Below are 576,716 nucleotides of genomic sequence, written 5' to 3' on the forward strand. Positions count from 1 at the left end.
CATCAGGAGTGATGTGTAATTTGTTTGTACCTGTGTATAAGAACGCAGCCCTGAGTGGATGTCTTTGTCTGGCCTAGGGGGCAGTGGGGAAATCCCGCCACTGACTGAGCTCGTCCATTGTCAGGGAGCACATATGTACTAGCAGAACTGTAGACTTCTGATCCGGGGAGCTAGAGACTATGTTTCGTTTGGCAATAAACCTGGCTGGGTGCCTTTGTTCGGAGTCTGTGGTCATTGGGTGGTTTGCTCAAGATCTGCTGTGCCAGCTATCTGCGCAGAGCTGAGATAGCACACAGGGAGAACACACACACATGCAGCTGACTGTTATCAACATCGAACAGAGCAGAGCACCACACAGGTGACATCTGACGACAGCTGCTAAAGCAGTTTTCACACAGCCAGCAAATTACACCTGGGTTCTGTGAGGTGTACTGACTGCTAAGTAATTTCTATGTTGTTGTTTACTTGTAAACCATGAATGTTTTGGATCTTTGCTACCTGAGACTACCTCTCCTTTAATGAGATGCAGTGGCAACTGCAATGGAGACACTGAAGCTGATAGCTACTTGGTTTAAACTCAAGGGGTGCTGTTGCTTAGGCATTACTTGGTGACACATCCTCAACTCTGGACTGCACTTCCCCACTATTAGAAAGACAAGGTGGGTGAGGTCAAACCTTTTATTGGCCTAACATCTGTTGGTGAGAGAGACAAGCTTTCCAGCCACACACAGCTCTAAGAAGTTAAGAAGAGCCCTGTGTGGCTCAAAAGTTTATTTCTCTCACCAACAGACATTGGTCCAATAAAAAGTATGTGTGATGGGTTCCTCCTGGCGTGCCACCTGGAACTGGGTACTACTGAGCCCCCTGACCCACCAGCCTGGGCTCCCTCTCACACTATATTGCTGTGAGAAGCTGCAAAAGCCCTCCAGCCTGCACTTTCACCAGCATACATACAGGTAGGGGCACACCCAGCTTCAGTTACAGGCAGGATCTCTGACCAGCCACTGCATAGGAAAGCTACTCCCAACTCCTCAGGCACACCCCCTCCCTCTGGAGTATAAACCCAAAATTATACCATATTGTGTTGCATAGGTACAGCGTAAGATCATAAAATTTGCCCCCTTCCTCAATGTGGAGAGAATATGCAACAGCCTTTTGCCTATGAGTTATGATTCCCACACACTTCATTCCAACTCAATGGTTTAGATAAAGCACAAACAAGTTTATTAACTACAAAAGATAGATTTTATGTGATTATAAGTGATAGCAAAGCGATCAAAGCAGATTAACTAACAAATAAACAAAAGACGCAAACTAAGCTTAATATACAAAATAGATTGGATATGAGTAGCAGATTCTCACCCTAGGAGATGATACAAGCAGGCTGCAGATTCTTAAAGGGCAAGCTGCACTTGCTTTAAAGCTTGGAATCCCCAGATGTCTCATTCACAGGCTAGAAATCCCTTTAGCCTGGGTCGAGCACTTCCTGCAGTTCATCTTTGTTCCTCAGGTGTTTCCAGGAGTCTTCTTGGGTGGGGTCTGAAGAAAACCAAATGATGTCACTTCCTGCCTTATATAGCTTTTGCATATGGCGGGAACCCTTTGTTCCCAAAGCTTTGTTCCCAGACCAGTCTGTGGAAAAATACTGACATCCCAAGATGGAATGTAGAGACATGTGGTTTCATCACCAGGACTCTACCAAATGCGCAGCCATGAAAAACGTGTCATGGATTGTGAAATCTGGTCTTTTGTGTGCTTTTACCCTACAGTATACAGATTTCATGGGGGAGACCAGTGCTTCTCAAATTGGGGGTCCTGACCCAAAAGGGAGTTGCAAGGGGTCACAAGGTTATTTAGGGTGGTGGGTCATGGTATTACCACCCTTACTTCTGCACTGCTGCCTTCAGAGCTGGGCGGCTGGAAAGTGGCAGCTGCTGGCCAGGGGCTCAACACTGAAGGTGGCATCCTGTCAGCAGCAGCGCAGAAGTAAGGGTCGTAATATCATACCATGTCATCCTTACTTCTGTGCTGCTGCTGATGGCTGCTCTGCCTTCAGAGCTGGGCTCCTGACCAGCAGCCTCCACTCTCCAGCTGCCCAGCACTGAAGGCAGCACCGCCACCCCCAGCAGCAGCAGCGCGGAAGTAACGGTAGCAGTACCACAACCACATACAGTAACCTTATGAAACATCCCCCCCCCCCGCTTTCAGTCAGGACCCCTACAATTTTTTGGTCAGGACCCCTACAATTACAACACCATGAAATTTAAGATTTAAATATCTGAAACCATGAAATTTACTGTTTTAAAAATCCCATGACTGTGAAATTGACCAAAATAGACAGTGATAGGGGCCTACGCATCACATGTCCTTGCTGAGTCATAGCAGCCATTACTTGGAGGCTGTCTGTAGTGTTTTCAGGAAGGCTCCATGAAGGACATAAATCCACACCGTGTAGAGGCCAAGCATAGGAGTTTATTACACACAGCGCTGGCGGAGTGTCACCTGGCTTATTAGGCTCAAAGACACTGTCAATCAATTGATTACAATAGAATATATAGATTTTCCGTGGGCGGGGGAAAGTGATGGGGTAGGCAGTTCCACACCCCGGGATAGGTTTTGCAGCAAGACAAGATAGCACATTAGCCAATGGTTAAAAGGTTACATAATGTCTCTGCCCATGGTCTCAAGTTAACAAGTTAACATTTAATTAATACTTTGATGAAATGTTATTAGTATAAAATATATATGTTGAATTCTGATTTGGGGTCCATAGGAGTGGAGCAACTCCTTTGATTGTCCAACACGTACATTCCTAAGGGTTAAAGCAAAGAAACAGTGAAAGTATATGGCAATAAAGATTGTCCCCTTTATGTCTTAAGGCAGGCATTGGTCCCTGGGAAGAGAGGTGGAAGGATGCCATATCTTTATACTGACATGTGCCAACTTTTCATAAACTCAAGGTTGGATCTGTGGGAAGAACGTTCCCTACAGAAGAGACTGACACAATAGGAACAGGGATCCTTTGTTCAATTTGCAACTCTGAATAAGACACAATTATTTAGTTCTTAGCTCCAACACCTGGCAATTTGCTGACCAGGCCTATTTTAGCAAAACAAGATTATCTGTTTACCCCAGCTTTCTCTTAGCTAATCACTAGTTGCTAGGCCTCTGGTCTCCAGACCAAACTCTGGACTTTGGGTCTGAGAAAGAGCTGGCACAATCCATATACCAATGGAGTGGTTGTTATATAAAATACACGTGGATTTTAACCCTTCACTCCACAAGTGGGAGATAAGATTCTCCTAAGGCCTACTGTTTTTCCTTAATGGCACATTACCCTGAATAGGCCATTCCCCACACGTCTATCTAGACTGAAAGCATCTTGTCTAGTGGGCGTTACCCAGGTGTAACTACATTTGAAATACAGATACATAGTCAATATTCCTAACTTCTGATACAAAAATGATACATGCATACAAATGAGATTATCCTATTCAGCAAATCATAACATTTCCAATGACATCTCACATGATTTATCTTGCATAAAATACATCATAATTATGTCAATTATATCATAATAATATCTCTATGAAGAATATGGGGTGCAGTGTCACAGTATTATCTTACCCATCTTGTCTCTCTAATATTTTGGGACTGACATGGCTACAACAACACTGTATACTTTCCCACTATGTCTGCCAGAGTCTGTAATTTTCTGATTATCAAGGACCAGGGCTAAGGGGAGAGCTGAATGGGTAGAAAGATGTGATGGAAGAATCTGTATTCAGAACATTCTGGAAGGTCTTTCATGTTTTTACACAAATCCAGGGAGTATGGATTGTATTGATATAGTACACTGTACCTAGAGTGGGAGCATTTTTAAGAAAGACAAAAAACAGAGAGAGTCTCTTACTACTGGTTGGTGGCAGTAATAGCTGGCGACTGTAACAGTTATTGGCAGCTGATGATAGTCACCTGCAGAGGGGGAGTTTACTGGCAGATAGTTTACATCTGGTAGCAGTTACTGGCAGCTGATGACAGTGAGTGACAAATGGTGAGCAAAATTATTAATGGGGAAGGATAGCTCAGTGCTTTGAGCATTGGCCTGCTAAACCCAAGGTTGTGAATTCAGTCCTTGAGGGGGCCCTTTAGGGAACTGGGGTAAAAATCTGTCTGGGGATAGGTCCCCCCTTGAAATCTGCATAATATAGGGTAAAAGCACACAAAAGACCAGATTTCATGGGGGAGACCAGATTTCATGATCCATGATGCATTTTTCATGGATGTGAATTTCATAGGGCCCTATATATAACTCAAATCTTACCCAAAAACACGGATGTAGCCAATTCTTTAGTAATTGAAAGCTAAAGGTTTAATGATATAAAAAGAAGAGAGTATTAAACGGTTAAGAAATCATATACATCAGGGATTCTCAACCTTTTTCTTTTTGAGGGCCCCCCAACATGGTATAAAACTCCACGGCTCACCCATGCCATAATAACTGTTTTTCTGCATATAAAAGCCAGGCCTGGCATTAGCGGGTAGCAAGCAGGGCAATTGCCAGGGGCCCCATGCCACAGAGACCCCCGCAATGTGAATTTGGTCAGGCTTCAGCTTCAGCCCCAGGCGGCGGGGCTCAAGGCCCCAGGGCTTCTGCCCCACATAACGTGAATTTTGACTTTCCGCCCTGGGTCCCAGCAAGTCTAATGCCAGCCCTGCTTGGCAGACCCCATGAAATGTTTAGTGGGTGAGGGAAGCTTTTAGGGGGGAGGGATAGCTCAGTGGTTTGAGCCTGCTAAACCCAGGGTTGTGAGTTCAATCCTTGAGGGGGTCATTTAGGGAACTGGGGTAAAAATCTGTCTGGTCCTGTTTTGAGCAGGGGGTTGGATTAGATGACCTCCTGAGGTCCCTTCCAACCCTATGATTCTATGATTCATTCTATGAAACCTGCTCATGGCCCACCAGGGGGCCCTGGGCCCCTAGTTGAGAACCACTGATGTATATTACAATTGATTTTCAGAATTTGCAGGTCAGGATAATAGCAGTGATGTTAAATCTGCTAGCTTGTAATAAGTCTCCCTGGTTTATCCAAGCAGTTTGGGGGTCATTCAGATCGTTGTTCAAAGCTTCCTTAGAAAATCACAGTCCAGAGATGAGAAGCAGGAATGAAGAAAAAGCAGTGATATCACAGCTTGAAATTTATAGCTCAGCTCAGGTGCATGGAAAGTTACTGGTAAAAGATGGAGTCTTAGGGTATGTCTACACTACCTGCTGTCAGCAGGCAGCGATCGATCCATCAGGGGTCAATTTATCACATCTAGTCTAGACGCGATAAATCGATCCCCGAGCGCTCTCCCGTCAACTCCTGTAGTCCACTGCCGCAAGAGGGGAGTGGCAGCAGTTGACTCACCGTGGTGAAGACACCACGGTAAGTCGATCTAAGTACGTTGACTTCAGCTACATTATTCACATAGCTCAAGTTGCGTAACTTAGCTCAATCCTCCCCACCCCTAGTGTAGACCAGGCCTTAGATCACATATCCTTACATGCTTTGCTGAATCATAGGGGTATTCATTGAGTAAGTGCTCCTTGAGGAATTTTTGAGAGAGACCCTGGAATAGTTGACTGTCCTTAATGGGTCATCAAGCGGGCTGGCTAGTGTTGATGCAAATCTATCGGAGTTGGGGGGTGTCACCCAGGAACACAACACATGTTGGAGATACAACTACATAGCAAATATTCATAACTTCAGATACAAAGGTGACACATTCATAGAAACAGGACTATCAAATTTAGCAGATTATAACTTTTCCACTGACCTGCTTTGTATTAGATTTAGTGCAATTGTGCAACAGTGGTAGCAATGATATAAATGGTCATCTTCCTTTTCATATAGCATCACAGCTTTTGTAAGGTGCTCTGATAGTACAGTGATAAGCACAGAATAAAAACCTATATTTTTTTATAAAATTTTTATAAATTTTTTTATAGAAATTACCACAATGAACAACAGAGTTTACAGATACATTCATATAAAATGCAGCTTTCCTGTGAAAAATGACACTGCTGGGCTCCATGTTCATTGTGTCTTAAATTTCTCCATATAAAAACTTATCCAAAGTACCAGTAAAGACATGTTCTTATTTTATCTGTCAGACGTGCACATCCTGGTGTCTTAGAATCCTGGTGGGTTGCTGGACTATGGTCTCTGTTGGGGATAGGTGACCCAAGCCCATTAGGGTCTCCCTGACTTCAGCTCAAGTTGATGGGGAGGAGAACTGAGCTCTGCAGGGACACCATGGATTTAGGCCATACAGAGTTTGGGGAATTAGCCCAGCAAGCTTTTCAGGGCTCCAGCTTGTGAGTGTGGGGGAAAATTGGTCTTTGCACAGCCCACCCTTTGCAGTCCTAATAGACATCTTTCTCTCAAAGACTCAAAGAAACCAAGTGGGTATGGACTCCTATTAGCGGGGCTGCCTGAATGTTTATGTGGGGGCTGGCTTGGACTCCCATTTCCCAGGAAGTATGTGTGCTTGTGGGGTAGTATGAGTTGGGTGCATGTTCCTATTGGCCAAACATGGGCATAAATAGTGAAGGTGCAGGTTGGTGAACACAACCTCACTAGGTTTAAATAATATCAAGACTAGTAATATCTTGCCTTTACTAAATCCTCTGAGATTAATGAGAATGGTAAAATAACATTATTAATTAAATATGACATAACTTGAAACCCCCCCAAAGTGTATTATACACTACATCAATTCCTTAATGGAGGTGCAGCCCAGAGGCACCTGAGGTGGCATTGGCAGCAGGGCAGCCCTGGAGTCACCCAATAGGAGGTGGCAGCAAGGAGGCCAGCAGTGGGGAAACCTGGAGTAGTCCAAGAGGGGTCAACAGCAGGATGGCCCAGAATCATAAAAGCATAGAAATGTACAGCTGGAAGGGACCTCACAGAAAGTCATCAAGTCCAGCCCCTTGTGAGAAGCAGGACCAAGTAAACCTAGACCATCCTGCCAGGTGTAAGTGATGGGGATCCCACAGCCTCCCTTGGAAACCTATTCCAGAGCTTAACTATCATATTGTTAGAGAGGATTCAGAGAAGAGCTACAAGAATGATTAAAAGATTAGAAAACCTGCCTTATAGTGATAGACTCAAAGAGTTCAATCTAGTTATCTTAACAAAGAGCAGAATAAGGGGTAACTTGATTACAGTCTCCATGGGGGATATATATTTTACACCTGGGGGGGCGGATTCTGCATGACTGCGCCCCCTTAGAAAACAGCCTTCCTGCAGAATTCCTGTGCTTCCCTGCAGAAAATGGCAGGGAAGCAAAGGGAATCCGTGCTGGGGTGGGGTGGGAGATGACCATGGGTGCAGTGTTTTCAGGGGAGATTGCCCCCCCCCCAACAGAGGTGACGCATGGGGGGCACACGGGATTACATGCCACTGCACCCCCTCATTTCTGCAAGCGCAGAGATGCCCAGCTGAAGGAAGCTGTGTGTCTCGGCTCTGCTGACTCTGCACCTGAATGTCGCCTCCTCGATCCTAGTGCCAGTTGTGCTCCCCTTCTATGTGCTGGGAGCCTTCCTGTTTTCTGTGCAACAGTGAGTGCCCGTGGTGGGGCTGGGGAAGGGGGAGGTGCGGGAAATGAGTGAAAGAAGGGTGGCGGGGTAGGGAGAAGAGGCAGTGGGGAAGGAAGGAGGGTGGAATAGAGCAGGGGAAGGGGAATGTGGGAGTAAGGGGTGGGGAATGGAGAAGGAAAGGGGATAGGGGAATCACGGGAGAAGTGGGATCCTGGGATGCGGCATTCCCTAGGCAGCAGCTGCAGCTCCCCTGTTAAGCAGGCCCATCAGACCCTCACTCTTACAAGCCCTACCCCCCTCCACCTGGACCCCTTCAATGAGCCCCCCACATCCAGGACCCCACCCCACTGATCCCCAGCCAGCTGCACCTGGACTCCCATCCCATCAAGTCCCACTCCCCCAGCATCCAGACCCCCATTTGAGCCCCCCAGAGCCACTGTGCATCCAGATCTCCCACTGAGCCGCCTGAACACAGGTTGCCCCACACAGAACCCTCTTACCCCATACCTGGATCCCCCCACATTAAGGCCCTCCACACTTGGATCCTGCTGGGCTGAGCCTGCCCACCCACACCTGGTGCACCTGGCACAAAGGGGCAGGGCCCCAGGGTGTTTCTGGACCAGGCCTTGCATTGTGTCAGGGCCAGGTGCAGCCTCACTGCCAAGTCACTGTATAGGGGGAGGTGGGGGCTTCAGGGTGATCTCCCAACTCAGTGCAGCCAGTGGCCTGTGCTCCCCACTACCATGCTGAAGCCACATTTATGTATTGACAAATAAAATTTGCAGAATTTTAAAATATTGTGGGCATAATTCTCTCAGCAGTAATATTTAATAATGGGCTCTTCAATCTAACGGAGAAAGGTATAACACAATCCAGTGGCTGGAAGTTGAAGCTACAGAAATTCAGATAGGAAATAAGGCATACATTTTTCACAGTGAGAGTAATTAACCATTGACATAATTTACTAAGGGTCATGGTGGATTCTCCATCACTAAATTTTTTTAAATAGAATGGACATTTTTCTAAGACGTGCTCTAGGAATTATTTTGGGGAAGTTCTATGGCTTATGTTATACAGGAGGTGAGACTAGATGATCACAATGGTCCCTTCTGGCATTTTATCCAGATTCATGGAATCCATTAACTTTTTTTCTAATATCTAAACTATCTCTCCTGTTACAGATTAATTACTTCTTGTTCAGCCTCCAGCAGACATGGAGAACAACTGATCCCTGTCCTCTTTATATATGTGAAGACTATCAGGTGCCCCCTCAATCTTCTTTTCTCAAGACTAAATACGTCCAGTTTTTTTTAACCTTTTCTAATAGGTCAGGTTTTCTAAACTTTTTATTTTTGTTGCTCTTCTCTGGACTCTCTCCAAATTGTCCACATCTTTCCTAAAATGTAATGCCCAAAACTGGACACAGTAGTCCAGCTGAGACCTCACCAGTACCAAGTAGAGCGGGACAGTACCACCAATGTCTTACATATGACACTCCTGTTAATACACCCCAGACATTACTTTTTCATAACTGCACAACACTGTTGACTTGTATTCAATCTGTGATCCACTATAACTCTCAGATCCTTTTTGGTACTACCACATAGCCAGTTATTCCCCATTTTGCAGTTGTGCATTTGATTTTTCCTTCCTAACTGAAGGACTTTGTACTTGTCTCTATTGAAGTTCATCTTGTAGATTTCAGACAAATTATCTAATTTGGCAAGCTTGTTGTGATGCCGACAGACCAGATCAGGCCAAAGCCATAGACCAATTCACTTGTGTGTGAACATCAAAGAAATGTTAAGTATAATAGTACGCATAAACTAATTCATGCGTGTTAATAGAGATCATAGGAAATGTTGACTGTACTGTGCAAACTCTAGGTGGATGGGCTGAGCAGAGGCTCCCACTGGCCAAGAACATGTGACTGGCTTGGGCACCCATGGGCCAAGCTGAGAACAACGAGTGGCAACCGGGCAGGGCTTCTATTGGTGGAGCGCTGCGTGACAGGGACGGGTAGGGCTTCCCTGGGTGAGCATGTGCAAGGTCAGGGGTGGGTGGGCCAAAGGGGCTCCCATTGGACAGCCCGTGCGCATGCCCGAGGGAGCTGAGGCCGAGTCGAAACTGTCTGGTGCTCCCGTCCCATTGGCTCGCAGCGGGCCCGAGCTGTGATTGGCCAGTCAGTGCCCAGGATAGGCGCGTCTGAACCTAGCGCATGCTCCCATTGGCCAGGCCGTGCGCGTATCCGAGGCGCTCCCTGTGACGGAAGGAGTCGGGCGCGCTCACAGTTGGCGCATGCTCCGTGGCGGGGCAGGCGGCGATGGAGGCGTTGGGCTGATGGCGGGGGAGGCGGCGCTGCGCTGAGGGAGCCTGTCGCGACCCGCCGTCCCGTCCGCCGCGCTGCTATGGGCAATGAGGCCAGCCTGGAGGGCGGGGGAGCCGAGGGGAGGCTCCCGCCTGGCCCCGCCGCCGGGCACCCGTCGGCGCTCGGAGCTGCCAAGCCTCCTTCAGCACCAGGCACCGGCGGACAGCTCCCCGGGAGGGCAGCGGCCCCAGCGTCCGACGACAGGTGAGCGAGCCCAGCCCGGGGTGAGACGGCGGGCGGCGGCCTGCGGGGGAGGGGCATCCAGGGCCGGGGGGGGGGGTAGCCTGCAGGGAGAGGGGGGACTCGGGCGGAGGAAGGAGGGAACCTGTGGGGAGAGCAGGGGTCTAGGGCAGAGGAGGGGTAGCCTGTGAAGAGAAGGGGGTATCTAGGATGGAGGAGTAGGTGGCCTAGATCAGAGGGTTGGGGGGTAGTGTTAGAAGAGGATGGAGGACTGAGTGGAGTTTAGGGGCAGCCTGAGGGGAGGAGGAGGATCTAAGCGGGAGGGGATTGCAATCTGCAGGGAGGAGGGGGAGACAAGAGGGGCAGTGTGCAAGGAAGGGGGCTAGGGGCAACTTGTGGAGAGGAGGTGGACATTTAGGATAGAGATTGGGGTCAGTTTGCAGGGAGAAGTGCAGCCTGTGGGAAGGGGGATGTTTAGAGGTGTGTGGCCTAGAAAGCGGTATGGGGAGAAGGCAGGATGTCGCCTTTGGAGTGGGTTGGGGTACGGCCTACATATAGGGTATGGGAGGAAGAAGGTGCATCCTGAACAGATTATGGCTAAGGGGGGGGGGGGTACAGTCTGAGTGCAAGGGTTGTGCAGCGTAGCCTTCAGAGAGGTTGAGGTGAGGGGAGGAAGTAGGGGAAGTAGGATAGATGATGAGGTGAAGCTTGCTGTGGAGGTTAGGAGAGGAGGGTTACAGTCTTTGTGCCAGTGGGAGAGAGAGTCAGGGCGAGGGTGTAACTGATGTGGGAGGAGAACTAGGGGAAAAGGTGTGGGCTGCTGCTTATAGGGTGAGTCGGGGAGAAGATGATGGTACAATCTGCAGGGGACACTGAGGGAGTGGGTCAGATGGGTGCAGGGGTGTAAGTAAAATTGAACTCTTACCAGAAGGTGCGGGTCCTTGGGCAGAAGGGGCGGGGCTGGGGCTCAGTGTCCCCCAGCCAGCCCATCCGCGCTGCCTGGCCTGTGCCGCCTGGGGCTCCAGTGGCGATTTAAAGGGCCCAGGGCTCCGGTCACTGCCCCAGGCCTTTTTAAATCGCTGGCCCTGGGGCAGCTGCTCCTTCCCCCCCACCCCATTGGTGGCCCGGGGTGGGAGCAAAAGGGCAGCATTTTAAAGTCAGCTGTACAGGCTGGTAGTGGTGGCCACTTTTTACCGGTATTCTGTATCAGCCCGTACCGTCTTACTTTTGCCACTGGATGGGTGGCCTGTTTGTGGGGAAGGGAAGGGCCTAGAGAAGGTGGGGAAGTGGTGCTCTGTGTTCAAGGTGCGAGTGTGGGTCGCAGGCCCTGGGGAAAGCTAGAAGAGAAGGCGGAGGGGCTAATTGTGGTTGGGGAGCTAGGAGAACGTAGGAGGACAAACCTACCTTCTGTGGAGGACTAGGGAAGAGTGCCAGAGTGCAGCCTGGTGTCAGGGAGAGAGCATGGGGGTAGAATTGATGAATGGGGCGAGCCAGAAAGAATATCTCCCTGTTTGCATCCCCTGTGTTTGTGCGTGGGTCTCCAACCTTTTATTGCTCAATTTATTGCAATACCAGTTTGTGGAACACCAGTGACGGTGATTACATCGTACATGTACCCCAAATATAGCTCCCCTAACTGTAGCTGATTTGTGACATAAAAGAGAAAGGTGGTTAGGTAACTTAAGTAAAGTACATGTATGTGGAGAAATAATTGATGTAAAAGCTTACTGTGATATACAATGCCATCTTGTCTACTAAAAATAACAAAATAGGAGTGAAATGTTTTGAGAGCATATGTTGGAGAGGGGAATAGGATTGAATGTATTCCTTAAAACCCCCCTAAAAGTAATGATGATTTAAAATGTCTTGACCTCATCTATGAATTTAAAAGGACTTGGAATCTGGCCAGTTGTGTTGTTTGGAATTCAGAAAATATAAAAGGATGTTGTGGTTAGAAATCCAAATAGGCAGCTGTTCACAGTTAAGCTTGTACTGAGATTTGAACTTAAAATAGGACTAAAATCACTGTTCACACACTTTAATGATTGAATTCAGTCTCCAAATTTGGCTCAATAACTCTTCAGAGGACAATTAAATTTTCTGTATAATTTTCTCTGTAAAATCTTTACTAACTGTTGAAGAGAAAACCTTTTAAAATGCTCCTTTTGAAATTTTGCCCTATTTTCCTCATGTCTTTGAGTTCCTCTAGCTAAGCAATCATAGACCCTTAATTCTTGACTTCCCCCCCCCTCTCTCTCTCTCTCTCTCAGTGATAACATAGATGTAGTGTGTTTTTGAAATTTTAAAATTAAAATGCAGCTATCACCCTTATTCAGGCCACCCTCAGATTTACACCAAGATTAGCTAATGGAACTGCTCAGGTCTCCCAGCTATTTCTATTCTCTGATGCTGCCAGTCTGCTTCCCTTATGCGTCAACTGGGCTCTTCCTCCATGAGCCCGGGGACTGGTTGAGTGTCAAAGGGTATGGAGGGGTGGGCTTTGGGAGACAATGGAAGGGATGAATGGGGATGTTTGTAGTGTGGGTGGTGGCAGAATGAATCAGACTTTGAGGGCAGTAAGTAGGGCTTTGGAATGACTGTGGGCTAACAGGAGTGTCTGGGTGGCCAGGAAAGGGAGTGCCTAATTTCTTTTCACCGACTCTCTGTCTCTTGAAGGATTCCTCTAATGCTGCTGCCTACATTTCCAGGTAATGTCACCTCAGGAAGCCAAGTGCCTTAGCGCTTTGCATGACACTGCTGCTACGATGGCTGTGGAGCAGTGTTGCAAAGCTCTTCAGCTACTGCTGCCTCAGTGCAGAAGCACCGGTCTCCTTCCAGATGAAGGTCACTAACACAGTCCTGTTCCTCCACTCTATGGCTTCACCACAAAAGCTGATTTTAAAAAAACCCACTTTCCAGCCTGTTGGAAATTCCAATATTTTGGAATCCGATGAACCTGAATCTGGATGAAAAGGCAAAATATCAAAACTTTTTCTGAACAAAATGTTCAGAAAAATCTAGATTAGCTTTTTTTTTTCCTGCTTTCCCAGTGGAAAATCCTTCCAAAATCTGTCTTTTCCAATGGAAAATTTAAATTTTGACAAAACTCTGTTTTCTGATGGTAATGTTTTGTTTAATTTTTTTTGTCCAGACCTATTTGCCACATGTCCCTGACTACATGTCTGCTCTGTTTATGTGACTGCCCCCTAAAAGGGCTGCCCACCCTTGGAAAAGGAAGTGATGTGGGATGCAGGGGCCTGGGAATTGAGAGCAGGTTGGGGGCCTGGGAGGTAGGTGGAGGAGGGGAGCTGTGTTATCAGAGGAGACACACTGTACCTTCCAGCTATCTGTATAGCCCTAATCACCCCTCTGCCTCCCCACATCCCTAGACACCCCCCTCGCCCCGGAACTGAAGTGCAGCCATATAAATGGGAATGGAGCGTTGATGTCAGGGGTAAGGAGAGCATGAAGAAAATGTGGGGCTTCTACTCCACCCCACTCTGCAATGATGGGGGAGATGCACTTTGAGGAAGTCCCTGGGGTTTGTCAGTGTCGCTCTTCTCAGGGTTTGTCTTCACTGCACCATTAGCAGAAATTTGCCCCTAATCTGACTCCCATACACACACAAAAATCTCTATTTCAAGTTAAGTTTTGCTTTAAGCTTGAGCTAGCTGGTTAATAGGGGGAGGGGATGGGCTAAAGCTCAAGTGCTGCTGATGTTCAAGTTAGATTAATGCAGTAGAGATGAAGAAGTTATAACTCATCAGCTGTTAATCCAATCACTTCAATGTAGCTCAGGTGTTATTTTGTAGTGTGATCACTGTCAGGGTACATCTAGAATGGAGTTGGAGGTCTAATTTCCAGCATGGGTAGACATATGTGTGCTAGCTCTGCCATGATGGTGGGAGTGGCAGGATGGGCTAGCCACCCAAGTACATACCTTGAGTTTCAGATGTGGGATCATACTGCTTCTCACGCCATTGCAGCTATATTTCTATTTTTATTTAAGTAGCTCTGATTGAGTTAGCATTGGTTACTCGAACTAGAGGTTACACCTACAGCATAGATCAGGGGTCTCAAACATGCGGCCCGCGGGCCGCATGCGGCCCGCGGAGCTCTTCCCTGCGGCCCGCGGAGCTCCCCAGGGGAGCTCCGCAGGGGCCCCCAAGAGAAAAGCGGAGGCTCCCGCCTCCGCCCCTCTCCTGGAGCCTCGGCGCATAGAGCGCCGAGTCTCCGTCCGAGCGCCTGAGCCCCGCCCCGATCCGAGCCGCGTGGGGAGGGGGCGGGGCTGGGAGCTCTGGGCTGAGCGCTGCGCTCGGCGTGGAGCTCCCAGCCCCGCCCCCTCACCACGCGGCTCTGAGCGGGACCGCCGGAGACGCGCTCGGGTAAGGGGGGGGGGAAAGCGGGACCCGCCGGGGCCGGGCCGGGCCGGGGGAAGGGAAGCGGGACCCGCCGGGGCCGGGCCGGGGGAAGGGAAGCGGGACCCGCCGGGGCCGGGCTGGGGGGGGGGGGGAAGGGAAGCGCTCAGGGCTGGGGCAGAGGATTAGGGTGCGGGGGAATGAGGGGTTCATGATGTGGGGGCGCTCAGGGCTGGGGCAGAGGATTAGGGTGTGGGGGGATGAGGGCTCTGGCTGGGGCTGAGGATTAGGGTGCAGGGTCCTAGTGCCTGCCCTCCGCCAGTACTGGCAAGGCAGGCTTCCCTTACCCTGAGCCTCTCCAACCCCAAACCCTCAGCCCCAGCCAGAGCCCTCATTCCCCCCGCACCCTAATCCTCAGCCCCAGCCCTGAGCACCCCCACATCATGAACCCCTCATCCCCCTGCACCCTAATCCTCAGCCCCAGCCAGAGCCCTCATCCCCCCACACCCTAATCCTCTGCCCCAGCCCTGAGCGCCCCCACATCATGAACCCCTCATCCACAGCCCTCACCCCACACTCCAAACCTCTTCCCTAGCCCTGAGCCCCCTCACATCATGAACCCCTCATCCACAGCCCTCACCCCACAGCCCAACCCTCTTCCCTAGCTCTGAGCCCCCTCGCATCATGAACCCCTCATCCACAGCCCTCACCCCACAGCCCAACCCTCTTCCCTAGCCCTGAGCCCCCTCCTGCATCATGTACCCCTCGCCCTCAGCCCCACAGCCCTCACCCCTGCACTCCCTCCTATCCCCAAACTCCGTCCCAAAGCCTGCACCCCCACCCCCTGCCGCAGCCTGGAGCCTGCATCGAGCACAGAGCCTGCATCCAGACCCCCTCCCCCACCCAAACTCCCTCCCAGAGCCTTAGGCAGTAAATCTAAGTGCGTGTTTTGTCCTTTGAGTGAGGTGCATTACTGAGTGTATATATTTATTAAAACTGCGCGCGCTTAGGGGAGGAGGTGGAGAAGAGACAGGGCAGGGGCGGGGCCTCATGGAAGGGGTGGATTGGGGGTGGGGCCAGGGGCAGCAAGGGGGCGTGTCAGTGATGCGGCCCTCGGGCCAATGCACTAGTCCTCATGCGGCCCTCGGGGTCATTTGAGTTTGAGACCCCTGGCATAGATGTATACATCCAGGCTCCTCCCAGCTCAAACCAACTTCTCTCATATTCCTTTAACATGCAATCCAAATTCCTCTATACCTTTTACCCTGCACACATTGCCCCCTTCTCCACTGCCTTGAAAAACCCTGTATTCCTTCATGCTTCCTATTGACCCACGTGTTCAAATATTAACTGTTGATATATGTAGGTGTTTAAAAGCTGAATGTGGTAGGAAAATAGGGGGCATGTTATAGGGAGCAGGGATAATATTTAGGTTTCTTAACTCAAAGTTAACAAAGCTTTTGGAGGGGGAGTTTGAAAAAGAAAGGCCTTGACAGAAAGTAATTTTTGTAAACTGCAGGAATACACATGGAAAATATGTTAGATCTAGCAAAACAATCTAGTGCTGGTGAATACAATATACAGTAGAACCTCAGAGTTACGAATACCAGCGTTACAAACTGACCGGTTAACCACACACCTTATTTGGAAATGGAACTACACAATCAGGCAGCGGCAGAGACCAAAAAAAAAAAAAAAGCAAGTATAGTACAGTACTCTGTTAAACATAAATGTTGCTTTCCTTTTTTTTAAATAGTTTTTCTTCTTCATAGTAAAGTTGAAAAGCTGTATTAAGTCAGTGTTCAGTTGTGAACTTTTGAAAGAACAACCATAACATTTTGTTCAGAGTTATGAATAACCTCCATTCCTGAGATGTTTGTAACTCTGAGGTTCTAGTGTATTCATACTGAGAGATTTCAGGGCTGGAAAGGACCATTGTGATCCTCTAGTCTGACTTCCTATATAACACAGGCCATACAGCTTCCTCAAAATAATTCCTCAAGCATTCAGTCTTCATTTAAAATGTGTCAGTGGTGGAGAATCCACCACTTACCCTTGGTAAATTGTTCAAATAGTTAATTAGTCTCTGTCATAAACAGATAATTAAGGGTTAAAGTCTCTTTTACCTGTAAAGGGTTAACAAGCTCAGTAACCTGATGAACACCTGACCAGAGGACCAATCAAGGGACAGGATAATTTCAAATCTCTGTGGAGGGAAGGCTTTGTCTGCGTCCTTTGTTTGAATTGCCGTGCTCTCTTTGGATCTAAGAGAGGTCAGACATGTCTCCAAGTTCTCCTGGAGTATTTCCTACTATCCAGTATAGTGAGTATTAGAAAGGCGAATTAATCTTCTAATTAATTTCTGCATTTGCAATTGTGTGGTTGCTGGAGAAATATCTTTATTTCTGTTTGCTGTTACGTTGATTGTTCTGAGAAAGGGGGGCGGGGGAAGAGCCTCTCCAGGTTTATAAGTTAGACCCTGTATTTTTGCATCCTGGTAATACAGAGATAGTGTAATTTTTTTTCTTTCCTTAATAAAATCTTTTCTTTTTAGAACTTAATTGATTTCTTCCCTTGTTTGGATTTTCAGGGGAAGGGGAGGGGGGAAAAGTGAATCCCTCTTTGTTTGATTCAAGGAGGTTGAATCAAGGTCTCTCTCTCCAGGACTAGGGGAGGGGGAAAGAAGGGTGGGGAATTGGATTATTTCCCTCTGTGTTAAGATTCAAGGAGTTGGATCTGTGTTCCCCAGGGAAAGTCTGGGGGAACAGGGAGTGTGTCAGACACTTAAAACTTGACTGGTGGCAGCAAGAACCAGATCTAAACTAGGATTTTAGTTTAGAGGAGTCCATGCAGGTCCCCATCTTGTGAACGCTAAAGTTCAAAGTGGGGAATAAACCTATGACATGGTAGGCAGTGGTGGGATGGTATTAAGAAGCAGGAGCCATTGAGAGCTATTCTTTCCCTCTAGAGCAGGGAGGCAGCCTGAGAAGAGGCGGGGGGGCGGGGGGAAGAGGTATTCAGTTTCTAACAAGGTATTGTTAGAAGGAGTTCTAGCTGGGCTAGGCTGAAGGTAAAGTTTTCTAACAGGCTTTGTTAGAAAGAGACTTTTTCTTTTCTTTTTTTCTTTCTTTCTGGCTGCTTGGACAAGCAGTTTGAGGGAGGAGGTAAAGTTTTCTGACAGGCTTTGTTAGAAAGAGATTTTTTTTCTTTTTCTTTCTGGTTGCTTGGAAAAGCAGCTTGGGGGAAGGGAGGTGTAAGGTTTTCTAGCAGGCTTTGTTAGAAAGGACCCCTACTGAGAGAGCATTAGCAATTGCTAGAAACAAATTACAAAACCAGATTTTCTAGTTCGTGTGAGCCAGCAAACAACCAGCTACACATTTGCAAATGAAAAGTTTTGTTTTCTTTTTAGTCAGTCGGTGATAGAAAGGGTTAGGAATTTGTAACTCAAGCAGCTGAACCAAGCAACACAGTTCACTGACTGCAGAGGGGTGTGGCCAGCACCAGAAAGCACAAACATGAGTACCAGTGAAACAGTTAACAAACTGCAGCTGGCCAGGCTGCAAGCAAATGAAAAGGAGAAAGCACATCAAAGACAGATGGAGCTACTTAAGGCAGAAGTGGCCAGGGCAGAGGCTGACCACAGGAGAGAGATGGAAAAGCAAGAGGCTGACCACAGGAGGGCTTTGGAGCTCCAGAGGGAGGCCCACCAGCAGGCCCTGGAATTAGCAAGAGCTAACCCACATGTTCCAGCCAACCCTAACAATCCTTCTCCAGGCACTGTTCCCCATCCCAAGAAATTTCCCACCTACATGGCAGGTGAGGACACTGAGGCCTTCTTGAAAAATTTTAAAAGGACCTGCCATGGGTACAGCATCCCTGAAGACCAGTACAAGGACTGGTCAGGAAAGTGGACTTTTGCTGTCTATGACAATTATTCCATCCCCATACTATTGGGGGAGGACTTGGTCAACCATGTGGAGCTGGCCAAGAGGGGGGGAGTGTCACCCGCAGTCAGGCCAAACAAGCTTCCACTCCCATCCCTGTTCCTGAGCCGTCCACCGGGGCCCCGTCTGTGTTACCAGAGACCCAGACAGAGGTGGTGGAACCGGATCTCATGCCAACAACTACAGCAGCCATAGTACATCCAGTCCCAGAACCGGAACTGGAAGAACAACCAGCGGCAGAACCATTGCCAGCCCTGACACCAGCGCTTGCAAACCCGTCTCCAACCCCATCACCAGAGGGCGCCAGCGGGCCTGAACTGGCAGAAGCAGCAGACAACCCTACCCAAGAGGCTCAGCCAGAGCCTCAAATATCACCTTGTGCACCAGCGGAGAGCGGTCCACAGTCAACGGAAACAACCTCATCACCTACATCGTTTCCAGAGGGACCAAGCCCAAGTCCACAGTCTAAGGAGGAACTGGTGTCTCCAGCCTCAAGGGAACAGTTCCAGACTGAGCAGGAAGCCGATGACAGCCTTAAGACAGCTTGGGTGGCGGCACGGAGCAACCCACCGCCTCTCAGCTCTTCTACCCTATCCCAGTTTGTTGTAGAACAAGGACTTTTATATAAGGAGATTCTTTCTGGTGAACACCAGGAAGGCAGGCATCCTCAAAAACAGTTGGTAGTTCCAACTAAGTACCGGAAAAAGCTCTTACGCTTGGCCCATGATCATCCCAGTGGTCATTCCGGGGTGAACAGAACCAAGAACTGGGAGGGGATGGGCAAAAACGTTGCCAAGTATGTCCGGTCAAATGGATAAAAAGTGTTCTTCAATGTCAAATATCTTGTTGTTTACATACTTAGTAGTATATGTAATAGTGCATGTGTTTTATTAATCTGTTTATTTTAAAGTTCTAGGAGGAAATCACTGCCAGTGTGGTTCCCCCACTGTCTGCGATTTGGGGGGCGTGTCATAAACAGATAGTTAAGGGTTAAAGTCTCTTTTACCTGTAAAGGGTTAATAAGCTCAGTAACCTGATGAACACCTGACCAGAGGACCAATCAAGGGACAGGATAATTTCAAATCTCTGTGGAGGGAAGGCTTTGTCTGTGTCCTTTGTTTGAATTGCTGTGCTCTCTTTGGATCTAAGAGAGGCCAGACATGTCTCCAAGTTCTCCTGGAGTATTTCCTACTATCCAGTATAGTGAGTATTAGAAAGGCGAATTAATCTTCTAATTAATTTCTGCATTTGCAATTGTGTGGTTGCTGGAGAAATATCTTTATTTCTGTTTGCTGTTACGTTGATTGTTCTGAGAAAGGGGGGCGGGGGAAGAGCCTCTCCAGGTTTATAAGTTAGACCCTGTATTTTTGCATCCTGGTAATACAGAGATAGTGTAATTTTTTTTCTTTCCTTAATAAAATCTTTTCTTTTTAGAACTTAATTGATTTCTTCCCTTGTTTGGATTTTCAGGGGAAGGGGAGGGGGGAAAAGTGAATCCCTCTTTGTTTGATTCAAGGAGGTTGAATCAAGGTATCTCTCTCCAGGACTAGGGGAGGGGGAAAGAAGAGTGGGGAATTGGATTATTTCCCTCTGTGTTAAGATTCAAGGAGTTGGATCTGTGTTCCCCAGGGAAAGTTTGGGGGAACAGGGAGTGTGTCAGACACTTAAAACTTGACTGGTGGCAGCAAGAACCAGATCTAAACTAGGATTTTAGTTTAGAGGAGTCCATGCAGGTCCCCATCTTGTGAACGCTAAAGTTCAAAGTGGGGAATAAACCTATGACAGTCTCACTGTTAAAAACAGGGCTGGCTCTAGGCACCAGCAAACAAGCATGTGCTTGGGGCAGCACATTTTCAGGGGCGGCATTCCGGCCATCCTTTTTTTTTCTTTTTGGCTTTGGGCGGCAAGATTCTAGAGTCAGCCCTGGCAGCAGCAGTGCGTCATGCACGGGGAGTGCCCTGGGGCCACTGCGGTTCATGCAGCAGAGAGAGTAGTGGCTGCACCTTGTGGCTGGACTGGGCAGGCTCCGAACGGGGGACACTCGGGTTGGGGGCCTCCTCGCGGGGCACACGGAGCTGCCTGCAGGTGCCACAGGGCGGCCACCCCCCCAGCACCGTAGCCAGGGCTGAGTGAAGTGGCCCAAGCCTCCCAGAAGCAGCAGCCAGAAGCATGGCAACCAGAAGCAGCAGCAGCAGCAGCGGGGCTATAGAGGGCGGGGCGCTGCCATGCGGCGCCCGCGTCCTGCTCTCTGGGGCTCCGCTCCCTCTGGGGCTACCCTGCCCCAGCTCCTCAGTCCCCTGCCGGGGCGGTCCCCCGGCTCTGCCCTCCCGGGTCCCGGCCAGTCCTGGAGGCAGGAGCCCTGGCTGGAGGGACCTTGGGCTCAGGCCTGGCCCGGGAGCCCCACTGCTTACTCCGACCCTGCCAGCGCTGGACCGGCTGGAGGCGAGGAGTCAGCGGCCGGAGTCAGCACTGGTGGTGGGGGGAGCCCAGGGCTGGGGCGGGCTGGGGTGCGAATGGGGTGGGGGAAGAGAGAGCCCAGGGCTGGGTGGGGGGTAGCCAAAATCTTTTTGCTTGGGGCGGCAAAAAACCTAGAGTCGGCCCTGGTTAAAAATTCATGCCTTATTTCCATTGGAAACATCAATCTTTACAAACCTAGTGGAAGGGAACTTGAGAAATCCAAAGAGACAAAGCAAGCAAAATGGAACATGCAATTTTTAAACATTGTCTCTAAATTAAAACATCTGAAGCCATAGACAAGTCAGTAAGCAGTAAGATGCACTGTTCCGAAGTGTAATTTTTGCTACTTGCTTTATAGTATATAAGATACTAGGTTGGATTGGGATATTAATTTTGATATTTAGATTATTAGAAATTATGCATTGTGTTGTCAACTAATTTGTGCTAGACTTCAGAAGGCGGCTAGAGGGTGCTAAAGAAATAATAGCATTCTAAAAGTAATATGTGAACCTGTGACAATGTTTTATAACATTAACACTAAAATAATATATTTTTAGGCTTTTTGGTGATGTTCAGTTTTATATTAAAGATTCCAGCTAGACCCAAGCTGTCAAATGTTTAAGCCACTGTGTAATCACAAGGAGCTTGCTGCAAATTCAAGCTGTCTGAATAGTTCAGTGAGGCTGAGGACTACTTACAGGAATAAAGGTTTAGAGGATTGAACTGTAACTCACATGAGTAGTCTTTGAATGAGTAGTCCCATTTAGTTCAATAGGAGTACTCATAAATCAATAAAGCAATATAAATCATTGATACTGGCAGAACCTGGAATAAGAGTCTTGGTTCCCAGGCCCCCCTGCTCTAGCCACGTGACCACACCTAACCATGCCTGGCACTCACAATCAGGACATGTTCACTGGGGGATGCCTGACTCCAAGACACAGTGTCGTCTGTTCTCTTTATGATCATCTCCCTCTCAAGACTAACGACTTATACAATGAGCTGAACTGCAAACCCTGCTTGTGGGGCTCCTGGGTCATCTGTCGCTGGTGGATTTAGGGAAATAATGCCCAGTGGATGGCAGTCTCCCCTGCAGGCTGGGCTTTCTCTCTGAGCTGGTTCGCAAAGTAACTTGTGAAGAGAGCCCTTCAAGGATTTGATAAGGGTTTGTGGACGTCATGTCAATTGCTTTAGAAATGTATATAAAATATTTTAATTTTTTTTCTCATAAAATTGGGAAGAAAGTAACAAAGTTATAAATGTTTAGGAAGCAAAAGCATAATAGTAAAGTGTGAAGGTTGGAGCCAAATATAATCTGAAATGTTTTTAAATAATACAGAGAGCACATGTGGAAGGATGAAACTTTGGGCTAAATTCTGATCTTATTTACACTGATGTAAATCTGGCCTCAATCCATTTATATTAGTTACAGTGCTGTAAATCAGCTGAGATCAATATTAAGTGCAAATTATAAGAGGGAGAGTATGGTACAAGTGAGACTGAAAGAAGCTGTTCTCCAAGATAAGGGATACAACCTACGTTTGGGAAAGCACGGTTTACATCTATGCTTATGATCTCTTAGCTTAGTTATGTCTACTGTGGGTTATTCCACCTCTACCTGGATAAACTTTATATTTGATTTAGAGTTAAACTGAAACAATAGGAGGTTCTTACATTTAGATTTTTGCTGTCTTTCTCTTATTAGGCCTCCATAGTAAGTTCTTCAAGATATGTGCTAATTTTCTTAGTCAAGACTCTTCTTTTATGTGTATGTAACTTAATTGGCGAACAAATCTTGGTGGTTTTAAGCCTTTTCGGTATTTGATGCTGATTGGATCAGAATGTTGCATTTAAAGAGAAATTCATCAACATAAAAGTGAAATTTTGTACAGAAATGATGTACAGCAGCCTGGCCAGCTCCTATGCCGACTGCTCCTCACTCAGCATAGGTAATGGGTCTGGGGCAGGATGGCATGTGCCTGCACTCTGCCAGTTTTCCACTGGAATGTGGTCCCTTGGGGAAACATAGCCAGGTGGTGTAAAGTGAGAACAGGTCTTTGGCTGCTGTAATTTATTATTTATACTAGGGCAGCTTGAGAATCAAGGAGCCATAACCAGCTGCCTGACTGCCTTCCCACTCTCCTTTGTCAAGTGGATCTAGCACGATAGACAATCGGGGCCACTATTTTTGAACAATCAGCATTTTGCTCTTTTGTAGACTTCTGTTTTTCTGTTTTCTCTTAGTATAAGGTGTTGCAAAAGTCATTTGTGAGGAGATAGTTGGGTGAGTGCTGGCTATCAGCTCAACAGGAATGGCCAGGCAATTAGTGTTCCTGGAAACTGAAGTCCGTGCTGCATTGTGAATTCATCAACTGATGTTGGAAGAGTGCTAAGCCCTTTCCTGGCAGTCTGCTGTGTACTTCTCATGATGTTTTCCATGAAACGATGTGGTGATACTCCCCAAGATTCTTCTTGGAACACACAATGTAACCCAATTATATGTGTGTAACCCAAGTATACAGAGAAGGTTTAAAGTATGTGAAATTTACTTTGTTCTCATCCTGCAAGGTACTGAGTGTCTTAAATTGCCAGAGTTGAAGGAATTCAGCACCCTCTAAGATTGCTTCATTATATCTCCAGTGGCCTTGATATATGAAAGTTTGCTATTTTTGTTATGTATTGCATTTTCAGATTTGGATGTAATCATTGAATCCTCTAAAACTTGGTTTACTTACATGTTGTTTTTTAATAATATTTCAGCACACCAAGAAGACCGGCTCAATCGGATCTCCCAGTTGTAGAGAGATCAGCTTCCCCATCCCTTAAACAGTCTGCCCAGACCCATGAAAGCACAAGAGAGATGCTGAGCCATGGTCACGCCAGCCAACAAACAGATGGACCTAGGAGGACACTCCAGGTGGACACCAGAATTCAGAGATCAGGACGATCTCCCTCTGTATCACCAGATCGAGGCAGCACCCCTACCTCACCTTATTCTGTCCCACAAATCGCACCCCTTCCAAGCAGCACACTCTGTCCTATATGCAAGACAACAGAACTCACCTCCTCTCCTAATCAGCCAAACTTCAACACTTGTACACAGTGTCACAACAAGGTCTGCAACCAGTGTGGATTCAACCCCAACCCCCATCTCACTGAGGTAATTGCTTCTTTTATTTCTCAGATTTTCAGCCTGACATTTTTTACTCAAGAGGTAGCAAGTAAGATTGCTTTAACACCAGATCACCTTTGGTGTTTTTAGGAATGGGAAACAGTCAGGTTGGTGTTCTCAGGAAACATCATGTGCTGCCAAATAGTTCAAATTTCAGGCTGTCTTGCATGCTCTGAGCTTTGAGGTAGCATCCTCATCTTCCACGTTCATGACAGGTTAGCATCCTTGTCCTTTAATGGTGACACTGCCGGCTAATCAGTGGATGGTTGTAGTGATCTGAGGACTGTAGAGGAAGAATGGGAAGCTGATATAAGGGAAAAGCTTACCAGGGGTTCTCAAACTGGGGGTCGGGACCCCTCAGGGGGTCGTGAGCTGTCAGCCTCCACCTCAAACCCCGTTTTGCCTCCAGCATTTATAATGGTGTTAAATATATTAAAAAGTGTTTTTAATTTATAAGGGGGGGGTCACACTCAGAGACTTGCTATGTGAAAGGAGTCACCAGTAAAAAAGTTGGAGAGCCACTGGCTTAGACCTTCATGGAGGTACAGTTTCCATCTAGATTCCTTCCCTTCCTCCTTCCCCCCCCCCCCCCCCCGGAGGCCATGGATTTCCTGACCCAGGTTAGTTCCACTTGCAAAGAAATGTCATAGGTGTGAAGGGTTGTACCATAGTGGGATCTTCATGAGGTGGTGACCGGTGGCAGAACAAGTATTTGAATGCTGAATATTTCAGATTCTCAGTGATACAGGTGATAGTTTTTGGCTGTGAATGCCTGACAGAATTGGAAGCAGATATTTTCTTCTGACGAGGTGGGAGATAAGTGAGAATAATCATTTGCAAGTTAATGTCTACTTGTAAAGTGTTTCAACCAAGGTGTGTGATGCGGGCTGTGTAAAATTGTAAGCATGAGATTCCCGGAGGCAGATTTGACAGTGTTTGAAATAGTTGAGTGATGTAATGCTGAGGACATGCAGGTGTGTGGGACTCTTTGAAATACCTGATCACTTTTATTTACATTTGTGACTTTAATTATGGGTACATGTAAATTCCTAGCTGAAAGAACAAGGTAGATGTACTTTTGTAGCTATTAAGGAGATGTATAATTGAGACTATTAGTATCCATAAAACTTTCCCAGGTAATAAAAAATATCTTAAATCCTAAGATTTTATTAAAATGTTCAAAAGTGCTTATGTGAGTTAGGAACCCAAATCCAAGGGAAGTTGGGCTCCTAAGTCACATAAGTGCTTTTGAAAATTGTCCCCATAATTTCAGTGATCTGCCAGTGACTCCTCTGAATTCTCACTTCACTAACAGAAATTTCAGTTTCTAAATGTTGTTGCCTCATATAAAGCCTCATTGCTGTCAATATTTGTTCTTTGGAAAAGGAAAGGTTAGGAGGACTACTATCCCTTGCATAGCAAGGTATATGATACTTATGCCAGCTGCATGTTTCTTTATAATCATTAGTTAGGCTCACAATAGAGGTCTTTCTATGGGATGTGGGGGTAGGCAGATACTGGACACAGTGTTGGTATATAATACTCTAAATACTTTTTATTGATTACAATATAAACCCCACTCGCTCCACATTCATACCGCTTTCATACTGCATCAAAGTCTGAAGATCAGAATGAAATCCCGATGTCTAGTCGAAATTCAATCCGATCACAAGGTGTGGAGAGCCGGCACTGCATACACCTTCTTTATCAGGGCTCTGGATGATGTCTGACTCCAAATTTCAGAAATGTCAGGCAACTATTTATAGACAAGTCTGTCTCATCATCAGCTCTTTGTCTTTGTTTCCTAAGCCTTTCGCCCATATCTCCGGGAAAACTGTTCCGGGCAGGCCACCATAATCCAAGACATTCCATTTCCTCTTATGGACATGACAAACTTCTTTAATACCAACCAGTCCTTTACCGCTTATAACCTTAAATCCTCACTTCAGTTGCCAACACGTACCTCACATACTCACGTCAAGCACACAGCATTCATACTAGGCTTCAATGGCCTATAGCATATTACAACATATATTACTATATATCCCAACAGTCCCCCAATGATTAATAACATTGATTATTATTTCAGAGTAGTAGCCGTGTTAGTCTGTATCCGCAAAAAAACCAGGAGTACTTGTGGCACCTTAGAGACTAACAAATTTATTGTAGCATAAGCTTTCGTGGGCTACAGCTCACTTCATCGGATGCATGTAGTGGAAAATACAGAAAGAAGACACACACACACACACACAAAACAATGGGTGTTACCATACACATTATAAAAAGAGTGATCAGTTAAGGTGAGCTGTTGTCAGCAGGAGAGAAAAATAACTGTTTGTAGTGGTAATGAAAATGGCCTATTTCCAGCACTTGGCAAGGAGATAAGCATGGGGAAATAGCTTTACTTTGTGTAATGGCCCATCCACTCCCAGTCTTTATTCAAACCTAATTTAATGGTGTCCAATTTGCAAATTAATTCCAATTCAGCAGTCTCTCGTGGGAATCTGTTTTTGAAGGTTTTTTTTGTTGTAATATTGCGACTTTTAGGTCTGTAATCGAGTGGCCAGGGAGGTTGAAGTGTTCTCCAACTGGTTTTTTAATGTTATAATTCTTGACGTCCCATTTGTGTCCATTTATTCTTTTACGTAGAGACTGTCCGGTTTGGCCAATGTACATGGCAGAGGGGCATTGCTGGCACATGATGGCAAATATTACATTGGTAGATGTGCAGGTGAACGAGCCTCTGATAGTATGGCTGATGTGATTACGTCCTGTGATGGTGTCCCTTGAATAGATATGTGGACAGAGTTGGAAACGGGCTTTGTTGCAAGGATAGGTTCCTGGGTTAGTGTTTTTGTTGTGTGGTTGCTGGTGAGTATTTGCTTCAGGTTTGGGGGCTGTCTGTAAGCAAGGACTGGCCTATCTCCCAAGATCTGTGAGAGTGATGAATCGTCCTTCAGGATAGGTTGTAGATCCTTGATGATGCACTGGAGAGGTTTTAGTTGGGGGCTGTAGGTAACGGCTAGTGGTGTTCTGTTACTTTCTTTGTTGGGCCTGTCCTGTAGTAGGTGACTTCTGGGTACTCTTCTGGCTCTGTCAATCTGTTTCTTCACTTCAGCAGGTGGATATTGTAGTTGTAAGAACGCTTGATAGAGATTTTGTAGGTGTTTGTCTCTGTCTGAGGGGTTGGAGTAAATGTGATTGTATCGTAGAGCTTGGCTGTAGACAGTGGATCAAGTGATGTGGTCTGGATGAAAGCTGGAGGCATGTAGGTAAGTATAGCGGTCAGTAGGTTTCCGGTATAGGGTGGTGTTTATGTGGCCATTGTTTATTAGTACTGTAGTGTTCAGGAAGTGGATCTCTGAGGCTGAGGTTGATGGTGGGGTGGAAATTGTTGAAATCATGATGGAATTCCTCAAGGGCTTCTTTTCCATGGGTTCAGATAATGAAGATGTCATCAATGTAGCGCAAGTAGAGTAGGGGCGTTAGGGGACGAGAGCTGAGGAAGCGTTGTTCTAAGTCAGCCATAAAAATGTTGGCATACTGTGGGGCCATGCGGGTACCCATAGCAGTGCCGCTGATTTGAAGGTACACATTGTCCCCAAATGTACAATAGTTATGGGTGAGGACAAAGTTACAAAGTTCAGCCACCAGGTTTGCTGTGACATTATCGGGGCTACTGTTCCTGATGGCTTGTAGTCCATCTTTGTGTGGAATGTTGGTGTAGAGGGCTTCTACATTGATTATTGTATCACTTTTATAATTTTGCAAGCCTCTCAGCTTTATATATTTCCTGATTCAAAACTCCTTGTCGTTTTCTTATTTGACAATACAAACACAGAATGACAAAGGTTAATAGAATCATTAACATGAACAATATTACAATAGGATGCAATGCCAGGAGGGCTGTGGCACTGGGAGACCATCCTTTAAAGACATCGTACCAATGGTGGACTTTCAATTCTTCCCCTTGTTTTCCCAATATATGATCATTATGCAACAAGATACTTATCTTTCCTAGCTGGGCAGATTTAGACAAATTCTTTGCATATTACTTTATTCTTTCACTTTTATCAACCGATTCCTCCCATCGTTCCCAGTGTACCCTAGATCAAAGGACCACTCCACATCTTTTGATTCCCAGACGATTTCCTTTTTTAAAAATAAGGGTCCCCGATTAAAAAGTCCCTTCAATAATAACCTCCATTACATTAAATTTGCGTGACTCAGTTGGACCTTTTTCTGTCATATTTCTCCAAAATATATATTTTTCAGTGGTTACCACACAATTGCCTAAATCAAACACACTTGTGCCATTAGGGGCTAAATACTGTATTATACATTGTCCACTTGAATGATTTAGATAACATCCCTCTAAGGACCAAGTTAGCTGTGGGCACACCCATTTATTTTGCCGCCACTCCTCACAATGTTTTGTCAGTTCCACCAATTTATAGCCCCCCTCTTCCTGGATCAGATGTGTTCCACTTATTTCTATTTGCCATAATTCTCTGTTAATAATCTTCGGCAGCACCAAGGCCATAGCTGCTCTTTCTCCCCTGCTCCCCTGTATTATGTAGTAGCATCCTGCCCTTCCAATCCCCTCTTAGAGTGGTTTGATTCCGATTAAACTCAACATGTTTCTTCCATCCAATAATTCGCTGTTTCCATATATGGGAGTCTTTGAACCATTCAAAGGGCCATTGCCCATTACTCAGTAGATTGACTATCCTCTCTATATACTGTATCCCATAAGCTTGCATCTGTACACATCGTATTGCTAATGCAGTTTTGTTATTAATTTCTCGCATTTAGATACATTTCCAAGGCTTGTATTTGTTTTAATTGGAGCACTACATTCCTTATTCCTTGCTCTGATGATATGCCAAAATTTTGTATTATATGCATCTGTTTGGCTCCCAAAATCTCACCCAAAGTTGACATTTCCCCCCATAATGTCTCAATATCAAACAAATTCAACACCCTGTTCCCAGCACCAATGCCACCCACAAGATATTCTCCTATACTTTTAGCTCCATCTCCCCATTGTTGTTGCCATGCTAGTAATAGAAGCAAGGCATATGGCATACACTCTGAATGTTGTGCACTCACATTTAATTGCATTCCCTCCAGCCAGATTGTTTGGTCCACAATAGTTGGGGCTTCAGTTACTTCCCCCCTTCTATATGGATGTTCATTTGCTGTGATTCTTGATGTGGTTTTATTTACTGGTGTTTGATTAAGAAACACAAAATACTGACCATATCCCCAAAAGTATATTCCCCTATCAATTCTCTTGAAACAGCTTAATTTTACCATTACGGAAGAATTTACCATAACGTCATACATCCACACTTTGAGAGGTGTTGACTTCTTCCATCCCACATGGACATTACTCCATTCTTTTTTGTGAATCACATCCAGGGTAGTTACATTAAATTCCAAAAAGTGCAATTCAGGATGTTTATATTTGGGTTATTTTCATTATAACTAAATTTAAGTATCAACCAGCCCTACTCTTTTATAATATAAAAATACCTCCCTTGCTTCTCCACATCCTTTGGTTTTAAATATTCCCATGTCAAAATCTTACCATTTCCCTACCATATTTCAAATTTCACCTCAAAAGGTTTCCCCTCACATGTGGTTTTGTTTGGTCCCATTTTCCCCATTGTGTCCCATGGGTGGTTGAACATATTTTCCTCTTTAATCCATACCTGCACTTTAGAGGTGCTCCCATGTGTGTATCTTTGTACCCCTAAGCTTCCCCAAATACTCACAAAACATAAAAAACAGAAACCATATCCCACCCTTCAGGGTGCCATCGACTTTCCCATTTTCCCCTAATCATTGGGATTTCTGATGGTGTTAGAACTTTTACTTTAAAATCAATCTTCATTCTTTGCAAACTTTTTTCTTTTGTCTGGTTCCACTTTTGCACCCTTCTTGTGTTGAGGTCTTGGCCATTATTCTGAAGAATATTGTCCAGTGCCTCTGACTATACTACCCCAAGCGCCTTTGCTAAACTCTTCTGTCTTTGCTCGAGCTCTGGTATTCTTCTACCTAAAATGTAATTCACACAGCACAATCTATCAACCAGACATAATACAAAGTAAAGCAAGCATAAGTAGCAAGCCAATTGCAAAAATTTTAGCACCGTGTCCACACTCCCAATCCAGGATCTGGTTGGGATATCCTCCTGTGCAGTTGGACATTCCCCTTTTATCTCTGTAAAACAAACCATGTAAAACCAAAAGGTTATCTAATCTTTGGGCCATAACTTTAATTGCGATGTGTGTACCCATTTCCCCTTTTCTTCCTTATTAATTTGCACTACAATGGGGGAAATTTTATTCATACTTGAAAACGGTCCAACCCATTTTGATTCCAAAATATGATCTTTTGATGTCAGCCTCAGATACATCACCTTATCCCCAGCATTCCACAATTTTGTATCCTGAGTGGCCTGTGAGTCCACATATTCTTTTGCTTTCCAAATTGCATCTGTTAGTCTAAATTCCATTTTCTTAAGTTCCATCAGTAACACTTTAACCCACTGGGTAACTGACACTTCCTCTACTTCCCCTTCTCCTGGGTATAGTAGAGGGCTCCACAGTCTATAGGCCTTCCATAAAGAATTTGGTATGGCTGGTACCCTATACCTAACCAGTCACTACTTCAAATTGCCGCCAACACCAATGGTAATTTCTCATCCTTTACTTGCCTCTTGTACTACCTTTCGCAGAGCCTACCTAATTGTTTGATCCACTCTCTCTACCAATCCTGATGATTGAGGATGGTAAGGAATGTGTAACTGCTGCTTTGTTCCTAAAGCCTTCAATAAACCTTTAACTACTTCCCCCACAAAATGCTGCCCGTTATCTGAATCAATCACTCCCGGAGTTCCATACCTGCTAAAAACAACTTCCCATAGTTTCTTAGTCTGTGCAGTATGGTTCCGGGTATGAATCGCCTTCATCCATCCGGAAAAGGAATCTACCACCACCACCAGATACTGATTTCCCCTGGAAGTTTTCAGCAACTTATCAATATTCCATGGCCCTGCAATTCTCTGATGTAATAATGGCCCTGCACTAGGTGTTCTATTGCTGTTTGCCATGCATTTTATACAATTTGTAAGAAATCTCTGTACATCCTCCTGTACTCTAGGCCAAATTCTGATTTGTTTTACCTTAAAAAATGTGTTCATTATTCCTTGATGTGCCGTGGAGTGGCAGACATTAATGATTTCTTCCCTTTGGGTTTTTTCAGGGACCCACTTTACCTCTCCTGTCTTTTTGTTCACTGTGTACGCCCTTTACACTCCAGTTTCCCCATTTCTCCTCTGGCTTAATCTCCTGCACTATAGCCTATGCTCTAGTAACTATCACAACTCCCAAAGGCTCCATTGCTGCTGTCTTGGCCAAGGCATCAGCCTTATCATTCCAAAATTTTTCATTCCCCTCTCGCTTTTGATGACCTCTTCTAATATGTCATACCTTCAGTTTCCCTGGATTCCTTTTTAACCAATAATAAATTTGCTTCCAGTCCTCCTTTTGGACTAATCCTATACAACAATCCTTGTACTTCAAAATCTGAATCCATATAAACGTTTAATGCAATCCAAGGTTCCATTCTTCCATACTAACAAATCACTAAGGTGGATTTGATTTAAATCAAATTGATTTAAATCACTAGTCAGGAAGACTCGATTTAATCATGGATTTCTACATAGAAGTGCATTCTTGTTGGTTGTTATACCCTTAATACAGATTCTTCACAACTCAGGGATAGATGTAGGTTTCATTTTTAGAAGGATCACACTATGCATTTTTAAAGTGATTTGTTTTGAAAACTTTTCAGATTAGTTTTACAGTTATATCAGAAAATGAATGATTGTTTGGTAATTTCATTTACCAAAGGTAATTGAAACAGATAGTTCACCTCTCAATAACTTCATAAATATCTCCAGTTCAACAGGTTAATCATTAATATTTGGAGGATTTTCTTGCTATGTTGTATTAGGAGGAGAACATCACGAGACAGACATTTAAATTGTTTTATTTAACTAAAACAACAACGTTATGTATTCTGGATTTTTTTTCTTCAACAACAAACATATAATTTAACAAAACAAGCATATGAATTTTTGAATTTAGTTGAACATTCAAGTTTTTTAAAATCAGGTTTGTTTTTGTTAAAATTGTTTTAAACTAACATAGTTAAATGAAATATTTAAAAAAAAAATCGACTGTCAGCCTGGTCAACAAGAGAAACTTAAAATATTGGCTTCTGTGGCTAACTGAGTCCTCTTCACCTTCATTTTCCTGTTTGTTCATAATCTGGAAAAGAAAAACCAGCTTTCCTGCTTTTTCAGGTCCCAAACGATTTCTCAATTTGGAATGAATTAGTCCAAAGGAAGAAAATATCTTTTCTACATGGGCAGAAGAAGCTACTGCTGTTAAAAGTGAGATTATCACTTCTACAGTCTCTGAACCCAAGTGCTAAACTGACATCCACCAGTTCACTGGTGTGACTTTCTTTAAAACATCATCAGCAAACATATATTTCTCGAATGGTTCACCCTTAGCTCTGAAGTTTATTATAGTTGGCATTATGGAGGGATGATTGCTGGATGTCCATGTCATAGCCAACTCCTCTTCTTCAGCAGTTAAGGTTTGACCCTGGTACTGAGTATTGAGAATATTTGCAAGAAAATGAGCTGGAGATAGTGCTTGTCCCATTTGTTTTTTTTAATGCTTGTAATTTAACTATCATTGCATATTTCTCTTTTTAAGATCTCACTCTGTTCCTTCCAAATTTCAACAGCATCAGCAATAAAACAGCTATTTCCCTGCATTTTGTTCAAGGCTACAGAAATAGGATTCAGGGTACTCAGCATGTGTTCAACATTTCTCTTAGGCCCAATGCTGAGAAGTTTGGCTGTGACAGTGCCATCTATTTGTTTTGTTCACGATTTTGTTCACTAACTGTCATCGGATTAGGCCAGTTCTTGATATAGTGCGCAAAACAGTCCACTACTGAGTTCCATCGCACGTCTTGTGGCAGAGTTTGCTTGGTTCCTCCCACTTTTTTCAGAGCAGCTGCTGCAAAGTGGTTGTTATGGAAGTATTTTTCAATTTCAACAACACTAGCCTTTATTTCTGGAGCACTGAAGTCTTTGGCTAGGAGATGCATCAAATGAGCACTGCAACCATATGTTATTATCTTGGGACTCTCTTCTGAATAATTTTATTCTCATTTTGGATACATTTGCAGCATTGTCTGTGACCAAGCTATGTACTAGACATCTGAATTATTTTTCTCAGTTTGTTATAGCTTTTACTGCTGCTACTTGTAAGTATTCTGCTGTGTGTGCATTTCCTGATGTATCAGTTGTTTCTGTAAGGAACAGAATCCAGACTAACATGGCTACCCCTCTGATACTTCTGTAAGGAAGACATTCCTTTCTTCTATTGTCACACAGGGCCATACAACAGGATCATTGTGGACATTTCTCCACCCATCAAGACTCAGGGTTAACAATTTTACCCTCTAGACCTTTTGCACACTGCCCAATTTCTCTTTCATACATTTTATCCAGCAATTTGCCTGTGCCATTTTCTCTGTTGGGTGGATTGTATCCTGGTCTTAATGACTGAACCGTGTTAATGAAGTGTGGGTTCTCAATCATACGGAAAGGAGAGTTTGTTGTATAAACAAACCAGGCAATTTTTTCATCTATTATCTCTTTTTGTAATCTGCTGGCTCTTATCACAAACTTATCTATGGTTTGTTTCTGGATGATGGAGATTTTTTTTTCTTTTTGCTACAGGAGATATACTGTGGCTCTGTAACATACATAATGTGACTGAAACACTATCATTGGCATATAACTCTGAAACTATAGAAAATGATGGTGATCTTGAAGGTGGATAGTCTTCAGAATCCTGTATGTTGAGGATGGAGTCTCCTAAACAAAATAAGACAGTTGTGGCAAATTGCTGGCACTACTATGATGGGTCTCGTGCTTTCTTTCTTTCTTTTTTTTTTGGGGGGGGGGGGCGGTAAGGTGGTGTCAGGGCACTGTTTCTTGCCCCTGAACTGGGATATTAACTGCACTACTAGTGTCCTAGAGGGAGGGACCTGGGCCCGCCCTCTACTCCGGGTCCCAGCCCAGGGGCCCTAGGGATAGCAGTAAACCACTTGAAGTAGCGGTTCCTTCCCCTGGGCTACTTCCCTCTCCTGCCCTTCAGCTTGTGGGGGCTTCCTGCCCTCCTTCTGCACAAGCCAGGTGTCCCTTTACCTAGGGTCTTGGTCTTCTTAGCCCACCGCAGCACTTCTCCAAACTTTCCTCTGCTTCCCTCCAAACTGCTCTCTGCTCCAACACCAATCCACTCTGCTTCAACTCCTCCCCTTGTCTGATTGAAGCAGGGGTTTCTTATCAGGTGACTGACTTCAGGTGCTTTAATTGGTTTCAGGTGCTTTAATTAATCTATAGCAAACTTTCTTCCCTCTACAGGGAATAAGGCTCCCTTCTAACCCTCTCCTGCTGCCCTCTGGTCATGCTGTGTCACACAATGCAGTTATTTATTTGTTATTACCACACTGCTCATTTAGTATTACTCATTGCATTCACTGACAGTACTACTTTCAAAGTGAAATTGTAAAAGGAAGATCTGCCTATTTCAGCTATTTATTTTTTTATCACATCTGGAACTAAATAGAGTAACAACTATATTTTTTGCTCAAACATGAGAATTCAAGAATAGTCCAGAAGGAAGACAGGCAGTCCTTAAGAAAGAAGTATAAAATAAAGAAGTTTACCAACCTGAAGATTCTGCATGTTCAGACATGTTCCTTTCATCATCTTCAACACAGCTTCCTCATGAGAAGGAACACTTCTCATGATGTTGTTTCATTTGGGCATGCAGGCCTTGCATTTCTTTGTTGCACTGTTTGCATTTTGCACACATGCCTGTCTTTACCCACAGGTAGAGGAACTTCTTTAAAATATTCCCAAAATGGGTCTCTTTTACGCTCTGCTGCCATTATAGGTTTTCCCTTCTAGTGAGAGAATGGTATGGTAGATCTCAAATCAGTGAAGGCTACACTCAGAAAGACCTCAAGACTTCTGGAATATGCTGCTCAAACAGTTTTAGTTTTGTTTCTACTGCCTGTCCCTCCCTTCTCACATTTATCTCCAGACTTCTTCTCCTTGTCCAGATCTATTCCACCCTCAACAATCTTCTGTTCATTGAACTTTCTGAAACTTTGCACTTTTAGAGAGAGGTAAGAGATTGACTCTGTGTACACAAATGTGCAGTGGGACAATAGGGTTGAGGTCTGTTATTTCTCACCTCTATATATTATTTATTTATTTAAAACATTTTTGCTGTTAACAAGCATGTTATCTCTGAAGACACAAATCCACAGTTTGAGAACTCTAAAACTAAGCATCTCTGATGGTATCTTCTAGACTGAGTCTCATTGGGTAGATAGAAAGATTAACCTAAATAATCTATACAGAAGCCCCTGGAACCCCACAAGATTGTATCCCTAATTCATGAACTAATTGAACTCATTCACAAAACTTCTTAAACATTTCATGAATATATTGTCTCATATTATAGAATTAGCATTTATAATCCCTAGTCCACAATGAGACATTGTAGCTCAAAGATATATCTTTAGGTAGGTTTTTTCCTCAAACAGAATTTTATTAAAAAAATCTGATTTAAATAAAAAAAATCAGATTTAAAATTTTTTTTTAATCATTGATTTTTATCCACCCTGCTTTGTAGTTAATAAATTTGTTTGTTTATTCTACCTGAAGCAGTGCGTTTCGTTTGAAGTATGTCAGAAACTCCCCTTGGGATAACAACCCTGGTGCATATCAATTTCTTTGTTAAATTGACAAACTCATATAAGCTTGCAGTGTCCAGCGGGCATAACTGGACACTGCAAGACGGAGGTTCCTAGGGTTGTGTCTGGGACCAGAGATATTGGCTAGTGTCATTCGGTTGCACAAGCCAAGGAGCAGCTTACATGCTAGTGGCTGTGTGTGAACAGCCCAGGAGTGGGGGTTCTCAGAGCAGAACAGGGTAAGGCCGGCTCCCAGAGTCAAGTATTGGAGTAACTTAGCAGGTCACCGGTCCGGATTACACTAGAGGGGAACGTCACATGGGGGTCCTCTGGTTTTGGCAGATTCATTAGCGATTTCACCATTTGTTGATAAACTTGAATTCCTTGTTCTCCCAGGGTTACCCCTAAATAAGTTACTTTCCTTTGTATTGATTGGGCTTTCTCTCTATTAACCTTAAAGCCCATCTTCTGAATAAGCTTTAGAACAGGGGTCGGCAACCTATGGCACGCGTGCCGAAGATGGCATGCGAGCCGATTTTTTTTTTTTAATGGCATGCTGCTGCCTGCTGGGGTCCCACTCAGCCCACTGCCGAACCCCAGCAGGCAGCAGCGTGCCATTAAAAATGCTGCTCTACCCAGCCCGCTCTTCTCTGCCTCCTGCCTACCGCTCTCTCTGGCGGGCAGGGGGCAGAAGTAAGCTTGGTCCTGCCGGCTGCTGCTGTACGGCAGGCTCCGCCGGCAGCCAAGCTTCCCCCATCCCCCGCCTCTTCCCCCAGCGTGCTGCATCGAGCCCTGCCTCGCCTCCTCTCCCTCCCTGTCGCTGATGGCCCTTGCGAGGCAGGGGAGAAGAGCAGCCCCAGCGCCCTCGCTGCTCAGACCGGTAAGGAGACGGGGAAGGGAGGCAGGAGCGGAGCCTTGGGGAAGGGGGGTAGGAGCGGGGCGTATCCCTCCAGCCCCCTGCCATGAGCCGCGAGCCGCTCAGGGCAGGGGGCTGGGAGCACCCCCAGATCCCAGCCCTCTGCCCTGACCCCTGCACCCCCTTGCACCCCAGTCCCCTGCATCCCCCCCACAACCCCATCCCTGACTCCTGCACCCTCCACACATACCCAGCCCCACCACACCCCCTGCCCTGACTCTGCACTCCCCACACCCCCTGCCCTGACTCCTGCACTCCCCACACATACCCAGCCCCTCCACACCTCATGCCCTGACTCTTGCACCCCCCACATCCCCACTCCTCACCGTGAGCACCAAATGGGAGCTCCTGCACCCCCTCCACATTCCCACGTGCACCCCTTGCACCAAATGGGAGCTGCCCAGGTAAGCGCTTCACATCCAAACCTCCTACCCCAACCCAGCCCCCTCCCTCATTCTAGCTCCTGGCCAGACCCTGCACCCCAACCCCCAGCCTGCTCCGGCACCCCCAGCCCTGTGCTCAGCGCACCCTCATCCTCAGCTCAGTGCAGAGAGAGAGAGAGAGGAAGAGAATGGGCCAGAACCAGGGAGAAGGTAGGTACCCACTCAATGTGGGCAGGGCCGGGACCCCAGGCTGGCAGCGGGCTGAGTGGGGCCGGTGGCTCGGCCCACTGCTGGTCTGGGGTGCCAGCCCCGCTCAGCTCGCCGCCGGTCTGGGGTTCTGGCTGCCGGCTCCTTGCCAGCTGGGGTGCCAGCCGCCGGCCCCGCTCAGCCCACTGCCAGCCTGGGGTTCCGGCCGCAGGCCCCGCTCAGCCCGCTGCCAGTCCTAGATGAACAGAACCCCAGGCTGGGAGCGGGCTGAGCAGGCCGGCGGCTTAAGATCTGTATTTTAATTTAATTTTAAATGAAGCTTCTTTAAACATTTTGAAAACCTTGTTTACTTTACCTACAACAGTAGTTTAGTTATACTATATATAGACTTAGAGCGAGAAACCTAAAAAACATTAAAATGTATTACTGGCATGCAAAACCTTAAATTAAAGTGAATAAATGAAGACTCGGCACACCACTTCTGAAAGGTTGCCGACCCCTGCTTTAGAACCTCTCTAGTGCGTTCATTTACCTTCCCCCTCAGTATCTCCCCAAACTAATATATCATCCACATATGAGGTGACATTCTCCCAGTCCTCTTAAATAACTGGTCCAACATCTCCACCACGTGTTGGTGCGCAATGTCTTGGGCATTATGCAATCCCTGGGGTATTCTTTTAAACAGCTGCTGTTGTCCTTTAAATACAAAGCAGGCCCAGGAATCAGGGTGCAATGGAATGGCAAAGAAACAGTTTCCCAAGTCTATTACAGAGAACCATTTAAGGATCCCCTGTATCCTTACCATCACTTGAGGCAAATCTGCTACTATCGGTGCCATAGGGGAAGTGGCTTTGTTCATTTGTCTAAAATCCACTGTCAATCTCCAGTCTTCTGAGGCCTTTAATCTGGGCCAAATTGGGCTGTTGTATGCCAAATTTCCCTTTTCAATTACTCCCTGTTGTTCTAATGATTCAGTTATCTTTCCAACACCTGCCTCCGCTTGTATGGAGGTATTTATACTGTTTCTGAGGTGGTACTTTATCCCCCACAATTTTAACACATGCCTCAATTGTACCACATTCTGGTTTATTTTTAATCTATACATCACATATCCTGCTGATCTAGATTACTGTATATACTTGTTCATAAATTGAATATTTTTGGTTAAAAAGTGATGCATCAAAGAGCAGGGGTCGGCTTATAAACGGGTCTACACGAATATTTGACGATTGTAAACTCTATGGAATCATTGAATTGAATATCTAATACATTGTCATTTTGTTTACTTGGAGCGTCTGCAGGCATGGACCCCTTGGCTCCCTGTGGCCATGGTTCGCCGTTCCCAGCCAATGGGAGCTGCAGGAAGTGGCGCACCACTTCCCGCAGATCCCATTGGCTGGGAATGGCAAACCGCAGACACTGGGGGCTGAGGAGCTCCATGCCTGTGAACGCTCCAGGTAAACAAAACATCCAGGCCTGCTAGCGGCTTACCCTAATGGGCCAGGAGCCAAAGTTTGCCACCCCCTGAAATATAGGGTCAGCTTATGAAAGGGTCATACAGTTTTTGCTATTTTTACCTAACCATCTTGGGTGGTCAGCTTATAAATGAACGGGCTAATGAACGAGTATATATGGTAATTTCCTCTTCTGCTTTTGCAGCACATATTCTCAGAATGTATCCCGCTGTCACAGCACCCTCCGTCCAGCTGTGCACATGCCATAAGATTCCATTGGTTAAGTCCAAAACCAGCCGATCCTCCTTTAGAAATGGAGTCTCTAGAATTACTGGAATGGCCGCTTGATCTATATGCCGCATTCGTTTTCATTGGCCTCCCAGAGTATGTGCTCCTGTTTTCAACTATACATAAAATATGGCTTTGAAGATTTGCATATCATCCATATGTACTAGATGACCAGCCCAGCGAAGTTGCATCTGTATGATTAGGGATTCAATGCTAGTCATGTAGCACTGGTCCAGGACTTTTAATGTTTGGTGTCCTGTCCGACCACTTGATGAGACTCAAACAACACATGCTTAATGCGTTCGTGACAAAGAGAGGCTCAGGTGAAGCTCCATTTTCCAGCACTTGAGCTAGCATGCTGTCATGGAATAAGTGCATGATGGTGATGAATTTGTGTGGGCATCTAACTTTGTGCAAGATCTGCCAGAGACCCTTGTGACTAACAGTGTTAAAGATCTTTTGTCAGGTCTACAAATGCCATACAGCAGTTTTCCTGAATTTGGTGATGCTTTGGCATAGTACTGTGATGCAACTAGTGCTGTGTGTTGCATAGAGACATAGACTTTAAAGCCAGAAGGGACCATTGTGATCATCTATTCTGACTTCTAGCACATTGCAGGCCACAGAACCTCACCCTTTCACTCCTGTAATAGACCCATAACCTGTGAATGAGTTACTGAATTCCTCAATTCAGTTCTTAAAGACTTTGGGTTACAAAGAATCCACCATTACTCTAGTTTAAACCAGCAAGTGACCCATGCCACAGACTGCAGAGGAAGGCAAAGACCCCTCAGGGTCTCTGCCAATCTGACCTCGGGGAAAATTCATTCCCAACCCCAAATATGACAGTTAGTTAGACCTTGAGCATGTCAGCAAAACCCACCAACCAGACACCTGGGAAAGAATTCACTGTAGTAACTCAGAGCCCTCCCCGTCTAGTTTCCCATCTATGACCATTTGGGATATTTGCTACTAGCCATTGCAGATTGCCTGCACTGACATGTGGTCATCTCATCATACCATCCCCTCCATAAATTTATGAAGCTCAGTCTTGAAACCAGCTATGTTATTTTTGCCCCCACTGATCCCCTTAGAAGGCTGTTCCAGAGCTTCAGTCCTCTAATGGATAGAAATTTTCATCTAATTTCAAGCCTAAACTTGTTGACAGCCATTTTTTATCCATTTGTTCTTGTGCCAACATTGGTCCTTAATTTAAATAAGTCCTCTCTCTCTCTCTGGTATTTATTTCTCTGTTGTATTTATAATAAGCAATCAGGAGGAGGGATAGCTCAGTGGTTTGAGCATTGGCCTGCTAAACCCAAGGTTGTGAGTTCAGTCCTTGAGGGGGACATTTAGGGAACTGGGGTGAAAATCTGTATGGTGATAGGTTCACCCTTTGAGCAGGGGGTTGGACTAGATTACTTCCCAAGGTCCCTTCCACCCCTGATATTCTATATCTGCCCTCAGCTTTTGTTTTATTAGGCTAAACAAGCCAGCATCTCCTCTCATGATGTAGGTTTTCCATTCCTCTGATCATCGTAGTAGCCCTTCTCTGCACCTGTTCCAGTTTGAATTAATCTTTTATAAACACGGGAGACCAGAATTGTGGCCAGTATTCCAGATGAGGTCTCACCAGTGCCATATATAATGGTACTAACACTTCTCTATATCTACTGGAAATAGCTCACCTGATTGCATTCTATTACTTTTTCCCCCTTTCTTAAAAATAGGTCCTATATTAGCAATTCTCCAGTCATTGGGTCCAATCCCTGAGTTTGTGGATTCATTAAAAATCCTTGCTATTGGGTGTGCAAATTCATGTTCCAGTTCCTTTAATATTCTTGGATGGAGATTATCTGGGGTCCCCCCCCCAGTTTGGTCCCATCAAGCTGTTTGAGTTTGGCTTCCACCTCTGATGTGGTAATTTCTGTTAGCCGTCCTGCCACTACCCCTAAGATTCTCATTACCATTATTAAAAACTGAAGCAAAGTATTCATTTAGGTGCTGTGCCATGCCTAGATTATTTTTAATCTCCATCCCATCCTCAGTGTTTAGCGGTTCCACTACTTTTCTTTTCTATTTATTTATATGCATGGACGGCATGTCCAATATGTTGGGGAAAGCTGTGCCTCCGCAAACAGCCCCACGTGGCCCTGCCCACGCTCCTCCCCGAAGCCCCCCCCACTTGCCCTTACCCCCAGCCCTGGGAGGCAGGCTGCTCTTTTTCTGTGCTGGGGCTAGGGTGGCCGGGACTGGGGGGCCCCGGGTGGTTGGGCCGTGCTGCCTGGCACTTGGGCAGTGGGGGGATTGGAGGCACTGGGGCTGTCTGCCCTGTGCTTGGAGGGGCTGGGGGCACTGGGGCTTGGGGGCCCATGTGCTGCCTGCCCTGCACTCAGCCCACCCTGCACTTGGGGCTCAGTGGGGGCTACATGCCCACCCACCCTGTGCTCAGGATTCGGGGGGGCGCACACTGCCCGTCTGTCCACGCACTGTCCGTCTGCCCCACATGCCCACCTGGTGCTCAGGAACTGAGGGGGAGGGACAGTGTGCCCGCCCTGCGCTTGGGGGCTGGGGAAGGCCATGTGCCGCCCGCTTGGAGGGCTGCATGCTGCCAGCCTAACTGCCCGGGGGTTGGGCACGAGTCGCCCGCCTGTTCGGCGCTCCAGGGTTGGGGTGGGAGGGCTGGCGGCTGTTTGGAGGGGTGGGAGCTCTGTTGGGGGAAGGAGGTGGGTCCGTGGGGAGAGCAGGGGGTGGGGCAGCTGGGGGCTAGTCTCCCCCAGCTGGCGGTTTACCCGCCTCCCATGTTCATATGACTATAGAACCTTTTACTATTCATTTTAATTTCTTTTGCAAGGTCCAACTCTGCTTGGCTTTTGCCAGTTCTCACTTTTTCCCTACGCTTTCTGACCTCCAAGAGGTAACTTTCCTTGCTGATCCATCCCATCCGCCATTCCTTGTAGGCTTCCTGCTTTCTCTTAATCAACTATTTCAGATGTTTGCCTATCCAGTTTGGTCTGCAACTCTTTCATACAATTTCCCCCCACTTGCTTGGGATGCAAGTTTCGGATAGTTTCTGCAACTTTGATTTAAAGTAATTCCAAGCTCCTCCACATTCAGATCCATGAGTTCGTCAGTCGAATCCATTTCCCTAACTAATTCCCTTAATTTTTTTAAGTTTGCCTTTTTGAAACCAAGGACCCTAGTTGCAGACCTATATCTGTTTATCATCCTGTTTAGTTTAAATTGAATTAGTTCATGATCACTCAAACTGTCTTATAGCACATACTCTTCAAGACCTGTACTCCAGTCATGACTACTATTCCCCTATGTTTCTGTTATCCCTGTACTGTCTGGTTTCGCTTTCTGCACCAGTAGTTCTAGTTCCTCCATTTTGTTACCCAGGCTCCTTGCACTGATATACAGACATCTTAGTTGTTTCTGCTTGACTTTGCCCAAATTCTTCACTCAATTAGTTACGGTCATTCTACTGCTAATATCAACTGACTATTAGTGCCAATTCTAATTACACTTATTTTTCCTCTTGATGTCCATTCTCCTACTCTTTGTTGTTCCTTTTTCCATTGCTATATCCTCTTTTGTAATTTTCATTCTGCTTAATATTGGAATCAGAGGTGGAGATTACATGAGCATCTCCCAGCCATCTCCCCATAATTCCTAGTGTAAAGCTTTTTTTAATCAGTTGAGCCAATATCCTTCTCAGAAGTCTATTTTCTCCCTACTCAGGTAGAGTCCATCTCATGACAACAGTCCTCTGTCAGTAAATGTCTCCTAGTAGTCAAACGTCTCAAATCCCTTCTTGTAGCGCCCTTGCCTGTGCCACCTGTTGATCATCATAATCTTGTCTCACCTTCACTCTCCTCCACTGAAGGTCACCTGAGCCTCCATTTCTTTAAATTTCTTCCACAGCCTGGAATGTTTTCCCTTGATGCGTTCCAGTGAAAATCTAACAGTATCATTGTCTTTCATGTTGGAATAAATCAGTGGATTGTTTCCTGCTCTTATTAGGATCCTCTTCAGCCTCAGGTCAACATCCCGTATCTTAGCTCCTGGCAGACATCACATCCTTCTGTTCTCTGGATCAGCTCTGATTATTCTTCTTAGTAGGGTGTAGTGTGATTGCCTTCTGCTTCTCACTTCATACTCAGTCAGCAGCTAGCTTTGGTGAAAGGACAGCAGAGTATGTAAGCCCTTTGTTTCCCAGTTTGACTTCCACCTCCTCTTAATGGAAAAAACACTAGAAGTCCAAGTTGATGTCCAATACCACGTGACATGATCACCTGATCCTGCAGTGTCAAAGCAGCATCCCAGGAAACTTCTCAGGAGAGAGGGAGATTAGCATCTTCAGAGTCTTATTGTCCTTCCTAATGGCCCATCCAGGCTGATTGCATACTGTCTGGTATGCATCTCCCAAGTGTACACACAGTTGTAATTGTTTTGTAGTCAATATTCCTAACTTCAGATACAGAAATGGTACATGCATATAAATTGGATAATCACATTCAGTAAATCATAACATTTCCAATGATATCTCACATGACCCATCTTGCATAAAACACATCTTAGTTATGACATATTCATATCATAAGCATATTTTGGTGAAGAATATGGGGCATAATGTCACACCCCTCTCCCAGTTGGGAGCATGGGTGAGAAGCTGGGGTGGCTTCAGATCTCAATCCCAGCTGGGAGTCTGGGGCAAGAAGTCCAAGCGGCCCACCACCAACTGCCTGCGGGGAGCCAGGCAGCCTTGTCAATTTCACAGGAGGTTCTGACACCACTGGATGGAGACAGATCCACAGAAGCAGCAAAACCTCCTTCCTTGTGTGGGATGGCATGCTTTTCAGTAGATATTGGGGAAAGAACAGTCTTTGTTCTTGAAATGAAGAAGTAAGAAGTGGACTTACTAAGAATATACAGTTTTCAGAGTGGTAGCCGTGTTAGTCTGTATCAGCAAAAACAATGAGGAGTCCTTGTGGCACCTTAGAGACTAACAAATTTATTTGGGCATAAGCTTTCGTGGGCTAGAACCCACTTCATCAGATGCATGAAGTGAAAAATACGGGAGCAGGTATAAATACATGAAAGGATGGGGGGTTCCTTACCAAGTGTGAGGTCAGTCTAACAAGATAAATCAATTAACAGCAGGATACCAAGGGAGGAAAAATAACTTTTGAAGTGGTAAGAGAGTGGCCCATTAAGACAGTTGACAAGAAGGTGTGAGTAACAGTAGGGAGAAATTAGTATTGGGGAAATTAAGTTTAGGTTTTGTAATGACCCAACCACTCCCAGTCTTTATTCAGGCCTAATCTGATGGTATTCAGTTTGCAAATTAATTCCAGTGCTGCAGCTTTACATTGGAGTCTGTGTTTGAAGTTTTTTTGTTGAAGAATTGCCACTTTTAGGTCTGTTATTGAGTGACCAGAGAGATTGAAGTGTTCTCCTACTGGTTTTTTAATGTTATGATTCCCGATGTCAGATTTGTGTCCATTTATTCTTTTGTGTAGAGATTGTCCAGTTTCACCAATGTGCTGGCACATATCACATTGGTAGATGTGCAGGTGAATGAGTCCCAGATGTTATGGCTGATGTGGTTAGGTCCTATGATGGTGTCCCTTGAATAGATATGTGGACAGAGTTGGGAATCCTGGACGCCGCATCATCTCAGGCATTGGCACCCTGACAGCAGGATTATCTGGCTATGTAGACTCTCTCCTCAGGCACTATGCTACCAGCACTATCAGCTATCTTAGAGACACCACTGACTTCCTGAGGAAACTACAATCTTTTGGTGATCTTCCAGAAAACACCTAGCCACTATGGATGTAAAAGCCCTCTACACCAACTTTCCATACAAAGATGGACTACAAGCCATCAGGAATAGCATCCCCGATACCATCACGGCAAACCTGGTGGCTGAACTTTGAGACTTTGTCCTCACCCACAACTATTTCAGATTTGGGGACAATTTATACCTTTAAGTCATCGGGATTGCTATAGATATCCACATGGCCCCTCAGTATGCCAACATTTTTATGGCTGACTGTAGCGGGGTGGCTACCCGCTCCTGCCCTTTGGGGCTTTAAAACAGCCCTGGGAAGGGGCTTTTGGCTGGGCTGATTGGGGAAGTGGCTGCAGCTGGGGGCCACGCCCCAAACTGAGCCCAGGGCCTTATAAAAGGCCAGGGAAGCCAGAAGCACAGACAGTCTCTCTCTGCCTTCAGAGGGAGATGGGCCTGGCTGTTTAGGAGCTGAGATAAGTACCTAGGGTGAAGCAGGGCTGGGAAAAGGCTGAGGAGCTCTAGCCAGGAAAGCCCCAGGCTGCGGCCTAGCACAAGGCCAACAGGTACTGGGGTTGCAGAGGGCAGCCCAGGGGTAGGCCAAAGCAGCAGGTCCAAACCCCTTTGCCTGTGATGAATAGGCTGATACTGCAGTCTGCCCCAGAGTGTGGGGCTAGACAATGACTGGCAGTAGCCAATACTGAGGCAAGGTGGGGATAGAGGGTGGGGGTTCCCTGGGAAGGGGAAGCCCTGAGAGAAAAGGGGTTACTGCCAGGGGGCAGCACCCCCATGTAAAAGGGCACCGGTTCCAGGGAGGGATACGGGGGCCTGAGGACAGGCGGATCATCGGCCTGCAGAGGGCGCTCCAGCGCTGGACTGAGCTAATTCCCGGAGTCACCAGCAGGAGGCGCCGCAGGGGTGAGTCCGACCCGTCTACACTGACTTAGAACAACGCTTCCTCATCTCTCGTCCCCTTACGCCCCTCTCTACTTATGCTACATTGATGACATCATCATCATCTGGATCCATGGGAAGGAGGCCCTTGAGGAATTCCACCAAGATTTCAACGATTTCCACCCTACCATCAACCTCTGTCTGGATCAGTCCACTCAAGAGGCCCACTTCCTAGACGCTATACTGGAAACCTACTGACCGCTATACTTACCTACATGCCTCCAGCTTTCATCCAGACCACATCACACGATCCGTCGTCTACAGCCAAGCTCTAATATACAACCGCATTTGCTCCAGTCCCTCAGACAGAGACAAACACCTACAGAATCTCTATCAAGCGTTCTTAAAACTGCAGTACCCACCTGGTGAAGTGAAGAAACAGAATGACAGAGCCAGAAGGCTACTGAAAAGTCACCTACTAAAGGACAGCCCCAACAAAGAAAGTAATAGAACGCCACTAGCCATCACCGATAGCCCCCAACTAAAACCTCTCCAGCGCATCATCAAGGATCTACAACCTATCCTGAAGGATGATTCTTCACTCTCACGGACCTTGGGAGACAGGCCAGTCCTCACCTACAGGCAGCCCCCAAACCTGAAGCAAATACTCACCAGCAGCTACACACCACACAACAAAAACACCAACCCAGGAGCCAAACACTACTACAAATGCCGGTGCCAACGCTGTCCACATATCTATTCAGGGGATATCATCATAGGACCTAACCACATCAGCCACACTATCTGGGGCTTGTTCACATGCACATCTACCAATGTGATATATGCCATGTGCCAGCAATGCCCCTCTGCCATGTACATTGGTGAAGCCAGACAGTCTCTACGCAAAAGAATAAATGGACACAAATCTGACATTGGGACTCATAACATTAAAAAACCAGTAGTAGAACACTTCAGTCTCTCTAGTCACTCAATAACAGACCTAAAAGTGGCAATTCTTCAACAAAAAAACTTCAAAAACAGACTCCAACGTGAAGTTGCAGCACTGGAATTAATTTGCAAACTGAATACCATCAGATTAGGCCTGAATAAAGACTGGGAGTGGTTGGGTCATTACAAAACCTAAACTTAATTTCCCCAATACTAATTTCTCCCTACTGTTACTCACACCTTCTTGTCAACTGTCTTAATGGGCCACTCTCTTACCACTTCAAAAGTTATTTTTCCTCCCTTGGTATCCTGCTGTTAATTGATTTATCTTGTTAGACTGACCTCACACTTGGTAAGGAACCCCCCATCCTTTCATGTATTTATACCTGCTCCCGTATTTTTCACTCCATGCATCTGATGAAGTGGGTTCTAGCCCATGAAAGCTTATGCCCAAATAAATTTGTTAGTCTCTAAGGTGCCACAAGCACTCCTCGTTGTTTTTAAGAATATACAGAGTCAGTTAAGGTTTGAAGGGAAAATATAGGGGCAACACAAAGCAGAGTAAATCAATGCTGCCAAAGAGGTTAAGGAACAAGAAGGTTTCTTTCAGATACATCAAGGAAAAGAGAAGTGTTAGCAAGAAAGCAGACAGATTGGGAGGCCTATCACTTGAGACATTTAAATTGGACTGGCTAAAGCGAGTGTGAGGAAGACTCTTGCCCTGGCCCTTGTGGGATGAACTAGAGAGCCTAAAATTCTTCCATTTCAAACTAGTAAGAACAGACAACGCTCTCTCTGACATGTTAGCAATTCACTCTAAGTGATACCAATCTATGCAGGAGAATGGATTCTACAAAAGATGGGAGGCTAGAATGACTTTGAGGAAGTCAAAAACTGCCTTCCTTTTGAAATACAAATTCACTCCTCCTGTAAAGAAATCTCGTAGATAGCTTCTCTCTCTCTTGTTGTCACAAATACATTTTCTCAATGGGTTTCTGGTTTTAATTTGATCTTAAGTTACACATTAAAAGTTTAACACCTCACCCCTGCCCTTCTTACTCTCTTTGCCCTGTTCTCCTCACATTCTTCCCTTCCTTTTTCTTTCCGTTTAGCTGATCCTCTCCTAAGTAAACCTACACCATAAATAAAATTGTGGAGCTAGCATGTCCGTTGCGGCCATCCCGTTGTTCACTTTGTGTGTGCTACCCATTTCCACATCCTGTGTCTGTCTGATCTATTTAGACTATAAACTAAACTCTTAGACTATAACTAAACTCTTAGACTATAAACTCTTTGATGCAGGGACCGTCTACTACTCTTCATTTTTACGGCACCTAGCACCATGTAGCCTCAGACTTGGTTGGCCCTCAGGCACTACCATAATGAACAATGATTGATTGTAATAATAATTAACAAACTTCTTGTTTAATAGCTGTTAAAGAGCAAGTAAACTGAAAAGAATAGGAAAAAATTCAGTACCTGGTGAGATTATTTAGACTCGGATCTAATTGGTTGTGTATTCTCACCCCAAGGGCTTTGTCACAATTACTACTCCCCATATTTTTCCCTCCCCCCTTGGTATCTGAGTGTGCTTTTATTTTGCCCTGGATGGATGAGCTGCAGTTTTCCAAAATGAAATTCAGTGTTTTCTGACCATGTTTCAAATGTCTCAGGACCCCTTTATATTTCTTTTGCAATTCCTCCTCACTTAATATCACTGGCAAATTTCATTAATGTGCTGTTTTCTCCCTCTGCTACTTGGATCACTTATTTTTCTTAAACAATCAAATCCAAATAATTGGATAGGAGAAAAATGACCTGATCTTTTTCTTTTGTTCCCCAAGTTTCACATGCATTTCAGCAGTGAACAACCTTTAAGCATATGACTTCCAAATAGATCCCTAAGGGAATTGGGCTTTGAAAGTGTCTGCTGATCTTACTGTGGCATATTATATAACTGTGTGGAAATCAGAATTGAAGCAGTTACTGCATTTTTAAAAAAACACCAGGTCCCCTACAATATTACTTCTGTTGTTACATAGTCTCTAAAAAGGTAACTAAAGGTGTGTCTACACTTAAACCGCTACAGCAGCACAGCTTCAGTGTAGACACTACCTATGCTGATGGGAGGGGTTATCCTACTGACATAGGTAATCCACCTCATAGAATCATAGAATATCAGGGTTGGAAGGGACCTCAGGAGGTCATCTATTCCAACCCCCTGCTCAAAGCAGGATCAATCCCCAACTAAATCATTCTGGCCAGGGCTTTGTCAAGCCTGACCTTAAAAACCTCTAAGGAAGGAGATTCCACCACCTCCCTAGGTAACCGATTCCAGTGCTTCACCACCCTCCTAGTGAAAAAGTTTTTCTTAATATCCAACCTAAACCTCCCCCACTGCAACTTGTTCTGTCATCTGCTACCACTAAGAACAGTCTAGATCCATCCTCTTTGTAACCCCCTTTCAGGTAGTTGAAAGCAGCTATTAAATCCCCCCTCATTTTTCTCTTCTGCCGACAAAATAATCCCAGTTCCCTCAGCCCCCTAATCATTTTTGTTGCCCTCCGCTGGACTCTTTCCAATTTTTCCATATCCTTCTTGTAGTGTGGGGACCAAAACTGGACACAGTACTTCAGATGAGGCCTCACCAATGCCGAATAGAGGGGAATGATCACATCCTTTGTTCTGCTGGCATGCTCCTACTTATGCAGCCCCAAATGCCATTAGCCTTCTTGGCAACAAGGACACACTGTTGACTCATATCCAGCTTCTCGTCCACTGTAACCCTTAGGTTCTTTTCTGCAGAATGGCTGCCTAGCCATTCAGTCCCTAGTCTGTAACAGTGCATGGGATTCTTCTGTCCTAAGTGCAAAACTCTGCACTTGTCCTTGTTGAACCTCATCAGATTTTTTTTGGCCCAATCCTCCAATTAGTCTAGGTCCCTCTGTATCCTATCTGTATCCTATTTCTCCCTGAGAAACGGTAGATAGATTGATGAAGAATTCTTCTATTGACTTAGCAGCGTGTATACCAAGGGTTAGATCATCATAGCTATGTCTCTCAGGGGTAAATCCACAGCGCTGAGAGATGTAACTGTGCCGATGTAAGTTCCCAGTTTAGACCAGCCCTGAGAGTGAATTAAAGGGAAACAGTTGTCATGTAATTCATTTAACCTTGATGAGAGAGGTCAGATTACCACAGCCAGAATGTCCTTCATTGGTAAATGGTTCTTGGAAAAAGTCAGATAAAAAGGAATGATCAATTATTCTTCTTATAGTCTTGGCCCAGCTTTCCAAATGTGATTAATGATTCTGGACACCTCAATTTTGGACAACTAATTTGAGATGTCTTAAAAGGGTCTGATTTTCAGAAAGTCTTGCACACATGGCCACACCCTCTCCTCTCCCCAGAACACCCCTTGCCTACTTCAGCAGGGGCTCCTTCAGGGAATGGGAAGGGAAAACTAGACTAATGCCTGTTTTGTGGCCACTTTCTAGCTGGTATAAAGTGGTTTGAGGGCAGCTGAAGTGCTGTGGCTGTAGAACACAAAAGAGTGCATGAATCCCAAGATCAGAAATAACAAACCAGCCCACAAATCCTGGGACTAGAAGCAAGAACAGTATTTATGAGGTGTGTGCAAGTATATATGTGGGATGCACACACAAGAAGTTTTAGATTTTGTTGAAAATTTCTATGGTTGTATTCATCTGGAGCAATTTTGAAATTAAAATAGACAGTGGAATCGATGTTAGTGCTAGGTCAATTTTGGGGCTGATTGTGCTGACCTGATATCTTCAAGGTTAATGTCATACTGCAAAGTACAGCATGGTTACTCCACACTGTGCTTGGAATGTGTGCTCCTAAAGAGATCAATAGCAGGAGCCATACATCATCCTTCCTTGCCCTAGAAACCTTTCACTCTGGGTTAGGGCTGGCCAAACAGTTTATTCAATGAACATGCCTCTTGTTTTCTTCAGGAATCTCTGAATAGACCATGATTTTTACAGATTTGCTCATTATTTACAATTATTTGATATTGTTTGTTTATGAAATATTCCCCACAATTGTTGCTATGAGTAGTCATTCTTAGTAGTATTTGTGATGGATGCCCCCCGGGGTGCCACCTGGAACTGGGGTACCACTGAGCCCATCTGACCCACCAGCCTGGGCTCTCTTTACACTGTACTGCTGTGACAGGCCCTCAGGCCCCCTCCAGCACACATACAGGTAGGGCCACACCCAACTACAACAACATAAAGATGCTGAGATCAGCTCTGCATGGGAAGGCTTCAGCTAAGGAACTGCCCAGCTACTCAAGTGCACATCCTCCTCTGGAGGGTAAACCCAAAATTATACTGTCTTGCACTGCACAGAGAACTGTACAGCATAGGGTGACCAGACAGCAAGTGTGAAAAATCGAGACGGGGGTGGGAGGTAATAGGAGCCTATATAAGAAAAAGACCCAAAAATCGGGACTGTCCCTATAAAATCTGGACATCTGGTCACCCTAGTACAGCATAAATTCATGAAATTCGCCCCCTCCCTCAGTGTGGAGAGAAATATATACAGCTTTCTGCACCAAGTTATGATTCCCCCACACGCTGGTTTTAGACAAATCAAAAATAAATTTAACTACAAAGGATAAATTTTAAGTGATTATAATGGGTAGCAAACAGATTATAAGGGGTAGCAAATAAACAAAAATGCAATCTGAGCTTAATATACTAAAGAGATTAGATATAGGTAGCAAATTCTCACCCTAAATGATGATTTAAGCTGGCTGCAGGCTCTTAAGGGGCAAGCTTCACTTGCTTGCAGCTTAAAAACCCCAGGTATTCCTTTCACAGGCTAGAAATCCCTCTAGCCTGGGTCCAGCACTTCCCCCCCAGTTCAGTCCTTGTTCCTCAGGTGTTTCCAAGAGTCTCCTTTGGGCGGGGAGTCAGTGAAGAACCAGTGGAAAAACACTGGTATTCCAAGATGGAGTCCAGCACCAGGTGATCTAGTCACATGCCCCTGTAGTGTCATAGCACTCATGACTCAAAGGCTATTTGAGTGTCCTCAGGAAGGCTCTCTGGTGGGAGATTAGCTTCTTCTAAGACCTATTTTTCCCCTATTGGTCCATTGACTTGAATGGGCTGTTCCCAGCCAGCCATCTAGACTGACAGTCTTTTGCCTAGTGGGCGTTCCCCAGGTGTGAACACACTTGTCATAGATACATAGACAATATTTCTAACTTCAGATACCAAAATGATACATGCAAACAAATAGGATAATCATATTCAGTAAGTCATAACCTTTACAATGATATCTCACATGACCTATCTTATATAAAATACATCATAGTTATGCCATAATCATATCATAATATCTCTATGAAGAATATGGGGCATAGTGCCACAGAATTGTTTGTACTTTCTGACTGGATGACCTCTGAAGCCCCAAAAGAACATCAAGATGGCTGCACACAACACTTCCAACATCATTATTTATGTGACTATGTATTTCCATGACTATTTGGGTATGAATATACACCTCTACCCCGTGGTCGTGGGGAGCCAAAAATCCCTACCGCGTTATAGCTGAAACTCCGTTATATCGGGGTAGGGGTGGCAGGGCTCCGGTGGTGATTTAAAGAGCTCCAGGCTCCAGCCACTGCGGGGAGCTCCAGGCTCCAGCCACTGCGGGGAGCCCCAGGCCCTTTAAATCGCTGGTGGAGCCCCGCTGCCACAGCCCTGGGGTAGCGGTGGCAGGGCTCCAGCGGTGATTTAAAGGGCCCGGGGCTCCCCGCAGCAGCCTTTAAAGCGCCACCGGAGCCCCGCTGCTACCACACTATACGCGAACCCGTGTTATATCGGGTCATGTTATGGCGGGGTAGAGGTGTATTTTCATATGAGTTTTCATGACGCTTTCGCTTCCAGGCTGTAGGAAGGCGGAGAGGCCATAAACTTTGATACTCCTTCTCCTCGCATTCAAAATTCCGTGGCAGGATTACATTACCAACATGAAAATAAGAAGAAATAGTCATGTTGATAATTTTTCTAAAAAGCAAAAAGAAGCCAAGAACAGAAGTTGTGCTTTTCTTTAGCACCTACCCTATTGTGTGAATGTCTGAAACAGCAGGAGCAGCGAGGTGGGAACTGCAGTAGTTGTTTGACATGCCACCTGGGTGTTAATCAGTTTTCAGTTACTTACAACCACAGTGAAAGTATAAAAGAGCTGTTTTCTTGATTTAACTGTGTGAGTATGTCTCTTATACCGGCACATAGATTAAATATACCCGGTACATAGGGACATAGGAATTGTTGTATTGGATCAGACCAGTGGTCCATCTAGCCCTCTATCTTGTCATTGACAGGGATCAATGCTAGATGTTTCAGAGGAAGGTGCAAGAAGTCTTACAGTAGGCAAATATGGAATAATTGGATCATATGGAAAGCTTTTTCTTAATCCTATAGTTAAAGGCTGGTTTATGCCATAAAGCAGGACAGTTTATATTCCTTCCAGAATTCTTGTTTCACTCTTCTTTTATTCAACCATTACTATTTTAACTGTGTAGTCTTGTTATGCATACAAATGTGCAATCATTTTTTGAATCCTGACAAGCAATTGACCTCAGTGCTATCTTGGGACAGTGAGATTCATGGGTTAATTGTGTTGTATGAAAAATATTTCCTTTTTATCAGTTTTATATATGCGACTATCAATTTCATTGACTGTTCTTTTGTTCTTGTATTCTGAGACAGTAGTTCCAAGTCTACACTATCTATACTATTCATTATTTTGTATACCTTTTATCATATCCCCCCATATTCATTTCCTCTCTTAAGTATGCCATCTCAATATTTTCAATCTCTCTTCCTGTGGCAGTTTTTTCAGGCCTTTATTCAATTCTTGTAATCTGTCTTTGAACCTGCTCTATTTCTGCTATAAAGGTTTTCTTATATCTTAAATGGAAATTTGGTGCACAAAGCTGTTAATGCAGAATTAAGGCAAGAATTGTAATGTGCAAAAGTTAGCAAATGGAAATGGTAAGGTTCCAGTAGTAACATTAAGTCATCTACCTTGCTCACATGTCATAAGTAGTATTTTGGAATACTGTATATGCTGTTAAATGCCATGTGGCAGTGTTAATGTTGCTATAGGAATTTTAACTTCCCAGTAAAACTTGTATATTTCCTAGTTTCCATATTTTTTTTGCAAATCCTTCTAGAACTTTTTTGGTAATATCAGAACTCCTCTGCAGGTGAATGGCTAAGTTTCAAGACTATAGAGCTGTCATAGGTCTCACCCCCACTCTGAACTTTAGGGTACAGATGTGGGCACCTGCATGGACACTTCTAAGCTTAATTACCAGCTTAGATCTGGTCTCGCTGCCGCCATCCAGATTTCTGAGTACCTGGAACACTCTCTTTCCCTCCAAAACCTTCCCCTCCCTGGGTAGCCTTGAGAGACTCCTCCACCAATTCCCTGGTGAGTCCAGATCCAATTCCCTTGGATCTCAAAAACAAGGAAGAATTACTCCTTCCCCCTCCCTATTTTCCCCCCACCAATCCCTGGTGAGTCCAGATCCAATCCCCTTGGATCTTATAACAAGGAAACATCAATCAGGTTCTTAAAAAGAAGGCTTTTAATTAAAGAAAAGAAAGGTAAAAGAAAAAAACCCTGGGAGACAGCATACAGCTGACCTCACAGTCAACAGATTTAAAACACAGAATGTTCCCCTGGGCAAAAACCTTAATACACACAAGAATACCCCATTTTATAATTCCCCTAATTGCACCAAGACAAGTTACAAAAGAAAATAAACAAACCTATTTATCCCTTTCTAAAACTTACTACTCTGATAAGAGGCTGGTTCCTTGATCTTTCTCACTCTGGCTGAAACTGACTAAACAAAGGAAACTTCCCTCCTTCCTTTTGAAACATCTTGTTCCCCCATTGGTTCCTCTGGTCAGGTATCAGCAAGGCTAGGTGAACTTCTTAACCCTTTACAGGTAAAAGAGGCATTAACCCTTAACTATCTGTTTATGACAAGAGCAGATTGGGAAATCCTCTTTTTGTACATCTTTTATTTAGTGTTAGTACTGATATTCCTGTGGCTGTTTGATTTATTGACATTGCAAAATCTTCAACTGCTTGGATTTGCTTTTACTTTTGTATATGAGGGATAATCCCTGGGCCCTGCTACCTTCTGCATTCCCGTTGAATTTTAGGATTTGCAGCAAATTGCTAATTTGAGGCATTAATAAATTTTCTATGTTCTCTGAAATTTTTTCTTGGGGTTTGTTGAATCATTTCTCTCCCCTTCCCAGTTATGAGGTTTTTAAAATCTTGGTGTGTTCTGTTCTCTGTTTTCTAAGGCTCCAATTCACACGCTTAAGCATTTTGCTGAATTGGTGCCTAAATGCTAGTCTGATGCTGGAATATGCAAGGAGCATATTTTGGGTTTATTTATTTCACTTAGACTTCACATTGCTAAATGACTTTGCCTTTACCAGGATCTCACTTATCCTGAATACTTTTTGAGTTTACTCTCTTTACTGCCTCATAGAGTGTGATGGCTTCTAGATGCAGACAGCTTTCCAGATTTAATTCTGAGCTGCACACTTCTGACTTTTTATTTTTATATTGAAGAGGTAGATATTTATAGTATATTACATATAAAAATCTATGTTACAAGAATGCAGAGTTTAAGAAATGCCAGAATTAAGATCAACCTCTTGTACATATGCGTTATTATAATCTTTAATTGCACCATTGTTCCTACAAGGCGCTGCCTAATTCGGTGTGCGGGATGGACAGTGCTCAGGGAGAGAGAAAGATGTTATAACGTTCCTTTTTATCTTCACCATTCAGTTTGTGGCCCACACCATCCAAACCCTGCACTAAATGTGCAATTATTAATTTACTCTTGTAGTTTTCTATGGAGCTCATTGCCACAGTGGTGGAGTATCTCACAAATATCAATGAAATTATGTGCACAATACCTCTGCAAGGTGGACCAGGAGCCACTTCTACAGAGACGTTAAGGCCAAAAGTATATAGGAAGATCCAATAATTTTAGGTGCCTGTGATGGGGTGACCAGCCCCTTTATAAATGTAATGGTTCCTAGTGGTCATCCCTGTCATGTGCCAAGGCCTTTTGATCCACCCAAACACTTAGATACACAAAGACGCAGGAGATCTGAGGAGAGAGGAAATATGTAATAAGTAGTGTTTGGAGGGAATCCTTACTGTATTTTTAAAGGTCTGAGATGAGGAGCATTGTAGAGTGGTGGGTCAAGGCTCTCCTCTCCTAGCCAACTGAAATGAACATTGGGGAAGGGGATTAGCATATATGCTCCCCACACACACGCACCCTGGTAGCAAGGGAAGCATTGGCAGGAGAAGATCGGCTTGCTGAACCCTCCAAGCTGGAGGACTAATTGGAAAAAAGGGTCCAGCTGAAGATGAAGCTAAAGTCCTGCAGCTGGCTTGAACCACCACCCCAGCTCCATGTCGTACAGTTTGCGGGAGCTCCTGGCTGAAGGAGGGAGATATTGGTAGGTTGAGCCATAACCCCAGCTCCACAAGGAGGGCTGAGGGAAACTCCAGCCTTAAGGAAGGAAACCATAAGGACAGTTTGGAATGGACTCTAAGAGATCTTGGAGTCATTGTGGATAGTTCTCTGAAATCATCCACTCAATGTGCAGCAGCGGTCAAAAAAGCAAACAGAATGTTGGGAATCATCAAGAAAGGGATAGATAATAAGACAGAAAATATCATATTGCCTCTATATAAATCCATAGTACGCCCACACCTTGAATACTGCGTGAAGATGTGGTCGCCACATCACAAAAAATATATATTGGAATTGGAAAAGGTTCAGAAAAGGGCAATAAAAATGATTAGGGGTATGGAACGGCTTCCTTATGAGGAGAGATTAATAAAACTGGGACTTTTCAGCTTGGAAGAGAGGGGACTAAGGGGGGATATGATAGAGGTCTATAAAATCATGAGTGGTATAGAGAAAGTAAATAAGGAAGTGTTATTTGCTCCTTCTCATAATACAAGAACAGGGGGCCACTGAATTAAATTAATAGGTAGCAGGTTTAAAACACACACACGAAAGTATTTTTTAATGCACGGCACTGTCAACCTCTGGAACTCCTTGCCAGAGGGTGTTGTGAAGGCCAATACTATAATGGGGTTCAAAAGGGAGCTAGCTAGATTCATGGAAGATAGATCCATCAATGGCTAATAGCCAGGATGGGCAGGAATGGTGTCCTTAGCCTCTGTTTGCCAGAAGCTGGGATTGGGTGACAAGGCATGGATCACTTGATGATAACCTGTCTGTTCATTCCCTTTGGGGCACCTGCCATTGCCCACTGTCAGAGGACAGGATACTGGGCTAGATGGATTTTTTGGTCTGACTCAGTATGGCCGTTCTTATGTAATATAGTTTGGTAGGTGCCAGTGAAGCCAAGAAAGGCCTGAAAGCAGGGGATATGAGTAATAGACCATGAAAAGCCACCCATGAAACCAGGATGTCAGTAGGAGAGGACCATAGGGTGAACCAGAGAAACAGTCTCCATGAGCAGCACAGTAGGAAGCAGGCCAAGGAAACAGTGAAGGGTTGGAAGTGGTTGGTCTCAACCACTTTATGCAGTGCCCTGGCCTGGAGCCCTGAGAGACGCGGGGGTCCTGGCTTCCTCTACGAAACCCAGCAAGAGAGTTTATTAAGGCCTTGAGCAAGTGGGCCACACTCAAGGAGGCCAAGGGCTACATACCCTCAGCTTGGGCAGCTGGCCTACCAAGGCATTGGACTTCTCTGCACTCTGAAAGCACTACTAACAACCTAGTTGGAGGGCTGAGGTTGTGACAGAGGGCCAATCAGCAAGCTCGATGGCGAAGTGGCCATCAGAGAGAAGGAGGGAAACTCAGGCAAGCTTATTGCAAGGAGGCATTGAAGACTGGAACTGACCAGTTGTGACGTTATTGATATAATCTGGGACCATAAAGAACATGGTTGCAACCAAGGTCCTGTAGTGGCACCAAATCTTACGTAAAGGGGGTCATATAAGGTGTCTAAGACCAGGTTATGGTTTGCTGGTTATGATTATGCTGTCTATATGTATGTATCATTTTGTAGCTGAAGTTATGAGTATTGACTCTATACTGTCTGTATTTCAAATTTGTGCTGTGCTTCTGGGAAACATCCCAGACAAGTTGGTGTTAGCTCTGCCTAGCCTGCTTGATGGCCCATTAAGGACCATCAGCTACACAATTGACCCATTGAGAGAAGGCAGATACGCCTTGTAACTCAGCAAAGTATGCAGGGGCTTGCCCATGTGACTCCAGACTCCATTTTGCTGTAATTTTCCACAGTAAGGACAAAGAGGTTCTTACACCTGGAAAAAAAAACTATAAAAGGCTGATGCCTCATCTCCATTTTGTCTTCAATCCTGCTTCTTACCTCTGGAGGGACTTTGCTATAAACTGAAGCTCTGAACAAAGGACTGAATGACCCATCCCAGCGGGGGATGTACTCCAGAGACTTGATTTGAACCTGCAGTTTACTCCATCACTGCTACAAGCCTGAACTAAGAACTTTGCAATTACTGTATGTAATTGATTCCATTTAACCAATTCTAGCTCTCATCTATATCTTTTTCCTTTTATGAATAAACCTTTAGATTTTAGATTCTAAAGGATTGGCACCAGCATAATTAGTGGGTAAGATCTAATTTGTATATTGACCTGGGTCTGGGGCTTGATTCTTTGGGGTCAAGAGAACCTTTTTCTTTATTGGGGTGTTGGTTTTCGTAACCATTCATCCCCAGGACGAGTGGGATTGGTGGTGATACTGGGAAACTGGAGTGTCTAAGGAAATTGCTTGTGTGACTTGTGGTTAGCCAGTGGGGTGAAACCAAAGTCCTCTTTATCTGGCTGGCTGGTTTGCCTTAGAGGTGGAAAAACCCCAGCCTTGGGCTGTAACTGCCCTGTTTAAGCAATTAGTCCTGAATTGGCACTCTCAGTTGGGTCCCGCCAGAACCGCATCGTCACACCAGTTAACAGTGCCCAATTTGCCTGATTTTTTTCAGAGGTGGCAAGTAAAAGTAATAGAAGTCAAGGAAGATGAGGAAGGAAGACAGTCCCTGGGATTGGCCAGGAAAAAGTAGTTAGAAATCTTGGTGACAGCAGTTTTATTGAAATGGAGCTGGCGGAAGCCTGACTAGAGAGGTTCCAGGATGGAGTTGCAGGAGAGAAACTCAAGACTGTGGTGGAAAATGACTCATTTAATGAGTGACAGAACTGACAGGAAGAAGGAAAATAGAGCAGTAGTTGGAGACACAGGTAGGGCCAAGGGTCAGACTTTGGGTATGAGGAAAGTAGGGGATGCAGTCTAAAAAGTCTGGGAAGTTAGAGGAGGGAGTGGTGGTGGGAGGGCAGGGGTATATGGTGGGGATAAAGGTTGAGAACAGATGAGAAACCTTAGTGTTGGTGATAAGGGAAAGAAGGGAGGTATTCTCACCACAGATGGTGAGAGAGATGGTTTTCTGTTGGATATGTGTTTGGTGTAAATTGAACCATGATTCACTTTGGCACAGGGACTGCAGAAGACTAATGGACTAGTTACTTCAAAGGGGGCAGAAAGCAGGTGATTCCTTACGCTGAACTCTACAACAGCCAGCAGAATGCATATTTCAGAGGGGAGGGGCATGATGCGTCATCTTAAGGGTGAGCGACTGTGTTGTCCGATGATCCAGGAAGTTCAAGGAGATGCTGCGCCTTAGTGAGGCCCAGTGCCTCCTGGAGCTCTCAATGTGGTAACACAGAGCTTTCTGTTAATAGCAGTGCTATGGTTGAAGACCTACAGGATCAACATGTTCATTTCTATGGCAGTAACGATGCTGAGTTCTGAGTTTTCTGTACAATCTGAATTCCCCATTGCAAAATACTGTGTTGGTTCAACTGGCTGGCCCAAGATTTGCTACTGTTCTTAGCCCTCATGTGACTTCTTGTCTCACTGTTAAATAATCAGCGAAATTCCAGTATTTGTTTAAAAGCTGTCATGAGGTTATCCCAGCTAAGCTGGGCAGCTTGTTTACAATGGGCAACTGTCCAAGGACAGGTTAAAAATATGCCATTGTGGATTAGATTCTGCCAGTAGAGAGAGAGAGAGAGAGAGAGAGAGAGAGAGAGAGAGAGAGAGTATTAGACAATCTGTAATGTTTTGTGTAGCAAATTACTGTCTTTATGGTGCAAAATCATTGGGCTTAATACTTTGTTGAAATGTCACTAGTAGTGCAGTTGATGTATATAGTCTTCAGGAAGACAGTTATACAGGACTGCATCTACATGTATTAGGAAAGCATTTTGGGGAACCATATTAACTTTAGGAACGGTCATTGTCCTTCCTAGAAAAATGAGCCCATCCCATCTATCTAAATGTCTGTACACTCTATATTATAAGGCCACCACTGAGCTTCCATTATAAATCTTCATTTATTTAAAAAATAAGTCTCATTTAAGGATGAAAACTTTCATACACTGTGTCACACCAAAGGGTGATTTTTTTTTAAGTTTGAGGAAAATCCATTCAGTTTTTGTGTTATTAATGATGGAAATACATTTATTCTGTTAAAACATAAAAGGCTTATTTTTTATTTAAATGTGTATATTGTGCAAAGGGAAAATATCAGTTGCAATGAACTAAGGAAAAAATACAAAAGTACAATATAAAGCTATGTTCATCATGTCATAAAATAATGTTACACTTGTTTTCTGCTTTCTTATAAGAAAATTCAGATAAATGACCAGCTCAAAGAGGAAAGAGAAACCATAGGAAACAAAGGAATGACATGCAGAAGAACATAGGATGTCAGCCAGAAGAAAAACCACACAGAGCTAGGAAATTGTCATCACACAAGAATGACATCAGCCTGAAACTGTCTCCATCTCTCTGTTTCGATAAGCTTGGCAATAGTGCTCCGTGTACAGAGCTATCTGTCAAACAATTCTGAAATTAGAGACCAAATGTCATCACATTTGTAGAGTTATTCACTTTGATCGTATACTGCACTTCCTAAAGCTGTCACTCAATCCACTTGAATACATTGAGAGGCGAAGGTGGTTTCTAGTGCTTTAGTGTCTGATATTGTTTCTGAGAATCAGCGTTTTTATGAATCACTTATTACCTGATCTAAAGTCCATTGAGTTCACTGGGCTTTGGATAAGTTCGTAATGCAGGCCCATCCACATCTCCAACACCTATGATTCTTCAATTCCTACTTTGTATATATTGGGTGAAATCCTGGCCTCACTGAAGTCAGTGGAAAAACTGTCCTTGACTTCAGTGGGACTAGGATTTCATGCAGAGTTTGGAGTCAAATATATCTGAAAATTATTTTGTGGTGAAACAGAAGACAGATCCATTGAGGTCTTTTTTGTAACTTGTGTAGCTGGGATCAGGGGGTTAGGGTGGAATCCCTAATTCCCGCGTTCATTTACTTTGAAGTGCTTCCATGCTTTGTGGCCTTAGTTAAACCAGCACATATTGACATGGTGACCTGACAGGGTGCCCGTTTTTTTCCTATGCATTTTTGCAAGTCTGACAATTTCAATACTGATATTGCACTGGGGCCTCCCATCCAAGTACTGCCCAGGCCTTACCCTATTTAGCTTATGAGATCAGAGGGCTGGACATGGGAGTAGTGGAGAGAAGGGTATGAATGTACAGTAACTCCTCACTTAAAGTCGTCTTGGTTAACATTGTTTTGTTGTTACGTTGCTGATCAATTAGAGAACATGCTTGTTTAAAGTTGTGCAGTGCTCCCTGTAACAGGTCGGGACTCACCCCTGCGGCGCCTCCTGCTGGTGACTCCGGGAATTAGCTCGTTCCAGTGCTGGAGCGCCCTCTGCAGGCTGGTGATCCACCTGTCCTCAGGCCCCCGTGTCCCTCCCTGGACCCGGTGCCCTTTCACATGGGGTGCTGCCCCCTGGCAGTAACCCCTTTCTCTCTGGGTCTCCCCTCCTTGGGGAACCCTCACCCTCTGTCCCCACCTTGCCTCAGTATTGGCTACTGTCAGTCGTTGTCTAGCCCCACACTCTGGGGCAGACTGCAGTATCAGCCTATTCATCACAGGCAAGGGGTTTGGACCTGCTGCCTTGGCCTACCCCTGGGCTGCCCTCTTCAACCCCCAGTACCTGTTGGCCCACTGCTAGGCCGCAGCCTGAGGCTTTCTAGGCTGGAGCTCCCCAGCTCCTCAGCCCTACTTCACCCTAGGTACCTTGTCTCAGTCCCTGCAGCCAGGCCCTTCTTCCTCTTCAGGCAGAGGAAAACTGTCTTGGGCTTCTCTGGCTCTTATAAGGCCCTGGGCTCAGTTTGGGGCGTGGCCCCAGCTGCAGCCACTTCCCCAATCAGCCCAGCCTGGCTGCTTTTAAACCCCTCACAGCAGGAGCAAGGGTTCACCCTACTACACTCCCTTATAACATTGTTTGGAAGTTGCCTGCTTTGTCCACTGCTTGCAGAAAGAGCAGCCCATTGGAGCTAGCTGGTGGGGGCTTGGAACCAGCGTGGACCGGCAGCCGCCCTATCAGCTCCCCTAAGTTCCCTGTGCGGCAGCCACCCAACAGACTATCAGTTACAGGCAGTTCAGCTGTCCTTCCCCCCACAGCCATGTGCTGCTCCTACCCTCTGCCTTGGAGCTGCTCCTGGGAGCCTTCTGCTTGCTGTGGGGTGGAGAAGAGAGGGGCTGTCAGGGTGTCCCCCTGCTTCTGCCCCCCCACTTACCCCATCTCCCTAGAGCAGGGGGGACACGACAGGGCTTAGGACAGAGGGAGATTGCTGGCAGCAGCTGCTGCCTCAACTTGCTGATTTACTTAAAAAGGCAATGTACTTAAAGTGGTGTCTGCATACTTAAAGGGGCAATGCGCATCTCTCTCACACAGGATATTTGTCTCTGTCTGCCATGCTGTCTCCCCTCCCTCCATTTGTGCTGCCTTGTAGCGTGTGAGGCTACATTAACAATGTGTTAACCCTTGAGGGCTCAGGCAAGTACTAGTTCATCATTTAGCAGCAAGAAATTTCCTGGGAAATATCCCTCCCTCTGACTTCACCACCTCAACCAAGCTTCACAATCATCATTGCTACGTACAGTATTAAATTGTTTGTTTAAAACTTATATTGTGTAATATATATCTCTCTCTAATGTGATAGACCCAGGCCAGTTGGGTACAGCAGAATAGCAGAAGGCAGATATACTGACCACTGGATTAACAGTTTTCTGTTCCCTGACTGACCAGAGCAGGGGCTGTGCCAGACTAATGAGAACACCTGACTCTAATTAACCTGCAAAGAGTCAGGTGAGGCCATTATGTTAATGTGACCACCTGACTAATTAAGGCCCTGCTGATACTATAAAAAGGACTCACTCCAGTCAGGCAGGGGAGAGGAAGTGCAGCTGAAGGGCTGGTGAATGAAGACACCCTCAAACCATCGTTAAGGGAGCCCTAAGGTAAGGGTGAAGAAGGGAGAAGCAGGAGAGCTGTGGGGGAAGTGGCCCAGGGGAATGTAGCAACTCTGGCAGTGAAAGGTTGGCTGCCAACAGCTGCTACCATTAGGCCGGAACCCGGAGTAGAGGGCGGGCCCGGGTTCCCCCCAACCCACCATTACAGGAACATCTGGGAGGGGAAGTCAGGCCCCTGTCAGGACAGGAGGCTAAACTGTTCTGAAATAAGCTCCCAGGGACAACAGAGACTCTGAGAGTTCTCTCACCAACCTCCTTGCTGGCCTATGATGAAAAGGGCTCAGTAGACTGTAACCCTGGCCCTAGAGAGAGAAGGGCTATGTGAAGGGACACAGTGAGCCACTATTTACATTAATTCTTATGGGGAAATTGGATTTGCTTAACATCATTTTGCTTAAAGTCACATTTTTCAGGAACATAACTACAATGTTAAGTGAGGAGTTACTGTATTGTCTGATTTACAGGGAATTAAAGTATATGCTTTTATAAGAGACCCCATCTCTTCTCAACCTGTTCCCCAACCACAGCAGGTCACTCTGCATTGTGTACCATTAAAAAATAAACAACAGTTTTAGAAAACCTTCATGCTTCAGGGATTAAGCCAGCCTCTATCTGTTGGGGATCAGGAGAAAAAATACCCTGGAGCAGTTTATCTCAGAACTGTCTGTTGCAAGGTTTCTGCACCTTCCCATGAAGTATCTGGTACCAGCCACTCTTGGTGAGAGGATACTGGACTAAACAGACTACTGGCCTGATCCAGTCTGGGACTCCTATGTTCTTGTGTCTTCCAGCTCTGAATAATTTCATGTTTGAAGCAGCCCTCTACAATTTGGTTGGATGCCATGAAGGAGTTCTAGGTTATATTCATGCATTTTCTATTCTTACTGTACAGCACTGCTCACAAGGTTCTCCTCTGCCCTTGGGACTTTACACGCTATTCATTTTCCCAGCTGTGAAGCAGATTTTAATCTGAGTTGCTTGGCATGCACACAGCATTTTAGCTTGAAAAAGCTGTTACTATGCTCATGCAGAAATATTTAAAGAATATGGAATTTTTTCCTCTACAGAGCGGGTGTCAGGCTGAAAAATACGGGGGTTCAAAATGCAAATCTCTCCCCTTAATGGGCCATAGTAAACTTTTAAAGAATATTATATAACTGGCCTTCAGAAGAGAGGATATAAGAACCTCATAAGGGACAAATTATATATGCATATAACACACAAAACAACTGATGATTGGTTTTATGTCCTCTAACATTAGGGTTTATAGCTCTTGTACCTTTTAATCCTATCAAATGTAACTGTGGATGTACTTATTATCCATATAAATGTCTAATTCTTTTTAAAATCCTACTAAATGCTTGGCTTCAATAACATCTTGTGGCAGTGAGTTCCACAGGATAATTATGGCTTGTGTTTTTAAAAAAAGCTTCCTTAGTTAGAAATGCTGCCTACTTGGTCTGGCTGTGGGCCAGTCACTACCCCAGTTTCTTCTCACTCGGGTTGAATCTCCTGACCTTCCAGCCTGGTTTGGTTGCTGCAGTGACTTGGCTCTCCACCCAAGTCATAAAAGGAAAAAGCCCACCCCTTCCAGGATATCCAAGTCCAAAACAAATAGAAGTGTCTTCCATCCCCAATCTCAAACTCCTTCCTGACAGTCAGTCTATCTTCCCTCTTCACACTTCAAATGCTGCTCAGCCCACTGTCTGGGCTTTGCTCTCACCCCTTCAGCTCTTCTGTGCTCCTTTTGAGTCTCTGCCTACTTGCTACTGAGCAGCAACTCCCAGGGCTTCCTCCCCGGAGTCTCCCTGCTCTCCCCATGCTTCTGTCTTATCTCCACCCGAAAGGTGTGATTGAGCCACATGATCTACCTATTATGGGACTTTGCTCATTTGCTCCCCCTGGGAGGTGAGCTAACTGTGTCACAAGTGGGGCTGGATCCATATCCCTGTAAAGGGACAGTCATCCTGTGATACCTTGTATTTTTAAATTTGCTGCCTTTCTGGTCCATTGAATGTCTCTATCAAAGCTTGCCAGAAGCAAAGCATCTCATGTAGCAATCCCCTTGTTAGTCCTGTAACAGTTAATTGAAGTTCAACTAAAAATGACCCCACAGGCTTTTAAACGCCACAACAAAAAAAGCAATTTGTCACATGCTTTAACTGATGGTGCAGTGAGATTGTTAGGCTCTGCCGTTGATGTTTTGGGTTAGGACATGAAAGCTCCTGTCCTGTCCACCTTCACCCAGTACTTCCCCTTAGAAGAAGCAGGCAAGTCTCCTTATCTTGATGAGTCCTGATTGACTACTGCCTCCTCCCAGCCTTCTGGGGCTTAGACTAGATGACACTTGTGGTCCCTTCTAACTCTGATTCTAGCCCCTAGAGGACCAAGTCTTGTTGATTCTACTAGTACCAGAGCCTGAGTGGCTTCTCTAGGCAGTGATCAAAGGTCTAAACTCACTGCTTCTCTTTTCTCAAGTGATATTTTTCCTTCACGCAGGTATGTCAGGGTGGTGAAGCCTTCAGTGGAGGTTGGAGTGGGGGGCAGAGAGGATTTTGTACATTCATCACAATCCCCCCTTTTTTGTTATGAGGACCACCTAACTTGCCTTCTCTAAATCATTTAATTATTTTTGGCCCCCTCAAGGATTGAACTCACAACCCAACTTAAATAACTTAATTATTTTTGTACATCTCTATCACTTCACCTCTTACTGGTCTTTTCCTTAAACAAAATATTCCAATTCTGTGTCATCTCTTCTCATATGGAAGTGTTTCCATGACACTAATAATTTTTGCAGCCTCTGGCTTGGGCCTTAATGGGGTGACCAGAGGTAAGAACTCACTATTGATTTATAGAATGGCATATTTCACTAATATTCCCTAAACTTTAAATACAAATTACTTGTTTGCCTTTTTGACCACTACTGCATGCTGTCAGGGTTCCCTCCCCACTCTGGGGTACAGATGTGGGGACCTGCATGAAAGACTCTCTAATCTTATTTCTACCATCTTAGATTAAAACTTCCCCAAGGCATAAATCCTTTCCTTGTCCTTGGATGGTATTGCTGCCACCACCAAGTGATTTCAACAAAAATCCAGGAAAAAGGGCCACTTGGAGTCTCTGTTTCTCCCAAGTATTCCCCCAAGCCCCTTCACCCCCTTTCCTGGGGAGGCTTGAGGATAATATACTAACTAATTGGTTACAAAGTGAGCACAGACCAAACCCCTGGGTTTTAGGACACTGAAAATCAATCACTCTTAAAAGAAGAATTTTATTTAAAAAAAAAAAAGGCTAAAAGAATCACACCTGTAAAATCAGGATGGAAGGTAACTTTACAGGGTAAATAAAAATTTAAAACACAGAGGATTCCCCTCTAACTTTGCTTTCCGGTTACAAAAGACGAATGAAATTACCTCTTAGCATAGGGAAATTTCACAAGCTAAAATAAAAGATAATCTAACGCATTTCCTTGTCTGTCTTACAATTTTTGTAATTTTAGATGGATCATTTCATAGACTTTAAGACTCATGGACTTTAAGGTCAGAAGGGACCATTATGATCATCTAGTCTGACCTCCTGCACAACGTAGGCCACAGACTCTCACCCACCCACTCCTGTAACAAACCCCTAACCTATGTCTGAGTTACTGAAGTCCTCAAATCGTGGTTTAAAGACCTCAAGGTGCAGAGAATCCTCCAGCAAGTGACCTATGCCCCACGCTGCAGAGGAAGGTGAAAAACCTCCAGGGCCTCTGCCAATCTGCCCTGGAGGAAAAGTCCTTCCTGACCCCAAATATGGTGATCAGTTAAACCCTGAGCATCTGGGCAAGATCACAGCCAGCACCCAGGAAAGAATTCTCTGTAGTAACTCAGATCCCACCCCATCTAACATCCCATCACAGATCATTGGACATATTTACCTGCTAATAATCAAAGATGAATTAATTGCCAAAATTAGGCTCTCCCATCCCCTCGATAAATTTATCAAGCTTAATCTTGAAACCAGCTATGTCTTTTCCCCCACTACTCCCCTTGGAAGGCTGTTCCAGAACTTCACTCCTCTAATGGTTAGAAACCTTCGTCTAATTTCAAGTCTAAACTTCCTAGTGTCCAGTTTATATCCATTTGTTCTTGTGTCCACATTGGTACTAAGCTTCAGTAATTCCTCTCCCTGATATTTATCCCTCGGATATATTTATAAAGAGCAATCCTATCTCCCCTCAGCCTTCTTTTGGTTAGGCTAAACAAGCCAAGTTCTTTGAGTCTCCTTTCATAAGACAGGTTTTCCATTCCTTGGATCACCCTAGTAGCCCTTCTCTGTACCTGTTCCAGTTTGAATTCATCCTTCTTAAACATGGGAGACCAGAACTGCACACAATATTCCAGATGAGGTCGCACCAGTGCCTTGTGTAACAGTACTAACACCTTATCTTTACTGGAAATACCTCACCTGATGCATCCGAAGACCTCAGTAGCTTTTTTAACGGCCATATCACACTGGCGGCTCATAGTCATCCTGTGATCATAGAATCATAGAATATCAGAGTTGGAAGGGACCTCAGGAGGTCATCTAGTCCAACCTCCTGCTCAAAGCAGGACCAATTCCCAACTAAATCATCCCAGCCAGGGCTTTGTCAAGCCTGACTTTAAAAACCTCTAAGGAAGGAGATTTCACCACCTCCCTAGGTAACCCATTCCAATGCTTCACCACCCTCCTAGTGAAAAAGTTGTTCCTAATATCCAACCTAAACCTCCCCCACTGCAACTTGAGACCATTACTCCTTGTTCTGTCATCAGGTACTACTGAGAACAGTCTAGATCCATCCTCTTTGGAACCGCCTTTCAGGTAGTTGAAAGCAGCTATCAAATCCCCCCTCATTCTTCTCTTCTGCAGACTAAACAATCCCAGTTCCTTCAGCCTCTCCTCATCATTTTTGTTGCCCTCCATTGGACTGTTTCCAGTTTTTCCACATCCTTCTTGTAGTGCGGGGCCCAAAACTGGACACACTGCTCCAGATGAGGCCTCACCAATGTCAAATAGAGGGGAATGATCATGTCCCTCGATCTGCTGGCAATACCCCTACTTATACAGCCCAAGATGCCATTAGCCTTCTTGGCAACAAGGGCACACTGATTCATATCCAGCTTCTCATCCACTGTAACCCCTAGGTCCTTTTCTGCAGAACTGCTTCCTAGCCATTCGGTCCCTAGTCTGTAACAGTAAATGAGATTCTTCCGTCCTAAGTGCAGGACTCTGCACTTGTCCTTGTTGAACCCCATCATGTTTCTTTTGGCCCAATCCTCTAATTTGTCTAGGTCCCTCTGTATCCTATCCCTACCCTCCAGTGTATCTGCCACTCCTCTCAGTTTAGTGTCATCTGCAAACTTGCTGAGAGTGCAGTCCATGCCATCCTCAAGATCATTAATGAAGATATTGAACAAAACCGGCCCCAGGACTGACCCTTGGGGCCACTCCGCTTGAAACTGGCTGCCAACTAGACAGGGAGCCATTGATCACTACCCGTTGAGCCCAACGATCTAGCCAGCTTTCTATCCACCTTATAGTCCATTCATCTAGCCCATACTTCTTTAATTGACGGCAAGAATACTGTGGGAGACTGTATCAAAAGCTTTGCTAAAGTCAGGGAATAACACATCCACTGCTTTCCCCTCATCCACAGACCCAGTTATCTCCTCATAGAAGGCAATTAGGTTAGTCAGGCATGACTTGCCCTTGGTGAATCCCTGCACTGGGAGGATGGACAAGAACACCACTTGTGCCTCAAACTCCTTTATCCTTCTTCCCAGAGCCACGTAGTCTGCAGTGATCCGCTCAAGGTCATTCTTGGCTGTATCATTGGTGCCCACATGGAAAAGCAGGAAGGGGAACGATCCGAGGGATCAACCAATACTCTGAGGTCCTTCTCCTCCTCTGTTACTACCAACTGATGTGTCCCCAATTTATAACCAAAATTCTTGTTAATCCCTAAATGCATGACCTTGCACTTTTCACTATTAAATTTCATCCTATTATTATTACTCCAGTTTACAAGGTTATCCAGATCTTCCTGTATGATATCACAGTCCTTCTCTGTATTGGCAATACCTCCCAGCTTTGTCATCTGCAAACTTTATTAGCACATTCCCACTTTTTGTGCCAAGGTCAATGATAAGATTGGTCCCAAAACCGATCCCTGAGGAACTCCGCTAGTAACCTCCTTCCAGCCTGACAGTTCACCTTTCAGTATGACCCGTTGTAGTCTCCCCTTTAACCAGTTCCTTATCCACCTTTCAATTTTCATATTGATCCCCATCTTTTCCAATTTAGCTAATAATTCCCCATGTGGAACTGTATCAAATGCCTTACTGAAATCGAGGTAAGATCCACTGTTTCCTTTGTCTAAAAAAATCTGTTACCATCTCAAAGAAAGAGATCAAGTTGAGATGGCACGATCTACCTTTTGTAAATCCATGTTGTATTGTTCCAAGTACCATGGACCTGAAGTTCGGATATGAGAGAGGGAGAGAGAGACACACACACCCCTCGTCCTCCCCCCGATTTGAAAGTATCTTCTTTCCTTATTGGTCCTTTTGGTTAGGTGCCAGCCAGGTTATTTGAGCTTCTTAACCCCTTACAGGTAAAATGATTTTGTACCTGTGGCCAGGAGAGATTTTATGTTACTGCATACATAAAGGTTGTTACCCTTCCCTTTACATTTATGACATGCCTTCCAAATCACAGATGGGGCTGGACAGCCTGATTCACACTGGCTGAGATTTCTTCCTGGAGCTCTAGGAGAAAACAGAGTAAATAAGACACATGCACCTTCAGATATACTACTGATTATATAAAAACTAACAATATTTCCCACGTTTCAAAGATGATTTTAACCAGTTGATTCTGGGAAACTTTCACAGGAGAAAGAACAGGAGTACTTGTGGCACCTTAGAGACTAACAAATTTATTTGAGCGTAAGCTTTTGTGGGCTACAGCCCATTTCATTGGATGCATAGATATTTATATGTATGTATTTTGTATGTATAAATATCTTCTTGCTGTATGTTCCAGTCTATGCATCCGATGAAGTGGGCTGTAGCCCATGAAAGCTTATGCTCAAATTTGTTAGTCTCTAAGGTGCCACAAGTAGTCTGTATCCACAAAAAGAACAGGAGTAACAGGCTGCTACTCTGAAACCTTTCACAGGAGAGTGCATCAGCCACTTTGTTAGAAGCTCCTGAAATGTGTCGTATTTCAAAATCTTGGAGAGCTAAACTCCACCGAAGTGGTTTTTTTTTGTTTTCCTTGACAGTATGAAGCCACTTCAGCGCAGCATGGTCAGTTTGCAGGTGGAAACGCCGTCCCCAAATGTATGGGCGTAGCTTTTCCAGAGCGTACCCAATGGCATAACATTCCTTTTCGGTGATTGACCAGTGGCGTTCCCTCTCAGACAGTTTTTTGCTGAGAAACACGACAGGATGGAATTCTTGATCCGGTCATTCCTGCATTAAAACTTCTCCCACGCCACGCTCAGATGCATCTGTGGTTACTAGGAAAGATTTGTCAAAGTCTGTGGCCCTTAGCACAGGGTCAGACATGAGGGTCACTTTAAGCTGGTTAAAGGCCTTCTGACACTCTTCAGTCCACTGAACTGCATTTGGCTGTTTCTTTTTGGTTAGGTCAGCCAGTGGGGCGGTGATTTGGCTGTAGTGCAGTAAAAATCACCTGTAATATCCGGCCAAGCCTAAGAAGGATTGGACCGGTTTCTTTGACTTTGGGACAGGGCACTTTTGGATAGCATTCACTTTGGCCTTTAGGGGTTTGATAGTTCCTTGACCTACCTGGTGTCCAAGGTAAGTCACTCTTTAGGCCTATTTGACACTTTGTAGCCTTAAGTTAGTCCTGCTTCCCTTACACACTCAAAGACTTTTTGTAGATGCTCCAGGTGTTCTGCCCATGAATTAGAAAAGATGGCCACATCATCAAGGTAGGCGACTGCAGATTCTCCCAATCCCGCTAGGAGACTATCTACAAGTTTCTGGAAGGTGGCAGGTGCATTTCACAGTTGGAAAGGGAATACTTTAAATTCATACAGCCCTGCATGGGTGATGAAGGCTGACCATTTTTTGGCGGATTCATCTAGCGGTACTTGCCAGTACCCCTTGGTTAAGTCTAAGGGTACGTCCATACTTACGGCCGGGTCGACAGGTAGCGTTCGACTTCTCAGAGTTCAAACTATCGCGTCTAATCTAGACATGATAGTTCGAACTCCGAACGCGCTCCCGTCGACTCCGGAACTCCACCACCGCGAACGGCGGTGGCGGAGTCGACGGGGGAGCCGCAGACTTTGATCCTGCGGCGTCTGGACAGGTAAGAAGTTCGAACTAAGGTAGTTTGACTTCAGCTACGCTATTCGCGTAGCTGAAGTCGCGTACCTTAGTTCGACCCCCCCCCAGTGTAGACCAGGCCTTAGGTAGAGATGAAATGGGCACGTCCCAGTTTCTCCAATAGCTCATCTGTACGTGGCATTGGATAGTTGTTGGGACGAGTTACAGCATTTAGCTTACGGTAGACCACGCAAAAGCATATCTCCCCATCTGGTTTGGGAACTAGAACCATTAGAGATGCCCATGCACTCTCAGAGGGGCGAATTACACCCATCTGTAGCATGTCCTGGATCTGCTCTATAGCAGTTTTGGCTTGAGGAGACATAGTAAGGTTGGGCTCTAATTGGGCAAGTATTACCTGTGTCAATGGAGTGGTATGCCTGTTCGGTCCATCTTGGGGTGGCTGAGAACATTGGCGCGAAGCTAGTGCACAGCTCCTTGATCTGCTGTCGCTGCATACATCTGAGGGTCATTGAGAGGGTCACCTCTTCCACGCCACCATCCCTTTTTCCTTCGTAGTAGACACCTTCAGACCACTCAACGTCATCTCCTCCCTGGGCTGTAAACTGACAAAGCTTTAATTCTCTGGAATAAAAGGGCTTTAGAGACTTAATATGGTATGCTTTAGGTTTGAGGTGGGGGATGCTATGAGATAGTTAAAAGCTCCCAGGCGCTCTTGGACCATAAATGGCCTGTCCCACTAAGCTTCCATCTTATGGGCCTGGAGCACCTTCAAGAACATGACCTGGTCCCGTACTTTGAAGGAACGTTCTCTGGCATGTTTATCATACCAGGCCTTTTGCTCTTCCTGAGCATCTTAGGTTTTCTCTAACAAGGGCTAAAGAGTTTCAGAGAGTGTTTTGTAGGTTGTTTACAAAGTCCAGAATGTTAGTTCCTGGAGAAGGCTTAAACCTCTCCCATTGCTGCTTCACCAACTGTAACGGCCCCTTAACCTCACGGCCATATACAAGTTCAGTTGGTGAAAACCCTAAACTTGGATGTGGTACAGCCCTGTAGGCAAAGAGGAACTGCTGCAACACTAGGTCCCAATCATTGGCCTGCTCTTTTATGAATTTATATATCATGGCCCCCATAATTCCATTAAACTTCTCCACCAGGCCATTTGTTTGATGGCAGTAAGGGGTGGCAACCAAGTGGTTCACCCCATGGGCTTCCCAAAGGCTTTTCATGGTCCCTGCCAGGAAATTAGTTCACGAATCTGTAAGGATGTTGAATGGCCAACCTACCCTGGCAAAAATGTCTATTAGTGCCTGGCACAGTTTTAGCCCTGGTGTTACTTAAAGCTACTGCTTCCAGCCATCAGGTGGCAAAATCCATAAAAGTCAATGTACTGCTTTCCTCTGGGTGTCCTTTTTTTTTTTTTTTTTAAAAGGATCCAGAACATCCTCAGCGACTCGCTGAAATGGAACCTCAATTATGGGGAGTGGCTGGAGAGGAGCTTTGACCTGGTCTTGGGGTTTTCCCACTTTTTTTGGCACACCTCACAAGACCAGACATCCCTTGCCCATTCCTTCCCAGTGGAATGACCTCCCCAAACAGTCTTTGGTCCTGTTCACCCCAGCATGGCCACTAGGATGATTGTGGGCTAAGCTCAAGAGCTTTACCCAGTACTTAGTTGGAACTACCAACTGTCTTTGAGGATGCCAGTCTTCCTGGTGCCCACCAGAAAGAGTTTCCTTGTATAAAAGTCCTCTTTCTACAATAAACTGGGATCGATTGGAAGAGCTGAGGGGTGGTGGGTTGCTCTGTGCTACCGTCCAAGCTCCCTGGAGGCTGTCATCTGCTTCCTGCTTGGCCTGGAACTGTTCCCATGATGCTGGAGACATCAGTTCTTCATTGGATTGTGGACTTGGGCTTGGTCCCTCTGGAAGCGATGTAGGTGATGGGGCTGTTTCCACTGACTGAACCGCTCTCCGCTGGTGCACTATGTTGTATTTCAGGCTCTGGCTGAGCCTCTTGCATAGGTTTATCTGCTGCTGCCAGTGCAGGCTCAGTAGTGCCCTCTGGTGTTGTAGTTGTAGACAGGGTTGCAAGTGCTGGATTCAGTGCTGGCAATGGTTCTGGTGCTGGTTGCTCCACCCATTCCAGTTCTGGGACTGGTTCTGGTTGGGTCTCTGGGACTGGATCCACTACTGCTGTTGCAGTCGTTGGCAGGGGTTCTGGTTCCACCACCTCAGTCTGGGTCTCTGGTAACACAGACAGGGCTCTGGTAGAAGGCTTAGGAACAGGGATAGGTGTGAAGGTTTGCTTAGCCTGGCTGCAGGTGGCCATTCCCACCCTCTTGGCTAGCTTCACATCATTGGCCAACTCTTTTCCCTCAGCAGCATGGGAATGGGATAATCATCATAGACTGCAAAAGTCCACATTCCTGACCAGCCCTTGTACTGGACAGGCAACTTGGCTGTAGGCAAGTTTAAAGAGTTTGACATGAAGGGTTGAATCATCACTTGGGCCTCTGGGTTGATGAATTTGGGGTCCACTAAGGATTGGTGGATAGCTGACACCTGTGCTCCAGTGTCCCTCCACACAGTAACCTTCCCACCCACACTCAGTTTCCCTTTGCTCTGAGGGTATCTGGGAGGCATCTGGGCCTGGGGACCTTTGGTGTGATTCTGGTGTAATGAACTGCAATCTGTTGAGGTTCTTGGGCAGTTGGCCTTCACATGCCCCAGTTCATTACATTTAAAACATCGTCCAGCTGACTGGTCATTGGGGCGAGGTGGGTTGCTGGAGACTGGTGTGGTGGGACGATAAGGGGTTTTGGGTTTTCCTTGGGATGTAAGTGGGGCCTTGGGCTGCCTCCGGTGGTAGGGTGTTGTTTCGGGTTGCCCCTTTTGATATCAGCTCCAACTGCTACTAGCTTTTTTCTTTTCTGCCACCTCCACCCATTTGGTTCCGATCTCCCCCACCTCGATTACAGTTTTGGGCTTCCCATCTAGGATGTACCTTTCTATTTCCTCAAACACCCTCTAAAATGGTACATTTTCATTAGGAAAGACTGATATTCCAGAGATTTAACACTTGCTCCTGATATCTAGGCATCCCAATTTTTTACAATGTGGTAGGCATGTCGGGAAAATGCCACGTCTTTTTTTCCACCTTAGGGCTCTGAACCACTGACAGGCATGCTTGGGCACTAGCCTCATTCTAATTCTAGCCTTTTAAAAAAAAAAAAAAAGTCATAGCTTTTCATGTGTTCTTTAGGCATTTCAGCTGCCACCTCTGCTAAGGGTCCACTGAGTTGCGGCTTCAGCTCCACCATATACTGGTCTGTAGAGATGCTGTACCCAAGGCAGGCCCTTTTGAAATTTTCTAAGAAGGCCTCTGTATCCATTGCCTACCTTGTATGTGGGGAATTTTTTGGAATGAGGAGCAGTACCTGGAGAAGGATTGTTAGGGTTATCTGGTAGACCCAGCTTTGCCCTTTCCACATCTAAGCCCTTCAGCTCTAACTCCATATCCAAGCAGTTCGCCTCTGCTTCCAAGCACTTTGCCTCCTTCTCCTCCACTTCCAACTCTAAGCGCTTTAAGGCCATTTGTCTTTCATGTTCTTTCTGTCTCTTCGGCTTCCAATCTGGCTAATTCTAGTTTCTTTTGGCCCTCACTTTCCATCATCCTAGCCTTCCTGCGCTTAGCCTAGCCTAACCCAAGAACTAGATAGAGGAGAAAAAAAAAAACAAAAAAACCCCCCAGCTTGTGAATTTCCTTGCAGGAACTTAACTACACCTCTATCCCAATATAACGCGACCCGATATAACATGAATTTGGATATAACGCAGTAAAGCAGTGCTCCATGGGGGCGGGGCTGCACACGCCAGTGGATCAAAGCAAGTTTGATATAACGCGGTTTCACCTATAAGAGGGTAAGATTTTTTGGCTCCTGAGGACAGCGTTATATCAACATAGAGGTGTACTCTGCCCTCAGGCAAAGAAAAAAAATGCCAGCTGCTCTCAGCTTAAAAAAAAAAGTGCCTTTTAAAAAAAAAAATCCCTGATTTTCAAGCAGACAAAAGAAAAAAATGTGTCCTTTTTAAAACCCTGAGGTCTGTGCTTCTGGATCAAAATGATCCCACCACGCTGCCACCATGTCAGTGTTCCTTCCCCACTCTGAACTCTGGGGTACAGATGTGGGGACCCGCATGAAAGGCCCCCTAAGCTTATTTCTACCAGCTTAGGTTAAAACTTCCCCAAGGCACAAATCCTTTCCTTGGACGGTATTGCTGCCATCACCAAGTGATTTCAACAAAAATCCAGGAAAAAGGACCACTTGGAGTCCCTGTTTCCCTAAACATTCCCTCAAGTCCCTTCACCCCCTTTCCTGGGGAGACTTGAGAATAGTATACTAACCAGTTGGTTACAAAGTGAGCAGAGACCAAACCTTTGGGGTTTAGGACACTGAAAATCAATCAGATTCTTAAAAGAAGAATTTTATAAAAAAAAAAAAGTAAGCATCACACCTGTAAAATCAGGATAAAAGGTAATTTTACAGGGTAAATAAGATTTAAAACACAGAGGATTCCTCTCTGACTTTGCTTTCCAGTTACAAAAGAGGAATGAAATTACCTCTGAACATAGGGAAAATTCGCAAGCTAAAACAAAAGATAATCTAACACATTTCCTTGCCTTTAGTTACATTTTCTGTAACTTTATATGTATCATTTCAGGTATCTTTTCAGAAGATGGTTTACCTGCTTGGTCTCTCTCTCTTTCTAGAGAGAGAACAACAAAGAGACCAAACGAAACCTCTTTTCCCCCCCCCCGCCCCCGATTTGAAAATATTTTCTTTCCTTATTGGTCCTTTTGGTTAGGTGCCAACCAGGTTATTTGAGCTTCTTAACCTCTTACAGGTAAAGTGATTCTGTACCTTTGACCAGGAGGGACTTTATGTTACTGCATACATAAAGGTTGTTACCTTTCCCTATATATTTGACACATGCTGAAAAGATGTTTAATTGGGTTGTCAACAATGACACACACGTGTTTTTCCTAGCAGATTATCATTCATTTAGAACCCAGCAGTGTGGCTGAATAATTCAAATTGTTCCTTCCAGTGAACATCCTTTGCTTCTCTACGTTTAGTTTTATTTATAAAGCTGGTCAATGAAAAAAAACATTTATTTGAAGAAAAAATGTCAAATCTGTTGGCTAAATTATTCACAGTATTACTCATGATCCTCTTTAGACAAACTCACCAAGATTTTTGTTTTTAATCCACAAATTTTGTTTCTGATGTCACAAGGAAGCTGGACCAAGGAGAAGTTCTTGAGATATTTTAAAAGTCACAGTAACCAATAAAAAAGGTCCAGTTGGAACATTAAACTCTCAGCAAAGGCTGTGGGATTGTGGGTTTGCTTGTAGGAGTGTGACCATGGGGTGGAGAGAGAAGTAATTAAAGCAGCTGGAAGCAGAGGCAAACACTTCTGATGGATATAGATCAGTGTGCTTTCTTTCTGGTATTTCCTTTTGCTTGTTAAATTTCACACACAGCAAGATGAGCAGTGAGCCTGGCTAACTCTACTTTTATTTCTCTCCAGTACTTTATAGTCATTTTGTTATAGAGCTGGATACATCTAGAGAGCCTTAGCTAAGGTCATAGCAAACTACTGCCCTTGAACCTTGGCATCTTTCTAGCTCTCAGCCCATATTAAAAAATGCCATATTAAAAATGGGAAAGAGGTGGCTGGGAAGTGAAATTTTTGAACCATGAAAAATTTCAGGTTTTCAAAAAACAAAACCAGCGTTCTGATTTGGGAAAAAACTCAAATGTTTTGGGACTGCACCTGGGATGAACAGGTTCAGGGTGAAGAAAGTAGAGATATTGGGAATGGGAGGGGGGTCTGTGGGCATGCCTACACCTCCAATGAACTCCCCTTAGCTCAGAGCCCTTTGTGTACCAGCTCCTGCTCACTGTCTCCTCCATGGCACTTGTGACGTATGAAGGGAGAGCCTGGTCCTGAAGGGCTGTAAGGAGGGCATCCCCCTGCTGTGTTCCTCTGACACCTTCTGCTGGCAAATCATCTGTGGTTCCCTGGGTAAGAGTCTTTCTGACAAACCATGGATGGTTTGTTGGGACCAGACTTGTGGTGGAAGAGACAGACAATGATGTGGCGCCTGAGAGGCATTTGTGGATTTTACCATGAGACAATGGAAAGGGGAGTCAGAAGGGGAGGGCATGGATAGTCTCTCAAAAGCTTACAGGAGGAGCAGGGCTGAGGGGAGAGAGAGCAGTGGGAATATGGGGAGCCACAGGAATCACCCAGTGAAGTCCCACAACAGTGTCCTCACTGCTTGTTGGGAAATAAGTTCTCTACTCCACAGTTCTTCCTCATTACCGGAGCTTCTGAGCTCTGTTCTGCCCCGAGCTTGAACCCCTGCTCTGCCTCTATGTTCAATGTGCTCTTTTGACACAGGGGCAGAGTGGTACCTGTAGGAAGCACCAGACCAGAACTGCAAGCTCAGCTGCTGAGCCTGCTTCTCCCTCTATCAAAAGATTCTGCTCTATGATGTGGGGAAATCATTAGCCATGGGGCTCCTGGAGCTTGGTAATGGGGCATGATTGGAAGATAGACCTGCCCAGCAGCCCCCATGGTCTGTCTTGGCCATTATCTTTCCATTCTTCTGGTCTCACTTTCTGTCTTTCAGGATCTTGTCTCTTTGAAAGAGCAACAATGCAACTTTACAGCCTTTAGTTCTTCCTTGAAATGTTTTGTCTGTGTGGAACCCACTCAAGGTTTCATGCCCCTTATGCATTTGAGATCTTGTCCATGAGGCACATGTTCACTGTTTATGGGATCCAGATGGACAAAACATCTCAGAGTCACAGTTACTATAAAGTAAATAACCATTCCTTGCCTTTTCTTGTTTGTCACATGTGGTACCATCTTCAATGAAGTGTTAGGTGAAATCTCTAAATTGTTAAACCACAAATCCTGTGTTGTGTTAACTTTCTTAGTTGTGTTAACTCTTGTGCTGAAGACAGGGTTGACATCAGTGAATGACTAACTCTTTTGTGGTAAACATTTCTCAAAATCCATGTATTCATTGCCCCAGTCAGTGCTCTAATTTACTAAAATATGTGACCCTCTTGCTACCTGTGAAACTTGAGGATTCTGTGTCTTGGCTTCTCACTAGTGTAATTCCGAACAAGAGTGAGATTCCCAGTCTATAAATCTTGACAAGGTGACTTTTTAACATTCTAACTTCACAACTACATAATCTTCTTAACAAACTTACTTTAGAAAATTTAGAATTGCTAAGATTTGTAACTGAAAATATTTCTTCTCCCTCCCCCCTGCAAAAATAGTTTGAACAGAAATATAATTCAAAGACTGCATTATAAGGAAAGTCCTCGTGCAATCCTAACTATAGCGCCACTAGGCCTTTCACTCAGCACTCAGAGCTAATATCTAACATGTTCTAGTAACTATGCACAAGTGGTGATTTCCCGTGACTTGTAACTTGGTCAAATCTGTGGATTTTCATGAGGACAGGTCAAGGCATCTCCAGGATTATCCCCCTGCCAAATATCAAGTTCACACTGCGAATTCCTGAGTAACAAAAGCTGTTTAAAAATATGACTAGCATTTTTTTTCAACAGTGGAAAAACCTAACTTCTGGCTCTGAGAGCTGAACTGATCCATCCTAAGTTTGAGGCTATGTCTACATTACCGCAGTAAGTTGACCTACGCTACGCAACTCCAGCTAGAAAAGGGCTCCCAGAGAGTATTTTTAATATCAAAACTATACCATAACGTATCTGGAGTTGACATACCTTAGCTCGAGGTACCATGGGGTCTAGACCATGGAGGGGGGGGCCGACGGGAGAAACTCTTCCGTCGATTTACCTTACTTTTCTCGTCCGGGGTAGAGTACAGGGGTCGACTGGAGAGCGATCTGCTGTCGTTTTGGGAGGTCTTCACTAGACCTGTTAAATCAACCGCTGGTGGACCGATCTCAGAACATCGATCCTGGCTGTAGTGTAGACATAGCCTGAGACTAAACATGGAACATTTTAGCCCAAACAGTTAGTGTATCAAAGTTATAAGCAGTTGAAAACAGAGGATTATTATGGGAAACATCAGGCAACCTTAACTCCTAGTAGATATTGGTGTCAGTTATACCTCTCATACATTGCTGACAATTACTTCATCAAACATTTATATAAATTCAGTACATCAGAGATGCCTCTCAGCTAAAGAACTTCTGTCTAATGAATAGCAATTAGTGACTTTTTTTCAATCAGTGTTCTGGTTGATGAGGCTTTTAAAAATACTTGATATTGTTTTGCAGAAATGGCTGTATCCATACGGTGCTTGGGTTTGACCTAATTTAGAGCTAATCAAAGCTGTTATATACAAAACTGTGTGAGCTCTTGTCACCAGAAAAATCCATCTTGCTTTTCTAAGCATTGCTTTTTTCCCTCTTCCTCTTTCATCTTTCACCTACCACCGGTCACGTTTGGGTGTGTAAAGGCTGCAAGCAGATTTGCTTTGAGTAGCAAGTTGAAAAGGGAGAGACGTGTCTGAGAGTGGTAGTATTAGTATTATGGAATATTTTTTATTGAAGTTCACTCATGTGCAGCTTCTCAGGGCCTTACCGCAAGCTTATACAACCTTGTTTCTATTATGTGTGTGTGATTGCTCATCAAAAAGACACATGATATGGAAACATGCTGCTGGGCAGCCCTTACTTGAAGGGATCAAGTGCTGATTGAGCTACGAAAACCAAGTTATTTGTAGCTTTGATTTAAATGTCACTTTATCTGTGCTGTAAACTTTTTGATCAGACAGCCCAAGGGATTGAATTTTTCAATTCCAAATTTGGTGCATACTGTTAATGTGCTATACTGTTGGATTCAGCTTTGTTCTCTAATTTTAATCTAATGAAAAGCAGGTAAGATCACACTGTAGAGAAATGCGGAAAATGAAATGCGGTCTCCCTTAACAGAACTAAAGCATGTGTAACAGAGCTGTTGCACTAAAAGTGCATCATTAGGGCTTAGAGTGGATCAAGAGTGTTGGCAGCACAGAAGGAACAGTTGGAACACTGGATTTGCAATATGGAATGAGAACATTGGCCCATGAAGTCTGGTGTGCTGCTTTTGTCTGGGCCTTCATAAAGTACCTGGGCAATGGAGCAGTGATGTCAAAGGATGCAGGAATACTTTCTTTCACTGAGGTGGATCCCTGCATAGGATTGTTCAGTATAGGACCTTGTGAATTTTAATATACTGTTGAGCAGAAGGATCTTCCCTGTGTATTACTTTTCCTTGTTTTTCCAGAAATGTGTCCAGAAAGCGTCTTCACAAGCTGGCTTCCTGTCCTGCTTTTTATAGTATAGCTACTAGGAGCCCCAAGAAACACACTAAATGAATTAAAAGGATTTAAATAGGTTGTAAATGCTGCTGCCCCAGGCTTGTGTCTGGCCAAATAGTCTGGTCATGCTTTTCATAGTGTACATTTTTTTTCTTTTAACATCAAGGCTCTGTTACACCTCTGGTCAGTCTGACTTGGCTTAGTAGGGCCAAGAGGAGATGCAACAGTGTGGGAGGCATTATGCCATTGAAGGGTCATTGAGGAAAGCCCAGTGCAGAAAGGAGGTGTGATCAACACTCCGCCCAGCATAGCCAGCCTGGAGTTTGGGTGAGTGATGCCCAACCCAGAAATGCTCCCTCTGGGGTTAAGTCAGCACTGCAGATAGTGCTAGCTGTGCCCATCCCCATTTTCATGCCAAGGTGAGGGCAGATTTAGCTGGGGATCGGTCCTGCTTTGAGCAGAGATTTGGACTAGATGACCTCCTGAGGTCTCTTCCAACCCTGATATTCTGTGATTCAGATGGATTATGCTTGTGCCAGTGCACTGAAAGCGTTCCACCACCCTTTCCAGCACACCCCATAATTTAGCCACAGCTCTCCAGGTTATAACCATTGTTAGACTGATCCCTAAAAAGTGGCCCCCCACATCTCCCCATCATATAACTTATTCATTTGTATTATGATAACACCTAGAGACCTGAATAAGGGGTCCATGGCCCAGTTGTGCTAGGTCCTGTATAAAAAAACAGAAGACGGTCCCTGCACCAAGCAGCGTGCTAGCTAAGACTATAATAAGACACAAAGCAGATGAGAGGGTGGGAGGACAAGTTAACAGTAAAAAGCTTGTTTTGATCATTAGCAGGAGGCTGAGCTGGTCCCCTGCCTAGCCCTTATCAGACAGCAGTGTCCTGTTGATCACAGCACAGTTAACTCTTCAGGAGGACAGAGGTAGTGGCTTTACAGTTTCTCTTCTTTTTCTCCTGTGTCTCCCTCTCTGGATAGCTGCCTGTGGCTCTTACCCCTTAATTAGCCCCCTTCGTGTCTCTCCTTACTTCTCCCAAGGTCTTTTCTCACTCTTCCTCCTTTAAATTCCACACTCTGTCTCTTAGGGTGTCTCTTCTTGTCCATTGAGCTTTCCTATTCTCCTTTCCTCGCTGAACTCAGCCTTTTACTTTACTTTTTTCCCTTGGCCATCCACTCTTTCCAGACTGCCCAAAGACAATCTTCCATTGTAATCATCTCTTACTTCTCCATGAGCTTCCCCATACTCACCCCTTCTTCCCTCTGCACTGCCTTTTAGTCCCATTTCTTAGCTCCTCCTGCCCATAGGCAGCAAGTGGCTAGGGCTAGACAGAGCCACCGACTGCCTGCATGCATATGACTGGAAAAAGGCAAATATAGTGCTCATCTTTAAAAAGGGGAAGAAGGATAATCCACCTCATCTCAGTCCCTGGAAAAATCATGGAGCAGGTCCTCAAGGAATCCATTTTGGAGCACTTGGAGGAGAGGAAGGTGATCAGGAACAGTCAGTATGGATTCACCAAGGGCAAGTCATGCCTGACCAACCTGATTGCCTTCTATGGTGAGATAACTGGCTCTGTGGATACGGGGAAAGCAGTGAATGTGATATACCTTGACTTAAGCAAAGCTTTTGATACAGTCTCCCACAGTATTCTTGCCAGCAAATTAAAGAAGTATGGATTGGATGAATGGTCTATAAGGTGGATAGAAAGCTGGCTAGATCATCAGGCTCAATGGGTAGTGATCAACCGCTCGATGTCTAGTTGGTCGTCAGTATCAAGCGGAGTGCCCCAGGGGTCTATCTTGGGCCTGGTTTTGTTCAACATCTTCATTGATGAGCTGGATTGCACCCTCAACAAGTTTGTGGATGACACTAAGCTGGGGGGAGAGGTAGATATGCTGGAGGGTTGGGATAGAGTCCAGAGTGACCTAGGCAAATTGAACAATTGGGCCAAACGAAATCTGATGAGGTTCAACAAGGACAGAGTTCTGCACTTAGGACGGAAGAATCCCATGCACTGCTACAGGCTGGGGACCGACTGGCTAAGTGGCAGTTCTGCAGAAAAGGACCAGGGGATTACAGTGGATGAGAAGCTGGAAATGAGTCAAACAGTGTGCCCTCATTACGAAGAAGGCTAATGGCATATTGGGCTGCATTAGTAGGAGCGTTGCCAGCAGATCGAGGAAAGTGATTATTCCCCTCTTTTTGGCAGTGGTGAGGCCACATCTGGAGTACTGCATCCAGTTTTGGGCCCCTCGCTACAGAAAGGATGTGGACAAATTGGAGAGAGTCCAGCAGAGGGCAGTGAAAATGATTAGGGGGTTGGGGCACATGACATGAGGAGAGGCTGAGGGAACTGGGATCGTTTAGTTTGCAGAAGAGAAGGGGGGGGATTGATAGCTGCTTTCAACTACCTGAAAGGGGGTTCCAAAGAGGATGGATCTAGACTGTTCAGTGATGGCAGATGACAGAACAAGAAATAATGGTCTCAAGTTGTAGTTGGGGAGGTCTAGGTTGGATATTAGGAAAAATTATTTCACTAGGAGGGTGGTGAAGCACTGGAATGGATTACCTAGGGAAGTGGTGGAATCTCCATCCTTAGAGGTTTTTAAGGCCCAGCTTGACAAAGCCCTGGCTGGGATGATTTAGTTGGTGTTGGTCCTGCTTTGAGCAAGGGGTTGGACTAGATGACCCCCTGCTCAAAGCAGGACCAACACCAACTAAATCATCCCAGCCAGGGCTTTGTCAAGCTGGGCCTTAAAAACCTCTAAGGATGGAGATTCCACCACTTCCCTAGGTAATACATTCCAGTGCTTCACCACCCTACTAGTGAAATAGTGTTTCCTAATATCCATCCTAGACCTCCCTGTAGTGTGGCTTTCCCGCGGTTCGTCCCTCAGCGGGGCATCTTACCGCCTCGCTCTAGTTCGCCGGCAGTGTGGGACAGCAAGCACACGGTCAGGGGCTCAGCCCTTTAAGCAGGGGCTGAGTCAACAGTGCAACAGCAGCCCTGGCCCTAGGTCAGGCCGGGGCAGCAACCAAACAGTCAAGGACTCAGGCCCTTAAGCAGAGGCTGAGTCAATAGTTCTATAGCAGGAGGTCCTAGCCTCTCCAGACCAGGGAGAAGAGGGAGTCTGCCACCCAAGGAGTGGGTGGCAGGGGGGACGCAGGCCCTCCTACTCCACTGCGTCCCAGCCCAGGGCCCTAGCAGCGGCAGAAACTCACTGCTGTCAGTGGGGATCCTGGCCGCAACACACTGACATAGGTTCAGGCAGTGCTGCAGCCAGACAGTTGTCGGCTGCCCCCGGGCTACTTCCACACTCCCCCTCGTAGGGTACCTGGGTCGTGCTAGAGTTCTTGGCTGTCTCGAACACCATCGGTTCCTCGGGGTACGCAGCGAAGGGCAGGCTCGGCTCCTCCTCGGGGTAGCGGGCACGGGGCAGGCTTGGCCAGTCCTCCTCAGGGTAGCGAGCAAGGCGTAGGCTCGGCTGGCCGGGTGCGAGCTCAGGCCGGCTGCGGCCTGCTGCTGTCTCCCAAGAGGGAGCTCGGTCGCAGACGTCTGGTCTCTGCAGCAGCTGGTCCTCCACTGAGCTCTGCAGGTGAGCTTTTATACTTCCGGGTCTGTGCCGTGACCTCTGAGGGGCAGGCGCTGGACCCAGTGGCTCTGCCCACATTGGTGTTAGGGGAGGTTCGTCCATCAGCGGGGCTGTGGGGTATCCCACCGCCTCGCTACACTCCCCCACTGCAACTTGAGACCATTGCTCCTTGTTCTGTCAGTGATTCAATGTTCAGTGATTTCAGTGCTTAAGGTGCTTGCAAGAGCTCTGTTTTATTCAGTGTCTGGTTCCTTCCAACTGGCTGTGCATAACAAGATCTTCAGTGTCCCACTCAGACTCTCTGTCTGGGAAGCTCTGCCCTTTAAGGCACAGCCTCCAGTACCACATCTTCTCTTCCAAGCCAAAACAACACCACTTGAAAACCAATGTTATATATTAACACACAATTACACATTTTGTTTGAGACCAGACAGGTTTTTTATCATACAAAATCTAGCTCTGTACTTTGCTCCATTTCACTTTTGTCAAATGCTCTAGAATGTGAGTTTGCAACCACCAGATCTCTCCCTGGTTTGTATTCTGTTTATAACTTGTACATTTGTAGCTGAAAAAATAATCTCTGTATTCGCAGGAGAGTGCTTGCCAGCCCTCTTTGGCAATAGCAGTGATTTGTGGTCTGTTTCAGCTAATACAGACCTCCCATAAATAAAGACATGAAACTGTTTAAAACCATGGACTAAGGCCAGAACCACCACCTCTATTTGAATATGTTGTTAGCATCTTTGATGCATAAACATTGGTCTACAGTTTTGATCATAGGCTGTGAAAGGACTGCACCAATAACTTCCTGTGAACAATTTAGTTTTGTGGCTTATTGTCATAGTACCTCATAAGGCCTCTTTAATTCCTTTGGTTTCTCAAACTCTGTATAAAGATTTGTATCTCATGTCCATTGAATGGCTTTTCACATTAGTGCTCTCAGGTTGTTTTGGCAGTTAGACTAGGCACAAATTTCCTTACGTAGTTCACCATTCCAAGGATCTTTGCACTTTCCCTTTTGTGTTGGGGCAGTCATACCAGTGATGCCCTCAATTTTACTGTGATATACCTGTATCTCTTGCTGGGTTAACTTCTCCCTTAGGTATTGTGATAGACCCAGGCCAGTTGGGTATAGCAGAAGGCAGATATACTGGCCACTGGATTAGCAGTTTTCTGTTCCCTGACTGACCAGAGGAGGGGCTGCTCCACACTAATGAGAACACCTGATTCCAATTAACCTGCAAAGAGTCAGGTGAGTCCATTAAGGTAATGTGAACACCTCACTCTAAGGCCCTTTTGATACTATAAAAGGGCTCACTCCAGTCAGGCTGAGAAGAGCCAGAGGAGAGGAAGTGTGGCTGAAGGGCTGGTTAATGAAGACACCCTCAAGCCATCAGTAAGGGAGAAGCAGGAGACCTGTGGGGGAAGTGGCCCAGGGAAATGTAGCAACTCTGGCAGTGAAAGGTTGGCTGCCAACAGCTGCTACCATTAGAGTCCCTGGACCGGAACCCGGAGTAGAGGGCGGGCCCGGGTCCCCCCCCCACAACCTGCCACTACAGAAACGCCTCCTGGGAAGGGAAGACAAGCCCCTGTCAGGACAGGAGGCTAAACTGTTCTGAAATAAGCCCTAGGGACAACAGAGACTGTGGGAGTTCTCTTACCAACCTCCTTGCTAGCTTATGATGAAAAGGGCTCAGTAACTGTAACCCTTGCCCTAGAGAGAAGGGCTATGTGGAGGGTTGCAGTGAGCCACTGAGGCTAGCATAAACCACCTAGAAACACGGGACCCACAGGGACAAGGTCGGAGCTCTGCCACAGTATGTTATTTCTGTTTCAAAATTTACATGTTGTTTATACAGCTTTAGCCCAACAGCTCTCATTCTTTCCAAAATTGCTTGGAGACTCTGGTCCTCCTACTCTGTTTTTTTCCCCAGATAAAACATCATTTATGTAGACCTTAGTACCTTCCATAACGTCAAAAATGTGTTGTATTATTGGGTGAAACACCTCAGATTAACATAACTCAAATGTCAGTCTGCCAAAACTGTCTCCCAAAGGGTGTGCCGAATGTGCACACGTGCACTGTTTTTCTAAGGGCACCTGCTTAGAGCCCTGCTGATGCAGAAAAATATTTGGGTTAAGCCATCTCTCCAAAAATGTCTCCTGTGTAGGTAGTGAAAAATGTTCCCTTTTTATGTATTCATCTAACTCATTTGAGTTTATACACACATGAAAGGTTCTGTCTTTACTACAGGGACCAACAAATATATTCACTCTGGTTCTTCTACTGGCTGTATTGTTCCCAGAGCTATGAGCCTGTCCAGCTCCTCTTTTAGCCTCTGCCTTAGATTCATAGATTCCAAGACCAGAAGGGACTATTGTGATCATCCAGTCTGACCTTCTGTAGGACACAGTCCAGAGAACTTGGCCACAATAATTCCTAGAGCAGATCTTTTAGAAAAACATCCAATGTTGATTTAAAAACTGCCAGTGATGAAGAATCCACCACGACCCTTGGTAAACTGTTCCAATGGTTAATTATTCACTGTTAAAAAATTTACGCCTTATTTCCAGAAAAATTGAGGCCAAAGGGAACTTACCTATGGGCATAAATTGTGGCATCTTTCAGCTCTGTTCTGTGCAAGACATCCTCAAACTCTTCCTCAGTTGTTTTTGTCTCCTACCCCTCCAGTGAGTACACCCTCTTGATGAAAATGAGCACAAGCTAAGGCCTTATCTGGCCCTTGGGAAAAGATGCAAGAAATGCAGTAGATTTACATGAGTTTGCAAATGTGAGCAGTGTGTGCACAGCTGTGGACAAACTCATGCAAAGTCATATATAATCTACTGCATTTCTTGCGTCTTTCCCCAGGTATCAGGCATTCCCTTGTGCTGGTTTTCACAGCATGGGCAGCTCCATGTGCTATTTTTGCTGGACTCTGACTTTGATCTACATGCATTTCTGTTCCAGGTCACTTTTTCTTTAGTATTTTGGATTCTCTATCAGATCTATAGCATCAAAGCACTGTCAACCCTCCATAGGCTTCAATCTGAACTGGATGACTGACTTACCTGGAAAAGTAAAATATCTTTGTTAGGGTTTAATCTCTGGCTTTCCTGTAGCCTCTCTCTGAGTTGTTTATCCTAGATTCCAATCATGATCTGAGTATCAGGCCTGGTCTACACTAGGACTTTAAATCAAATTTAGCAGCGTTAATTCGAATTAACCACTCAACCGTCCACACTAGGAAGCCGTTTAATTCGACCTAGAGGGCTCTTTAGTTCGAATTCGGTACTCCACCCCGACGAGGGGAGTAGCGCTAAATTCGACATGGCTATCTCGAATTAGGCTAGGTGTGGATGCAAATCGAACTTACTAGCTCCGGGAGCTATCCCACACTGCACCACTCTGTTGACGCTCTGGACAGCAGTCCGAGCTTGGATGCTCTGACCAGCCACACAGGAAAAGTCCCGGGAAAATTTGAATTCCTTTTCCTGTCTGGACAGTTAGAATCTCATTTCATGGTTGGACATCGGGGCGAGCTCAGCAGCACCGGCAGCGATGCAGAGCTCTCCAGCAGAGGAGTACATGTAATCTCTGAATAGAAAGAGGGACCCAGCATAGACTGACCGGGAACTCTTGGATCTGATCGGTGTGTGGGGCGAGGAGTCTGTGCTTTCGGAGCTGCGCTCCAAAAAACGGAATGCAAAGACCTACGAGAAGGTCTCCAAAGCCATGAGAGACAGAGGATACAGCCGGGATGCCACGCAGCACCGCGTGAAAATCGAGGACCCCAGACAAGGCTACCAAAAAATCAAAGCGGCAAACAGACGCTACGGAGCCTGCCACCACTGCCCCACCAGCGACCATGGACTCTGACGATGGGACAGTGTCAACAGCCAGTTCCTCAGCGATGTTCGCGGATGGGGAAGATGAGGAAGGGTTTGTGGAGGACGAGGCAGGCGACAGCGCTTACAACGCTGGTTTCCCCGACAGCCAGGATCTCTTCATCACTGTCACGGAGATCCCCTACCAACCGTCCCCGGCCATTAACCCGGACCCTGAATCAGGGGAAGGATCACTCGGTAAGTGCTTTAACCATGTAAACTTTTATTCTTAATATAACAGGAATCTGAAGTATGTGAAAAGGAGGTCTCTCTATATATGGGGATAGAACAGAAATCCTCCTGGGAGATCTCCACGGAGCTCTCCTGGAGGTAATCGAAAAGCCTCCGCAGGAGGTTCCTGGGGAGAGCTGCCTTATTGGGTGCTCCGTGGCAGCACACTTTTCCGCGCGAGGCTTTCATGAGGTACTCAGGGAGCATTGCCTCCCCGAGCACGGCTGCATAGGGCCCTGGTTTGTGCTGGCTTTCACGCAGCATGCGCTCTCTATCTCCTTCAGTGACCGTCCTCAAGGTGATCTCTCTCGGAGAGTCCTGCATCTAATTAGGGGAATTACTGTAATGTTATGCCTGGTCCAGAGTATTTTTCAAAAAACTCCGGACAGACGGCATAGCACAGACTCAGCACGCTGCTGCGTGACGAGCGTAACGGAAAGCCAAAGAATCAAATGGACGCTCATGGAGGGAGGGGGGACTGAGGACGCAAGGTATCCCACAGTTCCTGCTGTCTCCGAAAAGCATTTGCATTCTTGGCTGAGCTCCAAATGCTTCTAGGGTCAAACACAGTGTCCGCGGTGGGTCAGGGCATAGCTCGGCAATTTACGCACCCCCCCCCCCATCCCCAGAAGTGAACGGGAAAACAATCCTCTGACTCTTTTACATGTCACCGTATCTTTACTGAATGCTGAAGATAGATGTGATGGTGCAGCACTGAACACCGACATCCTCACTCCCCCCACGCTATGGATGGCTGATGGTGCAATATGGCTGGTATCCGTCCTCATCAGCCTATTGGCACATGGGGCAATGCAAAAGGACTGGTAACCATGCGTACTAGCATCTGTGAGGTCGATCAAGGGCGCCTGGCCCTAATTTTTCGTGGTAGATGGTGCAGTATGGCTGGTAACCGTCCTCATCATAGCAACAGGGGGCTGAGCTTCATCAGCCCCCACCCTTCATGTGTAAAGAAAAGATTCAATTGCCCCTGGACTAGCAGCAGGATGCTGGGCTCCTCTCCTCCACACTCCTTAATGTCCTATCTGGACTATCATAGCAACTGGAGGCTGCCTTTCACTCATTTCTCACTAATAAGGCACTGTGTCTTATTCCTGCATTCTTTATTACTTCATCACACAAGTGGGGGGACAATGCTATGGTAGCCCAGGAAGGCTGGGGAAGAATGGAATGAACAGGTGGGGTTGTTGCAGGAGCACCCCCTGTGAATAGCATTCAGCTCATAATCTATGCAGGATCTGACACAGAGCAGCTGTGCTCTCTGGTTCTCTGATACAGTGGTTCTCTAGTACACTTGACCATATTCTAGGCAGGACTGATTCTATTTTTACATACCAAAAAGGAGGGGTTGACTCAGGGAGTCATTCCCAGTTTTGGCTTTTGCGCCCCTGGCTAAGAGCAGCCAGGGGCACTTATGACAGCAGCAAATGGCGCAGTGCAAAAGGACTGGTAACCATGCCCATCTTATTACCAATTTATGGTATGGTAGATGGTACAGTATGGCTGGTAACGATCTCTGCTATCATGCAAAAGCATGCTGCTGTGTAGCGCTGCTGGACCGCCTCTGTCAGCGGCATCTAGTACACATACGGTGACAGGCACAAAAGGCAAAATAGGCTCCATGGTTTCCACGCTGTGGCGTCTGCCAGGGCAATCCAGGGAAAACGGTCTTGAAATGATTGTCTGCTGTAGCTTTCCCGGAGGAAGGGATGACTGACGACATTTACCCAGAACCACCCGCGAAAATGGTTTTTGCCCCATCAGGCACTGGGATCTCAACCCAGAATTCACAGAGACAGACTACACTGTGTTCATTGTTCGCCAAAATTTATCTTTGCAAGGAATTCACTCCCTTTTTCCCATCACACAGCTTCGACTGTCTCCAGACCTGCCACAGCATCCCCCTCACAGAGGCTGGCAAAGATTAGGCGGCGAAAGAAAAAGACAGGGGACGAGATGTTCGCTGAAGTTAGGTGGTGCTCCCGAGACGAGGCGGACCAGCAGAGCCAGTGGAGGGAGACCCTCTCTCTGTACCAGCGCTCACACAGCGAATGGGAGGAGAGGTGGCGTGAGGAAGACAAGCAGTCGACTCAAACGCTGCTTGGACTAATGAGGGAGCAAACGGACATGCTCCTGCGCCTTGTGCATGTTCTGCAGGACCTCAGGCAGGAGGACAGAGCCCCCCTGCAGTGTATCTGCAACCGCCCTCCCCCGCCACAAAGTCCCATACCCCCCTCACCCAAAATAACCAGAAGGAGGGGCACCAGAGGCCGTGTAAACTGTCACTGCACCCCAGCAGAGTGCTCAAGTACCGAAAAGCTCTCATAGCCTAATTTTTGAGAAGTCCTTTCCTTCCCGCCTCACCCAAGCCCCTATCCCAGTTTCATCCCCTAACTGTCTAGTTGATAATAAAAAAATACTTTTCTGTTAATTACTTTTTCCGTCATGTTCTTTTAGAGGAGACTGTGTTTGAAGGGGGGGAAGGGGGTTGGTAATTTGACAGGACAATCGCCTTTACCAGGGTACAGAGATGGGGGCAGGATCAGCAGCAGGTCACACACACACACACACACACACACACACACACACACACACACACACACACACACTGCAGTCAGTACACACCCTGGTCGGTATGGGAGGTGGTTTGCAGGTTCTGTGTGGGTGGGGGGGTATGTGACTTTGTAGCGGGGGAGGGGGGTTACAGATCTCATGCAACGGTCCCTGTCCTGGACCACAGAGCCACGCAGCAGAGGAATCTATCCGTCCTCCCCCGCCAAAAGGCCACATAGCCCACGCACACAGAGTCCCAAAAAGGAGGGATGGCAGGCTCCGTTGAAACATCCAGTCCGGCACTGCAGAGCGCTCTGGGAGCAGGAGCCTGTCATTCCTCGAGTTTACAGGCGGTCTTTACATCACCGCACACCCTACCCAGCACAGTCCGTGTCCCAGTTTCAACCCTGTAACGCAAAGTCATCAATAAAGAAACCTTTGTAAAGTTACAGTGGAACATGTATTTTATTTCTATACGTGTGTTGGAAGTTGGGGAAGCGGGGTGGGCAGGGTATGTAACTGCAGATGCTAGTCAGCAGTAACTTGGTAGAGAAACAGGGGCAGGTTCAGCTTCTCTGTAAAGAAACTGAACAGTCACAGGTCACGCTGCTTGCTGGTACTTGAAGAGTTCCTTGTCGCTGTGCAAGGCGCCTGCACAGAGCTTCACGAGCCAGGGCATTAGCGGGTAGGCTGGGTCCCCGACGATCACTATAGGCATCTGCACATCCCCAAGACTTATTTTGTGGTCCGGGAAGAAACTACCTTCCTGCAGGCGTCTAAACAGACCAGAGTTCCTGAAAACAAGCACGTCATGAACTTTGCCTGGCCACCCGACGTTGATGTTGGTAAAACGTCCCCCATGGTCCACCAGTGCTCGCAGCACCATTGAAAAGTAGCCCTATTTCTCAGCAGCTGACTGTGGAAGAGGTGGACGATAAGGTGCGAGGAGTTGACAACGGCCATAACTGCAGCGGGATACGTGCTCAAAGTGCTGTGGCGCCCGCGCTGTCACTGAGCAGAAAAGTGCACGAACAGATTGCCCGCAGGCGCTTTCAGGGAGGGAGGGAGGGCGTGATTGACGGTTCAATGATGACAGTTACCCAAAACCACCCTCGACACATTTTTTCCCCCAGCAGGCATTGGGGGCTCTACCCAGCATTCCAATGGGCAGCGGGGAGTGCGGGAACTGTGGGATAGCTTCCCACAGTGCACCGCTTCCAAAGTCAACGCTGGCCCCGTTACTGTGGACTCAGACAGTCAAATTAGTGTATTTAGTGTGGATACACAAATTCGACTTCATAAGGTCGATTCCACAAATTCGAATTAAGTAGATTCGAAATAGTCTTGTAGTGTAGACGTACCCTCAGAGGGGTAGCTGTGTTAGTCTAGTTCTGTAAAAGCAGCAAAGAATCCTGTGGCACCTTATAGACTAACAGACGTTTTGCAGCATGAGCTTTCGTGGGTGAATACCCACTTCTTCGGATGGCATCCGAAGAAGTGGGTATTCACCCACAAAAGCTCATGCTGCAAAATGTCTGTCAATCATGATCTGGCCTCTTATCCAAGACTTAGTTACCACTCACCTCTCCCCCTCAATAGCAAGATTAACTCTTCAGCCTCTGATTAGTCACAAACTGTTCTGTGGTTTTACCTTCTTTCTGTAACCTCTGATTAAAAACTTTTCATGTTTCATTTTTATGTAGTGTGCAGTACTCATGTTTCTAGGAACATAATGACAATATTTGGTCGTACCAATGGTCCATCTAGCCCAGTATCCGGTCTTCTGACAGGATACTTGTACAAGTAGTCTGATACTTGTCTTCTGACAGTAGCTGGTGCCAGTTGCTTCAGTGGGAATGAACAGAACAGGGTTGTTATCAAGTGATCTATCCTCTGTCACCCAGTCCCAACTTCTGGCAGTCCAAGGTTTTAGGACACCCAGAGCATAGAATCATGAATATCAGGATTGGAAGAGACCTCAGGAGGTCATCTAGTCCAACCCCCTGCTCAAAGCAGAACCAATTCCCAACTAAATCATCCCAACCAGGGCTTTGTCAAGCCTGACCTTAAAAACCTCTGAGGAAGGAGATTCCACCACCTCCCTAGGTAACCCATTCCACTGCTTCACCACTCTCCTAATGAAAAAGTTTTTCCTAATATCCAACCTAAACCTCCCCCACTGCAACTTGAGACCATTACTCCTTATTCTGTCATCTTCTACCACTGAGAACAGTCTAGATCCATCCTCTTTGGAACCGCCTTTCAGGTAGTTGAAAGCAGCTATCAAATCCCCTCTCATTCTTCTCTTCTGCAGAAGTTCCCTCAGCCTCTCCTCGTAGGTCATGTGCTCCAGCCCCCTAATCATTTTTTTTGCCCTCTGCTGGACTCTTTTTCAATTTTTCCACATCCTTCTTGTAGTGTGGGGCCCAAAACTGGACACACTACTCCAGATGAGGCCTCACCAATGTCGAATAGAGGGGAATGATCACGTCCCTCAATCTGCTGGCAATACCCCTATTTATACAGCCCATAATGCCGTTAGCTTTCTTGGCAACAAGGGCACACTGTCGACTCATATCTAGCTTCTCATCCACTGTAGGTCCTTTTCTGCAGAACTGCTGCCTAGCCATTCGGTCCCTAGTCTGTGACAGTGCATGGGATTCTTCCATCCTAAGTGCAGGACTCTGCACTTGTCCTTATTGAACCTCCATCAGGTTTCTTTTGGCCCAGTCCTCTACATTGTCTAGGTCCCTCTGTATCCTATCCCTACCCTCTAGCATATCTACCACTGCTCCCAGATTAGTGTCATCTGCAAACTTGCTGAGAGTGCAGTCCACACCGTCCTCCAGATCATTAATGAAGATATTGAACAAAACCGGCCCCAGGGCCGACCCTTGGGGCACTCCGCTTGAAACTGGCTGCCAACTAGACATGGAGCCATTGATCACTACCCATTGAGCCCAACTATCCACCTTATAGTCCATTCATCCAGCCCATACTTCTTTAACTTGCTGGCAAGAATACTGTGGGAGATCGTATCAAAAGCTTTGCTAAAGTCCACTGCTTTCCCCTCATCCACAGACCCAATTATCTCCTCATAGAAGGCAATTAGGTTAGTCAGGCATGACTTGCCCTTGGTGAATCCATGCTGACTGTTCCTGATCACTTTCCTCTCCTCTAAGAGCTTCAGAATTGATTCCTTGAGGACCTGCTCCATGATTTTTCCAGGGACTGAGGTGAGGCTGACTGGCCTGTAGTTCCCCAGATCTTCCTCCTTCCCTTTTTTAAAGATGGGCACTACATTAGCCTTTTTCCAGTCATCCAGGACCTTCCCCGAGCGCCATGAGTTTTCAAAGATAATGGCCAATGGCTCTGCAATCACATCCGCCAACTCCTTTAGCACCCTCTGATGCAGCGCATCCGGCCCCATGGACTTGTGCTCGTCCAGTTTTTCTAAATAGTCCTGAACCACTTCTTTCTCCACAGAGGGCTGGTCACCTTCTCCCCATACTGTGCTGCCCAGTGCAGCAATCTGGGAGCTGACCTTGTTTGTGAAGACAGAGGCAAAAAAAATCATTGAGTCCATTAGCTTTTTCCACATCTTCTGTCACTAGGTTGCCTCCCTCATTTAGTAAGGGGCCAAACTTTCCTTGACCACCTTCTTGTTGCTAACGTACCTGAAGAAACCTTTCTTGTTACTCTCCAGATCCCTTGCTAGCTGCAACTCCAAATGTTATTTGGCCTTTCTGATTTCACTCCTGCATGCCTGAGCAATATTTTTATACTCCTTCCTGGTCGTTTGTCCAATCTTCCACTTCTTGTAAGCTTCTTTTCTGTGTTTAAGATCAGCAAGGATTTCACTGTTAAGCCAAGCTGGTCATCTGCTATATTTACTATTCTTTCTACACATCGGGGTGGTTTGTTCCTGCAACCTCAATAAGGATTCTTTAAAATACAGCCTGCTCTCCTGGACTCCTTTCCCCCTCATGTTATTCTCCCCGGGGATCCTGCCCATCAGTTCCCTGAGGGAGTCAAAGTCTGCTTTTCTGAAGTCCAGGGTCCGTATTCTGCTGCTCTCCTTTCTTCTTTGTGTCAGGATCCTGAATTCGACCATCTCATGGTCACTGCCTCCCAGGTTCCCATCCACTTTTGCTTCCCCATCTAACTCTTCTCTGTTTGAGTATCAGGTCAAGAAGAGCTCTGCCCCTAGTTGGTTCCTCCAGCACTTGCACCAGGAAATTGTCCCCTACACTTTCCAAAAACTTCCTGGATTGTCTGTGCACCGCTGTATTGCCCTCCCAGCAGATATCAGGGTGATTAAAGTCTCCCATGAGAACCAGGGCCTGTGATCTAGTAACTTCTGTTAGTTGCCAGAAGAAAGCCTCGTCCACCTCAACCACCTCAACCCCCTGGTCTGGTGGTCTATAGCAGACTCCCACCATGACATCACCCTTGTTGCTCACACTTCTAAATTTAATCTAGAGACTCAGGTTTTTCTGCAGTTTCATACCAGAGTTCTGAGCAGTCATACTGCTCTCTTACATACAATGCAACTCCCCCACCTTTTCTGCCCTGCCTCTCCTTCCTGAACAGTTTATATCCATCCATGACAGTGCTCCAGTCATGTGAATTATTCCACCAAGTCTCTGTTATTCCAATCACATCATAATTCCTTGACTGTACCAGGGCTTCCAGTTCCCCCTGCTTGTTTTCCAGGCTTCTTGCATTTGTGTATAGGTATTTAAGATAACTCGCTGATCATCCTGCTTTCTCAGTATGAGGCAGGATTCCTCCCCTCTTGTGCTCTCCTTCCCGTGCTTCCTCCCAGTATCCCACTTTCCTCAGGGCTTTGGTCTCCTTCCCCCAGTGAACCTAGTTTAAAGCCCTCCACCCTAGGTTAGCCAGCCTGCTTGCGAAGATACTCTTCCCTCTCTTCATTAGGTGGAGCCCGTCTCTGCCTAGCACTCCTCCTCCTTCTTGGAACACCATCCCATGGTCAAAGAATCCAAAGCTTTCTCTCTGACACCAACTGCGTAGCCATTCGTTGACTTCCACTACTCAATGGTCTCTACCCAGTGTGATGGGCAAGGCCAGATGGCTATCATAGAATCTCAGGGTTGGAAGGGACCTCAGGAGGTCATCTAGTCCAACCCCCTGCTCAAAGCAGGACCAAACCCAACTAAATCATCCCAGCCAGGGCTTTGTCAAGCCTGACCTTAAAAACCTCTAAGGAAGGAGATTCCACCACCTCCCTAGGTAACCCATTCCAGTTCTTCACCACCCTACTAGTGAAAAAGTTTTTCCTAATGTCCAACCTAAACCTCCCCCTCTGCAACTTGAGACCATTACTCCTTTTTCTGTCATCTTCTACCACTGAGAACAGTCTAGATCTATAGAAAAGTAGTGGGAGATAGATATATTAGCCTTAGATTAAACAAATCCCTGGTACCAGGATAAGGAGACGGCAGCTGCTCCAGGTCAGTTAAGACACCTGGGGCTAACTAAGAGCTTTCTAGAAGGCAGGAAGGATGCTAGGTTGATTGGGACACCTGAAGCCAATCAGGGGCTGACTGAAACTAGTTAAAAGCCTCCCAGTTAGTCAGGTAGGCGCGCATGTCAGGAGCTGTGAGAAGTTGCACTGTTGGAGAGACTGAGCTGTACACACCATATTAGGCACAAGGAAGGAGGCCCTGAGGTAAGGGTGAAGTGGAGCTTGAGGAAGTGGGGGCTGCTGTGGGGAAGTAGCCCAGGGAATTGTACGTGTCCTGTTCCTAAAAGGTCAGCTACCATAGCTGACACTATTAGGGTCCTTGGGCTGGAACCCGGAGTAGAGGGCAGGCCTAGGCTCCCCTCTTTCCCCCCCTGATTAATCACTGAGACTGGGAGACAACAGAGACTGTGCAAGGGAGGATAGCTTCTCCTCACCTCCCTCGCTGGCTTATGATGAAAATGGCTCAGTAGACTGTGGCCCTTGTCTCCTCACCATCCATATCACCTTTCTTCTAAGAGCTTCCTCAGCTGTTGCAGCAACTACTCAGGTTTTCATCTTGCAGGCTTCTCTTAAGTGGGCTTTCCCAGGCAAACTCCCTCTGTTAGCTTCTCCACCATTCGCTGCTCAGCTGGTTTGCAGCTGACTACCTTTTTATAACAGTCAGGCCCACTCAAGGCCCACCTGGAACAAAGCCCTCCCAATTCACACTTTTCAAACAATCAAGCACACGGTCAAACTGACAAACTGTCCCTGCAACAAACACTCAGATACTCACTAACACAGCCCCCCCATGCAGCACTTAGCGTATCTCCTCTCAGACAGATCCCAGTCAAACTCCCTCTGTTAGCCTCTCCACTGTTCACCACTCAGCTGGTTCGAAAGAAAGGCACTAGGGATTTAGACCATCTCTCAGCTACCTCTACTCTCAGTTTCTTAGATGACAGTGTCTCCCCAAAGAGGTCCTGAACAAGCCCTATCACTCTTCCATAGAAGACCTGCCCACTGTGAGAAGTAATAATATCACAGCTCATCCATTCTGCTGCTTTGCGTTTACTGTCCCTTAATGATGAGGAGAATAAACTCAACAATGGATTTTCTATCTACCTTGAGGTCTAGAAATGAATAACATTTGAATACCTGTTTTAATCTGCCTCCCCCCTGCTTCAAATTATCCAGGTTTATATGAATTCTCTTTCCATAATTTAGCCCTCTCCATTCATCTCTTTCCCCACTCCCCTGTGGCTGGAAGCAGCTTGTCCCTTCCTGCCCACATAGTGTTGAAAGGCAGCTAACACCTCCAGGTTGCTACTGGCCTCTGACATAACCCAGCTGCCTCCTGTCCCCCAGCTGCAGCGTGGGCAGGAAGAGGTTAAGCCCTAAGGATTTGTTGTGCACCAAGGCCCAGGGAACCTGACTGCAGGGGCTTTAGCGAACTGGCCAGAGAGGTGGCTCAGCAATGGAGGTTACCTAAGGGATGGAACAGCCCATTGCTCCCTGGGGGCAGGACCCAGGGTGGGAGGGGGGCGGGTGAAGAGGGTGGTAAGCCCCTGCTCGGGGAACTGCTGTGGAGCCTGCAGGGTTGGGGCATGAACGGGCTGGAAATTGCTTCCCCCCCCCCTCCACTCCAGAGATTAGCTGAGGGGTGGAGAGACTTCCCCATGCCAGAACTGCATCGGGCTTTGGCACATGCAGAGCTCGGCTCCTCCTGGCCAGTACCCTGGGCCAGAGGGTCTTGAGCTTTCTTGGGGCCCTGGCCCAGCCAGAGGCAGTGGGGGAAGGAAGGAGTCTACCGGCCAGGCTGTTGATGAGCTGAGCGCTCCGACCAGGCACTTGTTCTCCGCACAGTGCTGGGAGTGGGACTCACCCTTTTGGGGGTATATGGAAGAACAACAGGACTGAGGGTGTGAAGGGGCAAAGCAGGGAGAGGGCAGTGAGAGGGGGAGCATGTAAATAGTGGGCAGCAGGGCCCTGCTGGCTGAAAGTCGGCACACGGTGGGGGCTGCGCTGATGGAGCAGCACTGCAGCTTTCCCCCACCACCAGGCTTGCACACCCACCTCTATCATCGGCCACCAGGCTCTACCCCCAACTCACCCCTGGTGGCAGGCGACTGGCAAGAAGGCATCCGGCCAGCAGTAGGACCCACCAGTACTGATGGGAGGGAGACAGAAAATACAGGACAGTTTGCCCATTTTTAAGAAAAAGTCAGGACACCTGCAGGAGGATTTAAATACAGGACTGTCCCTTTAAAAATGGGACATCTGGTCACCCTATTTATAGTTCATTTTAAAGAGGAAATCCATCAGAAGCTGTTGTATCTTGAATCTCAAGTGGCTCCTCCTCAGAATCCCACATGACTTGGAGTGGTCTTGGTTGCTCAGACAAGTTAGACATCTTGTCTAGCTCCCTGAGTTCTGCAACTTGTTCTAGAAGCTTCCGTGTGCATGGTGGACATGTTTTTGAGTCAGTGCTCTCCAGCAGTATGACACAGGAGATTTTTCCTGTTTCTTCCCATGAGTATGACAGATTAAAAGATAAGGGCACACAATCTGCTATATTAGACCAGGTCTGTGATCCTTCTGGTCCTCTGCTCTCTCAAAGTGACCAATCCCAGATGCTTCAGAGGAAGGGACAGGAAACCCTGTCATGGGCAGTTATGAAATAACAAGCCTGTAATTAAAGTTTCTTACTAAGCCCCATTTTTAGAGCCTGGGCATGCAGATTTCTAGCCCTCTTTTATGATGCATACAATGCACAGTCAACCTGTGGAACTCATTGCAAGGGGATGTTGTGAAGGCCAAAAGTATAACTGGGTTCAAAAAAGCATTAAAGAAGTACCTGGAAGATCAATGGCTATTAGTCAAGATGGTCAAGGATGTAGCCCCATTTTCTGGGTGGCCCTAGCCTTTGACTGCCGGAAGCTGGGAGTGGACAACAAGGGATGGATCACTCGATTGCCTGTTCCGTTCATTCCTGCTGAAGCACCTGGCATTGGCCACTGTTGGAAGACAGGATACTGGGCTAGATGGGCCACTGGTCTGACCCAGTATGGCCGTTTGTATGAGAGGCATTGTTATCTTCCATTCATGCCCAGTTGGAGCTCTACAGATGAAAGCAAGAAGACACATATTTGGCATTCCAATCTCACCTCTGCCCCCCACCCCAACCTTCCTGCTACTGGAAGTTCTGCTCCTTATCATCTGCATGGTTCAGATGGTGCACACTACATAGCTATGGAGACAGATGGCACATGCTTTGTGAAAGGCAGTGTATGTAATGGGCTAAGACCCACAAAGGGATCTAGGCGTCTAATTGCCTCTTTGGGCTCCAAAGTCCAACACTTAAATCCTCATAACCCGCCTTCAGCTGCTGCCTAACATTGTAGCTGCCTAAATTCCCTAGGTGCCTAACTTTCCATTAGTAAAGTCCCTATGGTGCCTAAAAATCTGCCAGTGAGCATAGGAATGTAGGACTGGAAAAGACCTCAATAAGTCTTCTGCATTGAGACAGGACTAAGTATTGTCTAGACCAGCGGTTCTTAAACTATGGAGTGCGAGAATGTGTAAAGGGAGGTGCAATCTGTATGTTTTTTTTTTAAATAAAAGAGATACAGCTGTCAGCCCTGGACAGCTGGGACTTGTGCAAACCCGGGGGTGAAGGAGTAAAGGGGACAGCCAGAGCCACAGCCTGCCCCACTTGGACAGCCAAAGCCCAGGCTGACAGGGAGCTGCAGCCTGCCCTGCTCTGAGAGTGGGAGCCTGGGCTGATGGGCAGCTGCAGCCTACCTCACTCTGACAGCGGGAGCCTGGACTGACAGGAGAAGTCACAGCCACAGCCACACAGGGCCCTGCATGGCTTATTTCAAATTGGGCTTTGCATGGAGCGGGTCCAGCGATGCACCAAGGCAAACGACAGATTGTATTCACCCAAGAGTTCTGAAGGAACTCAATAATTCTGCAATTTCACATTTAACTGTGGTATGTAACCTATCATTTAAATCAGCTTCTGTACAAAATGACTGGAGGATAGCTAATGTGACACCAATTTTTAAAAAGTGCTCCAGAGGTGATCCCAACAATTACAGGCCAGGAAGCCTGACTTCAGCACCAGGCAAACTGGCTGAAACTATAGTAAATAAAAAAAAATTGTCAGACATATAGATTAACATAATTTGTTGGGGAAGAGACAACATGGTTTTTGTAAAGGGAAATCATGCCTCACCAATCTACCAGAATTCATTGAGGAGGGTCAACAAGCATGTGAACAAGGGGCATCCGATGGATATAGTGTAGTTAGATTTTCAGAAAGCCTTTGACAAGATCTCTCACCAAAGGCTCTTAAGCAAAGTAAGCAGTCATGGGATAAGACGGAAGGTGCTCTCATTGATTGATAACCGATTAAAAGACAGGAAACAAAGGGTAGGAATAAATGGTCAGTTTTCAGAATGGAGAGAGGTAAATAGTGGTGTCTTGTACTGGGACCAGAACTATTCAATATATTAATAAATGATCTGGAAAAAGGGGTAAACAGTGAGGTGACAAAATTTTCAGATGATACAAAACTACTCAAGATAGTTAAGGCCCAGGCAGACTGCAAAGAGCTACAAAAGGATCTCTCAGAACTGGGCAACTGGGCAACAAAATGGCAGATGAAATTCAATGTTGCTAAATGCAAAGTAAAGCACATTGGAAAACATAATCCTAACTATACATATAAAATGATGGGGTCTAAATTAGCTGTTCACACTCAAGAAAGAGATCTTAGAGTCATTGTGGATAGTTCTCTGAAAACGTCCACTCAGTGTGCAGTGGCAGTAAAAAATGGGAACAGAATGTTGGGAATTATTAAGAAAGGGATAGATAATAAGACAGAAAATATCATGCTGCCGCTATATAAATCCATGTAACACCCACAAGTTGAATATTGCATGCAGGTGTGATCGCTCCATCTCAAAAAAGATATGTTGGAATTGGAAAAGGTTCAGTAAAAGGCAACAAAAATGATTAGAGGCATGGAATGGCTTCCATATGAGGAGAGATTAATAAGACTGGGACTTTTTGGCTTGGAAAAGAGACGACTAAAGGGGGATATGATCGAGGTCTATAAACTCATGACTGGTGTGGAGAAAGTAAATAAGGAAGTGTTATTTACTCCTCATAACACAAGAACTAGGGGTCACCAAATGAAATTAATAGGCAGCAGGTTTAAAACAAATAAAAGGAAGTAATTTCTTCACACAACACACAGTCAACCTGTGGAACTCTTTGCCAGAGGATGTTGTAAAGGCCAAGATTATAACAGGGTTCAAAAAAGAACTAGATACATCCCTATTAGCCAGGATGGGCAGGGATGGTGTCCCTACCTTCTGTTTGCCAGAAGCTGGGAATGGGTGACAGGGAATGGATCACTTGATGATTACCTGTTCTGTTCATTCCCTCTGGGGCACCTAGCATTGGCCACTGTCAGAAGACAGGATACTGGGCTAGATGGACCTTTGGTCTGACCCAGTATGGGCATTCTTATGACAGTATGCAGCCCTGTAAGCTAGAGTATCTTGTTTCAAGATGCCGGTGTATCTTAGTATCTAAACCCATAGAGTTTTTTCAGAGGAAGCTCAATGAGTTAACAGGACAAAAAAAAGTTGTTGAAGTGTACAGCACTGTTAATGTGAAGGCTACTGAGACTTCTTTCTGTGTCGCTTTGTGCGTTGCCCAAGCTGGTAAGCCGCACAATATAGGTGAGAAACTACTACTTCCAGCTGAAAAGGCTATGTGTGTGGTGATGATAGGAGAGAAAGCAGCATCACAGCTGGATGTAATCCCACTTTCTAATGACAATTACATGCCATATTGCAAAGATGGCCACTCATGTAAAAGAGCAGCTTCTAGAAAATGTTCATCAGAGCCCATATTATTCAATTCCAATAGATGAGTCTACCGATATATCAAATGCTGTACAGCTACTGGTGTACATTCATTTTGTTACATTAACAGAATTAAAAGAGGAATTTCTGTTTTGCCATCCACTTCCAACATGAGTAACTGATGAAGAGCTTTTAAAACTATTAAATAATTTTGTCCAAGACATAGGCCTTGATTGGGTATGTTTTGGAATTTGCATAGATGGAGCATGGTCTGTGACAGGACAACATAGTGGGCTTGTGACAAGGGTACAAGAAGTGGCCCCTACAGCAGTGGTCCCCAAACTGTGGGGCATTCCCCCCTAGGGAAGAATGGAGGAACATTTGGGGGGGCGCATAGGGGGGCCCTGGGCTGCCCCCATGGGAGGCAGGAGAGAGCGCCACCCAGACCCACTCTACCCCCAGCCCAGCCTCACCCCAGCCTCAGCTCTTCTCTGTCCAGCTCTAGCCTCATCCCCAGCTCCACGCTGCCCCTGCTCTTCCCTGGCCCAGCTCTGCCCTGCATTGTTCCACAGTGTGTGTTTTATGTGGATCCTGGCTATGATTTTTCCCTCAAGTTTGCACAAAATAAAATTATTAAGAACAAGACTTTTTGAAAGGCAAGCTATTTTGAGGGGATTGTATATCTGGAATTCCTGGATCAAATGTCCCCAAATTTGTACCACATACCCTACTCTAGGCCTTCAGTTGGCCCACTGACTTTAAAGCCAACCTGACCCTTTCTGTACATTTTAGAGCACTTTGAAAAATCAGCTTCACACTGAATTTGTTACTTAACTATGATGGAAGTAGCATGTCGGCCTCTGATCTAACTCTGTTCTCTCCAACATCTGACACAGTCCTCAGTCTAGACCACATCTCTCTTGTCTCTTACTCTGCCTGGTTTTCAAGTTATATTTATTTTTCATACAGGCTTTTCTTTGTTGGTCTTCACTATAACGTCTGAATGTCTTAAAAAAAAGTGGATTTAGCTTCACAGCACCTATGTGAATTAGGGAGGTTACACCACGAGTTTTTAGAAATGGCAACTGATTTTGGATGCCACAATTTGTATGTCCAAGTTAAGATAATTGGGGTCTGATGGTTGAGCATCCAAAGCTCCACAGAGTTCAATTGTAGTTGCAAATACTCAGACTTCTGAAAATCAGGACCATGTGATTTCAGATTGGGCACCCAAAAATGGAGGTAACTCAGATCAGTGGTCACTTGAAAATTTGTATATGACTTGCCCTAAGTCACCCATAGAGTCTGTGGTAGAGCTGGGAATTGAACACAGATCTGCCAGATCTTGAGCCAGTGTCTTAATCATGTGATCTTCATTCCTCTCCTGAAATTGTTTCCAATTAGCATTTAAAACTTCTATCAAACCACTGGCTGTTAGGACCAACTGGAATCCTATGCAGCTAATTCTGCTTGCTTTTATTCTCCCCTCTGTTTGATTGTAAGGAATGTAATACAATTTCCAGAGTAATAGTGATTATTCACCATTCCAACTCTAGTCAAAATTGTTTATTTGTAATGCTCTAGAGCTCCGAGTTCCAGCCATGAACCAGGACCCCCATTGTGTTAGGCCCTGTACAAACACAGAACAAAATAAATGTCTCTGCCCCTATGGAGGTCATATCCTGGGCCCATAACTTCAGTGCAAAGTGTTCATAGAAAAACTGCCTGCTGCTGTTAAGTATTGAATGTTTTTGCTACGGTAATGCTGTCTAGGTTGCTAAGCTGTTACAACTGCTCAGTGCTTCTTTTCTTGGAGCTCCAGTGTTATCAGCACTAGCAGATAAATCAGTAGGCTGCATTAGCAAATTTTGATGTTATTCACAGAGAAAGGCATCGTTTGGTGATAGAGGCACTTGGACAGGTTTATTGCCCCTAAGGCACAGTACTAGCATCCCATAGGAGCTACAGGTACACTAACACATGAGTGCCCAGCGGCAAGGAATGGCTCAATCAGCAGCGGGAATTTCTGCTGTCTCCTCAATTATGCAGAGAGTTAAGACAAGGTACCCTGACATTTATACACTGAAACAACTGGGATAAACAACTTACATATCACGTTACATGTTTCAGGACATCTGTTTGTTACCTCCCCTTGTACCTTGTTCCTGAGGTCTTGGACAAAACATCCTTATTTATTATTCTGTTAAAATATCTTATCTTTTACTGTGTTGGGAGGTATCTGTACTAACCTCCTGGAATGTATTTACATGAATATCTAGTGCCTAGTGCTTCTTGGGAGTGCTTATGTTTTAGCAATGCTAGCAGCAACTTTGCCAAGTTTATGTACCAGACAGTGAACTTGTAAGCATCTGCTTTAATACATGACCTGACCTTGGTTCATGGCAAGGCCTGACTTTGGTTCACAGCCTCTGATTCAGGCCTCAGATCTTGCACCAGGCTCTGTGCTCTAGGCTTTTTCTCTACTACACCTCTTCAGAAGTGTACCATAACACTATAAATCAGCTGTCCAGAAATAGCAATCTGCCATAGTTGTGGAGTGAGGCTTTCATCTGAGAAATACTATTTACAATTAAGAAAAAATGTCTATTTTCATTTGACCTGATCTGCCAATTTGAGATTTTTAAAAAAATACTATTTAATCTAAAATCCCCTGGAGTCTACACCCAGCATTTATATTGGATTATATAAACCAAACAGTTCTCTGTTTGCTTTTTAAAGAAAGTATTGATTCTGAGGAGAGAGAAGAAAATGTTAATTTTTTTCTGCAGGCTTTTTGTGCACTCTGTGTTCTGAAACCTAGTCTAACTCATCTGACCCTCACTGCAAGATGAGTCAATCAGGATCTAAGTACACCATAAAACAGGGCCCCCATGGCCTATCTTATACTGTGATCATACCCCTTACTTAGAAGAGCAGTAGCAAAGGGTGCACCTCCTCTTCCAGAGAGGTGGGAAGGGGCATAGTGTCCTCTTCTCCCAATATCCTCAAAATGGCAGCAGAGCCTCTTCCCTTTGGGAGCAGCAAGGGGGCCCCTTGTCTCAGGCAGGGGTGACAGTAGGGGTCCCTCCAGTACTTACTTTAGGAGGTAGAGTGTATCTCATTGGCTGGATGCATTGAGCCTGTTGCAATCCTGCAGCATGAGTCCTCTGATGGGTTGACGTGGACAGGGGACCTTGGAGCAATGGGCCTTAGAGTTAACAGCCCATTATGATGTCTAGTGCAGCTAGTCTCTCTGAGCTGTTGCTGTCTGCAGACTATAGGCAGATGTCACCACACTGAGTATATTCAGGTCCATTTTCAAGCTTTTCTTCACAGCCATGAGGGCTAGAAACTTACTTTCATTTTACTCCTTCTGAAGTAATCACAGGTGTGGGAATTGGGGCTCTAGGCATTGGCTTTCAGTGCCTGTGCCTTGCTCCGGCCTGCTCACAGTTGGAAGGGTTGTTACCAAGAAATACTTTTTAGTAAAGTAAGCAAGTATTCAGATAGTTTCCTTCTTCCTGGATTGGGGTTCAGGGTTCAACTCTAATAATATGTAACAGTCTCTGCCTCTGTCCTTTCATTTATTTTAACAAGAGAGACTGCTCCCCAAACGGGATACTCAATTGCAGACTTCAGGGATAAATGAGAATGTAGTTTTCCTTCGATTGTCAGTCATTTGGTTTGAGAGTACCTTTTTCTTGGCCTCAGGTAGCCCTGGAAGCATTGCGTTCTGGGTCTGGAGGTCCAAGTGGGTGACCTTTCCAGCTCCTGTGGGTCAGATACCTGAAAGAATCCACCTTTTTTCTGATAAACTCCAGAGAGCAGATAACAGTTCTAACATGAGTCTCTGCCATCTTGGCACTAGGATTTGGTCCTGTATGGTAGTGGTCCTAGTCACCAGCTGGAGATAGACAGTTGGGTTAGGTTTCTGTCCCTTTCTTTGGGGCTCTGTTTGTCTTCACAAACAAACAAAGAAAAGTGTTCAGAAAGTAACACAACAGTCTGGTTAGGGGTTCAGACTGAGGTCCTCTGGCCTCTTATACGCACCAGCCATGGGGACAATATAAAGGAGAACTCAGCACTATGAAGGAAGGGGGAAGCCAGGAGAGAGGAGGCAGCTGGCCTGCCCTGTGTAGCCCCCTGGGTTGGAAAGGGCCCTAACTAGTTGATATTGGAGGCTTGGAGGCTGTCTCCCCAAAAAAGGCTGGCCATGCAGGAGGGCAAATGCCACAGATGCATAGGTCACCTCCCTTTGGAGGCGCACCAGCCTGCTGCCTTTGGAGCACCAGAAAAGAAGCGTCCTAGAAGTGTGTGTGGGGGGGACCGGTGCCTGGACCATGTCCCCACCAGCATCCCACCCTGAGGCCCCCTCTGCTTGCTTCTCTCTGCCTCTTCCCCTTATGGCCCCCTGCCTGCTGCTTGCTTCTCTCTGCTGTGGAGAGGAGTGAGTGAGTGGCCAGTGGGTGGGTAGGCCTCGGGCGAAGAGGCAGCGAGGAGCACGTGGTGGGCCAGTGGGGGTTTCTCGGAGAGGAGCGAGCAGGCCTCAGGGGAAGAGGTGGGACGGAGCGGGCAGGGCGGCCTTGGGGAAGAGGGTGGAGAGGAGCAAGCTGCCGTGTGTTCTCGGGGGAAGAGGCAGATAGGAGCGAGTGGCAGGTGGGGAGCCTCAGGGGAGGAGGAGGAGAGGAGTGAGCTGAAGGGTGGGGGGAGACTTTGGGGAGGGGGTGGAGGGGAGTGAGCAGGCCTCAGGCAAAGAGGAGCAAGCAGCAGCCGGAACTTGGGGGAGGGGGCGGAGCAGGGGCTGGAAGAGATGGAGTAAGGGTGGGACTTTGGGGGATGAGGTGGATTGCGGGCAAGGCCACAGTCCAGGTGCCAGTGGGTCCCCCCCCCATTTTTAGGGAGATTTTGGCGCTCGCATGGACCTCCCCAAACGGAAAACTCACACGTCACCTATGATTGTCCAGGTGATAATGAAGGCCAGTTATGAGGAGCTGTATCAGCTGATTCCCAGAACATAAGAATGGCTATACTGGGTCAGACCAAAGGTCTATCTAGCCCAGTATCATATCTTCTGACAGTGGCCAATGCCATGTGCCCCAGAGGGAATGAATAGAACAGGTAATCATTAAGCGATCCATCCCATTGCCCATTCCCAGCTTCTGGCAAACAGAGGCTAAGGACACCATCCCTGCCCATCCTGGCTAATATTGATGAACCTATCCTCCATGAATTTATCTAGTTCTTTTTTGAACCCTGTTTTAGTCCTGACCTTCACAACACAGCACCTGTCAGGTTACTTTCTTGGGCAGGATCAGCTGTTCCCTGTCTTCTCCTGCCCCAGCTGTTCAAGGGGAAAATCACCCTGTTACAGGTTTGTACTTTAAACTTATAGTGGCATAGCTATGTCGGTCATGGGTATGAAAAGACCACACCCCTAATCAATATAGCTGTGCCAACCCCCAACTCCCCTGCCCCCCACCCCTCATAGATGCAACTATACAGACAGAACAGTACTTCTGTCAGCATAACTAGTGTCGTTCTGGAGGTGGTGTACCTACACCAGCAGAAAAATGTCTGTTGGTGTTGGCAGCATCTGCTCTAGCGGGGATTGATTCCCTAGCCTAGCAATATTTGTAGATCAGATCCACTTGTAATTCAGTAGGGGGGCTCAGGCCCATCCGACTCCACCGGGCCCCAACCCAGGGACCTAACAGTGATGTAGTGGCTTGCTGACTAGGTGGGGGGTCATACCAAAACACGCTGAGTTTCCCCGGGCAGCAGGTACCACTCTGCCACCCTCCCTGGGTCACTTCCTACCAGAGTCTGTGTTGGAGTTTGCCATGAGACGTTGGGTCCTCTGTGTTTGGCAGGTCCAGTCGTCTCTAGGATCTCCTCCAGTCACCGGAGTGCAGGCAGGCCGCGAACAGCTTCAATGCCCAACGTAGTCAGAGGTTGTGGCTGGCCCTCCACAGTAGCTTCTCAGGCAGGTCCTTCCCCTGCATCCTCCAGCCCAGAATGAGCTGGTCTCTCTCCCTTTATACTACTAGAGCACTTGGAGCATGCCCAGTCTTGCCAGGGAGGCGGGACTTCCACTGTAAATACCTGGGGCTTAACCCTGTCTGAGCTAGTGCGGGGTAAGTGGACCCCATCACAGAGTACGAACTTTTTTAAAAAAAGGCTAAATTAGAATGGTGCTAACACCTGAGCATACCTGTCGGCAGTTCAGAGCCCTACGGCAGAAACCAGACGTGGCATTTTCCCAACACACTTCCCACACTGTAACAAATTGGAATGCCTGGATATCAGGAGCAAATGTTAAATCTCTAGAAGATCTGTCTCTGCTCATGCAAGTGGAGTAGTTCTTAGAGGGTGTTCCTGAAGAAATAGAAAGATACATCCTAGATGGGAAGCCCAAAACTGTAATCAAGGTAGGGGAGATTGGAACCAAATGGGTGGAGGTGGCGGAAAAGAAGAAAGCTAGTAGCATTTGGAGCGGATATTAGAAGGGGCAACCCAAGACAACACCCTATCACTGGGGGCAGCCCAAGGCCCCACCTACTACCCCAAGGAAAACTGCAGACACCTTATCGTCCCACCACACCAGTCTCCAGCAACCCACCTCACCCCAGTGACCAGTCAGCGGGACGATGTGTTAAATGTAACGAGCTGGGGCATGTGAAGGCCAGCTGCCCCAAGAACCCCAACAGATTGCAGTTCATTGCATGGGGGTCACACCAACGGTCCTCAGGCCCAGATGCCTTCCAGATACCCTCAGAGCGAAGAGAAACTGTGAGTGTGGCTGGGAAGAAGGTTACTGTGTGGAGGGACACTGGAGCACAGGTGTCAGCTATCCACCAATATTTAGTGGACCCCAAATTCATCAACCCAGAGGCCCACGTGACGATTCAACCCTTCAAGTCAAACTCTTTTAACTTGCCTACAGCCATCACTGAGAACAGCGATAAATCGACCCCTGCTGGATCAATCGCTGCCCACCATCACTGAGAACAGCTTAACTCTATCCTCTTTGGAACCCCCCTTCAGGTAGTTGAAGGCTGCTATCAAATCCCCCCCCACTCTTCTGCAGACTAAATAATCCCAGTTCCATCAGCCTCTCCTCATAAATTATGTGCCCAGCCCCCTAATAATTTTCATTGCCCTCTGCTGGACTCTCTCCAATTTGTCCACATCCTTTCTGTAGTGGGGGTCCCAAAACTGGACGCGATACTCCAGATGTGGCCTCACCAGTGCCGAACAGAGGGGAATAATCGCTTCCCTCGATCTGTTGGCAACGCTCCTACTAATGCAGCCCAATATGCTGTTAGCCTTCTTGGCAACAAGGGCACACTGTTGATTTATATCCAGCTTCTTGTCCACTGTAATCCCCCGGTCCTTTTCTGCAGAACTGCCATTTAGCCAGTGGGTCTCCAGCCCCATGGCCAGATTCACTGCTATGCTCTACGGCCTTGATCCAGCAAAACACACAAACACATGCTTAAAAAGTATGTGCTTATGTGCTTTGCTGAACTGAGGCCTAGCTGCTTTGCACAGCTCTAATAAGACAAAACAGTCATATACCCTGTTTAACTGGCCCATTACGGTTGCTTTGTGTCTCTGGAGCAGCGCAAAGGTGAGCATGCTGCTGATTGTGGCCCATTGATTGTGTACTAATGGCACAAGACTCTTAGAGTGCTGCTGCCAGGATGATTTAGTTGGGTTTGGTCCTGCTTTGAGCAGGGGGTTGGACTAGATGACCTCCTGAGGTCTCTTTTATAACCCTAATCTTCTATGATTCTGTGTTCAGGAAGATCATTCATTACAGCCTTGTGAGGTGGTAAAAGGCCAACTTGCCTGGAACAGTATCATGTGACCAAAATAATTGACCAAGTGCACCTCTGATCCCCTACTTGGTTTCTGAGTGCACCCCCTCAAGGTGTTTGGCCTCTTTCACTGTTGCATCAATGAACTCAGCCTAGCTGGGGCCTGGTTGCTGCTCCTGTCGCTACATCAACACCTGTCATCCTCTTCCCTGCTTCCCTCTGGTAGGTTGTTCCCAAACTCTCCCAGTCCTGCTTGTCCATTCAGGCCTCTGTCCCCTGGGGCATCTGCCTGGCCTGCCAGAGCACTGGCTTATAGTCTGGGGCTGGTACCCCATTTTGCTTCTGGTCATCTTCATGTAGCTTCACCAGAGCTGACTTTTTAAAAGTTCTTTGAAATATAGATTTATTTCTTTACACATCTCTATTTGGGATCGGGAAGGAATTTTCCTCCAGGGTAGATTGGCAGTGGCCCTGGAGGTTTTTCGCCTTCCTCCGAAGCATGGGGCAGAGGTCGCTTGCTGGTGGATTATCTGCTACTAGAAGTCTTTAAATCATGATTTGGAGCATTCAACAACAGAGTCAAGGGAGAGAATTATTTCAGGAGTGGGTGGATCAGCTTATGTGGCCTGCATCTTGCAGGAGGTCAGACTAGATGATCATAATGGTCCCTTCTGATCTTGAATTCTATGATTCTATGATTCTATTAACTAACCTTTCCTAAACTTTGAGTGTAGCGGGGTGGCTACCCGCTCCTGCCCTTTTGGGCTTTAAAACAGCCCTGGAAAGGGGCTTTTTGGCTGGGCTGATTGGGGAAGTGGCTGCAGCTGGAGGCCATGCCCCAAACTGAACAAGGCTTATAAGAAGGCAGGGAAGCCAGGAGCAGACAGTCTCTCTCTGCTTCTAGAGAGAGATGGGCCTGGCTGCTTAGAAGCTGAGAAGGCACCTAGGGTGAAGCAGGGCTGGGGGACAGGCTGAGGAGCTAGGGAAGCTCCAGCCTGGAAAGCCCCAGGCTGCGGCCTAGTAAAGGGCAAGAGGTACTGGGGGTTGCAAGGGACAACCCAGGAGTAGGCGAAGCAGCAGGTCCAAACCCCTTTTGCCTGTGATGAGTGGGTTGATACTGCAGTCTGCCCCAGGGTGTGGGGCTAGACCATGACTGTCAGTGGCCACTACTGAGGCAAAGTGGGGATAGTAGGGTGGGGGAGACCCAACTATAGTTAAAGGGGCACCGGGTCCTGGGAGGGACACGGGGCCGATAGGAAAAAGGGGGATCACCGGCCTGCAGAGGGCGCTCTGGGCTGAAAGAGAGCTAATTCCCTGGAAAAACCAGCAGGAGGCGCCGCGGCGGTGAGTAGCCCGTTTACATTGAGTAACATTTTTTCTGTCTGTTTTTCCAGTTCTATTCCCATAAAGAACACAAGACACATTTCTCTTGCTTTTTCCTTCTACAATATTTGTATTTACTCCTGTTGTCACTTATTGGAAATTCATTACTCTCACTGTCCCATTTTGCCACTAATATGTCATATGTTCAGCTGCACCTCTGACCCTTTGTTTGGTCAACCTGAGTACACCTCCATCTAGGTCTTATGCCTGGAGAGCCTTTACCTCCCTGAGGAGGAATCCTGCAATTCTCCCACTCTCAGACCAGGCTTTGGGCTACAGCTCCCTATGTACCAATAGTGATTGCTCAGCAAGTTCGATGGGGTTTGGCTCCCTGCAGTTCTTCCCTTCAGGAGTTGTGATCAGTGGTGAATGCATTAACCCAAGCCAGACTTCTTAAAACAAAGTATCATTTAATCTTAACAGCAGAAATAGCATAAGAAAAGAAAAAAGATTTTTTGAACCAGTGAAACAAGCTATACACACATCTTCTTACCTAAAGACTTAAGTAGGCCTGTTTTACTCCAGACACAAGGAGCCTAGAGGTGCTCAGAGAACATGCATAATCAGATTTTAAATAGCTGCACAATCTGCATGTGGCATCTCATTCTGGTGACTCACAAGGAGGGATCTTGTTTGGGGGATGGAGCTTGGAAGAATACTCCCCCACCCCTACCCGCACCGCTCCCTGACCCCTGGAAAGGGGCTTGGCTTCTGACCCCTGCACAGAGCAGGGATTCCAACTTGAATCCACCCTCACCCCTACCCTCACCCTCAACCTCACTCTCACCCCTATCCTCACTGCTAACCACACCCTCACCCCACTTTCACCTCTACCCTCTGTGACGGGTTGGGTCACAGAAACCCTTTGGGACTGCCACCTGATGTGCTGAGACTACCTCTGAGCCCGTTTTCCGTGGCAGCTTGGGACTTCAGTACCTTGTCTTGTTGAGCCAGACATGCTAGCCTGCTGCAAACACAGACATGGATCTGAACCACATCCCCCCCAAAGTTGCAGGCTTAACTGAAAACAGCTTAAGAAGTGCTTCTGTCTCCAGCACCCAGATACCCAGTTCCCAATGGGGTCCAAACCCCATATAAATCCATTTTACTCTGTATAAAGTTTATACAGGGTAAACTCGTCAATTGTTCACCCTCTATAACACTGATAGAGAGATATGCAAAGCTGTTTGCTCCTCCAGGTATTAATACTTGCTCTGGGTTAATTAATAAGCAAAATGTGATTTTATTAAATATAAAAAGTAGGATTTAAGTGGTTCCAAGTAATAACAAACAGAACAAAGTGAATTATGTAGCAAAATAAAACAAAAACACGCAAATCTAAGCCTAATACAGTAGGAAACTTAATGCAGGTAAATCTCACCCTCAGAGATGTTCCAATAAGCTTCTTTCACAGACTAGACTCCTTCCTAGTCTGGGTGCAGCAATCACTCACACCCCCGTAGTTACTGTCCTTTGTTCCAGTTTCTTTCAGGCATCTCGTTGGGGTGGAGAGGCTATCTTTTGAGCCAGCTGAAGACAAAATGGAGGGGTTTCCAGGGCCTTATATAGTCTTTCTCTTGTGAGTGGAAACCCCTTTGTTCTCCTGTGTAAAATCCCCTCAACAAGATGGAGTTTGCAGTCACCTGGGCAAGTCCCATATCTATGAATGATTCAGCTTTTTGCAGGCCAACGCCATTGTTTACATGTTAGTTTGAATGTTCCCAGGAAAGCTCACATGTGGATTGGCATCTCCCAAAGTTCATTGTCAGTTAAGTGTTTCTTGACTGGGCACTTACTGAGCATAGTCCTTTCTCAAGAAGCTGACCAAATGCTTCACTGAGGCTACTTAGAATCAAACAAGTGTATAGCCAGTATTCATAACTTTGAATACAAAAATGATACACACATACAGACAGCATAATCATAATCAGCAAACTACAACCTTCCCATAGACACCCCACTTGGTCTCCTCTGTACAAGACCTGATGCAACCATAGGACCCTGGTTGCAACAATGATCTATACGGTCACAGTTTATGTCAATAACGTCACACCCTCACCCCTCCCCTCACCCTAACTCAGTGTATGCATAAAGTATACAACACTGTAAACTAGTCTAGATACAATCTTCATCAATTATTACAGGCAGCTCCAAATCCATCACAATGTTACACCATTGCTCCCTCAGTTGGTCAGTGTTCTGAATCAACATTGACTTTCTAACCATTGGATAGGATGCGATCTAAACCCAAGGAAGCTCAGTTCAGCACGATGCTTAGGGCAGTTACTTGTGGCAACTTTTAGCTGTATTCTATGCTTAATTTTCATTCTCTCTCCTACATCCCCTTACTCCCTCTTTGCACCACCCCCACAGCTCCTTCTCTCTCTTGCTCTTCCCCCCACATACATGGCAACAAAGGACTCAAAGCCCTCTCTGTGCCGCTTCTGTGCCTTATATGACAGCTGAAGGGAGACCAGAGTCCTGCACTTAGGACGGAAGAATCCCATTCACTGTTACAGACTAGGGACTGAATGGCTCGGAAGCAGTTCTGCAGAAAAGGACCTAGGGGTTACAGTGGATGAAAAGCTGGATATGAGTCAACAATGTGCCCTTTTTGCAAAGAAGGCTAATGGCATTTTGGGCTGTATAAGTAGGGGCATTGCCAGCAGATCGAGGGACGTGATCATTCCCCTCTATTCGACATTGGTGAGGCCTCATCTGGAGTAGTGTGTCCAGTTTTGGGCCCCACACTACAAGAAGGATGTGGAAAAATTGGAAAGAGTCCAGCGGGAGGGCAACAAAAATGATTAGGGGTCTGGAGCACATGACTTATGAGGAGAGGCTGAGGGAACTGGGATTGTTTAGTCTGCAGAAGAGAAGAATGAGGGGGGATTTGATAGTTGCTTTCAACTACCAGAAAGAGGGTTCCAAAGAGGATGGATCTAGACTGTTCTCAGTGGTACCCGATGACAGAACAAGGAGTAATGGTCTCAAGTCGCAGTGGGGGAAGTTTAGATTGGATATTAGGAAAAACTTTTTCACTAGTAGGGTAGTGAAGCACTGAAATGGGTTACCTAGGGAGGTGGTGGAATCTCCTTCCTTAGAGGTTTTTAAGGTCAGGCTTGACAAAGCCGTGGCTGGGATGATTTAGTTGGGAATTGGTACTGCTTTGAGCAGGGGGTTGGACTAGATGACCTCCTGAGGTCCCTTCCAACCCTGATATTCTATGATTCAGGCAAGGAGCAGCAGTCTGGAGATGTCATAGTTTCTCTTGCTCTCTCATTTCTCATTAGCTGATCAGCTTGTTCTGTGGACTGGGTGAGAACAGATGTCACTTCCACACTTTTGCTGATAAACTGACTGTTGATAGTGGAGGCAGGGGAGGTGCAGGTGCTTCTGTTTAGATCCAGAACTGTTACTAGTACCCCAGCTTGTAGTGCTGATGGAGAATCAATTCCTCTATCAGCCTTACTACCCTTTATTTAGCTACAAATGAGACCAGATGAATGCAATCCCCTCTGCCAGTGGCTCTGAGTTGGAGAAGATGGTGCTGTGAGAGAAGGCCTTATTAAAATCAGAACATACCTTGCCAAAATCAAGCATGGTAAGAAGAATTATGAAACCATGTGTCAAGTGAATCCATTTATATTTAAACATCCTTATGTTTAAAACAATTTCTGGTTGCTGCCGCAGTTGCGCAGCAACTGAACATGGCAGAGTGCCATTTCTGGGCTTGAGAAACAAGCATTGACTGGTGAGATCACGTCATTATGCAGTTATGGGATGATGATCAGTGACTGCAGAACTTTCATATGCGCAAGGCCACTTTCCAGGCACTGTGTGTAGAGTTCTTCCCAGCCCTGCAGCGTAATGACGCTAAAATGAGACCGGCTCTGACAGTGGAGAAGCGAGTGGTGATTGCTATGTGGAAGCTTGCAATGCCAGACTGTTACCAGTCAGTGGGGAATCAATTTGGAGTTTGTAAATCCACCATGGGGGCTGTTGTGATCCAAGTATGCAGGGCCATTAATTGCCTTTTGATAAGACGTGTTGTGACTCTGGCCAATGTGGAGGAGATATTGGATGGTTTTGCTGCAATGGGGTTCCTTAACTGCAGTAGGGCAATAGATGGCACACACATCCCTATCTTTGCACCAGACCACCTTGCCAATGAGTACATAAACAAGAAAGGGATACTTTTCAATGGTGGTGCAAGCGCTGGTATATTACCGGGGCTATTTTATTGACATCAGTGTGGGATGGTCAGGGAATGTGCATGACATGAGCATCTTTAGGAATACAGGTCTCTTCAGAAAGCAGGGACTTTCTTTCCTGAATGCAAAATAACCATTGTTGATGTTGAAATGCCAGTAGTGATCCTGAGAGACCCAGCCTGTCCCTTACTCCAATGGTTCATGAAGCCGTACACCTGATAGCCTCAAGGATCAGTTCAACAATAATCTCAGCAAGTGCAGAATGGTGGTTGAATGTGCCTTTGGCTCTTTAAAGGGTTGCTGGAGCAGTTTGCTTACTAGGTTAGACCTCAGTGAAAGTAATATCCCCATGGTTATAGCTGCCTGCTGTGTGCTTCATAATATCTGTGAGGCAAAGGGAGAGAAGTTTCCATAGGGGTGGAGGTGGAGAGGCTGTCTGCTAATTTTGAGCAGCCAGATACCAGGGCTATAAGAATTGCTTAGTGTGGAGCACTGCGTTTCTGGGAGGCTTTGAAAACTTGTTTCAGTAACAAGCCACAGAAATGTGTGCTGCTGCTCTGTATTGTGCTTTCCCATAGTGTGAACCTTGCTGTGACTGCTGAGTTTTTGTCTTCAACACATCCCCTCTATTGCTTCAGTTTCCCTGTCCCTCCCTCCCTGCCATTTTAAATTAATAAATATTATTTCATTCTGAAGACGTGGACTTGTATTGAATAAACATACTGAAACTTAAAGATCACAAATGGAATTTAACATTGGATATATGGTGGAATAAAATTGGGAGGGGAAAAACACATTAATCTTGTCTTTAAAATAGAGTGGCCATGACTGTCACAAATCATCGTATGTGTGGCTTTTATTCTTAGGACCCTCCCCTGGGGTTGAGAGGAAGGGAAATTGCATTCGCCCCCTTTGTCTCCTGGAATGTTTGGAAGAGGGGGAGGGGAAATACAGTGATGTTGTAATGTCATTCTGCAGGGGCTGCAGAGAGAGTCTAGCCTCAAGGTGTTTCTCCTGAAGGTCAACCAGATACCTCAACCTGTCTGTTTGCTCCTTCAGAATCCCCAGCATCTCCTGCTGTGTGCCACACTCACTCTCCTGGGCTGTTCTCCTGCTCCCCATGTCCAGTTTTTCAGAGAGCAATCCTCCATGCTCTCTGCTCAGTATCAGCTTTCCCAGTTCTCACCAGTAACTGCACACCGCACCATAGTAACTCTAGCTCAGGAACCAATCCATGCAACAAACCTCGATGCCAACTCTGCCCACATATCTACACCAGCGACACCATCACAGGACCTAACCAGATCAGCCACACCATCACCGGTTCATTCACCTGCATGTCCACCAATGTAATATACGCCATCATATGCCAGCAATGCCCCTCTGCTATGTACATCGGCCAAACTGGACAGTCTCTACAGAAAAGGATAAATGGACACAAATCAGATATTAGGAATGGCAATATACAAAAACCTGTAGGAGAACACTTCAACCTCCCTGGCCACACAATAGCAGATCTTAAGGTGGCCATCCTGCAGCAAAAAAACTTCAGGACCAGACTTCAGAGAGAAACTGCTGAGCTTCAGTTCATCTGCAAATTTGACACCATCAGCTCAGGATTAAACAAAGACTGTGAATGGCTTGCCAACTACAAAACCAGTTTCTCCTCCCTTGGTTTTCACACCTCAACTGCTAGAACAGGGCCTCATCCTCCCTGATTTAACTAATCTCGTTATCTCTAGCTTGCTTCTTGCTTGCATATATATACCTGCCCCTGGAAATTTCCACTACTTGCATCTGACGAAGTGGGTATTCACCCACGAAAGTTCATGCTCTAAAACGTCTGTTAGTCTATAAGGTGCCACAGGATTCTTTGCTGCTTTTACAGATCCAGACTAACACGGCTACCCCTCTGATACTAGCTTTCCCAGAGGCATTCATAATCTCATTAAACATGTCATCATGCATTCTCTTTCACCTTCGGCTTATCTGGGAGAGCCTTTCCGCCAGTGTGGAGGAAGAGCTGAAGGCCACACTTTCAGCTGTAAGCCATAGAAAGCACAAAGCAACCATTGTCAGTGCAGACGCAGTGTCTAGTGCAGAGTTGCTATATAAAAATACCCCTTATTGCATGGAAGTTTAAAGAATATTTTCATTTACACAAGGTATTCATTTAACCAATTGCTGTCCCAGCCATGGGGAGTATGGCCCAGGGGGATGGGTGCTGGATTGTCAGCAGCATTGGGTGGGCAATCCACAGCGGGACCAGAGGTGGCCCAGGGACCATGCCACCTCCCATTTGTAATATGGACATTACCTGGAGCTCAGGAACCAGCATTGACCCTCCCAAACCGCAAGCTTTGGCAGAGGCTACACCGGGGGAGAAGGGATACTTGTGGTGGCAAGTGAGTACCACTGAATTTCCCTTTTCCCTAGCCCACTCAGATGCTGCTGCTGCTGCTAGCGATCACCTGAGGCTTGCAGTTACTAAGGTCAATACTAACCCCTGCCACACAAAGTATAACCATGTTTTGGAAACTGTGGGTGAAGGGGCGTAAAATCACAATGGGAGAGGGAGCACAGGCACTATATTTTGCTGTCTGAGCAGTTGAAATGAAAACTACTACCATCTCCGCTAAGTGGCCCTAGCTGATATCTCTCTCTTGAGGGTAACAGAGGTGGCAATGGAACACATGCTGCAAGCATCTGGGTACTGACCGGGTCCTTATGCTGCTATGCTGTGTAATGCAATGATGCCAGCGGAATTAATACTGAAGTGGCTTGGGAAAGTATCCTGCCATGGTGGAAGAAATAAGGCAGCCCTCCCCAGAAACCTTCTGCAACGGATTGCAGAGTACCTCCATGAAAGTTTCCTGAAGATCTCTGTGGAGGATTCCCAGGTCATCCCTGTGTACATAAGTCTTTTTTTTTTTTGTTATGACCCTGTTTTTCTTCCTGCCACGTATCTTTGGGTGAATAAACAATACTGTGGTTTTGAAAAAGCTTTTGAGTCACTTAAATCAGCTGCTGGTCACCTTTTCCAAAGGGAAGTCTCCTGCAGAGGCAAAGCCCAGTTGGTCCTGCTAGAGGAGCCATGGTTGGTAAACTGCAGTGCAAAGAGACAGTCAGACTGTCGGTTCCACCCTGATGAAAGGTGAAGGAAGCAAAGGCTGCAACCAGAGTGATGCACTCAAGAGGGACTGCAAAACGATCTAAAGGGCAGCTTGTCCTGTAACTGTAACAGAGAATAACACTGACAAATGAGAATTGCACCCACGTGACTGAGAGCAGAATGTGGGCAAAGTCTCAACAATCTCTGTATATGGAGACAAGACTCCCCCCCCGAGAGGCACAAAACATGTTGTACAAGGTACCTGACCTCAGTTTCTTAGGGTATGTCTATACTACCCACCGGATCGGTGGGCAGGGGTTGATTTATCGCATCTAGTCTAGATTCAATAAATAGACCCCCGAGCGCTCTCCCGTCAACTCCTGTACTCCACCACCACAAGAGGCGTAGTCAGAGTCGATGGGGGAGTGACAGTAGTTGACTCACCGCACTGAAGACAAAGCGGTGAGTAGATCTAAGTACGTCACCTTCAGCTACGTTTTTCACATAGCTAAACTTGCGTAACTTAGATCCACCCTCCCCACCCCCAGTGTAGGCCATTGCTGGCTAGTAGCCCTGGAAATGAAAACATTGCTTTCATTGCCCTGGGGAGTCTGATGAGTGTGGCATTAGCATGTCATATCCTTAGCCTCCCTCCCCCACTTGGCCAGATGGTAGCTCTCTCCGTAGAGGAAAAGAACGTGATGAAGACTCAGTGCATGGTATAGTGGGAACATCAAGTACTGGGGTAGGGAAGAACATTCAAACCTGTGAATACATTTAGTTTGTTTCACTGAACTACCACCTGCAGAGCCCACTGCAGTATCTGCTAGTATTATTGTAACGGATAGGAAGAATTCTTTCCTGCACTTTCAGAGGAAGAAGTAGCATTTATAAGGTGAAGCTCTCGGGAGAAATTGCACCAGGTCTCACACACAATGGAGAATGTAAAGCCATACACATAGCAAATGAATGAAGATTTTATTCCATATTAACAGCAGGAAGCTGACCTGCATTTAAAGTCATCAGATATAAACCTATTTACCCAGAGCTCTTCCTAGTGTTATAACTCTTGTGAATTACGTTGTTACTGTCCCTCCAACCAACCACCCCTCCCTCCCGCATGCACACTTTAATCATAAAAAATCCAACGTTGTCTTGTATTTCTTCTGCTTCAGGTCCAGTGTACTAGTGAGTGGAAACAATTCTGAGCACCAATGATCCTTGTTGCCTGCAGCTTCCCCTCCCTCCCAAGTTGCTATTTTAATTCTGAGGAAGACAAAGGATAGTTACTAGGACCTGAGGCCTCTTGGTACTCTGGATGTCTATCCCTTGCCTCTTTCTTTGGAGCACCAAAAATCATCCCAAATGCAGTTTTCTTGATTGAGAAGGCTGCCATCTAGGTATTGTGGGATGCAGAATGGGTGGGGGCTCAGAACTGTATATAAAGCACAGCTACGGTCAGAACTGCAGAGGCTAAAAACTGGGGTTAGCTTTTCACAGTTCTTGCTTGCGAAGCACAGAGGAAAGAATTCTCTCTGCACACACACATGCCTAAACCTTTCAGTGTGTTCCTGAAGACAGGGAACAAAGACCATCTAAACAGAAGCTATTGAGGCGGCAAATTGCACAAGAAATATTTCCTAATGAACTGGAAGGGCTTGCCCATGTGCCTTCGAGAAATGTTTAGCTAGATACAATAGACAGCTCATTGTCTTGATTCGGAGAACTGCACTGGAAAGAGATGCTGTGTGGTGGCTCTGCAAGGATAGGAAAACACTTACAGTTGCTGCCCGTGTCACATTCGTTTCTCTCTTTATCACTGTGTTGAAGAAACTACCCTTTAAATTCACCAGGGACATGGCAGGCCTGATCACACTTTTAGTTATTGAAAACCTTACTGAAGAAGAATTGTCTCACATCTAACTGTAAACAAAGATCAGTAGCAGGGATTTTGTGTGTAATTATTTTTAAAATGTTTATTTCATATTTCTTACATTGTATTCCTCATCTGCAGGGTGAAGAATGCAAACCAGAGAAGCAGCTAGGAGTTGCCTTTAAAATTGGCTAGCTGTTAGTTTCTGTTTAAAACTATGTTTACATAAATTGAGAGTTATAGGGGTGTCCCCATCTAGACATGTACATGGGGAGCCTCTTCATGCATATAAACAGCGGCCTTGATTCTGATATCACACCATTGTATCTTGGGAGTAATGCCACTGAAGTTGATGGAATTACACTGGGGTAAGTGAGAGGAGAATCAGGCCCAGCATATACATCCAAACCCTTCATAGTCAGGTGCAGCAGGGAGGCGTGGGCTTTACAAATGTGTGCAATAACAGCATTGTCTCCTGGCAGCATGTTGAGAAAGAGGAGAGGTGGAACATGCTGTTCAGTGATGCTGGCTTAAAAAAACCTTTGTAGCCTCCCCACTAAGTAAAGCAATTCCTGACTGCTGTGTCTGTGCAAATGGCGGTGTGTTAGATAAAAGTGCTATCTCAACAGAGGTATACCATAGGAGCACAGATCACCTAGTAAAAGTGTATGACAGACAGGTGTACGCATGTACTAGAAATCACCGAGAGGTATTCTTTCCAATTTTATACATACCCGGACAGTGATTATCCTGACAGAAGGGTGTGAAGGGACAATTCCTATTAATTCATCCTTCTCTCTTTTTCTTTTAGATTCAGCACTGCCATTTAGTATTTGTGATTTCTCTTCAATTTGAAAGCAGAAAAAGATGATAGTTGTAAGAAGGAAATGATTCTTCAGAACTTTGGGGGAAAGAACACACAGACTGGCTTGTGTTGTGACAGGTTGGACCCCCCGCCCCTTCTGGAATGCCGCCTGATGTACTCAGATTTCACTGAGCCTCCCTACTCAATCAGCCTGGGTTCCCTCTCCCTGCTTTGCTGAATTAGGCTCTCCGGCCTCTTGCAGCACACACACACACAGGTTAGGGCCACACTCCGCTGCAGACACAGACTGAAGTCAGTCTGTATGAGAGGACTCCACCAGCACTCACACACACACACCCCTTTTAGGAAATAAACCCAAAATAATACTGTCTTGCGCTGTATAGAAAAATCTGCACAGCGCAAGCTCATAAAAATCCATCCTCTTCCTCAATGTAAAGAGAGATGTGTACAACTTCTTGCCCCCCCCCATTAGAAATTGCATAAACAGGGTTTTATTATAAACAAGAAATAAGTTTATTAACTACCAAAGGTGGATTTTAAGTGAATATAAGAGATAACAGACAGAACAAAGCAGATTACTAAGCAAATGAAACCAAACATGCAAACTAAGCTAGTTTCACTAAAGAAATTGGTTACAAATAGTATTTCTCACCCTAGATACTGTTCCGGGCAGATTACAGAAAGTCTTGAAAGGCGACTGCGCTGGTCTCCCTCTTGAGACCTCAGGTATTATTACTCACAAGCTAGACACCCTTCCAGCTTGGGTTCAACCCTTCTCCCCTCAGCTCAGTTTTTGCTTCCCGGTGTTTTTTCAGTGTCTCTCTGGGTGGGGAGGCAGAGGAGTACCATGATGATGTCACTCGCCTGCCTTATATAGCTCCTGTGTAAGGTGGGAACCCTTTGTCTTCTAGTGAAAAACCACTGGCATTCCAAAAGGGGAATAGCAGTATCCAGTACCAGGTGACTCAGACCCAGGTCTCTGCATGGCTGTGGCAGCCATTGCTTGTAGGCTGTCTTCAGCGTCCATAGGAAGACTAAGTTCTTTCACAGGCCATTAGCTCTGTCTGGCTTTTCTGTTGTTTTACCTGAAGGGCTGGTTTGGAGTGACACCCAAAATAACACATTTGAAATACAGATCATAGAACCATAGAATATCAGGGTTGGAAGGGACCTCAGGAGGTCATGTAGTCCAACCCCCTGCTCAAAGCAGAACCAATCCCCAACTAAATCATTCCAGCCAGGGCTTGGTCTAGCCAGGCCTTAAAAACCTCTAAGGAAGGAGATTCCACCACCTCACTAGGTAACCCATTCCAGTGCTTCACCACCCTCCTAGTGAAAACGTTTTTCCTAATATCCAACCTAAACTTCCCTCACTGCAACTTGAGACTATTACTCCTTGTTCTGTCATCTGGTACCACTGAGAACAGTCTAGATCCATCCTCTTTGGAATCCCCTTTCAGGTAGTTGAAAGCAGCTATCAAATCCCCCCGCATTCTTCTCTTCTGCAGACTAAATAATCCCAGTTCCCTCAGCCCCCTAATCATTTTGGTTGCCCTCTGCTGGACTCTTTCCAATTTTTCCACATCCTTCTTGTACTGTGTGGCTCAAAACTGGACACAGTACTCCAGATGAGGCCTCACCAATGTCAAATAGAGGGGAATGATCACGTCCCTCGATCTGCTGGCAATGCCCCTACTTATACAGCCCAAAATGCCATTAGCCTTCTTGGCAACAAGGGCACACCGTCGACTCATATCCAGCTTCTCATCCACTGTAATCCCTAGGTCCTTTTCTGCAGGACTGCTGCCTAGCCATTCGTTCCCTATTCTGTAGCAGTGCATAGGATTCTTCTGTCGTAAGTGCAGGACTCTGCACTTGTCCTTGTTGAACCTCATCATATTTCTTTTGGCCCAATCCTCCAATTTCTCTAGGTCCCTTTGTATGCTATCCCTACCCTCCAGCGTATCTACCACTCCTCCCAGTTTAGTGCCATCTGCAAACTTGCTGAGGATGCAGTCCACGCCATCCTCCAGATCATTAATGAAGATATTGAACAAAACTGGCCCCAGGACCGACCCTTGGGGCACTCCACTTGACTCCGGCTGCCAAATAGACATGGAGCCATTGATCACGCGTTGAGCCCAACGATCTAGCCAGCTTTCTATCCACCTTATAGTCCATTCATCCCGCCCATACTACTTTAACTTGCTGGCAAGAATACTGTGGGAGACCGGATCAAAAGCTTTGCCAAAGTCAAGGAATAACACGTCCACTGCTTTCCCCTCATGCACAGAGGCAATTAGGTTAGTCAGGCCCTTGCACTTGGTGAATCCATGCTGATTGTTCCTGATCACTTTTCTCTCCTCTAAGAGCTTCAGAATTGATTCCTTGAAGACTTGCTCCATGATTTTTCCAGGGACTGAGGTGAGGCTGACTGGCCTGTAGTTCCCCGGATCCTCCTCCCAGGGCCGGCTCCAGACCCCAGCGCGCCAAGCGCGCACTTGGGGCGGCATTTTGCCGGCAGGGCAGCAGGCGGCTCCGGCAGACCTTCTGCAGTCATGCCTGCGAGAGGTCCACTGGAGCCGCGGGACCAGCGGACCTCCCGCAGGCATGACTGCAGAGGGTTCGCTGGTGCCGCGGCTCCGGTGGACCTCCCGCAGGCATGACTGCGGAAGGTCTGCTGGAGCCGCCTGCCGCCCTCCCAGCGCACCCTCCGCAGGCACGTCTGCAAGAGGTCCCCCGGAGCCGCGGGACCGACAGCGCGCCCCCTGCGGCATGCCGTCGTGCTTGGGGCGGCCAAATTCCTAGAGCCGCCCCTGCCTCCTCCTTCCTTTTTTTAAAGATGGGCACCACATTAGCCTTTTTCCAGTCATCCTGGACTTCCCTGGATCGCCATGAGTTAACAAAGATAATGGCCAGGGGCGGCTCTAGCTTTCTTGCCGCCCCAAGCATGGCAGGCAGGTTGCATTCAGCGGCATGCCTGCAGGAGGTTCCCGGTCCCGCAGATTCGGCAGCATGCCTGCAGGAGGTCCACCAGTCCCGTGGCTTCGGCGTACCCACCTCCGAATTGCCGCCGAATCCGCGGGACTGGTGGACCTCCCGCAGGCGTGCCTCCAAAGGCTGCCTGACGGCTGCCCTCACAGGGACCGGCAGGGTGTCCCCCGCAGCTTGCCACCCCAGGCACGTGCTTGGAACGCTGGTGCCTGGAGCCGCCGCTGCCAGTGGCTCTGCAATCACATCCGCCAACTCCTTTAGCACCCTCGGATTCAGCGCATCCGGCCCTATGGACTTGCGTTCCTCCAGCTTTTCTAAATAGTCCCGAACCACTTGTTTCTCCACAGAGGGCTGGTCACCTCCTTTCCATGCTGTGCTGCCCAGTGCAGTGGTCTGGGAGCTGACTTTGTTCGTGAAGACAGAGGCAAAAAAAGCATTGAGTACATTAGCTTTTTCCACATCCTCTGTCACTTCGTTGCCTCCCTCATTCAGTAAGAGGCCCACACTTTCCTTGACTTTCTTCTTGTTGCTAACATACCTGAAGAAACCCTTCTTGTTACTCTTGTGGCATATTGCTGGCACTATTATGATGGGTCTCGCACTTTCTCTTCTTTGGGGGCGGGGTTCAGAGCGCCATTTCTTGCCCCTAAATTGGAATATTAATTGCCCCACTAGTGTCCTAGAGGAGTGGAGTGGAGAGGGAGGGACCTGGGCCTGCCCTCTACTCCAGGTCCCAGCCCAGGGGCCCTGAGGATAGTGGTGAACCACTTGAACTGACGGTTCCTTCCCCTGGGCTACTTTCCTCTCCTGCCCTTCAGCTTGTGGGGGGCTTCCTGCCCTCCCTCTGCACAAGCCAGGTGCCCCTTACCTAGGGTCTAGGATTTCTTAGCCCACCACAGCACTTCTCCAAACTGTCCTCTGCTTCCCTTCAAACTGTTCTCTGCTCCAATACCAATCCTTTCTGCTCCAACTCCTCCAAACTGTTCTCTGCTCCAACACCAATCCTTTCTGCTCCAACTCCCACACTGTCTGATTGAAGCAGGGTTTTTTATCATGTGACTGACTGCAGGTGCTCTAATTGGCTTCAGGTGCTCTAATTGGCATCAGGTGCTCTAGTTAATCTGTAGCAAACTTTCTTCCCCTTACAGGGAATAAGGCTCCCTTCTAACCCTCTCCTGCTGCCCTCTGGCCATGCTGTATCACACTCTCCATATCCCTTGCTAGCTGCAACTCCAAGTGTGATTTGGCCTTCCTGATTTCACTCCTGCATGCCTGAGCAATATTTTATACTCCTTCCTGGTCATTTGTCCAATCTTCCACTTCTTGTAAGCTTCTTTTTTGTGTTTAAGATCAGCAAGGATTTCACTGTTACATAGGAATATTAAATATGTATCTATCTTGAGATACAGAAATGATACAGGCATACAAATTGCATAATCACATTCAGTAAATCATAACTTTCCAGTGATATCTCACATGAGCCATCTTGCATAAAGTATATCTCAGTTATATCATATTCATATCATAAACATATTTTCATAAAGAATATGGAGTGAAACGTCACACATGGCATAGCCATGATTTACTGTGGAATCATCTAGGTAATGCAGCATTATTAAATACATATGAAGATCTATTTAATAGCATATTTCTAAGGACAACTATGGTCAGAAAAGTGACTATGTGACTGAAATGGCACTACCTTATCTATTGCTCTATTCCCTCTGCATATTCAGTATTCCTGTCTGCTGACTTCAGTGATAAAAATACGTTGTTGCTGCTTTTTACTCCCCTTTGTTCTGCAGATATAACACAGCTCTGGGAGAACTGGGTTGGTTTCTTTTCTCGCCCATGTATCATTAACAGAATGATGAATTATGCCCATATGCTCCCCTTGTGATCATAAGCACTAGGGGCCAGATTTTTAATTGTAGGTGCCTTGTGGGATTTTCACTTACATGAATTTAGGCACTTGGGTACAATCCCACTAGCTACCTGGCTGCACCTTTAGTACCTAATGACCTTTGATAATCTGGCCTTAGGTAGGAAACACATTTTGCAGCTTCCTTGGTATTTTATAGTCCAAGCATCCCCCCCACCCCAGGCTACAGGAAGTACAGAGAACAAAAGGCAGTTGAAAAGCCAGCTCTCTTCCCTAGCCCTTCAGTTCTTGCTCAGACCTATGGAGGCACTCCGACTGAGGCCTTGTCTCAGACATGGTATTGTGGCAGCCTCTTCTCCATCTCCTGCGACTTCTGAGGAGGAACATGATCCTTAAAACTGCTCCTTCCTCTGCCTCCAGCCTTCTTCCATGTTTTTTTTTCTGTAGCTCTTGAGAAATGTTGCTACAATTAGCTCCCATTCCTAAAACACTTATGCACATGAGTAATCCCATTGAGTTCATTCAGACTCCTCAAATGAATAGTTATACATGTGTAAGTATGTGCAAGATCAGCCCCATGTTTATGTTATCAAAAGCCTGCTAGATGTAGCAGGAGATTGGTACTCCTTGTATACTCTGTTTCAATTGTAGGGAGCCGGGGTGGCCCCCTACTGAGCCGGTCCAGGACGCGCCACGTTCTCCGCCGGAGGGGGCGGGGCCAGGGCGCGTTCGCTCCGTCCCCAGCTGTGGGAGGGGCGGAGCGAACCGGGACACGCCGCGTTCTCCGCCGGAGGGGGCGGGGCCAGGGCGCGTTCGCTCCATCCCCAGCTGTGGGAGGGGCGGAGCGAGGAATACAAAGGGCAGGGCCCTTTGCTCCGAACGGGCGGCACCACGGACGGAGGTAAGGCCCGACGCCGAGCCGCTTCTGCCCGACCCAGCTGCCGACTCCGGGGAGGCGGAGGACCCGGCAACCCTCGAGGAGCCGGAGTTGCCCGCCGCGGTCTACCCGACCGACCCAGAGGTTCATATACCTGGACATTGGCCCGCGTCCCCCTGCTAGAGGGGCACGCTCGGGACTTTTGCCAGCGTTTCCCTGCTAGAGGGGCCCGCTAGAGACTACGACCGGCGCTCCCCTGCCTGAGGGGCGCGCTGTGGACAGTTACCAGCGTTCCCCTGTTAGAGGGGCACGCTAGAGACTACGACCGGCGCTCCCCTGCCTGAGGGGCGCGCTGTGGACAGTTACCAGCGTTCCCCTGCTAGGGGGCCACGCTAGAGACTACGACCGGCGCTCCCCTGCCTGAGGGGCGCGCTGTGGACGTTTGCCAGCGTTCCCCTGCTAGAGGGGCACGCTAGAGACTACGACCGGCGCTCCCCTGCCTGAGGGGCGCGCTGTGGACAGTTACCAGCGTTCCCCTGCTAGAGGGGCACGCTAGAGATTACGACCGGCACTCCCCTGCCTGAGGGGCGCGCTGTGGACGTTTGCCAGCGTTCCCCTGCTAGAGGGGCACGCTAGGGACTACGACCGGCGCTCCCCTGTCTGAGGGGCGCGCCGTGGGCATTTGCCAGCGTCCCCCTGCCCGAGGGACGTGCCCGGGACCCCTCCGCCGCCGCCGGCGGAGGTAGCGAAGGACCCCCCGGCTTACAGTGGCACCTGACCAGGGACTCGAACCGTCCCTGCCGGAAGGGACTCGAGCCAGGGCGCAGCGGACGTCCTGGGCAGGAGATGGAGGTAGAGGCCCTTATTAAGCTCCTGGCCGAAAGCCAGCAGCAGCAGCAACAGCAGCTTGTGCAACAGCTGGGAGCCCACCAGCAGTAGCTACTCCAGAGCCTGGGGGTCCAGCATCGGGAGCAACAGGCCCAATGCCTCCAGCAGCTTGCCACGCTGTGGTCGAGCCCTGGTGGCGCCGCTCCCGGGGTGGCTGCCGCACCCGCACCCCCCGCCCTGCCGATACGTCTGGCTAAGATGAGACCCGCCGATGACCCCGAGGCTTATCTCGTCACCTTCGAACGGATGGCGGCAGTGGCTGGGTGGGCCCCGGACCAGTGGGCGACTCTCCTTGCCCCCTATTTGACGGGGCCTGCGCAGAAGGCGTACCGGGGACTCCCCGACGATGAGGCTCGCGTTTATGCGCGAGTGAACGCCGCCATCTTGGACGCTTTTGACATTACCCCCGAGACCTTTCGACGGCGGTTTCGGGGAAAGCGTTATCCTCCAGGCACCCGGCCCCGAGCCATCGCCCAGGAACTACAGGACGCCGCTAGCAGGTGGCTCCAGCCGGAGCGTAGAACCACGGCCGAAGTGATAGAACAGATCGTCATTGAACAGTTCACACACATCCTCCCGACACCCGGGCGGGCATGGGTGCTGCGGCACCAACCTCAAACCCTGCGGGCGGCCGTCACCCTCATGGAGGACTTTCTAGAAGCTGAGGCCCCTCTAGGGCCGGCTGCCCGCGGCCACCCGGCAGGACCAGGCACCCAGAGGCCGGAGCGGAGCCCCAGCTCCAAGCCAGGGACCCTGCCCCGGGCCCGGCGCCCAGAAGGCGGGGGGACCTCTTCGTCCCGACACCCTGAGCCGCCACCGCGTACCAGCTCCGGACGCTGGATCCAATCCCCCGGGGCTAGCCAACCCCGCGGGGCCCCCAGCACCCCCACTCGTTCCGGGCGCCCGGAGTTAGGCCCCTGCTTCCGGTGCGGCGAGAGCGGTCACCTGCAACGCGACTGTACCGCAATGGAGTGTGACTTTGGTCACGTGTATGCGGGGGAACGTCGAACCCGCCCACCCTCAGCGGCCAAGATAACGGCTCCCATGGAGGTCGCCGGGACCCACGTGGTGGGTCTGATCGACTCAGGTTGCGGACAGACTCTGGTTCGGCAGGCACTCCTTCCGGAGGGCCAGCAGACCACGGGGGAGGTGCGGATCCAATGCATCCATGGGGATGTGAAACCCTACCCTACGGCTCAGCTCCCGCTCACACTGAACGGGGCCACCCAGCTGCTGAGCGTGGCCGTGGCCCCGTCCCTGGCCTAGCCGGTCATTTTAGGCCGGGACTGGCCCGGGTTTGTCGACGTGCTCCAGTCCGTGGGCTCGGCCGAGGCATTCGAGGGCGCATCCTCTGAGCCCGATATCGGCCCCCGCACCTGTGCGGACCTGGACGAGAACCCCTTCCCCCTCCCCGGCCCGAACGGGCGACCGACCGGGGACCCCGTGGAGGGCACCGAGGACTTTAGTCGGGATCAGCGGGAAGACCCTACCCTCAGATTCGCATACGAACAATTAGCCTGGGTCGACGGGGATGTCGTGGATGCCCGCCGAACTACCCACTGGCCGAGGTTCGAGCTCCGCCACGACCGCCTCTACCGCGTCGAGCGAGACCCCTGAACCGAAGAGGTGCGAAGCCAACTCGTGTTTCCCCGCATTCACCGGCGGGCCGTCCTAAAGCTAGCCCACGACATCCCCGCCGCAGGCCATCTGGGGCCGGAGAAGACCACAGCCAGGATCCTGGCCAAATTCTTCTGGCCCGGTATTCACCGCGAGGTGAAGGACTATTGTATGTCCTGTCCGGACTGCCAACACGCTGCCCCCGCGGGTGTCCGGAAGGCCCCTTTGGTCCCCTTGCCAGTCGTAGGGGTGCCGTTCGAGCGGGTGGCGATGGATCTCTTCGGGCCCTTCCCTAAAAGCCAAGCGGGGTATCAATACATTCTGGTCGTAATGGACTATGCCACCCGTTTCCCCGAGGCCGTTCCTTTACGCAGTATCACCGCACGCTCTATTGCCGCCGAGCTTCTGAAAATCTTTGCCCGGGTAGGCCTCCCGCGGGCGATTCTCACTGACCAGGGAACCAGCTTCACATCTAAGCTGTTCCGCCAAGTATGTGCCCTGCTGGGGATCCAGAAGTTGCAAACCTCCGTCTACCATCCCCAGACGGACGGACTCGTCGAGCGGTTCAACCGCACCTTGAAGGGGATGCTACGATGTTTCCCCACGCAGGACCTCCGCCAGTGGGACCAACTACTTCCCCCTTTGTTACTAGCAATTCGCGAAGTCCCGCAGGCTTCCACGAAATTCTCGCCCTTCGAGCTCCTCTATGGGCGATGACCCCGCGGCGTGTTGGACCTCCTGAGGGAAACGTGGGAACACACCCCGTCCGCGACGCAGGGTCTCCTGCAGTATGTCCTACGACTACAGGGGCGGCTCGCACAGGTGGGTGAGCTGGCCAGAGAAAACCTGAGCGCCGCCCAGAAAGCCCAGGAGGGGCAATATAATCGGGGCGCCCAGGCCCGGACATTCGCACCAGGGGACCGGGTCCTCCTCCTACTCCCCTCGGAGGAGTCGAAGCTCTTCGCCCGCTTGCAAGGCCCCTACGAGGTGCTTCGACGACTGGGCCCGGTTACTTACGAGATCCGACAGGCCAGCTGCCGGAAAGAAAAACAGGTTTACCATATAAACCTGTTAAAACCCTGGAAGGAACCGGAAGGGCTACTAATTGCTCCATACCCCCCCGAGCCAGACCTGGGCCCTGAACTCCCTGAGGTCTCGGGAACCAGCCGGCCCCAGCTCACCGAGACGCTCACCCCCGAGCAGCAGATCCAAACTACCTGCTTGATAGACGCGTTCCCCACGACCTTCACCTCGAAGCCCGGACGAACTACCCTGGCCCAACATGTGATTCAGACCGACCCCGGCGTGGTAGTCCGGGGAATGACGCGGCCGTTGCCTAGGCGAATGCGCGAGGCCGTCGAGGACGAAGTCCAAGCGATGTTGGAGCTGGGGGTTATTGAGCGCTCCCTGAGCGAGTGGCGGAGCCCTGTCGTTCTCGTCCCCAAGCCTGATGGGAGCCGGCGATTCTGCATCGACTTTCGGAAGGTCAACGCCATGTCGAAGTTCGATGCTTACCCCATGCCTTGCGTAGACGAGCTCCTGGAGCGGCTTGGGGACGCTCGATACATTACCACCCTAGACCTTACGAAAGGGTATTGGCAGATCCCCTTGGAGCCTCAGTCTAAGGAGAAGACGGCCTTTGCCACCCTTTCAGGGCTCTATCATTTCACGCGAATGCCATTCGGCCTCCATGGGGCCCCCGCAACCTTCCAGCGATTGATGGATCGGGTTTTGCGGCCCCATACTACATACGCTGCAGCTTACCTCGATGATGTAGTCATCTACGGCAGCGACTGGGAGGGCCATCTCAACCAGGTAGCGGCTGTCCTCCGTGACCTTCGCGCCGCCGGACTTACAGCCAACCCCAAGAAGTGCCAAATCGGACGTGAAGAAACTACATACCTGGGCTACACCTTAGGCCGGGGGCTGGTGCGGCCCCTCATCGGGAAGGTGCAAGCACTCCAAGCGTGCCGGCAGCCAACTACCAAAAGACAGGTACGGCAGTTCCTGGGCCTAGCTGGCTATTACCGACGGTTCATACCCCACTTCGCAACCCTTACGGCCCCTTTGACTGACCTCTTGACGAAAAGTAGCCCCCGCCGAGTATGCTGGTCCGCCGAATGTGAGGAGGCCTTTCTAGCAGTCAAGGCCCGGCTGTGTAGCGAGCCGGTACTTTTCAGCCCGGACTTCCATTGCGACTTTATCGTGCAGACCGACGCCTCCGACGCCGGACTTGGGGCCGTCCTCTCCCAGGAGGTGGACGGGGAGGAGCACCCGGTTGTTTACTTAAGCCGGAAGCTGTTCCCCCGGGAGCGGAACTACTCCGTCCTAGAGAAAGAGGCCCTGGCCGTTAAGTGGGCAGTGGACGCCCTCCGCTATTACCTCCTTGGTGCCCCCTTTACGCTTGTTACAGACCACGCCCCCCTGAAGTGGCTTAATGAAATGAAGGACACAAACCCCCGGCTTCAACCGTGGTACCTCACGTTGCAGCCCTACGCCTTTTCGGTTCGCCACCGGGCGGGGCGCGAGCACACTAATGCGGATTTCCTGTCCCGCCTCGGCGAGGCTGAGGATGCCAGCTCCGATGTACGGGACCTGGATTTGAGGGGTGGGGTATGTAGGGAGCCGGGGTGGCCCCCTACTGAGCTGGTCCAGGACGCGCCGCGTTCTCCGCCGGAGGGGGCGGGGCCAGGGCGCGTTCGCTCCGTCCCCAGCTGTGGGAGGGGCGGAGCGAACCGGGACGCGCCGCGTTCTCCGCCGGAGGGGGCGGGGCCAGGGCGCGTTCGCTCCGTCCCCAGCTGTGGGAGGGGCGGAGCGAGGAATACAAAGGGCAGGGCCCTTTGCTCCGTACGGGCGGCACCACGGATGGAGGTAAGGCCCGACGCCGAGCCGCTTCTGCCCGACCCAGCTGCCGACTCCAGGGAGGCGGAGGACCCGGCAACCCTCGAGGAGCCGGAGCTGCCCGCCGCGGTCTACCCGACCGACCCAGAGGTTCATATACCTGGACATTGGCCCGTGTCCCCCTGCTAGAGGGGCACGCTCGGGACTTTTGCCAGTGTTCCCCTGCTAGAGGGGCCCGCTAGAGACTACGACCGGCGCTCCCCTGCCTGAGGGGCGCGCTGTGGACGTTTGCCAGCGTTCCCCTGCTAGAGGGGCACGCTAGAGACTACGACCAGCGCTCCCCTGCCTGAGGGGCGCGCTGTGGACAGTTACCAGCGTTCCCCTGCTAGAGGGGCACGCTAGAGACTACGACCGGCGCTCCCCTGCCTGAGGGGCGCGCTGTGGACATTTGCCAGCGTTCCCCTGCTAGAGGGGCACGCTAGGGACTACGACCGGCGCTCCCCTGTCTGAGGGGCGCGCCGTGGGCATTTGCCAGCGTCCCCCTGCCCGAGGGACGTGCCCGGGACCCCTCCACCGCCGCCGGCGGAGGTAGCGAAGGACCCCCCGGCTTACACAATTAAGAAATGTTTATTGATAAAATTAATAAACAGATTGAATAATATTTGCCAATTCATTTATTCAAAGAATGTTAATGTGCATCATTTAAATTATTTGATTAATATTTTTACATGTATGAATTAATAACCCTATTTTTGCACTAATAGTTTGACTTTAGTAAAGAACTTGACGGTACGCCTCAAAATATTGCTTGAAAAAAGATCATTTCAGTTGGCATTTATATGAGCACTGTTACATGGAGTGAGATCTGGGCAAGGATTGGAAACAAAGGGTAGTGATAATACCATGTAAGATATTGGAGTTGGGGAAATCTAGTGGAGTACTGCAGAGATCAGTGCTATGTCCTATCTTACTTAACATCTTCATTCATCATTTGAAGAAGGAACAAGCATCCCGTTGATGGAATTATTCACACATGATACTAAATTGGGAGGAGTTGCGAATACATGGAAATAATACAATGGAACTCTGAAAGGTGAGAAATTTGAGTAAGACAATTTGCACAAATGCAAGTCAATGCAACTGCTGGAAAAATAATCCAAATTCGGATATTCAGTGGATAACACCCCTCGCGTCCCCTCCGCCCCCTCCCCTCTGGAAACAGTAATGCTAAAATAAATTCCTGGGTGATAGTAGATAGCAAACTGGACTTGAATTTGTAATTAAACATGGCAGCTAAAAGGCAAATGCAATGATGGGCTGCAATGCAGAGCCCTGCTGAAGAAGAATGGTGATGGTCTCTTTCTCTGTATGAATATAGCGAAATTGCACCTCACAAGAGGGATCATAAAACAGTGGAATTCAAAGAAAGGAAAAAAAAGGATCCATAGAGTTTAAGTCCAGAAGTGATACATGACCTCCTGCATAACACAGACCATAGTTTAGGCCATGACTAAAGAGCTGATAAGGATAACTTTATGGGGAAAAATATAAATAGTAAATAAGTATGTCCTGGCTAAATGATGACTTATGCATTGCGTACATGTAAACTGGATTCAGTTATATTGGTATAAAGGTGCTTATACTGGTATAGCTTATTCCCATATGAGAAGAGGAATAAGGTATCCGGGTATAAGGCACCTTTATCCCAGTGTAACTGCATCCATTCTAGGGATTGTACTGATATAACTATATCAGTAAAAAAAAATCACACCTGGACCTAATATACTTATACCAGTACAAAATCTGTGTGTAGACCAGGCCTAAGAGGGGACATGTCTATCTAGCTGAGTAGTGTAAGCATTGTGGCCTAATTTAGGGATATACTGGTCTGCGTTGGTGGTGCTGGGGATCTGTACCACCTCAAAGGGGAATTCAGGTAGCACTGAGCCTCACTTCTGGAGCGAAGGTTGGAAACCAAGGACTGGAAAAGAGTCATGAACCAGGGAAGCTGGGTCTCACAACATTGTTGTTCCATACAGTGACACAAAGTTTGGAGATGTTTCCATTTTATCATGTCTTTACTTTCACTAAACACACAGTTCTTCTTCGAGTATGTCCCTACTGCTCCACGGTAGGTGTGTCTGCATCCCAGCTCCTCTGATCGGAAATCTTTGGTAGCAGTGTCTGTTCGGCCAGCACATAGAATCCAATCAGGGTTGGAAGGGACCTTAGGAGGTCATCTAGTCCAACCTCCTGCTCAAAGCAGGACCAATTCCCAACTAAATCATCCCAGCTGGGGCTTTGTCAAGCCTGACTTAAAAACCTCTAAGGAAGGAGATTCCACCACCTCCCTAGGTAACCCATTTCAGTGCTTCACTACCCTACTAGTGAAAACGTTTTTCCTAATATCCAATCTAAACTTCCCCCACTGCAACTTGAGACCATTACTCCTCATTCTGTCATCTGGTACCACTGAGAACAGTCTAGATCCATCCCCCTTGGAACCTCCTTTCAGGTAGTTGAAAGCAGCTATCAAATCCCTCCATTCTTCTCTTCTGCAGACTAAACAATCCTAGTTCCCTCAGCCTCTCCTCATAAGTTATGTGCTCCAGCCCCCTAATCATTTTTGTTGCCCTCCACTGGACTCTTTCCAATTTTTCCACATCCTTCTTGTAGTGTGGGGCCCAAAACTGGACACAGTACTCCAGATGAGGCCTCACCAATGTCAAATAGAGGCGAATGATCATGTCCCTCCATCTGCTGGCAGTGCCCCTATTTATACAGCCCATAATGCCGTTAGCTTTCTTGGCAACAAGGGCACACTGTCAACTCATATCTAGCTTCTCATCCACTGTAACCCATAGGTCCTTTTCTGCAGAACTGCTGCCTAGCCATTTGGTCCCTAGTCTCTAGCAGTGCATGGGATTCTTCCATTGTAAGTGCAGGACTCTGCACTTGTCCTTGTTGAACCTCATCAGATTTCTTTTGGCCCAATCCTTTAATTTGTCTAGGTCCCTCTGTATCCTATCCCTACCCTCCAGCATATCTACCACTCCTCCCAGTTTAGTGTCATCTGCAAACTTGCTGAGGGTGCGCCACCCTCTTTCATGCTCTGCCTCAAGGCTAATTAGCGCTGCATGGGCAAACCACCCTCAGTTCTTTCTCAACCACCTCTGGCCTAGAGACATAGTGAATAGCATCCACTTTCTCTTACCTCAGAGTTTTAGAGTTCGTTTTTGTTTTAGCTACTATTTGAGTTTCTGTTAGAATTTCTTAGTATTATAGGGTTTCTGTTAGTTTTCCCCCCTGTTTAAAAAAAACACCTTTTCCTTACCCCTGTTTTCTTCCCCTTTCGCCCCTCCCCTGGGGATCACCCCTAATAAGGGCATGCTCAGCTCCCCCAGGTTTAAAAAGTGCCTCTCCTGCAGAGAGATGATTCTGTTTATGGATGGTCACTCGCACTGTGTCCATTGCCTCGGGGAGGTTTGAATTCTGCAGAAGTTTACCTTCTGCCAACAACTGAAGGCTAGATCCTGAAAAAAACAGGAGTTAAAGTTGAAACTCCTCCTTAATGGAGGGTGCTCTTCAACCTGCATCCGACCCTGGTACCGAATCTGCTCTTGGCACAGACCATCCCTGGGCCTTCTACTTCCAAAGAGAGTGAGCTGAGGAGGAAATCTTTGGACTCCCCCTCACAAGATCACCAAAAAGATGGCTGCAAGCCCTCAAACTGAGACCCTGACCTGCCAGAGGAGATCCCTGGCACGATTGGTCCCTTGGCACCAGCAGCACCAACATCCCCAAAGCACGGTACCCATAGGACACATAGTTCTCCGGTGCAGACACAACCTATAAGCCTAAGGCCTCAAGGGCACAGGCTCTGAAGCAACAGCACTGCCTATCAAAGGGAAGAGAGCAAACCATACCATCTCTGTGAAGGGGGCACCAGTGTGGAAACCCTCAGTACTGACTACTTCCAAGCAGCCCTCATTGGACCAACCATCTCAGGCAAGATCTCTGCCAATGTCCTCAGTACTGGTGAGTCAGCACCAACAAGCCCTGACGGTACTGATCACCACGATACTGCAGGAGTTTAATTTTTCCAGTAATCTCATGGTGGCTGAGACTCCAGAGTCCCCGCTACTTGGTACTTGGGTCCTGGTACCTAGTATATCTTGATCATCGGAATAACCATTGGCACTGGGATGTTCACCTCCAGTCTCCTTGTCAGCTCCACCACTTTCCAGCGAGGACTCAGATAGTGACCTCTCACTACCCTCACACCATGGCCAATCTCTATACCAACCAGGGCCTTCCCAGTCACACCCTTTGCCTAAGCCTCAGCCCTCTTGGTATGACCACCTGTTAGGATATAGATATTCAGGCCTGTCTGCAAAGGCCTATACTTTAAGAATTTAGGTGTATTTTTATTACTTAGCTAGTTATAGAGGTATAAAAGAAAGAATTAAAATTACTCTTAGTATGTGTAAGGGCCTTTTTTTACTGTGACAGTTTGAGGCCTGGTTCTTAGGCTAAGACCTTTGGCTAAGCAGCAGAGGCCAGCCATAAACTGGGAAGTGTATGGTCTCATCCTTACATTCCAACTAGTCTCATTGAAATAAGGTGCTATTGGGCTGTTAGGAATATAGTTCTGTTCTGATATTTCTGTTACCTTCAGAGAAAGGGAAAAGCCTAGAAGATGTAAAAGGAAACTTAGTTTAATAGCATCCTGTCTGGCGAGAACTCGCTTATCAATAGCTGCAATGTGAAATTCTTATTTTTGTATTGTTTTATTACTGTAGTCTTCACTTCCCTATTGTTTGTTTGTATAATCTTTGTCTGGTTTTGTGATTGTTTCTGTCTGCTGTATAATTAATTTTGTTGGGTGTAAACCAGTTAACGTGGTGGGATCTAATTGGTTAAATAACCATGTTACAGTATGTTAGGATTGGTTAGTTAAATTTCAGTAAAATGATTGGTTAAGGTATAGCTAAGCAGAACTCAAGTTTTACTATATAGTCTGCAGTTAATCAGGAAGTAAGGGGGGAATGGGAACAGGGACTGGGGGTGGGGGAATTGGGATCATGTTTTGCTAAGGGGGGGAATGGAAACAGAAACAGGGACACAGGCAAGGCTCTGTGGTGTCAGAGCTGGGAAGGGGGACACTAAGGAAGGAAACTGGAATCATGCTTGCTGAAAGTTCACCCCAATAAACATCACATTGTTTGCACCTTCGGACTTTGGGTATTGTTGCTCTCTGTTCATGCAAAAAGAACCAGGGAAGTGAGAGGGTGAAGGAATAAGCTCCCTAACATCTTGGTGCAGTTGACTTGGATGCATTGCATCGGATAGGTGAGTGTCAGCCTGTAAGTCCCCCTCCCCAACTGTCCGTGCAGCTGCTTGGAGGGGGTATAGTGAACTCTCGTGATGGTAGTTGCGGGTTCTGGCAAGCCAGGGTAAAGGATTTTTGGGATAAATGGATAAGGAAGAACCAGGGCCCATACCAGGTGCAGGGGTCAGCCAGGGATGAGATTAAAAAGGAAATGAAGGAAGTGTTAGGGGACCCAGAGGGATGGGGGGTGGCTGAGGAGCCCACCCTCCTTTGGTATATGGGTAGTGGAAGAAGGTCCCTGCCCATTGGGACTGGATGCCTTCCAGGGAAAGGAGGCACTTCAGTCCACTTGTGAGAGGTTTGAAGTAAGGGTAGCATTATGGAAAGCTGCCAGTAATCTTTCAAGTTTGGTGCTATTTCAGCAAGGGCTGCTGAAGGGTTGTAAATTAGTTAGGGGTGGTTAAAGATAATTCGGCACAACAGGGTTTAGAGTCAGAAGCAAAGTTAACAGACCACCTTTAGAGACAGGAGCTGGGACTTGGTCCTGGGGGAGTGGGGAAAAAAAAAGTTTCAAAGTAAAAAATGGCAGGGTTTGCAGGAGCAGGTAACAACCCCCACTCTTCTCCCACAGCCAGGATGAGAACCTGGGGGTAAGGATTCCCAACTGTTTCAACCTAGGGAGCCTACTCTTGGTTCAAAGCTAACTATATCCTTTTCTTCTTTTCCTTTCTCTCAGTTTACATAATTTGCTGCTGGTAGCCTGTACTTTAAACTGACCTAACAGGCTTAATTGGTTTCTTTCTACCTCTTCCCCCTCCTCTCCCCCTGCCTTTCCACACTTTTTTCTAAAGTTTTAATGAAGGGTAGTTTGGATACGTATGTGAAATGTTTTTTGTTTTGTTTTGTTTGGGACAAAGTATGACGAAGGTCTGCTGTATTCCACTGAAATTTTTGGAGTAAAAGATCCATGGGCAACCATGGAAACAAATGTTTTACTGCCTTTTGAACAGTCTCAAGGTAAAGACAGCACAGGTTAAGGCAGCTGTGTGGCAGTAATCGTACTTGGTTGCTGAGTTCTTAGAAACAAAGTGCACTACCTTAAAGAACTAAATGTAGGAGTGAAAGAGGTAAGTGAAAAGTTACAAATGCCTTTTGCAAAAATTAATAATACAGGGTTTGGAGGAAAGTAAACATTTGGAAGTTGTAAAAATGGTAAAGGTAACAGTTGTGGTGTTACAAGAAGGAAGTTTTTGGTTTAATAATAAAACCCAGTTATATAAATGTAACTGTATGTGCAACTCTGTTCAGTCACTTTGGATGAAAGCTTGGTAATTAAATTATACCAGGGGTTCAGGTAGAGTGGCTACTACCACCACTATGCTTCTGTCCCCAGAAGCCTTTACAGCTATTCTGAGGGAAAATGGGCCCTTTTCCCACAGAAATGATCTATAAGGGACTGCTGCAGGCAGCAGGCGGAGAAATAATCTAATCAAAATTATTTAACTATTGGGTAATGTAATCAAAATCCCTAAAGGAATGTCAGAGGTTTCTATTGGAACTTGACTGCCCCTGACTGTTTCTGGTTGTACAAGATAAAAGTGTAATCGGGGGTACAGTTATGTAAAAAAAAAAAAAAAAAGTAATCGCAGTGCAAGGAATCAAGTATCAGAGGGGTAGCCGTGTTAGTCTAGATCTGTAAAAAGCAACAGAGTCCTGTGGCACCTTTAAGACTAACAAACGTTTTGGAGCATGAGCTTTCGTGGGTGAATACCCACTTGGTCAGACGCATGTAGTGGAAATTTCTAGAGGCAGGTATAAATAATATTTATACCTTAAAGGTGCCACAGGACTCTCTAGTGCAAGGAATGTTAAACAAAATAGAATTTTGTGTGTGTACACAGGAAAAAGAAAAGGAAAAGGGGAGCAATAATGGGAGAACACTGAGCCTTGGGGTGGCTCTGGGAAATCGGACTTTCACTTTGGTGGGGGTGCATGAAAACTCAGTGGGCACGGGGAAGGCAGTTACACCTTGTGTAAAATTAATATGGCTAATATAATGTTAGAAAGGTTAAACTATTTCCCAGGACGTGTGCAGTGTATATTGGAAAAGGGGTAAAAGAAATGCAAACAAAACATAGTACTTAATTAAAATCCTTTTAGGGCTCCAAAAGGAGCCACAATAGATTGCTTTCTTTTTCAGATCTCTGTGTGTTTTGGAGCAGGAGATGAAAGCGAAAAGTAATCAGAACTCTGGTGGAAGTGAAATATGTCCCTTTTAAGACAGTCTCTAAGCTGCTAATAGATTTGAATCCAGAGGCAAGCCAAGAAAGCCTCTATCTGCATGCAAATTACCTAGCTGATGGGGGAAAGACACCTTCCACCTTGATGCCTGGCCCTATCAAAAAATGTGTTCCCATATGTCCTATGCTTTTCCAGGGATACCTGGGCAGGAGGATCCCAATAGAAAAAGAAGAAAAAGGAGTGAAGTGTTAGGATATAGATATTCAGGCCTTTCTGTAAAGGCCTATACATTAAGAATTTAGGTGTATTCTTATCACTTAGCTAGTTATAAAGGTATAAAAGAAAGAATCAAAATCACTCTCTGTATCTGTAAGGGCCTTTTTTTACTGTGACAGTCTGAGGCCTGGTTCTTAGGCTAAGGCCTTTGGCTAAGCAGCAGAGGCCAGCCATAAACTGGGAAGCGTATGGTCACATCCTCACATTCCAACTAGTCACATTGAAATAAGGTGCTATTGGGCTGTTAGGAATACAATCCTGTCCTGATATTCCAGGCTTTTCCCTTTCTCTGGCGGTGATAGGAAGATGTAAAAGGAAACTTTGTTTAATAGCATCCTGTCTGGCAAGAACTCACTTATCAATAGCTGCGATGTGAAATCCTCATTACAGTGATAGAACAATACAGAAGTCTCCACTTCCCTATTGGTTGTCTGTATAATCTCTGTCTGGTTCTGTGATTGTTTCTGTCTGCTGTATAATTAATTTTGTTGGGTGTAAACCAATTAAGGTGGTGGGATATAATTGGTTAAATAACCATGTTACAGTATGTTAGGATTGGTTAGTTAAATTTCAGTAGAATGATTGGTTAAGGTATAGCTAAGCAGAACTCAAGTTTTACCATATAGTCTGCAGTCATAGAATACCAGGGTTGGAAGGGACCTCAGGAGGTCATCTAGTCCAACCCCCTACTCAAAGCAGGGCCTATCCCCAGACAGATTTTTGCCCCAGATCCCTAAATGGCCCCCTCAAGGATTGACCTCACAATCCTGGGTTTAGCAGGCCAATGCTCAAACCACTGAACTATCCCTCCCCCCTTCAGGAAGTAAGGGAGGAATGGGAACAGGGACTGGGGGTGGGGGAATTGGGATCATGTTTTGCTAAGGGGGGAATGGGAACAGGGAATGGAAACAGAAAGTTTCTGCTTGCTGAAAGTTCACCCCAATAAATATCAAATTGTTTGCACCTTCAGACTTTGGGTATTGTTGCTTTCTGTTCATGCGAAAAGAACCAGAGAAGTGAGAGGGTGAAGGAATAAGCCTCCTAACACCACCCATGGGTAGTGTGACCCCTACCATTCCCCGCACCCCAGTGGCCTTACTGGGATCCATTGGCAGCCTACTCACACCATGCTTCTCGGGCATCTAGTCTCTCATATGGAGGATCAACAAAACTGTCTCCTTCAGCCTCTGTGCCCAGAGCCCCAGAACCTTGAGAGGAAATTTTTGAGGAAGAGAAAACAGATTAGAAGAGGAGAGATCAAAAGGCACAGTGTTATTAGTTCAGAGACTCTCCAAATGAGAGAACTACTGCTATCATGCTTGCAATTTTTTACCCCCATCCAGAATCTGTACACACTCCACGAGATCGGTTTCCACTTCTGTCGCCTTAATTAAAAATATTCCCATTCCAGAAATCTGCAGAGCAGCGACTCAATTGTCTGCTCACACTTTCGCAGAACACTCTGTGATTACTAGAGACTCTGCTTCTGATGCCTTCTTAGTCTCCACAGTATTGTCATCCATAATGAACTTGACTCTGAAGCCCCAACCCTTCATCGGGGATACCTACAGTGGAGCACCCATAGGGACACTACTTGAAGAAGAAGAGGAAGTTACTCACCTTGTGCAGTAACGACGGTTCTTCAAGTTGCGTGTCCCTATGGGTGCTCCACAATCTACCCTCCTCCCCTCTACTTTGGAGTTCTCAATGGGGGCTCTGCGGTAGAGAAGGAACTGGTTCGCCCACACAGCACTAATTAGCTCAAGGCAGAGCATGAGGAAGGGAGAGCGCAGGTGCGGGCCGAATGGACACTGCTACCAAAGATCTCCAATCAGAAGCGCAGGGATGCAGACACACCTACAGTGGAGCATCCATAGGGACTGGCATCTCAAAGAACCATCATTACTGCACAAGGTAACTTCTTCTGACAAGAATTACAGCAATTGTCACAAAATATCCACACACTATTATTACACTTAGAAGCTGCTTCCACAGAAAGAGGTAGCATTTAACATCAAACCAAGCCATGAGTTTTTTCAGCAGAAGTTTTTGGATCTTGAGAAGGGTTGGCAGGGGTACCAGTGTGCACTCAGGGTGGCATTACCATGATTTTTTCTTTGTATGAAAGGATTGTCTAATTCACTTCAAATTCTATTAGCCGCTACTGCAGCCTTGACTTTCCATAACATTCCATTGTTCTTTGAGAATTTGTCCACGTGGATCCCAGTCTCGGTATGTATCCACTACATACATGTGAGATTGGAGTTTTTGGCCATCATTGCCTGTTGAGGTTGCACATGTGCCCTGCATGCCCCTGAGCCCATATCCTGAGACATAAAGGGAAGCTACACAGTTCCTTCTCACCACCTAAGGCAGCAAGAGTCCTTTGCTTCCTCATGGTTATGGCTTCTGTGTAACTGTGAGTGTACATAGTGTTAGTTTTCTCATAGTTTTAGTAGTAAACATCTTGTTAGCCTGTCTGGGGTGGGGTGGGGTGGGGGGTGAGAAGAAATAAAAACAACTTTTTATTCCTTTAAGGAGTTTTCTTCAGTACCAAGATACCACTACTCTGGTGGAGGCCAAGTTCTGATTTTAAGATCTGTCCAGCCTATGAGGCAGCCATTTCCCTGAATGATGGGCAGTGTGTGATTTGTAAATCTTGTAAGAAGTAGACTCCAGAGGCTAGAAATGATTTTTTGTTAGTGAGCTCCATGAAGGGAGGATCTGAGGCTTACTTATAGTTTCAAGTGGAAATGGTTTTCAATATGGCTTCAATTTTCACCCTGTCAGTGCATCTGTTCCTATCATCCTGGATTATCATTGAAGCCCTCAGATCTCTTTAAAGAGTTATATTAAGGTTCATCTAGTAGTAAGATCTGCCTATTCCTCCAGTTTAGCGATGCAATTTTTTCCAATTCTATGATAGCCACTTCAAATATTTGGTGAACACATGTTTTTCTGCCTGTTAAGGATTTTTCCCTTCTATTAGACTCCTCCTGTCTCTGATAGAACCTGCATTTGAAGTTATGTCCACCTGTTCTTTGTATGATTTGTCTATTAAGATAGCATTCTTGATGACTATTACCTCTGCTCCCAGAGTGAGTGAAATTCAATCACTGGTGGTATGACCACTTTATACCATCTTCCAGAAGGACAGAGGTACTCTTCATCCTCATCCTAAATTTCTGCAAAAAAATGGTTTCAAAATTTCTCTTAAATCGCTTACCAGTATTCTTTCCAAGACCTCATTCATCTCCTGCAAAGGCTAATTTCAACATGAGTCATTTTATGAGCTGTTTTGTATATCACCTCAATAGGACAAAACCATTCTGCAAATCACCCAGATGTTTTCTCTCTTTTGATAATAAATCCAGAGGACAGGCTGTTTCAACACTGAGACTATCAAATTGGGTGTCAGACTGCATTAGAATTTCTTATGAACTGAACAAGTTAACTCTGTCATCTTGTATCAAGGCATGTTCTATTAGAACTCAGGCAACTCAAAGCTTGTCAGATGAACTGAAGCTACCTCTGGGGCTTCTGTGTTAAGGACAGCTTCATTATTATGGGTTGGATGGGGATTAGCATCTTTTAGCTCAGGGTACTGATTTCTCAGGTGCTCACTGGAGTTACACTGGAAACACCTTCTTGGACACTCCTCCTTCACAGGAGGCTTGTGATGAGGATTTCCAGGAGGGGAACGATTTTGTGGGGGTGAGTGTCTGGGCTTCCAACGACCCTCCTTCCCAGCGGTAAAACAGGATCTCCCTTTTACACTGTGTTTGTACCCCTCATTCTGTGGCTTGCACTTATTGGGCATCTGGGCTCACACAAAAGAATCGGCCAGAGTGGCCATTTCTTTCACAGAGTTTAAAAATGTATCCCACGCACTATTTCTAACATCTTCAGTGTATATACTTAGGAAATTTTCTTGAACAAAGGGATCAAACAATTAGTTATAATCATCAGTCCCCTTCCATTTTAACCATTTTCCCATTAGGTCACACATTTTATAAGCATATTCACCATAACTCATGCCAGCACTTTTCTTGAGATTTCTAATTTTCAACCTATACATTGCAGGAGTAATTTGAAACCTTTGTAAAACAGCCTTTTAAGTTCACAATATATCAAATTGAGGGGGAGGGATAGCTCAGTGGTTTGAGCATTGGCATGCTAAACCAAGAGTTGTGAGTTCAATTCCTGAGGGGGCTGATTTAGGGATTGGTCCTGCTTTGAACGGGGTTGGACTAGATGATCTCCTGAGGTCCCTAACAATCTAGGATTCTATGAAAGCTTCCTGAATCAACATTTAATTAAATACATTCAAAGCTTTACCAGATGGTTTTGCAATCACTGTGGGGATTTGCCTGTCCTCAAGAATATTATGAACCTCACATAGCCTTTCAAAAGTTGTAAGGTATTCCTCAATGCTGTCTAATTACTTGTGTGCAGGACACAACTTGTCCAAGCTGAGGGTTCCTTGAGTGGAAGGAGAGATTAGTGATTCTGGGATCAGTCCATGTTTTTCCATCATGTCCAGGTTATACATCCATTCCTTCTCCTTTTCTTGGGCCTCTTCCTCTCCCAGCTTCCCAGCTTATTTATGGGCAGCTGCTTCTCTCTCCTCTTTTTGCTTCTCAGCTTCCAGGGCTTGTTGGTGGCCATCTTGCTGTCCTCTGCTGTTCTGCCTGCCTTTCTTTGGCTCTTAACTCTGCTTCCAACCTTTGGTGCTCACATTCTTTCTCTTTCTCTCCCCCCCCTCCAATCTGGCCAGCTCTAGCTTGGCAGTTGTTTTGTTGATGCTCATGTTTATGCTTTACTGTTTCTATTTCCCTTACCCCAAATAAGCAAACAGAAAACAATAAACTGTAACCTCTTTTTTACTAGTTCCAGCCACCACACTTGAGACTCAAGTGTCAGAAGAGCTTTGGCATTCTACCTTGACAGAACAAGGCATTTCCATAAGTCCTCCCAACTGTTCATAGCAGTGGCAGATAGAATAAAAGGAGAATCACTGTCCACTCAGTAAAAGCAGCAAAGAGTCCTGTGGCACCTTATAGACTAACAGAAGTTTTGGAGCATGAGCTTTCGTGGGTGAATACCCACTTCGTCGGATGCATGTAGTGGAAATTTCCAGGGGCAGGTATATATATGCAAGCAAGAAGCAGGCTGGAGATAACGAGGTTAGTTCTCCAGCCTGGTTCTTGCTTGCATATATATATATACCTGCCCCGGGAAATTTCCACTACATGCATCTGACAAAGTGGGTATTCACCCACGAAAGCTCATGCTCCAAAACTTCTGTTAGTCTATAAGGTGCAACAGGACTCTTTGCTGCTTTTACAGATCCAGACTAACACGGCTACCCCTCAGATAATTTCTTCTTGGATAGTCTCTTGTATACACGTGTGCTATGACCTGGCGAACATCACCCCACCTAGCAGAATCACAACTCGTTTGACGAGATTGCAGTTGGCCTTGGTGGCTTTTCTAGCACATGCTCCAATTCTGGACATTTGTAGAGCAGCAACCTGGTCCTCAGTCCACATGTTTGCTTCCCATTACACTGTCACTCAGGACTTGAGAGAAGATGCTAGAGTTGGATGAGCTGTTCTCCAATCTTTATTCAAATAGGCTCTAATCCCACTTTCTGTTTCACGGTTTGTGAATCACTAAGATTGGAATGCACATGTGGCAATCACTAGAAGTAAAAGCGTTTACTAACCTATTTGGTAACTGTTGTCCTTCAAGATGTGTTGCACATGTCCATTCCACAACTCACCCTCCTACACCTCTACACTGGAGCTCTAGCAAGAACTACCAGAAGGGGGCTGGAGGCAGCTCTTCCCTATATGCCTGCATGCAGTGGCATGTGGCAGCAGAGGGCACTCAAGCCACCCAACAGGGAAAAAGTTTCTGATGGCAGTGCACTGGATGTACAGACACCAGAAGTGGCATGGATATGTGCAATCACTCAAAGAACAACAGTTACTGAACAGGTTAGCAGCTGTTTTTTCTGTAGCCTCATGCCCCTTGCACAAGGGGATTCAAGGATTCCTCCCCTGCAGGAGTAGTTCAGCAGTAAAGGTGCCTCTGATCTCTGGGTAATAGTTTGAAAGGATAGGGTTTCAAACTCTGTATGAGAATATAAAGAGGAGAGATTTAAATGCATTAGGTACTGGAGGACTCTTTGGAGTCGAGAGAGCATGCTCAGAAGGGATGGGCTCTGCCTTTAATCAAAGGGGTCCCAGAAAGCTAACAAGTTTTTAGGGACTATTTCAACTATGAGCTGGGGGAAGCTGATGTGCTGATGAGCATTCGAGACAATGACATCTGCTGGACATGTCAGTAACAACAGAAACTGCCATGAAGTAGAGTAATGAGGAGAAATCCCAAGTTATGAGAATGCAATTACAGGATCTTTGGCCTATAGATTAGAATACTGATAGCAAGGGCACAATGTTGAGACAGAGCAAAGAGATCATGAAATCTGCTAAATAGTAATACCTTGAACTACCCAAATCTAAACTGGTTAAACTGCCAGTGGCGGCTCCAGGCACCAGCACTCCTGCGAGGGCGGCAGTCAGGTAGCCTTCGGCGGCTTGCTTGTGGGAGGTCCGCCGGTCCCGCGGATTCGGCTGCAATTCTGCAGCAGGTACACCGAAGCCGCAGGACCGACGGACCTCCCGCAGGCTCGCCGCCAAATCTGTGGGACCAGGGACCTCCTGCAGGTGTGTCGCCAAAGGCAGCCTGCCTGTCATGCTTGGGGCAGCAAAAAAGCTAGAGCCGCCCCTGAAACTGCTCATATAGGACTCTGGAGAAACAATCAGCATGTGTAATTGTTGGAGAAGAATTGAGGCTGCTCTTAATTTAGTCCTAAGTGAAATACTCAAGAAGTAACTTGTGAATATAGTAGCTCAACATCCTTGAGGGAGGCATTGTACCAAAACGGAGCACCATGACCCAAAGATGGTTGGGTTAGGTCTATCCCATAGCCCTCCTGGCCCCAGCATAGGGTGTGGGGTTGGGGGTGTGGCAGGGGAGCAGGCATGGCCAGTTATTCTTGTGTTCTGGGGATCCCTAGCTGTGGAATGGCCCCTTGGGAACTTGTGCAGCCATATATAATTTAGAGCACACCTGAGGCAAGCAGGTTAGTCCTCAGCTGGCCCCAGAATCAGGGAAGAGCAAAACAAGACTAAAACCCACTTTTGCTCCATCACTTTCTCAGCTCTGCTGGTTCTTAATATGAAGGGAAGTTCATAAGAGGGTGCCCCAGAGCTGGGGTTATATAATATCAGTATTCATGATCTGCAGAAGCAGTTGAACAATGAAATGTCAAACTTTATGGATGATGCAAAAGTACTTAATTTAGGTAAGTCTAGAGAGGACTGTATGGAAAACAGAAGGACCTTGTGATGAAGTGGAGAAACTGCCTGCCAGCATGGCATAGGTTAAAGAGAGCCTTGGAGCCCCAGCTAGTCCTGCAGCCAATGCCAGGCCTGGAGAGCGGAGGACAGAGAGGACCTAGCTCAGTTGGGGGCTGACAGGCAAAGAGGCAGGAGCTAGCAGCCTCCCTACCAGAGAGAAAGGGGTACTAGCCTGCCAGCTGAGGCAGCCACCAGGCAGTAAGGACTGTTTCCCCAGCCAAGGGAGACTGTGGAGGAGCACTAGGAGTCACTGGCAGTGGAGGTAGCTGGGTGACTGAAGCAGGGAGACATTTTGGGGTTTGGCCTGACCAAACTTATGGTTTCCCAAACTTATGGTTTCCCTACCCAAAGGTTTATTCATAAAAAGAAAGAAATATAGATGAGTTAGAATTGCTTAAATGGAATCAATTACATACAGCAATGGCAAACCATTTCATGGACACCTTACGTGACCTCCTTTGTACAAGATTTTGTGCCACTATATGACCTTGGTTGCAACAATGATCTATACGATCACAGTTCATGTCAATAACGTCACACCCCCAATGCAAAGTTGATGCAGGAAGGGATGACACAAACATCACTAACTACATCCCAAGAGCTCCCCATCCTTAGGGTGACCAGATGTCCCAATATTATCGGGACAGTCCTGATTTTAGGGGACTTGTCCCATGTCCCAACCTTACATTGGTTGAGACACCATTTGTCCTGATATCGGGGACCGTCCAGACCGCAGCTGTGGCACTGCAGCCGTGGCACCGCTGCTTACCGCTTCCTGGGGCAGCTTTCAGTGCCCGCCTGCTGGCAGGAGGACCACATGCTGCAGGGGCGGGGCTTGCAGGCACCGGGAGCGGGCAGAGAGCCCTCCGCTCCCCCCCCCCCAACCCAACCCAACCCACGACCCTAGGAGCCAGTGGGACCAGCCTGCCGGATGCTTCCCGGGACAGGAGCCACCCCAAGTGAGCACCACCGGGACTCCCCACCTTGCCCCCTGGCTCTTAGGGTGGGGAGGGGTTTTGCATGCTGCTGGTGCCTGCAAGCCCCTCTCCGTGACTCCAGCAGCTTCCATTGGCACTTTTCCCGGCCAGTGGGAGCCACGGAGCTCGTGCTTGTGGTGGGTACAGCACGTGGAGAATCTGGAGACCCCCCCTCGCCGCTCTCACCCTAGGAGCCAAAGACCTCCCAGCAGGGCTGGTAAGTGCGGCCAGGGAAGGGGGCAGGGTGTGATGGAGTGAGTGTCTGGGAGGTGTGTGGGGGGGTGCTGGGCTGTGAGGGTGTGGAGGGTGCTGGGCAATGGGGGAGGTTTGTGTGTGTCAGGGCAATGGGCAGTGCAAGTCTGTGTGGGGCATTGTGTAGTTGTGGTGGGGCTGTGGGGAAGGGCACTAGGAGGGAGGAAGGAAGGGAGGGAGGGGAAATCTGTGTATTGGGAAACGAGCGAGTGGGAGGTTCTGTGTGGGGTGCTGGGCAGCTGTGGTGGGGCTGTGGGCAGGGGGGCGCTGGGCGGGGTGTGTGTGCACAGCACTGTGCATTTGTGGTGGAAGGGTTGTAGGGGGGCTCTGGGCATAGTAGATCCAGGGGGTTCTGGGCATGGGAGCTGTGTGGCGCAACATGGGCCCACCCCCTACAGGAAGGGGCACGCTGGTAGCACAGGGCCAGGCAGACCAGTGTGCCTCTGGCTCTGGTCAGGGCTGTGCACCTGTATCTGGTCACCCTACCCATCCTTGGTTCTGCCTTACTACAGCTAGTATTGGGTTAGAAGCCGTATCAGTGTATAACATAAATGGTTTATCTAAGTCATGTTCAATAAAATTATTGAATTTCTTTACAAACTCAAGGTAAGACTTGGTTAGAACAATAGTGGATTGGATCTGCTCTTGCAGCATGGTTCCTGTATGTCTCATGTTATCTTGCCAAGAGCTAAAGAACATAGATACTTTATCCATACAAACTTACAAGAAGTGAAAGGTTACAAGAAGTGGAAATTTGGACAGATGACTAGGGAGGAGTATAAAAATATTGCTAGAGCCTGCAGGGGTGTAATCAGGAAGGCCAAGGCACAATTGGAGTTGCAGCTAGCAAGGGATGTGAAGGGTAACAGGAAGGGTTTCTACAGGTATGTTAGCAACAAGAAGAAGGTCAGGTAAAGTGTGGGACCCTTACTGAATGAGAGAGGCTACACAGTGACAGATGATGTGAAAAAAGCTGAAGTACTCAATGCTTTTTTTCCTCGGTCTTCACAGACAAGGTCAGGTCTCAGACTGCTGCACTGGGCAACACAGTATGGGGAAGAGGTGAGCAGCCCTCAGTAGTGAAAGAATTGGTTAAGGACTATTTAAAAAAGCTGAACGTGCACAAGTCCATGGGTCCAGATCTAATGCATCCAAGGGTGCTGAGGGAGTTGGCTGATGTGATTGCAGAGCCATTGGCCATTATCTTTGAAAATTCATGGCAATCAGGGGAGGTCCTGGATGATTGGAAAAAGGCAAATATAGTGCCCATATTTAAAAAAGGGAAGAAAGAGAACCTGGGGAATGACAGACCAGTCAGCCTCACTTCAGTACCTGGCAAAATCATGGAGCAGGTCCTCAAGGAATCCATTTTGAAGCACTTGGAGGAGAGGAAGGTGATCTGGAACAGTCAACTGCCTGACCAACCTGATTGCCTTCTATGATGAGATAACTGGCTCTGTGGATATGGGGAAAGCAGTGGATGTGATATATCTTGACTTTAGCAAAGCTTTTGATACGGTCTCCCACAGTATTCTTGCCAGCAAGTTAAAAAAGTATGGATTGGATGAATGGACTATAAGGTGGATAGAAAGCTGGCTAGATTGTCGGGCTTAACGGGTAGTGATCAATGGCTCGATGTCTAGCTGGCAGCTGGCATCAAGCGGAGTGCCCCAAGGGTCGGTTTTGGGGCCAGTTTTGTTCAACATCTTTATTAATGATCATCTGGATGATTGGATTAATTGCACCCTCAGCAAATTCGTAGATGACACTGAGATGGGGGGAGAGGTAGATATGCTGGAGGGTAGGGATAGGGGCCAGAATGACCTAGACAAATTGGAGGATTAGGCTAAAAGAAATCTGATGAGGTTCCCAAGGACAAGTGCAGAGTCCTGCACTTAGCACGGAAGAATCCCAGGCACTGCTACAGTCTGGGGACCGACTGGCTAAGCAACAGTTCTGCAGAAATGGACCTGGGGATTACAGTGGACAAGAAGCTGGATATGAGTCAGCAGCGTGCCCTTGTTGCCAAGAAGGCCAATGGCATATTGGGCTGTATTAGTAGGAGCATTGCCAGCAGATCGAGGGAAGTGATTATTCCCCGCTGTTCAACACTGGTGAGGCCACACCTGGAGTATTGCGTCTAGTTTTGGTCCCCCCACTACAGAAGGGATGTGGACGAATTGGAGAGAGTCCAGCAGAGGGCAATGGAAATGATTAGGTAGCTGGGGCATATGACTTACGAGGAGAGGCTCAGGGAACTGGGGTTATTTAGTCTGCAGAAGAGAAGAGTGAGGGGGGATTTGATAGCCTTCAACTATCTGAAGGGGGGGTTCTAAAGAGGACAGAGCTAGGCTGTTCTCAGTGGTGGCAGAGGACAGAACAAGAAGCAATGGTCTCAAGTTGCAGTGGGGGAGGTCTAGGTTGAATATTAGGAAAACTATTTCACTAGGAGGGTGGTGAAGCACTGGAATGGGTTACCTAGGGAGGTGGTGGAATCTCCATCCTTAGAGGTTTTTAAGGCCCGGCTTGGCAAAGCCTTGGCTGGGATGATTTAGTGTTGGTCCTGCTTTGAGCAGGGGATTGGACTACATGACCTCCTGAGGTCTCTTCCAACCCTAATATTCTATGATTCTATGATAAGCTCTAGCAAATGTTTGGAACCCAATTAATATCAAGACAATGTAGATATTAATGTTGTGCATAGTATAGAAATCTTGTCATTTAGTGGTGAAAGCAATATGGTAGTGTGCCTCAGTTTCCCTTTTCATACAGCACATTAGGTGTGGAGTGTCTTTTCTCCTGTGAAAAGTTCCAAGACTGTTTATAGGCACTAACTGTGCAACATTAGTGTAACAAGGCCTTTTAACATAAAGTGTGTTCTTATGTATTCCTTTTAACATGTTCAAGGGCTTTTTCAAAAGATTAGGCACATTGTACAGGTTTTTTTTACAGTTCTTGGTAACAGCAACACATTAGGTACACAAATTACCATTAGCAATAACAACAAATTCATTGCAAGTGTCCATCTACAATCATGTTTGTCATGCCATACATTTGGCTCAACACCATTGGGATTTGGGCCTTTTAGGGTTAACCTGTGGCTTCCCTTTGCAAAATTAAGTTCTCTCTTTCCTCCTTGTCCTGAAGGATTAAACCCTGACTTTTCTTGCTTAACAGAATTCAGTGGCTGATTGGATGTGCCCTCTGTGCTAACAGCTATTAGCAAGTCTTTCTTCTCCCTGTCAGCCAGGTAATTTGCATCAACACAGACAGGAGCCTGTTCACCAGTTTTCAGATCCTTGACTGCTACCATTTCCAAGGCTGGACTCTGTCTTAAAGATATACCATCCATTTTCACTGGCAAGTTAGACTCAAAGTTCTGTGGTCCTTCCATTACCAACCTCTGCTTCCACATGGAATCAGATGTTAAATCCACTGAGAGATTACAAATCATATCCAAAGTGTCTAGAGATGAGAGTATACCTGCCCTCTCAAGAGATTAACTGCACAGCTGTCCTGCTCTGCAGACTCAGCTACCCAGTCTTCCCTCTGAACCTGAGATACAGACTGTTTACTCACAGAATCTACATGGAGACATTTCTGTTCCAACAACATTGTTTTCCCAACAAACTGGTCACCCACAGCCACTTGGTTACAGGGCTGTTCAACTTTCTTAATAGCTTTTACTCCATCTGAGACCTTTTCAGAGGTATCCACACTGGATCTTTCAAAAGGAAAGTCAGTGGATCCATTCACAACAGAAAATTTCTGGCTGTTAGGAACAGAAACTTCCTTGATTAAATCACCTCCACATCCTTCAGTTGCAGCAATTGCTTGCACAGATTACCATGAGGATTCCTTTCCCTGGGAGCTTCTCTAAGCAACAATTCACCCCACACAGAAAATCTGCCTTTACCCTCTTCACCTAGGGCTTGCTCTAAAGGAACACTTTCCTGAGCGACAACAGACTCTTTCTGGGTCTCACTTACATCCAGGATCACTTTTGGCTCATCAGGCGGATTTGTACACAATTCCCTTTCAGGCAAACTACTAGATTTCATAGTCAAAAGGTCAGAAGTATTCTCCTTCCCTTTGCCACATACAAGTTTAGGAATTTTTTCCTTCTTGCTACAAGTTTCCAAACTTTCAGTAGGTAACACAATCAAATCACCTTTATGCTTTTCTTGTGCCCTGGCTAGGATATCACCCTGATTAGACAGAGTTGCTACACCTTTTCCCAGCACACATTAGCAACAGGCAAAATACAAGCACCAGAATTGTCTGGTCTCTGGGATTTTGCTAAGACACTAACTGGATGTAACCTAGTTACAGTGCCATTCTCCCTAGCAGACACAAACGTAGGACCATTCCCTTTCTGGGCTTTAGTTGAATCCAGAACCAATTCTGAGACAACTGCACTACCTTCAACCATCAGAGGCTGAAAGGCACCTTCTGTCTGCTCCACAGACAAACAACTGGAGACACATTCTCCTTTACCAGACACACAGCTTGGGATCTCATTTCCCTTGTCCCAGCGCACAGAGCTGTTCACAGACAACTGCTTGGAGACTGGGATAGCTCCCTCCATAGGCAAGTCATTACCCTCAACAGACATGGGCACATTTCCTCCATTGTCACAATTCTCCACACAGGTAACAGGTAAGGTATAGGGACACTCATCTTCCATTATACTTGCCTTCCCAAACTGCTGATTAAACAAAGCCATCAGTTCACAAGGCTGCCTAGGCTCCTCCAAAATTTCCTGGCTTCCTCTCCCATCAAAAATCTACCCTTTTCTTCCTCAGCTAGGGCTTTAACCTGACCATCCACTTTAATCTGCTCCTGAGAAACATTTTCCAGACCAATGAGTTCTTTCTGTGCTTGTTCTAATTTCAGATTCACTTGTGAGACATTAGACAAACATTCAGAAACTTCATTCACAGACAAACAGCTTTTTGCCACCTTTCCCAGGTTAAAATTACCCTCTCCCTGGCCATAGCAAAACTGGACAGAGTAATACAACATACTAACTGTTATAAACTGGACTTCCAAGAGGATACAGTTTCTGCTGTTCTTCCATTGCTTTTTTTGACTTGGAGTCTAAGTCTGGCAACTCTCTCCTCAACAGCCATACCCTCCATGTGCCTCTTATAAGCCCTTTCCTCTCTTCCAGCATCTTCTTATTGTCTCTCAGCAGCCTTTTCCTTAGCTTCCTTTTCCAGCTGAGCCAAGGTTTGCTTCTCTCTCATTCAAATTTCTGCCAGGTTTTGATTATGTTCAAATTGCAGGCTGTCTCTCAGGGCTTGCAATTTCATTGCTTCTGCTGATGCTTTCTGGCTCATGGTCACTGATCTTTAACAAACAAAACTCTAAATACCAAAATTCAAATTTGGATAGCGTGGGGTTCTGATCCAAAGCTTAATTGACCTGGTTCTGTGGGCACTAGCATGACTACGCCACTGTAACAATGCTGCCTCTGGTGGTACACAACTGAGAATATCAATTCTGGACAAATTGCTTAGAGCAGGGCAGTCACAGCCCAAAGCTTGGGTCTCTTGCATACCAAACCAGCCAAACAGAGAGGACTTCGGTCTTACCCACCCTCACTGGCTAACCATAAGTCATACAAGCAATTCCCTTAGACACTCCAGTTTTCCAGTATCACCACCAGTGTCACTTGTTATGGGGATGAATAGTTATGAAAACCAATACCCCAGTAAAATAAAAAAGGTTCTCTCAATCCTAAAGGACCAAGCCCCAGACCCAGGTCAATATACAAATCAGATCTTACCTGCAAATCACTCTGTTGCCAGTCCTTTAGAATCTAAAATCTAAAGGTTTATTCATAAAAAGAAAGAAATATAGATGAGAGTTAGAATTGGGTAAATGGAACCAATTACATACAGTAATGCCAAAGTTCTTGGTTCAGGCTTGTAGCGGTGATGGAATAAACTGCCGGTTTAAATCAAGTCTCTGGAGTACATCCACAGCTTGGATGGGTCATTCAGTCCTTTTTTCAGAGCTTCAGTTTGTAGCAAGGTTCCTCCAGAAGTAAGAAGCAGGATTTAGACCAAATGGAGATGCTGCTGCTTCCTTTTATAGTCCTTTTGCCATGTGGCTTGTGCTTTCTTTGTTCCAACCACAAGCCACCCAGCACATGGCATTGAAAAACCTTAGAGTTCTGTCCATAGGCATGTCCCTGCATGCATTGCTGAGTCACAAGGTGCATCTGCCTTCTCTCAATGGATCAGTTGTACAGCTGATGGTCCTTAATGGGCCATCAAGCAGGCTAGGGAGTGCTGATGCCAAATTGTCTGGGGTTTCACTCAGAAGCATAGCACAGGTTTGAAATACAGACAGTATAGAGCCAATATTTATAACTTTAAATACAAAAATGATCCACACAGACAGATAGCATAATCATTACCAGCAAATCATAATCGTTTCATGGACACCTTACGTGACCTCCTTTGTACAAGATTTCATGCCACTGTATGACCTTGGTTGCAACAATGATCTATACGGTCACAGTTCATGTCAATAATATCACACAGCCATGCCCCAAACTGAAGGGATGGTGGTAGAAAGTAGCCCAGGGCAATGGGTTTAGACTCCCTGCTGGGGGCCCCCTGGTCCGGGGTCGACTCTCAGGACATTGGGCTGGACCCAACAGAGATGGAGGGCCCAGGTTCCCATACCCCATTGCATAAAAGACTGAGGCTCCTTGACTAGGGAAGCAAGGGGCTGGAAGTCGGGTGTACCAACTGCTACACTGCCTGGCCCTCCAGGCAGGGCTGGCATTAGAGGGTGGCAAGCAGGGCAATTGCCAAGGCCCTGCGAAGCTAAGTTACATTCTTCAGCGCTGGGCAGCGGGGGTCGGTGCAGGAGCGCCACCTCCAGCCCCTGACTCACCTCAATGAGCCACCCGGCCTGTGGGTCAGTGTCAACGCCTCTGTGGCCAGCACTGGCTCCGCCTCCAGAGACCATCACACATGCCTGCCATGGGGTACCCTCTCCCTATTTTCTGCCCTGGCCCTAGCGAGTCGAATGCCAGCCCTGCCTCCAGGCACCCTGTTACAGGCCTAAACAACCAAGGGTTTAAGCAGTTGAAAAGACATGTACGTAAGTGCAAGAAAAATCAGGATTCCCCATACACACTGAGGATTCCCCATACACTAACTGAAAACAGATCCATGCATCTCTACAGACAGCTCCGTAAACACCTTTGCTCAGTGTGCAGGAGTGGGTTAGAAAGCTCCCATAATGTTAGTCTGTATTAGATAGCAATAGAGAATACAACTGAAATATTATCATACAGTTTTATAAATCAATTGTACACCCTCACTAGGTTCAAACTTGGGAAACCGATTAAAAAAGTAGATAATGGGGAAAAGGTCCAGAGAAAGGCAACTAAAATGCTAGGTGGTATATTGATTAATGGTTATGAGAGACAGTGGTTTGAGGCAGTCCAGTTTACTCTCTTATAATACAAGAACAATGGGACACTCAATGAACTGAAAAGGCAACAGATTTAACACGGATCAAAAGCAAATACTTCTTTACACACCACATAATTAGCCTGTGAAACTTACTACTACATATCACTAAGGCTGAGAGCAGAATTTTAAAAAGTGTTGTCATTTACATTAATAGGAATATTTGGAGCCAGTAATAATTTTTTTTCTGAGCATATTAGGAGGAGGAAAAATCCAGTTATAATGGGAATGTAGTTACCCCCTTAACTATGGTGTGGGTACTGCCTTGCCATATTTAGCCTGGGTACATCCAGCTAGGATTGCTGTTGGTGTCTGTCCCTCATGGCTATGTGCATGGCTTGCCCATGTAGAAGGTGAAGCTATGTGAGTGGGGTACTAGTTTGTACCTTGGTTCTGAATCTGTTGCCAACTGGCATCAGCTGCACCCCCTCTAGCTAGGCCAAGCAAGCTCTACATGCCCTCTGTACGAGCAGAAGTACAGTGTGCCCCCTCATGGTTCATTGGGTAGAAGTGCTGGACACATCCTGTGTCCTGAAGGTCAGGTCAGCAGCGTTCTCAGTTTCCAGTTAACAGTCCAGGACTTTTATGGCTTAGGCAGGTCTCATTTGTGAATGGTGTTTTCCTTTTTAGGGCCCTAATTGCTTGTCTCAGAGAAGCACTACGTATGCAGAGCTGATTATCCTGCAAACAGTTTTATATATTAATATTTATACAGCTGCATGGGCATCCTGGGGATTCTTAGAATCAAAAGGCTCACAGCTCCTATACAGCTTCTTTAATTAAACTTAATGCAGACATTAGTGTGACACAGGGAATGTCTCTCAAGGGGGGAGTTTTTCATTTATCGCTACTTAGCCAAGGCATTTTATACTTTTAATTTCCATCGAGTAAATCCTGATTTATGGAGTGAAAACTAGCCTTTTGCTTTCACAGTCAACAGTTTGCTTGCCCGGGAGAGATGACAATCCCCAGGCAGGGCGGTCGGCATATCGCAGAGCTGTGCTCAACTCACTCTTGCCTCTGCCCCAAAGAAGCCCAATGCCAGCTGGTGCCACCCCCTGAAGACAGCCTCTGCCCGCAGAGCCTACCTGCCATGAGATGCTTCCTGAGGCACTCGTTTGCTGCTGCCCGGGTAGTGCCCAGCTGTGCAGAGGTGGCCTGGCTCAGAGAGTAGGGCAGGGAGGGCTTCTGGGCAGAGAACTAGGGGCCAGAGCGAGCTGAGCGGCTCCCACCACCTTCCAATCAGCTGTCTTCTAGCAGGAGGTGATGGTTTTCAAACTGGGAAGTGCCCCCATGCAGTTTGGAAACCTCTGTGCTAAATTGAAGGCAGAAATCTGGGGAGGCACATAACCCCCCCACCACTCCATTTTTCTGTCCCTGCAGCTTTTCACCCTGGGCGGCTGCCCTGCTCACCTCACCCTGGTTATGGCTCTGGGCACTGCAACCCCAGAAGTTGCAATGCCCAAAGTGGAGAGCCAAGCCCAGCCAGCCCCACAGCACAGAGGTGAGTGCTGGGCAGGATCCTACTTCCCCAGGGGGTAGGAGCCAACCAAAACCACCCCAGGGCCTTCACTCCCTTATTGCATTGTGACAGGCCATAAACATTTATAAATGAGTCCTGAGCCCAAAAAGGTTTAGAACCACTGCTGTAAGGTATTGGACATACAAGAACAGTGCACTTCTCTGCACATGTCTCTAGCCACAGGTGGGGTACAGAAGAATTGTACCTGAAAGAGCCCTCTACTCATGTGTATCTAATAGCAAAATGTTTCTCTGCATAGAGAGGTTTTGGTAGTGCCTTAATTATGTTCCCAGAGTTAGCAGAGCCTGGGCAGTTAGTTGTGAGGCTGGTAGACAGGTACAGAAAACTGCTTGTGTTGCCATTGGCTGTGCGGATCCTGTCCTTGATCATGGTCAGTATCTATCACTCACTGCATTGTCTTTTTTGCCTTGTAGGTGAAAGAATGGTTATGTTTGAATTGCCAGATGCAGAGAGCTTTGGGAATGGACATGACCACCGCACCTCGCTCCAAAAGCCAGCAGCAGCTGCATTCCTCTTCACTTTCTCCATCCCACTCCCCAGCCAAACATCCCCAGCCTCCATCCCTGGGAATGACAGGACAAGAGAAACCCCCAGGAACTGTGCAGCCAGGCATTAGGCATGGTGCTGGTGTTCTGCAATCAGAGTCACCAAAACCACCCCCAGCTACAACACAGAGGGAACAATACACCCAAGGCCAGCCAAAACCTGCTGCACCTCAGGAAGTGGTGAGGTCTTCCCCTCAGCATCAAGCAAAGCCTTCCTCCTGTGACCAGAGACAGACTATGGGAGACTCCCCAGCAAAGACTTCAGCACCCCCCCACAGTGCTGCAGCACAAGAGCAACCCCAAGAGGGCCTCACAGGAAAGCTCTTCGGGTTTGGGGCTTCTCTTTTGACCCAGGCAAGCACACTCATGTCCGTCCAGCCAGAGGTCACCCTGCAAAGTCAGCAGTCCCCTGGCAAAGTGCCTCCAAAAATTGTCTTTAGTGATTCCAGCAAAGAAGCTGGACTCAGAGCCTCAAGTGCTGCATCTGGAGCACAGAGTAGGGCTGGGACTGCCCCAGCTACAAAGCAAGGAAAAGCAGAACAAGTCATCAAGCCAAAGGAAGTGCCGAAGGAAAGGGTCTTGTGCCCCCTCTGCAAATCAGAGATCAATGTGGGCTCCGGGGAACCCTCCAACTATAATACCTGTACGACCTGTAAACAGCAGGTCTGCAACATGTGTGGATTCAACCCAACACCTCATCTGGTGGAGGTAAGGAGGCTGCATACTGGGCTTGCCCATATAGCAGTTTACTGGGAATCCTGATTCTGTTCTGAGATTCAGATATTAACAACATGGCAAAAGTCGGTGCATTTTCCTTTTAGGTTTTAATAGACTTCTAAAAAAGCCTTTACAAAGTCCCTCTCAAAAGGCTGATTAATTTGCAACAAGTTAGGGTGCTTTAGAAATAAATCACACCACTGTGGTGCATTACCCCATTGTGTAGACAAGTCCTAAATATGTACTTGGGCCATGTGTTTGGATCTTGGTTGTGCTGGGATTTCACCATATTTGATTTGGGGTGGCAGGGTAGAGTTGCTGAAAATGGCCTTTGCAGTTTGCTTGGCATGTCCTTGTTTGGCTGCAGCCCTTTAATGGCATCTTTGGGTGTCCAAGAGCATAGAACGTGGCTGCTGCCTGCTGCAAGTGCTTTGAGTCCTCAGGCCCTATGGTTATGGGCAGGAGGAAACAAGGTGAAGGAAGATTTTATGTTAGGCAGGGGCCTGTAGCAAGACATTTGTACTGCCTGTTATTTCTCAGGACAATAGGGTACTGGAAGTGGATCCTGGCTTTGGGGTCATGCTGTTCAGTGGAAGGCTGGTGATGAATAAATTAGTAATCATCCGTGACTTGATAAGGGATGAGGCTCCTTACTTTGGCTGCATAATTCTGCAGGACCGGTTTTGGTGCAGTTGGTTCCATCTGGGAACTAGGTACAGTGTGATTTAAAGAGGGATTGTTGGGGAGACGATGTGGCTGTGCTGTTTATGTCCAATATAAAATGTAAGAGACATCCTGCTCTAAAACTAGCTCTGATAGAGTGCATCCATTGCGTATGTAGGATAAAGATCAGGTGGAGTACCATTGCTGGTGTATGGTTCACCATGTTGCATTGCACAAAGATCTTCACAGGCACAGAGGCCGGTAGCACTCAATGATTCGTAGACTTAAGGTCAGAAGGGACCATTATGGTCATCTAGTCTGACCTTCTGCACAATGCAGGCCACAGAATCTCACCCACCCACTCCTGTAACAAACCCCTAACCTATGTCTGAGTTATTGAAGTCCTCAAATCGTGGTTTAAAGACCTCAAGGTGCAGAGAATCCTCCAGAGATCCACATGGACTTTAACATCCATGTGGATCTCAAATTTGCTAGGCCTGCTCAGGGTTTCCTGGTCACTGTAAAGACCAGGGTGGCTGTCCAAGGTGATTGAAAGCTTGGCTCCTACAGGTGGCTGAACTTTGGCTCTGGTGTTTGGTTAGAGTTAGATTGGGGGATTGACTATTATACCCTTGTCTGTTGCTGTATGATATTAAATCAATTGTTTCTCAAGATTTTAAAGACATCTAATGAGAAAACACTGAAAAACATCCTATTTGTAACCAGTTCTACTTAAGTACAATATATAGTTTGGGTATGCCAGATATATTTTTTTAATTAAGAAAACTGGCATAAAAACAACAATTTGGAGCCGATTTTCACCATTGGTATAAAGCAGTGCAATTCCGTTGACTTCAATGAAGTTGCTCCTGCTTATGCCTGTAGTGAATCTGGGTCCTTATTGTTCAGGTCCCAGGTTTTCCTATTGCTAGTGCCACAGGAAGTGGTGCTGCTGATTCAGTAGGTGCCACACTCCCTCTGAGTTAGTAGTAGAGCAAGGCTCTTACTTGATGTTGTGCTGCTGGAGTGTCTGTCATTTGGATGGGATATTAAACCAAAGTCATTTAACGTTCCCATGCACTTTGCCCAAAGAGTACTGATGGTAACCCTGCTATCCTGGCCTAATTCCATTATGGGTAAGGCTACAATTTTATCACGGAGGTCACGGAAGTCACGGACTCCTTGACTTCCAGAGACCTCCTTGACTTCAGCCTGTGGTGGCTGGGAGCTGCAGGGTCCCCCTGCGGTGGCTGGGAGCTGCAGGGTACCACTCCTGCCTCCAGCGGCGGGGGCATCCTGGAACTCCGAGCCGCCACAGGCGGTGGGGGTACCCCACAGCTCTCAGCCACTGTGGGCAGTGAGGGCCCCCCACAGCTCTGAGCTACTATGAATGATGGGGGTATCCCAGAGCTCCTAGCTGCCGCGGGCTGGGGAGCATTCCGCAGCTCTTGGCCACTGCGGGCAGCAAGGGCCCACCACAGCTCTGAGCTGCTGTGGGTCGCAGGGGTATCCCCCAGCTCTTGGCCACTGCAGGTGGGGGGGAACCCCGGAGCTCCAAGCCACTGCGGGCGGCAGGGTTACCCTACATTTCCCAGTTGCCTGGGGCCCCCGGGAACTTCGAGCCACTGTGAGCAGTGGAGGTACCCCACAGCTCTCGGCTACCCAGGGCCCCTGGGAGCTCTGAGCGGCAGTGGAGGTACCCTGCAGCTCCCGGCCACCGCAGGCAGTGGAGGTACTTCACAGCTCCTGGCCACCCAGGGCCCCTGGGCGCTCCGAGCCACTGCAGGCGGTGGGGAATCCTGGGGCTCTGAGCCCCCCACAGGCAGTTGGGGTCCCTGGAGCTCTAAGCAGGGCCCTGAAGGTGCCCAGCCACTGTGGGTGGTGTGGGGACCACACAGCTGAGCTCCCCATTTTGTCATGGATATTTTTAGTAAAAGTCATGGACAGGTCATGGGCTTCCATGAATTTTTCTTTATTGCCCGTTGCCTGTCCAGACTTTTACTAAAAATATCCATGACAAAATCTTAGCCTTAATAATAAGACAGTAAATATCTTAATTCTTCTTCCTCTTATTCACTCCCAGTGGAGCATAAGGCGTCAACCATTCTCCTCCATTCATTTCGTTCTTGAGCGAGGCAGCAAATTTCATCCCACTTCATTCCCATGCCTTTCATTTCCTCTTCAATGGTCCTTCGCCACGTCCCCAATGGTCTACCTCTCCTCCTCCTTCCTTGTGGTGTCCATCGTAGGGCAATATGAGGGTGTCTATCAGCACCCATTCTCAACACATGCCCCAACCATCTCCATCTTCGTTGTTTGGCTTCATCCACTATGTTGTTAATGCCCGTTAATCGGCTCACTTCAACATTGGTGATACGCTGCGGCCAGTGTATGTTAAGAATTCACCTAAGACACCTTCCTTCAAAACCCCGAAGCCGACTTTCTATCTTCTTGTTGGTCCTCCATGTTTCCGCCGCATAAAGCAACACAGAGCGGACATTCGACCTGTAGATCTCTACCTTGGTTTTCATTTGCAAGATGGCCGACCTCCAAATGTTCTGAAGTCTATAGAATGCAGTTGCTGCAAGACCGATTCTGGTAGATATCTCCTTCTGAATATTACCATCAGCCGATATGTAACTACCAAGATATTTAAAATCGTTCACCTCCTCCAATTCTACGTCACATACTACTGTCGTCGTCGAGCTGGCTGTTTTTACTTTCATTGTTTTGCTCTTACCGGCGTGGATATTAAGTCCCACGCACCTTGCTGCTATACCTACTCTATCAGTCTTCTCTTGGAGGTCCATCTGAGAGCTTGAAATCAGGGCGATGTCATCCGCAAAGTCACAATCTTCAATATGACCAGAGGGTCCCCATGCGATCCCTCTTGGCCTATCTTCGGTGGCTTTCCGCATCACCCAGTCTATAACCACAAGAAATAGGATGGGCGAAATAACACATCCTTGTCTAACTCCCGTTCTCACATGGAACCACTCGCTCCGCTGTCCTTCATGGCGAACACAACACTTATTATCGGCATACATATCTTTGAGGATGTTAATAACTTTCGGAGGGAATCCATATGTTTTTAGGATATTCCAGAGAGATGGATGGTGGACGCTATCAAATGCCTTCTCGAAATCAAGGTAGTTAATGAACAGTGGCGAGTTCCATTCAAGGGATTGTTCCATTATCATACGTAATACAAATATCTGATCAACGCATCCTCTCCCACTCCTAAATCCTGTTTGTTCTTCCCTCAGGACCTCTTCTACTGCTTGTCTTATTCTCTGTAACAGGACTCTGCAGAAAACCTTCCCGAGCACTGATAACAGGTTTATACCTCTCCAATTATCACACAAAGACAAATCACCCTTCTTTGGTAATTTCACAATGATACTTTTCTTCCATGCTTCAGGTACTTTCTCTTCTTCCCATGCCTTGTTGAATAGCTCCTCTAGAATCCCGGCACTCATATTCAGGTCGGCTTTTAGCATTTCTGCGGTTATTCTATCTTCGCCTGGTGCCCTATTTTCTTTTGTCTGTCTAATGGCCTCTTCTATCTCTCAAAGCCGAAATATCTTAATGCCTCCATATAAATCCACGGTACGCTCACACATTGAATACTGTGGGGAGTTTTGGTCACTCCATCTCAAAAAAGATATATTAGAATTGGAAAAGATACAGAAAAGGGCAACAAAATTGACTAAGGGTATGGAACAGCTTCCATATGAGGAGAGATTAAAAAGACTGGGACTGTTCATCTTAGAAAAGAGACAACTAAGAGGTCTTATAGAGGTCTATAAAATCATGAACGGTGTGGAAAAAGTGAATAAGGAAGTGGTATTTAATCCTTCACATAACACAAGAATCCGGGGTGATCCTATGAAATTAATAGGCAGCAGGTTTAAAATAAGCAAAAAGAAGTATTTCTTCACACTACGCACAGTCTATCTATGGAGGTTGTTGCCAGTGGATGTTGTGAAGGACAAAACTACAACAGGGTTCAAAAAATAACTAGATAAGTTCATGGAGGTTAGGTCCATCAATGGCTATTAGCTAGGATGGGCAAGGATACATGTCATGCTCTGGGCGTCCCTAGACTCTGATTGCCAGTGGATGATGGGAATGATCGTTTGATGATTACCTGTTCTGTTCATTCCCTCTGACGCATCTGGCACTGGCCACTGTCGGCAGACAGGATAGTAGGCTAGTTGGACCATTGGTCTGACCCAGCCTGGCGATTCTTATGAAGTTTGAATGTTGGAATGAGTATCTAACAATAGTCCTCAATGGAAATGGGTTTAAATTAACAGAGCTTTAAGGGTTTGTGAATTATGTACTGAGCATGTGCAGGATCTTTTTGCAGAACCACATTATGGGTGAGAGTTAGCCTCCACTTACCACTTACTCTTCACTTTGAGAACTTAAGTGGGACTTGCAGGTAGGTGGTGCCCAGGCCTTGTATAGGGTGAGCCCCAGCACATGTGTTCCCCTAAGGACTGACGAGTGGTGTATGTCATTCAGTGTGCATTGTAATGCTCCACACCAGCCAGGAATGCTTTCAGATCTAGACCTATTTTCAGGAAATCCGCAAGCTGAGAAAAGGGATTAACCACCTTCCCCTCCTCGTCATCTCACCAACTTGCCCCCTTTGCCCATGGAATTGAGCTCAGGACTAAGAGTTCTGTTCCCACTGACAATACTTTGTACATCACAAACCTCATTTAGTGAAGCCTGGCACCAACCTTTTGATGTACGTTGTCACTATGCCTCAGTGGATCACAGCTGAGGATACCAAATTCAAGACAAGCTGCTGAGAAATAGGGTAGACACACCCCAAAACTGGTGGTTATTCTTTCATAAGATGTACCAATCCAGCAACAAAAGTAAACTTCTGTCTCACCACATTGGCTAACAAGAAATGGAGTCTCCTTAGGTATTCCAGTCCTGGATTCAACACCCAGACACTAGACTTAATGCCGAGTGGTTATTTAAAACCAATTTCAGCCACATACCCAGGTCAATATATAACTCAGATCTTACCCAATAATATCTAATATCTAAACATTTATTTATAAAAAGAAAGAAAGGTGGGAGTTGAAATTGGTTAAAGGAATCAAATGCATACAGTACTTGCAAGGTTCTTGGATCAGGCTTAATGCAGTGATGAAATAAACTGCTGTCTTGTTAAGACTCTGGTTGCTTCCAAATTATTTGGAAGGTCCTCAGTCTCTTGGTTAGAATGCTCCCATTGGTTCATAGTCCAGAGGTTTAAGCAGGAAAGAAGCAAAATGGAGATGTTTCCAGGGCCTTTTATACCTTCTGCCATGTGGAGGGAAACCCATTGTTTTATTCAAAGCCCTCTGCACAGCTTGTGGAAAAATAGAGGTAACAAGATGGAGTTTAGTGTCACATGGTCATGTCACATGCCCTTGCATGATTTGCTGAGTCATAGCAGAGGCCATTACTCATACTCTATGTAGCAGGGTGAACCCTTGCCCCGGCCCTGAAGGGGTTTAAAAGTGGCCTGGCAGGGCTTGAGAGCTGCTGCTTTAGAAGCTGGGCTGATTGAGGAAGTGGTTGCAGCTGAGGCCATGCCCCAAACTGAGCCACAGGCCTTATAAAAAGGCCAGGGAAGCCAGAGGCCAGACAGTCTCTCTCTGGCTGTAGAGAGAGATGGGCCTGGCTGCTTCAGAGCTTGAGACTGGATACCTGAGTGAAGCAGGGCTGGGGAAGGCTGGGGAGCTCCAGCCTAGAAAGTCCCAGGCTGTGGCCTAGCAGTGGGCCAACAGGTACTGGGGGTTGCAGAGGGCAGCCCAGGGGTAGGCCAGGGCAGCAGGTCCAAACCCTCCTTGCCAGTGATGAGTAGGCTGATACTGCAGTCTGCCCCAGAGTGTGGGGCTAGACAATGACTGGCAGTAGCCAAATACTGAGGCAAGGTGGGGATAGAGGGTGAGGGTTCCCTAAGGAGGGGAGACCCAGAGAGAATGGGGTTACTGCTAGGGGGCAGCACCCCATGTAAGAGGGCACCGGGTCCAGGGAGGGACACGGGGGGGGCCTGAAGACAGGTGGATCACCAGCCTGCAGAGGGCGCTCCGAACGCTGGAACAGAGCTAATTCCCCAGAGCAACCAGCAGGAGGTGCTGCGGGGGTGAGTCCAACCCGTTACACTCTAGTTCAGGGGTGGACAAACTACAGCCCGCGGGCCGCATCCGGCCCACCAGCCTTTTTAAGCCAGCCCTCGAGCTCTTGCTGGGGAGTGGGATCTGGCACTTGTCCCACTCTGGCATTCCGGCACTTCAGCTGCAGTGCAAGGTCAGGGGCCACTCCCCACGGCTCCCGGAAGTAGTGGCATGGCCCCCCTACGGCTCCTATGTGTAGGGGAAGCCATGGGGGTTCACTCTGCATGCTGCCCCTGCCCCAAGTGCCTCCCCCGCAGCTCCCATTGGCCAGGAACCACCTGGCCATGCCTCTGTGTAGGAGCCGGAGAAGGGACATTCTGTTGCTTCCGGGAGCCGCTTGAGATAAGCGCCTCCTGGAGCTGGCACCCCTGAGCCTCTCCCCACGCCCCAACCCCTTGCCCCAGCCCTGATCCCCCTCCTGCCCTCCGAACCCCTTGATCTCAGCCCAGAGCACCCTCCTACACCCCAAACTCCTCATCCCCAGCCCCACCCCAGAGCCTGCACCCCCAGCCAGACACCTACCCACACCCCACTCCCCCACCACAACCCGAAGCCCCCTCTCGCACCTTGAACTCCTCATTTCTGGCCCCACCCCAGAGCCTGCACCCCAAACAGAGCCCACACCCCCTCCTGCTCCCCAACTTTGTGAGCATTCATGGCCCACCATACAATTTCTATTCCCAGATGTGACCCTTGGGCCAAAAAGTTTGCCCACCCCTGCTCTATTTAGAAGGTTCACATGAATGTCCATCAGGTATTCCATGGACCATTGTGAGTTAAGTGTTCCTTGATGAGCCATTCAACTTGAATAGTCCCTTCACAGTGCGCAGACTAAATATCTTGTGGCAGCTATCACAGGAGCAAACATTTGAAATACAGGTACATAGTTAATATTCATAACTTCAGATACAAAAACGATGCATGCATACAAATAGGATAATCATATTCAGCAACCACAGCTTTTCCATTGACACCTTACTTGACATACTTTGTACAAGATTTGTTGCGATTATATAACAGTGGTAGCAACAATGTAGATTCTACATGGTCATATTTTAATCAGAAAATGTCACATAGGTCACTTGGGATCACCTCCAGTTTCAGGTGGAGTAACTGAGGCACAGAGATCAAGTCCCACATTTTCAAAGGTACCCACTGACTGGGGCTGCCCCAGTTCTGGTGTACTCAGCTTTAGACGTCTTAGGCCAAATTCATCCCTGATGTAATCCCACCGGAGCCAGTGGAGTTATACCAGGGATGAATTTGGCCAGTGGGTCCTAATTTTCAACAATTCCTGTTATCTGTAGCTCCCATTGACTTCTGATGAGAGGAGAGAGTCCCTCTGTGTATTGTACTGAGGAAATGTAGAGTGCTGCATAAATAGCAAGGTGGGAGAGCAGATTTTATGAGGCTGCTCTAAAAGGTTAGAACTAGGAGAACCTGGATGGGAGTGAGCAAAGGCAATAAAAACATTCCCTGATAATGAGGTCTATTATGTCTGCCAAAGGAAGTAGCAGGAGCCCTGTTGCTTATGTAGGGGTGAGCAATCCTGTACTGTCTGAGAAAGTACAAATTAAGTGGCTTGCCCAGAGTCACGTAGGATGTTTTCAGTAAAAGTGGGAGTGGAAAGCTCCCAACTATCTGATGTGCTAAAACTGTTTTTTCTCCACTAGACCTCCATGTTCTCAGGCAAATTTCTTCAACTCTCCATAGCGTAGCTATGCCATCAGTAGAAGGGGCTGCTCATGCATACCTGGTTTTACAGAGCACTTTGTGGTGATCTGGAGTGCAGTGTTAGCATCAAGCATTATTTTTAATCCCATGTTACAGAGCACCAGTAAGTGAGGTCTCTCTATGAGCCAGGCTGGCTCTGCAAGGGGCTCAGAAACAGGCTCCTAGTCCCTTCCCCCAAGCTGACTGTGCTGGGGGCTTGGGACTAGGTTGCATCTCCCTCTCCCAGAGCTGCTCTGGGTTTGCCAGGGAACTCAGTATTGGACTGCAGCTTTCTCTTTTTTGAGCTGGGCTGGCTCTGCAGTGCTAACAGCAGTGAAAACTTATTTTAGACACTGAGGTCAGCAGATGGGACTCTGAATATGCCAGGGAGCTAATCTGTGAAGGAAGCTGAGGCCATTTCAGACTGTTAAAGGATAATAAATACAGAATTCCTAATGAATGTTATATTTTTGCATTCTGGTTGGTTGAGCATATAGTACATGACAGATTTTCAACAATTTGGACACATGATCAAAATTATGAAGGTTGATTGGTCAAAATGACATGGCACTTTGTGAAGCAGAAGATTCCAGGAGACATTGCCATGTAACAATCACTGCCAAAAACAGCCAAAAGAAAATACAAACTGAAATGAAGGGAATTTGCTACATCTGCGAAGTCAAAGGTACATGAGGATGGGAACTGGATGTGACAAACAGGGTCCTAACCAGAGGCAATGCTGAAGTCCATCTTGAAGAGGCACTGCCTAAAGAAACCTGCCTCTGGAGGTTAAGGCAATGGGGCCAAATTCCAGCCCTGGCTCAGAGCCCAGCCAGAGCACTGTCATTCAGCTGGGCTCCACAGCCACTACCAACTCTTCAGATCTTGCCAGTGGAGACCCTTCACAGCAGCAGCTGCAGAGCTGCTGTAGAGACAGAGCCATAGAGATAGAGTTGTTGCCAGCACAGAATGCTCGAGGACAGCAACAGTGGTTCGTTGCCCGGTGTGCTTCGCTCCAATAAACACACCAAGGTGGAGAAGCAGACAAAGTTTATTTGAGATCTCAAGTAAACTGGATGCTCGGAGACACACACGTCTCAAATCAAGCACCCACATGCAAGCTGTGTTTCCCTTCTTATACATGATTTCAGCTAGGCATTCTCATTACCCCCCACTACTCCCCCCTCCCTCTATTTCCCTCTCCTATAGCAAATACATTATATGGCTAGCAATTACACTAAGCAGGTTAAATCATTCTTGACAGCAAACAATTCATCTTGTTAGTAACTTTTCAAGGCTGTTAGCTTGTTTTAGGGTATTTGATTTGTTTATCCTGCCCTCCTCAGCCAGACACAAGCAGGCCTCTTTATCATCTCCTGGTACCAGTGTTGCACTGATAAGGAGCTGTTACACATTCCATTCTCGATTCTGGCTTGTAAGGTCGATTAGAGTTTAACATGGAAGTGGTTTGGACAAACTTAGCATTAACTTTGATTCATTCAGGCCTGGTACAGAAAGGCTTCATTAACACTGTGGTTTTCCACCCTCTTGGGTTACCTAGGGTTATGCCTAATGACACCAACAGAGTGACTCCTCATCCACTCTCCCCACACACACATACACACACATATGGTGGTGAGTTGGGTCACTGAGGAGTGACATTTCAGTTGCAGGGGTGGGATCTCCCATCCCAATAAGAGTGGAGCAGTCCATGAGAGGAGAGGGAAAAGGAGCTCCCTGATGAGGGTCAGTGCCAGCTCCATTTGGAGCAGCCAGCTAGGCAGAGTAGAGGTCCAGGCTAATGAAGGAATCCCCCGTTTCCAGGGTGAGGAGAAGGGTGCAGTAGAACCTCCTTCCCTACAAGTCAGTCATAGCTGAAGGTGTAATCAGGTGGCCTGCCCCTTCCCAGTTCAGGCAGCCAGCCAGCCCTGTTAATTTCTCAGACCCAGCTGGCACAGTCAGAACTAGGCATAAGCAAGCTAAGCAATTGCTTAGGGCCCTGAGCAGCTCAAGGAGGCCCCCTATTTGCTTATTATTATTGTGTGGGGGCAACAATATTCCTGCTTAGGGCCTCCAATAAGCTAGCACCGCCTCTGCTATCTGGGAATGGGTCAGTGGTTTCTATAAAGGGCTGAGAGAGCACACTTGAAGGGAGCTGCAGGAGGGAGGTTGGCTCCTGTGACTAGCCATGGAACAGAGCAAAAGGCCTTGGGGGAGGGATAGCTCAATAGTTTGAGCATTGGCCTGCTAAACCCAGGGTTGTGAGTTCAATTCTTGAGGGGGCCACTTAGGGATCTGGGGCAAAATCAGTACTTGGTCCTGCTAGTGAAGGTAGGGGGCTGGACTCAATGACCTTTCAGGGTCCCTTCCAGTTCTATGAGATAGGTATATCTCCATAAATTTATGTATTTATTTGGACCCCAGCAGCCTACTGTGATTGTGAGTTTTTGTATTACTTTGCAAGTTCATGTTTTAATTAATAAAATAGTGCCCTGGAAGAAGGGCCTGAAAGACTCTGGGCATGACAGTGAGTCCCTCATAGACTGGGGAGCCAGGCCATCATCCCACATGTCAGGGGGAAGGTGGATTGGTGATGAGCTCCTGGAACTGGGGGGAAACTGGGGCAGTAGCTAGCCTGAAGCTAGACAGTGTAGCTGACACTGCTACCAAGGGGCTTGGTCTCCTCTCCTCACAGATATCTCTGCCAAGGTTATTGAGGCCCATGTGCAGTAGACAGAACAAGGAGTAATGGTCTCAAGTTGCAGTGGGGGAGGTTTAGGTTGGATATTAGGAAAAACTTTTTCCACTAGGAGGGTGGTGAAGCACTGGAATGGGTTACCTAGGGAGGTGGTGGAATCTCCTTCCTTAGAGGTTTTTAAGGTCAGGCTTGACAAAGCCCTGGCTGGGATGATTTAGTTGGGAATTGGTCCTGCTTTGAGCAGGGGGTTAGACTAGATGACCTCCTGAGGTCCCTTCCAACCCTGATATTCTATGATTCTAGACACCCTTGCCTAGAATCTGTAGGCTTAGAATGATTTGATTTTTATTGATAAATCTGTTCAGTGTTGATTTCACTGTACACCCACAAACCGAGGACAAAATGTTTCCATTAATAATAATTGAAATTAACAGATAGACAAAATAAGAAAAATGCTGCTTGAGATCTTATTACAGTTTGGTTTAAGGATATTTATTTTACATATTTTGACATGATGCTGGCAATTTGTGTTTGGCTATAAAGCTTGAACTTTTTGTATCTGTGTCTATTGTCATTAAATAATTATTGTTTGACACCTCCCATAATTTCTTCAACCGTGAAAATTATATATACAAAAATAGAAAAATATGCTTCAAAGCTATAATTTTGAACAACTGTGAAAATGTCAATTAATAAAAAATTGGAAAAAATGATTAAAAATAAACACTGATGTTATCTGTCCAAATCATAAATATACAGAACTCTACCAAGCCTGAGGAGCTGTGTAGGGCCAGAAATAGGGCAAACAGTGCCTCTGTCTTCTTGGCCCCCTTCTGGGCTTCCATGGATACAGTGAGGAGTGGCCGAGCGTGTGCACCATAGAGCTGCCATGCACAGGAATAAGAAGCCTACGTGGCCCTTGGCTGGGTCAGGATTTGGCCCATGCAGGCTGAATTAATCTGTGTTGTCTGACTGTTGTACACACCTTATGTTTATTGGAATTGGTGGGATGAGAGAGCCAATGACATTTCTTTTTGTGTAGGGATCTGAGTTCATGTGGCCCTTTTCGTGTTTTCTGTCCATCCCCAGGACATGGTGTGTGGGAGATTCTTAGCCCTGGGGTATGAGGACTTTGTGCAAGGATAGAGTTTGGGGGTCCAGTGGTTTTTAAATGAGATGGCAATCAGGTAATGGGATTAAAGTGTCAGCTCCTCCTGCCTAGGTTCCCTCCTTGGATCTTGATTTCTGTACAGGTCTTTTGAGGTTGGAATAGCACAGCTGCTGTGGGCAGGGTATGGCAGTTACTCAGGGCAGGGATCCCTCGCAGTGGCTTAGGGAAGGCCCCTACCCAGCACAAGCTGAATGAAGCTTTGTGGTATCTGGCCACAACCAGGAATTGCCAGAGTAGCTGTAATGGGGAGTGGGAAGAGAGTTGGGCTGGGTTCCACCCCCACTGATCCAGCACCTAACAGCTTGCTGCAGCTTTTCCTGTGCCAGGGCACCACATAGGGCTGGAGCTACCCCAACTCCTAAAGGAGAGGAATGAGAGAGAAGTTAGGGGAGAGAGAGAGATGGGCTGGGCTCCCTCCAGTAACTCCTGAATGCAGCATCCCACCCTCTGGTGTCCAGTTTTGGGCCCCACACTGTGTCCAGTTTTGGGCCCCACACTACAAGAAGGATGTGGATAAATTGGAGAGAGTCCAGCGGAGGGCAACAAAAATGATTAGGGGGCTGGAGCACATGACTTATGAGGAGAGGCTGAGGGAACTGGGATTGTTTAGTCTGCAGAAGAGAAGAATGAGGGGGGATTTGATAGCTGCTTTCAACTACCTGAAAGGGGGTTCCAAAGAGGATGGATCTAGACTGTTCTCAGTGGTAGAAGATGACAGAACAAGGAGTAATGGTCTCAAGTTGCAGAGGGGGAGGTTTAGGCTGGATATTAGGAAAAACTTTTTCACTAGTAGGGTGGTGAAGAACTGGAATGGGTTACCTAGGGAGGTAGTGGAATCTCCTTCCTTAGAGGTTTTTAAGGTCAGGCTTGACAAAGCCCTGGCTGGGATGATTTAGTTGGGTTTGGTCCTGCTTTGAGCAGGGGGTTGGACTAGATGACCTCCTGAGGTCCCTTCCAACCCTGAGATTCTATGATTCTATGAAAAGGGAAGAATTAAGGTCACATGAGCAATCATAAGTCAGGCATTTCTAACTTCTGAGTCCTTGACTTTGCAAGCTTAAACATGTTCTTTTAAAGTAATGATTTGTATAAATAAATTCCTAGGTGTTTGGGGTCTTTTTGTTTTTTATTGGTTTTATTTTGTTTGTTCTATAAAAAAAAGATAAAACTAATTCTATTCACTCACAATAAAGGCAGTATTAAGGATGAATGGACTATAATGTGGATAGAAAGCTGGCTAGATTGTCAGGCTCAACGGATAGTGATCAACGATTCGACGTCTAACTAGCAGCCAGTATCAAGCGGGGTCCTTCCTGTGAATCAAATGTTCGCGGGAAGCCTGAAACAAGGAGCAGGCAGGTAAGCCGGGTGGGGAGGGAGCGGACACGCGGAGGGCTCCAGGGAGGCACAGCGCGTGCAGCCCAGTCCGGCTCCCCCTGGCCCCGGCCGAGTGCCCCTGGCTCGGGCTGGTCCCGGCCACGCAGCTCCAGCCCGGCTCAGGGAGTCTGGGCCCCGCCTCGCCGGTCCCGGTGCCGGCCGAGCGGCTCCGGGCCGGCCGGCCCGGCTCGGGGAGTCTGGGCCCTGCGGTGCTGGTCCCGGTGCCGGCCGAGCAGCGCCGGCCCGGCTCGGGGAGTCTGGGCCCCGTGGCGCCAGTCCCGGTGCTGGCCGAGCGGCTCCGGCCCGGCCGGCCCGGCTCGGGGAGTCTGGGCCCCGTGGCGCCGGTCCCGGTGCCGGCCGAGCGGCTCCGGCCCGGCTCGGGGAGTCTGGCCCCGCGGCGCCAGTCGCGGTCCCGGCGGAGCGGACCCGGTCTGGGCCCCAGGCAGTGTGGTAAGGGGGCAGGGAGCAGGGAGGGAGTGTTTGGTGGGTTGTGGGGGAGTGGATAGGAGTCGGGGCAGTCAGAGGGCAGCGAACAGGGGGATTGAAGGGGGGCAAGGGTTCCGGGGGGCAGTCAGGAAGGAGCAGGGGTTGGATGAGGTGGTGGGGGGCAGTCAGGGACAGAGAGAAGGGGTGGTTGGATGGGGCAGGGGTCCCGGGGGGCCATCAGGAATAAGAGGAGGGGTTGGATGGGGTGGCAGGGGGCAGTTAGGGGACAGGGAAGGGGGGTGGATGGGGCAGGGGTCCTGGAGGTGGGGTGTCAAGAAACGTGGGGGGTTGGATGGGGCAGGAGTCGCGGAGGGGGGCACGACCCCCTCGTGGGGTGAGGAGGAGGGAACCGGTTATTAATATTTTGGCAGCTCATCACTGGTTGCACCCCATGGAAGCTTGATGCAGCAGAGAATCTTGAGCCATAAGTCAGTTTGTTTCTTCTCTCTTCTGCGTCTTCACAGAGAAATCACGTCTCAGAACTTTCTAGAGAACTAGACTGCAGCAGAGGTGTGATTGCTTTACTAAATTTCTCCCTGTGTTAAGCCAGTTCTTTTCCAAAATATGGACACAGTGTCATTGAATGTTCATAATTATCAGCAGTTGCTTCTGGATTCTTAATCCTGTGTGGTTCTGAGAAGATAACATATCCTGCTTCAGTTTTGATTGAGAGCTGAGCCTACGCAGAGAAATTAATGTAGTTAAGGAAATGCTTGTCAAGTTTCAGAATGTAATGAAATTGCAAAAGTTACTGCACTGTAGGATATCTAGCTACAACTTTGAAAGCAGCTCTTACACCATCATCAGGTGAAGGGCCAGGTGTAAATATTCAGAGCACCAGTAAAAAACTAAGACAAAATCACACAGTTGCATGTGACAGTGCTACATAGCTTTGCCTGTGTGATTTTTTTTTTTTAGATCCCCTTACTCAGGAATATTTTCTGCTTCTTAACCTGCTACGCTTAACCCTCCTGCCTTCTTTAGAGACTATGCACCTGGCTCCTGCTGCATGGACAGTCAGGGGAGGGGGAATGTTGAGACATACACACCAAAGGACTGGGGAAATAGGTTAGCCTTTTAAAAGAATTGTTGCTTTTAAGGCAGATTGATTTGCAATACTCCAGAGTTTGCTTTTTCTAATTAAGCATATTAATTTGACTCACATGGCAGGAGAATGATTGAGATGCAAAAAAGTGGTTAATTTACAGCCTCCCCAGATGTTCTTCCCACGGTAAAATCCCCTGGCAATGGACTTGGCCCTGGTTTTCTTTCATCATGGTTCCATCATTCTGTGTTTGCTTCCAGGACCTGTATCATTGGCTACGTCTTCACCACCCGTATTGGCGGGTAGCAATCGATTTCTCGGGGATTGATATATCGCATCTCATCTAGACGCGATATATCTGTAACCCTTCTGCCCCTCTGAGTTGGCAGCAGCAAGGGCCGGGTTCAGTATCCAGGGGTTCCGTTTCAATAACGCAATGCAAAACCGGCTCGAGTCCCCACCCAGTGACCTGGGACAATTACCTACCCCCCCCCCGGGCGCCTCTAGGAGGCAATACTTCTCCACTCGCAAGCACAGAGTCCGAGTGTAGCAAAATCCTTTTAATAAAGGAGGGAAACAATGCGGCATCACGTTGGAGAGACACCACAACCAGGACTATACACAAACCATAAGCAAAAACCCACCTCCAAGTACATTTGGCACTGTCCTTTTCCCCTTAGGGTCTTAAGTCCAATCACCCCAAAGTCCAACAACCCAAGAGTCTCTGTCTCTGGTCAGTGCCACCCCAGAGTTCAAAAGTTTATCTGCCGAGTTTTACCCCCGCAGCCTGGGTGGAAATGGGGGGGGGGCACACACAGGGTGTTAAGGGACACCTTACGTGGGCCAGGGTCGACTGCCCCGCTTCTCCGTGGAGTTCTGCTGCAGCCTTCACCACGACTGGCTCCACTCCATCAGCTGTGCCGCTCCTCCAGCCAACCCGTGAACCGCATCAGCCGTCCCCACGAACCGCTCCACACTGCTCACTGTTCCACGGGCTGCGCCAACGTGCTGCAGACTGCTCCGCTCTGCCAGCTGCTTAGCGATCGATCTTCAGGCTCCCCCACTCAGTGATCTCAGCTCAGTAAGCTTAGCTCTTTTAGTGATTTCAGCTCTTAGTGGTTTCAACTTGTAGTGGAGGAGCTCCAGTGCCACCTTGGCCCAACGTGAATTCAGGTCAGCAGCCTCCAGATGGACTCCTCAAGGATTCAAAATTAGCTCTGCTCTTTAACAGTGGAGAGAGGAGGATGTGCAATTGGTGTTCCAGGCCCTCAAAAGGGGCCCATACCATCAGGTACACACACCAGTCCCCAGCCTCTCTCCCTTCACTGGGTTTTGGAACCCATGTCCCTTGTCTAGCAAGTACTATTTAATGTAGGTTGAGTCATTTCTGTCATAAAGCAGTCTCATAGTTCCTCATTCACATAATTAAGGTAACAGCACTTTTTTTCCTTCCTGCCCCAATAACAAAGAAATTGTGGATTCCACAGTGTGAAAATAACCATCCCATGCTGCTGTGTGTTATGCTAAGAGGAGTGGGTTTACCAGTGCAAATGCACATTCCTAAAATTCCTTTGCCCACTCCTCATAATGTACCACCAGATGTCAGGGTAGATCTCATCCTGACTCTGCTTACATATCGATCCCCGAATGAGCTCCTGTCGACTCCGGAACTCCACCAACCCGAACGGCGGTAGCGGAGTCGACATGAGGAGCCGCGGACGTCGATCCCGCACCGTGAGGACGGTAGGTAATTCGATCTAAGATACTTCGACTTCAGCTACGTTATTCACGTAGCTGAAGTTGCGTATCTTAGATCGATTTCCCCCCATAATGTAGACCAGCCCATTGTCTGCCTTTCTCCATGATATCCTGGGTTCCTTCCTGCACCCAGTCTCTGTTTCAGATTCTTTAATTTTCAGCATGAGCTCACCCTACTGCCCAGCATGACTTTTAAGCCTCCTTGTTTTATCCAAGCACAGAGCTACTCCTGGGTCCACCTGCTGCCCCACTTTCTAACTGCACTAGAAATAATACTTAACAAGTTAATTTGTTACTCCTATTAACCAGGGGGTCCAACAGGGGTCCAAACTTCCTTCCCTTCCTCAGTCAGGATTCAGTAGGATTCCTATTACACCTGCAGAAAACAGAAAGGTGTCAACTTTATATGTAGCATTTTGATTAACCGCTTGAGTTAGTCACTGCTGCCCACACATACAGACTCTGTTCAGCATGGCTAGCCATAAAGCAACACATTTCAATCACAAACCTGATGATGACTGAACAAGGTCAGAACCTTCCATTCTCCTTGTTTCTGAATGAAATTACCTTAGGAGTAAATGATCCCTTCTTGGTGATTGTTTGACTTCATCGTGGTGGTTGTCACCGTAGATACTAAAGCCAGAAAGGGACCATGTGATTGTTATCTAGTCCGAGTGAACCAGCTTTACCGGAAGGTTGCCCTTGCATGGTGTGGAGCAGCCCATTTCTAACAGCATATTTACCTCTCTACGTGGAACCTGCTGCTAGGAGCTGGAGCTGCTATCCACTATCTGAAATGATTGGGACTATGAGCACCAAGCTCTGGGATCCCCGGCATATGGACTGTTTTGCTCTCACTCTCAGTGGGCCAGCATTGCACAGAAAGTGGTGTTTGGCTTTTGGAGTCTTTGTGCTGTGGTGGTATAGCTCACGCTGCTGAGGTAGTGGATGGGTGTCAGAGTGAATTATTGTGCAGAGTTCTGAGTCTGGCTTTCATATTTTCCTCTCTGGAACAGGTCAGGTGTGTTGGGAACTGTTGTGCTCTCTCAAAGGCTGAATGCATTACAAAAATCTCCTACTAAGGAGGGCATGAGAACTATATTACAGCAGTTCTTTGGGGCCCCAGTCCAGATCACTGTACAATATCTAATGAAAGACAGACCCTGCCCCAAAGAGCTTGCACTCTAAATGGATAAGACAGACAAAGGGAATTATCCCCACAGAGACTTGCCTGAGTTCATGCAGGAGGTATGTGGGGTGGCTGAGAATTGAACCTAGATGAACTGAGTTTTGGATTAGTGCCTTCTCCACAAGACCATACATTCTGGATTAGCCTCCAGAGCCCTCGTGCTCTTGAACCATTGAAACAATCCCTGATCAGCTACGGAAACTGAGTAACCTCCAACTTGTCACAATTTAGGCCATGTTTACACTACAAAGTTATGTTGACCTAAATTACATCAGCATACAGCCACTGCAATTAGTACATCACTTGTGCACATCCTTGTCAGCAGTGCATCTACTCACCAAGAGTGGGTATCCCACTGTGCAACTCGCCACTGTCCAGCGCAGACAAGCAGCAGAGTAAGTTTAAAGGTGCCATAGTGCTTTATGGATAACAAAAAGGCTTTTAGAAATACAAGGAGGAAAAGAGGAAAACAGGCCTATTAATAAACATGCAGTATTCTATAGAGGTTTGGTTTATCACGGGAGTCTCTGTCACTTTCTTTCAAGTCAGGAAAAGAGGCGTCTCTTGTCAGATGGGGCTAGAGCATCCCAGTAGTCACATCTACACAGTGGCTGTGTTTGTTCCTGCATTTCCAAACTGCAATTATTGTTCTAGTTTGTGTCTCCCCACTTGGGCAGTATTGATCTGGAGAGGGAATGATTGAGTTGACAAACATTTCAGCCGAGGGAGTGTTCAGTCTGCCTCCATTCATCAGGGTTGGGCAGAAATATCCCAGCATTATGCCTTCTGCCCAGCAGGGGCAGCTCTAGACATTTCGCTGCCCCAAGCACAGCAGCATGCCGCGGGGGGCGCTCTGCTGGTTGCTGGTCCCGTGGCTCCGATGCAGGCACGCCTGTGGGAGGTCCACTGGAGCCGCGGGACCAGCGGACCCTCCGCAGGCATGCCGCCGAAGGCAGCCTGCCTGCCCACCTCCCGGCGACCGGCAGAGCGCCCCCCGCGGCATGCCACCCCAAGTACGTGCTTGGCGTGCTGGGGCCTGGAGCCGCCCCTGCTGCCCAGAGTACTGGATCCTCACTGTGAGAAATCAGTGAAGGAAATGCATTTTGGCTTTCTGTATTCTCAAATTTACTAAAATGGGACAGATTGGTTGCAATCTGACCTTGTGTGAATGACATCTAGTAGTACCAATAAGCAGACAAAAAAATTTGGCACCTAACAAGCTCAGTTCATTCACATCCCTGCCCAGCCATCCTTAGTTTGCAGTCCACTTTAGAAGAATTGGCAATAGCAGTTCTCTGCTCCTGACCCATGATTTCTCATTGTGGGGAAAATGGGGAGTGAATGAAACAGAAGGTGGTCAGGAAATGCCTATGTTGTAGGTCAACATGACAGTTAACATTATGAATTCTGCTCTGGGTTACAATCCAGGCCCCCCCTTGACATCAGCAAATCCAGTTAGAGGAAATGTGATTCAGACATGTTGCTTACAAAAAACATCATGAAGGGGGAAAACTAAATCACAAACTCAGGAAACCCCCAAAGTGCCCCATTAAGATGCTGCTTCATACACAACTCACCAACACAACCTTAACTCTGCCCCTGCAGAGATACCAGCATCATGCTAGATCGATCTTTGGAGACTTGGAAGTATTTGCAGGAGACTAATTGTGGGAAATCCCCTAGCACGTTGTAAGCCCCATTAACTGTGACTGCGCAACTGGAAGAAAGGAATGGCATCTTTGGGCCACGAGCAGCAATTTCTTCCTGTATCAGTGCTTCTGTGTGGGCCACACTGAGGGACATGTGTGACTGCATGAATAGGTGTCTTGAACTGGAGATGTGATGGTCACAGAGAAAATGGCCTCTTTTATTAGGGAGGGTTAAGGTACCATGGTGTTCCCAGTTCCTCTTGACATTCCTGTGGGGGTAGAGTTAAGGTATGTGGTTGTGCTGTGTGTAAACCAGCACCTTAAATGGGTGTGCCCTGATTTCCCTAAATTAGTGGCTTTTCTTCATGTCACCCCACCATTCCCTTTGGGGATGTGGGGACACCTTCACTTAGCATTCACCTGCTTTTTACAGTTTGGCTTGGGAGTTTCAAATGGCAGCACAAGGGAGTGGAGGCAAAAGTGCTCTCCCAGTTCAGGACTGCTGTGGGACTGCTCTAGTTTAGATACCCCTAAGGAGTTCCCATGCTTTCTCCACTGAGGTCTCCCCAAAACCAGCTGTGGTCTCTTGTCCTGAATCCAATCCTAGGAGATTTTGTGGCCACAACCTTGGTGACTGCAAGGGGCTGTGGGATTGGGACAACAGCAGTAAATCCTGGCTGGTTTGGGGGGGAGAGTGTCCGGCTGAAGAAGGGCTGGGCACAGGGTGACTGTTGTTCTGGTGCAGGTGGGTTGAGGGGCTGGGCTGGAGGGTGGGAGGTACTGCTGATGGATGGTGGGATTGCTGGGGGATTGGAAAGGTGCTGAGAATGGGTACGACTGGGTGGTAAGTGGGGGTGATGCATCTGCCCACACTGTCTCTTAAGCTCACTTAAGAATGCTAATAGAGCTAGCTGAGTGCTGCATGCAGCTAGAGCTCCAGGGTCAGGGCAGTAGAGCACAGCACAGTGTGATGGAGGACAGGGCAGCAGCTGCAGCACGAGGAGGGAGAAGAGCTTCTCCTGCCCTCCCCTTAGCTCCCTCTTCCTGAGTCCTAGCTGGCCTTGGGTTTTGGCAATACTGCTGCGGCCCCTTGCCTATCCCTTAGTGACCTGTTTGCGTATGGTGAGCCAACCCATTTGAGAAGATGAAGCAATGGCAGTGCTATGACACTGAAACAGGCCAAAAAGAGCTCAAGCCACAGAAGCCCTGCTTTCCTCAGTCACATGCTTGTTAAATGTCCTTATGGAGCGATCCAAGTCCAGCTGTTAGGAGAACAGTGCATCTGAGCCATAGGGTTACCTTTGATTTCCACAGCTGAGCCACTCCAAGGTCTAGATCTGTTTTGATAATGACATACACAACAAGTAGCCTCAATGGCATTTGGGATACTGTTTCTACCTGATTTATACATTCATTACATTGTCAATGGTTGGTGTAATGTGTTGTATAGTTTAATAAGTCTCTGGAACTGGGATTGAAAATCCCAATTTCTTAGAAATGAGGTGTAGACTAAATAAACTGCCACAGGATAAAGCAAGAAAAACTAGACTGAACAGTGCATTATTAGCACAGTCATGAGGCAAAACTCAGGAATCACAGGAATATATTCATTTTTTTCTCAGTGAAATGCCTAAAGGGCTTTGCAGAAGAATCTCTGCCTAATTCTGTAATGGGTTGCGTAACCTAAATGCCTTCTTAGAGATACAGAGTGAAGAATTAAGACATTGCCAGTCTACTTAGGCTCAGCATTGGATTGACTTTAAGATGGTTATTCCCACAAAGAAAAAGCAGATAAACTTATGTTACAGCCGTGCCTGAGCCCCTCTGGATGGTCCCCAGTCTACTGTATTGGACCCAACCTTTGGCTCTCACATGCTTCTAAGCTAATTAAGTGTGAGCAGCATCCCAATACTGTTTCTAGTTCTGGCCTCCAGGACACAGTCCTGGGGTGCAGACTCTTTCTTTGGCACCCTCCGTGGGATATGGGACTGCATAGTCCAGTTGCCATAAGGCCTGAAACAAGTGCTGAACCAGCTTAGCCTCCCCAATCACTTATGTACACTCCCCTCAGAGCTCCACCTTCTTGGGCACTCTGGTTTATAGTGAGACATGTGGCTGTTATAGCAAGGAACACAGGGCTTTGCAAGGGATTCCTTTGACACACCAATGCTTTGCTCATGGACAGCACAGGAGTGTTACAGATCTAGGCAAAATAAAACATACCTGAATGCTGTCCTCTTTCTGAGCCTTCCCATTCCTGAAAGTCCTTGTGACTTGTCAATACCCTTGGGACAAGGCAAACTCCTCCTGCCCCACTGCTCCCACTGGGAAGTCTCCTTCCAGGGATGAAATGGCTTCCTTGCTCAGAGAGAATTTCACTGTTAAAAGTAGGCTCTGACACCTTGTCTCTTTCTCCTCTTCCACTGGGATTTTCTCAATCCTCCCCTCCCAACACCACCTCACCTCACTCCACCCCACCTGTGGGCTGCTGTGCAGAGTTATTAAAAATAAGTGGTTCTATTGATACACCACCATTGTTCTACTAGCATAGGATTATTAGGTGTAGTTGGCCCCTTGATTAGTTATCTTGTTTCAGTTTCCCAGTCACAGTCTGTTCCTGCTGCAGGATGGAGGTTCTAATCCACACTGAAGGTTACAATCAGAAATGTTATTTAACAAAACAGAAAGGAATTTGTAAATTGACACAGACATATTCCCCAAACTATCATAGCTTGATTATGGGGAACAAAGACCTCCCTGTCCCTGAAAATAAAAATCTGTCCAACTCTGGATCCTTCTTTAACATTCTTAAGCTCCCACTTTCACTGAGGGTATGCCTCCTCTCTTCTAGAAACAACTCATATACCTCCAGCACATATTGTAGCAAGCTACACACACACACGCAGTATCACAGTACATGCAGCACATTCCTCAGCACCTCACTAGAAGGCAGAACTCTAATGCTGACTCCAAGAGGGGAGAAAGGACATGATAAAAGGAAGAGACATTTGCATTGATCCTCCTCTCTTCCACCTCCATCTACAGACGTCACCACCAAGCGACTGAAGCGCTGATCAAATGGAAGAGAGTGGCCGAAGGGCAACCAGCCAGCATCTAAGTTTGCAAGGGCTCTGAAAGTGTTAAGAACAGCTTAGAATGTGTTTTACTTTTATTTCATTTGACCAAATCCGACTTCTTGTGTTTTGACTTATAATCACTTAAAATCTATCTTTGTACTGTGACAGGGTCAGGCCAGATGGCGACAGGAGAGTGATCGAAGGCAGATATATTAGCCCCAGGTTAAGTAGGTCCCCTTTCCCTGGGTAAGGTAACAGGGAAGGTTCCAGAACAATCAGGAGGTTTCTGGAAACAAGGCAAACAGGCTGATTCGAACACCTGCAGCCAATCAAGAAGCTGCTAGAATCAATTAAGGCAGGCTAATCAGGGCACCTGGTTTTAAAAAGGAGCTCACTTCAGTTTGTGGTGCATGTGTGAGGAGCTGGGAGCAAGAGGCACAAGGAGCTGAGAGTGAGAGGGTGTGCTGCCGGAGGACTGAGGAGTACAAGCGTTATCAGACACCAGGAGGAAGGTCCTGTGGTGAAGATAAAGATGGTGTTTGGAGGAGGCTATGGGGAAGTAGCCCAGGAAGTTGTAGCTGTCATGCAGCTGTTACAGGAGGCACTATAGGCAGCTGCAATCCACAGGGCCCTGGGCTGGAACCCGGAGTAGAGGGCGGGCCTGGGTTCCCCCCAAACCTCCCAACTCCTGATCAGACACAGGAGGAGTTGACCCGGACTGTGGGTTCCACCAGAGGGGAAGATCTCTGAGGCGAGCAAATCCGCCAATAAGTGCAGGACCCACCAAGGTAGAGGAGGAACTTTGTCACAGAAGTATCTGTTTGTTTATTCTACCTGAAGCAGTGCATTTGGTTTGAAGCGTGTCAGAGACTCCCCTTGGGATAACAAGCCTGGTACATATCAATTTTTTTGTTAAATTGATGAACTCATATAAGCTTGCAGTGTCCAGCAGGCATAAATGGACATGGCAAGAGGGAGGTTCCTAGGGTTGTGTCTGGGATCAGAGATATTGGCTAGTGTCATTCAGTTGCACAATGTAAGGAGCAGCTTACATACCAGAGGCTGTGTGTGAACAGCCCAGGAGTTGGGGGTTCTCACAGCAGAACAGTGTAAGGCTGGCTTCCAGAGTCAAGGATTGGAGTGACCTAGTGGATCACCAGTCTGGATAACACCAGAGGGGAGCGTCACAGTGGCACAGCAAGCAGGATCTATGTGCAGCTTGTTACTCCAAGTGGAGTTCACACTTTAAGCACTGATATTTGTGATTTTATGTGAGTCTTAAGTGCAGTGACTAAGAACGGTCAGGAGGAGGTCACAGTTTTATTATTTTCTGTTTCCTTATTTCGGGAAAGGGAAGTAAGAACAGAAAAGCAGGAAAATGAGTGAAAGCAGTGACACGATTGCGAAATTGGAGCTTTTTAGGCTGCAGGTTGCAGAAAAGGAGATTATTGCAACTGAAAGAATTGGAGAAAACAGAGAGAGAGAGAGAACGCCATCTGGAAATGCTAGAGAAGCAGAACCAGAGGCCCCCGATCTCAACGACTCCCATCACTCCAAAAATCCACAAGTGGGAACACTTATGTCCTGCATACAGTGAGGAGGACAATATTGCTGAATATCTGACTACCTTTGAAAGGTTGTGTGTAATACATGAAATCCCTGATGATGAGAGTTCCTACCCTGATTGCAAAATTAATTGGTAAAGCTCAAAATGTATTCAATAGAAAGCCTATTGAAGATGCTTTAGACTATTGTAAATTTAACTATACTGTTTTGCAAAGTTTTCGGATTACCCCCAAAACATATAGGGTTAAATTTAAGAATCTTAAGAGGGATATTGGTATGAGTAACAGGGAATATGTGAACAAAATAAAAGATTTGTTAGGAAAATGGGTGAGGGGTAAAGAGGTAGCAAGTTTTGAGGGAACGTTGGATCTTGTTGCTCAAGAGCATTTCCTAAGCGTATGTAAGGCCAAAGTAAAGCAGTGTCTATGGGATAAAGATGTAAAGTGTGTGGATGAGATGGCTTTTTTAGCCAATGCCTTTGAACAGTCTCAGGCGTCTATTGAGGGCAGGCCACAGAAAGAGGGATTTAAAACTGGTGGGAAGGGAGGATCCCATTTTGCCCCTGGGATGAAAGAAGGGGGTTGGGAGCCTAAACATTCTTTTATCCCAAAACATCCCTCTACTGGTAACTTCTATCCCAAATCTCCTGTAAAAGCAGAAGAGCCCAAAAGGTGCTATCAGTTTAATTCCACCTGTCACCTGAGGAATAAATGCCCTGTGCTAGGAGGAAGCAGGCAACCAATAGCTCATGTTAGTTCTGCTGTCCTCAACACAGAAACCCCCCAAGCAATCGAAATCTATCATATTGGTTTTGTGAGATTAGTCTCTGCAGAACCAGACATGGAGCATATTAAGGTTGTCGAAATTAATGGCAGGGAATACTTGGGGCAGAGAGATAAGAGGCCCAGATCTCTCCAGTTAAGCAGAGTGTAGCTCAGGTTAAAGTATTTGCCTGCAGCAGGAGGGAGTTCTATGCCGGGACCCCCGAGGGAAAGGGTAACGTCTCAGGAACTGCTGAGAGAATGGGAGAGTCTCTCCTTGATTCTTCTGCAGCAGGGGAAAGCCATATGCTTCTAGGTGGGAGGGTGATTGAGACCAATTCCTACACTGCAGCTGGAGGCAACACCACATCAGGAAGGGATGGGGGTGTAATGCCTGCCAGGGAAAGAACTGTCCAGGTTGTTAGCTGCCAGAAGGTTGCAGCTGAACCAGAGGCAAATCCGGCTCTAGGGAGCATAGAGAAATGTGTCCCAGAGGAGAGCCCAGAGAAGGGGCAGGGAATCTCAGGAACTACTGAGGTGGGTGAGGATTCCTGTGGGTACGTCTACACTACGGGACTATTCCGAATTTGCATAAACCGGTTTTGTAAAACAGATTTTATAAAATCGATTGCGCGCGGCCACACTAAGCCCATTAATTCGGTGGTGTGCGTCCGCGGTCCGAGGCTAGCATCGGCTTCTGGAGCGTTGCACTGTGGGTAGCTATTCCCTAGCTATCCCATAGTTCCCGCAGCCTCCCCCGCCCCTTGGAACTTCCGGGTTGAGATCCCAGTGCCTGATGGGGCAAAAATCATTGTCGCGGGTGGTTCTGGGTAAATGTCGTTAGTCACTCCTTCCTCTGGGAAAGCAACGGCAGACAAGCATTTCGCGCCTTTTTCTCCTGGATTGCCCTGGCAGATGCCATAGCATGGCAATCATGGAGCTTGTTTTGCCTTTTGTGACTCTCACCGTATGTGTACTAGATGCCGCTCACAGAGGCGATTCAGCAGCGCTACACAGAAGCATGCTTTTGCTTTTGCATGACAGCAGAGATGGTTACCAGCCATACTGCACCATCCAAACCCTTCCATAAATTGGAACTAAGATGATCATGGCTACCAGTCCTTTTGTACCATTTGCTGCTGTCATAAGTGCCCCTGGCTGCTCTTAGCCAGGGGCGCAAAAGCCAAAATTGGGAATGACTCCCTGAGTCAATCCCTCCTTTTTGGTATCTAAAAATAGAATCAGTCCTGCCTAGAATATAGGCACGTGTACTAGATAACCACTGTATCATAGAACCAGAGAGCACAGCTGCTCTGTGTCAGATCCTGCAGAAACTATGATCTGTATGCTATTCATAGGGGGTGCTCCTGTAACAACCCCACCTGTTGATTCCGTTCTTCCCCCAGCCTTTCTGGGCTACCGTAGCATTGTCCCCCCACTTGTGTGATGAAGTAATAAAGAATGCAGGAATAAAAAGACATGGTGACTTGTTAGTGAGAAATGAGTGGAAGGCAGCCTCCAGCTGCTATGATAGTCCAGACAGGGCATTAAGCAGTGTGTAGGAGAGAAGCCCAGCATCCCTCTGCTAGTCCAGGGGCAACTGAATCCGTTCTTTACACATGAAGGGTGGGGGCTGATGGAGCTCAGCCCCCTGTTGCTATGATGACGATGGTTACCAGCCATACTGCACCATCCACCAGAAAAAATTAGGGCCAGGCGCCCTTGATCGACCTGACGGATGCTAGTCAGCATGGTTACTGCCCCATGTGCCAATAGGCTGATGACGAGGACGGTTACCAGTCCTTTTGTACCATCAGCCACCCATGGCAGGGGGGGAGTGAGGATGTTGGTGTTGACGGCTGCAGCATCGTGTCTATCTGCAGCATTCAGTAAAGATAGGGTGACATGTAAAAGAGTCAGAGGATTGTTTTCCCTTTCGCTTCTGGAGGTGGGTGGGGGGGGTGAGTAGATTGCCAAGCTATGCCCTGACCCACCGCGGACACTGTGTTTGACCCTAGAAGCATTTGGAGCTCAGCCAAGAATGCAAATACTTTTCGGAGGCTGCAGGAACTGTGGGATAGCTTCAGTCCTCCAGTCCTCCAGTCCATGAGCGTCCATTTGATTCTTTGGCTTTCTGTTACGCTTGTCACGCTGCAGTGCGCTGAGTCCCTGCTATGGCGTCTGTCTGGAGATTTTTAAAAAAGGATTCTGAATTTCATCTTCTGTAACGGAGCGCTGATAGAACGGATTTGCCTGCCCTTACAGTGATCACATCCGCATGGTCCGTGCTGGAGCTCTTTCTTTATTTTGATTTCGGACTGCATCGCCACCCGTGCTGATCGGAGCTCCACGCTGGGCAAACAGGAAATATTCAAAAGTTCACGGGGCTTTTCCTGTCTACCTGACCACTGCATCCGAGTTCAGATTGCGGTCCAGAGCGGTCACTGCTGCACTGTGGGATAGCTCCCGGAGGCCAATACCGTCGATCAGCGTCCACACTAACCCTAATCCGATATGTTAATACCGATACTAGCGTTACTCCTCTCGTTAGGGAGGAGTACAGAAACCGGTTTAAAGAGCCATTAAAATCGATATATGGTGCCTCCTAGTGTGGACGGTTGTGCTGTTAAATCGGTTTTACGCTCCTAAAACCGGTTTAAACGCCTAATGTAGACCAGGCTTGTGACTCTGTAACACAGGGAAGTAGGGTGCTTCCAAGTACGGGAGGGGCTGAGACTAGCCCCTTTCCAGAAGAAGGCAAGATGCCCTCAGGCGCAGGGGCAGGAGAGGTGTTGTCAGTGATGAAGGAAACTGTCCCACTTGTTAGCTGGCAGAGTTCTGCAGTGACAAGAGACAGAACCCTTCCTAGAAAGCACAGAGAAATGTGTCTTAGGAGGGGGCCCAGAGGAGGAAACTGGGGAAGGAATAGTGGGGGTATTGGAATGTCTCCTCACTAGTCTCTTGGGGCAGGATGCCCAGGACACTGGGAGGATGGCTGGGTCAGCAACTGTGCACCCAGGCACTCAGTCTGTGACCCAGGTTTTGAGAAGGAACTGTGTACCTGACCTCCTGGAGGTTCCAATTTTTCAGGATGCTGTTTCTGATAAGTTTTTGGAAAGTAACTGTGTCTCTTTAAATCGAGATGCAGCTCCAGTGCCGATGATAACAGAGGAGTTGAGACCAGAAAGTTGTCAGGTGGTAGTTTGTGAGAATACAAATGGCCCAACTGACAGAGAAGGGGGTGTCTTCCCCCAGGCTGGTGAGACAGAAAGCAGTTATGGGAAAGCTGCTGGGAAAAGGTGCATCTGATCAAAGGGTAAACACATCTAGCCTACAGAACACAGATCATAGTCCTCTAGCAAAAGGGGGCAAGAAAGGACTCAGTGCTGGGAGGGGGAAACACCGGGTAACCCCAAAAAGGGAACTGGATTTTCTATATATGTATAGTCCTGGGGTTGGGAGACCGCTCCCCAAAGGGCCAACCAATGTGCAGGATCCCCCTGAACACCTATCTTGCCAGACCGTGAGGCACCAAAATTCCAGAAACATGACTAAATGAAGAGCCCACACAGCGGGGCACACTGGAGGGAAAGAAGAGCCAGTGACTGATTACATGGGAGAGAGTCAAAGGACACCATGGGTAATGAACAAACTAACCTCAATCTACACTACAGAGGGTGTGATATCATAAAGATACTTGTAAACGCACATCCGTGATAAAAATGTTGGTATTAATGTTGAGTTTTGGGGATAAGAATTTTGACATGGATGTTAAACCTTATGATAATGCTACTTTTTAAATTAATACCCGGAAACAGACTTAAAGCTTACCACAGCGGAGAAACCATAACAAACCTGGTTTGCTGGATGAGGGGGAAACTGAGGCACGCTGCCTCATGTCCTTAATGGCTGGATGCCAAGAGAACTACAACACAAACACGCCTTTGAGATAATCAGTGACTAACCCTCTTGCAGTAAACTAAAGGGGCAGGTGTGACATTCTGTACCTCGTGGGAACACCCTGCACCCCCATGTTCATCCTTATAATATGATTCTGTGGTATCCAATGCAAAGTTTGTCATGTCGGGTGTCTTCAGAAGGCTCATGATGCACTGAGCATTATTGTTATAGTAGTGTTGTAGGTTGTAATGTCATGTATATGGTTATGAGGCTGAAAATGTGTCTTCATGGCTTAAAATAAGCCCAGGCAAAACTCTCCAAGAGCAGAGGAGCAGTTCTCACCTCATCAGGGCATGTATGGAATAAACCCAGCCCAGCCTCACAGAACAAAGGACACTGGCCTAGACAGCAACAAAGGATCTGTTGGGATTGAGTCACCCCCCTTCCCTTGGTCAGTTTGAGACTACGATGAGGTAATGCTCACCTGACTCTGAAGTGGGGGGGCAAAGCCAAGAGGGAAGAAAGAACATGATAAAAGGGAGAGACATTTGCCATGTTCTTGCTCTCTCTTCCACCTCCATCTACAGACACCACCACCAAGAAACTGAAGTACTGGTCAAAGGGGAGCAGCTAGCCTCTGATGGGAAGCATCTAAGTTTGTAAGGGCACTGAACGTGTTAAGATCAGCTTAGAATGCATTTTGCTTTTATTTCATTGACCAAATCTGACTTCTTGTGTTTTGACTTATCATCACTTAAAATCTATATTTTGTAGCTAATAAATCTGTTTGTTTATTCTACCTGAAGCAGTGCATTTGGTTTGAAGTATGCCAGAGACTCCCCTTGGGATAACAAGCCTGGTACATATCAATTTCTTTGTTAAATTGACGAACTCATATAAGCTTGCAGCATCCAGCAGGCATAACTGGACACTGCAAGATGGAGGGTTCCTAGGGTTGTGTCTGGGACCAGAGATATTGGCTAGTGTCATTTGATTGCACAATCCAAGGAGCAGCTTACATGCTAGTGGCTGTGCATGAACTGCCCAGGACTGGGGGTTCTCACAGCAGAGCAGGATAAGGCTGGCTTCCAGAGTCGAGGATTGGAGTGACCTAGCAGATCACCAGTCCACATAATACCAGGGGAACGTCACAATCACCCAGTCTGACTACCTGCATAACTCAAGACAGAGAATGTAATTGATGTATTGGCAATATTAATTATATATACTTGATTGGTTTTGAAAGTAGCTTGTGTGGGTGAAAGGGGATAAGTAATACATCGATCGTGTCACCCTGCCATGTCTGAACTTTTTCTGAATGTTCTGTTTGACAGGATACAAACACTGGGGAAATAGCAGAATCCATGTATGATTCAAAAATTGGTCACATCACTACTCTTCATAATACTACTCAAAGCTTAGTTAGGTTTTTTTGAAGTCTATTAATTTTATCATGTTGCTCTCATTCCTCCCCATTCTTACAGTTAAACTTGGGTGTAACGTGTAAGAATTTATAGATTCCAAGGCCAGAAGGGACCATTGTGATGATGAAGTCTGACCTCTTGTAGGTCAAAGGCCAGAGAACTTCCCCAAAATAACTGTTATCCCATACCAGCAGTGTAGGGCAACTTACACCACATCCCATCTGTACCACCCCCATATTTGGTATCTGTTCCTACCTCTGCCTTACAGAATAAGTTCTGCTCACAGGCTCTGCCTACTTAAGACATGTAAATGAGATGCCACTGACAGGAGACCATGAAGATGTGTGTTCTGCTGGCTTTCTTCGGCTTTGCTATCAGGTTTCCAGGTTTGCCTCCTGCTTTGTTGGGTCCTCCTTGGACTCAAGTCCATCTCAATGGTCTCCCTGTTGTAACTGTCATGGAACAACCTGTTCTATTGATGAAAGTCTGATTGCTCTGCAGAAATATCCTGAAAGACACCTTGTCATAAATAGTTAGTTAAGGGTTAAGTTTCCACCTGTAAAGGGTTAACACATGGTACCTGGTGAACACCTGACCTGAGGACCAATCAGGGAAGAGAATTTAAAATTCCTAGGAGGGAACTTTTTCTCTCTGTTCGTGTGTGTGTTGTTCTTAGCCGTTTGGAGTTACAATGGTCCAGATGTATTAATCAAGTCTTCTACAAGTTTCCACCTTTCTGAACTAATTTCTTCTAGTCAAGATAGTGAGTATTAGAAAGATACTTTGTGTCCTCATCTAATAATCCTATGTTTGCAATTCTGTGTGTTTGTTATTGATTATTCTTAATTCTGCCTGTATTGTTTGTACTGAGAAGGAGAGAGGATTCTCTCCAGAAGTTAGCAAGGTTATACCCTATGAGTGTCCAGCTTGGAGTCATAGAGATTCTGTATTTTCTTGTTTTTCTTTTAATAAATTCTTTCTATAAAGATTTGATTAAATCCCTCTACTGTGGATACAGGGGGAGGGGGCTAAGAAACTCTCTCTCGGTGGTGAGACAAGCTTATCTCCGGGCAGAGAGGGGAGGGGGGAGGTTTCTCTCTCTGTGAGTTGATCTGTGTTTCCCCAGGGAACGTCTCTGGAAAGAGGAGGGGGGGGAAACAGGGGTGTCTCGGCCCACGTGAATCGACCGAGTGGTGGCAGCAAAAAGGAGACCTACCCTAGGATTTTAGGGTGGGGGGATACATGCGGGTCCCCACATTGGAACCCAACAGTTCCAAGTGGGGGTGAGACCCATGACACACCTGCTAAGAAAATGGCTGTTCTTGCCAAATCACAGGCGATGGGGGCTCAGTGTAAGCCTGGCAATCAGCCATAAAAGAAAGTGATGGGAAATCAGCCCTTTCAGGTTAGACCTCGCTGTATGAATGGAAGTGTGAAAACCTTTACCCAGTCTTCTCAATAAGAAATGGAGTTAACAAGGGGCTGCTGTATAACCATGTCACATGCTGAGTTTGTCTGAGCAGTGAACTGAAATAAGTCTATTCAAAGTCTGTGACATTCCTGTGCAGTGAAATTTTCTTAAGCAAATATTGATTGAAAGAAGAAATGCCATAAATATACGTCAAGACAAAGTGAAGTTGATCAAACCAAAAAATGTATATCGATATCCTGTCTACTTTCTATAAAATACTTTTATGAAACCACTGGCTGGTAGTCTTGCAGTAGGCCTATCAGAATGCACCTTTTCTGCAGTGCTCCAATGAGCAGCCATCAGACCACATGACATCATGTTTGTCCTTAGTAATTTTGTGCAATAAAAGAAAACTCAGTAGTATAGAATATTGTCACAGGGTAAATGTCTCTTCCTGTGAAAATTAGAGTCACTTCTCCTCAGATCAAGATATATCAATTTCCTGCCAGTTTTGTGCTCCTCCAGAATTACGTGCAGGGTGGACAGAGCTCTTTGCTGAAGAGTGTTAGGAGCTCTGGGCGACACATATTGTTAGTATATAAGTCTGTTTGTTAGACTGGGATAGAATTTTGGGTTTGACTTTTGGATACTCTTATATCTTATACTAATATGTGTAAACAAAGGACAAAGACTGTGTATGTTGCTTCTGCCTAGTCAGATGGATTTGTTAGTACAACGGGAACAAATAAGAGCGGTTAAAGTGTTACTCAAGAGCACACTTTAAGATTGTCTCAACCCCTATCTCAAGGCAAAGCCAAGCAACCAGTCTGGAGAGGCAAAGTGGTTTTGGGGGAAAGGTATAAAACAATAAAAGACCAAAGAAATGCCTGTCCCTGACCGCAGCACAACCTCACTCCTTACCCCTCCCATGGGGTACAAAAGAGGTGGGACGAAAACCCCAGACCCAAAATGGAACATGACCTTAAGCTGTAAGAGGTGGGAATGTGGGCATGCATTGCAGGTATATTTGGGCCTGCTAAGAAGAAGGAGGAGGGAATAAGAATGGGGAATGGGCAGGGGCGGCTCTAGGTATTTTGCCGCCCCAAACATGGCAGGCAGGCTGCCTTCGGCGGCTTGCCTGCAGGAGGTCCCCAGTCCTGCGGATTTGGCGGCAGTCTGTGGGAGGTCCGCCAATGCCGTGAGACCAGCGGACCCTCCCCAGGCATGCCGCCGAAGGCAGCCTACCTGCTGCCCTCGCAGCGACTGGCAGAGCGCCCCCTGTGGCTTGCCGCCCCAGGCACATGCTTGGCGTGCTGGTGCCTGGAGCCGCCCCTGGGAATGGGAAATGAGAATGGGGAACGGGGACACTGGCAAGGCTCTGTGGTGTCAGAGCTGGGAACGGAACACTGGGAAACAGACTCTGCCAGTGTGTACAGCTATGGATATGTTTGCTTGGAATTAACTCCAATAAACATTGCATTGCCTGCACTTCAGACTTCTGGTCTTCTGTTTTCTGTCTATGAGACAAGAACCAGGGGACAGGGTGAAGGGAAAGCCCTCTAACACATACAAAGGTATTGTAGCACATAAAGATGCAGACGGGTGGCTAATGGAACTTACAAAAGCACCTGGCTTCTGTTGAGAGTTGGGCATCCAAACCACTCAGGTGCTTCTGTAAATGCCACTAGAAGACTGTCTGTCTACATCTGTAGATGGTGAAATACCTTTGTACAAAAACCTTTCTAAGCTAAAACAAAACCTGGAATGGAAATTTCTGGTTAATTTGTCAGGATCTGTGCTGACTATTTTGGCTGGCTGTTGGGTCTGAGTCACTTGATGCTTGGCTTCCCTTTCTGCACCTGCAGGACAAAAAGGCACATCTAAGTGGGTCAGGTGTGGTATATCTGAGGCAGATAAGATAAAGAGCTTGTCTTCACCTTCTCTTAGGCCAGGCTCCTGAAGAGCAGCAGTGGCCTCTTGGTGGGAGATGTACACATGTTTAGAAAAGATCTGCAAAGGTGGCCCACGTGGTGCTCAGTGCATTCCTTCATTAAGTACTTCCAACTAGTGAGATGAAAACCTCTTCTGATATTGTTGTCAGGGATGCTGTCTTAAACTGCAGTGCCTCAGACAATCAGCAAACAGTCTATACCCATAACTGCTACAATTTGGGTTATATATTGTTTCCTCTAGCTACATACTGCTGATAAAATCCTATTGTAGGATCACACTGTGTTGAACAGGAAAATCTCTTAGGTGAGATATACCCAGATGAACCCAGCAGGTGATGATGCCCCATGTTGCAAAGGAAGGTGAAAAAGCCATACTGACCTGAGGGAAAATTCCTTCCTGACCCCAAATCTGGCAACAAGTTAGACACTGGGCATGTGAGCAAGACCCACCAACAAAGCATCTGAGAGAGAATTCCCAGTACCTTCTCAGAGCATCATCCTACCCTGTCAAGTGTTTCATCTCCAGTTGTGGCCATCTCTGATGCATCGGAGAAAGGAGACAAAAAACAAAACCCAACAACACACACGCACCCCAGAATTCATCAAGAAAAAAGAATTCCCTTTCTGACTCTTACTCATGGTGTGAGCTTTCACATACAGGCCTGGTCTACACTAGGAGGGGGGAATTGACCTAAGATCATAGAATATCAAAGTTGGAAGGGACCTCAGGAGATCATCTAGTCTAACCCCCTGCTCAAAGCAGGACCAATCCCCACACAGATTTTTGCCCCAGATCCCTAAATGGTCCCCTCTAAGATTGCAGGCTAATGCTCAAACCACTGAGCTATCCCTCCCCCCTGTGAGACTAGTGTAGCTGAAGTCAATGTATCTTAGGTCAACTTACCTTGCGTCCTCACGGCATGGGGTTGACTGCCGCCGCTCCACCGTCAACTCCACTTCCGCCTCTCGCCGCAGTGGAGTACAGGAGTTGACAGCAGAGCGATCAGGGATCGATTTATCGTGTCTACACTAGATGCGATAAATTCGATCCCCGATAGATTGTTCACTACCTGCCGATCCGTCGGATAGTGTAGACGTACCCACAGTCTCCTTTTCAGATTTCCAAAATGCTTTTCCATACCTTTTCCAAATATAGCATAGACTCCCCCTCCACCACCTCCTTCTCCTATTCCACAGCTCCTTTCACTGTATTAACCAGATAGGGATGTTTTAAACCAGGGGTCGGCAACTTTTCAGAACTGGTGTGTCAAGTCTTCATTTATTCACGGTAATTTAAGGTTTCACGTGCCAGTAATACATTTTACATTTACAAGGGCTGGCAGATGGAACCCCAGACTGGCAGTGGGCTGAGCGGACCGGCGGCTGGGACCCTAGACTGGCAGCAGGCTGAGCAGGCTGGGGTTCCCTCCACCGGCCCCTGCCAGCCAGGGTCCTGGCCACTGGCCCTGCTCAGCCCGCTGCTGGTCTGGGGTTCTGTCCATCCAGGCCAGCAGCGGGCTGAGCAGGGCCGGCAGCCAGGACCCCAGGACAGCAGCAGCATGCCACAGTAAATCAGCTCATGTGTGCCATAGGTTATTGACCCCTGTTTTAAGCAATAATTAAAAACTAAAACTTTTCAGCTCAATTCCAGCAAGACTAGAGGCATAAGGAACCCGTTGAGAGATGAGATGTAGAGCCAAGCACAGTGATGGTGACTCAAGAGAGGCAAGTTTACTTTGTGAATCAGAAGGATGCCTGAAATAGTTGGTGGGACCTGGAGTTAATTTGAGTACTTGCAATATTACAGCAAGGACACTGTTAAGGATTTCTAAACATGTTGCTTGAAATGACACCTAAAAGGAGTGAAATCTGCTGGGAAATGTGTACATTTAACAGATATAAATAAGTAGCTTATTAAAGGAAACACCATGCACTTCTGCATGTTACAAATGTGTCCTACTTAAACATTTTTGGTATGCTGGTGTGGAATGTTGTCTGGAACCCAAGTATTTTCTATCCCGGATCTGACCAGAAATTGTCTCCCCATTTTAGTGGGATCATACTAATATACACTGAGTGCTCTATCTGCATGAGTTCCCCCCATTGCTTGAGAGCAGCAATTAACTCACAAGCATTTTGGATGAAATTCGCTTCTTTCACCTGTAGCTCTGATCTCTTTCTTTGCATGAAATCTTAGAGAGCTACTGTGCAGTGCTGAGAACAGAAAATCATACTTGGCCTTTACACAAGAGGCAGAAGAGAAGCTGATCCAGCTGAACACCTTCGCGGTGGTGGGCAGCGGAATCTCGGAGGAACTGCTGAGGGACCTGCATGCCCCATGCCGAGGTGCCAAAGAGCAGGCAGGAAGCAGCAGTCTCCCCAGAAGGAGCCCTGCCTCCTTGAGACTGCCACAAGAGAATCTCGCTATGCATAGAGAAAACTACGAGGCTTTCCAGGCTGCTGAGGCAGAGATAAAACAGGTCAGGATCAGGAGAAAACAAAATGTCTCTGGATGTTTTTAGGGAGCCTCCTGAGCAAGGGGAAGCAAAGGAAAAGTGTAGAGGGAAAGCTGCCTAGCGTCCTCTTGCACTTGAATAAATCCCTTTAAGCCCGCAGTGGCTCACAACCCCCTTTTAATGGGATCACTAGGGCCAGCTTCAGACTTGCTGAGGCCTGGGGTTGAAGCTGAAGCCTGAGGGCTTCAGCCCTGAGCAGCAGCGCTTGGCCTTGCACTCTCAGTCCCACCCTCCTCCCCCATGCATAGCAGAACTTGTTCTGTGGCTTCAGCCTGGGGTGGCAGGGCTCAAGTTTCAGATTCAGCCCCATGCCACCCTACCCCCCACCCATGCAGCTAGGCTCAGGCTGCAACTTCAGCCACCGCTTTCCCTCTCCCCCTGAGACAGCAGAGCTCGGGCTGCACTTCAGTCCGGGGCAGCACAGCAGGGCTTGGGCTTTGACTTCAGGCCCCCTCCCACACCATGCAGCAGGGCTTGAGCTGTGGCTTCAGCCCCGTGTGTGGAGCGGGGTGGCATCTTGTAGTAATTTTTGTTGTCAGAAGAGGATCCCGGTGCAATGAAGTTTGAGAACTGCTGCTTTAAGCTGATTACTGCTGGGGTCCCTCCTGCAGCCATAGTGACTTCCCACTTGTTCCCTTACACTGACCCAGCCTTCCTCTGCTTCTGGAGAAGTAAAGCTGTCACAGATCTCTCTGGTGCCTCAGTGTGGCTGCAGTAGGAACCAGCACAGAGAAGTCTAAAGGGCCCACTCCTCCACCACGGGCTGAGTATGCTGTCTCCAGGGGTTACCAGCTCTTGCCGGTGTAGCCAGGGAGCAATGACTGCATTAGGGGCTCAAGTTCTGGGGCCTTGGTAGGGCTAGGCTCCCATTAAATGTGGAAACTTGGACAGATGACTAGGAAGGAGTATAAAAATATTGCTCAAGCATGCAGGGGTGTAATCAGGAAGGCCAAAGCACAGTCGGAGTTGCAGCTAGCAAGGGATGTGAAGGGTAACAAGAAGGGTTTCTACAGGTATGTTAGCAACAAGAAGAAGGTCAGGGAAAGTGTGGGACCCTTACTGAATGGGGGAAGCAACCTAGTGACAGACGATGTGAAAAAAGCTGAAGTACTCAATGCTTTTTTTGCCTCGGTCTTCACAGACAATGTCATCTCTCAGACTGCTGCACTGGGCAGCTCAGTTTGGGGAGGAGGTGAGCAGCCCTCAGTGGTGAAAGAACTGGTTAAGAACTATTTAGAAAAGCTGGACGTGCACTAGTCCAGGGGGCCGGATGCAGTGCATCTGAGAATGCTGAGGGAGTTGGCTGATGTGATTGCAGAGCCATTGGCCGTTATCTTTGAAAACTCATGGCAATCATGGGAGGTCCTAGATGATTGGAAAAAGGCAAATATAGTGCCCATCTTTAAAGAAGGGAAGAAGGAGAATCCGGGGAACTATAGCCTCACCTCAGTCCCTGGAAAAATCATGGAGCAGGTCCTCAAAGAATCCATTTTGAAGCACTTGGAAGAGAGGAAGGTGATCAGGAATAGCCAAGCTGAATTCTGGGTGGAGGGATAGTTCAGTAGTTTGCACATTGGCTTGCTAAACCCCAGGTTATGAGTTCAGTCCTTGATGGGGCTACTTAGGGATCTAGGGCAAAAATCTGTCTGGGGATTAGTCCTGCTTTGAGCAGTAGATTGAACTGGATGACCTCCTGAGGTCCCTTCCAACCCTGATATTCTATGATTCACCAAGGGCAAGTCATGCCTGACCAAGGTGATTGCCTTCCATGATACAATAACTGGATATGGGGAAAGCAGTGGATGTGATATACCTTGACTTTAGCAAAGCTTTTGATAGTCTCCCACAGTACTCTTGCCAGTAAGTTAAAGTATGGATTGGATGGATGGACTATAAATTGGATAGAAAGCTGGCTAGATCATCAGACTCAATAGACAGTGATCAATGGCTTGATGTCTAGTTGGCAGCTGGTATCTAGCAGAGTGCCCCAGGGATTGGTTCTGGGACCAGTTTTGTTCAAGATCTTCATTAATAATACTGATGATGGGATAGATTGTACCTTCAGCAAGTTTGCAGATGACACTAAGCTGAGGGGAGAGGTAGATACGCTGGAGGGTAGGGATAGGGTCCAGAGGGATCTAGAGAAATTGGAGGATTGGGCCAAAAGAAATCTGATGAGGTTCAACAAGGACAAGTGCAGAGTCCTGCACTTAGCACGGAAGAATCCCAGGCACTGCTACAGGCTTGGGACCGACTGGCTAAGCATCAGTTCTGTAGAAAAGGACTGGGGTATTACAGTGGACGAGAAGCTGGATATGAGACAACAGTGTGCCCTTGTTGCCAAGAAGGCTAATGGCATATTGGGCTGCATTAGTAGAAGCATTGCTAGCAGATTGAGGGAAGTGATTATTCCCCTCTATTCAGCACTGGTGAGGCCAAATCTGGAGTTTTGCGTCCAGTTTTGGTTCCCCCACTACAGAAAGGATGTGGACAAATTGGAGAGAGTCCAGCGGAGGGCAACAAAAATGATTAGGGGGCTGGGGCACCTGACTTACGAGGAGAGGCTGAGGGAACTGGGCTTATTTAGTCTAGAGAAGAGAAGAGTGAGGGAGGATTTGATAGCACCCTTCAACTACCTGAAAGGGGGTTCCAAAGAGGGTGGAGCTTAGCTGTTCTCAGTGGTGGCAGATAACATAACAAGGAGCAATAATCTTAAATTGAAGTGGGGGAGGTCTAGGAAATTAGGAAAAACTTCCTTACTAGGAGGGTGGTGAAGCATTGGAATGGGTTACCTAGGGAGGTGGTGGAATCTCTATCCTTAGAGGTTTTTAAGGCCCGACTTGACCAACCCCTGGCTGGGATGATTTAGTTGGGGTTGGTCCTGCTTTGAGCAGGGGATTGGACTAGATGACTTCCTGAGGTCTCTTCCAACCCTGATCTTCTATGATTCTATGAAATGATTAGGACAGGACAGCACCTCCACTCTTTCCTCTGTCACTAGTGCAAAATGAATAGATGCTAAACATCTCTCCCTTCAGCACTGCCATACATACGGGGGACCTTAGCTCTAAATCCTCATGGAGCAGGACTGTCAGGTTCCAGGTAAATGAAGACCTTTAGTATATAGTATATAGCACTGTAGAGTTCAGGCATTTTCCTTTAGAGAGGGAGGTGAGCATGAGCATGTAGGCTGGTGTCGGGGACTCGAACCTCAACAGCGAAGTTCGTTGTCTGACCGCAGAGAGACAGGCAACACCAGCAAGGTCCGATCAAAAGTTCTTTATTGACAAGTGCACGTGTCAGTAAAAGAACAGCTCGTATCCGAAGAGAACCAGCCGCCTTTTTACAGCTTAGTATTAGCTTATATAGACAGTTTTATTACGTCATAGATCATTCACTAGAACAATCCACCCCCTTTGTCTAACAACTAGAAATTAGACACCTTTTAATATATACGCATGCCTAGTCTTTACAATATTGAATTGTTAATATCTTAACAAGCGCCAAAGGTTAGGAATGCGAGGGAGTTAAAACACACCGAACACTAAACCAAGGAATTAGAGTCAGAACTGTGAGATGCTTGTATGTCTTATCAGTTCCTCAGACAGTTTGTTTCTTAATATAACACAGCTGGTTCCAGCCCCTTCACTGATCTCACTGTTTTCCAGGGCTTTGTGAGACAATGCTGCTTCTCAGTATTTTCCACTCTGGGATTACCCAGAAACCGCTAGATGCTTGACTTCAATCAGGTTGGCACAACTGGTTTTGTGCTACATCTTTATTCAGGCCTAACACTGGTGCCAGGAAAGCAGCTCTGAAAAGTGTTAGCTTTCTGAGGGTGCTGCTAGAATTGCTACTAAAAGCTCTTCAGGTGCTTCTGGAAATGATTTTCCAACAAAGCAAATAGTTTCAGCTAATTAAGAACCTGTTTCCAAAGCTCTGGATAATATTTTGCAACTTAAACAATTTTCCAGTGTTTTGGGAACAGAAACTATTTAAAGGCGCAGCTGCTGCTATTTACCCATCAGAGATGTACCACTAGAATAATGACTGTATTTTCTTTTTTTGTACTTGCTGATGTGACTTGAGAAAATAAACAGGGCATCTGGATGTGTAGCTCCAAGGCTAAGCAGCATGATTTTAGAGAGTTCTTACCCTGATGTACTGAGTTTGCAGTGAAATACAGTAGAATGCCAGCTTCAATCCAGCCAAACACACAAAGTTCTAGAGTCATGAACTTATGGTTGTTTGTGAGCTTCCCTTCTCTACAGAATTATCCATCATTATAATACCATGAGAAGGCAAACATAAACCTGAAAAACAGGTAAATGTGGATACCACAAAATTCCTCTTGTAATTTTCATACCTAGGCATGTGTTATTCTAGTGAAATCCACCAGGCAGTCCTGTAGCTTTCAGCTCACTCACAGGAGCATGTACAGATTGTCTGGCAGTGAGTCTGTATTATAGGCAAAGGGGAATTCCCATGCTCCACCTCATCTTTATCAGAGAGAGGTGCTGAAGCCAGGGAACATTCTGCATTGCCTCTGCTCCCAAGATTTATTAGTATGAAAACATACCAAGGCTACAGTGGGTCTCCTTCTATTTAGTGGCAGTTACTGGGGTTCTCAGTTTAGTGCATATTATTAAGGTTTGCTGCAGTGAGTCCTGTTGGTCAGCTCTTTTTATTGTGTTGTCAGGAACTAACTCATTAGGGCCACTGGTAAGCTGCCCTGGGGGCATCCAGGAAAATAGAATTAAAACAGTGTGGGAAATCTTCCACAGCAGGGTTCTATTTCAGAAGCCATCCTCTTTTGCTTTTCATCTGCAAGGTTATATTCCAGTTACCATCCACCTTCATTGCTAAAATAAACAACTCTACTTTAGAAACGACATTATATGCTTTCTGCCGCATGCTGCAGTACCGCTTCCTAGGCCTGCTGTCCTTGGGAAGTCACAGTGTAAGGTCCCTGCACAGGTTTTTCAGAATGCTGATTTGGTGTTCTGCCACTATCATTTATAGGGCCTGTGTCAAGCTGGTTGTCAGTGACTCAGGAGTGTTAGAACCAACCTCAGGGCAGATTGTTAAAATCAGGACACAAACTCCACATTGGTTGTGAGTTCTATAACTAAATTTCACCAACCAATACCAAATGTAAATTCCTCAGGCACTATAACAGTCTAAGCATGGAGTCACAGACAGTCCTCTGTCTTGCCACCCAGGGAAGCCTGCCTTTGTGATAGATGGTCCCTTACACCAAGAATCACAGCAATATTCAGGTTTCTCCCAGTCCCAAAGGATCAGTCACTTACCCCAGTCAATTGCACTTCAGATCTCACATCAAAATTGAACATCTGTAACTAATTCTGTAATAAACTATATACAGATTTATTAAAAAGGAAACAAGGAAGTTATTTATGTGGTTAATGCAGGTAAACATATATATACAATTGACTTACAATCTTAAGTTTCAAAAGGTAGTAGAAGTTTCTATAATAAGCAAGGTCTATATATTCTTTAGGACTATCCCAGGCTGAGCCGTTACGGATCCCTGTGCTTAGAAAACCTTGTCCCCCAAAATCCAAGGAGCATTGAGATATAGTTCCTTCTTCTTAGAGATTTTTATTCCCTTTCCCCTGTGTACTTTTAGCTGTGAACTCAGCTGACGGGAGAAATCCGAAGAACATAAGAACGGCCATACTGGGTCAGACCAAAGGTCCATCTAGCCCAGTATCCGGTCTGCCGACAGTGGCTAATGCCAGGTGCCCCAGAGGGAATGAACAGAACAGGTTCGCCCATTCCTGGCTTCTGGCAAACAGAAGCTAGGGACACCATCCCTGCCCATCCTGGCTAGTAGCCATTGATGGACCTATCCTCCATGAACTTATCTAGTTCTTCTCTGAACCCAGTTATACTTTTGTCCTTCACAACATCCTCTGCCAAAGAGTTCCACAGGTTGACTATGCGTTGTGTGAAGAAATACTTTCTTTTGTTTATTTTAAGCCTGCTGCCTATTAATTTCATTTGGTGACTCCTAGTTCTTCTTCGAGTGATTGCTCCTATGCATTCCAGTTAGGTGTGCGCGCGCTGCGTGCACGGCTCGTCGGAAGATTTTTACCCTAGCAACACTCGGCGGGTCGGCTGGCGCCCCCTGGAGTGGCGCCGCTATAGCGCTGGATATATACCCTAGCCGACTCGTCTGCTCCTCAGTTCCTTCTTACCGCCCGTGACAGTCGTTGGAACGGTGGAGTGCTCCTTTGACCTCCACAGCCCTAGCTTCTCTCTGATTTCTTCTTTGTAGTTATTGTATATAGTTCTTAAAAATAGTTAGATTAGTTCATTAGTTAGGGGAAATCGGGGGGCCTAGCCCTTCTTTTCCCGAACCGGTGCGGGCTCATGCCCAAGGCACCGGGATTTAAGCCCTGCTCGGCCTGTCAGCGGCCCATGCCGATTGGAGACCCTCACGCCTCCTGCCTGCGGTGCTTAGGAGAGTCTCATCGTGCAGATAAGTGCCCTATTTGCAAGTCTTTTAAGCCGAGAACAAAGAAAGAGTGAGACTTTCGTTTAAAGCAGCTCTTGATGGAGTCGGCACTTAGCCCTGCGGTGCCGACATCAGCCGCTCCACAGTCCTCTTCAGTACGGAGCGCTCCAGCGGTTCCTGGCCGGTCCGGTACCGAGACTATGAAAAAACAGCAACCGGCACCGACGTCCCGGCACCGTTCCCTCTCTCCTGCGAGGAAGCGTAAGCCGGCGCAGATGGCCTCCAAGGCTTGCCCAACCACCGGCTCCGACACCTCCGGCACCGACTCCGCCGGCGCCCAAACCATGCGCTGTACCGTCGACTCCGGCACCGCAAGAGCCGTTGAATCCGGTACCGCCTTGCTCCCCGGTGCAAACCGTGGTCGAGCTGCCTCTCCCGTCGACACTCGAAACTTTTTCGACGGCGAGAGAGCTGATAGCACTCACCGAGCCACCGCGTATCCAGCCCCCGGCACCGCCGGTGCGAGCTGTGAAGTCAGTGGGTAAGCCGGCTATCATGCGGCCTCCTTCCCCTGACGGACGAGAGAGACGGTACTCCAGGTCCCGGTCCCGGTCCCGGAGACTCTCTCCTTCACGCCGCTCCAGATCTCGGCGCCGGTCGCAGTCCCGGTACCGCTCTCCATCGCAGTACCGGTCGCACTCCCGGAGACGATCCCGGTCCCACTCTCCTGACCGGCGGTATCGACGCAGATCCGGATCTCGGTACCGTTCCCGGTACCGTTCATCCCGCAGCCGCTCCCACCTCCGGGAATCAAGATCCCGGTCGACCTCCCGGCACCGGCATGGTCGATGGTCCCGATCTCGCTCCCAGCACCATGACGACCGGTACCGTTCCCCGGTACCGTCCAGAGACAGACTGGCAGCGTCGATGGCACAGTCCCACAGTCTCTCCGCCCCGCCGTGGCCTTCGCGTCAGCCGTCTGTCTCCTCTCAAGTGGACAGCGTAGCCGATCCACGCACCGACCCTCAAGGGCAGGACCAGGGTCCCCCCCAATGGGGCTTCTGGACCCCATGGGCCTATCATGAGGCTCAAGGGGTACCCCCTTCTCAGTGCCCCAGAACTGCCGACCACAGGGCGTCTGAGGCTATGGTCAGCCGACCTCCTCCCTCGTCATTGGTAGAGGAACCTCTGCCACCTGTAGTTGCCGAGCATCCCCCGATCGCGGAGACTTCGCAGCACATTGACGAGCCCCCACCGGACACCCTAGTCCCAGGCCTGTCATCGTCTTCCTCGCTGGATGAGGCGGTGGCGGGGGCGTCGTCATCGGGCCCTCCCCCGATTGACCTCTGAGCCCACCAGGACTTACTTCGACGGGTGGCCCAAAACATTAACCTGCCCGTTGAGGAGGTGGCAGAGGATGATGACCCTGTGGTCAGCATAATCGGGGCTGATGCGCCTCTTCGGGTGGCTTTGCCCTTTATTCGCACCATCCAGAGAAATGCAGATACTATTTGGCAGTCGCCGGCTTCCATCTCTCCCACTGCTCGGGGGGTGGAAAGGAAATACTCGGTCCAGGGCCTCCAGAGGCTATGAGTATCTGTATACGCACCTGGCTCCAGACTCGCTGGTAGTGCAGTCCGTTAATGACTGTGAGCACCATGGACAGCCAGCTCCAGCGCCGAAATCTAAAGAGGCGCGACGGATGGATCTTTTGGGACGGAAGGTCTATTCAGCCGGTGGGCTCCAACTGAGGATTGCCAGCCAGCTGGCTCTCCTCAGTAGATACACCCATAACACCTTGGTGTCTCTCTCAAAGTTCACTGAGCTGGTGCCATCAGACTCCCGGCCTGAATTCATGGCCCTTATTGAGGAGGGTAAGAAAGCCTCCCAGTCGGCACTCCAAGCCTCTCTGGACTCTGCGGATTCAGGAGCCAGGACCTTGGCCTCTGGGGTGACCATGAGGAGAATTTCATGGCTGCAGGCCTCCACGTTGCCGCCGGAAGTCCAACACACTATCCAGGACTTACCGTTTGATACCCAGGGTCTATTTTCCGAAAAAACAGACTCAAGGCTGCAGACCCTCAAGGCTGCAGACTCAAGGCTGCAGACCCTCAAGTCACTATCCGCTCCCTGGGCATGCACACGCCGGATACCCAGCGGAGATTCTTCAGGCCACAGCCATACCGCCCGTTCAACCAGACCAGGCCGCGCCCCGATAATAGGCACAGGGGCAGAGTGAATCGGTGTAGACTGTCGGGCAACCGGGGAAATCAGCCCCAAGTGCCCTCCAAGCCCCCCCCGGGGCCTAAACAAAACTTTTGAGGGGACGCCCGAGGGCGGCCCACCAGTTTCTTTACCGGATCCTTCCCCGTTGTTTTTCAACCATCTTTCCCACTTCCTACCAGCATGGTCCCAGATAACAACAGACAACTGGGTACTCCGCACGGTGCAGTTTGGTTACCGACTCCAGTTTGTTTCGCCCCCTCCCTGTCCCTCTTCAGGGACCCCTCTCACGAGCAGTTCCTCTTACAAGAGGTCGAGACTCTGTTGAGTTTGGGTGCCATCGAGGAGGTGCCGGAAGGCATGCGAGGCAGGGGATTTTATTCCCGATATTTCCTAATCCCCAAGGCTAAGGGAGGTCTACGACCCATACTAGACCTCCGAGAGCTCAACAGATATCTGCTCAAGCTCAAGTTCCGCATGGTAACCCTGGGGACCATTATTCCCTCCCTGGATCCGGGAGACTGGTTTGCCGCCCTCGACATGAGGGACGCATTCTTCCATATCGCGATTTACCCCCCTCATCGACGCTACCTGCGCTTCGTCGTCAACAGCATGCACTACCAGTTTACGGTGCTCCCCTTCGGCCTCTCCACGGCACCGAGGGTCTTCACCAAGTGCATGGCAGTGGTTGCCGCGGCCCTTTGCCGTCATCGCATACATGTTTACCCGTATCTCGACGACTGGCTGGTCCGCGGATCATCCTGCCAACTTGTAACGAGTCAAATGGCCGAGATCCTAGGCCTGTTTCAACGGCTAGGCCTTATGATCAACGCCGAGAAGTCTACCTTAGCTCCAACACAAAGGGTGGAGTTCATCGGTGCGGTCCTGGATTCCAATTTAGCCAGGGCCTGCCTCCCTCGACCTCGGCACCAGACTTTGGCTTCCCTTGTCCGAGACCTACAGTCCTTTCCGACAACAACGGTGCGATCCTGCCTCCGCCTCCTGGGCCACATGGCGGCATGCACATTCGTGACCATGTACGCGAGGCTGCGTCTTCGCTCTTTTCAAACTTGGCTGGCGTCGGTGTACCGCCTGCACCGCGACTCCATAGATATGGTGGTCACAGTCCCGAGATCAACCTTCGAACCGCTCAACTGGTGGCTGAACCCAGAGGTAGTGTGTGCCGGAGTTCCATTCCGCCCACCCCACCCCTCCGTCACACTGACCACGGATGCCTCGGCATTGGGGTGGGGTGCGCACCTCGACAACCTGCACACCCAGGGTCTCTGGTCGCCCCAAGAGCTCTCCCTACATATCAATGTCAGGGAGCTGCGGGCGATTCGCTTGGCGTGTCAAACCTTCCACGCCCATCTCCAAGGGCGCTGCGTGGCTGTTTTCACGGACAACACGACGGCGATGTTTTACGTCAACAGACAGGGAGGGGCTCGTTCCTCCCTGCTTTGCACGGAAGCGATGCACCTTTGGGACTTCTGTATAACCCACTCTATTCACCTGGTAGCATCGTTTCTTCCAGGAGTGCAGAACACGCTGGCCGACCATCTCAGCAGGTCATTCCTCTCCCACGAGTGGTCGATTCGCCCAGATGTTATCCACACAGTTTTCCGGAGGTGGGGTGTTCCCCAAATAGACCTGTTTGCCTCCAAAGAGAACAGGAAATGTCACCAGTTCTGCTCTTACCAGGGTCGCTCCCAGGGCTCCCTATCGGACGCATTCCTCCCATCCTGGACGGGTCACCTGCTATATGCCTTCCCTCCGTTTCCCCTCGTACACCGGGTGCTACTCAAGCTCCGGAGGGACCGGGCCCACCTCATACTCGTCGCTCCGGCCTGGCCGAGACAGCACTGGTACACCCTGCTGCTCGAGCTCTCGGTACGGGATCCCATTCCCCTCCCCTTATGGCCGGACCTGATAACACAGTACTTCGGCAGGCTTCGCCACCCGGACCTGCAGTCCCTCCATCTTACAGCTTGGTTCCTACGTGGCTGACACGAGCGGAGCGTGACTGCTCTGCGGCGGTGCAGCAAGTCCTGATGGAAAGCAGGAAGCCTTCCACTCGGTCGACCTACCTCGCGAAATGGAAGCGTTTCGCACTCTGGTGCGATCAGAAGGGTCTCAATCCTTTCGCAGTCCCTATTCCTACAATCCTGGACTACCTCTGGTCTCTCAAGGAGCAAGGTCTCGCGGTCTCCTCCTTGAAGGTGCACCTGGCGGCCATTTCCGCCTTTCGACCTGGCGTAGGAGAACGGTCCATCTTTTCCAATCAGATGGTTTCCCGCTTCCTTAAGGGACTAGATCGCTTGTACCCGCCGATACGGGGTCCTACACCTTCCTGGGATTTGAACTTAGTTCTAGCCAAGCTTATGGGAGCCCCCTTTGAGCCCTTGGCCACGTGTTCCCTTCTCTATTTGTCATGGAAAACGGCCTTTCTCGTCGCTATAACTTCAGCAAGATGAGTTTCCGAGCTTCACGCCCTAACAGCTGGTCCACTGTATACCATCTTCCATGGAGACAAGGTGCAGCTTCGGCCACACCCGGCCTTCCTCCCTAAGGTGGTGTCGGCCTTCCATGTGAACCAGGACATTTTCCTCCCGTTTTTTTTCCCGAATATGCACGCCTCACGTCATGAACAGCAGCTTCACAGCCTCGACGTCCGCAGGGCCCTCGCGTTTTACATAGAGCGAACAAAACCCTTCCGGCGTTTGTCCCAGCTATTCGTAGCGGTTGCCGATCGCATGAAGGGCAAGCCGGTCTCCTCTCAGAGGATCTCCTCCTGGGTGACATCATGTATCCGGACATGCTACAAGCTTGCTCGTGTGCCAGCTAGCCATCTCACCGCTCACTCTACGAGAGCGCAAGCCTCTTCTGCCGCCTTCCTGGCCCGTGTCCCCATCCAGGACATCTGTCGGGCGGCTACCTGGTCTTCTGTCCACACCTTTGCTGCCCACTACACGTTGGTGCAACAATCTAGAGATGATGCAGCCTTCGGCTCAGCAGTCTTACACTCTGCCATGTCTCACTCCGACCCCACCGCCTAGGTAAGGCTTGGGAATCACCTAACTGGAATGCATAGGAGCAATCACTCGAAGAAGAAAAGAAGGTTACTCACCGTTGTAACTGTTGTTCTTCGAGATGTGTTGCTCTTATCCATTCCAGACCCGCCCTCCTTCCCCACTGTCGGAGTAGCCGGCAAGAAGGAACTGAGGAGCGGACGGGTCGGCTGGGGTATATATCCAGCGCTATAGCGGCGCCACTCCAGGGGGCGCCAGCCGACCCGCCGAGTGTTGCTAGGGTAAAAATCTTCCGACGAGCCGTGCACGCGGTGCGCGCACACCTAACTGGAATGGATAGGAGCAACACATCTCGAAGAACAACAGTTACAACGGTGAGTAACCGTCTTTTCTTGTGTTATAAGAAGGAGTAAATAACACTTCCTTATTTAGTTTCTCCATACCAATCATGATTTTATAGACCTAAATCATATCCCCCCTTAGTCGTTTCTTTTCCAAGCTGAAAAGTCCCAGTCTTATTAATCTCTCCTCATATGGAAGCTGTTCCAGTCTCCTAATCACTTTTGTTGCCCTTTTCTGAACCTTTTCCAATGCCAATATATCTTTTTTGAGATGGGCAACCACATCTGAACACAGTATTCAAGATATGGGCGTACCATGGATTTATATACAGGCAATATGATTTTCTGTGTTATTATGTATCCTTTTCTTAATGATTCCCAACATTCTGTTTGCTTTTTTGACTGCCACTGCACATTGAGTGGATGTATTCAGAGAACTATCCATGATGACTCCAAGATCTCTTTCTTGAGTGGTAACAGCTAATTTAGACCCCATCAGTTTATATGTATAGTTGGGATTATGTTTTCCAATGTGCATTACTTTGCATTTATCAACATTGAATTTCATCTGCCGTTTTGTTGCCCAGTCACCCAGTTTTGAGAGATCCTTTTGTAGCTCTTCGCAGTCTGCCTGGGACTTAGCTATCTTGAGTAGAGGATGCCCAGAGGGAACTCAAATGATGGGGATTTTGTCTGAGAACAAGCCGTGCCTGGGAACAAGCAACAACCCCTCCAAGCCAGAGGCAGGGGATGGTGCTTGTCACCCAAAAGGGTCCCACATTGAGATCTGGAGGGACAACCTCTACTGGGTTGTTCAAGACCCCCCAGATGCAGGAAGACCTGACAGTTGCTGGTTCTGTGAAGGCTATGTTGTGGCCTCCTGCACTTGGCCCATTTGATGCCATGGGCAAGACACCTCGGGAGAGAGAAGACCCTCCAAAGGGTGGCCCAATGGTTCTTTTAGCCAGACATCCACGAGGAGGTACAGTAGAACCTCAGAGTTACAGACACCTCGGGAATGGAGGTTGTCCGTAACTCTGAAGTGTTCATAACTCTGAACAAAGCACAGTTCAGGATCCAGATCAAGCAATTGACACTGCAGGCCAGGCTTCAGCAGCAGCTGAGCTCCCTACTCAGCCCCAGAATGAGTTTGCAAGCTTGTCCCCATCCCGGCAGGGGTGTGTGTGTGGGAAAATAGTGGAGAAGGAGGGTAAAAACTGTGCATCTCCCTCCCTGCTGGGGGAAGGGAGGGAGGAGTGAATGCGGTGCAGACCTCAGAACTGCTCCTGCTCTGCTGGCTGGTACCAGCTGCCTTGGGCTGGCAGCATAGCATCTAGCTGTAAGTGGCTGCCCTGCTTGTGGGGGTGAGGGTGGGGACAGACTGCCCAGATGTGCCTACCTTTAAGATGCAATGCAAGCACAGTACAGTATTTGCTTTTTTTTTTTTTTTGGTCTCTGCTGCTGCCTGATTGGTTGCTTTCAGTTTCACTTGGTGTCCGGTTGACCAGTCAAGTCTATAACTCTGGTGTTCATATCTTTGAAGTTCTACTGTAAAGGATTACTGTGCCTCTTGCCCAGAGTGCCAGTGGGCCTGACCGAAGGGAGTACCCAAGGCACCCCTCATCCCCTTACCCATGATGGGGTCCCATTTGAACATATCGGCCTGGACCTGATGGGGCCACTGGAAAGGAACAGGGTAGGAAACTGCTACATCCTGGTGATCATTGACTATGCCACCTAGAACCCTGAAGCTGTCCCTTTGTGGACAGCCACGGCACCTAAGATTTCCACTGAGCTAGTGAAAGTCTTCACCAGAATGGGGATACCGTGAGAGATCCTAACTGGTCAAGGTACCAACGTGGCGTCCTGTCTGATGGCTGAACTCTGCTGCTTACTCACTATCCAGGCTTTCAAGACATCAGCGTACCACCCTCAAACTGATGGGCTGGTAAAGCATTTCAACCAGATGTTGAAAATGATGTTGCATAAGTTTGTGGAAGAAGACCCCCAGCACTGGGACACTTTACTCCCAGCCCTGCTGTTCGCCTTGCGGGAGGTACCCCAAGCATCAACAGACTTCTCACTCTTTGAGCTCCTCTATGGAAGGCATCCCTGGGGCATTCTCAGCCTCCTTTGGGAGAATTGGGAGGAGCAAGAAACCCTGATCACAAGTGTGGTCTGCTATGTGTTGCAACTGTACGAGCGACTCCATACTTGGGGACTTTAGCCCAGCGGAATCTGTTACAGACACAACATGTGCAAGAACAGCACTATTACAAAGGGGCCGCCAGCCTCTGCAGTTTCAAGCCGGAAGCTTGAATCCTACTGTTGCTACTCACTGCAGAGTCCAAACTGATAGCCAATGGGGATCCTATGAAGTCACCAGATGGGTGAGGTCAGTGGACTAAAAGATCTGGCTACTGGTGCAACGGAAGGAGACACACATATACCACCTTCACCTACTGAAGGCATCCTCTCCATGGATCATCACCTTGTAGTGGTGGAGAGGCTTGCGTGTCTCAATGACCCAAAGAGCAATGCTGCCTGGAGTCATGTACTCCCTTAGGATCACCCATGGCAGAACAGTCAAGGGCGAGGCTCCAGACAAAGTATGATCCAAGCAGTCCCTAACAGCAGAGCAGACAGAGGATAACTGCACAGTGGAGGTGAAACTGTTGTGTAATGTTACAACAGCTGTGAAGGTGGATGAAGTCTGCAGCAAATAGAGGATTTCCAATCGTCATGGTGTCCATGCCATTGGTTTTAAGTCCCCTATCTGTCAAGGGCAGTGTGGTGACTGTTGTGCACCAGTCTCCCCACTTTAAAAGAAGTCCCGCAAAGGCATCTTCCAGTTTTTGGGAAAATAAATTTGCACAAATCAAAAGTCAGGTGGCGATCAGCGAGTGGCGACAGGAACAGGACAGTGAAATCCGGAAGTTCCCAGTCACAGACCAACACACAGGTGGTGGGTGTATGATACAGTCATCTTGTTCAAGGTTTGAGGCGGGTCAAGCATCTCAGCAGCTGCACCCATGACTGAGCAGTCCTTTTTAGGATCCACTCTGCTCACTCACATGGGGAGGGGGACCCTAAAATAGTCTTGCCTCTGTTTTTCCTGGCTGGATAGACGCACCCAGCAGGATCACCACCTCAGCAGTTGAAAATGTAAGAAACTTTTCAACTTTGGAACTTGGAACAATTCAAACTTTTCAACTTTGGAACTGATGGACAATTCAAACAGCGACCGACCAGAGCAACGTACAGCCATTATTGCTCGTGAATTGAATCGGTTTAACATTGATATTGCTGCTTTTTCTGAAACTGGAAGAGCTGATGAAGGACATGAGAGAGGAGAAAGGAGGATACACCTACTTCTGGAAGGAGAAATCTATAGATGAACCCCGATTGTATGGAGTGGGCTTTGCTATAAAGAACAAGCTTGTAAGGTGCCTCTCCGAGGTATCAGTTAGCATCAACAAGCTGTTTATGACACTCTGACTGAGGCTCACCAAAAATCAACAGGTAACTATTGTGAGTGCCTATGCACCGACACTGGATGCCGATGAGAATGTAAAAGAAGATTTTTATTCTCAGTTGGAAACCATTTTATCAGAGACCCCTACTGAAGACAAGATCATCCTTCTGGGGGATTTCAATGCACGTGTTGGACGAGACTCAGACCTGTGGAAAGGAACAATCAGGAAAGAAGGAGTTGGCAAAAGCAATTCAAAAGGAATTCTGCTCCTGACCAAGTGTGCTGAACATGAATTTATTATTATGAACACCCTTTTCCGACAAAAGGAAACATTCAAAACATTTTGGAGACACCCACGGTCAAAGCACTGGCATCTCCTCGACTACGTCATAGTTCGTGCCCGAGATCATAGTGAGATACTTCTCACAAGAGCAATGACAAGTCTGTTGGACTGTTGGACTGATCATCACCTTATTCAATCCACACTGAAAATTAAGATCGCTCCCAATTGCAGGCTGCAAAAGAAGCAGGTCAGGCACAAGCTGAAGGTTCAAGATTTGAAGGACCCTATTAAGTGTGACCACTTCCAAGCAGTCTTAGAAGAAAAGCTCCCATCAGAGTTTCCAGAAGAAATTGAGGAACATTGGAGCCAGTTGAAAGCAGTAATCATCAATGCCTGTGAGGAAACCATAGGCTACCAAACCAGAAAACATCAGGACTGGTTTGACGAGAATGATGCTGAATTTGAGCAACTCATCAATGAGAAGAGAATGACATTTCGTGTTTGGCAGAATGACATAAATTGTAATATAAAGAGAGAAGCCCATGCCAAGGCAAGTGCGGAAGCACAATGTAAAACCAGAGAACTTAAGAACAAATGGTGGACTGAGAATGCGCAAAAACTCCAACATCTCATGGACATCCACAATACATGTGGTTTCCTTAGTGCCACCAAGGCTGTTTATGGGCCAATTTGTCACGGTATGAATCCTCTTTGATCTAAGGACGGAACCTCACTTCTGAAGGACAACGAAGCCATCAAATCTTGCTGGAAAGAATATTTTGAAGATCTCCTTAACCATAATTCTATGGTGGTAGATGAAGTCCTTGAGCAAATCCCTCTACGACCATTTAGGTATGAACTCGGAGATCCTCCCAATTTGTATGAGGTACACAATCCCACCATGCAGATGAAGAACAACAAGGCAGCAGGTCTAGATGGGATCTCTGCTGAAATCTTGAAAAATGGTGGACCAGAGCTAATTCGGCAGCTTTACCTGCTTTTCCTTAAAATCTGGATGAAAGAAGGAGATAAACCAATGAAGTGAGGGATGCCTTGATTGTCACCCTCTTCAAGAAAGGGGATAAAGAGGATTGTGGAAATCATCATGGTATCTCCCTCCTAGCCACTGCAGGCAAAGTTCTGGCGTGGATCCTTGCAACCCGCCTTCTGCCCCTGTCAGAAGAAATTTTACCAGAGTAACAGAGTGATTTCCAACCATGTCGTGGAACTGTGGATATGATCTTCATAGCACCACAGCTGCAGGAAAAGTGTCGGGAGCAAAACTGACCACTGTACATGGCTTTTATTGATCTAACTAAAGCCTTTGACTCAGTGAATCGCCATGCCCTCTGGACTGGACTGTCTAAGGTTGGATGTCCTGATAAATACATCAATGTCCTAAAATTGCTTCATGATAACATGAAAGCAACTGTTCTGAGCAGCACTGGCTCCCAGAGGGAACCTTTCAAAGTACAAACAGGAGTCAAACAGGACTGTATCATCGCTCCAACCATGTTTGCAGTTTTATTGTGGGGAAGTTTACAGCTGGCGTTGAAATCACTTACGGAATGGATGGAAAGCTGTTCAGGCTTAGCAGGCTGAAAGCCAAGAGTAAGATTTCCACAACATCTATTGTGGAACTTGAATATGCTGATGACAATGCAATCTTTGTCCACTCTGTGTTTGCCAATGCTTACGCATGTCTTGGTCTCACTCTTAATAGCAAGAAGACTAAAGTGCTCTGTCAGCCCCCTCCAAATGAGGTATTACATGCCCCATCTATCAAAATCAATGGAGTGATACTGGAGAATGTTGATCATTTCCTCTACCTTGGAAGTCATCTTTCATCCAAGGCAGATATTGATGCAGAAATTCAACATTGCCTGAGCTGTGCCAGTGTAGCTTTTTCTCATTTACGACACAGGGTCTTTGAAGATTACAACATTCGAACAGACACCAAGCTTCTTGTTTATCAAGCCGTTATTCTCTCAACACTGTTGTATGGGTCCGAAATTTGGACAACCTATAGACACCACTTGAAAGTCCTTGAGAGGCACCATCAGCGCTGCCTTTGTAAAATTCTGAAGATCAAATGGGAAGACAGGCGCACCAATATTAGTGTTCTGGAAGATACCACCAGTATCGAGGCAATGATCATCTGTCAGCAATTCTGCTGGACTGGACAGGGTGAGGAAGCCCAGGCTACTGTAACGGGCACACTCAATGGAACCCCAACACATCAGATCAGCTCCCAGACTACTGGACTGGGCCATACAATCATAGAACATAGAACATCGGGGTCGGAAGGGACCTCAGGAGGTCATCTAGTCCAACCCCCTGCTCAAAGCAGGACCAATCCCCAGATAGATTTTTGCCCCAGATCCCTAAATGGCCCCCTCAAGGATTGGGCTCACAACCCTAGGTTTAGCAAGAACCACTGACCTATCCCTCCCCCCTAAAGCAATATGAAGGAGCATATTGAAGAGATGCCTCTTGAAGTTTTTTTGGGGAAAGGATCCCTTCTTCACCTGACCCGGGACCAGCCCTTTGTGGAGAAATAAATGGCTCAGGACTATTTAGAAAAGCTGTATGGGCACAAGTCCATGGGGTCGGATGCACTGCATCCGAGGGTGCTAAAGGAGTTGGTGGATGTGATTGCAGAGCCATTGGCCATTATCTTTGAAAACTCATGGCGATCGGGGGAGGTCCCGGATGACTGGAAAAAAGGCTAATGTCATGCCCATCTTTAAAAAAGGGAAGAATCTGGATCGAGGGAACTACAGGCCAGTCAGCCTCACCTCAGTCCCTGGAAAAATCATGGAGCAGGTCCTCAAGGAATCAATTTTGAAGCACTTTGAGGAGAGGAAAGTGATCAGGAACAGTCAGCATGGATTCACCAAGGACAAGTCATGCCTGACTAACCTAATTGCCTTCTATGATGAGATAACTGGCTCTGTGGATGAGGGGAAAGCAGTGGACGTCTTATTTCTTGACTTTAGCAAAGCTTTTGTTACCGTCTTCGACAGTATTCTTGCCGGCAAGTTAAAGAAGTATGGGCTGGATGAATGGCCTATAAGGTGGATAGAAAGCTGGCTAGATCATCGGGCTCAGTGGGTAGTGATCAATGGCTCCATGTCTAGTTGGCAGCCAATATCAAGCGGAGTGCCCCAAAGGTCGGTCCTGGGGCTGGTTTTGTTCAATATCTTCATTAATGATCTGGAGGATGGAGTGGATTGCACCCTCAGCAAGTTTGCAGATGACACTAAACTGGGAGGAGTGGTAGATACGCTGAAGGATAGGGATAGGATACAGAGGGACCTAGGGAAATTGGAGGATTGGGCCAAAAGAAATCTGATGAGGTTCAACAAGGACAAGTGCAAAGTCCTGCACTTAGTATGGAAGACTCCCATGCGCTGCTACAAACTAGGGATCGAGTGGCTAGGCAGCAGTTCTGCAGAAAAGGACCTAGGGGTTGCAGTGGACAAGAAGCTGAATATGAGTCAACAGTGTGCCCTTGTTGTCAAGAAGGCTAACGGCATTTTGGGCTGTATAAGTAGGAGCATTGCCAGCAGATCAAGGGACATGATCATTCCTCTCTATTTGGCATTGGTGAGGGCTCATCTGCAGTACTGTGTCCAGTTTTTGGGCCCCACACTACAAGAAGGATGTGGAAAAATTGGAAAGAGTCCAGAGGAGGGCAACAAAAATAATTAAGGGGCTGGAGCACGTGATTTATGAGGAGAGGCTGTGGGAACTGGGATTATTTAGTCTGCAGAAGAGAAGAATGAAGGGGGATTTGATAGCTGCTTTCAACTACCTGAAAGGGGGTTCCAAAGAGGATGGATCTAGACTGTTCTCAGTGGTAGCAGATCACAGAGCAAATAGTAATGGTCTCAAGTTGCAGTGGGGGAGGTTTAGGTTGGATATTAGGAAAAACATTTTCACTAGTGTTAGCCAAGTGGGCTGGTTTCCCCCCGGAGCTTACCTAATTACACCAAGGAGGCACGGAGACAAGAAGACGAGTACCATTCTCTTTATTGATCGATCAGCTGAGCGGGTGTTCTCGTCTCGGCTAGTGCCAGAGAGAGACACACCTTACATGGTCGGACGGGCCTACCTTTATACCCAGAAACAAACAACTTTGTTGACGTCTCATTTACGTTATTTGGCTGACCTATAGACCCTGTAAATGTACCTATAGGGAATAATGGAGTACATAGCATGCATATATCAATCAAAAAGGAACTAGATACATAGAGCTGTCACGGACACATTCATCATGATAAGGGTACAGCTGTTGCGGATACACTTATCATTGTAAGGAAGACATAAGATATCCCTTTTGACCCATTATACTAAATACTTTTGGCTACAAGCATGAGAAGACAGCTGCATACATTTCACGCCAAGCGTAGGCCGACTGATAAGCGTTAGCTGACACAGGCCTTTTTCCCTACTTATGTTTCAAGGCCTTTATTCTACTTATGTTTGAGGGCCTAGTCTTGCTCACAGGACAGGCCTCTATCCTGCTTATTTTCTAACAGTCTCCCCCCTTAAAAGCATTTTAAGAGTTTAAAGTTCCCCATTCTTCAGTCTCCGCCGGCCGATCCCCGGGCCGATATAAGGTCATTATCTGTTGATAAGTGACATGAGTAGCCAGTCGTCGAACTACAGCAACCAGGCAGGGAGTAAAGCAAGCTAGGGTTACAAGGGTGGTTATAAAGAGTATAAAAAGCGGAAAACCCTTACGGAGCCATCCCAATTGCGGCAACCAGGATGTAAACCAATCTGTGTCCCATCCCCCCCAGGTTTGGACTGGGACATGGGCTAGTTTTCTCATTTCTTTTGTCAACTGTTTTACCGTTTGCCCATTATCATCTATTTGCAGGCAGCAGTTAGACTCATTGAGCTTTGCACAGAGTCCTCCTTCTTTTGCCAGCAAATAATCAAGAGCTATATGGTGTTGGAGGATGGCATTCCGCATTTGGGTTGACTGATCTGCCAGCAGATCTAGTGCTGCAGCTGTTTGGTTGGTTAATATTTCCAAAATAGCTTGCAGCCTAATAATGTGGTTTAGATTATAAATTGGCTCTCTGGCTCCTGTTACGAGTTCATTAGGGTTCCAGGTGGCAGGTCCGTAATGTTTGATGATCCTTTTTGGGGGCCACTCCTGAGCTCCCCAGGCCTGGGAACTCCCGGCAGTTAGAGTGGAGTCCACAAACTGCTTTTCTCTAATGAGATCATCATACACTCCAATTCCCAGTGTATTTCCCTGGTCTTGGGGCAAGAGAAAGAACAAGGGCCTAATATATCCCACATAACATACCCCCGACCAATTTGGCAGCAATCTACGATAGGCATAGGATCCACAGATCCAATAGTGGCCTTTTAGGGCCCAGGTCCCATTAGCAAAGGGGCCATCCCAGGTATCAGGGTCTCAAGGCTGTTCATAGTATATGTGGTTGCCTGTTCCTAAGGGTCCTCCGAAGGGCCCACCCATCACTGAGGATGGTACCCCATCAGGAGCACAGTATTCACATTTCCATGCTCCGGCTCCTGCTTTCCAAACACACTTACAACCTGACCTGGGCCTGTTAGTATTAGACCAGAAATGTCTAAAATGGGTTACTTGGGTTCCATTAGGGTGTTGCCATGCCCATTGATACCACCGTATTACGTGCTTTTTACTAGTGGTATTGTCTCGTTGACAGGCCAAAAAGAGGGAATCAAAGAACCCATCTAGTCCCACAGCCTTACAACCATCCCCGGTATGATGCTGGTAAGAACATTTTACCCAGCTATTATTAGTTAATTTTACATGGGTATGGTTCCACCGTCCTTGATACTTGGAACAATCATACGTATGGCAGCCAGGATGATGATAGCAATCATATCCCCGGGACAAAGTCCAACTACATTTACTTTCCCCCACGTACCGGCCCTCGCGTCTTGTTCGATTGAGGCAAAAGATACCCATACCAGTTGAATAGAGCCGCCAGGGGCCACTATCCTCGGTCCATTGCTCTGTGCCATTGTGCACGACGCTGAGATTACTCAGCAAGTATTTAGGCTGTACTGGTTGGGCTACCCAGGGCCATTCATTCAGTTCTCCTGGACCACCACACACCCAGCAATTAGTAAGGTTAAAGGAACGTGCTATTATTTCCCCTAACTGTAGAAACCTGTTTTCCCAACTATAAGAATAATTGAATATATGAAACAGAAACAAAAGGAACAACTTAATTGTTTCTTCCTTTTGAAAAGTCCTTTCAGGCCCTCTAGTCCTTGATACTCCCAGTTGGAGTCTTCACCTGTGTCACCCCGGGCATCCGGAGCTGGGGCGAGCAGAGGGCTGTTGTCCTCTTCGGTTGATTCGTCCTCTGGATCTGAGCTTGCGAATCGTTTAACTCGCGTATAGTGGGTCCACTTGTCGCTCCCAAGAACCTTAACGGCGGCTTGGCTGATGAGCGAAACAGTATATGGGCCTTCCCACTGTGATGTGAGAGGATCACGCTTCCACTTCTTAATAAGTGGATGTGATCATCCCCCTCTACTCAGCACTGGTGAGGCCTCATTTGGAGTACTGTGTCCAGTTTTGGGCCCCACACTACAAGAAGGATGTGGATAAATTGGAGAGAGTCCAGCGGAGGGCAACAAAAATGATTAGGGGGCTGGAGCACATGACTTATGAGGAGAGGCTGAGGGAACTGGGATTGTTTAGTCTGCAGAAGAGAAGAATGAGGGGGGATTTGATAGCTGCTTTCAACTACCTGAAAGGGGGTTCCAAAGAGGATGGATCTAGACTGTTCTCAGTGGTAGAAGATGATAGAACAAGGAGTAATGGTCTCAAGTTGCAGAGGGGGAGGTTTAGGTTGGATATTAGGAATAACTTTTTCACTAGTAGGGTGGTGAAGAACTGGAATGGGTTACCTAGGGAGGTAGTGGAATCTCCTTCCTTAGAGGTTTTTAAGGTCAGGCTTGACAAAGCCCTGGCTGGGATGATTTAGTTGGGTTTGGTCCTGCTTTGAGCAGGGGGTTGGACTAGATGACCTCCTGAGGTCCCTTCCAACCCTGAGATTCTATGACTCTATGACTAAGGACCTGGTCACCGATCTGGGACGAATGCACAGGTCGATCCAAGGGAAGAGCCTGGAAGGGCGCTGCGTATCGGTGTAGCTGAAACAAGACAGATTGCAGCGCAGAGACCTGCTTCCAAAAGGAGTCATTCCCTACCTCCCAGTTTACATCCTCCCTAAATCCGGGGATGAGCACTCGGGGAGGGAACCCGAAAACCAATTCAAAGGGCGAAAGTCTCAGACCCTTACGTGGGGCCCTTCGAATGCGGGTAAGGGCAAGTGGTAGGGCATCAGACCACTTTAAACCAGACTCCATGCATAGTTTTGTAAGAGTATCCTTGAGGGTCCTGTTCATCCTCTCTACCTGACCTGAGCTTTGCGGCCTCCAGGGCGTATGTAATTTCCATTGGATACCGAGGGCCTGCGCTACCTGTTGGACCACTTGGGAAACGAAATGACTTCCCCGATCTGATTCAATTACTTCAGGGAGATGGAACCTGGGAAGTATTTCGTGTAGCAGGGCCTTGGGAACCGCTCGGGCCTGACAGTGTCGGGTGGGGAAACACTCCACCCATCCAGTGAGCTGGTCTACAAAAACAAGCAAGTATTTGTAGCCTCGGCAAGGAGGCACTTCAGCAAAGTCCACCTGCCACCTTTGGAAAGGGTAGTCAGCCCAAGGCCGGCCTCCCATTGGGGCAGGAGGACCACGTCCCTTTTGGTTTGTTCGCTGACAAACAGAACAATTATTGACAATCCTTTGGGCTTCCACATGCATTCCCATTGATCTAAGGGACCGGGCGGCCAAATCGACCATTGCTCCCGATCCCATGTGTCCCTCCTTATGTAGGGATTGAAGAATCTCTTGGAGTACTGGACGGGGTACGAATATCTCTCCCCCAGGTAATTTCCACCACCCAGAGGAAGTCTGCTGAGCCCCTGCGGCTTGCGCATGAGACATCTCCTCTACTGTGTAGTGGGGAATAGGGGTTCTAGCCTCAGTATCCTGAACCAAAAGAAGCCATACCACACCCTCACATGCGGCTTCTTTCGCAGCCAAATCAGCCAATCAGTTATATTTGCGCTGCTCAGCCTCAGGGGCCCTCCCATGAGCACGGACATGAATTACAGCTACCCGTAGGGGAAGCATTAGGGCTTCAAGTAACAATTTGAGCAATTCTTTGGCCTGAAGCTGTAATGAAGCCCCTTTCTTTCCACAAGGTCCCATGAGCATGTACTACCATATACACATAACAACTGTCAGTATATAGATTGGTAGTTTTTCCAGCTCCCAATCGGAGAGCCTCGATAAGAGCCACTAGTTCTGCCGCTTGGGCAGATAAAGTGGGGCTGAGTTTAAATTTATGCACCACTTCTTTGTTTTTAACCACCACGGCTGCCCCTGTATATCGTTTCCCATCTAGTACATAACTAGAACCATCAACATATGCTTCAATATCAGGGTTGGGCCAGGGCAAATCTGAAAGATCGGGACGGGGTTTTGTCTCCTGTTGTAGGACTTCGATGCAGTCATGGGTTGGGCCAGTAACACAGGAGACCTGGGGATCAGGCAGTAAAGTAGCTGGATTGAGAGAACTAACCGTCTTAAAGGTTAGATTGGGGGCTAATAGAAGTCCCACCTCATATTTAGTGTGTCGACTGGGATTTAGATGTCTGTCCCCAGCCCCTGTCCCTAATATCTGAGGCACCCCATGAGGTACCACGACCTCAGTATCTCCACCCAGGGTTAACTTTTCGGCTTCCTGTACAAGGAGAGCAGTTGCTGCAACAGCTCGCAAGCAAGCTGGCCAGCCCCTGGCAACTGGGTCTAAGACTCTGGAATAATAACCGATGGGTCTCCAGGTCGGTCCTGACTTTTGACAGAGGACCCCAGACGCTACCCCTGCTCTTTCGTGGACATATAGGGTGAATGGCTTTCGTGGATCTGGGAGAGCCAGAGCAGGAGGCTGAATCAAAGCCTTTTTAAGCTCTTGAAATGCTTTTTCTTTTTCCTTAGTCCACCTCCAATGCAACAGACCTTCTTTAGTAAGAGCCTCATATAGTGGTCTGGCTTTTCCCCCGTAGTCAGGGATCCAAAGTTGGCAAAAGCCAGTTAGTCCAAGGAAGGCTCTTAATTCTCTAGGATTCTGGGGCTGAGGGCTGTTGAGTATAGCCTGGATTCTATCACTACCCAAGCTGCGACTTCCCTGACAGAGTTGATATCCAAGAAAAGTAACCTGTCGTTTAACCAATTGTGCTTTTTCTCTCGAAACTTTGTATCCCTGTGCCCCTAGGAAGTTCAGAAGTTCTACAGTTTGTTCTTTACAAGACTGTTCCGTTTCAGTACTTAGAAGTAAATCGTCACAGTACTGGACTATGTTGCACGCAGGGTGGCGAGCAAGGAAGGGGGCAAGATCCCTTCTTAGCTGGCTACCAAAGATTTCAGGTGCACAGGTAAGGCCCTGCGGGACAACAGTCCAGAGATATTGGGCTTTGTAGTGGGTATCAGGATCTTCCCACTCAAAGGCAAACAACTTTTGGGACTCCAGATCAAGGGGGATGGAGAAGAAGGCATCTTTTAAATCTATTACTGAGAACCAGCCATGGTTCTTCGGCACCTGTCCTAGAATTGTATGGGGGTTCGGGACTACTGGATAGGGTGCCTCTATTAGCTTATTAACCTGCCTTAAATCCTGTACTAGTCGGTATTGTCCATTGGGTTTAGGCACTCCCATTATCGGAGTATTATATGGGGAGGTGCCTTCCCTTAGCCACCCGCATTGTACAAACTTCTGAATCAAAGGTTTTAACCCGATTCGAGTGGTCAACTTAAGGGGATATTGTCGGATTCGGACTGGGCAACTCCCTTCCTTAAGGGTGATATGCACTGGTGAGGCATTCCTAGCTTGGGCATGGCCTCCCTCCTCGGCCCAGACCCTGGCATTAATTCCCGGCAGGTGATCCTCCTCAACCCCTTGGCGTGCTAGGGTGGGTTCTACAGCAGCATTGAGTAGGGCCATTTGATAATTAGAGACTTGTTGTTTCGGGAGCCTAACCTCCATAGTCCCATTATTGAACGAGATCTCCGCCTGTAATTTAGTGAGGATATCTCGTCCTAGCAGCGCAATGGGACAGGAAGGGCTGCAAACGAACTGATGGGATATTTGGCGGTCCCCTACTTTCACTAGGAGGGGGAGAGTTTTTTTCTAATACTACATTTTGTCCCTCTATCCCCTGGATTGTGATGCACCCTTGGGCTCTGGCTTGCGGTGCCGTATCAAGGGGAAGTAGACTAAGGGTGGCCCCTGTATCAATAAGGGCTTTAACTGGACGGCCCTCTACCTTAATTTTTACCGTGGGATCCAGACTGGCGGGCTGTGCTGCCAGGAGGGGCCGTTGGGTCCCCCGGCCTCCCTATAGGGTGGCTCCCTCCCCTGTACCGCTATAGAAAATGGGCACGGGTGGAGTCCTATCCTTGTGTCCCTCTCCTTTAACATGTCGCCGGGGGCATTCATTCCTCCAGTGTCCCTCTTCCTTGCAGTAAGCACACTGATTCCGACCCAACCGGGGGCCCTTTCCCCTGCCCAGGGAACCTGGTCGTCCTTTTGCCTTGCCCCCCCTTATCTTCATTTCCTTCCCTTAGGGCCATCGCCAACACGCGAGCCCCTTTCTTCTGCTCCCTATCGTCCCTGCGATCATAAACCTTCATCACAATCCCCAGAAGTTCCTCTATGTTTTTGCCCGATGCCCCGTCTAACTTTTGCAACTTCCTCCTGATATCCTCATAGGACTGTCCAATGAAGAGGGGGACCAACACCCGCTTTCCATTGTCATCCTCTGGATTGAGATCGGTATACCTTCTACAGGTATTACACAGGCGCTCGTAAAAAGCAGCTGGATTCTCGTTCTTTTCCTGTCTGACATTATACAACTTGGCCCAATTTGGGGTTTTCCGGATACAGCGTTTCATTCCCTGTACTACTGCCACGGCATAATCATGATGCTTTTTCAAATCCTCATCAGTTTTATGCCCCCATTTAGGCAGCTCGTTAGGGAGCCGTTCAGCTATCTGAGGATCGTCTGCTCCTTCTTCCGATAGTTTCTTACGGGCCTGGGAGAGGACTAAACGCCTTTCCTCCGCAGTGAGAAGGGTATTTAGGGCAACTCTCATATCACCCCAGGTAGGCTTATGGGCTGTGATCAAAGTCTCAAATACGGCTGTCAGTGGGGCAGGATCCTCCGAGAACGGGGGATTCTGATGCTTCCAATTATACAGATCACTAGTGGTGAAGGGGACATATACCATATGTTATTGCCCCAAAGGGTCCGAGGTACTCTGCAAGAACGAGACCGACTCCACACTGAGAGTAATTGGCTTTAATGAAGGTAAAGTGACACATCTGCAACGGGGACCCCAAGCGTTGCTGTCACTGAGACGGGGACCCAGCGCCCTGTAGCTCGGCCTGGGGTGAAGTCCGAAAACAAACACAAAGCATGCTCATTTTATACAAAACAGCAGCATATCAGCTCATACATAATGCAATAGAAACTCTCCACCCTCCGGGGCTGCCCCCCTGGCCAACAGCCAGGGGCTAGCCACGCAGCAGTCCCAGCCGGTTGCGGCAGGTTAAAGCTAGCATGCTGTGTCCTTCAATAACCGGAGGCTGAGAAAGCGGAACTGCCTAAGCTAAGCCGTAACAGAATCTTCCGTGGTTCCCTAGCCTCCTACACCATAGTTAGGACGCCGCGGCCGCCTTCACCACCAGGAACTACAGTTTCCCTCAAGGGCATCGCGTATACTGAGTCACCCTCACCCTGATTTGGGGAGTCAGTGAGGGTTAGTCGAGCGTCCCCAGGTGTGTTATTAGGTGGCATTGTCCCCACCTTCCCTTTAGGAGTTGTTGTGGGGGTGAGGCGAATCGTCACCTCACTCCTAGCAGCAGTGCCCTTAAAAGGGGTAACAAGCGTTGGGCTCCCTTCCTCCTTTGATTCCTTACGGCCTGCCTTAGCTTTCCGTTTATGTCTGGTACGGTCTGCTACCGAGCCATCCTCATCAGAGGATTCTGGGCCGGGTGGCTCATCCTCTACCTCTGCAGCTGGGGTTTCCTCCTTCGGGGAAGGGGGATCAGGAATTGGGGCTGCTAGAACTGGGAGACCAGGATATAAAGGAGGAGGGGGCATCGGGTCAGGGGCAGAGGGAATCACAGCTGGCGAACGGGGGGTATCATAGGGAGGGCAGGGCTTTTTGACAGGAGCGTGGGCCAGTAAGGCTCTGATAGCTTGCGCTCTGCATTCCCGCAGCCATGAAGGGGGGTTGGCCACGAGATCCTGCCAGATATCTATGTAGGGATATTGGTCCCAATGCCCATCCCGAGTGACAATATTATGGACAGCTTGTATAGTCTCTAACTTGAGTGTTCCCCCTGCGGGCCACTCCACCCCAAATGTTGGCCATTCCAAAGTACAGAACTTTTCCAAGTTATCTTTACACAATACAACTCCATAATCAGCCTGGCATCTAAACGCTGGCCAATTATCCAACATACATCCTAAGGGCGTCAGGGTAGACATACTTTGTCCGGTCCCCATTACACCTAAATGTCTAGTTAGCCTGGTCACGGGTTCGACCAACTCCCCTTGCTTTCAAGATATTCCGGTCACGGGGGAGATTTCCCCTCGCGGAAGTCTTGGGGCGGCTAGAGTCAGTTTAAGTCCTAGACCAGGCTATCGCATTCGCGGCTTCCAAGTTGTCAATACAATGTAAAACACAAGCACTCCTATCAGGAATAAACACAAAAGCGTAGTGTTCACGTTCCAATAATCGTTCAGCACGGTCCACGAACTGGTGGAGTTAATGGAATTATTCATTTGCCGTGTCTGATCCTAGGTACCTTAACCAGAAAACTTTTACCCACACACCTTCCTATTTGTGGGTTCCTTCACCATTAGGGGCCCAAGGTCCCAACCCTCACCCCGGGGGCGTTAATCCTCAAACCCAGGAGGTAAACGCACTTACCGCGCCCGGAGTGGCCGCGTCCGGCAGGTGGACTCCCCTCTTCTGGTACTGTCTCGCCACTGTGTCGGCTGGAGTTCTCTATGGAGGGGGCGTAGCCGTCCCGGCCGATTGCGGTGACCCGGAGCTCGAGCAAACCAACAGCTCAAGGTGGCCACTCTCCTGAGCCGTCCTCGGCCGCCGGTCAGCGCCCCCTACAGGGAGAGAAGTCCCATCTGGGTCGCCAGAATTGTTAGCCAAGTGGGCTGGTTTCCCCCCCGAGCTTACCTAATTACACCAAGGAGGCACGGAGACAAGAAGACGAGTACCATTCTCTTTATTGATCGATCAGCTGAGCGGGTGTTCTCGTCTCGGCTAGTGCCAGAGAGAGACACACCTTACATGGTCGGACGGGCCTACCTTTATACCCAGAAACAAACAACTTTGTTGACGTCTCATTTACGTTATTTGGCTGACCTATAGACCCTGTAAATGTACCTATAGGGAATAATGGAGTACATAGCATGCATATATCAATCAAAAAGGAACTAGATACATAGAACTGTCACGGACACATTCATCATGATAAGGGTACAGCTGTTGCGGATACACTTATCATTGTAAGGAAGACATAAGATATCCCTTTTGACCCATTATACTAAATACTTTTGGCTACAAGCATGAGAAGACAGCTGCATACATTTCACGCCAAGTGTAGGCCGACTGATAAGCATTAGCTGACACAGGCCTTTTTCCCTACTTATGTTTCAAGGCCTTTATTCTACTTATGTTTGAGGGCCTAGTCTTGCTCACAGGACAGGCCTCTATCCTGCTTATTTTCTAACACTAGGAGGGTGGTGAAGCACTAGAATGGGTTACCTAGGGAGGTAGTGGTATCTCCTTCCTTAGAGGTTTTTATGGTCAGGCTTGACAAAGTCCTGGCTGGGATGATTTAGTTGGATATTGGTCCGACTTTGAGCAGGGGGTTGGCCTAGATGACCTCCTGAGATCCCTTCCAACCCTGATATTCTATGATTCTATGATCAGGTGAAATCCTGGAGGTGGGGGTCCAACCCATCACAATGACAGTCTCTGATCTGTAACACTGGGCATTCCAATACAACGTGTACTCAGTATGTTTACTAGAAAGTGGGAACTGAGTGGTGCTGTTGGGAATGGTATCATTCTCTGCGGAGATAACCAGACAGAGGGAACAGCAAGAGAACCCACCTAGGAAGCCACCAATTTAGAACTTTGTTCCTATGTTTGGAAGATATGTATGTACTTGCTTTCCACATTTAGCACTGATGTCTGAGGATTGGTGAGAGGGGTGCAGTCTGCTAAATGGGAGGCTTGGTTTGCTGATCTAAATAGGAAGGAGCCCAAATTAATGTTACAGCGTACAGTGCACAACAGTCTGTCTTAATGGTTTAATATGAGACATGAACAACCTGTAATAATAGCTGTTCACTTGCCTGGGATTTGTTATCCTCTTTGTTTAACTTTTATATACCTAATCTTTCTGGACATCATTTCAGACTTTAAATACAGTGCTCCCTCCTTTTCCTTAGGCCTTGTCTACACTACAAGACTATTTCGAATCAACTTCGTTCGAATTTGTGGATTCGACCTTATGAAGTTGAATTTGTGTATCCATTCTAAATACACTAATTCGAATTTCTGAGTCCACATTCACGGGGCCAGCGTCGACTTTGGAAGCGGTGCACTGTGGGAAGCTATCCCACAGTTCCCGCAGTCCCCGCTGCCCATTGGAATGCTGGGTAGAGCCCCCAATGCCTGCTGCGGGAAAAAATGTGTCGAGGGTGGTTTTGGGTAACTGTCGTCATTGAACTGTCAATCACGCCCTCACTCCCTCCCTCCCTGAAAGCGCCTGCGGGCAATCTGTTCGTGCACTTTTCTGGTCAGTGACAGCGTGGACGCCACAGCACTGCAAGCATGGAGCCCGCTGCGATCCTCGCCGTTTTCTCCTCCTCGCACTTTATCGTCCACCTCTTCCACAGTCAGCTGCTGAGAAATTGGGCTACTTTTCAATGGTTCTGCAAGCACTGGGGGACCATAGGGGACGTTTTACCAACATGAACGTCGGATGGCCGGGCAAGGTTCCTGATGCGTGTGTTTTCAGGAACTGTGGGCTGCTCAGACGCCTGCTGGAAGGTAGTTTCTTCCCGTACCACGAAATAACTGTTGTGGATGTGCATTTGCCTATAGTGATCCTCGGTGACCCAGCCTGCCCGCTAATGCACTTGCTCATGAAGCCCTATACAGGCGCCTGGGACAGCGACAAGGAACTCTTCAAATACCAGCGAGCAGCGAGCAGCGTGACCTGTGACTGTTCAGTTTCTTTACAGAGAAGCTGAACCTGCCCCTGTTTCTTTACCCAGTTACTGTTGACTCTCCTCTTCGGTTAAATACCCCGTTCTCCCCGTTTCCAAGACACGTGTAAAAATAAAATAAAAATAAAAATAAAATACATGTCACACTGTTACTGAGGAGAGGTTTCTTTATTCATTACTTTTCGTTAAAGGGTTGAAACTGGAACGCAGACTGTGGTGGGTAGGGTGTGCGCTGATGTAAAGACCGCCTCTAAACTCAAGGAATGACAGGCTCCTGCTCCTACAGCGGTCCGCATTGCCGGACTGCTTGTTTCAACGGAGCCTGCCATCCCTCCTTTTGGGGATTCTGTGTGCGGGGGGCTATGTGGCCTTGTGGCGGAGGAGGACGGATACAGATTCCTCTGCTGCGTGACTCAGCGGTCCAGGACAAGGACCACTGTATAAGATCTGTAACCGCCCTCCCCCACTAAAAAGTCACATCCCCACCACCCACACAGAACCTGGAAACCACCTCCCATACCGACCACGGTGCCTACTGACTGCACTGTGTGTGTGACCCGCTGCTGATCCGGCCCCCGTGTCTGTATCCTGGGAAAGGTGCCTGTCCTATGCAATTAGCAACGCACTTCCCCACGCACCCCATTCAAACACAGTCTTCAGTGAAAAAACATGACGGAAACAGTACTTAACAGCAAAGTATTTTTATTACTTAAGTACACAGTTATGGGATGGGACTGGGATTAGGACTTGTTTGAGTCCGGAAGGGAAGGACTTATGCAAACGTAGGGTATGAGAGCTTTTGGTTACTTGAGCACTCTGCTGGGGTGCAGTGACAGTATTCACGGCCCAGGGCGGGCATCCTCCTGGTTATTTAGGGTGAGGGGGGTATGTGACTTTGTGGCGGGAGAGGGCAGTTGCAGAGATACTGCCGGGGGCTCTGTCCTGCAGCGGTCCTGCAGAACATACACAAGTCGCCGGAGCGTGTCCGTTTGCTCCCTCACTAGTACAAGCAATGCTTGAGTCGCCTGCTTGTGTTCCTCACGCCACCTCTCCTCCCATTCGTTGTGTGAGCGCTGGTACAGAGAGACTTTCTCCCTCCACTGCCTCTGCTGGTCCGCCTCGGCTAGGTAGCAGCCCACACATTCATCGAAAATCGTGTCCCTTGTCTTTTTCTTTCGCCGCCTAATCTTCGCCAGCCTCTGCGAGGGGGATGCTGTGGAAGGTCTGGAGACAGTGGAAGCTGTGAGATGGGAAACAGTTAGTGAATTCCTTGCAAAGATACTTTTTTGCGAACAATTAACTGAGTCTAGGCTGTCTCTGTGAATTTTTTGTTGAGACCCCTGTGCCTGCTGTTGCACAAATCATTTGCGCGGTGGATTCTGGGTAAATGTCGCCAGTCATTCCTTCCTCCGGGAAAGCAACGGCAGACAATCATTTCGAGCACGTTTTCCATGAAATGCCCTGGCACACGCCATAGCGTGGCAACAATGGACCCTATTTTGCCTTTTGTGTATGTCACCGTATGTGTACTAGATGCCGCTGACAGAGGCGGACCAGCAGCGCTACACAGCAGCATGCTTTTGCTTTTGCATGACAGCAGCGATGGTTACCAGGCATACTGTACCGTCTACCATACCATGAACTGGTAAGAAGACGGTAATAAGATGGTCATGGTTACCTGTCCTTTTGCACTGCGCCATTTGGTGCTGTCATAAGTGCCCCTGGCCGATCAGCCAGGGGCGCAAAAGCAAAATTTGGGAATGACTCCCCGAGTCAATCCCTCCTTTTTGGGTATCTAAAAATAGAATCAGTCCTGCCTAGAATATGGGCAACTGTACTAGAGAACCACTGTATCATAGAACCAGAGAGCACAGCTGCTCTCTGGCCAATCATGCATAAATTTTGAGCTGAATGCTATTCACAGGGTGTGCTCCTGAAACAACCCCAGCTGTTCATTCCGTTCTTCCCCCAGCCTTCCTGGGTTCCAATACCATTGTCCCCCCACTTGTGTGATGAAGTAATATAGAATGCATGAATAAGACACAGGTAGTCGTTTGTGAGAAATGAGTGGAAGGAAGCCTCCAGCTGCAATGATAGTCCAGAGATGACATTAAGGGGTGTGGAGGAGGGAGCCAATCATCCCTCTGCTAGTCCAGGGGCAATTGAATCTTTTCTTTACAATGAAGGGTGGGGGCTGATGGAGCTCAGCCCCCTGTTGCAATGATGAGGACGTTTACCAGCCATACTGCACCATCTATCATGAAAAATTAGGACCAGGCGACCTTGATCGACCTGTCCCAAGCAAGTTGGTATGGTTACCAGTCCTTTTGCACTGCCCCATGTGCCAATAGGCTGATGATGAGGACGGGTAGCAGTCCTATTGTACCATCAGCCACCCATGGCGGGGTGGGAGGAAGGATGTTGTTGTTGAGTGCTGCAGCAGCGCGTCTATCTGCAGCATTCAGTACAGATACGTGACATGTAAAAGAGTCAACAGAGGATTGTTTTCCCTTTAACTTCTGGGGGTCGGGGGGGGGGTGCGTAAATTGCCGAGCTATGCCCCGACCCACCGCGGACACTGTGTTTGACCCTAGAAGCATTTGGAGATCAGCCAAGAATGCAAATGCTTTTCGGAGACAGCAGGAACTGTGGGATACCTTGCGTCCTCGTTCCCCCCTCCCTCCATGAGCGTCCATTTGATTCTTTGGCTTTCCGTTACGCTCGTCACGCAGCTGCGTGCTGAGTCTGTGCTATGCCGTCTGTCCGGAGATTTTTTAAAAATACTTTGGACCAGGCGTAACATTACAGTAATTCCCCTACTTAGATGCAGGAGTCTCCGAGCGAGATAACCGTGAGGACGGGCACTGAAGGAGATAGAGAGCGCATGCTGCGTGAAATCTAGCACGAACCACGGACCTATGCAGCCGTGCTCTGGGAGGCAGTGCTCCCTGAATACCGCATGAAAGCCTCGCGCGGAAAAGTGTGCTATCACGGAGCACCCAATAAGGCAGCTCTCCCCAGGAACCTCCTGCTGATGCTTATCGATTAACGGCAGGAGAGCTTCGTGGAGATCTCCCAGGAGGATTTCTGTTCTATCACCATATATACAGAGACCTCCTTTTCACACACTTCAGATTGCTGTTATATTAAGAATAAAAGTTAACATGGTTAAAGCACTTACCGACTGCTCCTACCCCTGATTCAGGATCCGGGTTCATGGCCGGGGAGGGTTGGTAGGGGATCTCCGTGACGGTGATGAAGAGGCGTTGTAAGCGCTGTCGCCTGCCTCGTCCTCCACAAACCCTTCCTCATCTTCCCCGTCCGTGAACATCGTCGAGGAACTGTCCGTCGACACTGTCCCATCATCAGAGTCCATGGTCACTGGTGGGGCAGTGGTGGCAGGCTCCGTAGCATCCGTTGGCCGCTTTGATTTTTTGGTAGGCTTGTCTGGGGTCCTTGATTTTCACGCGGCACTGCGTTGCATGACGGCTGTATCCTCTGTCTGTATCATGGCTTTGGAGACCTTCTCGTAGGTCTTTGCATTCCGTTTGTTGGAGCGCAGCTCCGAAAGCACAGACTACTCGCCCCCCACACCGATCAGATCCAAGAGTTCCCGGTCAGTCTAAGCCGGGTCCCTCTTTCTATTCAGAGATTACATGAACTCCTCTGCTGGAGAGCTCTGCATTGCTGCCGGTGCTGCTGAGCTCGCCCCGATGTCCAACCACAAAATGAGATTCTAACTGTCCAGAAAGGAAAAGGAATTCAAATTTTCCCGGGTCGTTTCCTGTGTGGCTGGTCAGAGCATCGAAGCTCGGACTGCTGTCCAGAGCGTCAACAGAGTGGTGCACTGTGGGATAGCTCCCGGAGCTACTAAGTTCGATTTCCATCCACACCTAGCCTAATTCGAACTAGCCATGTCGAATTTAGTGTTACTCCACCTGTCGGGGTGGAGTACCAAATTCAAACTAAAGAGCCCTCTAGTTCGAATTAAATGGCTTCCTGGTGTGGACGGTTGAGCGGTTAGTTCAAATTAACGCTGCTAAATTCGATGTAAAGTCCTAGTGTAGACCAGGCCTTAGAGAACTAGATTTTAAAATATGCTGCTCATTTTAATTTCTCTTTCCTCTGCCTTTTTGCAGAGTCAGATAGAGAGCCTGATCCAAAGCCCTTTGAAGTCAAGGGAAACGCTGCCACTGACCTCAAAGGGTTTGGGATTAGTCCCTAAATCCTTGTAAAGGCCTCAGTCTGGCAAAGTGTTTAAGCACAGTGTGGTTGTGAATAACCCTTAGAACTGTGAACCTCAGTGTAACCAATGCAGTGAGGGTGAGGACAGGCAGTTCCTCCCAGGCTCAGTCACTGTTGACAGCTGTCTGCAGCCATTGCTGCATCAGTGATACTCAGGTCACATTTTTAAGCTTTTCTTCACAGCCTTGAGAGCTAGAAACCTTTAAATAGTGAAAACTCAGAATCAGGGTGTCTGGGAGCTGGGGCCCCAGCCTCAAGCCTGTTGTGCAGTGTGCCTCAATACAGTCCTGACCACCTACAGAGTGGGAGGAGCCCAGCAGAGCACATTTGATCAGACTTTGAGCATCTGATTTAGGCATGGGAAGACTTTTGTTCATGGGTGGAGGGACATTTGACTCAGGTTGTCCTTGCACAGATGCACATGAGGAAGTCCAGCCTCCCCAGCTCTCCATAGGCAGGTGAGATGCAAGGCTGTGCATTCCCATGTGAGAGAGCTGCATGGCGGGTTGGGTATCTTTTGGAGATGGAAGCCGTGTCCCTGTGTGTTACTGACAGACAGCATTTCCTGGGGTGGTTGGAGACTTGTGCCTTACATTGGCATTTCCTTGGATTTTCCAGCCTCAGGGGCCCTCTAGGGTGGTGCTATCTATTAACAAGGTCATCCTCCAGCGTAGGCAGTGTGGTACACCCCTGCCTCCTGTGCCCCCACACCTAAGCGGGTGGAGAGGAGATACTTTGTACTTGCTAAGGGGGTGGATTTTCTTTCTTCTCATCCATCCCGCTCCTCGTCATCCACATGGCAGCAGAGCGGGCATGCCAGCACCTGCAGAAGTTGACTTCTCCAGACCAGATGGCAAAGCGCATGGGCCTGCTGGGGAGGAAAGTATTTTCCTTGGTGGTACTACAGTTCCAGATCACAGATGGGCCAAGGGAGGGGACTGGATACTCAGAAGGGCTCCTAGCTCACATCTGCCTACAATGGCTGCGGCACTGGGGGCCCCAGAACCAAAGCCAGAACCAGAGTACTTCACAATAATACATTGTAAAGATCTTCTTGCATCCGAAGAAGTGGGTATTCACCCACGAAAGCTCATGCTGCAAAACGTCTGTTAGTCTATAAGGTGCCACAGGATTCTTTGCTGCTTCTACAGAACCAGACTAACACGGCTACCCCTCTGATAATTGTAAAGATAGGTATTTCAATCCTGGCTTTCTGTCTGGGATTCAGGTTGACCTGATGCAAGGTGGGAATCGGGTCCATTGCAGCAGGGCAGGACTGGGGATGGCTTTCCAGCTGGCTGGGATCAGGGTCCTGAGTCCCAAAAAGATCCTGGATCTGAGGGGGCAGCTCATTTCCAGCATCCTTCTTCTCACCCTTTGATGGGTCTGGCTTATCATCCTTGGTGGGTGTGAGAGTGCAGGCAGCAGGCTCCAAATGGTGTTTGGGATGGGTTGTACTATAAATGTATAGTATCCTGTCCAGTTCATCCAAACATGCCCCCTGCTGAACTGTCTCTTTGCGTCCCTTGTATCAATATACTTTTTTCTGAGCTGCTTACTCTTTCTCTGGCACTGCTCGGCATCCTGGTCATCACCCGTTGTGGACATCTGCTTTGCAATATCCCCAGAAAGGTTTTTATTCTGGTGACTGGCCACAAAAGCTTCCTGAACTAATGCTTCAGTTGTCAATGAGAGCCAGGGTCTCAGCACAGCTCCAGGCAGCTATACAAGGCATGGTGTGGAGTTTTTGGAGTGCAATCACAGTTGTATTACGAGAATGATATACTGGGATCCAGGAGGGAGGTGTCATCCCTGGAACTTGACTCCAGAGCAGGGGAGAGCACACAGGTAAACAGGTCAGCAATGTCATAACTATAAAGGGAAGGGTAACAGCCCTCCTGTGTACAATACTATAAAATCCCTCCTGGCCAGAGACACCAAAATCCTTTTACCTGTAAAGGGTTAAGAAGCTCAGGTAACCTGGCTGACACCTGACCCAAAGGACCAATAAGGGGACAAGATACTTTCAAATCTTGGTGGGGGGAAGGCTTTTGTTTGTGTGCTCTTTGTTTTGGGGGTTGTTCGCTCTTGGGACTAAGAGGGACCAGACATCAATCCATGCTTTCCAAATCTTTCTAAACCAGTCTCTCATATTTCAAACTTGTAAGTAACAGTCAGGCAAGGCGTGTTAGTTTTATCTTTGTTTTCTCAACTTGTAAATGTTCCTTTTGCTAAAGGGTTTACCTCTGTTTGCTGTAACTTTGAACCTAAGGCTAGAGGGGGTTCCTCTGGGCTCTTTGAATCTGATTACCCTGTAAAGTTATTTTCCATCCTGATTTTACAGAGATGATTTTTACCTTTCTTTTTTAATTAAAAGCCTTCTTTTTAAGAACCTGATTGATTTTTTCTTGTTTTAAGATCCAAGGAGGTTGGATCTGGACTCACCAGGAACTGGTGGTGGGGGAAAGGAGGGGGAATGGTTAATTTCTCCTTGTTTTAAGATCCAAGGAGGTTGGATCTGGACTCACCAGGAATTGGTGGAGGGGGAATGGTTAATTTCTCCTTGTTTTAAGATCCAAGGGTTTGGGTCGGTGCTCACCAGGAACTTGGTGGAGAAGTCTCTCAAGGCTACTCAGAGAAGGGTTATAGTACTTGGGAGGAAAATATTCGGGGCGGGGGGGGTAGACAGAGTTTCCCAAATAACTCCATAAATAATTTGGGTGGTGGCAGCAAAACCAGATCTAAGCTGGTTAAGCTTAGAGGTTCTCATGCAGATCCCCACATCTGTACCCTAGAGTTCAGAGTGGGGAAGGAACCTTGACAATCAGCCTGCAAAGCACTGTGGGATAGCCATTGGAAGCATGCAAAAAGTGGTGTGCAGCAGTTGCAGCCACACAAACAATAGATTGAACTAATTCAGTTTGAAGCAAGAGGACTCCACAGTTTGGGATACATGCAGAGTTAGTGCGTGGTGATGGATTGTGTCATGTGAGGATCCTCTATCCTTAGAGGTTTTTAAGGCCCGGCTTGACAAGCCCTGGCTGGGATGATTTAGGTGAGGTTGGTCCTCCTTTGAGCAGAGGGTTGGACTAGATGACTTCCTGATGTCTCTTCCAACCGTAATCTTCTATGATTATGTGATTCTATATGTACCAAGTTTTTTCAAACCAGATTAACTTGATTTGACCTGGTTTAAACCCCTATATAGACAAGCCCTCGATTAGCACATAAACTGAGGTCTCTTTATTGCAGATAGGTTGCAGAGGGGGAGATAACCTTTGAGTTCATCCATGTAGTATGAAAATCACCAAATAAACCCATACAGGTTGCAAGGGCAGCTGCTGTCAGGGCTGATGCCAGGATCTAAGGCTAGCTGTCTCCGGGGATGTACATGTAGATGATAGCTCTCGTGACTTGGCTTGGGACTCCATGGGCTGACAGCAGGCAATCCCTGGCCATACACATGCAGGTGGCAGACTGTCAGAAACAGGGCAGACATCACAAACTGGTGGTGTGTTCTATAATTAGTTTCACCAAGCGAGTAGCAAATGTGAACTGCTGGGTCACTAAAACAGTCTTACTATGGAGTCACAGACAGTCCCCTTGGACTGTCCAGTCTATTTGGCCACCTAGACAAACTGAACTTAATTGATAAATTGTCACTTATACCACATTCATGGGCAAGGATCACTGAGCCCTGGCTCCAGCCCAAGCCCTAATGTCTACACCACTTTTTTAGCCCTTTGAGCCCAAGTCAGATGACCCAGGCCAGCTGTGGCCATGCTGCAGGTCTTTTATACCCACTGTGGCTCTATGCAACTAGAAAGTGAACATGCAAAGAAACTGCTGTGTGTTGGATGAGGAGCAGTGCTTCTAGGGATGGTTGAACATTTTCTGTCAAAAAATTTTCTACAGAAAACTGGTGGGGGAATTCATGAAATTACAATTTTTGCAGAAAGTGTTAGTTTTCCTTGAATATTCTCAATTTTGTTTTATTATTAGGGCTGTCAAATGATGAAAGAAATTAATCATGATTAATTGCACTGTTAATAATAGAATACCATTTATTTAAATATTTTTGGATGTTTTCTACATTTTCACATAAATTGATTTCAATTACAACACAGAATACAAAGTATACAGTGCTCACTTTATATTTATTTCTGATTGCAAATATTTACACCGTAAAAAACAAAAGAAATAGTATTTTCAATTCACCTAATATAAGTACTGTAGTGCAATCTCTTTATCATGAAAGTTGAACTTACAAATGTTGAATTATATACAAAAAAAACTGCAATCAAAAATAAAATAATGTAAAACTTTAGAGCAGTGGTTTCCAAACTGTGGGTCGTGACCCAGTCCTGGGTCGTAGAATGGAAGGCACTGGGTCGCAGCGGCTCTGGTCAGCACCGCCGACCAGGCCATTAAAAGTCTCGATGGTGGTGTTGCCCAGCTAAAGCAGGCTAGTTTCTACCTGTTCTGACACTGCACTGTGGCCCAGAAGCATCCAGCAGCAGGTCCGGCTCCTAGGCGGGGGGGCCACGGGGCTCTGTGCGCTACCTCCACCCTGAGCACTGGCTCCGCACTCCCATTGGGATCTGGGGGGATCGGTGCCTGCGGGTGAGAGCCTCCGCCTAGGAGCCAGACCTGCTGCTGGCTGCTTCCAGGGTGCAGCGTGGTCCGCGGTACCAGGACAGGCAGGAAGCCTTCCTTAGCATGCCTGCTGTGCTGCTAACCGGGAGCCGCCTGAGGTAAGCCCGTGCCCCAACCCTGCACCCCATCCCCCTGCCCCAGCCCTGAGCCCCCCCCAAACCCAGAGCCTCCTCTTGCACCCAAACCCCTCATCCCTGGCCCCACCCCAGAGCCTGCACTCCCAGCCCTGATCCCTGACCCCCTCCTACACCCCAACCCCCTGCCTTAGCACAGAGCCCCCTCCCACACCCTAAACCACTCATTCCTGGCCCCACCCTGCAGCCCTCACCCCTGCACCTCAACTCTCTGCCCCAGCCCTGAGCTTCTCCCACACCCCAGCTCTGTTGGGTCATGGGCATTAACAATTTTCTTCAACAGGGTCACCAGAAAAAAAGTTTGAAAACCACTGCTTTAGAGCCTACAAGTCCACTCAGTCCTACTTCAGCCAGTCGCTTAGATAAACAAGTTTGATGACATTTGCAGAAGATAATAATGCTGTCCATTTCTTGTTTACAATGTCACCTGAAAGTGAGAACAGGCATTTGCATGGCACTGTTGTAACCGGTGTCGCAAGATATTTACATACCAGATGTGGTAAAGATTCATATGTCCCTTCATGCTTCAACCACCATTCCAGAGGACATGCATCCATGCTGATGATGGGTTCTGTTCGATAACGGTACAAAGCAGAGCAGACCAATGCATGTTCATTTTCATCATCTGAGTCAGATGCCACCAGCAGAAGGTTGATTTTTTTTCTGGTGGTTCGGGTTGTAATGATGCTGCCCTTGGTGGGACACTTCTGAGAATGCCAATTCAAATAGCTTAGAGCAGGGCAATTACAGCCCCAGGCTGGAGTTCCTTTACTAATAAGGCAAACCAAACCAGCCAAACGGAGAGGACTTTGGTTTTCTAACCACAAGTCACGCAAGCAATTCCCTTAGACACTCCAGTTTCCCAGTATCACCATCAGTGCCACTCGTTATGGGGATGAATGGTTATGAAAACCAATACCCCAGTAAAAGAAAAAAGGTTCTCCCGATACCAAAGGACCAAGCCCCAGACCCAGGTCAATATACCGGCTAGATCTTACCCACAAATCACACTGTTGCCAATCCTTTAGAATCTAAAATCTAAAGGTTTATTCATAAAAGGAAAAAGATATAGATGAGAGCGAAAATTGGTTAAATGGACTCAATTACATATAGTAATGCCAAAGTTCTTGGTTCAGTCTTGTAGCAGTGATAGAATAAACTGCAGGTTCAAATCAAGTCTCTGGAGTACATCCACAGCTGGGATGGGTCATTCAGACCTTTGTTCAGAGCTTCAGTTTGTAGCAAAGTCCCTCCAGAGGTATGAAGCAGGATTGAAAACAAGATGGAGGAGCTGCAGCAGCTTTTTATAGTCTCTTGTCATGTGGCCCTTCTTTCTTTGTTCCAAAGACAACCATTCCAGTTCTGTCCATAGGCATGTCCCTGCATACTTACCTGAGTCACAAGGTGTATCTGCCTTCTTTCAATGGGTCATTTGTATAGCTGATGGTTCTTAATGGGCCAATAAGCAGGCTAGGCAGTGCTGATGCCAAACTGTCTGAGGTGTCACCCAGAAGCATAGCACAAGTTTGAAATACAGACAGTATAGAGCCAATACTTATAACTTTAAATACAAAAATGATACATGCACCCAGATAGCATAATCATAACCAGCAAACCATAACCTTGTCGTAGACACCTTATTTGACCTCCTTTTTACAAGATATGGTGCCACTACAGGACCTTGGTTGCAACAATAATCTATGTGGTCCCAGTTTGTGTCAATAACATCATACGGGTTCTGTAGTTTCCCCATCTGAGTGTTGCTCTTTCAAGACTTCTGAAAGCATGCTCCACACCTCGCCCTTCTCAGATTTTGGACAGCACTTCAGATTCTTAAACCTTGGGTCGAGTGCTGTAGCTATTTTTAGAAATCTCACATTGGTACTGTCAAAGTCAGACTCAGGACTCACAATTTGTTAGACCACTCTGTTTATTAGCACAGCGCTCTGCTAATAACACCCAGATAATGTGAGCACCATGCAAGACCCACACTACCTTATTTTATACAGATAAAAAGGGCGTGAACTTGACAAGATAACAAAGGGAGCAGAACTGACAAGTTTACCTGAGGCTAGACATACATAGTTAATTTCCTTACTAACTTTTACCAATCTCCGGTTAATGTTCCACCATTAGCTTAAGTGGACTTATTGTTTATGCCTTAATGTTTCTTTTCCTGACACCTGTATTTTAACATTCCTCATTTCTGTTTAAAGGTACATACAGCATTTCTTTAATCCTTTCTATTTTTACAATATAATTCATTCTACTTTCACAATCCCTCCTTTTGGTTGTGCTACGGCATGACCAACAATTACTGAGTTTCACATATTAACTGTTCTTTATTTTTTTGTTTATTAGCAATATTTAAAATTATTATATTAGCACTTTGTTTTGGGGCAGTCACCTGGGTGGCATGCCTTACACAATTTTGGATACAACAGGAGACTAACTGAAAACATACAAAAATTATTAGGATTTTAAACAGGATAGTCAGGGCTTCCTGAAACAACCAGTTTTTTATGCCAGAGAAATTGAACAGGTTACTTAGGGCAGGTCTACACTAAGGGCAGGGGTCGAATTAGGGTACGCAAATTCAGCTACGTGAATAGCGTAGCTGAATTCGAAGTACCCTAATTCGAACAACTCACCCGTCCAGACGCGGCGGGGTCGAACTCCGCGGCTCCCCCGTCGACTCCGCCAACTCCTTTTGCCGAGGTGGAGTACCGGAGTCGACCGCGGCGCTTCCGGAGTTCGAACTATCGCGTCTAGATCAGACGCGATAGTTCGAACTCCGAAAAGTCGAACTCTCCGCGTCGAACCGGCAGGTAAGTGTAGACGTACCCTTAGCCACTTCCATAAAGAACTTGGCTCTTTATGGGGAAGATATGCAATTTGTTCTAAGTGGCTAGCGCGATTTATTACCTTATTGGAGTTTTCAAGTATATACACATAACATTTTTTTTTAATGAGAGCACAGGTCCCTCCTTTGGCCGCCAGCACTATGTTTAATGCCTGACGGTTTTGGAGGGCCATCTGTCAGATCGCCCCTGTTTCTTTGGCCAGGGCTTTTAAACTTCCTTCCATTTTATTTGCCATTATTTTAACTACTGCTTGTAACCTTAGGAGCCTTTTTGCATGGTGTATTACTTCCCCAAGTGGGATAAGGGAACTGCCAATGGCCTTTTTTCAGGTTAAGGGGCTTATGTTATTTATATACCATTGGGCATCTGTTAAGGTTTTTTTTTCACCTGAAATTACGGAGGCATTTTTGTGGGAAGGACCCTAGCACTCGGAATTGTGGGAAGAGTTGGGCGGGATAACAGATACCTGACCAGTTAGCTGGTAGTGTGGTATAAGCTTTGGTCCCACAAACCCAATGATGGCCTATCAAGGCCGGGAAGGGTCGGCTGCACCCATTTGTTATATAGGTGTCTGCAAAGGAGGAGTAATATCCCCCTAAGGGCACATGGTAATTTTTCTTATGAGGAGTGGTGTTATTTGGCATTGAAAGATTGTATTGTTTTTACTAGGATTACTGTAGGGGGAACATGAAATTGATTTTTCTGTTTGATTCCAGGTCGAGAAAAAATTTATATCCCCATACCCGGCCCGCCACTTTTTAGTTTTATTCGAATAATCCCATACACCATTGGCCACAATGTGCTGAAGGCAACTGCTTTTTCCCAGATCCAGCCCTGTCCTGTTACACACCCAGCACCAGTGACCTTTTCCCTCCACCACACATCCATTTAGATACATTTATTCCCACCACTTCCCAAGTATCATTGCTGTTCCATATTGTGTTAAACGGACGAGGTCCTCCAGTGAGGTCTGGGGAATTGAGTGGGATAGCCATGACAGGAACACCAGTTTGAGAGTGGGCTGGGATGTGGCTGCAGACCCAGCATTTAGAAATATTAATGGCCTGAGCTATCCACACTTGCTGCTAGATAAAAGAATTGTCATTGTGGACTCCCCAGACCTTAAGACACCAGCAGCCGAGGAACAGGCGCCACCAGAGGCGCATGTTGGAGGCAAGGCCCTTCTGGTTCTGACAACCTCAACTGAGGGAACTGCAGTCACGGTTTTACGTCCACCAGGCAGCAGGTGCTAGGCTTGCTACTGTTTCTTCTTGGGCCTTGCTTTAGGTCATCGTCTGCCTTTGGCAACCCTTACGAGAATGTAGATTGTAAGGTATTGCAGGCTGTTCCTCTACGTCTTCTTCTGAAGTCAAAATTGACTCTGTGTGGTTCTGAGGTGATCATTGGTTCGCTGGGGATGGTGCCTTCTTACACTGCGAAGCATTTATCCACGCTGCGATGCCAGATAGTTTAACAGCCGTCTGGGTAGTAAGCAATACCTGATGAGGACCCTTCCACCGGGGATCCAAGGCGTATTTTCAATGATGGTGCCGCACATAGACCCAATCACCTGGCTCAAGGTCGTGGCAAGCATCAGAGGTGGGTTTCGTTGGCCAGGCAGCTCAAACCTGTGAATGGAAGTGACTTACGGCTTGCATTAATCCCTTGCAATATTGAAGGAGCGTACTGTGAGTTAAGTTTAAGTCTGGGACTGGAGTAATGGTAACCATAGCTCACATAGGGCATCCCATAACAATTTCAAAGGGACTCAATTTATGCCTTTGGGATGGAGTGGATCACATTTCCATAAGGGCCAGCGGTAAAGCTGCTGGCCAGCTTAACCCTGTAGAATCACAAATTTTAGCAAGCTTATTCTTAAGTACACCATTTAGTCTTTCAACTGCACCTGCGCTCTGTGGGTGGTAGGGACAGTGCAACAGGTGTGTGATATGTAATACACGATCCAGGTGTTGAACAATTTGTCCGGTAAAATGTGCCATCCCCTCCTTTCTGACATACAAAACACTGTGTAGCAGGGCGGCCAGTAACAGGTAGAGTGAAAAGGGGCCCACAAAGGCGCCTGTAGGCGAACACCAAAGGGAATCGGGGTGTAGAGAGCAACCCTGGGAAACCCAGGAGTCTTTTTTGTCTTTTGCGGCAGAGTCTTGGAGCATGGTGAGGTCAGTGAGGGATGGTGGGGATATAGAAACAGAAAGGGAACCTACAAACGCATCTGGGGAAGGTTTTATGGCAGCGACTAATTCAGCGACTTGCGCTGAGGTTACAGAAGGTAAAGGCGTAGCTTTTAGAGTTTCAGAGAGTGACACTACAGCATATTCTGCAAGGAGACGACCTTTGTTGTCTCAAAAACGGGAACCATCAGTAAGCAAAACAAGATCAGAATTAGGGAAAGGGACATCAGAAAGGTCAGAGCAGAGACAGTTGCAAGGCAGTTGTGGGGATCACTGTCATTAGACAAAGGAAGGAGAGTGGCAGGGTTTAACTGAGAACAACGCTTTATGGTAATATACGAAGCCGACAGCAGTAAAAGTTCATACCTGGTAAGGTGGGCGGAGGAGAGGTGGCTTGTGTTATGTTGTAGCAGGAGAGTTTTTACAGAATGAGGTACCATGAGGGTAAGAGGAGAGTGGAGGACAAGGGATTCAGACATTTCGACTAGGCACGCCGCGGCAGCCACAGCGCGCAGGCAAGGGGGTAAGCCTTGGGCAACAGGGTTCAAAGTGGCAGAGAAATAAGCCACTGGGTGGTTTTTGTTTTCGTGTATCTGAGTGAGAACTCCAAGTGCACACTCAGATTGTTTGTGGCAGAAAAGCGTAAAAGGCTTAGAATAGTCAGGCATCCCTAAGGCGGGGGCAGAAGCCAAACCCTGTTTGAGGGAAACAAAAGCAGAGTCGGCCTCAGGGGGCCACGACATGGGGTCAAGCACAGAGACTCGAGTGAGTTCCTGGAGAGGTTTTGCAATGGGTAATTCATTGCCTGCAAAATTAAGCCATGCCCAAAAACTGGCATGGGGAGCGGGGTCAGGGAAAGCTAAGGATAGCTTGGATGCGGGCAGGAGAAAGTGTTCGGGAACCCTGGGAGAGGAGAAAGCCAAGGTATGTGACAGAGGCTTGACAGAGCTATAGCTTAGAGTGAGAAGCCTTGTGACCCTTCTTTGCTAGGGCAGTAAGGAGCACTAAAGAATTAGTTTCTGAGGCAGACAACAGAGGAGTAGATTATTTACATATTGGACTAGTGTGGACCCGGACAGAAAAACAAGGTCAGCAAGGTTTCGGGCTAATGCTTGGGAAAAGTAAGATGGGCTTTCAGTATACCGCTGAGGGAGTGTGGTCCATGTGTACTGCTGCCCCTTGTAAGAAGAGGCAAAAAGATACTGGGAGTCAGGGTGAACCAGGACAGAAAAAAAAAAGCAGAGACAAATGAACAACAGTAAAATGAGTTGCACCTGGTGGGATAGAAGCCAGAATCGTTGCTGGGTTAGGGACAACAGGAAAGGGGGTATAACAATGCGGTTAATGGTTTGAAGATCCTGAACAAACCGCCACGATTTACCATCAGCTTTTCGAACTGGGAGGATAGTGGTGTTACAGGGGCTGGAGCAGGTGACAATAATGCCTTGTTTTCACAGGGCAGTCATGACCAGAGCAATGCCAGCCTCTGCTTCGGTGTTTAAAGGGTATTGAGACAGGCGAAGCAGGGGTTTGGAGGAGTCAACAGTAATGCAGACGGGGTCAGTATTTAAGCGGCTCACTTCAGATGGGTGGGTTGGCCACAGAGAGGATGGGACCTGCGAAGTTAGGTGTTCAAGGGACGGGATCAATGTATAACAGGGGACTGGAGTGGAAAGGGGGGTTTCAGACAGCAGGGAGGCCACAGAATCACTCAGAGAGGACTGGGGTATTTGTAAGTAGACACCATCCGGGGAACAATAGATGGTACAGCCAAGTTTACATAACAGATGTCGATCCAAAAGATTTACTGGAGTGGAATCAGAGAGAAGGAATGCATGATCCGCGGAAAGGGGACCAACCTGGACCGGTAGAGGTTTTGAAAGGGGATAAGAGGTGGGGATTCCCGTAATATCCACAGCGGACACGGTTTTTCTGGAGCAGGGAACCGCAGGCAGATCGGTAGTACGAACTGCAGAGAGTGAAGCTCCCGTATCAACAAGGAAAAGGAGAGAAAGATTATTGATAGTCAAAACACACTCACCTATGGGAGTGAGAGGTAGTAAAGGAGCTAAAATTTCCTGTGGTTCCCCAGCGCCCCATCATTGCTGTGGTACAAAGTAAGGCTGGGGACTGACTGGCTGTATCGACTAGGGATCTAGTTGGTTGTTTACAGAGCTATTAGGCCAGCTCAGACATTCATTCTTCCAATGTCTGGGCTGCTTAGAGTAATTACAAACATCCCCAAAACCTGAAAATCCAGTTTCACGGCCCCTCCCACGACCACGTCCCCATCCCTGGAACCTTTGCCGTCCCTGGTACTGTTTGCCCTTCCCTGAATAATGTTGTATTTGCAGGGCCATTAATTTTTGAGAGGACTGCTTCTTTTTTCCTTTCAGAGTGCCTTGGCAGTGCTCCGCCACTGTTTGCAATTTGTCCATGGTTTTGTTTTTCCACCCAACACTTATTCGCTTTAGCATACTGCCAATAGCAGGTAGGAGGCCATTAACAAACGCATGAGCCAGGGCGCCCTGTCCATTTTCACCCGGTTGCTGAATACCAGAATGTTGCAGAAAAACATTAGTCAGCCGGGTGTGATAGTCGCTCGGGTTTTCTCCCTGTCTCTGTTTACAGCAGTGTATGGCCATTCAGTTGGTTTTAGGAGTCCATACTCGAGGGATGGCTTCAAGCAGATTTTTAGCTTGGTCCTTACACTTTTTCCGGTATTCAGCGTCAGGACCGGTGTCTGGCAAATTAGAATGGCGCTCACTGACGGGCCAATTTGCTGCTGTGAGCCATTTTTCATGTTCGCTAGGGGTTACAAGTAGCTTACACAGCTGCAGGAGGTCTGCCTCAGAGGGTTCATAGGTGTCGCATACTAACAAAAATTCCTCTGTGAATTTGGTAGGATTTTCCAGGGGCTTTGGAAAGCCTTTAACAATTGAATGGAGCTCTGTGCGAGTCCAGGGTTTATTGCTCCAAGTGGGACCCCCTTCTTGGCCCCCAGTATGCAGGATTCAGAGGGGGGCCTGGAGAGTTTTAGAGCTAGAGCTGCAAGCAACGGGCCCAGTCCTTATTCAGGCTATTTTTGCATGTATAAGAAAAAGCAGAGGAGTCAGGCAGATGGGAGGGTTTCGGGGGAACAAGGGATTTTTCTTTACAGGCCTGAGCGGTACCGGAGGAATGGGCCTGGGCGGCATTGGATGGTCTGGACTGGTCTGAACTGGTGACCTCTGAGACTTGTTCCTGAACTGGTGAGGCTGGTGATTGTCTATTGATCCGATGCAAGGCTGCCAAGCCGATTAATGCGTCTTCCCATCGTTGTCCCCAGAATTTAACAAGGGGTTTTCTTGGTCCTTTTCCACAATCAGATGGGAGTATGAAGGAGGTTGGGATTGATCTGAGTGTGCTTGGAGAACGGGGTAAAGGGGAGCGCTCGGTCTGGTGGTGGGAGAGGACGTTTCCAATAAAGCTTTTAACTTATCATTTGAATCTTTGAGAGAGGCAAATTTCAATTCTGTTTACCTACGATTTGCCTTTTTCCACCACTGCATGAAACAATCAGCCTCTCCTCTGGCCAATTTAGTTTTAGGTTGGCCGAGTTTGTCTTTTAAGACGTCCACTTTGGATCTAGACTGTTCTCAGTGGTAGAAGATGATAGAACAAGGAGTAATGGTCTCAAGTTGCAGAGGGGGAGGTTTAGGTTGGATATTAGGAAAAACTTTTTCACTAGTAGGGTGGTGAAGAACTGGAATGGGTTACCTAGGGAGGTAGTGGAATCTCCTTCCTTAGAGGTTTTTAAGGTCAGGCTTGACAAAGCCCTGGCTGGGATGATTTAGTTGGGTTTGGTCCTGCTTTGAGCAGGGGGTTGGACTAGATGACCTCCTGAGGTCCCTTCCAACCCTGAGATTCTATGATTCTATGATTCTATGATTCACTTGGTCTTTGTCCCAAGATTCTAACAGTGGCCACTGAGTTTTGGGATCCCCTTGAGTTAACCTAGACCATTTTTTCAGAAATTTACAGGAGTCCGGACCCTTCCTAAATACATAAAATGAGTTGGCGTTTCTTTAGGAAACTGTCCCGACTTAGATGTCTGGTTACCCATAAAGGAGGACTTCACACACCAATCGCACAAGAAGGAAATTCGAGTTCGTCAGAGCGATGCCCGGTGCAACACACAAAAGGAGCCCACAGGCTACTGCCTCAATCACCCTTGCTTTCAAACCAAGGTGCGGTGCAGCTGCGATTGTGCAGATTTCACTCACTCAGACTGTGGGAACAGGAACCCCTTGGTTGACCGATCCCCGGACGGAGACGGCACCCAGACTCAAACACTCCACAGGGAGGATGGATAGACACAGAGACAGGACAGTCCTTAGTCCGGACAAAACACAGAAATAATTACCTGACCAGATTCCTGATGTCAGATCCCGGGATCCCTACCAGAACAGAGTGGGAACCAACAGGTTTGATGGCGTAGACTTCACTGTGGTCGTGCGCCCTTCTGTTCAGGCGGAGGACCGCTTGGGCCAAATGCCCAGGTGCCAGCTGCCACGTTCGTCCTACAAAAAACAGTCAGGAATCACACGGCCCCAGTGAAGACGGTGCCATCTCGGTGGGACCTCCAAATTATCAAAATCAGACTCAGGACTCACAATTTGTTAGACCACTCTGTTTATTAGCACAGTGCTCTGCTAATAACACCCAGATAATGTGAGCACTATGCAAGACCCACACTACCTTATTTTATACACATAAAAAGGGCGCGAACTTGACAAGATAACAAAGGGAGCAGAACTGACAAGTTTACCTGAGGCTAGACATACATAGTTAATTTCCTTACTAACTTTTACCAATCTCTGGTTAATGTTCCACCATTAGCTTAAGTGGACTTATTGTTTATGCCTTAATGTTTCTTTTCCTGACACCTGTATTTTAACATTCCTCATTTCTGCCTAAAGGTACATACAGCATTTCTTTAATCCTTTCTATTTTTACAATATAATTCATTCTACTTTCACAGTACCTTCTTTGCTTTTTGTCAAATCTGCAGTGACAGTGTTTGTAAATCAAACAACATGTGTTGGGTCATCATCTGATATTGCTATAACATTAGATATATGGCAGAATGCGGGTAAAACAGAGCAGAGGACATACAATTCTCCCCCAAAGAGTTCAGTCACAAATGTAATTAATGCACTATTTTTTTAACAAACATCATCAGCATGGAGGGATGTCCTCTGGAATGGTGGCTGAAGCATGAAGGGACATATAAATGTTTAATATATCTGGCATGTAAATACCTTGCAACGCGGGCTACAAAAGTGTCATGCAAACGCCTGTTCTCACTTTCAGGTGACATTGTAAATAAGAAGCAGGCAGCATTATCTCCCGTAAATGTAAACAAACTTGTTTGTCTTAGCGATTGGCTGAACAAGAAGTAGGACTGAGTGGACTTGTAGGCTCTAAAGTTTTACATTGTTTTGGTTTTGGTACAAAAAAAATCTACATTTGCAAGTTACACTTTCACGATAGAAATTGGACTACAGTACTTGTATGAGGTGAATTGAAAAATACTATTTCTTTTGTTCATCATTTGACAATGCAAATATTTGTAATAAAAATATTACAGGGGGAGGGATAGCTCAGTGGTTTGAGCATTGGCCTGCTAAACACAGAGTTGTGAGTTCAGCCCTTAAGGGAGCCATTTAGGGATCTGGGGCAAAAATCTGTCTGGGGATTGGTCCTGCTTTGAGCAGGGGTTGGACTAGATGACTTCCTGAGGTCCCTTCCAACCATGATATTCCATGATTGATTCTAAAATGAACACTGTACACTTTGTATTCTGTGTTGTAATAAAAATCAATATATTTGAAAATGTAGAAAAATATTTAATAAATTTCAATTGGTATTCTATTGTTTAACAGTGTGATTAATCACAATTAATTATTTTAATTGCAGTTAATTTTTTGAGTGAGTTAACTGAGATTAATCAACAGTCCTGATTATGATTAGAAAACCAACCCCCCTTTTTGTTTTGTTTTTTTCTTTTCAACTGACATTTTTCTGTTTTGTGTCAGTTTTCTGCCAACATTTTTTGGTTTTCTGGGATTGAAGTGTTTTGATTAAGTCAAAATTTTCCACGAAGAAACTCCAAACGTTTTCTGACCAGCTGTAGCTATTTCATAAGAAGTAGACAATGAGGTATGTAAGACACAACCATCTGGCTGTGAGGAATGTGAAGCAGCAACACTTCTCCTCCCTGCGCTGTGATAGTGCTTCATTGCAAATGAAATTTGTGAACCCGCGTGTACAATGTTCAAGAGAAAGACCCCAGGCATTATTCCAGGACTGTTACTGTACAGACAGTGTGCAGAGCTCCTTTTACTATTGGTAACATTGGCTAAGAAATACATCCTGATGGCGTGGACTGTTAAAGATAAGACCAGCTAGCTGTCTTGAATAAATCTAGTTAAAGAACACTTAATCACAGAGTAAATTACATTGCGGGACTGGGATCGATTCAAATGAAAATGAACAATTATACATGACTTCTTTATCAATGAAAAATAGACTTACAACTCCTGTACAGTTGTATATCAGGTCAAATGAGCAATTGTATTGTGACTGCTACCTCAGTGGCTTGTAGAAAATATATTGATTTTCAAATACTGCATTCCTAGCACCAGTAAGACAAACAAGAGCTTACAGGATGGAGCCCCCCTATGGGCTGCTGGGTGAGTGAATTTGGTTGTGTTGTGAGCAGAGCTGAGTGAATGATGGATTTTTCAGTTTTCTGGGAATTCCAGAAATGGGGTGGAGGTTGCTTTGGTTCAAACCAAAAACAATTTTTTTGAAATTTTCATTGAATCAAAAATGTTGTTTCAAGTCAGTCAGAATGTTTTGTTTCAACAAAATCCAATCCATTCCTTTTGATTTTGACAATATTTAAACATTTTTTATTTAAAAAAATAAAATTAAAGGAAATTTTAAGACAAACATTCATTTTTCACTGAAAAAGTCAAAATGTTTCCTTTGCTCTTGTGGAGGAAGCCAAACCCTGTGTTATGTGCTGTGATAAATGAAGGGGAGGGAGGTAGCTCCCTTTTATGGACACCCAGCCAGCCAGTAGCTATAAAATCCCTCTTAGTAGCTGTTCTCTAATTGCTCTATCTATAAAGGGTTAAAAAGTCTCACTGCTATGCATAGGTAAAAGCAGGGCCGGCTCTAGGTTTTTTGCTGCCCCGAGCAAAAAAAAATTTGGCTGCCCCCACCCCAGCCCTGGACTCCCCCCCGCACCCTCCTGTTGCCCCAGCCCTGGGCTCTCCCCACACACACCTGCACCACCTGCCGCCCCAGCTCTGGGCCTCCCCCCACCCGCACCCCCCTGCTGCCCCGGCCCTGGGCTCTCCCCCTCCAACCCGCACCCCCCTGCCATCCCAGCCCTGGGTTCTCCCCGCTCCCCGCAGCCCCTTCCCCCCCCCACCAGTGCCCTCCCACCCACATACACCCTGCCACCCCAGCCCTGGGCTCTCCCCTTCCCCCCCACCAGTGCCCTCCCATCCACATACACCCTGCCGCCCCAGCCCTGGGCTCTGCCCCCTCCACCCGCACCCCCTGCCGCCCCAGCCCTGGGCTCTCCCTGCCCCCACCTGCACCCTCCTTCCACCGCAGCCCTGGGTAACTGGTAACTCGCTCTCAGGGCGGGCCATTCAGCAGGAATTTTAGATGTGCACAGAACACAGACAGGATTGGTTCCCATATGGTTACAGAATTGCAGTAAAGTGGAACAATTTTCAGCTTATGTGATTGGAGGATATCTGGGTGCATATTATAAGACTGTCCTCCATAAATGAGGAAAAGTTGAGGTGCCTTTATTATTCTTTTGTTCCACTCTTTCTTTCTACGGGGAATTTGCCAATGCAATATCACTGTCTTCCTTTTAAACAAATAAAACTAAAAAAAAAAAAGGCAATGGCTGTTGATAATAGCAATTCCAGTCCTAAAAACCACTGGGAAGCATTTCTTGCTCAATTTTATCCTACTTTTTCTCCAGCAAATTACAGTGGATCAGTATATTTGATTTGGGAGAAATGAAGTAACGGCTGCCCAAACTGAGCTTGAGCACTCCTGAATTTCGAGCTGTTCAAATCTGGAAGGCAGGTGCTAGATTCCCTTTCTGAATATTAGCTAAATCTGGAAAGGAAAAGTCAATTTCTGCTTCCATGGCTCAGAAGTGGAAATCCTCCTACTTGCCTGGTACTGTATCTAAAGCTGCCCAGGTCCAGTAGACTTCCCTTACTTTTCATTTTAAATTCTAGTGGGATCCACATACCTCCCTTGCTAGGCTTCAGATAGAGAGGGTCACTGTCCATTCAGTACACCCAATTCTTTCTTTGGGGGCTGCAAGGTGAGGTCACACCAGTATTCCTAATGCAGTCTGGGGATGTCTTCTGAAGGGGATAGCTGGGCCAAAGCCTTCTACTCCTTGGGCACGCTTGTTCCCCATTCACAATGCCACCCCGCTCCAGCAGCGAGCTCTCCATTCACAGCAAGCTGCAGCATGAGGTTTCAGCTACCATACTCCCTCCCCCTCCCTTTCCTATTGATAGTGGCCCAGGGAATGCTGAGAAATGTAGTTCTTTCCCTGCTCCAGGGCTGGCTCTATAGGCAGGGAGCTAACCAAGGAACGACAGTTCCCAGGGCCCCCTGTTGGTTCTCAGCTCCCAGTTTGGATCCCTGCTGACTGCCGTCCCTGCAAATGGGCTGCCTCAAGCACCTGCTTGCTTTGCTGGTGCCTAGAGCCGCCCCTGGGTAAAAGGAAGTGAGAGGGCACCTGGCCAAAAGAGCCTATGGGAAGGCTAGAACTTTTTAAACTTGAAACAAGACTCCCTTTTTGTCTGTCTGTTGTTGTTCTCCTGGGGAGAGGTGGACAGGGCAGAACTATGCTGTAAGAAGCTTGCACCAGGTATGAAAAATCATCAGTATCATGCCTAGAAACTACTCATTTAAAACCCCAGATATGTAAGTAGATCAGGAAATGCCTAGGAAGACGCGATTAGGTTTATCACTTTTATTTCGTTATGGTTTGTGGATTCCTCTGTGCTAACCCCCGGTGCTTTTGTTTTGCTTGTAACCTTTAAGCTGGACCTCAAGAAAACTATTCTTGGTGCTTAATTCTTGTAGTTGCTCTTTTAAAATCTAGCAAGAGCCTGAGTCCCCAGATGTATTTTCTTTCTTTCTTTTTTATTAATAAAATTTACCTAAAAACAAAATTGGATTTTTGTGTCTTAAGAGGGTTGTGCACATGTTCTTTAATTAGCTGGTGGCAACAGCTGATTTCCTGGATGTTAGGAATCATTAAAAAAGGGTTAGAGAATAAGATGGAGAATATCTTATTGCCCTTATATAAATCCATGGTACGCCCACATCTTGAATACTGCATATGGATGTGGTCTCCTCATCTCAAAAAAGATATACTGGCATTAGAAAAGGTTCAGAGAAGGGCAACTAAAATGATTAGGGGTTTGGAACGGATCCCATATGAGGAGAGATTAAAGAGGCTAGGACTTTTCAGCTTGGAAAAAAGGAGACTACGAGGGGATATGATAGAGGTATATAAAATCATGAGTGGTGTGGAGAAAGTGAATAAGTAAAAGTTTTATTTACTTGTTCCCATAATATAAGAACTAGAGACCACCAAATGAAATTAATGGGCAGCAGGTTTAAAACAAATAAAAGGAAGTTCTTCACACAGCGCACAGTCAACCTGTGGAACTCCTTGCCTAAAGAGGTTGTAAAGGCTAGGACTATAACAGGGTTTAAAAGAGAACTAGATAAATTCATGGAGCTTAAGTCCATCAATGGCTATTAGCCAGGATGGGTAAGGAATGGTGTCCCTAGTGTCTGTTTGTCAGAGGGTGGAGATGGATGGCAAGAGAGAGATCACTTGATCATTACCTGTTAGGTTCACTCCCTCTGGGGCACCTGGCATTGATCACTATTGGTAGACAGGATACTGGGCTGGATGAACCTTTGGTGTGACCCAGTATGGCCTTTCTTATGTTCTTACATTTCTTTCTGGGAGCCTGCCAGCTCTGCTCCAACTGGACTTTTAACAGCCCAGTCTGCAGTGCTGACCGGAGCCACCAGGGTCCCTTTTTGACTGGGTGTTCTGGTTGAAAACTAGACACCTGGCAACCCTACTGCCTAACTTTGGACAGTAACCAAAGGCAAATGGTGTATCTTCCTCCTCAGTGTCATCTTTGGCAGCCCATTCTGAAGCCTTTGTATTATCATCCCAAATCCAGGGAACAGAAGATGCAATTGTCCCCCACGGGGGCCCTGATATTGTATTTTGTTCTTGTCCTATTTCTCTTTTGCTTTCATCACTGCTATAATTTTTCCCACATTTCTTCCTAAAAATAGCTTAATCTATTTAGTTCATCCAGGAGAAGGGTGCTTTATCACATTCTATAGGTACTGTGACAGGGTCAGGCCAGATGGCGACAGGAGAGTGATCGAACGCAGATATATTAGCCCCAGGTTAAGTAGGTCCCCTTTCCCTGGGTAAGATAACAGGGAAGGTTCCAGAATGTTGCCGGCACAGAGGCCCGAGGACAGCAACAGTGGTTCGTTGCCCGGTGTGCTTCGCTCCAATAAACACACCAAGGTGGAGAAGCAGACAAAGTTTATTTGAGACCTCAAAGCGGTGCAGGGAGACACAGACACATCAGATCAAGCACACACCTACAAGCAGTTTTTCCCTTTTTATACATAACTTTAGCTAAGCATTCCTATTACCCCCACTACCCCCCCTTCTTGCCCCTCCCGTCTATTTCCATGTAGCAAATACATTATAAAGTAGCAATTACACTAAGCAGGTTAAATCATTCTTGGCAGCAAACAATTCATCTCGTTAGTGACTTTTTCTTGACCGGTTATTTTGTTTTACTCCCTTTGATTTGTTATCCTGCCCCCCTTAGCCAGGTGCAAGCAGGCCTCATTATTGCCTCCTGGTATCAGTGTTGCACTGATAACTAGCTGCTACACATTCCATTCTCGGTTACTGGCCTGCTAGGTCGATTAGAGTTTAACATGGAGGCACTCTGGGCGAGCATAGAATAACTTTGGTTCATTCAGGCCTAATACAGATGCCTGATGACACCAACAAGAACAATCAGGAGCTTTCTGGAAACAATTAAGGCAGACAGGCTGATTAGAACACCTGCAGCCAATCAAGAAGCTGCTAGAATCAATTAAGGCAGGCTAATCAGGGCACCTGGGTTTAAAAAGGAGCTCACTTCAGTTTGTGGTGTGCATGTGAGGAGCTGGGAGCAAAAGGTGCAAGGAGCTGAGAGTGATGGGGTGTGCTGCTGGAGGACTGAGGAGTACAAGCGTTATCAGACACCAGGAGGAAGGTCCTGTGGTGAGGATAAAGAAGGTGTTTGGAGGAGGCCATGGGGAAGTAGCCGTCATGCAGCTGTTACAGGAGGCACTATAGACAACTGCAATCCATGGGGCCCTGGGCTGGAACCCAGAGTAGAGGGCGGGCCCGGGTTCCCCCCAAACCTCCCAACTCCTGATCAGACACAGGAGGAGTTGACCCGGACTGTGGGTTCCACCAGAGAGGAAGATCTCTGAGGCGAGCAAATCCGCCAATAAGCGCAGGACCCACCAAGGTAGAGGAGGAACTTTGTCACAGTACCTACAGGGGGCTGAGATTTTTGATAACAGAAAGGTGTTTACTCTGGCAGAAAAATGCATAATGGGAGCCAATGGTTGGACACTGAAACTAGACAAATTCAGACTAGAAAGAAAGCACAAATTTTCAACAGTGAGTGGTAATTAAACATTTGAACAGCTTACCTGTGGATGAGTTGGGTTTTCCCTCACTTGTTGTCTTATAAATTCGGACGGGATTTCTTTTTAAAAGATACTCTCTAGCTCAAACAGGTGTCATGGACTTGATGCAGAAGTTACTGGGTGAGGGTCTCTGTCCTGCCTTATTCAGAAGGTCAGACTAGATGATCATAATGGTCCATTCTGGCCTTAGAATATATTATCTTTTGAAGGAAGTAAAGCAGAGAGGGGCTGCAATGTGAGCCCCTCATAGCTCTTCTGGGGAAGAGACTGCATTTGGAGACTGTTTATTTTATTCATAGACATTATTTCTAATAATAATGGAAATAGGACTCTGTTAATGTGCTTTAGATGTCCTTTAGTTCATGCCAGCAGCATCTACATGAGGCAATTAGAGCACCATACGTCAAAGTTCTCTACAGTTCACACCCCATAGGGCAGCTGCAGCACTGTGCAGACAAATACTAGCTAGGCCCCTAAATTGAAGACTTTGGTGACAAAAGGTGGAAAAATACCCTCAGTCATGGGGGCTAATATAATCTCCATTGTCTCCTCTGCTTGCTTCCCCTAGCTCACAATAGTCACTTAAGTCTTATGCAGATGGAGTCTGCTGCTTGTTCTCATCCAAATTCCAGTGTCATTCCAGTGCTGGGAAAGATGCTCAAACACACTGCCAGGGCCGTCCTTAGGCATACACAACATATGCGGTTGCATTGGGCACCTGAAAATTTGGGGCACCCCTGGGTTTTAGTGGCTATCCTCCCGCCTCTTCCTAACCTTGTTCGGACCCTTCCTGCAGGCTCCCACCACAGCCGGCTGCTGCAGCCTATTGGGTCTTCCTTCTGAGGGGATCTAGTACTTAAAAGTGAAAAAGCCTTCCAGCCTGCCAGACCTATTAGCACAACATTAAAACTGTTAAAGAGCCATTCAAGTGGTAATGAAGCCATTTAACAGGCATTTGCCAATCCCCAGGTATATACTGTCAGGGCTTGGCTACACTCGAAACTCCAAAGCGCTGCTGCAGGAGTGCTCCCGCAGCAGCGCTTTGAAGTGTGAGTGTGGTCGCGGCACCAGCGCTGGGAGAGAGCTCTCCCAGTGCTGCAGGTACTCCACCTCCCTGAGGGGATTAGCTTACAGCGCTGGGGCACTGTTTACACTGGTGCTTTACAGCGCTGTAACTTGCTGAGCGAGAAAGTTGCAGCGCTGTAAAGCGCCAGTGTAGCCAAGGCCTCTGTTTCTGAATTTACTGACAAAAACAGTTGTGCATTACTGTAATATTTACTCAGAACATGTTAGTCTATAAAACCTTAGTTTAAAATTTGCTTTAAAAATATTTCAATAGTGTGTTGCTGAAGATTATAAAATTACATCTCTAAAAAATCCTTGCATAGATTTTTAGATGCACAATCTGAGTATTCATCTTTAGCCTTAAATGCTTGGATCTTCAGAGATACAGTTTTTTAAATAAATCCTCCAAAAGGCCACTCTTATATAAAATACATGGGCATAGGGGCACCAGTTTAATAATACAGCATAGGGCCCCATAAATCTAAGGAAGGCCCTGCACACTGCCCATTCTGGACAAGAGGGTAGTATAAAGCTGCATATCATCAAGTTCCTGAAAAGTCTTCAACCTGTGCCTCCCCACTGACCAACCTGACACACATGCATTCAATAAGAGAGATGGCAACCTAGAACCCTGTGGTAGCTCTATTGGAGAGGAGGATTTACACAACAATAGCTCTCTGGGGTCTCTCCAAGAGAGACTAAGCCACCTAAAGGCAGACCAGTCTGCTCCTGCCAATTACCAGTCAACCCCACCTCCCTCAGTATTGAAGGGAGCTGATAGATCAACAGCAGCATGGACACCTGAACATCCTCCACCTCTAGGAGCACCACAGTTGCAATGTCTTTGCCCAACCCAGACTGCAGTGTCAACTCTCAAGGAATTCAAAGGTAACAAGTGACTGAGCATTCTCTCACTGGGGTCTTTTCCAAATTTTCAACCAGACATGGAGGCCAGGTTAGAGGCCAGTTAAAATTGGCTGGATTGAGTGTCCATCTCTAGAGATGGCTTTTTGAGTACAGGCTGAAAACATGCTTCAGTTAAAAGCAATCAGCACACTATTTGTCTCAAAGAAATCATTGGCGCTCTCTGCTGGCAACATAACTAGCACTTTCCCAGTGGTCTTCCATCTGCCAGAAGGGACAAGGGCCCAAAGCACAGGCCATATGTGACGTTCCCCTGGTGTTATCTACTAGGTCACTCCAATCCTTGACCTCTGGGCAAGGGAGGCTCTAGGCACCAGCAAAGCAAGCACGTGCTTGCGACAGCCCATTTGCAGGGGCGGCAGGGATCCAGCATGGGAGCTGGGAACCAACAGGGGGCCCTGGGAGCTGTAGTTCCTTGGTTAGCTCCCTGCCTATAGAGTCAGCCCTGGAGCAGGGAAAGAACTACATTTCCCAGCATTCCCTTTGCCACTACCAACAGGAAAGGAAGGGGGAGGAAGTGAGGTAGCTGAGACCTCATGCTGCAGCTTACTGTGAATGGAGAGCTGCACTGTGAAGGGTAGGGATACCATATTTTAATATTCAAAAAATAGGACACTCCATGGGGAGGGAGGGTAGCCCCACCCTGCCGCCATCCACTCCCTCTGACTGCCCCCCACAGAAACCCCAACCCATCCAATCCCCCCTGCTCCCTGTCCCCTGATCACCCCCTCCCAGGACCCCTGCCCCTAACTGCCCCCCAGGGCCCCACCCCCTATCTAAGCACTGCTGGTCCTTGTCCCCTGATTGTTCCCTCCTGGGACCCCTGCCCCTTGGGACCCCACCCCCTATCTAAGCCTCCCTTCTCCTTGTCCCCAACTGCCCCCGCCTGAGACCCTCCCCAACTTCCCCCCTAGGACCCAACCCCCAACCTGTCCCCTGACAAACCCCTGGGACTCCCATACCTATCCAACCGCTGCTTGTCCCCTGACCCATCTAACCCTCCCTGCCCCTGACTGCCCTCCCGAACCTCCACCCCATCCAACCCCCCCTGCTCCCTGTCCCTTGAGTGCCCCCCCTGAACCCCTTACCCCTTCTCCAACCCCCCAGTCCCCTTACCGTGCCACTCAGACCAGCATGTCTAGCTCCATGCAGCGCCAGACACACTGCTGCATACATGCTGCCGTGCTCCCCCGTGGAGCCAAGCCCCCCCCCACCCCCAGCACCTGCCTTCCAGATTTGAACACCTCAAAATTCAGGAGTGCTCAAGCTCAGTTTGAGCAGCTGTTACTTCATTTCTCCCAAATCAAATATACTGATCCACTGTAACTTGCTGTAGAAAAAGTAGGATAAAATTGAGCAAGAAATGCTTCCCAGTGGTTATTAGGACTGGAATTGCTATTTTCAACAGCCATTGCCTTTGTTTGTTTGTTTTTGTTTGTTTAAAAGGAAGACAGTGAGATTGCATTGGCAAATTCCCCGTAGAAAGAAAGAGTGGAACAAAAGAATAATAAAGGCACCTCAACTTTTCCTCATTTTTGGAGGACAGTCTTATAATATGCACCCAGATATCCTCCAATCACACAAGCTGAAAATTGTTCCACTTTACTGCAGTTCTGTAACCATATGGGAACCAATCCTGTCTGTGTTCTGTGCACATCTAAAATTCCTGCTGAATGGCCCGCCCTGAGAGCGAGTTACCAGTGACCCAGGGCTGTGGCGGAAGGAGAGTGCAGGTGGGGACAGGGAGAGCCCAGGGCTGGGGCGGCAGGAGGTGTGGGGGAGGCAATGGTGGGGGGGGGGGGTAAGGGAGAGCCCAGGGCTGAGGCAGCAGGGAGGTGCAGCAAGGAGCCCAGGGCTGGGACAGGGGGCAGCCAAAATGTTTTTTGCTTGGGGTGGCAAAAAACCTAGAGCTGGCGCTGCCTCTGGGCATTGGATATCACACAATCATATTATTAGGATGAACGTAGGGGTGCTGGGTGTTTTCCCGAGGTACAGAATGTCACACCTCCCCCCTTAGTTTACTGCAAGAGGATTAGTCACTGACTAGCTTGAAGGCAGTTTCTGTTATAGTTCTCTTGGCACTCAGCCTTCAAGGCCATGAGGCGGTGTGCTTCAGTTTCTCCATTCACACACAGCAAACCAGATTTTTGGGTAGGAGAATGTTTAGGCTCCCAACCTCCTTCTCTCTTCCCAGGGGCAAAATGGGATCCTCCCTTCCCACCAGTTTTAAACCCCTCTTTCTGTGGCCTGCCCTCAATAGACGCCTGAGTCTGTTCAAAGGCATCAGCTAAAAAAATCATCTCATCCACAGTCTTTACATCTTTATCCCATAGACGCTGCTTTACATCTGCCTTACATATGCTTAGGAAATGCTCTTGAGCAACAAGATCAATCATTCCTTCAAAACTTGCCACCTCTTTATCCCTCACCCATTTTCCCAACAAATCTTTCATTTTGTTTACATGTTCCCCATTACTCATCCCAATATCCCTTTTAAGGGTACGTCTACACTACGGGACTATTCCGAATTTGCATAAACCGGTTTTGTAAAACAGATTTTATAAAATCGAGTGCGCGCGGCCACACTAAGCACATTAATTCGGTGGTGTGCGTCCGCGGTCCGAGGCTAGCGTCGGTTTCTGGAGCGTTGCACTGTGGGTAGCTATTCCCTAGCTATCCCATAGTTCCCGCAGCCTCCCCCGCCCCTTGGAACTTCCGGGTTCTGTCTGGAGAATTTTAAAAAATGATTCTGAATTTCATCTTCTATAACGGAGCGCTGATAGAACGGATTTGCCTGCCCTTACAGCGATCACGTCCGCATGGTCCATGCTGGAGCTCTTTTTTTATTTTGATTTCGGACTGCATCGCCACCCGTGCTGATCGGAGCTCCACGCTAGGCAAACAGGAAATATTCAAAAGTTCGCGGGGCTTTTCCTGTCTACCTGACCACTGCATCCGAGTTCAGATTGCAGTCCAGAGCGGTCAGTGGTGCACTGTGGGATAGCTCCCGGAGGCCAATACCATCGATCAGCGGCCACACTAACCCTAATCCGATATGTTAATACCGATATTGGCGCTACTCCTCTCGTTAGGGAGGAGTACAGAAACCGGTTTAAAGAGCCCTTTATATCGATATTAAGGGCCTCTTGGTGTGGACGGGTTGGGCGTTAAATCGGTTTTACGCTCCTAAAACCGATTTAAACGCCTAGTGTAGACCAGGCTTAAGATTCCGAAATTTAACTCTATGTTTCAGGGGTAATCCGAAAACTTCAAAAAACAGTATCTTTAAATTTACAATAGTCTAAAGCATCTTCAATAGGCATTCCATTGAATACTGTTAGAAGAAAGTGCAGGCTGACCCAGAGGCGGATTTGAGTAGATGGGCTTCTTTATTGCGGTACTTGTTCCCCTGGACCGAATTGTCCAGTAAGCCCCAAATTAGTTACAGCACACTCTGTTTGTGTGTTAGTGTGTACACACCTACATTTGTTACAACACCCCAAAAACCCTTATTAAGTAATAAAAACACCCATTCTGTTAATAAATCCACCTCTATCTATTGTGCACAGCATTACGCGTAGCACACAGGCATTTTTACCTTGAAAATACATTTCTTTAGAACAATCTGTTGCCACAAATCCCTCTGGTCAGCAATTCTCAGAGGAGGGAGGAAGGGGCCATAAGCAAGGATGCATTTATGTAGCTGGGAAAGGAAGGAAGGGAGAAATAATACTTTTTGTGTAAAGCACTATCTTTTAGATCCCCACATTCCTTATGCAGCTGCGAGCTTATCTATCCCCAACAAGTGAAGAAATGGTACCTGCCTGTGACTTTTTACTCCCTAATACCCAGGGGCGGCTCTAGGTATTTTGCCACCCCAAGCACAGCAGGCAGGCTGCCTTCGGTGGCTTGCCTGCGGGAGTTCCCTGGTCCCGCGGATTCGGCGGCAGCCTGCGGGAGGTCCGCCGAAGCCGCGGGTACCAGCAGACCCTCTGCAGCCGTGCCGCCAAAGGCAACCTGCCTGCCACCCTCACGGCGACTGGCAGAGCACCCCCCGTGGCTTGCCGCCCCAGGCACGCGCTTGGAGTGCTGGTGCCTGGAGCCGCCCCTGCTAATAACATACCAGCACACCAGCAGCTCCCAGGTCTCTACTTAACCCTTCCATATCCCAACAAATACATTTCAAGCTTTACCAGTTAAATTCGCAATCAGGGTAGGTTACACACAGCCTTTCAAAGGTAGTCAAATATTCAGCAATATCATCCTCTTTACTGTATGCAGGAAACAAATGTTCCCATTTGTGGATTTTTGGAGTGATGGGAGCCGTTGAGGTCGGGGGGTTCTGCTTCTGCTTCTCTAGAAAGTCCAGTCGGTGTTTTCTCTCTCTTTCTTCTCGCGCGCTCTCTCTCTCTCTCTCTTTCTTTTATCTCCAGTACTTTCAGTTGCAGTAATCTCTGGTGCTCCCTCTTCTTTTCTGCAACCTGCAGCCTAAAAAGCGCCAACTTCACAATTGATTCACGGTTTTCACTCATTTTTCTGCTTTCCTGTTCTTACTTCCATTTCCTGAAATAAGCAAACAGAAAATAACACAACTGTGACCTCCTCCTGACTGTTCTTAGCCACTGCACTCACATAAAATCACAAATATCAGTGCTTAAAGTGTGAACTCCACTTGGAGTAACAGGCTGCACATACACGCTGCTCACTGTGACGTTCCCCTGGTGTTATCTGGACCTGTGATTTGCAAGGTCACTCCAATCCTCAACTCTAGGAGCCAGCCTTACCCTGCTCTGATTTGAGAAACCCCACTCCTGGGCTGTTCACTCACAGCCTCTGGCATGTAAGCTGCTCCTTGGATTGTGCAACCAAATGACACTAGCCAATATCTCTGATCCCAGACACAACCCTAGGAACCTCCATTTTGCAGTGTCCCGCTGGATACTGCAAGCTTATATAAGTTTGTCAATTTAACAAAGAAATTGATATGTACCAGGCTTGTTATCCCAAGGGGAGTCTCTGACACACTTCAAACTAAACACACTGCTTCAGGTAGAATAAACAAACAAATTTATTAACTATGAAAGATAGATTTTAAGTGATTATAAGTCAAACCATAACAAGTCAGATTTGGTCAAATGAAATAAAAGCAAAACACATTCTAAGCTGATCTTAACACTTTCAATGCCCTTAGAAACTTAGATGCTTCTCATCACAGGCTGGCTTGTAGCCCTTCTGCCAGGCTCTCCCCTTTGATCAGTGCTTCAGTCGCTTGGTGATGATGTCTGTAGATGGAAGAGGAAGAGAGAGGCAGAGCATGGCAAATGTTTCTCCCTTTTATCATGTTCTTTCTTCCCTCTTGGCTTTTCCCCCAGCCCCTTCAGAGTCAGGTGAGCATTACCTCATCATAGTTCCAAACTGATCAAAGGAAGGGGGGTGACTCCTTTGTTGCTGCCTAGGCCAGTGTCCTTTGTTCCTGTGAGGCTGGGCTGGGTTTGTCCCATACATGCCCTGATGAGGTATGAACTGCCCCTCTGCTCTTGGAGAGTTTTGCCTGGACCTGTTTTAAGCCATGAGGACACATTTTCATCCTCATAATTGTATACATTACTGTAACAACAATGCTCAGTGCATTATGAGACTGCCGAAGACACCCAACATGACAAACTTTGCATTGGATACCACAATCATATTATTAGGATGAACATGGGGTTGCTGGGTGTTTCCCCAAGGTACAGAATGTCACACCATGGCCCCAGGTTCTCCTAGTACATCCAGAATGTCTATGAGCTACACTGGCCAGCACTCAAGCAGAGAAGACCTAGCGTTTGTCCCCTCCAGATATTGTCCCACCTCTGCAGACAAAGAGAGGTTGGTCTAATTACAGTCAATTTTATCTGCAAAGTAACCTCAGCTTTCCTCACCATGTAAGGGACTCACATCAGCCACGAAGTCAAACTGCTTATGATGGAGATTTTGCAGATCCTTTGGTGGAAGCAAAGAATCTTTGTTCCCTGCACACAGTGTAAGAATTAAACAAAACCTGCATGATGCAATAGGTCAGCTTCCACCTGAGACTTCCACCATCCGTACTTCAACCTAGACAGCAGTCTTACAGTGGAATCAGTAGCTAAATCCTGGGTTGCTCCACAGTTGCAATGTTAAGGAGGAGACTTTAAACACATGAGTCTAGACAATCGCAGAGCAATATCATTTCACCCATATTGCACAGAAGTCATTTTTTGTTGTTAAGTGCATTCTTTATTCCAGAGGATATCAGTAAAACCCAGTTAAGGTAGGTCTCAATTTCCACTGAAATGGGAACTTGCTTGCAGCCCTGTAAGCATACCCCTTGGTTTTGGAAAAATCAAAAACATCAAAGTACTCTCCCGAGTGCCACTGCAGTTTTTTTTAAAATGAATTGTGTGGGGACATGTTGAGTAGGGGGAGTGAGATGTTCTCACAAAGCACTAATATCAAGATTTCAGGCAGCCACATCTCATCTTTTTTTTTTTTTAAACCCCTTCATCAAGGCCACACAGCACACAGGCCCCTACAATATGGTTCTGATTTGTAGACTTGCTCACTTGGGTGCAGAATACTTTTGAAATGTCTTTAACTTCTAAAATACAAGTGTTATAAAGATTCTTCATTCTAACAGAGATCCAACATGATCCAGTGGCTGAAAGTTGAAACTCAGCAAATTCAGACTGGAAATAAGGTGCAAATTTTTAACAGGGAGGGTAATTAACTATTGGAACAATTTACCAAGATGTCTTGATGGATTCTCCATAACTGGTAATTTTAAAACCAAGATTCGATGTTTTTCTAAAAGATCTGCCCTAGGACTTATTTTGGGAAGTTCTCTGGCCTGTGTTATAGAGGAGGTCAGACTAGATTATTATGATGGGCCTTGGAATCCATGAATCTATAACTGTGGTCTGGAAAACTTGCCTTAAAAAGAGAAACTAAAGGAACTCAATCTATTTCAGCTGTTGAAGAGAAGATTAAGAGGTGACTTGATCTTGGTCTTTAGGTACGTACACAGAAGACTTCTAACAGAAGAGGACTTTTTAATCTAGCAGGCAGAGGCAGGCTGAGATCCAATGGCTGGAAGTTGAAGCTGAGAAAAATTAAAACTGGAAATAAGGTGCAAATTGGAAATACAGGTTAATTAACCATTGGAAGAGATTGCCAAAGCATGTGGCACATTCTCCGTCATTTAGAGGGGCCTCCATCACTTCAGGTCACTGATAAGTAAGGCTAAGATTTTGTCACAGATATTTTTAGTAAAAGTCATGGATGGGTCACGGGCAATAAAGAAAAATTCACAGAAGCCTGTGACCTGTCCTGACTTTTACTAAAAATATCCATGATAAAATGAGAAAGGGCTGGGCAGATGCTGGGTGGCTGGGAGCTCCAACTCCCCACCACCTGCTCCTGGGAGCTGCAGGGTTCCCCCTGCCTGCCACGGCGTGGGGAGCCATGGAAATCTCCCTGCAACCTGCAGTGGCAGGAAGCTGCGAGGATCCTGTTGCTGGCAGCGGCAGGTTTCCCCCTGCCTGCCGTGGTGCAGGGAGCTACAGAAATCCCCCTGCCACTGATGGCAGTCAGGGAGCCACAGAGGTCCCCCATGCCACTGCCAGTGGCCAGGGAACTTGGGGGCATCACTGCCTGAGGCGGTGGTGGTACTTCACAGCTCCCTGCCACTGCGGGAGGCTGTGGGACCCAGTAGCTCCCAGCCCCAGGGGCTGAAGTCACAGAGGTCTTTGGAAGTCATGGATTCCATGACTTCTGTCACCTCCATGACTATGTCATAGCCTTACTGATAGGTTTCAGGGCCTCACTTTCTTTATGGCTAGATGGGCAGGAGGGATCAAACCCTTTGTCTCTTGTACCATGAGGTCATAGTGTGGAACAGATTGAGAGTGACTGTCCTAGAGTCTTTAAATGGAGATGAGATGCCTCTTCCTGAAAGATATGCTCTAGTTCTACAACACATTAGTGGGCTTAATGAGGGAATCATTGGGTGCAATTCGGTGGTCTCTGCTATGCAGGAGGCCAGAATGGTCCTTTCTGGCTTTAAATCTGTGAGTCTAATGTAAATCTGACATTTGTAGGGTCAGTGGGTTTTAAGTTACTTGATCTCAAAGATGGTTGCCAGGATGTTTTTAAGGCATAAAAAGACAGATGGTTGTCACACTTCCCCCACTCAAAAATGGATTCACATTTTCTGAAAAATCCCACTTTGAGCTCACACTGAGCATGTGAAACTTCAGCCCAAAAGAAGGAAATTTTGAGAAAGTGAAGAATGGAGACACTGGCTTAATGTTAGGTACTGGAATATAGCCAGTCTGGTCTAGTGGTCAGAGTAGGTATCCAAGTCAGGGAATGGAATTAAGTGTCAGAACAAGAGTCAACTGCCTGGTACCAGAACCAGGGGCTAAGCAAAAGTCAGAGCCAGGAATCAAAGCTCAGGGTCAGATACCAAATGACAGAGCCAAAGGTCAAGCCAGAGTTGGAACCAGAGGGCCAGAACCAGGACAGGTGACTGATGGTCAGAAGCAAGACATAAGGGCAGTGTAGTGAGGCGACCTGGCTCCCAGCCGCACCTGAGAGGGCCAAGCCAGAACAGCCGCCGAAGTGGGCGGAGTCACTGCCGCCTGTCCCCGCCCCCCGGAAGTCAAGGGGCGGGACAGGAAGTATAAAGGCCCAGCCCCAACGCTCAGTTAGGCCCCGGCCGCTGGAGGGGACAGACGCTTGTGCCCAGGCTCCTGCTGAACCGAGCCTTCCCCGGCCCCGCTACCCAGAGGGGGACTGGCCGAGCCTTCCCCGGCCCCGCTACCCAGAGGAGGACTGGCCGAGCCTTCCCCGGCCCCGCTATCCCGAGGAGGAGTCGAGCCCACCCGTGCACCCGTCTCCTGAGGAGCCGATGCTGGTGGACCCCCCTGCCGAAGCCACGACGACACAGGTACCAACAGAGGGGGAGATTGGAAGTGGCCCGGGGATAGCCGACCCCAGTCTGGCTGTAGCCGACCCTGAGCCTATGTCAGTGTGTTGCGGCCAGGATCCCCACTGACTGCAGCGGATCCCCGCCATTGCTAGGGCCCCGGGCTGGGACGTGGTGGAGTGGGTGGGCCCGCGTCCCCCCTGCCACTCCCCACTCACGGGTGGCAGTCTCCCCCTCACCCCAACACTAAGGCATAGAAGCCTGGACTTACCAGTTCCGGCTCAGCCCTGCCTGAGGGTCTAAGCCCAGGACTACTGTTTGTTTGCCCCGCCCTGACCTAGGGCTGGGGCTTAAAGTACTGTTTGTTTGCTCAGCCCCTGCCTGAGGGTCTGAGCCCTGTACCTGTGTTGCTGCCCCACCCTGAGCCAGGGCTTGGGGCTTTCCCACTTAAACTGCTGTGTGTTTGCTAAGCCCCTGCCTGAGGGCCTGAGCCCCTGAACTCCTGTGGGTTTGCTCAGCCCCTACCTGAGGGTCTGAGCCTCTGAACTGGTGTTTGTTGCCCTGCCCTGACCTAGGGCTCGGGCTTAACATACTGTTTGTTTGCTCAGCCCCTGCCTGAGGGTCTGAGCCCAGGACTACTGCCTGTTGCCCTGCCCTGATCTAGGGCGTGGACTTTAAGCCAGAACTGCTACTCAGCCTCCTGTAGTGAGGCGGCCTGGCTCCCAGCCGCACCTGAGAGGGCGAAGAGCGACCCCTCACCTGGCAAGGGGACCCGTACACGGACCCTTACACGTGGCACCTGACCAGGGACCCTTGCCCAGCTATGTGGGCACGGGCCCTCGACCCTTCTGAGAGGGGACCTGGGGGGGAGCGAACCCCACCCCAAGACATGGATCTGTCTCAGCTCTTCGCCTTCCTGACCGAAAGCCAGGAGCAACAGCAGGCGGCCCAGCTCTGGCAACAGCAAGAGCAGCAGGCCGCCCAGCAACAGCAGCAGCTGGTTGAACAGCTGGGAGCCCAGCAGCACCAGCTGATGCAAGACCTGGCCACGCGACATCAGGACTTCCAGAGGGAATGCCTCCACCAGCTGGCCGTGGCACTGCCCTGGCCTGCGGAGCCCCAGCCGGGGGGCTCCGAGGGGGCACCGTGGCCGAAACCACCCATCCGGCTGACCAAGATGAGCCCCAGTGACGACCCAGAGGCCTTCCTGGTAACGTTCGAGCGGGTCGCCGTCGTCGCGGGGTGGGCTCCGCACCAGTGGGCGTCCCTCTTGGCCCCGTACCTGACGGGGACCACCCAGACGGTCTACTGGGGCCTGTCTACGGAGGCCGCCCAAGACTACCACCAAGTAAAAGCGGCAATTCTGGACGCCCTGGACATGAGCCCGGAAACCCGCCAGCGGTTTAGGGGCTTGACCTACCCCACAGGGGGCCGGCCCCGGATGGTGGCCCAGGAATTAAGGGAGACATGTAAGCGGTGGCTACAACCCGAGACCCGAACGCCGGAGGAACTCACGGAGCAAATTGTGTTGGAACAGTTCCTCCATATACTCCCGCCACGGGGGAGAGCCTGGGTCCTCCGCCATCGGCCCTCGACGCTGGCGACTGCCGTCTCCTTAATGGAGAACTTCCTGGCGGCGGAGGTGGCCGTGGCCCCGACCCCGCGAGTCGCCACCCCCTGGGTGGGTCGCCCCAATCCCGAGAGGAGGGCCCCCCTGGCCCGGACGGACTCCCGAGAGTCCCCCCGGGGGCCTGAGCCCCAAGGCCGACCCACGGAGGCCCCGGTGCGACCCGCGCCCACCTCGCCTCCTGTAAAGCGGGGGACCCTGAGGGACTCTCCGGGAGGAGCCGCAGGAAGACGTCCCCAGCCAGGCCGAACTGACCTGGGACCCTGCTTCTCCTGCGGGAAGTATGGACACCTACGCCGGGACTGCCCGACGATGGAGTGCCACTTGGGCCAAGTTTACTCCGGGGAAGGCCGCGCCCGGCATCCCCAGGCCGCCAGAATCACGGTGTCCGTGGTCCTGGAGGGGTCCCCAACGGTGGCTCTCATCGATTCCGGCTGCAGTCAGACGCTGGTCCGCCAGAGCTTGGGGCCCCGGGCCGACCCCCACCTGGGAACGATCCGGTTGCAATGCATCCACAGGGATACTCGGCCATACCCCAGTGCTCAGGCCCAGCTAACAATAGAAGGGGTCACCCGACTGATGGTAGTGGGCCTCGCCCCGCGCCTGGCGTACCCAGTGATCCTGGGCCGCGACTGGCCTGAGTTTTCGGAGGTCCTCCGCCACCACGCCGGGGAATGCCCGAGGATCACGCCGGCCTGGGAAGGAGAGCTTCTGGAGGCCGTAGAGGGCGAGGAGGAAACGTCCGAACCCCGTGAGCAGCTGAACGAGTCAGAGGACTCCCCTACAGGGACCCTAGAGGGCCCCCCACTTCAGACGGACTTCTGCCGCGACCAGCGGGCCGACCCTAGCCTCAAGCGGGCGTATGAACAGGTGGCCGTCGTTGACAGCACCATCATAGACTCTTGCCAGGCCACCCAATGGCCCCACTTTGAGTTACGGCAGGAACGCCTGTACCGGGTGGAGAAGGACCCCCGGACAGGCGAGCTTCAGACCCAGCTTCTCGTTCCCCAGTGTCACCGACGAGCCGTCATGAAGCTAGCCCATGATGTCCCGGCGGCTGGACACCTCGGCCCGGAGAAAACGTTGTCCCGGATTTTGACGCGCTTCTTTTGGCCTGGCGTGCATCAGGAGGTGCGGGCTTACTGCCGGTCCTGCCCCGACTGCCAGTTGGCTGCGCCAGCCCAGACCCCGAAGGCACCATTGATTCCCATGCCATTGATTGAAACCCCCTTCGAGCGGGTGGCCATGGACTTGGTGGGCCCGCTCCCCAAGAGCGCGGCCGGCTTCCAGTATATACTGGTCCTGCTGGACTATGCTACCCGGTTCCCCGAGGCGGTACCCCTCCGGACTATCACGGCCCGTAGCATCGCCAACGAGCTCGTGAAAATCTTTGCCCGCGTCGGTCTGCCCCGAGAAATCCTGACAGATCAGGTTACCAACTTCACCGCTCGGCTATTACGGCAAGTGTGTGAAGTCCTAGGATTAAGCAGCTGCATACGTCCATTTACCATCCGCAGACCGACGGGCTGGTCGAACGCTTTAATCGAACCCTTAAGAGCATGTTACGGAAGTTTCCCCCAGACGACCTCCGACGCTGGGACCAGTTACTACCCCCACTGCTCCTGGCGATCCAGGAGGTCCCGCAGTCTTCCACCAAGTTCTCCCCATTCGAGTTACTATACGGCTGACGGCCCTGAGGCCTCCTGGACCTGATGCGAGAGACATGGGAGCAAACCCCATCCCCTGCCCATGGCCTCTTGAAATACGTGTTGCAGCTTCAGGAGTGCCTGGCCCAGGCGGGGGCCCTCGCCCGCGAGAATCTAAGAGACGCCCAGGAGTCCCAGGCAAAAACTTACAATCGCGGGGCGCAGACTCGTGAATTCCAACCCGGGGACCGGGTCCTACTCCTCCTCCCGTCTAGCAAATCAAAGATTCTGGCCCGGTGGCAAGGGCCATACGAGGTGATCCGACGGGTCGGGCCTGTCACGTATGAAATCTACCAGCCCGACTGGCGAAAAAGGAAGCAACACTACCACGTGAACCTTCTGAAACCATGGTGAGAGCGAGAGGGGCTGTTGATTAACCCCTACCCGCTGGACCCTGAGCTGGGACCCCAGGTGACAGAACCAGTGGACTCCGAAGGCCCCCAGCTCGGACCGACCCTGATGACGGAGCAACTCAAACAGACCCAGTCTCTTCTATTGGCCTTCCCCCACACCTTCACAACCCATCCGGGGTGCACCACTCTTGTCCAGCACACCATTCAGATGGAGCCAGGCGTGGTGATCCGAGGTGCAGCCAGGCCTTTGCCCTACCACATGCGGCCGATCGTCGAGGAAGAGGTACGAGCCATGCTGGACTTAGGGGTCATCGAACCAGCCCAGAGTGAATGGAGCCGTCCAATTGTCCTAGTACCCAAACTGGATGGCAGCAGACGGTTCTGCATCGATTTCAGGCGCGTCAACGCCATCTCAAAGTTCGACGCATACCCAATGCCCCGAGTAGATGAGTTGCTCGGCCGGTTGGGAGAGGCCCGATACATCACTACTCTGGATCTGAGCAAAGGGTATTGGCAGATCCCCCTCGAACCGGCCTCCCGGGAGAAGACTGCTTTCGCCACCCCCACGGGCCTGTATCAATTCACCAGAATGCCCTTCGGCCTCCATGGGGCCCCGGCCACGTTTCAGCGGCTGATGAACCGCCTCCTCCAGCCCCATCAGGACTACGCCGCCACATACCTGGATGGCGTCGTCATTTATAGCCGTCAATGGGAGGATCACCTCAACCGGGTGGCCGCAGTCCTGAGGTCTCTGCGGGCTGCTGGGCTGACAGCCAACCCAAAGAAATGTCTAATCGGGTGGCAAGAAACAAGCTACCTGGGGTATACCGTCGGAAACGGACTGGTAAAACCCCTCATAGGGAAGGTTCAGGCTATTGCAACCTGCCCCCCGCCAACTACCAAGCGCCAGGTACGCCAGTTCCTGGGGCTGGCTGGCAACTATCGACGTTTCATCCCTCGGTTCGCGACCATCGCAGCCCCCCTGACAGGATTGCTGGCCAAGGACAGCCCCCACCAGATACGGTGGACCCAGGAGTGCGACGCGGCATTCCAGACCCTCAAGGACAGCCTCTGCCGCGAACCCGTCCTCTGCAGCCCTGATTTTGATCGGGCCATTATCCTCCAGACCGACGCCTCGGAGGCGGGACTCGGTGTGGTCCTCTCCCAAGAGGTCGATGGGGAAGAACACCCGGTCATCTATATCATCCGGAAGCTATTCCCCAGGGAGAAGAACTACGCGGTGGTGGAGAAAGAGGCCCTCGCTATAAAATGGGCGTGCGACGCCCTCCGGTATTATCTCCTGGGAGCCCCGTTCACACTAGTTACAGACCACGCTGTGCTCCAATGGTTGGCCCGAATGAAAGACCACAACATGAGGCTGCAGAGGTGGTACCTAGCGCTACAGCCTTACGCCTTTACGGTCCTCCACGGGCCGGGAAGGATCACGCGAATGCGGACTTTCTCTCCCGGCTGGGAGGCATAGACGGGTCCGGCCCCGCTGCACGGGAGCCGGACTTGCGTGGGGGTGTGTGTAGTGAGGCGACCTGGCTCCCAGCCGCACCTGAGAGGGCCAAGCCAGAACAGCCGCCGAAGTGGGCGGAGTCACCGCCACCTGTCCCCGCCCCCTGGAAGTCAAGGGGCGGGACAGGAAGTATAAAGGCCCAGCCCCTTCGCTCAGTTAGGCCCCGGCCACTGGAGAGGACGGACGCTGGTGCCCAAGCTCCTGCTGAAGCAAGCCTGCCCCGAGCCCGCTACCCAGAGGAGGACTGGCCGAGCCTGCCCCGAGCCCGCTACCCAGAGGAGGACTGGCCGAGCCTGCCCCGGCCCCGCTACCCAGAGGAGGACTGGCCGAGCCTGCCCCGCTCCCGCTATCCCGAGGAGGAGTCGAGCCCACCTGTGCACCCGTCTCCTGAGGAGCCGATGCTGGTGGACCCTCCTGCCGAAGCCACGATGACACAGGTACCAACAGAGGGGGAGATTGGAAGTGGCCCGGGGATAGCCGACCCCAGTCTGGCTGTAGCCGACCCTGAGCCTATGTCAGTGTGTTGCGGCCAGGATCCCCACTGACTGTAGCGGATCCCCGCCGCTGCTAGGGCCCCGGGCTGGGACGCGGTGGAGTGGGTGGGCCCGCGTCTCCCCTGCCACCCCCCACTCACGGGTGGCAGTCTCCCCCTCACCCCAACACTAAGGCATAGAAGCCTGGACTTACCAGTTCCGGCTCAGCCCTGCCTGAGGGTCTGAGCCCTGTACCTGTGTTGCTGTCCCGCCCTGAGCCAGGGCTTGGGGCTTTCCCACTTAAACTCCTGTGGGTTTGCTCAGCCCCTGCCTGAGGGCCTGAGCCCCTGAACTCCTGTGGGTTTGCTCAGCCCCTGCCTGAGGGCCTGAGCCCCTGAACTCCTGTGGGTTTGCTCAGCCCCTGCCTGAGGGCCTGAGCCCCTGAACTCCTGTGTGTTTGCTCAGCCCCTGCCTGAGGGTCTGAGCCTCTGAACTGGTGTTTGTTGCCCCGCCCTGATCTAGGGCATGGACTTTAAGCCAGAACTGCTACTCAGCCTCCTGTAGTGAGGCGGCCTGGCTCCCAGCTGCACCTGAGAGGGCGAAGAGCAACCCCTCACCTGACAAGGGGACTCGTACACGGACCCTTAGAGACAGACTGGAGGAGAGGCAAGGATCAGGCACAGAGTAGGAGCATTGTGGGAACTAGGAGTGAAGGCAGGGTGAGGCAGAAGCAGAGTCCACTGCAGCAGCAAGGAATCACCTAATTGCTCATTCTGCCTCATTCTGGCTTAAATAACATGGTTGAACTAATTGATGGAGCCAGGCAATGCTCCAGTCAAGGCTGCCATGGATGGTGCTTTGGCCAAGTCTGGACTCCTGCTAGCTCTTTGGTCCAGCAGGTTTTAGCAGACAGCGGGTGGGAATGCACAGGCCTCAGTTTGGGATATCATGCTTGATTACAGCACTGCCATTTTTAATAACCTGAATGATTTGCTTTGCATTTGCTCTGGTTTGTTTAAGGTAAGATTTGGGAAAACCCTTTGTGAAGGCCACATGAATAATTCAGGGAAAAACGCACCAGGACTGGCAAACAGTTTATCTCCTGCAAGCACATGTTGGTGCTCAAAGGAGCTCAGTGATTTTTCTGCACCATTCCACTTTTGCACAAAGAAAGGAGTGTAAGCAGATAACAAGATGCTTAAGTTTGAGGGAAGGTATTGTTTGATTTGTAATCTTGGAAGTGCTGGATATTGATCCATCAATAAAAAAATCAATGCTGTGAGATGATGACCCACAGTTTCTACCTAGCAACAAGAGTGGGAACATAGAGCCAATTGTCAACCTCTGAATTACCAAGAAAGGCCCAGCACGTGTCTAGAAAGAGAGAATATGTTTTGCACTGTTTGTTTGTGCCACCTTCCTATTTCTGTATGTCTCCTTGTCTAGCAGTAGTGCTTCTGCTGGCATGACTATGGCAGCTTAGCTTTGATGTTGCAGTCTGGAGGCAGCTATCACACCCAGGCTGATGGGTTTGTAGCCATTGTGCAGGCTTCTCGCTTCCAGTAATGCAGTGTTTCCCAAACTTGGGACGCCACTTGTGCAGAGAGAGCCCCTGGCGGGCCAGGCCAGTTTGTTTACCTGCCGCATCTGCAGGTCCAGCCAATCGCGCCTCCCACTGGCTGCGGTTCACTGCTCCAGGCCAATGGGAGCTGCTGGAAGCGGTGGCCAGTACGTCCCTTGGCCCGCGCCACTTCCTGCAGCCCCCATTGGCCTGGAGCAGCGAACCGCAGCCAGTGGGAGCCATGATCGGCCGGACCTGCGGACCATCCCGGCCCACCAGGGGCTTTCCCTACACAGGCAGCATCCCAAGTTTGGGAAACACTGCAGTAATGGAGAAGCTCATCAATCTTGTCCATCACTAAGCTTGTCCCCGTAATTACTATAATAAAAAATTGGCCGGACTTGGCAAGACTACAGAATTGTTCTTCTAAGGAAAAGGAATGGAAATGTAACTGTTGCTCAGTAGTAATCAGTCAGAGCTGTTCAGCTGGGATTATCCATTACAAGCTATTTCATCATGTTAACGTTAAAGGCTGCGTTGAGTCAAAATGGTGGACATTATTCTGCTGACTCATTGTGTGCACCCAAAAGAACCAAGCACTCAGCAACAAGGGGCAGGTTGGTATCACCAGCCAGTACCTCATAGCTTGTAGAAGGATTTTTTTAAACTAAAATACCGTATTGTCCCGAGTGTAGGCCGCACTTTTTTCCCCTAATTTAAGTCTTTAAATTAGGGGTGCGGCCTATAATCAGGAACTTGAAAAAAAAAAAACAATAAAAATACTTCAAATCCCAGCTGCGGCGGGGAATCAGAGCGCTCTGGGCTGCCCGCCGCGGCGGGGAATCAGAGCGCTCTGGGCTGCCCGCCGCGGCGGGGAGCCCAGAGCGCTTTCAATCCCAGCCGCGGCCGGGACTCAGAGGGCTCTGGGCTGCCCCAGCTGTGTCCCCGCCTCCCCCGCCGCCTGGCCCCGGCCCCGCGTACCCGCCTCCGCCGGCCCTGGCCTCACACCGCCCGGCTCCAGCCCCGGCCACGTCCCCGCCGCCCGGCGCCGCGTCCCCTCCGCCTGGCGCCGCATCGCCCGTCCCCGTCCCCGTGTCCCCCGCCGCCCGGCCCTGGCCCTGCATCCCTTCCCGGCCGCCCTATTCTGGCTGGCCAGCTACCTGGCTCTGGCCGTCCGGCTCCCGCCACATCCTCCAGCTCCGGGCTCCGGCCGCGTGACTCCTGCCCCGGCCCAGCATCCCGGGGCTCCTGGCTCCAGCCGGACTGTAGTGCCGCCAGCCACATCCAGGCAGCGCAGTAAGGGGGCAGGGAGGGGGTGTTGGAGAGAGGGCAGGGGAGTTCGGGGTGGGGGGTGGATAGGGGTTGGGGGGGTCAGAGGGCAGGGAACAGGGGGATTGAATAGGGGCAAAGGTCCTGGTGGGGCAGTTAGAAAGGATCAGGGGATGGATGGGGCGGTGGGAGGCAGTCAGGGGCAAGGGTTCCAGGGGCTGTCAGGGGACAGAGAGAAGGGGTGGTTGGATGGGGCAGGAGTTCGGGGGGGGGGCATGATTCCTAACCCTAAGAACATTTGCTAATGTTGTTGATTGTTGTGCAGGGGAGAGGGTGAGAACTGTTCCCATCAGTCTCCTTGTTGTCCATTCCTTTTCCCTTCTTTATTTACAGTATAACTACAAAATAGTTTTCAATATTTCTGAGTATATAACATATGCCGTCAAAAGCAGGACTACCAAAAGTGTTAAAAATACTGGTACATGTCTTCCTATTCATTAAATAAAATACTGTTTTACTGTTCTACTAACGTGTATATTTTCTTTAAGTTAAAAATTTAATTTTTTTAAAATAGCACCAAACTTTAAGGGTGCGGCTTATAATCAGGAGCGGCCTATACTCGGAACAATACGGTAGTTGGTTTTTACTCAGTCTTTGTCTTCAGTCAGCATTTGCTGGTGGAAAGCTATCAGTTTGGCCCGGCACTGATGGTCCCTTAGATCCAGCATTTCTTCCCTGTCTCAGCAATGGATTATGGATGACTGGTGTAAATGTTGGCGTGAAGAAGTCTGGGATTATATACAGTCATATAACATGTGACCTAGGAATGAATGATTAATGCAGCGTGATAGGAGAAAGAGAGATTGGAAACTAGAAAGAGGATCTGCAGCAGAGCATCACATACAAGAGGAGGAATCTTATATACAAACATGAAGGAGACTAGTGGGATACCTCTGGGCATCAGTGGGGTCTTGTGGTTGTGAGGGCCCTTTAAGACAGAACTCTGTGTAGCTGAGCTCACTGAGTCCTTCTCTTGTGGTGATGCTGTATGCAGAGAGGATTCTGAGTCAGTCACTGAGGAGTGGACTCTAATACTCTCCGTGTCAGATGGAAGCAGTGTCCGTTGCTGTGCCCTTTGAGCAGTCATTTACCTTTGGGCACAGAGGGCCTGAAACACTACCCTTTATACACTCCCCTTATGCTAGCCAAGGTTTAAGGAGATGGAGATTCATGATCTTCCAGATCATCAGAGCCTGGGCACTAAAAGGGGAAAGCAGCAGGTTATTTCTGGGAAGGGAAATAGGGAGAGAGAAGAGAAGGCAAAGTACTATGGTCACCACTACTGGAGAGCATGTGACTATAACAATTCCTGGATTTTGCAACAAAAGCTCTTGTGCTGTAGCTACCAGAATAATGTGAAAACCTGTGGATCTGGGTCTACTTCCCCTGGTGCTGATATAAGCTGCTTTTATTATGGAGGCACTTTATTGTTATTCAGATGGCTGCTGTAATCCTGCCTCTTGACAGTTACTGTTAGTTGGCGAAGTAAAAGCATGCAATGTAGTGCAGTTGGGGACATGAAGATGGCACTGGTCACCCTAGCATGGAGGAGAATTTCATCTAGTGGTTAGAAAGGACGGGGAGTTAGAAGACATGGCTTATTATCCCAGCTCTGATCACGTCTCGCTGTGTGACATTGGGCATCTCTGTTCCTCAGTTATCTCCTCTGTGAAATAGGAACAATAACCATGCCCTCCTTCCACAGAGGTCTTGTGCAGCTTCATCAATGAGTGTAAAGCACCATTCAAGCTGCAGGTGGAAGGGCCTCTCCAAAAGAAAATGGGGTTGTTTCTTTTCTTCACATTTTGCTTACTCAAACTCATTTTTGTTTGTGGAGTGTTCTCAGCTAGCCTGGCAGTGGTACTCATGGAGAAGAGAATGGTGTGCTGAGGGGATCTGAGCACAGAATTGGAATTGAAGCTCCTGAGGTCGAACTCCAGCTCTGATACCAATTCTCTCCAAGGCCTTGGGCAAATCACATAACTGCTGTGCCCAGGTTTCCTCATCTGTAAAGTGGGCACAGTGACACTTCCCTACCTCCCAGGACTGCTGCACAAATTAATTAGATAACATTTGAACAGGGATGCAGTATAAATGTAGTCAGTGTTGCAACTGTTGTCTATCAGATCTCTCCCTCAGCTTATGGCCATCAGTCCCCCACAGTTGGGGTCCTTCAGCGGGGACAGAACACTCTGCAAGCTTGCATATGTGCAGTTACTGTACGGTCTTCCTCTGGGGGAAGGTCTGTGTTCCCTCATGGAAGTGAAAAGATGTTTGACCCCACAACTACCCATCCTCCACGATTTATGCAGATCTTGGGCCCTTTGCAGAAGTTGGGGTCATCCATGTGCACTTTCTGTGCATCTGCACTGCCTCTCAGTTCCCCCTTCCTTCCTCTGGCTCCTCATAGCATTGCTTCTCCCAGCACTACCCCTTGAACCTCAGGGGAGTGGGGCAGGGGTTTGTTCCCATCGTGGAATGGGTGGTGGGTAAAGTGCCTTTACCATGAGTTGCTATGTTCCCGTGGGAAGGCCCTCTCCACACCAAGGGTCTGGAGCTGTGTTTAATATTATTGCTCTTGCTAATTTATTGCCCAGAATGTGCAAAAAACCACCTGGTGTCTGAATTAAGAAGCATAACCCTTCTCTGTTGCCATTTTTCTTTCTGTGTGCCCAAGCTACAGCAAGTGAAGTGGCCATACAGAGAGCAGCAAAAACATTACAGTGGCCCAGTGGGTTCGGTGACACTACGCCCCATATTCTTCATAGAAATATTATATGATTATAGCATATATAAGATGTATTTCATGCAATATGGGTCATATGAGGTATCATTGGAAAGGTTATGAATTACTGAATATGACTGACACAAGGAAAAAGGGAAAGCAGTAGAACAGAGACCCTGGACTTCAGAAAAGCAGATTTCGACTCCCTCAGGGAACTGATGGGCATGGTCCCCTGGGAGAATAACATGACGGGGAAAGGAGTCAAGGAAAGCTGGCTGTATTTCAAAGAAACCTTATTGAGGTTGCAGGAACAAACCATCCCGACGTGTAGGAAGAAAAGTAAATATGGCAGGCGACCAGCTTGGCTTAACAGTGAAATCCTTGCTCGTCTTAAACACAAAAGAACAGCTTACAAGAAGTGGAAGATTGGACAAATAACCAGGGAGGAATATAAAAGTATTGTTCAGGCATGCAGGTGTGAAATCAGGAAGGCCAAATCACACTCGGAGTTGCAGCTAGCCGGAGATGTTAGGAGTAACAAGAAGGGTTTCTTTAGGTATGTTAGCAACAGGAAGAAAGTCAAGGAAAGTGTGGGCCCCTTGCTGAATGAGGGAGGGAACCTAGTGACAGAGGATGTGGAGAAAGCTAGTGTACTCAATGCTTTTTTTGCCTCTGTCTTCACAGACAAGGTCAGCTCCCAGACAGCTGCACTCTGCAGCACGGTATAGGGAGGAGGTGACCAGCTCTCTGTGGAGAAAGAAGTAGTTCGGGGCTATTTAGGAAAGCTGGATGAGCACAAGTCCATGGGGCCGGATGCGCTGCATCCGAGGGTGCTAAAGGAGTTGGCCGATGAGATTGCAGAGCCATTGGCCATTATCTTTGAAAAATCATGGCGATCGGGGGAGGTCCCGGATGACTGGAAAAAAGCTAATGTAGTGCCCATCTTTAAAAAAGGGAAGAAGGAAGATCCAGGGAACTACAGGCCAGTCAGTCTCACCTCAGTCCCTGGAAAAATCATGGAACAGGTCCTCAAGGAATCAATCCTGAACCACTTAAAGGAGGAGAAAGTGATCAGGAACAGTCAGCATGGATTCACCAAGGGCAAGTCATGCCTGACTAACCTAATTGCCTTCTATGACGAGATAACCGGCTCTGTGGCTGAGGGGAAAGCAGTGGATGTACTATTTCTGGACTTTAGCAAAGCTTTTGATACAGTCTCCCACAGTATTCTTGCCAGCAAGTTAAAGAAGTATGGGCTGGATGAATGGACGGTAAGGTGGATAGAAAACTGGCTAGATGGTCGGGCTCAACGGGTAGTGATCAATGGTTCCATGTCTAGTTGGCAGCCGGTATCAAGTGGCGTGCCCCAAGGGTCGGTCCTGGGGCCGGTTTTATTCAATATCTTCATTAACGATCTGGAGGATGGTGTGGACTGCCTTAGCAAGTTTGCAGATGACACTAAACTGGGAGGAGTGGTTGATACGCTGGAGGGTAGGGCTAGGATACAGAGGGACCTAGACAAATTAGAGGATTGGGCCAAAAGAAATATGATGAGGTTCAACAAGGACAAGTGCAGAGTCCTGCACTTAGGACGGAAGAATCCCATGCACTGCTACAGACTAGGGACCGAATGGCTGGGCAGCAGTTCTGCAGAAAAGGACCTAGGGGTTACGGTGGACGAAAAGCTGAATATGAGTCAACAGTGTGCCCTTGTTGCCAAGAAGGCTAATGGCATTTTGGGTTGTATAAGTAGGGGCATTTCCAGCAGATCGAGGGATGTGATCATTCCCCTCTACTCAGCACTGGTGAGGCCTCATTTGGAGTACTGTGTCCAGTTTTGGGCCCCACACTACAAGAAGGATGTGGATAAATTGGAGAGAGTCCAGCTGAGGGCAACAAAAATGATTAGGGGGCTGGAGCACATGACTTATGAGGAGAGGCTGAGGGAACTGGGATTGTTTAGTCTGCAGAAGAGAAGAATGAGGGGGGATTTGATAGCTGCTTTCAACTACCTGAAAGGGGGTTCCAAAGAGGATGGATCTAGACTGTTCTCAGTGGTAGAAGATGACAGAACAAGGAGTAATGGTCTCAAGTTGCAGAGGGGGAGGTTTAGGTTGGACATTAGGAAAAACTTTTTCACTAGTAGGGTGGTGAAGAACTGGAATGGGTTACCTAGGGAGGTGGTGGAATCTCCTTCGTTAGAGGTTTTTAAGGTCAGGCTTGACAAAGCCCTGGCTGGGATGACTTAGTTGGGTTTGGTCCTGCTTTGAGCAGGGTGTTGGACTAGATGACCTCCTGAGGTCCCTTCCAACCCTGAGATTCTATGATTCTATGATTATCCTATTAGTATGTATGTATCATTTTTGTATCTAAAGTTAGGGATATTGACAATACATCTGTACTACAAAAGTGTTTGCACCTGGGGAATGCCCACCAGATGTCAGGATGGGCCATTAGGAAGAACAATTGGTCTTTGAAGATGCTAATCTCCCACCTTTCTGAGAAGTTTCCTGGGATGCTACATCCCAGGAACCTTTAACTCATGGCTGCTTTGACATTGCAGACTCATGTGATCCAGTCACCTGGTACTGGACTCCATGATAGAATACCAGTATTTTTCCATGGGGGCGGGGAGGAGGGGACAAGACACACTGTAAAACAAAGGGTTCCCGCCATATGTAAAACCTATTTAAGGCCAGGGAGTGACTTAATCTGGGTTCATTTCTTCACTGAATTCCCACCCCAGGATGATTGCTGAAAACATCTAAGAAACAAGGACAAAGGTGGGGGTGGAGAAAAGGACTGAACCTAGGCTGGGAAGGTGTCTGGCCTATGAAAGAAATACCTCAAGTTTTAAGCTGTAAGCAAGAGCCGCTTGCCTTCAAGAAACTCTGCAATCTGCCTAAAACAACATTTAGGGTGAGAATTACTATCTGTAACCATTTCTTTAGTGTATTAAGCTTAGTTTGCATGTTTGTTTTATTTGCTCAGTAATCTGCTTTGATCTGTTTGCTATCCTTTATAATCACTTAAAATCTATCTTTTGTAGTTACCAAACTTGTTTTTGTTTTCTCTAAAACCAGTTTGAGGAATTCATAACTGGGAGTGGGGGGGAAAGCTGTGCATGTTTTCCTCCACGTTGAGAAGGAGGCAAATTTCAATAAGTTTACACTGTACACTTCTCTGTGCAGCGCAAGATGGTGTAATTTTGGGTTTACACTCCAGAGGGAGTGTGCACTTGCGTGATGGGCAATTCCCTAGCTGAGTCTTCCCATGCAGAGCTGATTTCAATGTCTGTGTCTTTCTGCAGCTGGGTGTGTCCCTACTATGTGTGTGCTGGAGGAGGCTTGAGGGCCTGGCTGAGCAGGACTGTGTAAGGAAACCCAGGCTGGTGGAACAGGCAGGCTCACTGGTACCCCAATACATCAGGTGGCACACCAGAGGGTGTAGGAACAACCGATACAGGTTCCATGTTAGTTTTCCAGGTGTTTCCAGTTTGGGACTGGGAAGCAAAGAAGAAAGGGTTCTTGATTATCAGTGTCTGTAGTGTCTCTTCCCATTAGATTTATACCAATGCAGAGCAGGTCTGCTAGGTTAAGCGTCCATGGGGTGTATGGAGAAGGAGAGTAAAGCCTGTTCTTAATCTTGAGGTTGCCACTTAAACTGGGTTAGTTCCCCTGCTTCAGAGATGAAACAGTCTCCAGACTGCACACTGCTCGACTGGCCAGCTCATCACAGGCATGTTCACTGCAATTGGCCTCATTCCTCTGGGAATAGTGTCCAGCGGCTAAGGATATGAAACAAAATATGGGCGATACATCCAAAATAGGACTCCTTGCTCGGCTGGCACCTCCTTACTCCCTGCTTTAATGCTGCAATAGAAATGCAAAATGCAAGGTTGCTGTGCATTGACTCTGGACACTGATTGGCCATCAGTGATGTCATGGCTATGGTGACAGTGTGCCATGAATTCTTCCTCTATATTGGCTTTTCAGGAGGATTGTTGCCATTGGGTTAGGGGGAGAGTTAGTGACTCAACCTTTGCCCTTGGTGGTTTTGCAAGGAAGGTTATCCCTGGAGCAGGAGGTTAGTTCCTGGGCCTTTGCTCTCCAGGGCATAACAGATCCTTTTCTTTACAAATAAATAAATTTGCATAGAAGTACGCAAGAGTTTGGCTGAAATTTCATAATGCTCCTGTCCTTGTCTTCTGGCATGGACAACCCTCTAGACCAGGAGCTCTCAAACTGGGGGTTGGGACCCCTCAGGGGTCCCAAGATTATTACATGGGGGGTCACGAGCTGTTAGCCTCCACCCCAAACCCTGCTTTGCCTCCAGCATTTATAATGGTGTTAAATATATAAAAAAGTGGTTTTAATTTATAAGGGGGGGGGTGTCACACTCAGAGGCCTGCTATGTGAAAGGGGTCACTTGTACAAAAGTTTGAGAACCACTGCTTTAGACAGTGTCACTATGAGAGTAGGAGAGCTGCATGCAGCAGTTTTCTCCTCCTCATAGAATCATAGAATCTCAGGGTTGGAAGGGACCTCAGGAGGTCATCTAGTCCAACCCCCTGCTCAAAGCAGGACCAAACCCAACTAAATCATCCCAGCCAGGGCTTTGTCAAGCCTGACCTTAAAAACCTCTAAGGAAGGAGATTCCACCACCTCCCTAGGTAACCCATTCCAGTTCTTCACCACCCTACTAGTGAAAAAGTTTTTCCTAATATCCAACCTAAACCTCCCCCTCTGCAACTTGAGACCATTACTCCTTGTTCTGTCATCTTCTACCACTGAGAACAGTCTAGATCCATCCTCTTTGGAACCCCCTTTCAGGTAGTTGAAAGCAGCTATCAAATCCCCCCTCATTATTCTCTTCTGCAGACTAAATAATCCCAGTTCCCACAGCCTCTCCTCATAAATCACGTGCTCCAGCCCCTTAATTATTTTTGTTGCCCTCCTCTGGACTCTTTCCAATTTTTCCACATCCTTCTTGTAGTGTGGGGCCCAAAAACTGGACACAGTACTCCAGATGAGGCCTCACCAGTGCTGAATGGTCACATCCCTTGATCTGCTGGAAATGCCCCTACTTATACAACACAAAATGCCATTAGCCGCCTTTGCAACAAGGGCACACTGTTGACTCATATTCAGCTTTTCGTCCACCGTAACTCCTAGGTCCTTTTCTGCAGAACTGCTGCCCAGCCATTCGGTCCCTAGTCTGTAGCAGTGCATGGGATTCTTCCATCCTAAGTGCAGGACTCTGCACTTGTCCTTGTTGAACCTCATCATATTTCTTTTGGCCCAATCCTCTAATTTGTCTAGGTCCCTCTGTATCCTATCCCTACCCTCCAGCGTATTAACCACTCCTCCCAGTTTAGTGTCATCTGCAAACTTGCTAAGGGTGCAGTCCATACCATCCTCCAGATCGTTAATGAAGATATTGATTAAAACCGGCCCCAGCACCGACCCTTGGGGCACCCCACTTGATACCGGCTGCCAACTAGACATGGAACCATTGATCACTACCCGTTGAGCCCGACCATCTAGCCAGTTTTCTATCCACCTTACCGTCCATTCATCCAGCCCAGACTTCTTTAACTTGCTGGCAAGAATACTGTGGGAGACTGTATCAAAAGCTTTGCTAAAGTCCAGAAATAGCACATCCACTGCTTTCCCCTCATCCACAGAGCCGGTTATCTCATCATAGAAGGCAATTAGGTTAGTCAGGCATGACTTGCCCTTGGTGAATCCATGCTGACTGTTCCTGATCACTTTCCCCTCCTTTAAGTGGTTCAGGATTGATTCCTTGAGGACCTGTTCCATGATTTTTCCAGGGACTGAGGTGAGACTGACTGGCCTGTAGTTCCCTGGATCTTCCTTCTTCCCTTTTTTAAAGATGGGCACTACATTAGCTTTTTTCCAGTCGTCCGCGACCTCCCCCGATCGCCATGATTTTTCAAAGATAATGGCCAATGGCTCTGCAATCTCATCGGCCAACTCCTTTAGCACCCTCGGATGCAGCGCATCCGGCCCCATGGACTTGTGCTCGTCCAGCTTTCCTAAATAGTCCCGAACTACTTCTTTCTCCACAGAGAGCTGGTCACCTCCTCCCCATACCGTGCTGCAGAGTGCAGCTGTCTGGGAGCTGACCTTGTCTGTGAAGACAGAGGCAAAAAAAGCATTGAGTACACTAGCTTTCTCCACATCCTCCGTCACTAGGTTCCCTCCCTCATTCAGCAAGGGGCCCACACTTTCCTTGACTTTCTTCCTGTTGCTAACATACTTAAAGAAACCCTTCTTGTTACTCCTAACATCTCCGGCTAGCTGCAACTCCAAGTGTGATTTGGCCTTCCTAATTTCACACCTGCATGCCTGAGCAATACTTTTATACTCCTCCCTGGTTATTTGTCCAATCTTCCACTTCTTGTAAGCTGTTTTTTTGTGTTTAAGACGAGCAAGGATTTCACTGTTAAGCCAAGCTGGTCGCCTGCCATATTTACTTTTCTTCCTACACATCGGGATGGTTTGTTCCTGCAACCTCAATAAGGTTTCTTTAAAATACAGCCAGCTTTCCTCGACTCCTTTCCCCGTCATGTTATTCTCCCAGGGGACCTGGCCCATCAGTTCCCTGAGGGAGTCAAAGTCTGCTTTTCTGAAGTCCAGGGTCTCTGTTCTACTGCTTTCCTTTTTTCCTTGTGTCAGGATCCTGAACTCTACCATCTCATGGTCACTGCCTCCCAGGTTCCCATCCACTATTGCTTCCTTTACTATTTCTTCCCTGTTCGTGAGCAGCAGGTCAAGGAGAGCTTTTCCCCTAGTTGGTTCCTCCAGCACTTGCACCAGGATATAGTGTAGATGTCGTTCATTTTCATAATCTGAGATAAAGTGCCCAGGCAAATGGATCATATCAGCTTTGTAGAATAAGACTGTCATTTCCACTTTCATACCTGACTGTTGGTTTGGTTCAGTTCAGTTATGTGTGAGCATAATAGCTTGGAATAATAATTCCACAGGAAGCCCAGCTCTCGCTTTTTTCATGGCATTCGCTTAAAGAGTATCTTCCAAGGGGAGAAGTCTGTTTCTTCTGATCCAGCCCTCTTCTCTGTAATTCTGCTCACCATTTGTGTCCAAACAGGGGAGGGAGCATTCTTTCAGTGCCGAGGAATGTTGTTGATTCCTTCATTCATTTGGGGAATAATTGGGACTCGCATCTGATTTCATGAACCCCACATAGAAAAGAGATTGATGACTAGAACTACACCTCTCTTCTTTTATCATAAGAACGATTATATGGGATCAGACCAATGGTCTATCTAGCCCAGTATCCTGTCTGCCGACAGTGGCCGGTACTGAATGATTCAGAGGGAATGAACAGAACAGGGCAATTGAGTGATCCATCCCATCATCCAGTCCCAGCTTCTGGCAGTCAGAGGTTTAGGGATACTCAGAACATGGCCATTGATGGACCTATCCTCCATGATCTGATCTCATTCTTTTTTTAACCTAGTTATACTTTTGATGATCACATGCTCTGGCAATGAGTTCCACAGATTGACTGACTGTGTTCTGTGAAGAACTACTTCCTTATGTTTGTTTTAAACCTGCTGCCTATTAATTTCATTGGATGACCCCTAGTTCTTGTGTTATGTGAAGGAGCAAATAACATTTTCCTATTCACTCTTTTCATGCCAGTCATGATTTTGTAGACCTCTATGATTTCCCCTTAGTCCTCTCTTTTCTAAGATGAACAATCCCAGTCTTTTTAATCTCTCCTCATATGGAAGCTATTCCATACCCTTTTAATTTTAGTGCTCTTTTCCAATTCCAATATAACTTTTTTTGAGACAGGGTGACCAGAACTCCCTGCAGTATTCAATGTGTGGACTTCTCCTGGATTTATATAGAGGCAATATGATATTTTCTGTTTTATTATCTATCCCTTTTCTAATGATTCGTAACATTGTTAGCTTTTTTGACTGCCGCTGCACATTGAGTGGATGTTTTCAGAGAACTATCCACAATGATTCCAAGAGCTCTTTCTTGAGTGGGAATACCTAATTTAGACCCCATCATTTTGTATGTATAGTTTGGATTATGTTTTTCAATGTGCATTGATTTGCACTTATCAAAATTTCCCCATTCTCAAGATATTCTCCATATTGTTCTTAACAACCAGAAATATCTGGTTGGTGACCCACTTCCTCCATTGTTGTCTGTCTTCTCTTTAGTCCTGTGAACGAGAAGAGGGCCCACAAATGTGGATTACCTTGGAGACTCAGCAACAAAAAGAAGAGAAGAGGGGTGGAAGGGAGTGAGAAAATGTGTCATGAAGTGTAACAGAATGAAGCAGCCCTTGCCAAGCCATGAATCCACTGGCGTGAGATTACAGCATGTTCCCTAGTGCTGCTTTTAATCATGTTATTTGGGGTTTGAAGGCCACTGTCACATCACTGACACATCCTACAGAGTAACTGGATAGACTCTATCAGCTCCATCAGCATGCAAGTGGCTACTAGACTCAACAGGAATAGATGGATGCTGGGAAACACACCACTCAATTCACGTTGGCAAATGCTATTTCTAGCTGTGTACTGAAATAACCACATGGTTTTTCAGCAGGGCTAATCTATTCACTGTGATTCTTCTAAGACATGACTAGTTAATATTAATGAAGTAGATTAGTGTCAAGAAATTGGCAGACAAGTAAGCCGTGAAGGTCTGTGTGCCTGGTTCAGGTGTTTGCTTTCAGTTCAAAAGGTCAAAGGATCCCATAGTTTAAGATAGCACACTTACCAAGTATCAGAGGGGTAGGCGTGTTAGTCTGGATCTGTAAAAGCAGCAAAGAGTCTTGTGGCACCTTATAGACTAACAGACGTTTGTGAGCATGAGCTTTCGTGGGTGAATACCCACTTCGTCGGATGCAAGTGCACCTTTCCAGAAGGGGAAATGAAGGCTGCCCTCTGCTGCCCCACAAACCCTGCTTTGGCACTGAAACTTGCCAGGCTGATCTTTAAGAACATAAGAACAGCCATACTGGGTCAGACCAAAGGTCCATCTAGCCAAGTATCCTGTCTTCTGACAGTGGACAATGCCAGGTGTCCCAGAGGGAATGAACAGAACAGGTAATCATCAAGTGATCCATTCCCAGTCTCTGGCAAACAGACGCTATAGACACCTTCCCTGCCTATCCTGGCTAATAGCCGTTGATGGACCTATCCTTCAACTGATCTAGGTTGTTGTTTTTTTAACTCATAGTCATGGCCTTCACAACATCCTCTGGCAAAGAGTTCCACAGGTTGACTGTACATTATGTGAAGAAATACTTCCTTTTGTTTGTTTTAAACCTGCTGCGTATTAATTTTATTTGGCAACCCCTAGTTCTTGTGTTATGAGACAGAGTAAATAACACTTCCTTATTTACTTTCTCCACACCAGTCATGATTTTAATAGACCTCTATCATATCCCCCCTTAGTCGTCTCTTTTCCAAGCTGAAAAGTCCCAGTCTTATTAATCTTTCCTCATATGGAAGCCATTCCATACGCCTAATCATTTTTGTTGCCCTTTTCTGAACCTTTTCCAATTCCAATATAGGCTTTTGACTTGTGATGCAGTTTTTGAAAAAACTTGGAGGAAAAATCTTGTTGGCTGATTTTTAAGGTCTGAGAATATGAAAAGTAATTCTTTCTGCCTCCAGAAAATAACTGTGTTCCTATTCAGCTAAATCAGCAATGACTGGGCTACAAAATGTCAATCTTCGAATGTCAGGGACAGGTGCTGGGGAGGAGAAGATGTTGGCTTTGAAATACCATAGTTGTTATGAACATTTTGGTGTACTGTGAGGAACATGCAGTGTAGCCTGCTGGAATAGGTCTGCTTGAGCACATTTCCACATAGGCACCCTGTCCATTTTTGTGTCTGGACACACAATGCAGTGGCTAAAATGGAGCAGGTGTGCTCTGCCTTATTTTAAAATGCTTGTAACTTGAACATCATGAGGTTATAAGTAAGTCAGAGTCAAAGTCTGACTTTCTCCTTCAGGACTATGGAACTTTACCTTTCTCTGGTATTTCTGGTTAGCCTTAAATTTCACAGAACCTTTAGAGGAAGTGTTGTGGAAAGTTTGAGAACAATTGGTTTGGATGGCTTGAGTTATTTGAGCTTAAAAATAAACAGAATTTTGAAGCTTATGTCTAACTCTTAAAGGGGACTGGTCATTTTGCAGAATATATAAAAACAAAAATACAGGTAAAAATAAAATTACGAGAGCTGAGCTCTAAGTAGTAACATATCCAGTGCAGCGTGAACATTGCAAACAATTTCATTGCATAACCACAGGTGCAGCTATGGAAGTCCACTAAACTGCATGGCTGAGTTCCACAGCTCCTCAGCAAGATTAGAAGCTACCTTCCTCTTACAGAGACACAGAGAGACTCCTTGTGTGAAAACACTCATACTGACACTCTACCATTACTTTACAACAGTGACTTTAGAGCTTTTAAGTTGCCTGGCTTGTTGCGTTCTTTGGACCAGACCTGCTGCACATTAATTATGCTGCTGTATCAGCTGGAATGGTATTTGTAGGTTATATCCAGGGCACTTAGAGCACATTGATAATGTTTATAGAAATCCAAAAAAATAAAAATGATAATCACTTCAGAAACAGCACCTGTATGCAAATATAAAACCAGCCATGCATACACAGGCTGGCTGAGTCACATGTATATGCTGATCCAACCCTTCACACACAACACACATGCACTGGGCTATACACACCTCTCCCACACCAAGCAGTACCTGTCACTCTCCTTTTGACATATATGGCATACATCCTGTGAAACACAAGCATGAGCACAAAAGACCTATGGCAAACACATCCACTCCCCACGCACACAGATATCTGCTCTGTGCAACCCCCCTCCTCAGTCTGATTAGTGTGATCATAGAATCATAGAATCTCAGGGTTGGAAGGGACCTCAGGAGGTCATCTAGTCCAACCCCCTGCTCAAAGCAGGACCAAACCCAACTAAATCATCCCAGCCAGGGCTTTGTCAAGCCTGACCTTAAAAACCTCTAAGGAAGGAGATTCCACCACCTCCCTAGGTAACCCATTCCAGTTCTTCACCACCCTACTAGTGAAAAAGTTTTTCCTAATATCCAACCTAAACCTCCCCCTCTGCAACTTGAGACCATTACTCCTTGTTCTGTCATCTTCTACCACTGAGAACAGTCTAGATCCATCCTCTTTGGAACCCCCTTTCAGGTAGTTGAAAGCAGCTATCAAATCCCCCCTCATTCTTCTCTTCTGCAGACTAAATAATCCCAGTTCCCACAGCCTCTCCTCATAAATCACGTGCTCCAGCCCCTTAATTATTTTTGTTGCCCTCCGCTGGACTCTCTCCAATTTATCCACATCCTTCTTGTAGTGTGGGGCCCAAAAACTGGACACAGTACTCCAGATGAGGCCTCACCAGTGCTGAATGGTCACATCCCTTGATCTGCTGGAAATGCCCCTACTTATACAACACAAAATGCCATTAGCCTTCTTGGCAACAAGGGCACACTGTTGACTCATATTCAGCTTTTCGTCCACCGTAACCCCTAGGTCCTTTTCTGCAGAACTGCTGCCCAGCCATTCGGTTCCTAGTCTGTAGCAGTGCATGGGATTCTTCCGTCCTAAGTGCAGGACTCTGCACTTGTCCTTGTTGAACCTCATCATATTTCTTTTGGCCCAGTCCTCTAATTTGTCTAGGTCCCTCTGTATCCTATCCCTACCCTCCAGCGTATCCATCACTCCTCCCAGTGTAGTGTCATCTGCAAACTTGCTAAGGGTGCAGTCCACACCATCCTCCAGATCGTTAATGAAGATATTGAATAAAACCGACCCCAGCACCGACCCTTGGGGCACCCCACTTGATACCGGCTGCCAACTAGACATGGAACCATTGATCACTACCCGTTGAGCCCGACCATCTAGCCAGTTTTCTATCCACCTTACCGTCCATTCATCCAGCCCATACTTCTTTAACTTGCTGGCAAGAATACTGTGGGAGACTGTATCAAAAGCTTTGCTGAAGTCCAGAAATAGCACATCCACTGCTTTCCCCTCATCCACAGAGCCGGTTATCTCATCATAGATGGCAATTAGGTTAGTCAGGCATGACTTGCCCTTGGTGAATCCATGCTGACTGTTCCTGATCACTTTCACCTGTGGCCTGTATAAATAGTAAATGATGATAAGCAGTGCACTCACACACACACACACGCACACACACAGAGTTAGTGAATTACAGACATCTGTCTGCCCACATACTTACGGTCATCCCCTCCACAGATGCACGTCTGCATTTAGATTTTTTTCTTCTTTTTATCCTTTAATTTTCCCTTTACTTCTTGTAAACGGGTCGGACTCACCCCTGCGGCGCCTCCTGCTGGTGACTCCGGGAATTAGCTCGTTCCAGCGCTGGAGCACGCTCTGCAGGCCGGTGATCCACCTGTCCTAAGGCCCCCCGTGTCCCTCCCTGGACTCGGTGCCCTTTTACATGGGGTGCTGCCCCCTGGCAGTAACCCCTTTCTCTCAGGGTTTCCCCTCTAAGGGAATCCCCACCCTCTATCCCCACCTTGCCTCAGTGTATGGCTACTGCCAGTCATTGTCTAGCCCCATGTCCTGGCGCAGACTGCAGTATCAGCCTATTCATCACTGGCAAGGAGGGTTTGGACCTGCTGCTTTGGCCTACCTCTGGGCTGCCCTCTGCAACCTCCAGTACCTGTTAGCCCAATACTAGGCCGCAGCCTGGGGCTTTCCAGGCTGGAGCTCCTCAGCTCCTCAGCCTGTCCCCAGCCCTGCTCCCCTCAGGTACTTTGTCTGTAGCTCCCTGCAGCCAGGCCCTTCTCCCTCTACAGGCAGAGGGAGACTGTCTGTTTCTGGCTTCCCTGGCCTTTTATAGGGGGCCAGCTGTGGCCTGATTGGGGTGTGGCCCCAGCTGCAGCCACTTCCCCAATCAGCCCAGCCTAAAGCCCCTTCCCAGGGCTGTTTTTAACCCCTTCAGGGCAGGAGCAAGGGTCCACCCTGCTACACTTCTCTTTCTCTCTTTTTTTTTTTTTTTTTTTTTTTTAAGACTGCAGAAGACATTTCATGCAACATTCAGAGAGCCTTGAAAACTGCACTGGCTAGTACAGAGTAGGGATATTTCCTGGGCTAGAACCATCAACTTCTGTACTGTTGAAGCTTTCATTTACAAACAAAAATAAGTTTGTGGTTGTGAAGAGTATCTTCCAAACATGAACCAAGTAGAATCCTATGCAGTGCTGTCTTCTAAAGCCTGCAGCCAGCTACAGAGCCTCTGCTGTTACCTACCACTTCCTGAACTGTCAGGTCAGTTTTCCTTCCTGTTATTAGGAAACCCCTGAGCATAAGCGAAACTGACAAGTAGATGCTCAAATTCAATCTGCTGCCACTTGGAAAGTCTATGAGCAGAGGCAGCCACTGGAGCAATTGTCTTGTGTGAAGGACCCAAAAGGAGAGCGGCTGAGGAGAAGTGCATTAGCAGAAACCTCCCCTCCCTCCCCTGCTGTACAGCACCCAGGAGCCTGGAATGAAGGTGTGGGAATTCAGGGAGAGAAAATGCCCCTCCCTAAAGATAGAATGCCATACCCAGATGAGAATCCAAGCACGCTCCCCTTCTCCAGTAGCTGTGGGGTGGGTCTGGGCTTCTCTCCTGTGAATGACCCTGGTACACCCTATGGCACCCACCTTTACCCTGTTCCTAGGGCTCAAGGCATAACCCCACACTCTAGGGCACCCACCTTTATCCTGTTCCTAGGGCTTAAGGGGTAATCGTACACTCTAGGGCACCCACCCTTACCCCGTTCCTAGGGCTCAGGGTGTAACCTTCTGCACATTTTCAGGACCTTTTACCAATGAAAAAGCCTTACACAGTAATGTCCTTAATCTCTATTAACAATCACCAGGCAGAATACAAAAGCTAAGCATACAGTGCTCTGCTCGCCAATCCTGATCACGCAGGCAGACTTTCCTTGTTGGCCAGGCAAGGTTGGTCTTGTCTGGGTTCTGGTTGCTGCATGTCACAGTCATGCATAGGATTCTAGCAGCTCTGCTCTCGGGTTGTGTCTTGGAGGTGAGTTCTTATTATTATTCTGCCAGGTCTTTCCTTTTTATTTTCCTTTTCATTTATTTCCCAGCTAGTCACCTTCTCAGTTTATGTAGTAAAACTCAAGTTCTGCTTAGCTATACCTTAACCAAGGATTTTACAAAATAATTATTTGACCAATCCTAACATATTGTGAAACAATTCTTTATCCAGTCATACCCCATCACCTTACTTGATTTAAATCTTGCAAAATTTGTTTCTGTCTGTTGCATAACTATCAGAGAATTAGACAAAAATTGTGATAAGTTCAGTCACAGAGACCCCCTTGGGACAGTCACCTGGTGTGCTGAGACTACCTCTGAGCCCATTTTCTCTGCCAGTTTGGGCCTCCAGAACCCTGCCTTGTTGAGCCAGACATGCAAGCCTGCTGCAACACAGACCCAGAGTCTGAATGACATCCCAAAAGCTGCAGGCTTTAACTGAAAACCACTCAGCAGGTATTCCTGTCTTCAGCACCCAGACACCCAGTTCCCAATGGGATCCAAACCTCAAATAAAGCTTATACAAGGTAAACTCATAAATTGTCCGCCCTCTATAAAAGTGATAGAGAGATATGCACAGCTGTTTGCTCCCCCAGGTATTGATCACTTACTCTGGGTTCAATAATAAACAAAAGTGATTTTATTAAGAATAAAAAGTAGGATTTAAGTGGTTCCAAGTAATAACAGACAGAACAAAGTAAGTCACCAAGTAAAATAAAGCAAAGCCACGCAAGTCTAAGCCTAATATATTAAGAAACTGAATACAGGTAAATCTCACTCTCAGAGATGTTCCATTGAGCTTCATTCACAGACTAGACTCCTTCTTGGTCTGGGCCCAATCCTTTCCCTTGTCTCAGTTCTTGTTAGTTCCAGCTCAGGTGGTAACTAGGGGATTTCTCATAACTGCAGCCCCCTTTGTTCTGTTCCACCCCCTTATATAGCTTTGGCACAAGGTGGGAATCCTTTGTCTCTCTCTGGGTTCCCACCCTTCCTTCTAAATGGAAAAGCACCAGGTTTAAGATGGATTCCAGTACCAGGTGACATGATCACATGTCACTGTAAGACCTCATTCTCCATTCCTTCAGGGTTGGCCTGCACATACCCAGGAAGTTTTGCAAGTAAACAGAGCCATTTACAACCAATTGTCCTGGTTAATGGGAGCCATCAAGATTCCAAGCCATTAATTAATGGCCCACACTTTGCAGAATTACAATAGGACCTCAGAGTTAACTTCATATTTCTAGTTTTAAATACAAGAATGATACCTACATACAAATAGGATGAGCACACTCAGTAGATTATAAAGCTTTGTAATGATACCTTACAAGAGACCTTTTGCATAAAGCATATTCCAGTTACATTATATTTACATTCATAAGCATATTTTCATAAACATATGGAGTGCAACATCACAGAAACCATACAAATAGAGAAGTGGGGACCATAAAGGCAAAACAATACAGAAGTAAAGATTTCACAGTCACAACTGTTGATAAAAGAACTGGAATTAATTTGCAAACTGGACACCATTAAATTAGGCTTGAATAAAGACTGGGAGTGGATGGGTCATTACACAAAGTAAAAACTATTTCCCTGTGCTAATTTTTCCCTTACTGTTACTACACCTTCTTGTCAACTGTTTGAAATGGCCATCCTGATTATCACTACAAAAGTTTTTTTTCTTCTGCTGATAATAGCCCACCTTAATTGATTAGTCTCGTTAGAGTTGGTATGGCAACACCCATTTTTTCATGTTCTCTTTGTATATATATCTTCCTACTGTATTTTCCACTGCATGCATCCGATGAAGTAGGTTTTAGCCCCTGAAAGCTTATGCCCAAATAAATGTGTTAGTCTCTAAGGTGCCACAAATACTCGTTCTTTTTGCTGATACAGACTAACACGGCTACCACTCTGGAAACTGTTGGTAAGTGATTTCTTGCAAGACAAAATGCCATCAAAGTTTTCTTTAAACATCTTAAGATCTGTTTCTCTATTTGGTGGTGGTGGGTACTATTAGGACAGGATCACCTTCTTAACAGCCTAATATTATATTATATTAATGTAATTTGGATGGAATGTGAGTATGTGACATTCTGTTTCATGGCTCATGGCTGCTGCTCTCCTAATATGGCTGCAGAAAAAGGCCTCAGACCTTACACTGGTATTAGGAGGCTGGTAAATGTGTAAGCCCTTTGCATGAGATAGCAAGCAGCTGTGGGTCTGGGAGGTGGCTGAGCGGCAGTGATTGGTTATTGATTATTGTGGAGTACTCAAGGTGCCTCATGGATGATACACCAGGACAGGCCTTACCCTGAGGAGCAGTTACAGCTGCAGGTGAGATTCCCTCCTGTGAAGAGGGCCAGCACAAGTCTCAGGCACCACATAAGTCACAAAACAGGGCTTCTGTTGTGCATAGGGCCATGTGCTGCCCCTCTTCCATGGTGACTTTCACCCTTACTGAGGAGTTTCCCAGTTAGAAAAAAGAAGTAAGGGGGAAGGAGAGGGAGAGTGAGTAACTGATTTCAGGAGCCATGGGAAAGAAAAAATATAGAGGGGGAGGGGGAGAGAAAGGAAAGCAGCAACTGGCACTGTTGTTGTTTTATATTCAAGTAATCCACTAGTCTTAATAATAATTAATTGCTAGTAATTTAACAACAGTCTTTATTAGATACATAGTTAACATATTATAGACAGAGCATCTTAACTCAGATCTATCTGTCAGTCTAACCTAGGGGTGGGCAAACTTTTTGGCCTGAGGGCCACATCTGGGAATAGAAATTGTATGGTGGGCCATGAATGCTCACAAAATTGGGGCTGGGGTATGGGATGGGGTGAGGGCTCTGGCTGGGGGTGCAGGCTCTAGGGTGGGGCCAGAAATGAGGAGTTCAGAGTGTTTGAGGGGGCTTCGGGCTGGGGCAGGGAAGTGGGGTGCAGGGGGTGGTCAGGGCTCTGGCTGGGGATGTGGACTCTGGGTGAGGCTAGGGATGAGCAGTTTGGGGGGAGGGATAGCTCAGTGGTTTGAGCATTGGCCTGCTAAACCCAGGGTTGTGAGTTCAATCCTTGAGAGGGCCACTTAGAGATCTGGGGCAAAATCAGTACTTGGTCCTGCTGGTGAAGGCAGGGGGCTAGACTCAATGACCTTTCAGGGTCCCTTCCAGTTCTATGAGATAGGTATATCTCTATTTATTTATTTTTTATATTTTATTATTATGGGGTGCAGGGTATATAAAACTGCTCATCCCTAGCCCCACCCAGAGCCCGCATCCCCAGCCAGAGCCCTAACCCCCCCCCCCGCACCCCTCCGGGCTGGGATCGAGGGGTTCGGAGGGCAGGAGCGGGATCAGAGCTGGGGCAGAGGGTTGGGGCATAGAGAGAGGCTCAGGGGTGCAGGCAGCACTTACCTCAAGCAGCTCCCGGAAGCAGTGGCATGTCCTTTCTCCGGCTCCTACTAGGAGGCATGACCAGGCAGCTCTGCACGCTGCCCCGTCCACAAGCACCGCCCCTGCAGTTCCCATTGGCTGCAGTTCCTGTACAATGGGAGCTGCAGGGGTGGCTGCTGGGGTGCAGGAAGCATGCAGAGCCCTGTCGCTGCCCCTACACGTAGGAGCCAGATGGGGGGCCATGCTGCTGCTTCCCTGACCCTCCGCCGTGTGGAGCAGCCCCTGACCCTGTGCCATGGCTGGAACACCGGAGCACCAGAGCGGGACAAGCCCCAGACCCCGCTCCCCAGTGGGAGCTCAAGGGCTGGCTTAAAACAGCTGGTGGGCCAGATGCGGCCCACGGGCCGTAGTTTGCCCACCTCAGGTCTAACCTAAAACTAACAGCCTCTTCCCATTGTCAGCTCCCACCCTGGAAAATCTCTTCATTCTCTTACCACCGCAGAAACACTACATAGCCTTTCTTTTATTATTTTAGCATAAATGTGTGTGTGTCAGGGGCGGCTCTAGGCATTTTGCCGCCCCAAGCACGGCAGGCAGGCTGCCTTCTGTGGCTTGCCAGCAGGAAGTCCCCGGTCCCGTGAATTCGGCGGCAGCCTGCGGGAGGTCTCCCGAAGCCGCGGGATCAGCGGACCCTCCGCAGGCATGCCGCCGAAGGCAGCCTGCCTGCCGCCCTCGCGGCGACCGGCAGAGCGCCCCCTGAGGCTTGCTGCCCCAAGCACACGCTTGGCATGCTGGTGCCTGGAGCCACCCCTGGGGTGTGTGTGTGTGTATGTGTGTGTGTGTGTGTATGTACAGCTTTCTGTAAGGCTTTTAACGGGTCTCCTTTGATGCAATGACTGTCTAACTTTTATATTTGCTGAATCATTGAAGTTCATATTGCTTAGAGGAATGATGGCATTTTCATTTTCCTGCCCCTCTTGTTGCTCTACTATATCATTTCTTCTTTCAGCTGAGTCTGGTCTTCCAGGTAACAATTGCAAATGTGTCTGATTTTGTCTATACACTTGGCCATTATTAATCATGACATTTGATTGAGATGGTACCTCTTTTGTTACAGTGGCTTCTGAGCCCAATTTCTACCATTATATTATATGTACTCTATCATGAGGTTTCAAATAAGCTAGTTTATACAATCCTCTATCACAAAAGTTCTTTTGATACAAACTCAACTGATATTTATACTTTATTTCTTTCCTTATATCCTTCTTGAAAAATCCTAGGCAATCTGTTTCTAAGTTTTCTGTTAAATAACAACTGTGCTGGTGATAAACTTTGTTGTAATGATGATGGTCTATTATTTAATAATGCCAAGTATAAATCAGTATTCATTTCTTCAGCGTTTGTTATAAATCTTTGTACTCTTTTAACACCATTTTCAACTAGCCTTAGCAGGCTAATGATTGTGGGGAACCTGGATGTAATGTAATATGTCTGAAATCATATCCTGTGACAAAACTTTTAATCTCTTGACTGTGAAATTGAGATCCATTATCAGTCATTATTTTTATTCGGAATGCAAAGCCTTGCAAAAATTGATTTAATTTTATTAACGACTTGTTTGGCACTTGTGTTTTCTAGTACAGCTATTTCAGGAAAATGCGAAAAATAATCAAGAACTATAACATATGCATGTTCTTTATATTCAAATAGATCTAAACCTAAGGTCTTAAGTTTTCATGAATACATGTTCAAATTGAGCATTTCTACATTTTGACATGTCACATTCTTTTGTATAATCCTCTGTGTTTTGGTTCATTTGTGGCCAATACAGAAGCTCTCTTGATTTACATTTACATTTTTCTATGCCTAAATGTCCCTCATGTATGCATTTCAACATCTCTACTGTTAACCCTAAAGGAATTATTATTCTATTATCTTTAAATGGAATTTCTTCAATTACTGGTAAATCTTGAATAAATGGATTATATGGCTTCGGTTTCGTATTTTTATAATATCCTTTTACTGTAGCTGTAATAACCTTTTGTAAATTCTTATCCTGTCTAGTTGCTTGTACAGTTTCTTCCCATACTCTTTCTGGTGTAGGAAACAATTTTTAAGTATATCTACATGTTTAGGGTAACCATATTTCCCTAAGCTGAATATGGGACACTTGGTAAAATTACTCATATTCAAGCATATTCAACGGCAATCAATCAGAACTATGCAGTACAAATGTTCAAATTAACATCCGGTTGACTGAGCCCCTGTTAACCCAATTATGCTGTATTTATTTTTATTTTTATTTACCTTATCTTTAAGGCTTTAGGGTTCACATGGGGAGAGGTGACATACCCACACCCCCGTACACCTCTCTCACACAGGGGGAGTGACCAACTGACCCTCCCATCTCTGCCTGGCACTCTCCGTCCTCCATGCCTTCCTGGTACCTGGCACCGTGTCTTCCCAAAGCAACATGGGGAGGGGGGGATGGACACGCAGGGTCACATGCCCCCCATCCCAGATTTCTGCCAGGGTTCATACCAGAATGTGGCCAGCAGCAGCCTTCGGCACTTTGTGGGAGTGTCAAAAGGCAGCTAACATCTCCAGGCTGCTGCTGGCCACAGACATAACCCAGCTGCCTCCTGTCCCCTGGCTACAGCGCGGACAGGAAGGGGTTAATCCCTAAGGATGCATTGTGCACCAAGGGAACCTGACTGCAGGGGCTTCTGCGAACCCAGCCAGAGAGGTGGCTCAGTAGGGGATGATACCTAGGGGATGGAGCAGCCCCGCATTTCCTGGGGGCAGGACCTAGGGTGGCAGGGGGCAGGTGAAGGGAGTGCTAAGCCCCTGCTCGGGAGACTACTGTGGAGCCTGCAGGGTCAGAGTGCAAACAGGCTGGAAATTGCTTCTTCCCTGCCACTCCAGACCTTAACTGAGGGGTGGAGAGGCTTCCCCGTGCCAGTGCTGTCTGGGGTTTTGGCACACACAAGGCTCAGCTCCTTCTGGAGGTCTTGGGCTTTCCCAGGGTGCTGGCCCAGCCAGAGGCAGTGGGGGAAGGAAGGCGCCTGCCAGCCAGGCTGCTGGTGAGCTGAGTGCTCCGACCAGAGGCTAGTTCTCTACGTAGCACTGGAACAGGACGTGTCCTGTCGGGAGAGAGCAGCGGGGCTCCGGGTAGGGGGAGAGGGAGAGGGGCAAAGCAGGGAGAGGGCAGTGAGAGGGGGAGCATGTAAAGGGCCAGTGGGTGGACTGCAGAGGTGACACGTAACCAGCCGCTGTCTGGCACCTGCCCGCATTCACCAGCCACCGCAGCTCACAGGGTGCAGCCAGTGCTGGCCGGAAAGTGGACGGAGGGCAGGGGCCTGATGATTGAGGGTATGTCTACACTACGGGATTATTCCGAATTTACATAAACCGGTTTAACAAAACAGATTGTATAAAATCGAGTGTGCGCGGCCACACTAAACACATTAAATCGGTGGTGTGCGTCCATGGTCCGAGGCTAGCGTCGATTTCTGGAGCATTGCACTGTGGGTAGCTATTCCGTAGCTATCCCATAGTTCCCGCAGCCTCCCCCGCCCCTTGGAATTTCCGGGTTGAGATCCCGTGCCTGATGGGGCAAAAATCATTGTCGCGGGTGGTTCTGGGTAAATGTCATCAGTCACTCTGGGAAAGCAACGGCAGACAAGCATTTCGTGCCTTTTTTCCCTGGATTGCCCTGGCAGATGCCATAGCATGGCAATCATGGAGCCTGTTTAGCCTTTTGTGACTGTCACCGTATGTGTACTAGATGCCGCTCACAGAGGCGATTCAGCAGCGCTACAAAGCAGCATGCTTTTGCTTTTGCATGATAGCAGAGATGGTTACCAGCCATATTGCACCATCTACCATACCATAAATTGGTAATAAGATGGTCGTGGCTACCAGTCCTTTTGCACTGCACCATTTGCTGCTGTCATAAGTGCCCCTGGCTGAGATCAGCCAGGGGCGCAAAAGCCAAAATTGGGAATGACTCCCTGAGTCAATCCCTCCTTTTTGGTATCTAAAAATAGAATCAGTCCTGCCTAGAATATGGGCAAGTGTACTAGAGAACCACTGTATCATAGAACCAGAGAGCACAGCTGCTCTGTGTCAGATCCTGCAGAAATTATGAGCTGTATGCTATTCACAGGAGGTGCTCCTGCAACAACCCCACCTGTTGATTCCGTTCTTCCCCCAGCCTTCCTGGGCTACCATAGCATTGTCCCCCCACTTGTGTAATGAAGTAATAAAGAATGCAGGAATAAGACACAGTGACTTGTTAGTGAGAAATGAGTGGAAGGCAGCCTCCAGCTGCTATGATAGTCCAGACAGGACAGTAAGGAGTGTGAAGGAGAGGAGCCCAGCATCCCTCTGCTAGTCCAGGGGCAATTGAATCTTTTCTTTACACATGAAGGGTGGGGGCTGATGGAGCTCAGCCCCCTGTTGCTATGATGACGATGGTTATCAGCCATACTGTACCATCTACCACGAAAAATTAGGACCAGGCGCCCTTGATTGACCTTACCGATGCTAGTCAGCATGGTTACCAGTCCTTTTGCACTGCCCCATGTGCCAATAGGCTGATGATGAGGACGGATACCAGTCATATTGCACCATCAGCCACCCATGGCATAGGGGGAGCAAGGATGTTGGTGTTGAGTGCTGCAGCATCGCGTCTATCTGCAGCATTCAGTAAAGATAGGGTGACATGTAAAAGAGTCAAGAGAGGATTGTTTTCCCTTTCACTTCTGAGGGTGGGTGGGTGGGTGCGTAAATTGCCTAGCTATGCCCTGACCCACCGCGGACACTGTGTTTGACCCTAGAAGCATTTGGAGCTCAGCCAAGAATGCAAATGCTTTTCAGAGACTGCAGGAACTGTGGGATAGCTTGAGTCCTCCAGTCCATTTGATTCTTTGGCTTTCCGTTACGCTTGTCACGCAGCAGTGCGCTGAGTCCCTGCTATGGCATCTGTCTGGAGATTTTTTAAAAATGATTTTGAATTTCGTCTTCTGTAACGGAGCGCTGATAGAACAGATTTGCCTGCCCTTACAGCGATCACATCCGCATGGTCCATGCAGGAGCTCTTTCTTTATTTTGATTTTTAACTGCATCACCACACGTGCTGATCGGAGCTCCACGCTGGGCAAACAGGAAATATTCAAAAGTTCGCGGGGCTTTTCCTGTCTACCTGGCCACTGCATCCGAGTTCAGATTGCTGTCCAGAGCGGTCAGTGGTGCACTGTGGGATACCGCCCGGAGGCCAATACCGTCGATCTGCGGCCACACTAACCCTAATCCGATATGGTAATACCGATATTAGCGCTACTCCTCTCGTTAGGGAGGAGTACAGAAACCGGTTTAAAGTGCCCTTTATACCGATATAAAGGGCCTCTCAGTGTGGACGGGTGTGGCGTTAAATCAGTTTTACGCTCCTAAAACCGGTTTAAACGCCTAGTATAGACCAGGCCTGAGAGCCAGCATGCAGTGGGGGCTGCGCTGACAAACCAGCAGGGAGAGTGGCAGGCCCCGTGCATTGCATCTTTGCCCTGCCACCAGCCTTCCACACCTACCCCCATCGTCGGCCACTGGACTCCCCCACTCACCACTGGTGTGTGGGCGACTGGTGAGCAGGGATCTCTCCTGCTAGTACTTATGGGGGGAAGGAGACAGAAAATATGGGACAATTTGCCCGTTTTTACAAAAAAAGTCGGGACACCTGCAGGAGGGCTTAAATATGAACATAAGAACAGCCGTACTGGGTCAGACCAAAGGTCCGTCTGGCCCAGTATCCTGTCTACCGACAGTGGCCAATGCCAGGTGCCCCAGAGGGAGTGAACCTAACAGTTAATGAACAAGTGATCTCTCCTGCCATCCATCTCCACCCTCTGACAAACAGACAGAGTCTAGGGACACCATTCCTTACCTATCGTGGCTAATAGCCATTAATGGACTTAACCTCCATGAATTTATCCAGTTATCTTTTAAACGCTGTTATAGTCCTAGCCTTCACATCTCCTCAGGTAAGGAGTTTCATAAGTTGACTGTGCGCTGTGTGAAGAACTTCCTTTTATTTGTTTTAAACCTGCTGCCCATCAATTTCATTTGGTGACCCCTAGTTCTTGAATTATGGGAATAAGTAAATAACTTTTCCTTATCTACTTTCTCCACATCACTCATGATTTTATATACCTCTATCATATCCCCCCTTAGTCTCCTCTTCCAAGCTGAAAAGTCCTAGCCTCTTTAATCTCTCCTCATATGGGACCCTCTCCAAACCCCTAATCATTTTAGTTGCCCTTTTCTGAACCTTTTCTAGTGCCAGTATATCTTTTTTGAGATGAGGAGACCACATCTTTACACAGTATTCAAGATGTGGGCGTACCATCAATTTATATAAGGGCACTAATATATTCTCCATCTTATTCTCTATCCCCTTTTTAATTATTCTAACATCCTGTTTGCTTTTTTTGACCGCCTCTGCACACTGCATGGACGTCGTCAGAGAACTATCCACGATGACTCCAAGATCTTTTTCCTGATTTGTTGTAGCTAAATTAGCCCCCATCATATTGTATGTATAGTTGGGGTTATTTTTTCCAATGTGCATTACTTTACATTTATCCACATTAAATTTCATTTGCCATTTTGTTGCCCAATCACTTAGTTTTGTGAGATCTTTTTGAAGTTCTTCACAGTCTCCTTTGGTCTTAACTATCTTGAGCAGTTTAGTATCATCTGCAGACTTTGCCACCTCACTGTTAACCCTTTTCTCCAGTTCATTTATGAATAAGTTGAATAGGATTGGTCCTAGGACTCATCCTTGGGGAACACCACTAGTTACCCCTCTCCATTCTGAGAATTTACCATTAATTCCTACCCTTTGTTCCCTGTCTTTTAACCAATTCTCAATCCATGAAAGGATCTTCCCTTTTATCCCATGACAACTTAATTTATGTAAGAGCCTTTGGTGAGGGACCTTGTCAAAGGCTTTCTGGAAATCTAAGTACACTATGTCCACTGGATCCCCCTTGTTCACATGTTTGTTGACCCCTTCAAAGAACTCTAATAGATTAGTAAGACACGATTTCCCTTTAGAGAAACCGTGTTGACTTTTGCCCAACAATTTATGTTCTTCTATGTGTCTGACAATTTTATTCTTTACTATTGTTTCGACTAATTTGCCTGGTACCGATGTTAGACTTATTGGTCTGTCTTATGGACTTACGGACTTATGGGACTGTCCCTTTAAAAATGGTACGTCTGGTCACCCTATACATGTGCCACATCATGTTCTTTTTCTGTGACATTGTTTACATCATAAGCTCTAGAAAGAATATCAGCAACAATTGACTTGTGTGGCTGATATTCTAATTTTAAATCATATCAATACAATTGAAAAAATAATCTTTGTAATCCAGGTGGTATGTCTGTCATGTTCCTTTTTGAAATATTAACTAATGGTTTATGATCTGTTTCTGCCACTTCAGATCTACCATATATAAATATGTGACATTTTTTGCATCCAAAAACAAATGCCAAAGCCCTTTTTCTATCTGAGCATACTGGCATTCTGCTGGACATAGCTCTAGAGGCATAGATCACCATACTTTTGAATAGAACTGCTCCGAGGCCTGGTTTGGATGCATCTGAAGATAATTTTGTAATTCTGTTATGATCAAATATTTTTTAATACTGGAGCTATTTTTATTAGTTGCTTAAACTGCTCAAATTCTTGTTGATGTTGACAGTCCCATTTCCACTGATTATTTTTACAAAGTTAAGCCCTTACATTTGTTGTTTGTTTTCTGCTAGGTTAGCTATGTATTTCCCTACAAAATTAACCATGCCCAAACATTTCTGTAATGACTCCTTATCTTTTGGGTGAGCAATATTATCAATGGCTTGTACTCATTGGGGATCAATCTGTAATCCCTGACTTTTCAGTTTTTTTCCTAGAAGCATTAATTCTTGCACTCTGAATTTACATTTATTTTTGTTAGGTTTCAATCCAGATAATGTTTTAGTTAATCTTCTATTATGGTCTCCTAAAGTTCTGCCCCATATTATCATATCATCTGTGTACACTTGTGTGCCAGCTATATTTTCAAAAATCATTTGTATTGCTCTGTAAAATACCTCTGGATTTAAACATAATCCAAAAGGTAGTCTTTTAAAAATAGCAATGTCCAAAAAGTGTGTTAAACCTACGTAGCAATTGACTGTCTTGCTCCAGTGGTATTTGCCAATATCCATTTAAAGCATCCAAAGAAGAAAAGTATTATACTCATGACATTTGTCCAAATATTTCTTCCCTGGCAGATATTTTTAAATCATCTGTTTTAACTTACTTATTTAAGTCTTTTGGATTTAACTAGGGCTGTTGATTAATCGCAGTTAACTCATGCGATTAACTCAAAAATAATGAATTGCAATTAATCGCAGTTTTAATCGCACTGTTAAACAATAGAATACCAATTGAAATTTATTAAATATTTTGGATGTTTTTCTACATTTTCAAATATATTGATTTCAATTACAACACAGAATACAAAGTGTACAGTGCTCACTTTATATTATTTTATTACAAATATTTGCACTGTAAAAACAATAAACATTCAAGTATCATAGTGCAATCTATTTATCGTGAAAGTGCAACTTACAAATGTAGATTTTTTTTGTTACATAACTGCACTCAAAAACAAAACAATGTAAAACTTTAGAGCCTACAAGTCCACTCAGTCCTACTTCTTGTTCAGCCAATCGTGAAGAGAAACAAGTTTGTTTGCATTTACGGGGGATAATGCTGCCAGCTTCTTATTTACAATGTCACCTGAAAGTGGAACAGATGTTCACATGGCACTTTTGTAGCTGGCATTCAAGATATTTACATGCCAGATCTGCTAAACATTTGCCTTCATGCTTTGGCCCTTCATGCTTTGGCCACCATTCCAGAGGACATGCTTCCATGTTAATGATGCTTGTTAAAAAAATAGTGTGTTTAATTAAATTTGTGACTGAACTCCTTGGGAGAGAATTGTCTCCTGCTCTGTGTTTTACCCACATTCTGCCATATATTTCATGTTATAGCTGTCTCAGATGATGACTCAGCATGTTGTTCATTTTAAGAACACTTTCACAGCAGTTTTGACAAAATGCAAAGAAGGTACCAATGTGAGATTACTAAAGATAGCTACAGCACTCGACTCAAGATTTAAGAATCTGAAGTGCCTTCCCAAATCTGATTGGGACGGGATGTGGAACATGTTTTCAGAAGTCTTAAAAGAGCAACACTCCAATGCGGAAACTACAGAACCCGAACGATCAAAAAAGAAAATCAACCTTCTGCTGGTGGCATCTGACTCAGATGATGAAAGTGAACATGCATTGGTCTGCACTGCTTTGGATCGTTATCAAGCATAACCCATCATCAGCATGGACACATGTCCTCTGGAATGGTAGTTGAAGCATGAAAGGACATATGAATCTTTAGCGCATCTGGCACATAAATATCTTGCAGTGCCAGCTACAACAGTGCCATGAGAACACCTGTTCTCTCTTTCACGTGACATTGTAAACAAGAAGTGGACAGCATTATCTCCTGCAAATGTAAACAAACTTGTTTGTCTTAGCGATTGGCTGAACAAGAAGTAGGACTGAGTGGACTTGTAAGCTCTAAAGTTTTACATTGTTTCATATTTGAATGCAGTTTTTTTTGTACATGTCTACATTTGTAAATTCAATTTCCAAGATAAAGAGATTGCACTACAGTACTTGTATAAAGTGAATTGAAAAATACTATTTATTTTATTTTTACAGTGCAAATATTTATAATAAATCAGTATAAAGTGAGCACTGTACACTTCATATTCTGTGTTGTAATTGACATCAATATATTTGAAAATGTGAAAACATCCAAAAATATGTATATAAATAGTATTCTATTACTGTTTAACAGCACGATTAATCATGATTAATTTTTGTAATCACTTAACAGCCATCATTTAAACATAACCATCTTTCTTGTCTACTATTACAAATTAATTCACCTATTCAGTCGGCTCTTCCACACTTTTGATTATATCTAAATTAAACTAAGCTTTCCTATTCTTTTTGTGCCTTATTTCTTAAAAATATTGGTATTTTTCTAGTTGCATGTATAACTAGTTTTTTTGTTTCATTTACCAATGCCAGTGAATAACTGTAAATTGATGTTCTATTTTTAGTGTGTCAGAACCCTGAATAGTCCAAATTCTACCAGTTAGATTTAGCCCTAAAAATGTTTCTAAACCTAAAGTAGAAATACCTTGTCCCTTAACTACTACAATTCTTATGTTCTGGTGGACAGTAGACTAGTACAGACCTCCTGGCCTACTGTGGTGAGGCTGCCACCTCTGAGGTGGGGCAGTAGCGGGACCTGGACCCACCTGATTCCACTGGGTCCTAACTCAGCGCCCTAACAGTGGTGGAGTGTTCACCACTGGAATCAGCAGGGATTCCAGACACAACACACTGCCCTATCTGCAGGCAGCACCATAGCCAGACTACAGTCGACTGTCCCTGAGGTACTTCCTCCTCCCCTCCCCTCAAGGTGTACCTGCATCCAGAGGTCATCCTCCGTCTCCCTGGAATACACCGCCAATGGTAGTCCTAGAAGCTCCTCAGTGTCTGGAATGTCAGGGCCCTCTGGAAGCTCAGGCAAGTGCTCGGGGACGCAGCGGTCCTCCTCAGCATCCTGCTCCGGCAGCAGGGGAGAATCATCTGTCTCCCTTGGCAGCTCCAGCCCAACTAAGTTGCAGGGTCTGTCTTTTATACTTCCACATCCTGTTCCATCCTATAGCTTCCTGCAAGGAGGGCATGGCTTTCCTGGCTCTATAACCCAAGGGGCGGGTTGCGGTCCCTCCTTGTCTATCTCTGAGGGAGGTCATACTTTCTTGCTACAACCAGTAACTCACAAATACCCGTAACAGGAATTTTTTATCACTATAAGATTATAAATTAGTATGTATTTTTTCTCTTACTTACAGGTTTTACTTTTAGACATTTTATAATTTCTTCTAAAATTACATTAGTGTGCACAAAGGTCTATTACATACAGAATAGATGTTCTATTAGTAGATAACATAACTGTCCAACCCGTGTTATTCAGAGCGACTGTTTCAAAATTCCCAGAAACAAATTTTCTTCATCTGTTATGTCAGCTCTGTATTCCTTATTTGGTATCTTCTCTGAGACTGTTGAATTTTGAATTGAATGTATATTTCTAAGTTTTTCCAGATTTCTCTGTGTCAAGCTGGCATGCAGCAGCTCAAGAATGTGAGTACCAACCTCAGGGAAGACTGTTAAGAACCAGGACACAAACCTAAAATTGGTTGTGAGTTCTATACTTAGACTTCACCAACCAATTATCAATGTAAACTCTTCAGGCACTGCTTAACATGGAGTCACAGGCAGTCCCCTGGGGTACTCCGATCTGTCTCCCCACCTAGGTGAGTCTGCCTTTTGTGATAGATGGTCCCTTACACCAAGGATCACAGCAATTTTCAGGTTACTCCCTGGTCCAAAGGACCAGTCACTTATCCCAGGTCAATTGCAGTTTAGATCCCAACCCAAAGACAATGCTTGTACCCAATCTAAAGATTTATTATATAGGAAAAGGAAACAAGAGAGTTACTTACAAGATTAAGGCAGGTAAACACAGATACACACAAATGAGTTCCAGTCTTAAGTTTCAAGAAGTAACAGAAGCTTCTATAATAAGCAAGCTCTACACGTCCTTCCGGGCTAACTCAGGTTGAGCACTGGGTTTCTTTTGCTTATTCCTGATAATTCTTGCCCTGCAGAGTCCAAGCAGCATAAAGATCCAGTTCCTGCTTATTGTGGGGTTTTATTCCCTTTCCCTCTTCTGCTTTGAGCTGCAAACTCAGATGATGGGAGGAATTCACTTGCAAGACTCATCTTTATGGAGAGAAAACAAAGTCTTTTGTTCTCTTTAATGTTCTACTCTGTATGGTGTTGATAGGCATTTCTTGTCAGACAGGACACAACACCATCTATTGGAGACCAGCCTTTCACACCAGCTAACTTCTCTCTCCTGTCTGGTGAGTTACAATTTACAGAGACTTACAGTGCAACTGCTCAAATATTGCCATACAATATGGGATACAGCTGTTATAAGTGAGATGCTGGCAGCAACTCACAAGCATTCCATATAGTCTGAACTCTGAACACATTCTTATCATTCTAGTACCTGTTTTAACAAAACTAACAGACGGGTGAGCCAGACTAGTTCCAGTTAAGCATTTGTGAGACCTCAGTTGAGACATGGGGATCTTGGCAAGAGCTGGCACCTCATCTGCTAGCATCGCGCTCTATTTGCAAAGTTTTGCACAGTGATTCTGTTTCATGCAGATATGACAGGTTTGACCATATTCTGGACATGGTCTAGGTTGGTGTCTCCTTCCACATCTAGAACATTCATTCATACACTCACACGTTTTAATTTTAATACTTTCACCCCATTTTGCTCCATAAACTTTTTTTTTCTTTTTCTCATAATGTCTATATTCACATCAATTTGTTTCTGTTCTAAAATGCACAATTATTGTTGATTAAGTTCAGCAGTTTGGCAAATTCTCACTGTTTATTCCAGATTTAGATCTGACTCTTCTAACAGTCTTTTTCTTACACTGATGTCTTTTATACCCATCACAATTTGATCTCTTATCCTTGACTCAAAAGTCTGTCTTCTTATCTTTAGACCTGTTAAAAAGGATTCAAAAGTCTTTTCCTCCATTTGATTCCTTTAGTGAAACTGAAATATTTTGTTTCTTTTTTAAAACAATTTTCCTCAATTTTTTAAAAGACAAACTCATCATCAGCTCGTTCTCTAACATTAAGCTTAAATCAATTATATAATGAAATTCCTTCAGAACCTGCAATCTTTTGTTCAACTTCCTTATAAATAGATCCTAATGCCCTCAAAAATAAATCAAATTCTTGTTTAGACATTTTCCAGCTTTGTGCAGCATTTCTTGACATTTTTAGAAATGCGGGAATTCTTAATTGATCCATCTTATTTCATTCAAAGTTGTTTTTCATTTCTGAGTATCTTTTACCTCAGGTTTTTGTTTGTTTGTTTTAGCTTCTTCCGGTTCTTTTTATCACTTCCTGAACTCTTGATACCATGTGTTGTTTTATATTCAAGTAATCCACTAGTCTTAATAATAATTCATTGCTAGTAACTTAATAACCGTCTTTATTAGATACATTGTTAACATATAGACAGAGCATCTTAACTCAGGTCTATCTGTCAGTCTAACCTAAAAATAACAGCCTCTTCCCACTGTCAGCTCCCATGTCCTGGAGAGTCTGTTCGTTCTCTTACTAACACACTTACACCACGCACTACTCAAAAAATACATCATCATTTATTCTGGGAAAGGAAAGAGCAAAGGGGAGTAAAGCAAGAAAAAGAAAGCAGGGTTAAAAGCAGGAGAGAGAGGTGACTCATACATGTTCATATCTATTAATTTACAATGTTACAATTAGATATAGTGCCCTGTAGACCGTGGTTAATTGGTAAGAACAGAGCTGAGGTAATATTCTGTATAATTAAATGGTTCCCTTTTCCTGCTCCTTGGCCAACTTCTGCACTGAAGAACACACCAGAGCACAGCCTTTGGAGGACCTTTAAAGAAGGAAAAAATATATCAGGGTTGGAAGGGACCTCAGGAGGTCATGTAGTCCAATGCCCTGCTCAAAGCAGGACCAATCCCCAACTAAGTCATTCCAGCCAGGGCTTTGTCCAGCCAGGCCTTAAAAACCTCTAAGGAAGGAGGTTCCACCACCTCCCTAGGTAACTAACCCATCCAGTGCTTCACCACCATCCTAGTGAAAAAGTTTTTCCTAATATCCAACCTAAACCTCCCCCACTGGAACTTGAGACCATTACTCCTTGTTCTGACATCAGGTACCACCGAGAACAGTCTAGATCCATCCTCTTTGGAACCATCTTTCAGGTAGTTGAAAGCAGCTATCAAATCCCGCCCCCATTCTTCTCTTCTGCAGACTAAACAATCCCAGTTCCCTCAGCCTCTCCTCATAAATCATGTGCTTCAGCCTCCTAATCATTTTTGTTGCCCTCCACTGGACTCTTTCCAATTTTGCCACATCCTTCTTGTAGTGTGCGGCCCAAAACTAGACACAGTACTCCAGATGAGGCCTCACCAATGCCGAATAGAGGGGAATGATCACGTCCCTCATTTTGCTGGCAATGCTCCAACTTATAGAGCCCAAAATGTCGTTACCCTTCTTGGCAACTGTCAAGGTTCACTCCCCATTCTAAACTCTGGGGTACAGATGTGGGGACCCACATGAAAGACCCCCTAAGTTTATTTCTACCAGTTTAAGTTAAAACTTCCCCAAGGCACAAATCCTTTCTTTGTCCTTGGACAGTTCTGCTGCCACCACCAAGTGATTTAGACAAACATCCAGAGAAAAGGGCCACTTGGAGTCTCTGTTTCCCCAAAATATTCCTCCAAGCCCCTTCACCCCCCTTCCTGGGGAGGCTTGAGAATAATATACTAACAATTGCTTTAATAAAAGTACACTTTATCTTTAGGACACTAAAATCAACCAGGTTCCTAAAAAAAAGAACTTTATTATAAAAAAAATGTAAAAGAAGCACCTCTGTAAAATCAGGATGGAAGGTAATTTTACAGGGTAATAAAAAGATTTAAAACACAGAGGATTCCCCTCTCTAGGCTCAACTTCAAAGTTCCAAAAACAGGAATAAACCTCCCTCTTAGCATAGGAAAAATTCACAAGCTAAACCAAAAAATAATCTAATGCATTTCCTTGCTTTACTCACAATTTTTGTAATCTTAGATGCTTATTTCAGGTAGGGTTTTAGGAGATTTTTTTTCCTGCCTGGTCCCTCTCTCTGTCCCAAGAGAGCACCACAAAGAGAGCACCAACAGACCCTTCTCCCGCCCAGATTTGAAAGTATCTTCTTTTCTTATTGTGCACACTGTTGACTCATATACAGCTTCTCATCCACTGTAACTCCTAGGTCCTTTTCTGCAGAACTGCTGCCTAGCCACTTGGTCCCTAGTCTGTAGCAGTGCAAGGGATTCTTCTGTCCTAAGTGCAGGACTCTGCATTCGTCCTTGTTGAACCTAATCAGATTTCTTTTGACCCAATCCTCTAATTTGTCAATGTCCCTCTGTATCCTATCCCTACCCTCCAGCGTATCTACCACTCCTCCCAGTTTAGTGTCATCTGCAAACTTTACGAGGGTGCAATCCACGCCATCTTCCAGATCATTAATGAAGATATTGAAAAAAACAGCCCCAGGACCGACCCTTGGGGCACTCCGCTTGATACCGCTGCCAACTGGACATGGAGCCATTGGTCACTACCCATTGAGCCCAACAATCTAGCCAGCTTTCTATCCACCTTATAGGCCATTCATCCAGCCCATACTTCTTTAACTTGCTGTGGGAGACCATATCAAAAGCTTTGCTGAAGTCAAGGAATAACACGTCCACTGCTTTCCCCTCATCCACAGAGTCAGTTATCGCATCATAGAAGGCAATTAGGTTAGTCAGGCATAACTTGCCCTTGGTGAATTCATGCTGACTGTTCCTGATCACTTTCCTCTCCTCAAAGTGCTTCAAAATTGATTCCTTGAGGACCTGCTCCATAATTTTTCCAGGGACTGAGGTGAGGCTGACTGGCATGTAGTTCCCCGGCTCCTCCTCCTTCCCTGTAGACTTCATCTACAGCCTCTGCAGGCATGGCTGACCTCGGTCTATATCCCCAGCAGGCACACCCTGTACTGAGTGGTCATGGTGCCGAGCCACGTCCTCTCATAGACTCATAGACTTAAGGTCAGAAGGGACCATTATGATCATCTAGTCTGACCTCCTGCACAATGCAGGTCACAGAATCTCACCCACCCACTCCTGTAACAAACCCCTAACCTATGTCTGAGTTATTGAAGTCTTCAAATCATGGTTTAAAGACCTCAAGGTGCAAAGAATCCTCCAGCAAGTGACCCATGCCCCACGCTGCAGAGGAAGGCGAAAAACCTCCAGGGCCTCTGCCAATCTTTCCTGGATGAAAATTCCTTCCCGACCCCAAATATTGCGATCAGTTAAACCCTGAGCATGTGGGCAAGACTCACCAGCCAGCACCCAGGAAAGAATTCTCTGTAGTAACTTAGCTCCCACCCCATCTAACATCCCATCACAGACCATCGGGCATATTTACCTGTTAATAATCAAAGATCAATTAATTGCAAAAATTAGGCTATCCCATCATACCATCCCCTCCATAAACTTATCAAGCTTAGTCTTTTCCCCCACTACTCCCCTTGGAAAGCTGTTCCAGAACTTCACTCCTCTAATGGTTAGAAACCTTCGTCTAATTTCAAGTCTAAACTTCCTAGTGTCCAATTTATATCCATTTGTTCTTGTGTCCACATTGGTTCTAAGCTTAAATAATTCCTCTCCCTCCCTGATATTTATCCCTCTGATATATTTATAAAGAGCAATCATATCTCCCCTCAGCCTTCTTTTGGTTAGGCTAAACAAGCCAAGCTCTTTGAGTCTCCTTTCATAAGACAGGTTTTCCATTCCTCGGATCATCCTAGTAGCCCTTCTCTGAACTTGTTCCAGTTTGAATTCACCTTTCTTAAATATGGGAGACCAGAACTGCACACAGTATTCCAGATGAGGTCTCACCAGTGCCTTGTATAATGGTACTAACACCTTCTTATCTGTACTGGAAATACCTCGCCTCATGCATCCTAAAACCGCATTAGCTTTTTTAACCGCGATATCACATTGGTGGCTCATAGTCATCCTGTGATCAACCAATACTCCCAGGTCCTTCTCCTCCTCTGTTACTTCCAACTGATGTGTCCCCAATGTATAACCAAAATTCTTGTTATTAATCCCTAAATGCATGACCTTGCACTTTTCACTATTAAATTTCATCCTATTACTATTACTCCAGTTTACAAGGTCATCCAGATCTTCCTGTATGATATCCCGGTCCTTCTCTGTGTTAGCAATACCTCCCAGCTTTGTGTCATCCGCAAACTTTATTAGCACATTTCCCACTTTTTGTACCAAGGTCAGTAATAAAAAGATTAAATAAGATTGGTCCCAAAACCGATCCCTGAGGAACTCCACTAGTAACTTCCTTCCAGCCTGACAGTTCACCTTTCAGTATGACCCATTGTAGTCTCCCCTTTAACCAGTTCCTTATCCACCTTTCAATTTTCATATTGATCCCCATCTTTTCCAATTTAACTAATAATTCCCCATGCCCAGTAATAATTCCCCAGTATCAAATGCCTTACTGAAATTGAGGTAAATTAGATCCACTGTGTTTCCTTTGTCTAAAAAATCTGTTACCTTCTCAAAGAAGGAGATCAGGTTGGTTTGGCACGATCTACCTTTTGTAAAACCATGTTGTATTTTGTCCCAGTTACCATTGACCTCAATGTCCTTAACTACTTTCTCCTTCAAAAATTTTTCCAAGATCTTGCATACTACAGATGTCAAAGTAACAGGCCTATAGTTACTCAGATCACTTTTTTTCCCTTTCTTAAAAATAGGAACTATTTTAGCAATTCTCCAGTCGTATGGTACAACCTCTGAGTTTACTGATTCATTAAAAATTCTTGCTAATGGGCTTTCAATTTCATGTGCCAGTTCCTTTAATATTCTTGGAAGAAGATTATCTGGGCCCTCCGATTTTGTCCCATTAAGCCAGGGGTCCCCAATGTGGTGCCCGCGGGCGCCATGGCACCTGCAGGGGCATCTAAATGCGCCTGCATCCTGGCCGGCGGTGGAGCATCCGCCGAAATGCTGCCAAATTTCTGCAGCATTTTGGCAGCGATGCCTCTCGATGACACCACTTGCCGCCAACAAGAGATGTCATCGAGAGGCGGCGCCGCCGAAACGCCGCAGAAATTCGGCGGCATTTCGGCGGATGCTCCACCGTCGCCACGGTCCTTCGTCTGGTGCCCGCCAGACAAAAAGGTTGTAGACCACTGCATTAAGCTGTTCAAGTTTGACTTCTACCTCGGATGTGGTAATATCTACCTCCATATCCTCATTCCCATTTGTCATCCTACCATTATCCCTAAGCTCCTCATTAAGCTCATTAAAGACTGAGGCAAAGTATTTGTTTAAATATTGGGCCATGCCTAGATTATCCTTAACCTCCACTCCATCCTCAGTGTTTAGCAGTCCCACTACTTCTTTCTTTGTTTTCTTCTTATTTATATGGCTATAGAAACTTTTACTATTGTTTTTAATTCCCTTTGCAAGGTCCGACTCTATATGGCTTTTGGCCTTTCTCACTTTATCCCTACATGTTCTGACCTCAATAAGGTAGCTTTCCTTGCTAATCCCTCCCATCTTCCACTCCTTGTAGGCTTTCTGCTTTTTCTTAATCACCTCTTTGAGATGCTTGCTCATCCAGCTTGGTCTACAACTCCTGCCTATGAATTTTTTCCCCTTTCTTGGGATGCAGGCTTCTGATAGTTTCTGCAGCTTTGACTGGAAGTAAAACTATTTTTGTTTATCCTTCCATCTAGTTTGAACTGAATTACCTCATGATCACTCGAACCAAGGTTGTCCCCTACAACCATTCCTTCTACGAGGTCCTCACTACTCACCAAAACCAAATTTAAAATGGCATCCCCTCTTGTTGTTTCTTGAACTACTTGGTGAAGGAATCCATCAGCTATCGCATCCAGGAAAATCTGAGCCCTATTATTATTACTAGCACTTGTCCTCCAGTCTATATCTGGGAAGTCTCCCATGATCACACAATTCCCATTAGTGTTTACTTCATTAAAAACATTAAAGAGGTCTCTATCCATATCCAAATCAGATCCTGGCAGTCTGTAGCACATCCCAAGGCTCCTCGCATTAGTGTACAAACATCTTAATTTTTGCCGTTTGACTTCACTGACATCCTTTACCCAATTAGGCACAGACATTCTACCACCAGTATCACCTATTAGACTGGTATCTACACTACCCTTCCTCCTTATGTCCATTCTCATATCCACGGCTGTATCCTTTCTTACTTCATTTTCTTCCCTCTTGATGTTAAATTCCGGCATGGAGATTACCTGGACATCTCCCAACCATCTCCCCCAAATTCCTAGTTTAAAGCTCTCTTAATTAGTTGTGCCAGCCTCCATCCTGGAAATCTATTTCCCTCCTTACTCAGGTGAAGTCCATCCCGAGAGAAGAGTCCTCTGTCCATGAATGCTTCCCAGTGGCCATACATCCCAAAGCCCTCCCTATAGCACCACTGCCTGAGCCATCGGTTGATTGCCATAATCTTCTCACACCTTTGTTGCCCTTCTCTAGGAACAGGCAGAATCCCACTGAAGATCACCTGAGCCTCGATTTCCTTAAGTGTCTTCCCCAGTCTGGCATAGTCTCCCTTGATATGTTCCAGCGAGAATCTAGCCGTATCATTCGTTCCCACATAAAGGACAATCAGCGGATTCTTTCCCGCTCCCATTAGGATCCTTTTCAGCCTCAGGTCCACATCCCGTATCTTAGCACCCGGCAGACAGCACACCCTTCTGTTCTCCGGATCAGCTCTAGTTACAGGCCTGTCTATTCTTCTCAGTAAGGAGTCCCCAATCATGTAGACCTGCATTTTCCTGGTGACGGTGCGATTCTCCAGTCTATCCCCTGTTCCCTCTGGCTGCAAGTCCTCTCGATTTCTATTGTCCCTTGCAATCCTCCGCAACCCATCCTGTATCCTCCTGGGGCTCATATTTGGTGTTGTCTCCATTGACTCTTCCCCTCTTCCTATAGGACTAGCTGCTCTTCTCTTCTTCCTTGCCCTCTCACCTTCCTCGCTGTGCCCCTTCTTCATTTTCCAACTCTGCAAACCTGTTTCTGAGCTCTATTTCTCCTTCACTGGCCCATCTTTTCCTCTGCTTGGTTCTCTTAGTCACATGCTTCCACCATCCACTTTCCTCATGCAGCAGTCTCCCCTCAGAATTCTTTGGTCCTGCTTCCATCTGCATGTCTGAGCTTTTCCCTTCAGCCTCCTCATGTCTTTGCTCCATCATCCGCTCGAACCCCCTTCTAAACTCGACCAGAGTTTCCACCTGCATCTCCAGTCCTCGGATCTTTTCTTCCATCAGCTCTATCAGGCGGCACTTCATGCAGACAAAACTCTTTTCAGGTACCCCCTCCAGGATCATGTTCATGCCGCAGCTTCCACATCCAGTCATCCTCATTGTGTCTTTCACTGCTACCTCTGTATCAGTCATAGCCTTCCCACCTAAAACCTGTTAGTCCAGGAAACACAAACCAAAGCAAACCACCACCACCTACAGCAAAACAAACCCCACAACAGGCACCAGAACACTGGCAGAACACCACCCACTCCCTTCACTAGCCTGTCAATTCCTCTGCCTAGGTCTCTTAGTCTGTCCTGCAAACTCCCACTGAAACTCCCCTGTTTACAGCTCTATTTGCTGGTTCCTGAGCTGTTGCAGCTGTCTATGCTGCTGTCTGACTGGCTGGCTACCTTTATAGGACCCCTAAGCAGAGAAGCCCCACCCCCTCATCAGGGCTCAGCTTCTCTCCCAGCACACTGCCCCTACCAGCCTCCACACATATAAACTACAAAATACAATACACAAAATACAAAAACCTTCTCCTCCAACGGAACTCCCACTGAAGCTCCCCTGTTTACAGCTCTGTTTGCTGGCTCCTGTGCCGCTGCAGCTGTCTTGGACTGGTGGCTGGAACCCAAGTTGGTGGTGCAGGGGGTTCCTTTCATGACCCAGTCTCCATCGCTTACCCTGATCTCTGACACGTCAGACCTGGGCTGGGGAGCCCATCTGGGAAAGCTCAACACCCAAGGCCTCTGGCTACACAGCGATCTAGCCCTTCATATCAACGTCAGGAAGCTCAGAGTGGTTTGCCTGCCAAGCATTCTTGCCCCACCTGAAGGGCAGGGTGGTTCAGGTCCTGATGGACAATACAGATGCAATGTATTACATCAATAATCAGGGCGGCACCAGGTCTTTGGCCCTTTCTCGGGAGGCGCTCAGCCTCTGGGACTTTTGTGTGCAGCATGCCATTCATCTGGTGGCCACCCACCTGCCTGGAAACAGGAACATCTTGGTGGATCGCCTCAGCAGGACCTTCTCATCTCGCCACGAATTGTCACTTCATCAGGAGGTGATCAGCCTAATCTTCCGCAGGTGGGGGACTTCCCAGACAGACTTGTTTGCATCCTTGTAAAACAGAAAGTGTCACGGGGTCTGTTCTCTGCAGGGCATATCACGTGTTCTGTCCCTGCTGGAGGCCTTCCTGATTCTGTGGTTGGGAACACTGATGTACGCCTTCCCACCGGTACCATTGATCCATAAGGTACTGCTGAAGGTGAAGCAAGATAGATCATCTGTTATCCTCATAGCCCCAGCGTGGCCTCGTCAACACTGGCTCGGCATGCTGCTGAGTTTTTCAGCAGCCACCGCATTGCAGCTACCTCCCAGAACCACAGCAACCTGCTGCACCTGAACCTGATGTCACTGCTCTTGACAGCTTGGCTGCTGCGGGCCGACAAGAGAGGGGGGGAAGCCAGTACAAATCACTGGGGCCCTGTGGTCCGGAAGGCGGCCTGGGGCCCAGCTTCCCCGGCTTTGTCCTGTTTAGCCCTGTTTAGCCAGTCCACCCTTGCTGGGCGGCCCAAAAAAAAATTTTCACCAGAGCCCAGACCCGCTCTGGGGGGCTGCGGGGCTGAGTATGGATGAACGGGAATGCTCCGCTGGTGTCCAACAGGTCCTGCTGGGCAGCAGAAAACTATCCACCAGGGCTACATATGTGGCAAAGTGGAAGCAGTTCACATGTTGGGCCTTGGACTGACACATTTGTGCGGAAGAGGCCCTGCTGCAGGACATCCTGGACTACTTACTGCAACTTAAGCTCCAGGGTCTGTCACTATCCTCGATCAAGATACACCTGGTGGCCATTTCGGCATTCCACCCTCTGTTTTGAAGCCTGTCTGTCTTTGCCCATCCCATGACAGTGCAGTTCCTGAAAGGTCTGGAGCGCCTTTTCCCACATGTCCGGGTCCCAGTCCCAGTCCCACCTTGGGACCTGAATCTTGCACTGTCGAGGCTCATAGTCCTCTCTTTGAGCCCTTGGCGTCCTGTTCCCTCCTGCTTCTCTCTTGGAAAGTTTCCTTCTTGGTCGTTATAACTTTGGCCTGTAGGTGCTCAGATAGGAGCCACCCTATGCAGTCTTCTATAAGTACAAGGTCCAGCTGCGTCCGCACCCAGCTTTTCTGCCCAAAGTTGTCTCCCAGTTCCACACTGGTCAGGACATTTACTTAACGGTCCTTTGTCCAAAGCCTCATGTGATGGAGGAGGAACACAGGTTGTATACCGTGGGTGTCAGACGGGCACTGGCCTTCTACATTGATAGACCAAAGCCATTCCGTAAGTCAACGTAGTTGTTCATTGCTGTCACTGACAGGATGAAAGGTTGCCCAGTGTCAGCCCAGAGAAACTCGTCTTGGCTCACAGCCTGAATCCACTACTGCTATGAGCTGGCAAAGGTGCCCCCACCGGCGATCATGATGGCTCATTCGACTGTGGCGCAGGCCTCATCGGCAGTCTTCCTGGTGCAGGTGCTGATCCAAGAGATCTGTCAGGCCGTCACCTGGTCGTTAGTCCACACATTTGGGTCTCACTGTGCGCTGACCCAGCAGGCTCAAGATGATGCTGGCTTTGGCAGAGCAGTGCTGCAAGCTGCAAGACTGTGAACTCTGAGCCCACCTCCATTGATTCTGCTTGTGAGTCACCTAGAATGGAATCGACATGAGCAAGCACTGAAAGAAGAAAAAATGGTTACCTACCTTTCGTAACTGTTGTTCTCCTCATGTCCATTCCATTACCCACCCTCCTGCCCCTCTGTTGGAGTTGTCGGCAAGAAGGAACCGAGAAAGTTGAGGGCCGGCAGCACCCGATATGCCGCGGCACAAGTACAGGATTCCAGAAGGCGCCACAGCCTACCCTAAGGGTACCACTAAGGCAAAAATCTCAGATTGCCATGCCCATGGGCGTGCGCACACCTAGAATTAAATGGACGTGAGCAACACATCTTGAAGAACAACAGTTACAAAAGATAGGTAACCATTTTATCCTTGAAGCTGCTCCATGCCTCTCTGTTCAGAAAACAGACTTATCTCCCTGCCAGAACTCACCACACCCATTCTGACATGTTGTATATGGGAGCAATTGCTGCCACTAGCTGTGCAAAAGAAGATGCTGCCTGCCAGGTGCTGAGGTTTGAAGAGTCAATGGCACCTCATGCAGCAGGCATTGCAAGGTATCATTGCCCAGAGCAGTGATCACAGAAAGCAGATTTGAGTTCTGAGCCTGGCGTGGCCACTCACCAAGTGGCCTTGGGTGAGCAAGAATGGGAACAACAACACTGACTTGCCTGCCTTCCAGGGAATCTGTGAGGAGCAATTAGCTATCAGGCAAAGAAGGGGCAACACTCATTATTATACTCACTCACACACCATTCAGGGAAGTGAGCACTCCACATAAAGACCAAAGCCCAGAAATACACTTTATTCTAGTATTTCCTCAGCTTCTGGAATGCAGCCAGGCACTGGTTCAGATTTGCGTCTTTTAACAACAAGATGATATTAGTAAAGGCTCTTGCTGACACCAGTGTTTGCTTCATCTCATTCTTAGTCTCTGGAGCCTATACTGTAGCTTCTTGAGGACACATCCATTATCCCTTTGAGTCTTTTCATTTCGAATCAGGTCACTGCTCCAGACTGTTACAAGAGGTAAGGAACAAGATGGGGTACAGCAGTGTAGCTGGCTATTTGCTAACAAAACTGGCAAGGCTACAACTACTCTTTCTGGGCTCGGTGGTTCAGCCTTGTCTCCTTGTGACCTGGATTTTAATTTGTGTCACAAAATGTGTTAGACTAACCTGTCCTCTTCCTGCTTTGGGAACCAGGCGTTCTGCACAGTTCAGCACAATGAGCAGCCTGTACCAAGAATGGAGCAGTATGGTCAGATGGAACGGGCAGAGCTGTGCGGAGCCTCTGGTCTGCACATAGATCCTTTAAGATGGTATAAGCAGCTTTAACTAGGAATAATGGGATACAGATAAGGAGAACAACCCACCAGCTAATGCTCAGGAAACATCTTGCTACATGTGGGATGAAACAGACTGTGAAGTAGGCGTGTAGGGAAAGTGGGGGAGCCTCAGTGCTTGAGACATTCCAAATTCTACTTGCCGGAGCACAGTAGACTGACCTCTACAGAAGGCCGTGGCCATGGAGTTCTGGCCCCTCCATGGGTTTCCTTCTCTGCTGAACCCTGACTCTCCCCCAGGTGGCTAGTGGCAAAGGCCAAACAAGCAAACTGAAGATTGTGTAAGAAAGTTCATACCCAGACCTGACAGCCCCTCCCTAGGTCTCTTCCTCCCTCCTGAGTGATCGTGCTGGGTGGCCCCCGCTCCACAGACCTGGCAGCCAAGCCTAACAAGAGTCTGCCGTATCTCTGGCAGAGCGTCAGTGCAGCTCCAGCTTCCCCTATCCTGCTGTTTATATGTATCCCCTTGCCAAGCATGCTCTGCTGCAAAGGCCCACAAATTTCAGCAGCCCTCAATCAACATTTCAGAGTTTCATAGAATTTAAAGACAGAAGGACCCATTAGATCATTCCCAGGATTCCCTCTGGCTGGCTGAGAGAGAAGAGCCTTGTATAACTCACAATTGAAGGCTCCAGTCCTGCATCACAGGCAGAGTGAAAGAGCCTAGCTTCCCCTTAAGCTACAACCTACTGCCCAGGACCACTTCCTGTTTTCCAGTTACTGCCTCTGGAGTCTGTGTTTGCAGAACACCCCGGGAATGGGGTACCAAATCTGAAAGTGCTAATAGAACTCGGTACTCGGAGCAGTAAGACAGTTGCTACAGGAAACAGTAAGCCTAGGCAGGGAGCCAGAGCTGCTCTCTGTGATTCTTGGCAGGGGTGCAAGCGTGCCTAGGATATGACATTAATACACTGTAATGGAGAACAAGGTGATACCAGAATAAGCAAATGAGGGATTTGTGCCTTCAAAGAAGAAGAATATCTGGCAATTCTTGGCTGGCAATCTATGTCCAATCTACAGTAAAATAGTGGAGCAGTTATTAACAAAGATCTATAAACACAGAAGCATTGGCTTACAAATCATGGCATAAATCTGATTACAGAGTAGGAGAGGGAAGGGCAGGAGGTACATATAATATATCTAGATAGTAGGAAAACATTTGATACATCTTACTTGAAAATTAATTTTGATTGATTTAGCTATGAGCGCTGTCAGCTGTCTTTATCAGAGCATTTAGGCAGGCATTTCTAGGCCATGTCTATGGCTTGCTAAGCTGACCCTGTTCTCCTGACTCTGTGGCCCCATGTAACTTGCCTCCTGAGATGTGTTGCCAGTTGCCGTTTGTGTTTTCTGCTGAAGATTGAGACTCCAGGCTGGGGATCAGTCAGTGTAAATGAGTGAAGCGCCACTGATTTCAGCAGAGGTGGTCTTTGGGACTCTGAAGGAGCAATCCTGATGTACACCAGCTGAGGATCCAGCCTTCTGTTTTTACCGATCAGACGATGGATGGAGACTCCAACAAACAAACATAAAATCAGGAAGTCATGGAAGGCCCCAGTCTAGCCAAGAGCCGATCCCAGGAAGTGACACAGTGACAGTCAGTCCAGTCACCCCACCCTGACAGTTTAATGCTGAAGCATTCATCAGGTGACACATTGGATTACTCCCTCATTCATTAAAGTTGGTGGTAAATACTATTCAAACTGCTGCTGACCAGGGCCGGTTCCAGGCACCAGCTCAGCAAGCAGGTGCTTGGGGCGGCCAACGGAGAGGGGCAGTACATCCGGCTCTTCGGCAGCAATTTGGAGGCGGGTCCCTCACTCCCTCTCCGAGCGAAGGACCTGCCACTGAATTGCTGCTGAATAATGAAGCGGCAGATCGCGATCGCGGCTTTTTTTTTTTGCTTTTTTTTTTTTTTGCTGCTTGGGGGGCAAAAACCCTGGAGCCAGCCCTGCTGCTGACACCAAACGGAGTGTGAGACACTTGCTGGGGAAATTGAGAGCCAAGGTGTGGTTCCTGGCAGGGGCGGCAGGTTATATGGGCTCAAGGTGCTCGAGCACCAGGAATATTCAAGGCTGAGGGCTGTGCTCCACCAATATTTGGAGCTGGGTTTCTCCCCTGGCCCTGCCTGGAGCGGGCCCTGTCCCCATCCACCCCCCCCCCCCCCGCCTCGGAGCTTCCCTGCCTGAATTAAAACAAACAGCCTGTGCCTCTCTCCCTTCCTTGTGCGGCCGGCTGCTTCTGCCTAAGGCTATAGAGATCAGCGGCCGGCACCTGTTGGAGCACCTCGGGAGGGGGAGAGAGAGAAGGGGGGAGGAGGCACGCATGTGCTTGGGAGCTCTCTCTCCCGCCCCCCCCAGCACCCACCAGGAGATGGACATCTGGGGTGGACCTCACTCACCTGAGCAGCTGCTGGGGCTTCGGTGAGGTTTGACCCTGTGATCCACTCCCTCCCTCCGCAACCCCCACTCCTGCCCAATGCTGGGCAAGGGGCAGCCCCATCCCCAGTGAGACAAGGGTGAGGGGCAGCAGGCTGCAGCAAGGGAGGAAGGAAGCCACATGTGCTGGCAGTTCCCCTGCCCCCCAGCACCCACCCACCCACCACAGGGGAGATGGGGTAGGGGAGCTTCCTAGACCTGAGCAGCTGGGGCTTGGGTGAATTTTGTGACACCCTACTCCCCCCCCCAGCCACCACCCTGCAGTCCTCACTCCTGCCCCATGCTGGGCAAGGGGCAGTCCCATCCCCTATCCCCAGTGAGGCTATGGTGAGGGGCAGCAGCAGGGGAGGCCACACATGATGGCAAACCACCCCCCCGGTACCCACCATAGGGGAGGCGAGTGGGCTTTCTGGACCTGAGAGAGTCCCTAGGAGCATGTGCAGTGACCATGGTGCAGAGTGAGTGTGCTGCCGGGGCGGGGAGGGGGGAGAGAAGGGGTCCCTCCCCTGGAGCTTGCTGCTGCCAGTAAGACGGGGAGTCCTCTCTGGCCCTAGCCCTGGGGCAGCCTGTCTGCACCCCAAGTTCCTTATCCCCAGCCCTGCCCCACCCCAGAACCTGCGCCCCCAGCACCCCAACCCTGAGCACCCTCCTGCACTGTGAACCCCTCGCCCCCAGCACCCCACCCCAGAGCCCTCTTTGAGGGGAAAAACGTGCAACTTAAATTTGGTGGTCAGTTTGGAGTATCATTGTGTTTAGCACAGTACTTGATTATTTTACACCCTTTAAAGTATATAGTCGTATACAGGTGTTACAAAGTGGGAATGTTCTTAATGTTTTCTCTGAATACTGTGTGGGTGCCTCAGTTTCCCCTATGCTTTTCTCAAGGATCTAGATGGTGGGATAAGGGGGTGTGATTGTTGTAGAGCCCTAGAGTGCCAGTGTGATGCCGTCTGCACAGAGAATGGCCGAAACCCTGTCTCCGGGCAACTGATGGCTCTCCTGCAAGGTGCCAACTGAAGGTGTTGGAGAACAAAGAGATCAGGTGGCCTCCTAATGCCTGGAAAAGAGACAAAGGCAGAGGAGGGAGTGTCAATGCCTGTGCGGACTTCCGGGAAGCGATGGTGTGGAAGGGGATGCTGGGATGCTTTGGAACTACTCCATACAAAGCCAGTCAGGACTCTGGGGGAGCCTCCTCTCTCTGAGCATACTGTCTCCAGGGCAAGAAGCTTACACCTTCCTGGGTCTGACCTCAGAGCATTCAGCATGCCCTTCCATACCGTGCGCTTTCCGCAGCGAGTCTGCCCAGGCAGGTCCTGGGGCAACCAGAGGTCTCTGCACCCCAACTCTGCAGTCAGACGTGATTCGCCTGGTCCACACTAGGACTTTAATTCGAATTTAGCAGCGTTAATTCGAATTAACCGTGCACCCGTCCACACCACGAAGCTATTTAATTCGACATAGAGGGCTCTTTAGTTCGACTTCTGTACTCCTCCCCGACGAGGGGAGTAGCGCTAAATTCGACATGGCTATGTCGAATTAGGCTAGGTGTGGATGCAAATCGACCTTAGTAGCTCCGGGAGCCATCCCACAGTGCACCACTCTGTTGACGCTCTGGACAGCAGTCCGAGCTTGAATGCTCTGACCAGCCACACAGGAAAAGCCCCGGGGAAATTTGAATTCCTTTTCCTGTCTGGCCAGTTTGAATCTCATTTCCTGTGTGGACGTCGTGGCGAGCTCAGCAGCACTGGCAACGATGCAGAGCTCTCCAGCAGAGGAGTCCAGGGAATCTCAGACTAGAAAGAGGGCCCCAGCATGGACTGACCAGGAAGTCTTGGATCTCATTGCTGTGTGGGGCGATGAGTCTGTGCTTTCAGAGCTGCGCTCCAACAAACGGAATGCAAAGACCTACGAGGAGGTCTCCAAAGCCATGGCACTCAGAGGATACAGCCGGGATACAACGCAGTGCCGCGTGAAAGTCAAGGAGCTGAGACAAGGCTACCAAAAAATCAGAGCGGCAAACGGACGCTCTGGAGCCCAGCCTCAGACATGCCGGTTCTACGAGGCACTGCATGCCATTCTCGGTGGGTCTGCCACCACTGCCCCACCAGTGTGCGTGGACTCCGACGATGGGATAGTGTCGACGGCCAGTTCCTCGGCGATGTTCACGGACGGGGAAGATGAGGAAGGAGATGAGGATGGGGGGGGGCAGTCGACAGCGCTTACAACGCTGATTTTCCAGACAGCCAGGATCTCTTCATCACCCTCACTGAGATCCCCTACCAACCCTCCCCAGCCGTTACCCCGGACCCTGAATCAGAGGAAGGATCAGTCTGTAAGTGCTTTAAACATGTTAATATTTATTTTTAATGGAGCAGGAATAGTTACTAGTTGAAAAGAAGGTCAATATATATGGGGATGGAACAGAAATCCTCTTGGGAGATTTCCGAGAAGCTCTCCTGGAGGTAATCGAAAAGCCTCTGCATGAGGTTCCTGGGGAGAGCTGCTTTATTGGGTGCTCCGTGGTAGCACACTTTTCTGCGCCAGGCTATCATCAGGTACTCCGGGAGCATTGCCTCCACGAGCATGGCAGCATAGGCCCCTGGTTTGTGCTGGCTTTCATGCAGCATGCGCTCTCTATCTGCCTCAGTGACCCTCCTCAGGGTGATCTCGCTCGGAGACTCCTGCATTTAATTACAGTAATTTGTGTACTATTAGTATTGGGAGTGCTTCACTGTTCCTTTGCATAACAATGAGCGTCACTTTACAGCCACGTGGTGGAGGCTGCAGAGTGGCAGCATACAGGGATCTTTCCCAGGGAACAGACATGAGGGGGTGCAACAGGGGAAGAGTTTATGCTTTCAGGATTGCCTGTAGCAAGAGGACAGTGGTATACATTCACTTTTAAGCAGCCAAAAGTTTTTGGCTTACCATGCCTGGCTGCTCCACAGATTCTGCTGTCCTGCCCCGCTTGTCTGATCTGCAGTGCAATCCCCCAGGCAATGAAAGCGAATTCCGAAAATTCGAACTTTCCCTGAGTGAGTGCTGTGCATGGTCTTGTTCACAGAGACTGACTAGACTATGTTTCTTCTTTGCAAAAATGTATCTTTATAAGGAAGTCAATCCCTTTTTCCCATCACACAGCTGCAACTGTATCCCGACCTGCTCCAGCATGCCCCTCACAGAGGCTGGCGCAGATTAGGCGGCGCAAGAAAAAGACACGGGACGAGATGTTCGCAGAACTTATGGGCTGCTCCCGAGCCGAGGCGGCCCAGCAGAGCCAGTGGAGGGAGAATCTCTCTCAGCAGCAGCGCTCACACAGCGAACGGGAGGACAGATGGCATCTGGAGGACCAGCAGGCGACACAAACGCTGCTTGGACTAATGAGGGAGCAAACGGACACGCTCAGGCGCCTTGTGGATGTTCTGCAGGACCGCAGGCAGGAGGACAGAGCCCCCCTGCACTGTATCTGCAACTGCCCTCCCCCGCCACAAAGTCCAATACCCCCCTCACCCAAAATAACAAGAAGGAGGTGCGCCAGGGGCCTTGAAAACTGTCACTCCACCCCAGCAGAGTGCTCAAGTACCAAAAAGCTCTCATTCGCTAAATTTTGAGAAGTCCTTCCCTTCCTGGATCACCCAAGCCCAAATCCCAGTTTCGTCCCCTCACTGTGTAGTTGATTATTAAAAATAGTTTGCTTTTCATTACTGTTTCTGTCATGTTTCTTTACAGAAGACTTTGTGGGGGGGAGGGGTTTGGTAATTGCATAGGATGGTCACCATTACCTGGGTACAGACACGGGGGCAGGATCTACAGCAGGTCGCACACACAGTGCAGTCACTAGGCACCCTGGTCAGTCTGGGAAGTGTTTTTCATGTTCTGTGCATAGGCGGCAGGTGCCCTGCTCCAGCTATATTTGGAGCTGGGTCTCTCCCCCGGCCCTGCCTGGATCGGGCCCTGGCCCCCACGGGTCTCCCCCCGCCCCGCCGCGCTGCGTACCTGCCTGACAGTAGAGCGGCTCCCCGCAGAAATGCTGTCTGGTGCCCCAGGGTCCTAGTGCCTGCCATACACAAATGGCAAGGCAGGCTGCCCTTACCCTGCCCTTCCACCATAGCCCTGAGCCTCTCCAATGCCCCAAACCCTCAGCCCCAGCCAGAGCCCTCATCCCCCTACACCTCCTCCCCCTTCCCACACACCCCTCACCCCTTCCTACGCCCCCACCCCCAGCCCAGAGCCTGCACCCCTCACCCCTTCCTTCACACCCACCTGTAAACGTCCTCCCCCCAGTCCTCCCCCGCCATAAGGCCACATAGCCCCCGCACACAGAGTCCCGAAAAGGAGGGATGGCAGGCTTCGTTGAAACAACCAGTCCGGCAGTGCAGACTGCTTTAGGGGCAGGAGCCTGTCATTCCTCGAGTGTAGAAGCGGTCTGTACATCACTGCACACCCTACCCACCACAGTCTGTGTCCCTGTTTCAACCCTTTAACGTGAATTCATTAGTAAAGAAAACGTTGTTAATTAACAATATTCCATTAACTTTATTTTTAAACATGTGTTGGAAGGGGGGAAACGTGGTGAATGGGCTATGTAACCGCAAAAGAAAGTCAACAGTAACTGAAAGAGGGGCAGGTTCAGCTTCTCTGTAAAGAACCTGAACAGTCACAGGTTACCCTGCAACCTGAGGAATCTATCTTTCAAAGCCTCCTGGATGCACAGCGCTTCCTGCTGGGCTCTTCTAATTGCACGGGTGTCTGGCTGAGCGTAATCAGCAGCCAGGCGATTTGCCTCAACCTCCCATCCCGCCATAAAGGTCTCCCCCTTGCTCTCACAGAGATTGTGGAGCACACAGCAAGCAGCAATAACAATGGGGATATTGGTTTCGCTGAGATCCGAGCGAGTCAGTAAGCTTCGCCATCTCCCCTTGAGATGTCCGAAAGCACACTCCACCACCATTCTGCACTTGCTCAGCCGGTAGTTGAAGAGTTCCTTGTTGCTGTTCAAGGCGCCTGTATAGGGCTTCATGAGCCAGGGCATTAGCGGGTAGGCTGGGTCCCCAAGGATCACTATAGGCATCTCCACATCCCCAACAGTTATTTTGTGGTCCGGGAAGAAACTACCTTCCTGCAGGCATCTAAACAGACCAGAGTACCTGAAAACACGCGCGTCATGAACCTTGCCCGGCCACCCGACATTGATGTTGGTAAAGCGTCCCCTATGGTCCACCAGTGCTTGCAGCACCATTGAAAAGTAGCCCTTTCGGTTAATATACTGGCTGGCCTGGTGGGCTGGTCCCAGGATAGGGATGTGAGTCCCATCTATAGCCCCACCGCAGTTTGGGAATCCCATCGCAGCGAAGCCATCTATGACGACCTGGACGTTTCCCAGGGTCACTGCCTTCGAGAGCAGGAGCTCAACGATTGCGTTGGCTACTTGCATCACAGCAACCCCCACGGTAGATTTGCCCACGCCAAAGTGGTTCGCTACTGACCGGTAGCTGTCTGGCGTGGCAAGTTTCCAGAGGGCTATGGCCACTCGCTTCTGCACACTCAGGGCTGCTCACATGCGGGTGTCCTTGCGCTTCAGGGCAGGGGACAGCAAGTCACACAGTTCAAGGAAAGTGCCCTTACGCATCCTGAAGTTTCGCAGCCACTGTGATTCATCTCAGACCTGCAGCACTATGCGGTCCCACCAGTCCGTGCTTGTTTCCTGGGCCCAGAATCGCCGTCCCATAGCATGAACATGACCCATTGCCACCATGATCTCCACAGCGCAGCGTACCGTGCTTTCTGAGAGGTCTGTGCCACTCTGAGACTTCATGTCCTCACCGCGCTGCCGGAGCCTCCTCGCCCGATTTCTCAGCATCTGACTGTTGAAGAGGTGTACGATAAGGTGCGAGGAGTTGACAACGGCCATAAGTGCAGCGATGATTGCAGCGGGCTCCATGATCACAGTGGAGTGCTGTGGCGTCCGCGCTGTCACTAACAGGAAAAGTGCGCGAACTGATTTCCCACCGGCGGGAGTGACGGTTGAATGCTGACAGTTACCCAAGACCACCCTCGACACAGTTTCCCCCCCCAGCATGCATTGGGGGGAAATCCCAGAATTCCAATGGACAGCGGGGAGTGCAGGAACTGTGAGATAGCTTCCCACAGTGCACTGCTTCCAATTTCGACGCTTGCCCCGTTAGTGTGGACTCACAAAGTCGAATTAGTGTCCTTACTGTGGACACACAAATTCGACTTTGTAAGGTCGATTCTACAAATTCGACTTAAGTTGATTCGAACTACTCTTGTAGTGTAGACATACCCTCAGCCAGCCGGGAAAACAGAAGGTTTATTAGACGACAGGATCACAGTCTAAAACAGAGCTTGTAGGTACAGAAAACAGGACCCCTCAGTCAGGTCCATCTTGGAGGGTGGGGAGCCTAGACCCAAGTTCTGGGCCTCTCCCCATTTCCCCAGCCAGCTCCAAACTGACACTCCCTCCTCTAGCCTTTGTGTCTCTTCTGGACAAGGAGGCCACCTGATCTCTTTGTCCCCAACACCTTCAGTTGGCACCTTGCAGGGGAAACTGAGGCACCCACACAGTATTCAGAGAAAACATTAAGAACATTCCCACTTTGTCACAACAGGTGCAACAAAATATAATACCTTATATTGAAGCAGGCAAGTGCTGCTTCTGACTTTCCACTTTTAATTGACCCTTGTAATCTTGTGGTGCCGATGCGTTGTAGCTTCATTTTATATCGGCTTACAGGGCAGGAGCGGGTGGGGGGGGCACCACCATTTTGGGCACCACCAAAAATTATACAAACCTGCCGCCTGTGGTTCCTGGGGAAGATGTTCCAGGCTGTGCTGAAAGGGAGATGATGCTCATATATCACAGCTAGATTAGAAAGAACACCAGCTGAAGGATCCCTGGTTTATTTCAAACCATGCTGAGTGTGAGGCTCTGAAAGGAACCTTTCAGAAATGATTGTCAGAAGTTCATGTTAGTTTAGCTCCGGATTTGGATATTGAGAGTGTTTTCCATATTTTCCAGGCACCCATAGCCCACAATGATGAGGCTGCATGACCCCTCTTCACGGGAGCAAGGGACAACATCAAACATTGTTTGTTATCTGTATTGCTCCACTACAGTCTGTCTGGTCTTGATGGGCCTTTCCTGTCGGGCAGGGTGTGATGGGGCATCTGCCCCACACTGGGCTCTAAGGGGTTAATAGAGCCCTAGGGGCTTATAGGAGCAGCCAATCAGGGCCAGACAGGGCCATATAATAAGAGATGCCGGGCAGAGCAGAGTTCAGTAGCTGCCTGGAATTTGAGGAGGGAAGATCAGCCTCGTAGCAGGAGGAAGGAGTGCCAGGTTGGCTGTAGGAATTCACAGGCTGAGGCCCTGAGGTAAGGGCAAAGAGGGTGCTGGGGGCCGCAGGAAGTGGCCCAGGGAAAGGTACTGAGAGGTTGGAGGAGATGCAGCACATGACTGCCATCTACAGGGTCCCTGGGCTGGGATCTGGAGTAGTGGATGGGTCCAGATCCCCTGCCTTGCCACTAGGAAGTGGCCAGGCAATTGGCTGCAGTAGCTACTGAGGGAAGTGGCTCGACAGTGGACTGCAATCCTATCCCCCAGAAGTGGGGAGCAGAGAGTGTGGCACAGCCGGAGGGCTGTGTCTTGAAGAGGACACCACGGTCCTTGGAGTGACATGGGTCCTGGAGCAGAAGTGACAGTGGCAAGACATCATCAGAAGAGGGAGCACTAGCAAACAGAGCTAATCCCCAGCACAGCCAGCAAGAGGTGCTGCAGTGGTGAGTGAACCCCGTCACACAGGGCGTAACACCTTCTGTTGCATATCAGCACTTTGCACTAGTCAGCGTCTCTCCTTTGGCTGCTGACTTACGTAGACTTGGGCGGATAGCGATTGATCAATCGGGGATTGATTTATCACATCTCGTCTAGACACGATAAATCGATCCCTGAACGCGCTCCCCATCGACTCCAGAGGCGGAAACGGAGTCTATGGGGGAGCCGCGGCCGTCGATTCCGCGCCATGAGGACAGGAGGTAAGTTGATCGGAGATACATCGACTTCAGCTACATTATTCTCATAGCTGAAGTTGCGTATCTTAGATTGACCCTCCCCTCCCCAGTGTAGACCAGGCCTTGGTCTACAGCACCAACTTAGGTCGGTATAACAGCGTCACCCAGCGGTGTGGAAAAGCCACTACCCTGAGCGACCTAACCTCTAGTGTAGACATCATTATGGTGATGGGAGGGCTTCTCCCGTGGACATAGCTGCTGCCTCTCAGGGAGATGGAGTACCAGTGCCAATGGGAGATGCTCTTCTGTCAGCATAGGTAGCGTTTTTACTAACACACTACAATGGCGCAGCTGTACGGGTGCAGCACTGTAAGTGTGGATAAGCCCATAGCCAGAGGTTTACAGCACAGCTATTCAAATATTACCTTACAATATTGGCTCCAGATGTTGTAAGTGAGATCATTGCTGGCAGCAACACACAAGCACTCTTAGGGTGACCAGATGTCCCGATTTTATAGGGACAGTCCTGATTTTGGGGGATTTTTCTTATATAGGCACCTATTACCCCTCCACCCCCTGTCCCGATTTTTTACACTTGCTATCTGGTCACCTTAAGCACTCCATACAGTCTAAATGCATTCCTATACCTATTGTACCAATACTAACACCCTGGTGAGCCAGACTGATTCCAGCTACGTGTTTGCCAGGGTTCCCTTGAGGTGGGGGATGAGCTGGCACCAGGTCAGCAGTGCCACAGGACATGAGCAAAACTCTGTAGGAGGAGAGGGGAAGCCCAGGGCTGGAATAGCAGGAGAGGGCTTCTGGGCAGGATCAAAGATCATCAGCAGAGGTATAACGTGACATTGTTTAGCTCCAATACTGTTGGCTCCAGCCAGTGCTGCTGTCAGGCCCCCAATTCAATGAACATTAGAGTCAGGCACAAAATGTAACAAAAAGCTCACTGGATTCTTTGTTAATAAATGACAGAACTGATGGGTTCAGTATTTAATTAACTCGGCAAGTGACAGTGTTGACCAAAATTGTGCAAGATTTCTTTTTTAGTTAATTACAGTTTTATGTGTTACTCACTAGTAATTTAAAACAATTACTGGGTGAAAACCCATTGGCTAGCACTGAACTGGCCACATGCCAGCTAATATAGCACAATTAAGAAAGAAGCCAGGCATGCATGTACACAAGCGTATTGTACCTGTGTGGAGGCCAGTTCACTGGGAGAGTGCATGCTTTCAACATGCTGGGAAGTAGCAAGGTGTAAGCTACCATGCTACAAATCACAAACATTGCTATTGCAGTTAAAATTTCATTTTCTTTCTGTTTTAAATTAATTCTCCATGCTGCTGCCAGACAAATTCATTTTGGCGCAGACAGCCAGCAGCTGACTCAGGTTCACTGCAGGGTTGATAGGTTTTGATTTTCTGCTTGGAGATGAGAACAGCTCTCCCTCTGTCTGGCTGTCTCTTGCTCTGTTGTATTCTGATGCAGCAGCTTCATTTTGCAATGCTCAGACACAGAGCCTGGAGCAAGCCTCTGTTCCTGGTGCTGACTGTCAGGATTAGCTGAGACCACAGCCTGCCTTAAACAGGAAGGAAGAAAGTAAGTTTCATTGCATCAGACGTACATTGCTCCGTGTTGAGTGATGGGTGAACAGGCTGTGGTTCATACTGAGTAGATATTTGTATTTGAAGTTTGTAATATTCCAGTGATATTTGAAACCCCACATATCAGCCCCTCCTCACTTAGGGACCTTGGCTTTCTCTCAACAAGACCTATGCTTCCTCACTGGCCTTGCAGCAATGGGGTGTGGTAAGGTGGCCTTCCAGCTCTGATTAGCTCTTATTTCGCATTTGGGGTCAGGTGCTAGCCCTTTCCATGCAGTGTGGGGTATAGAATCATAGAATATCAGGGTTGGAAGGGACCTCAGGAAGTCATTTAGTCCAGCCCCCTGCTCAAAGCAGGACCAATCCCCAACTAAATCATCCCAGCCAGGGCTTTGTCAAGCCTGACCTTAAAAACCTCTAAAGTAGGAGATTCCACCACCTCCCTAGGTAATCCATTCCAGTGCTTCACCACTCTCCTAATGAAAAAGTTTTTCTTAATATCCAAGCTAAACCTCCCCCACTGCAACTTGAGACCATTACTCCTTGTTCTGTCATCTGCTACCACTGAGAACAGTCTAGATGCATCGTCTTTGGAACCCCCTTTCAGGTAGTTGAAAGCAGCTATCAAATCCCCCCTAATTCTTCTCTTCGGCAGACAAAATAATCCCAGTTCCCTCAGTCTCTCCTCATAAATCTTGTGCTCCAGTCCCTTAATCATTTTTGTTGCCCTCAACTGGACTCTTTCCAATTTTGCCACATCCTTCTTGTAGTGTGGGGCCCAAAACTGGACACAGTACTCCAGATGAGGCCTCACCAATGCCGAATAAAGGGGAATGATCACGTCCCTCGATCTACTGGCAATGCTCCTACTTATATAGCCCAAAATGCTTTTAGCCTTCTTGGCAACAAGGGCACACTGTTGACTCATATCCAGCTTCTTGTCCACTGTAATCCCAAGATCCTTTTCTGCAGAACTGCTGCCTAGCCACTTGGTCCCTAGTCTGTAGCAGTGCATGGGATTCTTCCATCCTAAGTGCAAGACTCTGCACTTGTCTTTGTTGAATCTCATCAGATTTCTTTTGACCCAATCGTCTAATTTGTCTATGTCGCTCTGTATCCTATCCCTACCCTCCAGCATATCTATCACTCCTCCCAGTTTAGTGTCATCTGCAAACTTGCTGAGGGTTCAGTCCACGCCATCCTCCAGATCATTAAGGGTAGCTAGTGACCTGCTCGCCATCAAATACAGGAAAGAGCCTTCACAGGGTCGGCCAGTCAGCCCATTCCACTATTCTAATGCAGAGGGATCAAGAGCCATTACCCCTCACCCTGCTGCTACTGGCCCTATAGCACTTCCAGGACTGGAAAGGGGTAGGGAGCCTTGTACATGGTTGGACGGGGGATACGGGGGTCAGTAGTGCAGACAGCTGAGTGAGGAGCTGATCTCCAAGGGATGAACAGGCAATCGTCTTTATGCCAACATTTGACTTCCCAGTAGCATCAATAACCATGCTGTTTGACAAACATGTGACCCATTCAGCCCCCCTCTTCTCTTTGGAATTGCTGACCCTTCAGTCTACCTGCAATCCTTAGTGAGATAAGAGAACAAACAGTGAATGGAAGAAGCCCTGAAACGTCTACAGGTGATGCAGCCATGAGTAAAATCTTAATTTGCTTCTACAGAATACATCTTGCCACTTTGAGCACAGCAGCTTTCTGCCAGGGAGAGGGGCCAGTGAGGGTCCACAGAGGAGCAGCTACTGATGTAGACACCTGCCTCTCGGGGTCCTTGTGGCACTGGCAGACCAGGTGCCAGCTCATGCCAAGGTCCCCATGTCTCAGCTGAACCCTGACAAATACAGGGCTGGAACCAGGCTGGATCCCCTGTCTGTTAGTATTGTTTAAATAGGGGTTAGGATTATAAGAATGTGTTCAGTGTTCAGACTTAATGGAATGGTTGTGAGTTGCTGCCAGCATTTGCAATACAAATGTTTGAGCATTTGTATTGCAAGCCTGTTGAACTGTGTAAATTACCAGACCGTCGAGAAGTATTAACTATTGTGAAGTGCTGATCTCCAACAGAAAGTGTAACCTCCTACCCAACAGGAAAAGACCTTCAGCACCAGGTGGTCTATTGAGGGACATTAAAAAGGAATGAAGACTTTGTTGTTTGACCCTCTCCCCTCCCATGAAGATGAATCATGTAAGGGGATTTCTCCCAACAGCTGAGTTCACAGCTCAGCATACTGGAGAGGAGCAGGGGAATAAAAACCTCTAACAAGGACTAACCGGATCTCTATGCTGATCGGACTCTGAGGGCTAAGGAGTACTAGGCATAAGCAAGAAATCCCCAGTGCTTAACCTGGGTTAGCCCTTAAGGACATGTAGAGCTTGCTTATTATAGAAGCTTCTATTACCTTTCGAAACTTAAGATTGGAACTCACTTGTGTGTATGTTTATTTGCATTAACCTTGTAAGTAACTCTCTTGTTTTCTTTTCCTATATAATGAATCTTTAGATAGTTTATTATAGGATTGTTTATAAGCATTGTCTTTGGGGTGAGATCTAAGGTTCAATTGACCTGGGGTAAGTGACTGGTGCTTTGGGACTGGGAGTAACCTGAATACTGCTGTGATTCTTGGTGTAAGGGACCATCTGTCACAAAGGCAGGCTCACCTGGGTGGTGAGACAGACCAGAGTACCCCAGGGGACTATCTGTGGCTCCATGTTCAGGCTCTTACAGTCCCTGAGGAGTTTACACTTGATAACTGGTTGGTAAAATCTAAGTGCAGAACTCAGAGCCAATTTGGGGTTTGTGGCCTGCTTCCTAAATATCTGTTCTGAGGTTGGTTCTCATGCTATTGAGCCACTGCTGGACAGTCTGACAGTTCCTTCTTTGTACCTCCTGTCACGGAGTCCCCAGGCAATGCTTTGGAACTGCTCCCTACAAAGCCAGTCAGGACTTTGGGGAGCCTCCTCTCCCTTGGAGCAGACTGTCTTCAGAGCAAGAAGCTCACATGGCTTCACCTTCCTGGGTCTGACCTTGGAGCATTCAGCATATGCCCTTCCATGCATTTCCCACAGCGAGTCTGCCCAGGTGGGGTCCTGGGGAAGCCAGAGGGTCTGCACGCACTCCCACTTCGTAGTCAGACGTGACTCTCAGCCAGCCAGTAAAACAGAGATTTATTAGATGACAGGAACATGGTCTAAAACAGAGCTTGTAGGTGCAGAGAATGGACCTAAGCCAGGTCCATTCGGGGGCGGGGGGCGGGGACAGCAAGCCTGACACCCACGTCTGCACTCACTTCTCATCCCCAGCCAGCTCCAAACTGAACCCCCTCCAGCCCCTCTTTCTCTGCTGAGTTTCTTTCCCGGGCTAGGAGGTCACCTGACCTCTTTGTTCTCCCACCCCTTTAGCATCCCCTTGCAGGTGGGAAGGGCCCGAGCCATTAGTTGCCAGGAGACAGAGTGTCGGCCAGAAACTGAGGCACCCACACAGTATTCAGAGGAAACATTAAGAACAGTCCCACTTTGTCACATCTCCTCAGGGTTCATGGGCTTAGGAGACCTTAGTCCCTGCCCCTGGAGGCAAAAATTTCTAGTGAACTCCATGGGGGAGTTTTCCTGCCTCTTTGATCCCTCCTGTGGTTTTCTCTGTGGGGAGGAGGCACTGGCCACTGCTCTTAATGGAGCTAATCTACACGTTAAGTCTCTCTGTATAACTATGAGGTAAGGAGACCATCATCCTGCTTATTTAAAGCTGATGTACTGGGCAAAACAGGAAGAGAACCTGGACTTTCCTTCAACAGGACAAAGGGAGGATTAATCCATAGGACGGAGAGTGTGGGCCCTGTTATCTCTTAGCCTGTCCATGTATGCCAAGGGGAACCCCTGCCCTGGTGACTGTTGCACAGAGCTATATGTTTGCTGCCTCTGCATTGCATAAAGTCTGTGAGGGCTGCTGCACTGGTAACGTGAAGTCTCCTAAATGCTCTGGCTGTGCTGGCTATGCAGTGCATCACTGCTGGCTTTCTCTTCTTCTCCTCAATGAATGTTGTCATCATAATGGAACCATTATTTTCCACCTGGTCCCTGAGCAGCTCTGCTGTCCATTTACTCAGGCACTTGCTTTGTTTTATTCTGGCCTTGCTGTTTCAAAAGCTCTCTCAATTCATTGTATGGGGCTTTTTTCTACTCTGCTAGCTTCTTCTGCCTCTCAGCTGCTTTCACATTTGACTCCCATTCAGAACAACATGCAATGTTATATTGCTTCTAAAATATCCTGTTAAACTAGCTTCTTTCCTCCTTCTAGCTGCTGACCTCGTGCCATCAATCCTATTGCACTGTCACTGTCAACTTTTGCAATGTTCCTAGCATTCATCTCACAGCAGTAGCCTGCTAATATCAACGAGGATCGTGGGCCAGAAATATCTCAGGTTGTCATTGCTCTCATTTTCACTGCTCCAGTGACTATAAACACTATGAAAATAAGCCCCTTTTCTCCTCTGACTGATGGTTTGTAATTCTCAGTGCACTCTGTTTTCTCCTATTCCCAAACACCTGCTCTCTGCTCTCAGGAGGAGAGCATGGTTCCCAAGCCACTGGGATGGTGGGGCTCAAGTGAGGCAAGCATCTGGAACCCTGGTCCTTGTGAACCCATCAGAACCCAGTGGTTTAAAATACAGTGTATTATCACAACAGTGTGCAGCTTGGGCATCCCCAGCCCCATCCAAGGGAGAGGGGCTAGCAGCTGAGGCTGAGGTCTGCGTGTGGGAAACTGGGAAAAGAGTAGGGAAGCAGGAGCAGGAGCTTTCATAATCCTCATACCACAAAAATCTCTCTTCCCAGTCCACAAGGTCAGGCTACAAAGGATATACCTGAACTGAAAAGATTGTAAAATCTGCAAGAGAGGAAATTTGCAGATAGAAACAAAGAGCAGGGAGTGTCCTGTTTCTGAATAGGACAAAGGACGAGTCTGGTATATTTTGGAGTGCAAAGCCACACACTGAATCGTTCACCAAAGAGGCATACCGGCAGTGTGCCTGTCTCGTGAAAGGAGGGTCCCAGACAGCCTGGCTGTAAAGTGCTGCAAGGATTTGGGATGAGCAATAATCTGCTAGACATGAGATTATTGTGTTAATTAAGTCTGGGTTCTAGAAAGCATGTTATGATTTTATTTGATATGTAACCATTTGTTTCCAATACTTCTGCTAACTACTACTTGAATCCTCGTTCTTTCTTTAAAGAACTTATCCTTGTTTTCACTGAGTGCTGTGAGTAAAGCGCAAGTAGAGTAGAGGCGCTAGGGGATGAGAGCTCAGGAAGCTTTGTTCTAAGGGTACGTCTACACTACGGGATTATTCCAAATTTACATAAACCGGTTTAGCAAAACAGATTGTATAAAATCGAGTGCGCGCGGCCACACTAAACACATTAAATCGGTGGTGTGCGTCCACGGTCCGAGGCTAGCATCGATTTCTGGAGCGTTGCACTGTGGGTAGCTATTCCATAACTATCCCATAGTTCCCACAGCCTCCCCCGCCCCTTGGAATTTCCGGGTTGAGATCCCAGTGCCTGATGGGGCAAAAATCATTGTCGCGGGTGGTTCTGGGTAAATGTCGTCAGTCACTCCTTCCTCTGGGAAAGCAACAGCAGACAAGCATTTCGTGCCTTTTTTCCCTGGATTGCCCTGGCAGATGCCATAGCATGGCAATCATGGAGCCTGTTTTGCCTTTTGTGACTGTCACCGTATGTGTACTAGATGCCGCTCACAGAGGCGATTCAGCAGCGCTACACAGCAGCATGCTTTTGCTTTTGCATGACAGCAGAGATGGTTACCAGCCATACTGTACCATCTACCATACCATAAATTGGTAATAAGATGATCATGGTTACCAGTCCTTTTGCACTGCACCATTTGCTGCTGTCATAAGTGCCCCTGGCTGAGATCAGCCAGGGGCGCAAAAACCAAAATTGGGAATGACTCCCTGAGTCAATCCCTCCTTTTTGGTATCTAAAAATAGAATCAGTCCTGCCTAGAATATGGGCAAGTGTACTAGAGAACCACTGTATCATAGAACCAGAGAGCACAGCTGCTCTGTGTCAGATCCCGCAGAAATTATGAGCTGTATGCTATTCACAGGGGGTGCTCCTGCAACAACCCCACCTGTTGATTCCATTCTTCCCCCAGTCTTCCTGGGCTACCGTAGCATTGTCCCCCCACTTGTGTGATGAAGTAATAAAGAATGCAGGAATAAGACACAGTGACTTGTTAGTGAGAAATGAGTGGAAGGCAGCCTCCAGCTGCTATGATAGTCCAGACAGGACATTAAGCAGTGTGGAGGAGAGGAGCCCAGCATCCCACTGCTAGTCCAGGGGCAATTGAATCTTTTCTTTACACATGAAGGGTGGGGGCTGATGGAGCTCAGCCCCCTGTTGCTATGATGAGGACGGTTACCAGCCATACTGCACCATCTACCAGGAAAAATTAGGGCCAGGCGCCCTTGATCGACCTCACGGATGCTAGTTGGCATGGTTACCAGTCCTTTTGCACTGCCCCATGTGCCAATAGGCTGATGATGACAATGGATATCAGTCTTATTGCACCATCAGCCACCCATGGCAGGGGGGGAAGCAAGGATGTTGGTGTTGAGTGCTGCAGCATCGTGTCTATCTGCAGCATTCATTAAGGATAGGGTGACATGTAAAAGAGTCAAGAGAGGATTGTTTTCCCTTTCACTTCTGGGGGTGGGTGGGTGGGTGTGTAAATTGCCGAGCTATGCCCTGACCCACCACGGACATTGTGTTTGACCCTAGAAGCATTTGGAGCTCAGCCAAGAATGCAAATGCTTTTCGGAGACTGCAAGAACTGTGGGATAGCTTGAGTCCTCCAGTCCATGAGCGTCCATTTGATTCTTTGGCTTTCCGTTACGCTTGTCACGCAGCAGTGTGCTGAGTCCCTGCTATGGCGTCTGTCTGGAGATTTTTTAAAAATGATTTTGAATTTCGTCTTCTGTAACGGAGCGCTGATAGAACAGATTTGCCTGCCCTTACAGCAATCACATCCACATGGTCCATGCTGGAGCTCTTTCTTTATTTTGATTTTTAACTGCCTCGCCACACGTGCTGATCGGAGCTCCACGCTGGGCAAACAGGAAATATTCAAAAGTTCGCGGGGCTTTTCCTGTCTACCTGGCCACTGCATCCGAGTTCAGATTGCTGTCCAGAGCGGTCAGTGGTGCACTGTGGGATACCACCCGGAGGCCAATACCGTCGATCTGTGGCCACACTAACCCTAATCCGATATGGTAATACCGATACTAGCGCTACTCTTCTCGTTAGGGAGGAGTACAGACACCAGTTTAAAGAGCCCTTTATATCGATATAAAGGGCCTCTTAGTGTGGACGGGTGTGGCTTTAAATCGGTTTTACGCTCCTTAAACCGGTTTAAACACGTAGTGTAGACCAGGCTTCAGTCAGCCATAAAAATGTTGGCATACTGTAGGAAACCTGTACTTCAGTTGATAAATCTTGGGGTAATCTTAAATCTTTTTAGTACATTTTCTTTACATTTCTATACACCATAGCATTGCTCACTTCCATATCATTAAAAACTTGTCTGGCTTTCCCAATTAATCTGGTTAAGAGGACAGGCATCTGATTATCTGATGGGATATTGTGCATCCCACATAGTCTCTCAAAGGTGACAGGAATTCTTCTATATAGTCGGTTTCTTTATAAACTGGGCAGGCTTTCTCCCGCTCCCATGTGTTGTGGCGGGTATTCACTGGATGGGGACGCTCCTTTTGCTGCATTGCACTGCATTCATCTTCATTGCTTGAGCATCCCTGAGCCTCCTGTGTGTCCGCACCTATCAGGGTCCCTTCCCCACTCTGAACTCTGGGGTACAGATGTGGGGACCCACATGAAAGACCCCCTAAACTTATTTTTACCAGCTTAGGATAAAAACTTTCCCAAGGCACAAATTCCACCTTATCCTTGAACAGTATGCTGCCACCACCAAGTGATTTAGACAAAGAATCAGGGAAAGGACCACTTGGAGTCCTATTCCCCCAAAATATTCCCTCAAGCCCTACACCCCCTTTCCTGGGGAAGGCTTGAGAATAATATCCTCACCAATTGGTACAGGTGAACACAGACCCAACCCCTTGGATCTTAAGAACACTGAAAAATCAATCAGGTTCTTAAAAGAAGAATTTATTTAAAAAAAGATAAAAGGATCATCTCTGTAAAATCAGGATGGAAGATAACTTTACAGGGTAACAAAAAGATTCAAAACACAGAGAATTTCCCCTCCAGGCAAAACTTTAAAGTTATAAAAACATGGATAAACCTCCCTCTTAGCACAGGGAAAATTCACAAGCTAAAACAAAAGATATTCTAACGCATTTTTTTGCTATTACTTACTATTTCTGTAATATTAGATGTATCATTTCAGTGGGAGCTGGATTACTTGCTTGGTCTCTCCCTTTGTCTCTGGGGAGAAAACACACACAGCACAAAATCAAGCCTTCTCCCACCCACAGATTTGAAAGTATCTTCTTTCCCCATTGGTCCTTCTGGTCAGGTGCCAGCCAGGTTATCTGAGTTTCTTAACCCTTTACTGGTAAGAAGGGATTTTATGCTACCCTTAGCTGTATGTTTATGACAGTTCCTCAGCTTATTCTTTGGCTTTGGCTACTGCCATTTGTTCCATGCGCCTTTGTTGGGCTTTCTACTCATTTGTCTCAGCTGCTTTGGTCTCCCTGATCCACAGATCCACCTCAGTCCCTGATGTTCATGTTCTTCCTGGACTCTCAGGTGCTGTAATTGGGCCAGGTCCCTGCGGTGGGCTGCTGTGTGTCAACTGGGCAGGAGGGCTTTTGGGCTCCATGGTTATTAACTCAGTTTATTATTTTTCTTTTAAATGCACACTACAGCCTGCGGGAGAGAAAGTGAGGGCCACTCTTCACAGACGGGATAGGTTCAGGCAGGCAGCAGGCCAGGGGGCTGATGATCTGCTCTTGGATGGAGAGGAGAATGAGAATTCAGAACATACACTTTCAATGAACATATAGTCAGGGCTCCAGAGGAGATCAGCACAGCTGGCCCAGCTCTGTGACCTGCATCTGTAACTGTCTCACCTGCCAGTGTTCCTTATTGGACTGCCCCCTTCACTTTGGCTTCTTCACATCCATTTCTCAGGCAAGGCCCCACTTCCCATGGCTGTGGTAAGGAAAATTGAAACCCCAGTGAGATGCACTTTATGATGACAAAATACTGTCCCTAAAGCTCTTGCATTTATAAATACGCCACCCTGGGTAGACAGCGCAACTGGCCTGCATGTTTATTTGCATATGTATAGATTCCGGGGAAAAAAATCTCTCTGTGATTAACACATTCTTTAATATCAATGCAACAACAATTCCCTCCTCCCTCATCAGAGCTAATACAAGTAATTAATAAACCATGAGACAAGTGAATGCATCAACCAATCAGAATGATAATCCCAACCCTTCACAGCAGCACTTGCCAATAACTGTTGCCTCATCATACACTTCACAACTTCCCTCACCATGCAAATTCATAAAATGTGGTTGTGATTAAAGTTCAGATTTAATACATAAAACACTACAGCACAGAATACATAGTCATGCAGTTCCTGGTATGCTTTGTCCATCACTGCTAGCAGTGCCCAGCCCTGGCTCCTGAAGCTTGGCAGTGATCTTAGATACATTGCTAAAGTCCTCTGCACCTGGTGGGGTATCCTGCCAGAGCTGGGTCTTCCCTTTAGTATTTCTCTAGCATACTAGCTAGTCTGACTTCTTCTCCAGCAAGTGCTGCTGTGGGTGGGATCCCAGCATTGCTGGGACCAGCGTTAAAAATAACTTTCTGTTGGAATTTCAGAGCTTCTAGATGCTGCTGTGGGATTAGGGATTGCAAAGGCTTCAAGTTACCAATTTGCTCATAAGGGCAGTATTTTGAACACCCGCTCAGTGCCTGTCTGCATTGCTAGGTATTTCAATACCATTGCCAGTCTATCTCTGAGCTTCTGGCCACTTTCCTCCCAGGGTGCTGAGAAGACAATCAGTTAATGTGTGTTCTGCCAGTTGAAAATATAAAGCACTAAATAAGGGCTAATTATTATTATATTAATCAGATCTTGTTAATCTTTAAGTGGATTTCAAAGCTGTTAGCAAATATGCTAACTGGTACAATTTGCCATTATGCCAGGAGCAGCCTAATCTGGTTGGCTGTAACATTCACTGATCAGATCTCCATTATAGATAAGCTCCTTGTTTGGAGAGAGCCTCTGGGTTCCTTCCCTGCTGGAGCTGCATCACGGTCCCATTGGAGAATCAGAGCTGGTGCAAGGATGTTTCGCACCCTAGGTGAAACTTCCACCTTGCGCCCTCCCCCGTCCCCGAGCCCTCGCCCTGAGGCTCCCCCCGCGGCAGCTCCACCCTGAGGTGCCCCCCCTGCGGCAGCTCCCCACACCTCACCCTCTGCCCTGAGGCACACACCCCCAGCCCCAGCTCACCCCTGCTCCGCCTCCACCCCGAGCACGCCGTCGCTGCTTCACTTCTCCCGCTTCCCAGGCTTGCAGCGCCAATCAGCTTAGGCTCCACAAGCCTGGGAGGCGGGAGAAGTTAGGCAGCCACGGCATGCTCGGGGAGGAGGTGGGGCAGGGGTGAGCTGGGGCAGGGAGTTCCCCTGCGTGCCACCCCCCACCCCTACTTGCTGCAGGCAGGGGCGGCTCTACATATTCGGCCGCCCCAAGCAGTCATGCGCGGGAGACGCCCCGGAGCCCCGGGAGCAGCGGACCTCCCGCGGGCATGACTGTGGAGGGTCCGCTGGTCGCGCGGCTCAGCTGGACCTCCCGCAGCTGCGGAGGGTTGGCTGGTCCGGCGGCTCCAGTGGAGCTTCCGCAGTCATGCCTGCGGCAGGTCCACTGGAGCCGCGGGAGGAGCGCCCCCTCCGCAGTCATGCCTGCGGCAGGTCCGGTCATCCCGGGGCTCCGGTGGACCTCCCGCAGGCATGACTGCGGCAGGTCCACCAACCCAGCCTGCCGCCCCTGCCGGCAAGTGCCGCCCCACGTGCGTGCTTGCCGCGCTGGGGTCTGGAGCTGGCCCTGGCTGCAGGCAGCCCTCCCCACACTCCCCTGCCCCAGCTCCCTCCGCCTAAATGCCGGCGGCGACCAGGGCGGCTGAAGATCCGGCCGCCACGGTTGCTGCCAAAAAAAATGCCGCCCCTCAAATCCTAGTGCCCTAGGCAACCGCCTAGGTCACCTAAATGGTTGCACCGGCCCTGTGGAGAATGAGCTGTGGCCATCCTCTTTACCAGGTTAATTGACCGCCATGCCCTTTTCTCTCTGCCCGGCAGCCTACCTGCCCAAAAGAAGCTTGGCTGGTTTAAGGTATGCTTGTTATTAGAATTGACATTTCTGAGCCTAGCTTTGGAAGCAGCCATCTAACTGAACAGTGATGTCATTATATCCTGAGTGTGGGAGACTGGAAGCCACTTAGCAGCCCACTTTGACACTCAGATGAAAGATACTTAGATTTAATAGCTGAATGTTAAATTTCTTACCAGTCTGACAGCAGAGTCTCTCTGTGTGATTGCTCAATCATTAGCCAAAAGAGTTTGAAGCTGTCATTTTCCTGCAGTGGCTGAACAGGCCCAGATTGGAATACATATTCAGAAAGCTGTGCAGGCCAAGCAGAATCTACACAGGGACCACTGCAAAGATCAGTCCCTCACTCCCTCGTGTCTTTAAAGACATGTTTGCCCGATCTTTTGAAGTGTGCTGTCATTAGTGTCGGTCTTCTACCCTGTGTGGTTCTGCAACTGCATAAACTTCCATTAGCATTTTCAGTTATGTACTTAGTTTTTAGGGTAAGTGCTGTTACTTTGCACATTTTGTAATGTCTTCTTACATTGGTCATGAATAGCTGTGTTCTAGCAAGGGAAGACTAGGTGGGATGATGCACTAACATTTCACCTCTGGAGATCTAGGTTAGAAGCCTGTTCAGTAAAATGCTGGGCTTATCATAAAAGCAGCACACCATGCACTGCAACTGGCAATTACTGCTCAAGAGAGGCCTGGAACAAGAAATGCTGAGGCAAAGCTTGTGCTGCTGGCCAGGAAAGAGCTGCATTAGCATTAGAATTGAGGGGTTATTGTCAGGAGTGTCCCAGAACTGGAAGAGAAGAGACTATTATGGTCAGGATTGAGCAGTAGGGATTTGCACACAGTGCAGGTGTTGCATGCATGGATCACAGCTGACCAGTTCGACATGCCAGAGATCTAAATCACAGTTTAATAACTTTGTATTAATTAAGCTGTTGAGCTTGCTCCAAGTGCTGGTCACTAGCTCTCCCCAGGTCGTATGAATCCTGCCCTCTGTTCAGGATGCAAAATTCAGCTCTAAACAGAAAGTTGGGTTGCAATTTATGATACAGCTGTCACTGCTTTACAGTACTGTAATTGTAGTAACCACAGTTAGTCCCTGGGCCATTAGACACTGCGTCAATGCATGGCTTCACTTATGTTGGCCTGTGAGTGACAAAATACCCTGTGTAACCCCAGTAAATTCAACGGGGCTGCAGGGATGGAAGTCGTCAACAAGAAATGGGGAACTTCGGCCCCCTCTTTAATTCCATCGGGGTGTGTCCCCAAATCTACAGTATTGGAGGAGGGATTTGCCCCTCTGCATCTCAGCTTCCCATCCCACTGAGCAAGTACTAGTCACAATTGCAGCACCTTCTCGTGCTCACAAAGGGAGTAGAGAAGAGAAACTGTGCCCTGCAAAGAGAGGGGAGCATCCTGAAGGACTGAGTAGACCTAGGAGCTCTGGGAGTGACTCAGGGATAGCTCAGTGGTTTGAGCATTGGCCTGCTAAACCCAGGGTTGTGAATTCAGTCCTTGAGGGAGCCATTTAGGAACTGGGGTAAAAATCTGTCTGGGGATTGGTCCTGCTTTGAGCAGGGGGTTGGACTAGATGACCTTCTGAGGTCCCTTCCAACCCTAATCTTCTATGATTCCATGACCTACCATACCTCCAGGAGGTCCCCTGGGGTAGAGCTGCTCTACACTTGTCCTGATCCAGGCCCAGGGCCGCCCGGGGCAAGTGGGGCAATTTGCCCCAGGCCCTGGGCTCTGCAGGGGCCCCCACGAGAATGGCTGAGGCTCCCGCCCCTCTCCCGGAGCCTCAGCACATCCAGCGGTGTCCCTGAACAACTGCAGGATGGCTCCGGCGGGGCCCCTGAGCCCCGCCCCACTCAGAGACGCGTGGTCAGGGGGTGGGGCTGGGAGCTTGCAGCCCCGCCCCCTGACCACACGGCTCTGAGTGGAGTGGGGCTCAGGGGCCCCACTGGAGCCACACTGCAGCTGTCGAGGGACGCTGCTGGATGGGCTGAGGCTCCGGGTGATGGGGGAGCTGGGGATAAGGGATCGGGAGGGGGGGTTGGCTAAGGGGCAGGGAGTCCAGGGGACAGGGAGGGGGCAGAGGTTGGGGGGGCGGTCAGGGAATGAGGGGGTTGGATCGTGGGCGTTCCGGGGGTCTGTCAGGACTCAGCGGGGGGGAGGATAGGGGTTGGGGCAGTCAGGGGACAGGGAGCAGGGGTGGGGTCCCGGGGTGGTGGTGGTGGGGGTCTCTGGGGGACGGTGAGGGGTCCCGGGGTGGTGGTGGTGGGGGTCTCTGGGGGACGGTGAGGGGACAAGGAGCAGGATGGGTCGGGGATTCTGAGGGGGGGGCGGGCAGTCAAGGGGCAGGATGTGGGTGGGGTCGGATAGGGGGCAGGGCCAGGCTGTTTGGGAGGCACAGCCTTGCCTACCCTAAAGCTTATTCAGCAGTTTGAGGCTTGCAGAAGAGCCAAGCTGTTAGCTTTTCCATTAGGGCAGCCATCCCTTTCACTTCTCAAATGCCAAATTATAGTCTATATTTCATTTCAGTGCCATAGGGAGATTCATGTCAGGGGAGAGTAGCTTCATTTAAAATTAGCCACTGGGGGAGGGATCACATGAGAAGAGCAATATTCTTCCCAACCCTACCAAGGGAGACCCCCCTCCCCTGCATTCCCTGAGGCTCCAGAGGGGTTAATTCAGTGGTTCTCAAACTTTCATACTGGTGACCCCCTTCACATAGCAAACCTCTGAGTGCGACACCCCCCCCCTTATAAATTAAAAACACTTTTTTATATATTTAACACTATTATAACTGCTAGAGGCAAAGTGGGGTTTGAGGTGGAGGCTGACAGCTCACGACCCCCAGTAATAACCTCGTGACCCCCTGAGGGGTCCTGACCCCCAGTTTGAGAACTCCTGGGTTAATTTAATTTTAGCACCCTGTGTCCATTCACATGCATGTGCTATTTTGAGCATTTCAGTTTTCACAGCATAGGCTCATCCCAGATTCTGGAACAAGCTCAAATGCTCAGTTCGTGGAGTATGTACATAAGCTAAACTAAAGACAAACCCACAGTAACCGTCTCCAGTTTGTGAGGGATCCCATGGAGCCAGTCTCTAGGAAACAGATAAATGCATGGTGGTGAAGTCCATTAATGGCTATTAGCCAGGATGGGTAAGGAATGGTGTCCCTAGCCTCTGTTTGTCAGATGGAGATGGATGTCAGGAGAGAGATCACTTGATCATTACCTGTTAGGTTTACTCCTTCTAGGGCACTTGGCATTGGTCATTGTCGGTAGACAGGATACTGGGCTGGATGGACCTTTGGTCTGAGCTGCTACGGCCGTTCTTATGTTCTAAGCTAAATGAACCCAAAGTTATGGAGACAGATATGAGTCAAGGAAGCCAGCAAAGTATCAGAAACCTGGAAAAATCTCTGCCTGGATGGGCTCATGCGTTTGGTCACAAGCTGAGGTGGTTCAAAAGTTTTGGATCTTTTTAAGCAGAATTTTTTTATTGTTTCTTTAAACAATCAAACACAGCAAGCAGCAAATATTTGGCCACACACTTCTGAAACCCCAAACCATATTCAGGTTTTGGCAGACTAATTTCAGCTTTTCAATTAAAAAAACCACAACAAATTTTGAAGGAAAGCAGACATTGTGCATGATTTTTTTCTGCTTTTTAAAACCCCCTAGTTTTCAATCCAGAAAAAGTTTTGACAGAAAATATTTGTCCAACCCTTTTAATGAGCTTTAGTGCCTTTTAGCACTAGCTGATGCTGAGAACCAGTGATACCTTGTAAAGAAGTTTTCTCAAAACTGCGTTTGTGCCGCGATGCAGAAGGTTTATTTTTCCCAGGGCTGTCTGTGGGGGAAGCAAGTGGGGCAATTTGTGCCGGGCCCCACAGGGGACCCCACAAGAATATAGTATTTTATAGTATTGCAATTTTTTTATGGAAGGGGCCCCCAAAATTGCTTTGCCCCAGGCCCCCTGAATCCTCTGGGCGGCCCTGTCCAGGCCCAAGCCTGTCTGGCACAACTGTGCCCTAACCTTAGTGTAAAATCCTGATCCAATTGAAATCAATGGCAAATCAATGGCAAAACTCCTATTGATTTCAGTGGGGCCACGATTGCCCCTAAAGTTTTTGTTTGCTCTTGCAGGACAGCGCGTGCATCATGTCTATACTTTGGACTTATGGGCGTGTCTAGGGAAAAGGATTGCACTGATTCTGAAGGCTGCACCAAAAAAGCAGCTGACATTCTACTACCCAACATAACCTGGCTTCCCACAAGCCAGAAGATTGCTGTCTAGTGTCAGGGAGGGGCCTTCCCAGCCTCCCAGACTTTGCTGTCTACCAGTCATTTTTCTGTTGGTCTTAGTGCTGCCTCAGTGAACTGTGCTGTAATGCCCCAGATCTTGATGGCTTGGTGTTGCACTCTGTACGCAAAAGCAACACACTGGCACCCCCATATTTACCAGGGTGATATGTTTATGATATGTTTTGTACAAAGTATGCCTTGTGAGGTGTCTTTTTAAAAGTCTTAAGCTGTTGAACATTAATATCCTGTTGGAGTGTATGTGCTATCGTTGTATAGAAAGTTATACAGTTTTGCTATGTGTGTGTCACTGAAAGATGTTGTAAGGTTGGAAACACCCACAACCAACCTTTCAGGCACAACAATGGAGGATCCAGACGTGTTGATGGCCCATTAAGAGGAATCCACACTCACAAGGACTACCCCAGGAACTGTATAAAAGGGAGACCTCTCAGAGATAGCATGTAGATAGGTCATAGCAAACAATGCTTCCAGGAAGCTGGAGGAAGCTATAAAAGGGGGAAGTGACATCATCACTTGGCCTCTCTCCCCCCACAACTCAACACCTGGAAACACGTCTGGAGGACAAAGACTGAACTGGGGAGGTGGTCACAAGCTCTGGGGTCCTAGGCTGGGGAACTGTGGGAAATTATCTGGAGTCTCTCTATTGTTGGTTCATGAGTGGCTGGCAAAAGCATTCATGTAACAGAGCTGGATTCGTCCCTGCCTGTGGATGGCTGCGTGAGTGTAGGACCTGGAGAGGTTTGCAGTTTGTCACAGCATCACAGTGTGAGAAAGAGCTCAAGTTGGTAAGCCAGAGGTTCAACAGTATCCCAGTTCCAGCTTGCACCCTGGAGAACCCTGGGGAACCCATCACAGTGGCTCACTGCTGACATGAGCAAGGTTCTCTTTGACAGCAGTGGGAGTGACACCTAACAAGATGGCAAAATTTTAGATATAAAGTTGTTTGGACAGCCAGCGCTTGGTGTGGCAGTGATCTCTGGAGATGCATTTTTTGCCCCTATTCCCTTGTGGATTTTGTTAGCTGATTCTCTGAAGTGGATCTAGAAATAGTCTGGGTAATAGATCCATAGCCTTTCAGTTTCAGTTACAAATAAATAATAGCATTGTCCCTGGTAGGCGAGAACAGGAAATGACAAGCTTGCTAATCACATCAGTCCCTCTAGAAATGGGTTTTGCCTCCGCTGGGACATTTGTTCAGACCCATACACATCTCAGGGCACCTGTCCTAGACTAGGAGCTAGCCGTGCTCTGTGCTGGCCTGTGCTGCCAGGGCCTCTCCACTGGCCACTGCCCAATTATGTTAATTAACTTATGTTAATACTCAATCTGTATTAATTTAGGAAGAGGGCCCCTGCCCACTCTCCTGGCACCTCCCCAGCCTTGCAGAGACGATAAAGGGGAATGATGCTACAGAAGCTGTGCTGCCCACACACAGGGCTCCATCAGGGCCTCCTCTCTCTGCTTATAGAGGTGCAAGGGGAGACTTTATCTCCCCTCCTTATTATCTGTATTTCCTGTCTGAGCTTGTTCGGATCGTGGACATAGTAACCAATCCTAGAGTGTTCCGTGTAGCCCTGGCCATTCTGTACCAAGCTTCCTCTGAGGAGATTGTCTGACTAGAATACAGTCGGCAGAAGAGAGTGGCCTTTGATGGCTCCTTATGAATTTCCTAAGACCGTCCTTACTCCCAGCTCTGAATTGTACCTAGTGGCTCACCTGTAGATTTTAAGGCCAGAAGGGATCATTGTAATTAACTAGTCTGACCTGAACACCACAGGCCAGAATTGGAAACAGAGGCAAAGAGAGATGAAGTGACTTGCCCAGTGGCGCAGAAAGACAGCCAGGAAAGAGTGCATGTCTCCCAAGTCCAAGCCCAGCTCCTGAGCCACGAGACCAGGCCATAAGCATCAGATAGGGAACACTGGCAAAGAAAGGATTGGCCAGGCCATTCCTGAAAACAACCAAAATGTCACACATTTCCATCAGAGATGGATTCAGTTTATGACAAGCAATTAAATTTCCATTTCCAGTCTGAAATAATTACATAGCAGTCTGTGGGGAGGGGAAAATTTGATTCAGAAGCAAACTGATTAAGGTGAATTCTGCAATAAAAGAGACAAATGCAATCATTAAGTGACAAAGGGCTGCACTTGCCTTTTCAGTAGACTTTCCTTTTGAATAAGCAGTAATTAAATATTGCTGTGCTGAAAGAGGGTTTTACAACCAGCCGAACCTGCAATGTATTCTTAAGATGTTCATGTGACAAGCAAGCTATGTGAACTCAGTCTTACAGCACATGTTTCATGGGGAGCTGGGGAGAAGAGGTACCAATGTGCTTACAGTCCATAGAGCTCACTCACCTGACATCACGTGACCCCTGTGTCCAGAGCAGGAGGACAGAAAGGAGACACTGCCCACTTTCCCTTTGGTGTCCTCTCTTGGGCTGTTTCCTTCCTCCTTGTGGTGCAGTGGGGTGCAGACCCAGGCATGGTGTTGTACCTAGTTACTTCCTCTCTGAATTTGGCCCACATCTGCAGGATGTCTTCCAGATAGCGCTTATCCCTCCCCTCAACACCTGAGTGCCTTGGGAGCATTCTCCTTTAAAGGCAGTTGTCAGTCCTGCTCCTGCATGTGGTTGTTCTGTGCTCCTGAAGCAGTGATGTTCTCGCTCAGGTGTTTTACAGGTCCATTCACTTCTTTATCCACAAAGATGTGAGGAGACATTCCTCTATTGGTTGAGAGCTGTCTCATTACACCATTCCCCTAAAACAGGATTCACTGGATCCTGTGTAGACCAACATCTGTAAATACTAAGAGCTGGCAATGACTCAGGTCAGCACATTGGACAGCGGTCTCCTTACAGCAGCATGGCCTTGCCTTGCAACAGCAGGTAGTCACAAGTATAAAAGACCTATGGCATGGCTGCAGCTGACCCAGGCTCGCAGGGCTAAAAATTGCTATGTAGACATTTGGGCTCAGGTTGGAGCCCATGTTCTGGCAGCCAGGGAGAGTGGAAGCTGCAGTCCGAGCCCAAACACGTACACCATGATTTTTGCAGCCAGGGAGCCTGAGCCCCATGAACCTGAATCAGCTGACCCGGGCCAGCCACAGGGTTTTTATCTCTGTGTAGAGATACCCTATGTCTGGAATGGACAGGGCTCATTAGGTCTCTAGTGACCCTCCACAGATGGAGGTTTTTCGCCTTCCTCTGCAGCATGGGGCATGGGTCACTTGCTGGAAGATTCTCTGCAGCTTGAGGTCTTCAAACCACAATTTGAGGACTTCAGTAACTCAGACATAGGTTAGAGGTTTGTTACAGGAATGGGTAGGTGAGATTCTGTGGCCTGCGCTGTGCAGAAGGTCAGACTAGATGATCATAATGGTCCCTTCTGACCTTAAAGTCTGAGTCTATGAGTCCACACCATTCAACAGGGTGAGAAAAGCCATGGTACCAGCCATCTTTTCTGTGATGTTTCGGTCCCTCTTGTAATAGCATGGTCTCTTGGTTAGAATACCGGGGCCAGGCATTGTGGGTTCCGCTGCAGCTCTGCCATGGGGCAAGTTCCGAGCTCTGGAATAGCAGATTGGAACATTTGTGAAGACAGGATAAGCTCTGAGTGCGAGGTGCTACTCTGACTCCCATTCTTCAGCCAGCAGCTTGAAGCATGGGCAGATGGCATTGACACCAGCACTGGCCCGCGTCTGATGGGTGAAAGTTGCAGAGTAACTCCTGCTGGGGTATAATGAGGACAGCTCTCTTATAACTGAGCTGGCTTCAGAAACCACAGCAAACATCCCGATTTCAGGACTGGTCGAACTGAAGAGTGCCTTTCAAACAGTAGTAAAAGCTGCTTTGGGCATGTTTGGTCTGAGCCAGGCCATTTCTCCTGTGGCTGGCACACTCCACACTCTCTACACTAATAGATTTACAAAAGAGGAATGCCAGAAGAATAGCTTTCATTACTGTGCTGTTAGCAGAACAGGGAAAAGGTTTAAAATGACAAAACATCAAACAGGAAGAAAATGTCAAGCCCCCAATTCCTGGACACAGCTGTGGCGGTAAAAATAGCCCTTTCATGACTTGAAGGGAGCAAATGCTTCTGATCTATTAATGCAGAGCTCTTTCCTTACCACTGCAGGCTTTCTGCCACTTCCCTCCCCAGCAGCAAGCTGCTCTTTCTCAGTAGGCCAGGCTTGAAATGACAGCTCCTGCTGTGGATTTCACAAGACAAGATTGTCTTGTTCTTTTCTGCTTAGTGTGCTCTTTGGGGGAATGTCGTTGGTGCGGGTGGGGAGTTCTTCCTTTCTGATAAGCCAGAGAAAAATCCTGAAGTCTGCAGTTGGGATATAACCAAACATTCATTATACCCAGGAAACCAAACCAGAATAAAGGTGAGGCTGTTGTAGGCCAAAGAAGGGCTGAACTATGTTTATAATCTGCATTTATAGGTGAGCCATAAACAATATTAGAAATCAGATGAATCTGGAGATGCTGAGGTGTTATGGGATGAGCTTAACAATAAATGTGTCCTAACTATAGTCTCTCTATCAACAAAGTAATTGCACTTTTAAGGTCTGAATGGCAGTATTGTAGTAGGTGTCAGAGTTTTTAATTGCATAGTAATTTACATTCTAATGGCTGTTTTCAGCAGCTCATAACCATGGGAAACATTCACCTTTCGGACTGCAATTGGCCATGCTTGGTGTCTCCCTGAAGAGTTGGAGTTGGGGATGCCAGTTGCTTCTGTTTTGCTTTGTTGTATGGGACTGTATATTTAGGTTTTCCTTTCAACACTTCTGAATTTTGAAACCCCTGTAGAAGTTTTACCCTCATTTCAATGAGCGCAGGAGCCGGGCTTAAGTGTCTCTCATGCTCCACCTGGAGTTGGTGGCACTCAGGTCCCAGGTGTCTCCATTTGTTCTCTTAAAAAATGAGCTATCCCAGTTCAGTGGGCACTTTTGAACATTTTGACCTACATATCATATGCTCCCAGTGTGGGGTGACTTGAGAGCACTCCACACCTCCAGTCCTCTCTGATAGTATTTGTTGTTCTTATCATTACGGTAGTACCTAGGGGTGCCCATCATGGACCAGGTCTCCATTGTGCCAGGCACTGTACAAACACAGGCCACCCCCTAGGTTATTCAATTGGACAGCTCTCTGAGTGTACTCTATTTTCTGCTGACTCTTGTAAAGTCACTGTGACAGGTTCCTCCTCCTGGGAACTGGGGTATGACTGAGCCCTCTGATCTTCCAGCCTGGGCTCCCTCTCTCACTGTGCTGCTGTGACAAGCTGCAGACCCGCTCCCCGTCCTACACTTCCATCAGCATGCACACAGGTAGGGACACACCAAGCCGCAGTTACATGCCGAGTCTCTGACTAGCCAATGCACAAACTAACAGTAGAAAGGCTAAAGCCGAGTTAACTCTCAGCTCCCCAGGCATACACCCCCTCTGGAGGATAAACCCAAAATTATACCATCTTGCACTGCACAGGGAACTGTACAGTGTAAGATCATAGCATTCCCCCCCACCCCAATGTGAAGAGGAATATGCAACAGCCTTTGCCCTTTGAGTTGTGATTTCCCATGCATTTCACACCAACTCACTTGGTTTAGATAGAGCAAAAACAAGTTTATTAACTACAAAAGATAGATTTTGAGTGATTATAAGTGATAGCAAAGAGATCAAAGCAGATTACCTAGCAATTAAACAAAAACATAAACTAAGTCTAAGATACTACAAAGATAGGATATGAATTAGCAAATTCTCATCCTGGCTGATGATACAAGCAGGCTGAAGATTCTTAAAGGACAAGCTGCACTTGCTTTACAGCTTGGAATCCCCAGTTGTTTCATTCACAGGCTAAATATCCCTTTAGCCTGGGTCCAGCACTTCCCCCAGTTGATTCTTTTTTTCCTGGGGTGTTTCCAGGAGTAGTCTTGTGTGGGGAGTGAAGAACTGCCAGTGATGTCACTCCCTGCCTTATATTGCTTTTGCATATGGTCAGAACCCTTTGTCCCAAACCTCAGTTTGTGGAAAAACACTGACATCCCAAGATGGAGTCCAGAGTCATGTGGTCTCATCACATGTCCTTGCATACCTTGCTGAATCATAACAGCCATTACTTACAGGCTGTCTGGAGCATTCTCAGGAAGGCTCACCAGGTGGGGGATAAGCTTCTCCTCAGGTCTGTTGTTTTCCCTAATGGCTCATTACCCTGAATAGGCCCTTCCCAACCAGCTATCTAGACTGAAAGCATCTTGCCTAATGGGCATCACCCATGTTGTAACTACATTTGAAATACAGATACATAGTTAATATTTATAATTTCAGATACAAAAATGATACATGCATTCAAATAGGATAATCATATTTAGCAAATCAAAACTTTTCCAATGACACCTCATATGACCCATCTTGTACAAAATGTATCATAATTATGCCATAATCATTTCATAATAATATAACTATGAAGAATGTGGGATGCAGTGTCACAGTCACCATGTGAAAATCTCTTGCCCTATTTAGTCCACTCTGTCTTCCACTCAGGTGATCTATCTTCTCTGTGAACAAGGACGTCAGTTTGGTTTGAGTCTTGCTACTCAGTAGTGCATTTAAGAGATTGGTGCCCTTCTGCCACCTTTAATCATATGAAGCTGTTCATTTTGCTCTCGCAGGACTGAGTGCTTTGCAGCTCCACAGAGACTTGGTGTTGTGTGAGCTGATCTTTTTGATGCAGTGTGAGAGAGATTTCACAGGAGTATTTTTAATAAAAGTCAGACTTGAGCCAGACACACCCAGGCTCCCTGCAGCCCCTTGAAAACATGGCTGCTGGAGGAGGCTGCTTCCTGGGACTCCCTCAAAAGCTACTTCCTCCAGGAGTTCCTCACACTGGGGGAGCCAACCTTTCAGCCATTTGTCTTGAGGCTTCTTCTGAGTTTTCAGGGTGGGCAGAGTGGCATAACAGGATGTGGGGTTCAGAGCATGCTATTTAATCCTCGGTGGGCAATGGAGATAGGAAAGGCCCTGCGGCTTCTGCTGCTCTTTTGCTTTGTGAACCCTGCTTTGCCAAGGAGAGCAATACTGTTTGGAGGAGCAATCTGATAATGGCTAGGAGATGGGATGAGGACCTCTGTGGAAATGGCACCAAGAGAGAAGGGAAAAGGGGGTTCTCTGCCACAAAAACCCCTAGGTAGGGAGGGGTGAGGGTCTCTGCTGTGGTGACTTCCAATGGGGGTTTGGATGTGGCCTCATCACGATAGCGTCCAAGAGCTTTTCTGTCTGTACCATATAGTGCCCTGCTTACCATTGGCTGCTGTGACAATAATAACAAAGACATGGGTCTTTCCCATGTTGAGTTTCTCCAAGTGGCTGATTGAAGGCTCTGTGCCATGGAAGCAGAGAAGGCCTCAGTGCCAGTGTTCAAGCAGTCTTTGCCAGCAGTAAACTGGGTTGATTTTCATCTCTTTCCCCCCTGATCTGATCTGCCTTATCTGCTCCTGCTTTTTTAATCCCCACTGCAATCTACAGTTATTAGCTAGAAGGACTCAGCAGGGTCTCTGAGTCAGAGGCTCATGAGGTGGGTGGCTCTTCTCCAAAGCCAATAGATTTTAGGCTTTAAACAAAATAGTAACATTGCATAAATAGATCTCAAGCAGAGGTTCTCAAACTGGGGCATGTGTCCTGCTGGGGGGTGCAGAATGTATTGGGGGTTGGGCATGAGAAACTTTAGGGAGAAAAACTTACTGCATACATTTTACCCACAGCAATGAATAACTAGCAAAGCTGATTCCTCCAGACATATCAGTAGGGGTCTACTTAAATCATGGAAAAATCACACATTTTTTGTGGGTTGGTCAGAGCATAAAGAGCAAATTTCATGGATGTGTTCATACAGTTGCATAGTCCATGCCGCCCTCATTTCTGCGCTCCAGCTGGTGGAAGTGCTGCCTTCAGAGCTGGATGCCCAGCCAGCAGCCACTGCTCTTCTGACACCTAGCTTTGAAGGCAGTGCTGCTGCCAGAAGCAGTGGAGAAGTAAGGGTGGTATGGTATTGCTAGTCTTACTTCTCTGCTGCTGCTGGTGGTGGTGCTGCCTTCAGAGCTGAGTGTCCAAAGAGTGGAGTATCCAGTGTTATCCGAAGCTGCAACGAATATCTTAATTTTTTATGCATCTACCTACGTATGCAAAACAGCCTTTTCTGCCCTAGTTTACATCAAGAACAGACAACGATCTCGAGATGTCTTCAGGCAGAAGGGGGTCTCTGGATAGCTGTCTCAAGCATCCAACCCAGGATGAAATTGCTGTACTCCAAAAAACAGGCACACCCAACATACTAGTAACAACATAAAGGCAGTAAGCAGTATCACACTTAAAATTTACATTACTATATACTTAAATGGCGCAGTTTGAATCAGTGGCTTACTGTTTTTAATATTTAGTGAGAGTTACATCTTTTTGTTTTGTCATCGCTATATTTAGTTGTGTGGCAGGTGGGGGCATAAGCTACTACAGACACAAAGAAGTGGGGCATGATCAAAGAAGTTTGAGAACTAACTGCCTAGAGCTATACTCTTTTGCTGGAGAGCTTGTCTGCTTGTGTGTGTTCAGGTTAGTTCCAGCATAAACAGCAACACTGCAGAGAAATGCCAAGGCTGGACAGCCCTAGGTGGAAGGAGTGAATTTTACTGCTCTCCAGAACACTAAAAATATATGTTATATAAGATACCTATTGTGCTTATTAGGGTACTCAGAGCATCATCCTTCACCGTACTTTAAACATACCGGTAATTTCTTTTATGCAATAGAACGTTAATCAGCTCTGGGTTTGATATACCTGGATACTAGTGTTGTAGCCATGTTGGTCCCAGGATATTAGAGAGACAAGGTGGGTGAAGGAATATCTTTTATTGGACCAACTTCTTCGTCAGACTTGAGGAAGAGCTCTGTGTAACTCAAAAGTTTGTCTCTCTCTCTCTCTCTCTTACTGACAGAAGTTGGTCCAATAAAATATATTTCCTCACCCAGCTTGTCTCTCAAATACCTGGATACTGTTATTCTATTTATGTATTGCCACAGCTATGCATTGGGTTTGCAGGTAAAGAAAAAAACACAGCTACGTCAACGGGCTCCTGGATGAAGTAAGTTTTAAGAGACTTGAAGAAGGAGAGGGTGGAGTTCTGTCTGACTGGTGTGGAAAATGGCCTGGAAATGAGGGCTAGAGACAGGAAGAGGGAAGTCAGTGGTTTGGATTGGGCTGAGCAAAGTGGATGATGTGGGGAGTCAAAGCTAGTTTCTCATCTGATGAAGGACAGCAACAGATGGAGTATTTAGTCCAGTTGGGAGGCAAGCTGGTTGGAATGCAGCTGCAATGGGTAAAAGTGAAATCTGATCGTTCCTTCCTTTATGAGACAACAAAGGAACAAGAGGTCATTCAAGGAAATCAATGCCTGGTAAATTTAGAACAAATGTTTCTTCTCCCAGCTGGCAGGCAGGCTCGTGGAATTCACTGCAGCAGGAGGTCACGGAGTTAAATACTCAGGCTGAGTGATGACATTGTATAGCCATACAAGCTAGAGAAGGCTAATCAGCTTGTGATTCAGTGCCCACCAGGATTTTCAGGATGAATTCCCCATCTGTGCACCTAGTTGCACAGTTGGGTCGTTCATTATGGGGGCCAGCAGGACAAGCATCAGAGCAGCCGAAGAGAGCTCACAGAAGGCCTGGTTTGTGCAAATGAAATAGACCCTGTCTGTGGCTCTAGGCATATTGTACTGGGGTTTTGAGTAGCTAAAATTACCCCATTCAGACACATTTCCCACATGTGACTGAAATCCTTACACCCCAGAACAACAGAGACAGGCTGGCTCTTCTGTCTGTGGCGCTCCCAGGCCCAGCTGCATCCCACAGTCTGACTCAGCCTCTCCTAGCAGCACTATTGACACAGAATACTCATGGCTGCAGGACCATCTCAAGGGGGCACTGAAAGCCCTGTGCACCCATCACAGGTTTTCTTTTTCTCTGAAGCGGCATATCCTGGCCACGGCTGGGGATGGGATGGTGCTGGTCTGATTCAGCAAGCACTTCGTAGTGCATGTGCTGGGGATTGTGTGCAGCACAGGGCTGTCCCGGGACCCCATCACCAGCTGGATATGCAGAGATGTCTCTCACCTTGGTGTTGTCTCCTAGGCCGCACTGCACTTGGGAGGTTGGACAACAGTGGCTTCTGGGGGAGATGTTCTGTGTCCAGCAAGGAGGTGATGGGAATGATTAGTCCTTGTGTTTGGAGCAGTGAGGAAACTCTATGCACAAGAGAGTCTTAATTCTGTAGCCACCCCAGTGCATGATATGGAGGCTGGGGGATGATTGTTCTCTTGGAGCAAGCCCCCACATCAGCACCCTGGGATTCAGGGTGCTCCCACCTGCAAGCTAAAGCTGGTGCATCACAGGTTATCAAAGTAACTCTCTGTCCTACTGGAACGTGGTTCCTATTGGATCTGAGAAGACCCACCTAACGTATTCCTGCCACCTCTGGAGCTTAGGGACTGCAGGCACCTGGACTGGGAGGGTCCCTGTGCTCTGCAACAAGCTCTCTTCACACCTCACTGGGGCTAGCTGGACCATTCATGTCTTATATTGTGGCTGCTTTAGTGCCTTGAGTGCAGCTGCAGATAAGGCCTTGGACATCCTTCTTCCTGAGCAAATGGGCTTGTTGCTCCTCTCTCAGTAAAACAATCGCAGGCGCCTGCACCCCGAGCCCTCAGTTCCCTGCAATGGGCCTCCAGGAGCCCATCTCCTAGAGAGGTCACAGTTCCTGGGCTCACTGAGGGGATCAGTATACTCAGGTGTTGTGGTCCCCAATGGAGTGTCTTTGCACGGTCAGCCACTTGGAGTTGCAGACTGTCCATCCGGAACTCAGATTGGGAGTCCTCCCTGTCCAGCCCTCACATCCTTACCCACTGCAAACTAGCACGTGGGTGCAAGGTGGCCTCAGGGCCCCCCGGTTATCCTCGAAATCCATGAACTTTGTTCCCTTGGCATAGACCCACCTGCGGCCTGTCCCACTGTAGGTGGGAGGAGGAAGAACATCCAGGGCAATCAGTTGAGCAACTGGGACTTCATCTTCAGGGACTGGCTCCTGAGATCAGAGATTGGGCAGCCCATTTGTCAAGCTGCCTGCAGGGGCGCAAAAACATGAGTGAAACCTCAGGGTAGGAGGGCAAGCTTCACCCTCACCATCAAAGGACATTCAGCCAGACTCGTTGCCATCTCCTGAGACAGAAAGGCAAAGGAATCAGCCAGCAATCTGTGGTGTAATCCTCACTAGTTCATTACACTTATACTATAGGCCTATTTTCTATGTCTAGGCTGGATTTTGACTGGTAAGTGCTCCAGTTGGAAGATCACCCACCGTCTGCCTTATGTGCTGCAGACCACATCCAGCAGATCCTGAGGCAGGCTGTCCTGTTAAGGAAGACTGTCCTAGGCAGTGGAAATAGAGGCAGCATGGTAAAGAGAAATTATTTACCAGTAATGAGTTTTGTCAGAATCCTCTTCCTGTAGCCTACTTCCTTCCCTTCCATCCCAGTTATTTGCTCTTGTGGCTGGATCTGAGATGTGATTTTTCCTGCCTTTGAATTGAACTGAGCAGGAAGTGGGTGGGCAAAACTATTTATAGCCCCTGTGATTGGCAGTCTCCAGTTGCCTCTTTACTGCCTCCTGGGTGGTTCTGTAATGCTCATTGTTACATCTGTTCTTTCTGTTGGATGAAGCAAGAGAACTCCAGCTGGAACAACACCTGGTAAGTACATTTTAGCATCACATATCCTTCTGGTCCCCCTCTTGGATGCTGTTAATTTGGAGCATGTTTCATTTCTACTGCCAGAGAGCAGGAGCATAGAGGCCGGCAGGGAGGGCAAAGGGCCTTCTGGAGAAACCTTGTCTATGTGGCTAGAGCCTTTTGCACAGTGTAAGTCTGTGTTGGCTGCTTGGAAGGAGCTGTTGTTCCTCATCATGCCCATCGTCCTAGCGCTGGATGGGTGGCATGTGGTGGTGGTGAAGAGGTGATTGTCAAAAACACTGTTTCATTAAATTCTGCTGAAGAGCAAAGCAAGATGGTAATTTCTCCTCAACACTCTGTCTCTCCTGTGAAATTGCTATTCGAGACCTCTCCTTAGTCAAGACATCCTGCAATAGCTTTCTAAAGCCCATGTGAAGCATAGGATTGCGTAGTTCCAACTGTGCCTCTCACTATCATTTTCATGCTGCAAAATGTTGCCACCATGGATTAACTGAATAGTATTTGTTAGGAAAACTCACCCGAGGCAGTTGGAGAAGGAAGCTCTCCCCCTCAGTACACGTTGTATTGCCAACAGAAGATGGGCCGAAGGACTCTTGGATGTGACTGACCAGTGGAGAATTACACAGCCTTCATCAGACTCTCACTTCTTTGCTGAGCTTGGGTTTGGGGGAGCCTGAGTTGGGCAGAGCTAGTCTTCTGTGGTGCTTCCTCCTCCTGTCCCCAGCAAATTGGCTGCTGAGCTGCAGCACGCTGCTGGCCTGGGGACAGCTTGCTTAAAGTTCTAGCTCAGGTTTTCATAGTGCAGTAGGGATGCACCAGCATGGTTGTGAGGCCTGAGTTTCCATTACAGTGTGGACACTCAAGTGGGGGCCTAAATAAAACAAACACTAAACTAGAGAAGAAGGGTAGACTGCCTCTGTTCCTGGCTAAACCCCGGGGATTATTTTGCCCCATAACCGTGGGTTCGCCCTAGCTAAAGATCCAGCCATTGAGGAGGCCTTCTGTCTCTAGGTGGATTACGGCGGACTTCTGGTGTCGGTGCACCTGAAAGTGTCTTGGGCACGGGCCTGACAATGGGCTCAGGGTTCGTAGGGCGAATGGCTGAGGATGGGGTATCAGCTCGTGCTGGGCAGAGGGATATCTCTGCTGCTGGCAGTAATGGAGGGGAAAAGTCAGGAACAGGTGACTCTTGATTCAGTGTCTCGCCAGAAGTGGTGAAGTCAGGCAACTCAACTGAAGATGTGTCCTGAGGACTGGTATGACCTGGCAGCAGCTGATCTACATGCTGCCGCCAGGTGAGATCCTCTGCAGTCCGGACTGTGTAGGAAACAGGTCCCGTTTGAGCGATGACAGTGGCAGGGACCCATTTAGCTCCAGAAGTATAATTCTGAGCCAAAACCAGCTGTTCCAGGCTAAAGGTTCAGTCTTTTGCTCTGGGTGCACACCTGATGACTTGATCTTGCTGCTGACATTGCACAATTTGTCAGGTTTCAGCAGATCAAAGCAAATGTGCAGCTGTTGTCCCATCATTAGAAAGGCCGGGGATGCCTTGGTGTGTTTCTGTAGGATAGTAAGAAGGTGTCCAGACGTTTTTGAATTGATAATTGTCCCCTTGCTGATTTCAAAGCTTGTTTCATTGTCTGCACAACTATTTCAGCTAACCCATTGGTGGATGGATGATATGGTGCTGAAGTGATGCGGTGTATCCCATTTGCCTTCATACAATTTTGAAACTCCTGAGAGATGAATTGCGGTCCATTGTCACTCACACGTTGTTCTGGCAGATCGAAATGACTAAAGAGTCCTTGTAATTTTTGGATAGTACTCTCTGCAGTAGTGGACTGCATTATAGAGACTTCTGGCCATTTAGAATGGGCATCTACCACCACCAAGAACATGCTTCCTTCAAGGGGGCCAGCGAAGTCAACGTGAATACGTTGCCACGGGTTTTCATAGAATCATCATAGAATCATAGAATCTCAGGGTTGGAAGGGACCTCAGGAGGTCATCTAGTCCAACCCCCTGCTCAAAGCAGGACCAAACCCAACTAAATCATCCCAGCCAGGGCTTTGTCAAGCCTGACCTTAAAAACCTCTAAGGAAGGAGATTCCACTACCTCCCTAGGTAACCCATTCCAGTTCTTCACCACCCTACTAGTGAAAAAGTTTTTCCTAATATCCAACCTAAACCTCCCCCTCTGCAACTTGAGACCATTACTCCTTGTAATTACTCATCTTCTACCACTGAGAACAGTCTAGATCCATCCTCTTTGGAACCCCCTTTCAGGTAGTTGAAAGCAGCTATCAAATCCCCCCTCATTCTTCTCTTCTGCAGACTAAACAATCCCAGTTCCCTCAGCCTCTCCTCATAAGTCATGTGCTCCAGCCCCCTAATCATTTTTGTTGCCCTCCGCTGGACTATCTCCAATTTATCCACATCCTTCTTGTAGTGTGGGGCCCAAAACTGGACACAGTACTCCAAATGAGGCCTCACCAGTGCTGAGTAGAGGGGGATGATCACATCCCTCGATCTGCTGGAAATGCCCCTACTTATACAACCCAAAATGCCATTAGCCTTCTTGGCAACAAGGGCACACTGTTGACTCATATTCAGCTTTTCGTCCACCGTAACCCCTAGGTCCTTTTCTGCAGAACTGCTACCCAGCCATTCGGTCCCTAGTCTGTAGCAGTGCATGGGATTCTTCCGTCCTAAGTGCAGGACTCTGCACTTGTCCTTGTTGAACCTCATCATATTTCTTTTGGCCCAATCCTCTAATTTGTCTAGGTCCCTCTGTATCCTATCCCTGCCCTCCAGCGTATCAACAACTCCTCCCAGTTTAGTGTCATCTGCAAACTTGCTAAGGGTGCAGTCCACACCATCCTCCAGATCGTTAATGAAGATATTGAACAAAACCGGCCCCAGCACCGACCCTTGGGGCACTCCACTTGATACCGGCTGCCATCTAGACATGGAACCATTGATCACTACCCGTTGAGCCCGACCATCTAGCCAGTTTTCTATCCACCTTACCGTCCATTCATCCAGCCCAGACTTCTTTAACTTGCTGGCAAGAATACTGTGGGAGACTGTATCAAAAGCTTTGCTAAAATCCAGAAATAGTACATCCACTGCTTTCCCCTCATCCACAGAGCCGGTTATCTCGTCATAGAAGGCAATTAGGTTAGTCAGGCATGACTTGCCCTTGGTGAATCCATGCTGACTGTTCCTGATCACTTTCCTCTCCTTTAAGTGGAGTTTTCAGACCAGTCCTGTAGGTGTAGGGGTGCCCACTGGGGTGCATTCCTCATACCCTGACATGACATACAAGCTCTTGCCTTCTCTTCAATAGCACTGTTCAATCCAGGCCACCAAAAATAGCTTCATGCAATTTCCTTCATGCATACGATTCCACGGTGAACAGAATGTAGCTGTTCTAATATCTGTGATCTCAGTGGTGGTGAGATAATGACCCGTCTCTCCCACAACAGACAGCCAGATTGGACTGATAACTCCGTCCTCCTGGACATGTAGGTAACAAGGTTGGGTGAGACCAGAGAGGTTCGTCGAGATGTTCCATGCATCACTAGGTCCATAACTTGGGACAATACTGGGTCAACTCGAGTTGCCTTCTTTACCTGAGTAGCGGTGATGGGTGTATTCTCTACCTGTTCAAAGTAAAAGATTTCCTTCTGGGCAATATCTTGACGTTTGACTGGCAAAGGCAGCCTTGAGAGACCATCCACATTGCCGTGCAGAGTGGATTTCCGATGTTTGATTTCATACGTGTGCACGGAAAGCAACAGTGCCAACGTTGCATACGACTAGCAGCTAGTAGGGGAATGCCTGTGTGGGGTCCAAAAATTGAAGTCAGGGGTCGATGGTCTGTGAGGAGAGTAAACCTCTGTCCGAACAGGTACTGATGAAACTTCCGAATTCCGAAAATGATTCCCAATGCCTCACGTTCGATTTGGGTATAGTTAGTTTCTGCTTTGCTTAGAGTTCGTGAAGCAAAAGCAATAGGTCTCTCTTCTCCTGAAGGCATAATGTGTGACATGACTGCTCCCACTCCATAAGGGGATGCATCGCAGGCCAACTGTAGGGGTAAGGATGGATCAAATTGCATCAGAACGTCAGAATTTAGCAATTCATACTTAGCTTTGTTAAATGCAACATCACAGGCTTCAGTCCACTTCCAGGCCTTGTTCTGCCCAAGGATTTCGTGAAGTGGTTTTAGCAGTGTAGCTAACTGTGAGATGAACTTTCCATAATAGTTCAATAGTCCTAGAAATGAGCGAAGCTGGCTAACATTTTGAGGAGGGGGTGCCTCGACAATAGCCTTAACTTTTGCAGGGGCCTTATGAAGACCTGTAGCATCAATGATGTGTCCCAAATATTCAACAGAGGGCTGGAAGAATTCACACTTGTCTTTGCGGACTCATAGGTCATACTCTTCCAGTCTTTGGAGGGTAGCCTCTAAATTCTTTAGGTGATCCTCCTCATTCCTTCCAGTGACTAGGATGTCATCCAGATAGCACTGGACTCCTGGCAAGTCACACAAGATCTGGTCCCTAGCCCTCTGGAACAGGGCGGGAGCAGATGTTATTCTGAAGGGTAGGCGACAGTATCGATAAAGTCTCTTATGCCTCACAATAGTCAACAGCTCTTGGGACTTTTCATCAATACACTTGACTCAGATCAATCTTACTGAACTTCTGTCCCCCAGCCAGGCCTGCGAAGAGGTCATCAATGCGGGGAAGCGGGTATTGCTCTGCACACAACACTGGGTTGACAGTGACTTTAAAATCACCACAAATCCAGAGGGAGCCATCTTTCTTTAGTGGAGGAAGGATAGCTCAGTGGTTTGAGCATTGGCCTACTAAACCCAGGGTTGTGAGTTTAATCCTTGAGGGGGCCACTTAGGCATCTGGGGCAAAATCAGTACTTGGCCCTGCTAGTGAAGGCAGAGGGCTGGACTCAATGACCTTTCAGGGTCCCTTCCAGTTCTATAAGATAGATATATATCCATATATTTTCTTCACTACTGGAACAATAGGAGTTGCCCATGGGCTATGGATAACTGGTATTAGGACTCCATTTGTGACCAGGCGCTCCAGGTCCACTTCAACCGTTGGCCTGATGGCATATGGCACAGTTCTGGCTTTCAGATATTTTGCTTGACTGTCAGGTTTAATGTTCAATGTCACAGTGATTCCCTTCATACTTCCCAGATACTCTCCAAAAACAGCAGCGTGTTTCCTTGGTATAGCCGGCAGACTGGTTTCTTCTTTAGTCATTCAGTGCACTTCTGCTCCATTCAGCTGGATCTTCCTAAGCCAAGACCTACCCATTAAGGCTGGGTAATTACCTCTCACCACAAACAGTGGCAATTTAGCAGCCTGTCCATTGAGCTCCATCTTAACATCAGTAGTGTCCAACATGGGCACAGCTTCTCCCGTATATATCTTCAGAGCTGTTTGTGTTGCCTTAAGCAGAAGATGCTGTAGCTTTTCTTTATACACAGTCTCAGAGACCTGTGAGATGGCTGCACCGGTGTCCAGTTCCATGCGTATAGGTTTGCCGTCCAACAACAGTATTCATGTGAGCCCACTGCCAAAGACAAAATGTGGAGTGGGTCTTCTTCTTGTGATGAGGTATCTCCTTGGTCATCCTGGGTCTGCTCTAGGGTATGCAGATTTCCCTTTTTGGTCGGCCAGACCACAGGCCTCTTTTTCTTTTGTTTACAGGCACACTCAGTGTGTCCCTTTTTGCCACAGTGTCAACACACCAGGTCCTTACACCAGCATTCTGATGCATGGTGACCTGGCTTACCTCAGCGGTAACATTCCTGACTTCCCACACTTCTGTGGGTAGGTTCTTGTGACACTTTATGCACCTTAGGGGATGCTCTGATGGATTGCACCTCCTTTGTTGCCAGTTCCATAGAGACCTCAATGTCAACAGCCTTCTGTAAGGTAAGCTGAGCCTCTGTCAATAGGCGCTTCCATATAGCTTCACTGTGCAGGCCACACACTAACCTGTCACGTAGGGCATCATTTAGTATCTCCTTAAATTCACAGTGTTCTGCAAGCTTTCTCAAAGTTGCTACAAATTGTACAACTGTTCATCTTCTTTCTGGTCTTTTTTGTGGAACCTATATCTTTCAGCAATGCTCAGTATATACATGCCACTGCACTATAGTCTCCTCAAAAGGTTCCAGTGGCCCTGTAAGTGTAGCCATGATTTTAGTTTCAGTTTGCACAGTCAGCAGCAAAAAGGTTTTTTTTGTATCTTAACTTCTACTTCCTTCTGTTGCTGGGGCAGCACAGATATCCCACCCTCGTCACCACGTTGTTATATCCTTGGGGGCAACAGTTTTAGGAAGAAATCACTGGAGACACAGAGAGCTGTAAACCTTAAAAGCAGCAATTTATTGCCACACACTGAACTAACCAAAAACCAGCCAAAACTGGCTGGGCTATCCCCTAATAATCTAACTCAGTTGCCATAACAACAACAAGATTCTATTACCACAACAACCAAATACACAACCTTTTGTGCATCTGTTTGTCTATTTCTATCACTCCCATCACCATGGTAACCTTCTCCATTTCAGAGGGTTATTTTTACTCCCAATTCCTGCTGCACCATCAGTCTCCTGGGGTCACAGCTTACTCCTTAGGGGGAGCAGGCTATAATCATGTGAACTAATGGAGCTTCTTGAAAAGCCAACTCCTCAGCAGCGTTAATTGCCCCATTCTCTGACGTTAACCAGAGTATCAGCAACTGGGGCCAGTTAGAAACGAAATCCAAACAAGAGCTGCAGTGTCTTCCTTATGGGGTGCCATGCAGAGAGGGAGTTCATCATGCTTCCCAGTGCCTTCTGCAGCAGAGCAAGGGGTGCTGCTGACCTTGGGCTCCAAAGGGAATCTTGCTGAGGGTTCTGGCAAGATGCACCATAGGACTCCAGCAGGATTTAGTGCTCAGCCCTGGAAGATTTTTTAATTTGGTGGCCTCAGGCCTCAGTCCTCAGCTCTGGGAGTCCTGTGGGTTTATCGTGGTGCATTTCTGGAGCTGGGAGCAAATGTAAGTAGCCAGTGAATTGGACTCCTGTATATGGAAAAGGTCAGGGCTTGTGTGCAGCCTAGTGCCTCCTTTCCAAGAACATTTGAGGACAGAAAGAACTGACCCAAGAAATAGGGCAGCCAGACTCAGGCTTACTCTTGCAAGTGGGATGATACAAGCAAATCCCATCCTACCCCCAGCATCCTCTACTGCTTTGCTGGCTGTAAGGTCTCTCTCTTTCTCTCACACACACTTTCACAAACACACACCCACACACCCACACAGCCCCCAGGCTGTTGTAGCAGTGGTAGTGAGTACACTGAGGATTGGCAGCCCAGAGAGCTTTGAAATCTTAAACTGACAAAGGGAAATGCCATTTAATGTAGACATCTGTAGCGTAACAGGTCTGGAGGCAATGAACCATCACAGAGAAATCTAGTTAAATGGCATCATCATGCCACATCTTGGCTAGCAAAGAGTTTGTGGGGTCATAGGGTGTGGAAGTCGTCCTCCCAGTTTAGAGCTGTCATTAAAGGCAAGAACCACTGAGGCTGAAACCTTTGGAGAAGAGTTCTCCTCCTGCCTCTAGGAGAATGGAGAGGATGCCACTTGTGGCCAGCTACACCTAGCCACATTCACACAAAGAGGTCCCTCACCCAGCTGTCATTCCCACACGTCTCCACCGTATCTTCATTGTGAGAGGTATGGCCACTTTGTGCTCATGCCGTGGGCTTCTTTCAGTGGAGACATCCCACTCCCCTTGGAACTTTTGGCCTCCCCTTTGAGCACCCCACATTGTGATACATCCTCCCTGCATAAGACTCTCCCTTAATTTACCAATCCTCCCTCCACACACACAAACACACCACAAGGACATCCAGCCCCAATACTTGTGTCCTCCACTTACTGGTCACATCCCCGCCTGAGTCACCAACTCCCCCTTCCACTCTCCATGCTGCTCCTAGGAAGGAATACAGGCTTGTAAATGGAAGCAAAATGTATTTCATAGAATCATAGAATCATAGAATTCAAGATCAGAAGGGACCATTATGATCATCTAGTCTGACCTCCTGCAAGATGCAGGCCACATAAGCTGATCCACCCACTCCTGAAATAATTCTCTCCCTTGACTCTGCTGTTGAATGCTCCAAATCATGATTTAAAGACTTCTAGTAGCAGATAATCCACCAGCAAGCGACCCCTGCCCCATGCTTCGGAGGAAGGCGAAAAACCTCCAGGGCCACTGCCAATCTACCCTGGAGGAAAATTCCTTCCCGACCCCAAATATGGCGATCAGCTGAACCCCGAGCATGCAGGCAAGACTCTCCAGCCAGACCCTCTGGAAAAAGGCTAACAATATCCTATCATTGACCCTTTGTACTAATTACCATTGTGGCACGTTATTGACCTATTGACTAAACCCGTTATCCTATCATACCATCCCCTCCATAAACTTATCTAGCTTAATCTTAAAGTCATGGAGGTCCTTCGCCCCCACTGTTTCCCTCGGTAGGCTGTTCCAGAATTGCACTCCTCTGATGGTTAGAAACCTTCGTCTAATTTCAAGCCTAAATTTCCTGACTGACAATTTATATCCGTTTGTCCTCGTGTCCACATTAGCACTGAGCTGAAATAATTCCTCTCCTTCCCTGGTATTTATCCCTCTGATATATTTAAAGAGTGCAATCATATCTCCTCTTATCCTTCTTTTGGTTAAGGAAAACAAACCGAGCTCCTCAAGTCTCCTTTCATACGACAGGCTTTCCATTCCTCGGATCATTCTAGTGGCCCTTCTTTGTACCCGTTCCAGTTTGAATTCATCCTTCTTAAACATGGGAGACCAAAACTGCACACAATACTCCAAATGAGGTCTCACCAACGCCTTATATAACGGGACTAGCACCTCCTTATCTCTACTAGAAATACCTCGCCTAATGCATCCCAAGACCGCATTAGCTTTTTTAGCGGCCACATCACATTGCCTACTCATAGTCATCCTACGATCAACCAGGACTCCTAGGTCCTTCTCCTCCTCCGTTACTTCCAACTGGTGCGTCCCCAGCTTATAACTAAAATTCTTGTTAGTCATCCCTAAATGCATAACCTTACACTTCTCACTATTGTATTTCATCCTGTTACTAATACTCCAGTTTATAAGGTCATCCAAATCTCCCTGGAGGATATCCCGATCCTTTTCCGAATTGGCAATACCTCCCAACTTTGTGTCATCCGCAAACTTTATCAGCCCACTCCTACTTTTGGTTCCGAGGTCAGCGATAAATAGATTGAATAAAATCGGACCCAAAACCAAACCTTGAGGAACTCCACTGGTAACCCCCCTCCAACCCGACAGATCACCCTTCAATACGACCCTCTGCAGTCTCCCCTTTAACCAGCTCCTTATCCACCTCTGGATTTTCATTTCGATCCCCATCTTTTCCAATTTAACCACTAATTCCTCATGCGGTACCGTATCAAACGCCTTGCTGAAATCAAGATATATTAGATCCACCGCATTTCCCTTGTCTAAAAAATCTGTTACTTTCTCAAAGAAGGAGATCAGGTTGGTTTGGCACGATCTACCTTTCGTAAAACCATGCTGTAATTTGTCCCAGTTGCCATCGGCCTCAAGGTCCATAACCACTCTCTCCTTTAAAAATTTTTCCATGACTTTGCATACTACAGATGTTAAACTAACAGGCCTGTAGTTACCCGGGTCACTTTTTTTCCCCTTCTTGAATATAGGAACTATATTAGCTAATCTCCAGTCAAACGGTACAACCCCCGAGTTTAGAGATTTATTAAAAATCATCGCTAACGGGCTTGCAATTTCACTCGCCAGTTCCCTTAATATTCTAGGATGAAGATTATCCGGGCCCCCCGATTTACTTCCGTTAAGCTGTTCAAGTTTGGCTTCCACCTCAGATACCGTAATGTCTACCCCCATATTTTCATTCCCATCAGTCCCTCTATCACTATTCCTTAGCCCTTCATTAGCCTCATTAAAGACCGAGGCAAAATATTCGTTCAGATATTGTGCCATGCCAAGATTATCCCTAATCTCCACTCCATTTAAAGTTTTAAGCGGTCCCACTTCTTCCTTCTTGGTTTTCTTCCTATTTATATGGCTAAAAAACCTTTTGCTATTGGTTTTAATCCCCTTCGCTAGGTCCATCTCCACCCGGCTCTTTGCCTTTCTCACTGCTTCCCTACACCCTCTGACCTCAATAAGGTAGGTTTCTTTGCTGATCCCTCCCATTTTCCACTCCTTGTACGCTTTCTGTTTTTTCTTAATCACTCCTCTAAGACGCTTGCTCATCCAGCTCGGTCTAAAACTGCTACCTACGAACCGTTTTCCCTTTCTTGGGATACATGCCTCTGACAGCTCCTGCAACTTCAACCTGAAATAACCCTAGGCGTCATCCGCCTTTAGATCCCTAAATATGTTAGTCCAATCCACTTCCCTAACTAGTCGCCTCAATTTAGTAAAGTTAGCCCTTTTGAAATCGTAAACCTTAGTCTCAGATGCAATTTTGTTTATCCTTCCATTTATTTTGAAACGAATTAGCTCATGATCACTCGAGCCAAGGTTGTCCCCTACAACTATTTCCTCAACAAGGTCCTCGTTACTTACCAAAATCAGATCTAAAATGGCATTTGTGTGACTAAGAACACAATGCTGCTTCCATTTCCTCCTCCCTGTAGGCAGAGCAGAGAGAAAAGATAAAATACCATTGTATGCTAGAGCAGTGTTTCTCCACAACCGGTCTGTGGACCGATGCGGGTCCCTGGCAGCCTCCTTGCCAGTCCCTGAGATTTCCTTGACACCGAATAGTAATATTTAAAATGTAAAGTTTTTTTTGTACTTGCATTTTACATCACTGGAGTCATTCAATTATTCCTGAACACTAACAAATAAATAAACAAACCAACTGGGTTGACATCAGTTGCCATGGTGTTGATATCAGAACCGGCCAGAGGAGTGGGCGACCACTCAGGGCACTGTGGTTGGAGGGGACGTGTGGCAAGCAGGGCCAGGGCCTGGTGTGTCTTGGGGCCAGGGCGGCGCTGAGGCCTGGTGAGTAAGGGGGGCAGCAGGAGCAGAGCTGGAGGCTACAACCTGCCCCGGCTGGGCGCTCCAGCAGCCCCATAAGTCATTGCAGGAGCACACCAGGTCTGGAGTGAGGAGCCCTGGTGCCAGAGGCAAGTGTGCGTGGTTCTCCCTCTTTGGACTGGCCTGGCCACTCCACCCAGGGGCTGTGCATGGCTGGAGCGGGGCAGTGTGGTGGGGGGTGACAGCTGCTCCTCCAGGGCCCTTGGCGTGAAGTTAAGTGTTGAGTTGGCCTCCCTTCCCTACAGCCCTGGTGCTCTGTGTGTGTGCCAGACACAGGGCTGCATGCCCAGGCTCTCCCCTTTCTTTCTTCCCTCCCCTCTTTAGTCTCTCACTGAGCGCTGGGCTTCATCTTCTCCTGCCTGGTGACTCTGGAGGAGACAGGTCCCAACGGGACCCTGGGGTAGAGACCAGAGCTCTTTGTCCTTCTGACACCTCAGGACCTAGGCTCCCCCAGCCTCCCTGGCAAGTGCCCAGTGAGCAGAGGCACCATTTGGGGAGCATCCCCCTGAGTTTCATACTATAGCACAGTGCAACCAGTAAATGAACCACTGCTCTGCTCTCTCAACAGTGGAACCGGAAGACCTTAGTTATGGAAATTTATGTTGGCAAATCTACTGTAATATTTTCTTTCCAATTATCACTTTAAAATTTTTTCGTCTTTCCTTTTTATTAAGCTAGTGCCAAAACTAATTTCTTCTCTAATTTGTTAGTTACTCCATGTTTTAGAAGAATGTTTGAGGGGAAACTCAACTACTTTAGACTTCATAACTTTTTAATGAGTAATGAGATATACAAAATTAAGAGTGCATATGTTTGCTTGCGTCTAATTTTTCAGAAGGTAATATAAATGAAAGTTAAAAAGTACTGTATGTAGGTGTTTGAGGGTGATTGGTGTGACATTGAAAGGACAATGATATGGAGCAAAATATTCTGCATGAATTTTATTTCTGGATAAAGTTATTATTTCTTTTATTAAGGTTCCAAAAGTGATATAAGAAAGTAAATGCAAAGTAATGCACACTGGAAAACATAATCCCAACTATACATACAACATGATGGAGTCTAAATTAGCTGTTTCCACTCAAGAAAGAGATCCGGGAGTCTCTGTGGATAGTTCTCTGAAAACATCCACTCAATGTGCAGCGGTAGTCAAAAAAAGCGAACAGAATGTTAGGAACCATTAGGGGAAATGGAGGGGTGTGAGCACTTTAACCAAGTGCAGTTTGAATTGTGCCTAGAGTATCAGTAAGGAAATCAGTGTCATTCACTGCACAGGCACTGTGGCTTTGTCTTGATTAGGATCAAAAGGTGTGTTGTTAGAAAGTGTTAGCTGCTATAGTCTAACAAACACATTCTAAGTCTAGTGTAGACAAGGCAGGGGTTAAAGTCTACAAGAAAATATAAAATCATTGCTGAAAAGGTTTGTAGATAACACAAAGATTGGTGAGGGGCTGTAAATAATGATGGTAGTCACTGATACAGAATGATATGATAGATTACCTGGTAAAAAGGGTGCCATCACATAGCATGCAGCCTTATACAAGCCAAAGCAAGGTCATGCATTTAGGAGCAAAGAGTGTAGGCCGTACTTATGTCAGATGGGGGCTGCATCCTGGAAATCAGTGACTGAAAAGGACATTGCGGTCATGGTGGTAACCAAGTGAAGTTGAGCTCCCAGCACAGTGCTGTGGCTAAGAGGGCTAACATGACTGTAGATGTATAAGGCAGGGAATGTTAAGGAGTAGGGTGTGATATTTCCTCTGCACACAGCACTGGTGAGACCATTCGTGGTTACTGGGTACAGCTCTGTTAGCCACACTTTTAAAAAGCTATTGCAAAATTGGAGAGGGTCCAGAGAAAAAGCACAACCGTTTTTTGAGAGCTGGAAAATACGCCTTCCAGTGAGAGACCAAAGGAGCTCAGTCAGTCCTATCAAAGAGACAATTGAAAGACAACTTGGTTATACGTACCTCTACATGGCAGCTGGGCATATAATTTTCAGCTCATGTGGATGAAACTGTGCTAGCTGTTCTCTAGCTAGTTGGTTAAACATATATGTGAGGAGGATGCAGTGGTATGGCTTCAGCATTGGCTGCACAAGCATGTACCAGGGGAATCAGGTGGGTTTGTGCAGCGTCTGCTAAAGCCTGTGTCCGTCATGGCATTCTCTCTGCTACTGTTAGCTAGCTAGCTAGAGTTCAGCTGGCACAGGTCCGTCTCCATGCACTGCCATCACATCCCAGCTGCATCAGAGACATACCCTGTGAGCCATAGGTAACTACACAGGAGTCGTTAATCTAATAGGCAGAAGGCACACTAAGAAGTTATGGATGTTGAAGACAGAAAAATTCAAATTGGAAATAAGATATAGGTTTTTAAGAGTGAGGACAACTGACCAGGAGCAGCTCCCCAGGGATGTGATGGGTTCTCCATTGCTTTGAGTCTTTGAGTCACGACTGGGTGTCTTTCTAAGAGAGAGAGAGAGAGACCATAGTTCAACCACAGGTTGACGGGCTGAATGCAGGAATCACAAGGGGAAATACATGATCTGTGTGATGCAGGAGGTCAAACTAGATAAGCATGATGGTCCCTTCTGCTCTTAAAAAGCTATGGGTCTCTAAGCCCAGAAGCAGTTTTTCCCTGGACCTAATAAGTGCAGGATGCTCCCTTTTAGGTGTTTCGCCAACACCAGTTCTGGCTTCAGTTTGAAATAGGGTGACCAAATAGCAAGTGTGAAAAATTGGGATGAGGGAGGAGGGGTACTAGGGTTCTAGACAAAGCCCCTACTATCGGGATGTCTGGTCATCCTAGTCTGAGGCATGGGTGGTTCCAGGTCTTTCTCAGGAGTGGGTCCCAGTTACTCCCCTCCACCCCCATTTCCCAATGGGTAAATAATAGCAAGCAGGTTGTGCAGCCTGGGTGGGTAACCTGATATGAGCTCCTGGAAAGAGAAATGCCTGGCCTCCTTGCTCTGATCAGGAGATAACTTGCTGGAGTCTGTTTGCAAAGGAGTCATTGTAGGAACCATGGCACCCTGCACTGGTCAGAAGAAAGAAGAACATTTTCTTACCCAAAGCCCCAGGGGACCCTCTGCTACTTCCCCCTTCTCTTCCCAAGCACAGAGTCCCACTCTGCATCCACCAATCTCCAGCCGAGGATGCTATGTCTATAATGCATCTGAGAGTGAGCATCCCAGTCCAGGCCCAGAGACTTATGCCTGCGGGGCTAGGGTGCTGTGCTCCCCCTGCCCCACATAGCTGCCCCTCAGGCTAGAGAGCCCCAAGCTCCAACCAAGTCCCAGTGTCAGCACTGTCTACCCAGTTATTTCTAGCGCTGTAATCTGTGTGCCCTGGCAGGGAGGCTCGCTCCCAGGTGCAGTGTAGACACACCCTATGAAGGCTGGGTGAGATTTCTGTGGAGCACCCTTCCTCAGTAGTGTGTTGGAGGACGCTGCTAGTGATGTGAGTTGTTCCCTCCTCCTTCCATCAGGCCTAAGAGCACGTGCCCATCAGAGTGCTCCCAGCCCCAGACCGAGTAAATCTGGGGGTCTCTTCTCCCCACTCTCTTCCTGCTTTGGCAAGATCCCCTTAAAGATCCAGACAATCCCCAGCACCCGTCTCCTCAGCCACAGCTAAACGCATCAGCCATAAAGTGGCAGAAGAGCTGACTGAGGGGGCAGCTTCTCAGTGAGTTGGCTGTTAGAACTGCAATGCAGTTACACTGTGGATTAACAGCTCATTGATCGCCCTATGAGTGAAGCCAGCCAGCACTGAGCACCCCTTCTGTCACTCACATCCAGGCTGAGGGAGCCCAGGGCTTAGGGACAGAGCTTGGGTCTGTCTGTGGATTTGTTTGACATAGACTTCGATTAAGGAGGGTGGTACAGACAGATATGCCAGCCTGTGAAGGGGTATATCAACCCCCTCACTGGATAATCAGCTGTTTTGGACCCGCAAAGCCCATCCACTTTTTAAGATGGGTATAGTTTGGGGGCAGGGGGCCACTTTGCCCCCCCCCCAAATTGCAAGCCTTGGGCAGGCGTGGAGCAGTGCAGGCAGGGGTGCATTTTGTGGCGGGGAGCTGACAAGATGATCAGCTCCCATGCCGCAAAGCACAGCCTGTGGCACCAGCCTCTTCCCAGTGCAGGGGCTGAGGTGAGCCTTAGCCCCGCCACTCCCTGCTCCTCCTTTTTCCCCATGGCCCCACCCCCTGGCCAGCCCAGAATCCAGGGCCAGGCCATGTAAGAGCTGCCCAGGGAGCCCAGGCTGCTGTAGGCAACCCCAGACCCTCCACCTGCCCTGGGTGGGAGCCTGGGGGGCCCAAGAGCAACCCCCGGCCCATATCCCTGCCCCCGGGGAAACACAGAGGGTAGGGAGCGACTCAGGGGACACACTTGGAGATATGGAGTCCTGAGCCCTGTGACTGGGCGACTAGCCTTGAAGAGCCCTAGCTTGGAACCCAGTGGATTAGGGTGGTACTGGGTTCCCCTCCCCTTCCCATGCTTGTCGCTGGGCAATACCACCAGCCCATGGACTCTTACCACTGAGCAGCACTGCCGCCATGAGGGGCAGCCCCATGGACTCTTACTGCTGAGCAGCACTGCCGCCACAAGGGGCGGCCCTATGGACTCTTACCGCTGGGCAGCACTGCTGCCATGAGGGGCGGCCCCATGGATTCTTATCACTGGGCAGCAGTTTCGCCACGAGGGGCGGCCCCATGGACTCTTACCACTGGGCAGCACTGCCACCATGAGGAGCGGCCCCATGGACTCTTACTGCTGAGCAGCACTGCCGCCACAAGGGGCAGCCCAATGGACTCTTACCACTGGGCAGCACTGCCACCATGAGGAGCGGCCCCATGGACTCTTACCACTGGGCAGCAGTGCCGCCACGAGGGGTGGCCTCATTGGATTCTCACCGCAAGACAACGTGGCCGCTGAAGCGAGCAGCCCCTTTTTGGACAATTGTTTTGGGGGCCTACCACCACCAGAGACAAGGACGACAGCTTGGATTGTTGCTGCTAGGCACCCCCTGTGACCCAACCTGAGCGCCTTCTCACACTGTGATGCTGTGACAAGCTGTAAAACTCTCCAGATCCTGCACTCACACAGCCATCCACAGGCAGAGACACACTCAGCTGAGTTACATGAATGCTTTCACCAGCCACTCATGATCCAACAACAGAGAGGTTCCATCTAATTCCCCCCAACTCCCCAGCCTTGCACCCCAGAACTGTACTGTCTTGCTCGGGTCAGAAGCCTGACCAGTGCAAGTTTATTATCCGGTCTGCCGCTCCCTCAAGGTGGAGAGGACATGCACCAGCTCCTGTTCCTGACCATATTTCCCTTTGCACTTCAGTGACACACTGTTTTAATTAAAAAATATAAAACAGATTTATTAACTACAGAAAGATAGATTTTAAGTGATTATAAGTAATAGCATACAGATCTAAGTTGGTTACCTAGGAAATAAAACAAATTCACAATCTGAGTTCTATAAACTAGACAGGATTTAAATCAAGCAGTGTCTCACTCAGATAGATGAAATATAGATCCTTAATACACAGGTTGGAACTCCTTTCCAGCCTGGGACCACCTCCCCAGTTCAGTCTTTGTTCTCCAGATGTGTGTACAGGTGTTGAGTTGTGGGGGAAGAGAGGCCAAGCAATGATATCACTTCCCCCTTTTATAGCTTCTTCCAGCTTGCTGGAAACATCGTTTGCTATGATGTGCATCAAGCAGTGTCCATTGTGTACATGCTATCTCTGAGGTCTCCATTGTACACAGTTCCTGGGACAGTCCTTGTGAGTGTGTGGATTCCCCTTAATGGGCAATCAACACTGTCTGGCCTCTACATTGTTGTACTTGAAAGGCTGGTTGTGGGTGTTTCCAACCTCACAACATATTCCAGTAACATGCACATAACAAAACTTCATAACTCCACATACAATGATAGCACATACAATCCAACAGATATTAATGTTCAACAGATCAAGACTTTTAGAATAACACCACCCATTCATTCATATGGTGAATATGGGAATGCCAGGGTATTTCTTTGGGGTACAGAGTGTCACACCCCACTGCAACTTTAGAGGGGCAGTTCCTTGGACCCCCCACTGGTCCCTGACACAGCCCTGCCATGAGCAGCTCTGGCTGTGTGAGAATCCTGGGTTCGTTCATTTCTCCCGAAGTCTTGGCAGCTCAAACTCGGAGCTTAAACGCTCAAGGAGAGATTCTTCAGCAAAGCATGATCATTCTCAGCTGCTTGCTGCAAAGTGCGATGCACAAACACCAGCCTTCTGCCATCTCATCCCCTTTGGATACGGAGTCTGAGGTGGCATCCTCCAGTGTGTCGGGACAGCACAGTCACCCCTTCCACCCTGTGCCATTCCCATTGGGAACAGATTCCCCTGGCTCCTTGTTATTTCCTGCCAGGTCCACTTCCTCAGCTGCAATCCTCACAGTGCTTCTCAGTCATGGAAGTAAGCTTAGCTGCCCGGCTCAGCAAAGTGGGGCAGAATTCCTAGGATCTGTGCCATGTGATCTGTGGCTGAGCCCAGCACAGCAGAACACGCATCAGCAGGTTGTCTTTGCTCTATCTTGCGGCAACACCCTTGCATGAGCAGGGAAACAGACATCCGTGTATTCCCAGGACACAAGCTGAATTCTGCAGCAGGGGGTGAATTTCCAAAGGCTATGTCTACACTGCATTCCTTACAGTGGCACCGCTGTGCTGCTACAGAGGTGCCCCTGTAAGGTCTCCCATGTAGCCGCTCTTTGCTGGCAGGAGAGAGCTCTCCTGCAAGCAAAATAAAACCACTTCCAATGAGGGGCAGTAGCTTTGATGGAAGGAGAGCCTCTCCCACTGACAAAGCGCTGTCTATCCCATCACTTTTCATTGGTAAAACTTGTGTCAGTCAGGGGAGTGGTTTTTTTCACTCCCCTGACCGATAAAAGTTTTACCAACAAAAGTGCAGTGTAGACATAGCCTAAGTCTCATTACCTCCCAGACCATAGCAATTGGGCTCAGTACTCAGGCAGGGGAGGGATCTTCCAGAGGATATGCCACCCCATGCTTCAGAAAAGCAGGAGCACCTCTCAGCACAAATGAGAAGAGAAACAGATGGGAAAGTCACTTGGCATCATGCTTTGTGCTTCCTACCATTGGGATGAGCAAAATGGGAAGAAATTTCTATCAAGCGTGCAAATTTGCAAATGTGTGTGTCAGAGAACATGACAAGCAAATCTACCTGCTTATTCAGAATGAGGGAGGGTGGCCCCCCGCTGGAGGAGGGTCATGGGAAGTGGATATAATAGGCCAGGGAAGGCTTAGCCACTCCACACCTGAAGCCACCCTTCCCTGAGATCCCCACCGCCTCCTCCAATGCGCTCTGGGGCCAGCGGCTTGGAGGGTGCCTTCGGGGGCAGGAGGAGCTAGCACTGGGGGAGCCGGCGGCTCAGCCCGGCACTGGTGGGGGGCAGTGGCTTGGCCAGGAGAGGGACTTCAGAGCCGGGAGGGGCTGGCGCCCAGGGAACCAACCCGGTGCTGGACAGGCCTGGTGCTTGGGGGCGGGGGGGGGTTGGGGGTTCGACCCGACGCTGGGGCCGGCCCGGCACTCGGGGAGGCTAGAGGCTTGGCCTGGTGCTCATGGGGGGGAAGGGTCAAGGGGGCCAGCGAAGGAGGGTCAGCCCAATGTGGCGGGGGTGGGCAAGTGGGCTGGAGCTCTTCCAGTCATGGGGGCCAATCAGGGCTTCTCTTTTTACGGGGGTGGAGAGGTTCGGGGCTCTGGCATGCAGGGGGGTGGGGCCTTGGGCAGAAGGGGTGGGGCTGGTGGGCTAGTCTCCCCAAAGTTGGGGTTCACTCACCACCCATGAGGAGGGTACATGTCAGGGGAGGAAATGTAGCTGGTTTTCAGATGTGACACGTGTGATGCATGCCACAGGATCCTGCAGCCTCTGTGCGTAGCAGAGAGGAGAGAGGATTCAGCTCTAATCCTTATAAAGGTTCTTTTTCGAGGCTGCTGGAAGCAGACAGACCCTGTGGCTCCCTCTGGCTGCCCAGCTCCCTGACTAACACTGCCTGGGTGCCTAGTGTCCCTAAATCCTAACCTGTCCCTCCTGCTAGCATCACTACAGACCCTAGGCTTTCAGTGTCATTACACAGGCTCCCTGTGAGATAGCTGGCCTCTCTTGCTTAATACTCTGTAAATGGACACCTCTTGGCTTTCCCATGAGTGCACGGCTTTCAGCAGACACATGACTGTGCCCTGGATAGTGATTGTCCTGGCTGTAGCCGAGAGCAGTGTGATTTCAAGAAAGCAAGTACCAGAGAGCTGTGACACACTTGGAAGCCAAAATGAAGCATCTGGAATTAATAAATGGTTAGGATTAGCTCCAGGTATGAAGGGAGCTATTGACCAATTGATGTATTTGAGCAAGGTGTGTCTGCAAGCACCTCTCCTAGCCCATCCAGGCATTTGTGCTGGGAAAGGAACCAGAGAGAGAATAAGTTGTGACACCTCATCTCCATCTCTAGGTCTGCAGACACATCCAGCATTCAGTGCAAGAGCCTCTCAGAAGAGTGGTCTCTCATTAAGGCAAAATTCCTTTAAATAAGTGACTTGTTCCCCAGATGCAACAGCAAGGTCTGAATCAGACAAACCAGCAAATGCTGGTTATTTTCCAAAAGCTGCCCCTGAGCTGCACAAGCAGACTGGTAAGTTGTAAATTTTTGTAATCTGTAAATTGCACTTTCACAATAAAGCGATTGCACTTCAGTACTTGTCTGAGGTAAACTGAAAAATACTATATCTTGCGTTTATCATTTTTATAGTGCAAATATTTGAAATAAAAAAAATATACAGTGAGTACTGTACACTTCGTATTCTGTGTTGTAATTGAAATCAATATATTTGAAAATGTAGAAAACTTCCAAAAATATTTAAATAAATGGCATTCTGTTATTCTTTAACAGTGCAATTACAGTTATGATTAATCATAGGTTTTTTTTATTTCATGAGTAATCGTGATTAATTTTTAAATCATATGACAGCCCTAGTTAAAACTCAAAGAAAACACAGCATTTGAAAGTATGAAAATGTACTGCTAAGGTCTTCAAACAACCTTATCTGTGCCCTGCAGACATAAGAACAGCAGTACTTGGTCAGCTCAGTGGTTCATCTAGCCAGTATCCAGTCTCTGACAGTAGCCAGAGGGAATGAACAGAACAGGACAGTGTTGAACGATTCATCCCATCATCCAGTCTCAGTTTCTAGCAGTTGGAGGTTTAGTGACACCCAGAGCACAATACAAAGTGTACAGTGCTCACTTTATATTATTATATTTGATTACAAATATTTGCACTGTAAAATGATAGACAAAAGAAATAGTATTTTTCAATTGAACCTCATACAAGTACTGTAGTGCAATCTCTTTATCATAGAATCATAGAAGATTAGGGTTGGAAGATACCAGGAGGTCATCTAGTCCAACCCCCTGCTCAAAGCAGGACCAACACCAACTAAATCATCCCAGCCAGGGCTTTGTCAAGTTGGGCCTTAAAAACCTCTAAGGATGAAGATTCCACCACCTCCCTAGGTAACCTATTCCAGGGCTTCACCACCACCCTCCTAGTGAAATAGTGTTTCCTAATTTCCAACCTAGACCTCCCACACTGCAATTTGAGACCATTGCTTCTTGTTCTGTCATCTGCCACCACTGAGAACAGCCTAGCTCCATCCTCTTTGGAACCTCCCTTCAGGTAGTTGAAGCCTGCTATCAAATCCCCCCTCACTCTTCTCTTCTGCAGACTAAACAAGCCCAGTTCCCTCAGCATCTCCTCGTAAGTCATGTGCCCCAGCCCCCTGATCATTTTTGTTGCCCTCTGCTGGACTCTCTCCAATTTGTCCACATCCTTTCTGTAGTTGGGGGCCCAAAACTGGACGCAATACTCCAGATGTGGCCTCATCAGTGCCGAATAGAGGGGAATAATCACTTCACTTGATCTGCTGGCAATGCTCCTACTAATGCAGTTCAATATGCCATTAGCCTTCTTGGCAACAAGGACACACTGTTGACTCATATCCAGCTTCTCATCCACTATAATCCCCAGGTCCTTTTCTGCAGAACTGCTGCCTAGCCACTCGGTCCCTAGTCTGTAGGAGTGCCTGGGATTCTTCTATCGTAAGTGCAGGACTCTGCACTTATCCTTGTTGAACCTCATCAGATTTATTTTGTCCCAATCCTCCAATTTCTCTAGCTCCCTCTGTATCCTATCCCTACCTTCCAGTGTATCTACCACTCCTCCCGGTTTAGTGTCATCTGCAAACTTGCTGAGGGTGTAATCCATGCCATCCTCCAGATCATTAATGAAGATATTGAACAAAACCGGCCCCAGGACCGACCCCTGGGGCACTCCACTTGATACCGGCTGCCAACTAGACATGGAGCCATTGATCACTACCCGTTGAGCCCGACAGTCTAGTCAGCTTTCGATCCACCTTATAGTCCATTCATCGAATCCATACTTTTTTAACTTGCTGACAAGAATACCGTGGGAAACAACTATTGTGAAATAATAATTACAATTATCGTGAAAGTGTAACTTACAAATTTAGATTTTTTTTTGTTACATAACTTCACTCAAAAACAAAACAACGTAAAACTTTAAAGACTACAAGTCCACTCAGTCCTACTTCTTGTTCAGCCAATTGCTAAGACAAACAAGTTTGTTTACATTTATGGGAGATACTGCTGCCTGCTTCTTATTTACAATGTCACCTGAAAGTGAGAACAGGCGTTCGCATGGCACTTTTGTAGCCAGCGTTGCAATGTATTTACGTGCCAGATATGCTAAACATTCATATGCCCCTTCATGCTTCGGCCACCATTCCAGAGGACATGCTTCTATGCAGCTGATGCTCATTAAAAAAACAGTGTGTTAATTAAATTTGTTACTGAACTCTTTGGGGGAGAATGGTATGTCTCCTGTTCTGTTTTTCCTGCATTCTGCCATATATTTCATGTTATAGCAGTCTTGGATGATAACCCAGCACATGTTCATTTTAAGAATACTTTCACTGCAGACTTGACAAAACGCAAAGAAGGTACCAATGTGAGATTTCTAAAAATAGCTACAGCACCTGACCCAAGGTTTAAGAATCTGAAGTGCCATCCAAAATCTGAGTGGGATGAGGTGTGGAGCTTGCTTTCAGAAGTCTTAAAAGAGCAACACTCAGATGCGGAAACTACAGAACCTGAACCACCAAAAATAAAATCAACCTTCTGATGAAAATGAACATGTGTCAGTCTTCTCTGCTTTGGATCATTATCAGAATCCATCATCAGGATGGATGCATGTCCTCTGGAATGGTGGTTGAAGCATGAAGAGACATATGAATCTTCAGCACATCTGGCACATAAATATCTTGCAATGCCGGTTACAACAGTGCCATGCACCTGTTCTCACTTTCAGGTGACATTGTAAACAAGAAGTGGGCAGCATTATCTCCTGCAAATTGTAACCAAACGTGTTTGTCTGGGCGATTGGCTGAAGTAGGACTGAGTGGACTTAAAGTTGTACATTGTTTTATTTTTGAATGTAGGTATTTTTTGTACATAATTCTACATTTGAAAGTTCAACTTTCATGATAAAGAGATTGCACTACAGCACTTGTATTAGGTGAATTGAAAAATACTATTTCTTTTGTTTTTTATAATGCAAATATTTGTAATAAAAATAAATATAAAATGATCACTGTACACTTTGTATTCTGTGTTGTAACTGAAACCAATATATTTGAAAATGTATGTTACGGCTTTAAACGGTCCGAGGTACTCTGCAAGGACGAGACCGACTTTACACTGAGAGTAACTGGTTTTTTTAATGAAGGTTACCGTGACACACCCGCAACGGGGACTCCGCTCGTTGCTGTTACTAAAGCGGGGAACCCAGCACCCTGCAACTTGAGCCTGGTTCGAAGTCCAAGGACCAGTATAAACCGGGCTCCTATTTATTACACTAATAGCAAAGCAGCACAGACATAACAAAGCAAGGCTATTTGCTCTTTAGAGCTGCTTCCCATGGCCCACTGCCAGGGACTTTTTACATAGCGGTTTTAACCGGTTATGCTTGGCTAAAGCTGGGGCATTGTGACCCGTAGTAACCGGAGCTGAGAAAGCGAACTCAGGGAAATGCCTAGCTAGTCCGTAACAATTTTTTCCGCAACTCCCTGCTCTCCTACAATGTAGAAAACAGCCACAAATATTTTTAAAATGTCATTCTATTATTGTTTAACAGCATGATTAATCGCACGATTAATCAAGATTAATTTTTTAATCGCTTGACAGCCCTAGTAATTTTGTTTTGTCTGCAAATTTTGTCCCCCCTCTCCCGTACAGATCCTTGGGGGATCCCACTATTTACCCTCTCCATTGTGAAAACTGAGCATTTTGTTATACCCTTTGTTTCCTATTTTTAACCAGTTACTGATCTATGAAGGAACCCTCCCTCTTATCCCATGACTGCTTACTTTGCTTAAGAGACTTCGGTGAGGGACTTTGTCAAAGGCTTTCTGAAAGTCCAAGCACTCTATATCCACTGGATCACCATTGTCCACGTGCTTGTTCACACCTCAAAGAATTCTAATGGATTGGTGAGGCATGATTTCCCTTTACAAAATCCAAGCTGACTCTTCCCCAACAAATCATAGCCATCTATGTGTCTGATAATTCTGTTCTTTAAGAACACAAGAACGGCTATACTGGGTAAGACAAAAGGTCCATCTAGCCCAATATCCTGTTTTCCAACAGAGGCCAATGCCAAGTGCCCCAGAGGGAATGAACAGAACAGGTAATCATTAAGTGATCCATTCCCTGTCGCCCATTCCCAGTTTCTGGCAACTGAGGCTAGGGACACCAACCCTGCCTATCCTGGCTAATAGCCACTGATGGACATATCCTCCATGAATTTATCTAGTTCTTTTTTGAACCCTGTTATAGTCTTGGCCTTCACAACATCCTCTGACAAAAGAGTTCCATGGGATGACAGTGCATTGTGTGAAGAAATACTTCCTTTTATTTGTTTTAAACCTGCTTTACTATAGTTTCAACCAATTTGCCTGATACTGAAATTAGGCTTACCAGCCTCTAATTGTCAGGATCAACCTCTGGAGCTTTTCTTAAAAATAGAAGTTACATTAGCTGTCCTCCGGTCATCTGAAGCTGATCTAAGCCATAGGTTACAACCACAGTTAGTAGTTCTGTAATTTCATATTTGAGTTCCTTGAGAATTCTTGGGTGAATACCATCTGATCCTGGTGACTTCTTACTGTTTAATGTATCACTTTTAGGGCTGTTGATTAATTGCAGTTAACTCACATGATTATCTCAAAAAATTAATCACAATTTAAAAAATGAATCGCAATTAATCACATTTTAATTGCACTGTTAAACAATAGAATACCAATTGAAAAGTATTCAATAATGATTATTAAATATCCTTAATAGTCACTTAAAATCTATCTTTTTCTAGTTAATAAACTTGATTTATTGCTTCATTTTGATTGAAGTGTTTGGGAAACCTCTACTTGAGATAACAAATGCTGGTACATAATCATTCCAAGTGTTGGAATGGCAGACTGTCTATGAGATTATACGGTCCAGGGGTCTACTGAGCAGTATAAAATATAAATAGAAATCCTCAAAACGTAACATTAATACCAATTTTTTTTATCACAGCTGGGTGTTTACAAGCATCTTTATGATACCATGGCCTCTGTTTAGATAGTATAGTTTGAGGTTAGTTTGTTCATTACCCATGGTGTCCTTTGACTCTCTCCCATGTAATTAGTCACTGGCTTTTCTTTCCCTCCTGTTTCCCTTTGTGTGGGCTCTTAATTTAATCATGCTTTTGGCATTTTGGTGCCTCAGGGTTTGGCAAGATCGGTGTTCAGGGGGATCCTGCACATTGGCTGGCCCTTTGGGGAGTGGTCTCCCCACCCCAGGACTGTACATATGCAGAAAATCCAGCTCCCATTTTGAGGTTACCCTCTGTTTCCCCATCCCAGCACTGAGTCCTTCCCTGCCCCCTAGAGGGCTGTGATCTGTGCTCTCTGGGCACCCTTTGATCAGATGCACCTTTTCCCAGAAACTTTCCCATAACTGCTCTCTGTGTCTCACCAGCCTGGGGGAAAACACCTCCTTCTCTGTCAGTTGGATCATTTGTATTCTGGCAAACTACCACCTGGCAATTTCCTGGACTCAACTCCTCTGTTATCACAGGCATTGGAGCTGCATCTTGATTTAAAGAGACACAGTTACTTTCCAAAAACTTATCAGAAATAGCATCCTGAAAAATTGGGACCTGGATTGGAGTACCTTCCACCACCCCTTTGTCTGTCCCTGAGAAATCAGCTGTGTGACTGCTCCCCTCCAGGATGTCAGGTACACAGTTCCTTCTCAAAACCTGGGTCACAGGCTGAGTGCCTGGGTGCACAGATGCTGCCCCAGCCATCCTCCTAGTGTCCTGGGCATCCTGCCCCAAGTGACCAGTGATGAGACATTCCTGTACCCCACTATTCCTTCCATAGTTTTCTCCTCTGGGCCCCCACCTAAGACACATTTTCTCTGTGCTCCCTAGGAAGGGTTCTGTCTCTTGTTCACTGCAGCTAACAAGTGGGACAGTTTCCTTCATCACTGACAACACCTCTCCTGTTTCTGTGCCTGAGGGCATGTTGCTTCTGCTGGAAAGGAGCTAGTCTCAGCCCCTCCCATACTTGGAAGCACCCTGCTTCCCTGTGTAACAGAGTCACAGGAATCCTCACCCACCTCAGTGGTTTCTGAGATTCCCTGCCCCTTCTCTGGGCTCTCTGGGACACATTTCTCTCTGCTCCCTAGAGCTGGTTTTGCCTCTGGTTCAGCTGCAACCTGAATTCTCTGCCCCTCTGAACCCTGGCAGAACTACACACACCACAGAGACCAGCAGTGCAAAGCTCACTAACTTAGGGATGGTATTTTCTTTCACTGTTTTGCAGAAAAATGAATGGCTGTGTTTGAACTGCCAAACTCAGAGGCTGCTAGAAGGAAGCCTAGGAGACCCTGCTCCAATGCCACTACCTACTCCAAAGCAGCAGCCAACAGGATCCCCCCGACACCAACCAGGGGGAGCCGGTCAGCATAGAGGAGGCCCTCAGCCTGTAACAGCTCAAAAGTCAGAAACATCCACTCCCCAGGACAGGCAGCTCGTCCAAGGAAAACATCTCAGGACTTCAGAGCAGAGCAAGCTACAGGCCATGGTGCAAGAGAGCAAGCCCCCTGCCCCCTCAGAAGAAAAGCCACTGACAAAACTTCCTGGTGAGGCTCCAAAAGTTCCTGAAAGTGCATTGCCAAAGGGGAAAAGCATGGCTATGAAGGCAGAAGCAGAGAGCAAAGCAAGCAAGGCAGTCACTGAGGCTCAGCAAGTGAGAGAGCAGGAGGTAAGCACTCCTTCCACCTCACCCCTACCTCCCACTGGGCTGGCTTGTTCCTGCCAGGGTATAACATTGCCTTGTACTCAGAGCAGGCAGCGCCCCCTCTCACCTTAGGGAAAGGTCTGGGATGGCGGCATTAGCTAGTAGTCTGCAGGGGCAGGGGCAGGGGCACAGAAAGAACATGGTAGCCTCAGAAAAACAGGGGCTTGGCCTTCAGGTCTGACCCAGTAGAGAGCTGGAGAAAGCATGTATAAATGAGTGCACTGGGGAAGCGATGTCCCACAGCCTGTCAGAAATGTGTCATGTACATATCTGTCTAATGCTTTGATTCTAATCCCAATTTCTCTGTCAGCTCTTTGGGAATCACTGCACAATCCATTCTAGCAGGCAGTGTCCTTCAGACACCGAGCCTAAACAGCCGGGAGAGTCAGCAACAGGCTGCAGAGAAGGGAAATGTCTTAGAGTGACTTTACAGGCTGCTTCCCATCTCACTTAGATGGTTCCCCCAGTGTAACTCCACTGACCTTAGCAGGGGTTGGGGAATTGGGCCCAATGTCTCAACAGTGAAAGAATTCCAGGTAAATGAAGTTATACAAATGAAAGAGTCACTAGCAGCTGCTGTATAGGGAGCTGAATGATGGGCCAGAGGGCAGGTCAGTACCAGACCAGGAGGATACTGAAGACCGAAGGCGGGAGTAAGTCCCTGGGAGCACTGAACCCCCAAGAGCCATGTGGAATTGGCTGCAGAGCTGTCTGGGAAGGGCAGATGGTCTGTGTGGTGCCAAATGGGCTGAAGGGCTAAGCTCTCATTTCTGAGAGCAGGAGACTAGTCTGGCTGCAGCCACCTCCTGGAGCAGGGATTTTGGAAGAACACAGGAAGGGAATTGCAGTCATAGAAGTGGGAAATGATACCAGCACAGAGGGGGGCGACTAAGGGTATCAGCTGAGCCTGCTCAGGGAGGGGTAAACTCCAGGAGGATTCTAGACAGCTGTGACTTACCAATAGGAAGATCTGGGGACGCCAGGATTTCTGGCCTGGGTAGGGTGACCAGACAGCAAATGTGAAAAATCGTGATGGGGTGGGGGGTAATAGGAGCCTATATAAGAAAAAGACCCAAAAATCGGGACTGTCCCTATAAAATCGGGACATCTGGTTACCCTAGGCCTGCGTGTGAGTTAAGAGCTGGGCTAAGGAGAATGACAGAGATATCCTTGTCACTGAACTTATTACCTGGAAGGAGCAATACAGTCTTTGGTCCTGAGGCTGATGGTGCTAGCCCTGCTGTGAATCAGGAGTAACGCCAATGGGGTCAGAGCACTTACATGGTGTAAAACTGGAACAGTGGAGCCCCTGGAAGCACTCACTGGAAAGTTGTGCTAGTGCTGGCAGGAGATGAAGCGGGGCAAAGAATGGGTCAGAGGAGGTGTGGCGCTAGGTGTCGTCCCCACAGAGGTGCCCCAGCATGAGACAATAGCTGGAGGTGAGAGCCCGGGACTGGGACCTGATGCACTTCCTAATGGCAGGGTCAGGCCAGGCATGAATGTACTGCTGACAGCTGCATGCTGAGCAGCACGGAAAGCTGCATGAGCTGGTGCGCAGTTACATGTGCCTGCTGCTTCCCCAGGCAGCATTCCAGAGCCATCTCCTGGGCAAACACTAAGGAAAGAAGGAAGATCCAGGGAACTACAGGCCAGTCAGTCTCACCTCAGTCCCTGGAAAAATCATGGAACAGGTCCTCAAGGAATCAATCCTGAACCACTTAAAGGAAGGGAAAGTGATCAGGAACAGTCAGCATGGATTCACCAAGGGCAAGTCATGCCTGACTAACCTAATTGCCTTCTATGATGAGATAACCAGCTCTGTGGATGAGGGGAAAGCAGTGGATGTGCTATTTCTGGACTTTAGCAAAGCTTTTGATACAGTCTCCCACAGTATTCTTGCCAGCAAGTTAAAGAAGTATGAGCTGGATGAATGGACGGTAAGGTGGATAGAAAACTGGCTAGATGGTCGGGCTCAACGGGTAGTGATCAATGGTTCCATGTCTAGTTGGCAGCCGGTATCAAGTGGAGTGCCCCAAGGATCGGTGCTGGGGCCGGTTTTATTCAATATCTTCATTAACGATCTGGAGGATGGTGTGGACTGCACCCTTAGCAAGTTTGCAGATGACACTAAACTGGGAGGAGTGGTTGATACGCTGGAGGGTAGGAATAGGATACAGAGGGACCTAGACAAATTAGAGGATTGGGCCAAAAGAAATATGATGAGTCCAGTGGAGGGCAACAAAAATGATTAGGGGGCTGGAGCACATGACTTATGAGGAGAGGCTGAGGGAACTGGGATTGTTTAGTCTGCAGAAGAGAAGAATGAGGGGGGATTTGATAGCTGCTTTCAACTACCTGAAAGGGGGTTCCAAAGAGGATGGATCTAGACTGTTCTCAGTGGTAGAAGATGACAGAACAAGGAGTAATGGTCTCAAGTTGCAGAGGGGGAGGTTTAGATTGGACATTAGGAAAAACTTTTTCACTAGTAGGGTGGTGAAGAACTGGAATGGGTTACCTAGGGAGGTAGTGGAATCTCCTTCCTTAGAGGTTTTTAAGGTCAGGCTTGACAAAGCCCTGGCTGGGATGATTTAGTTGGGTTTGGTCCTGCTTTGAGCAGGGGGTTGGACTAGATGACCTCCTGAGGTCCCTTCCAACCCTGAGATTCTATGATTCTATGAAACTGACTTCACAAAGGGCTCCTTGCACAGATGGCTGTTGAGACATCTCTAATTGAATAACTTCTGCCTGCAAACAGATTGGGGTCACTCTGTAGTGACTGGGGGTCACCTCTTTTCACAAGTTACAGGTTGGGTCCTGGTGGTCCATGTTCCACACCTGTTTGGGATCCCAGCTTCAGAGTCCTTTCATGTCTTTCCAGAGTCCTTCCATCGTGCCTAATTGTGGTGTCAATGAAACTGGGTTTATTTCTGACAGTGGCTGACAAGGATCCTGCATTGTTTTCCTGGGATCGCCTTGATTTTTCAGAGTGCTTTGCAGAACTCTCAGTCTCTTAAATTAACAGGCATTCAATGGCCTCTGTCCCCAGAGGATGCTGCTAATGAACCTTGTTTTCACTGCTTTTTTATCCGGCTGTGCAGGTGTCCAAGGCACAAGAACAGAGATCTTCAACCTCTCACTTTGCAGGGCAGCAGGACTAGTCCCTTCCTGAACTCAGATCTAATTATAGGTTCCCCAACTTCTATTTGAAGATTAAAAAGCTCAGTGCTGAGGCTGGGCTTGCAGCTACCGCAGACTTTACAGATCAAAACACAGCACTCAGTTGAGCAGCAGTTGAATTTATCAAATGGCCTTTTGGCCCATTTGCAGCTCTAGGGAGTTTGGAGTGAAGAAGGGAGGCAGGGTTTGTATTACAGGCAAAGAAAATGTCCATCATCAGGCATTGGCAGGGGAGGAGTGCAGGTGGGACTAGCCCCAACAGTGCCAGAAACTGTAAGTAACGACACGGCTGGCCCAGGGGTCAGGATTGTCCTGCTCCTCTGTCAGCTATAGGGAGCTGTTGTTTAATGATTGCTGAGTGCCCAGCGCAGGAGAGGCCCTAACGCCACCTTGAACAGAGGCAGCCCTCTAGAGAGAGAGCTAATATCTAGGTCAGACAGGCTTTGGGGGTGCCACAGCCAGCCCTGGGAAGGGATAGCTCAGTGGTTTGAGCATTGGCCTGCTAAACCCAGGGTTGTGAGCTCAATCCTTGAGGGGGCCATTTGGGGATTGGTCCTGCTTTGAGCAGGTGGTTGGACTAGATGATCTCTTGAGGTCCCTAATAATCTATGATTCTATGGGGCCCAAAATCAGGGTTACGGCAGCTGCCCTCAAGGAACTCCTGGAGCATTAGAAATAATTGGACATGAAGAGGTGATTTATTTCAGAGGGGAGGAAATGCTTCCAGTTTTGAATGGCTCCGATATTAATCCTCATAAAAGCATCAAGCCAATAGCACTTGGTCCATAGCCAGGCCTGACATCAGCAGGTCAGGTCAGCCTTTCCCCTCACAAGGAAGCCTTGCTGATGCCCTATCATCCTAGCCTGCTGCCCTCCCCATTCCCAGCTCTAGGCTCTGACACCCTGTGCTCCTCCAGTTAGAGGCCTGCTTGGAAGAGAGATGCCTGATCTTGCTAAATTATGTGGGAGTTTTATGATGTGCATAAACACTTACTGAGGACTGTAATCCCCATACATGTGACCTGAGACAGGGTTTGTATCCAGCTTTCTGTCTGGAGAACGCTAACACATTAACCCAGCGTGCTCCCTGTCCCCTCAAGTTGTGATTGTTTGCCATGTGTGTAGACCATTTGGAGTCTGGGTGTTGGACAGTTGACCTGGAACTCCTCCTCGGAGCTGATGGCCAGGCCCTGTCACTGGGAACATAAATATCCTGAAATTTACAAAGTGGTCTCAGATTTGATCCTTAGCCTTGACATCAAGTATGACGTGTCCAAACTCTTAATTCCATACAATCTGTGTCAGACCTATTCACATAGTGCAGCCAAGAAGATATGAGCACCATCATTACCAGGAGGTGTTGGAGATGGGTTGGCCATGTGCTTCAGATAGAAACTGATTCCATCACCAGAGTAGCAATAAGATGGACACCTGAAGGCAAGCGAAAATGAGGCCTCCCGAAAACAACATGGCGAAGATCTGTGGAAACTGAGCTGAAAAATCTGGGGCACAGCTGGGGAACCATTGAAAGACTTGCCAGAAACAGACAGGAGTGGAGGAGCTTCGTTGCTGCCCTAAACGCCAGAGGCGTAATGGGTACTAACTAACTAACTAATTTGACATCCCAAGAGATTAATGATCTCCAGGAAGGGAATGTAAAGACAAAAACTACATTGTGGCTAGAAAGTTTCCTAGTACTGTATTTATTTACATACAGAAACTAATTAACAGATCTCAGTTTCTGAAATGTATTTACACTTCAGCTGAGTAACCCATCTCCCCCTTTTGTTAATGTAGCACTTTATAATATATTGATATTGGATGGACAGTGTGTTAACTGTTCTTACACACCAGAGAATGTTTGCTTTTACAAAAGCTGATTTTAGCTTAATCTGGGAAGTATTTTTACTAATGTTCTTATAAATGGCTTATAACCTATTCATAGAGCCTGGAGGGCAGCTAGTGACTATCCCGGGCCAGAGTTAAGCACACGTAAATATTTGCGTGTGCCAGTTCCAGATGCATACACACAGATCAGATATTGATACATGCCCACGGACAGTGAGGCACTTAACTGGCCAGGTACTCATACAAACACATCTGGTGTCTTGGTGTACAAGTGTGTGCATGAATGCATACTGCTAACTTCATGAGTTGTTCCTTCCTCAGTACTGGCCAAGTGTTGGTAAGTTAACACAGGAGAGTGTTATTTAAATGCATGTTGGTACCAGGCCTGTTTATCAGCTCTGGGCAATAACCAAACCAAATTCCCAGTGGAGTTGGTTCTCCAGGCTGCCTGGGAGAGGAACACAGTGAAGATGACACAGATTGGCTTTAAAGGGCTTCTGGTTACAAAGCCAGAAGCCTTGTTTGTACTACATGTCAAGCTTGAGGAGCCCCAAGACAGGGTCGGCTCTAGGTTTTTTGCTGCCCCAAGCAAAAAAATTTTTGGCTGCCCTCTGTCCCAGCCCTGGGCTCCTCGCCGCACCCCCCTGCTCCCCAGCCCTGGGCTCTCCCCCCACACCCACCATTGCCACACACACACACACCTCCTGCCACCCCAGCCCTGGGCTCTCTCCGCCCCCACCTGCACCCTCCTTCCGCCGCAGCCCTGGGTCACTGGTAACTCGCACCCAGGGCAGGTCATTCAGCAGGAATTTTAGATGTGCACAGAACACAGACAGGATTGGTTCCCATATGGTTACAGAACTGCAGTAAAGTGAGTTTTCAGCTTGTGTGATTGGAGGATATCTGGATGCATATTATAAGACTGTCCTCCATAAATGAGGAAAAGTTGAGGTGCCTTTTGTTCCACTCTTTCTTTCTATGGGGAATTTGCCAATGCAATATCACTGTCTTCCTTTTAAAAAAACAAACAAACAACAAAAAGGCAATGGCTGTTGAAAATAGTAATTCCAGTCCTAATAACCACTGGGAAGCATTTCTTGCTCAATTTTATCCTACTTTTTCTACAGCAAGTTACAGTGGATCAGTATATTTGATTTGGGAGAAATGAAGTAACAGCTGCCCAAACTGAGCTTGAGCACTCCTGAATTTTGAGATGTTCAAATCTGGAAGGCAGGTGCTGGGGGTGGGGGGGCTGTGGCTCCGCGGGGGAGCACAGCAGCATGTATGCAGCAGCGTATCTGGCACTGTGCGGAGCTAGACACGCCGGTCTGAGTGGCACGGTAAGGGGACTGGGGGGGGGTTGGAGAAGGGGTAGGAGGTTCCGGGGGGGGCAGTCAAGGGACAGGGAGCAGGGGTGGTTGGATGGTTCAGGAGGGCAGTCAGGGGCAGGGAGAAGTGGGGGTTAGATGGGTCAGGGGTTCGGGGGGGGAGTCAGAGGACAGGCAGCAATTGGATAGGCATGGGAGTCCCAGGGGTTTGTCAGGGGACAGGTTGGGGGTTGGGTCCTAGGGGGGAAGTTGGGGGGGGTCTCAGGAGGGGGCAGTTGGGGACAAGGAGAAGGCAGGCTTAGATAGGGGCAGGGTTCCCAGGAGGGGGCAATCAGGGGACAAGAACCAGCAGCGCTTAAATAGGGCGTAGGGTCCTTGGGGGCAGTTAGGGGAAGGGGTCCCGGGAGGGGGTGATCAGGGAGCAGGGGGGTTGGATGGGTTGGGGTTTCTGAGGAGGGGACAGTCAGAGGGAGTGGATGGTGGCAGGGTGGGGCTACCCTCCCTCCCCGTGGAGTGTCCTATGTTTTGAATGTTAAAATATGGTATCCCTACCCTTCACAGTGCAGCTCTCCATTCACAGCAAGCTGCAGCATGAGGTCTCAGCTACTTCACTTCCTCCCCCTTCCTTTCCTGTTGGTAGTGGCCAAGGGAATGCTGGGAAATGTAGTTCTTTCCCTGATCCAGGGCAGGGAGCTAACCAAGGAGCTAACCTAGAGCTCCCAGGGCCTCCTGTTGGTTCTCAGCTCCCATGCTGGATCCCTGCCGCAAGCACGTGCTTGCTTGGCTGGTGCCTAGAGCCTCCCCTGCCCCAAGAGCAGCCTTGGGCAAGCCAGATGGCATCCTTTAAACTGGGGAAGTGGTGTGTAAGCTCTGGGGTTGGAAATGCAGAATGCAGCCTTCCAAACTTGCAGGGGTAGCTCCTTGGATTTCCCCTGCTCTGCACTCTGATCTCAGCAAGCACATTTCTGTAGGACTCATCTCAGGGAAGGAGCAGCAAAGAATCCTGTGGCACCTTATAGACTAACAGATGTTTTTGCAGCATGAGCTTTCGTGGGTGAATACCCACTTCTTGCATCCGAAGAAGTGGGTATTCACCCACGAAAGCTCATGCTGCAAAAACATCTGTTAGTCTATAAGGTGCCACAGGATTCTTTGCTGCTTCTACAGAACCAGACTAACACGGCTACCCCTCTGATACTTGACCTCAGGGAAGGGTTAGGTGCAGGCTGCCCATTGATAAAAATACACAAAAAGTGAAGTGGATGCATTAGAAATGCGAAAAGTGATGTACAATGGGAATGATCCACTGAGTCTGTTCTGAGGCAAAGCCAGGAGAAATCCTTCTACTGAAGCTTCTTTTCAGTCAATATGCCTGTTTATAAGTTTGCAAAATTTTTGCCCTTTGAAGCAATTTAATGACATTTACAAACTTCCTGATGAAATGTCGTTCCCCCCACCACCATTCCCCACTAGCTCTGGGTTGGTGGATAAGCCCAAAGTCACCTTTGTCAACTGGTTACAGCTGTCAGAGGAGGAGGTGATTGGGCTCACTGGTGGGAGCCAGAAGGCTGAACCATGTGCTCTTCTTGCCACTCGGGGCTCGTCTGCATGGACAGTTTGTAGCAAGCTGGGTATAAAGCTGCTGCACAGTAGCCCACTGCGCACTGACTGTTCTGTGGCCCTGCTGATGTGCACTGACAATTCATTAATGTACTTTGATCTAGTCCTGTTTCAAAGAGGGCTAGATCAAAGCACATTAAACGAACCATTAGTGTACATCAGCAGGGTCCACACACATAGTGTAGACTGCAGAAGGCTAGTGCAGGGAAGATTCACATCCCAGCTTGCCATGAACTAACTGGTCATGTAGATGAGCCCTGAATGGCCTTAAGAATGTGTCACTTATAAGTCTTCACAGTCAGGAAATAGGCCAGTAGCCTATCCCCACAGTGTCTCCTGCCCAGCCTCTGGATCACAGCACTTACTGGGCAGATTACTTCACCCTTCTGAGCCTCTGTCACACTGCCTGGAGCGACTCACAACTGGAAGTGCCAACCTCCGGGCAGACTGCAGAAAGCAGGGCAGACACCCCAAACTGAAGGTATGGTCTAAAATTAGATAGCACCAACCCAGTAATAAATATGTACTCCTGAAGCATAAAACAGTCTTACCATGGAGTCACAGACAGTCCCCTTGGGCATTCCAGTCTCTCTTGCCACCCAGGCAAGCTGGACCACATGATCTCAGATCTCACACCAAAGACAATGCCGTAGCCAATCCTATAGTAAACTAACTAAGAATGTATTAACTTAGGAAAAAGAAATGAGAGAGTTATATACATGTTAAAGCAATGTTACACAAATGAGTTACAGCCCATAGTTCCAAAAGATGACAGAATTGTAGCAATCTGTCAGCACTGAATATCTGTTAAGGCTAACCCAGGTTGACCCTGGGGAACTCTGCTTCTGTTTTGTAGCTCCAGCCCTGCGAGAGTCTAAACAGCCAAAGAGATGAACAATTTTCTTGTCAGCTATCTTTATTTCCTTCTTCCAGAATTCAAGCTAATTGGATGATCCCTTTTGCACATAGCCTCTTCAGAGGCGTGCAGGAGTAACTAGCAAAACCTTTTTATTGTGATGTCCCACAATGGCCTGTTTAGTTTTGATAGGCCTTCCTGATGGGCAAGAAGTAATAGCTTTCATAGGGATTCAGCCTCTTGCACTAGGTAAAGTTTTTCCTTGTTTGGTGAGTTTAATAGATCAGAACAAACATTTTACAGCTATCCAGCAAACATTAAAGTGTTACATTATAGCACAGGATACTGATGTTATAAGTAGGATTAATACATGTTGCAACTTACATACATTTAATAAAGTCTAAACACATTGTTTTAGGTCCAGTCCCACTCTTTTCCATTCTAGCACACGGGTGAGCTGGCCTGGTTTCCAGCAATGAAATTGTCTGTGCTCAACTCAGGCCTAAAGCCTGGCAAGAGCTGGCAATTTGTCTGCCAGTGTCACAGCCTCCATTACCAAACCTGTCATCAGGGATAGTGGCATGCTCTTACCTACCAGAGCGGTGGCTGCAAAGACCTGAAATCCTGGCCGCTATTCAGGGCTTTAACTACAGTAAATATAATTGGCCCCAGTTTACAGCTGGGGAAAGTGAGAGAGGTTCATGATCACTGACTTGCCACGTCCCTTGGGCAAGGCTCTCTGAGGCCCTCTAAGCCTCTTTCCCTAGCTCTAGAATGAGGTAATTGTAATGATCTAATTAAAATAATAAATAACGTCAAGTGCTTACCTATCCTTCCATCTGTGTATCCAGCCAACATCTACTGTCCCCTGTCACCGCAGTATCCAAATATCATCCACAAATGGAACCGTAAGACGGTCTCTTCCTTTCCCATTGACGTGAGGCTAGCTAATGGTATTTTTTCAGTCAGTATACCCCAGCAAGCTCAGTGAGCAGGGCTATAGTTAGGATGACGGGAGACAGATCAGCTGAGCATCCCCTGGAAGGATGGCCTTGTGGTGTCTGACCTTGTGGCCAACCAGGAGAAGATGGAGGGGAAATACTGAGCAAGACCTAGGAGCTCTTAACATGAATTACAATTTTCTGTCAAGGGCATGGACCTCTGTGCTCTGTCACTCCGGGGAGCAGCAGGAGTAGAAACGTATGTGATGGGTTGTCACCCCCAGGGTGCAGTCTGGGAGCTGTGGGAACCACTGTGCCCCCTAACCTCTCAGCTGGGCAGGCCTCTCTCACACTGCTTTGCTGGTGATTCAGACAACTTCTCCAGGCCCTTTTCACCCAACACAACAGCACGTGGCACCACACACCCAACTGAGCCACCTGAGTGCTTTAACTAAGCCACTCAAGGACAGACAGGATACAACAGCCAATTTCCCAGCTCCCCAGCCTTGCCCCCTTGCTGGCGCATAAACCCAAAATTATACCATCTTGCACTGCACAGAGATCTGTACAATGTAAGCTCATTTATATATTCGCTTCCCCCTCAATGTGGAAACAGCCTTTGTTCACAGAGCTGAGATTTTCCCCAGACACTTCACTCAAAACACACTGGTTAAAATAAACCATAAAACAAGTTTATTAACTACAGAAAGATAGATTAAGTGATTATAAGTGATAGCAAACAGATCAAAACAGATTACATAGCAAATAAACAAAAACAAACTAAGCGTAAACATACTAGATTGTTAATTCAAATCTTATCTATTTCTCTCCCTGACTGATGATACAAACAGTCCACCAAGTTTCCATACACACTCTAGAAATCCCTTTAGCCTGGGACCAGCAGCACTTCCCCCAGTTCAGTCTTTATTTCTCGGGTGATCTAGGAGTTCTCTTGTGTGGGGAGTGAGGCCCCAAGATGATGTCACTCCCCGCCTTATATAGTTTTCAAAATGGCAGGAACTCTTTGTTTCAAGCTAAATCCCCAGCCCAGTTTGTGAGAAAAATACAGGTACCAAAATGGAGTTCGGTGTCATGTGGTCTGGTCACATGCCTTTGCATGCCTTGCTGAGTCATAGCAGCCATTATCCATCGGCTGGCTGAAATGTTCACAGGAAGGCTAAGCTCTTCCATGGTCCATTGTCTTTGTTGATGAGCCATTAGCACTGTCTAGCTTCTTCATTGTTGTACCTAAAATGCTAGTTGTGGGTGTCACCCACAGTAAGCACATTTGAAATACAAATACATAGTCAATCTTAACTTCAGATACAAAAATGATGCATGCACACAAATAGGATAATCATATTCAGCAATTCATAACTTTTCCAATGACACCTCACATGACCCATCTTGGACAAAATGCATAATAATTATGCCATAATCATATCACTATGATGAATATGGGATGCACTGTCACAATATACATAAGCCATGCTGGGTCTGCAAGAGAGGGCTGTGGCTTGTGTTTAGTTCTGCATGCCTTGAGGTCTGGCATCTGGCAGGAGTCTATTGTCTTACTCAGTTCATCTGAAGGGGCTGTCCCTATGTTCAGGAGCCTGGCCTTAGGTGAGGGGAGAGAGACTAGAACTCAGGACCTCCCTGAATCCTGCCATGGGGCTTTGAGGGCACTGCCACCTGCTCCAGGGATTGTTTCCAGCTTCCCTGCTGTGAATTCTGACACCAGCATGACTCCACATTCCTGCCCATTTCACTGCCAGGCTACCAGGAGGTGACAGCATTTCCCCACTTTGGATCCATGGTCTAATTTATAATATCTCTTTTCTCTTCCTTGCAGGAGACAAGCAAGTCTTATCCCCATGACCTGTCCCGCAGCCCCCAAAGCTTGAGTGACACTGGCTACTCATCAGATGGCATCTCCAGCTCCCAGAGTGAGATCACTGGCTTGGTGCAGCAGGAAGAAGAGCAGCTGAATGGCACTGGCCTGGAAGACCAAAGCCCTGCCAGTCCTTCTGAACTTACCAAACTGGAGAGCAGTGTGCGCCCCTTGCTGGAGTCAAAGGGCATTTCCCAAGAGCAGAGCAACAGAGGGAAAATGTATCATGAGTTACGGGAAGAGCAGCGACAGAGGCAGAGGCCTCGGTCCCTTTCTATCACCCCTGAAGCCTTTGATTCTGATGAGGAACTGGAAGACATCATGGAAGAAGATGAAGACTCTCTGGAATGGGAGAACCAGAGGGATCAAAGAGAGAGTGTGGAATCGTCTGACGACTTTGGCAGAAAGTTGCGCCATGACTATGTGGAGGACAGCAGCGAAACGGGGGTCTCCCCACTGCCCAGCAGGCCAAAAGGCAGGGAGACAGAGATGACAGATGAGGAGTTCATGAGGAGGCAGATCCTGGAGATGAGTGCAGAAGAGGACAATCTGGAGGAGGAGGAAGAAGAGTACAGTCACGTGAAATACAGTGGAACAAAAAGCGGGCACAAGCCTGATCTGGAGAAAAGCAAAGAGCCAACCTCATCCAAGAGGCGCCTGCCTCATGTCTCCACTGGTGTGTACGAGGAGGAGAGGAAAGAGCTGGAAGCTATCAAGGGGGAGGATGTGACCACAACCCAAGGGGGACTGCGGCGCTTCAAGACCATTGAGTTAAATAGCACAAGCAGCTACAGCAGGGACATGGAGCTTAGCCAGGATGCAGACATTAGCCTGGACAGAGAGCCGGAGCTGGAGATGGAAAGTCTGACGGGCTCCCCAGAGGAACGGTCTAGGGGGGAATATTCCTCCACCTTGCCAGCAACTACACCCAGCTACACATCAGGCACCTCCCCTACATCCCTCTCGTCTCTGGAGGAGGACAGCGACAGCAGTCCTAGCCGGAGGCAGCGACTGGAAGAAGTAAAGCAGCAACGCAAAGCTCGGCATCGCTCCCATGGTCCTTTGCTGCCAACCATAGAGGATTCGTCAGAGGAGGATGAACTGCGTGAGGAAGAGGAGCTCTTGCGGGAGCAGGAGAAGATGCGAGAGGTGGAGCAGCAGCGCATCCGAAGCACTGCACGTAAAACTAAACGGGACAAAGAAGAGCTGAGGGCACAGAGGAGGAGAGAGAGATCCAAAACTCCACCCAGTAACCTGTCTCCCATTGAAGATGCTTCGCCCACCGAGGAGTTGCGCCAGGCAGCAGAGATGGAAGAGCTGCACCGGTCCTCCTGTTCAGAGTACTCGCCCTCTATCGATTCAGAGGCAGAGGGCTTTGACGTCATAGCCTCCAAGCTCTACAAGTCTGGCAGTGAGTACAACCTGCCAACATTCATGTCCCTTTACTCCCCAACAGAAAAAACAAACAGCAGCTCCCATTACCACTCCAGTAAGCCCCTGAAAAGTGCAGAAGAAGCCTATGAAGAGATGATGAGGAAGGCTGAACTGTTCCAAAAGCAACAAGTCCAACAGTCCCAGCAAAGCGTCTACAGCAATGCCTACCAACAGGTAGGGTACCACAGTGCAGAAGGCCAGAGCAGTTTTGAATACCAGTACATAGATGAATACAACTACGATAATGGGCGTATGGACTCCTGTCCATCTGACTTCCAGCATGAACTTTCAGAGCCAGGAGCAGTGTATGAGGAAATCTTGCAGACGTCACAGAGCATTTCCAGGATGCACCAGTCCTCCTCATTTGATATGGCCCTAGAAGAGGAGAAAAAGAAGAAAGGGAGAGAAGAAACATATCAGGAAAAGCAGTTTCTGAATGCTGAGAGTGCTTATGCTGATATGATGAAGCAAAACAGTGGTCCACTCACACCAGGAACAAGCCCCACCCAGTTATCTGCTCCTGTCTCATTTTCCTCCTCTGAAGGCAGCACAGGCAGGGTAATTCCTGATGTTCGAGTCACTCAGCATTTTGCAAAAGAGAGGCATGATCACCCAAAGCTTCACAGCTCACCGACAGCACCCAGCTCAGCTCCCAAGGTTATGACAGCTCCTTATACTTACAGCAGAGGTTCCAGCACAGTCACAACTGTTGTTTCCAGCCCAGCAAGTGCTCCACGAATTTACAGTTCTCCATCTCTGAGTGGCTCAGATGTAACACCTGTATCAGCCCCTAGCAGAAGCTACAGTCAGATGAAGGGCACCATGAATTATAGCTCTCAGACAGAGAACGGCTCCAGGAGCCAGAGTGCTGCTGAGCTCAGTGGAGCATCATCAAGAGAGAAGCTCCAAAGTAAGAGTGAGATCAAGACCAATGTCCCTATGTCATCTAAAATGTATTCCTACTTCCAAAGCTCCAGCCCCCCGCTTTCCCCAATGTCTCCTACTCAAAGTTCCGCTCATTCTGCTCCAAAAGCAGGGCAGCCATCCAGTAAGGCAACTGCAGAGTTTTCCACCCAAACGCAAAGCACAGTTTTCTCCTATGATATCCCCACTACCACTAGTGCATCAACATCCTCTCCAATGATTGCTCAAGAGACCCAGACACCCCATCATGCGAGCTCTCCTCGCCTTGCTAGGCAGCAGTCATCACAAGAAGCTCCATTTATGGTCATCACATTAGCATCAGATGCATCTAGCCAAACCAAGCTAACAAGTGTGTGCTCCACCACCTCCCCAGCCTCCTCTCCCACCCGACTGAGCCGCCAGCAGACAATGCATAGCTACAGTCAGACAGCAGTCAGCACAGCACAGCTTCAGCAGGAGCAGCTGCAGTCCACTTATGCCAAAACACAGTCAATGATAGAAAGAGCCTCTGCTGCCAGTGCCATGCTTCAGAAAGGGCATGCCACTTCTGCTGCTGACAGCACTGCTGGTGTGTACAGCTGGGGGCCCCTGCCTGCAGAAAACATCTCCTTGTGTAGAATATCATCAATCCCTGGCACGTCCAGGGTAGAACCTGGACTCAAGCCACTGACCACTAATGCTGTGGACTTACGGACTGCTATAAAGTCAGCCCCAATCATCATAACAGACCAAGGCATGGATCTCACTTCCCTAGCTACGGAGAGCAGAAAATATTGCCTCACTCTGGAACAGACCCCAAGTAGGCAATCCACAACCGTCCAACCCTTAATCATTAACCTCAATGCTCAAGAGCAACCCCATGCTATTATAGGCACAACCACTACAGTCAGCATAACTGTTGCCTCTTCCATGCTCATGTCACAACCCAAGCAGCCTGTGGTCTATGGAGATCCTTTCCAAAACAGGATGGACTTTGGGCAAGGGGCAGGAAGTCCAGTCTGTCTGACTCATGTTAAGCAGGTAGAGCAAGCAGTTCAGACTGGCACCTTCCGAGGGAGCATGAGCAGCATTGACATTTCTGCACCAAGTGCAAAGCCAGAAGTGGCTAGTCCTCAGCAAACCAAATTTGCAAGATATAATTTGCCTAACCAGATGATGTCCTTGATGAAGAAAGATGTGCTAATCACTCAGACTAGCAGTGTCCAGAGTGCTGTTAGTATCAGCACCAGTCTGAGGCCAGTTCTTCAGGACCAAAGCACAGACCTATATAGAGGGGTGCCAGTGGGACTGAAAACCCAGAGTCCTCCAATCAACTTGGGAGGCAAAAAATCCCAAGCCATGATGGTGCAGATGAATGAGATAGCAGCAGGCCCAGTAACAAAGCTGATCAAAGAACCACCACCTGCCAGTGCATTGGATCTCACTGGAATAAAGCCTGAAAGCCAGGTGGCATGCTGTGATGTAGTGTACAAATTCCCCTTCAGCAGCAGCTGCACAGGTACCTTCAACCCCTCCCCCAAGATCCCAGAGAAGAACGTTGGGGACGCTGCTCAAACTGGCAAACCGAGCATCCAGTACTATGGAAACAGAGAGCCAGACCTGCCGGAGATGTATCCCTACAGAGAGCAAATGGGCCCAGCTCCCAGCCTGTACGAGAAGCACCGGTTCTACCCACAAGGCCTGTTTGGGAGGCTGTATTCATCCATGTCAGATACAAATCTGTCAGAAATTGGCCTGAACTATTACCCCCCAAACGGGGAGCAGCCCTTCCGCTCCCCTGCAGGAGACTCTGCTGTGGATTTGACCACAATGAAACATTCCTACAGCATTAACTTCACTGAGGGGGGCTACCTGGGTCAGGGAATGCAGTACGGCTCGTTCTCTGACCTCCGGCAGCCCACAGACTTGTTAAGCCACCCGCTCCCAATGAGACGGTACAGCTCAGCCTCCAATATCTACTCCGATTACAAGTACTCACCTAGAGGAGACCTGGCAAATTTCCAGGAATCCAGTCTGGCCCAGTACAGTGCCACCACAGCTCGGGAAATCAGCCGCATGTGTGCAGCACTCAATTCCATGGACCAGTATGGGGCTAGGCACTCAAACAGCCCTGACCTCCTGCAGTATGGGCCAACAGGGGGCAGTGGCGTCTCAGCACCACAGGGCATTTCCGCCATCAAACCAAACATGATGTACAATCCCAACTTCCCGGAGATACGCCAGGGCTTTGGGAACCTCACACAGTACAGTCTCTCCGGTGCCCGGCTGGGAGCTATCAGGCAGATCTTCCCTTCCACAGCCACGGTGCGAGCAGCAGATGGCATGATTTATTCCACAATAAATACTCCCATAGCATCCACCCTTCCTATCACCACCCAGCCAGCTTCTGTGCTGCGGCCAATGCTCCGAGGCTTATATCGACCCTACGCCCCAGGCAATATCACAGCGGTCCCTCTGGCCAGCCTGACCAGAGTGCCTCTAGTTACCCCGAGGGTTCCCCTTGCTGCCCAAGGGCTGTATCGTTATTCAGCTCCTAGCAGGTTCCCGTCTGTTTCTACAACATCAGTGATGGAAATGCCCATGTACTTGGGGAAGCCTGTTAGCACCACTGCAGCCAGCACTGCTGCAAGCAATGTTGGCCCAGTGTCTGCTACTAAAGCAGCAGCTCCTACTGCAGTGAACCTGCAAAGACCTGAGCAGACAGGAGCTGGTGCTCGAGAGGAGGTGCCCGTGGCAGCTGCTGGCATGCAGAGTGCCTCGAAAGAGACTAGTCAGCCTCAGCAGCCACCACCCCCAGTCCAAACCCAGCAGGCTGAGGTATCCCAGGCCAGCATCCCCAGCAAAGGCAGCACAGAGCGAGAGGAGAAGGAGAAGGAAGAGGAGCGCCAGAGAAAGCAACAGGAGCACATCCTCCAGATGGAGAGGGAGAGGGTGGAGCTGGAGAAACTGAGGCAGCTGAGGCTTCACGAGGAGCTGGAGAGGGAGCGTGTGGAGCTTCAGCGGCACAGAGAGAAGGAGCAGATGCTGGTGCACAGGGAGATCCAGGAGCTGCAGTCCATAAAGCACCAGGTCCTGCAGCAGCAGCAAGAAGAGCGCCAGGCCCAGTTTGCCCTGCAGAGGGAGCAGCTGGCCCAGCAACGCCTGCAGCTGGAGCAGATTCAGCAGCTGCAGCAACAGCTGCAACAGCAGCTAGAGGAGCAGAAGAGGCAGAAAAGCACCTTCCCCCCTGTGTGTGACCCTACAGGAAGGATCCCTCCCCAGGCCGTGTCCGAGATAACCATGGAAATGCAAAGGACCCTGGCCCAAAATGGACAGTACTGGCCCCCCCTGAACCAGCCCTTCATGGCTCCTGCAGCCCCAGGGCAGGAAGGGCCAGCACTGTCCCGCTACCCCGGGCTCCAGCGCCCACTCACCAACTCTGCCTCTGAAATGTCCCTGCAGCCGGAGGAGCAGTGGGAAGCTAGCCGGGGGATAAAGAAGAGGAACTCTATGCCACGCCTGCGGGACACCTATGACAAAGAGACCCCCCACGAGCCCTACGTGGTGAAGAAGATCACGGACAGCAGCGTGCAGACTGATGAGGAGGACAGTGAGGAGCACTACTTCCTCTCCCGGCGCCGGCGCTCCCGGCGCAGCACCGACTGCAGTGTGCAGACTGACGAGGAGGACAATGCTGAGTGGGAGCAGCCGGTGCGTCGTCGGCGATCCCGTTTCTCCCGGCACTCAGACTCCAGCGCTGAGAGCAAGCAAGACTCCTCCTCCAAAGGCATGGCCAGCATAGGCATCCAGACCAGCAGTGACTGCTCTGTACAGACTGAGCCCGACCAGCTGCCCCGCGTGTCACCCTCCATCCACATTACCACCCCTGACCCCAAGGTGGAGATCGTGAAGTATATCTCTGCGCCAGAGAAGACCCAGCGAGGGGAGAGCCTGGCCTGCCAGACTGAGCTGGAAGCACAACCTCAGCCAGGTGTTGTGGTCCCCCAGCTCACTGTGCCTACAACCATAATGCCCTACTCCTCCAACCTCCAGCTGGTAAGCACAGGCCCCTTGGACCCACGTGCCATCCAGCAGCAGGCCCTTGGCAAGTTTGAGAAGAAGAAGCCCGATCCTCTGGAAATTGGGTATCAGTCCCATTTGCCCACAGAGTCCCTTTCTCAGCTAGTGACCTGCCAACCCCCCAAATCCCCCCAGGTACTCTACTCCCCTGTCTCTCCTCTTTCCCCCCATCGGCTGTTGGAGTCCTCCTTCACTACCAATGAAAGACTTAACAAGGCCCACGTGACACCACAGAAGCACTTCACAGCTGAATCTATCCAGCGCCAGCAGACCCTGCCTCGTCCCATCAAAACCATGCAGAGATCCTTCTCTGACCCCAAGCCCACCAGCCCAACCTCAGAGGAGTCTGGGAAGGACAGGTTCTCCATATACCAGCACCCTTTACTCCAAAGCAGCCAGGTAAGAGAGATGCATGCGTGACTTGTGAGCTGGAGCTGCACGTGCTGCTGTGCATTCCCAGTCAGGGCCGCCCAGAGGATTCAGGGGGCCTGGGGTCTTCAGTGGCAGGGGGCCCCCGCCACTGAATTGCCACCGAAGACCCAGCACTTCAGTGGCGGGTCCCGGGGCGGAAGACCCTGCGGCGGGGGGGGTCCTTCGGGGCACTTCGGCGGCGGGTCCCGGAGCCCCTGCCGCCAAATTGCCGCTGAAGACCCAGAGCGGAGGAAGCTCTGGGGCAGGGCCGCCCGGGGGGGGGGGGGGGGGCAAGGGGGGCAATTTGCCTGGGCCCCACAGGGGCCCCCACGAGAGTTTTTTGGGACCCCCAAAGTGAGTGAAGGACCCTGCTCCAGGGGCCCCGAAAAACCCTCGTGGGGGCCCCTGCGGGGCCTGGGGCAAATTGCCCCACTTGTCCCTCCCCCCCCCCCCCCCGGGGCGGTCCTGTTTCCAGTAATATTTCATCCAGCACCTACAGCTGTCTCGCTGCAGTGTCAGTGTGGTGGAGAGCTGCAGCAGATAGGAAGAGCAGACCTACAGCTCTGAAAGCAGACTGCTTTTCCACCGCTCAGATGAGTCATGAGTGAGACTGTCTGACTGTACCCTTGTACTCAGTGTGATCTGGCCCCACTAGCAAGTATGGGTGTGTTAGAAAAGAGGCAGCATTCCCCCCAGGGTTAGCCTTGGGGTGGTTGTATCCAACACATGGGCCCAGGTCCTGGGTGCTGAAGCCCTGCCCTCTGTTCAGCATGCGTGCCCACATGGTCTAGTTGTTCCCCTTTGGGGAGTTGTTCTTTGGGAGCCTGAGGGAGCTTCTGCTGGGCCTTCGCACCTGCCCTGGGGAACATTATTACACTTGTCTGAAGCAGGGAACAAAACTGCCTCATTAGCAGCTACTGACCCAGTGTGCTCCCCCACGCAGCCATCTCCTGCAGATACATGGAGGCAGTTGCCTGCTGCTTCCTGCTGGGGCTGCACAAGCCAGGGAGGGGCCTGTGGCGGGGCAATAGCAGGGAGCCCAGAGGGCCTCCATTCCCACCCTCACTGCCCCATGGAGAGGGCTTGGAGGCAGTGGGGAGGGAAGGGAAGGGAAGGGAAAGAGCAGGGCTGAAGCTGTCTCACCCAAATGCTTGGAAGACACCCCCTCCCTTTAAGGAACAGAGTTTGTTTTCACAAATACAACAGGAAAAACATTTTGCAACAGTGGGACCTGGATTGGGGTACTCTCGGTCACCCTTTCTCCGTTCCCCAGAGGTCAGCTGTATGGCTGCTTCCCTCAGGGAGGTCAGTCACACAGTTCCCTCTTAAAACCTGAGCCACAGGTGAGGTGCCTGGGAGTGCAGATGCAGAGCCAGCACATTTCTCCTGGGCAAACTCTTCCCTGTAATAAGGGGGAAGACACTCCTGTACTCCCTTCTCTGGGCCCCACTCTCTAGAGTGGAATCTGTCCCCTGTTCAGCTGTGGGCTCACAGTTAACAGCTAGAACAGATCTTTCACTGGTAAATATTGTACCCTCCTCCCTCTTTGACTTGGGTTTGCCTCCAGTTACAGAGCCCATGGAATCCTTAGCCACCGGAGTGGTTCCCAGGATTCCACCCCCTTTCTCTGGGCTTTCTTCTAAAACACACTTTCCTATGCATTCTATAGTGAGTTCAGTTCCTTGTTTAACTGCCACTTCCTGGCAGCCAGCAACCTAGATTGAGTCCCTACCATCAAGCAAAACACTCCAATACCCCCTAGAGAAAAGCCTGTCTGCAGCCTCTGGGTAAGATCTGTCCTCAACCACACCCACCCTTGTCAGCAGAAAGTGTTCCACTGCTGTAGAGGAATTAAAGAGACACTCCCCCATTTCCCCAGCAGTTTGTGACTTCACTTTTTCCCTCTGGGGCTTCAGCACAAGATTCCTGCTTGCCACTGACAGACCCCAGACAGCCCTAGTCACATTGAAAAAGTAATTTCCAAGAAGAATTTGTGTAGGATTCTAAGAGACCTCAACAACAGTTGATTCGGCTTGCAAATCCTCAGTTTCCATGTGCACTTTAACCAAAGGCACAAGGATTTTGTGACCACCTACTAATAAAAGCTCTGCCATCTGTCCTGGCAGTATGTCTTTCTCCTGAACCAGGTCTCTCCTGACCACAGAAATTTCTGCACCCATCTCTCTCCTTGCAGGGAATTCTCTGCCATTTACTTTGACAGCCTTTAGGTGCTTTCTGCCTGGCTGTGCAGTGGCAACCTTTACAAATCCTGTATGATAAGTGGCAACTGCCTGAGGTGTCCGACTGCTCTGGGTAGCAGCATTTCCATGAGTTTCCTGCTGCCTGTTCCCACTCAGCACAGGGCATTTATTCCTCAGGTGCTCAGTGGAATTACAATGATAGCACCTCCTGGGCTCTTCTGCTTTTACAGAAGATTTGGGATGAGGACTGGAGGAGTGAACTTGGGGAGGTGAATGTCAAGCCTTCCATCCACCCTCTTTCTCACAGGGTGGAAACAGAGACCTTGCTTCTCATCAAACTTTAATCCCTCTGCCTGTGATTTATTCCTACTAGGTTCTTGGGAGTGCTCAAATTTATCTACAAAAACTGCAAGTTCATTGACCATCTCTACCTTTTTATCCCATAAACAGTGTTTTACATGATCACTAGACATATTCAGGAACTAATCCTGAGCAACCAAAATCACACATTCCTTCAAGGCTAGTAATACCTTTTCCCCTCACCCACTTATCCAGTAGATCTCTCATTTGGTTCACATGAGCCACGTTACTTAATCCAGCCCCTCTCTTAAGGCTTCCACATTTTACTCTATAAATTTCAGGTGTAATCTGAAACTGTTTCAAAACCAAGTCCTTAAATTTACTATAGTTGGCATTGGCATCGGATTGAACATATCCAGAGCTCTCCGAGTCAATTTTGCAACCAAAGTGGTCATCTTCTGATCCTCAGGAATCACATGGAACATACACAGTCTCTCAAAGGAGATGAAATATTCAGCAGTGTCACCAGACTCCTTGTATGCTGGACACAACTGCTCCCACTTGTGGATTTTTGGAGAGGTGGAGCCCCCTAGTGGGGGGTTCTGTCTCCTCCTCTCCATTACAGCCAGTTCATGCTTCATTTCTTTGTCTCTCAGTTCTATGGCTTGCTTCTGGGCCTCAATTTCTTTGTTTTTCAACTCCATGGCTTGCTTCTGGATCTCCATGGCTCTCTCGTGGTCAGCTTTCTGTCTGGCTGCTTCTGCCTCAATTTCCATCTATTTAAATTCCATCTGTCTCTTATGTTTTCTCTCTCTCATCTGCCTGGAGCCTGCAGAGCTCCATCTTTTTGGTAGCTTCACTTTCACTCATTTTTTTGTTTTTCCTGTCCCTACTTCTCTTTCCCGAAATAAGCAAACAAAAAATAACAAACCAGTACCTACTTTGTCTGTTCTCTAGCCACCACACTTAAAACTCACTCAAAATCACCACCAGTGTTTCAGGGCAATAAGTTGTGCACACTATCCTGCTTGACTATGCCGCTGTGACAGGTTGGACCCCTTAGGATGCCACCTGAAGTGCTGAGATACCACTGAGCCTGCCAGTTATGCCAACCTGGGCACCCTTTTTACCTGTCTCGCTGAGCCAGGCTATTAAGCCTCCTCCAGCAAACTCCCAGGCAGGGCCACACCCAGCTGCAGAACAAAACAGACACTGAGATTAGTTCTGGGAAGGCTCAGTTTAAGGGACTTGCCCCAGCACTCAGGTGTCCACCTCCCTTGGAGTGCAGATCCAAAGGTATATTATGAAATCCACCTCCTCTCTCAATGTGGAGGAAGGTATGCACAGCCTCTTATCCCCACTCCCCCCCCCCATTATGAATTTCATAAACTGGGGTATATTATAAACGAGAAATAAGTTAGTTAACTACAAAAGGTGGGTTTTAAGTGGTTAAAGAGATAGCAAACAGAACAAAGCAGATTACTAAAGAAATAAAACCAAACACACAAACTAAGCTTGTTTCACTAAAGAAATTGGTTACAAATAATAATTTCTCACCCTAGATATTGTTGCAGGCAGATTACAGAAAGTCTGGAAAGGCAGCTGCACTGGTCTCCAGCTTGAGACCTCAGGTATTATTACTCACAAGTTAGATACCCTTCCAGCTTGGGCTCAACCCTTCTCACCCCAGTTCAGTTCTTGCTTCCAGGTGTTTCCCAGTGTCTCCGGGGGGGGCAGAGGAGAACCACAATGATGTCACTCAGTGGAGCTCTTGTGTAAGGGGGGAACCCTTTGTCTCCCAGTGGAAGAACACTGGCATTCCAAGGGGTGGGTCCAGTACCAGGTGACTCAGACCCATGTCTCTGCAGGGCTGTAGCAGCCATTACTCGTAGGCTGTCTGGAGGGTCAGGTGAGTATTACCTCATCATAGTTCCAAACTGACCAAGGGAAGTGGGGTGACTCACTCAAGAGTCCAACAGATCCTTTGTTACTGCTGAGGCCAGTGTCCTTTGTTCTTGAGAGGCTGGCCTGGGTTTGTCCCATACATGCCCTGATGAGGTGTGAACTCTGTTCCTGGAGAGTTTTGCATGGGCTTGTTTTAAGCCATGAGGACACATTTGCAGCCTCATAACTATATACATGAAATTACAACCTATAACATTACTATAACAACAATGATCAGTGCATCATGAGCCTTCTGAAGATACCCGACACGGCAAACTTTGCATTGGATACCACACAATCATATTATAAGGATGAACATGGGGGTGCAGGGTGTTCACCCAAGATACGGAGTGTCACATCTGCCCCCTTAGTTTACTTGTTCAAGAGGGTTAGTCACTGGCTATCTCAATGTCAGTTTGTGTTATAATTCTCTTGGCATCCAGCCATTAAGGCCATGGGGCGGTGTGTATCAGTTTCCACTTCCACACAACAGATCATGTTTACTATGGCCTCTCTGTTATGATAGGCTTTCAGCCTGTTCACATGCACAAGTTGTGGGACAGCATCATCAAGGGGCTTTTTAACTTGATATGTGTCCTCATTTGCCACTTCTATTACCTCGAAGGGTCCCTCCCAAGAGTTTTGCTTTTTATACTTTTTTTGCAGGGCTTAATACCATTATCAAATCCCCTATTTCAAAAGTGTGCTTACAAGTATACCACGCCTTTTGTCTGGATTGACTGTCTTGGAGATAGGTTTGAACAATTTCCATCATATCTTTTAACTCTTCTAAACTTCTGAATATATTCAGTTACCAGTTCTTCTTTTATCTCAGTGTTTCCCTCCCAGGAATCTTTAATGAAATCGAGGGGTCCCCTCACTTTTCTTCCGTACGAAAGATAAAATGGGGGAAAACCTGTGGATTCTTGGGGTACCTCCCTGTAAGCATAAAATAGAAATGGTAATAACTCATCCCAATTTTGGCCCCTCTTCTAAGTGTATATCCCTAGCATGGATTTTAGAGTCCCACTGAACCTTCCCACTAAACCATTGGCCTGTGGGTGGTATGGGGCAATTTTAAATTATTTTGTCCCACACAACTTCCACGGTTCATTGAAACTTTGTGACATGAAATTTGACCCTCGATCAGATAAAATTTCTTTAGGGAAACCCACTCTGCTGAATATAGTGAGAAGGGCCTTCACCACAGTCTCGGCTTCAATATTAGACAGAGCAACTGCCTCAGGACACCTGGTGGCAAAATCCACTATAACTAAGATATACCTGTTCCCTCTCCGAGTGAAACGCTGCATAGGGCCCATGATGTCCATCGCTACTCTTAGGAATGCCTCCTGTATCACAGGCAAGGGACATAGAGGAACTTTCTGGGGTCCTACAGGTCTTTTCCTGTCCTGGCACAATACATAAGACCTGCAATAATCCTTTACGTCATTTTGTATTCCTGACCAGTAGAAATTCTTCTTCAGCCTGTCATAGGTTCTTTGCACCCCCAAATGACCAGCAAAGGGACCATCACGTGCTAGCTGCATTAAGTCCCCATAGCATTGGCTGGGTACAACCAACTGTTTAAAGGGCTGCCCACGGCTTTTGTTTTTTCCCACAGGAGCCCCTCTATATAAATTCCCGCCATCTTCAAAAAACTTCTCCCCATTCTCCCTCTCTGTGATTCCCTCTAGAACATACTTCCTTATGCTTTCTAGAGTGGGGTCAGTCTTTGCTCAACTGCAAAATCCTGGCAGCTAGCAACTGGGACAACGTCCTCAGTCACAGACAACTTTTCCCCCACTCTTGGCCCTGAGGGCATGCTGTCCTCCTTGGGCATGGAGGAGTACATCCCAGCCCCTCCACTATCTGAAAGCAGAATGCTGCTTTCTGCTGCAGGGGAATCAAGGAGACTTTCTCCATAGCAGTTTCTGGGGCTTCAACCATCCCCCCGGGGACCCAATACAGTATTCCTTCTTGCTACGGGTCACCACACTAATGGTCTTAGTCTTGTGGAAGAAATCATTTCTCACTAACATGTCAGCCAGGATGCCGTCCATTACCCCCACAACCAGATTGCTTTCCAAACCTTCCCACGTCACATGTATTTTAGCTAGCGGTAGAGGGAACCTGGTTTCACCCACCCCCCACAATTTTTGCCATTTGACCAGGCAATATACTAGCCTTTGGGACCACACTCTGCTTAATCAGAGAGATCTGGGTCCATGTATCCTCCCCCCCCCCCCAAGTATTCCCTGCCATTAATTTTGACAGCTTTAATGAGCCCTATATCTGGTTCACTGGGGCCAGTCCCCACAAAACTTGCTAGGTAAGTTTTGGGAGTTTCTGCTTGGTTCTCCTCTGGGGCCTCTGTACTGAGGACAACCGCATAACATGGGCTGGTGGGGGCTTACTTTCCCTCACCTTGGGGCATCTGTTCTTCAGGTGTTCTGTGGAATTACATGGAATTACAGTTGTAGCACCTTCTGGGTTCCTCTGTTTTGCTGGAAGGTTTGGGATAGGAGTTACCAGTAGAGGGATATTTTTGGATAAGAGAATGTTTAGGCTCCCAACCCCCTTCTTTCTTCCTGGGACAAAATGGGATCCTCCCTTCCCACCTTTCTGTGGCCTGCCCTCAATAGACGCCTGAGTCTGTTCAAAGACATCAGCTAAAACAGCCATCTCATCCACAGTCTTTACATTTTCATCCCATAGACACTGCTTTACTTTGGCCTTACGTATGCTCAATAAATGCTCTTGAGCAACAAGATCAAGCATTCCTTCAAAACTTGCCACCTCTTTACTCCTCACCCATTTTCCCAACAAATCTTTCATTTTGTTTATATATTCCCCATTATTCATCCCAATATCCCTTTTAAGATTCCGAAATTTAATTCTATATGTTTCAGGGGTAATCTGAAAACTTGCAAAACAGTATCTTATATTTAAATTTACAATAGTCTAAAGCATCTCCAATAGGCATTCCATTGAATACATTTTGAGCTTTACCAGTTAATTTTGCAATCAGGGTAGGAACTCTCTTATCATTAGGGATTTCATATATTACACACAGCCTTTCAAAGGTAGTCAGATATTCAGCAATATCATCCTCCTCACTGTATGCAGGACATAAATGTTCCCATTTGTGGATTTTTGCAGTGATGCAAGTCACTGGGGTCACGGGGTTCTGCTTCTGTTTCTCTAGCAGGTCCAGCTGGTGTTTCCTCTCTCTTTCTCTTTCTCCTCTCTCTTTTTTTCTTCCATAGCCCTTCTGTGTGCAGCCTCCTCTCTGGCTGCCTCCACCTCCATAGTTTCCCTGGTCGCAGCTGCTTCTTTGAGCCTCATTTGCCTGCCACATTTGAAACTCACGGTCCTTTGCCTTCTTTGCCGCTTCCAGTCTGGCCAGCTCTAGTTTTGTAGTTGCCTCACTGGTAGTAATTTTTCTGCTTTCTTCTGCTTATTTTCCTCACCCAAAATGAACAGAAACAAACAGAACATAACAAAACTGTGACCTCCTTCTGACTGTTCTTAGCCACTGCACTTAATACTCACATAAAATCACAAATATCAGTGCTTAAAGTGTGGACTCCACTTGGAGTAACAAGCTGCACATACACCCTGCTCACTGCGCCACTGTGATGTTCCCCCTGGTGTTGTCTGGGACTGGAGATATTGGCTAGTGTCATTCAGGTTGCACAATCCAAGCAGCAGCTTACACGCTAGAGACTAGAAGTGAACAGCCCAAGAGTGGGAGTTCTCACAGCAAAGCAGGGTAAGGCTGGCTCCCAGAGTCGAGGATTGGAGTGACCTAGCAGATCACCAGTCCAGATAACACCAGGGAAACATCTCAGGGGGTGACACCCAAAGTAGCACATTGAAATGCAGGTACATAGTTAATATTCTTAACTTCAGATACAGAAATGATACAGGTATGCCAATTAGATAATCACATTCAGTAAATCATAACTTTTCTAATGATACCTCACATGAGCCATCTTGCATAAAGTATATCTTAGTTATGTCAGATCCATATCATAAGCATATTTTCATAAAGAATATGGAATGAAACGTCACAGGCCATCCCCAGCTCAGCGGCAGAGGAAACAACCCCGAGGGCTTGTTAATTGAGCTGCTGGTAGTTGAGACCAGAGAGGCCTGGCACACCTAGCACCTCGGCAGCAGGGGAGGCTCCTAAGCCAGTTACTGCACCTGCAGGAGAGGAGACCCTCCACTGAGAGACACAGGATTGCCAACAAGCCAGGAAAACCCTAGCAGCACCACCTAGCTGTGCCCTGCATGCCAGAGCGAGGCCCTAAAAACTCAGCTGCTCCCCTCACACTGCCTGTACCACTGCACTGGGGCATTTGCTGCCTTCCTTTTTGGGCTCAGCAATCCCTAGGCAGAGCCTGGCAGAAGGGCTCTTCTCTTGTAGACAGACTCTCAGCAGGCTTCTGAGAGTCTCATTTTCCCCTCTGTATTAAACATTGCTTCATAATGAAGCTCTGAAAGTGAGTGAGGAGATCCTCTCCCTGATCATGTCTCCGATGCACTCTGGAACCCCCGAAGAGAATCATGCCAGGAGCATAGGCACAATCTGTGTCCTGCCATCTAGAGATCATCAAGAGATGACCGACTGTGGCAGAGCTAGGCATATGCTAACTGTCCAGAGAGCGCTCAGGCAGCATGACAGAGGGACATATAAAAGCCAGATCTCCAAGCAGGCGCCACCTTGTGAGGTGCCCCAGTGTGCTGGGCATGGTGTCGCCCACCTCCCCTGAGGAGAATTTTCAGCCACCTATTGGATCTTGTCTCCACTTCCTTGAGAGCCACCTCTGTGCTCTCAGCACGCAGATCTGAGACTGGGATACATCAGTTTGGAATGGCGAATATATACCTGTGACCACCTGAACTCATTCTAAGCCAGAGAGCATAGGCTGATGCCAGGTGCCCACTGTGGAAAGCTGTCCCCTTCCATGCTCTGTATCAACCACATGCACTTGGAGGACCAGGAGGGGCTAGGCACAGGCCCAGGGAGAGCCAGTGCTGCTCCACTCTACAGACTGAGGGAGGCTGAGAGCAGGTAAGGGCAGCACTGATCAAAGGGTCTTCCTCGCAGGTGGCTGGGCTGGAGTTGGAGGTGCTTGTGGGGATATCTAGAGCCTGATAGTGTGTTTAATTGAGGGCTGCCTGGAGCAAACTGCCCCTTATCCTGTTGCTTTCTTTGAACTGGGCCCAGGGTCTTTTGTATAACAGGGCCTACAGGGAACTGAGGAGAGCTAGTGTGTGTGTGCGAATGCCTGGCAAAGAGCAAGCAGGGAGGAAGAAGTGTCCCCCTAGCATTCTGAAGGCTGGTTGGCTTTTTACAAAGGGGCAGAAGCAGGGAAGGGAGGCACCTGCAGGAGAGACTCTTTCCGGCGCCCGCTCTGTGCACCAGGACACTGTTCTGCACAGGGAGGAGGCTAGACACACATGGCCTAGCCGGTAGCTTCTCTGTTCCCAGTGCCTCTGGCAGCACTTTAGTTAGAGCCCCTGTCCAGTGAGGAGGAGAGAGACACAATCTGGGCCTTCGCCTCTCCACCTACAGGATGTTCACTGCCGTCCATTGGAGCCTTGGGATAATTGTTCTTGTTAGCTAGTTCCACCCAAGCAGTGGTTGTTTCCCATGCTCCTGAGTGCAGAGCTCATCCCTTCAAAAGGAGACAGCTGACACCTGAGTGGCTGCAGTGTTTTACCAACGGCCCACGTCATCTGCTTCAAGCCATGAACATAGCTGGTTATCACATTGTAACTTTTCACTATCCAGCCTTCTAAAGCTCATCTCGTTTTCTGAGGCTGAATGTGGCAGAGCACCATTGTCATGTTTTTTGGGGGCAGAGGTAGCTGAAATGAGAATATCTTCTGTTGGGCATCAGAAAGGCATGAGGAACAAAGAGGGAGTCGGTGTGCATGCCCAGAGGCCCTGGCCTACTGGGGGGCCCCGCACCCCAACCCGCTCCACCCATGTGATGCTCCTGCCGGGGAGCAGGGGAAGTTCCCTATCCTGACCCCACTCCCCAGCAGGAGCACTGGGCAGGGGAGCAGAGCAGGGCAAGCCCTCATGCCCTGACCCCATTTCCCCATCAGGAGCATGGAGGGGGTTGGGGGACTGCAGGCAGAAGGGGTGAAGAGGGGCCCCCACTTGCTCTGGCCCAGGGCCCCACAAAAGCCTAATCAGCCTCTGCATACAGGAGACATCACATAATGCAGTTTTTAATGCTCAGGTACTGCTGAGCAGAACACACCCCATCTGTGTGTCGCTCCGCTCAAGCCGTGCTCCCTCCATGAACCCGTTTGCTTTAGGTGACCTTGTTTCTTGTATTTAATCTAGTAAATTGGCACAGGAGATCCCTGGGCAGGGTTCAGGCTAACTCCTGTGCTAGGCAAGGTCAGAACAAGGTGCACAGCATTAGCTTTCCTCCAGTGTGTGCAGAAATTGTAATTTCCGAGAGAACTGAGACATTGTGCACATGGATTTTTGTTATAGTGTTTCTGTTTTGTGAAGCAAACCAAATACTTCCCAAGGGAGTGAACCAATCAGGGATATTCTATAAACACACCAGCCTTCAGTAACAATGAACCTCATTGTGGGGAGCTCTTCTAATAACAACCTATTTTCTGCAGACCTGCACTGCATTCAGTGGCAGGCAAAGGAACTTTGGAGTATATCAGAAATAGGATGCTTCCAGAGGGTTAACAGTGTTGGCACCTCGGACGTGGCTGTGTGCAGCTAACAAGAGTGTGGCTTTGAGAGAGATCTCATCTAGGACTGCAGGGACATATCTTTCTTTCTCAGCCAAGCTGTTGTTCTACTGTTAGTGCTCGACAGAGACACGAAGCTAAGGACTGGAAGCTGGGTGTCTTCCCAGTTTGTCAAGCCAAGCTGAAGATGTCTGTGAGACCCCTCCCCGCATGGAGGAACACAATATGATATAAATGAGTCATGCCAAGTGGAAGAATGCTTTCTCTGACTTGCTGTGCATAGGTTTCCCCAGCCCCATACTGCTGTGATTAGCAGATAGGTCCTGAGGCAAGCAACCTCATAATGACTTTGCATTCATTTACTGTTCTAATTGGGAAGCAGGCAGCACCACTCATCCTCTGAGCAGCCCCAGCCCTTGCATCAGTTCTGACCCCTCTGGCCTATCATTCTCTCTGATTAGAGGAAGCTGTTCTTGTTACACGGAATTATCCAGGGCACATTAAATGGGGTGGAGTTAAAGCAGACAGCGTTTCCCAGCCACAAGGACAAATATCCTGTGATGGCCCTGGAGTTGTATTGCTGCAAAGGGCAGAAGTGGAGGAGGTGTTGCTGGGGTGTTTTGGGGATCACCCGGACCAGTGAGGGGTTCTGGCACCAACTGCCTTGGAACCATGGGTGCCTTTATGCTGTGAAGCTTTAGTGCAGAGCCCTGACACCAGTAACCTGCCCACCACCACAGGCTCTCACCCCGGCTCCGACCAGCCTAATACTTCTTGCAGGGTGACCCCAGGAGCCCTCCCAGACCCAAGTCTCCCCGACTGTGTCCAGGGCCGGCTCTAGGCACCAGCAAACCAAGCACGTGCTTGGAGCAGCACATTTTCAGGGGTGGCATACCGGCCATCCTTTTTTTTTTTTTTTTGGCTTCAGGCGGCAAAAGCCTAGAACCAGCCCTGGCAGCAGCAGTGCATCGTGCGCAGGGGGTGCCCTGGGGCCAATGCAGTTCGTGCCGTGGGTGGAGTAGCACCCGCACCTTGTGGCTGGACCAGGCAGGCTCCGAACGGGGGACACTCGGGCTGGGGGCCGCCTCGTGGGGCACACGGAGCCGCCTGCAGGTGCCGCAGGGCGGCCGCCCCCCAGTGCCACAGCCGGGGCTGAGTGAAGCGGCCTGAGCCACCCATGGACTGCGGCAGGGCAGCCAGAAGCCGCAGCAGCAGCGGGGCTATAGAGGGCAGGGCGCTGCCATGCGGGGCTTGCATCCCACTCTCCGGGGCTCTGCTCCCTCTGGGGCTACCCTGCCCCAGCTCCTCAGTCCCCTGCCGGGGCAGTCCCCCGGCTCTGCCCTCACGGGTCCCGGCCAGTCCTGGAGGCAGGAGCCCTGGCTGGAGGGACCCTGGGCTCAGGCGTGGCCCAGGAGCCCCACTGCTTACTCTGACCCTGCCAGTGCCGGACCGGCTGGAGGTGAGGGGGGAGCGGCCGGAGTCAGCACTGGTGTGGGGGAGCCCAGGGCTGGGGCGGCAGGGGGTGCGGGTGGGGTGGGGGGAAGAGGAGAGCCCAGGGTTGGGGTGGAGGGTAGCCAAAAAATTTTTTGCTTGGGGTGGCAAAAAACCTAGAGCCAGCCCTGCACATCAGCACACTCATCATGGGGCTGAATGGGGCCAGAGCCAGCAACACACATAGGGGGAGCACTGACAGCCTCCCTCCCCGGGTGGATTTCAGCTAGCGGCCATCCAATCTCATCTCAGCACTCAGGAGGGTCATCTGGGAACACAAAAGACAGAGTCCTTTGAACAGGCTTTGCTCCCATCATGCACGTCATGCACGGAGCTTTGTGGATTGTTGTCACCTTATCAGGGTTCAGAATCTCTGCAGATTCTCATGGAGAGTCACACATTCCCCAGGCCACCCTTTTATTTCTGCTCATGGCATCTTTTCAGGTCAAAATGATGACATTGTGCCAGCAAGGAGTTCTGCCTGCTCCTCCTATGGAAACCCACCCACTTCCAAAGTGCATTAAGCGAAATTGGATTAAGTCCACTTAAATGCTGAATAAGAGCATCCACACAGCGGTTTAATCCTGTTAATTAATCCACTTTGAATTCACACTTTTAGTTAATTTGGATTAACTGTCCTGAGTGTCCTTGTGTGGGCAACCCCACACAGAACTGGAGTAGGAGACTGCTTTCCCTATCCCAGGGCCGCCCAGAGGATTCCCCGCTGCCGAATTGCCACCGAAGCACTTCAGCGGCACTTCAGCGGCGGGTCATAGAATCATAGAATATCAGGGTTGGAAGGGACCTCAGGAGGTCATCTAGTCCAACCCCCTGCTCACAGCAGGACCAATTCCCAACTAAATCATCCCAGCCAGGGCTTTGTCAAGCCTGACCTTAAAAACCTCTAAGGAAGGAGATTCCACCACCTCCCTAGGTAACCCATTCCAGTGCTTCACCACTCTCTGAGTGAAAAAGTTTTTCCTAATATCCAACCTAAACCTCCTCCACTGCAACTTGAGACCATTACTCCTCGTTCTGTCATTGGGCACCACTGAGAACAGTCTAGATCCATCCTCTTTGGAACCCCCTTTCAGGTAGTTGAAAGCAGCTATCAAATCCCCCCTCATTCTTCTCTTCTGCAGACTAAACATCCCAGTTCCCTCAGCCTCTCCTCATAAGTCATGTGCTCCAGCCCCCTAATCATTTTTGTTGCCCTCCGCTGGACTCTTTCCAATTTTTCCACATCCTTCTTCTAGTGTGGGGCCCAAAACTGGACACAGTACTCCAAATGAGGTCTCACCAATGTCGAATAGAAGGGAATGATCACATCCCTCGATCTACTGGCAATGCCCCTACTTATACAGCCTAAAATGCTGTTAGCCTTCTTGGCAACAAGGGCACACTGTTGACTCATATCCAGCTTCTCGTCCACTGTAACCCCTAGGTCCTTTTCTGCAGAACTGCTTCCTAGCCATTCGATCCCTAGTCTGTAACAGTGAATGGGATTCTTCCGTCCTAAGTGCAGGACTCTGCACTTGTCCTTGTTGAACCTCATCAGATTTCTTTTGGCCCAGTCCTCTAATTTGTCTAGGTCCCTCTGTATCCTATCCCTATCCTCCAGTGTATCTACCACTCCTCCCAGTTTAGTGTCATCTGCAAACTTGCTGAGAGTGCAGTCCACGCCATCCTCCAGATCATTAATGAAGATATTGAACAAAACCAGCCCCAGGACCGACCGTTGGGGTACTCCACTTGAAACCGGCTGCCAACTAGACATGGAGCCATTGATCACTACCCGTTGAGCCTGACGATCTAGCCAGCTTTCTATCCACCTTATAGTCCAATCATCCAGCCCATACTTCTTTAACTTACTGGAAAGAATACTGTGGGAGACCATGTCAAAAGCTTTGCTAAAGTCAAGGAATAACACATCCACTGCTTTCCCCTCATCCACGGAGCCAGTTATCTCATCATAGAAGGCAATTAGATTAGTCAGGCATGACTTGCCCTTGTTGAATCCATGCTGACTGTTCCTGATCACTTTCCCCTCCTTTAAGTGGTTCAGGATTGATTCCTTGAGGACCTGTTCCATAATTTTTCCAGGGACTGAGGTGAGGCTGACTGGCCTGTAGTTCCCCGGATCCTTCTTCTTCCCTTTTTTAAAGATGGGCACTACAGTAGCCTTTTTCCAGTCATCCGGGATCTCCCCTGTTCGCCATGAGTTTTCAAAGATAATGGCTAATGGCTCTGCAATCCAGGGGCGGCTCCAGGCCCCAGCACGCCAAGCGCGTGCTTGGGGCGGCATGCCGCGGGGGGCGCTCTGCCGGTCGCCGGGAGGGCGGCAGGCGGCTCCGGTGGACCTCCCGCAGGTGTGCCTGTGGAGGGTCCGCTGGTCCCTTGGCTTCAGAGGTCCAGCGGAGCCGCGGGACCAGTGGACCCTCCGCAGGCACGTCTGTGGGAGGTCCACCGGAGCCACGGGACCAGTGGACCCTCCGCAGCCACGTCTGCGGGAGGTCCACCAGAACCGCGGGACCGGCGACCGGCACCGTGCTTGGGGCAGCGAAATGGCTAGATCCGCCCCTGCTGCAGTCACATCCACCAACTCCTTTACCACCCTCAGATGCAGCGCATCCAGCCCCATGGACTTGCGCTCGTACAGTTTTTCTAAATAGTCCCGAACCACAGAGGGCTGGTCACCTTCTCCCCATACTGTGCTGCCCAGTACAACAGCCTGGGAGCTGACCTTGTTTGTGAAGACAGAGGCAAAAAAAGCATTGAGTACATTAGCTTTTTCCATATCCTCTGTCACTAGGTTGCCTCCCTCATTCAGTAAGGGGCCCACACTTTCCTTGACTTTCTTCTTGTTGCTAACATACCTGAAGAAACCCTTCTTGTTACTCTTAACATCTCTTGCTAGCTGCAACTCCAAGTGTGATTTGGCCTGCCTGATTTCAGTCCTGCATGCCTGAGTAATATTTTTATACTCCTCCCTGGTCATTTGTCCAAGCTTCCACTTCTTGTAAGCTTCTTTTCTGTGTTTAAGATCAGCAAGGATTACACTGTTAAGCCAAGCTGGTCGCCTGCCATATTTACTATTCTTACTACACATCGGGATGTTTTTTTCCTGCAATCTCAATAAGGATTCTTTAAAATACAGCCAGCTCTCTTGGACTCCTTTCCCCCTCATGTTATTTTCCCAGGGGATCCTACCCATCAGCATCCTGAGGGAGTCAAAGTCTGTTTTTCTGAAATCCAGGGTCTGTATTCTGCTGCTCTCCTTTCTTCCTTGTGTCACGATCCTGAACTCGACCATCTCATGGTCACTGCCTCCCAGGTTCCCATCCACTTTTGCTTCCCCTACTAACTCTTCTCTGTTTGTGAGCAGCAGGTCAAGAAGAGCTCTGCCCCTAGTTGGTTCCTCTAGCACTTGCACCAGGAAATTGTCCCCTACACTTTCCAAAAACTTCCTGGATTGTCTGTGCACCGCTGTATTGCTCTCCCAGCAGACTCAGGGTGATTAAAGTCTCCCATGAGAACCAGGGCCTGCGATCTAGTAACTTCTGGTAGACTAACAGATGTTTTGCAGCATGAGCTTTCGTGGGTGAATACCCACTTCTTGCATCTGAAGAAGTGGGTATTCACCCACGAAAGCTCATGCTGCAAAACATCTGTTAGTCTATAAGGTGCCACAGGATTCTTTGCTGCTTTTACAGATCCAGACTAACACGGCTATCCCTCTGGTACTTAACTTCTGCTAGTTGCCAGAAGAAAGCCTCATCCACCTCATTCCCCTGGTCTGGTGGTCTATAGCAGACTCCCACCACGACATCATCCTTGTTGCTCACACTTCTAAATTTAATCCAGAGACTCTCAGATTTTTCTGCAGTTTCATACCGGAGCTCTGAGCAGTCATACTGCTCTCTTACATACAATGAAACTCCCCCACCTTTTCTGCCCTGCCTGTCCTTCCTGAACAGTTTATATCCATCCATTACAATACTCCAGTCATGTGAGTTATCCCACCAAGTCTCTGTTATTCCAATCACAACATAGTTCCTTGACTGTGCCAGGACTTCCAGTTCTCCCTGCTTGTTTCCCATGCTTCTTGCATTTGTGTATAGGCACTTAAGATAACTCGCTGATTGTCCCGCTTTCTCGGTCTGAGACAGGAGTCCTCCCCTCTTGCACTCTCCTGCTTGTGCTTCCTCCCGGTATCCCATTTCCCCACTTACCTCAGGGCTTTGGTCTCCTTCCCCCGGTCCCGGGGTGGAAGGACTCCCCCCGTCGCAGGGTCTTCATGGCACTTCGGCAGCGGGTCCTGGAGCAGAAGGACCCCCCCGCTGCCAAATTGCCGCTGAAGACCTGGAGCGGAGGAAGTTCTGGGGGCCTGGGCCCCGCGAGAGTTTTCCGGGGCCCCCAGAGCGAGTGAAGGACACCGCTCCAGGGGCCCCGAAAAACTCTCACGGGGGCTCCTGCAGGGCCCGGGGCCTGGGGCAAATTTCCCCACTTGCCCCGCCCCCCCCATCCCCATCCCAGGTTCCAGTGCTGCCCTTCTGGATCCCCCAAATCCCATGCTGTCCCTTCTGCCTGGGTCCTACTCCTCAGCCACTCTCCATAAATCTCCACAGAAGACATTAGAGGTGGTTGGTATTCTCACTGAGCTTCTGCCTAGAAGACTTGGCCTTTGCCTTCGTTGTTCAGCCAATATAAGCTGTGGCTTGTTGGATTCCATCACTCTTAAAGGCTGAGATAAGATTTGAGGGTCAGAAGCTCAGGGGAGATCGCCTTCCATAGGACCACATCTTGTGTAGTTTTTCACCCAACCATCCAGGTTATTTTGCAGTGAAAATAGATCACCTAAAATTCTCAAGTCAGCTCATAAGATGTTTCAGAGCCACAGAAAAGTGCCTTTTAGATGGTGTCTCTGCTCCCATCCTGGGCATTTGCACAGCTGTGTGTTGAGTGGCTTCCTTTCAATCCTAGGGAGGGTTTAACATACATCTCTGTATTGTAGTTTAACTGCCAAAGCCTTCCCAGGGGCCTTCTTATTGGACCCTAGAAAGGTTTGCCACCCCAACAACTCCCCCCAAGGCCTGTGGGCAGTTGTCTGTTGCAGAGCTCCACTAGTCCCACAGGAAAGGATGTTCCTCTTCCATCCCACAAGTTACAATTGTCCCCTTACGAGGCATTTTTGACTTAATTCTTTGAAACCTCAGAACCAGTTTGGATTGTTTCTGTTCTGGTTCAGTTTGGGGAAAAGAGTAAAGTTGGCTCTTATTTTTTCTCATTGCTGGTGTGGTCATTTCCATGTGCAGTGATAGTGCAGCAGATACATACTTCACAGTACAGCCGACGTACATGCTAATCAAAAGGCAGCAAGGACCAACACCAGAGTTCCTCTGAGCCAATGGCTCCGCAGGCTCACCTGGTTAAGGTGTGCCAGTTTCACAGCTAACAGTGCACAAGGCATTGATGTGGCCAGCATCACGTCTGACCACCTCTGACTGCCACTGGGTGACTTGGATGTGGCGTTTTAGTGTGCGATCAAGTGAGACTCAGCTCCCCCAACCTTCAGGATTGTAGTTAAGTGCCTTGCCCACTCCACCACACAGCCATGAGCACTGGGCAGCTGTTCATTTCCCACCGAGGGAAGCAGGGGATGAGGAGTTAGGCCTCTTGGACTCTATTTCCAGTGCTCACTCTCACTCTGTGATATTGGGCAAGTCGTGGACTGTCCCTGTATCTCAGTTTCCCATTTCTCCACTGACTGCAGTGATAACATAGGGATATGCCGAGGCTTAAGAAATGAATGTTTAAGCACTTTGATAAGCTCTGCTGAAAGACACTGCAGCAGGACAGAGTTCTCACCTCACCGTTATCCTGAGGGAGTTGCAGCACTCCCAGTGTCTAGGATTAATGCCAGTTTCAATTGTTTTCTAGATCTCTGCTTTGCAGTCAAACACTCTGATGCGGAAGGTGAAGCGGACACTACCCAGCCCCCCTCCGGAGGAAGCTCACCTGCCCCTGGCCAGCCAAGCCCACTCCCAGCTGTACTTGCCCAGCTTCATGCAGAAGGGAGTAGGAGAGCAGGCCACTCAGGTAACCAAAGCCAGCCTTCTCAGAGACATCGACCGTGACCTGAAGCTGGTGGAGCATGAGTCCACGAAGCTGCGGAAGAAGCAAGCGGAGCTGGATGAGGAAGAGAAGGAGATCGATGCCAAGCTGAAGTACTTGGAGCTGGGCATTACTCAGAGGAAGGAGTCTCTTCTGAAGGAGAGGGGAGGGCGGGATTACCCTTACCTGAGGTGCCTAGGTGAGAACCGGGACTACATGTCTGATAGTGAGCTGAACAATTTACGCCTCTCCAGCTATGAGGGCAGCAGTCTGCTCAGCAGACCTAGCACTGCCCCCACTAACCATTACGCTGACTTCTCCAGCATGCAGTACACATCAGCCTCCTCCTACGCCCCCTACCCATACCCAGCAGCCCCACCAGGCCCTGCTGCCTTCCAGCAAACACGGCTCCAGCACCCCCATTACCCTGCGGTCAGCAGTGGCACATCTCAGAATGGCTTCCAGGCTGGTCAGCTCCCCGCCTTCCCCTCCCAAGGTACATATCAGACACACAGCTTCCCTCCCAGCACCAGTTACCGGCCCCAGCTGGGCTTGCAGAGCCATCAAGGCTTTCGGCCACCTCATCACTACCAAGCTCAGACCACATATCCCAACCAGCCGCCCTCACAGCCGGCACAGAGTGCCCTCTTCCAAACACAGCCAGATGTGCACGCCATGCACCAGAAGCCACGGCAGACATCACTAGCAGACTTGGAGCAAAAGATTCCCACTAATTATGAAGTGATTGGAAATCCCACCGTGGTGATCTCCTCAGCAGCCCCAGAAGTTACATACAGCCCCACGACAGTGACCAGCAGCTATGCCCAGCACAAGGCCCCAGAGGCCAGGCCAGCTGACCAGAGCAATGCTGTGCAAAGCCCTTCAGCCAGTTACTCTTCAGATTCTCTGTACGCAAACCTGGAGCAGAACATTCCCCGCAACTATGTGATGATTGAGGACATCAGTGAGCTGACCAAAGAGATCACTGCGGCAGACAGCCACAAGGGGGAGATGCAGGTGCAGAGCAGCACTGGCCACCAAATCAAAGAGAAGAGTGAGCTGGTGGAGATGGAAGGCTCCAGCAGAACTTGCTGCTACTCCAAAGCAGAGGAGGAGTCAGAGGAGGATATGTATGATCAGCATGGTGCCGACCATCGGGGGAAGAACAGCTACCATAGGGGCATGGAGAGCAATGGCAGGATGTCAAGCAGCTCCAGCGGCCCCTGCTCCTATTACGGGGACGATTATCGGCACTCCACACGCTCAGACAAGCATGGCTCTGGACTGGGGATGCAGAAGCATTCCTCCAAAAACCTGGCTCCTGCTGTCATCTCGTCCAAGCGCAGTAAACACAGGAAACAAGGCATGGAGCAAAAGATCTCCAAATTCTCCCCCATAGAGGAAGCCAAAGATGTGGAGTCGGACCTGGCCTCCTACACAGTGACTACGTCTATCAGCAGCAGCAGCAATGTGGCATCCAGGGCAAAGAAGCTTCAGGACGAGATCACCTACGGCCTCAAGAAGAATGTGTATGAGCAGCAGAAATACTATGGCATGTCCAGCAGGGATATGACAGAAGAGGACGATCGAGCATACAGCACTGGAAGCAGATCTAGATCATCTGGTTATGGGACAGAAAAAACATCAAGCCGTGATGCCAGCAGCAGAAGCAAGTCCTATGAGAGAGAGTGCATGGAGAAGCCTCAGAAAGGAAGCTCCAAACCATCTTCCCTTAGTATGAGTCAGAGTCGTGGGCGGCCTCCGATTCGTACACAGACCTCAGAAGAGGAAAGTCCCATCAGCCCTTTAGGAAAGTCTGTGGGTGTGTCCCGCTCCTCAGGTGGACCTCTCCCTCAGTCCTCTGGGGACAGCTGTTCCCAGTTCTGCTCCAGCCACTCATTGCCTGATGTGCAAGAACATATCAAAGATGTGCCAAGGAACCACTCTTACAAGCATGAAGAAGGTTACATCATGGATGATTCACATTGTGTTGTTTCAGACAGTGAAGGTAACAGTTACCTGTGGTGACATACCCCAGAGCATGCTCCGATGGGTCATTTGCAAAGACAGTCTCCCAGCCTGCGTTTGCGTACCATGTGCCTTTCTCCCTTGTTCCACTGCACGTTCCGGGTGTCTGGTGGTAGCATATCAGTGTTCAGTGCCTGCTGCATGTAACTTTGTGTTGTATTTGTTGGGGAGGGGTCTATGATGTGTCCCAGATGCATGTAATAAGCTGCTTGCATTCTTTTATCTCATTGCATGGCTTCAGTGTGGGGTATGCTCCCACCTTGGGACCGAGAGACTGACTGTGCTCTGTATTTGGTTTCTGAAGCCTATCATTTGGGTCAGGAGGAGACAGACTGGTTTGATAAGCCCAGGGAAGCTCGCTCAGAGCGGGTAAGGCACTACACTGGCCACTTCTCCTCCCAGAAGAAACCTCCCATCAAACACACCTTTCATGATTACGATGAGCCTCCAGATGAAGATCTGTGGCAGCACGATGACTATTCTCAGGCACGTCACTCTTCTTCCAAAGACCACCGGCACCATGGAGAGTATGGCAGGCACTCAGCCTCTTCCCGCCACCCAAGTGATGAACAGCCCAGGAGGACATCCAAGCAGCATGCCCGAGACCAGGGCCGTCATGAAGCCCGCACACACATGCAGCCATCTGCCCAGAAGAAGGCCCAGCAGTCAGACATGAGAGCCCAGACAGCTTTCCCCTCCAGCTCAGCAGAGTATTCACAGCAGTCTGAGCAGCCATCCAGCTACCACCATACCTCAGAGTCCCAGAAATCCCAACGGCAGGTGGAGCATGGGCCACTGCCCCAACAGCCGAAAGGAGAGCCCTTGCTGCACCATTCTCAGCAGCAGCCACAAACAAGACAGCAGCAATCCGGGCAGCAGCAGCTGCCATCCAGGCAGCAGCAGCCATCAGCCAGGCAGTCTCCACAACAGCAAGCAGGCCCTTTACAGCAACCTCCTCAGCCACAGAAGGAGCAGCAGCAGCAGCAAGCTAGGCTGCAGCAGCAGCCGGGGGCTCAAGGACTACCCTCTTCTCGGCCACCACAACAACAACCCATCCAATCCCAGCATGTCGGGAAGCCCCAGTCAACCCTACCTGCACAGCCAGGCAGTCACCAAGTAGGACTAGTAAGTGCACATGCTCTTTGGCCATTGGTTCATCATTTACACAGCAGGTGCCTGGCTGATGGTTTGTCCTGCAGCACTGGGGATGGCACTCTGGGAGGATCTGGTTGCACAGGAAGGAGGCAGAGGCCGGGAGCCCCTGGTGCATCCCAAGGCACAGGCCGTGCACTGTCATGAGCTCCCCCAGTCCAAGCAGCACTGAGGAGTACATCATGCAGTGAGGAGGGCCCCGGCTGCTAGGTAGCTGATGTGTTCTGTCACACAGGAGACTTAACTAGGATGTGCCACAGCAGGAAAGGAGTCACATTATGGAGATCTCAGGGGAGTGGCAGAGCTGAGACTGCCAAGATCAGCACTAAGAGCAGGAATAAAATCCCTCCATTTCACCCTTTATTGCCTGACTTCAGGCTCCAGTTGTCCAGTCAAACATACCCGGAGCTACCACCCCTCCTCCCCCCACTTGGCCAGGACAAGCCTTACAGCACAATGAGCCAATGGCACTGCTCAGGTCTGCCAGCTATTTCCATTCTCCAGCACAGCCAGCTGAGCATGGAGGGCATAAGGGAGAGATGAGACTGGGGAAGATCGGAGGGCTGGGGGGGAGCCAAGGAGGAGGGAGTGGGGAATGTGGGGATCAGGACAGAGAACAGATGGGAGGGGCCATGTGAAGGAAGCAAGGATTTGGGGTAGGGGGAGAGGGGAGGAGATGGGATTGGGGATCTGGGCAGACAATCCATGCCCCCAGACCGGTGCATAGGCCTTCCCCTGACCAGCTACGTCCTGAGTCAGGCCCAGCACCTGCCCTCTGAGGAAGTGCAGAGGAGGGAGCAGCTAACTGGGTGGAGTTGGCTGTGGATTGTGAGGTATGATAGAGGCTGGGCGATTGCCTTGGAGAGCTGGGCTGGCTTGCAAGGCAGGCCTTTGTGTGTGGGAGGTGATGTGCATGTGTGTGGCTGGGAGCTGAGGGGTGTCTGGCTGGGTTTCCCAGGAGGCGACATGCGTGATCCTGGGTTGATATAGTCTTTGGCCTGGTGCGAGGGCTGGATTTTCTGCCGGCGCTTACTGATGTGCCCCTATGCCCCTGGGACTCCTGTTCTGCTGGCCCCATGCCCTACTCACCTGCCCACCTATGCACAGAGAGACCAGGGGAATTCTGAAATATGCATTTCATGTTACAGCCAAAAGCGGATCAGGTGGATATGCCCAAACCCACCACAAAAGTGCCACCACCACACAGGAGGGTGCCCCAAGCACAGCCACTGGGAACGACTGCAGCAGGTCAGTGAGACAGATCGACACATTGGATCTTGCCAGGCCTCTTGCGCCCATGCTGGCTGGCAGTGCCCTTGGCACTGAAAGAGCAGCCAGGCACCAGCTGTGTTCACTAGGGCCATGGCTGTCTGATCTCTCCAAAGAGAAGATCCACTTTTATCCCTCCCTAGCACATCACAGCATTCAGAGGCTGAGATCACTCGGGGCCTGGAAACAAATGCGTCCTGCTCTTGGCAGGCTATGGAATGGGGCCAGATCCCCAGCCTAGCACTGGGCAGTCATGGTTCTCAGGGCAGGAGAGGGGTCAGCACTGACCCAGGGTGGGTTGGCATCCCCCAGTCAGGGAAGCAGATGTGCAGAAGGTGCCCAAAAGCAGCCTGCCCTAATCTGAACCAATCATGCCACAGACTCCTGGCAGCTGAAAGCACCTGAGCTCTGGCCCCAGCTCTAATAAGTCACATAGGCGCTGCCCATGCTGGGGAGGGGCTGTGGCTGGGTTCTCCTCCTTACTATAGCTCTATATATTCCCTGGCAGGTATTAAAGTGGGTCAGAAGCCATCAGGGGCTCCCCCACCCACTGGGGCAGCAGCTGGACAGCCCGGGGTGGATGGAGAGAGCATGTTCTCCAAAATCCTGCCAGGAGGAGCTGCAGAACAAGCAGGCAAACTGACAGAAGGTAAGGCTATGTCTACACTTGCAGAGTTTTTTTGCAGACAGTTTTGTCAGTGATAGAAAAGCGCTGGTTTGTGTTCACATTGTTTTCCACAGGCATCAGAGCGTGTTTACATATGTAGCACTTGCATTGCAGATGAGAGGAGTGCACTGTGGTAGATATCCCACTATGCACTGCTCCGGGATACAAAGTAAATCATTATTGTGGCAAGGGTGGATGTGTGTGTGTGACAGTTGCCAGAAGCAACCAGTCCTAATGCAGGGGGAGGGGGAGACCCCAACTCCAGCCCCCGCCTCCCTTCCTGACTCTGCACAGCACATTCTGTCTGTCTGCCTCTCTTTGCATTGTGGGAGGCAGCAGGAGCATTTCACAATAATGATTTGTTTTGTGGTCCAGAGCAGTGACAGCACCAGCTGTTAGAACAGAGCTAATGGGGAGGGGCGCATACGTGCAGGCAGGACTGCTGAGTTTCAAAGATCGGCCACTCCCGCTCTGCTTTGTGGGACAGCTCTGGAGGGCAATTAGACCAGTAAAAGCAATCAAGGGTCTTCACTGACACATCAGCGCAAAAGAATCAGGGCAAAAAGCAAAAAGACTCTTGTTGGAGTAGTTTTATTTTTGTGCTGAAACTGCTGAGTTTCAGTGCAAAATGTGGATTTCTAGTGAAGACACTAGCGTGTTTTTTGCACAAAAATTACAATAGGACCTCAGAGGATCCCTCCTCCAGTTCAGTGTTACTTTCCATGTCTTTCAATTGTTGCTGATGCCATGAGCAGAGAGAAAGGAAGGAGTATTTTGAGGTGTCCATTCCCCTTTCTTATAGCTTTCTTTTTTTGAAAACCACCTCCAGCTGAGGTTCAGGTGACAGAAAGTCTGTTTGGACAGGAATCTCAAGCTGTTCCTTTGTCAAAATGTAAATTTTTACCCACATCCTCTTTCCTGCCAAAGAATGGCCACTTAGCCAGTCCATTTGATCCTGTTGACAGCTGGCTGAGGCATCAGTTTGCCATTTGTCTCTGAGGAACCAGTTCGTGGCTGTTTTTTCCAGACTTGGAACATCTCAAAAACATCATACAGTAGAATCTCATAATTTACATACAATGTTGTCACACACATTTTTCCAGGATAATAATGATCAGCAAATTATGAGTTTTCAAAGGATACCTCACACAGCATACTTTTTACAAAATTTATCATAGTCTTTAAAAAGGGTGAACATAGGGGGACAGACTGTCACAAGAGTCACTGCTGGCTCTCACTGTGCTGAGTGTCGGGCGACCGGGAGTAAATTAGATGGGAAGGACAAGATCAGGAAAATGGGGCAGGATTGAACCTGACTCGAGTGAGGGGGGTGGAGGAGACCAGAGCCACAGGGAAAGCTACTTAGTTAGAATCTGATCGAAGGATCTGCCAGGGGATTGCAAATTAAGTCCCTGCTCATGCTGAGAAACAGGTAGGTGGCACTTTGGGGACTTGTGCCCAATCTGACTGCATTCTCCCTGCAGAGCCCCCCACCAGCCAGTGGGACAGCAGGCCCCGCCCTGCCGGACAGACCAGGCCAGAGCTCAGCACTCAGCAATGGATACCCAATTTCTCCTGCTGCATTTGTTCCAGGAAAGGCTGTGCTGACCACTGATGCCTGAGTGCAGCAGAAGGCCCTCAGCTGGGATTGTGCCTCCCTAAGTCCCTTTAGAGAGCGGGGTTTAGGCCTCTCAAGGCTAATTCCCCACTCTGGCACTTCGAGTGCAGAAGTGGGGCCCGCAAGAATTCTAAAAATTAATACTGGCCACTCCAGGCTTGTATTAAACTCCCAAGGTTACAGCTTTTCTCTGACCTTGGATTGGCAGATGCTGCCACCACCCAAGTGCAGAATCCCTTTGAGAGCCCAGGAAGGTGCACTTGGGAATTCCTTCCTGTGGGGTACCCTCAAGCCCTTTCACCCCCCTCTGGGGAAGAGCTGAGAAAGAAGAAGAAAAAAAAGGAAATCAGCTGTTGGCACCCGCTAATTAAACAACACGCACAAACCTCTTCAGACACAAAAATCCAATTCTGTTCTTAAAAAAGGTAAATTTTATTAATAACAAAAAAGAAAGAAAATGCATCTGGGAACTCGGGCTATTGCTAGAGTTTAAAAGAGCAACTACAAGAATTAAGCACCAAGAATAGCTTTCTTGAGCTCCAGCTTAAATGTTACAAGCAAAACAAAAGCACCTGGTATTAGCACAGAGGAATCCACAAGCCATAACAAAATAAAAGTGATAAACCTAATCACATCTTCCTAGACATTTCTTGATCTACTCACATATCTGGGGTTTTAAATGAGTAGTTTCTAGGTATGATACTGATGATTTTTCATATCTGGCCCAAGTTTCTTATAGCATAGCTATGCCCTGTCCGCCTTTCCCTGGGAGAGCAACAACAGACAGGCAAAAGGGGAGTCTTTTTTCAATTTTAAAAAGTTCTAGCCTTCCTTTAGGCTCTTTTGGCCAGGTACCTTCCTTTTACCTATGCATCGCAGTGAGACTTTTTAACCCTTTACAGGTAGAGCAATTAGAGAACAGCTACTAAGAGGGGTTTTATAGCTACTGGATGGCTGGGTATCCATAAAAGAGAGCTACCCCACCACTTCATTTATCACACACACACCCATTTATCATGCTACCCCCAAATCACAGACGGCATTGGACAGCCTAGTTCAGGTCAGGTCCACACGGCTGGGATTTCTTCCTGGAGGTTTAGGAAAACAGAGTTAATAAGATACATGCACCTCTAATTTTACTACTAATTACATGAAGAACTAAAAAGTATTTTCCACATTTTAAGGACTACAATGACAGAATACAGGGACATTTTTACCCGCCTGATTCTGGGAAACCTTCCCCGGGGAGTGCATCAGCCACTTTGTTAGAGGCTCCTGAAATGTGTTGTATTTCAAAATCAAAGTCTTAAAGAGCTAAACTCCACCGAAGAAGTTTTTTTGTTCGTCTCCTTGACTGTGTGAGGTCACTTCAGTGCAGCATGGTCAGTCTGCAGGTGGAAACGCCATCCCCAAATACATGGGCATAGCTTCTCCAGAGCATACACAATGGAGTAACATTCTTTTTCTGAGACTGACGAGTGGCTTTCCCTCTCAGAAAGTTTATTGCTGAGAAACATGACAGGATGGAATTGTTGATCTGGTCCTTCCTGCATTAAAACTGCTCCTAGACCACGCTTGGACGCATCTGTGGTTACAACAAAAGGTTGGTCGAAGTCTGGGGCCCTTAGTACAGGGACAGATGTAAGGGCCACTTAAGCTGGTTAAAGGCTTTCTGACATTTCTCAGTCCACTGAACTGCATTTGGCTGTTTTTTCCTGGTTAGGTCGGTCAGTGGAGTGGCAATTTGGCTGTAATGTGGTACAATTTGTCTGAAATACCTGGCCAACCCCAAGAAGGATTCTTTGACTTTGGGACAGGCCAATTTTGCATAGCATTTACCTTAGCCTGTAGGGGGCTGATGATTCCTTGACCCACCTGGTGTCCAAGGCACATTACCCTGTTTAGGCCTATTTGACATTTTTGGCCCTAATGGTTAATCCTGCCTCCCTTATGCGCTGGAAGACAGCTTGCAGGTGTTCATAAAATCATCGAATATCAGGGTTGGAAGGAACCTCAGGAGGTCATCTAGTCCAACCCCCTGCTCAAAGCAGGACCAATCCCTAACTAAATCATCCCAGCCAGGGCTTTGTCGAGCCTGACCTTAAAAACCTCTAAGGAAGGAGATACCACCACCTCCCTAGGTAACCCATTCCAGTGCTTCACCACCCTCCTAGTGAAAACGTTTTTCCTAATATTCAACCTAAACCTCCCCCACTGCAACTTGAGACCATTACTCCTTTTTCTATCCCTGGTACCACTGAGAACAGTCTAGATCCATCCTCTTTGGAACCCCCTTTCAGGTAGTTGAAAGCAGCTATCGAATCCCCCCCTCATTCTTCTCTTCAGCAGACTAGATAATCCCAGTTCTCTCAGCCTCTCCTCATAAGTCATGTGCTCCAGCCCCCTAATCATTTTTGTTGCCCTCCACTGGACTCTTTCCAATTTTTCCACATCCTTCTTATAGTGTGGGGCCCAAAACTGGACACAGTACTCCAGATGAGACTTTCCCAATGCCAAAAGAGGGGAATGATCACATCCCTCAATCTGCTGGCAATGCTCCTACTTATACAGCCCAAAATGCCATTAGCCTTCTTGGCAACAAGGGCACACTGTTGACTCATATCCAGCATCTCATCCACTGTAACCCCTGGGTACTTTTCTGCAAAACTGCTGCCTAGCCATTCGGTCCCTAGTCTGTAGCAGTGCATGGGATTCTTCCATCCTAAGTGCAGGACTCTGCACTTGTCCTTGTTGAACCTCAGAGGTGCCAGGTGTTCTGCCCATGAATCTGAGAATATGACCACATTGTCAAGGTAGGCAACTGCAAATTCCCCAAATCCAGCCAGAAGGTTATCTACCAATCTCTGGAAGGTGGCAGGTGCATTTCGCAGTCTGAAAAGGAGCACATTAAACTCATACAGCCCTACATGGGTGATGAATGCTGACCTTTCTTTGGCTGGGTCATCTAGCGGCACTTGCCAATACCCCTTAGTTAAGTCTAAGGTCAAGATGAATTGGGCACATCCCAGTTTCTCCAACAGCTCATTTATGTGTGGCATTGGATAGTTCTCTGGGTGAGTTACAGCATTTAGCATACTGTAGTCCATGCAAAAGTGGATTTCCCCATCTGGTTTGGGAACCAAAAGCACTGGAGAGGCCCATGCACTCTCAGAGGGATGGATTACACCCATCTGTAACATGTCCTTGATCTCCCTTTCTATTGCAGTTTTGGCTTGAGGAGCCATCCGGTAGGGTTGGGCTCTAATTGGGCGAGCATTGCCTGTGTCAATGGAGTGGTATCTCTGTTCTGTCCGTCCTGGGGTGGCTGAAAGCTTTGGCGTGAAGCTGGTGCACAGCTCCTGGATTTGCTGTCACTGCTTATGCCCAAGGGTGGTGGAAAGGCTCACCTCTTCTACACCACCGTTGTTTTTCCCTTTGTAGTAGACTCGTTCAGGCCACTTAGCATCTTCTCTCTCCTGGGCTGTAAACTGGAGAACCTTGATTTCTTGGGAATAAAAAGGCTTTTGATAATTAACATGGCATACTTTAGATTTTAGGGTAGGGTCTGGGAACTTCTTTAACGGAGTGCTTTGGATTGGTAAGATCCCCTTGGTCATCCCCTTCTCTGTTCCCAACAGGTCAGCTGGGTGGACTTTCCCCTCCAGGAAATCTGACCCCCGGTCTTTCCTCAAAACCTGATCCACAGGTGAGGGGTCTGCATTTTAGATGCAGATCCTCCACCCTCCCCCTGGGGTAAAGGCTCCCTACAAAGGATGGGCAGACCTTCCTGTCCCCCCTCACCTTCTGTCTGGATTTCTCTCTCTGGGTTCCCCTCTGAGGCAGACACTCCTGCATCCCCAAAAAGGGAAGGTGACCCTGATCCAGCTGTGGGCTCACAGTTACCAGCTATGACAGACCCTTCACTGGCCAGCAAAATCCCACCCCCCTCCCTTCACTCAGGTTTGGCTTGCTTCCAGCTATAGCACCCTTGAGGTCTGTTCCCACCACAGTGCAGGGCCGCCCAGAGGCGGGGGAAAGTGGGGCAATTTGCCCCAGGCCCCGTGCTCTGCAGGGGCCCCGAGAATGGCTGAGGCTCCTTCCCCGGCCCCGCCCCTCTCCTGGAGCCTCAGCGGATCCAGCGGCATCCCTGAACAGCTGCAGTGTGGCTCCGGCGGGGCCCCTGAGCCCCGCCCCTCAGAAACGCGTGGTCAGGGGGCGGGGCTGGGAGCTCTGGGCTGAGCGGAGGAGCTCAGGGGCCCTGCAGGAGCCACACTGCAGCTGTCGAGGGACACTGCTGGATGGGCTGAGGCTCCGGGTGAGGGGGGAGCCAGGGGTAAGGGGTGGGGGGGGTTGGCTAAGGGGCAGGGAGTCCGGGGGACAGGGAGGGGACAGAGGTTGGGGGGGCGGTCAGGGAATGAGGGGGTTGGATCGTGGGCGTTCCGGGGGTCTGTCAGGACTCAGCGGGGGGGTGGATAGGGGTCGGGGCAGTCAGGGGACAGGGAGCAGGGGTGGGGTCCCGGGGTGGTGGTGGTGGGGGTCTCTGGGGGAAGGTGAGGGGACAAGGAGCAGGATGGGTCGGGGATTCTGAGGGGGGGGCGGGCAGTCGAGGGGCAGGAAGTGGGTGGGGTCGGATAGGGGGCAGGGCCAGGCTGTTTGGGAGGCACAGCCTTGCCTACCCTAAAGCTTATTCAGCAGTTTGAGGCTTGCAGAAGAGCCAAGCTGTTAGCTTTTCCATTAGGGCTACCATCCCTTTCACTTCTCAAATGCCAAATTATAGTCTATATTTCATTTCAGTGCCATAGGGAGATTCATGTCAGGGGAGGGTAGCTTCATTTAAAATTAGCCACTGGGGGAGGGATCACATGAGAAGAGCAATATTCTTCCCAACCCTACCAAGGGAGACCCCCCTCCCTGCATTCCCTGAGGCTCCAGAGGGGTTAATTCAGTGGTTCTCAAACTTCTATACTGGTGACCCCTTTCACATAGCAAACCTCTGAGTGTGACACCCCCCCACCACCTTATAAATTAAAAACACTTTTTTATATATTTAACACTATTATAAATGCTGGAGGCAAAGCGGGGTTTGAGGTGGAGGCTGACAGCTCGTGACCCCCAGTAATAACCTTGTGACCCCCTGAGAGGTCCTGACCTCCAGTTTGAGAACTCCTGGGTTAATTTAATTTTAGCAGCCTGTGTCCATTCACATGCATGTGCTATTTTGAGCATTTCAGTTTTCACAGCATAGGCTCATCCCAGATTCTGGAACAAGCTCAAATGCTCAGTTCGTGGAGTATGTACATAAGATATACTAAAGACAAACCCACAGTAACCGTCTCCAGTTTGTGAGAGACCCCATAGAGCCAGTCTCTAGGAACCAGATAAATGCATGGTGGTTAAGTCCATTAATGGCTATTAGCCAGGATGGGTAAGGAATGGTGTCCCTAGCCTCTGTTTGTCAGAGGGTGGAGATGGATGGCAGGAGAGAGATCACTTGATCATTACCTGTTAGGTTTACTCCCTCTGGGGCACTTGGCATTGGTCATTGTCGGTAGACAGGATACTGGGCTGGATGGACCTTTGGTCTGAGCTGCTACGGCCGTTCTTATGTTCTAAGCTAAATGAACCCAAAGTTATGGAGACAGATATGAGTCAAGGAAGCCAGCAGAGTATCAGAAACCTGGAAAAATCTCTGACTGGATGGGCTCATGCGTTTGGTCACAAGCTGAGGTGGTTCAAAAGTTTTGGATCTTTTTAAGCAGAATTTTTTTATTGTTTCTTTAAACAATCAAACACAGCAAGCAGCAAATATTTGGCCACACACTTCTGAAACCCCAAACCATATTCAGGTTTTGGCAGACTAATTTCAGCTTTTCAATTTAAAAAAAACCACAACAAATTTTGAAGGAAAGCAGACATTGTCCGTGATTTTTTTCTGCTTTTTAAAAACCCCTAGTTTTCAATCCAGAAAAAGTTTTGACAGAAAATATTTGTCCAACCCTTTTAATGAGCTTTAGTGCCTTTTAGCACTAGCTGATGCTGAGAACCAGTGATACCTTGTAAAGAAGTTTTCTCAAAACTGCGTTTGTGCCGCGATGCAGAAGGTTTATTTTCCCCAGGGCCGTCTGTGGGGGGGGGGAGCAAGTGGGGCAATTCGCGCCGGGCCCCGGAGGGGACCCCACGAGAATATAGTATTTTATAGTATTGCAATTTTTTTATGGAAGGGGCCCCCCAAAATTGCTTTGCCCCAGGCCTCCTGAATCCTCTGGGCGGCCCTGCCGCAGTGGTCACCAGGACCCCAACTTCCATCTCCGGGATAGATGTCTCTGTGCACCCCAAGGCAGGACCTGTCCCCTGCTGACCTGCAACTTCCTGGCAGTCAGCGGCTGGGAAGGCCTCCCTGTTACAAGGTGGAACATCCCCCTCCCCTAGGGACATGATCACAGAACAGGAACTGGCTTTATCTAGCTCTTCCCACAGGGACTTGCCTTGAGCCCTGGACCTACAGGAACTGGTTATGACCATCCCTGCCCCAAAGCTGCATTCTCCACTGTTACGGAGGAATTAAAGAGACACTCTCCTATTCCCCCAGCAGCAACCTAGTGATAGAGGATATGGAAAAAGCTAATGTATTCAATGCTTTTTTTGCCTCTGTCTTCACGAACAAGGTCAGCTCCCAGACTACTGCACTGGGCAGCACAGTATGGTGAGGAGGTGACCGGCCCTCTGTGGAGAAAGAAGTGGTTCAGGATTATTTAGAAAAGCTGGATGAGCACAAGTCCATGGGGCCGGATGCACTGCATCCGAGGGTGCTAAAGGAGTTGGCGGATGTGATTGTAGAGCCATTGGCCATTGTCTTTGAAAACTCACAGCGATCGGAGGACGTCCTGGATAACTGGAAAAAGGCTAATGTAGAGCCCATCTTTTAAAAAGGTAAGAAGAAGAATCTGGGGAACTACAGGCTAGTCATCTTCACCTCAGTCCCTGAAAAAAATCATGGAGCAGGTCCTCAAGGAATCAATTTTGAAGCACTTAGAGGAGAGGAAAGTGATCAGGAACAGACAGCATGGATTCACCAAGGGAAAATCATGCCTGACTAACCTAATTGCCTTCTATGATGAGATAACTGGCACTGTGGATGAGAGGAAAGCAGTGAACGTGTTATTCCTTGACTTTAACAACGCTTTTGACATGGTTTCCCACAGTATTCTTGCCAGCAAGTTAAAGAAGTATGGGCTGAATGACTGGAGTATAAGGTGGATAGAAAGCCGGCTAGCTCATCGGGCTCAACGGGTAGTGATCAATGGCTCCATGTCTCGTTGGCAGCTGGTATCAAGCGGAGTGACCCAAGGGTCGGTCCTGGGGCCGGTTTTGTTCAATATCTTCATTAATGATCTGGAGGATGGCGTGGATTACACCCTCAGCAAGTTTGCAGATGACGCTAAACTGGGAGGAGCGGTAGATAAACTGGAAGGTGGGGATAGAATACAGAGGGACCTAGAGAAATTGGAGGATTGGGACAAAATAAATCTGATGAGGTTCAACAAGGACAAGTGCAGAGTCCTGCACTTAGGACGGAAGAATCCCAGGCACTCCTATAGACTAGGGACCGAGTGGCTAGGCAGCAGTTCCGCAGAAAAGGACCTGGGGATTATAGTGGATGAGAAGCTGGATATGAGTCAACAGTGTGTCCTTGTTGCCAAGAAGGCTAATGGCATATTGAACTGCATTAGTAGGAGCATTGCCAGCAGATCAAGTGAAGTGATTATTCCTCTCTATTCGGCACTAATGAGGCCACATCTGGAGTATTGCATCCAGTTTTGGGCCCCCCCACTACAGAGAGGATATGGACAAATTGGAGAGAGTCCAGCAGAGAGCAACAAAAATTATTAGGGGGCTGGAGCACATGACTTATGAGTTGAGGCTGAGGGAACTGGGCTTATTTAGTCTGCAGAAGAGAAGAATGAGGGGGGTGCTGGCTGGTGAGTCTTGCCCACTTGCTCAGGGTTTAACTGATCACCATATTTGGTGTCGGGAAGGAATTTTTCTCCAGGGCAGATTGGCAGAGGCCCTGGAGGTTTTTCGCCTTCCTCTGCAGCGTGGGGCATGGGTCACTTGCTGGAGGATTCTCTGCAGCATGAGGTCTTCCAACCACAATTTGAGGACTTCAATAACTCAGACATAGGTTAGGGGTTTGTTATAGGAGTGGGTGGGTGAGATTCTGTGGCCTGCATTGTGCAGGAGGTCAGACTAGATGATCATAGTGGTCCCTTCTGACCTTAAAGTCTACGAGTCTATGAGTCTATTTGATAGCTACTTTCAATTACCTGAAAGGGGGTTCCAAAGAGGATGGATCTAGACTGTTCTCAGTGGTACCAGATGACAGAACAAGGAGTAATGGTCTCAAGTTGCAGTGGGGGAGGTTTAGCTTGGATATTAGGAAAAACTTTTTCACTAGGAGGGTGGTGAAGCACTGGAATGGGTTACCTAGGGAGGTGGTGGAATCTCCTTCCTTAGATGTTTTTACAGTGAGGCTCGTCAAAGCCCTGGCTGGGATGATTTAGTTGGGGATTGGTCCTGCTTTGAGCAGAGGGTTCAACTAGATTACCTCCTGAGGTCCCTTCCAACCCTGATATTCTATGATTCTATGTTACCTGCTGCCTGTTTCCACTCAGCCAAGGACATTTATTCCTCAGGTGCTCAGTGGACTTACAATGATACCACCTTTTGGGCTCTTCTGCTTGTACAGGAGACTTAGGACAAGTAAACAGGGGTATGGGGAGATGAATGCCTAGCCTCCTTTTTCCTAGGGGTAAAGGTGATTCTGCTTTCCACCAACCCTGTATCCTTCTGCCAGTGGTTTGAGTGTAATTGCAGCTTGTGACTGCTCGTAAGAGTCTGTGAACCCAGCTAATTCCCCCACTGCATTCATCTTTTTGTCCCACAAATACTGTTTTACATCATCACTCCACATATTCAGGAACTGTTCCTGCGTAACTAAATCACACATTTCTTCCAGGCTTGTAATGCCTTTTCCCCTCACCCACTTGGCTAACAAATCTCTCATTTCATTTATATAAGCCACATTAGTCAATCCAGATCCCCTCTTAAGACTCCTGAATTTAACCCTGTAGGTTTCAGGTGAAATCTGAAACTGTTTTAAAACCAGTTCCTTAAATTTATCATAGTTTGAAGCATCATCAATAGGCATCTTATTGAATATGTCCAGAGCTCTCACAGTCAATTTTGCAACTAAAGTAGTCATTTTTTGATCTCCAGGAATCGCATGGAGTGTGCACAGTCTCTCAAAGTTGATGAAATATTCAGCAATATCACTGGATTCATCATACTGTGGACATAACCGCTCCCATTTGCGGATTTTTGGGGAAGTGGAACCAGCTGCTGAAGTGTTTTGTCTCTTTCACTCCATTACAGCCAGTTCATGCTTCTGGATCTCAATCTGGGCCTGTATTTCTCTATCTTTTAATTCCAGGGCTAGCTGCCTCTCTCTTTCCTTCTCCTCCTGAGCATCTTGCTGGGCTTCAAGCTCTTTGTCTTTTAACTCAATGGCTCTTTTGTGAGAAGCTTCCTACCTGGCTGCTTCTGCTTCTTTGAGCCTCATTTGAAACTCTTGGTTTGATGGGTTCGATCACAAAGACCCCCCCTTGGGACTGTCACCTGGTGTGCTGTGACTAACTCTGAGCCCGTTTTCCCTACCTGCTTGGGACTCCAGAACCCTGTCTTGTTGATCCAGATAAGCTAATCTGCTGCAACACAGGCCCTGGGTCTGACCCACACCCCCAAACCTGCAGATTTAACTGAAAATGGCTTAGCAAGTGCTCCTGTCTCTAGCACCCAGACACCCAGCTCCCAATGGGATCCAAACCACAAATAAATCCATTTTACTCTGTATAAAGCTTATACAGGGTGAACTCATAAATTGTCCGCCCTCTATAACAGTGATAGAGAGATATGCACAGCTGTTTGCTCCCCCAGGTATTAATTGCTTATTCTGGGTTAATTAATAAGCAAAAGTGACTTTATTAGGTATAAAAAGTAGGATTTAAGTGGTTCCTAGTAATAACAGACAGAACAAAGTAAGTTACCAATCAAAATAAAACAAAATACACAAGTCTAAGCCTAATACATTTAAGAAACTGAATACAGGTAAGTCTCACCCTCAATGATATTCCAATAAGCTTCTTTCACAGACTAGATTCCTTTCTAGTCTGGGCCCAATCCTTTCCCCTGGTACAGTCCTTGTTCCAGCTCAGGTGGTAGCTAGGGGATTTCTCATGACTGCAGCCTCCTTTGTTCTGTTCCACCCTCTTATATAGCTTTGGCACAAGGCGGGAATCTTTTGTTTCTCTGAGTCCCCACCCCTCCTTCTAAATGGAAGGTTTAAGATGGATGCCAGTACCAGGTGACATGGTCACATGTCCTGTGAGACCCCAAGCCTTCATTCTTCCTGGCCTGACTCACAGGAAGGCTTGCAAGTAAACAGAGTCATTTACAACCTAGTTGACATGAGCCATCAAGATTCCAAACTCCCATTAATGGCCCACACTGTGCATAATTACAATAGGACCTCAGAGTTATATTTCATATTTCTAATTTCAGATACAAGAATGATACATTTATACAAATAGGATGACCACACTCAGTAGATTATAAGCTTTGTAATCATACCTTTCAAGAGACCTTTTGCATGAAGCATATTCCAGTTATATTATATTCACACTCATTAGCATATTTTCATAAAATCATATGGAATGCAACATCACATGCAGTCCTTTGCATTCTCTTCTGCTTCTGATCTGGCCAGCTCTAGTTTGGTAGCTGCCTCACTGGTAGTAATTTTCCTGCTTTCTTGTGCTTATTTCCCTCACCCGAAATAAACAAACAGAAAATAACAAACCAGTAACCACTATAAAAAAAAAGAATGAGGAATACTTGTGGCACCTTAGAAACTAACAAATTTATTTAACCACTATGTCTGTTCTCTAGCCACCACACTTAAAACTCACTTAAAATCACTACTAGTGTCTCAAAGCAATCAGCTGTGCACAGATCCTGCTTGACTACACCACTGTGTCATTTTGGGTCACAGAAACTCCCTCAAGACTGTTACTAGACGTGCTAGGATACCACTGAGAACAAACCCCCCTGCCAGAAAAGGCTTCCCTCCACTCCTGTCTTGCTGAGCTAGATACACCCAGTCGGCTCCAGCACAGACCAAGAGATTGGGCCATGCCCCCCTGCAGTTCACAGAAACTAAGATTCACTTAGCCCAGGGGCTTCTCAGTTAATAGGGACTTTCCTAGCACCCAATATTCAGTCTTTCTGAGAGCCTAAATCCCAAATAAATCCGTTTTACTCTGTATAAAGCTTATACAGGGCAAATTCCTAAATTGTCTGCCCTCTATAACACTTATAGAGACTTATGCACAGCTGTTTGCTCCCCCAGTTATTAATTACTTACTCTGGGTTAATAAAATCACTTTTGTTTATTAATTAAGTATAAAAAGTAGGATTAAGTGGTTTCAAGTAATAACAGAGAACAAAGTAAGTTACAAAGCAAAATAAAGCAAAACACACAAGGCTAACTTAATACACTAAGGATCTAGTTACAAATACTAACCTCACACTAGATGTTATCTCAGGTACAATACTTTTCAGATCAACATTGTAGTTTATGGCCTGGGTCCAGCAATCACTCACATCCCCGTAGTTACAGTCCTTTGCTCCAGTTTCTTTCAGGCATCTCTTTGGAGTGGAGAATCCATCTCTTGAGCCAGCTGAAGACAAAAATGGATTGGCTTCCATGGCCTTGTATATTCTCTCTCTTGTGGGCGGAAACTCCTTTGTTCTTCTGTGCAAAATCACAGCAACAAGATGGAGTTTGTAGCCACCTGGGCAAGTCACATGCCCATGAATGCTTCAGCTTTTTGCAGGTTGATGCCATTGTTTACATGTTAGTTTGAACGTTCCCAGGAAAGCTCAGATGTGGATTTGCATCTCCCAAAGTCCATTGTTAGTTAAGTACTCCCAGTTACTTGAATAGCCCCTTCACAATATATTGGCCAAACCTCCCTTATGTGTTTCATAGAATCATAGGGTGGGAAGGGACCTCAGGAGGTCATCTAGTCCACCTCCCTGCTCAAAGCAGGATCTAATCCCCAACTAAATCATCCCAGCCAGAGCTTTGTTAAGCCTGACCTGTCCAGATCTGATGCCCACACATTGCAAATTGGGAAACTCATGGCGATCGGGCGAGGTCCCGGATGACTGGAAAAAGGCTAATATAGTTTCCTACAGCAAACACTTCAAATACAAGCATAGAGCCAATGCTCATAAATTCAGATATACAAATGATACATGCATACAAATAGGATGAATATATTCAGTAGATCATAACCTTTGCAAATATATGTTACATGGCATATCTAGCACAAAGCATATTCCAGGTAGATTATATTTATACTTATAAGCATATTTCCATAAACCTATAGAGTGCAACATCACAGTCAGTATGTACAGCTTTCCTCTGGGTGTCTTCTTAGGGAGAGGACCCAGAATATCCACAGCTAAACGCTGAAATGGAATCTCAGTTATGGGGAGTGGCTGGAGCGGGGCCTTGACCTGGTCTTGGGGTTTTCCCACCCTCTGGCACACCTCTCAAGACCGGACATAGGTAGAAACATCTTTGCCCATTCCCTCCCAGTGGAATGACTTTCCCAAATGGTCCTTGGTCTTATTCACCCCAGCATGGCCACTAGGGTGATCATGGGCTAAGCTCAAGAGCTCTTCCCTATACTTAATTGGAACTACCAACTGTCTCTGAGGATGCCAGTCCTCCTTGTGCCCACCAGAAAGGGTTTCCTTATATAAGAGTCCTCCTTCTACAACAAACCTGGACCTGAAGAGCTGAGAGGTGGTGGGTCATTCCGTGCCACTGTCCAAGGTCCCTTGAGTCTCTCATCCACTTCCTGCTCTGCCTAGAACTGCTCCCTTGATGCTGGGTTAGTTCCTCGCTGGGTTGTGGATTGGGCTTGGTGCTACTGGAAGCGATGCATGTGATGGGGGTGTCTCCATCGACTGTGAGCCGCTTTCCACTGGTGCACTAGGTTGTATTTCAGGCTCCAGTTGAGCTTCTTCCGCTGGTTTAACAGCTGCTGCAGGTGCAGTCTCTATGGCACCCTTTGGTGTTGGCTCCCCTGACTCTGGTGGGGTTGCAAGCACAGGCTCTGGTGCTGATGGCTCCACCAGTTCCGATCCTTGGGCTGGTTCTGGTTGGGTCCCAGGAACTGGATCTACAACCACTGCCATAGACTCTGGTCTGGTTTCACCACCTCTGGCTGGGTCCCTGGGCCTATGGTATCAGAGGACACAGACTGGGTCCTTGTAGGAGGCTCAGGAATGGAGTTAGGTGTGGAGGCCTGTTTAGCCTGGCTGTGGGTGACCATCCCCACCCTTTTTGTTAGCCTCAGTTGGTTGGCTTCTCCCAGCAGCATGGGAATGGGATAATTGTCATAGTCCATATTCCTGACCAGCCCTTGTACTGGACAGGCAACTTGGCTGTAAGCGAGTTAAAAGAGTTGGCCTTAAAGGGTTGCACTGTCACTTGGGCCTCTGGGTGATGAATTTGGGGTCCACCAGGGATTGGTGGATAGCTGACACCTGTGCTCTAGTGTCTCTCCACGCAGTAATCTTCCTCCCGCTCACAGGGTACGTCTACACTACGGGATTATTCCGATTTTACATAAACCGGTTTAGCAAAACAGATTGTATAAAATCGATTGCGCGCGGCCACACTAAACACATTAAATCGGTGGTGTGCGTCCACGGTCCAAGGCTAGCGTCGATTTCTGGAGTGTTGCACTGTGGGTAGCTATCCCGTAGCTATCCCATAGTTCCCGCAGCCTCCCCCGCCCCTTGGAATTTCCGGGTTGTGATCCCAGTGCCTGATGGGGCAAAAATCATTGTCGCGGGTGGTTCTGGGTACAGCCTCACCCCTCCCTCCCTGAAAGCAGCAGACAAGCGTTTCGCGCCTTTTTTGCTTGGTGAACTGTGCGGACGCCATAACACAGCAAGCATGGACCCTGCTCAGCTCAATACCGCAATCGTGGATGTTTTAAACACCTCGCGCACTCTCGTGCAGTATATGCTGAACCAGGACCTTCAAACCGAGGCGAGGAGGAGGCGGATACGGCAGCGCGGCGATGACAGTGATGAGGACGTAGACACAGAATTCTCTCAAACCGCGGGCCCCTGCGCTTTGGAGACCCTGATGGTAATGGGGCAGATTCTATCCATTGAACGCCGATTTTGGGCCCGGGAAACAAGCACTGACTGGTGGGACCGCATTGTGTTGCAGGTGTGGGACGATTCCCAGTGGCTGCGAAACTTTCGCATGCGTAAGGGCACTTTCATGGAACTTTGTGACTTGCTTGCCCCTGCCCTGAAACGCCATAATACCAAGATGAGAGCAGCCCTCACAGTAGAGAAGCGAGTGGCGATAGCCCTGTGGAAGCTTGCAACGCCAGACAGCTACCGGTCAGTCGGGAATCAATTTGGAGTTGGAAAATCTACTGTGGGGGCTGCTGTGATGCAAGTAGCCAAAGCAATCACTAAGCTGCTGCTACGAAAGGTTGTGACTCTGGGAAACGTGCAGGCCATAGTGGATGGCTTTGCTGCACTTGGATTCCCTAACTGTGGGGGGGCGATAGATGGAACCCATATCCCTATCTTGTCACCGCAGCGCCAGGGCACCCAGTACGTAAACCGCAAGGGGTACTTTTCAATGGTGCTGCAAGCACTGGTGGATCACAAGGGACGTTTCACAAACATCCACGTGGGATGGCCAGGGAGGGTTCATGACGCTCGCGTATTCAGAAGCACTACTCTGTTTAAACGGCTGCAGCAAGGGAATTACTTCCCAGACCAGAAAATAACAGTTGGGGATGTTGAAATGCCTGTCGTTATCCTGGGGGACCCAGCCTACCCCTTGATGCCATGGCTCATGAAGCCATACACAGGCAGCCTGGACAGTGGTCAGGATCTGTTCAATTGCAGGCTGAGCAAATGCAGAATGGTGGTGGAATGTGCATTTGGCCGTTTAAAGGCGCGCAGGCGGACATTACTGACTCGCTCAGACCTCCGCCAAACCAATGTCCCCTATGTTATTGCTGCTTGCTGTATTCTCCACAATCTCTGTGAGAGTAAGGGGGAGACCTTTATGGCGGGGTGGGAGGGTGAGGCAAATCACCTGGCCGCTGATTACGCGCAGCCAGACACCAGGGAGATTAGAAGAGCACACCAGGAAGCGGTGCGCATCAGAGAAGCTTTGAAAACGAGCTTCATCAATGGCCAGGGTACAGTGTGATTGCTGTGTTTGTTGATGAACACCCAACCCCCCTTGATTGACTCATTCCCTGTAAGCAACTCACCCTCCCCCTTCGAGTACAGCTTACTTATGCAAATAAAGTCACTCTCGTTTAAAAATCATGAATTCTTTATTAATTTATTATAAAAAGAGGGAGAGAAGTAAGGGTGTGGTTTGGGAGGAGGATAGGAAGGATGGAGAAGGCCATTAAAAATGTTCACATTAACGACAGCCTTCTGGTTGGGCTGTCCACGGGGGTGGAGTGGGCGGGTGCACGGAGCCTCCCCCCACGCGTTCTTACACGTCCGGGTGAGGAGGATGTGGAACATGGTGAGGGTTGAGGGTGGTTATACAGGGGCTGCAGCGGCACTCTGTGATCCTGCTGCCGTTTCTGAAGCTCCACCAGACGCCGGAGCATGTCAGTTTGATCACGCAGCAGCCCCAGAGTTACATCCCGCCACCGCTGATCTTCCTGCCGCCACCGCTGATTTTCCTGCCGGTCTTCCTGCCGCCACCTCTCATCTCGAGTGTCCCTCCTGTCCTCACGTTCACTGGCCTCTTTCCTGTAATTTGATACCACGTCCTTCCACTCATTCAGATGAGCTCTTTCATTGCGTGTAACTTCCATAATATCTGAGAACATTTCATCTCGCATCTTCTTTTTCCTCCGCCTTATCTGTGCTAGCCTTTGGGATGGAGGAGGGATGGTTGAAAAATTTGCAGCTGCATGAGGGAGATAAATATTTAGAAAGATACATTTTACAGAACAATGGTTATACTCTTTCACAGTGAACAGCTCTATTCACCTTACATAGCACATGTGATTTCCCTACAAGGTCGCATTTTTCATCTTAATAGTGAGTGCCTGCAGCTCTGGAGTTACAGATCTCACAGACACAGGTCCAGGCATCAGAATTCAGCTTGCATGCAGCCATGGTAAGCCACTGTCTTTCGGCTTCTGCAGTGATTTACCCCTCCCCCCAATGCATGGCTAATACCACGCTAGCTCCCTGCTAATCAACACCCTTCCCACCCCCCCACCCACTGCGTGGCTGGTAGCTTGGGGAAGCCCCGCTGACCAAACACAAAAAAAATCATCGGCATTTCATTCCTCCCCTCCCCCCGCTTGGCTACGTGGAGGAAAGGATTTTTTTTAAGCTGCTGCAGTCCTCGAACCCAGTAGGAAAATGGCCATCCCCCTTAATTAAATTCCTGATTTTTAACCAGGTTATCCTGAACGATATCACTTTGCTGAGGATAACACAACAAGATAAAGAACGGATGCTTCTTGAATGCCAGCAGTCACCGGGACCATACGCTGCTATGCTTTGCCACGCAATGATACCTGATTACTTGCTACATGCATGGCGTGGTAAAGTGTCCTACCATGGTGGGCAGAACAAGGCTGCCTTGCCCAGAAACCTTCTGCAAAGGCTTCTGGAGTACCTACAGGAGTGCTTCATCGAGATGTCCCTGGAGGATTTCCTCTCAATCCCCGGACATGTTAACAAACTTTTCTAAGTAACTGTACTGTCTGCGAATGCATCCCAAGTCCTCAGGGCAAATCAATCATTAAAAAACGCTTGCTTAAAAAACAATGTTTGCTATTTACAAAGGTACACTCACCAGAGCTCCCTTCCATGGCGTCATTGTCTGGGATACTTGCTTGGGAGGGCTGGGAGGAGGGTAATTCCGTCAGGGTGATAAAAAGCTCCTGGCTGCTGGGGCTCACGGAGTGCTGTGTGCTCTCTGCTAGGTCTTCCTCCTCTTCTTCATCTTCATCTTCCCCGTCTGCATAATCCTCAGCCATGGCAGAGATTACAACCCCCACCTCGGAATCCACGATCAGGGGTGGGGTACTTGTGGCGCAGCCCCCTAAAATTGCATGCAGCTCAGCATAGAAGCGGCATGTTTTTCGACCTGCCCCGGACCTTCCGTTTGCTTCTTTGGTTTTCTGGTAGGCTTGTCTGAGCTCCTTAACTTTCACTCTGCACTGCACTGAGTCCCTGCTGTGGCCTTTATCCGTCATAGCCTTAGAAATTCTTTCAAATACTTTTTCATTTCGTCTTTTGGAACGCAGTTCTGTTAGCACTGAATCCTCTCCCCATATAGCGATCAGATCCAGTACCTCCCGTGCAGTCCATGCTGGGGCTCTTTTTCGATTCTCAGGAGACTGCATTGTTACCTGTGCTGATGATCTCTGCGTGGTCACCTGTGCTGATGAGTTCTCCACGCTGGGGAATCAGGAAATGAATTTCAAAAGTTCGCGGGGCTTTTCCTGTCTACCTGGCCAGTGCATCCGAGTTCAGAATGCTGTCCAGAGCGGTCAGTGGTGCACTGTGGGATACCACCCGGAGGCCAATACCGTCGATTTGCGGCCACACTAACCCTATTCCGATATGTTAATCCCGATATTAGCGCTACTCCTCTCGTCGGGGAGGAGTACAGAAACCGATTTAAAGAGCCATTAAAATCGATATAAGGTGCCTCCTAGTGTGGACGGTTGTGGCGTTAAATCGGTTTTACGCTCCTAAAACCGACTTAAACGCCTAGTGTAGACCCGGCTACACTTTCCCCCCATGTCAGGGTTAATACCCCCTCCCTTCATTTATAACAAGGCCACACCCCTCTCCTTGGCATTTTCTGCTAGCTAGCTGAGGCAGCTCTCCACTCAGTGTGCTGGCTCTGTGGATCCCATTTTCAGTGCCTAACTCTCCCCATGAAGTGTATGGGGCACCCAGGCCAAATGGGGCTGTGGATCACTGAGTCAGACTACTCTGCCAACCTAGGCCCCCTTTTCGCCTGGTCTAGCTGGGATAGGCTCCCCAACCTTTTCCAGGCAAGCACATAGGCAGGGCCACACCAATGTGCACAGAAAGACAGCAATCCACTTCGGGAAATCTTAAGGGGCTTGCCACAGCACCCACATGTCCACTCCCCTCCTTGGAGTACAAACCCAAAATTATGTGAAATTCGCCTCTTCCCTCATGTGGAAGAGGGTATGCACAATTTCTTGCCCCCACCACACACACACACACCGGTTAGAAATCACATACACTGGGTTGTATTATAAACCAGAAATACATTTATTAACTATAACACATGCATTTTAAGTAGTTAAGGAGGTAGCACAAAGAACAAGGCAGATAACTAAGAAAATAAAACAGAGCATGCAAACTAAGCTTAATACACTAAAGAAACTAGTTACATGTGAGTTTTCCCCCTAAATATGGTTATAATAATCTTTTTCACAGGCCAGATGCCCTTCCAGCTTGGGCCCCATTCTTTCCCCCTGTTCAGTCTTAGTTGTTTCCAGCAGTCATCTTGGGTGGGGTAGCAGATGAGAACTGATGACCCGGATTACCTCACTCCCAACTCTTACATAGGATTTGCGTAAGGCAGGAGTCCTTTGTTTCCTAATTTAACACACCCCCCCGCCCCCAGTTTCTCGTGGAAAAGTACAGAACTCAAGATGGGTTCCAGTATCAGGTGACATGGTTATATGCCTCTGTAGGGCCCTTGTAGCCATTCTTCACAGGCTGACCCACACATTCCCAGGAAGACTAAGCTCTTTTACAGTCCATTGTCCTTGTTCTTGGACCATCCACCCTGTCTGGCTTTTCCATTGTTGTACCTGAAGTGTTAACAGGGGGCGTCACCCAAAGCAGCATAGTTGAAATACAGATACATAGTCAATATTCCTAACTTCAAATACAAAAATTATACAAGCATACAAATAGGATAATCACATTCAGTAAATCATAGTAAATCAGTGGGGGTTGGACTAGATGACCTCCTGAGGTCCCTTCCAACCCTGAGATTCTATGATTCTATGATAACCTTTCCAATAATATCTCACATGAGCCATCTTGCATAAAGTATATCTCAGTTATATCATATTCATATTATAAGCATATTTTCATAAAGAATGTGGAATGACATGTTACACCCTCCCCCTTCTCTGGGCTCCCCTCTGGAACACATCTCCCTTTGCTCCTTAGAGTGGGATCCGTCTCTGGTTCAGCTGTGACCTGCTGGCAGCTAACAACCTAGACCAGTGGTTCCCAAACTTGTTCCGCCACTTGTGCAGGGAAAGCCCCTGGTGGGCCGGGCCCGTTTGTTTACTTGCCACGGCCGCAGGATCGGCCAATCGCGGCTCCCAGTGGCCATAGTTCACTGCTCCAGGCCAAAGGGAGCTGCTGGAAGCGGCGGCCAGTATGTTCCTCAGCCCGCGCCGCTTCCAGCAACTCCCATTGGCTGGAGCAGCGAACCGCAGCCACGATCTGGGAGCCACGATCGGCCGAACCTGCGGCCGCGGCAAGTAAACAAACGGGCCCGGCCCACCAGGGACTTTCCCTGCACAAGCGGCGGAACGAGCAGTTCCTGAGACCTTACCCTTTCCCTTGGGGGTCCCAGAGTAACACTCTCTCCGGCTTCAGGCAAATACTTTAACCTGAGCTACGTGGAAAAATCATAACCAAGAAGCAGATCAACTAGGAGGTGTTCCATTACCCCCACAGTCAAAACACTTTCCAAATCTTCCTACACCACATGGATTTTAGCTAGTGTATGAGGAATCTGCTTTCACCAACCCCCACAAGCTCTGCCATTTCACCAGGTAATATACTAGCCTTTGGGACCACTCTCTGGTTAACCAGAGAGATCTGGTTCGCTGTATTCTTCTGCCCCAAGTACTCCCTGACATTAGTTCTGACAACCTTAACATGCTCCATATCTGGTTCTGCAGATGCTAACCTCACAAAACCAATATGATAAGTTTCAATCTTCTGGGGGGTTCTGTGTTGAGGACAGCAGAACTAACATAAGCTATTGGTTGCCTGCTTCCTCCTAGCACAGGGCATTTATTCCTCAGATTGGTGGAATTACACCAATAGCACCTTTTGGGATCTTCTTCTTTTTACAGGAGATTTGGGGTGAGGGTTAGAGGAATGATTTGGGGGAGGTGAGTACTCAATCTCCCAGCCACTCTCTTTCTTGATAGGGATAAAACAGGATCCTCCCTTCCCACCATGTTTAAACCCCTCTTTTGGTAGTTTGCTTTCAATAGATGCCTGGGTCTGTTCAAAGGCATCAGCTAGAGATGCCATCTCATCTACAGATTTTTACATTTGAAATGCTCTTGAGCAATAAGATCAAACATTCCTTCAAAGCTTGTAACACCTTTGCCCCTCACCCATTTTCCCATCATATCTTTCATTTTGTTCACATATTCCCCATGACTCATACCAATATCCATCCCTCTTGAGATTCCTAAATTTAACTCTATACGTTTCAGGGGTAATCTGAAACCTTTGCAAAACAGCCTCAATGGGCATTTCATTGAATACACTTAGAGCTTTACCAGTTAATTTTGCAATCAGGTAGGGAATTCTCTTGGCATCAGGGATTTCATGCACTGCACACAGCCTTTCAAAGGTAGTCAGTTACTCAGCAATATCATCTGCCTCATTGTATGCAGGACATAAATGGTCCCAATTGTGGATTTTTGGAGTGATGGGAATCACTGGAGTCAGTGGATTCTGTTTTTGCTTCTCTAGCAGGTCCAGTTGGTGTTTTCACTCTCTTTCGCTTTCCTTTATCTCCAGTTCTTTCAGTTCCAATATTTTATGGTGCTCTCTCTCGAAACTCCAACTTTGCAATAGCTTCACTGCTTTCACTTATTTTCCTGCTTTTCTGTCCCTACTTCCCTTTCCCAAAATAAGCGAACAGAAAATAACAAACCGATAGCCTCCTTAGCTGTCCTTAGCCACCACACTTAAAGCCTCATTTAAAATCATTACACCAGTGTATGAAGTGCAAATCTTGCTCAGTACAACAATCTCTGTATTTCACCCTGCTCATTGCACCACTGATTGGATCCCCGGGGTGCAGCCTGGGACTGTGGAACTGCTGTGTGCCTTAACTCTCCAGCCTAGGCTGTTTCTCAAAATGCTTTGCTAGTAACAAGCAACAAGCCCCTCCAGACGCAATCACTCAGCACAAACACATGTGGAGCCCCACGCCCAGCTAGATTGCATGAATGCTCCCAGAGGCGCTCATGAATCACACAGAGAAAAGCACCAGCCAAATCCCCCCAGTTCCCAGCCTTGTACCTCAGGATATAGGCAGTGCAAGTTTATTAATTGGTTCACCACTTACCATCAGTGGTAAACCTGTAAACCTGTGCAAACATTCTTACCAAACACTTCAGGCAAACTCACTGGTAAAGATAAAGAGTTAAACAAATATATTGACTATAAAGTGATTATAAGTGATAGGCAAAAAGTCAGAGTTAGTTACCAAAATAAAATAAAATATAAGCGTGCAGGCTAAATTCTCAACCCTATTAGACTGGGCAACATCTAGATTAAGCAGATTTTCTCACCCCACTGGATATTGCAGTCTTCAATATACAGGTTTGTCCCTTAAACCTGGGCCAGTCTCCTCTCTTAGAGTCTTCAGTCTTCTGAGTGTCCTTGTTGCTTGAAGCATAGGTGGGGGAAGGAGAAAGGCCAAGCATGGAGGCCCTGTGTTCTGTTTTATACCCTTAATCCCGTGTGCTTGGAGAACACAAGTTCAGGCATGTCTGATGGTCTTGCTGAGTCACAAGATGAAGCAATATCCTGGTGTGTCTCCTGTGAGTGAGTCAATGAATTGTAACTCCTCTTCTGGACAACGACTGGTGATTCTGTTCAGCACCCACCCAGGTGTTGATTACCTCTTCCCTTGTCATTGTGTCTGGAGAGCTAGTTTCTGGGTGCTTCCCAAACCCAAACACATTCTCATAACTTCATATGCATTAATGATGTACATATTTAGATGGGACAGTAGGTTTCAGCAGATCATAACCTTTCCCATGATACCTCATATGGCATGCTTTATATGCAATATCACAATTATATATAAATGAGGAATATGGGGGTTACAGGGTGCTCCCCAAAGATATAGAATGTCACACCTATCCAGCAGGGATGGCCTGCATTCTTTTTCCTAGATGAATGCCTTTGCATTGTGCTGCATTAAGACATGTTAAGATTGGCTTAGTCTTCTGTAAGGCATTTGACTCAGTCCCACACAACATCCTAAATTAAAAATATAAGCACTATCCACAATCCTTGCAAGGTGGAGGCACTGCAGCAGGTTAACAGGTTCTGGCTGGTCCTGTGGCTGCTTGGGCCAGAGTATAAAAGGAAGGGGAAGAACATGCCTTCTCCTCATTGGGCTGGCTGAAGCCTCTGCACATTCTCCCCAGTCTTTTCAGTTGATTTACTTTGTGAGTGTTTGGGTAAAAAGCAAGCCCAGACCAGGGCTGTAAAAGCACTGATGCCTATAGGGCTAGTTCCATTGCCTGCCTGGGGAACCCAGCTTGGAATCTTGATAGCTTTTTTGACAAGGTTACAAGTTTGGTTGTTAAAGGTCACAGTGCTAATGTAAGGTTCTTAGACGCCTGCAAGGCCTTTGACTTGGGACTGCATGACACTGAGTAAAAAACTAGAATGATATAAAATTAACATGGCAAATGATGAATGGATTAAATGCTGGCTGGCAAATAGGGCTCAAAATGGAACTGAGAATGGGGAATCATCATTGAATGGGTGTGTTTCCAGTGGGTCCCACAGGGATCAGTTCTTGGCCCTATGCTATTTAACATGCTTATTAATGACCTGGAAGAAAATGTGTAATCATCACCGATAAAGTTTGCAGATGATCCAAAAATTGGGAGACTGATAAATAATGAATAGAACAGATCATTGATAGAGTGATAAGGATCGCTTGGTAAATGGGAAGCAAGCAAATAATATGCATTTTAATATGGCTAAATGTAAATATACACATCCAGGAACACAGAATGCAGGCAATACTTACACAGTGGGGACTCTATCCTGGAAAGCATTGACTCTGAAAAAGATTTGGGGCGATGGTGAATACTCAGCTGAATATGAGCTGCTTGTGTGACTGGTGGCCAAAAGGGCTAATGCAATCCTGGGATGCATAAAGAGACGAATCTCAAGTGCTAGAGAGATTATTTTACCTCTGGATTTGGCACTGGTGAGAACGCTCTAGAATAGTGTGTCCAGTTCTCAAGAAGGATGTTGCTAAATTGGAGAGGGTCCACAACTCAAAAAGGATGTGGATAAAGTGGAGAGGGTTCTGAGAAGAGCCATGAGAACAGCCTCACCTCGGTCCCTGGAAAAATCATGGATCAGGTCCTCAAGGAATCCATTTTGAAGCACTTGGAGGAGAGGAAGGTAATCAGGAACAGTCAACATGGATTCACCAAGGGCAAGTCATGCCTGACTAACCTAATTGCCTTCTATGATGAGATAACTGGCTCTGTGAATATGGGGAAAGCGATGGACGTGATATATCTTGACTTTAGCAAAGCTTTTGATACAGTCTCCCACAGTATTCTTGCCAGCAAGTTAAAAAAGTATGGATTGAATGAATGGACTATACGGTGGTGTGGCAGGGTTACGACTCACCGGCGCGGCATCGCCTGCTGATCATCTCGGGAATTAGCTCTTCCAGCCTCTGGAGCACCCTCTGCAGGCCAGTGTCTTGTCTGCCGCTGGCCCCCGTGTCCCTTGCAGACCCCGGTGCTCTTCTGTGTCAGGGTTCTGCCCCCTAGCAGCAACCCACAATCTGGGTCTCCCCACCCAGGGGAACCCCCAGCCCCCTATCCCCACCTTGCCTCAGTGGCTACTGCCAGTCATCATCTAGCCCCCACTCCCTGGAGCAGACTGCAGTCTGTCATGGCCACTCATCATTGGCAAGGGGGTTTAGGACCTTGTAGCAGGGTGGACCCTGCTCCGGGGTTTTAAGGGGTTAAAAGTGGCCTGACAGAGCTGAGCTGATTGGGGAAGTGGCTACAGCTGGGGGCCACGCCCCAAACTGAGGAGCAGGGCCTTATAAAAGGCAGGGAAGCTAGGAGCCCAGACAGTCTCTCTTCTGCCTTCAGAGAGAGATGGGCCTAGCTGCTGGGAAAGAGAGACCAGGTACCTGAGTGCAGCAGGGCTGGGGAAGGCTGAGGAGCCGGGGAGCTCCAGCCTAGAAAGCCCCAGGCTGCGGCCTAGGAGTGGGCCGATAGGTACTGTGGGTTGCAGAGGGCGGCCCAGGGGTAGGACAAAGCAGCAGGTCCAAACCCTCCTTGCCAGGGATGAGTTGGCTGAGACTGCAGTCTGCCCAGAGTGGGGGGCTAGACAATGACTGGCAGTAGCCATACACTGAGGCAAGGTAGGGATAGAGGGTGAGGGTTACCTAAGGAAGGGAGACCCAGAGAGACGGGGGGTTATTGCCAGGGGGCAGCACCCCAGAGAAAGGGGCACCGGGTCCAGGGAGGGACACGGGGGCCAGACGAACAGGTGGATCACTGGCCTGCAGAGGGCGCTCCGGCGCTGGACGGAGCTAATTCCATGAGTCACCAGCAGGAGGCACCGCAGGGGTGAGTCCGGACCTGTTACATGTGGCAAGCTAGGCAGGAGCACGAACTGCCCCTGATATAAGGGGCCAGGGCAGGGAACCCAAGGGAGTGATGGATCCCTGTTATCCCGGGGTCTTCTTTGCGGAGACTCCAGGCGTAGTCCATGGGTGGGGTTTGGAGTCAGCACCCCAGAGGAAGGGGACTGATGACCCACAGGGACTGCAGGAGGTGCAATGGGCCCTCCAAGGACAGATGGCCCAGCTGGTGGAGGAACAGCGGGCCATGCGGAAACTCCTGCGGCAGGTGTTCAGGAGGGACCGCCAAGGACCAAGGGAGGAGCCCGGCCCTAGGGCCAGGAGGTCTAGGGCAGAAAGAAGGGCTTGTTTTGTCTGTGCCAGGAGTGGGCACATAAAACGAGACTGTCCCTATGGGGCTGGGGGCAGGGTGCCTCACCCCAGATTGGGACAAAACCCAGTCCCTCAGACGGCACGCTGGGTGAGGGAACCCAGGCGGCTGCGGGTGTGTTGGGCCTGTGAGAGGCGGGGCCACTTTTGGCGGGACTGCCTGGCCCGGAGGAACACGACCCAGGGCAACCCAGGAAGGGTTGGCCCAGAGAGGGACAGTGGGAAGAAGCAGGGGGCCCGGGCAATACCGAGGTGGGGAGCCTGTTGGCATTGCCGGGAGCGGGGCCACCTGAAGAAAGACTGCCCCCTAGTGGGGAGGGCAACACAGCTGGAGGCAGCTGAGAGAGTGGCTGACCGGCCAGTGGGCCACCCAGGGGAGGTGGTGAAGACCGCAGCTGGGATGGTGGGGACCCTGCGAGAGGGTCAGACCCAGACCATCACCGGGGAGGTCATTAACGAGGAGACCCAAACAGAGTGGGCCCAGCAAGAGGCTGGGGCCCAGAAGAAACGGGTCCAGGAGACAAAATGGACCCAGGTGGTCATGGGACAGGCCACAAAGGGAACCCAGACCCTGAGGGAAGAGGGCCTGGGGGACTCAGCCACGGAGCAGGCGTGGAAGACAGCCGTAACAGAGCTCCGAAAGGTCCACCAGGAGAACGAAGCCCTGGCCTGCAAACTGAAGGACAGTGAAGAGAAGCAGGCACGGCTGGCAGGACACCTCCAGGCCGCACAGGCCAGAAGGCCCCATGATCCCCAGGGGTGGGCGTTTTAAGGGGGGAGGTGTGTAGCAGGGTGGACCCTGCTCCGGGGTTTTAAGGGGTTAAAAGTGGCCTGACAGAGCTGAGCTGATTGGGGAAGTGGCTACAGCTGGGGGCCACGCCCCAAACTGAGGAGCAAGGCCTTATAAAAGGCAGGGAAGCTAGGAGCCCAGACAGTCTCTCTTCTGCCTTCAGAGAGAGATGGGCCTAGCTGCTGGGAAAGAGAGACCAGGTACCTGAGTGCAGCAGGGCTGGGGAAGGCTGAGGAGCCGGGGAGCTCCAGCCTAGAAAGCCCCAGGCTGCGGCCTAGGAGTGGGCCGATAGGTACTGTGGGTTGCAGAGGGCGGCCCAGAGGTAGGACAAAGCAGCAGGTCCAAACCCTCCTTGCCAGGGATGAGTTGGCTGAGACTGCAGTCTGCCCAGAGTGGGGGGCTAGACAATGACTGGCAGTAGCCATACACTGAGGCAAGGTAGGGATAGAGGGTGAGGGTTACCTAAGGAGGGGAGACCCAGAGAGATGGGGGTTATTGCCAGGGGGCAGCACCCCAGAGAAAGGGGCACCGGGTCCAGGGAGGGACACGGGGGCCAGACGAACAGGTGGATCACTGGCCTGCAGAGGGCGCTCTGGCGCTGGACGGAGCTAATTCCATGAGTCACCAGCAGGAGGCGCCGCAGGGGTGAGTACCGCCCTGTTACAGACCTGCTGCCTTTGCCTATCTCTGGGCTGCCCCTCTGCAGCCCCAGTACCTTCTTATAGGCCCTTTTCAAGGCCTGCAGCCTGGGATTTTTCCAGGCTGGAGCTCCCCAGCTCCCTCTGCCCTTCCACAGCACTGCTCCACTCTAGGTGCACTGCTCCACTCTAGGTACGCTGCTCAGCTCCCAGGCAGCCAGGTCCTTCTCTCTCAGAAGCTAGAGAGAGAGTATCAGGAGGTAGCCGTGTTAGTCTGTATCCACAAAAACAACAAGGAGTCTGGTGGCAACTTAAAGATTTATTTGGGCATATTTGGGCATAAGCTTTTGTGGATAAATAACCTCACTTCTTCAGATGCAGAGAGAGAGAGTGTGTTTCCTTCTGGCCCACTGCCCTCTTATAAGGGCCAGCTGGGACCTGATTGCACTGGCTACAGCTCTGGCTGTTTTCCCAATCAGCCTAGCTTCTCAGCCACAGCCATCTCCAGGGCTACTTTAACCCCTTCAGGGCTGGAGCGAGGTGGATAGAAAGCTGGCTAGATCATCGGGCTCAAGAGGCAGTGATCAATGGCTTGATGTCTAGTTGGCAGCCGGTATCAAGCAGAGTGCCCCCGGGGTCAGTCCTGAGGCCAGTTTTGTTCCACATCTTCATTAATGATCTGGGTGATGGGATGGATTGCACCCTCAACAAGTTTGTGGATGACAATAAGCTGGGAGGAGAGGTAAATACACTGGAGGGTAGGGATAGGGTCCAAAGTGACCTAGAGAAATTGGAGGATTGAGCCAAAAGAAATCTGATGAGGTTCAGCAAGGACAAGTGCAGAGTCCTGCACTTAGGATGGAACAATCCCATGCACTGCTACAGGCTGGGACCTGACTGGCTAAGTGGCAGTTCTGCAGAAAAGTACCTGAGGATTACAGTGGACAAGAAGTTGGATATGAGTCAACAGTGTGCCCTTGTTGCCAAGAAGGCTAAAGGCATATTGGGCTGTATTAGTAGGAGCACTGCCAGTAGATCGAGGGATGTGATTATTCCCCTCTATTCAGCACTGGTGAGGCCACATCTGGAGTATTGCATCCAGTTTTGGGATACCCACAACAGAAAGGATGTGGACAAATTGGAGAGAGTCCAGTGGAGGGCAACAAAAATTATTAGGGGGCTGGAGCACATGATTTATGAGGAGAGGATGAGGGAACTGGGCTTATTTCGTCTTCAGAAGAGAAGAGTGAGGGGGGATTTGATAGCAGCCTTCAACTACCTGAAGGGGGTTTCTAAAGAGGATGGAGCTAGGCTGTTCAAAGTCATGGCAGATGTCAGAACAAGGAGCAGTGGTCTCAAGTTGCAGTGGCGGGAGGTCTAGATTGAATATTAGGAAAAACTATTTCACTAGGAGGGTGGTGAAGCACTGGAATGGGTTACTTAGGGAACTGGTGGAATCTCCATCCATAGAGGTTTTTAAGGCCTGGTTTTGACAAAGCCCTGGCTAAGATGATTTATTTGGGGTTGGTCCAGCTTTGAGCAGGGGGTTGGACTAAATGACCTTCTGAGGTCTCTTCCAACCCTAATCTTCTATGGCTACGTCTATACTACCCGCCCGGGTCGGCGGATAGCGTTCGACTTCTCGGAGTTCGATATATCGCGTCTCATCTAGAGGCGATATATCGAACTCCGAACGCGCTCCCGTCGACTCCGGAACTCCACCACCGCGAACAGCGGTGGTGGAGTCGACGGGGGAGCCGCGGACTTCGATCCCGCGGCATCTGGACGGGTGAGTAGTTCGAACTAAGGTAGTTCGAGTTCAGCTACACTATTCGCGTAGCTGAACTTGCGTACCTTAGTTCGACACCCCCCCCAGATTCTATGAATGAGTAACTAATCCATCCTTAGGTTAACACTGCTCTACAGCCAAAATGCTTCTGAAATAAATGTAGTCAAACGTTACTAATTCTGGGTCACTGAGAACGAAAATGATGCTTAAAATTGTTGATTGGCTCTAGTTTTCAAGATATGCTATTGGGTCAGTATATACGACCCTTGACTTGGGAATAGCGGAGGATAAGTGAGTTATAAAGGGAAGGGATCTCAATTTAAACCAGAAATGACTAAAATACATCTTTGACTGGATCTATGAATAAATCTATGACTGGGTTTGGACAGTACTTGCTTTTTAGGCAAAACAATGAATGATGCAATCCGAAGCTGGTATTGCGTCATACATGATATGAATTGCATCATGTTATTCCTAGAAGTCATGGATGATGCAATCATAACGAAGCTTACATCACTCTGCTGAACAAATTGCCCTATATCAGCTCTAGAAATCATACAGTGTCGTGCTCTCTTATTTGTCAGTGTTTGATTTTGCAAAGGGACACATTTCTGTTTAGCCAAAGTGAGCAGAGATGCCTCGTACTTGTGTGAACAGTGCAGATAACTTCTGCTATGTTTGTGGTGAAGTGACTTTTGCATCACAAAAGCGCAGTATAACCACTATGGTTAAGAAAGCCTATCACCTTTATTTTGGCTGCAAAATTGGAGATCAGGACAAGAGGTGGGCCCCACACATATGCTGCAACGCTTGTGCAACAAATCTTCGCCAGTGGTTGAACAGGAAAAGGAAATCTATGCCTTTTGCAGTGCCAATGATTTGGAGAGAGCCAACAGATCATACCAGCAATTGTTACTTCTGCATGGTGCCTCCAGTTGGGAAAGGTGTCTCAAAGAAGAAAAAGTGGACTGTGCATTATCCAAACATTCCATCAGATATACGCCCAGTACCCCACGGAGAAGGACTGCCGGTTCCTGATGCACCAGAATCATTCTCACTTGAGTCAGATGAGGAAGAGGATGAAACTTCTCGTCCTGAACCATCAATGTCACAGGACCCACATTTTCTCCCATCCTCCTCCTCTGAACCACACCTCATAACACAAGGTGAACTGAATGACCTTGTCAGGGATTTGGAACTACCCAAGAGTAAGGCAGAGCTGTTGGGCTCCAGACTACAGCAGTGGAATCTCCTGGCAGGTGATGTTAGGGTTTCCATGTTCCATGACCGTCAAAAGGATCTTGTCCCATTCTTCTTCATGGAAGGTGATCTTGTAGCCTGCAACAACATTGATGGTGTGATGGCAGCCCTCAACATCGTTCACGATCCAGATGAGTGGAGACTGTTCATTGATTCATCAAAGACGAGTCTTAAAGCTGTTTTACTGCATAATGGCAATGTTTTGCCATCAATTCCAGTTGGTCATGCAGTCCATATGAAGGAAACCTATGACAACATGAAACAACTTTTGAGGTGCATAAACTATGACCAACATCAGTGGCAGCTTTGTGGCGATTTGAAGATTGTTGCTCTCTTGCTTGGTCTGCAGACTGGATACACAAAGTACTGCTGTTTTCTCTGCGAATGGGATAGTCGTGCAAGAGATTCCCACTACATCAAGAAAGATTGGCCACTCCGACAGTCATTGGAGCCTGGGAGGAAAAGTGTTCAGCATCCACCACTTGTTGAATCAAGGAAGATTTTGTTACCACCCTTACACATCAAGCTGGGTCTGATGAAGAACTTTGTCAAGGCCATTGACAAAACACAAGCAGCTTTCAAGTACCTCTGTGGAAAATTTCCAAGGTTAAGTGAAGCTAAGATAAAGGAAGGTGTTTTTGTTGGTCCTCAGATTCATGAACTTCTTTGAGATGATGCATTTGACCATGCACTGCGTGGCAAGGAAAAGACGGCATGGAAAGCCTTCCAGTTAGTGGCAATAAATTTTCTCGGAAACAACAAGGCAGACAACTACAGGTTGTTGGTGGAAAACCTCCTCAAGGCATACAAAAGCCTTGGTTGCAACATGTCACTAAAGATACATTTTTTGCACTCTCATCTAGATTTTTTTCCACCGAACTGCGGAGCAGTGAGCGACGAGCAAGGCGAGCGATTTCACCAGGACATTGCAACAATGGAGAAACGTTATCAGGGCAAATGGAGCCCTGCTTGCAGACTATTGCTGGACAGTGATAAGAGATACTCCATTTAATGAATACAAGAGACAAGCCAAGAAGCTCCGAGTAGACACCGAATAGGACTAAACTATGTACATAATAGTTTTTTGCCTTTTGTTTCATAATAAATTTTATTTATATAACCCTTTTGCTGATTTTTAAAGTGTTAATAAACAGGACAGGTGAAATATTATGTAAAGCAACCATAAACACATGAAAAAACCTAGGTTTACAATTTATGATTAAAACTCTACTATCTACACAATATACATAGACATAAAATGTAAAAACTTACATAACTTAGAAACAGTAGCCAATCAGTTGTTTTAATTGTCATATTTGAATTCAGCACATCAAAATACATAATAAATAGCACATATTATCTCTGAAGCAGACGACTTCTCAAAAATTGTAGACCAGTGTTATCTGCCAACACCCCCAGCTGCATGTCACCAGCACATGTTACCCACAAGGACTGTACATTTTCTTCCAAATCTTTGGTAAAGATCTGGAACAGCAGTGGGCTGAGAACAGATCCACACAAGACCCAAAAGAACCCCCCCACACACACACTGGCTGATAATTTCCTGTTGACAAGCTGTGATGGGTGTTCACCCCACACAGGACTGGAAGGGGTTAAGATGTCCAGGCAGGCCAATTAGCTGCCCAGGCTGCACCTGGAGGAGGAGCTTCACAGCAAACAAATATTTCAGCCTCGGCTCATCAGGCTGGCAGAGAAAGCGCTAACACCCTCCAATGGCTGGACACTGAAGCTGAACAAAGTCAGTCTGGAAATCAGGTGTACATTTGCAACAGCTGGAAGAATTAACCCTTGGAGCCATTTACTGGGGTCCTGGTGGATTCTCTGGCACTATCAATTTCTAACTCATGACTGGCTCTGCTCTAGGAAGTGTTGTGGGGCCGCTCTCTCACCTGGGCCAAATGGGCTCAACCGAGCTGATCACAGGGACCCTTCTGGCCTTCAAAGCAGGAATCTATATAAATAAACTCCAGTGCAATTCCTGTGAATGAGGCTCTAGAGTAGTGTTGCCAGGTATCTGGTTTTCCACTGGAACGCCCGGTTGGAAAGGGACCCTAGCAGCTCCGGTTGGCACCATCAACCTGGATGTTAAAAGTCTGGTCGGAGGCACAGCAGGGATCCAAGGCTAAGGCAAGCTCCTTACCTACCCTAGCTCCATGCAGCTCCCGGAAGCAGCCTCCGGGTTCCAGTGGCCCCTAGGCTCATGGGTGGCCAGGGAGGCTCTGCCCGTGCCCCGAGTGCCAGCTAAGCAGCTCCCATTGGCTGGGAACTGCAACCAATGGGAGCTGCAGGGGTGGTGCCTGCAGACAAGAGGGCAGCGCACAGAACTTCACTGGCCACACCTGCATCTAGGAGCTGTAAGTGTCGCTAGGACCCCGCACCCCCTCCCACACTCAAACTCCCTCCCAGGGCCTGCACCCCGCAACCCCTTCACACCCCAACCCCCTGCCCCAGCCCTAAGCCTGCTTCTGCACCCAAAACCTCTCATCCCTGGCCCCACCCCAGAGCCCATACCCCCAGCGAGAGCCCTCACCCCTCCATACCCCAACTCCTTGTCCAAGACCAGAGCCCTCTCTTCAGGGCCGGCTCTAGGTTTTTTGCCGCCCCAAGCAAAAAAATTTTTGGCTGCCCCGCCCCCAGACATGAGCCCCCCCCCGCCCACCAGTGCCCCCCACTCACACCCCCTGCTGCCCCAGCATTGGGCTCCCCCCCAAATGTGGGATCCGCTACCAGCACACTGCAGCCGAGCTCTGGCCCAGCTGCGACTCTGTCCCCATGCGGGTGGAGCTGCTGGGCAGCACGGAGCGGGAGTACTTCCAGGTGGCGGCACAGCTACGGGGTGGCGCAAAGAACACGGCCCCCTCCCTGGGCTTCGCAGCTCTGCTGGTGGCCAAGGTGGATCAGTTCGTGCTCACCGCCCTCACCCTCGACATGCTGGTGGCCAAAGACCTGGAGAGCCCCCTGGACCTGCTGCTCTTCAGCCTCATGGTGCCCTGGCCCAGCCCTGGCAGGAGGGAAGGCGAGGATCTCCGGCTGCGGGGCTACCTGCTCAGCACCGATGAGCCCAGCCGGCCGCTCACCTCCTCACACACTCCAGGAGCCCCTCGCTGCCATCGCAGCCCGGGCTCGGCTCCAGGGGACCCCGTTTCCCTCCCTCCCCGGCTCCTCACACACACTGGGTAGGGCCGCCAAGAGGATTCAGGGCAAAGCAATTTTGGGGGCCCCTTCCATAAAAAAAAGTTGCAATACTATAGTAACATGTATTTGGAAATGTAAAAAATAACTAGTGAAAATTAATTTGTAATAATTTGAAAATACACCAAATACATTATTTAAAAACATTAAATGCTTTACTGGTCTGTATACATTTGCAATTACAAAATGGGCTGTTGCTGGGTGATGGTGATGGTTGGTGCCAATGGGCTGTCACTGCCTGGAGGTGGTGCTGCTGTTGCCCAGGGCTGGGTGGGGAGCTGAGCTCTGGAGGGTGCCCGGCTCACAGGGGCTGGGCTCAGGACTGTGAGGAGATGGGGTCGGAGGGTGCCCGGCTCAAAGGGGCTGGGCTTGGAGATGAGGGTCAGGGTTGTGGGGGATGGGATCGGGGGGTGCCCGGCTCAACGGGGCTGAGCTCGGAGCTGGGGGTCTGGGGTGAGGGAGATAGTGTCAGGGGGTGCCCACCTCAGAGCAGCTGGGCTCAGAGCTGGGGGTCAGGGCAGTGGGGGATGGTGTCGGGGGTGTCCAGATCAGAGGGGCTGGGCTCGGAGCTGGGGGTCAGGGCTGTGGGGAGAATGGGGTGAGGGGGGTGTCTGGATCAGAGGGGCTGGGCTCGGAGCTGGGGGTCAGGGCTGTGGGGGGAATGGGGTCAGGGGGGTGCCCAGCTCAGAGGGGCTGGGCTCAGAGCTGGGGGTCAGGGCTGTGGGGGGAATGGGGTCAGGGAGGAGTCCGGATCAGAAGGGCTGGGCTCAGAGCTGGGGGTCAGGGCTGTGGGGGGAATGGGGTCAGGGAGGAGTCCGGATCAGAAGGGCTGGGCTCGGAGCTGGGGGTCAGGGCTGTGGGGGGAATGGGGTCAGGGGGGTGTCCGGATCAGAGGGGCTGGGCTCGGAGCTGGGGGTCAGGGCTGTAGGGGGAATGGGGTCAGGGGGGTGTCCGGATCAGAGGGGCTGGGCTCGGAGCTGGGGGTCAGGGCTGTGGGGGGAATGGGGTGAGGGGGGTGTCTGGATCAGAGGAGCTGGGCTCGGAGCTGGGGGTCAGGGCTGTGTGGGGAATGGGTGAGGGGGGTGTCTGGATCAGAGGGGCTGGGCTCGGAGCTGGGGGTCAGGGCTGTGAGGGGGATGGGGCTGGGGGGGTGCCCACCTCAGAGGGGCTGGGCTTGGAGCTGGGGGTCAGGGCTGGGCCTGGGGGGTAATGGGGTCAAGGGGTGCCTGACAAACACCTCCCTGAGACCCCCCCAATCCAACCCCCCTTCCCTGGCCCCTGACCGCCCCCCCCACAGAACCTGTGCCCCCTCCCTACCCCCGGGACTCCCTGCCCCTTAGCCACCCCCCCCTTCCCCCGCCCCGCCCCGCCCCGCCCCGCCCCGGCTGCTTACCCACGGCTCACCGCGCAGCAGCCGCATGGCTCCGGAGGGGGCTGAGCTCTTCCCCGCTCAGAGCTGCATGGGGAGGAGGCGGGGCCGCAAGCTCCAGGCTCAGCTCAGCTGCCTCTGCTCAGCCCGGAGCTTGCAGCCCCGCCCCCTGACCACGCGGCTCTGAGCGGGGCGGGGCTCAGCCCCGCCCCCCAGCCAAGCTGCTGCCGGGCTGTTTAGGACCCGGGGAAGGAGCGGAGGAGGAGCGGCCCGTCTTCTGCAGCCAGGCGGGGCCGCGCTACCGGTAAGGGGCCTCCCCTCTCCCCCAAGCGGAACCGGTAGCGCGGCCCTGCCCGGCTGCAGCCTTTTGCCGCCCCCTATATTTTGCCGCCCTAGGCAGCAGCTTGTTTTGCTGGTGCCTAGAGCCGCCCCTGCCTCTCTTGCACCTCAAACCCTCATCCCCAGCCGCACCCCAGGGCCCACGCCCCCAGCCATAGCTCTCTCCCCCACATACCCCAACTCCTTGTCCCAGCCTGGAGCCCTCTCTGCAACCCGAACCCCACATCCCCGGCCTCGCCCTAGAGCCCGCACCCTCAGCCAGAGCCCTAACCCTCCTGCTTCAGCCCAGTGAAAGTGAGTGAGGGTGGGGGAGAGCGATCAATGGAGGGAGGGGGGATGGAGTGAGCAGGGGTGGGGCCTCTGGGAAGGGGAGGGGTAGGGGTGGGACCTTGGGGAAGGGGCAGGGCAGCGGTGTTCAGTTTTGTGCAATTAGAAAGTTCACTCCCTAGATTAGGGTTGCCAACCATTGTGTGGGATGTGGCTACATTGCAATGAGTCCTGTGGCTGGTCTATGTCAGCTCATGCATGCTCACGAAGCCTGGGCTGGAAAACTGCAGTGTAGACATCTGGTCTCGGACTGGCGGCTAGGCTCTGGGACCCTCTCTGGTTGCCCTATTTTACAGAGAACTATGATGACTGGCATTAATCAGGCACATTTATGGTATTCTTTGCTACTTGTGTCAGCCATTCAATGGCTTTGCCCAACCATTTGCCCAACCCTGTTTGCCTTTTCCAGGTGGTGGCACAACATTAGCATATCTCCAGTCCCCTGGGCCTTGCCCCATATATCTGGGAGGGGTAATGGGAGGAGGGGGAGGTAGGGCAGGCTCAGAATTTCTCCCTGTTTTGTTCTTATGTTGTAGATGGTGTTGTTGTTTTAGAAACAATCAAGCGATTGCAGAGCCAACCTGGCTGTCACTGTGGAGCCAGGGTTACAACCAGGGGTGAAAGTAAATTAAAGGACTTACTGGTACGCCAGCGTCCTGAGCGGGGGCGTGGCCTCAACCAGAAGAGGCGTGGCCTCAACTGGAAGAGGTGAGGCCTTTAAATCACTCTGGAGCTACCAGCTGCAGAGGTTCAAGGGCGAATTAAAGGGCCTGGGGCTCCGGCTGCTGTGGAGCTCTGGGCCCTTTAAATCACTGCAGGAGTCCTGCCACTGCTACCCCGAGGCGGCAGGGCTCGGGTGGGGTTTTAAAGGGCCCGGAGCTCCAGCCGCTGCAAGGAGCCCCGGGCCCTTTAAAGCGCCACTGGAGCCCTGCTGCCAGACCTCCAGTGGTGCTTTAAAGGGCCCGGGGCTCCCCACAGCAGCCGGAGCGCCGGCCTTTTTAAATCCCCGCCTAAGCCCGGCTGCCGGAGCTCCGGCGGTGATTTAAAGGGCCCAGGGCTCCCCGCAGCAGCTGGAGCCCCGGGCCCTTTAAATCACCGCTGGAGAAGCCGGTCCAGTCCAGCATGGCATACTGGCTCTTGCCAGTATGCCATACTGGATCAGACCGGCTTACTTTCACCTCTGGTTACAGAAGAAAGAGCTAGTGCCAGCATGGGCTGGATTCAGGGAGAGCAGCTTTGCTGTCAGGGCCCAAAGCTGCAGTGGGGTCACCGGGAGCTGCCCTGTCACTCCCCTGCAGGCCATGCCCTGACTCCAGACAATGCTGATACTGCACAGTGCCATTGCATGCCTCACCTCCTCTTTTCTTTGCCCATCACAGCTGTGTCGGCGTTCGGAAAGAAATTCACATCGTTCTGGTGAGCGAATGCCGCAAGGTGAGTCACACTCAACTGCCCCAATGCCCCACCCCATGGCCATCCTGATGTACGAACCTTTGTCTCCCCACAGCTACCCTGATGCACCAGCCCTCACCTCCCCAGATCCACCTCAATGCACCAGCCCTCGCCTCCCCACAACTGCCCTGATGCACAAATCCTACAGCCACCCAATGTCCTAGCCAAAACCACCCCCCAGTGTGCCAACCCTCGCCACACCATTGTCATCCCAAAGCACCAGCCCTCGCCTCCCCACAGACACCCTGATGCACCAGCCCTCTCCTCCCTACAGCTGCCCCAAACCACCACTCCTCACCTCCCCACTACCGCCCTCAACCACGAACCCTTCCCTCGCCGTTGCCATCCTGATGCACTAGCGCTCCCCTCCGCACACTGGCGCTGATACATCTGCCTTCACATCCCCACAATGGCCCCAATGCACCAGCCCTCAAATACCCACAGCCACCCTGACACGCCAGCCCTCGCCTCCCAACTGCCGCACTGACATGCCAGCCCTTACCTCCCCATAACTGCCCTGACACCCAGCTATCATGTCCCCACAGATGCCCTGACATGCCAGCCCTCGCCTCCCCATGGCTGCCCCAAAGCACCAGCATCCCCTCCCCATAACCGTCCCAATGCACCAGCCCTCATTTCCCCACAGCTCTCTTGATGCACCAGCCCTTGCCTGCCCGTAATGCCCTGACGCACCAGCCCTCCCTTCCACACAGATGCTCTAGCCCTTCTCTCCCCACAGCCACCCTAATGTGCCAGCCCTCACTTCCCCAATCTGCCCAAACATGCCAGCCCTCCCCTCCCATAACTGCTGACATGCCAGCCCTTGCCTCCCCACAGCCAACCTGACGCGCCAGCCATTGCCTCGCCATAACTCTTCTGACTCGCCAGCCCTGGACTCCACACAGCCACCCTGATGCACCAGCCCACAGTCACACAACATGCCAGCCAACACCACACATAGTATGCCAGCTCACACCACCTAATAGCCGCCCTGAAGCACCAGCCCTCTCTTCCCCACAGGTACCTGGAATGACAACGGCTTGCGTAACAAAGCGGCCTTTGGCGGGACACTACTGAGAGTATCAATTCAGGACACATTGCTTAGAATAGGGCAGTCACCGCCTAAGGCTGGGGATCCTTCACTACTAATGCACATCAAACCAGACAAACAGAGAGGACTTCGGTTTTACCTCACTGGCTAACCAGAAGTCATACAAGCAATTCCCTCAGATACTCCAGTTTCCCAGTATCACCACCAGCACCATTCCTTATGGGGATGAATGGTTATGAAAACCAATACCCCAGTAAAAGAAAAAGGGTTCTCCTGATCCCAAAGGACCAAGCACCAGACCCAGGTCAATATACCAGTTAGATCTTACCCACAAATCACGCTGTTGACAATCCTTTAGAACAGGCCTGCACAACTCGTAAAGCGGCGAGGGCCACATTCCTCCAAAGAAAACAGCTGAGGGCCGAAACCTCCCAGCCTGAGGAAACACCCCGCCCCAGGGCCGCCCAGCCCTGCGGAAACAAACCCTCCTTCCCCAGCGCCGCCCCACCAAAACAGCTGTGTGCCAAAAAGGAAGGTTGGGGGTGGGGAGGTGATACTTCATTTTAAATCAACCAGGGGCTCCCAGCTAAAGAGGTGGCTGGGAGCCCTCAGGGTCAAATTAAAGGGCCCGGGGCTCTGGCGGCTGGGGGAACCCGGCAGGACCGGCTCTAGGTTTTTTGCTGCCCCAAGCAAAAAAAAATTTGGCTGTCCCCCTTCCCAGCCCTGGGCTCCCCATGTACCCTCCTGCTGCCCCAGTCCTGGGCTGTCCCCCCACCCACACACACCCCCTGCCACCCCAGCGCTGGGCTTCCCCCTTTCCTCCCCACCAGTGCCCTCCCTCCACCCTGCTGCTGCCCCAGCCCTGGCTCCCCCCCACAAGTGCCCCCCCGACACCTCCTGCTGCCCCAGCCCTGGGTCACTGGTAACTCGCTCCCAGGGCGGGTCATTCAGCTGGAATTTTGGATGTGCACAGAACACAGACAGGATTGGTTCCCATATGGTTACAGAGCTGCAGTAAAGTGGAACAATTTTCAGCTTGTGTGATTGGAGGATATCTGGATGCATATTATAAGACTGTCCTCCATAAATGAGGAAAAGTTGAGGTGCCTTTATTATTCTTTTGTTCCACTCTTTCTTGCTATGGGGAATTTGCCAATGCAATATCACTGTCTTCCTTTCAAACAAACAAAAAGGCAATGGCTGTTGAAAATAGCAATTCCAGTCCTAATAAGCATTTCTTGCTCAATTTTATCCTGCTTTTTCTACAGCAAGTTACAGTGGATCAGTATATTTGATTTGGGAGAAATGAAGTAAAAGCTGCCCAAACCGAGCTTGAGCACTCCTGAATTTTGAGGTGTTCAAATCTGGAAGGCAGGTGCTGGGGGTGGGAGAGGGCTGTGGGCTCCATGGGGGAGCATGGCAGCAACTGTCTGGAGCTGCACGGAGCCAGACACGCTGGTCTGAGTGGCACAGTAAGCGGTTTGGGGGTTGGAGAAGGGGTAGGGAGTTCTGGGGGGCGGTCAGGGAGCAGGGGGGGTTGGATGGGGCAGGGTTTCGGAGGGGCAGTCGGGACAGGCAGCAATTGGATAGGCATGGGAGTCCAGGAAGTTTATCAGGGGACAGGTAGGGGGTGGGGTCCTGGGGGGAAGTTGGGGGGGTCTCAGGAGGGGGCAGTTGGGGACAAGGAGAAGGGAGGCTTAGATAGGGGCTGGGGTCCCAAGGGGCAGTTAGGGGCAGGGGTCTCGGGAGGGGGTAATCGGGGGACAAGGACCAGTGGTGCTTAGATAGGGGGTGGGGGTCCTGGGGGGCAGTTGGGGCAGGGGTCTGGGGAGGGGGCAATCAGCGGCCAGGGGCTGGGATTCAAAGGGCTCTGGGCTCCCTGCCCCTGCGGGCAGCCCAGAGCCCTCTGATTCCCGGCCGCGGCTGGGATTTAAAGGGCTCTGGGCTCCCCGCGGCTGCAGGCAGCCCAGAGCCCTCTGATTCCCGGCCGCGGCTGGGATTTAAAGGGCTCTGGGCTCCCCATGGCTGCAGGCAGCACAGAGCCCTCTGATTCCTGGCCGTGGCTGGGATTTAAAAGGCTCTGGGCTCCCTGCGGCTGCAGGCAGCCCAGAGCCCTCTGATTCCCGGCCGCGGCCGGGATTTAAAGAGCTCTGGGCTCCCCGCCGCAGCAGGCAGCGCAGAGCCCTTTGAATCCCGGCCCCGGCTGAGATTTAAAGGGCTCTGGGCTCCCTGCTCCTTCAGGCAGCCCAGAGCCCTTTGATTCCCTGCTGCGGCTGGGATTCAAAGGGTTCTGGGGTGCCCGCAGAGCGCCGTGGGGGGGATTTAGAATCCCCTCGGCGGGCCGCACAGTGAGGCTCCGCGGGCCGCATGCGGCCCGTGGGCCGTATGTTGTGCAGGCCTGCTTTAGAATCTAAAATCTAAAGGTTTATTCAGAAAAAGAAAGAAATATAGATGAGAGCTAAAATTGATTAAATGGAATCAATTACATACAGTAATGGCAAAGTTCTTGGTTCAGGCTTGTAGCAGTGATGGTGTCACGGAGTGTGGGGGAGTTGGGGCCCTGCACCCCTCTTCCTGGGATTCACAGTGACTCTCAGCCAGCCAGTAAGATGGAAGGTTTATTGGACAATAGGAACGCAGTCTACAGCAGAGCTTGTAGGCACAACAGGGACCCCTCAATCAAGTCCTTCTGGGGGTTCAGGGAGCTTAGTATCACCCAGCCCAAACTGAAACTAAAAATCTCTCCAGCCCCTCTCTTCCTCCTCCCCTCTGCCCCTCCTCCCTTTGTTCAGTCTCCGTAGGCAGCTGGTGTGAATTCCCTTAACCCCTCTCCTGGCTCAGGTTACAGCACAGGTAGATTTCTTCTCATTCCCAATGTAACCTCCCTGCAACATTCCCAGGTCAAATCCACCCTGCTCCGTCACAGATGGAATAAACTGCAGGTTCAAATCAAGTCTCTGGAGTACATCCACAGGGATGGGTCATTCGGTCCCTTTGTTCAGAGCTTCAGTTTGCAGCAAAGTTCCTCCAGAGGTCAGACGCAGGATTGAAGACAAGATGGAGGAGATGCAGCAGCCTTTTATAGTCTCTTGCCATGTGGCCTCTGCTTTCTTTGTCCCAAAGATAAGCTATCCAGCACCTGGCATAGAAAAACCTTAGAGTTCTGTCCATAGGCATGTCCCTGCATGCCTTGCTGAGTCACAAGGCGTATCTGCCTTCTCTCAGTGGGTCAGTTGTATAGCTGATGGTCCTTAATGGGCCATCAAGCAGGCTAGGCAGTGCTGATGCCAAATTGTCTGGAGTGTCATCCAGAAGCATAGCACAGGTTTGAAATACAGACAGTATAGAGCCAATACTTACAACTTCAAATACAAAAATGATACATGCATACAGATAGCATAATCATAACTAGTAAATCATAACCTCCTCATAGACACCTTACTTGACCTTCTGTGTACAAGATTTGGTGCCACTAAAGGATCTTGGTTGCAACAATGGTCTGTACGGACACAGTTCGTGTCAATAATGTCACACGTTGCTTCCCCACAGCCACCCTGACACACCAGCCACCCTCTCCTCACAACCACTCAGAACCACCATCTCTCGTCTCCCCACAGCTGCCCTCACACACCAACCCTCGTCTTCCCACAGCTGCCCCAAAGCACCAACCTTTGCTTTTTCATAGTCGCCTCGAAGCACCAGCCCTTGCATCCTGACAACCGCCCCGAAGCACCAGCCCTCTCCTGCTCACAGCCGCCCAGAAGCACCAGCCCTCGCCACCCTACAGACACCCTGATTTGCCATCTGTAGTCACCCCATGGCTCCCTGATGTGCCAAACCTCGACTCCCCACAACTGTCCCAATGCGCCAGTCCTTGGCTCCCCACAGCCGCCCAGATGTGTCAGCCCTCAACTCCCCACAACTGCTCTGAACAACCAGCCCTCGTCTCTCTATGACCGCCTTGACACACCAGCCCTCACCTTCCCACAACAGTCCCAGCACATCAGCCCTTGCCACCTCACAGCCGTCCTGACATTCGACCTCTCGCCTCCTCACAGCGACCCTGACACGTGCCCCCTCACCTCCCCGCAGCCTCCCTGACGTGCCAGCCATCACCTCCCCACAACCGCCCCAACACTCCAGCCCTCGTCTCCCCACATCCACCCTTACGTGCCAGCCCTCGCCTCCCCAGAGCTGCCCTGATGCACCAGCCCTCACCTCCCCACAGCCGCCCTGATGCTCCAGCCCTCGCCTCCCCACAGCTGTCCTGATGTTCCATCCCTCACCTCCCCACAGCCGCCCTGACCCTGCAGCCCTTGCTTACCCCACGCACCAACCATCCCCTCCCCACAACCACTCGGAGCCACCAGCTCTTGCCTCACCAAAGACACCCTGACGCACCAGCCCTCGTATTCCCACAGCTACCTCGAAGCACCAGCCTTCACCTCCTCATGGCCACCCTGAAGCACCAGCCCTCACCACCCAACAACTGCCCCGACGAACTAGCCCTCGGTTCCACAAATCCACCATGATTCCCCAGCCTTCGCTACCCTACTACTGCCCTGCGGTATTGGCCTTGCCTGATGCTCCGGACTAGGTGTGTGAGCTTTATAGTGTCTGCTGGATGCTGGGAATGGGTGAGAGCATCCCAAGCAATGTCTGCAATGTCACGCTAGGGAGATGAAAATTAACCCATCCAGCCCCCCTCCATGTGCCACCAACCCATTCCCCCACTCCCTGGCTCCCATTATCCCCCACCACTCACCCAAGTCACTGTCCCTCCAGCCACTCACTTTCTCCATACCCCACCGGCAGTCACTCACCGTTTGCCCATTCACCAGCCCCTGCAGACCGCACTGACCTCCCATCCTCTCTCCTGCCCAGTAGCCCACCTGTTATTTGCTGACTGCACTACCCTGCTGAGGCGGGAATTGCCTGGGGTGCTTTTCATTAGCTGCCGGCCCCCTCTCTGCCCCAACCCACCCTCTTCCCCCAACAGGAGGCTGGGAAAGCAGGTGGCAATCTAGTCTTTGCAGTGGAAAAAACCTATGAAGAAACCAGTGAATTCAGCAGGCAACGTTGGACTCTGGGTATAACAGTGAGTGTCACTGCAAAGTGAGGCGGGTGTCTGTTGGGTTACAGCTGCAAGGGGGTCTGCTCGGGGGCTACATCCACAAGGGGGACTGCTAGGGATACAGCCACATGGGGGTCTGAGGATACAGCCGCATGGGGGTTGGGTACAGCCACGTGGGGGTCGGGGTACAGTCGTGAGGGGAACTGCTGCTTTTTGCCTTTTGCAGATTGGATTATGTGGAAATTAATGCCCATGGGCAGGGTCAGGCACACAGCAAGCTTCCTCCCCCAGCTCTGCCGGTGCCTCTCAAACACCCGCCTTGCAGCCACAGGCTAGTCCCACCTCAACCCGCAGCCCCTGCTAGCCCAGCCCTGGGATCCCCCCCATCCCAGCTCTGCCGGTGCCCCTCTCTCCCAACCCACAGCCCTCTGCTATTTCAGCTCCCCACTCCACTAGCTCTGCCAGTGCCCTCTCCCAACCCACGGCCCCCTGCTGTTCCTGAAAAAAGTGTGCCCGTCATTAAAGCTGTGTGCAGGCTTTCTGCTGGTACCAGAACGGACAGGCTCATTTTCCATGTGCCATCAGTCATAGTGCGTTGGAGAGCAAAACGCCTGAGGTGTGGTACGTTTGCTGTATGATGAGGTTGGCAGGGCGAAGGTGGCTGGAACAGGGCAGTGCCCCCCAGGCCGGGAGTGGATGGGCCATTTGAGAGGCCCTTGTCCCAGTGGGAAGAATACAGTGTGGGAGAAGCTCAGCCTAGGTTCCCTTCCCTGGGAACCAGACCCTGCCCCATGCCATCTCCTGGACATGGCAGCCATTGCCCTAGGCTGTTCAGTGTCCAGGCCAGCTCCCCCAGCCCTGCTCTCACCAACATTCACGCCCCACGTGGCCATTCACACGGGTACAGCAGAAGTCTGACGCAACAGGCTGGTCCCTGTGGTGTGGGCACTGCACAGAACATAACAGTCCCTGCCTGGGAGAGCTGGGAGTGAGAGACGGGACTGCCCAGAGCATGTGACCAACAAGCCACTGGAGTACCGAACCCACAGGGAGGTCATGACCCCACTGGGAAGGCCTCCTTGCCGGCTGGCCCATGTTCGCCCACAGAGATGAGCTGATCTCTCTTTGGCTGCCCCAGCACCCTCCCCACCAGCCCTTTGCCAAGAGGGACTGGTTGACATTGTGGCTGCTGAATCATGGCTTGCCCAGGCCATTCCTCCTGCTTGGAGCATCACCCACTGCTTGGGTGTCGCTGGGCTGCTGAGCCCCTGCCTGGCAATGGGTAGCCGAACACCAGAGTTATGGCAGGAGAGCTGCGGGAGCCTGTCCTGGCCTGCTGGGGAGGTGTGTGGGGGCAGGGACTGTAGTGCCCATTTGCAGAGGGTGAAATGCACAGCTCTGAGCCCAGATTTAAGCTAAGGGTCCCCTGGGGCTGGGCAGTTCATTGGGTCAGGAGTTCGTCAGCCATCTCCTTGATTGTAAACAGACTACACACTCCTCTCGCTGGCCACTGTGCCTGCAGGGAGCGGTTCCCAAGCCAGAGGACTGTGCGTGCTGTGGGGGCAGGAGTGATAGTGAAAGCGCTTGGAGCTCAGTCATGGACCAGGGCCCATTGCACCAGGCGCTGCACAGACGCAGAGTTGTCAATGATCTTTCCATCTCTTTCTGTCTCTCATCAAGCTTTTGAAACCATGGAAACCACTAGGCTGCTTCACAAATTGCAAGGCCAGAAGGGCCCAGTGTGACCTGGAAGGCCGAAGACAGGATGTTGGGTCTCACTGAGCAAACCAGGCCTTTACCTGTAGCAAGCTTCTTCAGAGCCTGAGGCAGCACTGCAGGAGGGCGTGGGGAGTGAACTCTTCTCAGCTCTGTGCACTGTCTGGAGCAAGCCATGGGAACACGTGCCCAGCACGCAGGCTTGGTGTCCATCAGGAACATTGACAAAGTATGGGCCCGTGCCACAATGTGACTGTCATGGAGGTGGGGTGTGCCCTGCTCTCAGAGGATACTTCTGAGGTTGTGCAAGACTGCTCCTTCCTGTAGTCAACTTGGGCCGGGGATCTGATGTGGGGACCCTGGCCCTTTCTTGAGATTATACACAGAGTTGCTCACTCACTGAATCTTAACTCTAGTATCTTCATAGGTTTTTCCCTCTCTCTGAGCCATGTACGAGTCGAGGGCTGGCAGCTGAAGGCTCCAATATCCTTCACATTCCAGTTTGCCCCATCGGCCCATCTGCACGCACAGCGTTCCTGTACTCTCACCATCCCTGCGACAGAAAGTGTTCCACACCCCAATCCGGGGATTGAGAGAACTTCAATTAGGACCTAACACTGTTTCCTTACTGAGATACGAGGCCATAGGACTCTGAAAGGCAGTGCGTAAACTGGCTGACTTTTCCCAAAGTAGATACTGGCCAGGCATGTCTCTCAGCCGCCCCAAAGCCATCCAGAAGCCATTCTAAAGCATTCAAATGGCAGTGCTATCCATTGGTAACATCACACATTGTTTTACGTATGCCTGGGTATTATTTTTATTTCCAGAATAGCCTTAATCATTCCACTTTGATTTACGTCTATACCTCATCAACACCCAGGGGCTGGAGGTTTCTTGTTTTTTTTGGTTTGGTTTCCTTTGTACTGAATTCTCTTTCCTTTCTGCTTTGTGCTAAGTTAGCACCCAGGCTGTTGTTTGTAGAAGCAATAGAGTCCAGAAGGCTATAAAGAGCACAAGGTCAGGAGAGCGCTGCCTCTGCCATTCTCCTTCTTATTACTGTGCAATTCAAGTCCTTCTTAAGCCATTGCCGGTGGGCATGCTCCGAAAGATGGAGGAGCTACTCACAACAAAATGTTTAACCTGCCAGGATGAAGTTCCTCGGACCATAACCCAGGAGAGCAGAAGGAAACCAAATGGAAAGCTTGTTTCACCTTAAAGAAATCAGCAAGTGTACAAATGTTCTGGTTTTCATTTGTTTGTGTTGTCAGTTTCCTGCCAGTCTCTTGTCCATGCTGAGCATGCTCAAAACAACAGTTCATTGGTGTGATCTATTGGAGCTTCCATCCACCTTGGGTAACTGCGAGTGAGTCTCATGTCTAATGTTCTATGCAATGAAATACAAAAATTGAAAATATCCTGTTAATATTTACCAAGTTCAATGTTCTGTATAAGGATTTAATTGCAACTGTGCTATTGATACTGGATAGTGATCTTTATATCAAACACCCGTGTGTATAACATTTCAATTAGTGGCATGTTTGACCCATTGAGGGACACTTTGCCAAAGGCCTGTGACTGTCCTGTAGTAGAGCATGGCTTGCTACTTTCTGCACGCTCTCATCTACATTTAACGCTTGCAGTTCTTTGCTTGGAGGATTTTTTTCTCATGGTTCATCTTCTATGTTGAATGCTAGTAGCAGATTTATGCACTTGTTATTGATGGTGCAGTCCCAATGTGAAGCAGAACATCCTGCAGCTGATGCATCTGAACTCCCTGCCTCTTGCCCTGCAGTGGCTACCAAGGTCCAATACACAGCACCACCAGGGATTCCCTGAGATAGACCTTTGTCCAGCCCTGGTCCATCTCAGAATAGGCAACCGGGCAAATGGGGGTGGGGTGGGCGAGACCAGTAGCCAGCTGGGCAGGGCAGCTGGAGCAGCTCTGGAAATTGGTTTTCGAATTTTTGCACTGAAGCCTCCCTGCACTGCCCTGCTTTGTGAGGCTGAGAGGTCTCATAGTGGTGTCAGTTCCCAGTGCCACTCCTTCCAGTGCAGTATTACCAGTGACTGAAGAGCCCTGAACAACTACCCCAGGAATCCATGGAGAGAGAACTGAGCATGGTCCAGTGATAGTAAAGCGGAGCAGACTGCCCTGCAGTTACAGTTCCCTCCCTGCCCATAGCCACCTGGCTGAGCCCTGTGTTTGCACAAGCTAGATGAAGCCTGTAAAGCCCTTTCAGGTGAGAGATGGGGCCAGAGCCTTCTCTGTGCCCCTGGGCACGGTGAGCCTGTGGGGACAGGGCAGGACCCGGGGGTGCTCACCACAGCACTCACTCTGCAGTGTGCACCAGCTTGGCTGTGCCAGATTGGTGAGTGATTGGCCCAGCCAACACCCTCCTTCTCGGATCCCAAAGCACCTCTGGTCAGGGATCTTGGGCTCCACACCCTGCTTAGGGTTTGTTTCACTGTCCTCCCATTACATTGCAGCGTCATAGTCAGTGACTGAGCCCCTGGGTGGTGTCTCATCACAGAGGCCACATCCTTGTGGCCATGGAGGCTGAGTTCTCCTCTTTCCATGCAGGGCAGAGCATCACTGTCGCCGGGGGACTGTGAGTCAGTCCCTCCCCAGCTGTGCCAGGAGCACATCCTCTCCCACCTCCTGCTTAGGTGCTGCAGCTCAGAGAGGAGGTAAAACCAGGCCCCTGGCCTGGGTGTGACAGAGTGAGGGGGGAGTGACAGAGCCCTTTGCCTGGCCAGGCTGTCGGAGAGTGCAGAGCAGCAGCCCCCAGGTCAGAGCTTGGCAGGGTCAGCCTGGTCAACGTGGCATTGCCAACAAGTGTGCAGTCACTGCAGACATGGCCACACTGCAGTTAACAGGCAAGCAGCTAGTCATGGACCCAGCACAGCTGCTGGGCACTACGCCTGCTGATTTGCACTGGCCACACTTGTGAAGCAGAACAGAGAGACCTGACTCTCTTAACATCCCGCCCACTTGGGATACTGGTTTGGGTATAAGAGTGAGCTAGTCCTGAACACAGAGCCTCGCTCTTGGGCTCCTGCCTGCCTTCGAAGGGGGCAGGCATGGCTGTTCTTGCCCCAGGCAGTAGGACGTTCCTGAGCAGAAACGCTCTAGGGCCTGCCAGGATGTTTCCCCCAATGACAAGTGCATAGTCTGCAGATGCTTCTCCAGGGCTCTAGCTGGACTCCTTTGCTCCGCTGGTTTGCTCAGAAGTGGCTGCACCAGCCCACTTCATTCCTGCCATGTAAATAGTTGTACAATGTGGAATTTCCAGTGGTACTGAGAACAAAACAAAGCGAGGCCACGGAGCACCTCTCACTGCCCAGCACACTGGCCACACGTCTGTGGTGGGTTCACTGGGCTGACTGCTCTTGCCATCCCCTCCCGCGCTCACATCCCCCGGGGCTTTCCTTTGCATTGGCTTTTGGAGGGGGGAGGGGGTGCTGTTCAAAGCTCAATCAAAAGAACAAATTGCCAGTTGTAAGTGCAATGACCTTGTGAATGGTGTGTAGTCCTGCTGTGCTCTGTGAGAACGTGTATTTCAGTGTGCCACCTCTTGTATTGTGACTCCCTCCAAGACGTTGCCCCTACAAGGTATTTCTGTGGGAACAGAATAAAAGGACTTGATAGAAATCAGAGGATGCCATGACTTGATCTGTATCGAGCGAGACTACACAGCAAAGTGGGGCTGGAGTGCACTGAGGAGAGCTGGGCAGCCCAGAAGGTGACAGGCACTAGCAACTAGCAGCAGCTGCTGGATTGAGCTGAATGGGCATGGCCAGCAGCACTGGGGTCCTGGTGAGCAAGTCTGGGTTCAGCCAGGTTTGGTGTGACAATGGCTTTTCCTCCTAGCATAGCTGTGTTCATTGTGGGACAGGTGGGGAGCAGAGTTGCCTGCAGCCCTGAGCTGCTGGATCCAACTACCACAGTAAGTTGACCTACACTACGCAATTCCAGCTACATGAATAATGTCCCTTGGTCAAGTTACCATGGGGTCTACACCACGGGGGGTAGACGGGAGAAAATCTTACCTTACTCTTCTTACCAGGGGTAGAGTATAGGGGTCAACTGGAGAGCGATCTGCAGTCTTTATTAGACCCGCTAAATCAACCGCCAGTAGATCAATCTCAGAGCGTCGATCCCCGCAGTAGTGTAGACCTGTCCCTCATTGGGGGTAGAGTACAGGGGTCCACTGGAGAGCGATCTGCTGATGATTTGGCAGGGCTTCACTTCTCAGAGCATTGATCCCGTTGTAGTGTAGACATAGCCTGATGAGTCACAGGGGACTCTTGGCTAAGGAGCTGGCTACCTGGCTCGAGGAGACTGGCTGTCATGGAGTCACAGGCTGGGTGCTCTGGAACCGCTCTGATTGAAGCCAGGCAAGACTCTGGGGCATGTCTCCCCTCAGGGCCACTCTCACCAGGGCAACCTGCTCACTTTCAGCGCCTCCTGTGTCTGACCTTGGAGCATTCAGCCCTCTGTGAGCTCCCCCCAGCAAGTCCCCCTGGATGGGCCACCTGGGGAAGCCTCACCCCCGCCCCCAAAGGGTCTCTGCATCCCACTTCACAGTTGGCAGTGACTCTCAGCCAGCACAGTGAAATAGAAGTGTTTAGTAGTTGACAAGAACACAGCTTACAGCAGAGCTTGTTAGCACATAAAGCAGGAAGTTACTGCAAAGTCCATCTTGGAGGCTGTCCCACTGTGTCCCAAACCAGGAGACTAACTAGCCTCCAGCAGCTTGTCCTTAGTCCTTTGTCTCTTTTCCGGGCAAAAAGGTCACCTGGTCTCCACCTCACTCCTTGTTCCAACTTGTTGCAGCTGGCTGGCTCCTGGTAGAGGGGCCCTGGCCATCAGTTCCCAGGTTACAAAGTGTCCAACCATCAGGGCCAGATTAACTCTCCTGTGGGCCTGGGGCTATTAGATTTTGTGGGGCCCCTGTATACAAGTAATTTTTCCTGGGAGGGAGTTTGGTGCAGGAGGGGGCTGGGGCAGGAGATTGGGGTGCAGGAGGGGGTGCAGGGTCTGGGAGGGAGTTTCAGTGCAGGAGAGGATTCTGACCTGGGGCAAGTCATTGGGGTGCGGGGCAGGGGGTGCAATGGGAGCTGCAGGGACTGTGCTGGGGGTGGGGGCAGTGTGCAGAGCCCCTCCCCCTCTGGAAGCCACAGAGATGTGCCAGCAGCCGGCAGTTTCCGGGAGAGGCGTGGGGCCACAGCATGCAGGCAGCCTGCCTGAGCACCCCTTTGATCACTACCTGTGATTTATTTTTCTGGGCCCCCCCTTGAGCCAGGGCCCTGGGCTGCAACCCCTAAAGCCCCTGTGTTAATCAGGCCCTGCTGACCATTATCTGTGTGCAGGCAACTAGTGGCAGCCACACCTGCCCACTAGAGTCTCAGTAAAAAAATAACACATCCTTGTCTCACCTCCTAGGTATTGGTGTAACACAGGAGAAACTGTGGCACACACAGTATTCATGCAAAACATTAAGAAAAAAAACTCCCACTTTGTCACATCTCTTCCCCCTTTGAGACTGAACTGAGCAGGGTCAGTTTAGCCAGTGACCTGGGGAACTTCAGGCCCCATCTCTTCATGACAAAGCATCAGCTATAACACTGGGACTGCCACTCACGTGGACCACCTCCATCCTGGAGGACCAGACTCCACCTCAGGAGTTTGGCATTGTTAGGGGGCTTATTCCTTCACCCTCTCACTTCCCTGGTCCTTCTCACATGAACAGAGAGCAACAATACCCAAAGTCTTCCCTGAATATCTATATCCTAACACTCCACCCCTTTTTTTTCGTTTGGGATCCTCCTGCCCAGGTATCCCTGGAAAAGCATAGGACATATGGCGACACATTTCCTGATAGGGCCAGGCATCAAGGTGGAAGGTGTCGATATTCCATTTGTCCCACTGCCCCTTGTGTAGTACAGAGCCCTTCACCTTCTCTCGTACGGGTATACCACATCTATTCCAATTAGTGTTCCAGACTTCCCATTATAGTGGGCCCGAGAAGATTGGGTTGTTTAGTACACTGTGGTGTGGGGAGGGCTTACTACATTACTTATAGGTTATCTCCATATGCAGCGTAACACAAGTACAGTTAACAATACACTATCCACAGCAACATCGAGTCCTGACCACTGCAGTACGGTCCAACATCCGAGCCATGACCAAAACACTGCCTCTCCTCCTTTGACAGGGTCAAGATTTTAATGTGTCCATTTGCTGACAGTTGCAACAAGCTGCCCCTGCAAGTTTTACGTGCTTTTGTCCATATCATAAGTCCATTGAATGTCCACAGAGAAATGGGTTATTGTCCAAACCAACTTAACCACGTTGTATGGAATCAGGCAATATGCCCTGGTTCAATTATTCACAGCAATAAGATTTACAGATCCATTTGTGCATCAAAGTCCAGATAGCAGTGTGTAGATGTGTGTAGTTTGGTTAGGGGCTGGTGTAATTGTGCCCCCTAGTAATATGTACATTTCCAGCAAAACACCTCATACACAGTACACCCAATTGTCCACCCCTTGCCATAGGCCATTGATCCTGCTCCTCCATAGTCATAGGAGATGGGCACATCCAAACATCTTCTCTGGATTTACACCATTTTACACACCCCTCCATTGATTCCCAGTGAGCGCCTCCCTTTCTCATTATTTCCATAGAGCTTGTGGGGCCTACCTTAGTTGCCATTCTATTTCCAGGCACCATGGTAGCTATTACACAGGTGCTGGCCTCGTAGTTGAGCATTTTGCATTCCCATACATATCTTCACACACACACACACCCCGGTCAGCCTTTTGAAGCCACCCCCCACCCACATCATGCTAGCAACAAGACAAACACCACAGACAAACAACACAAAACATAGATCCATGGTATTCTGGGTTATTCTTCCGCTGGCGCCAGCTTGTAGAGTGTCTGAAAAACAAAAAAAAACAATTTCCACCCCCCTGGTCCCCACCAGATTATTGTTTAATAATAATAATAATAATAATAATACCAATTCCTTTTACAAATTTCCATGCTAATTGCAGGAAATACAGAAGAATTACCTCCAAGCTGTCCTTATTTTGTTCTATAGTCAGGCTAGTGAATTACTCCACTCACTGGTCATTTATTAAATTCATGAGGTGGTGTGCCTCAGATTCCCCTCTTGTACAACAGACCAGGCTTGCAATAATTTTTGTGCTGTACCAAGCTTTAAGTTTATTCTCAGTTAATAGCTGAGAGACAGCTTCAGATGTCTGCTCTGTACACACACACACACCCCTTAGGGTTAACCTGTCCCCTTTATTTTCAGGCTTGACTTGTTTTTTCACCTCCCTTTTCTGGAGGGCCATAATCTGAGTCTTCTAGTAGCTTGTTTGCTGACCAGATATATTCATTATTTGCAGGTTCTTTGTGCTGCTACTTATGGGCAGTTTCCTCCTTCCCCCATCAGTTACGTAATTTGCATCCACACAAAGGCTTTCTTGGCTTGCTTTTGGATCCAAAGCTATTAGCAGCTCAGAGACTGTCTTAAAAGGGGACACATTCCACTTCCACCAGAGTTCTGATTACTTTTCACTAGGGCCAGCTCTAGGTTTTTTGCCACCCCAAGCAAAAAAATTTTTGGCTGCCCCCTGTCCCAGCCCTGGGCTCCCCCCTTCCCCCCCACCATTGCCCAACACACACCTCCTGCCGCCCCAGCCCTGGGCTCTCCCTGTCCCCACCTGCACCCTCCTTCCGCCGCAGCCCTGGGTCACTGGTAACTCGCTCCCAGGGCAGGTCATTCAGCAGGAATTTTAGATGTGCACAGAACACAGACAGGATTGGTTCCCATGTGGTTACAGAACTGCAGTAAAGTGGAACAATTTTCAGCTTGTGTGATTGGAGGATATCTGGATGCATATTATAAGACTGTCCTCCATAAATGAGGAAAAGTTGAGGTGCCTTTATTATTCTTTTGTTCCACTCTTTCTTTCTATGGGGAATTTGCCAATGCAATATCACTGTCTTCCTTTTAAACAAACAAACAACAAAAAGGCAATGGCTGTTGAAAATAGCAATTCCAGTCCTAATAACCACTGGGAAGCATTTCTTGCTCAATTTTATCCTACTTTTTCTACAGCAAGTTACAGTGGATCAGTATATTTGATTTGGGAGAAATGAAGTAACAGCTGCCCAAACTGAGCTTGAGCACTCCTGAATTTTGAGGTGTTCAAATCTGGAAGGCAGGTGCTGGGGGAGGGCGGCTGTGGCTCCGCGGGGGAGCACGGCAGCATGTATGCAGCAGCGTGTCTGGCACTGCGCGGAGCTAGACACACTGGTCTGAATGGCACGGTAAGGGGGTTGGAGAAGGCTAGGGGGTTTGGGGGGGCAGTCAAGAGACAGGGAGCAGTGGGGGTTGGATGGGGCGGAGGTTCGGGAGGGAAGTCAGGGGCAGGGAGAAGGGGGGGTTAGATGGGTCAGGGGTTCGGGAGAGGCAGTCAGGGGACAGACAGCGGTTGGATAGGCATGGGAGTCCCAGGGGTTTGTCAGGGGACAGGTAGGGGGTGGGGTCCTTTGGGGGAAGTTGGGGGGGGTCTCAGGAGGGGGCAGTTGGGGACAAGGAGAAGGGAGGCTTAGATAGAGGGTGGGGTCCCAAGGGGCAGTTAGGGGTAGGGGTCCCAGGTGGGGGCAATCAGGGGACAAGGACCAGCGGCGCTTAGATAGGGGGTGGGCTCTTGGGGGGCAGTTAGGGGCAGGAGTCCCGGGAGGGGGTGATCAGGGGACAGGGAGCAGGGGGGTTGGATGGGTTGAAGTTTCTGTGGGGGGCAGTCAGAGGGAGTGGATGGTGGCAGGGTGGGGCTATCCTCCCTCCCCGTGGAGTGTCCTATGTTTTGAATGTTAAAATATGTTATCCCTACCCTTCACAGTGCAGCTCTCCATTCACAGCAAGCTGCAGCATGAGGTCTCAGCTACTTCACTTCCTCCCCCTTCCTTTCCTGTTGGTAGTGGCCAAGGGAATGCTGGGAAATGTAGTTCTTTCCCTGATCCAGGGCTGGCTCTATAGGCAGGGAGCTAACCAAGGAACTACAGCTCCCAGGGCCCCCTGTTGGTTCTCAGCTCCCATGCTGGATCCCTGCCGCCCCTGCAAATGGGCTGCTGCAAGCACGTGCTTGCTTTGCTGGTGCCTAGAGCCTCCCCTGCTTTTCACTCTCATCTCCTGATCCAAAACACACAGAGATCTGAAAAAGAGAGTACAACCTGTTGTGGCTCCTTTTGGAGCCCTAACAGGATTTTAATTAAGTACCATGTTTTATTTGCATTTCTTTTACCCCTTCAGATATACACTGCACATGTCCTGGGAAATAGTTTAACCTCCATAACATTATATTAGCCATATTAATGCTACACAAGGTGTAACTGCCTCCCCCATGCCCACAGAGTTTGCACAGTCCAATCCTCCAGAGCCACCCCAAGGTTCAGTGTTCCCATCATTGCTCCCCTTTTCCTTTTCCTGTGCACACACACACAAAATTCTATTTTGTCTAACATCCCTTGCACTGTGATTACTCTTTTTTACACAACTGTACCCCGATTACACTCCCATCTTGTACAACCAGAGACAGCCAGGGGCAGCCAAGTTAAGTTCCAATAGAAACCCCTGACACTCCTTTAGTGATTTTGATTACATTACCCAATAGTCAAATAATTTTGATCAGACTATTTCTCCAGATTATTTCTGCAGCAGTCCCTTATAGACCATTTCTGTGGGAAAAGGGCCTATTTTCCCTCAGAATAGCTGTAAAGGCTTCTGGGGACAGAAGCATAGTGGTGGTAGTAGCCACTCTACCTGAACCCCTGGTATAATTTAATTTCCAAGCTTCCAACCAATGGGACTGCACAGAGTTGCACATACAGTTACATTTATATAACTGGGTTTTATTATTAAACCAAAAACTTCCTTCTTGTAACACCACAACTGTTACCTGTACCATTTTCACAACTCCCAAATGTTTACTTTCCTCCAAACCCTGTATTATCAATTTTTGCAAAAGGTATTTGTAACTTTTCACTTATTTCTTTAAATCACTTACTCCTACATTTAGTTCTTTAAGGTAGTGCACTTTGTCTCTAACCACTCAGCGACCAAGTACAATTACTGCCACACAGCTGCCTTAACCTGTGCTGTTTTTACCTTGAGACTGTTCAAAAGACAGTAAAACATTTGTTCCCATGGTTGCCCATGGATCTTTTACTCCAAAAATTCCAGTGGAATACAGCAGACCTTCGTCATACTTTGTCCCAAGCAAAACAAAACAAAACAAAAAACCAAAAACATTTCACATAAGTATCCAAAGTACCCTCCATTAAAAATTCAGAAAAACAAAAGTGTGGAAAGGCAGGGGGAGAGGTGGGGGAAGAGATGGAAAGAAACCAATCAAGCTTGTTAGGTCAGTTTAAAGTACAGGCTATCAGCAGCAAATTAAGTAAACTGAGAGAAAGAAGAAGGAAAAGAAGAAAAGGATATAGTTAGCTCTGAACCAAGAGTAGGCTCCCCGGGTTGAAACAGTTGGGAACCCTTACCCCCAGGTTCTCATCCTGGCTCTGGGATAAGAGTGGGGGTTGTTACCTGCTCCTGCAAACCCTGCCATTTTTCACTTGAAACCTTTTCTTTTTTTCCTCCAGTCCCCCAGGACCAAGTCCCAGCTCCTGTCTTTAAAGGTGGTCTGTTAACTCTGCTTTTGACTTTAAACCCTGTTGTGCCAAATCATCTTTAACCACCCTAACTAATTTACAATGCTTCAGCAGCCCCTGCTGAAACAGCACCAAACTTGAAAGATTACTGGCAGCTTTCCATAATGCTACCCTTACTTCAAACCTCTCACAAGTGGACTGAAGTGCCTCCTTTCCCTGGAAGGAATTCAGTCCCAATGGGCAGGGACCTTCTTCCACTACCCATATACCAAAGGAGGGTGGGCTCCTCAGCCACCCCCCATCCCTCTGGATCCCCTAACACTTCCTCCATTTCCTTTTTAATCTCATCCCAGGCTGACCCTGGCACCTGGTATGGGCCCTGGTTCTTCCTTATCCATTTATCCAAAAAATCCTTTACCCGGCTTGCCAGAACCCGCAACTACCATCACAAGAGTTCGCTATACCCCCTCCAAGCAGCTGCGCGGACTGTTGGGGAGGGGCACTTACAGGCTGCCACTCACCTATCCAATGCAATGCATCCGAGTCATGGCACCAAGATGTTAGGGGGCTTATTCCTTCACCCTCTCACTTCCCTGGTCCTTCTCACATGAACAGAGAGCAACAATACCTGAAGTCTGAAGGTGCAAACAATTCAATGTTTATTGGGGTGAACTTCCAGCAAGCATGATTCCAGTTTCCTTCCTTAGTGTCCCCCTTCCCAGCGTTGACACCACAGAGCCTTGCCTGTGTCCCTGTTCCCACCCCTTAGCAAAACATGGTCCCAATTCCCCCAGTCCCTGTTCCTATTCCCCCCTTACTTCCTGATTGACTGCAGACTATATAGTAAAACTTGAGTTCTGCTTAGCTTTACCTTAACCAATCATTTTACCGAAATTTAACTAACCAATCCTAACATACTGTAACATGGTTATTTAACCAATTAGATCCCACCACCTTAATTGGTTTACACCCAACAAAATTAATTATACAGCAGACAGAAACAATCACAGAACCAGACAGAGATTATACAGACAAACAATAGGGTAGTGGAGACTACAGTGATAGAACAATACAGAAATGAGGATTTCACATCCCAGCTATTGATAAGTGAGTTCTTGCCGGACAGGATGCTATTAAACTAAGTTTCCTTTTATATCTTCTAGGCTCTTCCCTTTCTCTGGAGGTGATAGGAATATCAGGACAGGACAGGACAGCCCAATAGCACCTTATTTCAATGTGACTAGTTTGGAATGTGAGGATGTGACCATACACTTCCCAGTTTATGGCTGGTCTCTGCTGCTTAGCTGCAGGCCTTAGCCTAAGAACCAGGCCTCAGACTGTCACAGTGAGAGAAGGCCCTTACACCGGCAGACAGTGATTTTGATTCTTTCTTTTATACCTCTATAACTAGCTAAGTGATAAGAATACACCTAAATTCTTAAAGTATAGGCCTTTACAGACAGGCCTGAATATCTATATCCTAACAGGTGTTGCTCCCTTTCATCTGGTGCAGCCACAGCAGGGGCGAGTGGTCAGTGTACATAGTGAAGCACGACCCAAATGGATATGGCTGCAGCTTTTTAAGGGCCCACACCAGGGCCAGGCATGCCTTCTCTATGGCCACATAGCTCTGCTCCAGGAGTAGCAGCTTCCTGCTCAGCTACATGATGGGGTCTCTCTCCCCCTTCACATCAATTTCATATAATCATAGAATATCAGGGTTGGAAGTGTTGCCGGCTCAAAGAGCCTGAGGCGGAGCAACAGCAGGGTTCGTTGCCCGGTGTGCGTCGCACTAATTATCACACCAGGGTGGAGAAGCAAAACCAGGTTTATTTGGGCCCAAAGAAAGGTGCCAGGGAGAAAAGCCTTCTCAAATCCTGCACGCCCGCGCGCAGGCGGGGTCCCAGCATTTATACCCCACTTGTTTGTGTAAGCCTTTTGTTCGGTTTTCCCCCTCACCCCTCCCTTCCCAGCAGCAGCTACATTAGGCATTACATTTTAGCGTGTTAGAAAAGGTTCTCATGCACAAGCTTATCTGTGGCCTTCACAGAACAAACGCATACAGATTTTCCTTCCCCCTCTCCCCCTCCTTCCCGCCGCTTCTGCTGTTTCAAACTCCTACATTTGCAAGCGGAGATTGCTGACAGTTACACATTTTGCTTACAGTCTGTTAGCATTTTAGGCTGATTAAAGTTCACAGCATGTAAGAACTTTGGTTCACTTCAGGCCCAAAGTCACAACTTTGGTTTACTCAGGCCTAGTGGCACCAACAGAAGGGACTTCAGGTGGGTCATCTAATACAACCCCCTGCTCAAAGCAGGGCCCATCCCCAGACAGATTTTTACCCCAGTTCCCTAAATGGCCCCCTCAAGGATTGAACTCACAACCCTGGGTTTAGGGGGCTAATGCTCAAACCACTGAACTATCCCTCCCCCCCAGCATAGTGTCTGAAGCATCAGTGAACACCATGAAGGGTTTGTCAAAGACTGAGTTTACCAGAACTGGGCACTTGACTACAGCCTCCTTCAGAGCACAGAGAGCCCTCTGGCACTGCTTGGTCCAGACCACTTTATCTGGCTTACCCTTCTTACATAGCTCAATGATGGGGGCATCTAGGGAACTAAAGTGGGGTACAAACCCACCATCGCAGTAAAGGCCTGGACCTGTTTCTTAGTCTTCGGAGCGGGCCAGTCTCTGAGCACCTCCACCTTGGCCGACTCTGGCTTTAGGCAGCTGTGCCCCACCTTGTGGCCCAGGTACGACACTTCTGCCAGCCCCCCCCCCTTACACTTTTCAGCTTTAACAGTCACTCCTGCATCCCAGAGACGACCCAGCATCCTCTTCACTGGGACACATGAGCCTCCCATGTCTGGCTAAAGACACAGATATCATCAATATACACTAGGGCTAAGAAAGTCCTCCATCCCGCTCAGTAACTTGTTCACCGGGTGCTGAGAGGTGGCAGGTGCCCTCTCGAGGCCGAAAGGCAGGACCAAGAACTCATAAGCCTCAGAGGGGTGATAAAAGCAGATTTCAACCTGGCATCTGGCTCCAAAGGCACCTGCTAGTAACCCTTGGTGAGATCCATAGGTATCAAGCTCCCTGCAACTTGTCTAGGAGCTCATCAGGCCTAGGCATGGGTTAGGCACTGAACACGGTGATGGAATTGAGCTTCCACACAGAACCGGCTCAACCCATCCTTCTTGGGGCCCCGCACCAAAGGCAAGCCCTAGGGGCTGAAGGAGAGCTGGACCACCCCTAAAGCCAGCATGTCCCTGACCTCTCTCGACAGGTCCTGGGTTTTCCCAGTGACTCTGAATGGGGAATACCTGATGGGAAGGTTGGCACCCATCTCCACCCAGTGGGACAGCTAAGTTAGTGAGCCCAGGCCGGTTGGAAAACAGCTGCTGGTATGAATGCAGCCCCTCTCTGATCTCTGTCTGGGAGGCAGGGGATAGCTGGTCAAAGAAGGGAATTGATTCCAGAGGGAGGTTGGCCCCATCACAGGGAAGAGCTCCACTAGGTGCTCTTCCCTCTTCTTCTCCCACGGGCCACACACTGCCAGCACCAACTTTTCTCTGTCACAGTATGGCTTCATCATGTTGACCTGGTACCCTCAGTGGCTGAGAGCCCAGTTGGACAGTTCCACATAGTTCACCTCATTCAGCGGTTTGATACCCTTAAAGGGCCCATCCCAGGCAGCTTGTAGCTTATTCTTTCACACTGGGATGAGAACAATAACTTGGTCCCCGGTGGCATAGGAGCGGGCCTGCGCCGAGTGGTAATACCAGACCTTCTGCTTCCCTTGGGCCCTGGCTAGGTTCTCCCTGGCCAGACCCATGAGCTCAGCGAGCTTTTCCCAGAAAAGGACAGTTACCTGTTCCGTAACTGGTGTTCTTTGAGATGTGTTGCTCAGGTATATTCCATTATAGGTGTGCGTGCTCGCCACGTGCACCGGTGCCGGAAGTTTTTCCCTTAGCAGTATCCATAGTGGGGGAGCACCACTGCGACCCCTGAAGTGGCGCCGACATATCGCGCCCCCCCACCCTCAGTTCCTTCTTGCCAGACAACTCCGAAAGAGGGGAAGGAGGGTGGGACGTGGAATACACCAGAGCAACACATCTTGAAGAACGCCAGTGGCGGAACAGGTAACTGTCCTTTCTTCTTCGAGTGATTGCTCATGTGTATTCCACTTTAGGTGACTCCAAGCTATACCTGATGGAGGCGGGTAGGAGTTTAAATGTGATGCCGTCATGTGATGCGAGAACACAGACAGGCCCTGCACCGGGGCGGGGGGGTGGAAGGACGAAATGGCCGCCAAGTGCACCCTGACTGAAGAGGGCATCAGCCCTTGGGTCCTAAGGGAGAGGAGGTAGTCGAGGACAAGCTGGATAGACGCGGAGGAGGGAGAGGAACCTCTATCCCTTGCCCACATAGAGAACCTATACCATTTAGCCAGGTAGGTTCAACGTGTGGAAGGTTTCCTACTTTCCAGGAGGACGTTCCTCACATCCTCAGAACACCTCCCTTCCTCCTCATTTAACCATGGAGCAGCGACGCTGTCAGGTGGAGTGCGGCTAGGTTGGGATGGAGGTGACGACCTTCCTCCTGGGAGAGAAGGTCCGGGCAGAGCGGCAGCCTGCACGGAGGGGCCACTAAAAGTTGCAGTAGGGACCCGTACCAATGCTGACGGGCCCAATCTGGGGCTATGAGAATGACCCTCGCCCCGTCTGACTTCACCTTCTGTAGGACCCTGCCTATTAAGGGGAAGGGCAGAAAGGCGTACAACAGGGGCCCTGACCATGGGAGCAGGAACACATCCAATATCGCCCCGTTGCCCCCTCTCGCTCTGGAGTAGAATCGAGGACACTATCATAGACTTATAGACTTTAAGGTCAGAAGGGACCATTATGATCATCTAGTCAGGGCCGGCTCTAGACCCCAGCGCGCCAAGCGCATGCTTGGGGCGGCATGCCGCCGGGAGGGCGGCAGGCGGCTCCGGTGGACCTCCCGCAGAAATGCCTGCGGACGGTCCGCTGGTCCCGCGGCTCGGGTGGACCTCCCGCAGGCATGCCTGCGGATGCTCCACCAGAGCCGCGGGACCAGCGGACCCTCCACAGGCACGTCTGCAGGAGGTCCACTGGAGCCGCGGGACCGGCGACCGCCAGAGCGCCCCCCGCGGCGTGCCGCCCTGCTTGGGGCGGCGCAATTGCTAGAGCTGCCCCTGCATCTAGTCTGACCTCCTGCACAATGCAGGCCACAGAATCTCACCCACCCATTCCTGTAACAAACCCCTAACCTATGTCTGAGTTATTGAAGTCCTCAAATTGTGGTTTGAAGACCTCAAGCTGCAGAGAATCCTCCAGCAAGTGACCCGTGCTCCATGCTACAGAGGAAGGTGAAAAACCTCCAGAGCCTCTGCCAATCTGCCCTGGAGGAAAATTTCTTCCCGACCCCAAATATGGCAATCAGTTAAACCCTGAGCATGTGGGCAAGACTCACCAGCCAGCACCCAGGAAAGAATTCTCTGTAGTAACTCAGATCCCATCCCATCTAACATCCCATCACAGACACTGGGCATACCTACCTCCAGATAATCAAAGATCAATTGCCAAATTAATTGCCAGAATTAGGCTATCCCATCATACCATCCCCTCCATAAGCTTATCAAGCTTAGTCTTAAAGCCAGATATGTCTTTTGCCCCCACTACTCCCCTTGGAAAGCTGTTCCAGAACTTCACTCCTCTAATGGTTAGAAACCTTCGTCTAATTTCAAGTCTAAACTTCCTAGTGTCCAGTTTATATACATTTGTTCTTATGTCCACATTGGTACTAAGCTTAAATAATTCCTCTCCCTCCCTAATATTTATCCTTCTGATATATTTATAAAGAGCAATCATATCCGCCCTCAACCTTCTTTTGTTTAGGCTAAACAAGCCAAGCTCTTTCAGTCTCCTTTCATAAGACAGGTTTTCCATTCCTCGGATCATCCTAGTAGCCCATCTCTGAACCTGTTCCAGTTTGAATTCATCCTTCTTAAACATGGGAGACCAGAACTGCACACAGTATTCCAGATGAGGTCTCACCAGTGCCTTGTATAACCATACTAACACCACCTTATCTTTGCTGGAAATACCTCGCCTGATGCATCCTAAAACTGCATTAGCTTTTTTAACGGCCATATCACATTGGCGACTCATAGTCATCCTGTGATCAATCAATACTCCGAGGTCCTTCTCCTCCTCCGTTACTTCCAAGTGATGTGTCCCCAATTTATAACTAAAATTCTTGTTATTAATCCCTAAATGCATGACCTTGCACTTTTCACTATAAAATTTCATCCTATTACTATTACTCCAGTTTACAAGGTCATCCAGATCTTCCTGTAGGATATCCCGGTCCTTCTCTGTGTTAGCAATACCTCCCAGCTTTGTGTCATCTGCAAAGTTTATTAGCACTTTCCCACTTTTTGTGCCAGGTCTCCCAGCGCTGTAAAAAACCCCACCTCCACGAGAGACATGGCTCCCAGCACTGGTACCCTGTCTACACTGGCACCGAAACTTGTTGCGCTCAGGAGGGTGTTTTTTCACACCCCTGGGTGAGAAAGCTGCAGAGCTGTAAATTGCCAGTGTAGACAAGCCCAAACATCATGCCCACTGACCATCTTCAGAGTTAAAAGAAACCAGGTTCTGGGGCCTGAGTGGAGACTGAACAGCCTCTACCCTACCCATCCCTCACTGCTGTTACTGGCTGTGCTGGCACTGGTCAGGTTACTCCTCAAAGCAGGGGTGGAAGAAGGAACAGAGAGAGGACAATGGGAAAAGGAAGCAGGGAGACAATTAGAAGGAAGGTGTGTGTGTGAACAATACAGTGAAGGAGTATATGCCACTCCTAGCCCATTTATTACCACCTCTGGCCCTTAACTCCAGCTGGAAACATCACTCTGGCTTTGGGACGATCAGACACTATCTGCCCTATATGAGGGCTGGATGTTCTGCTTTGTAAGTGATGACATGGACGGGGAGGCTGGGATTGTTGTGTTTCTGGGTTGAGGGATGGGTACTGCTCTAGGACTGAGGAGTGAGTTTGGACAGTTTGTTTGGAGAGGTATTGATGGTTCTTACCATGCAGGCAGGGAGGTGGCTCTTCTCTTCTTTTGACACAAGCACACGCCTTTTATTCCAGCTTTAATGGCCAAGGGCTGGAGTGGGTTAGACGACTACCTTTCCCCTGCGCATGGGGTGGTTCACCTTAGTGACTAGGGAGGTGAAAGACGCTCAGGGAGAAAGAGATAAGGATGTAGCTGGACTTGAAATGATCTATTCTTAGCCTTAGCAGGAGAGGAACAGGCCAGGGTTGTTAACCCTTCAAAGCAAGGAGGTGTTTTTCTCCCATCACGTTCTGTATTTGGGGGAGTTTCAGGTTGGGCATGGGGGGGGGACTGGTTAAGGGAAGGGGAGAATTAGCTGGTTTTTGTAGCAAGCCCACTGGCTCCTTGCTGAGGTGCCCGGTTGCAGATGAGAGGCGGCAGGTCGATGCAGAGATGGCGGGGAGCGCTGGGGGGTGAGAAAGCCTCGCTCCCTGCAGCTGAGGGCAGGGCACCAGCGTGGGGCTGCGGGGCAAGAGAGCGATGGCCTCGGCGCTGGCCCGGGAGCCCCACACCCTGGACTCGCCTGCCCCGCATGCTGCATGGGCTCCGGGGCAGGCGGCGGAGGGGCCAGGGGGGGCTATCTGCCCCCAGCCCACTGGGGAGGCGCGGCCTGAGCCCTGCCGGGGCCCGCAGCGAGCGCCCCAGCGGGGGAACGGGCTCAGCAAGGGGGACATGCCAGCTCTACCCGCCCCACCCCTCACCGAGCGCGCCCCCACAGGTCTTGACCCGAAAATCCTCCAGCGTCTTGGGAAACGCATCGAACCGCTTCAGCCTCCACAGCGAGTCCATAGCGGCGGTGACCCACTTCCGGCCGGCAGCGACCCCACTCGATTCTGGGCGGTGGCGAACAGATCTACCTGGGGAGCACCCCACTGTAGGAAGTTCCACCTGCCTACCTCTCTGTGCAGAGACCACTCGTGCTGCTGGGAGAACACCCTGCTCAGGCAGTCTGCGAGCGTGTTGCTCTTGCCAGTCAGGTACAAAGCCCGAAGAAGTACATTGTGGGCTATACAAAACTCCCACAGGAGTTGGGCTTCCTGGCATAAGGCCCGGGAATGCGTGCCCCCCTGTTTGTTGATATAATACATGGCGGTCATGTAGTCTGTAAGGACTCTAACCACCTTCCCCTGTATGTGCTGGCAAAAGGCCATGCACGCCAGGCGTACGGCCCTGAGCTCCCTTTATGTGCAGGGTCAGTTCCTCTGGTGACCACATGCCCTGGGTCCTGATATCGCCCATGTGGGCTCCCCAGCCCAGGTCCGAGGCGTCCAACACTAGGTCTAGTGACGGAGGGGGCTCTCGGAAGGGGATACCCCAGAGCATGTTGCTCGGGGGGACCACCATTGGAGATCTGCCACCACCCTGGGCGGCAGCGTGACAACCTTGTCAAGGCTGTCTCTTGCCTGGGAGTACTGGGAGGCCAGCCAGAGTTGAAGGGGCCTCATCTGAAGCCTGGCATGTCGCACCACATAGGTGTATGCTGCCATGTGGCCAAGGATTTGCAGGCACACCCATACTGTGGTCACTGGAAAGGCCGTGACTGAGGCGATGAGAGCTTTGAGCATCTCGAATCTGTCCCATGGAAGGGAAGCTATGGCCACCCGGGAATCCAGCAGCGCCCCTATAAAGTTTATGAGCTGAACCAGGATTAAGGTGGATTTCTCGTTGTTTACCAGTAGGCCGAGAGCTGCACAGGTGTTTAGCAGGACGCTCATGTGCTGCTGCACCAGAGACTGAGACTGGCCCTTGAGCAGCCAGTCTTCGAGGTAGGGAAAGATTTGCAGCCCTTTTTTCCTGAAGTAGGCAGCCACAACAACCATACACTTTGTAAGTACTCTGGGGGCAGTAGAGAGGCCAAAGGGGAGGACCGTAAACTGGAAATGGTTCTGACCCACCATGAAATGGAGGAAATGCCTGTGACCCTCGAATATGTGGATGTGAAAGTACGCATCCTGGAGGTCCAGCGCCGTAAACCAATCCCCCTGGTCTAGGGATGGAATAATAGAGGCCAGGGACACCATGCAGAATTTACAACAGATGAGGAACTGGTTGAGATTCCACAGGTCGAGGATGGGCCGGAGCCCGCTCTTCGCTTTCAGGATGAGGAAATACCTGGAGTAAAAACCCCTGCCCTGGTATTCCCGAGGTACCCTTTCCACCGCTCCCAGGGAGAGGAGGCGCTCCACCTCCTGGCAGAGGAGGAGGGCATGCTCCGGGACCCCGGCCAGCTGCCCGGACGGGGGGACAGTTGGGAGGGGTGGAAACAAACTGCAGCCTGTACCCTTGGGAAATGGTGCTGAGGACCCATTGGTCTGATGTTATATGGGCCCATTGCAGTCGGAAGGCCGATAAACGGTTCATAAAAGGCAACTTTATTAACTGGGTGGGGGGAACACTGGCAACAGGCTCGGTGACCCCCCTCAATGAGTCAAAAACGCCGCTTCCCCGGCCGCCTGGCCTTAGAGGTCGCAGGCCGTGGGGCCAAACGGGATTGGCATTGGGACCGATGCCTTTGTTCCCTCTGCCGCTTAGGCAGGGGTTCGTATCTGCCCCGAACCAGAGGAGCAGAGGTTTGAGGCCTGGGCTTGTCCTTAGGGGGAGGGACGTACAGGCCTAGCGTCTGAAGGGTGGTGCAGGAGTCCTTCATTCCGTGCAGACGGGTGTCTGTCTGTTCTGCAAACAGAGCCTTGCCATCAAACAGCAGGTCCTGCATTATAGATTGGGACTCGACAGACAACCCCGAGAGCGAGAGCCACAATGCCCGTCGCATGGAGACTACGGAAGCCATCGTACGAGCGGCTGTGTCCGCTGCATCCGAAGCCGCCTGGAGAGCTGCTTTGGCCGTGGCCGCACCCTTGTCGATCAGAGCCCGAAACTCCTTTCCGTCCTTGTCCCGAAGAAGAGGCTCAAATATGGAGAGGGAACCCCAGAGATTAAACTCATACCGGCTCAGCAGTGCCTGGTGGTTGGCCACTCTGAGCTGGAAACTCACGGACGAATAAACCTTTTTCCCAAAGATGTCCAGTCTATGAGCATCCTTGTCTTTTGGTGTGGGCGCGGGCTGGCCATTCCGCTCACGGTGGTGAACCGACTCTACCACCAAGGAGTAAGGAGCTGGGTGGGTGTATAGGTACTTGTGACCCTTTGTGGGGATGAAGTACTTTCTCTCGGCCTTTTTGGAAATTGGCACAAGGGAAGCCGGGGTCTGCCAGAGGCCAGTGGTGATGTTGGCTACTCCCTGATGGAATGGGAGTGCCACACGCCCCGGTACCGAGGAGGCAAGGACATTAAAGAGGTTATCGGAGGGCTCCTCCATCTCCTCGACCCAGAGCTCGAGATTTGCTGCCACCCTCCTAAGCAGCTCCTGATGTGCCTTGAAGTCCTCTTGGGAAGAGGGAGGCAGCACCGCAACTGAATCACCCTGTGCCAAATAGGTGGATGGTGTGGTGCCTTCAGCCACCGAAGGCATTGTGGGCTCGACATGCGGGTCCGGTGCCGGAGTCAGTGTCGGGGGTTCGACGCCCACGGTCTGATCCCGGTGTCGGGGAGGTGACACAGTGCGGCCCTGAGAGGCTCCCGCCACGGAACGAGGTCTCGGCTGTGCAGGAACCTGAGGCCATGGTGCCCAGTGGCACCATTGTCCTTGCCAGGGAACGGCTTGGAAATGAGTCGCATCGGGCGCCGGCAGGGAGAGACGGCTGCGCACCGACATCGAAGTCCTGGAAGAACACATGGTGCCATAGGAACGACTGGAGCAGTCTCTGTCATGATGGCTCCTGCCCCGAGACTTCGACCTGGAGGAAGTCGAAAGGTAAATTTCCAAAGAGGTATCTCTGGACTCCCTGCAGCGCCTGCGACCATGGCGCCTCGGTGCCGGGGACTCTCGGGACGCACTCCAAGCATGGCCTCTGTAATGGCGGGCGCTTGAGTACGAGCGTCGGCGCCGACGGCGGCAAGACCTGTTCCTCTCGGACTGGCTGGAGGAGGAACGGCGCCGTCTCTTGTCACCTCCTCGACGGCGTCCGAGACCGGAGGAGTGAGATCCGCTCACTGAAGAGCCGGGACGTGGAGTCGACGTGCGTCGCAGGGCTCTACTCGGCACCTCGACCCGGGAAGGTGCCTTGACCTCCGACACTTCTGGGGAGGGCTGATGGGCACCCAAGGGCAGCTTTCCACGGGACTGGGGGCCTGACTGAGACAGCACATCCGGCACCGGAAGTGCCAGGATATCACGCGGGGCCTGAGCTGCCTCTGGTGTTGACGGCATGGTACTTCAGGCGAGGCTCGCGCGGATGGGACTGAACTACTCCGCTCAGCGCGAGTCGGAGGTCTATGTCCCGATGGGGATAGTGGGCTGCCCAACTCGGGTCTGGCCTCACCCCTCTCCTTCTCTCGGCACTGCTGAGTCTTCCCTTGTTTAGCTGGGGAGCGGTGCCGGCTCGTCGACGGCACCTCGCTGCGTGCAGAGGACACGGTACCAGGCACGGAATCAGGACGGCACACCGGAGGCACTTTGCTGCGCGCCGAAGATGAAGTGCCGGATGCAGGGTCGGCTCCAATGCCGACTCCATGAGGAGAGCTCGGAGTCGGATCTCACGCTCCTCCTTTGTTCGCGGCTTCAAGGAGCGGCAGATTTTACACTTCTCACTAATGTGAGCCTCGCCCAGACAGCGAAGACACTGACTGTGTGGATCACTTCTGGGCATGGAGTTGCGATAGGAGTCGCACGACTTGAAGCCTGGGCCACGGGGCATGCCCCGAGCCAGGCTTTGCAAGAGAAAGTTCAGCAAGGAAGTTTTCAGGAAAACTGGATACCGCTAAGGCTATAACACTGCAGCCTAGGCTGGAGCAAGTTCCGACTACCTTCACTGGCGGCAAGAAGGAATTGAGGGTGGGGGGAGCGTGCAGCCCCCTTTATGGCGCAATATCAGGACCCAGGGCATGTGGTCACCAGAGGAACTGACCCTGCACATAAATGTCAGGGAGCTCAGGGCCGTACGCCTGGCGTGCATGGCCTTTTGCCAGCACATAGAGGGGAAGGTGTCAGAGTCCTTACAGACAACACAACCGCCATGTATTACATCAACAAACAGGGGGGCACGCGTTCCCGGGCCTTATGCCAGGAAGCCCAACTCCTGTGGGAGTTTTGTATAGCCCACAATGTACTTCTCCAGGCTTTGTACCTGCCTGGCAAGAGCAACACACTCGCAGACTGCCTGAGCAGGGTGTTCTCGCAGCAGCACGAGTGGTCCCTGAACAGAGAAGTAGGCAGGTGGATCTTCCTACAGTGGGGTGCTCCCCAGGTAGATCTGTTCACCACCACCCAGAATCGACAGTGTCCTCGATTCTCCACCAGAGCGGGAGGGGGCGGTGGGGCAATATCGGATGCGTTCCTGCTCCCATGGTCGGGGCCCCTGTTGTACGCCTTTCCGCCCTTCCCTTAATAGGCAGGGTCCTACAGAAGGTGAAGTCAGACAGGTCTCATAGCCCCAGATTGGGCCCGTCAGCATTGGTACGGGTCCCTACTGCAACTTTTAGTGGCCCCTCCGTGCAGGCTGCCGCTCCGCCCGGACCTCCTCTCCCAGGAGGAAGGTCGTCGCCTCCATCCCAACCTAGCCGCACTCCACCTAACAGCGTGGCTGCTCCATGGTTAAATGAGGAGGAAGGGAGGTGTTCTGAGGATGTGAGGAACGTCCTCCTGGAAAGTAGGAAACCTTCCACACGTTGAACCTACCTGGCTAAATGGTATAGGTTCTCTATGTGAGCGAGGGATAGAGGTTCCTCTCCCTCCTCCGCGTCTATCCAGCTTGTCCTCAACTACCTCCTCTCCCTTAGGACCCAAGGGCTGGCGCCCTCTTCAGTCAGGATGCACCTGGCGGCCATTTCGTCCTTCCACCCCCCCGCCCCGGTGCAGGGCCTGTCTGTGTTCTCGCATCACATGACGGCCCGGTTTCTGAAAGGATTAACTCGGGCATTCCCATATGCCAGACCCCCGGTTCTGCTCTGGGACCTGAACCTGGTGCTCTCCCGCCTCACAGGGCCTCCCTTTGAGCCGTTAGCCACGTGCTCGTGGTCCCACCTGTCGTGGAAGGTGGCATTCCTAGTGGCCATCACCTCAGCCCGCCGCATCTCGGAGCTCAGGGCCCTGACTTCTGAACCGCCGTATACAGTCTTCCATAAGGACAAGGTTCAGCTCCGCCCTCACCTCGCTCTTTTGCCGAAGGAAGTGTCGGCTTTTCACATGGATCAGGATATTTTCCTCCCGATCCTCTGTCCTAAACCCCATTCCTCCAATGAGGAACGCCGCATGCACACGTTGGACATGCGCAGAGCGCTGGCCTTCTACCTGGACAGAACCAGGTCATTTAGGAAGTCCCCCCAGCCTTTTATCGCTTCGGCCGAGCGTATGAGGGGACGGCCAGTGTCCACCCAGCGCATCTCCCGCTGGATCACCTCGTGCATTCGCGCCTGTTACGACCTGGTAGAGGTTCCCCCGCCTCCTATTGTAGAGGCGCATTCCACCAGAGCCCAGGCCTCGTCAGCAGCCTATGTGGCTCATGTCCCTATCCAGGACATCTGTAGGGCTGCTACGTGGTCCTCTGTCCACACCTTTTCATCGCACTATGTTATCGTCTCCCAAACGAGGGATGACACCAGGTTTGGTAGGGTGGTGCTCCGCCCCGGTAACCCTTAAAACTTTACATTTAAACTCCTACCCGCCTCCATCAGGTATAGCTTGGAGTCACCTAAAGTGGAATACACATGAGCAATCACTCGAAGAAGAAAGGACAGTTACCTGTTCTGTAACTGGCGTTCTTCAAGATGTGTTGCTCAGGTGTATTCCACGTCTCACCCTTCTTCCCCTCTGTCGGAGTTGTCTGGCAAGAAGGAACTGAGGGTGGGGGGAGCGTGCAGCCTCCTTTATGGCGCGATATGTCAGCGCCACTCCAGGGATCGCAGCAGTGCTCTCCCGCTACGGATACTGCTAAGGGAAAAACTTCCGGCACCGGTGCACGTGGCGAGCATGCACACCTATAGTGGAATACACCTGAGCAACACATCTCGAAGAACGCCAGTTACAGAACAGGTAACTGTCCTTTGTCCACCAAGGGTGCTACAATTCAATGACTCACCTGCATGAGGCCACACCAGGGGAATTGCTCAACCATGCCTGGGGACTCAGCAATGATCCTAGACATGCCTGGATTGTGTCCTACAAGCACATGGACTGAGGGTATAAAACAGACACAGAGGCCTTTCTCCTGCTCCCACCCACACTGCAAGCAACTAAGGGTTTGTCTACACTGGCACTTTATAGCTTTGCAACTTTCTCACTCAGGGGTGTGAAAAAACACCCCCAGAGTGCTGCAAGTTTCAGTGCTTTAAAGTGCTAGTGTAGACAGTGCACCAGTGCTGGTAGCCACGCTCCCATCGCTGGTAGCTTTTCCCCTCATGGCAGTGGTTTAACGTTGCCAGTGAAGACATGCCCTATGACACTGAGAAGAAGACAAGATTCCAACAGAGATGATTGGCTCAGGTTTAAAGAACAAATCTGTAAATTAAGGACTGCAGTATCCAATGGGATGAGGCATTATTTAAGCTTAATACCAATGTGGACACAAGAACAAATGGATATAAACTGGACACTAGGAAGTTTAGACTTGAAATTAGACGAAGGTTTCTAACCATTAGAGGAGTGAAGTTCTGGAACAGCCTTCCAAGGGGAGTAGTGGGGGCAAAAGACATATCTGGCTTCAAGACTAAGCTTGATATGTTTTTGGAGGGGATGGTATGATGGGATAGCCCAATTTTGGCAATTAATTTGGCAATTGATCTTTGATTATCAGCAGGTAAGTATGCCCAGTGTCTGTGATGGGATGTTAGATGGGATGGGATCTGAGTTACTACAGAGAATTCTTTCCTGGGTGCTGGCTGGTGAGTCTTGCCCACATGCTCAGGATTTAATTGATCGCCAATTTGGGGTCGGGAAGGAATTTTCCTCCAGGGCAGATTGGCAGAGGCCCTGAAGGTTTTTCGCCTTCCTCTGCAGCATGGGGAATGGGTCACTTGCTGGAGGATTCTCTGCAGCTTGAGGTCTTCAAACCAACTGACCAACCACGTACTTGGGGCGGCACCTTGGGGTGGGGCGGTGCTTGGGGTTTTTTTGTTTGTTTGTTTCAGCGGGGCAGTGCTCGGGGGAGTGGGGCCTGGGCAGCGCGGCATTCGGGGGCACGGGGCTTGGGCGGTGCAGCACTCGGGGGGCGGGGGTTGGGGCGGCACTGGAGGGGGCTTCGGCAGCGCAGCGCTCAGGGGAGTGGAGGCTTGCGTGGCGCTTGGGGGGGTGGGGCTTCGGGCGGCACGGCGCTCGGGGGCGGGGCTTCGGGTGGCGTGGCACTTGGGGGGGCGGGGGGTTGGGTGGCGTTGAGGGGGAGCTTCAGCGGCGCAGCACTCCGGGGGGCGGAGGCTTGTGCGGTGCTGGGGGGGTGGGGCTTTGGGCGGCGCGGCGCTCAGGGGGGCGGGGGGTTGGGCAGCACGGCACTCAGGGGGGGCGGTGCTTCGGGCGGCGCAGCGCTGGGGGGGTGGGGCTTCGGGCGGCCTGGCGCTCGCGGGGAGGGTGTTACGGCGGGGCGGCACTCTTTTTGTTTGCTTGGGGTGGCCAAAAAGTAATGAGCTGGCCCTGCTTATAAAGTTAAAAAGCCCCTTGACGATACTGTGCCTCAATTGGTACATGTAAACAGACTCTAGGCCTATCACAGTAGAGTGGCCAGGGTAAACATGATCTGTTGTGTTGAAGGGGAAACTGAGACACAACCACTCACTGATTTAATGGCTGAATGCCAAGATGGGTCAACTCTGAAAAGTATGGAAATCTGTAGCGAGTTGACACCAGTCGAAAAGGAGGAAGTGTTATCAGCACTGCAATGGTACAGTGAGGTATTTTCCAACAAACCACGGAGGACACACTTGCTGTCCCACAGAATCCTCATGAAAGAGACACAGTCTTTACAGGGCCACCGGCAAGGTAAAGGAGCAAATTCATGCTGAGATATAAAGCATGTTGGACCTGGGGGTGATTAAGGAAGCTGACAGTGCGTGGGCTTCTCCTGTGGTCTTGGTCCCCAAAAGGCATGGCACTGTAAGATTTTGTGTAGACGATAGGAAACTCAGTGCTATCACTGTAACAGAAGCATACCCCATGCCAAGAATTGATGACATGATGGATGTGCTGAGCCAAGCCAAATACCTCAGTACTTTTGATCTAACTAAAGGTTACTGGCAGATCCCTTTGGAGGGGGTGGCACAACAAAAATTAGCTTTTATCACTAATATAGGGCTCTATGAATTTACGGTGCTACCTTTTGGTCTGGTAAATGCTGGTGCAGCCTTCCAGAGACTGGTCAACAAAGTATTAAATGGTTTGCAGAATTATGCGAGGGCATACATAAATGACATTGCTGTATTCAGCAACACCTGGGGTGACCACAAAGGAGCACCTGGGAGTTGTGCTCAAAGCTCATAGAAGCTGGGCTAACTGTGAAACCCTCTAAGAGCAAGATAGGGGCAGCCAAAGTCCCTTATCTAGAACACTGGGGGTGGGGGGGGGAGGGAGGGCGCATGAAATATCTCCCAACCCTCTTAAGGTGGAAGCCACTGTAAAATGGCCTGTACTCCAAACTAAAAGACAAGTCCAATCCTTCATAGGCTTGGCAAACTATTACAGGAGGTTTGTGGAGGGGTTCAGTGACATGGTGTCTTCTATCACAGACTTATGTAAAAAGCATCAACCTAATAAGGTAATTTGGTCAGAGGTGTGCCAGAAAGGCTTCAATGAGGTAAAAGCACTTGTCAGCCCCCCCCCCCCACACACACTCTGAACTCTGGGGTTCAGATGTGGGGACCCACATGAAAGACTCCCTAATCTTATATTATACCAGTTTAGGTTAAAACTTCCCCAAGGCACAAATTCCTTCCCTTGTCCTTGGACAATAATTCAGGGAAGGGTCACTTGGAATTCCTACCTCCCCAAATATCCCCCAAGCCTCTTGACCCCCTTTCCTGGGGACACTTGAGAATAATATACCAACCAGTTGCCTTAGCAATGTGAGAACAGACCAGACCCTTTGTCTTCAGAACACTAAAATCAATCAGGTCCTGAAAAGAATAACTTTATAAAAAAAAAAAAAAAGAATCACACCTGCAAAATCAGGATGAAAGATAACTTTACAGGGTAATAAAAAGATTTAAAACACAAAGGAGTCCCCTCTGGGCTCAGCTTCACAGTTATAAAAACAGGAATAAAACTACCTCTGTGGCATAGGAAAATTCACAAGCCAAAACAAAAGATAACCTAATGCATTTCCTTGCCCTACTTATAATTTCTGTGGTTTATAGATGGATTATTCCAGGTATATTTTCAGGAGATATTGTACCTGCTTGGCTTCTCCCTCTGTCTGGAGAGGGAACAACAAAAGAAAACAACAAACAAATCCTCCCCTCCTCCCCCCAGATTTGAAAGTATCTTCTTTCCTCATTGGTCCTTCTGGTCAGGTGCCAACTAGGTTATTTGAACTGCTTAACGTACAGCTGCCAAGGAGGGATTTTATGCTCTGCATTCATAAAGGTTGCTACCTTTCCCCCTATAGTCATGACAGCACTCTTGTCTGCGGAGCCTGGGCTGGCCAACCCTGACTTTGATAAGACTTTTGAATTGTGTACTAATGCTTCAGACACAGGCTTGGGTGTTGTGCTGATGCAGACAGAGGAGGGCAGCAAGAAGCATCCCATTGCCTTCCTAAGCAAAAAGCTGTCCCCTGCTGAACAGAATTACTCTGTCATAGAGAAGGAGTGCTATGCCATTGTGTGGGTCGTCAAGCAACTAAGGCCTTACCTCTTTAATAGGAGGTTCAGGATTCTAAGAGACCATTCACTCTTGGTATGGCTTAACCTGACTAAGAGCACCAAACTCCTATGCTAGAGCCTGGTCCTGCAGGAATTTGACATGGAAATTATGCATATTAAAGGAAAAGAGAACTGGGTAGCAGATGCCCTGTCTAGAAAAGAGCAATTTTAGGTATACTGCCTTCACCATAGACAGTGTCCAAGTCTCTGGCAGTAAGTTCAGGAGGAGGGTGTGACATTGCACTCCATATGCTTTATGGAAATATGCTGATGAATATGACATAACTGGAATAGGAAACACTATTTCACTATGAGGGTGGTGAAGCACTGGAATGGGTTACCTAGGGAGGTTGTGGAATCTCCATCCTTAGAGGTTTTTAAGGCCCGGCTTGACAAAGCCTTCGCTGGGATGATTTAGTTGGTGTTGGTCCTGCTTTGAGCAGGGGATTGGCCTAGATGACCTCCTGAGGTCCCTTCCAACTCTCATATTCTATGATTCTATGAATATGCTTTATGCTAAATACCTCTTGTATGGTGTCATTAGAAAGCTTATAATCTACTAAGTGCATTCATCCTATTTGTTTGCTTGTATTATTTCTATAATATCTGGAGTTAGGAGAATAAGATATTAACTTGTATCACTGATTTAAATATATTAAGTGGAGGCTATTAAGGGTGCTCAAGAAATAATTAGTTGTAAATGGCCTTAGCTACTTGAAAGCCTTCCATTGTCACCTGATAATGAAATCCATCTTAAATCTGGTACTTTTCCATTTAGAAGGAGGGGTGGGAACCCAGAGAGACAAAAGACTCCCCCCTTGTGCCAAAGCTATAAAAGGGGGTGGAGCAGGACAAAGGGGGCCAGTCATGAGAAAACCGCTGCCTACCACGTGAGATGTCTGCTGGAACTAAAAAAGACTGTACCGGAGAAAGGATTGGGCCCAGACTAGTCTGTGAAAGAAGCTTACTGGAACATCTTTGAGGGTGACATATTACCTGTAATAAGTTTCTTACTGTATTAGGCTTAGACTTGTGTGTTTTGTTTTATTTTGCTTTATGACTTACTTTGTTCTGTCTATTACTTGAAACCACTTAATTCCTATTTTATACTTAATAAAATCAGTTTTGTTTATTAGTAAACCCAGAGTAAGTGCTTAATGCCTGGGGGAGCAAACAACTGTGCATATCGCTCTATCAGTGATATAGAGGCTGAACAATTTATGAATTTAACTTTTATAAGCTTTATACAGAGTAAAACGGATTTATTTCGGGTTTGGATCCCATTGGGAGTTGGGTGTCTGAGTGCTGGAGGCAGGTAATCTGATGAGCTGTTTTTAGTTAAAGTCTGCAGCTTTGGGGGGCACGGACCAGACCCTGGGTCTGTGTTGCAGCAGGCTAGCATGTCTGGCTCAACAAGACAGGGTTCTGGAAGCCCAAATTGTCAGGGAAAACAGTCTCGGAGTTAATTTCAGCACATAGGTGACAGTCCCAAGGGGGGTCTCTGTGACCGAATCCATCACAATACCCTCCACAGAGATGGGAGGGGAACCCCTTCAAGCACAATTCTGAACTCTGGGTCTTCGCTAAGCAAGGTCAGTTTGTTGGACTTTCTGTGACATTATTTACATGAACTGTGACCGTATAGATCATTGTTGTAACCACTGTTATATAGTTGCACCAAATATTATACAAAGCTTGTTGTGTGAGGTGTCTATGAAGAGGCTTTGATTTGCTGATTATAATTATGCTATCTGTATGTGTGTATCATTTTTGTAGTTGAAGTTATTAATAGTGGCTATGTACTTGTATCTTAGGCCTGGTCTACACAGGGGGGGTTGAACTAAGGTACGCAAGTTCAGCTACACAAATAGTGTAGCTGAACTTGAACTACCTTAGTTCGAACTACTCACCCGTCCAGACGCCGCGGGATCGAAGACTGCCGTTCGCGGTGGTGGAGTTCCGGAGTCGATGGGAGCGCGTTCGGAGTTCGATATATCGCGTCTAGATGAGACGCGATATATCGAACTCCGAGAAGTCGAATGCTACCCGCCGACCCGGGCGGGTAGTATAGACGTAGCCTCAATGTGTTTGATTCTAAATAGCATTAGTGAAGCATTTGGTCAATTTCTTGATAAAGGAATTTTCAAATTGAATGCCCAGTCAAGAAATACTTATGTGACAATGGACCTTGGGAGACTCCAGTCCACAAAAGAAGTCTTCTTGGGACTGTTCAAGATAGTATGTGAGCAATGGCTGCCACCTGCAAACTGAGTCATGCATGGACATGTGACTTGTGACTCCACCTTACTGCTGGGATTTTCCACAGTAAGAACAAAGGGGTGTCCTTCCACAGGGCAAAGAGTATAAAACGCCCTGGAAACCCCTCCATTTTGTCTTCAATCCTGTTTCTCAGGGTATGTCTACACTATGGGATTATTCTGATTTTACAGAAACCAGTTTTTTAAAACAGATTGTATAAAGTCGAGTGCACGCGGCCACACTAAGCACATTAATTCGGCAGTGTGCATCCATGTACCGAGGCTAACGTCGATTTCCGCAGCGTTGCACTGTGGGTAGCTATCCCATAGTTCCCGCAGTCTCCCCTGCCCATTGGAATTCTGGGTTGAGATCCCAATGCATGATGGGGCAAAAACAGTGTTGCGGATGATTCTGGGTAAATGTCGTCACTCAATCCTTCCTCTGTGAAAGCAACGGCAGACAATCATTTAGCGCCCTTTTTCCCTGGATTGCCATGGCAGACGCCATAGCATGGCAACCATGGAGCCCGTTTAGCCTTTTGTCACTGTCACCGTATGTGTACTGGATGCTGCTGACAGATGCGGTACTGCAGTGCTACACAGCAGCATTCATTTGCCTTTGCAAGGTAGCAGAGACGGTTACCAGCCCTATTGCACCATCTGCTGCTTTGGAAATTGGCGATGACGGTTACCAGTCCTTTTGCATCGTCTGCTGCTTTAGGAATTGGAGATGACGGTTACCAGTCCTTTTGTACTGGAGGAATTTTGCTACACTGAAGCTCTGAACAAAGGACCAAATGACCCATCCTAGCTGTGGATGTACTCCAGAGACTTAATTTAAACCTGCAGTTTATTCCATCACTGCTACAAGCCTAAACCAAGAACTTTGCCATTACTGTATGTAATTGATTCCATTTAACCAATTTTAACTCTCACCTATAGTTCTTTCTTTTATGAATAAACCTTTAGTTTTTAGATTTGAAAGAACATAAGAACAGCCGTACCGGGTCAGACCAAAGGTCCATCTAACCCAGTATCCTGTCTACCGACAGTGGCCAATACCAGGTGCTCCAGAGGGAGTGAACCTAACAGACAATGATCAAGTGATCTTTCTCCTGCCATCCATCTCCATCCTCTGAAGGCTAGGGACATCATTCCTTACCCATCCTGGCTAATAGCCATTTATGGACTTAACCACCATGAATTTATCCATTTCTCTTTTAAACGCTGTTATAGTCGTAGCCTTCACAACCTCCTCAAGTAAGGAGTTCCACAAGTTGACTGTGTGCTGCGTGAAGAACTTCCTTTTATTTGTTTTAAACCTGCTGCCTATTAATTTCATTTGGTGACCCCTAGTTCTTGTATTATGGGAATAAGTAAATAACTTTTCCTTATCCACTTTTTCCACATCACTCATGATTTTATATACCTCTATCATATTCCCCCCTTGGTCTCCTCTTTTCCAAGCTGAAGAGTCCTAGCCTCTTTAATCTTTCCTCATATGGGACCCTCTCCAAACCCCTATTCATTTTAGTTGCCCTTTTCTGAACCTTTTCTAGTGCCAGTATATCTTTTTTGAGATGAGGAGACCACATCTGTACGCAGTATTCAAGATGTGGGCATACCATCAATTTATATAAGGGCAATAATATATTCTCTGTCTTATTCTCTATCCCCTTTTTAATTATTCCTAACATCCTGTTTGCTTTTTTGACCGCCTCTGCACACTGCGTGGACATCTTCAGAGAACTATCCACGATGACTCCAAGATCTTTTTCCTGACTCGTTGTAGCTAAATTAGCCCCCATCATATTGTATGTATAGTTGGGGTTATTTTTTCCAATGTGCATTACTTTACATTTATCCACATTAAATTTCATTTGCCATTTTGTTGTGAGATCTTTTTGAAGTTCTTCACAGTCTGCTTTGGTCTTAACTATATTGAGCAGTTTAGTATCATCTGCAAACTTTGCCACCTCACTGTTTACCCCTTTCTCCAGGATTGGCAACAGCGTGATTTGTGGGCAAGATCTGACTTGTATATTGACCTGGATCTGGGGCTTGGGCCTTTGGGGTCGGGAGAACCTTTTTTCTTTTACTGGGTTATTGGTTTTCATAACCATTCGTCCCCATAAAGAGTGGCACTGGTGGTGATACTGGAAAACTGGAGTGTTTAAGGGTATGTCTACACTATGAAATTAGGTCAATTTTATAGAAGTCGATCTTTAGAAAGCGATTTTATACAGTCAATCGTGTATGTCCCCACTAAGCGCAGTAGGTCGGCGTAGTATGTCCTCAATACCATGGCTAGCATTGACTCATGGAGTGGGTAGCTATTCCACAGTCCCCGCTGCCCATTGGAATTCTGGGTTAAGCTCCCAATGCCTGATGGCATTGTCATGGGTGGTTTGGGGTACGTCATCAGTGTCCGCTCCCTCCTTCCTTGAAAGCAACGGCAAACAATCATTTCATGCCTTTTTTCCTGGGTTTCCCATGCAGACACCATAGCACGGCAAGCATGGAGCTCGTTCAGCTCAGTGCTGCTGTTGTGAGCATTGTAAACACCTCGCACATTATCCTGCAGTTTGTACAGAACCTGGCTAGGAGCCACCAGCACGAGGAGGATGTGGACAAAGACATTCCTGAAAGCACGGGATGTGGCAATTGGGACATCATGGCGGCAGTGGGGCAGGTTGATACAGTGGAACGCCAGTTCTGGGCCCAGCAAACAAGCACAGACTGGTGGGACCACATAGTGTTGCAGGTATGGGATGAGTCCCAATGGCTGCAAAACTTTTGCATGCCTAAGGCCACTTTCATGAAACTTTGTGAGTTGCTTTCCCCTGCCCTGAAGTGCAGGAATACAAAGATGAGACCTGCCCTAACAGTTGATCATAGAAGCAGCATGTATGGGGCTCTGACCCAGAGTGACTGATTTTCTCCTTTGTCTTGGCGATAGCCCTGTGAAATCTTGCAATGCTGGTCAGTCGGGAATCAATTCAGAGTGGGCAAATCTACCATGGGAGCAAGGGACAGTAGTAAGGAGCAGTTCAACTATAGGCTGAGCAAGTGCAGAATGGTCTTGGTTAGACCTCAGCACAACCAATATTCTCATTGTTATTGCTGCTTGCTGTGTGATCCATAATATCTGTGAGAGTAAGGGGGAGACGTTTATGGCAGGGTGGGAGGCTGGTGGCCAATTTTGAACAGCAGACACCAGGGCAATAAGAAGAGAACAGCTAGGCGCGCTACACATCAGAGAGGCTTTGAAAAACAGTTTCATGACTGCCCAGTTGTGACAGTTGTGTGTGTTTCTCCTTGATGCAAAACCACCCCCTTTGTTGAATTTACTTACCTGTAAGCCAATTCTCCTCCCACCTTTGACCACAGCTAGCAAAGGAAAAAAAGTCCCTATTGTTTTGAATCCATGCATTCTTTATTTATTTAAAAAAAGGTGAGATCACTGACAAGGTAGCCTGAGTGGCGGGGGGGAGGAGGGAAGGACAATTCAAAGCTGTTTGAATGACAGCCTTCTGTTGCTTGGGCCATCCTCTGGAGTTGCGTGTCTGGGTGCCTGGAGCCTCCCCACCATCACCGCGTTCTTAGCTGTCTGGGTGAGGAGAACTTGGTGAGGAGGGCAGGTGGTTATACAATGGATGCAGTGGCGGTCTGTGCTCTTGTTGCGTTTCCTGTAGCTCCACCAGACACCCGATCATGTTCGTTTGCTCCCCCATTAGCCTCAGCATCTCCTCCTGCATGTTGTGATCATGCTCACTGCCACCAAATGTCTATCAGTGTGGGAGGACTGCATGAGCTCAGAAAATATGTCAACGCATATTTTCAAGTGCATTTTTTTTCGCCTTCTAATCTGCGATAACCTCAGGGATGGAGTTGATATGGGGATCATAGAAACATTTGCACCTGCAGGGCGGGATAAAAAGGGAGAGTAAAATTTAAGATACATTTCTGCGAACAAAAGGGAAATGCTTTCACAGTGAATCAAGCAATTCACAGCAGACAGCACATGTGATTTAGGTACAAGGTTGCATTTTTGCCTTTTATATTGAGCACCTGTCGGTATGGTGACACATCACACAAGGCTGGGCAACAGAATTCGGTTTGCAGGCAGCCATGGTAAGCAAAACAGTACACGGGGTTGGCTTCTTCCACCTTCATAACATGTGGGAATGGTTTCAAACTGCAGCGCCCTCCTTTCCCATAGCAAGCAATGCCGGTTGGGTTTGCCATTTAAAAGGAGGGGCTGCGGTTTTGGGGTGGATGTGCAGAATACCCCTCCACCCACCGTGTGGCTATTCTCCGGGATGATCCCTGTAGGGAGCTGGGGTGGCCCCCTACTGAGCCGGTCCAGGACGCACCGTGTTCCCCGCCGGAGGGGGCGGGGCCAGGGCGCGTTCGCTCCGTCTCCAGCTGTGGGAGGGGCGGAGCGAACCGGGACGCGCCGCGGTCTCCGCCGGAGGGGGCGGGGCCAGGACGCGTTCGCTCCGTCCCCAGCTGTGGGAGGGGCAGAGCGAACCGGGACGCGCCGCGGTCTCCGCCGGAGGGGGCGGGGCCAGGGCACGTTCGCTCCGTCCCCAGCTGTGGGAGGGGCGGAGCAAGGAATACAAAGGGCAGGGCCCTTTGCTCCGGACGGGCGGCACCACGGACGGAGGTAAGGCCCGATGCCGAGCCGCTTCTGCCTGACCCAGCTGCCGACTCCGGGGAGGCGGAGGACCCGGCAACCCTCGAGGAGCCGGAGCTGCCCACCGCGGTCTACCCGACCGACCCGGAGGTTCATCTACCTGGACATTGGCCTGCGTCCCCCTGCTAGAGGGGCACGCTCGGGACTTTTGCCAGCGTTCCCCTGCTAGAGGGGCACGCTAGGGACCTTTGCCATCATCCCCCTGCTAGAGGGGCACGCTCGGGACTTTTGCCAGCGTTCCCCTGCTAGAGGGGCATGCTAGAGACTACGACCGGCGCTCCCCTGCCTGAGGGGCGCGCTATGGACAGTTACCAGCGTTCCCCTGCTAGAGGGGCCCGCTAGAGACTACGACCGGCGCTCCCCTGCCTGAGGGGCGTGCTGTGGACGTTTGCCAGCGTTCCCCTGCTAGAGGGGCACGCTAGGGACTACGACCGGCGCTCCCCTGTCTGAGGGGCGCGCTGTGGACGTTTGCCAGCGTTCCCCTGCTAGAGGGGCACGCTAGGGACTACGACCGGCGCTCCCGTCTGAGGGGCGCGCCGTGGGCATTGGCCAGCGTCCCCCCTGCCCGAGGGACGTGCCCAGGACCCCTCCACCGCCGCCGGCGGAGGTAGCGAAGGACCCCCCGGCTTACAGTGGCACCTGACCAGGGATCTGAACCGTCCCTGCCGGAAGGGACTCGTGCCAGGGCGCAGCGGATGTCCTGGGCAGGAGATGGAGGTAGAGGCCCTTATTAAGCTCCTGGCTGAAAGCCAGCAGCAGCAGCAACAGCAGCTCGTGCAACAACTGGGAGCCCACCAGCAGCAGCTGCTCCAGACCCTGGGGGTCCAGCACCGGGAGCAACAGGCCCAATGCCTCCAGCAGCTTGCCACGCTGTGGTCGAGCCCTGGTGGCGCCGCACCTGGGGGGGCTGCCGCACCCGCCCCCCCCGCCCCGCCGATACGTCTGGCTAAGATGGGACCCGACGATGACCCCGAGGCTTATCTCGTCACCTTCGAACGGGTGGCGGCAGTGGCTGGGTGGGCCCCGGACCAGTGGGCGACTCTCCTTGCCCCCTATTTGACGGGGCCGGCGCAGAAGGCGTACCGGGGACTCCCCGACGATGAGGCTCGCGTTTATGCGTGAGTGAAGGCCGCCATCTTGGACGCTTTTGACATTACCCCCGAGACCTTTCGACGGCGGTTTCGGGGAAAGCGTTATCCTCCCGGCGCCCGGCCCCGAGCCATCGCCCAGGAACTACAGGACGCCGCTAGCAGGTGGCTCCAGCCGGAGCGTAGAACCGCGGCGGAAGTGATAGAACAAATTGTCATTGAGCAGTTCACGCACATCCTCCCGACACCCGGGCGGGCATGGGTGCTGCGGCACCGACCTCAAACCCTGCGGGCGGCCGTCACCCTCATGGAGGACTTTCTAGAAGCTGAGGCCCCTCTAGGGCCGGCTGCCCGCAGCCACCCGGCAGGACCAGGCACCCAGAGGCCGGAGCGGAGCCCCAGCTCCAAGCCGGGGACCCCGCCCCGGGCCCGGCGCCCAGAAGGCGGGGGGACCTCTTCATTCCGACCCCCTGAGCCGCCACCGCGTACCAGCTCCGGACGCTGGATCCAATCCCCCGGGTCTAGCCAACCCCGCGGGGCCCCCAGTGCCCCCACTCGTTCCGGGCGCCCGGAGCTAGGCCCCTGCTTCCGGTGCGGCGAGAGCGGTCACCTGCAACGCGACTGTACCGCAATGGAGTGTGACTTTGGTCACGTGTACGCGGGGGAACGTCGAGCCCGCCCCGCCCTCAGCGGCCAAGATAACGGCTCCCATGGAGGTCGCCGGGACCCACATGGTGGGTCTGATCGACTCAGGTTGCGGACAGACTCTGGTTCGGCAGGCGCTCCTTCCGGAGGGCCAGCAGACCACGGGGGAAGTGTGGATCCAATGCATCCATGGGGACGTGAAACCCTACCCTACAGCTCAGCTCCCGCTCACACTGAACGGGGCCACCCAGCTGCTGAGCGTGGCCGTGGCCCCATCCCTGGCCTATCCGGTCATTTTAGGCCGGGACTGGCCCGGGTTTGTCGACGTGCTCCGGTCCGCGGGCTCGGCCGAGGCATTCGAGGGTGCATCCTCTGAGCCCGATATCGGCCCCCGCACCCGCGCAGACCTGGACGAGAGCCCCTTCCCCCTCCCTGGCCTGAACGGGCGACCGACCGGGGACCCCGTGGACGGCACCGAGGACTTTAGTCGGGATCAGCGGGAAGACCCTACCCTCAGATTCGCATACGAACAATTAGCCCGGGTCGAGGGGGATGTCGTGGATGCCTGCCGAACTACCCACTGGCCGAGGTTCGAGCTCCGCCACGACCGCCTCTACCGCGTCGAGCGAGACCCCCGAACCGAAGAGGTGCAAAGCCAACTCGTGGTTCCCCGCATTCACCGGCGGGCCGTCCTAAAGCTAGCCCACGACATCCCCGCCGCAGGCCATCTGGGGCCGGAGAAGACCGCAGCCAGGATCCTGGCCAAGTTCTTCTGGCCCGGTATTCACCGCGAGGTGAAGGACTATTGTGTGTCCTGTCCGGACTGCCAACACGCTGCCCCCGCGGGAGTCCGGAAGGCCCCTTTGGTCCCCTTGCCAGTCGTAGGGGTGCCGTTCGAGCGGGTGGCGATGGACCTCGTCGGGCCCTTCCCTAAAAGCCAGGCGGGGTATCAATACATTCTGGTCGTCATGGACTATGCCACCCGTTTCCCCAAGGCTGTTCCCTTACACAGTATCACCGCACGCTCTATTGCCGCCGAGCTTCTGAAAATCTTTGCCCGAGTAGGCCTCCCGCGGGAGATTCTCACTGACCAGGGAACCAGCTTCACATCTAAGCTGTTCCGCCAAGTATGTGCCCTGCTGGGGATCCAGAAGTTGCAAACCTCCGTCTACCATCCCCAGACGGATGGGCTCGTCGAGCGGTTCAACCGCACCTTGAAGGGGATGCTACGACGTTTCCCCACGCAGGACCTCCGCCAGTGGGACCAACTACTTCCCCCTTTGTTACTAGCAATTCGCGAAGTCCCGCAGGCTTCCACGAAATTCTCGCCCTTCGAGCTCCTCTATGGGCGACGACCCCGCGGCGTGTTGGACCTCCTGAGGGAAACGTGGGAACACACCCCGTCCGCGACGCAGGGTCTCCTGCAGTATGTCCTACGACTACAGGGGCGGCTCGCACAGGTGGGTGAGCTGGCCAGAGAAAACCTGAGCGCCGCCCAGAAAGCCCAGGAGGCGCAATATAATCGGGGCACCCAGGCCCGGACGTTCGCACCAGGGGACCGGGTCCTCCTCCTACTCCCCTCGGAGGAGTCGAAGCTCTTCGCCCGCTGGCAAGGCCCCTACGAGGTGCTTCGACGACTGGGCCCGGTTACTTACGAGATCCGACAGCCCGGCCGCCAGAAAGAAAAACAGGTTTACCATATAAACCTGTTAAAACCCTGGAAGGAACCGGAAGGGCTACTAATTGCTCTATACCCCCCCGAGCCAGACCTGGGCCCTGAACTCCCTGAGGTCTTGGGAACCAGCCGGCCCCAGCTCGCCGAGACGCTCACCCCCGAGCAGCAGATCCAAGCTACCTGCTTGATAGACGCGTTCCCCACGACCTTCACCTCGAAGCCCGGACGAATTACCCTGGCCCAACATGTGATTCAGACCGACCCCGGCGTGGTAGTCTGGGGAACGACGCGGCCGTTACCTAGGCGAATGCGCGAGGCCGTCGAGGACGAAGTCCAAGCGATGTTGGAGCTGGGGGTTATTGAGCGCTCCCAGAGCGAGTGGCGGAGCCCTGTCGTTCTCGTCCCCAAGCCCGATGGGAGCCGGCGATTCTGCATCGACTTTCGGAAGGTCAACGCCGTGTCGAAGTTCGATGCTTACCCCATGCCTCGCGTAGACGAGCTCCTGGAGCGGCTTGGGGACGCTCGATACATTACCACCCTAGACCTTACGAAAGGGTATTGGCAGATCCCCTTGGAGCCTCAGTCTAAGGAGAAGACGGCCTTTGCCACCCTTTCAGGGCTCTATCATTTCACGCGAATGCCGCTCGGCCTCCATGGGGCCCACGCAACCTTCCAGCGATTGATGAATCGGGTTTTGCGGCCCCATACTACATACGCTGCAGCTTACCTCGATGATGTAGTCATCTACGGCAGCGACTGGGAGGGCCATCTCAACCAGGTAGCGGCTGTCCTCCGCGACCTTCGCGCCGCCGGACTTACAGCCAACCCCAAGAAGTGCCAAATCGGACGCGAAGAAACTACGTACCTGGGCTACACCTTAGGCCAGGGGCTGGTGCGGCCCCTCATCGGGAAGGTTCAAGCACTCCAAGCGTGCCGGCAGTCGACTACCAAAAGACAGGTACGGCAGTTCCTGGGCCTAGCTGGCTATTACCGACGGTTCATACCCCACTTCGCAACCCTTACGGCCCCTTTGACCGACCTCTTGAGGAAAAATAGCCCCCGCCGAGTGTGCTGGTCCGCCGACTGTGAGGAGGCCTTTCTAGCAGTCAAGGCCCGGCTGTGTAGCGAGCCGGTACTTTTCAGCCCGGACTTCCATCGCGACTTTATCGTGCAGACCGACGCCTCCGACGCCGGACTTGGGGCGGTCCTCTCCCAGGAGGTGGACGGGGAGGAGCACCCGGTTGTTTACTTGAGCCGGAAGCTGTTCCCCCGGGAGCGGAACTACTCCGTCCTGGAGAAAGAGGCCCTGGCCGTTAAGTGGGCAGTGAACGCCCTCCGCTATTACCTCCTTGGTGCCCCCTTTACGCTTGTTACAGACCACGCCCCCCTGAAGTGGCTTAATGAAATGAAGGACACAAAACCCCGGCTTCAACGGTGGTACCTCACGTTGCAGCCCTACACCTTTTCGGTTCGCCACCGGGCGGGGCGCGAGGACACTAATGCGGATTTCCTGTCCCGCCTCGGCGAGGCTGAGGATGCCAGCTCCGATGTACGGGACCTGGATTTGAGGGGTGGGGTATGTAGGGAGCCGGGGTGGCCCCCTACTGAGCCGGTCCAGGACGCACCGTGTTCCCCGCCGGAGGGGGCGGGGCCAGGGCGCGTTCGCTCCGTCCCCAGCTGTGGGAGGGGCAGAGCGAACCGGGACGCGCCGCGGTCTCCGCCGGAGGGAGCGGGGCCAGGGCGCGTTCGCTCCGTCCCCAGCTGTGGGAGGGGCAGAGCGAACCGGGACGCGCCGCGGTCTCCACCGGAGGGGGCGGGGCCAGGACGCGTTCGCTCCGTCCCCAGCTGTGGGAGGGGCAGAGCGAACCGGGACGCGCCGCGGTCTCCGCCGGAGGGGGCGGGGCCAGGGCGCGTTCGCTCCGTCCCCAGCTGTGGGAGGGGCAGAGCGAACCGGGACGCGCCGCGGTCTCCGCCGGAGGGGGCGGGGCCAGGGCACGTTCGCTCCGTCCCCAGCTGTGGGAGGGGCGGAGCAAGGAATACAAAGGGCAGGGCCCTTTGCTCCGGACGGGAGGCACCACGGACGGAGGTAAGGCCCGACGCCGAGCCGCTTCTGCCCGACCCAGCTGCCGACTCCGGGGAGGCGGAGGACCCGGCAACCCTCGAGGAGCCGGAGCTGCCCGCCGCGGTCTACCCGACCGACCCGGAGGTTCATCTACCTGGACATTGGCCTGCGTCCCCCTGCTAGAGGGGCACGCTCGGGCCTTTTGCCAGCGTTCCCCTGCTAGAGGGGCACGCTTGGGACTTTTGCCAGCATTCCCCTGCTAGAGGGGCACGCTAGAGACTACGACCGGCGCTCCCCTGCCTGAGGGGCACGCTGTGGACAGTTACCAGTGTTCCCCTGCTAGAGGGGCCCGCTAGAGACTACGACCGGCGCTCCCCTGCCTGAGGGGTGCGCTGTGGACGTTTGCCAGCGTTCCCCTGCTAGAGGGGCACGCTAGGGACTACGACCGGTGCTCCCCTGTCTGAGGGGCGCGCTGTGGACGTTTGCCAGCGTTCCCCTGCTAGAGGGGCACGCTAGGGACTACGACCGGCGCTCCCCTGTCTGAGGGGCGCGCCGTGGGCATTGGCCAGCGTCCCCCCTGCCCGAGGGACGTGCCCGGGACCCCTCCACCGCCGCCGGCGGAGGTAGCGAAGGACCCCCCGGCTTACAATCCCTTTCAGCCAAGCGCAAACAGCCCAGCATGAACAAGGTCCTTTTACTGTTCCCTTACAAAAATTCCCCTATTTCAACCAGGTGACCATGAATGATATCACTCTCCTGAGGCTGACACAGAAAGATAAAGACCGAAGGCTGCATGAATGCGACCAGAACCCAGGACCATTCCCTGCCATGCTTTGTGTGCAATGATTCCAGACTACTTGCTACTGGCTTGGCATGGTAAAGTGTCCTACTGTGGGGGACGAAATAAGGCAGTCCTCCCCAGAAACCTTCTGCAAAGGCTTTCAGAGTACCTCCAGGAGCGCTTCATGGAGATGTCCCTGGAGAATTCCCGCTCCATCCCCAGACACGTTAACAGACTTTTCCAGTAGCTGTACTGGCTGCGAATGCATCCCAATTCTTCAGTGCAAATCAAACATTAAACACAATTGCTTTTAACCCCTGTAGTGTAATTACCAGAGGTGCCTTCTCCGCCTTCAGGAACCTGCCTTGGGAAGGTATTGGCTCCAGGGTGATGAAAAGGTCCTGGCTGCTGGGGAGAACGGATTCTCCACTTGCCTGCTGTGCATTCTCCTCCTCCTCTTCTTCATTCACAAAATCCTCCTCCATGTTGCATGAGACTCCCCCTTGCAGGTGTCCACGGACAGTGATGGGGCACTGATAGGGTTCCCCCACCCCCTCAGAATGGCATGCAGCTGATCATAGAAGCAGCATGTATGGGGCTCTGACCCAGAGTGACTGTTTTCCTCCTTTGTCTTGTAGTAGGCTTGCCTGAGCTCCTTAACTTTCAAGCGGCACTGCTGTGCATCGCTGGTGTAGCCGCTCTCCACCATGCTCTGTGCAATTTTTGGCATATATATTAGCATTTCTTCTGCTGGATCGGAGTTCTGCATGCACAGATTCTTCTCCCCATACAGCAATCAGATCCAGTGCCTCCCTTTCGCTCCATGCTAGAGCTCAATTGTGATTCTGGGACTGCATGGTGACCTGTGCTGCTGAGCTCACCCCACTGACCAAACAGGAAATGAAATTCAAAAGTTCCCAGGACTTTTTCTGTGTACCTGGCTAATGTATCGGAGTTGAAAGTTCTGTCCAGAGCGGTCACATTGGAGCACTCTGGGATAGCTCCCGGAGGCCAATACCATTGAACTGCACAACACTGTGCCTGCACTACCCAAAATTTGACCCAAGAAGGTCGATTTTAGCGCTACTCCCCTCATAGGGGAGGAGTACAGCAGTCGATTTTAAGAGCCCTTTAAATCGACGGAACACGGTTGATTGTGTAGCCGCATTGCTTATAAAATCGTAGTGTAGTCCAGCCCTCAGGAAATTGCTTTTATGACTAAGGCCTGGTCTACACTAAGGGGGGGGTCGAACTAAGGTACGCAAGTTCAGCTACGCAAATAGCGTAGCTGAACTCGAACTACCTTAGTTCAAACTACTTACCCGTCCAGATGCCACAGGATCGAAGTCTGCGGCTCCCCCGACGCTTCCGGAGTCGACGGGAGCACGTTCGGAATTCGATATATCGCGTCTAGATGAGACGCGATATATCGAACTCCGAGAAGTCGATCGCTACCCACCGACCCGGGCGGGTAGTATGGACGTACCCTTATGGTTAGGCAGTGGGGTGAAACCAAGGTCCTCTCTGTTTGGCTGGTTTAGCGTGCCTTAATGGTAAAGAAAACCCAGCCTTGGGCTTTAACTGCCCTGCTCTAAGCAATTTGTCCTGAATTGATAGTTTCAGTTGTGTCCCGCCAGAGGCAGCATCGTTACACTTTCCCATTGCAAGGTGGGAAACTGAGACACTGTGGAGATGGGTTTTTTATTAGTATTGCTTGTTTTTCAATGTGGGTATGGTGTTTTCCCAAACTAATGCTGGGTTCCCTTTCCCTTTTATGAAAAGTTATCTTTTCTTATACACAGACTTACATTTTCCTAGATTATTATGGGGGGAGGGTGGCACAAGCCTGTTCTGTTTTGTATTTTTAAGAGGAACCCCTAGATGTAGCCCTTATTGCTGCCAACGCCAACTGGCAGAAGAGTGACATATATAAACAGCTAACAACTATCTAATAATGCATACCTTAAATTCTCATTTCAACTTGTGCATTGCCATAAATTACGCTCCATATACCCACCATGTCACTACCTAGAGAGGCAATGTTACCATCACCCTGGAGTGAGGTGTCACCGCTGTCATTCCTCAAATAACCCTTTCCCAGGCAGGTTGGCCAGTCTCTATGGGTATGTCTACACAGCAAAAAAAACCAACCTGCGGCTGGCTCATGAGAGCGGACTCAGGCTCATGGGGCTCGGGTTGTGGGACTGTTTCATTCCTGTGTTGATGTCTGGGCTGGAGTTCTATGTCTGGAAAATATTCCTTTCATGCCAGCTATCACTGATTTACTACTAATACTGTGCAGTGTGCAAATTTCTGGATACACAGCAAATTATAATCTGTGACTATTAAATAGTGTTTTGATTGCCAGATGAATAGGTCAGTGCCTGCCTTCTCGTAAAACCTTTGTGGAACTGGACAAGATCTCAGCACCTCCGCCTGTTGGCATAGCTTGTATTTCAAGCATGAAAAGCAGTTTCCTACCACATAAGTATCATAGAATCATAGAATCATAGAATTCAAGATCAGAAGGGACCATTATGATCATCTAGTCTGACCTCCTGCAAGATGCAGGCCACATTAGCCGATCTACCCACTCTTTTAGCAAGCGACCCCTGCCCCATGCTTCGGAGGAAGGCGAAAAACCTCCAGGGACACTGCCAATCTGCCCTGGAGGAAAATTCCTTCCCGACCCCAAATATGGCGGTCAGCTGAACCCCGAGCATGCGGGCAAGACTCTCCAGCCATACCCTCTGAAAGAGGTTAAGAATATCATATCATTGACCCAATTTGACCCAATTAAGTACCAGTTTGGCACTTAATTGACCTATTGACTAAGCCCGTTATCCTATTATACCATCTCCTCCATAAACTTATCTAGCTTGAGCTTAAAGTCATGGAGGTCCTTCGCCCCTACTGTTTCCCTCGGTAGGCTGTTCCAGTATTGCACTCCCCTGATGGTTAGAAACCTTCGTCTAATTTCAAGCCTAAATTTCCTGACTGACAATTTATATCCGTTTGTCCTCGTGTCTACATTAGCACTGAGCTGAAATAATTCCTCTCCTTCCCTGGTATTTATCCCTCTGATATATTTAAAGAGTGCAATCATATCTCCCCTTATCCTTCTTTTGGTTAAGGAAAACAAACCGAGCTCCTCAAGTCTCCTGTCATACGACAGGCCTTCCATTCCTCGGATCATTCTAGTGGCCCTTCTTTGTACCCGTTCCAGTTTTAACTCATCCTTCTTAAACATGGGAGACCAAAACTGCACACAATACTCCAAATGAGGTCTCACCAACGCCTTATATAACGGGACTAGCACTTCCTTATCCCTACTAGAAATACCCCGCCTAATGCAACCCAGGACCGCATTAGCTTTTTTAACGGCCACATCACATTGCCTACTCATAGTCATCCTACGATCAACCAGGACTCCCAGGTCCTTCTCCTCCTCCGTTACTTCCAACTGGTGCGTCCCTAGCTTATAACTAAAATTCTTGTTAGTCATCCCTAAATGCATAACCTTACACTTCTCACTATTGAATTTCATCCTGTTACTAATACTCCAGTTTACAAGGTCATCCAAATCTCCCTGGAGGATATCCCGATCCTTCTCCGAATTGGCAATACCTCCCAACTTGGTGTCGTCCGCAAACTTTATCAGCCCACTCCTACTCTTGGTTCCCAGGTCAGCAATAAATAGATTGAATAAAATAGGACCCAAAACCGAACCTTGAGGAACTCCACTGGTAACCCCCCTCCAACCCGACAGTTCCCCTTTCAGTACTACCCTCTGCAGTCTCCCCTTTAACCAACTCCTTATCCACCTCTGGATTTTCATTTCGATCCCCATCTTTTCCAATTTAACCAATAATTCCTCATGCGGTACCGTATCAAACGCCTTACTGAAATCCAGATATATTAGATCCACCGCATTTCCCTTGTCTAAAAAATCTGTTACTTTCTCAAAGAAGGAGATCAGATTGGTTTGGCACGATCTACCTTTCGTAAATCCATGCTGTAATCTATCCCAGTTGTCATCGGCCTCCTGCTCCTTAACCACTCTCTCTTTCAAAATTTTTTCCATTACTTTGCATACTACAGATGTTAAACTAACAGGCCTGTAGTTACCCGGGTCACTTTTTTTCCCCTTCTTGAATATAGGAACTACATTAGCTAATCTCCAGTCCAACGGTACAATCCCTGAATTTAGAGATTTATTAAAAATCATCGCTAACGGGCTAGCAATATCACTCGCCAATTCCCTTAATATTCTAGGATGAAGATTATCCGGGCCCCCTGATTTACTTCCGTTAAGCTGTTCAAGTTTGGCCTCCACCTCAGATACCGTAATGTCTACCCCCATATCTTCATTCCCATCGGTCCCTCTATCACTATTCCTTAGCCCTTCATTAGCCTCATTAAAGACCGTGGCAAAATATTCATTCAGATATTGTGCCATTCCAAGATTATCCCTAATCTCCACTCCGTTTAAAGTTTTAAGCGGTCCCACTTCTTCCTTCTTGGTTTTCTTCCTATTTATATGGCTAAAAAACCTTTTGCTATTGGTTTTAATCCCCTTCGCTAGGTCCATCTCCACCCGTCGCTTTGCCTTTCTCACTGCATCCCTACACCCTCTGACCTCAATAAGGTAGGTTTCTTTGCTGATCCCTCCCATTTTCCACTCCCGGTACGCTTTCTGTTTTTTCTTAATGACCCCTCTAAGACGCTTGGTCATCCAGCTCGGTCTAAAACTGCTACCTACGAGCCGTTTTCCCTTTCTCGGGATACATGCCTCTGACAACTCCTGCAATTTCAACCTGAAGTAACCCCAGGCGTCATCTACCTTTAGATTCCTAAATATGTTGGTCCAGTCCACTTCCCTAACTAGTCGTCTTAATTTAGTAAAGTTAGCCCTTTTGAAATCGTAAACCCTAGTCTCAGATGCAATATTGATTATCCTCTCATTAATTTTGAAACGAATTAGCTCGTGATCACTCGAGCCAAGGTTGTCCCCTACAACTATTTCCTCAACAAGGTCCTCATTACTCACCAAAATCAGATCTAAAATGGCATCCCCCCTCGTCGGTTCAGCAACCACTTGATGGAGGAATTCATCAGCTATCACGTCTAGGAAAAGCTGAGCCCTATTGTTATTACTAGCATTTGTTTCCCAATCTATATCTGGGAAGTTAAAGTCTCCCATGATCAAGCAGTTCCTATTAGTGTTTACCTCCTTAAAAACATTAAAGAGCTCTCTATCCGTCTCCAAGCTAGATCCTGGCGGTCTATAGCACACCCCAATCACTATCCCGGGTGAGGCTCTGGTAGTTTTCTTCCCTAATGTGACCATTGCCCACACAGACTCCGTATTAACCATTGCATTGCTAGTTATTTCATTACATTTCACCTCATTATTGATATTCAATGCTACTCCCCCACCTTTACCTTTGCATCGGTCTTTTCTAAACAGCACATACCCTTCCATACCTGTACTCCAGTCATGGCTATCGTTCCACCATGTTTCGGTTATTCCTACGATATCCGGTTTCAATTCTCGGACCAGGAGCTCCAGTTCCTCCATTTTATTACCTAAGCTTCTCGCATTGGTGAACAAACATCCTACCTTTTGCTGTTGGGCTCCTCTCACTCTTCTCACCCCGCTCGGTAGGGACACAGTACTACCAGTATGACCTGTCGATCTAGTATCTGTCCCCCCCCTCTTCCTTACACCTAACCATCCCCCTCTGGCTATATCTGTTGTTATCTTCTTGTTCCCACTCCCAATGTATAAATTTGGCGTGGAGTGCACCAGGGCCTCTCCCAACCGTCTCCCCCCAGTGTCTAGTTTAAAGCTCTTTTAATCAGATGAGCCAGCCTCCCTCCTAGAAGTCTACTTCCTTCCCTACTTAGGTGGAGCCCATCCCGTGAGAACAGTTGTCTGTCCCCAAAAGCCTCCCAGTGCCCATACATCCCAAAGCCCTCCTTGTAACACCACTCTCTCAGCCAACTATTAATCGTCAGGATTCTCTCACCCCTTTGGCGCCCTTCCCTAGGGACAGGTAGGATCCCACTGAAGATCACCTGACCCTCAATTTCCTTAAGCGTCTTACCCAACCTGGCATAGTCTCCCTTGATCCTGTCTAGCGAGAATCTAGCAGTATCATTCGTTCCCACATGAAGGATGACCAAAGGGTTCTTACCTGCTCCTCTTAGGATCCTTTTCAACCTCAGGTCCACATCCCGTATTTTAGCGCCCGGTAGACAGCACACCCTTCTGTTCTCCGGATCGGCCCTGGTCACAGGCCTGTCCAACCTTCTCAGTATGGAGTCCCCAATCACGTAGACCTGCCTTTGCCTGGGGACAGTGCGGTCCTCTAACCTATCCCCCGTTCCCCCTGGTTGCAAGCTCCTTCCATTCCTATCTTCCCTTGTGGTTCCCCTTAAGCCATCCTGTAACCTCCCTGGGCCCAAACTTGGTGTTGCCTCCATAGACTCCTCCCCTCTATCTATGGGACTGGCCGCTCGTCTCTTTTTCCTTGGCCTCCCACCATCAGCTACCATATTCTTTACCCCTTCCTCATTCTCCAAACCTTCAAACCTGTTCCTTAGCTCTATTTCCCCCTCACTGGCTCTCCTTTTCCTTGGCCTGCTTCTCACAGTCACATGCTTCCACCGCCCATCCTCCTCGTCTGGTGGTCCCCCCTCACTGGCCTTAGCCCCTGCTCCCACCTGTGCCCCTGGGCGTTCCCCTTCAGTTACTGCCTGCCATTGCTCCATCAGCTGCTCGAACCCCCTTCTATTCTCTATCAGGGTTTCTACCTGCAGCTCTAGGCCCTGGATCTTTTCCTCCAGCAGCTCTATTAGGCGACACTTCATACATACATAGTACTGCTCTGGGTCCCCTGCTAGAACCAGGTACATACCGCAGCTGCTGCATGCTCTCATCCTTGGTGTGTCCTCTGCTGCTTGGCTCATGGCTGCTGCTGTCCTGGCCTCGCTTGGTGCTTGTACCTAGGGAGACACAGGGGACACGGCGCGGCCCCCTTCCTCCTCCCCCTGCTAACTCCCACGCAAACTCCCCTGTTAGCAGCTCTGTTTGCTGCCTCCTGTGCCGCTGCTTGTAATGTCATGATGGATCCACAGTCAATGCAGCATCTCTCATGCTCATTGTTTGCACTTCTCAATTCCTAAATGACCCTCATTGATCTTCTGTAGCATTTCTTTCCTGAAGTTTATTGGTATTACAACTTTGCTGCCCTTGAAAATCACTCCATCCTGGTAAGATCATGTCTGCAATTCCAATAGTCTTTTATACTTTGACAGCAAATGCTTAATTCTTCAGCCCATCTTTTAATTATCACTTCTTTAATGATCCCCAGTGATTCATCTTTCTCCCTTTCCCTTCATATTTTTTTGCATTTTCCTGTTAGCTATGGGAATTGACTTTACAATCGTATCTATGTAGGCTTGCATCTTTATCTCTAAGGTCTTCTCTGGTTTTGTAGTGGGAGTCACTGCTCTGGAAAGTGCATCTGCAGTAAACATGAATTTGCCAGCCTGTAGGGCAGGCCCATATCATACTTTTGCAACTTTATCATCATTTTTTAAATCCCTAAGGTGCAGCCATTTAGTGGTTTGCCAGATGATGTTATCAGGGGCTTGTGGGCCATTTCAACATTTATGGTCTGACCAGTCAGCACCAGAGCCCGTGCTTGCAACCCCACCAGAGTCAGGGGAGCCAACACCAAAGGGTGCCACAGAGTCTGCACCTGCAGCAGCAGCTAGACCGGCACAAGAGGCCCAACTGGAGCCTGAAATAACATCTTGTGCACCAACAGAGAGCGGTTCATGGTTAACGGAAACAACTCCACCATCTGCCTCACCTCTGATGAGGCCAAGCCCAAGTCCACAACCCAGCGAGGAGCTAATGTCTCCAGCATCAAGGGAGCAGTTCCAAGTACAGCAGGAAGCAGATGAGAGACTCAAATGAACTTGGACAGCAGCAAGGAGTGACCCACCGCCTCTCAGTTCAGGTCCAGGTCCAGGTTTGTTATAGAAGGAGGACTCTTATACAAAGATACTCTTTCTGGTGGGCACAAGGAGGACTGGCATCCTCAGAGATAGTCAGTAGTTCCAACTAAGTATAGGGAAAAGCCCTTGAGCTTAGCCCATGTTCACCCTAGTGGCCACCCTGGGGTGAACAGCACCAAGGACCCTTTGGGGAAGTCATTCCACTGGGAAGGAATGTGTAAAGATGTTTCTACCTATGTCCGGTCTTGTGAGGTGTGCCAGAGAGTGGGAAAACCTCAAGACCAGGTCAAGGGCCCTCTCCAGCTTTGAGATTTTGCCACCCAATGGCCAGAAGCAGTAGCTTTAAGCAACACCAGGGCTAAAAGCGTGAGCCAGGCATTGACAGACATTTTTGCCAAGCTACACGCTTAAATGGAAACTCAATGATGGGGGCCTTGACAAACAGGGGAGTTTGCAAGGGGATTTTGCGGAGAAGAGCTAGGCAGAGGAATAGACAGGCCAGTGAAAGGAGTTGGTGGTGTTCTGCCGGTGTTCTGGTGCCCATTGGGGATTTGTTTTGCTGTTAGTGGTGGTGGTTTGCTTTGGTTTGTGTTTCCTGGACTAACAGGTTTTAGGTGGGAAGGCTATGTGGCAGCAGTGGAAGACATAATGAGGATGACTGGATGTGGAAGCTGCGGCATGTACATGATCCTGGAGGGGGTACCTGAAAAGAGTTTCATCTGCATGAAGTGCCGCCTGATAGAGCTGATGGAAAAAAAGATCCGAGGATTGGAGATGCAGGTGGAAACTCTGATTGAGTTTAGAAGGCGATTCGAGCAGATGATGGAGCAAAGACATGAGGAGGCTGAAGGGAAAAGCTCAGACTTGTAGATGGAAGAAGGACCAAAGAATTCTGAGGGGAGACTGCTGCATGAGGAAAGTGGACAGTGGAAGCATGTGACTAAGAGAACCAGGCAGAGGAAAAGACGGTTAGTGCAGGAGAAATAGAACTCAGGAACAGGTTTGCGGTGTTGGAAAATGAAGAAGGGGCACAGCAGGTGGTCGCTGAAGGTGAGAGGGTAAGGAAGAAGAGAAGAGCAGCTAGTCCTATAGGAAGAGGGGAAGAGTCAATGGAGACAACACCAAATATGAGCCCCAGGAGGATACAGGATGGGTTGCGGAAGATTGCAAGGGACAATAGAAATCAAGAGGACTTGCAGACAGAGGGAACAGGGGATATCGGAGAATAGCACCGTCACCAGGAAAAGGCAGGTCTACGTGATAGGGGACTCCTTACTGAGAAGAATAGATAGGCCTGTAACTAGAGCTGATCCAGAGAACAGAAGGGTGTGCTGTCTGCCGGGTGCTAAGATACGGGATGTGGACCTGAGGCTGAAAAGGATCCTAATGGGAGCTGGAAAGAATCCGTTGATTGTCCTTCATGTGGGAACGAATGATATGGCTAGATTCTCGCTGGAACGTATCAAGGGAGACTATGCCAGACTGGGGAAGATGCTTAAGGAAATCGAGGCTCAGGTGATCTTCAGTGGGATTCTGCCTGTTCCTAGAGAAGGGCAACAAAGGTGTGAGAAGATTATGGCAATCAACAGATGGCTCAGGCAGTGGTGCTATAAGGAGGGCTTTGGTATGTATGGTCACTGGGAAGCATTCACGGACAGAGGACTCTTCTCTCGGGATGGACTTCACCTGAGTAAGGAGGGAAATAGATTTCCAGGATGGAGGCTGGCACAACTAATTAAGAGAGCTTTAAACTAGGAATTTGGGGGAGATGGTTGGGAGATGTCCAGGTAATCTCCATGCCGGAATTTAACATCAAGAGGGAAGAAAACGAAGTAAGAAAGGATACAGCCGTGGATATGAGAATGGACATAAGGAGGAAGGGTAGTGTAGATACCAGTCTAATAGGTGATACTGGTGGTAGAATGTCTGTGCCTAATTGGGTAAAGGATGTCAGTAAAGCCAAACGGCAAAAATTAAGATGTTTGTACACTAATGCGTGGAGCCTAGGTAACAAAATGGAGGAACTAGAGTTACTGGTGCAGGAAGTGAAACCGAATATTATAGGGATAACAGAAACTTGGTGGAATAGTAGTCATGACCAGTGGCGTAGCCAGATTCTAAGAGCAGGGGGAGCAAACATAAAAAAGGTGCCCCCCCTTGGCTCCTCCTCTGGCCACGCCCCCCCTTGGCTCCTCCTCCAGCTGCTCCGTCCCCCCCCCGCCCTCATGGGGTCCACTCCACGCTGGCCTCCCCTCTGCGCTGCTACGGTGCCGAGCACCTCCCACGCGGTGGGGTCCATGTCCCTTTAAGAGCGGGGCTGGGCCGAACCGAGCCAGCAGGGGGCGGCTCCGATCCCCGCTGCAGGCTAATGCCAGAGCCTGGGCTGAGAACCAGGCTCGTCTCCTGCACCAGCTCCAGGCGGGACTTTGCTGCGGCTCCCACAATGTCCCTGGGCCGGGCTGCCCCACGGTAGGGGCGGGTTGCATGAGGCAGGGCAGGACCCGGTGGGGCCGAGCTGAACAGGCCCGGCAGGGCAGTGCGGGGGCTGCTGGAGGGGGAAGCTGGGGAAGGGGTGGCACTTACCAAGTGGGGGGGTCAGTGCTAAATATTCACCCCTTCTTGTCAACTGTTGAGAATTAGCCACTTCCGCCTTAATTGAATTGGCCTCATTATAACTGACACCACCCCACACTTGGTAAGGCAACTCCCATCTTTTCATGTGTTGTAATATATATATACACTGCTTACTGTATTTTTCATTCGATGCATCTGATGAAGTGGGTTTTAGCCAAAAGCTTATGCCCAAATAAATTTGTTAGTCTCTAAAGTGCCACAAGGACTCCTCATTCTTTTCACCCTACTAGTGAAATAGTTTTTCCTAATATCCAACCTAGACCTCCCACACTGCAACTTGAGACCATTGCTCCTTGTTCTGTCATCTGCCACCACTGAGAACAGCCTAGCTCCATCCTCTTTGGGACCCTCCTTTAGGTAGTTGAAGGTTGCTATCAAATCCCCCCTCTGTAGTGGAGGACCCAAAACTGGACACAGTACTCCAGATGTGACCTCATCAGTGCCGAATAGAGGGGAATAATCACTTCCCTCGAACTGCTGGCAATGCTCCTACTAATGCAGCCCAATAAGCCGTTAGCCTTCTTGACAACAAGGGCATGCTGTTGACTCATATCCAGCTTCCTGTCCTGTTCATGGAGCAGTCTCTCTCTTAACACATTCTCTTCAATGCCACGAATGATTCCATCTCTGACCAGAAACTATCAGCTCACCAAAATCACAGGTTTAGTGAGTCATCGTAATTCTGTGACATATTGCTCTATGGTATCATCAGTTTTTTGCATACATGTAAAATATTCTCTCTCTTAAAGGTCTCATTCTTTTTTGGCATTCAATGTTCCTCAAATTTAGTCAGTATTTTATTAAACTTCATGCTTTCACCTTCTTCCAACTTAGGCCTAGTCTACACTACAAAATGAGGTTGGCATAACTATGTTGCCCAGTACTATGAGCAGCATAGTTAACCAACTTACGTTCCGTGTAGATAGCACTGGGTCAACGGAAGTCTTCTGTCAACCTAGCTACTGCTTCTTAGGAAGGTGGATCAGCTATGCTGACACTACCTCCTAATTGGTATAGGCGGTGTCTAGATTGAAGCTGCAGTAGAGCAGCTGTGCCACTGTAGCATTTTAAATTTGTTAAAATTAAAGTTGTTATAAATTTCCAATGCTTCCTCACCCACAACATGCAAAAAGATAGATAATTTCACTTTGTCATTTTTCTCCTCTGCCCCTAGGGCTGCTAAATACAATTCAAATCTATGTTGGAATTTGTTCTGGTTCTCTGCAACATTGTCTGACATTTGCAGACTGCATCCATTTTGGCTTTCTTCCTGTCTTAAGCTAGTCAAGCTACTATTGTGTTCATAAAATACATACAAAAGCCTTCGCCATTCTGTTTGCTGCTCCATGTGTTCCTGTTCCCTCTGCTTTCAGTTTCAAACCCAGGAGTTAACCTCAAAACTCCTGCAAGTCTCTTTCTCATTCAGCACGTCTGACACCATGTAATGGTCTTGGGGTTCATTAAACAACAAAGCAGTAAATGAGACAGGTATAAAACTTTTAATAAAATGTACACAGGGTCTGAATGAGCTCTTCCCTGATATCTGGTGATGAGCTTGGGGAGAGGACTTCAGGAGACGACCTTGTTTGCATAGACATGTCCACTCTGCCTAGGTCTGCAGCATGATGGAGCTGCTTTGCCCAAATTATCACTTTTGGCTGGTGTTGGCTAACAAATCACTTTGTTATTGGGGCAGCGGTAATAAAGGGTCTTATCCTTGTGTGAATAAAGGACAGCAGAACTGTGCTTGGCATGCCCTGATTGAGTGTTTCACCCTCAACTGAATTGCACTCACTAAGCAGCAGATAGGAGTGACAAAAACCAGTGTAGGTGAGAGAGGGTGGAGGCAGGTGTTTCTACTGTGTGGGTTCTGTCTAAGGATATTAAACATCATTTGACCCTCCTCTTCTCTGCTATGTAGTTGCTGCACCTCTATAAATAGCTCTCTTAATAAAAAGGAACATGGACTCCTCTCCTGTTGTCACCTGGCCCGTGGTGAATGAAACACTAGTGTACGGTTGGGTTCCAGGGCAAAACATTGGCCCATAGCTGGACTGCAGAATGCTGTTGGCCAGGACTGATCACAGCCAGTGAGGCACTGACTCACTCAGACTAGGGTGTCTCAGCAGAAAACTGCCACAGCTGAGAAAGCCCTAAGGGAGGGAGACCGCAGATGATTCATCTGCCCCAGCTAAACAGCAGCCCCAGGCATGCAACTCTGGGAGAGAGACGAAGGGCCAAAGCCACTAGATTGTTGGGGATTGCATGGCAGGGAGGCGTGAACCAAAGCAGCAGAACAAAGGGAGTCAGATGGGACTCGTGACAGCTATCTCAGGACCCATCCAGTTCTGAAACCACATGGGTCTTCAGATGAGTTAAACCATGGGCTCCCTATGGCCCCAAAAAGCCATACCGGTAACAGCCATGCATCATCCAAGCTATGCCCCCAGGGCACTCAGAATGAGGAGTCACAAAGAGGGTGCTGACATGTCCCAGTTTCAAACATTGGTTTGAATTCAGCAGCTACCTCACTGATCATTAGCTGTCCCCCAGCTGCCACAGAGCTTAGATTGTAACCAGCATGTGCATGGGGTGGTGGACCAGAACCCCTCTTCAGACCTCAGCACTGTTCTTCTCTCATGAGCCCAGCACCGCCTGGGAAGGAGCAGAGCTCAAGATGTTTTATTATGGAATTCCTTTGCTCTCTCAACACTGGAGGCCATTTCAGAACAGGGATGGAGAGCATGCTCCAAACTGAGCCAGGCACCTTAGCTCCATCTCTCTGAACCAGTCCATCTCCTCTGCATGTTCCCTGTGAGCAGAGCTGTTCTAGGCAGTGCATTGTACCTCAAAACAGCAGATGCTGTGTAGGGAGTTCTAGGCAGCTCTCTGTGCCACGTGCGTTACAGAGCATGCTGCCTGGGCTCCGATCATCATTCCTCTCTGCTGCTTCATTGAACTGTCCCACAGGCAGCTGTTTTTTTATCATGGATTCAGACTCCTTTGCTCCCACATACTCACCCTATAGATTGTCAGGGTATACTACATTGGAAAGAACCTTGTTTGGAGACTGTTCGCAGGGGCTCTGCCCCCAACTGGCTAGCCCAGCACTGCCCACCACAGGCTTCCTACACATTCCTCTGAGGCACCTGGACTGGACATGTCGGACAGGATCCTGGGCTAGCTGGACTCTGGCACTGATGCAGCTGGATGGTGTTCCACTGACTCAGCGCCCCCTGTACTGTGACTCAGACAATCCAGCCCCACATGCATACAGAGGGGGCGAGTCACTAAAAAAGTCATCAACATTTATTTTGTTTGCAAATTTTACTTAAAACTTGCTCCCCCAAATCAAGGAGGGTAACTCCCTAAGAGCTGCCTGCTCCGCTCATCAAGGCCCCCAGGCATAGACAGCTCATCATCCCGAAGGGCAAAGGAGCTCTACTGTTGCCCCTGCCGGCAATGGGGCAGACAGATACAATCTGCAGCTCCACCTTCCTGACCTTGGATGGCACTTAGCCAAGGCCCCAGCCCCCTGAGCTCATCAACGATCGCAAGGGGATCAGCCCTGCTTCCCCCACTCTGCCTCCCTATGGGCCCTGGCAGGACACAAGAGATGTTTCCTTTCTGTGACCCCAGCAATCAGCTGCTGTGTCCACCCTAGAGGAGGCTGCTGCTCGGTGGCTGGGAGTGACCATCAGAAAAAGCCTGTTGGCACTTGACACTTCTCCAGTGTTTCCCAGTGCAATCTCCTGTGCAGACTCCCTGGCCTCAGGCCACTTCGCATGCACCAAGGCTGTGGCAGCCACTAACTATCCATGAGACCCTAAGTGCCAACTCCAGAACCCCCACCAGCCAGCTAGGTAGGGCACAGGATTCCACCCAAGAGGCCTTCTAACCAGGAACTGCCCTCTGTGACATCATGAGGGTGGTGAGGCCGAGAAATGGCCATCACAAACTCTGCTCTGACTCCAAGGAGATGGACTGCACCAAGGCAGAGTGCATGGGAAGTCCATGGAAGCACAGCAGTGCAGCTAGGAGTGGAAGCTAGGCAGCCTGTGGTACAGGCTAGAGGAGCAAAAAGTGCTGCTCATCCCGGGACTCTGTCCCTTGGTGCAGTTCTCTTGGGGGAGATGTGTGCGATCACTGGTTCCCACACTGCTGTCCTCAGCGGTATGGCAATGGGCTCTCCCTGTGCTCCAAGCTGGGGACTGCTTGCCATATGGCAGGGGAGGGCAGAGAGAAAATGGGGACACTTTGCTTGGGGGAACAGGCGCTAGTTCTCAGGGCCAGGAGAAGTCCAACCCTCCCCCCCTCAGCCATTGTGCTCCTGTTGCTCAGCCTACAGCTCCCTGCTTCTTGGAAGAGGCTCCGCTCCTGCTTCTTCCCCTCCTCGCCCCTAGCCCTGGCACTTGCTGTTTATCACCATCCCTGGTCTGCGCTCCTCCTGCCCACCCCACACGGATACAGCTCTTGCTCAGCCCCTGCACAGCCATCTGGCTGGCATCAGCTGCTCAGCTCTGGTTAGAGACATGCAGGCTGGTGAGGAAATGCCAAATTAGTGTGTCACTCTGCAATCCACATGGATTGCCAGGTGCCCATGGCAGCTTCCCACTTGGCTTCCCAGTTCCAGGCCTAACCTTGCAATGCTGCTGGCCGGAGCAGTGGTGGAAACTCCAACTCAGCATTCAGGGGTCCTGGAGACCTCTGTCATCAGCAAGCTGGGGACAAAGAGACTGACTGAAGCCATTCCCTGCTACAGTCCAGTTCATTAGAATTCACAGCAAGCCCGAGAGGCTGCACAGCTTTCCTGTGGGCGTGGCGCCGCTTGTGCTATTCCCAGTTTAGCACTGGCACACAGACAGCCAGACCCACACACAGCACTCTCAACACCATGTGAGACGCTCACAGTGCAGGGCAAGCATGCGGCTGCATTGTCCCAGCCAACCTGCCTGAGCCCCCCAGGAAACTAGATCCCCACAGCTAACAGAAAAGGGGGCTGGACCCACTCCAACAAGCACACCATGGCCCTCTCCCACTAAAATGGCTGGGCAGCCCCACCCTGGCCAGCTCTACATACTCCCAGGTGGCACCAGTGCAAAGACTCGGGGTCTGGCCAGCATGTCACAAAGATCTGCTCAGAGGAGGGCTGCCCAAGCTGCAGCACAGCCTGGGGAGAGCTGACAGGACATGATCTCTAGTGTAGAAGCAGCCACTGCACAAACCCAGAATTGGCACACAGGCCTCCCACTAGGGCTGTTGACTATATTGAAAGACAGACTAGGAGACATCCACTCTAAGCGAGCCTTCCCTCTGACATGGCAAAACGTGTGCTCTGCCCTGCACCTCAGTGACCAGTTCAGGCAGGGCAGACACTGGTCGGCGCAGTCCCCAAAAAGGAACTCAAGCAGCAAGCTGTGCATACTGGATCCCGAGCCGCTCCTGGACACTGGCGACAGCGTGCAGCGGCCGTGCCTGAGCCTGGTTAGCAGTGCTCTGGTGCCAAGAACCAGCGGACTTTGGAGACCGTCCCAGCCAGCCCAGGCCTTGCCCGGCGTCGCCACGGGCAGCACAGAACTGGGACTGTCTAGGGCTGAGCCGCACCTGGGGGGTGTTGGGCTCCCAGAGTGTGACCCGTCCTGCTGCCAGGGCAGCTTCGCCCGTAGGCTGGGCCAGGAGGGCAGAGACCGGCTGACACTACAGGGGGGAGGTCCGGAGTCGCAGCCCGAAACCCCGAGGGCACGGGAGAACAGTGAGTCGAGCGACCCCTTGCGGGCTCGTCGGGCGGAGAAGATGCGTGCGCGAGTAGCTCCCACCTCGGGGCCGCCCCAACGCCGGAACCCGCTAGCGGCCAGCGCCTCGCCGCGCCTCCAGCTCTGCCCCCTCAGCGCCCGGCCCCGCCTCCAGTTCTGCTCCCAGCCACCGCCCCGCAGCCGGCCCTGCCTCCAGCGCCTAGCCCCGCTCCCCCGGCTGGTCTCTGGGCTCCGCAGGGCGACCGCGTTCCGTTCATCGCCACGCCTGGGGCTCGCTCCGGAGCCAGGTCCGGGCCGCTGCCCCCAAATGGGGACAGCGCACGATCTCGTTGTTGCCGAGTAACGGGGGCGCGGCTGGACGGTAGCCGCAGAGGGACACGCCCGACCCTGCCCGCGCAGCGCTCTTGGGGCGGGGCCGGACCCTGGACAGTGGAGGCCCCGCCCCGCCCCCCTGTCCGGAAGTGTCGCGTCAGGACCCCCAGCGTCCGGACTAGCGTCAGCGACATGGAATCACCGGTGAGGGCCTGGGTCCGCCGCCTTCCCATAGTGCTCCGCGGGAGGGGCCTTGGTTGGTAGCCAGGCGGGGGGAGAGGGGGACGCAGGGACTGGGGGCGAAAGCTCCACCCCCCCGCCGTGACCTCCGTGTGACCTCCAGGGCCATGACCTCTTCCTGCGCACACAGTCCCCCCCAGGCTCTGTTCTCCGTCCCTGCACCTCCGGCATGCCGAGCTCTGACCCTTGCGCCCAGCGCTCCTTGCCGGCGAACTCCGCATGCGCCCCGCTGCCCTGGTCCTTCCCTGCGCGGTGCCTGGCTCGGCGCCCCCTGCCAACCTCCCTATGCTGACGGGCTTTTCCTGCGCAGGTGCTGAGGAGCCCGGAAGAGATAGCAGCGCTGTACCGCGAACTCAGCCAGTGCCCCTCGCTCTGCAGTGCCTGCATCGGGCCCGAGGTCACCACTCAGTATGGGGGCAAATACTGCAATGTCTATACAGGTACTGACTCCGCTGCGCCCTGCGCGTTCCAGGGCCCCTCTGTCCCAGTGCGGGGAGGGCTGGGGGTAGAGGGGCCCCAGGAGCAGAGGGCAGCTGCATTGTTCCTAGGTCTGGTTCGGCCTCGCCATGGGAGGCCCCCCAGGTCCCTCATCTCTGAGGTGAGGCACTGGGGAGGTAATGGGCTCAGACGGTCTGCTTGCCATATGTCAGTCTCAGCGGAAACCACACCAAGACCCCGCTTGGGGCTCTTCACACGTGTGAAGGGATTTGTGGCAGTTGGGTTCTGTCGGATCAGCACGGCACCCCCTGGGCAGGTTTCCTGGGCTTGGGCTCAGCCCTCCCATCCCTGCAGCTGGCTTCAGCAGAAGAAGCAGTGCATGATGGGATGCTCTGTTGTAGCAGAGAGCACTGTGCTGCCTGTCTGTTTACCTGCAGTCCCCTCTCTTACAGTCAGCAGAGACGCTGCAACTCCCTCCACTTGTCACAGCAGCATCCAGCCCTTGCCTTCCCCAGTTAAGGGTTCTACGGCCTTCTGTGTGGCTTCCCCGGTCTGGCCAGTCCTGCTTACTGAGTCACTGCTCCTGGCTCTCCAGACTTCTATCTTCTTTCTACTCAAGAGGCCTGACTGAACGATGGGACCTGCCCATTGCCACGTGACTTTGATCCCTTTCTCCAACTGGAGAGGTGGGAGAAGTGTGCCCAGGTGGGGCTGGCCCTAGCTCCCTGCAACAGAAGCTAGACTGCAGTCCCCATGTGCCAGCTGGGGAGCTGAGGCACAGACAGTGACAGCTGGTTTTCAGAGGTGTCCCCCATCCCAGCTGCAAAGCGCTAAGTATACTTGACCATCAAGCCATAAGGGACTGGGCCAGGATCGCACAGAGCTAGGGCTGAACACAGATCTCCTGAGCCCTAAGCTGTTGCCTCAAGCCCAGCTTGCTTCCAGGTAGCACAGAGAGTGCCAGGAGTGCAGGCAGGCAAGGTACCCTGCTCTGCACACGGGCCATCCCATCTGGTATCTTTGCTCTAAGGCCAAAGAAGAGGGGAGCGGTGCTGGCCCGGTGCAGGCAGCAGCTGACTGCCCTCTCCTTCCAGAGTGGTCTCAGGAGGACCTGGAGAGAGCTGAGAGTGTGAAGTTCTGCCGCCAATACCTCATCTTCCATGACAGCCAGGCCATCGTGTACTCTGGCCCCTCGGGCACCTGCAGTGAGATCAAGGGAGAGTGAGTGTCTCCGCCCTGTGCCTTTGCTAGTGCCCACCATGTGCCCATCGCCATCCCCACAGCTCTGCTAGAGCCTGGCCTGGCTGGCTGCCCAGTGTGGGCATGGCTGGGCGGGAGGTGGGGGCTGCCGTGCCGTGGGATGTGGGCAGCTGGGGAAGAGCTTAGGCTGCGTTGCCTCCTGCCAGGGGGCTCCAGCAGGAGGGACAGAACCAAAGTGTGGCTCTGCACCTGGCCCCCTGCTCAGAGTGTGGAGAGTGGGATGTCCTGGGTGCCTTACGTGTAGCCATGAATCACCCCTAGCTCCCAGGCTGCTGGCTGGGGAGGCAGAGTGTTCCACTACACTGTCCTGCTCCCTCCCCTGCAGCTGTCCCTCCCTTGTGTCCTTGGGGGGGCTCCAGGCTGAGTTGCCTGCGAAAGACCACTAGCAGAGGGCGGGGCTCTTGGCTGCACCTGCTCCCGCCTCCTGGAGGAGGCATCTGGGCCACCTCAGGCCCCCTGTGCCCGCTGCTTCTCCAACTTTGCAATGGGGAGCTCCAGGTGCCAGGCCTGCTGTCTCTGCCTTTTGCTGCACCTGCTGGGAGCACCTCTCCATTGTGGTGCTGTGTCCTGGTGTGTGTTTAGATGGAATATAGGAGCCGAAGGGTTCATATGACCCAGTCCCTGGCCAACAGTAAACTGTGTTAACCATGGCCTGGGCTTTAGGATCTGGAGACCTCCACTTGCATAGTTCCAGGGCAAACAGCCCAGCAAACATCCCTTTAACTTTTACTGAACATCCAGGAAGAAAGGGAAACCAGCTGAAGTTTTTGAAATGGAAAGCATTCAGTCAGGCTTTCATTGTAACAACAACCCATGTTCCCTTTCCCTTTGGCAGGAGGGGCCTCCCCGTGCCAGACAGTCTTGTAGACAGGGTTATAGCTGGCAAATAACTGCATTTGGGGAAAAGAGAAGCAGTGAGCTGAGATGGACTAGGGTTGCTGCTGCTGCTGCTGCTCAAGTCTGATCCTGTTTGCTAAGAAGACGACAAGCCCAACACACCAAAGATAGAGCAGAAAAGAAAGACAAAAAGAGAGATTCAGCATCTGTCTCTGGGGCTGACTTCATTGCAGCCTCACTGCTGAAGAAACCCAGGCCCAGCCCATGCTCTGATCAGCCATGCTGAGAGCTGGCAAACTTGTCCTAGCAAGAGGCGGTTTGGCACAGTGCTTTTAGCTGCCGATCAATCACGGGCTTACAGTGGTGTTGCAAAATACATCTCTACCTCTATATAACACTGTCCTCGGGAGCAAAAAAATCTTACCGCGTTATAGGTGAAACTGCATTATATCGAATTTGCTTTGATCCGCCAGAGTATGCAGCCCCGCCTCCCTGGAGCACTGCTTTACCACATTATATCCGAATTTGTGTTATATTGGGTCACGGTTATATCGGGGTAGAGATGTATGCAGGCATGGCTGGCTCAGCCACACTCTTATTAAATAGGAAGAAAACAGAAAAGGCTAGGAAAGAGAAAAAAGGTGGGGAGGGCAAAGGCCACATGGGGGAATGAGGGAGGGACAAAGTCTCACGTCCCAGATGGGGGTTGCGATTCAGCCGAAGCCAGTGGAGGTGGTGCTGGCCTCTTGGTCCCTCTCTTTGGCCTGGCCTGGTCTGGTCAGGACAGCTCTCAGGAGGAGGAGGAAGGCCCGGTTCCAAGGCAACCCAGCCACAATGGTGAAGCTCGCTGCAGTGGTTGTCACCAGACAGTTGCTGCTCCAGTTAATTTCATAAGAAAGGCCATACTGGGTCAGACCAAAGGTCCATTTAGCCCAGTATCCTGTCTTCTGACAGTGACCAATGCCAGGTATCCCGGAGGAAATAAACAGAACAGATAATCATCAAGTGATCCATTCCCTGTCGCCCGTTCCCAGCTTCTGGCAAACAGGCTAGGGACACCATCTCTGCCCATCCTGGCATATAGCCATTGATGGACCTATCCTCCATGGATTTATCTAGTTCTCTTTTGAACCCTGTTATAGTCTTGGCCTTCACAACATCCTCTGACATGGAGTTCCACAGACTGACTGCATTGTGTGGAAAAAATACTTCCTTTTGTTTGTTTTCAACCTGCAGTCTATTAATTTCATTTGGTGACCCCTAGTTCTTGTGTTATGAGAAGGAATAAATAACACTTCCTTATTTACTTTCTCCACACCAATCATGATTTTATAGACCTCTATCATATCCCCCCCCTTAGTCCTCTTTTTTTCCAAGATGGAAAGTCCCAATCTTATTAATCTGATATGGCAGCCATTCCACCCCCTAATCATTTTTGTTTCTCTTTTCTGAACCTTTTCCAATTCTAGTATATCCTTTTTGAGAACGAGCGACCACATCTGCACACAGTATTCAAGATGTGGGCATACCATTGATTTATATAGAGGCAATATGATATTTTCTGTCATCTTAATGATTCCCAAGATTCTGTTTGCTTTTTTGACTGCCGCTGCACATTGAGTGGATGTTTTCAGAAAACTATGAATCCAACATGTTTCTTGAGTGATAATAGCTAATTTAGACCCATCATTTTATATGTATAGTTGGGATTATGTTTTCCAACGTGCATTACTTTGCATTTATCAACATCAAATTTCATCTGTCATTTTAACAACAAGGAGTCCAGTGGCACTTTAAAGATTAATAGATTTATTTGGGCATAAGCTTTTGTGGGTAAAAAACCCACTTCTCCAGATGCATGGAGTGAAAATTGCAGATACAAGCATAAATATATATTGGCACATGTAGAGAATATATTGGCACATGAAGAGAAGGGAGTTCCTCAGCTCTCGTCCCCTACTGCCCCTCTTCTACTTACGCTACATTGATGACATCTTCATCATATGGATTCCACCTGGATTTCAACAATTTCCACCCCACCATCAACCTCAGCCTGGACCAGTCCACATAAGAGATCCACTTCCTGGACACTAAAGTGAAAATAAGTGATAGTCACATAAATACCACCCTACACCTTGCATGCCTCCAGCTTCCATCCAAGACACATCACACAATCCATTGTCTACAGCCAAGCCCTAAGATACAACCGCATTTGATCCAATCCCTCAGAGAGAGACAAACACCTACAAGATCTCTCAAGCATGGCTGTATTTTAAACCTGCTGTCTATTAATTTCATTTCGTGACCCCTAGTTCTTGTGTTATGAGAAGGAATAAATAACACTTCCTTATTTACTTTCTCCACACCAGTCATGATTTTATAGACCTCTATCATATACCCCCCCCCTTAGTCCTCTTTTTTTCCAAGATGGAAAGTCCCAGTCTTATTAATCTGATATGGCAGCCATTCCACCCCCTAATCATTTTTGTTTCTCTTTTCTGAACCTTTTCCTCTCTCAAGGAAAGCTGGCTGTATTTTAAAGAATCCTTATTGAGGTTGCAGGAACAAACCATCCCGATGTGTAGGAAGAAAAGTAAATATGGCAAGCGACCAGCTTGGCTTAACAGTGAAATCCTTGCTTGTCTTAAACACAAAAAAACAGCTTACAAGAAGTGGAAGATTGGACAAATAACCAGGGAGGAGTATAAAAGTATTGTTCAAGCATGTAGGAGTGAAATTAGGAAGGCCAAATCACACTTGGAGCTGCAGCTAGCCGGAGATGTTAGGAGTAACAAGAAGGGTTTTTTCAGGTATGTTAGCAACAAGAAGAAAGTCAAAGAAAGTGTGGGCCCCTTGCTGAATGAGGGAGGGAACCTAGTGACAGAGGATGTGGAGAAAGCTAGTGTACTCAATGCTTTTTTTGCCTCTGTCTTCACAGACAAGGTCAGCTCCCAGACAGCTGCACTCTGCAGCACGGTATGGGGAGGAGGTGACCAGCTCTCTGTGGAGAAAGAAGTAGTTCGGGACTATTTAGAAAAACTGGACGAGCACAAGTCCATGGGGCCGGATGCACTGCATCCGAGGGTGCTAAAGGAGTTGGCCGATGAGATTACAGAGCCATTGGCCATTATCTTTGAAAAATCATGGCGATCGGGGGAGGTCCCAGATGACTGGAAAAAAGCTAATGTAGTGCCCATCTTTAAAAAAGGGAAGAAAGAAGATCCAGGGAGCTACAGGCCAGTCAGTCTCACTTCAGTCCCTGGAAAAATCATGGAACAGGTCCTCAAGGAATCAATTCTGAACCACTTAAAGGAGGGGAAAGTGATCAGGAACAGTCAGCATGGATTCACCAAGGGCAAATCATGCCTGACTAACCTAATTGCCTTCTATGATGAGATAACCGTCTCTGTGGATGAGGGGAAAGCAGTGGATGTGCTATTTCTGGACTTTAGCAAAGCTTTTGATACAGTCTCCCACAGTATTCTTGCCAGCAAGTTAAAGAAGTATGAGCTGGATGAATGGACGGTAAGGTGGATAGAAAACTGGCTAGATGGTCGGGCTCAACGGGTAGTGATCAATGGTTCCATGTCTAGTTGGCAGCCGGTATCAAGTGGAGTGCCCCAAGGGTTGGTGCTGGGGCCGGTTTTGTTCAATATCTTCATTAACGATCTGGAGGATGGTGTGGACTGCACCCTTAGCAAGTTTGCAGATGACACTAAACTGGGAGGAGTGGTTGATTCGCTGGAGGGTAGGGATAGGATACAGAGGGATCTAGACAAATTAGAGGATTGGGCCAAAAGAAATATGATGAGGTTCAACAAGGACAAGTGCAGAGTCCTGCACTTAGGACGGAAGAATCCCATGCACTGCTACAGACTAGGAACCGAATGGCTGGGCAGCAGTTCTGCAGAAAAGGACCTAGGGGTTACGGTGGACGAAAAGCTGAATATGAGTCAACAGTGTGCCCTTGTTGCCAAGAAGGCTAATGGCATTTTGGGTTGTATAAGTAGGGGCATTTCCAGCAGATCGAGGGATGTGATCATTCCCCTCTACTCAGCACTGGTGAGGCCTCATTTGGAGTACTGTGTCCAGTTTTGGGCCCCACAGTACAAGAAGGATGTGGATAAATTGGAGAGAGTCCAGCGGAGGGCAACAAAAATGATTAGGGGGCTGGAGCACATGACTTATGAGGAGAGGCTGAGGGAACTGGGATTGTTTATCCTGTAGAAGAGAAGAATGAGGGGGGATTTGATAGCTGCTTTCAACTACCTGAAAGGGGGTTCCAAAGAGGATGGATCTAGACTGTTCTCAGTGGTAGAAGATGACAGAACAAGGAGTAATGGTCTCAAGTTGCAGAGGGGGAGGTTTAGGTTGGACATTAGGAAAAACTTTTTCACTAGTAGGGTGGTGAAGAACTGGAATGGGTTACCTAGGGAGGTGGTGGAATCTCCTGACCTTAAAAACCTCTAAGGAAGGCTTGACAAAGCCCTGGCTGGGATGATTTAGTTGGGTTTGGTCCCCCTTTGAGCAGGGGGTTGGACTAGATGACCTCCTGAGGTCCCTTCCAACCCTGAGATTCTATGATTCTTAAAACTACAGTACCCACCTGGGGAAGTGAGGAAACAGATTGACAGAGCAAGACGGGTACCCAGAAGTCACCTACTATAGGACAGGCCCAACAAAGAAAATAACAGAACACCACTGGCCATCATGTATAGCCCCCGGCTAAAATGTCTCCAGCGCATCATCAACGATCTATAACATATCCTGGAAAATGATCCTCCACTCTCGCATGCCTTGGGAGGCAGGCCAATCCGTGCTTACAGATAGCCCCCCAACCTGAAGCAAATACTAACTAGCAACTACCCACCACACCACAGAAATGCTAACCCAGGAACCAATCCCTGTAAGAAACCCCATTGCCTTCTCTGTCCCCATATCTACTCTAGCGACACCATCATAGGGCCCAACCATACCAGCCACACCATCAGGGGCTCATTCACCTGCACATCTAATAGATATGTGCCAGCAATGCCCCTCTGCCATGTACATTGGCCAAACCGGACAGTCTTCTACATAAAAGAATAAATGAACACAAATCAGACATCAGGAATGGTAACATACAAAAGCCAGTAGGAGAACACTTCAGTCTCCCTCAACATTCAATAACAGATTTAAAAGTAGCCATTCTTCAACAAAAAAGAACTTCAAAAACAGACTTTAAAGAGAAACTGCAGAGCTACAATTCATTTGCAAACTTAACGCTATTAATTTGGGCTTGAAAGGGACTGGGAGTGGCTGGCTCATTACAAAAGCAGTTTTCCCTCTCTTGGTAACTCCCTCATCATTTATTGGGAGTGGACTACATGCACCCTGACTGAATTGGCCTTCAACACTGGTTCTCCACTTGTAAGGTAACTCCCTTCTCTTCATGTGCCAATATATATTTATGTCTGTATCTGCAATTTTCACTCCATGCATCTGAAGAAGTGGGTTTTTTACCCACAAAAGCTTATGCCCAAATAAATCTGTTAGTCTTTAAGGTGCCACTGGACTCCTCATTGTTTTGTAGATACAGACTAACATGGTACCACTTTGATACTATCTGCCATTTTGTTGCCCATTCACTCCGTTCAGCAAGATCCTTTTGTAGCTCTTCATAGTCTGCCTGGGACTTAACTATCTTGAGTAGTTTTGTATCATCTGCAAATTTTGTCACCTCACTCTTTGCCCCTTTCCCCAGATGATTTATGAATATGTTGAATAGCACTGGAGCCAGTACAGACCCCTGGGGGATACCACTGTTTATCTCTTTCCATTCTGAAAACTGGCCATTTATTCCTACCCTTTGTTTTCCTATCTTTTAACCAGTTACCAATCCATGAGAGGACTTTCCCTCTTATCCCATGACTTCTTACTTTGCTTAATAGCCTTTGGTGAGGGACCTTGTCAAAGGCTTTCTGAAAATCTAAATACACTATATCGACTGGATCCCCCTTGTCCATGTGCTTGTTGACTCCCTCAGAGAATTCTAGTAGATTGGTGAGGCATGATTTCTCTTTACAAAAAACATGTTGACTATTCCCCAACAAATTATGTTCAACCAGTTTGCCCGGTACTGAGGTCAGGCTTACTGGCCTGTATTTGCCAGGGTCACCTCTGGAGCCGATTTTAAAAATTGCCGTCACGTTAGCTATCCTCCAGTCATTTGGTACAGACGCTGGTTTAAATGATAGGTTACAGACTACAGTTAGTAGTCCTGCAATTTCACATTTGAGTTCCTTCAGAACTCTTGGGTGAATACCATCTGGTCCTGGTGTTTAGTTTATCAATTTGTTCTAGAACTCTGACACCTCATTTTCCCCCAAGTCTGTTTGTTTTCCAGCCTCCAAAGGCAGAGGGGTAGAATAGCCCATTGACCACCAGTTAGGCCAAATTTCCAACACCAGGTTTGGTCCACTGATTTCTGGTCCCCTCCTCCTCGTAGTTACCAGGTGTGACCAGAACACCCAGTCCTTTGGGGACTTTTGTACATATTTTCTTGCACCGTTTTGGATGACAGGTCACTGTGACAGCTTGGGAACATTCACTCTCCTGCACGACTGAGCTCACAGTCAGGGTCAATTGCAGGCCAAATTATCACAACAAGCCCCAGCTCCACCCCTCCCAGCACCCCTGTGGGGGTGGGTTAGCACATGTGGGTCAGCACATGTGGGTCTAGGATCCTATGGACTCCCTGAGCCCTGGCCGTGTGTCTCCTGTCCCTAAGCCACACCATGCCCCCAGGCCCACTCCAGCCTGTCTCCCCCTGCAGGCAGCTGAGCAGGGAGTCTCCCAGTGGGGCACTTAAGGCCGTTTTGCGGAAAGCCAGCCCTGGCAAAGGCGAGGAGAAGCAGTTCCTTGAGGTGAGTCAGTAGGAGTCTGGAGCTGCTGGTGCTGTGGGAGAAGCCCTGGGCAGAGTGAGGGCAGCCTCAGCATCCTTGCTGTCTGGGGCTGAGGTCTCCCTGGCCTGACCGTGCTCGGGACTCAAGGAAGAGGTCAGCCTCTACTGCTGACGGCCCCTCCTCAGGCCTGGCTTTGGGGTAGAGGGAACTTCTCTGTAGTTCCAGCAGGCCGCTGGGGTGGGAATCCCTGTGGCTCTCGCCTCAGCATTTACCAGGCACTGCTCATGGCACACTGGGGCCCGGCCAGCAGACCTGATCCTCGTGGGATCCCGGGCTGGTGTGGATCAGGATGGACAGAGCCATGGCCAGCCCACTCCTTCCCTTCGTGGATGGAGCAAGCCAGTCCAAGGCGGGCCCTGCTTCCCACTCTGCAGCCAGGCAAACTGCCACCCCAGCTGGCAGCTGTTGCCAGCAATACCTAGCACAGCTGCCTGTTCTCCCTGCCCTGTGCTGCCATTCCCCTGCCATCTGCTCTATGACCCCACAGTCCTGGGGCCTGGCCCCTGATGTCTTTGTTCCCCCAGATCTGGGATCAGAATCGCAAGGTGAAGAGCATCAACCTGACGGTGTTGGAGAAGCATGGCACTGTCTATGAGGATGGTGAGGCTGGGTCCCCACGGATCCGCCTTCTCCCTGAATTGGGGGAGGGGTTGGGGCTGTGGTGTGGGGCAGGATGGAGGATGGCTGGCTGGCCGGGCATGGGGAGGGCAGTGAAGGAGGCCCCGCAGCCATCTGGCTGGGCGTGGGGAGGGTGGCAAAGGGTGTCCCCAGGGCCCATGGTGGGGGCACTGGGCTGTGCCGCCCCATAGGGTCTGACCAGCACTTCCCCAGATCAGTTTGGCTGCTTGTCCTGGTCGCACTCGGAGACTCACCTGCTTTACGTGGCCGAGAGGAAACGGCCCAAGGCCGAGTCCTTCTTCCAGAGCAGAGCCTCGGAGCTGAGCAGCGGCTGTGCTGATGAGAGACGCGACAAGGCTGTCAAGGTGTGTGGGGCATAGCTGGAGGTCCCGAGTTGGAGCTGTGGGTGGGCCACTCGCCCCCACCCCCACAACCTGCCGGAAATCCAGGCATGGTGCTAGGGACCTGAGCAGGGATTCAGAGCAATTCCTGGCTCTGCCACTGAGTACTGTGCCCTGCTTCCCTTGGGGATGCTGGGCCTGTGGGGCAGGGGATGGCTGTCCTGTGGGCTCTGGCAATGCAATTAGAGCCAGATCGGCCCTGGGTCTGAGGCACAGGGCTATCCTGCTGCAGAAAGCAGGAGGTCTGGGGGTCCCCCAGGGGAGGGGACACTCATGGCTCTGTGTTCCAGGGGGAGCAGTTCGTGTACCACGACGACTGGGGCGAGGCGCTGGTGGGCAAGAGCATCCCGGTCCTATGCGTGCTGGACGTGGAGAGTGGCAATGTCTCGGTGCTGGAGGGTGTCCCGGAGCACATCTCCCCTGGGCAGGTCAGCGTGGGTGTGGGGAGCCAGGCACTGGCAGTGCCCGACTGGCACCTGCTAGCTGCCCAAAGCAGCCCCCAAAAACCTCTCTGTCTGTTCCCTCATGCCAGCTGACCCTGCCATCACCCATAGGTCACCCAGTTTCCATGAGGGGCTGATGTGCCTCAGCAGGGGAATCTGCCCCCCAGGATGCCAACCAGCAGGGCGGGGCCATGCTTTGGTTCTCCGGAGGGCACCACTCATAGCTTCATTCCCTTAAACAGAGTGGGAGAGTTTCTAGCTGCTCTTGGGCCACCTCTGACACATTTTCCCCCGCCACCAGGTTCTCCCCACACCTTCTCTTTCCCCGCCCCTCTTGCTCATTGGCGCTCTCCCACTTTGCCTGCAGGCTTTCTGGTCCCCTGGTGACACGGGTGTGGTGTTCATAGGCTGGTGGCATGAGCCCTTCCGCCTGGGCCTGCGGCACTGCACTAACCGCAGGTGAGTGCCCTGTGCTGCTGCCAGATGCCCCTGCCGGAGCCTCCCCATGTCCAGGTGTGGAGCCGTATCCAGGTAGCTTAGGCCAGTGGGACCTCTCAGAGAAATGCCCTTTGAGGCGCCTGCTGGCTGGGGCTGCTCTGCCAGGGCAGAGGGCCAGACTGGGGCTGACCCAGCCCTGCTCCGAGAGCTGGCCCCAGCTTGCGGGCATCTGCTGCAGTCGCCTCTGAAAGAGGCCACTGCAAAGGGAGGGGCTGCGGGGGGCTGGGGCTGCCAGACTCAGCCTGGGGAGCCGCAGCTCGGATCTGCCAGCTGGGAGCAGGGGCAGGAGTGGGGGCTGGGCTGGCTGCTCCCATCGGGTGTAGGGCAGGAGGATTGGGCAGCTGTGGAGCCCATGCAGTGACGGCTGCACTGTTCTGGTTCCCAGGTCAGCGCTGTTCTATGTGGACTTGACGGGAGCAAGGTGTGGTGAGTCGCTGCTGCTGCTTTCTGAGCCAGTGCCCTGCCCGCGTGCCCCCCACTCTGACCATGGTCCCCGCTGTGCCCATGTGCCCCCTGCCCACATGCCCCCATCCTGACGACGCCCTACTCGCGTGCCCCCTGTCCTGTCTGCGGTCCATGTTCTGCCCATGTGCCCCCATCCAGCCTGCGCACCACCCTGGTGCCCCCCGCTCTACCTGAGGTCCCCACACTGCCCATGTGCTTCTGTCCTACCTGTGTGCCCCCTGCCCACAGTCCCCGCTCTGCCCACATACTCTGTCCTGCCTGCGTGCCTTACCCGTGGTCCTCGTTCTGCCCACGTGTCCCCTTCCTCCCTGTACCCTGCCCGTGTACCTCCAGGTGTGTCCATGCCCCGCCCTGCCTGTGTTCTCCCCCTGTGCCTTCAGTCCCCGCTCTGGCCATGTGCCCCCATTCTGCCTGCACCCTGCCCACATGCCCCCTGCCTGTGGTACCCGCTCTACCCACATGCCCCGTCCTGCCCGTGCCTGGCCCGTGTGCCTTCCACCCTGCCTGTGTGCTTCCCGGTCTGCATGCTCCAATGCCCCTGCCCAGCCTGCTGCCTGCCCGTTTGCCCCCATCCAGCCCGAGGCCTGCCCTGCCCAACCCCTGCCCTGCCCCACCCAGCCCACCTGCCCGTCTTCCGCCCTACCTGCCCCCATGCTGCCTGTGCCCACACTCCTCTCCCGGCCTTCCATCCCACTGCAGAGCTGCTGTCAGATGACACCAAAGCTGTGTGGTCCCCACGCCTGAGCCCTGACCAGTGCCGCATCGTGTACCTGGAGAATGGCGTACTCGGGCCCCACCAGCAGTGCAGCCGCCTCCGCGTGGTGAGTGGGTCCCACCAGGCTGAGGAGTCAGTACCAGGGGTTGAGCGTCAGGCTCTTTGCCACCCAGCCAAGGCCGTGTGGGCCATGTCCGCCAGTGGCACTTCCTGCTGGGAACCAGTGATGGGTCGCATTGCGTAGGCTGGGTGCTTGGGCTTCTCCAGTGCTGCCATAGCCAAGTGTCTGTGCCCATGGCGGCACAACGAGAACCATCTTCCCTGGGCATGTCACCCTGATACATGGGCCTGGCCCTGCTCGCTCTGCTGGTGCCCCCTGCCCCCCACAGGGTCGCACTTATTGCCCCCCAGTAAGGCACCAGATGGTGCCCGTCGCACAGTGCTGCTGCTTCCTCAGGTGCCCGGGGGGAGCTGGGAGAGGCCTGCTGGAGTCTAGATAACCCAGGGCAGGCTCCCCAGCGTGCTGGGCCTCCCCAGGAGCAGCTGCCAGCCCTGCCTTGGATCCCCAAGGAGGGGGCAGCATTGCAGAACAGAGCCCCATGCTGAGTGCCCCCGGCCATCTCTTGCAGTATGACTGGTACACGAAGATCACCTCCACCGTGCTGGATGTCGTGCCCCGGCACAGCCAGGGTGAGTAGCCAGCCAGGTTCACTGGGGATGAGGGAGGAGCTGTGCAGCAGGATGATGAAGCAGGCTGGGCACCGAGGGACTGGCGTTTTCCCCATGTGAAAGTTAGCACGCAGCGCTGTCTGCTCAGGAGGGGCCAGGGCTGCTGGGACCAGGAGGGGCTATGGGGTGGGAGTGAGCGGCACCGGCAGGGTTGGGGGGGGCAGAGGGCTGCGGGTTGGGAGTGAGGGGCACTGGCAGAGTTGTGGGGGCAGGGAGCTGAATAGGAGCTGCATGGGAAGCTTGGTTCCCTGTTGCTGGCCATTGGTGCGTGTGCCCTGTGTCAGCCTGGCTGGTGTGCAGAAGACAGCGCGCTGAGCCTGGAGCCCTCTCCTTGCAGGAACGTTCACAGGGATCTATTGCCCGGCGCTGCCGGGCCTGTGCTGGGCAGCCGATAGCCAGAGGGTCGTCCTGGACACCGCTCAGCGCAGCCGACAGGTACTGGGGTGGGGGACTGGGGCAGGGCAGCCCCACAGCTATGCTGCCTGCAGGCATATGCAGAGCCCGGGGCCTAGGCTAGCCCTGAGCAGAGAGGCTGGGGGTGCGCTGGGTCCTCCCTGGCTCTGGCTCGGCCCCAGCTCTGACAAAGCTCTTGGTGTCACTCTAGGAGTTGCTTGTGGTGGAGATGCTGGGTGGCAGCGTGACCTCCCTGACGACGGGTAAGTACCCGGCAGCCTGCTCTGCTCGCGCTGTCCCTGGCTGCCCAGTGGAAGGGGCTGGGAGCCCTGCTGCCCGCAGACTCCTCCAGTGAGCTCCAGACCATGACCTAGACATCTGTCCCTCTGCAGGTGCCCCCCTGGGCAGCTGGTCTCTCCTCACCATTGACCGGGATCTCCTGGTGGCCAGGTTCTCAACCCCCAGCTGCCCCCCCACATTGGTAAGGGGGAATGGGCTGGAGTGGGAGGCTGTGCTATGACCTGTCACCCCACATGCAGACTCAGGAATAAAAATGTATTGGCTGCATCCACACCACACGCCAGACAGCATCCCAAAGCATCTCCCTGCTCAGGCGCTGGGCTAGCAGGGAGCAGTGGGGCAGGAGTGAGGGGCACCAGCAGAGCTGGAGGGTGGAGCCCGAGGGTGGAGCCCAAGGCTGGGCTAGCAGGGGGCTGCAGTCACTGGCGCTGCATGCAGGCTGCTTACTCATTCAATGCTGTCAGTCTTTCCTTGTCAATCCCCCTTGCCAGCTGCAGCCATTTCCTCCCCGTATGCTGCCAGAAGATGTCTGCAAAGGCCCCCCGAGCTCCTGTCCACTCCCCCTGCACCCGGCAGGGTCATGTCCCCACTTCCTGAGCATGCTGCGCCTGCCGCTGATGGGCTCTTTCCCCCCTCAGAAGGTGGCCTTCCTCCCCAGGGCTGGGCGGGAGGCCCAGGTGCACTGGGTGTGTCTGGAGGATGTGACCCCCATCCCGGAGATCAGCTGGGCGATCCGGCCCCTGCAGCCCCCCCCGGACCAGGAGAACCCGAAGTACAGTGAGTGCCGTCGGGGGTTGGGGGCTAGGCCCTGGAGGGCTGGCTCCAGCGCTGACATCACACTCTTCCTTTGCAGAGGGTATTGATTTCGAAGCCATCCTGCTACAGCCCAGCAAGGGGCTAGGGCCGAGGAAGCTGCCCCTGGTGGTCATGCCCCATGGTGAGACCCCCCGCCCAGCGTGCCCCTCCCCCACCCCAAGACCCCTGCTTTCCCCGGCTGTGTAGATCTGATTAGGCCTAATTTTGAAGCCTAATTTTGAGTGTTGTGCTATCAGATCTGGCTCTCCTCGACCCGCATCAGTGCTTCCACCTTGCTCGGGATGGGTCTCCATGCCCACCAATCTGCAGCTGTTCCCCTCCTGCCGTGGGGCCAACTGTCCTCCTGTGCCATAGGTTGTCACGGCGGCTGCAGGCCACTGCCCCTTCACTGGATGCTGATTGGCAAGCACATTTCCTCCCCCACTTCCCCATGGCAGGGGGAGGGGAGCAGCCCCAACCCAACCAGTGCCAGACTCTGACAGGAGGGTCCCTCTGGATTCGGGGGGGGGGGGGGCAAGGTTCTGCCCTGATGGTCGTGTCCATGGAGAGTCCTTCCTAGGCAGCTTGCACTGGTCCCAAGGAGGATGGCAGGCGGTTGGGTCAGATCTGAGTGAGGCACTGCAGCCTGGCGTATGGGGTGGCAGCCCTGCTCGGCTTTGGCACCTGCCATCAATAGTGCAGGGAGCCACATGCCTGCCGGCCCAGGCCAGGATCCCACCCTCAGCACAGCTGGCGTCATCACAGTGGGCCGCCAGCACCCGCTGGGCTGAGCCTGGAGCAGGGTCAGGGTGGGGATACCGCACCCTTCGTGGTAGGGACAGAGCTCAGGACAGGTGGGACCAAGAACTGTCCCCTGGCTGCATGCAGGGCAGAGCCCACCCAGCCCCACAGGGAGTGCAGCCACCCAATGGTCCTGGTCCCCCAAACCTTCAGCCCCACATGGAGTGCAGCCACCCCACAGTCCTAGGCCCCCAAACTCCTCAGCCCCATGAGGAGCACAGCCACCCCACAGGCCTGGGCCCTTCCCAACCCCCCAGCCCAATGGGGAGCACCGCGTCCTCACCAAGCTGGGCTCTCAGACCCCCACAGACCCACGGGGAGCACAGCCACCCCACAGGCCTGGGCCCCTGACCCCCCAGCCCCACGGGGAGTGCAGCCACCCCCTGGACCTGGGTCCCCAAACTCAGCCCCACGGGGAGCGCAGCCACCCCACAGGCCTGGGCCCCCCGATCCCACAGCCCCTTCCCTCTTTTACTCTTTTTTGTCCCCATAGTAATTGTTTTGGAGGGTTGTGGGGGTCTCAGTTTCCAGTTTTGCCCTGGTCCCCAGAGCTCTGTTGCCCTGTTGAGCGTGTCTTGTCCCCGGTTCCCAGACAGCCCCTCGTGCCAACGGTGTCATTCATTTGCCATTCAGGGAGTGAGCGGGGCCAGCAGACGCCCCCCCCTCCCCCCCGGTCCATGTTCCCCTGAAAGCCTCCTGTTCAAGGCAGTCGTGTGTTGGGGGAGTCTAGCAGCATGACCACTTTGCTCACCCAGCTCTTCCCCCTCCCTGCCAGACACCATGTCCAAACAACTACACTACACACTACTTTCAGCCCCCTTCCCTCTGGGCTCTACCCCATGCTCCAGCCCCTCACTCCTCTGCCCTCACCTTGCAGGAGGCCCACACTCCGTCTGCACGGCCAGCTGGATGCTGTACCCTGCGGTGCTCTGCAGGATCGGCTTCGCCGTGCTCCTGGGTGAGTCCTGCTGGAGCCACAGGAGGCAGGCATAATGCAGCCAAGGCCTGGTGAAGTGGTGGCTGTGGGCGCCCTAGGTGTGGCCGTGCTCGGCCTCTGCCAGTTCCCTGGGCACTGAACCCTGGGGAGGAATTGCTGGGCCAAGGCTGGAGCCCTGGTGCCCTGGAGCCCCCTGGAGAGGGCTGAGGGAACAGCTGGGCCGAGGCACAGGGAGGCTGAGCTCCTAGAATGCAGCACCAACATGGGGATGGCCATTTGGGGCAGCGCCCCGGGCACCATCAACATCCCTGGGGCAGCCAACAGGAGGGTGCAGTGCCCTGCCCAGCCCAGCCCCACTGCACTTGGCTGCTCCTCCCCTCTCCCTGCGTCACAGGCCTGCAGGTGCCCCTTGGCAAGGGGTGGGGTCTCCTGGCGGGCACCCTGCTCCCCGAGCCTGGCTGGGGGCTGGCTGTGGCAAGCCAGCCCTGTACCTTCATGAACCCCTGCTGCAGGGGGACTGGAAGGGGCTCTCCCGTCACACTGAACTCTCTCCCCCAGTGAATTACCGCGGTTCGCTGGGCTTTGGCCAGGACAGCGTCGCCTCCCTGCCCGGCCACGTGGGCTGCCAGGATGTCAAAGACGTGCAGGTAGTGGTTGCCCCCCAACCCCCTCCACAGGGGCTGGGACAGTGTGTGACCCACAGCCAGGGGACCAGGCTGTTCCCTCTGGGCACCTCCCGCCCAGAAACTTAGTAGTGAGAGGTGGGCTCAGCCAGCCTGTCAGGTCCTGGCCCCATCCCAGCGCTTCCCCTCTGCCCCCTCCCTGCCCACCCTGGGCGCCCCCTTCCAGGCCTGGCTTCCTCCTCCCTGAGACAGCCCTGGCTGCCCCATGGCACTGCCCATCTCATCCCATTGCAGTACTGCGTGGAGCAGGTGCTGCAGGAGGAGCCCCTAGACTCAGCACGGGTGGCACTAGTGGGTGGCTCACATGGGGGCTTCCTTGCTTGCCACCTCATCGGCCAGTACCCGGGCACCTACCAGGCCTGTGTGGCAAGGAACCCAGTCGTCAACATGGCCTCCATGATCAGCGGCACCGACATCCCAGACTGGTGAGTGCCTGGGGCTGAGACCCTCCCCACCCCCTGCACCAGGCGCAGCCTGGGTCCCGCCCTGAGCCAGGCTCTGTTGCCTCCGCAGGTGTCTGACTGAGGCCGGCTTTCCCTATGCTCCCAACACCCTCCCGGATGCCTCCCACTGGGCAGAGATGCTCCACAAGTCACCCATGCAGTACGTCGCCCAGGTATGGAGCCCCACCATCGCTCAGAGACTCTGCACCCCACTGTGATGGCTTCCCTGGGATGCAATCTAGAACTGGGGTACTACTGACCCCTCTGTCTTACCAAGCTGGGTTTCCTCTTTCACTGTGATGCTGTGACAAACTGCAAACCTCTCCAGGTACTGCACACACAGCCATCCACAGGCAGGGACACACCCAGCTGAGTTACATGAATGCTTTTGACAGACACTAATGATCCAACAACAGAGAGTCTCCAAGCAATTCCTCCCAGCTTCCCAGCCTAGGACCCCCAGGGCTGTACTGTCTTGCCCTGGTTAGAAGCCTGACCAGTGTAAATTCATTACTCAGTCTGCCACTTCTAGCAAGGAAAGTGCACGTGCACCAGCCCTTGCAACCTGAGCAGATTTCCCAAGCACTTCAACCAAAACGCACTGTTTTAGGTAAAATATAAAACAGATTTATTAACTACAGAAAGATAGATTTTAAGTGATTCTAAGTAGCAGGCATAGAGATCAAAGTTGGTTACCTAGGAAATAAAAGTAAAATCACAATCTGAGTTCTATAAACTAGACAGGATTTGAATCAAGTGGTGTCTCACCCAGATAGATAATTCAAGCAGGTTACAGATCTTCTGTAAACAGAGTGGGACTCCTTCAGCCTGGGACCTCCTCCCCAGTTCAGTCTTTGTTCTCCAGATGTGTTTTCAGGTGTTGAGTTGTGGGGGGAGAGAGGCCAAGCGATGATGTCACTTCCCCCTTTTATAGCTTCTTCCAGCTTGCTGGAAAGATCCTTTGCTATGATATGGGTCAAGCAGTCTCCATTATCTACATGCTATCTCTGAGAGGTATCCATTGTATACTGGAATTGTCCTTGGGAGTGTGGATTCCTTTAAGGGGCCATCAGCAGCGTCTGGCTGTTCCATTATGGCACCTGATAGGCTGGTTGTGGGTATTCCCAAGCTCACAACATATTTCAGTGACACACACATTTCAAAACTTCATAACTCCACATACAATCATGGGGTAGTTTGACTTCTATATTTGGGTAGGTGGCTCCAGTCAAGACAATAGGGCCACGCATGGGGGGAGCAAATTCTGTGCCAGCCCACAGGGGTGCCATTTCAGATTTTTTTGGGGATGGGGGAGCAACTTAAGTAACTGAAAACTCCAGGATGGTTTTTTTTTGTTTGGTTGGGTTTTTTTGGCAGATAATTTAGAAATCATCTGATAGGAGCACTGTAACTAATTCCTATATCAAGAAAGAAAATTAAATAAACATTAGACCCACTCAGCTCTAATACTAACATGTTCTGACATCTTGTGGCAAGTCACTTAAGGGACACTGGTTAGGTTTATATAATTGAATATAGTAATGTATATTCTTACTCAGATACTCTTGCTAACATCAGAAGGGACCATCATGGTCATCTAGTCTGACCTCCTGCACATTGCAGGCCATAGAACCTCACCCACTCGCTCCTGTAATAGACTCATAACCACTGACTGAGATACTGAAATCCTCAAATCATGATTTGAAGACTTCAAGTTATAGAGAATCCACCATTTACACTAGTTTAAAGCTGCAAGTGATCCATGCTGCAGAGGAAGGTGAAGAAAGCCCCAAGGTCTCTGCCAAACTGTCCCAGGGGAAAATTCCTTCCCAGCCATTAATATAACGATCAGTTAGACCAGAGGTCGGCAACCTTTCAGAAGTGGTGTGCCGAGTCTTCATTTATTCACTCTAATTTAAGGTTTCACGTGCCAGAAATACATTTTAATGTTTTTAGAAGTTCTCTTTCTATAACTCTTGTAATAAATAACTAAACTATTGTTGCATGTAAAGTAAGTAAGGTTTTTAAAAATTTTAAGAAGATTCATTTAAAATTAAATTAAAATGCAGAGCCCCCCGGACTGGTCTCCAGGACCTGGGCAGTGTGAGTGCCACTGAAAATCAGCTCACATGCCGCCTTCGGCGCGCTTGCCATAGGTTGCCTACCCCTGAGTTAGACTCTGAGCATGTGGGCAACCCCCATCAGGCAGATTCCTGGGAGATAATTCTCTGTAGAAACTCAGAGCCCTCCCCATCTAATGTCCTATCTCTAGCCGTTGGGGATTTTTGCTACAGGCAGTCGCTGATGGGCCACACACCATTGTAGGCAGTCCTGTCACACCATCCCCTCCATAAACATATCAAGCTCAGTCTTGAAGCCAGTTAGGTTTTTTGCCCCCATTGCTCCCCTTGGGAGGCTGCTCCAGAACTTCACTCCTCTGATGGTTAAAAACCTTTGCCTAATTTCAAGCCTAAACATGTTAATGACCAGTTTATATCTTTGTTCTGGGGTCCTCATTGGTGCTTAACTTAAATAACTCCTCTCCCTCCCTGGTATTTTATCCCTCTGAGGTATTTAGAGAGAGAGCAATCATATCTCCCCTCAGCCATCTATTGATTAGGCTAAACAAGCCAAGCTCTTGAGTTTCCTCTCATAAGGTAGGTTTTCCTAAGATCCTCCTAGTGGCCCTTCTCTGCACCTGTTCCAGTTTGAATTCATCCTTCTTAAACATGGGCAACCAGAATTGCACACACTGTTCCAAATGAGCTCTCACCAGTGCCTTGTATAATGTCACTAACACTTCCCTGTCTCTACTGGAAATACCTCACCTGAAGCACCCCAGGACCGCATTACCCTCTTTCACAGCAGCATCACTTTGGCAGCTCATAGTCATCTTGTGATCAACAACTACACCTGGCTCTTTCTCCTCCTCTGTCACTTCCAAATGATAAATCCCCAGCTTATAGCAAAAATTCTTGTTAGTCTCTAAATGCATGACTTTCACTTTGCACTATTAAATATTATCCCATTTCTATTACTTCAGTTTACAAGGTCATGCAGATCTTGTATGATATTCTGGTCATCCTCCGTATTGGCAATACCTCCTAGCTTTGTGTCATCCACAAATTTTGTTAGCACACGGCCACTTTGTCTATCAAGGTCAGTAATAAAAATGTTAAATAAGATTGGTCCCGAGACTGATACCTGAGGAACTCCTCTAGTAACCTCCCTCTAGCCTGACCCAGTTTGCCTTTCAGTATGACCTGTTGCAGTCTCCCCTTTAACCAGTTACAATTATCCACCTTTTAGTTCTCATATTAATCCCCATCTTCTCCAGTTTAACTAATAATGTCTCATGTGGAACTGTATCAGATGCCTTCAGTAGATTAGATCTACTGCATTTCCTTTGTCTAAAAAATCAGTTCATTGGCCAAACCGGACAGTCTCTATGCAAAAGAATAAATGGACACAAATCAGACGTCAAGAATTATAACATTTAAAAACCAGTCAGAGAACACTTCAACCTCCCTGGACACTCAATTACAGACCTTAAAGTCGCAATTCTTCAACAAAAAAACTTCCAAAAACAGACTGCAATGAGAAACTGCCGAACTGGAATTAATTTGCAAACTGGACACCATTAAATTAGGCTTGAATAAAGACTGGGGGTGGATGCATCATTACACAAACTAAAAACCATTTTCCCATGCTAATTTTTCCCATACTGTTACTCACACCTTCTTGTCAACTGTTGGAAATGGGCCATCCTGATTATCACAACAGAAGTTTTTTTTCTCCTGCTGATAATAGCCCACCTTAATTGATTAGTCTCATTAGAGTGGGTATGGCAACCCCCATTTTTTCATTTTCTTTGTGTGTGTATATACTGTATTTTCCACTGAATGTATCTGATAAAGTGGGTTTTAGCCCACTAAATCTTATGCCCAAATAAATGTGTTAGTCTCTAAGGTGCCACAAGTACTCCTCATTCTTTTTGCTGATACAGACTAACACAGTTACCACTCTGAAATTAGTAATTTTGTACCACCTCTTGAATCCAACAATTGAAACAATTGTAGAAAAATCTACAATTACTTTCTATCATTTAGGCTACTCACTTTTTGCAGTTCACCAAGCTTGGAACAGATCATTTAACTTTAGGAAACATCCTAACAGCCCTTTCTTATCTTAATCACGTATTAAATCACACTGTTTATAAACAAAATTCTGATTCCCTGCCTCAGGGGCCCAAGATGGAAGAAGTCTCCTGTCTCCTCTGCAGAGCTCATTATATTGCACATTCAGAGTGCCTTCCTGCCCGAGGCTTGCAGTTTGGAGGTGCAATGCCCCTCCCTGCCCCCCCAAACTCCACCCATGCATACAGTGATAGCACATACAATCTAACAGGATATTAATGTTTTAAAATGATATCTCACAAGGTATACTTTCTACAAAACACATCATAATGATATGGCAGTGGAGAATATGGGGGTGCCAGGGCACTGCTTTGAGCACTTATGTTACTGCAGGAGGGTTAGTCACTGACTGATGTGGAGGCAGTGGGCCTAAGGTCCTTTTTAGATTTTGACCATACAACTCGCAATAGTTGCTAAACATTGCGGTGGTACCCTCATGAGCTCTTGCACATTTCTGTGTACCTTCTCTAACTTTTTTTTTTTAAATCTATGCAGCATTGTTAACCATTTTGCTTTTTAAAGTGGTGTTAACTCAAGACACATATTTGTGTCTTCTAGAGTGTAGGTATCTTGGCATTTAGCCATTGATGTTTCCCCTTCCACACAGCAGACCAGGTGTGTCTACTATGACAAGCTTCAAGACTATTTATGGGTATTAGCTGAGAAGCAGCATTATCATATGGCTTCTTAACACAGGGTGTGTTCTTATTTACCACTTCTAATATGTCCAAGAGTGTTTCCCAAAAATTATGCATGTTACACCTTTTCATAGAATTTACCATCAGAACCAAATTCTTTGTCATAAGGTTTACCATTAGCATCAAACTTTGTGAAAAGAGTTTAACAATAACACCAAATCTTTCATCACAAGGAGGCATTTCCAAGTATTTTTTATCATACCACGCCTTCTGTTTAGATAGTCTAGTTTGTTCAGTACCCATTGTGTCTTCCAACTCCTCCTTGAACCTCAGCATGTGATCAGTTACTGTTTTTTATTTCCCTTCAGTGTCCCCTTCAGTATAGATTTTCAATCCAATGTCATTTTTGGGGCTTCCTCTCTGGCAGCCTCTACTTTCTTCTCCTTTAAAGTCCTTAAATGAGCCTCAACTTCCAGCTGTTTTAGTTCCAAAAGTCTCTGATATTCTTTTTCTGCTGCTTGCAGTTTGTACAGCATCAATTTTGCAACTGCTTCACTCTCACCATCTTTCTGCTTTTCTGTCCCCATTTCCCTTTCCTGAAATAAGCAAACAGAAAATAACAAACTTTAATTGTTCTTAGCCACCACCCAGTTGCACCCCAGGGAACCTGTCCCACCCTGTTCAGAGACCCTGCCCCTGCCCCGCTCTCCCTGGTCAGAGACACATACACCCCTCCTCATCTTGGTGTGGGCCCACAGTGCTGGCTGTGGGACCCAGGTCTCTGCACTACTCTCCCTACAGGTCCGGGCACCTGTGCTCCTGATGCTGGGAGAAGAGGATAGGCGTGTCCCCCCCAAGCAGGGGCTGGAGTACTACCGTGCTCTCAAGGCCAGGGGCGTTCCTACCCGGTGAGTCCGTGGGGGGCAGGACATGGGGATTGGCTGGGGAGAGAGAACTGATTGGTGCAGGGGCCATGGCTGGAGTGGGGGGGGACACAAGCTGGGTGCTCAGGCGCAGTGAGGCCAGTGGGGCTGGGATCACCAATGGAACAGGCTGGCACCAAGGGAGGGAGCTGGAGTTATGTGGGGGAAGCTTCCTGGAGGCTCAGATGGCTGCGAGGAGTTGGTAGATCCCACATGGGCAGGGGGGTCTCGGTGCAGGAGTCCTGGGGGAGCTGGGGGGGGAGGGGGTCCCAGTTGCATGCTCGGACAAGCGGGGGCTCCCGGTGTGTGCCCAGGTGGATGGGGGGTCCTGATGAGTACCCTGACAGGTAGGGGTCCCTGGGGAGCTGGTGGGGGGTCCTGGTGCATACCTGGGTGGGTGGGGGAGGTCCATGGGGAGGTGGCAGGGGGTGCAGGTCTGTGCCCAGGTGTGTGTGTGTGGGGGGGTCCTGGAGAGCTGGTTCCGGGGTACCTTGCCAAGCCCTCTCCTTCTCCACAGGCTGCTGATGTACCCCAGGAACAGCCATGCACTCTCTGGCGTCGAGGCTGAGGCCGACGGCTTTATGAACATGGCGCTCTGGCTGCTCCAGCACCTGCAGTGCTGACAGGGGCTGTGCTCCGCATCTGCCCGAGCCCTGTAACCTGTTTCCAATAAACCCATGGCTCATCTTTTGTCCAAGTCACCTCATCCCCAAGGGTGTGGCCTGCCCCTGGGCAGAGGGGCTGGGTCTCCGCCGCAGCAGGGGCCCCTTTCGCTAGCAGGCTATGGGGCTGGGGTGGGGAGAAGAGGAGCCACTTGCAGAACTGGGAGGGGCCCTGGGGGAGGAAGGTGGGAGGTGTCCCAATTCAAGCGCTCCCCTCCCCCAGCTGGCTGGCTTTACACTGCACCTTGAGAACAGTCCATCCTGTGAGCCTGCCCCCTTCATGGGGTGCTCACAGCCCTGCCAGGCCAGGGCATAGGCAGGTGTCTCAAAGCTCCAGGATCAGGCCCTGGAGGAACCTCTCAGTGGCCAGCCCCCAAGGGGCCCCCCTCCCTCAGGGCAGGCCACACATTCTCACCTCCTCCTGCCTACCCTGGCCTGCTGAGCCAGAAGCCTGGGTGAGACTTTCACCCTCACCCTCCCAGCACCCAGCCAGTGTTGGCAGTGACACACAGCAGCCTTGTCCAGTCAGAGCAGGATTTCTGAGTCACCGGGAACAGCCAGGGCTGAGACAGCTTCACCCAGCCATGGTGTCCTGCAGGCAGGTGTTGGCTCTGCCCCAGGTGAGCACTGCCCAGTTGTTTTTTATCCCTGACATATTAGGCCAGCGAACTCAGATCCAGGCTGACTTCAGACGCCCCACCTCCTGGCCCCAGGGCTGGGAGTTAATTGTGACATCCCTGGGGCATCTTTCCAGGTCCTCCAGGTGTTTAACTGCCCCTGCCCCTCATGGCTCCTTCTCTGTCCCAAGAGTGGCATTTCATCCCCTTCGCATCCACAGGGCGGCAATGCAAAGTACAGAGGGAAACTGAGGCATGCACAGGCATCAGAAAAACAGAAAACTTCCGCTTTGTGGCAGCAGGAAGCAAGATTTCCCCAGCCCTGCTCCCAGCAGCTGCTGCTGCCCTGTGGGCAGGACACTTGGTACATGGACCACAGCTGGGCATGTATCCCAGGGCCGAGTCAGCTGGAGCTGCTTGGGGAGGGAGGAGAATGAGGACAGGCACTAGCACTACAGGGCCTCTATCAGAGGGGTAGCCGTGTTAGTCTGGTTCTGTAGAAGCAGCAAAGAATCCTGTGGCACCTTATAGACTAACAGACATTTTGCAGCATGAGCTTTCGTGGGTGAATACCCTCTTCTTCAGATGCAAGTCTTCAGCCCTGAGAGGCAAAGCCATAGGCCAACCTGGCCACACCAGGGCCATGACAGCTGGTGTCAATGCCCCTCCTGGCTCCGAGTCCTTGTCCTTATCTCAGGACTGAGTCCCCGCACAGGACAGCTCTGAGTCCAGCCATCTGTCCCTGGTGGTCTCCAGCAGGGTACCCACATCCCACCTACCAGGTGTCCTGCTGGATTGTGGCTCCCCCATTTCTCAGCCCCACAAGGAGCATCCCTGAGCCATGTGCAGCCAGCGTGACACCCCTCTGCAGAGAACTGCCCTGAGCAGGGTGCTTTGACCCCTGCTTGCACTATCTAGATGTGCGTGGGGGGGGGAGTTGCGCTAGCATCTGGCCTGGCCCCTCATTGCTGAGCCCTGCCAATTTGTCAGACCACTCTGTTTATGAGTAAAAGTGCTCTGCTAATACACCCAGAAAATGTGTGCGCCATACAGATAAAAGGGCGCGAAATTAACAAGCTTACAAAGGGCGCAGAACTGATAAGTTTACCTGGGGCTAGACACATATCTCATGTCCTTATTAATACTCACCAATCTCCTGTTAATGTCCCACCATCAGTTTAAGTGGCCTCATTGTTCAATACCTTAATGTTCCTCTTCCTGGCTTTATCTCAACAGTCCTCATTCCTGCTTAAAGGAACATACAGCATTTCTTTAATTCATTCTACTTCTACAATATAATTCATTCTACTGTCACAATCCCTCCTTTTGGTCAAGCTACGCAATGACCAATTACTGGGTTCCACATATCAACTGTTCTTTGTCTCTTTGTTCATCAGCGATATTTAGGCTCATCGTATTAGCACTCTGGTTTGGGGCAGCTATCTGCGTGACGTTTTACACAATTTTGGATACAACAGGAGATTAACTGAAAACTCTTTCTTTGGCCAGGGCTCTTAAACTTTATCCAGTTTTATTTGCCATTATTTCACCTACTGCTTGTAACCTCAGGAGCCTTTTTGCATGGTGTATTACTCCCCCAAATGGGATAAATGAACTGCCAATAGCCTCTTCCCAGGTTAAGGGTCTTATGTTATTTACATACCATTGGGCATCTGATAATTCCCTTCTTTTCCGTCTGAAATTATGGAGGTGTTCTCGTGGGAAGGACTCTAGCACTCAGAATTGTGGGACGAGCCGGGCGGGATAACAGATATCTGACCAGTTAGCTGGTAACATGGTATACGCTTTAGTCTCACAAATCCAATGATGCCCTATCAAGGCCAGAATAAGTTAGTTGCATCCATTTGCCATGTAGGTGCATTCAAAGGGCACATGGTAATTCTCCTTATGAGGAGTGGTGGTGTTTGCATGGCATTGAAAGACTGCATTGTTCTCACTAAGGTTGCTCTAGGGGGAACATGAGATTGATTTCTCTGTTTGATCCCAGGTTGAGAAAAAAGTCTCATCCCCATACCCGGCCCGCCACTTTTTAGTTTTGTTCGAATAATCTCATACACCATTGGCCACAATATGCTGAAGGCAACTGCTCCTTCCCAGATCCAGCCCTGTCCCATTACACACCCAACACCAATGACCTTTTCCCACCACCACACTTATCCATTTAGATACATTTAGTCCCACCACTTCCCAAGTGTCATTGCTGTTCCATGTTTTGTTAAATGGATGAGGTCCTCCAGTGAAGTCTGGGGAATTGAGTGGGATTGCCAGGACAATAACACTAGATTGAGAGTGGGCTGGGATGGGGCTGCAGACCCAGCAATTAGCGATATTAAGGGTGTGAGCTATCCACACTTGCTGCTGGATAAAAGAATTGTCATTGTGGACTTCCCAGACCTTAAGACACCAGCAGCCGAGGAACAGGCGCCACCAGAGGCGCATGTTGGAGGCAAGGCCCTTCTGGTTCTGACAGCCTCAACTGAGGGAACCACAGTCACGATTTTACATCCACCAGGCAGCAGGTGCCAGGCTCGCTACTGCTTCTTCTTGGGCCTTGCTTTAGGTCATCGCCTGCTTCTGGCAACCCTTACGAGAGCGTAGATTGTAAGGTATTGCAGGCTGTTCCTCTGTCTTCTTCTGGAGTCAAAATTGACTCTGCGTGGTCCTGAGGTGATCATTGGTTCGCTGGGGATGGTGCCTTTTTACACTGCAAAACATGTATCCATGCTGCGATGCCAGATAGTTTAACAGCCGTCTGGGTAGTAAGCAGTACCTGATGAGGACCCTTCCACCGGGGCTCCAAGGTGTGTTTTCGATGATGGTGCCATACATAGACCCAATCACCTAGCTCAAGGTCGTGGCAAGCGTCAGAGGTGGGTTCTGTCGGCCAGGCGGATCGAACCTGTGAATGGACGTGAGACACAGTTTGCATTAGTCCCTTGCAATATTGATGGAAGGTACTGTGAGTCAAGTTCAAGTCTGGGACTGGAGTAATGGTAGCCATAGGTCGCATAGGGCATTCCATGACAATTTCAAAGGGACTCAATTTATGCCTTTGGGATGGAGTGGATCACATTTCCATAAAGGCCAATGGTAAGGCTGCTGACCAGCTTAACCCTGTACAGTCACAAGTTGTCTGGTAAAATGTGTACCCCGGTCACTGGACAGAGTGGCAGGAATTCCCTTGGCAGGCATAATATGATTTAACAAACATTTGGCAACAGTGAGTCAGCCTTGTGACAAGGAAAGGCTTCTATCCAACCAGAAAATAAACATACCAAAATAAATTCATATAGTTGAACACTTAGGCATTTGTACAAAATCAAGTTGCCAACGCAAGAATGGTGCTTGGGGCAGGCCCCGGAACCCCTGAGCCACTTTTACAGGTTTACCAATATTGTGGCTTTGGCAAGTGGTACAGGCATCACAGTGGCGGGCTGCAAAAGAGCTTAAATGTTGGGCCCACCATCCTGCCTTAGTTACAACAGAGACCATCCCCTCTTTTCCAACATGCGAAACACCATATAGCAGGGCGGCCAGAGACAAGTAGAGTGAAAAGGGGCCACAAAGGCGCGAGTAGGCGAATGCCAAAGGGAATCAGGCTGTAGAGAGCAACCTTGGGCAACCCAGGAGTCTTTTGGGGTTTCTGGGGCAGAGTCTTGGAGCATGGTGAGGTCAGTGAGGGACGGCGGTGGTATAGAAACAGAAAGGGAACCTAGAAACGCATCTGGGGAAGGTTCTATGGCAACAGCATGTTTAGCAGAGGCATCAGCAAATGCGTTACCCTTAGCAACATCAGTATCCGCCATCGAGTGGCCAGGGCACTTAACAATAGCTAGAGCAGACGGAAGTAAAATTGCTTTTTTTTAAAATAACAGGAGAGCAGCGATGAAGGGGTCATTTTTGATAGGGGTACCGGCAGAGGTAAGGAAACCCCAAGCTTGCCAGAGGGTGCCAAAGTCATGTACAACCCCAAAAGCATAGCGGGAGTCAGTGTAAATGGTGGTGGTGGTTCCTCCGCCAAAAAGCAGGCACAAGTGAGGGCGACTAATTCAGCGACTTGTGCTTAGGTTACAGAAGGTAAAGGCACCGCTTCAAGGGTTTCAGAGAGTGACACCACAGACTATCCTGCAAGGAGATGGTTGTCTCGAAAACAGGAACCATCAGTAAACAAAACAAGATCAGAATTAGGGAGAGGGACATCAGAAAGGTTTGGGTGCGGGAGGTGACAGCAGAGACAGTTGCAAGGCAGTCGTGGTGTTCACATCATCAGACAAAGGAAGGATAGTGGCAGGGTTTAACTGAGAACAACGCTTCAGGTAATATACGAAGCCAACAGCAGTAAAAGTTCGCACCTGGTGAGGTGGGCAGAGGAGAGGTGGGCTGTGTTACGTTGTAGCAAGAGTGAGGGACCATGAGCGTGTGAAAGTAGAATGAATTATATTGTAAAAATAAGAATGGATTAAAGAAATGTTGTATGTACCTTTAAGCAGAAATAAGAAATGTTGAAATACAGGTGCCAGGAAAAGAAACATTAGGCATAAACAATGGTGCTAATGGCGAAACATTAACAGAAGATCGGTAATAGTTAGTAAGGAAATAAGATATGCATGCCTAGCCCAGGTAAACTTATCTGATTCTGCTTCCTTTCTTATCTTGTTAAGTGCTCACCCTTTTATCTGTATAAATAAGATAGTTTGTGTCTTGCATGGTGCTCACATTATCTGAGTATTATTAGCAGAGCGCTGTGCTAATAAAACAGAGTGGTCTGACAAACTGTGAGTCCTGAGTCTAACTTTGACAATTGTAAGAGGAGAGTGGACGACAAGGGATTCAGACATTTGGACTAGGCACGCCGCGGCAGCCACAGCGCACAGGCAAGGGGGCAAGCCTTGGGCAACAGGGTCCAAAGTGGCAGAGAAAAAGCCACTGGGCGGTTCATGTCTATGTGCATCTGAGTGAGAAGTTTGTGGCAGAAAAGGGTAAAAGGCTTAGAATAGTTAGGCAGCCCTAAAGCGAGGGCAGAAGCCTAACACTGTTTGAGGGAAACAAAGACAGAGTCGGCCTCAGGGGGCCATGGCATGGGGTCAAGCACAGAGAGCCGAGTGAGTTCCTGGAGAGGTTTTTGCAAGGAAGGCATATTGAGGAATACATTGCCTGTAAAAACCAGCCATGCCCAAAAACTTTTGGACCTGGCATGGGGCGCTGGGTCGGGGAAAGCTAACGATAGCTTGGACATGGGCAGGAGAAAGTGTTCGGGAACCCTAGGAGAGGAGAAAGCCAAGGTATGTGACAGAGGCTTGACAGAGCTGGAGCTTATAGTGAGAAGTCTTGTGACCCTTCTTTGCTAGGGCAGTAAGAAGCACTAAAGAATTAGTTTCTGAGGCAGATAACGAAGGGGAACAGAGGAGTAGATTATTTACATAGTGGACAAATGTGGACCCGGACAGGAAAACAAGGTCAGCGAGGTCTCGGGCTAATGCTTGGGAAAAGTAAGATGGGCTTTCAGTATACCCCTGAGAGAGTGTGGTCCATGTGTACTGCTGCCCCTTGTAAGAAAAAGCAAAAAGATACTGGGAGTCAGGGTGAACTAGGACAGAAAAAAAAAAGCAGAGACAAATTAACAACAGTAAAATGAGTTGCACCTGGTGGGATAGAAGCCAGAATCGTTGCTGGGTTAGGGACAACAGGAAAGGGGGTATAACAATGCGGTTAATGGTTTGAAGATCCTGAACAAACCGCCACGATTTACCATCAGCTTTTCGAACTGGAAGGATGGGGTGTTATAGGGGCTGGAGCAGGTGACAATAATGCCCTGTTTTCGCAGGGCGGTCATGACAGGAGCAATGCCAGTCTCTGCTTCGGGGTTTAAAGGGTATTGAGACAGGCGAGGCAGGGGTTTGGAGGAGTCAACAGTAATGCAGATGGGGTCAGTATTTAAGCGGCCCAATTCATATGGGTGGGTTGGCCTGCGAAGTTAGGTGTTCAAGGGACGGGATCAATGGGTAACAGGGGCCTGGAGTGGAAAAGGGAGTTTCAGACAGCAGGGAGGCCACAGAATCTCTCAAAGAGAACTAGGGGATTTGTAAGTAGACACCATCCGGGGAACAATAGATGGTACAGCCGAGTTTACATAACAGATGTCGATCCAGAAGGTTTACCGGAGTGGAATCAGAGAGAAGGAATGCATGATCCGCAGAAAGGGGACCAACCTGGACCGGTAGAGGTTTTGAAAAGGGATAAGGGGCGGGGATTCCCATAATATCCACAGCAGACACGGTTTTTCTGGAGCAGGGAACCGCAGGCAGATCAGTTGTACGAACTGCAGAGTGAAGATTCCGTATCAACAAGGAAAAGGAGAGAAAGATTATTGATAGTCAAAACACACTCACCTATGGGAGTGATAGGTAGTAAAGAAGTTAAAATTTCTTGAGGTTCCCCAGCGCCCCATCATTGCTGTGGGACAAAGTAAGGCTGGGGACTGACTGGCTGTGCCAACTGGGAGGTCTAGCTGGTTGTTTACAGAGCTATTAGGCCCGGTGAAATGACACAAACAGACCCCCCCTCCCGATTCCCTACTTTGGGTGCACTGAGCATGCTCACCCGAACTGCGCAATGCCCAGTAACCTTCGCTGTTGCCACTGCCCTCTCTCTGCCCTCACTTCTACTTATGATTTGCTGCCTCCTCTTTGGAGGGGTTTAAAAGGATTAAGGGGGTAAATCGCAGCGGGGGAGGCTGTCAGGGTATGAGCAGGGAGCAGAAATTTACTGGCCAGGGGGATCAAGCTGGTGCAGGAGAGGGGCTGAAGGGGAAAAATCGGGGGTGGGGGGCGGTAGCCGGGGTTAAGCCTCGGGGGGGAGACGCTGCCAGATCATGTACGGGGAGAAAAACCCCATTTAAGGAGGGGGAGAGGGGGGAACAGTGACCCCGTGGGATGAGCCACCTGCTGTGTTCACTAATCTGGGAGTGTGGGGGGTGCAGAGGCTGTTTTCGTTCTGCTCACAGGATGCTGCATGTCAGCCCCAGAGCAGGGGGTGGGTTCCTGGGGCTGAGTTCATAAAGGGACAGGCCTCCCAATTCCTAGGCTGTCAAAGCTTAGACAGGGCAGCTCCTCTCTAGCGTATACAAGTGTTTCAGGGCTACTTTACGCTACAGCCAGGAGACTGAATGCGGTGACATATTGTACTCCCTCCCTCCCTCTAACTCTGCCTCTCACATTTAGAGTATGTAAGAGTCTTCTATCACTTTCTATGTCTATATGAAATCACTGCAGCTCCTTTCTCTTATACAATGTGCTGAGTTGCTAACTCTCCCCCAGAACCCACATGTCTGCACCCCCTCCTATAGCCCAATCCCCTGCCCCAGGTCAGAGCGTGCACCCCTCACTCAAACTCCCCATAGCCTGCAACCCTCCTGCACCCCAATTCCATCCCAGAGCCTGCACCCCCAAAAAGGGCCAGATTAACCTTTTGTGGGCCCGGTGCTAAACATACTTGTGGGCCCCCATGGGGGAAATGAGGCAGGGGGCTGAGTCCTCAGAGCAAGGGGCTGGCCGGGGGCAATGGGAGATCGGTCATGGCATGGCAGCCCCGCTCCACCCAGCCCAGTACAAGGGCACTGTTTACAAACCGGGAGCTGCCAGACCCTCGCTGTCCAGCCCGGCCATGCTCTGCCATCGTGGGGGCGGGCCCATGCTGCACCATGCTACCCCCTGCCCAGCACCCCTCTGACTCTCTATGCCCAGTGCCACACCACCCAGCGACCCCCACAAACCCCCATGCCCAGTGACCTCCTAGACCACTTCCCCACCCACTCAGAACCCCCCGCTACAGATCCTCTCACTGCCCAGTGCCCCCCGCAGCTGAAGACCTCCCACAGCCCTCCCACAACTGCACAGTGCCCCGCACCTCCCCGCTCTGAGCCCCCCCCACGGATCCCCTCACTGCCCAGTGCCCCCCACCGCCTCACCACCACAACTGCATAGTGCCCCAACAGACACAGATCTCCCCACCTGCCACTGCCCAGCACCCCCCTCCCCGACCCACTAGAGACCTACTCTCCCACACCCTAACCCCCAGCCACAAAAGCCGGCCCTGATGGGAGGTGACTGTGTCTGCCAGGCTGAGCCGGCAGCACAGCCAGAGCTGATCCTGGGAGTGGTGCAATCTGCTGGATCAGGATCAGAGCCTACCCCGGCCAGGCTCCCTCAGGACCCAGCCGAGCCTCCCACCCCAACCCTCCACTGTCCCCTGTGACTGGCTGAGACTGGCCCAGCCGCTGCATCAGTCCCAGGTGGCTCTTCCCCTGGGGAGGCAGGTGGGGCCTCACAGGTCCCAGGCAGTGGAGACAGCTCAGAGCTGGAGCAGTGCTGGAGAGCGGGGCAGATCCTTGAGACGTGACTCTCAAGATCCCACTCAGTCCACACACACCCTGTGGCCAGCAGCCCTGCCGAGCCCACATGGTGGCCCCGAGCTGCCACTCCCCCACCTCCTACAGCAGCGGCATAGCCAGGTTCTAACATCAGGGGAGCAAACACATAAAAAGAGGCACCACCGAACATCAAATTACTAATTAAATACTTTATTTTCGTTATACATATTTATTTTGTACTTAAAATAAAAAAACAAGAATGATCCAGTCACAGAAGGGTTTGCACAACCGTCATTTTGCAGGAGAACTTTAGATTATACTTAGCTATACTTTCAATTCTAGAAATTAAATGACAGTATACAGTAGTTTATAATTGTCACAGGTTTAAAAAAAATACTGGCCTTTTTTTCCAGTTACTAATTTAATTTTAAAATCAATCATTGAAATGCACTTTATTTATAATAGATAGTAATACTAAAGTCACCAAAAAGGCATAACAAATACAATTTTTATGAGACGTGGTGAGCAAAGATCTCATAGCTCTTCAGGGTTGGACAAAGCAGTAATTTCCCCTAAAGTTTAAAAAAAACAAAAGACATCTCTACGACACAGGTTGGCAGTCTAACATTTTTGAAACACTGAGTACTGAAAGTTCTGTAACTGGCGTTCTTCGAGATGTGTTGCTCCCGTCTATTCTGCAGTAGGTGTGTGTGCTCGCCACGTGCATCGGTGCCGGAAGTTTTTCCCTTTGCAGTACCCGTAGTGGGGGAGCACCACTGCAACCCCTGGAGTGGTGCCTCTATAGCGCACTATAAGGGGAGCTGCACACTCCCCCACCCTCAGTTCCTTCTTGCCAGACAACTCTGACAGAGGGGAAGGAGGGCGGGATGTGGAAAAGACAGGAGCAACACATGTCGAAGAATGCCTGTTACGGAATAGGTAAGAGAAAGTTACAAATCTTGCAGTAACTGAAGTTCTTCGCTATGTGTGTCTCTGTGGGTGCTCCACTGTAGGTGAATGTGAAGTAGTACCCACTATGGTTGGTGGGATTTTGGAGTTGTGTGAGGAAAAAAGGTAGAAAGTACTGTATGGCCGACTATGGTGTCTGCCATGGTATCCCATGTAATAGCATAACGTTTGCCAAATGTGTGGTCAAATGTCCACATGGCCGCCTTGCATCTCTCTGTTACAGGTACGCTGTGGAGGAAGGCAATGGATGCTGACATTGCTCTAGTAAAATGAGTCCTAACACCCTCTGCTGGTTGAACATTTTGGGTCTGATATCAGGATATGATCAGGCGGAGATCCACTTGAAGAGTCTTTGCTTAGAGATAGCATCACCCTTTCAGCTCTTGGTAGTAGAAACAAAAGCCTAGGGGATTCACAAAATGGTTTAGTTTTGTCAAGCTAGAATGCAGAAGCCCGTCGGACATCGAGGGTATGTGATGCAGCTTCCTGTGGAGTCATGTGAGGGTTGGGATGTGTATTGACTGATTAAGGTGGAAGGTAGACACCACCTTGGGGAGGAATTTGGGGCAGGTTTATATGGTAAGCTTGTGTTTAGAGAAAATGGTGTAGGGAGCGTAGGCCATCAGGGCACTTATTTCACCAATCCTTCTTGTTGACGTTATGGCAACCAAGTAAGCCACTTTCCTGGACATGTGGAGCAGGGATGAAGTAGCCAGAGGCTCGAAAAGGGGTTTCATAGGAGCGGAGAGAATTAGGTTGAGACTCCAGGAGGCTACACGTGAATGAATCTCAGGGTAGAGATTTTCCACGCCCATGAGGAAGCGTTTCATAGTGGGGCGTATGAAAGTGAATAGCCATCCAGAGTGTCATGGAAGGTAGTAAGGGCCGCGAGGCATTCTGTGATAAAACTGAGTGAAAACGTGTCCTGTTTTAGTTTGAAAAGATAGTCTAAGATGTCAGGGAGGGTTGCAGTCTGGGATATTAGGCATCTGTGGGAGCACCAGATAGAGAAGCAGTTCTACTTTTGCAGGGAAGTCTTAGGAGTGGAGTCCCTTCTACTGTGCATGTCGGACCTGTTCTGAGCAGGTTAATTCAAAGAATCATAGATTATTAGGGTTGGAAGGGACCTCAGGAGATCATCTAGTCCAACCCCCTGCTCAAAGCAGGACCAATCCCCAAATCCCTAAATGGCCCCCTCAAGGATTGAACTCACAACCCTGGGTTTAGCAGGCTAATACTCAAACCACTGAGCTCAAATGAGGTTATCTTTGTCAAAGGGGAGACAAATCCCAAAATTCATGGGATTGAAACCATGAAAGAACAACATCGTCAGATGGAGTTTCCAGAGCTGCAGATGAAGAAGCTGACCGTAGTTCTGGGAGAAGAGATGTGGTCTGTCGGGGAGAGTACGGGGAGGATGGATGGACATGCGTAGCAGGTAAGGATACCATGTCTGGCTGGGCCAAGCTGGGGCAATAAGTATGACCCGGGCCTTCTCCTCTGTGATGTTGTGTAGAACTCTGTGTATGAGTGAAATCAGTGGAAAAGTGTACATGGCGATATTCCAAGGAATGAGGTGTGTTTCAGAGACCTGCTCTGGAGCAAAATAGATGGCATTTGCAGTTTTGAGGACCGGCAAACAGGTCTATCGACGGAGTGCCCCAGTGGGAGGCCAGCTGTTTGGGTATTGAGGGATGTAATTCCTATTCGTGTTTCTTGGAGAAGTGTCTGCTCAGTGTGTCAGCGGAAGTGGTGACTTTTATGTGATGATGTATCCACCAAATCCATAGTTTAATGGTCATTGTGCTTAGGGAGTGAGATTGTGCTCCTCCCTGCCTGACAGCTCAAAGTTCTAGCAGACTGATGTGCAGACGCGTCTCTGATAGGGACCAGCGGGCCTGTGCCTTGTGATTGCCTAAGTGCACTCCGCAATCTATCTGGGATGCGACCATGGTTAGCATGAGTACTGGGGAGTGTGGATAGAAGGTTCTCTGTCTAGGTCCTTTTTTTTGTCTACCAATGTAGGGAGACCAATATGTTCGGTGACGGAGTCAGTGTTATACAGAAACTATGTCTGCTGGGTTGATGACTGTATATATGGAAATAGGTATCTTGTAGGGTGAGGGCAGTGAACCAGTCCCCTTGTGCAGTGCGGGTATTATTGTGCCCAATGTGACCATCTTGAATGTTTGTAACTGTACAAACTTGTTCAGCTGGCGTAGATCCAATGTAGATGTCCACCCTCCCCCTTTCTTTTGGGCGTAGACTCCTTTTCCCCGATGTTGTGTCAGCACATGTTTGACTGCATCTAGGTGGATAAGATGAGCCACCTCCACGCAGAAAAGGTGCACGTGAGAGAAGTCCCTAAGAGGGACTGGGAAGGAGAAAGGGTGGGCGGGGAAAATAGGAAAGGGATGGAGTAACCTATTTCCAGGACCCAGCGGTCTTGCGTGAGCTTTTCCACACAAGTCTGCAGGCGGTAGCCAAATGGCCAAATAGGCGGCGGTCAAGGGGTGGTTGCATATATGCCCAACCAGCACTTCAAAATTGTTTGTTATCCACTAGTGGGAAGTAGTTGGTTGAGCTTGGGTTTTGCCTATGTCTAGGAAGTCTGTTGTGGTTTTTCCCAGTGTCATACGGTCTGGACTGAAGTCGGTGATATTGTTGTGCCCTGGGCCTTTGGTAAGGATGCTACCCTTGTCGCCTGGGGAGGGACAGGTAAGTACCCAATATGCGCAAAGTAGCTGTAGAGTCTTTCATAGCGTGAAAGATTTCATATTGGTTTTTGTTTGTTTTTTTTGTTTTTTGGGGGGGAAAAATAGATTATCTTTGTCAAAGGGGAGACTCTCCACTTTGGACTGCAAATCTTTGGGGATACTGGATGCCGAGAGCCAAGAAGACCAGCGCATCACCACTGCAGTGGTGTGGGCTACTGGATCAGACACGTCCATGGATGCTTGTAGTGCCATGCTAGACACCAATTGACCTTCGACGAGGACTAACTGGAAGTCCGCTCTCCTGTCCTCCGGTATATGGGAGGCAAATCAAAGAGCTTCTTGTAGTTGTCATGGTCATAGCGTGCAAGGAGGGTAAAATAAATTTGCAATTCTAAATTGCAAAGTAGAAGAGTATAAACCTTGAGTTCCAGGAGCTCAAGACGTTTGAGGTCCTTGTCTTGCAAAGTGGTCCAGTAGTGTGTCTGCTTTGTTCTGTGTGTCACTGTATCAACTACAATAGAATTGGGTTGTGGGTGGGAAAATAAGAAATGGATGTCCCTAGCAGGCATGTAGTATTTATGTTGACCTTTTTTGCATGGTGAATGCAGGCAGGGGCTGCAAGAGAGTGCCGCCTGCTTCTAGGAGAACTTTTTCTATGGGTAGTGCTATCTTTGAAATTGCAGAGGGTTGGAGGATTTTGACAAGCCTATGTTTTGTCTCCTGGACTTCATCCAAAGGATGTCCTGGCTGAGTGCCATTCTCTTAAAAAATTTGTGGAATTGCATAAAGTCGTCCACGTTTTATGGAGGTGGAGACATAAGGGCAACTTCTGTGGCTGATGGCGAGGCAGGAGTAAAAATCCCTTGCCCTAAAATTCCGCTGGTACCCTCTCCACCACACCAAGGTTGAGAATGTGCTGCACCTCTTGGTTTAAGAGGGCGACATGTTACTCCTCCTGGGGCGGGGGGTGGGGAGGAACTGCAACGTGAAGCCCCTGGAAATCATGCTGAGGACCCACTGGTCCGACATTATATGGAACCACTGCACTCGGATCGCAGACAAATTGTTGCAGAACACAAACTTTATTAACTGGGGGCATCCGTGACAACAGGCCCAGTGGCACCCGCAAAGAGTCGAAACCGCCTCTTCCGCTGCATCTTGCCCTGGTCGCGGGGTTGAGAGGGACTGACGCTGAGACCTGCGTCTCTGCTCCCTCGGTCGCTTAGGAGGGAGTTCATATCTACCCTCTAGCAGGAGCAGCGGAGGTCTGCGGCCTAGGTTCGATGGTGTAAACTTCACTGTGGGTCCTACACCTTTCTGTTCCAGCAGACGATCACTTGGGTCAAATACTCTGGTGCCAGCTGCCGTGGTCGTCCTGCAAAAACGGTCAGGAATCACACGGCTCCTGCTGGATGGTTGCCATCTCAGTGGGCCCTCGAAATTGTCACAGTCAGACTCAGCACTCACAATTTCTCAGACCACTCTGTTTATTAGCACAAACTCTCTGCTAATGAATCCAGAAAATGTGAGCGCCATACAAGGCTGAGACCAACTTATTTATCTGCAGATAAACGGACGCGAAATTAACAAGATTAGAAAGGGAGCAGAACTGATAAATTTACGTGGGGCTCAACACATATCTCATGTCTAATCTCCTCTTAATGTCCCACTATCACTTTTTTGTGTATCCCCCAATACATAAGGGATGTGGACAAATTGAAGGGCAACAAAGATGATTAGGGGAACTGGAGCACATGATTTATGTGGAGACGCTGAGGAAACTTGAGTTATTCAGTCTGCAGAAGAGACGAGTGGGGGGATTGGGTAGCAGACTTCAACTGTCTGACCCGGGGGGGGGGGGGTTCCAAAGGATGGAGCTCGGCTGTGGTGGCAGACAGAATAAGGGGCATGGGTCTCAAGTTGCACTGGGGGAGGTTTATGATTCTGTGATCCACACTGGTTTCTTCAATTCCATCGTTTTATCGTTGGCAGCCATTCACTTCAGAGCATCTGCGCTTGAAGCCAACTGTCTACAGTTTGTATCCACCAATCATCCGCTGCTACCATGTAGTGACGGACACACAGGTCGTGCCCACCTCTTGGTACCATAGGTGGACCTCCCGTCAGTGTGACAGCCCTTTCCGGGTGACCATGTTCTCTCTCGGCTGTTGGGCCCCTCCACCGCCTGGAACCACAGGTCTCTAAGCTTTAGTATACCTGTCGCTCTCTGTGTTCCCCCGTGTTCAGAGGATCCATCTGAAAGGGCCCCAAAGACATTGGGCTGCAAGATCAGTGGCAGTGAAGTACCCGTAGCCAGAGCTAGCAAAGGGTACCCTTCCTGGATACTGGGGAGCGTACCCTATCCTGATAGTTAGGAAGCCACCGGGGATAAGGCTCAGCAGGGTAGCCGCTGAATGCCAGACAAATTTACAGAAAGAGTGAAATCCCTCGGGGAATGTTAGGTAATAATAATAATTGGAGATATACCAATCTCCTAGAACTGGAAGGGACCTTGAAAGGTCATTGAGTCCAGCCCCCTGCCTTTACTAGCAGGACCAATTTTTGCCCCAGATCCATAAGTGGCCTCCTCAAGGATTGAACTCATAACCCTGGGTTTAGCAGACCAATGCTCAAACCACTGAGCTATCCCTCCCCCTTGCTCAGAAAGATTCCTGTGGGAGAAAGGGAGTTCTGTACCAGGAATGCACTTGTGACAGTTTTATGTTATCAATCTTGCTGGGGCCTCTGGTGATCAGGCTTAGGCTGCAGGATCTTTAGAGGAGGAGATGAAAAGCACACAAAATGTCTGAATTTTAAAGCTTTTTTGCCATAATAAAATAACAGTGTTGAATGTTGGGACTGCTCCCACGTCACTCTAATGAAGCAAGAAAGTACCCCAACCCTAAACCACTATCATACTTAGGCCTGGTCTACACTAGGGGGGTGGGTCGAACTAAGGTACGCAAGTTCAGCTACGCGAATAGTGTAGCTGAACTCGAACTACCTTAGTTCGAACTACTTACCCGTCCAGACGCCGCGGGATCGAAGTCCGCGGCTCCCCCGTCGACTCCGCCACCGCCGTTCGCGGTGGTGGAGTTCCGGAGTCGACGAGAGCGCGTTCGGAGTTCGATATATCACGTCTAGATGAGACGCGATATATCAAACTCCGAGAAGTTGATCGCTACCCGCCGACCCGGGCGGGTAGTATGGACGTACCCTTATACATGCAGAAGCTGAGGTTGTCCAAGCATGGGTGTAAAGTAGGAAGAGGAGGGGGAGCGGTGGATGGGAACTCTTGTCCCAGGCATGGGTCGTCCAGTGTACTCTGTAATCTCCAACAGGAAGGATTATTTAGCAGCGATTCGTTCAGGGACCTCTTTTTCTGTGCTTTTTGTACGCATCCAAACTGGAATTCTGTGGCCTCTTCAATGTTCCCAAAGCATACCGGCCCTCATGCGCCTTCACTGTTTTGCCAGTTTTCGGGGCCCCTGCAATTTTGTTCAGGACTGGTCGGGGGGGATGGTGGACTCCCCCCTTTTTTCTTGGCATGTAGCAGAGTGTGTGAAATGGCCTTGGGCTGGAGTCAGTTCTTTATCTTCAGGTTTAGCTGGAACATCAAGTTAATCTAGTCTCTTCTCCTTTCCTTCCCAACCTCTGGCCTTTCGTCACCTATAAAATGGTTATTTGTTCCCAATTCATACTGTTAATCCTTCATAAAATGCCTTGCAATGCTGGCAACAGCATTCATAGAATCATAGAATCTCAGGGTTGGAAGGGACCTCAGGAGGTCATCTAGTCCAACCCCCTGCTCAAAGCAGGACCAAAACCAACTAAATCATCCCAGCCAGGGCTTTGTCAAGCCTGACCTTAAAAACCTCTAAGGAAGGAGATTCCACCACCTCCCTAGGTAACTCATTCCAGTTCTTCACCACCCTACTAGTGAAAAAGTTTTTCCTAATATCCAACCTAAACCTCCCCCTCTGCAACTTGAGACCATTACTCCTTGTTCTGTCATCTTCTACCACTGAGAACAGTCTAGATCCATCCTCTTTGGAACCCCCTTTCAGGTAGTTGAAAGCAGCTATCAAATCCCCCCTCATTCTTCTCTTCTGCAGGCTAAACCAGGGGTCTCAAACATGCGGCCTGCGGGCCGCATGCGGCCCGCGGAGCTCTTCCCTGCGGCCCGCGGAGCTCCCCAGGGCCGCCCAGAGGGGGGGTCAAAGGGGGCAATTTGCCCCGGGCCCCGGGCTCCGCAGGGGCCCCCAAGAGAAAAGCGGAGGCTCCCGCCTCCGCCCCTCTCCTGGAGCCTCGGCGCATAGAGTGCCGAGTCTCCGTCCGAGCGCCTGAGCCCCGCCCCGATCCGAGCCGCGTGGGGAGGGGGCGGGGCTGGGAGCTCTGGGCTGAGCGCTGCGCTCGGCATGGAGCTCACAGCCCCGCCCCCTCACCACGCGGCTCTGAGCGGGACGAAGCTCAGGCCTCGCCGGAGACGCGCTCGGGTAAGGGGGGGGGGAAGCGGGAGCCGCCGGGGCCTGGGTGGGAAGCGGGACCCGCCGGGGCCGGGCCGTGGGGGGGGGGAAGGGAAGCGAGACCCGCCGGGCCGGGCCTGGGGTGGGGAAGGGAAGCGAGACCCGCCGGGGCCGGGCCGGGCCGGGGGGGGGGAAGGGAAGCGAGACCCGCCGGGGCCGGGCCGGGCCGGGGGGTGGGGGAGGGAAGCGAGACCCGCTGGGGCCGGGCCGGGCCGGGCCGGGGGGTGGGGGAGTGAAGCGAGACCCGCCGGGGCCGGGCCGGGGGTGGGGAAGGGAAGCGAGACCTGCCGGGGCCGGGCCGGGGGGTGGGGGAGGGAAGCGGGACCGGCCGGGGCCGGGGTGGGAAGCGGGACCGGCCGGGGTGGGGAAAAGAGGGACCCGCCGCCGCCGAAGCGCAGCCCGGTCTTCGGCGGTGGGGGGCCCCTTCTGTTCCGGGACCCGCCGCCTAAGTGCCCCGCCGCCAAGCCACCAAACAGCTGTTGGTGGCGCTTAGCACTTTCCAGGAGGGAGGGGGGAGGAGCGGGGAGCCGCGCAATTAGGGGAGGAGGTGGAGAAGAGACAGGGCAGGGGCGGGGCCTCATGGAAGGGGTGGATTGGGGGTGGGGCCAGGGGCAGCAAGGGGGCGTGTCAGTGATGCGGCCCTTGGGCCAATGCACTAGTCCTCATGCGGCCCTCGGGGTCATTTGAGTTTGAGACCCCTGGGCTAAACAATCCCAGTTCCCTCATCCTCTCCTCATAAGTCATGTGTTCCAGCCCCCTAATCATTTTTGTTGCCCTCCGCTGGACTCTCTCCAATTTATCCACATCCTTCTTGTAGTGTGGGGCCCAAAACTGGACACAGTACTCCAGATGAAGCCTCACCAGTGCTGAATAGAGGGGAATGATCACATCCCTCGATCTGCTGGAAATGCCCCTACTTATACAACCCAAAATGCCATTAGCCTTCTTGGCAACAAGGGCACACTGTTGACTCATATTCAGCTTTTCGTCCACCGTAACCCCTAGGTCCTTTTCTGCAGAACTGCTGCCCAGCCATTCGGTCCCTAGTCTGTAGCAGTGCATGGGATTCTTCTGTCCTAAGTGCAGGACTCTGCACTTGTCCTTGTTGAACGTCATCATATTTCTTTTGGCCCAATCCTCTAATTTGTCTAGGTCCCTCTGTATCCTAGCCCTACCCTCCAGCGTATCAACCACTCCTCCCAGTTTAGTGTCATCTGCAAATTTGCTAAGGGTGCAGTCCACACCATCCTCCAGATCGTTAATGAAGATATTGAATAAAACCGGCCCCAGCACCGACCCTTGGGGCACCCCACTTGATACTGGTTGCCAACTAGACATGGAACCATTGATCACTACCCGTTGAGCCCGACCATCTAGCCAGTTTTCTATCCACCTTACCATCCATTCATCCAGCCCAGACTTCATTAACTTGCTGGCAAGAATACTGTGGGAGACTGTATCAAAAGCTTTGCTAAAGTCCAGAAATAGCACATCCACTGCTTTCCCCTCATCCACAGAGCCAGTTATCTCATCATAGAAGACAATTAGGTTAGTCAGGCATGACTTGCCCTTGGTGAATCCATGCTGACTGTTCCTGATCACTTTCCCCTCCTTTAAGTGGTTCAGAATTGATTCCTTGAGGACCTGTTCCATGATTTTTCCAGGGACTGAAGTGAGACTGACTGGCCTGTAGCTCCCTGGATCTTCTTTCTTCCCTTTTTTAAAGATGGGCACTACATTAGCTTTTTTCCAGTCATCCGGGACCTCCCCCGATCGCCATGATTTTTCAAAGATAATGGCCAATGGCTCTGTAATCTCATCGGCCAACTCCTTTAGCACCCTCGGATGCAGTGCATCCGGCCCCATGGACTTGTGCTCGTCCAGCTTTTCTAAATAGTCCCGAACTACTTCTTTCTCCACAGAGAGCTGGTCACCTCCTCCCCATACCGTGCTGCAGAGTGCAGCTGTCTGGGAGCTGACCTTGTCTGTCAAGTCAGAGGCAAAAAAAGCATTGAGTACACTAGCTTTCTCCACATCCTCTGTCACTAGGTTCCCTCCCTCATTCAGCAAGGGGCCCACACTTTCCTTGACTTTCTTCTTGTTGCTAACATATCTGAAGAAACCCTTCTTGTTACTCCTAACATCTCCGGCTAGCTGCAACTCCAAGCGTGATTTGGCCTTCCTAATTTCACTCCTGCATGCCTGAGCAATACTTTTATACTCCTCCCTGGTTATTTGTCCAATCTTCCACTTCTTGTAAGCTGTTTTTTTGTGTTTAAGATGAGCAAGGATTTCACTGTTAAGCCAAGCTGGTCGCCTGCCATATTTACTTTTCTTCCTACACATCGGGATGGTTTGTTCCTGCAACCTCAATAAGGTTTCTTTAAAATAAAGCCAGCTTCCCTCAACTCCTTTCCCCGTCATGTTATTCTCCCAGGGGACCTTGCCCATCAGTTCCCTGAGGGAGTCGAAGTCTGCTTTTCTGAAGTCCAGGGTCTCTGTTCTACTGCTCTCCTTTCTTCCTTGTGTCAGGATCCTGAACTCGACCATCTCATGGTCACTGCCTCCCAGGTTCCCATCCACTATTGCTTCCTCTACTATTTCTTCTCTGTTTGTGAGCAGCAGGTCAAGAAGAGCTTTTCCCCTAGTTGGTTCCTCCAGCACTTGCACCAGGAAATTGTCCCCTACACTTTCCAGAAACTTCCTGGATTGCCTGTGCACTGCTGTATTGCTCTCCCAGCAGATATCGGGGTGATTAAAGTCACCCATGAGAACCAGGGCCTGTGATCTAGCAACTTCTGTTAGTTGCTGGAAGAAAGCCTCGTCCACCTCATCCCCCTGGTCCGGTGGTCTGTAGCAGACCCCCACCACGACATCACCCTTGTTGTTCATACTTCTAAATTTAATCCAGACACTCTCAGGTTTTTCTGCAGTTTCATACTGGAGCTCTGAGCAGTCATACTGCTCTCTTACATACAATGCAACTCCCCCACCTTTTCTGCCCTGCCTATCCTTCCTGAACAGTTTATATCCATCCATGACAGTACTCCAATCATGTGAGTTATCCCACCAAGTCTCTGTTATTCCAATTACATCATAATTCCTTGACTGTGCCAGGACTTCTAGTTCTCCCTGCTTGTTCCCCAGGCTTCTTGCATTTGTGTATAGGCACTTAAGATAACTTGCTGATTGTCCCGCTTTCTCGGTCTGAGACAGGTGTCCTCCCCTCTTACAGTCTCCTGCTTGTGCTTCCTCCCGAATCCCACTTCCCCACTTACCTCAGGGCTTTGGTCTCCTTCCCCCGGTGAGCCTAGTTTAAAGCCCTCCTCACTAGGTTAGCCAGCCTGCTTGCAAAGATGCTCTTCCCTCTCTTCGTGAGGTGGAGCCCGTCTCTGCCTAGCAATCCTTCTTCTTGGAAGACCATCCCATGGTCAAAGAATCCAAACCCTTCTCTCCGACACCATCTGCGTAGCCATTCGCAACATACAGTGCTGATCTGCCTCCCTAGGCGCTCCCAGGAGAAGTGGGACTGTGGGTGATCAGGAGGCAGCTGGTGGTATCCCAGAACTACCGCCGCGGCTACTGTACCTAGCCCATGACTTTCCTCTCGCTCAAGCCACCAGGAAATCCAATGCACCAGGTAGTGGCTGTTACTGAACATTTACTCGTTGAGACGAAGTGAAGGATTTTTTTGTTTTTTTCAATAGTTTGCATGCAGAGTGTGGTACTCAGTCTACCTATGCATTAATCATTTAATGAGCTGGCGGGAGAGGGATTTTTTTGTTGTTGCAGGGGACCAGCAATGCCCTTGCCTAGCAGCTGGAACCTGGACAATTACCTGGACTTTGGGTATCCTTGCAACTGGTGACCTGGTGACTTGGAGGCTCTACATGTCAGAATTCAAGCTGATCTGGCCAGTGGAAGGACAATGGGCTCAGGAGAGAGGACACTGGTGATGTGACCAGCCGCATCCACCCAGAGTGAGAGATGAGAGAAGGCTCAAGCGGCCTGTTGAAGCGGGACCGAAGAAAAACGACAGAAGCGAGGCTTGTGGGAAAGTGATATAGTGTGAGCGGCTGGAAGGAGGGGGAGGTTCTGGACTAGAGCGAGAGAGCAGCCGGAGCCCACCTGGATGCAGGAGAGACCTAGCTGTACTGTGTTACAAATTCGGATACAAATTCGGCAGGAAGCCTAGATTCCAAAGTGCTGCCCCCGTGTAATGGGGAGGGATAATGTTGCTTATCTCACCGACTGTGAGAAGGCTCATGATATGAGCTCACTTAAGCCCCCAATAGCTAACTCCTCCGCTTGGGCCCAAGGCAATACAAGCATTCA

The 576,716-nt window shown here is 49.0% G+C and overlaps 2 protein-coding genes and 2 long non-coding RNA genes across 7 annotated transcripts; 2 read left to right on the plus strand and 2 right to left on the minus strand.

Annotated features, from left to right (window-relative positions):
* The first annotated feature begins 9,841 nt into the window (after positions 1-9,841).
* BSN (bassoon presynaptic cytomatrix protein) lies at positions 9,842-473,237 on the plus strand. Of its 2 annotated transcripts, XM_045023161.1 has the most exons (13): positions 9,842-10,156; positions 23,652-24,051; positions 158,995-159,834; positions 383,412-383,852; positions 395,511-402,365; positions 406,441-406,509; positions 420,995-421,367; positions 423,438-424,321; positions 425,497-425,596; positions 426,126-426,266; positions 464,214-464,268; positions 470,337-470,435; positions 472,092-473,237. In XM_045023161.1, the coding sequence occupies exons 1-11, from the start codon at positions 9,993-9,995 to the stop codon at positions 464,252-464,254; spliced, it is 10,308 nt and encodes a 3,435-aa protein (XP_044879096.1). In that variant the 5' UTR covers positions 9,842-9,992; the 3' UTR covers positions 464,255-464,268; positions 470,337-470,435; positions 472,092-473,237. The 2 variants fall into 2 exon arrangements, with proteins under 2 accessions (XP_044879096.1, XP_044879095.1); XM_045023160.1 differs by lacking the exon at positions 406,441-406,509 and having other exon boundaries at positions 420,995-423,176; positions 423,501-424,321.
* Positions 29,694-31,101, minus strand: LOC123373905. The gene is made up of 3 exons (XR_006580934.1): positions 30,975-31,101; positions 30,221-30,291; positions 29,694-30,126 (listed from the first exon to the last, which is right to left on the minus strand). It is a non-coding gene; the product is annotated as an uncharacterized LOC123373905 (long non-coding RNA).
* LOC123373904 lies at positions 329,253-365,256 on the minus strand. The gene is made up of 4 exons (XR_006580933.1): positions 365,172-365,256; positions 338,792-338,873; positions 338,076-338,144; positions 329,253-329,623 (listed from the first exon to the last, which is right to left on the minus strand). It is a non-coding gene; the product is annotated as an uncharacterized LOC123373904 (long non-coding RNA).
* Positions 473,238-530,814: 57,577 nt separating the features above from the next.
* Positions 530,815-555,198, plus strand: APEH (acylaminoacyl-peptide hydrolase). Of its 3 annotated transcripts, none has more exons than XM_045023615.1 (22): positions 530,815-531,008; positions 531,355-531,484; positions 532,577-532,703; positions 540,394-540,484; positions 541,048-541,123; positions 541,355-541,506; positions 541,833-541,970; positions 542,353-542,444; positions 542,869-542,909; positions 543,648-543,769; positions 544,293-544,353; positions 544,730-544,827; positions 544,997-545,048; positions 545,178-545,266; positions 545,724-545,862; positions 545,939-546,022; positions 547,559-547,639; positions 548,177-548,265; positions 548,536-548,726; positions 548,815-548,917; positions 554,380-554,486; positions 555,019-555,198. In XM_045023615.1, the coding sequence occupies exons 1-22, from the start codon at positions 530,997-530,999 to the stop codon at positions 555,122-555,124; spliced, it is 2,181 nt and encodes a 726-aa protein (XP_044879550.1). In that variant the 5' UTR covers positions 530,815-530,996; the 3' UTR covers positions 555,125-555,198. The 3 variants fall into 3 exon arrangements, with proteins under 3 accessions (XP_044879550.1, XP_044879551.1, XP_044879552.1); XM_045023616.1 differs by having other exon boundaries at positions 545,727-545,862; XM_045023617.1 differs by lacking the exon at positions 530,815-531,008 and having other exon boundaries at positions 531,074-531,484; positions 532,513-532,703.
* The last annotated feature ends 21,518 nt before the right edge of the window (positions 555,199-576,716 follow it).

Source organism: Mauremys mutica, chromosome 7, assembly GCF_020497125.1.
Source record: "Mauremys mutica isolate MM-2020 ecotype Southern chromosome 7, ASM2049712v1, whole genome shotgun sequence".
NCBI lineage: Eukaryota > Metazoa > Chordata > Testudines > Geoemydidae > Mauremys > Mauremys mutica.

Coding starts and splice junctions, on each gene's coding strand:
- BSN (XM_045023160.1), top strand. CDS start 9,993: ATGGGCAATGAGGCCAGCCTGGAGGGCGGGGGAGCCGAGGGGAGGCTC. Junction 383,853..395,510: donor AGCAAGTGAGAGAGCAGGAG/GTAAGCACTCCT, acceptor TCTTCCTTGCAG/GAGACAAGCAAGTCTTATCC. Junction 402,366..420,994: donor CTTTACTCCAAAGCAGCCAG/GTAAGAGAGATG, acceptor ATTGTTTTCTAG/ATCTCTGCTTTGCAGTCAAA.
- APEH (XM_045023615.1), top strand. Junction 542,910..543,647: donor CTTGACGGGAGCAAGGTGTG/GTGAGTCGCTGC, acceptor ATCCCACTGCAG/AGCTGCTGTCAGATGACACC. Junction 544,354..544,729: donor CGTGCCCCGGCACAGCCAGG/GTGAGTAGCCAG, acceptor CTCTCCTTGCAG/GAACGTTCACAGGGATCTAT.